Source organism: Felis catus, chromosome E2, assembly GCF_018350175.1.
Source record: "Felis catus isolate Fca126 chromosome E2, F.catus_Fca126_mat1.0, whole genome shotgun sequence".
Taxonomy (NCBI): Eukaryota; Metazoa; Chordata; class Mammalia; order Carnivora; family Felidae; genus Felis; species Felis catus.
In genome coordinates, this window is record NC_058382.1 from 16,519,666 (window position 1) to 17,024,918 (window position 505,253).

At 38.4% G+C, this 505,253-nt stretch overlaps 6 protein-coding genes, 2 long non-coding RNA genes and 1 pseudogene across 61 annotated transcripts; 2 read left to right on the forward strand and 7 right to left on the reverse strand.

The window, feature by feature from the left end:
* Positions 1-8,516: 8,516 nt before the first annotated feature.
* Positions 8,517-147,063, reverse strand: LOC102900191 (zinc finger protein 345). 4 transcript variants are annotated; one of them, XM_045045445.1, is made up of 11 exons: positions 146,894-147,053; positions 146,569-146,708; positions 146,306-146,377; positions 140,294-140,379; positions 138,031-138,157; positions 136,947-137,045; positions 102,378-102,463; positions 99,971-100,097; positions 98,581-98,679; positions 90,348-92,028; positions 8,517-10,791 (listed from the first exon to the last, which is right to left on the reverse strand). In XM_045045445.1, exons 4-11 carry the CDS (start codon positions 140,300-140,302, stop codon positions 9,513-9,515), a joined length of 3,507 nt encoding a protein of 1,168 aa, XP_044901380.1. In that variant the 5' UTR covers positions 140,303-140,379; positions 146,306-146,377; positions 146,569-146,708; positions 146,894-147,053; the 3' UTR covers positions 8,517-9,512. The 4 variants fall into 4 exon arrangements, with proteins under 4 accessions (XP_044901380.1, XP_044901379.1, XP_044901377.1 ...); XM_045045442.1 differs by lacking the exons at positions 8,517-10,791; positions 98,581-98,679 and adding an exon at positions 88,952-90,081 and having other exon boundaries at positions 90,330-92,028; positions 146,894-147,063; XM_045045443.1 differs by lacking the exons at positions 8,517-10,791; positions 90,348-92,028; positions 98,581-98,679; positions 99,971-100,097; positions 102,378-102,463 and adding an exon at positions 122,720-130,576 and having other exon boundaries at positions 136,947-137,042; positions 146,894-147,040.
* On the forward strand, positions 39,366-101,693 carry ZNF790 (zinc finger protein 790). 17 transcript variants are annotated; one of them, XR_006590131.1, is made up of 9 exons: positions 46,622-47,012; positions 54,953-55,034; positions 56,055-56,181; positions 56,478-56,573; positions 64,202-65,539; positions 68,724-68,811; positions 69,707-69,741; positions 100,944-101,119; positions 101,428-101,693. XR_006590131.1 is itself a non-coding variant. In XM_045045467.1 (8 exons), exons 2-7 carry the CDS (start codon positions 55,026-55,028, stop codon positions 69,711-69,713), a joined length of 1,665 nt encoding a protein of 554 aa, XP_044901402.1. In that variant the 5' UTR covers positions 46,622-47,012; positions 54,953-55,025; the 3' UTR covers positions 69,714-69,741; positions 72,811-72,868. The 17 variants fall into 17 exon arrangements, 15 of the variants coding, with proteins under 15 accessions (XP_044901397.1, XP_044901400.1, XP_023101211.2 ...); XR_006590130.1 differs by lacking the exon at positions 69,707-69,741 and having other exon boundaries at positions 46,621-47,012; XM_045045467.1 differs by lacking the exons at positions 100,944-101,119; positions 101,428-101,693 and adding an exon at positions 72,811-72,868.
* A 10,486-nt stretch (positions 147,064-157,549) lies between the features above and the next one.
* On the reverse strand, positions 157,550-188,707 carry LOC102901498. 16 transcript variants are annotated; one of them, XR_006590144.1, is made up of 9 exons: positions 188,569-188,707; positions 180,854-181,181; positions 180,652-180,748; positions 176,162-176,331; positions 175,421-175,566; positions 166,981-167,074; positions 165,656-165,727; positions 160,739-160,942; positions 157,550-158,578 (listed from the first exon to the last, which is right to left on the reverse strand). It is a non-coding gene; the product is annotated as an uncharacterized LOC102901498 (long non-coding RNA). The 16 variants fall into 16 exon arrangements; XR_006590140.1 differs by lacking the exons at positions 157,550-158,578; positions 160,739-160,942 and adding an exon at positions 164,692-164,879 and having other exon boundaries at positions 180,865-181,181; XR_006590138.1 differs by lacking the exons at positions 157,550-158,578; positions 160,739-160,942 and adding an exon at positions 164,692-164,879.
* Positions 188,708-188,883: 176 nt separating this feature from the next.
* On the forward strand, positions 188,884-343,097 carry ZNF793 (zinc finger protein 793). Of its 3 annotated transcripts, XM_045045519.1 has the most exons (8): positions 259,421-259,549; positions 263,738-263,918; positions 266,341-266,399; positions 274,410-274,424; positions 288,587-288,713; positions 288,963-289,058; positions 292,861-294,432; positions 338,080-343,097. In XM_045045519.1, the coding sequence occupies exons 1-8, from the start codon at positions 259,445-259,447 to the stop codon at positions 339,009-339,011; spliced, it is 3,087 nt and encodes a 1,028-aa protein (XP_044901454.1). In that variant the 5' UTR covers positions 259,421-259,444; the 3' UTR covers positions 339,012-343,097. The 3 variants fall into 3 exon arrangements, with proteins under 3 accessions (XP_019674366.2, XP_044901453.1, XP_044901454.1); XM_019818807.2 differs by lacking the exons at positions 259,421-259,549; positions 263,738-263,918; positions 266,341-266,399; ... (3 more) ...; positions 292,861-294,432; positions 338,080-343,097 and adding exons at positions 188,884-189,020; positions 190,219-190,360; positions 205,197-205,239; ... (1 more) ...; positions 211,120-211,215; positions 212,955-217,911; XM_045045518.1 differs by lacking the exons at positions 259,421-259,549; positions 263,738-263,918; positions 266,341-266,399; ... (3 more) ...; positions 292,861-294,432; positions 338,080-343,097 and adding exons at positions 190,223-190,360; positions 200,529-200,638; positions 205,197-205,239; ... (1 more) ...; positions 211,120-211,215; positions 212,955-217,911.
* ZNF829 (zinc finger protein 829) lies at positions 229,723-259,208 on the reverse strand. Of its 15 annotated transcripts, none has more exons than XM_019818797.3 (5): positions 259,076-259,208; positions 258,329-258,397; positions 239,177-239,240; positions 238,954-239,017; positions 229,723-235,467 (listed from the first exon to the last, which is right to left on the reverse strand). In XM_019818797.3, exons 1-5 carry the CDS (start codon positions 259,078-259,080, stop codon positions 234,488-234,490), a joined length of 1,182 nt encoding a protein of 393 aa, XP_019674356.1. In that variant the 5' UTR covers positions 259,081-259,208; the 3' UTR covers positions 229,723-234,487. The 15 variants fall into 15 exon arrangements, 14 of the variants coding, with proteins under 14 accessions (XP_019674356.1, XP_006941395.3, XP_019674357.1 ...); XM_006941333.5 differs by lacking the exons at positions 238,954-239,017; positions 239,177-239,240 and adding exons at positions 248,036-248,131; positions 248,426-248,552 and having other exon boundaries at positions 259,076-259,143; XM_019818798.3 differs by having other exon boundaries at positions 258,982-259,119.
* LOC111556238 lies at positions 278,905-280,039 on the reverse strand (annotated as a pseudogene).
* On the reverse strand, positions 307,614-310,146 carry LOC101083637. The gene is made up of 2 exons (XR_002738550.2): positions 308,460-310,146; positions 307,614-307,895 (listed from the first exon to the last, which is right to left on the reverse strand). It is a non-coding gene; the product is annotated as an uncharacterized LOC101083637 (long non-coding RNA).
* A 15,397-nt stretch (positions 343,098-358,494) lies between the features above and the next one.
* LOC111556204 lies at positions 358,495-425,633 on the reverse strand. Its single transcript, XM_045047010.1, has 11 exons — positions 424,524-425,633; positions 417,006-417,085; positions 415,565-415,691; positions 413,931-414,023; positions 403,145-404,499; positions 386,480-386,602; positions 386,078-386,306; positions 380,412-380,497; positions 376,808-376,934; positions 375,668-375,766; positions 358,495-363,819 (listed from the first exon to the last, which is right to left on the reverse strand). Exons 2-11 carry the CDS (start codon positions 417,012-417,014, stop codon positions 362,453-362,455), a joined length of 3,615 nt encoding a protein of 1,204 aa, XP_044902945.1. The 5' UTR covers positions 417,015-417,085; positions 424,524-425,633; the 3' UTR covers positions 358,495-362,452.
* A 15,890-nt stretch (positions 425,634-441,523) lies between these two features.
* On the reverse strand, positions 441,524-471,810 carry ZNF566 (zinc finger protein 566). Of its 4 annotated transcripts, none has more exons than XM_045045514.1 (5): positions 471,196-471,810; positions 457,064-457,134; positions 454,263-454,389; positions 453,878-453,976; positions 441,524-443,568 (listed from the first exon to the last, which is right to left on the reverse strand). In XM_045045514.1, the coding sequence occupies exons 2-5, from the start codon at positions 457,070-457,072 to the stop codon at positions 442,544-442,546; spliced, it is 1,260 nt and encodes a 419-aa protein (XP_044901449.1). In that variant the 5' UTR covers positions 457,073-457,134; positions 471,196-471,810; the 3' UTR covers positions 441,524-442,543. The 4 variants fall into 4 exon arrangements, with proteins under 4 accessions (XP_044901449.1, XP_044901451.1, XP_044901450.1 ...); XM_045045516.1 differs by lacking the exon at positions 471,196-471,810 and adding an exon at positions 470,977-471,135 and having other exon boundaries at positions 453,878-453,952; XM_045045515.1 differs by lacking the exon at positions 471,196-471,810 and adding an exon at positions 470,977-471,135 and having other exon boundaries at positions 453,878-453,973.
* Positions 471,811-505,253: the final 33,443 nt, after the last annotated feature.

Genomic DNA, 505,253 nt, shown 5'->3' on the forward strand with positions numbered 1-505,253 from the left:
ATGATTTTGGACCTTTGTTTCACACCATATACAAAAAAAAATCAACTGAAAAAGGATTAAAGATTTCAGCATAAACCAGATGGACTTAACAGACATACAAAATATTCCATTCAAAGAAACAGAATGTGGGGCACCTGGGTAGCTCAGTCAGTTAAGCGTCTGACTTTGGCTCAGATCATGATCTCATGGTTCCTGGGTTAGAGCCCCGCGTTGGGCTCTGTGCTGACAGCTTAGAGCCTGGAGCCTGCTTCGGATTCTGTCTCTCCCTCTCTCTACCACTCCCCCACTAGTGTTCTATCTCTCAAAAATAAATAAACATTAAACATTTTTTTAAATGTTTAAAGAAACAATGCACAATCTTCTCAAGCACACGTGAAACAATCTCTAGATCATATGGTAGGCCATAATATAAGTCTTAATAAATTTAAGAAGACTGAAATCATATCAAGCATCTTTTCTGACCACAATGATATGAAACTAGATAACAATTACGAGAAGAAAACTGGAAAATTTACTAATATAATCAAGTGGGATTTACTCCATGGATGCAAAAAAAGCTCAACAGCCACAAATGAGTGAAAAACGCCACATTAACAAAATAAAGGATAAAAATCATACAATCATCCCAACAAGGTTCAGAAAAAGCATTTGACAAAATTCAACATCCATTTATAATAAAAACTTAAGTGGGTATAGCAAAGAAATGCCTCAACATAATAAACACCATACATATATACATAAAATATAATTTCTCCCAGCTTTATTATTTAATCACAGCTTTATTAATATAATTGACTATAATACCATAATATTGTGTAAGTTTAAGGTGTACAATATGTTGATATAATACATTATCTATTGCAAAAGGATTAGCATCAGAGTGTTAGCTAACACTATCATTTAAAATAATTACCATTAGGGGCGCCTGGGTGGCGCAGTCGGTTAAGCGTCTGACTTCAGCCAGGTCACGATCTCGCGGTCCGTGAGTTCGAGCCCCGCGTCAGGCTCTGGGCTGATGGCTCGGAGCCTGGAGCCTGTTTCCGATTCTGTGTCTCCCTCTCTCTCTGCCCCTCCCCCGTTCATGCTCTGTCTCTCTCTGTCCCCAAAAAAATAAACGTTGAAAAAAAAAATTAAAATAATTACCATTAAAAATTTTTTTAAGTTTATTTATTTATTTTGAGAGAGAGAGATCATGCGAACAAGGGAAGGGCAGAGAGAGAGAAAGAGTCAGAGAATCCAGAGCAGGTTCCACACCTTCAATGCAGACCCCAATGTGGGGCTTGAACCAACGAACCGTGAGATCATGACCTGAGCAGAAACCAAGAGTCAGAGGCTTAACCTAATGAGCCACCTAGGTGCTCCACCCCCCCCCCCATTTCTTTCTTTCTCTTTCTTCCTTTCTTTCTTTTCTTTCTTTTTTTTTATGTTTATTTATTTTATTTTATTTTTTTTTGAGAGAGAGCAAACAAGAGGGGGAGGGGTAGACAAAGAGGGGCAGAGGATCTGAAGTGGGCTCCGCGCTGACAGCTTGACAGCAGCAAACCCAATGCGGGGCTTGAATCCATGAACCCTGAGATCATGACCTGAGCTGAAGTCACTTCACCAACTGAGCCACCGAGGCACCCCAAATAATCACCACTTCTTTTTTGCAGTGAGACATTTAAGATCTACTCAGCAACTTTCAAGTATATAATATTTAGTCACCATGATATATATTAGATCCCTAGAACTTATTCAACTTACAACTAAAAGTTTGTACCCTTTGACCAACATTTCCCCACTACCCCCACCATCCTGTGGTAATAATCACTATACTGTTTTTGTGAGTTCACCTATTTCAGATTCCACATATGAGTGATATCCTATAGTATTTTCCTTTCTCTGACTTATTTCACTTAACATAGTGCCCTCAGAGTTAATCCAACTTGTCACAAATAGCAAGATTTCCTTCTTTCTCATGAACGGTATTCTATTGTATATATACCACTTCTTTATCCATTTATCCACTGACTTAGTTTGTTTCCATATCTCGGCTATTGTGAATAATGCTGCAAGAATATGGAAGTGTATGTATGTGGAATTTAAGAAACAGATTAATATAAGGGAAAGGAAAAAAAGGGCAGAGAAGCAAACCATAAAATAGACTCCTCTTAGCTATGGATAACAAACTGAGGGTTGCTAGAGGGGAAGTGAGTAGGGGGATGGGCTAAATCGGTGATGGGTATTAAAGAAAGCACTTCTTGTGATGAACACTGGGTGTTATATGTAAGTGATGAATCTCTAAATTCTACTCCTGCAACTAATATTACCCTATATATTTACTAGAATTTAAATAAAAACTTGAAATAAAAGAAATACAGCATTAAAAAAAACATACCATTAAAGAAAAAAAGAATATGCACTTGTAGATATCTCACTGATACCTGTTTTCATTTCCTTTGGATATATACTCAGAAGTGAGATTGCTGAATCATATGGAAATTTTATTTTTAATTTTTTAAGAAACCTCCATATTGTTTTCTATAGTAGTTACACAAATATACATTCCCACCAACAGTGCACATCCTCACCAACACTTGTTAACTCTGGACTTCTTGATAATAGTCATTCTAACAGCTGTGAGGGAATATCTCATTGTGGTTTTGGTTTGCATTTCCTTGATGATTAATGACATTGAGCATCTTTTCATGTACCTGTTACCTATTGTATATATTCTTTTGAAAATTCTTTTGAATTTTTTTTTAGATTTCTGCCCACTTTTTAGATTTATTGGGGTTTATTTTGCTAGTGAGTTGTATGAGTCTATATATTTTGAATATTAACCCATTTTTGAAATATGATTTGCAAATATTTTTTTCCATTCCATAGACTGCTTTTTCATTTTGTTGTTTCTTTTGCTGTGCAGGAAACTTACTTATTTAGTACCACATATTTATTTTTGCTTTTGTTGCATGTGCTTTTGGTGCCATACCCAAGTAATCATTGCCAAGACCAATGTCAAACAAGTTTTTCCTGTTTTTTTTCTAGGAGGTTTAGGGTTTTAGTTCTTATGTTTAAGTCTTTAATCCATTTTGAGTTAATTTTTTGTGAGAGGTACAAGATATGAGTCCAATTTCATTTTTTTCCATGTGAATATCCAGTTTTCCCAACACCATTTAATGAAGAAACTATCTTTTCCCCCACTGAAGAATCTAGGCTCCCTTGTCAAATATCAGCTGACTATATATTCAAGGGTTTATTTCCGTGTTCTCAATTCTGTTCCATCGGACTGTTTTTATGCCAGTACCAACCAGTCTTAGGTACTATAGCTTTGTAGTATAGTTTGAAATTAGGCAGTATGATGCCTTTAGCATTGTTCTGCTTATTCAGGATTACCTGGGTTATTCATGGTCTTTTGTGCCTCCATACAAATTTTAGTATTGCTTTTCTATTTCTGTAAAAAATGCCAGTTGAATTTTGATAGAGATGGCATTGAATCCATAGATGGCTTTGGGTAGAATGAACATTTTAACAATAATTCTGATTCACAAACATGGGGTATCTCTTATTTCTGTCTTCAGTTACTTTAACCAAAGTCTTGTAGTTTTCACTACACAGATCTTTCACCTCATTGGCAAAATTTATTTCTACATATTTTATTATTTCTGATGCTATTATGAATAAGATTATTTTTTAATTTCTTTTTCAGATATTTTGTTGCCAGTGTATAGAAACACAACTCATTTCTGTATGTTGTTTTTGTACCCTGTAACTTTATTTTTTGATTCACTCTTACAGCTTTAAAGTGGAGTCCTTCGGATTTTCTATATGTAAATTCATATAATCTAAACAGACAATTCTACTTTCCTTCCAATTTGGATGCCTTATACTTATTTTCACATATGATTGCATTGGCTAGAAATTCCACTAGTATGTTGAATAGGAGTGGTGAGAGTAGACATCTTGGTGTTATTCCTGAACTGGAAGAACTGTCACCTTTCACTGTCAAGTATGATGGTGGCTGAAGGTTTGTCATATTTGGCTTTTATTGTTTGAGGAATGCTCCTTTTATATAACCCAAATTTGCTGAGTGTTTTTATCATGAAAGGATGTTGTATTTTGCCAAATGCTTTTTTGCACGTTGAAACGATCATATGATTTTTATCTTTCATTCTATTAATGTGGTATATCACATTTATTGATTTCTATATGTTGAACTATCCTTGTATCCCAGGGGTAAATCTCACTTGATTGTGGTGTATGATTCCTTTAATGTCCTGTTGAAATCAGTTTGCTAATATTGTCTTGAGAATTTTTGCATTTATGCTCATCAGGATTATTGACCTGTAATTTTTTTTTTCTTGTGGTGTCTTCATCTGGTTTTGGCATCAGGGCAAGGCTAATCTTGTGAAATGAGTTTGGGAGTGTTCCTTCCTCTTCAATTTTTTGAAACAGTTTGAGAAGAATTGGCATTAATTCTTTAAATGTTTGATAAAATTCAGCAGTGAAGCTTTCAGTGCTGGGCTTTTCTTCATTGGAAATTTTGATTACTGATTGAAGCACCTTACTAGTATAGTAGTTGGTCTAGATTTTTTTATTTCTTCATAATTCAGTCTTGATAGGTTATATGCTTCTAGGAATTTATCCACTTCTAGGTTATCCAATTTGTTAGCATATAAGTGTTTATAGTAGTTTTTTATGATCCTCTGTATTGCTGTGATATCACTTGGAATGTTTCCTCTTTCATTTCTGATTTTATTTGGGTCCTTTTACCTTTTTTCTTAGTCTAGCTGAATGTCAATTTTATCTTTTTGAAAAGATTTTAGCTTTGCTAATCTTTTCTATTGTTCTACTAGTCTCTATTTCATTTATTTCAGTTCTGATTTTTGTCACTTCCTTTTGCTAACTTTGGCCTTAGTTTGTTCTTTTTCTGGTTTCTTAACATTTAAAGTTGTTTATTTGAAATCTTTCATTTTTCCCACTATACGCATTTATGGCTATAAATTTCTGAGAACTGCTTTCACAACATTGCATTTGTATTTGTCTGTTGAACCTCCATTTTCATTTGTTTGGAGATTTTTTTTTTCTATTTTTGATTTTTCCCTTGGCCCAGTGGTTATTCAGGGATGTGTTGCTTAGTTTCCACATATTTGTAAAATTTCCAGCTTTCCTCTTGTTCTTGATTTTTAGTTTCATACCATTGTGGTTGGAAAAGAAACTTGGTATGAGGTCAGTATAAATTTCCTAAGAATTGTTTTGTGATCTATCATATGACCTATCCTGGAGAACATTCCATGTGCACTTGAGAAGAATGTGTATTCTGCTGCTGCTGTTGAATGGAATATTTTATATATGTCTGTTAGGTCCATTTGGTCTAATGTATGATTGAAGTCAAATGTTTCTATATTAATTTTGTCTGAATGATCTATCCATTACTTAAAGTGAAGTATTAAAGTCCCCTACTGTTCTTGTATTGCCTATTTCTCCCTTTAGATCTGTCAGTATTTGCTTGATATATTTAGGGCTCCAATAGTGGGTGCATAAACACTTATAATTGTATATCATCTTGATGAATTAACCAACTTATCATTATATAATGACCTTCTTTGTCTCATTATAGTTTTTGGCTTAAAGTCTATTTTGTCTCATGTAAGTATGGGCTAACCCTGTAAGGCCAACCTCACTTTCTGTTGGTTTCTGCTTCCATGGAATATCTTTTCCATGTCTTCACTTTGAGCCTACGTATGACCTTAAAGCTGAAGTGCCTCTCTGTGAAGACAGCATGTAGTTGAATCTCATCCATCCAGACATTCTATGCGTTTTGATTGGTAAATTCAATTCATTTACATTCAGGGTAATTATTAATATGTAAAGACTTACTAATGCTATCTTATTACTATCTCTCTGGCTGTTTTGTAGTTCCATTGTTCTTCCTCACCCCACCCCCTCCCTCTTACTGCCTACCTTTTCCACGGATGGTGATATGCTCTGATTCCCATCACTTTATCTTTTGTGAATCTAATAGGTTTGTGCTTTGTGGTTATCACGAGAATTACATAAAACATCTTCTAGATAAAATAGTCCAAACATCTTCTAGATAAAATAGTCCATTTTAAGCTGATGAATAGTAACTTTAATCCCATACAAAAGCCCTATTCTTTATTGCCTTCTTTTATGTTTTTGATTTTACCATTTACCTTTTTTTTACTATTCTGAATTCATTAACAAATTACAGTTCTTTGTTTATATTCTTATTTGTTTTATGGTGTCCCATACATCTTGTAGGCTTTTTTCACTCTCTTTCATTCCTTTTTTCTTGGTTCTCCTCTGACTGGGAGTCCCTACCCTTCATTTCTCTGATTTTATATTTGCTTGGTCTATCCTTGTGTTGATGTTCTCTATTGCATTTTTCATTTCATTCATTCTTCAGCTCCAGATTTCTGTTTGGTTTGTTTTTAGGATTTCTCTTTGTTGGATTTCTCATTTTATTCATGTACTATTTTCCTAACTTGCTGAGTTCTGTGTTTTATTGTAGCTCATTGAGTTTCTTTAAAATGGCTAATTTGAATTCTTTATCAGGCAAACCACATAATTGTGTCTTTGAATCGAGGATTATTGAGATCTTTTTGTGATGTCATATTCATGGATTCCTCATGTTTCTTGGAGTTTTGCATTGCTGTTTTCTCATTTGAAGTAGTCACCTCCTCCAATCGTTACTAGCTGCTTTCAGGTCGGAGATACTTTTTGTTGGTCCTGCTTATAACTAGGTCTTTCTCTGTCCTTGTAGGAATACATCTGCTCCATGCTTCTTGCCCCCTTGTGGCTTCTTTGTCTCCTCTCAAACTTACAACTCACCAGGCTGGCTGCTGGAAACCTCTTTTGTCTTTCTTAAGATAATACTATAGCTCGTTTGTGATTTCTCCCTTGCCACAGACTCTGGTTTGTTTTCTGCATGCTCTCGGTCTACCAAAACTGGCTCTTAGTACCATACTTGGGAGCTGAAGGATTGGGGGAGCTGTGGGTTTAACATTTGGGGCTTTAGGGGTGCCTGCAAGCCAGATGGAGGTTCCTTGGGCAAGGCTTTCCCAGTGGCTTGTGTTGAGGTTCCTGCTTGAGTCCTGAATGCAGCCAAGTAAGAACTGTGTTTATTTTTGCTGTTTTTTTAAATTTATTAAATGTTTATTTATTTTTGAGAGACAGAAGGCAAGTGGGGGAGGGGCAGAGAGAGAAGGAGATACACAATCTGAAGCAGGCTCCAGGCTCTGAGCTGCCAGCACAGAGCCTGACACGGGGCTTGAACTCATGAACCTTGAGATCATGACCTGAAACAAAGTCAAACACTTAACCGACTCAGCTGCCCAGGCACCCTGAAACTGTATTTCTTTAATGCACTCTGATATTCTTATATCCTGATATCAGGTACTGCCTCAATACTATGGGTGCTGCAGCAGAGAAACAAGTTTCTTCAGCAGCATTCTATACAGGTGGGGAAGCTGGGCAATCACCCACTATTATCACTTGCAGAAGTCATCGCTGGTTAGTTCAGCAACATGGTGTGCTGCCTTGGGGAACAGGTAGCACTGGTGAAGTTCATCTTACACCCCCCACCCCCCACTTTTTTTTTTTTTTTTTTGCTCTAACAGAGTGCTAGAATCTTTCCTCAGGAAATCTGAAGTTATGCAAAGGCTCTCTCATCTGTGAGTGTCTGCTCAAATCAGCACTCTCCAGATTTACCCTGAATGCAGCCAAGAGGGGCTGGGGCTGGTTCACAGACTTCTGCTGTTTCCCCAGTCTGTACCAAGGACTATCAGCTTATTACTTTATGTGGTGGGTGAGACTCCTCTCAGGTCCTTTAGCTTATGGTGTTGGATCTCACAACAACCACAGAGGCCCTTTTTCTTATAGGTGGATGCTGAATTTTAGTTGTTAAACTTGGAGGCCAAATGAAGGCATGCATCTTATGCTGTCATTATGCTGAGGTCATTACTCAAAGTTCAAATTTCTATGAAGGAGCTACCCTCTTTATTTTTACCTCAGTATGAATTTTGCCTTCTCACACATTACAATCTCATATTTTTCTTTATCAAGATGAATTATCCCTGTTCTATAAGAAACAGATGTTAGTCAAAATTTTCTTATATTCATTTACATGAATATCTTTTTTTTTCCCATTATGATGTCTTTGATGTTGAATAAGACAAGGATACTAGCTAAAAACTTTTCCCTAAAAAAAACAAAATTGAAAGATAATAATGACGAAGGCTAATACTATGCAAGTTTTATTATGTGATAAGCACAATTGTAGAATCCACATAACAAGCCTCTGAAGTGAACGAATTATGCCCACATTACCAAAAGCACATTATATATGCATATAAAATGACCTGGAAGAATAAGTCGGTTAACATTTAGGAAATAACTGGGTCAAGAATGTTGGCCAAAAGGAAGCAGAGCTTTATAATGTATAAATCTTTAAAAGTAGAAGAGATCCCACACATTTTCTCTGAAATGAATAAAAAACAAAGCAGACACATTCAAAAGGGGCCATCAAGATAACTCTTTATAATGGTAAAATTTTCAATATTTGACAAAATAGGGGTTTGATAAAGACAGGTGAATACTTTGAAGCCAATAAAAGTAACCAATATATTTACAACAAATATTAAAGGCTGGTTATAGTATAGCACAATCACACTTTCTGTCAAAAACAATGATATGTAGTTTTAAAGAGTTTGCTCCAAAAGTTTGATAAAGATTGTCTATGACTGGTATGATTACAGATAACTATCTATTTTGTTCATATCTACATTAATATAGAGAAAAAATATTTTGCAAAAAGAGAAGTATAAACTTTATAAAAGGAAAATAAAGCAATCTTCCAAAACAAAAGATACAGATCCACAAGATATTAAAGGATACTTAAAAGTAACAGTAACTTAACACGAACAAAATGGAACACAGATACAAACACAGATATGCAAATTTAGAAACAAAGACTGACCCGATATCCATGCTTTATATGTATAAAAATATAACTTACCATCAAACAGGCAATAAAAAATACAAAAATATAGTTATTAAATAAATGGCATTCAAATGAGAAACAGGAAGAAGGCTAAATTTAGACCCTCAATAAATAATTTAAAATAATTTTGAGATGGATTAGTAATTCTGTATAATGCACAAAAAATTAAGAACATAAAAAAAAAACAAAGGTAGCAGGATTAGCCCCCAAGTGAATTTTTCAATGTTTAAAATAAAGGCAAAATACAATAAGTGGTTTTTTTAATTTTTAATATTCACAAGTATGAATTTTCCAAAAGTAACGAAAGAATGAATATAGACAGAGATCTTCAGAGTGGTTTTTCTTTTTCTGTATAAATTCTTTCAGACTAAGTGGTAAAGCATAAGTAAGGCATTTGTACCTTAATTACATTTGTAGTGACTCTCACCAGTATGAATTTTCTTTTCTGTCCTGTGTCCTTCCTTAACCACATAATTCTAACTTATAGAGTTTCCAATTCACAGATCTACTACTCACCAGTATGACATTTTTTATGTTGCTGAATCTCTGAACCTCTCCCAAAAGCCTTTCCACATTCCTTACATTCATAAAGTTTCTCACCAGTATGAATTTTCTGATGTTGAGTAAGGCTTGAGCCTGTACCAAAATTCTTCCCACATTTCTCACATTCATAAGGTTTTTCACCAGTGTGTATTCTCTGGTGCCGATTAAGAGCTGAACCACTACTGAAGGACTTTCCACATTCTTTACATTCATAGGGTTTTTCACCAGTGTGAATTAGCTGGTGTTGGATAAGTTTTGAGCCACTACCAAAGGCCTTGCCACATTCTTTACATTCATAAGGTTTCTCACCAGTATGAATTCTCTGATGTTGAGTAAGGTCTGAACCACTACTAAAGGCTTTCCCACATTCCTTACACTCATAGGGCTTCTCACCAGTGTGCATTCTTTGATGCTGAATAAGTTTTGAACCACTTCTAAAGGCCTTCTCACATTCCTTACACTCATAGGGTTTCTCACCAGTGTGAATTCTTTGATGTTGAGTGAGATCTGAGCCACTATTAAAAGCCTTCCCACATTCCTTACATACATAAGGCTTCTCACCAGTGTGAATTCTTTGATGTCGAGTAAGGGCTGATCCAAAACTAAAAGCCTTCCCACATTCATTACATATATACGGTTTTTCACCAGTATGAATTCTCTGATGCCGAGTAAGGGCTGAACCACTACTAAAGGCCATTCCACATGCTTTACATTCATAAGGTTTCTCACCAGTATGAATCCTTCGATGTTGAGTAAGGTTTGAACCACTGCCAAAGGCCTTTCCACAATCCTTACATTCATAAGGTTTCTCACCTGTGTGAATTCTGTGATGCCGAGTAAGGGCCGATTCAAAACTAAAGGACTTCCCACATTCCTTACACTCATAGGGCTTTTCACCACTGTGAATTATCTGATGTCGAATTAGGCCTGATCCAAAACTAAAGGCTTTCCCGCATTCTTTACATTCATATGGTTTCTCACCAGTATGAATTCTCTGATGATGGGTAAGGTTTGAGCCACTACCAAAGGCCTTTCCACATTCACTACATTCATAAGGTTTCTCACCAGTATGAATTCTTTGATGGTAAGCAAGGTTTGCACCACTACCAAAGGCCTTGCCACATTCTTTACATTCATAAGGTTTCTCACCAGTATGAATTCGCTGATGTCGAATAAGGACTGATACAAAACTAAAATCCTTCCCACATTCCTTACATTCAAGGAGTTTCTCATCAGTATGTATTCTCTGATGCTGGTTATTGAAAGTGGGCATGTCTTCAGAAGTAAATATCATTTGACTGAAATGTCCTTCCTGAGATTCCTGTTTTCTCTCAAACTGGCTTTTACATTCCCAATCACCTCTGAAACTTGAACACTCAATGCTGTTTTTTAAAAGTCTTTCCATTATCTCTCATCAGGATGATTCTACTCCATTAATATCCTTTTTCAGAAATAATTTCTTGGTCTCAACCTTGATTCACAGTCTGAAAGAAAATATAAAAGCAAACATTCACTTTTTTTGTGTTCTGGGAGGAAAAAAACTTTTATAATAGAAATGAAAAGACTTAACCGAAACTAATTTTCATAAAAAGTGAGTAGTTTATACAGTTCTCAAATATGATGGGGCAACTTGACAAACAGATAAGGAAAGTAAAAAGAATGAGAAGTCACACTGGAAGGTAAAGAGATATTTAGGAAAATAGATTAGTCAGTTGTTCCTATAGTGATCTAAATAAAAAAAAAAACCTTCAAACATGGGACCTTGATAAATATAAAGATGTCTAGGCTCTACCCCAATTTTGTAAGAGAATAAATCTAGCATCATATACATTTTAAAATGTGGGTAATTACCAATCAACCCATTTCTTAGGGTTGTTTGGAGCACTAACTACACCTAGAAAAAAATCTAGGATAAATAGTCAGGTAACAAACATAAATTGCATAGAATCTGAAGGAAATAAAAGAATGTTACTTCAGATACAGCAGTATCCTGATGAAAGATTAATGTGATAAATGAACAATGAAGAAGGAAGAATCTATTGTGGTTAGAATGTGGCTTATTTATGTCATTTGATAAAATCCATGTTTGTGTAGGAAGTCTATGAAGCTAAGCTTGGGAGAGCAAAAAAGGGGATACAGCAAAAGCTACTGTAATTGAGAATCTAGTTTTAAAATCTGAGAAAGGAATAGCAGACAGAGGTAATGTGGTACTATTGGCAGATTTCAAAGATGCAGATAAGTATTCGGAACCCCAGCTCCAATGATTATTGAATAATTCTGAAATCACACATAATGTATATATGTAGTTGTATAAAGTAACTGCACAGTGTTTAGTAGCTATTATTTTGTAAGACTTCTATGCCAGAAAAGAAACTAGGAAAATGAATGGATTTAAGATACCAATTAAGTCCCTGAGCAAATATGTCAAGCCCCAAAAGGTGAAAACATCTGAGCTCCATTCTCTTCCTATAACACTCATACAGCAATCTTGTTTGAGGTTGGCCTAAGTATGTCTTGAAATTGTTCTTTCCCTCTCTACTGTCAATAGATGATCCAGGCCAAAATTATCTTTTATTTGGACACAAAAGTAGCATTTTATCTAGCTGTCTGCCTTGCTAGTTTTCCACCCCTAACAGCCAGAGTGATATTCAGCCTGGCACTTTCATGTTCAAAATGCTTCACACTGTTCTTAGGAAAAGAACCACAGTCCTTAACTTGGTCTCAACAATTCCTTAGCAACCTGCCTCCTGCATGCCTCTTCAACTTGCTACCTATTTCCTTTTAGCAATAAACTACAGCTACATTGGTCTTCTCCGTTCTTCAAATGCACTAAACATTAACCCACCCCCCCCCCACGCCACCCCCACCAAACACACATGCCATGATTTCATCTGCCCTAAATAACCATCCATACCACCGTCTCCACTGCCACCTCTTTTGGCCTTACAAGCTCCTGGCCATTGTTCAGGTCTCTGCTAAGTGGCATATCCTAATAAAAATCTTTTCTGAATATTCAATCTTAACTATGCACGTCTCACCATTATCTCACGAAACACTTTGTTTTCTTCCATTCTTTGTGTTTTGTTTGGTAATGGGTGATTACACATTTGTCTCCTACAATTACAAATTTCATATTTGAATGTTTGCTTAATGTCCGTCTGCTACAGTAGAGCCAAACTTCAGGAAGGAAGGATAACCAATGTCTGTTACTTTAATCAACTTGAACCCTGGCACATACAAAAAGAGCAAAGTACATTTAGTGAATGCCTAATGTAGTAAGTTAGTTTCAAAATTCAAAATAAGTTAGTTTGAAAATAAACTTCTAAAAACAAGATTTCTCTAGAAAGAGAATACACTTTTCTCTCAAAGAGAACAAGTGGATCGCATGCAGTTTTTCCTGCCCTTTTAACAGACTCACTGGAATGAATGAAATGGATTTTTTTTAAAAAAAGGACCAAACCCACAAGGTCAAAGACAAGTAAAGAGGAGGTAGCAGCAACAAAAACTTTTGAAGTAAGAAAGCATGAAGACAAATTAAGACTAGCTTAACAAACCAAAAAATGATAAAACCTAACCCAAAAAGTAAGGAAAAGGATGATTTATCCTGCAAAAGGCTAGGATCCTCAGTAAATTCTAAAACTAGAAAGTGAATGGTTGTTGAGAAAAAGAGTATTTACTGGTTTCACAATATCACTCTACAGATTATTTACTAATTATAAAGGGAAAAATATACCTTTGTACTGGGAAGATTTAGTATTCACCACTTCTAACCTTTAGTTATAAAACCTGGCTATCACCAATAGTGCAACAACCTGACATTATGTGCTTCACCAATGTAATGCAATAAAACGTACACTGTCTTATCACCTACACAGCATGCTTGCCAAATCTAAAGGAGATTGCCATCTCTAAAGAAGAAAGCCATCAGAGAAATGGAGGTTGTTGAGACAACCTATAAGAAAACTGTCCTGAATTCTCTAAAACACTCAGTGTCCTATTAAAACAAAACAAAACAAAAAAAATGAGAGCCTGTTCTAGATTAAAGAGACTAAAGCATTGAAGAGGGTGTCTTTTGGGATGAGCACTGACTGTTTTATGGAAACTAATTTGACAATAAGTTTCATATAATAAAAAAAATTTTTTTTTTAATGTGGAAAAAAAGAGACTAAAGAGACTCAACAACAAAAATAATGCATGAATCTTGATTGGATTGCAAACAAGCAACCAAATAAGTGAACAAAAAAACAAAATTACATCAGCTAAAAAAACAAAAAACACTTTGGGGAACCCCTGGAAATAATTGAACATGAAATGTTTGAGGTGATATTAATGAGTTTATGTAAATTTTCATAGATTTGTTATGTCATTGTTATTGTTTGGAAAATGTCCTTATACTTAGAAGATACATACTAAAAGTATTAAGGGTAAAGTGTCCAGATGTTCCCAACCTGTATTCAAATGATTCAGGGGGAAAAAAGTGTGTGCGTGTGTGTGTGTGTGTTGTGTGTTTAGAAAGACAAAGCAAATGTGGCAAAATGATAACAATTGGTGATTTTAGGTGATGACTACATAGGGTACACTAAAATATTCTTCCTTTTAAAAAATATTTTTTTAGGGGCGCCTGGGTGGCACAGTCGGTTAAGCGTCCGACTTCAGCCAGGTCACCATCTCGCGGTCCGTGAGTTCGAGCCCCGCGTCGGGCTCTGGGCTGATGGCTCAGAGCCTGGATCCTGTTTCCGATTCTGTGTCTCCCTCTCTCTCTGCCCCTCCCCCATTCATGCTCTGTCTCTCTCTGTCCCAAAAATAAATAAACGTTGAAAAAAAAATTTTTTTTTAATATTTTTTTAATGTTTATTTTTGAGAGACAGAGAGAAAAAGAGCGAGCAGGGGAGGGGCAGAGAGAGAGGAAGACAGAATCTGAAGCAGGCTCCAGACTCTGCGCTATCAGCACAGAGCCTGACAAGGGGCTGGAACTCCTGATAGTGAGATCATGACCTGAGCCGAAGTTGGATGCTTAACTGACTGAGCCACCCAGGCGCCCCTGAAATATTCTTTCAAGTTTGCTGTATATTAGAAATTTTTCAAAGAAAACAGAAATTACAGATTGTTTTAGAAAATAGCATTTAAGAAATTTTCCAGACCTGAAGGACATGAATCTCCACATTTAATGGACTTACTTGATACCTAGCATAAAAAATAAAAATGATTCACACTAAGATATGTTTTACATTAGGTTTCAGGACACTAGGAACAAAGAAAAGAACTTAAAAGGCTCCAAAGAGTAAAAAGAGGGCATCAATAAAAGAGCAGGAATCAAAATGGCTTTGAAGTTCTCAACAATATTCTATTTAAAAAAAAAAATTTTAACGTTTATTTATTTTTGAGGCAGAGACAGAGCATGAACGGGGGAGGGGCAGAGAGAGAGGGAGACACAGAATCGGAAGCAGGCTCCAGGCTCTGAGCCATCAGCCCAGAGCCCGACGCAAGGCTGGAACTCACGGACCGTGAGACCGCGACCTGAGCTGAAGTCGGACGCGCAACCGACTGAGCCACCCAGGCGCCCCTCAACAATATTCTAAACCAGAAGTCATAACCTTAAAATTCTAAAGAAAAATATTTCAAGTAGAATTGATGTCCTGTGAAAGAACAAATATACTGGTTGAAAAGCCCTTTTCAGATATACTAGAATTCACAAGTTTAACACATTTATCCATTTTTACATGCCACCTACATAAAAAAAACAATTTTGATAATTTCACGTTTTCTTAGAGTAAACCAAGAAACAGGAAGGCATGAAATCCAAGAAATAAAAACTGAACAAAGAAGAGGGGAACAGAATTCAAAAAGTAGGCAAAATGTAGAATAGTGGGCAGAGAAGAACAAAGGATTGTAGGAGGCTGTCTAAACACAGGAAATGCCAAATTTCCCAAAAATTTATTTTCTAAAAGACTGAGTATGAATTAGTGATAGTTAAATGGACAACCACATACAACAAAACAGGCAACATTACATAGCAAATAAAGTTGTACAGCAAAGTAAACATGACTCATACCTCAGTTATGAATAAATTCATGATAAAGAGTAATGAGCTTTAGAATGAGAGAAGATATTTATTTACATTTATTTACTTTTGAGAGACAGAGAGACAGAGCACAAGCGGGGGAGGGGCAGAGAGAGAATGAGACACAGAATCTGAAGCAGGTTCCAGGCTTTGAGCTGTCAGCACAGAGCTCAACATGGGGCTTGAACTCACAAACCATGAGATCATGACCTGAGCCAAAGTCAGACACTTAACCAACTAAGCCACCCAGGTGCCCCGAGAGAAGATATTTATAAAATATTTTTTTACCAAAAACCTAGTATCCAGAATATAAAGATCTTTTTCAAATCATTAATTAAGTTAAGCTAAAAGATCCAAGAGAAAAGGAACCACTAATAAATAAGAAGATATCTGTTATCTAATAAAGAATTAGTCTTGTATTTGTCCCACGTTTCTAGATCATAGTTTCTAAAACTCTTGGAATTTCCTAAGTGATATAAGTGTCTTTCATATTGGATCACACTTGAGTTTATGCTAATGAGGTAACTCATGTTGTGCCTGTATAGGTAGCTTCAGCATTGGAGGCGGTCATCAGAAAGACTGAGCCAGCCCAACCTCTGGGAGAGCAGAGTGAAGCTAGAGACAGAGATCAATTATGCAGGCAGTAATTAAGCATTCATGTCACAGTGGAACCCCAATAAAAAGCCTGGACACTGAAGCTCAATATAACTTTCTGGCAGATAAACACATTGATGAACCAGAAAGGTAATGTACCCTAATTCCACAAGGAAATTCTACAGAAACCATAGTTGGGTTCCTTCCAGATTTTGCTTATGTATCTCTTCATTTGGCTATTCCTGATTTGTATCCTTATGATTTATAATAAAACTTTAATTCTGAGAATAGTGCTTTTCTGAATTCCAAGAGTCATTCTAGTAAATTATTAAACCTGGCAGCGAGGGTGGTCACGGGAACCCCTTCTCCATAACAAGATTTGTAGCCAGTTGGTCTAAAGTAGGGAGAGGTAAACATTTAGCTAAAACCTATGGAGTCTGACACCAACTCAGGGTGGTTAGTGACAATTCAACTGCAGTTCACCAGTTGGGGTTAAAAACAGAATAACATCCCATGTGCACAGACTGGAAAACATAGGAGTGTTAAAAGATAGCAAAACTCCTCAAAGCAATCTGCAGATTCAATGCAACCTCTATCAAAATTTCAATGGCCTTTCTGGAGAAATGAACAGCCAATCTTCAAATTCATATGGAATGGGCCCGGAATAGCCAAACAAAATTGCAAAAGAAAAACAGAGTATGAAGATCTACCTCCCAGTTTCAAAACTTACAAACAAAAAGCTACAGTAACCAAAACACTGCACACTGACACAAGGATAGATCTATGGACCAATTGGATAGAACTGAGAATCCAGAAATAAACCTAAACTTCTATGACCAATTGCCTTTCAACAAGGATGACGAGTCCATTCAATGGGGAAAAGAAAAATATCTTTAACAAATGGTGCTAGGACAACTGGATAAATATATGCAAAAGAATGAAATCAGATCCTCTATCTCAATTCACATAAAAAATTAACTCATGAAAATGGACCTACTTCTTTACACTACACACAAAAATGAAATCAAAATTAATTAAGGACCTAAATGTGAGAACTGAAACCATAAAAATCCTAGAAGAGAGCACAGGCAGTAATTTCTCTGACATCAGCCATAGCAACATTTTTCATAATGTCTCCTGAGACAAGGAAAATCAAAGCAAAAATAAACTATTGGGACTACATCAAAATAAACAGCTTCTGCACAGCAAAGGAAACAATCAATAGAAATAAAAGACAACCAAAACCTTAGAGGAGAAAGCAGGAAAAGACCTCTCTGACCTCAGCCGTAGCAATCTCTTACTCGACACATCCCCAAAGGCAAGGGAATTAAAAGCAAAAGTGAATTACTGGGACCTTATGAAGATAAAAAGCTTCTGCACAGCAAAGGAAACAACCAACAAAACTAAAAGGCAACCAACAGAATGGGAAAAGATATTTGCAAATGACATATCGGACAAAGGGCTAGTATCCAAAATCTATAAAGAGCTCACCATACTCCACACCCGAAGAACAAATAACCCAGTGAAGAAATGGGCAGAAAACATGAATAGACACTTCTCTAAAGAAGACATCCGGATGGCCAACAGGCACATGAAAAGATGTTCAGCGTTGCTCCTTATCAGGGAAATACAAATCAAAACCACACTCAGACATCACCTCACGCCAGTCAGAGTGGCCAAAATGAACAAATCAGGAGACTATAGATGCTGGAGAGGATGTGGAGAAACAGGAACCCTCTTGCACTGTTGGTGGGAATGCAAATTGGTGCAGCCACTCTGGAAAGTAGTGTGGAGGTTCCTCAGAAAATTAAAAATAGACCTACCCTATGACCCAGCAATAGCACTGCTAGGAATTTATCCAAGGGATACAGGAGTACTGATGCATAGGGGCACTTGTACCCCAATGTTTATAGCAGTTCACTCTCAACAATAGCCAAATTATGGAAAGAGCCTAAATGTCCATCAACTGATGAATGGATAAAGAAATTGTGGTTTATATACACAATGGAATACTACGTGGCAATGAGAAAAAATGAAATATGGCCTTTTGTAGCAACGTGGATGGAACTGGAGAGTGTGATGCTAAGTGAAATAAGCCATATAGAGAAAGACAGATACCAGATGGTTTCACTCTTATGTGAATCCTGAGAAACTTAACAGAAACCCATGGGGGAGGGGAAGGAAAAATAAACAAAAAGAGGTTAGAGTGGGAGAGAGCCAAAGCATAAGAGACTCTTAAAAACTGAGAACAAACTGAGGGTTGATGGGGGGTGGGAGGGAGGGGAGGGTGGGTGATGGGTATTGAGGAGGGCACCTTTTGGGATGAGCACTGGGTGTGGTATGGAAACCAATTTGATAATAAATTTCATATATTAAAAAAAAACAAAAAATAAATAAATAAAAGACAACCTACTGAATGGGAGAAGATATTTTCAAATGACATATCCAATAAAGGACTAGTACCCAAAATATATAAAGAACTTTTATAACTCAACACCCAAAAGACAAATAACCCAATTTAAAAAACGGGCAGAACCCATGAAGAGACATTTCTCCAAAGAAGACTTACAGATGGCCAACAGATGCTCAACATCACTCATCAGCAGGGAAAAGTAAAAAAAAAAAAAAAAAAAAAAAAAAAAAAAAAAAAAAGTAAAAACCACAACAAGATATCACTCCACACTTGTCAGAATGGCTAAAATCAACAACAAAGAAACAAAAAGTGTTCACGAGGATGTGGAGAAAAAGGAACCCTTGTGCACTGTTTGTAGGAAAACAAATTGGTGCAGACACTGTGAAAAACAGTATGGAGACTCCCCCAAAATTAAAAATACAATGATCCAGTAATTCTGCTAGTGGGTATTTACCCAAAGAATATGAAAACACTAATATGAAAAGATATATGCACCCCTATGTTTAATGCAGCATTATTTATAATAGCCAAATTATGAAAGCAAGTCAAATGTCCACCAATAGGTGAATGTACAAAGAAAATGTGGTGGGATATCTGAGTGGCTCAATCGGTTAAGTGTCCAACTCTTGATTTTGGCTCAGGTCATGATCTCATGGTTCATGAGTTTGAGGCCCAAGTTGGGCTCTGTGCAGACCATGCAGAGCCTGCTTGGGATTCTCTCTCTCTCTGCCCCTCCTCTACTCACGCTCTTTCTCTCTCCCAGAAATAAGTAAATAAACTTATAAAAAGTTTATTTATATGTATATATACATATATTTATATGTATTTTATATGTATATATACATATTTATATTTAGTTAGTTTATTTATATGTATATGTGTACTTATGTGGTACATATATATACAATGGAATATTACTCAGCTATAAAAAATCTTGCCATTTGCAACAACATGGATGGATATAGAGGATGTAACACTAAGTGAGTTAGTCAAAGATAAATACCATATGATTTCACTCAAGTGTAATTTAAGAAGCAACACAAAGAAAGAAAAAAGAGACAAACAAAAAACCAGACTCTTTTTTAAAAATTATTTTTAAGAGAGAGAGAACACAAGCAGGGGAGGGGAAGAAAGAGAGAGAGGGAGACCAGAATCTGAAGCAGGCTCCAGGCTATGAGTTGTCAGCACAGAGCCCACTGTGGGGCTCAAACTCACAGACCATGAGATAATAACCTGCACCAAAATCGGATGCTTAACTGACTGAGCCATCCAGGTGCCCTTGGGTTATTATTTTTAAGATATATTTTTTGGTCAAATATTGTGGAGTGCTTCTGTGAGGGTGGTTTCAAATGAGTTCAACATTTAAATAAGTAAACTGACTTGTGAGTAAATGACTGAATATAGCAGACTGCCCTTCTTAATGTGTGTGTGGGCCTCATATAATCAATTGAAGGCCCGAATAAAACAAAAGTCTGAGTGAATAAAGGGAATTTCTCCTGCGTGACTGCTTTCTAGTTGGGCCATACGTTTTCTTCCTGCATTTAGAATCAAACTGAAACATTAGCTCTTCCCAGATCTCAAGTTTGCTGGCCTTTGGACTGGAACGACACCATCAGCTCATCTGGTTCTCTAGCTTGTGGACTGTAGATCTTGGGGCTTACCGTTCTCCATTACTGCATTAAAATGATTCCTTATTATAGCTTTATGAATTTCCTATTGGTTCTGATTCCCCAGAGATTCTAATCTTCCTCCCCTTCATCTATCTATCTATCTATCTATCTATCTATCTATCTATCCATCTATCTATAAATACATGTGTGTGTGTGTGTGTGTGTGTGTGTGTGTTAAGTAAGAATCATTGTACATGTACAGCACTATCTAGAGAGACTAACCTTTTTTGGCTTTTCTTAGTACAACTGAAAAGAAGAGTTTGAGAACATTCAAGAAAATTCTTTTCCCTAAGTGAGAATAAACTTCCACTTTTTCCATGATATCATTGGCTAATTTTATGTTTTTATATCTTCCCTGTAGACTTAACTCCAAACTATTTTGGTTAAGAACATTAGCTCTGAAGTCTGACAAATCCAGCTTTCAATCCAGGTCCTAAAATCCAATTCCTAACACTTACGTCCTTGGGTAAATTATTTACCCCACTAAAACTCTATTTTCTCATCTTAGAATATTGGCAAGAAATTATCAGTTTCTAAGGTATTATATACAGACCCTTATACATAATAAAGCTCAAGAAATGGTATTTTAATTTTTCAATCATCCTTATCTTATGCTATGTGGTTATTTTGTGTAAGTCCACAAAATCATAATAAAGAGTGTTCTGTTAGACAGTCTATTCAGTGTATTGTCAGATCACCTATTACTTTTTTGCTTTTGATTCTCTATTATAATTGTATTGGAATTTCATTTTAAATTTTATTGTTTTTAAGATACAACTTTAAAAAAAGATTTAATATATACATAAGTGGCAATATATGACAAGCATACCAATGTACTGAGGAAGGGAGTGCTACATTCTTGTTTTATGTTCAAAATCTACATATGATTTGAGGGGTGCCCAGGTGGCTCAGTTGGTTAAGTGTCTGACTCTTGGTTTCGGCTCAGGTCATGAGCTTATGGTTCGCAAGATCAAGCCCTGCTGTCAATGCAGAGCCTGCTTGGGATTCTCTCTCTCCCTCTCTCTGTCCCTCCCTCACTGGTTCTCCCTCTCTCTCTCTCTCAAAATAAATAAACATTTAAAATCTACACATGATTTGAGAAATAGGCACACAAAGTCATCTGTAGGTAAGTCATCTTTCTTGGATGTCTCTAAACTCCTCTTTTCAACAGCACCAACAAGAGCTAAAAGAGGTTAATCTCTATAAATAGTGCTGTATCCCTAGAGTTAAAAATACATTGCCTGAAGTTGTAATGGGTCATCACTGTTGGCTTCTGTCCCAGAGACCTAGATCTATATAACTCTTTTTAAGTTTATTTACTTATTTAAGTAATCTCTACAGTCAACATGGGGCTTGAACTCACAACCCCAAGATCAAGAGTCATCTGCTGGCCAGCTGAGCCAGCCAGGCACTCCTAGATCTATATAATTCTTAGAAAGAGTTATACCAATGATGTTCATTTCTTCCGACTGTAAGGCTCTTAAATGTCTTATCCTTCCCCCAAATCCCATCTGATCATACAAGAATCAGTGAACAGAGATTGATCTAACTTTAAATTAGCATCATATCATGATGTACTTAATCTTATTTTTTTTAGCTTTGTTTTTCTTTGATCTTTCCTTTTCAGAGAAAAGCACAACCAACATAACCCAGTCTATTTCTACAACATATACTAAAGAGTCATCCTTTATTTGAAAAGAAAAAAAAGGGCAAGGTGAGTATTTAGAAAATTGTTAGAGCTTACTCTACTTTCCTTTGTATTTTCGCAAGACAAAGTCATGTTATATATAAAGGACACCCTTCATGGACATATTTCATGGTTTCCTGGACATAGCACTGTGTCACTGAAGGTGCTAACGGGCAATATAGTGTTCCATACATCAATTTGCCTTCTCATCTCTTGGGAGACCCGGGGAGGGGATACACTTTACTAAATTCAAACCTAGAATATATTTTATACATGCCTGAATGTACAAAACTTTAAATTTTAAAAAAGAAACTGTACTTTCTCCAATTTGTCTGATAAAACTAATATAGCCATGATGCCAAATAAGAAAATGCCTATACGTAAAAGAATAATTTCAGGCTGATCTAACTTATGAACATATTTACAAAAATTGAAAACAAAATTCTAGCAAACCAGATACAACAAAAAGTTTATTTTAGTTTATTTTAGTCAAAGAAGATAAGATTCCTCCAATATTAGAAAATATGTTAATATAGGGACACCTGGGTGGCTCAGTCAGTTGAGTGCCCGACTCAGGTCATGATCTCACAGTTCATGAGATTAAGCCCTGAGTCCTGCTCTGCACAGACAGTGCAGAGCATGCTTAGGATTCTTTCTCTCCCTCTCTCTCTGTCCCTCCCCACTCACTAGCACTTGCTCTCAAAAAAATTAACATAAAAAAAGAAAATATATTGGGGTGCCTGGGTGGCTCAGTAGGTTAAGCATCTGACTTTGGCTCAGGTCATGATCTCATGGTTCCTGAGTTCGAGACCCACATCAGGCTCTATGCTGACAGCCCAGAGCCTGAAGCCTTCAGAGTCTGTGTCTCCCTCTCAGTCTCTGCCACTCCCCTGCTCACACTCTGTCTCTCTCTCTCTCTCTCAAAAATAAACATTAGAGAAGACTTAAAAAATAAAATATGTTAATATAATTAACTACATTAACATATTAAAAAGAAAAGGCACAATTTAATAGGCAGAAAATAATTCAATGAAATTCAACATCCAATTATTAAAAAGAAAAAAAACTTAAAAGGCTGTGAGTAGAAGGAAATTTCCTTATACAGATGAATGGTACCTATAAAATATAGGAAAGAATATGCCAAATGATGAAATAGTAAGTACAAGTCCTTAAAATTTGTAGCAAGTAAAATATATAAAGCATTGGAAAACAAGAAATGAAACTGACGTTTGCAGATCTTATGACTGCCTATAAGGAAACAATGCAAAAGATTCTCTAACAGACGTTATATTTAGAAAGAGATTTTGCAGAAGTCTCAGAAATAAACCAGAAAACAAAAGCCAACTTCATCTCTACAAACCAGCAACAAAATTAGAAAAATACAGTTTATTTAGGGCATCTGACCGGTTCAGTCAGCAGGGCGTGTGACTCTTGATCTTAGAGTCATAAATTGAAGCCCCATGTTGGGTGTAGAGAAGAAAAAAAGAAAGAAAGAAAGAAAGAAAGAAAGAAAGAAAGAAAGAAAGAAAGAAAGAAAGAAAGAAAGAAAGAAAGAAAGAAAGGGAGAGAGAGAGAGAGAGAGAGAGAGGGAGGGAGGGAGGGAGGGAGGGAGGGAGGGAGGAAGGAAGAAAGAAAAAAATACATTTTATTTATAAATAGCATCACACAAAATACTGAGAAATGTATAATATACGGACAGAATTATAAAAGTGGACTGAGATATTAAACAATACCTAAATATACACAATGTCATTTCTTATTAAAAGGAAGCATCAATTTTATAAAGCCACCAATTCTCCTAAGTAATCTATGTATTTAATGCAATTGTAACCAAAATCACAAGTTTTTCATAGACCTTTACAAGATGATTTTCTAACCTATATACAGAAGACTAAGGGGCATTCCTTAAAAATAAGTTGGAAGGACTTGCTCTATCAGATATCAAGATTTACTATCATACAATACTGACTGTAGCATTGGCACAGAGAATAAAATAGAGAACTATGTCACAGAAGACTGAGCCAAGAATACACTCATACACAGAAACTTATGAACCTGGCACGACAACAGTGAACAAAAGATGGATTCTCCAAAAAAAGCTGTTTAAAAAAATCAGATATCCATATACAAAGGGATAATATCTCTATCTCACACCATACATAAGTTAAAATTAACTTTAAATTTTTTTAATGTTTATTTATTCTTGAGACAGAGCATGAGTGGGGGAGAGGCAGACACAGAATCCTTAGCAGGCTCCAGGCTCTGACCTGTCAGCACAGAGCCCAATGCGGGGCTCAAACCCACAAACTGTGAGATAATGACCTAACCTGAAGTCGAACGCTTAACTGACTGAGCCACCCAGGTGCCCCTAACTTTAAAACTCTTTAAAGACTATATGCTAGTTATCAACTTACTGCCTCTCAGATCCCCAATTCATCCTTTACTGCCTACTTTGTAAATGCAGACAGATCAGGTCTATTTGAATATTTTCCTTTGTCAGCACAATGTTAAGCTTTGTCAGTAAAAGATGTTTGTTTCTAATTTTTATTTTTGAGAGAGACAGACAGAGTGTGAGGAGAGGCAGAGAGAGAGGAGAGGCAGAGACAGAGGGAGACACAGAATCCTTAGTGGGCTCCAGGCTCTGAGCTGTCAGCACAGAGCCCAATGCGGGGCTCGAACCCACAAACCGTAAGATCATGACCTAAGCCAAAGTCAGATATTTAACTGACTGTGCCACCCAGGCGCCCCAAAGAAAAAGATGTTAGAAAGACACTGCAGGTAGACTATTCCCTCTAGATTCTGGTGTGCTTGCCTGTCAGGCTTGTCCAGTGCCCTCATGCAGCACATGAAGCTGCCCACGTGCCCAGCTCCTGCAAGTTGGATGGCTTTACCTGGTTCCCTCAGTGTAAGCAACTCCTCTAGCTCCCAGCTCTTAAAGCACAAGGTGGCCAATAACATCCATTAGCCAGCAGTTTTCTTTGGCAGTTTTGTAGCACACGCTCCTGGTAAGACTCCACACCCTACCCTAGAGGGCAGATTCCCAGCAAATTCCAGAGGAGGTACTTCCAACAAGTGCTGCTAGTGCAGCATCAAAGCAGGGATAGGACCTTAGAGAGGCAAACGAGGTATCTAGAACACAAAATTTAAGCAAACACTCACTCAGGTGCCAACCCTGCACTTCTATGACCCTGAGAACGAGTACCCCCTTACGAATGAGGCAACTAGGGTGCCAAATTTGAGGCACTCCTACTCAGGGTCATGAAAGTGTAGAGCTGATACCTGAGAGTGACTGCTTCCTTAACTTTTGTACCCTGATACCTTAGTGGCCTCACCTTAGTCCCAACCCTATACCACTGTGACTACTCTGTCATTTAGTGAACCACGACTGTGCCCTCTCCAACAAGGTCTGGATTTCAGCCCTGGGCTTCCTTGGGAACTCCATTTCAACCATTAAAGTGATGGCAGCTTTTTATATATGCTATTCATATGGTCTTTAGTGTTCTCTTTACAGATTACTAGACAATCCTATGTTACTCCAGTCTCATTAGTTAATAATTCTTCATATTGAACTTCCCCAGTTCAAATTATTATGTGTTTCCTGTCTCTTGATGGGATCCTGACAGCAACAGAATTGGTACCTAAAGTGGTCCCAGGAGACAGGCCTGTAAAGATGGGATTTGGGGATTAGTTAGGTCATGCCTTTCAGCCATTCCTTACATCTTTGTTGCACTGAACTATTCTATCCTTTTCCAAATGTTTACTAATCCTTTGGGCTTGACTACAGATAAAGCTCCTTGTGGATAGCATTTGGGATGCTAAAAATCCATGGCATGCAGTGGGATCACAATTAATCAAGCTGTGGTTGATCGTGATAAAATGCCGACTAAAGCATATATCTTGGGAGCCATATATCTTGACCTTTATTGTAGTAATGATGACTTATAAGGGCTGTGGTGTGAAATGTGAATTCATGTGAGTTCATTCCAGTGCTTACAAAGAGAAATTGACAAGATTGGGTCTGTTGACTCTGAGTTCAAGTCACAGTCTTGAGAACCAGAGCACGTCCATGCAAATCCAAAGAGTCTCCATTTCCTGAAGTCACAGGGCTGATATTGCTGAAAATCAAACATAAAATTGTGCAGGCTGCTGACTTATGATAATAGTTGAATTCAGTCTTGCCATATTTTTCATGTAAAAGTTAGAGGACTAATTGGTAAAAAATTTGATCCTTAGGGGCTCCTGGGTGGCTCAGCCAGTTAAGCGTCCAACCTCGGCTCAGGTCATGATCTCACTGTCCACAGTCTGTGGGTTCGAGCCCCACATCAGGCTCTGTGCTGACAGCTCAGAGCCTGGAGCCTCCTTCGGATTCTGTGTCTCCCTCTATCTGCCTCTCCCCTGCTCGTGCTCTCTCTCTCTCTCTCTCAAAAATAAATAAACATTAAAAAAAATTGTTGCTTAAATATGGAATGGGGACATCTAGTTGGGACCCAGATGAAACTGACAATCTTGAGCCCCCCCACCAAGTCTTTTGGGGACTCTCTTAACAGTGGAAGTAACTTGCAATCCAGTGTCTGGGAAAGTAGCTTTCCTCTGATTGAAAATCCTATGATAGCATCACCTGGAGCAGTAACTTAAAAGGTCATGCTCATTCTCCTCAAGATACAACAGAACCACTCTGTTGCCATTAGACAAGGGTCCAACCTCAACATGTTCCAGGGAGACAGATTTATGCTATGGGCCAGGAGGAAATAACATACTATTAGTTTGCTAGGGCTTCCATACCAAAATACCACAGACTGGGTGGTATAAACAACAGAAATTTATTTGCTCACAATTCTGAAGATTAGAAATCCAAGCACAAGGTGTTGGAGAGTTTGGCTTCTTTTGAAGCCTCTCTCCCTGGTGTGCAAATAACCACCTTCTCACTGTCCTCACATGGTCTTTCCTCTGTACATGAGCATCCCCCGTGTCTCCTTTTGTGTCTAAATTTCCCCTCATAAAAGGGTATCAGTCAGGTTGGTTTAGAGTCCCCCCTAACAGCCTCATTTTAACTTAATTATCTCTCTAAAAGACCTATCTCCAAATACAGTCACATTATAAGATACTGGGAGTTAGTGCTTCTACATATGAATTTTGGAGGGACACAATTCAGTGCATAATATTCACTAAAACAAGCGTTCTGGGAGCAGAGTGACATGTTCCAGCTGTACCTTTTTGTATAGTTTTAACTTTTGGAACCATGTTAATGCTTTACCAATTCCTATAATCAAATCAGTCAGAATGAACCGATAATTTTTGAAAAGTCAAACACATACAAACAGGAACAAATAAATCTAAATGTATTTCAAATGAATAATACAACCGCATTGAAGGAGGGAACAAAAAAATGAACCCAAGTAAATTTGAACACAGTATTTTAACTATTATCCTTACTCTAAACAAAGAGAACTATAAACAAATACTGAACTACACTTAGTATTTGATATTTGTTATTGTATAGGTTAGCAGTTCCAAAACTATTTTTGTATATTCTAGAATTGAACAAATTAGTAAATATAATGAGCATGTGAGAGTCAGGTTTTTAATTATCGGAGAAGGAAGATACAAATGTGGAACAGGATAAAACTAGAATGAATACTATAGTCCTAGCAACCAGATCTTGGTTTCTAAACATTCTTTACTGCAAGGAACCAGGCTCTTTAGAGAAATGGTTCAATTCTGGCTGGAGCTAAGAGAGTATCTGGGTACGAGCCTATTGCAACTTGTGCCAGAAAGTAAGGAAAGTCTCAAAGAATCATATAGAAAGTTAAAAGGATGCAGAAGTCACCCTGAATAGGCTACTGGTGGCCAAACCCAGAACAATTAGAGTATCAGACTAAATAGTAAAAGATTATACCTCATTGAGCAAAATAAAAATCTATGAATTTATACTGACATAACAAATGAATAAGTAATTAGTGAAGAAGGGACCACTCTTCTTTATGATAAAATGCCAATTAATTAATATAGACAAAATGATGGAAGTAAAACAACCAAAAACCAAAACAAAACAAATAAAACAAAAAAAATCTTGAAAGCATCATAGTAATAATGGATCCAGAAAGTAATACCAATGGATGCTAGAAGTAGTATGTGAAAGTTTGTGGAAAATCATTTACACTTTCAACATATCTCCCATATGCAACATAACATTACAGAGACAACTATTACCTTTATAGTGAAAAAACACAGTAGATACTACCTTAACCAATTATCAAAGTCAACATCTCCAAATACGGGACAAGTCAACATGAGGTATCCCGATAGGATGCACTGAGAAGGATACAATCACTTTTGTTGTATTCCTGCCATAAATTTTATAACCTGAATATAAGTATTAGGAACCATAAGACAAACCCTAACTGAGGGACATTTTACAAAATAACTTGCCTACCCTCTTCAAAAATGTCAAGGTCATGAAACACAGAGAAAGAGAACTCTTCCAGGTAAAGAAGACTAAAAAAAGACATGATATTAAATTCAATAATTCAATGTGTGATCCTAGACTGTATCCTGGACAGTGCCTGGGGATGGAGGATGAGGGTAGGGTGAGTTGCTACAAAGAAATTAGGACTAGTGAAAAATCTTGAATATAGACTGTTAAATAACTGTATTGCATAATTGCTAAAATTTCTTACTTTAATAAGTGTACTGTGGTTATATAAGAGAATGCTCTTGTTCTGAGGAAATAACACACTGACGTGTTTAAGAGTAAACAAGCAAACATCCACAACTTATTCTTAAATAGTTCAGGTAAAATGTGTGTATTGTGTAAGTGTGTGTGCACATGTATATATAGAGAGAACAACTGCAAGCACATATAGGAATGATAATGTAGATAGGGCAAAATAAAACTATTGGTGAGTCTGAGTAAAGAGTACACAAGACTACTTTGTATTATTCTTGTAACTTTTCTACAAGTTTGAAATTTAATCAAAATGGAAAAGTTACCCAAAACAAGACATATTATCAATAATTCTCACGTTAAATATGAAACTAAATAGAAATACAAGATACTAGAAATGAAGTAAAAAGGAGAGCAATATATATATAAAAAAAAACCTGGACATGGGAAAATTACAAACATAAAAATTAGTAACACTGAACGTTAAAAAATAAAATAAAACTGATCAGAATTCAATATTCTAACAAAAGAATCTCAAAAAACAGCAGGAAAGGATTAATGAAGATAAAAACAGACTACAAAAAATTTAATAAAGTATGTAAGATTCACAAAACTCAAGGCTTGCTTTTGAAAAACATGAAGACTGATGATTAAGCATGTGTGTATACTATATGCTTTAGGTTTTCTCCCAAAACACTGCTAAAATGACCAATGACAGTTTCATATTAATTGCTGGCAAGAGCACAGGTATGGCAGGCATTGTTGACTGCCTCCTTCAAAATCATCCCTCCTCTACTTCCTTGCTACAAGACTGGTTTTGTTTTAATTTTTGATAGCTACAGTACCCAGCAGCTCCAGAAAATGAATCATGATTTGCCTAAGTCAGTGATTAACTCTCACTGCAATCAGAATCAATTGGGTAGCTTTTTAAAAATGTTTATTTATTTTTGAGAGAGAGAGAGAGAGAGAGAGAGAGAGAGCGCGCACACAAGCTGGGGAGGGGGCAGAGAGAGAGAGAGGGAGACACAGAATCCAAAGCAGGCTCCAGGCTCTGAGCTGTCAGCACAGAGCCGGACACAGGGCTCAAACTCACAAACTGTGAGATCATGACCTGGGCTGAAGGCAGATGCTTAACCAATTAAGCCACCCAGGCGCCCCAATTGGGTAGCTTTTAAAAAATTCTAGAGCTTGAACCCCACTGCAGACAAATTGCATCTCAGTGTTTTTGTTGTCACCTTGTATGAGCTTTTAAGTCATTAGTTCTCAACTGTGGAGAGCATTCTAGAATCATCAGTGCTTTTTTTAAAATGATGATGCCTAGGCCATATCCCAGATGAATTAAAATCAGAATTGCTGTGGGTGGGACCCAGACATCAATAACCAAGGTTAAGAATAACTAGATTAAATTAAAAGAAATCATTAATCCTCTGTCCCTATTTGTTGCAAGTGCTTTTTTGCACCTTATGTAGCCATAAGTAAACTAACTAGAAGTGGAGAAACAGGTTCTGTCAGAGACAGCTAGGAGTACTGTGAAGTGAACAAGCTATTGTGAAGTTTAACTTGGAAATATTTACTGAAGTTTAAAATATGTGTACTCTATTGTCCCCATAATTTTACTCTTAGTATATACCTTAGAGAATGCCTGTACATAAATATTCACTGGAATAGTGCTTGCCACAGTGATAACTATATAAAATCTAAATGTTTAAAAACCAAAGAATGATTAAACATACCACAGTACTACAAAATATGGCTTTACATGAAGCAATTAAAGTGAGATAGTTCTATACTTATGTGAACAATTCTCCACACAGAATAATAAAGCAAATTTCAAAATAGTAACAATAATTACCAAACAACTCACACTAAGTGGAAGTTCTAAGTGAATGTGCTAAGAATCCTGTTCTAAGGATTTTACATGAACCAACTTAAACCTTGGACCAATTCTATAATGCAGTTACTTTCCACATTTTGCAGGATATACTTATAATTCTTTTCATATAGATAAACTTTTAAGTGACAAAACATTACCACATACATGTGTCCATATATTTAAATGTATAGGATAAAGGTAAAAAGGATAAATAATTTTTAACAGTAGCTACCTTTGGGAACTTTGGATATACAACTGGGATTGGAGACTGTGGTCACATGGAACTTGAGCTCTTCCATAACATATAAATTATTTGTATAAAAAGATATATTCATTGACTACATATATAATTATTACTTAACTAAAAATAAAAGTTAAGAATTTTAGCCATTCAGGCTAAGAGGATACTTGTTTACAAAGGCAACAGTTTATAAGCAAACCACATTCAACAAAAGAGGCTTGATAAAATGGTAACACTACCAGACCATTACAACTCACGACAAAGATAAATGTGTAAAAACACGACAGCTATTCATAAGGTACTTAGGCATGATAAACATGGGTTAAAGGTCAGTGACCATAGTATGATCACATTAAAAAAAGAATTCTAAGTATTTGCTCTAACAATGTGACAGCAATCGTTAATTGGTAGGACTACAGATGACCTTTGTTTTTTTTATTTCTGCTTCTCTGCATTTTCTAAATTTGTTGTAATAATTATTTTGTAATGAAAGGAACAGAGAATACAGCTATCTTCAGAAAAAAGTGACATATTTGATCGGTATTCAAAGATTTGTAAAAGGAAATGATCTAAACATGGCATAGGTACAAGTACAGTTTTTTAAATTTTAAATTAAAAAACTTTCAAATAGAGGATACAGCCTATTTAAATAATATAACACCAAGAAGGTAATGCAAAGTAATGGAAAAGGAAATAAATTATTACTGGATAAAAGACACTGGAACAATACTGAATAAATGAAAAATAATTGAATTCAGATCCTCAATACACAGCAAAACAAACTTAAAATGGATTAAAAGTTATGTATATAAGAGAATTGAAATGCATAATCCTGGCTCTCAATGATTTACAAGGCATTTGGGGAGCAAAATTTGCCTGTAAGATCCTTCAGAGAATAAGGCTGGATACATCATGCTCCCGGATTTTAAAGTACTGTATATGATTGTTTTGATATAGTAATCAAAAAAGTATGGTATTGGCATAAAAACAGACACACAGATCAATGGAACAGAATACAGACCCAGAAATAAACCTATGCACCAGAAACCCAAAAATAAACTATGGTCAAAAAGTTTACAACATAGGATCCAAATATATACAAAAAGGAAAGGACAGTCTCTTTAATAAATGGTGTTGGAAAAACTAGACAGCCACATGGAAAGAGTGAAACTAGATCATTATCTTAACACCATATAAAAATTAATTCAAAATTATTTTACTGGAATGTAAAACCTGAAACCATAAAACTCCTAGAAGAAAACAGAGGCTGTTAGCTCCCTGACATTGGTCTTAGGTATTATTTTTTAGATATAACCCCATAAGCAAAGGCAACAAAAGCAAAAATAAACAAGCGGACGGGCACCTGGGTGGCTCAGGTTAAGGGTCTGACTCTTGATTTCAGCTCAGGTCATAATCTCACAGTTCGTGGGGTCAAACCCCATGTCAGGCTCTGCAATGAGCATGGAGCTTGCTTGGGATTCTCTCTGCCTCTGCCTCTCCCCCATTCGCGCATGAGAGTGCACACATACACACACTCTCTCTCTCTAAATATTTTTTAAAAAGTGGACTATATCAAACAAAAAAAATCTTCTGAATAGTAAAGGAAATAAAAAGGGGAGAATAAAAAGGGGAGAAAATATTTGCAAATCATACATCTGACAAGGGTATATGATAATATCCAAAATATATAAAGAAAGTATAACTCAATAGCAAAGAACCTATTTTATTTTAAAAATGGGAAGAGAATCTGAATAGACATTTCTCCAAAGAAGACATACAGATGGCCAACAGGTACATGAAATGATACTCAACATCACTAACCATCAGGGAAATGCAAATCAAAACTACAGTGAGATATCATCTCACAATTGTTAGCATGGCTATTATCAAAAAGACAAGGAATAACATGTTGAGGAAGATACGGAGAAAAGGGAAGGAACACTTATACACTATTGGTAGGAATGTAAATTGGTGTAGCCACTACAGAAAACAGTAAGGACTCAAAAAATTAAAAACAGAATTCCCATATGAACCAACAATTCCACTTCTGAGTATCCAAAGAAAATGAAAACACTAATTCAGAAAGACATATGAGACCATGTTCACTGCAGCATTGTTTACAATAGCCAAGATAGTTTACAATCTGAGTGACCCATGATGGATGAAGAAAGAGATTTTATATTATTATTCGGTCATAAAAATGAGTGAAATCTTGCCATCTATGACAACATGGATGGACCTCAAGGTCATCATCCTAAGTGAAGTAAGTCAGACAAAATAAATACCATATACTTTCCCTTACATGTGGAATTTATTTTTTTTAATGTTTGTTTATTTTTGAGAGTGTGTGAGTGGGGGAGGGGCAGGGGGGCACGGGCAGAGGATCAGAAGCAGGCTCCATGCTGACAGCTGAGAGCCTGATGTGGGGCTTGAACTCATGAACCAGGAGATTATGACCTGAGTCAAAGGCAGACACTTAACTGACTGACCCACCCAGGCACCCCCTCACTTACATATGGAATCTGAATAAAGGCCAACCTTGTAGACACAGAAAATAGTTGATAGTTGCCAGAGACCAGGGGTGGGGGATGTGAAATGGGAAAAAGGGGCTCAAGAGGTACAAACTTCCAGTTGTAAAAGAAAGAAGTCATGGGCGGTTAATAATATTGTATTGCATATTTAAAAGCTGCTAGTAGCGTAAATCTTAAAACTCTTCATCACAGGAAAAAATTATGTATGCTGATGATATTAACTAGACTTACTATGAGGTCATTTCAAGATACATACAAATACCAATACACTATGTTGTACATCTGAAACTAATATAATGTTACATGTCAATTATACCTCAATTTAAAATAAAAGATCCTTTGGGAACCACCAAAAGGCCTTTAGTTAAGGGCTTTAAACTGTAATTGATATAAAGTTCCCAAGAATGAGAACTAGAGAAAGGGAGCTAACATTTACCGAACTTCTGATGTGTACCAAGTGTTCCACACATATCTGATTTCATTCTCGACACTGAGTGAGAATGAGAGCCTCTCATTTGCAGGTTAAACAGCTCACAGGTGGTGCAGCTGAGATCAGAAGCTACATCTGATACCAGAGCCCATACTTTTTACACCGTGTTATTGAGAGAATAGCATAGGTAAAATAATCTGAGATATGGTGTTTCTTTCTTTTCCTGAAGGAGCCAATATTTAAACTAAACAGTTATTGAGAACAGATGGCAAAGATGCAGAGGCAGAAACTACCTGACAAAGGATAGTGGAGGGTAGTGGGAAGAGGTAAGGGCAGTTATAAAACATAATATGAAGAGAACAGTAAAAGTACCATACAAAACAGAATTGATTGGACCAAAATGTTATTAAAATAAAAATATTAGAGGGGCGCCTGGGTGGCGCAGTCGGTTAAGCGTCCGACTTCAGCCAGGTCACGATCTCGCGGTCAGTGAGTTCGAGCCCCGCGTCGGGCTCTGGGCTGATGGCTCAGAGCCTGGAGCCTGTTTCCGATTCTGTGTCTCCCTCTCTCTCTGCCCCTCCCCCATTCATGCTCTGTCTCTCTCTGTCCCAAAAATAAATAAACGTTGAAAAAAAAATTAAAAAAAATAAATAAATAAAAAATAAAAATATTAGACAGTAAGCATCTATCTGTATCTAAGTCTATACCTACTTTTTTTAAGATTTTATTTTTAAGTAATTTCCACACTCAACGTGGGCTCAAACTCATAGCTCTGAGATCAAGAGTTGCATGCTCCACTGACTGAGCCAGCCAGGCGCCCCCTTCCTAATTTTTATATCCCTACTTCCTTTCTCTCTCTTTTTTTAATGTTTTTATTTATTTTTAAGAGACAGAGAGAGCGCAAGCACGAGTGGGGTTGGGACATAGACAGACAGGGAGACACAGAATCTGAAGCAAGTGGAGCCTTCAGGATCTACAGGATCTGAAGCAGGCTCCAGGCTCTGAGCTGGCAGCACAGAGCCCAACGCCAAGGCTCGAACCGGTAAACCGTGAAATCATGACCTGAGCCGAAGTCAGATGCTTAACCGACTGAGCCACATAGACGACCCAATGTCCCCAGTTTCAAAAATGTATTTGAGGAGACTAAGAATTAAAGAAAAAAAATGTTTTAATAATATACAAAGGTCACAGGTAATAGGTACTCAATATCAAAAACCCAGGCTAAAATTATTACCAGGATTGATCATTATTTGAAGTGCTCAGATTCCTGGCACTCAATGCAAAAAGGAAATACTATAGAATGGATTATATGATTCCTAATTGCCTGGGAATATTTACAGGAGATAAGCAAGACCTTGTTGAGAAACAATAAGAAGACCTAAGTCAATTGAGAGGCTTGTATTATTAGAAGATTCCCCAAATTTCTTTTTTTTTCAAGATTTTAAAAAATGTCTTGGCTGGGGCGCCTGGGTGGCGCAGTCGGTTAAGCGCCCGACTTCAGCCAGGTCACGATCTCGCGGTCCGTGAGTTTGAGCCCCGTGTCAGGCTCTGGGCTGATGGCTCAGAGCCTGGAGCCTGTTTCCGATTCTGTGTCTCCCTCTCTCTCTGCCCCTCCCCCGTTCATGCTCTGTCTCTCTCTGTCCCAAAAATAAATAAACGTTGAAAAAAAAAATTAAAAAAAAAATGTCTTGGGGTGCCTGGGTGCCTCAGTCAGTTAAGCATCCAACTTTGGCTCAAGTCATGATCTCATGGGTTATGGGTTTGAGCCCTGCATTGGGCTCTGTGCTGACAACACAGAGCCTGGAGACAGCTTCAGATTCTGTGTCTCCATCTCTCTCTGCCCCTCCCTTGCTCACTCGCTCTCCCTCAAAAAAAAACATTAAAAAACTTAAAATGTCTTTTATTTATTTTAAGAGAGAGGGAGAGAGAGGGCAGAGAGAGGGGAGAGAGAGAATCTCAAGCAGGCTCCACACTGTCAGTGCAGAGTTGAATGGGGGGTGCAATCTCACAAACCATGAGATCATGACCTGAGCCGAAATCAAGAGTTGGACATTTAACCGACTGAGCCATCCAGTCACCCCAAGATTCCCCAAATTTCTATTTATACAATTATAGATACAATGCAATTCAATCTAAGTCACAAAAGATGCCTGAGTGCAACCAAGCTATTTCAAAAATTTATATGGAAATGCATAAGAACACAAACAGCCAAGACACTCTTGAGGAACAAAAGAGGACTTGCTCTAAATATTATAAAGTTACAGCGAATAAGATAGCATGATATTGCTGCAAGAGAAAAATAGAGCAATGGAACAGAATATAATCTCCCAAAATACATGTAGACATAGGTGGTCACTTGATTTTTTTTTACTAAAATGGTATCGTCAATCAGTGTAGAAAGATGAATTTTTCAATAAATGATACTGGAACAATTGGATACCCACATGGGGAATAAAATGAAATTAAATCACTACCTACAGGAATCAATTCCAGGTAGTGTAAAGACCTACATGTTAAAACCAACGGCTAGAAAGCTTCTGGAAGAGAACATGAGAAAATCTTCATTACCTCTACGTAGCAGAAAATTTCTTAAACAAGAACTAACTACGAAAAAAGATTCTTTACATTTAAATCCAGAACCTCTATATTCATCAAAAGGCACCAGAACCTCTATATTCATCAAAAGGCACCAGAATGAAAAACTAAGCCAGAGCAGAAGAAAATATTTAGTCACAATTATACAGAAGATATATACACATATATATATATCAATTGCTATAATCAGAGAAAAACAACCCAATTAAAATTTGGCAAAATATTTGAACAAGCATTTTACAAAAAAGGACGCCCAGGTGGGCAAGAATTGGTGTTACATTTCATTGATAATAAAGGAACTATCAATTAAATGTGATAACATTAGACAACCGCCAAACTGTCAAAAATTTAAAAGTATGATGATGCCAAGGGCTGGCATGGATGTGGAGCAAAAGGAACCTTTGTGAACTGCTGATACAAGTAAAACACTTGCACAGTATCTTTAGAGAACAGTTTGACACTGTCTAGTAAAACTGAAGATGTACAATTTCTATCCCTTAGCAACTTAACCACAATTTTAGTATATATGCTAAAGAAATGCAAGCACATGTGTACCAAAATATGTGCACAAAATACTAGTGGTCACAATGCTTGTTATGACAAAAAACTGGAAGTCAAATATCCATGAAAAACAGAAAGGATAAATAGTAAATTGTGATGCTATCATACAAGATTATATATATATGTATATATATATATATATATATATATATATATATATATATATATGGCAATGGAAAAAATTAACTGTAATTACAGGAAACATGAATGAAGCTCACATTTTTTTATTAAAAAAAACACAAAAGAATGTCTACTCATACAAAGAGAGAAAATAGACAAACTAAACCTATATGATTTTGGAACGCATACGTAGGTACTAAAATTCAAATGTAAGGCAAAGAAAACATCACAGTGGTTATTACCAGAGGAGCACAGTTATTTGTGATTGTGGAGGGGTACATCAGAGGTTTCTTTAGAGATAGTTGTATTTTATTTCTTAGGTACTCCCTACATGAGTCTTTACAATTATATATTAAACAATACAAATAAGTAGGATATGCTATTTCTGTATATAATTTAAGAGCAAAAAAAATAAGCCAGAGGCATTCAAAAAAAATACACACTTCTAAAAATGTTTCAAATATTAAATCATGTGGGAAAAAACTTAAATTTAATTTTATGTAAAAAATGTAGGCCATAATGGTAAATGCTGAATTAATTCAATTTTTAAAAATCACATTTTATATATGTACATAAAACATAGTGGGGAGAAAATACAAAAAAGTAAGCATTGGTTTTTAACTGGGAATGGACATTTTCTTCAAAAGATGTACTTCTGAAATTGTTTAAAATAATCATATTTTACTTTTACAAGTAGGAGGAAACAGTATTTTTTTTTAAGACAGCACAAAGGAAAATTAAACCATTTGACAACTTAGTAAGAGAAAATCAGGTGTGTGAGGGGTTAGGGGGTGCAGTCACTCACATTTTATCAAAGGGGAAATTCCAGGGATCAAGTCACCTGATGGACAAGAATTTTCAAGAGGAGGAAAGCAAGTCAAGTCCTGACAAAGAAAAGGGGATTCCAGGGAAAAAGGGGAAACAACACAACAAACTACCTTGCAGGAGCCTTGTGGATTTTCAACAGCCATTCTTTCCTCCACTCTGGAAGCGTCTGTGCAAGCAAAGCAGAGCTGGGGAAAAAGAAAGAAGTCAGGAAACACCAGGCTCTTCTGGGAGTCCAGGTCAGCCAACCACCCGTCACCTATACATGTAGGTCAGGCAAGGCTAGGGTGCCTGTTCAACACCAGCATCAAGACAGGAGCAGGGTGACTGTAGTTCTGGGCAGAATCTGTCCCTGAGCTCACAGAGGTCTCCTGGGAACAGAGCGCTGGAGTCACAAAGGCACACAAAGGCGCCCCACAACTACAGTGCTATACGGACACATATTCCCACAAACTCACTCACGCCACGAGGACACAGGCACCCCAAACCTAAACACAACTGGCTGCACATGGTCACACGAGCATACACACTGCAGGAACAGACACAGTCACAATCGCAGTCATAGGCACCCCACACTCTCACATTCCGACTGCCACACTTCATGGGGACACAGTGACAATAACGAATTCACACGCACCCTACACTAATAATATCACAAATACACACACCTTGGGTAAACACAATCACCGATCTCACAGTTAAGGCATCCCATACCCACAGTTCAGCAAATGGTCATAAACACACACACACACACACACACACACACACACACACACACACACACACAAGAAGACACCCAGTTTTACAAACGCGGTCAAAGAACGCTACACGCGCAAACACCCGGTCACACAATTACCTCATTACACATGAACAATCACAACCGCAAATCAAGCCCCCCTTCCCCGCCCTCACAGTTCCGTACACGCTCACACTGGCACACAGTCACATTCAGACACACACCCTCCTCACAATCTCCCCCTCTCAGTTGGCTCCCCACACACCCTGCACAGGCCAGAGGTTCCAGACACGCCGGCCCAATCCCGGGCTCCGGGCCACCTCACCTACGCCTCCTTCGGTACAAGTAGTACCTCTCTACTCTACTTGGAACAAGTCGAACGCAGGAGCTCCCGCAGCGCCCTGGGGCCGTTTGCTCCAACCCGCCAGAAGATCCCACCCACTGCTCAGGAGAAGGTCCAGTTCTCGCGGGAGGGAGCACTGAGCCTAGAGGCCTCTGGGAGATGTAGTACGAATGCGACAGGTTTCTGGAAAGCTGTCGCCTGGATATCCCAATTTCCCCGAGGTGTGGAGCCCGGACCTGGCCAAAACTGGGCCTTCCCGCTGAGCCGCGCGCCGGGGGCTTCCGCGAGCGTCAGCTAAGGACTCCGTCGACCAAACTGTAGACAGGCTCCTGTGAGCACTCCTGTTGACCATGGCTGGTCCTTGATCTGCAGACCCTAGTTCAGCAAGAATCCCCCTGCCCTTGATACTTAACCACGCTCCTCTTAGTAATCTTTTATCCACTGACTCCCTCATGCTGTGCATTGGATATAAATCCCTGCTATGTTATATACTGACTTGAGTTCAATCTCTCTCTCTCTATTGCAACAATCTTTCATAAAGTCTTCCTTACCTGTTTAACTTGTCTGATGCAATTTTTCGTTGACACAGCCCTCAGAGCGGCTCTCTCCAGCTTTGGTAGTTCACCTGTAACATACTAGGTCCTACAGGCATCCTTCTCAAGCATCCTGGGAATCCCAGTCCTGGCCTTTGCCAATGGCCAGATGGACCAGGCCAAGCTGCCTAAGCTGCCTCCTCTAGAAGCTGGCCACAGTTAAGTGCCCTGATGGTGCTCAGAATTCTGCTTTGCGCTGAGTACCAAGATGTTCTTGAGGCAGACTGCTTCGGAACTTGTCGGGGAGCCAGGAGAACGAACCTGAATGTGGACGGGAGAATCTGTGACCAAACCAGCCTGGGAAGTTTGAAAGGGAGAAATCTTCAAGCCCAGTTATGTATTTGAAGGTAGGCAAAGAAAGTGTGAGACAGCGGTGAGATTACATGTGTGACTGGTTGGAGGAGGATAGTTGAGTGTAAGGGAAACTGCATGTGAGTAAAATTGGTGAGTGTGAACAGAGTGGTGGGATCAAGACTATGTGTGACTTCGTGAGGCTAGAGGGTCATATCATGGGCGTGTGAGGTTGGAATAATTGTGTGCATGTGGTGGGGCAAGATTGTGTGTGGATCTGTGGGTAAGTGTGAGTATTTATGTGATCACCTAAATATGGGTCATCTCAGCATGGGTGGCTGAGATGGTGGAGGAATCTGAATCCTGCAAGCCTCATTTCCTGTTCAAACTAATAATAAGGGCATGTCTTCCTGGAGTTTCAATTTTAAGAGGGAAAAGCTACATAATTTATATAATAAATAACTTGCAGCATTCGTATATAAACACTTAGGATTCCAAACATTTGTTCTGGAACAGAATAACAAATCAGTATGACATTTTAAACAAGGTACATTTTGCTATAGGGGTACCTGTTTTGTCCACAATCTTGCCCCCAGACATTTACTCTTCTCTGTTCTTTGGGAGTCATTGGTAGAGTAAACACTCAGAGACGTGATTGTTCAATTCAAACAGGAGCATCAGCCACAACTTAAAGATGTTCAGATGGGGGCGCCTAGGTGGCTCAGTGGGTTAGGCGTCTGACTCTTGATTTCAGCTCAGGTCATGATCTCATGGTTCATGAGATCAAGCCCTGTGTCTTGCTCTATGCTGACAGCATGGAGCCTGCTTGGGATTCTCTCTCTGCCTTTATCTCTCTCTCAAAATAAATCAATAAACATAAAAAAATAATTGATGTTCAGAGGAATCTGTACAGCAATGTGATGCTGGAGAACTAGAGCAACACAGCCATATTAGGCGTGGATAGCTCTCTGTATAATCCAATTTCTGAAAGTAAAGTGCTGTCTCTTTTCCATTTCTGAAATACTTAGAACCTTTACACGGCATAGTAGATTCAGCTTTGAGATGCAAGCTTCAGATATTCTCAACCCTCTGCTATATCATTGTATATGCTCAACCTTTAAGGTAAAATGTTACTTCTTTCGTTCCTCTTTATATGGTAACGTCCTGAAAGGCCCAGGCTCAGTCTGAGTTTGGGGATGGTACTTGAATTAAAGTCTTGGGTCATTTTCCTATATATGGACTATCATATCATATATATGGACTATCATATCACCAAACTGAATGAAATCTTTAAGTTGGAACAAGAAGAGAGGCCATGGGTGGTGAATAGAGGAAAGGTAAAGGAGGTTGTGTCCAAGAGAGTGAGTGGAATAAGGCAGAACATAGATGTTCAGTGATAGAGCTGACGGCCCTGAAATGTTTTTCAGAATTTCCTTCATAGGCCTTACTCTCCTTGAGTTTCAGTTGACATGAACCCTTCTGTCCTCATTGTTCCTCTATCAGTGCCCTCTTTTATTTAAGTAATCCTAGAGGACCATATTCTGTTCATTTTCAGAGTCTACATATGCACTCAGCCCTTCATAAATCTGCAGTCTTTCAAAACTTATTGTTGCACACTGCAGTTTCTTTTTATTACATTCTGCTTTCTATCTTTCCATTGCTAAAAGCTTCAGGGTTATACTTTACATCTGCATTTCACAGTCCTATTTCAGCAACCTTCATCACCTCTCAAAGTTACTAGCTTAGGAACTTAGTAACTTTCCTCCTGGCTCTCCTTTCTGTCAACTTTTTTTTTTTTCACAATTGTTTTTATTTTATTTTTATTTTTTTAATGTTTTTTGTTTTTGAAAGAGGGAGAGAGTGAGCATGAGCAGGGGAGGGGCTGAGAAAGAGGGAGACACAGAATCTGAAACAGGCTCCAGGCTCTGAGCTATCATCACGGAGCCCCACATGGGGCTTGAACCCACAAACCATGAGATTATGACCTGAGCTGAAGTCAGACTCCTAAGCGACTGAGCAACCCAGGTGCCCCATTTCATAGTTGTTTTTAAAGGAATCATCTCATTGATCTTAAAAATGTAAACAAGGTTATAGTGAAAAAAAAAAAAAAAAGAAGTCTCCCTTTCACTATTTCTCTTCTCTACATGTATCTACTGTGGCTAGTTTCTTATGTAAACTACTTTGAGTAATTCTATGACTATACCAACATATCTATGTATATAAGGCCGCTTATCTTTATTTTTCACAAATTTTAATATAAAGCATCTTATTTTTTACTATTATTTCTTAGGAGACATCCCATATTAATACATATTCCTTGTTCTTACGGTGGCATAGTATTTTGTGGTGGGGGAAATGTCATACTTTCATACCATATTCGTGAATTTTTAGGATTTCAGGTTTCTACAATTCTAGAATGAATATCTTTATATATTCAGCTTTGCACAGATGTGCAGGCATCTTTGTAATAAATTCCTCTAAGAAGTGCTGGGTCAGAGGCATTGTATAAATATTTGCAATCCACATAAGATGAATCACTTTCCATTCCCACCAAAAAACTTATGAAAGTTCATGTTTCCTGTTCTTGTCAAACACTGTATTTTTGATTTAACAGCTCAATTGACCTATTGAGCCTTTATATGTGCCAGGTTATATTCTAGGAAAACATCAGTGAAAAAAAATGGCCAAAATTTCCTTTCCTCAAGGAGTTTATATTCTAGTCAGGGAAAGTGGTCAATGAACATGCAAATGAAATATATAGTATTCCAGATAAGAGTAAGCTCTAAAGAGAAAAATAAAGCTTGGAAATGGGATAGCAAGTGCCAAGGGAATTGCAATTTTATGTTTTTTTAAATTTTTTTTAAAGTTTATTTATTATTGAGAGACACAGAGACATAGAGCATGAGCAGGGGAGAGGGAGAGAGAGGGAGAGACACAGAATCTGAAGTAGGCCCCAGGCTCCGAGCTGTCAGCACAGAGCCCAACGCAGGGCTCAAACTCCCAAACTGTGAGATCGTGACCTGAGCTGAAGCTGGCTGCCTAACCAACTGAGCCACCCAGGTGCCCCTGTGTTGTTGTTTTTTTTTTTAAAGTTTTATTTATTTAGGTAATCTCTACACCCAATGCGGGGCTCAAACTCACAACCCCAAGATCAAGAGTTGTGTGCTCTTCTGACTGAGCCAGTCAGGAACCCTGGGAATTGTCCTTTTAAATAGAATAGTTAGGAGAAGCCTAAAAAGAAAATACTTGAGCAAAACCAAAAAGAAGAAGCAGTGGCATTTAAAGGTATTTAGACAAAGCGAATTATAAACAGAGAAAACACCAAAATAGAAATGCCATAGGTTGGCTACAAGCCTGGTATATTCAAAAGCAGCAAGTTGGTCCAGTGACAAAGTGAAGAATAGTAGATGAGAAGAAGGAGCTAATGAGGGGATCAATTATGGAAGGTCTTAGAGAGCATTGTAAGAACTTTGCTTATTTTTCTCAGTGAGATGTGAAGGCAATGTTGGTTCTGCACAGAGGAGTGACATGATCTGACTTGCATTTAAAAGAGATCACTTGGGGGTGGGGGTGGGGGGACCAGGGTGGCTCAGTCATTAAGTGTCTGACTTTTAATTTTGGCTCAGGTGATGATCTCACGGTTCATGAGTTCAAGTCTCGCATCAGGCTCTTCACTGACAATGAGCAGCCTGCTTGGGATTCTCTCTCTCTCCTTCTCTCTCTGCCCCTCCTGAGCTCTCTCTCAAAATAAATTGATAAGCTTAAAAAATAAAAATAAAATAAAAGAGATCACTTGGTGCATGGCTGATTCAGTCAGAAAACTGTGCAACTCTTGATCTTGGGGTAGTGAGTTCAAGCCCCACATGGGGTATAGAGATTACTTAAATAGCTAAAACTTTAAAAACAGAGAGAGAGACCAGGGTGCTGATTAGAGAATACAGTGTAGGGGGACAAAAAAAAAAAAAAAGGAAGCAGGGAAACTAGCTAATGAGCTGTTGGAATAATCCAGGTAAGAGTTGATGGTAACTTGGTCTTGGGTGATTGCACTGGTAGTCATGAGAGGAGTTGGATTTCAGATATATTTTGAAGATAGAGCTGAAAGAATCAGGTAACAGATTTGATGTTGGAAATGAAAGATAAGAACCTAGGCTCATGCGAGTATTTCAGCTTGAGTAACTGAAAACCAGAATTGTTATTTACTGAAATAAAACTATGGAATGAGCAAATTTTAAGGGGTAGATGAAGAATTTTGTCTTTGCTCTCCTAAACCACTGAGACAGTCTGTGTTAAAGAGAAACATTTATTTGTTGTATCTAGATGTCATTTATAACAGTAAGAGGATGAGGGGTGCCTGGGTGGCTCAGTCTGTTAAACCTCTGACTCCTGATATTGGCTCAGGTCATGATCTCATAGCTCATGAGTGTGAGCCCCAACATCGGGCTCTCTGCTGTCAGTGCAGAGCCAGCTTCAGATGCTCTGTCTCCCTCTGTCTCTGCCTTCCCCACTCACACGTATGTGCACGTGTGCGCTCTCTCTCAAAAATAAATTAAAAAAAAATATTGGGAGGATGAGAATTCTAAGGAAATTTATTAGGGTAAGAATAAACATAGTAACAGATTGCAGTGGGTTAAATTGTGGCCCCCAGAGATATGTCCATATCCTAACCCCGAGACATGTGAATGTGACCTTACTTAGTAAAAGTAATTTTCTTTTCAGACATAATTAAGAATCTCTAGGTGCGTTCATTCTAGATAATCTGGGTGTGACCTAAATCCAATGACAAGTGTCTTTATAACAGAAGATGAAAAGACATACAAGAGAAGGCCATGTGAAGACAGAGTATAGATTGAAGTTACACGGCAACAAGCTAAGGATACCTGAGTCTAGTTAGGATTTTTTTTAAATCTCTTGGGAACATCTTGATTTTTTTTTTCCTTGTATTTTCATATGCCTTTTAATTTTTGTTATTGTTGAAAGCCAGACATTTTGTTTAGGACACTGGTGTGCAGAAAAGTCTTAGCATAGCAGACCTGAGAATTCTTATCCCTGGAAATGTCTGCTTGCACAGTTGGCCCTTGGCTTGCACCTAGAACTTAGATTTCCAGAGGGGATTCACACTATCCTATTTGACAAAAATGGCTCACTATGCCTGTTTGTGTAAATCATATAATTTGTTAAATATCTGCTTTCCTTCTGAAATTTTAGTATGTGCCTGGCAGAGGCTCCCTATGTGACCAGCACACAATAAAAACTCTAGGTACTGAGTCTCTAGTGAACTTCCCTGGTTGGCAACATTTCACATGTGTTGTCAAAACTTGTTGCAGGGGAAATTAATGTCCTCTTTGATTTCACTTGGAAAGGATCCTTGGAAACATGTGCTGGTTTTTCCTGGACTTTGTTCCATGCACCTTTTCTCTGCTAATTTCCCTTTGTATTGTTTCACTGTGAGTTCCTCTAGTGAATCTTTCAACCTTGGACAGAGTGTTGATCTTGGGGTCCCATGACACAACAGTAATGAGGAAAATAATTTTCACCCTGAGTGGGCATACATTTTCTTCTGCAAAGTCTTTAGTGTAGAGTTTTGAGTTAATTCAGTTAGGATTTTAAGAACTAAGCAAGATAAATTCATACGATATGTGCTTATGTAAATTTTAAAGATAGATAACTGACAAGCCAAGATACTTGTGGGGTCCCCTGATTCGATGGGAGCCACCAAATGTGGGGTGACAAGATCTGGTAGAAGCTGACAATGGGGATGGTGAAAGAATTCATCCAAGGCAGAACAAAGGAGATAGAAGTTTATCGAATATACCGCAAGAAAGCAGTGGGCACAAAGGCAAAGCAGAGACTGTCTGCCATGCGGCAGGGGTGGGAAGCTGTAGTTAATTAAAGAGGGAAAGTGAGGAGGTGTGGTAACTAACTATGGCTTCCCACCCCTTAATTTTCCTTTTATGGTCCCCGTGTCCTGGTGTAAGTAACCCATTGGTCAGCTAGGGCTTATGGATATTTTGAAGTGGGTCACCTAAAGAGCATGTTTATATTCTGCCAGGGGGTTACTATGGGCCCTTCTACCTTACTCAGGTTTCCATTGTTAAAGTTAATTGCCCAAAAGCAGCCTTCACAATATTATTACCCCACCAGCCAGGCAGGATAGTTAGTGATCAGCTGGGGCCTGGGGATCAGAAATATTATATGCATAGGCTGTTTCTTCTTGAGATACCAAATATACTCTTCATTACTATTGAATTACACTGAACATACACATTCTATGCACTTGTCTTCAGGTCTTTCCTATTTCACAATAAAAATATTTTAAAGGCAATTATTTTTAAAGGTTGAATTTGAAAGTACTGAAAAAAGTCACTCCATCAGAAAGTTTAGACATACTGTCCATCTACATAATGAGCACAGAGAAAGGGAAGCAAATTTTAAAAGCCAGCAAGTATTAACTTCAGGGGAAAAAAAGGCTAAGACATGAACAACATTTACAAAATACTAATGTAAGCTTGAATATTAATTTAAACCAAACTCTCTAAGGGTAACTGGAGGATGGGAATAAGGTATTTGAGGATGTAAGGGATACTACACCTCATTAAAGAAGCAGCTCCCATGACTTGGCAGATAGGGGACCCTCCTGGGGCCGGGCCTACCCCCGGCCTACCCCCAGGTCGAGCCTTGTGGGATAAGAGATATCCACCACACCTGGCCAATGCTCAGACGGAGATAGTAAGGACTCGCTGGTCACCGAACCATTCTGTCACACCATATCTATCAGATGCCCAGATAAAGAACTCAACCTGCAAAGAATTACATCCTTCCTCTGAGCGCTGAACTACGTTTCCCAGGGGCCATCGCGTCCAAAGCTACTTCCGGTGAAAGGCCGCGTTGGTTTATTGTCCAGGTTTCCAGACTGGAGCATCCATTTGTGGGGAAGCAGCGTGGAGGCCTGGGTTGAGTCTTGCATTCTAAACGCGGCCTGGAACTAATAGCTCCTGGCCACGGATGTGAACAACTGTGAAGGCGATGATTTTTGCCCAGGGAAAGGATGTGGGCCCGGGGCCAAGGCCTGTGAATTGAGATCGTGAGATCTCTGAAAGGCTGTCCATGCTCTGACTGCATTTTCCAATGTCCATCATAGCCGAAGCAGCTTCCTGTCCGCACACTGGCCCTTTCAGGACCATAGGAAGGCTTGCGCCCGAGTCCCTGCGGAACATTTTTGAAGGGACCGCAGGGTCAGGTAAGTCTAAGATCCGGAAGCGGAATGACCCTGAGGAGTGCAGTGAGGGCTTAATGTTTTCGGAGTCTCAGGCCTTGCTAGCAAGAGGGTTTGGGAAGGCAGACGGTAGGGAGCTGTATTTGTGTGTGTCTGCTTCCGCGCCAGCGATCTCGATGGGATCTGTGGGTGCCTGTGTGAAATTGGTACGAGATCGGCATATGGGTAATCGCTCAGGAGCGGTAGGGGTGGGTGTGTGTGTGTGTGTGTGTGTGTGTGTGTGTGTGTGTGTGTGTGTTTGCGTTTGCATGGGCACGATGGTGACGGGAGCTGTACCGGATAGTAATGACGTATTTACTAAATACGTATTTACACACGTATTTAGGTGTGACTGTGCATGTATATGATTGTGACTACATCACTCTGTGCGTGACCATGTGTGTAAGTGTAGTAACAGCAGCGGTGGAGCCAGAAACAGACTATTGTGTTTAGTAACAGTCATTCGTAAATGTGTGGAGAGCAGTTTCTGTGGTGGCCGTTAGGTGGATTGGGTAGGGTAGTGTAGAACGAGGGGAAAGTAATAGGAGACAGTGTAGAGAACACATTCCAAGAGTTTCTCTGTAAATATGAGCAGAGAAATGGAGCAGCAGCTGATGGGGGCAGAGACCGGGAAATAACGCCTCAGTATGCTGGTGGTAATGAGCCACGAGGGAGGGAAAAAGTTTTAAGGGCAAGTAAGAATGAGTGAGCCAAGCCCAAGAATAAAGCAGGCTACTGTAGTGTTGCAGAGAATGAGCCATGAGCTCACGTTTTCAAAAAACAAGGGGAAATATCCTGAGATGTGGTGAGTTACATGTAATCGCAAGGCGTGAAATTCCAACTTGGAGATTTTCTGGAGGAGGGAGAAAGGTCTGAAAGTAATTAAAGCAAGGAGGATGCCTGCCCTGCTTCCGTACCCAGTGGCAAGAGTCTGGGGGGGTGGGGGAAGGGGATGTTGAAAGCCCTCAGAGTCCTCTGGGGAGAGCCAGGTTTCCCTTAGACCCAAAGGTGAAAGGAATATTCAAAGTGGTTGGAGATAAAAGAGGAGTTTGTTATTAATGAGTTATGAATTCCAGAGAGCTACTAGAAAGTGTCAAGAGTTAGAGAGGGATGGGAAGAGGGGACATTCAGCCAGTGGGGAGTGCACTGTCTGAAAAGAGAGATTATCAGGGAATCTAGGGCTTCTTATGATGGACACAGGGACAACATGGACACAGGGGATATTGGTGCTGATATTCTGCTTGGATTCAAGACTGTTGGACAGGAAGTGATGGGGTAGAAAGAGGTGGATTTTTGAGTATCCCTCAGAAAGAGGGGAGCCAAGGATAGAAGCTTTAAAGATGGTTGGGGTAGGCAGAGTAATGCCCCTGCATAGGGTATAATCCCTGGAACCTGTGAATATTTTGCTTTACAAGGCAACGAAATTAAGTTAAGAACCTTGAAATGAGGGAGTTATCCTAAGTTATCCAATTAGGCCCAATCTAATCAAATGGATTCTTAAAGTCAGTAAACCTTTCGGATCAGAGGGAGATACGATAAAAGAAGAATGGTCAGAGATATGCGAAATTGCTGACTAAAGGCAGGGAGCCAATGCCAGTGGCCTCTAGAATCTGGAAAACATAAGGAAATAAATAATTCTCCCTTAGAGCCTCTAGAAAGGAACACAGCCCTGCTGACACCTTAATTTTAGCCCGGTGAGAACCGTGTCTGACTTGTACCTAACTGCCTAACTAACTGTAAGATAATAAATTTGTATTGTTTTAAGCCACTATGTTTATGATAATTTGTTACTCAGAAAACTCATATAATGGTATAGTGTCTTAGCCTTTAGTGCTGTGGAGGAGTCTTGAGCCCTATGACATGAAGGGAACTCAGTCCCTATTGATAAAGTTGAGGAATTCAGGTAAAGCACATAGGCCCTCTCTTCACATGTAATTTCCAGTTTTGCTGCATTGTGATTTCTTTTAAGTTTTTAAAAAATATTTATTTTGAAGGAGAGAGCAAGTGAGCAGGAGAGGGGCAGAAAAAGAGGGAGAGAATCCTAAGCAGGCCCCACACTCAGCTTGAAGCCCGATGTGGACTGAATCTCACCATTGTGAGATCATGACCTGAACTGAAATCAAGAACTAGATGCTTAACCAACTGAGCCACCCAGGCACCCTTGCATTGTGCTATTTTTTAACTTTGGAATTTAATGAACTTTTCTTTGTGATCTAATATATGGCCAGTCTGTAGTTACTTACTTGTTTTCCACTTTATTTGTCTTTGATTGATTAAAATGTATTAAAATACTCTATGAATGAAATTTTATCTTATATAACCTGTAATTTCTGCTTTAAGTTGCTTCTGTGAGTTGATATATGAGATATTCGTATTTATTTTTATCATGAATTTTAGGCTTTTGTATTTTAGAATGCCCAAGATCATGGCCCCTGCTTATTACTTTTTATTTGCATTTGCCTTTTCTATATTTCTCCATAATTTGTACAATGAACTTAAAAAAATTTTTTTTAAATGTTTATTTATTTTTGAGAGTGCACATGAGCATGGGAGGACAGAGAGAGAGGGAGAATCTGAAGCAGGCTCCAGGCTCTGAGCTGTCAGCACAGAGCCCAACGCGGGGCTCGAACTCACGGACCGTGAGATCATGACCTGAGCCGAAGTCGGACGCTTAACTGACCAAGCCACCCGGGCGCCCCAGTAAATTGTAGTTTTATTTATTATCTTTCCCTTTGTGGTTTGTACTCTCTGTACCCCATTTAAGAAATCTTTCCTGGGACACCTGGGTGGCTCAGTCGGTTAAGTGTCTGACTTCGGCTCAGGTCAGGATCTCACAGTTTGTGAGTTTGAGCCCTGCGTCATGCTCTGTGCTGACAGCTCAGAGCCTGGAACCTGCTTCAGATTCTGTGTCTCTTTATGTCTCTGCCCTCCCCTGCTCATGGGCACTCTTTCTCTCTCTCAAAAATAAAATACACATTAAAAAAAAAAAAAAAAAAGAAATCTTTGCCTATCCCAGAGGCATGAAGATATTTGTATCTTCTATATTAATATCTTTCACATTTAGGTGTACAAACCTTCTAGAATTGATTTTTGTGTATGTTGTAAGGTAAAGATCAATTCATTTTCCCCTTATAGATATTCAAGTGACTTGGCATCATTTGTTGAAAAGTCTATCTTTCCTCCCTGATAATCTCTGCTCTGAAATCTACCTTGTCTCATATTAATGTAACCACTCTAGCATCCTTTTGATTATGATTTCCGTGGTATATCTTTTGCCATCCTTTTACTTTTAACCTTTTTATACCATTATATTGCAGATAAACTGACATCTTGAAAATAATCAGCCTTTCATCTCATAAATGTGATAAATTCCTCCATTCATTTAGATGTTCTGCAATTTCACTCTATTGTTTGTAGTAATTGATGCAGAGGCCTTGTACTTATTTTGTTAAATTTATAAGTATTTGAAAATGTTGTTGCTATTGTAAAAGCTGTTATTTAAAAAAAATTTTTTTTAATGTTTATTTATTTTTGAAGGAGAGAGAGCATGAGTGGGTGAGAGGCAGAGAGAGAGGGAGACAGAATCCAAGGCAGGCTCTAGGCTCTGAGCTGTCAGCACACAGTCCGAAGCGGGGTTTGAACCCATGAGCAATAAGATCATGGCCTGAGCTGGAGTCAGACACTCAACCGACTGAGCCACCCAGGTGCCCCAAAAACTGTCATTTTAAATCTAACTTTTAATTTCCTAATTTTTACTTGTAAGTTGAAATGTAGTTGACATTTTACTCTCTCTGACTTCATGTTTTTATTCTTTAATATTTCTGTATTTCTACTAATGACTTGGCTGCTTTAAATGATATCCTTTCTCTCTCAGTTATTATAAATGAGGCAATCAGTGAACTTGTCTCTTTTCCATTTTGTAAGCTTTATCCCTATATTAGTTATTGCTGTAAAACATACTACCCTAAAAATCAATAAAACTGTATTATCTTAACACCATTTTTGCAGATCAGGAATTTAGGAGTGGCTTAGCGTGGAGTCTCTGGCTTAGTGTCTCACAAAGTTGCAGCCAAACTCTTGGCCAGGCCACAGTCATCTGAAAGCATGACTGAGGCTGGAGGATCACTTTCTAAGATGATTCCCTCACTTGGCTATTGGCAAAAGACCTCAGTTCCTCTCCATGTGGACCTCTGTAAGGCTGCTATAGTGTCCTTGTGACATGTCATACAGCTTTCCCCAGAGCAGAAAGACAGCAAGAGTACGTACGGTAGAAGCCATAATGTCCTTTTTGACCTATCCTCCTCCATCGTTCCCACAATATCTTCTTGGTACATAAATCTGCTCTATTCAATGCAGGAGGCAACTACACAGTGTTAATACCAAGTAGTAGATACCTTTGGGGACCATTCAGCATACTGGTACCATAATCTCCATCTTATTTTTTAATTTAGATTTGCTTTTAAATGTGTTCGGCAGTAACGCCGAGTATGTCCTCCAGTAATTTAGAAAGCACTCCTGGGAACAATATTCCCTAAGTTCATGCAGCATAAAACTTTTTATATCCTTTATACTTGAAGGACAGCTTGGCTGCATATAAAATCTTTGACTCTGGGGGCCCCTGGGTGACTCTGGAGGCACCTGGGTGGCTCAGTTGGTTAAACGTCCGTTTTTTTGCCTTGGGTCATGATCTTGCAGCTCCATGATCACGCAACTTATGGGTTCTGGCCCCCTGTGGGGCTCTGTGCTGAGAGCTTGGAGCCTGGAGCCTGCTTCGGATTCTCTCTCTCTCCCTCTCTCCCTCTCTCTCTCTCTGCCACTCCCGACTTGCACTCTGCCTCTCTCAAAAATAAATATACATTAAAAATTTTTTTTTTAATTCTTTGATTCTATCATTTATTTTCCCGCAAGTATACTGGAGAGACTAACCTCACTATTTGGGGAACTGAATTTAGTGGAGAAGTCTAATGACAACTGAATTTCCTTTTTCTCATGGGTAACTTGATATTTTTATCTTGATTTCCCATGGGTTTTAGCCTAATAATTTTATTAAGAAATGTTTATTAAGAAATGTTTATTAAGAAATTTTATTAAGGCTCAAAATGAACATTTTGAGTCCTTTCTCTCTGCATATGGGGTGTCTTTTCATTATGTATATTCATGCTTTATTTCAGGAAATTATTTTTTAATGTTAAAAATGTAGTTTTTAATATTTGTTCTCTTCCTTGATTTGGATTTCATCTGTAGGGATCTGCTTAGTTACAGGTTGGATTGTCTCTGACTTTCATTGTTTTCTTCCAATAATTGTTATCTCTCTCTGTTTCATTTTGTTCCATTCACTAATTTCTGTATTCTTTGTCCATGCTACACTTTCTATATTTGTCATACCTTGTGCTTCTTGTAGTTTATTCTTTGTTCCTAAAATGGTTTTGCCTGTGTTTTCTTTCATACTTGAATTCTACTAACTCTTGTATATAGTCTATTCATCATTTCTTCCCCATTCCTGAGATCATTGTAACATTTGTGCATGTAGTCTTGCCTCAGAGCTGTGATTGTATCATCAAATATTTTTTTACTCATAGTGGAATGTTAGGTAATACTTCTAATATTCTCTGATGTTTTTTTAGGCAGTTTTCTTTATACTAATGGGAATTCTGGCATTCATTTCAAACTTATATCTAACAATATCTTTGGACACAGTACTTCTAATTTTTGTGTGTGTTTGTTTGTTTGTTTGTTTGTTTGTTGGAATGTGATATTACCTCAGAATAGCTGTCACTGGTGCTTTCCCCTGAAAAGGTAGTTTTTAGGGTCTTCTGCTCAAGAGTTCCCTCCTCTGTTACTGCAGTAGAAGACAATTTCTTTAAAATATGGTTCCTCTGAACAACCAGGTTTTCTTTGTTGTTCAGAATGTAACCTGGTTCAGGAGGACTTCTACTATCAGTTCTGAGTTCCCCAGTGCCTTCTCTGCTGCAATTAAAGAATACAGCCAATCCCCCAACTTATTTGATGAGGCCAGTATTACCCAGATACCAAAACTAGGCAAAGCATATCTCATAAGAATGAGTTTAAAAATCCTCAACAAAATACTTGCAAACCAAATCCAGCAACATATAATGCACTTATACAATATGACCAAGTGGAATATATCCCAGCGTTGTGTGAACATCCAAAAATCAATTAATGTGATACATTATATAAATAGAATAAAACCCAAAAATTACAGGGTCATTTTAATAGATACAGAAAAAACATTTGACAAAAGCCAGTACCTTTTCATTATAAAAATACTTTATAAACTAGAAATTAAAGGGAATTTCCTTGACTTGATATAGGGCACCTACAAAAATTCTATACTTAGTAGTGAGTATCTGAATGTTTTCCCCCTAAGATCAGGAATAAGAAAAAGAACGGCTGCTTTTGCCACTGCTATTCAATATTGTAGAGATTTAAAAAAAAATTTTTTTTTAATGTTTATTTATTTTTGAGACAGAGAGGGACAGAGCATGAACGGGGGAGGGTCAGAGAGAGGGAGACACAGAATCCGAAACAGGCTCCAGGCTCTGAGCTGTCAGCACAGAGCCCGACGCGGGGCTCAAACTCACGGACCGCGAGATCATGACCTGAGCCGAAGTCCGCCGCTCAACCGACTGAGCCACCCAGGCGCCCCATCAATATTGTAGAGATTTTACAGGGCAGTTAGACAAGAAAAAAGAAATAAAAAGCATCTATATTGGGAAAGAAATAAAACTCTCTATTTACACATGACATGATTTTTTTAAATATAGAAAATCTTAAGGAATCCATATACAGAAAAACCATGAGAACTAATAAAGGAGCTTAGAAAAGTTTTAGGATACAAAGGACGCCTGGGTGGCTCAGCTGGTTAAGCATTCGACTCCTGATTTCGGCTCACGTCATGATATCACAGTTGCGAGATTGAGGGTCAGGCTCTATGCTGGTTGCTGAGCCTGTTTAAGATTCTCTCTTTCCCTTAGGGGCGCCTGGGTGGCTCAGTCGGTTAAGCATCCGCCTTCAGCTGGGTCATGATCTCGCGGTTTGTGAGTTCAGGTCCCACGTGGGGCTCTGTGCTGACAGCTCAGAGCCTGGAGCCTGCTTCAGATTCTATGTCTCCCTCTCTCTCTGCCCCTCCCCCACTCATGTTCTGTCTCTCTCTGTCTCTCAATAATAAATAAACGTTAAAAAATTAAAAAAAAATAATTCACTCTTTCCGTCTTCCTCTGCCCCTCCCCTGCCCCTGGGGTAAAAAAAAGGTTTTGGATACAAGATCAATAGATAAAAATCAAGTGTATATTTATAAACTTGCAATGAAGAATCCAAAAATGAAATTAAGAAAATAGTTCCATTCACAATAGCATCAAAAAGCGTAAAATGTTTAGGAATAAATTTAATTGGTGAAGTGTAAATCTCATAGTCTGAAAACCATAAAACAGGTATTCAAACAAAAACTTGTACATGAAAGTTCAGAGCAGCATATTTATAATAGTCAAAAGGTGGAAACAGCCCAAATGTCCATTAACAGATGAATGGGTAAACAAAATGTGATCTAGGTCATACAATGGAATATTATTCAGCCACAGAAAGGAATGAAATACTGATACATGCTACAACTTGGATGACCCTTGAAAGCATTATGCTAAATGAAAGACACTAGTCATAGTAAGTTCACATATTATAAGATTCCATTCATATGAAAGTCCAGAATAGAGAAATCTACAGAGACAAAAAGTAGATTAGTGGTTACTTAGGACTGAGAGAGAGGAGGAGGGAGAATGAGGACTTGGATTTTGGTTTGGGCCAGGATTTCTGCAGACTCCCTCTGACCTTTCTTCAGGAAGAAAATGGAATTCTTAGTCCATTTGAAAGCTCTGAGGAAAACCTGACCTCTCACGATTCCTTCCCTCTAGCTCTGCTTTCTCAAGACTGTGCTTCACCAGGAGAGGAATCTAGAAGACTGATTGAGTCTTAGAATTTTAAGTCATGGCCCATGTGAGTTGGAATTGCCTCTTTCCAAAAATTATAACCATTTATATCACATCATATGAGCATTTTTATTTCTTATCCTTAAACTGCATGCTTAAGTCACTATTCAGTATGGTAAGTGATAGCTGGGAAACAGTCCACTGCCTTCCCTAGGTGTCCCTCTTCTGTCCAACATGGCATTCAGCACCTCCTGCATCCTAATACTTTTACAGAGCACTGAAGGAGGAGAAATATTTTGCCTTAAAGGAAATAGTAGAGACTTTCTTTTCAAATCCATGGCTTGATAAAGTGGAATTGAGTGGCTAAACGGGATACACTACATGAAAGCTTTTATTTACTCTGTAGAATGGGATATATCAATTATTAAAGGTGAAAGTTGGTAATGGTTGGTATTCATTTTAGTATGTGACACTTTATCATGGCTTTTAAATAGAGGGTATGATGGAAGGTTAATAAGTTCAGAGAGATCAGGGATCTTGCCAGGAAATCAATGAGAGATTAATATTAATAAGACATGTGCTGATTGTCACTACTTAGCCTAGAGCCCAGAGATTTTATACATTCCCACAGAAAATGGTATTCTCCACAGAAAATGATACTCAGTTAGGGAGTGTATCTCTTCCAAGAATCCTTTCAATTTCAGCTAATAGAAAATTCAACTAAAAATAGCCTAAGGAGGAAGGGAAACTTTTGGCACATAATAAATCTGTAGTTAGTCATTTAAGCCTGGTGTGGCGTCCCTGTGGTATCAACAAAGAACTCATGAGTCTGGCTGTCATCCTGTTGTCTGCTATTTGTCACGGAAAGGTCATAAGGATGTTGTGACTGAACAACAGGAGATTTTAAGAACATATAGGCATTCAGCTTCCATGTCATTTCCCCCCATCCCCCATACTGCAGGCAGCCAACTTCAGTTTTTTGCTCAGTGAGTGTCCCACTTCCTACAGTGCCCTTTTTCATTTGTGTCCCTTCTACCTAAAAGATTTCTTTTAATTTCACCATTGGTGCTTGGGTTTGTTGTTTCAGCAGTTGATGATGTTCAGGGATATAGCTGTAGACTTCTCTCAAGAGGAGTGGGAGTGCCTGGACTTGGAACAGAGACATTTGTACAGAGATGTGATGTTGGAGAACTACAGCAACATGATCTCACTGGGTAAGATTCACAAACTGACCCCAGAACTTTCTGCTTTCTACATTGTGAATTTTTAAATTGTCTTTCAAGTGTCTAGTGGAATGTCTGACTTCTTTCTGGAAAAATGGCTTACACTTTGTAAATTTGGTTCTAGTGATCCTCAGTGGGAACATCCACCCTCTCCATCCTTTGGAAATACTTTATGCTTTTTTCTTGCTCTTCCTATAAGTGTTTTTCTTCCTTCATAACTAAGGGACTAGATGCAAACTTTGAAACCTCTACCATTTGGTCATTTCTTGTTTCTTATCTCTAATCAGGACTTTGCATTTATCAGCCAGATGTATTCTCTTTACTGGAGAAGGGAAAAGAGCCCTGGATATTTTTGCAGGATGAGACAAGAGGACATTGCCCAGGTGAGTGATGGGTGAGCCAGCACGGGAACACCATCATTGCAGCTAAGAGCCCAGATGTTTATTGAGGCAGCACCATCTCTGAAATATTGGTCTCAGGTTTCTTCCTCAGGGAATAAAAACCCATGGACAAAAGCCTGAGACCTAGAGCCAAAAGTAACCTTTTCAGCATGAATTTCCAAATGACCCTTCTCTTCACCTCCAAATTCCACTCCCAATTCAGTCCTCTTCATTTTCTTTTCCTCATATTATAAAAAGGTGTCATTCTTTTTCTCCAGTAGTCAATTTATTAATGCTTTAATTGAGTTTCTTTCTCTCTTTTTTTTTCATTTAGATATTTGTAAATGTCTTCATTTAGATATTTGTAAATTTCTAAAAAAAAATTTTTTTTAATTTTCCCTACTCAATCTTGTATTTTTCCTACTCTGCCTAAATTCTCCTTGGTTCTGTATTTCTTGCACTCATTAATTCATTCTTTTAACTAACATCTATTAATTTTCCAATTTCATTTTAGGATAAGAAGGGTTAACAAAGAGTATATAATCTATTAAGAAATTTGTATTTTTTTTTGACTGGAATATGTCCATAAATTTAAGCAAAATAGGCTCTAAATTAAGAGAAGATGTAATAGGCTGCTTAGTTGAAAATCAGGAATGTAGGGGAAAATGGCTTCTGGCTATAGTGAATAGGAAGTGGCAGAAGAGAGGTTAAGGCTAATGGAGGACAACAAAGAGAATGCAATGTCATAAAAGTCCTAGCAGTCGAGAGGAAGCAAGGGGTATATTTGGCAAGTTGAGGTTAATTAATGAATTTTCTATTATGAGCAAGACTCAGATTGAAATAACATACTCTTGGAGCTTCTTTTTTGTTTGAAATACCGAGGAAAGAAAATAAATTTTATTTCCTTACTGGACTCATGTTTGTAAATTCCAGAAACTATATTTTGTGTTTTAAAATTGTTCTTTTTCTGAACTATTGATACTGCAACAACTTGAATGAATCTCAAGGACATTGTGCTGAATGAAAAATGCCAACTCCAAAGGTCACATGCCAAATGAATCCATTTATAGAACGTTCTGGAAATCACTAAATTATAACCATTGAAAACATATTAGTGGTTGCTAGTGGTTAGGGATGAGCATGGGAGAGTGATGGTGGTGATTATGGCTATAAAGAGGGAGCACAATCGGTGTAGTAATGGTCTTGGTCTGTGTCTTGATTGTGGTGGTGTTTACAGGAATCCACGTATGTGATGAAATGATATAACTATACATATGCGTTGTGCCAATATCAGTTTCATGGTTTTGATATTGTGCTTTATGTAAGATGTATTCGTTGGACAAAACTGGGTAAGGGGTACTCTTGCAACTTCTTATGAACTTATAATTACAGTTGACCCTTAAACAAGTCAGGGTGTTTCGGGGCACCGACCCTTGCACTGTCAAAAATTCATGTATAAATTTTGACTTTCCAAAAACTTAACTACTAGCAGCTCACTGTTGACTGGAAGTCTTACCAATAGCATAAATTAACACATACTTTATATGTTACATGTGTAATATAACGTTTCCTTAAAGTAAGCTAGAGAAAAGAATATGTTATTAAGAAAATCATATGCAAGGGGGCGCCTGGGTGGCGCAGTCGGTTAAGCGTCTGACTTCAGACAGGTCACAATCTCGCGGTCCGTGAGTTCGAGCCCCGCGTCAGGCTCTGGGCTGATGGCTCAGAGCCTGGAGCCTGTTTCTGATTCTGTGTCTCCCTCTCTCTCTGCCCCTCCCCTGTTCATGCTCTGTCTCTCTCTGTCCCAAAAATAAATAAACGTTGAAAAAAAAATTTTTTTTTTAAAAATAAAATCATATGCAAGAAAAGTTAATTTACAGTACTGGAAAAAAATCTACATATAAGTGGATCCATGCAGTTTAAACCTGCATTGTTCAAGGGTCAACCATATTTCAAAATAAAAGCTTTTGTAACATATTCTGGTCCCTAAGATCTATGCAATTTTATTTTATATTTTTATTTCCTAAACACTGTTATGTGCTTTTAAAATTCTGGTTAAATTATAAAATTTTCCATACTATAAATGTAAAATTTTCACATACTATAAATGTACTATTATATATTAAGGTTATTCTGTATTTCTTGTTACTAAAGTTATAATTCTTAGTACACATCAATTTTTCATGGGTTTTTTTCCACATTGGATGATGGTTGTGTCTCAGATATGAAATTCCTTGGCCAAAGGATTTAAAGTTAGAATACAATGTGCCCAATTAATTTAAGATAGTTAATTGATTTGTCATTGGAAAAGTTACTTTAAATCATAGAAAATTATGTGACTACCTTAAACTATATTTATTTACAACCCATAACCATTTTACCCGTGTTTCATTATAGGGCCAGGGCATGCTCTCCCTAATTGGAGTTCTGCCTATTCTTATATTAACCACACTAGTAATTCATTCTCCTAATTTTTTGGTTTCTGTTTTGAATAAGAATTTAGTTAATCTTACTGTGGAATCTTTTCCCCCCAGTCTTTATAATTGACTCCAAACTACTAAAATAAAATTTGTAGCCTTCTTAAATGAGTTTTTTTTAGAGTATTCACTTAGTTTTCATAAAAAACAACCTTTCTTTCATATTTCTTTATATAATGATACTAACATATACAAGTTAAAATGTCAAAAACAGTTGGTATAAACAGGTTTGGAAACAAATAGCAGATTCATGATAAACACATGGGTATCTGGGAGGTAGCTATGACTTGAATGTATTTGTATATTGTGGAAATTAATACTTATGTTTTCAGAAGGATCAGAGGGCATTGGTTCACATGAAGGTCAGGGATGGTATCAGTTTCAACGTAGTCTCACTACAAATGAGCTATTTTTATTTTTTTTAATGTTTATTTATTTTTGAGAGAGGCAGAGTGCAAGCAGGGGGAGGGGCAGAGAGAGAGGGAGACACAGAATCTGAAGCAGGCTTCAGGCTCTGAGCTGTTGGCACAGAGCCCAATGTGGGACTCAAACTCACTAACTGTGAGATCATGACCTAAGCCACAGATGGATGCTCAACTGACTGAGCCACTCTGGTGCCCCCAAGTGATTTATTTTTAAGTAGAGACTTCTAATAATTTAATAGTTTAAAGGCTATTGATTTCTAGGGAGGATGGATATTTCTTGTTTACTGAATTACTGGTTGTATTTATTTGATAAATGTCTGCTGTGTGCTTGATCTATCCTTACCATTTGTTGGCTTAATATTTGTATTTTTGGTGTGAGTGGGCATTCACATAAAAGAAACACTAATACACTAATACCTAGTTAGGGTGGCCAGAAGAATATTTATCTTTATTTTCTTTAAGACTAGTTTTATTTTGGTCCTAAAATTTTTGCTTTACAACTTAAGATAAAACTGAAAAGTAATAAGCTGCATATATTTGAAATCTGCAGTTTGGTCTGTTCTGACATTATGCTATATACATGAAATAATCACCATAATCAAGAAAAATATACTTCAGTTATTGCCAGATTTTCCTTGTGCCCCTTTGCCATTCGTTCCCCTTTCTACTCCCATCTTTGAGAGATCACTACCTGCTTTTTGTAACTCTAGATTAGTGTATATGCTCTAGAGTGTTACATAAATTGTTATACAATGTGTACTTTTTTCCTTTTTGCTAGCCTTGTGTCTTTTGCTAGCATGATTTTGAAATTCATCTGTGTGGTTGCATGTATCAATAGCTTATTTGTTATTTCTCTGTAGTGTTCCATGTATGGCTATACTTTATTCATTCATTCACCTGTTCATGGAATTTGTTCTGAAAATTCTCAGCCATTATCTTTTCAAATATTGCTGCTTCTCCCATTCTTCCTCTCTTCTCCCTTTAAGCTTCCATTTACATTTACATTTCATCTTCTAACTGAATCTGTCATAATGCTTCTGTTAGGACTTTTCCAACCTTTTTCTCTTGGAGTTTTTCTTTTGACTTGTATTGGTTTCTTTTTTTTTTTTTTTTTTTTTTTTTTTACTTGTATTGGTTTCTTGTTCTCTGCTAAAATGATTAATTTTGTTTTTAGCTTTTTGAGCATAGTTACTTTTAAACCCTGTCTCATAACTCCAATATCTAGAGTGCTTTTAGGTGTATTGTTTCTGTGGTCTGTTTACATTCATATTGTCTGGTTATTTATTTAATTTGGTGCCAGACAGTGTTTTCAAAATGGTAAAACTAATGCCCAGGATACCTTCCTTTATAGAGGATTTCTATTTGCTTCTCTCAAGTACCTGGAGGCATTAACATTTTGGTTGATACATAGTTCCTGTGTAGGTCTCCCTCTGTTTTACTCAAGTTTCTTATTTCTAGCCTTTCAGTTATAACAGCATGAGGAATGCAGACAGACCCTGGATACTAATCTCTGCCACCTTAGCCCTGAGATGTCATAAATTCTATCAGTCTCGAAGCCAAATGCTAGTGCCAGTACAATCTGAATAGTAAAACTTGGCTGAGCCTTTTCAGTATATCAAATAATGTCATAATATTTTCTTATTTTGTTCATCTAAAATATTTTACCAGTAAGTTTGACAACACATAGAGATTTGGTTAGAGATGTTTGTTTTCTTGTATAAGTTTTAAAGTTTTTTTTTGCCATTGATGTCTTTAATTTACTGGTAGTTTTTGTTTGTATATAGTATAAAGAAGAGTTATAATTTTTTCCCCACACAGTTATAGTGAAGCACCACTTGTGGAATAATCGTATTCCTTCTGTCATAACCTTAAGTTTCTGTGTTGTCTCTGAGTCCTTGATTGTCTTCCACTGGGTTATATGTAGAGATACTATTTGACCAGAAATATGTAAAAATTCTTGACACGGCTGAGAACCTACTCATGGATGTTTTTTTTTTCTTTTTAATATAAATTAGAAGTGATTCTAATAGGCCCTATCTTATTTTTTCCAGCTATGTTCACTTGTTTAGTTCAGGCTCAGGATAAGCAGCAAGTTAGGTTTCACCAAGAAGAGATGTATAAAGAGTCATAATTAAGGAACTGGAATGTAAATGGAAGTGAGAAAAATCGGAGGGTGATACAGAGTAAAAATGTAGTAGGATCATTATTTCTAACTTTCATGTTTGTGCTGTGTTTGGGGTGTCCCATACCTTGTTTATTAAATTACGAATATGCAGATCGTGACCTGCTTAATGAGGAGGCACAAGCCACCCACACAGGGTTGGCAGGTAGCTCCCTCAGCATCCAAGCTTCTACTTTGGAGAAGTGAAAATGCTGGAGTCATTGTGATTGAAGGCACAGGTTTAATACAATTACACAAGGGAAGTTAAATCACAAGATTTATTACTTATGAATTGTAGAAATTGGGGCAGGGGCACACAGTGCGCTGTGGGAAGGACGGTCCTCCATCCCAGGTCATGAGCAAGTGGGAGATAAGAAAGCAGAGTAGCAAGCACCTTACTTAGAAGGTAGTTGGGGTTGAGGTCACTAACTTTTTGTGGGCTCAACGCTATGTGGCTATTTTTAAAGTGACTGGGAAAAGCAGGAACTCATGGTGGGAATCCTAAGCTCAGATCTTTATCTAAATGCTGAGGTTCTGGGTGTGGGCAGGGTTGTCATACTGTAAGATGCCTAGGCAGCATCTCAAAGTAACTTTTCTCATCACATTCTATTATGTGAGGAATTTATTTTAATGTCTTTGATTTATTATCATTTGATATTTCATTTATCTTAAATGCCTTGCCTGTAATAATTAGCACAGTAATAATAATCATTTTCTAGTAGTTGTTTATGTGTGAGATACTGTTAAACCATTTCCAGTCCCCTCCGTTTTTCTTCTCTAATCGTTAATCATCATCGTCATCATCATCATCATCATCATCATCATCATCATGTACTACTTGTGTGGTGCTTTTTCTGTGTTAGGCACTTTATAAAAATAGTATGTTTTCCCAACCCTCTCAATAAATCTCTTTAAAAAATATATTAATGTCCCTATTTATCATATGGAAAAATAAGAGCTCAGTGAAGCTCAGTAATTTTCTCATAACCTAAAGATGGTGTTAGTGAACAGAACTGAGCCTGAAACTGTGGTCTGTCCTTTTTCCACTACAATACACTACTACTTACACATGTAACTGAACTGCCTCTCAACTTCTTCAGTCACTGCTAGAGTGCTTGCTCAGTTCTCACCTCTGTCCTCCCAAGAAAAATTTGTAGCATAACCACATGACAATTTCATCAAATCCTAGCACATATCAAAAATGAGTCACACAGGGGTCCTACTTATTCTTAGCTCATGCCAGACTCCTTGCCCTTGACAAAACTTCTCAAAGTATTTTCCTTTTTGAACTATTACCCATAATTATGTCCTTTAACCTAAATGCAACATACCTGTGTTACTGAGTTCCTGCTCTTCTGTTAACTCTAGACCAGACAACTTCCCACATATAAGACTGATACTCTTATTTCCCAACATTACTGTTTTTAAGCTCGGAATTATGTAAGATATTCATTGTAGTATCTTGCATAGTATTTGAAATTTGTAAATATTTTGTGAAATATTTTCAGTGGCCTTGGATAGAAGGGAAAGGAAGAGAAGACCTGTTGGAAGGGCCTGAAAGCATAAAGCAGAATGGTTGAGCAATACTATAAACTCAAGAATAAAGAAAAGAAAAGCACCTTAGTTGAAGTCATGTGACTAAAAGATGGCTTGGTTTTATACAGTGGAGGAAATGAGCAGGGTGAAGTCTTTAAGTGTGCAAAGGCAAATTGAAGCATAATTAAGTAGCTGTAATTACATTTCTGCATATTTGTCTTTGAGTTAGTTTAGATATGCTCTTGTTTCATCCTATTTGTACAGAAAGTAATATGGAAGCAGGATATTCAGTAAACATGGAAGGGATTAGACAGTGAGATGTGTTATGTTGTTCTCACATGACTAAATGATCCCAGTTGTGCTTCCTGGTACCTGGTTTTTGTAATATTATCCTTTATTCCATCCTAAATTCCCCCTATTCAACTTTTTTTGTTTGTTTTATAGTGTATTTTTTACAGAATTATTTTTTTAATGCCTGACATATGCTGAGGGTTGATTTATCATACTGAGTGAAACAGTTTTATCTTTACATTGGCTTTCCATGATTGGGTGGTACCTGAATAATTATTTTCTTAAATTGAATTGCTCAGGTGAATTTGACCAAAACAAAGGTTTTGGTTTTGTTTTTGTTTTTTTCCCTTGAGAGAGAGAGTAGGGGAAGGACAGAGGGGGAGAGAATCTTAAGCAGGTTCCAGCCCCATCATGGAGCCCAATGCAGGACTCAGTCTCACAACCATGAGATCATGACCTGAGCTGAAATCAAAAGTTGGACGCTCAACCGAATGAACCACCCAGGTGCCCCTAAAACAAAGCTTTTATATATCGAAACAGCCACCTCAACTTTTATTAGTTCTCTTAAATTTCTATTTATTTTCCACCTTTTTTTCATATCACCCAGAATTTGAGAATTTCTTAAGCCATTCACTTCTTGTGTGCTTTATGTATTTTAAGATTTACTTCTTATATCTACATTGGAGGTTTTATTTCTTTTTGAACAGTAAAACAGTAGGAATTTACCTTCTTATCTTTCAGACATGCCATTCAGATGTCAAACCAAGGAGTTATCACAAAAAAGTGTTACTTTTGAGAGAGAATTATCTCAATTGGAAATCTGTAAAAAACGCAACCTTGAATATTCATGTTTTAGGGCTGATTGGGAAAGCAAAGGTCAGTTTGAAACACAACAGGAAAATCAGGAAGAATGTTTAAAGCAAGTTATACTCACCAATGAAAAAATGTCCACTTGTAACCATCACACAGCTCACAGACTTGATACAGGAAAGAAACTGAATGAATTTAAAGAGTGTGCGAAAGCCTTTTGTTCTGGCTCGGACTGTGATCAACATCAATTAATTCACACTGGTGAGAGATTTTGTGAAGATAAAGAATATGAGAAGACCTTTCTTTCTGATTCAGAACTTACTCAACATCAGACAGTACACTCTGCCAAGAAAACATATGAATGTAAAGAATGTGGGAAGGCTTTTAGTTTGCGTTCAAGTCTTACTGGTCACAGGAGGATTCATACTGGTGAAAAACCTTTTAAATGTAAGGAATGTGGGAAGTCCTTTAGATTTCATTCACAACTTAGTGTTCATAAGCGTATTCATACTGGTGAGAAATCTTATGAATGTAAACAATGTGGGAAAGCCTTTAGTTGTGGCTCAGATCTTACACGACATCAGAGAATTCATACCGGTGAAAAACCTTATGAATGTAATGAATGTAGAAAGGCCTTTAGTCAGCGATCACATCTTACTAAACATCAGAGAATTCACACTGGTGAAAAACCTTATGAATGTAAGCAGTGTGGAAAAGCGTTTACTCGTGGTTCACACCTAACTCAACATCAGAGAACTCATACTAGTGAGAAATCTCATGAATGTAAGGAATGTGGAAAAGCCTTTATTCGTGGTTCAAATCTTGCTCAACATCAGAATGTTCATGTTGGTAGGAAACCCTATGAATGTGAGAAATGTGGAAAAGCCTATATCTGGAGTTCGCACCTTGCTAGACATCAACGAATTCATAATGGTAGGAAACCTTATGAATGTAAGCAATGTGGGAAGACATTTATTTGGGCCTCCTATCTTGCTCAACATGAGAAAATTCATAATGAGAGGAAACTCTATGAATGTAAGGAATGTAGAAAGACCTTTCGTCATGGCTCAGAGTTTAATCGGCATCAAAAAATTCATACTGGTGAAAGAAACTATGAATGTAAGCAATGTGGAAAGACCTTTTTTCGTGGTTCAGAACTTAATCGACATCAGAAAATCCACACTGGAAAGAGACCATATGAATGTGAAGAATGTGGAAAAGCCTTTCTCTGGGGTTCACAACTTACTCGACATCAGAGAATACATACTGGTGAGGAACCTTATGTATGTAAAGAATGTGGGAAATCTTTTATCTGGGGTTCACAGCTTACACGACATAAGAAAATTCATACTGATACAGAATCATATGAATGTAAAGAAAGTAGCCAGATCTTTAGTCCCCATCCATATTTTACTGAACAGAAAATTCACAATGGTGAGAATCTCTATCAATGGAAAGACTATAGGAACACCTTTAGTCAGGACTCAGACTTTGCTCAACATCAGGATATTTACACTTTTGAGAAATCCTATGAATGTAAAAATTTTGAGACATTTTCTCCAAGCTCTCATCTTATTTCACTCTTGTGAGGTCTTATAATATAAAAATATAGGAAGTCTTTATTCATAACTCCTTAATTGATGTCAGTTAATTCCTTCTTTTGAGGAACTCACAAGTATAAGTAATATTGGAAGAACATTTGACAGAGCACACAACGCACTAAATAGCAGAGAATTCATAATGCAATCTATATTAATATAGGAAAGCATTTACTGATTGGTTTTCCATTTGAAATATTAGGGTAAAACCCTATGAAAAAGATGACACTGTGATTCTCTTGAATCATTCTTAAAAGCATTCTCCACATCATTGATACTATTCTGCATAGAATTTAAATCTAACTCACATAGGGAAACCTTCCATTCCTATTAAATTTTGTTATAGTTCCACAAAATTATACCAAAGGTGAATTTCTGTTAAGTAATTAATCTTGGAAAGCCTTGAGCTGTGTCATGCAGTTTATTTGGCATGTCTTAGTTTCAACACCTTTTATCTTTGTATTTTTTGGAAAGTAACTTGAATCTGTGTTTCCTTATTTGATTACAAGGGTTAAATGAGCTTGATGACTTCAATGACTTAATAACCATCATTAATATTAGTGTTAGACAACTATGAGAGGAAGACCTTAACAATATAATGAATGTAGACAAATATGCCATCTATATGTGTGTCTTATTGAACAGCAGGATGCTAATTCTGGAGAAAAACCAGTCAAATGGAAGGGAAGAAAGCTTTGAATCCGTATTAAATTCATTTGCTGCATAAAAAAATTCATACTATAAAGAAAGCCTTATGGTTTTAATGAAAGTGGAGTTGTTGAATGCTCACCAGTGGTTTTTTTTTTTTTTTTTTGGTTTTGTTTTTAAAGGCCTTTAGAAATGATTTGTCCCTAACAGATTTCTAAAGCCAAATGTCATATCCATTTTATCACCACAATGACAATTTATTTTTTTTAAGTTTATTTATTTCGAGAGAGAAAGCATGAGCAAGGTAGGGGCAGAAAGAGAGAGAGAGAGAGAGAGAGAGAGAGAGAGAGACTCTCAAGCAGGCTCCCCACTGTCATCAAGAGCCCAATGTGGGGCTCAATCTCATGAACTGTGCGATCATGACCTGAGCGAAAATCAAGAGTCAGATGCTTAACTGACTAAGCCACCCAGGTGCCCCTGAAATTCAGAAATTAGAAAATAGCCAAATGAATTCTGATCTCTTGGAAATTTAACACTACATTTATAAATTATCAAAGTAATGAGCAAATCAAAAGTGAAATTACAGGCTTATTTAGATGTGAAGGATAACAAAACTCCTATATGTCAAATCCTATGAACATGACCATGGCAGCTCTCGATGGAAATTACTCATGTATATAACAAAGAAAATTGAGGGAAGTTTACTTCTTGTCACCACTGTATTTCCAGCACTTATAACAGTGCCTGTCATATTGTAGAGTCCAAGTATTTGTCAAATTAAATAATGATTACTTAACAAGCTAAAGTAAGAGCTGATGCCCCAATGGGCATTTGAATTGATAGAAATGTGTTTTTTTCTTATATTTTTTTAATGTTTATTTATTTTGAGAGAGTGTGTGTGAGCAGGGGAGGGGCAGAGAGAGTAGGAGAGAGAAAGAATCCCGAGCAGTCTCTGCACTGCCAGAGCAGAGCCTAAGGTGGGGCTTAAACTCACGAACCATGAGATCATGTCCTGAGCCAAGATCAAGAGTCGGATGTTTAACCAACTGAGCCACCCAGGTGCCTCTGAATTGATGGAAAGCTTTATTTAACGAAAATAAAGAAAAATTCATGGAATAAATAACAATACAGAAGGTTTTTTATTTTAAGTCAAAATGTTTCTTGGTAGCAATGCCTTAACATTATCATAAGAAAGGAGAAATGTGGTACATGTTTTAGAGGGTATTTTTAATGGCAATATAAAGAGATATAAAACTTACTAGAAACAAATTTTAAATAGAATATAGTTTTCTAGGAAAATAAATTATTAAATTTCAAGAGTAACTAAAAGGGGCCAAAAAATTTAACAGTTAGAAAAATTTAGAAAAAATAATCTTTATAACTCATGTAGGAGTACAGGCTGCTCCCTGAAGAAACAAAATCCTATGGAAAAATTGCTGGCAGATGCTAAAAGACTAACGTAATTCTGATAACAAAATTAGATGTGGAGTAGCCCTTGAACAACAAATTCCAGAAGAATTTTTCTCATGAACATACATGACAAAAACTAATACAGGGGCACCTGGGTGGCTCAGTCAATTAAGCATCTGTCTTTGGCTCAGGTCATGATCTCACAGTTCAGAAGTTCAAGCCCCACATCAAGCTCTGTGCAGAAAGTGCGATGCCTGTTTGGGATTCTCTTCTCCCTGTCTTTCTGCCTCTCCCCCACTTGTGCTCACTCCCTCTTTCTCTCTAAAAACAAAAACAAAAAACTAATACAATAGTCAAATGATGTTTACCCAGAATGTTTAAACTCTGACCTAGATAGGTGATAATTCTGTAGTTTATGCATAACAGCAAGGTGTATCATTGATGAAGATGTACTTTACCAGTTCAGCACTTAATTTATTCTAAGAGTATTTTCTTGATACCTTTTAGTATTACATAAGTTAAAGAATATTGAGTTTATGTACATGTATGTAGCACATAATTCAGTTCTTAAACAGTATTAGGGAACATACTTCTCTCTGAAATTATTGTCTTCTGTGGAATTTCTCAACTCGTGGGGAAAGTGAAATTTTTTGTTATATTACTTTATTGTAATCAACCAGCCATTTTCATTCATGCTGACTATTTTTGTTAAGGTGATGATTACACTGAGAAATGTAACAGCTTTCTGGACGTCCATATACAGATAACTATGGCCATTCCTTTTTCTTTTGGCCTAGACTTCTGTGTTGAGTTTAGTATCAGTGTGCATATCTGGTGCTCTTGTCTCCTTCATTGTGAATTCCTGGATCTCCTTGAATGCCTGAGGTACGTGTTTCTTGAACCCCTTTCCATTGGTATGTTTGTGAATTTTGATAACGTCTTCTCTAGTCTACCATAGAGATAACAGAAATTCTTTAGTCATTCCCTAACCACCTTTCTTTGCAGGAACCATTCTGCTAGATTCATTTTGGGAAAGAATTTTTTAATCATTAGTATTAGCACAATTGGATGAAATTTATGGAAAAAAAAATCAGTTTCCTCTCTGACAGTGTAAAGTAGGATGAATTCCCAATAAATCCAGATATCTAAATGTAAAAACTAAAAATAAAACAGAAAGAAACTTTACAAATACTACATGGGTGAATTTCTTTATAACCCTGGAATGGAGATATTAAGAAGTATGACTCAAAAATCCAAGTAGAAATAAAGAAAAAAGTAAATAATTTTTATAGGACTCCATGTTAAAGATAAAGGACAATGAAAAATTGGAGATATTTGCAAGTATATCACAGACTAATATCCTTAAAGATTCTAAAATTTGAGATGAGAATGCAAGTTATACTACATTGAGATACCACTTCATCCCTACCAGATGCACAGAAATCCTAAAGGGTATTAATATACTCTATTGTCAAGACTGAAAAAACAAGAACTCTGAAATTGCTGATGAAAATGAAAAAATGTAGTACAGTCCATATAGGAGGGAATTAAGCAATGTCCAGGTGTAGTCTCATGCATTTACCATAAGACCAGCACCCTTATTTCTATCCCAAAGATACACTCATAAAATTACAAAATATGGTATACACTAAGGAATTTTTTAAAAACATGATTTGTAAATGCAGCAAATTGGAAACAACCTAGATGTCCAGCAATAGACTGGGTGAATTAACTATCATATGAATGTACAGTGGAGTATTGTGCATCTGTGTTTTTCTAGGGAGTGATCTTCAGAGTATCTTAAATGAAAAAGAGGTAAGTGCAGAATATGTTTATTATACTAATATTTGTGAAAGAAGAGGGGGATACTATATATACGTGTACTTTAAAAAAGAAATCTCGGGGCGCCTGGGTGGCTCAGTAGATTAAGTGTCCGACTTCAGCTCAGGTCATGATCTCATGGTTCATGAGTTTGAGCCCCACATCAGACTCTGTGCTGACAGCTCAGAGCCTGGAGCCTGCTTCAGATTCTGTGTCTCCCTCTCTCTTTGCCCCTCCCCTGTTCACACTCTGTCTCTGTCTCTCAAAAATAAATAAACATTTAGAAAAAAAAAAAAAGGAATCTCAAGATGAAACAACAGGGGAGGGCAAGGGTGAAAGGTTTATCTTTGGTTATACCTTGTTTTTTGTTTTGACTTTGGATCCATGTAGATATTTTACATATCAGCTTTTATTTTAAAAATTAAGTCAAAAAGGAAAATAAACCTGTATCAAAACCAATGGATTTGGTTCTACATCATGTTCTGGTATAACAACATAAAGAATAATAATTTCAAACGGTGTTAAAATATTTTGATTTACCATTAGGAGAATATCTCAAAGATATTCTGTATCTCAAGCACAAAGAGAAATATAAAGAAATCTAAACTGGCTTTATTAGTCTTTTGTTAGTGGTAATATTGGTATTATTTTTCTACCTAAGGGGTTTATTTTTTTAAGTAGGCTCCATGCCCTATGTGGGGCTTGAACTCATGATCCTGAGATTGAGAGTTGCATGCTCTACCAATTTAGCCAGGCACCCCTACTAAGGGGTTTAAAAACATTAGTGACCTAGAAGCTATGAATTGCCCATGTATCCAGACTGTAGTTTTCAAATTCCATTTTCTATAAAAAGAAAAAGTTCTCCTTAGAGAAATGGCATAAGACAGGTCAACAGTAGAAAATGTATATATAATTATCATAAAATGTCTTATTGTACCTAAAAGCAATAAAGCTATCAAAGACTACAGGATCATCAACCTAAAGGAACTGACCAAAGATAAGATCAGTTAAGCATCAGAAACTATTGCAATGGGTTGAAACTGTGTAGGTAAAACTGCCTAAATTCAAAATGAAAAAAAAGGGGGGGGGGTGCTTTATGGAGTTTGCCAGAGTACTAGCATATTCTGAAATTTTGGTAAGGAACAGAACAGAATTTTGGTAAGGAACCAAATTTCCTTTGGTAAGGAACAGAACCAAGTATTTATCATGATTTTTCTGTACAAGCTGTAATCAAATAGTTGGCAAGAGGAGGTTCAGAAATGACAGACTTAGAAAGTTACATTTGGCATCATTTAATAAAATAATGGAATTGGCAACAATTCATAATAAATGGGTTATTGGGAATTTCAGAAGATAACAATAAGGTTGACAACACTTTAGTTGGCCAGTCTTAACACTAAATTGGAACAACATGGTATTAATATGCCTCGTGTGATGCCATAGGAAGTAGGAAGTACTACCTAAGTTATATTTCCCAACACTGAATCTTAATCTAATTTAACCTCCAGATCTAATTACCAATTTATAGGAAATAAAATAAATTTAAAAACTTGTGAGTGGTATATGAAGGTCACGAATTGGCCAAATCAGAATGTGGAAAATTCTATGGGACAAATTGCCAAGTTTCTTCAGTAAATGAGTGGCATGGTAAGGAGGGAGAAAAATGAACTGCCTTAGTTCAAAAGAGACTTAAAGGTAACTTATCAACCAGATTCAAAGTGTGGAACATTCTTGAGTCCAGACTTGAACAAATAACTGAACAGATATTTTGAGGAAATCATGAAAAATTGAACATGGATTGGGTATTAGATACTAATTAATTTTGTTAATTTGGTTGGATGTGGTAAAGAGACTGCTTATGTCCTGGTGCACATGCCTGGGGCGGGAGGGGGAGGGGAGCCAACCGCGGGCTTGGTAGCATTCTCAGGGGTGCGCTTTGAGAAAGCCCCCTCCCTTGAGCACTGTGGGAAGAAGGTTTATTGCCCCTGCAAAGACAAAAGACCCTGAAGGCGCCAGCCAGAGGCCCTTTGTCAACTGAGCAGAGTGCTATTTCAGAACTGGGTGTCCACATGGAGCAGGATCCTTTAAGACATTGAGTTTTGGATCTCAGTCGAGCACTGGGGAGTCAGGGGAGACTGTAGAGCAGGGCAAATCGGCCACTGAAGTCTGTGCTGCTCTGTGAGGGCAGCATAAACAGTGTGGTTTGGGACACCTGGTAGGAGGAGGAGAGATTGGGGTGTCACCATTTTCCTCCCCATCACTAACACAGTGGGGCTTCAGGGAGCAGCACAGCCACCTCCAGTGGAGGTGGGACCCACTTACACCAAACGCTGCCCTTCCACTGCTTATTTACCAGGGTGAGATTGACACTCACTGAACTAGTTGGTCGGTCCTCCAGACCAGCACAACCACTGTTTCCAAGGCACCAACAGACACTGTCCTGCAGTTTTGTATGTTAGTCTGTTTTTTTTTCTTTTTAAATTATTATTATGATTACTTCTTCTCTTTTCCCTGCATTACCTTTCTACTCTCCTTCCCCCCCACCCCCACCTTAGAATCAGCCTTATAGTTTCTGATTTGATTTTTGGTCAATACTTACATATTTTTCCTTTTTTTTTTTTTTTTTTTTTAAATTTCTGTTCTGGTTGTTTAATCCAGCATTTTTACTGTATCCTTTTTTTTACCTTTTCTGTATCTCCTTTATTTTCCTCTGTCTTTCTGGATTAAGCCCAATAGTTTCTTTGATTCTCTCTGCCTGGTCTTTTTTCCCTCCCCTATCATTTTTCTCTTTGTTTAGGATAAGGTTTCTAACCCCTCCCCCCAACTCCTCCTCTTTTCCAGGGTTACCTCAATGAACAAATCAAAGCACACCTGGTGGACAGTCCAATCCACCACTCTGAGTAGTTAGATAAAGCAGCCAAGACACAATAATAGAGTGCATGTAACACACTCCAAAAACACCTCCTAAAGTGCCAGGCCCTGAACAGTGTATGACCCCCCCCCCTTTTTTTTTAAAGATTAAAAAAAAAATTTTTTTTTAACATTTATTTATTTTTGAGACAGAGAGAGAGCATGAACAGGGGAGGGTCAGAGAAAGAGGGAGACACAGAATCAGAAGCAGGCTGCAGGCTCTGAGCTGTCAGCACAGAGCCCAACATGGGGCTGGAACCCACGGACCGCGAGATCATGACCTGAGCCGAAGTTGGACGCTTAACCGACTGAGCCACCCAGGTGCCCCACTCCTTTTTATTTTTTTTTCAACGTTTTTTTAAATTTATTTTTGGGACAGAGAGAGACAGAGCATGAACGGGGGAGGGGCAGAGAGAGAGGGAGACACAGAATCGGAAACAGGCTCCAGGCTCTGAGCCATCAGCCCAGAGCCCGACGCGGGGCTCGAACTCACGGACCGGGAGATCGTGACCTGGCTGAAGTTGGACGCTTAACCGACTCTGCCACCCAGGCGCCCCCCACTCCTTTTTAATATAGTAGTACTTGCAGGTGCAGGACACATGACAAGCTATTAGAAGATGTAAAGGACAGAAAACTAGCCAAAATGATGCAACAGAAGAATTATCCTCGAAGGGAATCCCAGGAAGAAATGACAGCCAGAGAATTGCTCAGAACAGATATAAACAATATATCTGATCAGGAATTTAGAATAATAGTCCTAAGACAAATAGCTGGGCTTGAAAAATAGCATAGAAGACAGCAGAGAATCTGCAGAGATCAAGGACCTAAGAAATAGTCACATTGAACTAAGAAATGCTGTAAATGAGCTGCAAAATAAGCTAGATGCAATAACAGCAAAGATAGGTGAAATAGAAGATAAAGTATGGAAAATGATGAAGCTGAGAAAAGTAGAGAAAGGAAGTTACGAGATCATGAGGGAACAATTAGAGACCTAAGTGATTCAATGAAATAATATCCATATCATAGGAGTTCCAGAAGGGGGAAGAGAGAAAGGGGAAGAAGATTTATTTGAACAAATTATAGCGAGATGTTCTCTAACCTGGGGTAGGAAACAGGCATCCAAGTCCAGGAGGCACAGAGAACTCCCAGATCAACAAAAATAGGTCAACACCATGACATATCATAGTGAAACTGGCAAAATACAAAGATAAAGAGAAAATTCTGAAAGCAGCTAGGGACAAATGGCCCTTAACATACAAGAGTAGACACATAAGGGTAGTAGCAGATCTGTCCACTGAAATTTGTCAGGGCAGAAGGGAGTGGCAAGAAATATTCAATGTGCTGAATAAGGAAAATATGCAGCCAAGAATCCTATATCCAGCAAGGCTGTCATTTAGAGTAGAAGGAGAGATAAATGTTTTTCCCAGACAAAAACTAAAGGAGTTCATAAACCAGCCCTGCAGGAGATCTTAAGGGGGTGTATGTGAATGGAAAGCAGAAAAGACTACAAAGGACCAGAGACATCACCACAAGCGTGAAACCTACAGATAACACAATGACACTAAATCCTTATCTTTTAATAATCTGAATGTAAATGGACTAAATGCCCCAATCAAAAGACATGGGGTATCAGAATGAATAAAAAGCCAAGATCCATCTATATGCTGCCTACCAGAGACTCATTTTAGACCTGAGGACACCGGCAGATTGAAAGTGAAGGGATAGAGAACCATCTATCATGCTATGGGATGTAAAAAGAAAGCCAGAGTAGCCATACTTCTATCAGACAAACTAGATTTTAACCAAAGACTGTAACAAAAGAAGAAGGTCATTATAATTGAAGGGTCTATCCATCAAGAGGCGCTAACAATTATAAATGTTTATGCCCCAACTTGGAAGCACCCAAATATATGTATCAGTTAATCACGAACATAAATAAATGTATAGATAACAATACTGTGAGTGTAGGGGACTTTAATACTCCACTTACAACAATGGACAGATCATCTAGGCAGAAAATCAGTAAAGAAACAATAGCTCTGAATGACACTTGGAACAGATGGGCTTAACAGATATAGTCAGATCTTTTCATCCAAAAGCAGCAGAATGCACATTCTTCTCGAGTGCACATGGGACATTCTCAAAATGGGTCACAAAACAGACCTCAACAAATATAAAAGGATTGAAATCATGCCATGCACCTATTTTCAAATCACAACGCTATGAAACTTGAAATCAACCACAGAAATAAATTTGGAAAGCCTCTAAATACATGGAGGTTAAAGAATATCCTAAGGAATGAATGGGTCAACCAGGAAATTAAGGAAGAACCTTAAAAGTATATGGAAGCAAATGAAAATGAAAACAACAGTCCAAACCTTTTGGGATGCAGCAAAGGCAGTCCTAAGGTGAAAATACAGCGTGATCCAGGCTTATCTCAAGAAACAAGAAAAATCCCAAATGCAGAATCTAACCTTACAGCTAAAGCAATTAGAAACAGAGCAGGAAAGAAGCCTCAAAACCAGCAGAAGAAAAGAAAGATTAGAGCAGAAATAATATAAAATAATAATTTAAAAAAGAACAGAACAGTTCAGTGAGTCTAAGATCTGTTTTTTTGAAAGGATAAACAAAATTGGTAAACCCTTAGCCAGACTTCTCAAAAAGAAAAAAGAGAACCCAAAGAGATACAATCACAAATGAAAGAGATCGCAACACCACAGAAATACAAACAATTATTATAGAAAACTATGAAAAATTATTTGCCAACAAACTGGATAATCTGGAAGAAATGGACAAATTCCTAGATACCCATCCACTACCAAAACTCAAATGGGAAGAAATAGAAAACCTGAACAGACCCATAAGCAGTGAAGAAACTGAAGCAGTTATTTTAAAATCTCCCAACAAATAAGAGTCTTGGACCAGATGGCTTCCCAAGGGAATTTTATCAGACATTTAAATCAGAAAGAGTTAATTCCTATTCTTCTCAAGCTGTTCCAAAAATAGAATGGAAGGAAGGCTTCCGGACTCATTCTATGAAGCCAGCATCACCTTGATTCCCAAACCAGACAAAGACCCCACTAAAAAGGAAAATTACAGGCCAGTATCTCTGATGAACATGGGTGTGAGAAATCTCAACAAGACACTAGCCAATTGAATTCAACAGTATATTAAAAGAATTATTCACCATGATCAAGTGGGATTCATTCCTGGGTTGCAGGGCTGGTTCAATATCTGCAAATCAATCAACGTGATACATCACATTAATGGAAGAAAAGATAAGAACCATATGATCTTGTCAATAGATGTGGAAAAAGATTTTGACAAAATACAACATCTTTTCTTAATAAAAACCCTCAATAAAGTCGGAATAGAAGGAACATACCTTAACATCATAAAAGCCATATATGAAAGGCCCATAGCTAATATCACCCTCAATCAGGAAAAACTTTCCCCCTGAGATCAGGAACATGACAGGGATGTCCACTGTCACCACTGTTGTTTAACACAGTGTTGGAAGTCCTAGCTTCAGCAATCAGACAACAAAACAAAATAAAAGGCATCCAAGTCGACAAAGAAGAAGTCAAACTTTCACTTTGATACTCTATGTGGAAAACCTGAAAGACTCCCCCCAAAAAACCTGCTAGAGCTGATACGTGAATTCAGCTCTGAGCCTGGAGCCTGCTTTGGATTTTGTGTGTCTCTCTCTCTGCGCCTCCCCCACTCACACTCTGTTGCTCTCTCAAAAATAAATAAACATTAAAAATTAAAAAAAAAATATATATATATATATATATATATTACAAAGAAAGAATTGAAATCATACTGTGTTCTTTGACTGCAAAGGAATTAAACTAGAAATTGTTTAGCAGAAAGATAACATGATACTAAACAATACACTTTAACTCTTGGGTCAAAGAGGAAATCTCAAGGGATGTTTTTTAAAAAGGTTACACGAATGAAAATGAAAATAGAACATAGGAAAACTTGTAGAATACAATTAAATCTGAATTTACAGAAAAATTTATAGTACTAAATGCTCATCAAAAATGGGGTAAAGTTCTCAAAAAAAAAATACCGCTTAAATTCCTTCCATAAGAAACTAGAAAAAGCAAAACAATGCAAAGTGAACAGAAGGAAGGAAATAAATATAAAGAGCTTAAAATCAATGAAATTGTAAACAGAAAAACAATACATAAAAATAAACCAAAATCTCATCTTTTGAAAAGATCAATGAAACTGATAAACTTCTAGCAAGATTGTCATCAGAAATGTAAGAGAATATTAGTAAAAATCCAGCAAACAATGATAGGATAATAAGGGAGCATTATGAGCAATTCTACTCACAGAAACTCAACAACTTAGAAGAAATGGACCATTTCTTATAAACCATGAACTAACTAATGCATCCAAGATTAAATAAATAATATGAATAGTAAAGTACAACTACTTAAGTTAAATTCATAGTTTGTTTCTAATTTTGAAATAGCTTTATTGAGATATAATTTACATTCCACATACTTTACCCTTTTAAAATGTATTATGTAATAATTTTTGGTAGGTTACATTACCAACTTTTTACAAGTTGTAAAATATATACAACATAAGATTGCCATTTTCACCATTTTTAAATGTACAATTCAGCAACATTAGTTATATCACATTGTTGTGCAACTATCACTGCTATCTATTTCTAACCTTTTCGTCACCTCAAACAGAAACTGTAACCATTAGGCAATAACTCCTAATAACTTCTAATCTACTTTCTATGAATATCTATTAATATGCCTATTCTTGACATTTCATATAAGTGGAAACATACAATACTTGTTCTTTTGTGTCTGGCTTATTTTACTTAATGTAATGTTTTCAACACTAATCCATGTTGTAGCATGTGCAAGAATTTCATTTCTTTTTGTGCCTGAATATTATTCCATTGTGCATATATACCACATTTTGTTTATTCTGTTGATGGATACTTGAGTTGTTTCTACATTTTGGCTATTATGTATAATGCTGCAATAAACATTTGTGTACAAGTATCTATTCAAGTCATTGCTTTCAATTCCTTTAATACCTGAGTGAATTGTTGGGTCATATGGAAATTCTATATTTAGCTTTTGAGGAACCACCAAGTTATTTTTATAGGAACCGCACAGTTTCTAGCAATATCTGAGCATCCCAATTGTTCCATATCCTCATCAACAGTTGTTATTTTTTAATTTTTAAAATAGGGATCCTAGGGGGCCCCTAAAAGCCTCCAACTTCAGCTCAGGTCGTGAGATTGAGTTTTGAGTTCATGAGTTCGAGCCCTGCATTGAGCTCTCTGCTGTCAGCACAGAGCCTGCTTTGGATTCTCTGTCTTCCATTCTTTCTGCCCTTTCCCCCCACCCCCTCAAACATAAATAAAAACATTTAAAAATAAATTTAAAATAGGCATCCTAGTAGGTGTTTAGTGTATTTTTCATTTCAGTTATTGTACTTTTAAGTTCCACAACTTCTTTCAGCTTTTTCAGCATATTTAGGACAGTTGATTTTGTTTCTTCATTCATCTGGTGATGGACATTTGGGATGTTGGCCCAGGTGCATATATCCTTATGATTGTTATGTCTTCTTGATGGATTAGCCCTTTTTGATGATAAAGTGTACCTCTTTGTCTCTGGTAATTTTGTCTTAATGCCTGTTTGATCTGATAGTATAGCCACTCCATTTCTGTTATGATTGCAGTTTGCATGGTGTATCTTTTTCTGTCCTTTTGTTTTGAAATTTGATATTTGAATCTAAAATGTATATCCAGTATATAGTTGAATCATATTTTTAAAATTTCTGCCAATCTCCACCTTTGCCTAGGGACCTGTATATACTCTTTCTCACCTCCAGGAAGAAGTAGGCAGCCTCTTATTTTTGCTCACTCAGTCTGTGCTGAGCTGGGAATGGGGGGTTGTGGCATCTATCAGTTGAAACCATTGGTTCTGTTTTCCCAAAGGTGGATAGACTGTGCCAGACCTCTCAGAGCTGTAAGACTAAGTCAAATGCCAAGTCGTTGGATGGCCCTAGCAACACTGGAGTGTTGGACACACAGATCAACTCTTTTCTTCCCCATGGGAAAGCTGAGGGCTGAGGGCTTGCTTTGTGTTGAATAGAGGTAAGGATTAATGGTATCTACCAGCCCAACCCACCATCTCTGTTATCTACCCAGTGGCTAGATTTTACTGGACCTGTCAGAACTCCACAACTGGCAAGACCTAAGTCAGTGTTCTGGGAGCTCCCAGGAAATTTAAGGTACAGAATGTGTAAAATATCCCCTTCCCCACCCCACCCCACCCCCAGGTGAAGCTGGTAGCCAGGAGTCTCTCACTGATCATATGATGTTGTACCATGTGCCTGGACTCTGGCGGAAGGGTGTCCCATATCTCCCTGTGGGTTTTGATGAGTCTGGCTTTGCATTCTCCCTAGGTGCAGAGGCTTTCACTCAGTTTTTGGATTTCTCACAAAGGGAATTTTTCCATGAATTGCTGTATCAGTGTGTTTGTTAGAGGAGAGAGGGCCTAGGACATCCAATTCTACCATCTTGCTGACATCTCATTTACACAGAACCTGCTTTAATTTGTCCACAGGTCATTGAGGCTCTTTTCTTTCAGTCTTTTTCTCTCTGTGCTTCATTTTTCCAAACATATTTTCAAGTTCACTGAATTTTTCCTTCCTCTATGTTTAATCTCCAATAAAATTTTCTTCTCAGATATTTTTCTTTTATAGAAGTTCCATTTGTATCCTCTATATCTGTCCTCATTATGTTGTGGATTTAAAAAAATTCTTAAGCAGAGGCACCTGGGTGGCTTGGTCAGTTAAGCATTTGACTTTGGCTCAGGTCATGTTCTCGTGGTTCATGGGCTTGAGCCCTGCATTGGGCTCTGTGCTGACGGCTCAGAGCCTGGAGCCTGCTTCAGTTCTGTGTCTCCCTCTCTCTACCCCTCCCCCATTTGTGCTCTGTCTCTCTCTCAAAAATAAACATTAAAAAAATTAAAAATTCTTAAACATATTAAGCATAATAGCTTCTTTAGTAATTTTGTACTGATACCATTTCCCCTGCCATTTTATTTGGCCAACCAATTGATTTTTTTCTGGTTTTGTGTCACGTGGTGGGGGGCTTCTTTATACAGATAATGAACATTACCCAATTTACATTGTTGAATGTGGCTATTGTTACATTTCTTTTAGAGGGTGAAGCTTTGCTCTGTAGGCAGCTAGGTTACTTGCTTGATTCTTTTAAAACTTTAAAAAAGCAGTTTAGGACAAGTCTAAAGTGCTTTAGAGATGGTTGACCTCTGTTCCTTATGTGTGACTCTTCTGGGCTATCTACTAAATGGTATGGGTGATCATCAGGGTCAGAATTAGAAACATATCTGCCCTGTGTCAGCTCTGGGCATTTTACAACTTGCAGCTCTCTGATTACACTTTGCTCAGACTTGTAGAATCACAACCTACGTATGTACTACTTAATGTTAGGAAAGACTGAAGAGGACCCTTTCACACATTTCTGAAATTCTCTGCACAGCTTCCTTCTCTCTGGAACTGCTCTGCAACTTCCAGGAACATGTCTCTTTGATCTCAATCTTCTCAACATAGACCAGCATGCTCAGTTTGGGATAAACCTTTTTCATTATCTAGAATGTATCTCCAGGTAGGAAGTTGGTGTGATCATACTGCTCACTTAATTTGTATCTTTCTTGTTGAGGATCACAGTCGCTGTTTAAACCTGTTATTCCATCATGGCTCCTTTTGGCTTTATTTTTTGTTCCTGGTGATGGTATAGGGAATGAGCACTCTCATACTTTAATGATGAGAATGTAAACTGACTGTTTTAAAACAGCATAATCTATTAAAACAAATGTAAAATGTATACATATTTTGACTTAGCAGTCTAATCTGTAGGAATATATTCTGTAGAAATAAAAACACAAATATGCAAGAATAAGCATATAAAGACATTTATTGCCTGGTTTGCAGCAACAAAGAAATAACCTGAATATTCAATCTGGAGAAAATAGGGAGGATATACCATGGCATTGCTGTTACCATGTTTCTGTTTTGTTCTGTAGGCATTTTTAAAAAGACAAAAGCAAGTGTACAACAGATACAGCAACCAAATGTACTGAGCAGATGTCTTTTAAATCCTGACTCAAATAACCCAACTATAATCAGTAATATCTCAAAAATTACTAGATATTAATTAAGTCCTTATCTGTTCAAGATACATACTGAAATATGTAGAGGGGAGATGATAAAATATACTGGTTTGGGTACAACAGGGAAGATGGTGGCGTAGTAGGACGCTGGGCTCACCGCGTCCTGCTGATCACTTCGATTCCACCCACATCTGCCTAAATAACCCAGAAAACCGCCAGAAGACCAGCTTGGCTCTCTGGAGCCAAACGTAGACAAGAGGCCCACGAAGAGAGTAGGAAGGGCGGAGAGGTGGTGCATGCTACATGGACTGGCGGGAGGGAACCAGGGCAGAGGGGCAGCCTGCCAGCAAAGCAGAGCCCCCGAGTCTGGCTTGCAAAAGCAGAGGGGCCGGAGTATATTCTGAGAGCAAGCGGGACTTAGTATCTGGGAGGTTATAAATTAACAGCTCTGCTCAGAGAGTGGGAGGGCTGGAGGACAAAGTGAGGGAGAGCAATTGAGCCCCGGATGACAGAGCACAACTTGGCAGGGAACAAAGGCGCTCACCAGCGCCATCTCCCTCACCCATCCCCCAGCCAAAATCCCAAAGGGAACCAGTTCCTGTCAGGGAACTTGGGTGCACGGTGCAAACACCCAATGCTGTGTTTCTACAGATCCATCCCTCTGGCGGTGGGTCTGACTCCCTCCCGGTGCCGCAGGGCCCCTCCTGAAGCGGGTCACCAAAGGATAAGCGAGCTGAGCCTGCTCCTCCCGCCCCTGTGCACCTTGCGGATCCACCCCAGCAAATATGCCAGATCCCCAGCACCACAAGCCTGGCAGTGTGCAAGTAGCCCAGACGGGCCACGCCACCCCACAGTGAGTCCCACCCCTAGGAGAAGGGAAGAGAAGGTACACACCAGTACGACTGTGGCCCCAGCAGTGGGCTGGGGGCAGCATTCAGGTCTGACTGCGGCCCCGCCCACCAACGCAAGTTATTCAAGACAGCACAGGGGAAGTGCCCTGCAGTTCCACACCACTCCAGGGACTATCCCAAATGACCAAACGGAAGAATTCCCCTCAAAAGAATCTCCAGGAAATAGCGACAGCTAACGAACTGATCAAAAACGATTTAAACAATATAACAGAAAGTGAATTTAGAATAATAGTCATAAAATTAATCGCTGGGCTTGAAAACAGTATAGAGAACAGCAGAGAATCTATTGCTACAGAGATCAAGGGACTAAGGAACAGCCAGGAGGAGCTAAAAAATGCTATCACTGAGCTGCAAATAAAATGGAGTCGACCACAGCTCGGATTGAAGAGGCAGAGGAGAGAATAGGTGAACTAGAAGATAAAATTATGGAAAAAGAAGAAGCTGAGAAAAAGATTTTAAAAAATCCAGGAGTATGAGGGGAAAATTAGAGAACGAAGTGATGCACTAAAGAGAAATAATCTATGCATAATTGGTATTCCAGAGGAGAAAGAGAGAGGGAAAGGTGCTGAAGGTGTATTTGGAGAAATAATAGCTGAGAACGTCCCTGATCTGGGGAAGGAAAAGGCATTGAAATCCAAGAGGCACAGAGAACTCCCTTCAGACGTAACTTGAATCGATCATCTGCATGACATATCATAGTGAAACTGGCAAAATACAAGGATAAAGAGAAAATTCTGAAAGCAGCTAGGGATAAACATGCTCTAACATATAAAGGGAGACCGATAAGACTTGTGACTGATCTCTCTACTGAAACTTGGCAGGCCAGAAAGGAATGGCAGGAAATCTTCAATGTGATGAACAGAAAAAATATGCAGCCGAGAATCCTTTATCCAGCAAGTCTGTCATTTAGAATAGAAGGAGAGATAAAGGTCTTCCCAAACAAACAAAAACTGAAGGAATTCGTCACCACTACACCAGCCCTACAAGAGATCCTAAGGGGCATCCTGTGAGACAAAGTACCAGAGACATCGCTACAAGCATGAAACCTACAGACATCACAATGACTCTAAACCCATATCTTTCTATAATAACACTGAACGTAAATGGACTAAATGAGCCAACCAAACACATAGTGTATCCGTATGGATTTAAAAAAAACAAGTCCCATCTATTTGCTGTCTACAAGAGACTCATTTTAGACCTGAGGACACCTTCAGATTGAAAGTGAGGGAATGGAGAACTATTTATCATGCTACTGGAACTCAAAAGAAAGCTGGAGTAGCCATACTTATATCAGACAAACTAGACTTTAAACTAAAGGCTGTAACAAAAGATGAAGAAGGGCATTATATATTACAGGGTCTATCCATCAAGAAGAACTAACAATTATAAATGTCTATGCGCTGAATACGGGAGCCCCCAAATATATAAAACAATTACTCACAAACATAAGCAACCTTATTAATAAGAATGTGGTAATTGCAGGGGACTTTAATAGCCCACTTACAACAATGGATAGATCATCTAGACACACGGTCAATAAAGAAACAAGGGCCCTGAATGATACATTGGATCAGATGGACTTAACAGATATATTTAGAACTCTGCATCCCAAAGCAACAGAATATACTTTCTTCTCAAGTGCACATGGAACATTCGCCAAGATAGATCACAAACTGGGTCACAAAACAGCCCTTCATAAGTATACAAGAATTGAGATCATACTATGCATACTTTCAGACCACAATGCTATGAAGCTTGAAATCAACCACAGGAAAAAGTCTAGAAAACCTCCAAAAGCATGGAGGTTAAAGAATACCCTACTAAAGAACAAATGGGTCAACTAGGCAATTAGAGAAGAAATTTAAAAATATATGGAAACAAACGAAAATGAAAATACAACAATCCAAATGCTTTGGGATGCAGCGAAGGCAGTCCTGAGAGGAAAATACATTGCAATCCAGGCCTATCTCAAGAAACAAGAAAAATCCCAAATACAAAATCTAACAGCACACCTAAAGGAAATAGAAGCAGAACAGCAAAGACACCCTAAACCCAGCAGAAGAAGAGAAATTATAAAGATCAGAGCAGAAATAAACAATATAGACTCTAAAAAAACTGTAGAGCAGATCAATGAAACCAAGACTTGGTGTTTTGCAAAAATAAACAAAATTGATAAACCTCTAGCCAGGCTTCTCAAAAAGAAAAGGGAGATGACCCAAATAGATAAAGTCATGAATGAAAATGGAATTATTATGACCAATCCCACAGAAATACAAGCAATTATCAGGGAATACTATGAAAAATTATATGCCAACAAACTGGACAACCTGGAAGAAATGGACAAATTTCTAAACACCCACACACTTCCAAAACTCAAACAGGAGGAAGTAGAAAGCTTGAACAGACCCATAGCCAGTGAAGAAATTGAATCAGTAATCAAAAATCTCCCAACAAATAAGAGTCCAGGACCAGATGGCTTCTCAGGGGAGTTCTACCAGATGTTTAAAGCAGAAATAATACCTATCCTTCTCAAGCTATTCTAAAAAATAGAAAGGGAAGGAAAACTTCCAGACTCATTCTATGAAGCCAGTATTACTTTGATTCCTAAACCAGACAGAGACCCAGTAAAAAAAAAGAACTACAGGCCAATATCCCTGATGAATATGGATGCAAACATTCTCAATAAGATACTAGCAAATCGAATTCAACAGCATAGAAAAAGAATTACTCACCATGATCAAGTGGGATTCATTCCTGGGATGCAGGACTGGTTCAACATTCGCAAATCAATCAATGTGATACATCACATTAATAAAAGAAAATATAAGAACCATATGATCCTGTCAATTGATGCAGAAAAAGCATTTGACAAAATTCAGCAAGCTTTCTTAATAAAAACCCTCGAGAAAGTCGGGACAGAAGGAACATACTTACACATCATAAAAGCCATTTATGAAAAGCCCACAGCTAACATCATCCTCAATGGGGAAAAACTGAGAGCTTTTTCCCTGAGATCAGGAACACGACAGGGATGTCCACTCTCACCACTGTTGTTTAACATAGTGTTGGAAGTTCTAGCATCAGCAATCAGACAACAAAAGGAAATCAAAGGCATCAAAATTGGCAAAGATGAAGTCAAGCTTTCACTTTTTGCAGATGACATGATATACATGGAAAATCCGATAGACTCCACCAAAAATCTGCTAGAACTGATACATGAATTCAGCAAAGTTGCAGGATACAAAATCAATGTACAGAAATCAGTTGCATTCTTATACACTAATAATGAGGCAACACAAAGACGAATAAAGAAACTGATCCCATTCACAATTGCACCAAGAAGCATAAAATACCTAGGAATAAATCTAACCAAAGATGTCAAAGATCTGTATGCTGAAAACTATAGAAAGCTTATGAAGGAAATTGAAGAAGATATAAAGAAATGGAAAGACATTCCGTGCTCATGGGTTGGAAGAATAAATATTGTCAAAATGTCAATACTACCCAAAGCTATCTACACATTCGATGCAATCCCAATCAAAATTGCACCAGCATTCTTCTCGAAGCTAGAACAAGCAATCCTAAAATTCATACGGAACCACAAAAGGCCCCGAATAGCCAAAGTAATTTTGAAGAAGAAGACCAAAGCAGGAGGCATCACAATCCCAGACTTTAGCCTCTACTACAAAAGCTGTCATCATCAAGACAGCATGGTATTGGCACAAAAACAGACACATAGGCCAATGGAATAGAATAGAAACCCCAGAACTAGACCCACAAAAGTATGGCCAACCAATCTTTGACAAAGCAGGAAAGAATATCCAATGGAAAAAAGACACTCTGTTCAACAAATGGTGTGGGAGAACTGGACAGCAACATGCAGAAGGTTGGAACTAGACCACTTTCTCACACCATTCACAAAAATAAACTCAAAATGGATAAAGGACCTGAATGTGAGACAGGAAACCATCAAAACCCTCTAGGAGAAACAGGAAAAGACCTCTCTGACCTCAGCCGTAGCAATTTCTTACTTGACACATCCCCAAAGGCAAGAGAATCAAAAGCAAAAATGAACTATTGGGACCTCATGAAGATAAAAAGCTTCTGCACAGCCAAGGAAACAATCAACAAAACTAAAAGGCAACCAACGGAATGGGAAAAGATATTTGCAAATGACATATCGGACAAAGGGCTAGTATCCAAAATCTATAAAGAGCTCACCAAACTCCACACCCAAAAAACAAATAATCCAGTGAAGAAATGGGCAGAAAACATGAAGAGACACTTCTCTAAAGAAGACATCCGGATGGCCAACAGGCACATTAAAAGATGCTCAATGTCGCTCCTCATCAGGGAAATACAAATCAAAACCACACTCAGGTATCACCTCACGCCAGTCGGAGTGGCCAAAATGAGCAAATCAGGAAACTATAGATGCAGGAGAAGATGTGGAGAAACAGGAACGCTCTTGCACTGTTGGTGGGAATGCAAACTGGTGCAGCCACTCTGGAAAACAGTGTGGAGGTTCCTCAAAACATTAAAAATAGACCTACCCTATGACCCAGCAGTAGCACTGCTAGGAATTTACCCAAGGGATATAGGAGTACTGATGCCTAGGAGCATTTGTACCCCAATGTTTATAGCAGCACTCTCAACAATAGCCAAATTATGGAAAGAGCCTAAATGTCCATCAACTGATGAATGGATAAAGAAATTGTGGTTTATATACACAATGGAGTACTACGTGGCAATGAGAAAGGATGAAATATGGCCCTTTGTAGCAACATGGATGGAACTGGAGAGTGTCATGCTAAGTGAAATAAGCCATACAGAGAAAGACAGATACTATATGTTTTCACTCTTATGTGGATCCTGAGAAACTTAACAGAAACCCATGGGGGAGGGAAGGAGAAAAAAAAAAAAAAAAAAAAGAGGTTAGAGTGGGAGAGAGCCAAAGCATAAGAGACTGTTAAAAACTGAGAACAAAGTGAGGGTTGGTGGGGGGTGGGAGGGAGGGGAGGGTGGGTGATGGGTATTGAAGAGGGCATCTTTTGGGATGAGCACTGGGTGTTGTATGGAAACCAATTTGACAATAAATTTCATAAAAATAAAATAAAATAAAGTATCTTAAAAGATTAAAAATAATAAAATAAAATATACTGCTTGGCTTTAAAATATTCCAGCAAAAAATATTTGGAAGATTAACAAGAAAGGTAAAATAGAAGTGATTATTAAAAATATGTGATGCTCGGTGCCTGGATGGCTCAGTCGGTTAAGTGTGTGACTCTTGATTTCAGCTCAGGTCATGATCTCACAGTGTGAGATTGAGCCCTGTGTTGGGCTCTATTGCTAAGTGTGGAGCCTACTTGGGATTCTCTCTCTCTCTCTCTCTCTCTCTCTCTCTCTCTCTCTCTCTCTCTCTCTCTCTGTCTCTCTCCCCCTCTGCCCCTCCCTGCTCGCTCACTCTCTCTCTCTCTCTCAAAATAAATATTTAAAAATGCGATGTTGTATGTTATCTATACTTGAATTAAAAAATAAAAATAAAAACGTGATGGGTACATGTCTGTTCATTTGACTATTCTATTTTTGTTACGTTTGGTATGTTCTACAATAAAAAGTTAAAATAAAACAAGTTACAGATGAGTAGGTAGCTATCTCATTAAAACATACTTTTGTTAGACTCAAATGTGGACCATACTTGAGAATAGAAGGAAACATCACAAGATGAAAACCAAAGTTTTAACAGTAGATGGATGAGCAGTAGTGAATGTGATTCTTTTTAATTTACACTGTAACTTTGGTATGGGGTAAACTTTGTTACATAACTTTGTAAGAGGAATGTAGTGACCTTTGAAAAGAATTGTATGCATGTAGGGAAAATAAAGCTTAATTTGAACAGGTATGATGGTATCAGTATACCTCAAAGTAGCAACTAAGGCCGTATAGCAACCACAACCTGTTTGTCTTTATGAATTCTTTGATTAGTGTACATTCCTATCCCCTCACCATTACCTCAATAGGGAAACTCTTAGTTTCAAAATGATTTATGAAATAAAGTACTGAGATAATATTCATTCAAGTTTCATATTAAACCATCTTTTTTAAAAAGTTTTTTATTTATTTTGAGAGAGACAGAGATAGCGCAAGTCGGGGAGGGACAGGGAGAAAGGGAGACAAAGAATCCCAAGCAGCCTCCCCGTGTGGGACGTGGGGCTCAAACTCCTGAAACTGGGAGATCACCTGAGCCAATACCAAGAGTCTGATGCTTAACTGCCAGGGCCACCCAGGCTCAACAGTCTTATAACAACAGCATCAAGAATAAAAATCTAATTAAATCAATCTAGATGATGAGAGAATAGGGAAAGGGTTGTGAAAACTTGAGCTAGAGGGACTCTTCTTGTATAGTGTACTGATTAATTTTAGAACACAAAAGTACTGCACCACCCACTAAATTTAACTAACTTCCATAATGCCTTAAATTTTCTCTTATAATTATTCTTTTTTGTCAGCAATGGATTTCTCAAAGTGTGTTCATAACCCAAAGATAGTAAATATTATGGAGGGGAAAGAATTCATGGTCAGGACTGGGAAACAGTGTGTTGAATAATGGTAATATTTTCTTTATTGCAGGTCTTCTTACAACCTTTTAATTCGGCTTGCTCAAAGTGTAATTCATTGGCAATAAGGGAATTTGGTTATGTACCACAATATGCAATGAGACAGAGTCCTCTCCTCCAATGGCATTTTGGAGATTATTATCTCTTGAACATATTTTGGAGAGTCTGGTTCAGAGTATTTTCTAATATGCAAATATGTTATATGCCAAATATATGTCAATGAATTATGATCAATGTAGCAAATAATATTTTAGGGGCGCCTGGCTGGCTCAGTCAGTTGAGCGTCCAGCTTCAGCTCAGGTCATGATCTCACAGTTCGTGAGTTTGAGCCCTGCATTGGGCTCTGTGCTGACAGCTCAGAATCTGGAGCCTGCTTCGGATTCTGTGTCTCCCTCTCTCTCTGCTCCTCCCCAGCTTGCACTCTGTCTCTCCCTCTCTCAAAAACAAATAATAAACATTAAAAAAAAAATTTTTTTTAAGATGAATTTAAATTACATTTGGGAAAACTGATCAGGACACTTGAAAGGGCCAGAAGCATCATTTTCCCCACTTAAAATAATGGAAGTAGGCTCTGAAATGTGGGCATCTGAAAATTTACTCTTCAACATATTATCAGATACAGATAATGAGAAAAACTGTAGTTAGTAAATTTTGTTTTGATTTCTCATTTAAGACAGTAATAATTTATATAGTTTTATTTTAATGGAGCCACCTGGCTATAATTTTCTTGATAAAAAATTATCTTTCCCTTAAAGAAGTAATTAGAGAATGTAGTAAAATGACTTCTGCTTTTGGAATTTGCTGTAGAAAAATGACCTCCCCTTGATTTTATAAAAAATCTCTACAACTCTAAAGGAATTTCTTCCATAGTTTTTTTGCAGTATGAATTATCTGGTGCAGCAAAATTTATGAGCTCTAAAATGGAGGCCTTTCTGCCTTTATGATGTCCTAAAGCTTCGGTCACAGAATAAATTATCTGGTGTTCAAAAAAGGATAGATGGTAAAACCAGACCAAACCCAAACAAGAAACAGAAAGGGATAGATGGTAATAGAATGCTTATGTCTTACTGTATTCAAAAATATTCCTACCCTTTGACTTCTCTAATAGCATATAATAATGATAATACCAGTGATATTAATAGATACTGAGTATCAGATGCTGTCCAAAGGGAGTTACATGTGTTTAATCATCTATAATTCAATCCATGTAATATCGTTACATTATTTTACACAAAGAAGCTGAGGCACAGAGAGGTTAAGTAACTTTTCAAGTTTCACAGGAAATGGTGAAATAGAGATGGTACTCAATAAAGGATATATTTCAGATTACATTCCAAGGCTATAGAGATTGTTAAAATTGTTTAATAGGGGGTGCCTGGGTGGCTTAGTTGGTTAAGTGTCTGACTCTTGATCTCAGCTAAGGTCTTGATCTCAGGGTCGTGAGTTCAAGCCCTAAGTTGGACTCTGTGCTGGGCAGGAAGCCTACTTTAAAAATAAAAAATAAAAAAAATGAAAATGAAAATAAATGTTTACTGTGTTTCAGAAGTTATTTCTGCATTCATTAATATAGGCTTTCTAAAAATGAGTTCATTATGAGCACAAGTCAAAGGATGTCCTACATTCATTACGAACATAATATGGGTTCTCTAATATTCCAGAGGTGTTGAATACAGTTGAAGCCTTTCTTATATTAAATCATATTCAAACCTTTTTCTTTTTTTTTTTTTTTTTTTTAATTTTTTTCAACGTTTTTTATTTATTTTTGGGACAGAGAGAGACAGAGCATGAACGGGGGAGGGGCAGAGAGAGAGGGAGACACAGAATCGGAAACAGGCTCCAGGCTCCGAGCCATCAGCCCAGAGCCCGACGCGGGGCTCGAACTCACGGACCGCGAGATCGTGACCTGGCTGAAGTCGGACGCTCAGCCGACTGCGCCACCCAGGCGCCCCTCAAACCTTTTTCAATTATGAAGCCTCATATGTTGAGTAAGTTGTGAATGACGTCTAAAGTCTTTACCACATTGGACACATGCATAAGGTTTCTCACCAGTATGGATCCTTTGATGTAGAGTAAGTTCTGAGCCACGACTAAAGGCCTTCCCACATTCCTTACATTCATAGGGTTTCTCACCAGAATGAGTTCTTAGATGTTCAGTAAGATGTGAACCACGAATAAAGGCCTTCCCACATTGCTTACATTCATAGGGTTTTTCACCTCTATGAATTCTCTGGTGCTCACTAAGTTGTGAGCCATAAATAAAAGCCTTGTCACATTCCTTACATTTGTAGGGTTTCTCACCTGTATGAATTCTCTGGTGATATGTAAGTTGTGTGGCACGAAAAAAGGTCTTCCCACATTCCTTACATTCATAATGTTTCTCACCATGAATTTTCTCATGTTGAGTAAGATATGCACCACGAATAAAAGCCTTTCCACACTCCTTACATTCAAAGGGTTTCTCACCTGTATGAATTCTCTGATGTTCACTAAGCTGTTTGCCACAAATGAAGGCCTTCTCACATTCTTTACATTTGTAGGGTTTTTCACCTGTATGAATTCTCTGATGTTGAGTAAGATTAGAATTAGAAATAAAGGCTTTTCCACATTCTTTACATTTATAGGGTCTCTCACCTGTATGAACTCTCAAATGGTAAGTAAGTTGTGAGCCACGAAAAAAGGCCTTCCCACATTCTTTACATTCATAGGGTTTCTCACCTGTATGGATTCGCTGATGTTCATTAAGTTGGGAGGCACATAAAAAGGCCTTCCCACATTCTTTACATCTGTAAGGCTTTTCACCAGTATGAACTCTTTGATGATAAGTAAGGTGTGAACCAAGAATAAAGGCCTTTCCACATTCCTTACACTCATAGGGTTTCTCACCACTATGAATTCTCTGATGGTAAGTAAGTTGAGAGCCAAGAATAAAGGACTTCCCACATTCCTTGCATTCATAGGGTTTTTCACCACTGTGAATTCTCTGATGGAGAGTATATTGTGAACAATAACTAAAGGCTTTTCCACATTTCTTACATTCATATGGTTTCTCTCCTGTATGAACTCTCTGATGTTCAGTGAGCTGTGAACCACGAATAAAAGCTTTCCCACATGCCTTACACTGATAAGGTTTTTCATTAGTATGAATTTTCTGATGTTGAATCAGATCAGAACTACGACCAAAGGCCTTCCCACATTCCGTACACTCATAAGGCTTTTCACCATTCTGAATCCTCTGATGTTGAATATATGTTGGCTTTTTGCTGAAGGTCTTCCTACGTGTCTTAACTTCAGAGTGTTTTTCTTTATTATGGCTTTTCTCATGTTGAGTAAGGCATGACAGGTAGCTGAAAGCTTGTTCATATTCCTTACATTTGTACAATTTTTCCCTGGTAGGATTTAGCGGATGAAGAGTAGGTGACACAGAATGGCTTTGGGTGGCCTTTTTTCCATAGGTAATTTTCATGTGCATGTAAAGTCCTTCCTGACTTCCCTGTTGATCCTCAAATTTGCCTTTGCCCTCCATATTATCTCTAAGACCATTGTAATCAAAATTATGGCTGATAGGTTTCCTCCTATTTTCCCATTGCAGTGATTCCATTTCATAAGCTCCCTTTTCTGGAGATGACTTTTTGGTCTCACAACTGGATTCCAAGTCTGTAAGATAACAAGAGAGCAAATTCCTTCTTTTTTTTTTTTTTTTTTTTTTTTTAACAAGGGGAAATGAAACTTCTAAAATAAAAATGATAGGTAAAATAAAAATTCTGATAAGAACAAATGGCTTAAACAGTGCTGAAATATTTTGTGCAATTAAAACAAAAGGCACAAGGAGAAAACATAGAATGAGGGGAGTTTATAGGGAGCAAAGTAATTAGGAAAACAGTTTAAGTGTGTGGTTCTCAAACTTTGGAGTAGATTAGAATCCAACCAAAGAAGCTTATAAAATAACAAAAACACTCCCCTATAAACATTCAATCAAATGTCTAGTTAGATATCCAATCTACCAACAAGACCTACTACCTGTCCTATTAAAAGTTTATCAAGGGACGCCTGGGTGGCTCAGTTGGTTAAGTGTCTGATGTTGGCTCAGGTCATGATCTCACCTGGCTTTGAGCCCCACATTGGGCTCAGGGCTGACAGCTCAGGGCCTGGATCCTGCTTCAGATTCTGTGTCTCCCCCTCTCTGTGCCCCTCCCCTGCTCACACTCTGTCTCTCTCTCTCTCTCAAAAATAAACAAACATCAAAAAAAATTTTTTTAAGTTTATCAAGTACGATCACATCCACTACTATCACTCTAGGCCAAGCCACTTGCAATTTTCCCTGCAATCTGTTCTTCACACAGCAGCCAGAGGAATTCATTTACAATGTAATTCATATCACCTTATTCCCCTATAAAAATCTTCCGAGTTTACCATCTTAGAATAATATCCTAAGTTCTTACTTATTATGGCTCACAAGACCTTACTATGGTCCACAGACTCTACATGAGTTTGCCCTTGACCACTTTTCTGATGTCATCTCTTGCCACTCCTAATTATTCATTTTGTTCTCACCACAATGGCTTCCTTGCTGTTCAAAAATACCAAGTGTATACCTCCGTGTTTACCTTTTGGAATGCTCTTTTCCCAGATACCTGCATGGTTTGCTCTCTCATTTCAGTTTTCCATTCAAATGACACATTATCAAAACACCCAATATAGAAATGCACCTATATTGCATTTATCACTAATGGATATACTAAAGTTTGTGCCTTGTCTGTCTGCCCATGCTTAATCAAAGCAATGACTTTGTTTCATTCTCTGCTTTATTTCTAGTACCTAGAGCCATTACTGGACACTCAATATTTGTCAACAACTTTAAAAATACAAATTTTCTTTCATTTTTCATTTCCCCAGATGCTTCTGATATAAAAAAAAAAAAATGAGAATACTGCTTAAAACCTTTCAATGGTTTACCCCTTTGTACTTCAAATAAAATCCAAATTCCTGTTCAAAGCCTAAAAGCCCCTGCATGATCCATTTCTTGATTACTTTTTTCACCTCATTTTGAACCACCACTATCTTCAGGAACAATGCTCTAGCCTTACTGGCTTTATTGAAGTTCCTGGAACGTATCAAATCCTTTCCCATTTCACACTTTCACATGCTCTTCTATCTGCCAGGAATGCTCTCTGCATGGCCAGTTCCTTTTTGTCTGAAATGTCCTAACTAAAATGGCAGCTGCTCAGAAAGACTATCCTTGAAAACTCGAATTGGGTTCATGCTTTATCTTATTCTTTCATTTATCTGATTGTCTATACTTGTCATATAACTTTTTTTTTTCAACATTTATTTATTTTTTGGGACAGAGAGAGACAGAGCGTGAACAGGGGAGGGGCAGAGAGAGAGGGAGACACAGAATCGGAAACAGGCTCCAGGCTCTGAGCCATCAGCCCAGAGCCCGACGCGGGGCTCGAACTCACGGACCGCGAGATCGTGACCTGGCTGAAGTCGGATGCTTAACCGACTGCGCCACCCAGGCGCCCCAATACTTGTCATATAACTTTAATATGTAGAAGAACACTATCTAATGTGACTGGAACAGCAGCCACCATCTCTGACAACAATGCACATAAGCTGTAGAGTGTAATAGAGGATGGTGTTGAGAAAGGAAATAAACATAAATCAATAAATTGAAGATTGAACAGTCTTTAGAAATGAGTCAGAAATCCAAGGAAAACATGCTTTTGTTGAAAAGCAGAAAGAAATTGTAAACAACAACAAAAACAAAAAACCCCACACAGCTCAGTTTAACATTAACTCATGTCAGCAAAATGTACTGGGATGAGAGTACCTGGCTTTTTACTTTGTCAGAGAAGCACAATATCATTTATAAAACATTAGGTAAGAACCCAACTGGAATATGGTGATCAAGGGAACAGTGTAAGGAACCAAATGAATCCAGTTTAGGTCCCAAACTGCTCTCCATGTCACATATAGTAACATGATTAAATAGTTCTTTTTTGATGTTTATTTATTTTTGAGAGAGAGAGAGACAGAGCACGAGCAGGAGAGGGGCAGAGAGAGAGGGAGACACAGAATCTGTAACAGGCTCCAGGCTCTGAACTGTCAGCACAGAACCTGACGTGGGGCTTGAACTCACGAACTGAAAGATCATGACCTGAGCCAAAGTTGGATGCTTAACCGACTGAGCCACCCGGGTGCTTCTAAACAGTTCTTTTTATTGTCGTTAAATTAATGGAAGAAAAAAAATGAGAAAATACAAAAGGGGTGATGGCTGAAAATGACAAAATGGCGTCTGAAAAGCAGAAGTCATTTCGGGAGGCCTCTTTCATACTTGCCCCCCTCAACAACTCTGGCTGAATTGATGCTCTAAATCTCTCTTGAATCTGTTTCCTTATCCCCAATGCCATTACCAACACTCAGAAAGCCCAGAGAGCACCACACATTTGAAGCAGAACAATAATCCCCTCAGTCGTGTCCTGAGATCCTTTCTTCTAATCTCCATCTGGCAGTCAAGAGTAATATATTAAATATGTAAATCACATTATGTCACTGTCCTACTTAAGATTCTTCATTAGCTTGCAAATGCTTTGGGGATAAAATTCAATGAGAGATAAGAAATACATGTTATTTTATGGTCAAATACACACCCACAACATAAAACAAACAAGTCATGAAATAATCTTTACCTCTGCTACATGTGATGCATTCTGATATTTTTAAAAATGTTCTGCTCTATGTTATTGTATTTAAGAATCAAAACAAAACTGGGGCGCCTGCGTGGCTCAGTCAGTTGCACATCCAACTTTGGTTCAGGTCATGATCTCGATGTTCGTGAGTTTGAGCCCTGCTTTGGGCTCTGTGCTGACAGCTCAGAGCCTGGAGCCTGTTTCAGATTGTGTCTCCCTCTTTCTCTGCCCTTTCCCACTCACACTCTGTCTCTCTCTCTCTCAAAAATAAATATTCTTGGGGCGCCTGGGTGGCGCAGTCGGTTAAGCGTCGGACTTCAGCCAGGTCACGATCTCGCGGTCCGTGAGTTCGAGCCCCGCGTCGGGCTCTGGGCTGATGGCTCAGAGCCTGGAGCCTGTTTCCGATTCTGTGTCTCCCTCTCTCTCTGCCCCTCCCCCGTCATGCTCTGTCTCTCTCTGTCCCAAAAATAAATAAACGTTGAAAAAAAAAAATTAAAAAAAAAAAAAAAAGTAAATGTTGCTGGGGGCGCCTGGGTGGCGCAGTCGGTTAAGCGTCCGACTTCAGCCAGGTCACGATCTCGCGGTCCGGGAGTTCGAGCCCCGCGTCGGGCTCTGGGCTGATGGCTCAGAGCCTGGAGCCTGTTTCTGATTCTGTGTCTCCCTCTCTCTCTGCCCCTCCCCCGTTCATGCTCTGTCTCTCTCTGTCCCAAAAATAAAAAATAAATAAATAAATAAAATAAATAAATATTCTTTTTTTTTTAAATAAATATTCTTTAAAAAAAGAAAAAGAAAACAAAACCAAAACCAAAACAACAACAAAAAACAAAAAAAAAAAAAACAAAAAAAAAAAAAACAAATGCTGTTCACAACCTATCAGGTCATTTTTATAATCCCTAAGGTTCTGCCTGGCCTAGACCCTGGCAGACTCTCCAAACTCACACCTGGCACCCTTCCCTCACTAGGCTCCAACTATAAGGGACTTCTTTGAATACCTCCTATTACACCAAGCTGCATTGCTCTATGGCCTTCAGGACACCGTTTCCTCTGCCAAGAATGTTTTTCTCTCTACCCTCGGCCTCCCTACTGCTTTACATCCTTTCAGGGCTCATCCTTTCACATACCTTTGCTTTTCCTCAAAAGTCCTTCCCAATCTCAGACTCCAGCAATGCCGCACCTGCAATTCTCTCTTATAGTAAGACAGCCACAGCTCATGGGCTCATGATAGTGAAACTAAGCCCCACATTGGGCTCTGCACTGAGCATGGAACCTGCTGGATTCTATCTCCCCCTCTCTCTGCTTCTCCTACCCCCCCCCCACCTCTCCACACTCTCTTGCTCTCTCAATAAATAAATAAACAAACTAAACTAAACATAAACATAAACAAAAAGACAGCTACTCTACCCACTGCAGCCTACAAAGGAGGCCCCCCATAGCTTTGGATGCTGGTAAGACTGCCACATCCTGCTCTTAATGCTGGATTCTCCTAGGAGGTCTTGACTTCCATAAACTCTCAATGTGACAGTCCCACTACCTTTACTTTATGACAGGAATAAGTACTCACCCTCCCCAAAGAAACTACTCCAAGACCTATCCTGTAATGCTTGGCATCTCTGGGTATCCCAATACTCCTGAAAAGCCCTGGCTTTCTGTATCCTTATTCATCACTAGGCCTCTCATCCCATTCCAGGTCTAGACATCTTTTATTGTGACTCAGTGTTCTATTACTCTCTGACCACTAGGGCTCCAGGAACTCACTATATACTTTCTGCAAATACTCCACAACCTCAGCCTCCTTACCTCTGTGTATTCTCTTCACCTCTTGCTCTGATTGCAACCTTGAGCACCCTGCTTCCCAGAAGCACTGTTTTCCTCCACCTCACTCCACCTACCGTCCCCTGAAGTAGACACAACAGACCTTGCTATTTCTAATTAGGACAGTACCTCCCAAAACTCAATTTCAAATAACCATCCTTACTGACCACTACCACCCATATTTCCAGATCACTTACTCTTGTACCATCTCTCCAATATTTATCTCCACCTTAAAGACTCTCCTTCAAAATCAAAACAAAACAACTCCTTTGATTCTACGGTTCACCCTGTAGCTCCTATCCATTTACTGTACTCCTTCCTGGTAAAACTTCTCAAAAGAGATGTCTGTATTTCCTGTCAATACTTTTTCCCCCTTTGTCTCCCACCCTTATAACTAACATTTTTCCCATATTTGCTTCCAGGATTTTTCTTTCTTGCACTTTTATACAGTTGAAATAATTCTACATATATAAACTTAAACCATACTTCTTTGTCCTAATTATTAGGGCACTATTATAAAAAACTTCTAATACATTTAAAAACTCTATTTGTACTTTTGAGAATTCCTCAAATGGGTCCTCAACACTGCCTGGTGAGTTAAGTCATTACCCCACAACAGTTTTTATTGTTGGCTTATTTCTTCCCTAGTCTCTCATCTCGCCCCATCATCCAGAGATTTACCTTATATTTATCCCTCAGTCCTGACTACCATCTTGCAGGCTTTCAAATGCTTATCTAACTTCTCTGTCAAGAATATCTAATGGCCATCTCCAATGCATAACTCTTGACTTCCTTCTGCAGGCTTCCAAACTCTGATGCTTCTTTCTATTTCCAATCCTTCAGCAAATCCTATTAATTGTACCATCAGATATAACCCATTCTCATTTTCTTCACATATTAGACCCCATTCCAAGACACTATCATCTCTAAAGTGGACTCCTGAACAAGTGTCCTCTAACTGGCCTTCTTGCTTCCATTCTTAACCTCATTCTACATAAGCACCCAGAGTGATGTGTAAACAAAGACCCCTTACTCATCTGCACAAAACCCTTCAACAGCTCCTTATACTTAGAATAAAATCACATTCCTTGCAATGGCCTACATGGTCTTATGTGATCTGTTCTCTGCCTATTTCTCTGACTTCATCACTAATTTCCACTTTCACTCTCACTTCTAGCCATGCTGGCTTTGTTCTAGCCACACAGCCAGAAGGCTGATCCTCAAATAAGTGAAGTTCCGCATCTCCTCAGGGCCTCTACACTTCTGTCCCATGTGACTGAACACACACTTCCCTTTTTTTGCATGGCTAATTTCATTCAGGCCTCAGTTCAAAATTACTTCCTCTGGGAGATCATTCCTGATTATCCTAATCTAAGAACACAGCAAGCTCTCCGTAAACATTTGCTGGCTAGAGACACCAACTCAATTAAAAATAAATAAAAGGATTATCTTTGGAAGAAATGAAAAGTAACTTCCTCATTAAAACAAAAGGGGAATATGAGAGAAGAAGAATGGTAAATGGGAGTTGGAAAGGAAGTTCCTTTGGCAACTCATATTGATATCACCTTCCTGCTGAGACCTTAGGCTTCTTTCCACAGGCCTTTGAAGAGAGCTTCATGCAAACATCTCCAAGTGTTGCCACCTCACAGACCAGCTGTATTATTATGAGCAATAGCTGCTCCTATGTGACTTGCTCTTTATTCACCTGAGCTCCATCTTCTTGTCATGGCTCTTGTCACCATCCAGGGGTCCTTCCCTTGCTCCAATAAAGAAAACACATCTGGTTTAGGGATCGCACATCCAGCTTAAAAGAAAAGAAATGAGATATGGTCATGGTATAAGAGTCCCAGATTCAAATCCAGTCCACTGGTCATCAAAGACACTGAAGGAAGTGACAGAGGAATATGTGAAGGTCTGAAGGATGAGAAATAAGAAGGTACACAGTGGAGGGGCTCCTGGGTGGCTCAATCGGTTGAGCGTCCGACTTCAGCTCAGGTCATGATCTCGCAGTTTGTGAGTTTGAGCCCCGTGTGGGACTCTCTGCGGACAGCTCAGACCCTGGTACCTGCTTTGGATTCTGTGTCTCTCGCTCTCTCTCTGCCCCTCCCCCGCTCACACTCTGTCTCTCTCAAAAATAAATAAACATTAAAAACAATTATATAATGAGCACTGGGTGTTGTATGGAAACCAATTTGACAATAAATTTCATATATTGAAAAAAATTATATAAAACAAAAGAAGGTACACAGTGGAGCTGTCTACTTCTGTTAGCTAGAATGAAAGGGGAAGTTATTCCAATAAGAGGGCCTAAGGCTATCAGCAGAAGGGAGGAGGGGAAAAGACAAAAGCAGAATCAATAATTGTTTTGCAGAATTGTTTTCCAGAATCAATATTTCCAGCCAAGGAGACACCTATATAGGTGTTTCACCTGACAGTTCCTTGCTAAGTATATCCAGCCCATTAGCTCCTTATGTGAGCTAGTCTGAGCCAGAATAGAGCTGAGGACCTGCACAGAAGCCCCCCTGAGCTGACCTGAAGTTACCTTAGCTCATTATAATAATAAGATGTCCTCTAGGGTGCCTGGGTGGCTCAGTCAGTTAAGCATCTGTCTTGATTTCAGCTAAGGTCATGATCTTGCAGTCGTGAGATCAAGTTCCATGTCAGGCTCCATGCTGATCATGCAGCCTGCTTGGGAGTCTCTCTCTCCCTCTCTCACTGTCCCTCTCTCCTCCTCAACATAAATAAATAAACATTAAAAAAAAATAAGATCTCTTATCATGGGTAGAGTTTTCCACCATTTTTTGAACATACGATGTACATACTGGCATGTTGACATGCTGGACATGCTAATTGAACCAAAAGTGCTTACTTACACAAACTCCCTGCCCCCACCCTGATACACTGCATAAAAATTTCCTGTAATAATCCCACAGGGAGACAGTGCATTCAGACCAATCTCCCTGTCTCTGTAGCAAGTAATACAAAGTTCTTTGCTTTCAACATTTCCTTGGCTTGTGTGCAATTTAGTGCACCTTGAGTTCGGTTACATTTCTACCTCCAAAACACTCAAACCTTTCTGTACAAGATGATCTTACCTAGTGAGATCAGGTTGCTGTAGTTCTCCAACATCACATCCCTGTACAAATCCCTCTGAGTGGAGTTAAGGCATTCCCACTCCTCCTGAGAGAAGTCGATGGCCACATCCCTGAAAGTCACCAACCACTGAAACAACAAATCCATTTATTGTTGGTGAAAATATGGCAATGACTTCGAGGTAAAATGAGGAAAGAAAGAGGAGGGTGTGAAGGAAGGGGATGACAATAAATAGGCCATGGCTGAACACACTGTAACATTAAAAGAAATTAGGTGCCTGAACAAAGACAAAACTTCCAATGTATAGTAAGACAATTCTATTATCCAGAAAAGTCCAGGAATACAAAAGGTCAGATGAATGCAGTTCTCCAATTAAATGAAATATTATATGTAATCACACAGTATATTAAGCTTTTCAGATTCTCAAAAAATAATAAATTCTCAACAAATATGAGTTCTTTCCTTTTCTTCTCCCCTTAAAGAAAAATATAAACAAATTTAATGAAATCTTTCCAAACAATTTTTAACAAATCTCTAGGCTAAAACATAGAATTTGGATATAACTTAAGAATTTTTTGAAGATTAAGGCACCAGGGTGGTTCAGTCAGTTGAGCATCTGACTCTTGATTTTGGCTCAGGTTATGCTCTCACAGTTCGTGAGATTTAATCCTGAGTCAGGCTCTGTGCAGAGCCTGCTTGGAATTCTCTCTCTCCCTCTGTCTCTGTCCCTCCCTGGCTTGTGCATACATACACACTCTCTCTCTCAAAATAAATAAATATTTTTTAAAAAAGAATGTTTTGAAGATTTGAATTCTTCAAGTCACAATATTATGATGTTTCCATTTTATGTATGAAATGATCTGCTTATTTGGGAGTATTTCATTTAATTCTCCAACGTCTTTGAGCTCTAAGAATCTACAGTTCTCAAGAGAGTAGGCATTTGGCAGGTTTCATTTCTACTTTCTGTGTTCCTAGGCTACAGCTAGCTTATGGATGCCAATCTAGGTGCCTCGGGTATCACTGACACATTCTGGCCAACTCCAAGGTAAACCTGACTGCTAGTCATCCTCTCATTGGTTCCTGGGTAAGAGGACTATGGTACATAGAATAACACCCTCCCCAAGATGTCCACATCTGAATCTCTGGAATCTGTGAGTATGTAACCTTATAATGCAAATGGAACTTTGTAGATGTGATTAAGGATCTTTAAAAAGGAAGATTATCCTGGATTATCTGCTTGGGACCAATGTAATCTTAAGAGTATTTTAAATGGTAGAGGGAGGGGCGCCTGGGTGGCTCAGTAGGTTGAGCGTCAGACTTCGGCTCAGGGCATGATCTCACAGTCTGTGAGTTCGAGCCCCATGTCGGGCTCTGTGCTGACAGCTCAGAGCCTGGAGCCTGCTTCTGATTCTGTGTCTCCCTCTCTCTCTGCCCCTCCCCCACTCATGCTCTGTCTCAGAAATAAATAAACATTAAATGGTAGAGGGAGGCCGAGAAGGAGATGTGATAATGAAAGCAGAGGTCAGAATGATGACTGCTGGCTGTAAAAATGGAAGGGAGCCACAAGCCAAGGAACGTGGCAGCCTCTAGCAGCTGGAAAAATGCAAGGAAATAGATTCGCCTCCAGAAGAACACAGACCTACCAACACCTTAAATTTAGCCTGTAAAACTAATTTCAGACACTGACCTCCAGAAATATAAGATAATAAACTTATGTTGTTTTAAGTCACTGAGTTTATAGTAATTTGTCATGGCATCAACAGGAAACTGCAAGAGGCAAGATCTCTTCCTTCTCGGGACTCAGTTCCTCACCCAATCTTAAAAGCCTTGCAGAAAATCTTATCATACACTGAGACTTGGAACACCCAGCAGAAATGCTGTCACTTCCAAGTGGGAAACCCAGGTCTATAGAGAAGATCAGTTTGCCATATGTCCCATGTAACTACCTCACCAAACCATTATACTAATACTGCTCTTAAGGGGAGTATTAGTATTAGGAATACTGCTCTTAATACTGCTTGCTTAGGACTCCTGGCAGAAGACTTTGCATGTAAAATATGTAGAATGATCTGAAAAAATACTTAAACACTCTCTGGTGAGGGGAAAAGCATTTAGAGAAGAATGGAGCTCTTTGCTAGGATTAGCCACTGGAATGGGAGAAATTTGGGAGTGGTTCCTTCAGGCAGCTAAGCAAGGCAGAAAATTTGGGGATAAATAAATCTGGTGTTCACATCACACAACACATCACTTCAAGAAGAAAAATGAGGGGCCCCTGGCTGGCTCAGTCGGTAGAGCATGCAATTCAATCTCGGGGTTGTGAGTTTGAGCCTCACATTTGGTGCAGAGATTACGAAAAAAATTTTTTAAAAAATCTAAAAAAAAAAAAGGAAAAATGAAATAGTAACTCACATGGGGCATGTTTTCTAGAACTATCAGGACTGATTGGTTTTCTGGGTTCTTTTCCTGGTGATGTGCAGAGTTCAGAGAACGCGGGGCTGGAGAGAGAAACAGAAGCCATGAGATAAACCTTGCCTCAGAGCCCACAAAATAAGCACCTTGACACTAACTTTATTTCACCTCTTTTTTTTTTTAATTTTTAATGTTTATTTATTTTTAAGAGAGAGAGAGAGAGAGTGTGAGCCTGCCTGAAACAGGCTCCAGGCTCTGAACTGTCAGCACAGAGCCCGACGTGGGGCTCAAACCCACGAGCTGCAAGATAACGACCTGCACTGAAGTCAGATACTTAACCAACTAAGCCACTCAGCCACCCCTGGTTTACCTCTTTGAGGGAGTTTGGAAAAATCTTAGCTTTCCTGCAAATCCAATGGAATACAGGTACAGCAGAAAGAATTCAGGCCAAACTTCTCCTGAATCCCCCTGATGCTGAATAGGACCTCACAGAGTGCTAGTTTTCCAGGGCATCTCACATCTTTAGGATAGGGGCATACCTAGGGAGCCCTGAGATCAGCTTCCCCAGATACCTCCCCTCCCCCCCTCCCCCCGCATATACACACAAAGTGAGATGCTTTGCTCCCACAGCTTAAGGGCTCAATCCTACAAGACTGCTCCTGACTCCAGAAGTCAGTCTGAAATCCCTGGCCACCAGTACTTCTGATCACTCAGCTATAAATTGGGGGCTCCCACAGTCCCCTCCTAGGTTTGATACTTTGCTAGGATGGCTCACAGAACTTAGGAAGCCACAAAAAGGATGAAGTATCTAGGCCTAAGGTTGACAAGAAATGCATAAAACCTGTAGGAAGAAAAACTTGAAATACTTCCTGAAAGACATAAAAATAGATTTGTGCAAATGGCTAAAACAGTATTTCCCAACATTGTTTTCTATCATTGCCCCGCTGAGGAGCCATTTTAGACATTTTTTCCTAGTTGTCCCCCTCCAGCATGAAATTTTAATAGGTCAGATACACTGTAATATATGTATTTATGTAAGTATACATAAGTTATATATAAGTTTATATAAATATATATAAGTTTATATAATATAGAGGAGCCTGGGTGGCTCAGTTGGTTAAGCGTCCAACTTCAGTTCAGGTCACAATCTCAGTTTGTGAGAGTTTGAGCTCAGTTTGAGCTCCACATTGGGTTCTGTGCTGACAGCTCCAAGCCTGGAGCTTGCTTCAGATTCTGTGTCTTCTGCTCTCTCTGCTCCTTACCTGCTTGTGTTCTGTCTCTCACTCTCTCTCCAAAAATAAAAAAAAACATTTAAAAAATAAAAAAAAGTATATAATATAAACAATGTAATTAAAATTTTAATATATCATTCAAAACCATTCTTTTCCAACAAAAGATAAAACAATTGAAAAATTAATTTCTTAAAAATTCTTTTTAGTGAACTTAACTTCTACTAGATAGAAGAAACTTTTAACTGGTCGCTTGATCTTCATTCACATATTGTCAACATTTTAACTTCTCAGCCCTTGACATAATTGGTGGGTTTCACAATGTTAAACTTTATCCAAGAACTATGATCCTGAAAAATAGCCATAGCCACAATGAGAGATACCCCCTCATCCTTTATACACTAGGAAACAGCTGAATGAAATGAACCTCCCTTCCCTCTATGACTTAGATAGACTGGAGGATGACCCTTCCCCCCTTTTTTAACCTATGAGAAGGCCAGGCAGAACCTCCAAATGGCCATTCTTTGTCTCATAAATGACTAGCTGAGCTGTTTGACCCCACTCACTAATCTGGACAAAAATGCCCGATAACTTTACTTGACCAAACTTTAGTCAGGCTTCTCTCCTTCTCTCAGGCCTTTGAACTTTGGCCTACCCTGTATTCTGAGCCAGCAAAGGATGCAAACAACCCTCTTAACAATGATACAAGCTTCAGAGAACAAAATCTACACTTCTGACTCCCCACTTGTCCTAGTTCTTTCTGGCTTTATCTTCCTTATAAAAAAAAATGCTTTTCTGCCTGACCTTTTAGATGCCTGCAGATCTTATGGTTGGAGTGTTCTCCCAATTACAAGTCTTCCTTCCCTCACTGCAGTGATCCTTTATTTATTTTTTTTTTAATTTTTTTTTTTCAACGCTTATTTATTTTTGGGACAGAGAGAGACAGAGCATGAACGGGGGAGGGGCAGAGAGAGAGGGAGACACAGAATCGGAAACAGGCTCCAGGCTCTGAGCCATCAGCCCAGAGCCCGACGCGGGGCTCGAACTCACGGACCGCGAGATCGTGACCTGGCTGAAGTCGGACGCTTAACCGACTGCGCCACCCAGGCGCCCCTGCAGTGATCCTTTAAATAAAGTCGTTCCCAGGGGTGACTTCAGCTCAGGTCATGATCTCACAGCTCGTGGGTTCAAGCCCCACGTCCGGCTCTGTGCTAACAAGCTCAGAGTCTGGAGCCTGCTTCTGATTCTGTGTCTTTCTCTCTGACCCTCCTCCGCTTACACGGTCTCTGTCTCTCAAAAAATGAATAAATGTCAAAAAAATTTTTTTAAATAAATAAATAAATAAAGTCATTCGTTAGCTAAGTCCAAATTTGTCTTTTATGAGACATGGTGAATAACTTTTGTAGAATAAAACATTACTTTTATTTAATCCTCAAATCCCAAGTCAAATAAAAAAGCATGATCAAATACAAACAGCATCCACAAGGCAGCCAATGGGCATACACAAGGAATTATTTCAGATTAAATAAGACTAGAGAGATGTGATAACTAAATGAAATATTTGATCCTAGATGTGATTCTGGAATGGATCCCAGATCAAGGGAAAAAAGGCTATAAAGGGCAGTACTGGGACAACTAGTGAAATTTTTCTATGAATTCTGAATTAAATAATTATTATATCTATGCTACATTTCCTGATTTTAATAAATGAATGATAGTGGTAGTCCTTGTACTTAGAAAAATACACTGATGTATTTTTATGGATAAAGGAACATGATATCTGAAAATTACTACCGACTGGTTCAGAAAAAAAGAACATATGTAGAAGGAAAGAGCAAATGAAAAGCTAATGTTAACAATTTAATAAAACTATAAGGGCATATGAGAATTCATTCTACTATTTTGGGGGTGTAATATTATATCAAAACAAAAATTTTTTGAATAAATGTTATGAGAACATTTATACTTGATTAAGATATTAAGAGACATAACCAAATGTAACACATGAACCTTAAATATAGGGAATATGATAACCAAAATAAATTTACAAACATTCCCTATTTTGATAGTTGTAATGTTCTATTGTTGTTTTGACACCATTATAAGTACATTTTCAGGTAAAACAGACTAATTATATTAACGATGTTAGCAACCAAGAATATCAGTATAAAAGGAGAGACAAAGTTATAAAATCAAATAGAAAAAAACCTTGTTATCATTGGTCTAAATGGAAATATGATTATGAATTCATGATTATGGTTTATACATTAAAAACAAGTTATTAGCTTTGTCCTCTGAAAAGCCTTAGAAGAAATGACAGCCCTATGACAATGAATATTCCTAATATCCAAACTGTAGTCTCTATATGCCATGATCCATAAGAGGAACCAGAACTCCTTAGAGAGATGGCTCATTTTGGATCTGGCACAGGAAATGTACAAGGTGAACTTGGGACAGCTTGTGCCAGAAAGTAAATAAGCTATCAATTCTTGTATGATCATGTCAAAAGACATAGGAACTGACCAGAAGGGACTCCCACTGGCTAAAGAGAGAGCAGTTCAGGGTACCTAGGGGGCTCAGGCGGTTAAGTGTCTGACTCTTGATTTCGGCTCAGGTCATAATCTCACAGTTGGTGAGTTTGAACCCTGTGTCTGACTGCATGCTGACAGCACAGAACCGGCTTGGGATTCTCTCTCTCCCTCTCTCTCTCTCTCTCTCTCTCTTTCTCTCTCTCTCTCTCAAAATAAATAAATAAATTTTAAAAAGTAATAAATACATAGAGGGCAGTTTGAGATAAAAAGGAATAATGAGGGGTACCTGGGTGACTCAGTTGGTTAAGTGACTGACTCTTGATTTCAGCTCAGGTCCTCATCTCACAGTCATGAGATCAAGCCCTGCATTGAGCCCTGAGCCCTGATATTCTCTCTCTGCCCCACCAGCTCATGTGCACATGTGTCCTCTCTCTCTCTCTCTCTCTCTAAAAAAAAAAAAAAAAAAAAAAAAAAAAAAAAAAAAAAAAAGATTACAGTGGTTGGAAACCTATCAAATGTATTTCCAAAACCCATGAATACTCAAAATAAACTGACTCACTTACTTTTGGGACTCTTTAGGAGGTTGTAGGATGCCAACTAATTTCTCTAAAAACTAATATATAAAGGGAAAGAATCAAATAGATTATTGCCTTTCTATATGAACTGAATTTGAGGATAACCAAATAGTTTTGAAGCAAATTTCTTATTTATAGAACTCCAACTAAGAAATGCAGAAGGAAGTGAGAGAATTTTTATTTTTTTTTTTAATTTTTTTTTTCAACGTTTATTTATTTTTGGGACAGAGAGAGACAGAGCATGAACGGGGGAGGGGCAGAGAGAGAGGGAGACACAGAATCGGAAGCAGGCTCCAGGCTCTGGGCCATCAGCCCAGAGCCCGACGCGGGGCTCGAACTCCAGGACCGCGAGATCGTGACCTGGTTGAAGTCGGACGCTTAACCGACTGCGCCACCCAGGCGCCCCAGTGAGAGAATTTTTAAAAATCACTATATGTAGGGGCACCTGGGTGGCTCAGTCAGTTAAGCATCCGACTTTGGCCCAGGTCTTGATCTTGCCGTTCATGAGTTTGAGCCCCATGTGGGGCTCTGTGCTGACAGCTCAGAGCCTGGAGCCTGCTTTGGAATCTCTCTCTCTCTCTCTCTCTTTCTCTCTCTCTCTCTCTCTCTCTCTCCTTCCCTCTGCCCCTCCCCTGCTCATACTCTCTCTAAAATAAATAATAAAACAATTAAATTTTTAAAAATCACTGTATGTAATCTTTAATGAAATAACAGATCTCACCATCAATCATAAATGGATGTTATAAACTTTAGGTGTTTCTTGACCTTTTTTCCCCTTGTTTCCCCTAAAAAGGCTGAAAGAGCCTTTTCAGACACCCTTTTTTCCCCTAACCACTATTCAACTATAAAATTTTAATGCCATGGTTATACTGTATATGTGTTTATGTACTGTGTGGCTCCAAGGGCCACAAACCATTGCAATATCTTAAGAGTTTGCCCTGCTAAGAACCAAGTTTTATCCCCCGGGGGGGGAGGAGGGTGGATGGGTGGACAATACCTTCCTCTATTAATAGGTGAAAAAAGAAAGGAGAGCCTTATAAAAAGGTTAAGTGGACAGCCCTTGAACACTGATCAATATGGCATCACCAGAAGTGGGACACCAGACTTTAAAAGCCTCAGGATGTGATGTAATAGGAAGTACAAGGCACCAACCATGAATTATTTTTGTCTGAAAATGGGATTTATGCAAAATATGATCTGGATTTGATCAAGTTTCTAGATCTAACTACTCATTTACAGAAATACGGGGCATAGGAGAACAAATTATATGACACCCTAAGGAAGCAATTAGCCAAAAGCAGAATGTAGAATATTCTATAAACCTAGTTTTTTTAAAAAACAAATCAGTAATACCAATTAAAATAAAACAAAAGCAAAAAACAGAAGGGAAATTTACAGATTAAAGAAATTTAAGATGTTTGGCAACCTTATGCACTGTGTAGACCTTATCTGGATCATGATTTGAACAAACCAATTGTAAAAATCTGTCTTTGAAAAAATTGGGAAAACAAATATGTATGTATTGCATATATGATATTATGGAATTACTGTTAGTTTTTCAAGTTGGGGTAACATCACTGTGGTTATCTAAAAATATGTTTTTTGGTTATATATGTATACATATGGATAAAATTATACAATTTTTGAAATGCTACAGAAAAAAAGGAGGAAGGATGTAAGGATATTTGCAAACGTTTTAAATTATAGTGGGTATTGAGCACATTGGGTTTATATTACTTTCTATCCTGCTTGAAATTTTCCATAATAAAGTTAAAATAAAAATCTTCAAATTTCCTCCGGAGGGTGTAGTTCTCTCTCATCAAAAATCTTAGAAATGGCTGATTTGCCATTGGGTGGAGAGAACAGGTGTAGTGTGGTTGGGAGTGGAGTTAGCCTAGTGAGCTCATCCCTGGAGCGCCATCATTTATGGGGATAGCTAATGCCTAAGGACAAGTCACTGAATGGCTGGTTCTTCCTTAAGATGTTGCAGAACGTACTGCAACATCTTGAAAAGTAAGAAACTTGAGGGGAGGAAGAAAATGGTAACTCATTTTAGGCAAGTCTTTTAGATGTGCAACATTCTTTTCCTTTCCTGTGTGGCTCTGTTAGAAAAAGTAGAAGGGACTAAACAATCATAGGCTACCAAGCCTTTCGCACAGCCAACAAAATATTTAGGATCATCTCCCACAACTTCAGGCCAGAGAAGGGGATTGATTTCCCCCACAGGGCTCTCAAAGTAGAATGGGGCATCCTATTATGGTGGTCTTCTCCCTTCCTAGGGCGCTTCAGGTGTAAATCCTCATTATACAGCTTCAAAATAGTCACGTTCTCAGCACAGTAAAGTGAGGAAACTGCAGCACCTGGAACCGCGCGATTCTCAACGGACTCTGTCCGTGTCATACGGGGGTAAAGTACACAGGTGCGAAGTATCCCTGGCCGCCAAAAGCATTAGAAGACGGCAGGCGAGCCCATCGCGCTGCCACAGAAAGGGACACACACATCCAGCACGGTGGAACGTTAAGGGTAACATATTCCCTATCCCGTCCTACCGGAACCAAAGATAAGGTGTGGCGTTTGCCAGCCGGGAGGGGCGCTAAGTGTACGCCCACATCACAGGGGCTGAGGGAAAAAGCTAATAGCACCACGCCCCTGCCGGTCTGAACCGAAGTGACGGTGCAGATATTGCCGGAGAAGGTCACAGCTACTCCCCAGGCAAGGCCGACTTCCGTAAGGAATCAACCTGGAGCTCTATGACCTAAAGGAAACGTAGTCCAGAGCCGGGATCGTCCCGATTCCTCACAGCACCGAGCCCCAGCTGGCATACCGGTATTCCCAGCACCATATGAGAACTTCTTTCTGGATGCTCCAAATTAAATGCAGCGTGCGGGTCCCAGTGAGACGGTCCACTCACCTGACCGCTGCAGACTGGATCCCTGCATCAAGACGTAACGGAATAAGTGTACGAAATGGCGCAGGGACGCGGTGGCCTCCGGGAAATGTAGTCAAAAATGTGACCACCCTCCCCCCACCCCCACCTCCCGCCGCTGGATCCAACAGAATGCGGAGGCAGTGGCCACATTCTGCGGCCCGGAATCGGCCCGAGCCTTGAGTCTCCCTTGCTCGAATGGGGGATCTCAGGCTACTACTACGTGTGTGCCGACCTATCTCATTTGACTCAAGTGACTCCTCCAGAAAATCCCAAGAAGATTACCAGAGTTTGGGTCTTGTAGTGAAGCCTTCAGACAAATGTAGTCCAGGGCTGAAAAAGCTGCAGAAGGCCAGGAGGTAGGGTCCAGATTTCTCAGACAAGAGCTGTGGCTCAGACGCAGTAGCTGTGACCACCCGGGTTTCTGCTCAAGAGGCATCAGAGGTTTGACACACTTCACGGACATGAGTTTGTTATCCAAGTGTCTTCTGCAGGGGAAGAGAGGTCTGTGGGGAATGTGCTGTGTATCAGATTGTGTTTGAGGCTGTAAGAGGCATGTTAGTGGATACGCGTGTGATCCATTTGGGATTGTGAGAGTGTCTCGGGAACGGTGTGACTATAAGGGTGATGCCTGGGATTAATTAGACAATCTAAGTATTTTATGACTTACAAAATGCTTTTTCTTTGCATGGTTATGAATTTAGAATAGATTCCTATATAATTATAGAAATGTTAAATGAATGATACATTGAGAGTTCATCTGTAGCAGTGAATATGGGAAAAGATGTGAATGCAGCACTGTGTATCTCAAAACTTCAGTTTTCTCACCTTTAAAATGAACTTTTATGTAAGTTTTTGGAGTACAGCTGCCCAATAGAACTTTCTGTAAAACTCAATTCTGTGTTGTGTATCTGCACTGTCCAGTATAGTAGCCACTAGCCACATATGACTATTCAAGCCCCTTAAGTGTGGTTAGTTTGACCAAGGAATAAATGTTTAATTTTGTTTAATTTTAATAAACAAATTTAAACAGTTACCAGTGGCTACCTAAATTGGAGAAACAAGAATTTCATCTGGAAAATAATTTGAAAAATGAGTTTTATATTGAAATGAAGAGGGATGGGAAAAAGTGTAATTTCAGCCTTAGTCTTTTTTTTTAGAGGAATAATTTACATAAAGTCTACAAATATTATATATACACCTCCATGATTTTTGCATACACAGGCAATCACCACACACAGATCAAGATAAAGAACATTGATTTCCAAAATGCCAGAATGTTCCCTTGTGCCCCATCCTGGTCAACTGTGACTCTACTTAGAAGGGACCATTATTTGGACTTCTAACACCACAGATTACTTTTGTGTATTCTTGAACTTCATTTGAATACAATCAATGTAATGATATGTACCTGGCATGTTTTTGTCAACATTAAGACTACGAGATGAGTCCTTTAGCCAGCAAATAAATATTTTTGGTTTTATGTGCCAGATGTTGTCTGTCACACCTACTCAACTCTGCTATTCTAGCATGAAAGCAACCATAGATAATATGTAAACAAATTAGTGTGGCTGTATTCCAAGAAAACTTTATTTATGGACGCTGAAATTTGGATTTCATATAATTTTTTACATATTGCAAAATACTACTCTTATTTTTTCAACGATTTAAAAATGTAAAACCTTTCTTAGGTCATTGGCCATACCAAAATAGGTGACGGGCCATATTTTGCCTGCAGGCTGCCATAGTCTAAATCTTGATACAATATATTCATTCTGTATTGATACACATTTGTGTGGGTTTCAGTTTTTTCTTTTCTTTCGTTTTTTTTTTAAGTTTATTTATTTATTTTTGAGAGAGAGAGAGAAAGCATGAATTGGGGAGGGGCAGAGAGAGAGGGAAAGAGAGAGAATGCCACGCAGGCTCCACACTGTTAGTGCAGGGCCTGATGCAGGGTTCAAACCCACAAACTGTGAGATCATGACCTGAGCTGAAGTCAGGCACTTAACTGACGCCACCCAGGTGTCCCTCCAGTTTTTCTTATTAATAAATCTCTGGTCAATCTTACATATTTTGGGAGACATAGCATTCATTTCTATTAGGAATCCAAGAGTGGAATAGCTGGATCGTAAAGTAGATTTGTATGTACCTGTGGAGATACTGCCAAATCATTTTCCAAAGTTGTGTCAATTTACACTTCTATCAACAATGCAAAGGGTTCCAGTTGCTTCATATCCTTTTAGGCACCTGGTATTATCAGTCTTTTTAATTTTTACAATACTAGAAGGTGGGTAGTGGTATCTCAGTGTGATTTTAATTTGCATTTCCCTGATGAATACTCACTTTAGCATCCTTTCATATACCAGTCACTTGGATAACTTCTATGTTGAGTTGCCTGTTTAACTTTTGAACATTTTATTAAAATGAGTTTGTGTTTTTTCTATTTATTCATAGATATTTGTATATACTAGGATATGAGGTCTTTGTAGGACGTTTGCATTATATCTTGTCCAGGCTATGGCTTGCCTTTTCACTCTAATAATGAAGTCTTTTGAAGAACAGCTGCTTTTAATTTAAATGAAGTTCAATTTGTTAATATTTTATTTATAGCTGATGTCTCATTCTGTTTAAAAGCCTCTGCCTACCATAGGACCTGAAGATATTCTATTTTTCTTCTAGAGATCTTATTGTTTCACCTTTCACATTTATAGTTATGATTCATCTCAAATTAATTGTTTTGTTTCTTTCTTTTGAGGTGAGGATCAAGAGATTTTCCCCCCATACGTATAACCAGTTGCTCCATCACTATTTATTGAATTGCAATGGTGCCTTTGTAATAAGTCAAGTGACTTTATATCTGTGAGCCTATTTCTGTACTATATTTTCTCATTGGTATATTTAGCTATCTTGCACTAATACCAAGCTGTCTTTAGAGTAAGTATTGAAATATCATGGTATACATTTTAAACTTTATTCTTTTTCATTATATTGGGCATTCTAGGTCCTATGCAATTCCATATATATTTCAAGAATCAGCTGGTTAATTTACACAAAGAAACCTGGAGGGACTTAACTGGCTTTCTTTGACCCTGTAAATGTAGGATGAATTGATATCTTAATACTAAGTCTTGCAATTCACAAATATTGGCATATCTCTCCATTTCTTTGAGTCCTCATTAATTTATCTCAGCAACGTTTTATAATTTTCATTGGAAAGCATTTATGTCTTTATAAAAAACAGCTTTATTGAGATATAATTAACATACCATAAAATTCTCCCATTTGAAGTGTTCACTTCAGGGGCACATGGGTGGCTCAGTTGGTTGAGCATCTGACTCTTGATTTTGGCTCAAGTCATGAACTCATGGTTCGTGAATTTGAGCCCTGCAAATTGTTCACTTCAGTGGTTTTTAGTATATTTACAGTTATGCACCCAATTACCCCAGTCAATGATTTTACATTTTCATCTCCTGAAAAAGGAATCCCACACCCCTTAGCAGTAATTCCCAATTCCTGTCTCCTGTCCCCCAGTCACAGGCAACCATTTATCTTCTATCTGTATCTATAGAATTGCCTATTCAGGATAGTGCATATAAATGGAATCCTACAATATTTGTTTTTTTGTGACTGGCTTCTTTCACTTAACATAATTTTATCAAGATTTATCTTTGTTGTAGCATGTAACATTACTTTATTACTCTTTATTGCTGAATACTCTTCTATTGTATGGATTTTCCACATACCGTGGGGGAAATCATTGTCTTAGTTAATTATGATGTTAGCTGTGGATTTTTCATAGATTCCCTTTACTAGAATGAGGAAGTTTTCCTCTATTCTGACTTTGTTGAGTGTTTTTATCATGAAAGGATAGTAGATATTGTTAAATTTTTTTTCTTTGTCAGACATCATGTGCTTTCTGTCCTTTATTCTATTGATATATTACATTGATTTTTTTGCATGCTACACCACCAACCTTGCATTCCTGGCATAAATCTCACTTGGTCCTGGTGTATAAATTATTTTTTTATTTGTTACTAGATTCAATTTGTTAGTACTTTGTTGAGAATTTTTGTGCCTTTTTGTTATTTTTGTGTTTTGTTGCTATGAGAAATACTTTTGTTTTTTTATTTTACTGTTTAATTTAAGCTGGTATATAGAGACACAAATTATGTTTTTATATATACTTAAATCCAGTGATCATGCTAAATTTGCTTATTTATTAAGAGTTTTAGAATTCTAGGGGTGCCTGGTGGTTCATTTGGTTAAACTTCCGACTCTTGATTTCAGCTCAGGTCATGATCTCAAAGTTCTGTGGGATTGAGTCCCATGGCATAGCCTGCTTGGGATTCTCTCTCACCCTCTTTCTCTACCCCTCCCCTGCTCACATTTTCTCTCTCTTTCTCTCTCTCACTCAAAATAAACATTAAAAAAAAGTTTTAGAATTCTTTTTTGGATTTTCTACATACAAATTATGTTATTGACAGATACTGTTATATTTCTTCTTTTTCCAATCTTTATACTTTTTCCTTTTTTCCTGTTTATTGCACTGGCTTGGGTCTCCAGTATGATAATAAATGCAAGTATCAAATGTAGATATCCTTGTTTTATTCCCTTGAGGAATCCATTAGGTTTGTTATCTGAGATTATTTAAAAATGTTCTTTATCAGATTGAGGCAATTTTCTTTCCTGCCACTTTTGTTGAGAATTGTTTTAATGGATGTTGAATTTTTTTAATGGATAGCCTGCACATTAGATGATCATAAGATTTTTCTCCTTTATTCTGTTAATGTGGTAAGTTACACTGATTATTTTTTGTATGTGAAACCATCTAGCATTCCTAGAATACTCATTTGGTCATGATTTATTATCTTCTTTATCATTCACTGAATTTGCCTAGCTATATTTTGTTTAGGGCTTTGCTTTTATGTTTTTCTTGTCCTGAAATTTCCAGGGTTAATATAAAGATGTTTTTGGCTTCATAGAGGAAATCGGGAAGTCATTCCCCTTTTTCTTTTCTTTGTAAGAATTTGTACATGACTGATATTTTCTGTTCCATCAAATATTTGGAAGAATTCACCAGTGAAAAAATCCGGAACTGGAATTTTCCTTGTGGGAGATTTATAAATGAAGATTTTTTTTTAACAATTACTCAAATTTTATATTTTTTCTCATGTCATTTTTGCAAGTTGTATTTTTTAAGAAATGTTTTATTTCTTTGAAGATCAAATTTATTGGTGTAAAGTTGTCCATAATGCCTTCTTGTTTACCCTTTAATATCTATAAAATCTTTTTCCATACCTGATATTTGTGGGATTGTTTTCTTTTTTGGTCAGTCTTGCTATGGCTTATCAATTCTGTTGATCTTTCAAAGAACTAGCTTTGGGCTTAGTTTATTTTCTCTGTTACAAGTTTGCTTTCTATTTTAGTGATGTCCATACATATCTTTATTTCTTCTTTCCTTTTACTTTCTTTTGGTTTAATTTGATATTCTTTCTTTTAGTTTCTTATGATGGAGGCTTACATTATTCATATTCAGTATTTGCTCCTTTCAAATATATGCATTTAGAGCTACAAACATGCCCTCAAATTACTGCTTTTACTGCATCCCAGTAAAAGCAAAAATCCCTTTTTGATTTTCACTATCAAAAAGTTCAAAATCTCTTTTAAATTCCATTGTCATTACTTGATCCACTGCTTTTATAGAGTTATGTTGCTTAAGTTTGGATAACTTGGGAAGTTTTCAATGTTTTGTTTTGTAATGGTTTTTGGTTTTTAGTTTAATTCCATTGTGGTCAGACACGAGACTATACATGATTTCAATCCTATGAAGTATATTAGATTTGCTATAGGGCCCAGTGTATGGTTTATTTTGCCACACAGTCCACATTCACTTGAAAAGAATATATATTCCAGGGCACCTGGGTGGCTCAGTCGGTTGAGCATCAGACTCTTCATTCTGGCTCAGGTTATGGTCCCAGGGTCATGGGATTGTGCCCCACATTGGGCTCCATGCTGAGCTTGGAGCCTGTTTGGAATTCTCTCTCTCTTTCTCTCTCTCTCTCTCCCTCTGCCCCTCTCCCCTGCACACACACACACACACACACACACACACACACTCTCTCTCTCTCTCTCTCTCTCTCTCTCTCTCTCTCTCTCTCAAATTAAAAAAAGAGCGACAATAAAATTTAGAATTAGTTTTTCTGTTGCATTGCTCCTTTTATCATTATGTTCCTATTTATTTTTAGAAATATCTATTTCCTCAAAGTCTATCAGCTATTAAAATAGCTACCCCTTAGGGCGCCTGGGTGGCGCAGTCGGTTAAGCGTCCGACTTCAGCCAGGTCACGATCTCGCAGTCCGTGAGTTCGAGCCCCACGTCGGGCTCTGGGCTGATGGCTCAGAGCCTGGAGCCTGTTTCCAATTCTGTGTCTCCCTCTCTCTCTGCCCCTCCCCTGTTCATGCTCTGTCTCTCTGTGTCCCAAAAATAAATAAACGTTGGAAAAAAAAAATTTAAAATAGCTACCCCAGCATTTTTTTGGTTAGCATTTGCATGTTGTTCCCTCCACCATCTTTTTACTTTCAACTGTTCTCTGTCATATGTAATGTATGTCTTGTAGATCTTTTTACATAAAATCTAGTCTGATAGTCTCAATTTTTTTTAGAGAGCCAACTTGCCAAAGCAGGGGAGAAGGAAGGGGTGAGAAAGAGAGAGACAGACAGAAGAGAGAGAGAAAGGATCTCCAGCAGGCTCTACACTCAGCACAGAGCCTGATGTGGGGCTCAATTCCATGACCCTGGCTGGGATCATGACCTGAACCAAAATTAAGAGTCTGATGTTCAACCAGCTGAGCCAGCCAGGCACCCTGGTAGTCTTTATCTTTTAATTGAAATACTTAGATCATTTTTATTTAAGATATTTACAGACATAGTTGGTGTGGTTAACTATAAAAACAGTCACAATAATTTATGCCATTCTATATTCACTTCGTAATGTGACTTTGCTGCTCCTTCCATCCTCCATTAAACACAGCAAAATGAAGCAGTGTTTATTTCTCCATCTCCTGAATCTGGGCTTAACCACATGCTTTTGCTATTGGGACATCAATAAATGTGATATAAGCGGTGACTTGACGAAAGGAATTTGCCCATTTTTGTGTGTGAATGGTGTGAATGAACCTGGTGTGAATGAATCTGTTGTAGCATGCTAGAATGGTCATCTGGTAAATAACCAAGATACACTGGTAGCCAACTTGCCAACCACTGGTGAAACTATCCTAGACTAACCAGCCCCAGCCAAACTGCCTAGAGCTTCATGGATGTGTTAAACTGAGACTCTCCTTGCCATAGTTTTTTCTTTAAAAAAATGTTTTAAGACTTTATTATGGAGCAGCTTTAGGTTTACAACAAAATTGAGAGGAAGGTACAAAGATTTCCCATTTACCCCCTGCCTGACACATATGTAGTTTCCTCCATTATCAATATCCCTGGGGAACCTGGGTGGCTCAGGTTCCCCTTTTCCAGAATTGCCTTTTCCAGAATATCACATACTCAGAATCAGACCATCTGTAACCTTTTCCAAGATTGATTTCTTTTACTTAGTAATATGAACTTAAATTTCCTTCATGTCTTTTTTTTCACGTTTATTTATTTTGATAGAGCACATGCCCAAGTGAGTGGGGGAGGGGCATAGGGAGAATCCCAAGCAGGCTCCAAGCTGGTAGCTCGGAGCCCAACATGGGGCTCCATCTCACAAACTGCAAGTTCATGACCTGAGCCAAAATCAAGAGTTGGATGCTTAACCAACTGAGTCACCCAGACACCTCTCCTTCATGTCTTTTGGTGGCTTGGTAGCTCATTTCCTTTTAGCACTGAGTAACTATCCCCAGGAGGTACCATAGTTTATCCATTCACCTATTGAAGATCATCTTGCTTTCTTCTGAGTTATGGCAATTAAGAATAAAGCTGCTATAAATATAAACATCAGTGTGCAGGTTTTTATGCAGACATAAGTTTACAACTATTATGAGTAAATACAAAGGAATTCCATTGCTGGACTATATGGTAAGAGTATATTTAGTTTTGTAAGAAACCACCAAACTGTCTTCCAAGGTGTCTTTGCCATCATTTCTTAACTGTAAAATAGGATTACCCACTTCATAACATTATTAGGAGTGGGGGATAAGTTAATAGTGTCAATTCCTTAGACCAGCCCCTGGTACATACTAAAAGCTCAGAAAATTTTACCTGTTATTATAATGTGGTAATTCTTAGCCAGTCCCCCTCAGGTTTCTGTAGATAAGCAACAATGGCAATGTAAACTTAAATTTATTGGCACTTGTAGGTAAGAAAATGAAGCAAATGCTAAAGTCGTATAGAATACCATTTAACTCTATGCCATTTGCCTTCATTTGTGGACTTCCAGGAAACAATTGATTCATTAATTTTCCCCCTCACCTTTATTGAGATATGTTTGACATATAACATTGTATAAGTTTATGATGTACAATGTGAAGATTTGGTATATGTAAATATTGTGAAATTATTACTACATAAGGATAGTCATTACCCTTAACACATCATTACCTCACATTACCACACAACCTAACACACATTAACAGATAATTATCTCGCAATTAGCTCTTTATGTGTATTCATGTGTGAAAGAACATTTAAGATCTACTCTCTTAGCAACTTTCAAGTATACAAGTATATGGTTGACTCTAGTCACCAAGCTGGACAAAAGATCCCTAGAGCTTATTCATCTTCTAACTGGAAGTTTGTACCCTTTAACCAACATTTCCCCATTTTCTCAATATCCTTAATCTACTCTTTGTTTCAGTGAGTTCAGTTTTTTAAGGCCCCACACATAAGTTAGAATAATACCCTCAAAGTTCATTCATGTTGTCTCAAATGACAGGATTTCCTTCCTTTTTATAGCTGAGTAACATTCCATTGTGTGTGTGTGTGCATCTATATCTTTATATACACTAAATGTGTTATGTATATACATATGATAACATGTACATATGTTAGGTACATGTATATATAACATTTTCTTTATCCACGTGTTGGTAGGCAAACAGGTTTGTTGCCTTCCCTTGGCTATTGTGAATAATGTTGCAATGAACATAGAGGTACAGACATATTTTTGATATAGAGATATGAGATAGTAATTTCATTTCCTTTAGACATATACCTAGATGTGGTATTGCTAGATCATATGATAGTTCTATTCTTAAGTTTTTGAGGAACCTCTATACAGTTTTCCATAATGGCTCTACCAATTTATATTCCCACCAACAGTGTGCAAGGGCTCCCTTTTCTCTGCATCCTGGACACCACTTGTTATCTCGTCTTCTTAAGGATAGCCATTCTAATAGATGTGAGGTGATACCTCCTTGTGTTTTTGATTTGCATTTCCCTGATGATTAGTGATGTCAAGCATCTTTTCATATAACTGTTGACCATTTGTATGTATTCTTTAGAAAAGTGTCTATTCAAGTACTCTGCCCATTTTTAAATCTGATTGATTGCTTTTTTTTTCCTTGTGAGTTGTATGAGTTCCTTACACATTTGGGATATCAAATATATGGCTTGCAGCTATTTAGTTTGCAAATATTTTCTCCCATTCCAAAAAGGCTGCCTTTTCATTTTGTTGATTCCTTTTGCTGCACAGAAGCTTTTTAGTCTGATGTAGTCCCACTTGTTTACTTTTGCTATTGTTGTCTATGCTTGTGGTGTCATATCCAAAATATCATTGCCAAGACCAGTTTTCCAGTGTTTTCCTCTAGAAGTTTTATGGCTTCAGATTTTATATTTAAGTATTTAGTCCATTTCAACTTAATTTTTGTTAATGATTATGTTTTTTATTTACTTTTTTAATGCTAATGTTAATTTTTGTTTATGTTAATGATGTAAGATACAGGTCCAATTTCACTCTTTCACATTTGAATATGCACTTTTCCCAGCATCATTTATTGATTATCCTTTCCTCATTGAGTATTCTTGACTCCTTTATCAAATATCAGTTGGATGAATATATGTGATTTTATCTCAGAGCTCTCAGCTCTGTTCCATCAGTCTAGGTGTCTATTTTTATGCCAGTATCATATTGTTTTGCTTACTATAGCTTTGTAGTATAGTTTGAAACCAGGAAATGTGACATCTCCATCTTTGTTCTTTCTCAAGATGGCATTTGGATATCCAGGGTCTTTTGTGGTTTCATAATTATTTTAGGATTGTTTTTTCTATTTCTGTGAGAAATGTCAGTGGAATTTTGATAGATATTGCATTGAATCTGTACATGGCTTTGGTAGTATGAACATTTTAACAATATTATTCTTCTGATCCATAAATACAGAATACCTTTTCATTAATTTGTGTCTTCTTCAATTTCTTTCATCAGTGTCTAATAGTTTTCAGTGTACAGATCTTTTACTTCCTTGGTGAAATTTATTCCTGAGTATTTTATTATTTTTTAGACTATTTTTTTGGTAATTTTTAAATTTATTTATTTATTTTGAGAGACAGCAAGCAGGAGAGGGGCAGAGAGAGAAAGGGAGAGAGAGAAACCCAAGCAGGCTCTGCCTTATCAAGTGAAGCCCAATGCGGGGCTTGAACTCACAAACCATGAAATCATGACCTGAGCCAAAATCAAGAGATGGATGCTTAACCAATGGAGCCACCCAGGCGCCCCTATGCTATTTTCAATGGCATTGTTTTATTTCTTTTTCAGAGAGTTCAGTGTTAGTATATAGAAACATAACTGATTTTTGTATGTTGATTTTATATCCTGTTAACTTTACTCAACTTGTGTGTTAGTTCTAACAGTTTTATGGTGGCATCTTTAGGATTTTCTATATGTAAGGTCATGTCATTAACAAACAAAGACAGTTTTACTTTCTGATTAGGATGTATTTTATTTTTTATTGTATTGTATTGTATTTTTTATTTTATTTTATTTATTGTATTGATGGGTCTGGCTAGAACTTCCACTACTATATGAATAGGTGGTGAGCATGGGCACTCTGTGTTGTTCTTGATCTTAGAGGGAAAACATTCAGCCTTTCAGTGTTAAATAGGATGTTAGCTGTGAGTCTGTCAAATATGGCCTTTATTATTTTGATATATATTTCTTTCATACCCAGTTTTTTTTAAGTTCTCAATATGAAAGGATGTTAAACTTTATCACTTTTTCTTCATATAAGGTGATATTTTTAACCTTCATTCAGTTAATGTGGTATAACACATTTATTGATTTGCAAGTTAATCCATTATTTTTTTGTAATTTTTTAAAACGTTTACTTTTTATATGAAATTTATTGTCAAATTGGTTTCCATACAACACCCAGTGCTCATCCCAACACGTGCCCTCCTCAGTGCCCATCATCCACTTTCCCCTCCCTCCCACCCCCCATCAACCCTCAGTTTATTCTCAGTTTTTAAGAGTCTCGTATGGTTTGGCTCCCTCCCTTTTTTTTCCCCCCTTCCCCATGGTCTTCTGTTAAGTTTCTCAGGATCCACATAAGAGTGAAAACATATGGTATCTGTCTTTTTCTGTATGACTTATTTCACTTAGCATAACACTCTCCAGTTCCATCCACGTTGCTACAAAAGACCGTATTTCATTCTTTCTCATTGCCAAATAGTATTCCATTGTATATATAAACCATAATTTCTTTATCCATTCATCAGTTGATGGACATTTAGGCTCATCCATTCTTGCATCCCAAGGAGAAATCCCACTTGATAGTGGTGTATGATCCTTTCAACGTGCTGTTGAATTTCGTTTGTTAATATTTTGCTAAGAATATTTGCATTTATATTCTTCAGGAATATTAGCCTATAGTTTTGTATTAACTGTAGTATTTTTAAAATTTATTAAAAATACTTTTTAATGTTTATTTTTGAGAGAGACAGAGGCAGATGGAGTGTGGGCGGGGAGGGGCAGAGAGAGAGAGAGGGAGACACAGAATCTGAAGCAGGTTCCAGGCTCTGAGTTGTCAGCACAGAGCCCTATACGGGGCTTGAACTCACAAATCACGAGATCATGACCTGAGCTGAAGTCAGACGCTTAACTGACTGAGCCACCTAGCCGTCCCTTAAATTTATTTAAAATTAGTTAACATACAGTGTAGTATTGGTTTCAGGAGTAGAACCCAGTGATTCATCACTTCTCTGTAACACCTAGTGCTCATCCCAACAAGTGCTCTCCTTAATGCTCATCACCTATTTAGCCCACTCTCCCACCCACCTCCCACCCCGGCAAACCTGTTTGTTCTCTGTATTTTAAAGTCTCTTATGGTTTACTTCCCTCTCTCTTTTTACCTTTTTTCCCCTCCCTGTGTTCATCTGTTTTGTTTTTTAAATTCCACATATGAGTGAAATCATATTTGTCTTTCTCTGACTTGTTTTGCTTAGCATAATACACTCGTTTCATCATTGTTGCAAATGGCAAGATTTCATTCTCTTTTTAAAAAATGTTTAAATGTTTATTTATTTTTGAGAGGCAGTGAGAGGGACAGCGTGAGCTGGAGAGGGGCAGAGAGAGACAGAGACACAGAATCCAAAGCAGACTCCAGGCTCTGAGCTATCAGCATTTAAAAAGGAACAAACTATTGATAGATGTGACAACTTAGATCTCAAAAACATTGAGTTCTGAAAGCCAGTCTCAAAAGGTCACATACTGTATGATTCTATTTATGTAACTTCAACAAAAAATTATAGAGATCTAAAACAGATTAATGGTTTCCAGGGATTAGTGATGGTAGGTGAAGTGCAGGTGTGATTATAAAGAGGCAGCATAAGAGAGATCTTTGTATTGGAATAGTTCTGTATCTTTAGTGCAGTAGTGATTACATGAATCTATTCCTTTACTCATGATGACATGTAACTACATATATATGTCATATTAATGTCAAATTCTATGTTTTGATATTGTACTTTATGTAAGATGTGACCACTGATGGAAACTTGGTGAAATGTACCATTTCTGTAGATTCCTGTGTACCTATAATTATTTTCAAGTAAAAAAGTTAAAAAAAAATCTTAATGGACTGAAAAACAGAATGCATACAGCTGAATTGTGAATTAAGAAGCCAGATTTCATTGCTATACAGGTCAGAGGAACCAAATGTAACAAAGTGATGCAAAGTATTAGAATAAAACTTGACATAAAAGATTGAAGTAGAAATTCCACCATCCATTTAAAAGAAGCCCCAGAAGATAATAGAAATAATTGAGGAGAGGTAATGTTTGAACTAGTAATCAATGAAAGTAACCTCAAAACCAAGAAGGATGTTAACTACTCAATTTGAGAGAGCCCTAGCAAGTTAATAAAATTCTAATTATCATTAATTCTGGTACACATTTTGATTTTAACATCTGTGAGACCAGAATGCATCTTAATATCAGCAACATAGCATAGTTTAATTCAGTGTTTTCTTTCCTTTAAAATGGTAAATAAAATAACTGGTTCTAAAAGTGATGGCTTTGAAAAAATTAAGTAAAATAGTAATACCTGAAATACCAAAAATAAGTTTTAAAAAATACTGAAAGTTTCAAGAAAGATTTAAAAAACAGTTTACATACATAAGAATAAGAAATACATTAACATTATACTTTCACAGATTATATTCATGTAGGAAGACAATGGAGCAAATCATCAAATTCAGAGAGAAAAACAATTTGTACCAATTTCCAGACTGTGCCAAACTCTCATTTAAGCATCAATGAAATAAATTAGGCATTTAAGAAACCTTCTCTGAATGTATTCCTGGAAGCTATAATCCAACAAAAAGACAAAATAACCAAACAACAGAAATAAGGTGACAAGGTTGCAATCTTCATACAAAAATCAATAGCTTTCTTATATATCAATAATGATCAATTAGAGACTGTAACAAAACATTTCCAGTCATGAAATCAACAAAATGTATAATGCATCTATGATTGAACAAAGCGAGGAATTTGTAAGCTCTTTATCTAAAAGTGTAACGACTAGAGGCGCCCGGGTGGCTCAGTTGGTTAAGTGTCCGACTCTGGCTCAGGTCGTGATCTCACAGTTCCTGAGTTTGAGCCCCACATCAGGCTCTGTGCTGACAGCTCTATGCTAACAGAGTTAAATTAGTTTTAATGCATGGAAGATCTAATATTGTAAATATTTCAATTTTTATTTTCCTTTTTAAGTACCCTGTCTGAATAGGATACAGTATAACACCTTGCAGCTTAACAGATTTTCTTTGGTAGAAAGGAAAATAGAAGTGATCTTGATTTTTTTTCATTATGTTTCTGTATATTTTCTCAATTTTTATAGAAAGTTATTTATAAAGAGCAAAGGTAAAAATGTTTAGAAGGATACAATACTAATATATATTAAAGGACATTAAAACAGCAACAATAAAAAAATTATAATGGATATTCTATGCCATTTTCCTGTCTCTGCAATGCTATATTTACATATATATAAATATATATTATACATATACATACACACACACACACACACACACACACACGTATTTCAGAAGCAGACAACAGGACACGATGATAAGGGAAGAAATTATTCAATAAATAAGAGTGTAAAAATTGAAAAAATTTCCAGCCTCAGTTAATTATTCCCCAAGTCAGGATGATGTAAAAATTACATGCCAAGCACCAGTCTATCATCAAATTAGCAGTAACTGATGAGAAGTAATGCCAGGAGGAATACTATGACAGTGGATAAGGCATTCTCTAAGTCCATGGATGGTAGTTTTATCAGAAGCTTGGCATGCAGGGAAAGTAAATCCATATCCAGAGTTAAGTTTCTAGTCCAGTAAGGTCAAAACGCTGCCTCTTCTATGATGGAAGTGATCGAAGGTAACCAACCTGCTTCCAGTAGCTAGCTGAACACCTCAAGGAATAGTGTTATGTTGGGGGGCTCAGTATTGTCTCTGCTTCTGGCAGATTGAGCACTCAGCAATGGTCATAGCCAGGTCAGCCTTGGTGAGTGGAAGTCCATGTTGCTGATCACATGCATTACCTCCATCCCTGCCACCATGGCCACTTTGTTCATGGGTCCATTGAACCAGGGTGGCTGGGGAAAGAAACTATTAACCACAGAATGGGCTATCCTGTCCACTTGATTATTAAAATCCTCCTTTGCTGAGGTCACTCATTTATATGGGACACAGGTATCTTCAATTTTTTTGCCCTAATTCAGAGAGGTCTACCCAGATTTCATTGTCCAGATTTCCAATCATGTTCCTTCCATTACAATGCTACACACTTAGTATCCATTTCCACACTTGTTCCCTGGATTTCTAAGTTAGAAAACTCAGGTAGTTCTTTTGGACTGTAGCACCCCTCCTCATGGGTCACACTTTGCACTGCACTTTTAGGAGCCTGCTGGGAGAGTCTAGCGATGGGTCTAGAAACAAAAGGGGGTGATTGTGGGGGTTTCTGAGAAGTAGCATTGTCTTGCATGGCCACTACCTCAAGGGAGGTCATTAGTTTCCTCAAGCAATGCATAGTTAATTCCATCAGATGGAAATGGAAAGGCTGATGTCACTGTGGGTGGGGATGCCACTGCCACTAGGGATGGAAAGGCCACCTCTGCTGATGAGGCTGCTTCTACTGGGAAGAAGACTCAGAATATAGGAGCTCAATGTCACAGCTACGTCAGAGCCTTCCCACTTGTCCCCATACCATCTTACAGGATCCCATTCTTTCCCAATCAATACTCTCACTGTAACATTACTTAACTATTCAGCTGAGAATTTCCCAAATCTCGTTTGAAAAATTCCATTGTTAAGTAATTTCTCTCTACTTGCATTTTTTTGTAATCAGCCAGGAGCCAAGCCACACCTTCAACTTCATTATTGTTCACAAGTTCTACTTTCCACAAAACACTAGAATGGAATGCAATTTCACCAAGTTCTTTGTCACTTTATAAAAAGAACTGCCTTCCTCCGGTTTCCAATATGTTCCTCACTTCCACCTGAGACTTCATCTGTACTGCCTTTACCATTCATTTCTATGAACATTCTGTCGATAATGTATTCTCTAAGGTTGAAGTTTTCTCTTCAGCTCTTTTCTGATATCACCAAAATCACCATTAATGTCTTTATTTTTTGCATGCATCTAAAAACTCTTCCAGCTTTTACCTATTATTCAATTCCAAAGCCACTTCTACATTTTTAGCTATTTGTTACATTAGCACCCCACTTCTGGTACCAATATCTGTCTCATTCATTTCAGTCTGCTATAGTACAATAGACGGGGTGGTTTATAAACAACAGCAATTTATTTCTCACAATCCTTGAGGCTGAAGTCTGACATCAGTGTGCCAGCATGGTTAGTTTCTGGCAAGAACTGTCTTCCAGAGTAAAGACTGCCATTTTCTTGTATCCTCAGATGGCACAAAAATGTAAGAGAGCTCTCTGGGATCCCTTTTACAAGGGGACTAATCTCAATCAGGAGGGATCCACCATTGTAACTTAATTTCCTCCAAAAGGCTCCACTTCCTAATGTCATTATATTGGGGGTTAGGATGTGGACACATGAATTTCAAGGCCCAAATGGCTTCACTGGAGAATCCCACCAAACATTTGAAGAATAATAAACAATTCAACACTACCTCTACCAGAAATGGAAAGGAAGCAATTCTGTGAAACTCATTTTATGAGGCCATAATCACCTTGATAGCAAAATGAGGCAAAGACAGTAGAATGCAAGAAAACTACAAACTAGTATTCCTCATGAATATAGATACAAAGATCCTAAAAAAAAAAATCCTCAAAATATTAGCACATCATAGCAATCTCAGCAAATCCAGCAATGTATTTATGTACTACATACAAAATGTACACTAAAAACAAATGGAGCTTATTCCAGTGATGTAAGTCTTGATCGATATTTGAAAATTCATAAATGTAATCCATCATAACATAGCAAAAGAGAAAAATCACATTTTACTCCTATCAATTGCTGCATATTTCAAATAAATTTCAAGGAAACATAGAGGGTTCCATGGCAGTGTTTCCAGAGAGCAAAGGGTTTTCAAAGTTATAATGGGCCTGGGGTGGGGGTGGGAATCAAATATATAGTGCTGTCCTGAAAATATAGCCTCCAAATAATGATGAACCCAACTTTTATCTTTCCTGTGAAATACTAGGGCTTCTAACAATTTCAAACTCATTTTTCTACAGCAGCCTCATAGGGAACCTAATAATAGAGAAGAGCCTGTTGATTCTTTGAGTGAACCCTAATAAAATTCATAGAAAATGCAGTTTTTAGGGGTGCCTGGGTGGCTCAGTTGAAGACTGACACCACATCTTGATTTCAGCTCAGGTCATGATCTTAGTGTTGAGATGGAGCCTGGTGATGGTCTCCATGCTTGATAGCACAGAGCGTGCTTGTTATTCTCTCTCCTTCTCTCTCTGCCCGTCCCCTGCTTGTGTGCATGCTCTCAAAATAATAATTTTTTAAAATTAAAAAAAAAAAAGAAAATACATTTTTTAAGACAATGGTACTACTTGAAGCACTGCAAGCTTGAACCTAATGGGACAGAAATAGTACAAAGTGAAAGGGCCTTGGGATCCCAAGACATCTACAGGCTAAAAACAGTCTTAGAAAACTATTCAGCTATAAACACGGGCTACCTTCATGAAGGGGAGGAAAACAAAGGATGATTCAGGGTAGAACCAAGACCTCAGTATGCAAACATGCCACTTGGAAGCAGAAAGACACTTAAATTGGGTTCTGAATATCCCACTGAATATCACAGCAGAGAAACACTGTGAGAAACAATATACATTACATTCTTCTAAAAACTAAATCTTCAAAACCTCATGTGTATTTTACACCTAACACCATTTTAATTTGAACTAGCCACAATTCAAGTGCTCAATTTTGAGTGCTCAACATGTTGCTGGCAACTATCTTATTTGACAATGAAGGTCTAGTCCATTAATTTCCACATTTAGTTGTAGTAACTGCTTTTTAAACTCATTCTTTAAACATATGAAGTACTGTGGGACAGGCATGGTAACAGGTAGCAATAGGTGAACTAGATAAAATTTGGATCTTCCATCTGTATTTCCCAAATACAGTATAGCATATTTAATATCCCAATGTGCAGAACTTCGACAACACCCAGAAATTTTGATATGCAGTCATTTAAAAAAATCATTTACTTCAATTTGGTTAAAATTCCAGAGCTAATTTTATCTTTAAAATAATATTATGGAAAAATTCAAATACATAAAAGTAAAGAAAATAGCAAGAACAAAATAAAAACTATGTACTCAAGACTTATCTTACCATCACTTTAACAAGCTTATCCTTTTCTTTTGCATGAGCACTTTTTTAAAAATTTTTTTTAACATTTATTTATTGAGAGACAGAGCACGAGCAGAGGAGGAGCAGAGAGAGAGGGAGACACAGAATCCAAAGCAGGCTCCAGGCTCCGAGCTGTCAGCAAAGAGCCCGACATGGGGCTCGAACTCACGAACTGTGAGATCATGACCTGAGCCAAAGTCAGTTGCTCAACCGACTGAGCCACCCAGGTGCCCTGCATGAGCACTTTTAAAAAGTTCCAGACATCATACCATCTTATGTATATAAACTTATCTCTAACATTTTTATATAACTACGATGCTACCTAACAAAAACATAATTTCTTAGTATTATCTGTCAATATTCCCATTTCCCCAACTGTCATAAAAATGTCCTTTTTACATATTTGTTCAACTTGTGATCTAGTTCACTGCATTTGATTGATATACATTTCTTCAGACTCTTAATATTTAAGAGTTCCACCTCCCTTTTTTCAATGCTATTTTATTGAATTTGAAGGCAGGTCATTTCTCTTGTGGAATTACCCACATTTTAAATTTGTTTCATTGCTTCTTCTTGTGTCATGTTCTTCTTTCTGTTCTGTGATTCTTCCCTAAACTGGGATTTAGATCTTGATGCTTAGATTCAGTTCAATATTTTTTTGGCAACATGTGTATGTCTTACTGTAACTTATTAGGGGGCACAAAATGTTTTGTCCTATTTTGAGATTAAAATTGATCAATGGGTATCTACTGGTCTTAACCTCCACTGAGAATTGTGCCTAGATCCATTATTTCATTATGTGCTGCAAAATTCTCTAATAAAGAACTTTAGCTCATCAACTTCTAGTTACTCTAAAATACAGTTCAACAGGAAATGCAGGCTAAATGATTTTCCTTTCAATTATCAGTTTTTGGAATGAGATAGTGCCCTAGCAACCTTCATAGATATATTATACAGATGGGAAAAATAGAGGCAATGATAGGTAAGATTAAAAGCTCTTCTATATTCACTCCTTTAAAAAAGAGTTTCTTTCTAGAACACATTTCCCAAAGTTTAACATAGTTTTTAATGATGAGTAAAGGCTTCTAAAAATTCATGAAATTTATCCTTTCCTTCAAAGAAAACCTAACTATTTAGGTGAGCTGTAAGCATGAAGCAAAAGGGATTCCTATATTCAAAAACCTTTCCCCTAAAATTTATTTTCTAATGCCCCTTAACACAAAATTCACAGTGGAAGGCTTTCCTAAATTATTTAGTTACATTATGAATTCGCTGATGGTAAGTAAGATGTGAATGTTGTCTAAATGCCTTTTTACATTCCTTACATTTGTATGGTTTTTCACCAGAATGAATTCTCTGATGTTGAATAAGTGATGAATGAAGTCTAAAGGCCTTTCCACATTCCTTACAGTCATAGGGTTTCTCACCAGTATGAATACTCTGATGTTGAGTAAGTTGTGATAGCAGTCTAAAAGTCTTCTCACATTCCTTACATTTATAAGGTTTCTCACCAAAATGAATACTCTGATGTTGGGTAAGTTGTGAGAACAGTCTAAAGGTCTTCCCACATTCCTTACAATCATAGGGTTTCTCTCCAATATGAATACCCTGATGTGAAATAAGTTCTGAGTAACGACGGAAGAACTTCCGACATTCCTTACATTCGTAAGGTTTCTCACCAGTATGAATTCTCTGATGGAGAGTGAGATGATAGCCACGACTAAAAGTCTTTCCACATTCTTTACAATCATAGGGTTTCTCACCAGTATGAATTCTCTGATGGAGAGTGAGTTGTTGCCGCACCCTGAAGGCCTTTCCACATTCCTTACATTCATAGGGTTTTTCACCAGTATGAAGTTTGTGATGTACTCTAAGGCCTGTACTACACAAAAAAGCCTGCCCACAGTCCTTACATTCATAACACTTCTCAGCAATATTAAGTCTCTGATGTCGTGTAAGGTGTGCATACTGTCTAAAGGTCTTCCCACATTCCTTACATTCATAGGGTTTCTCACCAGTATGAATCCTTTGATGAAGATTAAGTTGTCCTCTTACTCTAAAGGCCTTCCCACATTCCTTACATTCATAGGGCTTCTCACCAATATGAGTTCTCTGATGTACTCGAAGATCTGCACCACATGTAAAGATCTTTCCACATTTTTTACATTCAAGGAGTTTGTCAGAAGTATGAATTCTCTGATGTCGACTAAGGTGGGCACACTGTCTAAAGGCTTTTCCACATTCTTTACATTCATAGGGTTTTTCGCCAGTGTGAATTCTCTGATGGAAAGTAAGTTGTTGGCGTACTCTAAAGGCCTTCCCGCAATCCCCACATTCATAGGGTTTCTCTCTATTATGGATACTCTGATACAGAGTAAGAGAAGTGAGTTTTCTGTAAGTGGGCATTTTTTCAGAGGTGGTTTTTTTCACTTGCCGGAAATATCCCTCTTGAAGGTGTTCTTGTCCCTCAAACTTCTCATATTTATAATCTTTTCTGATAAAGGAGTTTTCAAGGCCACAACTTCTAATTCTTCCCATTATCTCCCACTGAGATAAATTCATTTCACAAATATCCTTTTCTTGAAATAACTTTTTAGTGTCATATCTGGCTTCTAAATCTGAAAGAAAACAAGATAAATACATGCTATCTTCTTATTCTAGAAAAAGCAAACAAGCATATAAAAAAAACTTTATAATAGAAAATAAAGCTCAATTTCAAGTAAACGAGCTAAAAAAACCTCATCAAAGTTTGAGAATCTTTAAATTTTTTAATGATTACTTTTTAATTAGAATAATGCACAAACATCTTACCATGAATAACATGGCCTTTGTTTACCATATCATCTCAAGCCACTGCCTGGTTTGCTCCCTATATTCCTATCCCACTAGCCTCCTTTCAGTTCCTAGAATATGTCACAATCTTTCCATTTCTTAGAGCTTTTCACTGACAATTTAAATTCATAGGAATTTCAACTTGCATTTTCTACATAGTTGGGTTCCTTTCATCCTTTAGATACCATGTTAAAAATCAGACCCATTCTGGGGCACCTGGGTGGCTCAGTCGGTTAGGCAGCCGACTTCAGCTCAGGTCATGATCTCGCGGTCCGTGAGTTTGAGCCCCGCGTCAGGCTCTGTGCTGACAGCTCAGAGCCTGGAGCCTGCTTCTGTTTCTGTGTCTCCCTCTCTCTCTGCCCCTCCCCCATTTGTGCTCTGTCTCTCTCTGCCTTTCAAAAATGAATAAATGTTAAAAAAAAAAAAATCAGACCCATGCTGACTTCATCTAATTTATATACTTTATTTTCTATCCCAGTAACTTGTTCCATGTTTCTTAACACTTTTTTGATTTTGTTGTTACATATTCATTACTTTTCCCATTTTTAAATTCTCTTTATTTTCTTACCTTAAACCTTCCCAAGGGCAGAAGCAACCTTTCATTTATCATTGAATAACAAACTCATAGCATATAGTAACTATCAATTATGAAATCTCATAATTGGTTAACAGTTATTGCATATGTTCCCTTGCCTCTAATCTTATACCTTATTACAGATTAAATATTTTTTATTACTTCCTATAGAGATAGGAAACAAAAGCACATCTAAGCTATCTCAGTCAAATATATAAATGAAAAATGGTGATGTCTTCACATCTGATCATCTTCCCAATTGTCTACTTTCACTTAGGTAACTCCACTACATCTGATTTTCTACCTTGCATAGTCATGAGTAAACTTTGCCTGTTTTCACAAGGTAACAAGAAGCTCATCTTTATTTCAGTTTATATATCTACACACATCTATGTTACAAACAGCCTGTTTAGTTCCTTCATGCCCTTCCCTATACTCTCCCCAGAGTCCTCAAAGCCAATGCCATTTAGATTCTACCTAGAGAGTATTTTCGTGATTTTTCAGGCATAAGAACAATTTTATACCATACTAGCATGCTAATAAAATTCTGAGCAAAGAGATGTTTTTCTCAAATGTGTATTTCCTCAAAAAAATTCCAATTAAGAGTTCACTACTTTTCAAAATGAAAATGGTATTTTTAAAAACTGAGAATACAGGAACATTAGTTTTAATATGCCCAAACTGGAAAGAATCCATCAGAATGGCTACGCAAATTAAAACATACTGAAACAACACAATACTGTATACCAAGGAGAATGAATAATATACAAGTACATGCAACAACATGGATCAATCTCACAAACATAATGGTGAGTAAAAAAGCCAGACATAAAAGAACATATACTGTATGGTTCCATTTTTATAAGTTTCAAAAAAAGTAAAATTAATCTATGGAGTTGCTAACAGTCAGGATAGTGGTTAATTTCAGTGGGGAGGAATGACTCGAAGGAGTTAGGAGGGAGCCACTACTTCTCTCTCTCTCTTTTTTTTGTTTGAGTTTTTTATTTATTTAAGAACTCTCTACACAGAATGTGGGGCTCAAACTCAGGACCTTGAGATCAAGAGTCACATGCTCTTCCAACTGAGCCAGCCAGGCACCCCAGGAGGGAGCTTCTAATATCCCAGCAAATCTCTATTTTGCTGCCGGTCAGATGGGTGTGATCACTTCGTGAAAATTCAGTAAGCTGTTTCCTTATGATTTCTGGATTTTTTTTTTTTTTTTGGCATACATTTATGTTTCAGTAAGTTTGCTTAGAAAAGGATTACTGAAAACATTAAAAAGTAACAATGATTTAAATAGTGTAGATAAAATATAAGCAGAGACAGGTAAATGATGATAGAAAATATCACTATCGGGGCACCTGGGTGACTTAGTATGTTAAGCATCTGACTTTGGTTCAGGTAATGATCTCATGGTTCATGAGTTCGAGCCCTGCGTCAGGCTCTGTGCTGACAGCTCAGAGCCTGGAGTCTGCTTTGGGTTTTGTGTCTCCCTCTCTCTCTGCCCCTCCCCCACATGTACTCTGTCTCTCTCTAAAAGATAAATAAAACATAAAATTAAAAAATATATATATCACTATGAAATCTGTGTGTCTTCCTCCCTCCCTCTCCCCTTAGTTCCTTCCATTCTCCCACTTTCCCTCTTCCCCTTCTCTCTGTCTCCATCTCCCTACCCCAAAAAAGCAATAAAAAATTATGGTAACTTTGTAAGAATCTTTAGGAAAAAGTCAATTTAAGTCTTCATTAAGATAAATAAGATATAAATGACATATTAAATGACTAGTAATTAGCTAAATAACAGTAGTAAATTAAGTAGGAGGCTATAAAGGTATGACAAATGTTATAAATGGTAATTTCAAAGGATTTACTTATAAATTTAAAAAGTAAAAACCAGCAATGGAAAAGGAAAGTCATAAAAAAATTTAAAAACAGGAAAGTCATAGTTAAAATAAAAGTAAGCCAAAATATTTGTAAGAAAATGAGAAAGTGTTCACAGCATAAATGCTCACACAAATTGACATAAGAAACATTAAACAATGGAATGGAAAAATAGAATAAAGGAGATGAGCAGACAGTACACAAAATATACATAAATATACACAAACTTAAGACAAAATGTTCATATTCACACACACACACACACACACACACACACACACACACACACACACCACAAAGTAGAACAAGTTATAAAATTTATCCTATAGAGGTGCCTGGCTGGCTCAGTTGTTGGAGCATGCAACACTTATCTCAGGGTTGTAAGTTCAAGCCCCACATTAGGTATAGAGATTACTTAATAAAATCTAAAACACACAAACACACACACACACACATATCCTATAAATTTAAAGGTTTTCATTAAAAAAAAAAATTCTGAAAGTGGATATAGTGAACCTGAGACTCTCATATATGCCCCCACCCGTCATAATACATGCCAGATTAAGACCCTGGCACGTTGAAAATTCTCACCGAGGAGACTACTCTATAGTATGAACACTCAACTGTAATCTTATGATTTCTGTAAACAAAAAGTCAGCCATATTTGTTTATGCCAGTTCTTATCCTTGCAAGCTACTAAGACAATCATTTCTATAAAAACAAAGCTGAATATTTTAGGTTCTTGTTCTACTTTAAACTGAAACTAGAAATAATAGCCTATGTAATATATATATGATCTAAACAAGAAAAAATTGGCTGGAGCTAGAATGAAACCAAAGGCCAAACTAAACATCCAAAGACTGGCCTATGGTAAGGAATTTTAATGTTTTGATTTTTAAGATATATGTAAAATATTTAACTATTTAAAATTAATAAACCAAACACTACTTTGGATTCTACTGAATCAACAACTTTAGTAAACAATGCTAATAGGAAAACACAGTGTTAGCCCATGTTAGATCAATATGAAAGGAGAAATGTTCTTTCCTTTTGCAGAGTATCAGCTTAAATTAAAAAGAAAATGAGGATCATGTTACCTGGTCACAGAATTAATTTGTTTTCCGAGGTATGATATCTTTCATTACCTTTCTTTGTTGTTACTGATACAAGATAATATGGAATACAGAATATTTATGACAGAGGCAGTACTGGTTATATTAACACCAGGGTTAATGTATCAAGAAGTCTGTAAATATTAAAACCCTATGACCACAGAATTGTACTTCTGAGAATCAATACTTACTAAATACTAAATAATCCATACCGAATCCTAATAAAATACTAAATAATCCTCACATTCTGCTGATAATCTTACTGCTTACTTAAACAAGGAATCAGAAGCAACTGAAAGAAAAATACATATTCTCCCCTTCACATTATTCAACCAATCTGTGTCCGTATCATTGTCATAAGCATGGGTTTTCTTCATAAATTGGCTCCTATTCTTTCCCATCTACTGAAGGCCATTCCGTACAATATTATCTATCTTTCTACTCCATCAATTTTCATTTCTTTGAAATTATTCCCTTCAACATTTAATATGTTCTAATACCTCACATCGTAGAAGACATTTCCTGTATCCTATGTGTCTACTTTTATGGCAGAATTCCTTCAAAGAGTTGTATATATTTTTAACACGGTCTCATCTCTCATTTTCTTTTTATTTCCCAAAAACTTTAAAAGTTTACCGCAGAGCACCTTTAACATACATGAAAGTAGAATAGTTTAATAAATGTCTATACAGCTATGACCCAGCCTGAACAACCATCAACCCCTGACCAACCCAGGCCAATGTACACCCCAATCCACTCTTCTCATATTATTTGACACAAATACCATATATTCATTTTTTCTACTTACAGGATTTATTTCTAATAATACCATTATCCAAACCTAAAAAAATGGACACTAATTCTTTAAGAATATCAAAAATGAGTGTTCATACTTCCAACTGTCTCAAAGATAAAATTTTAAGTAATTTAAAAATAGTAAATTTATCCCCCCCAAAAATCCATAGAATACAACTGGTTGACAGGTCTTTTACATGTCTTTTAATCTACAGGTTGGTTCTCCTGCAATCTTTCAATTTCCCTTGTAATTTATTTGTTGAAGAAACTGTTTTGACCCCATAGTGTTTCCCATTTCTTAATTTTGCGGACTATATTCCTAAGGGGCAGTAGAACATGTTCCTCTATCTTCTTCCCATAAATTGGTAGTTGGCTTTAGAAACTTGATCAGACTTAGGACCAATTTTATTGGCAAAGTTACTTCATAGGTGATATTGTGTCCTTTCATTAGAAGTATGTCTGATTTTCTCTATTTCTGTGACATTATCAGTATTGATGTTCAATGCCTAGATTCAGTTGTTCATTATGGGTTCCAAAATGGTAATACTCCAATTCTGTCATCTTTCATTTATTCACTGAATACTTTTAAGAAAAACATCCATCTAATACCTATTGGTACAGTTCTTATAAGGAATGCAGAATACTTCTTTTCCTTTATATTTATATTTTCTAGTAAGTTAAATCTCGAGTAGTTTCCAATGGTGAACAATTTACTATTAGTAACACTAAGAATGTATGGAATTAAGCATATTTTATGTATTATAACATATTGCAGTTATGTGTATAGTCAAATAGTTCCATCTTTGACCAGCTAGAGCCTCTTCAAACTGCTTCCTGTTCTCTGACCACCCTATTTAAAGTTACCCAACTCACCCATCATAATTCTCCATATTCTTACCCTACCTACTTTTCTTTTTTTTTAATATGAAATTTATTGTCCAGTTGGTTTCCATACAACACCCAGTGCTCATCCCAACAGGTGCCCTCCTCAATACCCATCACCCACCCTCCCCTCCCTCCCACCCCCCATCAACCCTCAGATCGTTCTCAGTTTTTAAGTGTCTCTTATGGTTTGGCTCCCTCTCTTTTTTTTTTCCTTCCCCTCCCCCATGGTCTTCTGTTAAGTTTCTCAGGATCCACATAAGATACTTTTCTTCATAATACTTAATCACTTATGATATTTGGTAACCCATTTGTTTGTTTATTGTATGACTTCCCTACTACAATGTAAACTTTATGAAAAGAGCAGTGAAGAAATACATATACAAAAAATGGATTGGAAACAAATTAGATCCAAAGTACAGGTAAAATGGTTGTCATTACAGGGGTACCTGGGTGGCTCATTCCATTAAGCACCCAACTCTTGATACCAGCTCAGGTCGTCATTTCACATTCGTGAGATGGAACCCACCATGCTCAGGGCTAAGCATGGAGCCTGCTTGGGATTTTCACTCTCCCTGTCTCTCTGCCCCTCTCCTGCCCATGCTCTCTCCCTTTCCCACTCTCTCAAAATAAATAAATAAACATTTAAAAAATTTTCCTTATTTAAAAAAAAGGTTGTCATTATGGAAGAAAGCTTTCCCCTACTGAAATGACAGGGAAAAAGAAGTGAAGAAACAAGTAGCAAGCCATAGTACAGATGAAATTTCCTTGGTGGCTCATGCTGAGATCTAAGTTTTCTTCCCAGGTTTCAGGTCTTTTCTTCATTACCAGTATCTATGGTGTGCGTTTCCTTCCCAACCAGTAGGCCATGCCATGCCATAACCATGTATCTCTGCCTGATTAGCACTTACTCACCTAGGCTCCTTCTTCTTCTCTCATCCCTCACAACCATCCAGGGTTCTTTCCCTTGCTCTAGTAGGGTAATCACATCTGGCTTAGAAATGGTACACCCTGCTTGAAAAAAACATAAGGGTATGTAATAAAGAATTTATTTGATCAAGCCTGCAGAATGAAATAGAGTAATGGGATTGAAAAAAAACATTCATAATAGTGTTACTTCAGGATCACAAGGAATAACAAGAACAGAAGTAGGAACATTGTCTTATTTAAACTCATACAAACTCTGTCTCTTAAGAGGAAGGAATGATTTTTTTTTTTTTTTAAAGAAGAAATAATGATTTGAGAACACTGGTTTTCAAATCCTGGCTCTGCTACCTGGGTCACTATGGCCTTATTTTTCTGTTGTAAAAAGGAAATACTGTATCTAGCCAAAGGACTGTTGTGAGGTTTGATTTAATAAATGTAAAGTGTTTGGATGAGTGTTTAGTACACAGTACACGCTATGCATACTTATTAGGGACTTTTATTAGATATTTTTGCTATTTTTTCTTCTTTTGCTAAGAGGAAAATAATTAGTTTCTTGCCAGGATATTCATCCAATATCAAATGCAAAATTCATGTATTTTAAACTTTTACGCATAAATCACTTAAAAGGTAATATGTCTGTTGTGGTAAATTCAATGGTCCACTTGAGTTTTAATAAACTGTTGATTCAACCCAGCAACACATATGTTGTATAAGCTTTTTAAATAGATATGTGGAGCCAGATACCTCTGGTCTTCCTACTCACATTCAGGTGAAGTAACAGATAATAGACCATGTATAGCAATAAGAAACCAGATTTCTTTGATAACTGGTTTTTCTATAAGTGTCTCAGAATTTATATCTAGCTGTCATTAAAGAGAAGTAATTACGGAGAAGGCAAAGAAAGACATAAAGGTCGCTAAATTATCGGGGAAGCTGAAGGAGCTATTTAAATGCTTAATGGCTGCAGGTGCCTATTCCTAAATACAAAGAAAATATTCAGCTAGCTTCTAGAAAGACAGCAGTGAAATTCAGTCCTATGAATTTCTAAATTATATGACACAGATAAGCTTACCCACTGACACCAAGTTGCTATAGTTCTCTAATATCACATCTCTGTACAAATTCCTCTGATATGAGTTCAGGCATTCCCACTCTTCCTGAGAAAAGTCTACAGCCACATCTCTGAACATCACCAAATGCTGAAATGACAAACCCATGTATTATTTCTAAAATTATTTATTTCTGTAAAGGGCCAATATTTTAAGCTTTGCACGCCACATATGGTCTGTTCCATATCCTTTCCTTTTCCCTTCTTTTTTTAAACAATTCCTTCAAAACATAATTAGCTCAAAGGCTGTATGAAAACAGGCCAAGGGGGCACATGGGTGGCTCAGTCGGTTAAGTCGGTCCGACTTTGGTTCAGGTCATGATCCTGTGATTCATGTGTTTGAGCCCTGCATCAGGCTTTGTGCTGACAGTTCAGAGCCTGGAGACTGCTTCAGATTCTGTGTCTCCCTCCCCTCTGCCCTTCCCCTACTCATGCTCAAAAATAAACATTAAAGAAATTTTTAAAAATTTTTAAAAATAAAAATAAAAACAGGCCAAGGGACGAATCTGGCTCATGAGCTGTAGTTTGCCAACCACTGCTAGAGACAAAACTTCCTGTGGGAAGGGGGATACTTCCCTTAATTAAGCACTGTGGGATACTTAATTTTATTTACTTCTAGATATGTTCACATAAATTAATCAGAATTTCACAATTAACTGGAATAGTGATCATAAAAACACTGCTTGCAATGGGCTTAAATGGGCCTAAAAAAATTCTCAATAAATGTGTTTCATTCTAACTCCTTTTCATTTAAGGATTAGAAAAAAAATTGATGGATTTTTTTTCCCCTTCAAATGAACCATAAAATTTCTATTTTTAAAAAGTAGAGTTTGGGGGTGCCTGAGTGGCTCAGTCGCTTGAGTGTCTGACTCTTGATTTCGACTCAAGTCAAGATGCCAGGGTCGTAGAATAGAGCCCATGTTGAGCCCTGCTTTGAGCCATGCTCAGCATGGAGCCTGCTTAAGATTCTTTCTCTCTCTCTCTCTCTCTTTCTTCCCTCTGCCCTTCTCCCCCACTTGCACTCTCTCTCTCTCTCAAAAACATAAAAAAATAAATTTAAAAAGTAGAGTTTGTATAAACTAAAAATTTCTTCCAGACCTCTCTTCATCATTGTATCATTAGCATTTTGTTATAACAAATACTTTGCTGAATATTTTTAATTTACTAAACAATAGTCCATTTGTGTTAGACTTAGTAATGATTATATTCATATGTTTCTATACTTTTAAATATATTAAGTCATATTTAAAATTTAAGTTATACAAAATCTCTGAAGCTGCAATGTCCAGTATTCTAACTTAGACACATGTAGTTATTGAGCACTTAAATTGTGGCTAGTCCAAATTTAGATGTGCTATAATTATAAAATACATACCTGATATTAAAGACTTTGGAAAGAAAAAAATGTAAAATATAATTTCCATACTGATTACACTTTAAATGATAACATTTTGACTATATATACTGAATTAAATAAAACATTAACTGTACATGTTACTTTTTACTTTTTTTTAATGAGACTACTAAAAAGTTCAAGATGACATAAGTGCCTTGCATATTATTCTATACTCTTTATGAGATGATATGCTGCCTACTGCACTTAAGGCACTAATTCTTTGGGGTGCCTGGGTGGCTCAGTCAGTTGAGTGTCCAACTCTTGGTTTCAGCTGAAGTCATGATCCCAGGGTTGTGGGATCGAGCCCCACATCAGGCTCCACTCTGAGCACAGAACCTGCTTAAGATTCTCTCTTTCTCCCTCTGTCCTTATCCCCAACTAGTGTGCGCTCTCTCTTTGTATATCTCTAAAATTTTTAAAACGACACTAATTCTATACTTTTAATATGTGACTACTAGACAATTTTAAATTACATAGATAACTCATATTATAATTCCTTTAGATGGAGCTGCTCTGAAGTGATCTCCAGTACTGAGTCGCAGATCAAACAATTTCCTCTATGGACTTCACTTCTATTTTATCTCTGCTCTAGAAAAAGACTGAACATTTAGGAGATGCTGAATAATTTGGTCAATATACACATGGACATGGATGGAGAAGAGAGAGGCAAACAGAAGGGGCCTGGGCTGCCTGATTCCATCCCTTGCTAGAATGGAAGACTAGGAAGAAGCTGTTGGGTGGGGCTCTATTAAGAAGTTTCAGGATATCTAATGAGAATGTTCACATAACCTGAAAAAAATTACCGTACTTTAAATAGAAACACCAACTTACATGAGCCATGATTTTAGAGTTGCAAGAACTGGTTAGTTTTCCTCAAAGATCACTTGCTGGAGAAGCTGAGTCCATAGAAGCTAGAGCTGGGGGAAGAAGGTAAAGCCATAAGAACAAAATTGCCTCAGAGCTCCCAAATTTTAAAAAGTCATACTACTACTCCCTTCCCACAACCCTCTCCCCCCAGCAACACACAGACAAGTTATAAGAGGTAGGATGTAGTTTAGACAAACAGATGTCCTCAAATCCACAGGAAAATCAGTTGCACAAGGACAGACACAGAGCAGAGACTCTCTTGCATGGAAGCACATATTCATATACTTTAGCAGGAGTGTTTCCAGTTAGTCTCCTGACCCAGGGAGGCTGATCTGGACCTGAGAATGGATTGTCTAGGCCTGTCCTGAGCAGATCCATTTCCCTCCATTCCCACCTTCCCAGCCAAGAAGTAGTTACATCATCTAACTCAGAACTTCTTTCTAAGACTCAGGAATGTGGCTGGGCTCCCTAAACCTAAACATAGAAAATACTATGGACAAGAATTTCCTAAACTTTGCTAGACACTGGAATTACCTGCAGGTCTTTAAAATATACTGATGCCTGGCTCACATCTCTCATTTTTATTTAATTAGTACAGAGTGTGACCTGGGAATCAGGATTTTTAAATTCCCCTCAGATTTTATAAAATTTCTGCCAGGTTATCATAATGAACAACAAAGTTTGGTAATCAAACTTTGTGTGCATCAGATTCCCCTGGAGGGCTTATTAAAACACTGTTTGCAGGCCCTCACTCTTAGAGTTTGGAATTTAGTAGGTGTTTGGGGTTGGGCTTGAGAATTTGCAGTTCTAACAAGTTCCTAAGTGATACTTGATGTTGCTCGTCCAAATGTCACAATTTGAGAAAAACTTGCATAGCCCATGCTAGCGGTCTTTATCATGACAAAACTATACTTGCACACTGGGATCCCTTCCCAGGGGGAGGATGAACTACCATTTGCAGGCCCTCAGAGCTCACTAGTCACTACATATCTGTTCAGAATCATCAATACTACCTGCATAATCTCATTTATCAACCCATCTCTCTCGGAACCCAGGCTGGGGAAAAGTGAACTTGTGAAACCTGACCATGGCTAATTCTCTAGAAAGTAGAAATAACTCATTTGTTAAAACTAACTAATAACTAAGGAAATCCATATTAAAGGAATTGGACTAGATTTGAAAAATTGATAATACTACTTACTGCTAAAGTTGTGGGGAAATGGACACTTAAGGTATGATGTAGAATGATGTATGGGAAGTGTTTATAATGGGACCAAAAAAGCTAGAAAGAACCTAAATATCTTTTAGCAGGTTAAATAAATTATTGTGCATTCACACAATGGCACTAAAAACCCATGAAAAATGAGGGTGCCGGGTTAGCTCAGTGAAGAGTATGCAACTCTTGATCTCAGGGTCATGAGTTCAAGCCCCATGTTGGGTGTAGAAATTACTAAAAAAATAAGTAAGTAAACTTTAAAAAAGTAAAATAAATTTTAATTAAAAAAATACTAAAAATGAAGGTTAAATTCTTATTTGATATAATGGAAAGATGGTAACTACAAATTGCTGGTAGAAGGTAGGTTAGGAAATAGTTTTATAGTATAATTGTATATTTGGCAGGAAAACTACTTACATAAACATACATGTATATGATGAGGGAACATAAGGCAAGCTAATACCTCACAAACCCTCCCCTCCCCCCCCCCCAGGTGGGATATGTGTGATATTCCTCAGACCCTTCTGGCTGCCCAAGAACAAAGGAAAGGGAAGAAAACAAATGGTTAACTGATAGAGATCACAGTCATGCAGGACATGAGTCTCCATCAGTTTACATATGTCTTAGTAAATGACAAAAAAAAAAAAAAAAGAGGGCAATCTTATCAATAACCCAATCTCCAGAAACCTATAGACTCAGTTTCCTGGAGCCCTAACATCACCTTCCTCTCCATAGTGATGTGGGGGACAAAGGCCAAGAAAGAAATGGCAGGTAAAATTAAATTTTATGGTCTACTTCATACTGTAAAGAATCCTTCAGAAATTCAGCCAAACAATTCACAGAGTGTCACCTATATCCCACTTGGTAAAAAGTGTTCCGGTCTCTGAAATGACCATGAAGTGAAAAGCTGGGTAAGTAATAGCACATAGAAAGCCTGTTGAAAGAATTGCTCGGGCAGTTTGAACATTACCACCCAATAACTGATTTCTTAAATAATTTATAAAACATTCATAAAATGGAATACTAAAGTAATCATTAAATGCTAAGTTTTAGAAAACAGTTAAGGAATAGAAAGTATTTTCAAGATACACTGAAAGAAAAAAATCAGTTTACAAAACAATATATGATTATTTTATTTATTTATTTAATTTTTATTATTTTTTAACATTTATTTATTTTTAAGAGACAGAGCACCAGGTAGGGAGGGGCAGAGAGAGAGGGAGACATAGAATCCAAAGCAGGCTCCAGGCTCTGAGCTGTTAGCACAGGGCCTGACATGGCTCAAACTCGCGAACCGTGAGATCATGACTTGAGCCAAAGTCGGACGCTTAACCAACTGAGTAACCCAAGCGCCCCAATATGATTAGTTATTTCAAATCATCAATATGAAACAGATATCAATAGATGGGGGAAAAAATCTCTATATTTCAATTCTGACATTTTAAAATTAATTTTAATTAAGTCTCTCAATTTAATTTCCATTTCTATCTTAAGAACTAGAGGGGGACTCCTGGGTGGCTCAGTCGGTTAAGGGCCCAACTCTTAGTTTTGGTTCAGGTCATGATCTCACAGTTTGTGAGACCAAGTTCCACAACAGGGCTCTGTGCTGACAGCAGGGAGCCTGCTTGGGATTCTCCCTCTCCCTCTCTCTCTGCCCCTCCCTCACTAGCACTGTGTCTCTGTCTCTCTCAAAATAAATAAATAAACTTTAAAAAATTAAACTAAGAACTAGAGGTCTTGATTTCTTTTAAATTTTTAATTAGGATTATACCATTATTCAGAAATAAAATTGTACACAAAAATATATGCTTGTAGAAATATTTTGGGAAAATATGCTCTAAATATTAATAGTGATTATTTCTGGATGTTGGGACCATGGATAATTTTATTTCACAAGCCTGCATTAATTCCATCAGAAATATCGTTTTAAAAAGCTATTCTCATTGGAGCGCCTGGGTGGCTCGGTGGGTTAAGTGTCTGATTCTTGATTTTGGCTCAGGTCATGATCTCATGGTTTGTTTGGGGTTCTGTATTGACAGCACAAAGCCTCCTTTCTCCTCCTCCCTCTCTCTGCCCCTCCCCTACTCATGCGCGCTCTCTCTTTCTCTCTCTCTCTCTCTCTCTCACACACATACACTCAAAGTATTTTTCAAAGCTAAAAATAAATAAATAAAAATTTATAAAAAGCTATTCTCACTAAAAATAATTTTTTAATGATTTGGGAGAATGGGATACCTTATAGTCATTAAGAAAACTGTGATTAAGGGTGTCCGGCTGGCTCAGTCCACAGAGTGAGTGACTCTTGATCTTGGGGCTGTGGGTTCCAACCCTACACTAGATATAGAGATTACTTAGAAAAATAAAATGTTTTTAAAAATTTGTGATTAAATTGGCCTATGTAAGTGGTAAAAACAGGGAAATGAGACAGAGAGAGAATCCCAAGCAGGCTCTACACTGTCAGTCCAGAGCCCAATGAGGGGCTAGAACCCATGAACCATGAGCCTCCACGCTACCAATTCTTCAATATTGTATTTTGTCAACACCTGAGATCCTTCTGTGAAGGATCACAATGCTTTTCCAAACTAAAGACAGGGGAAAAAATGCTTATTTCATAGCATCTGCTCAAATATTTGAGCTTAACTCTACTGGGCTCCAGCTAACACACTAGTTATTAAACCCTTGTAATGTATCTTATAAATTGTTATCTTAGTGTTCAAGATACATATATAACTTAATTTCTTAAAGACTTTTATTCAGAATAAATACTTTTCAATGTTACATTATATACATATATTTTTTTCTAATGACTAACTAAATTACTAATAAATAGAATTTTTAGTATTGTATAACATCCCATCACATGGATGGAGTGTGAGTTACTTAACCATTTCCATATTGCTGGATGCTACTTTTATAAAAGATTATAACAAAAGTCATTCCCAGTTATCCCAAACTTCGATTCTACACCAGTAAGAATCAACCTTGTTGGGTCTTATACAACTTTGATTAGTATCATGAAATGACAGACTTCCTCCCCACCAAATTACCAACAAGTATATACAACAATCCTGTACATAATCTTAGATTTTTGTTGGCCTGAAAACCCATAAACACAGTCCAAAGACTTCATGTTAAGAACTCCTCTTTTGGTCCATTTGAGCATGTGATTCATTTTCCTGCTAGCAAGCATCCATCCTAATTAAGCTCACATTTTCATTACTCTTGGGAATACAGAAAACTGACAGAGAATGACTAACAATCATCATTTAATACCAATAGCTAATATTAGTTAAGCATATCTTCTAATGTGCGGGGTACTCCTCTAAGAGCTTTACAGGTACTAATTCAGGTAATCTTCAAAACCACTCTGCGACATAAATACTATTATAATTCTGATTTAATGGATGAAGAAACTGAGACACAGAAATATTGCTCAAACTCCCTCAGATTTAAGTGGCAGGCAGGATTCAAATTCTCTTAACCTAGGTTCAAAATCCTTTTGGGGCGCCTGGGTGGCGCAGTCGGTTAAGCGTCCGACTTCAACCAGGTCACGATCTCGCGGTCCGTGAGTTCGAGCCCCGCGTCAGGCTCTGGGCTGATGGCTCAGAGCCTGGAGCCTGTTTCCGATTCTGTGTCTCCCTCTCTCTCTGCCCCTCCCCCCGTTCATGTTCTGTCTCTCTCTGTCCCAAAAATAAATAATAAAACGTTGAAAAAAAAATTTAAAAAAAAATCCTTTTATTTTTTATATATTTTTAATGTTTATTTGAGAGAGGCAGAGAGCCAGCAGGGGAGGGGCAGAGAGAGAGACAAAGAATCCAAAGCAGGCTCTAGGCTCCCAGGTGTCAGTACAGAGCCCGCCACTGGGCTGGAACACTCTGACTGCAAGATCATGACCTGAGCCCAAGTCCCATGCTTAACCGACTGAGCCACCCAGGCGCACCCCTAGCTTCAAAATTATACACCTCAGTCTATCGAATAACATGCCCTAAATAAACTTATGCTACAAACTCTCAGTCATAAGTAAACTCTGAAGACCTAATGTACAATGGTTACTATAAATAATGGTAATGTATTATAGGCTTGAAATTTGCCACAAGAGTAGATCTTAAGTATTCTCACCACACACGTTTGAAATTTGCCACAAGAGTAGATCTTAAGTATTCTCTCACCACTCACCATAGTTATTTACACAAAAGTAACTATGGGAGGTGATGGATGTTAGTCTGACGGTGGTAATCATTCCATTCCACAATGTATACATATACTGAAACATGTATATATTTATGCGTTAAACATATACCATTTTGTATTTGTCAAAAATAAGCAAAATAAACTCATGCTACCAAATCTCTACCACATCTGGCAGTTACCAAAAATCTCCAATGGCGGAGTCTCTTGGAAAAAAATTCCCACCCCTACTCTGGAATCAATCATTGAAGATATCTAAACAAACCCTGAACTACTCCTTAACAAATCACAGTCGAAAACAAAGCATGAACTTTCACTTCCAAAAGGGGCATTTCCATAATCAGAATATATAGCCTATGGTTAAACTAAACGTAGAACTGTATTAGACGGGCACTAAGAAGTGTTATCTATTAATTAGGTCCTCTGCCATTAACTAGGTAGGGAAATCTTAAAGCACAAATCAATGACTAGATCATTCTTAAGCAGCACATTCCAAGGGAAGAAAATTTAAAAAGCCCAGTGTCCATAAAATCAAATCATTTCACGGAAACAAAGAATCAGCACAAACTCACACAGAACCTGGCTTTTAGAGGCGCGGCAGCGATTCGTTTCACTTCGAAGGCCTTCTCTGGAGACTGGCAGGGCTAGGGAAGCAAAGTGTTCATTACACCCCAGGCTTTTCTTAGTCCGTCAAAACCCACCCGCTCTGCCCCTTGCCAATCGCCACTGGCATGCACAAACAGAAACCAGAGGCAAACGAGGAAAGGTTCGCGGTCACCCGAGTCCGGATTCGCGGCTCTGGGTACCCAATAGCTTGGTCGTCGCTACTGCTCACCGCCTGGGACGGCCCACTGCGTCTTCTTCGGCCCAAGGGGTCGTTGCGTCCCCACAGGCCAGCCCTGAATCTGGTTCCAGCGCTCTGCAGGGGACCTTTATTCTGGGGCTCCACCTCCGACTTCCCTCTTACAGCCAGGCCTGGGTGGTAGAGAAGACCGAGGTGAGTAGGACCGCAGGGTCTCGCATTGCAGAACAGGCCGCGCCCACATACCCGGCCCAGCGGCGCTACTGGCGCACGAATTTAAACCCAAGCCTTCCGTGTCTCTGACTGCAAGCCCTCACTCGGGAAGAACCGCACAGTAGCCCGAGGCCCCAGGACCCACCCCGGGTCGGGTCCGCGGAATCTAGTCCTTCAGAAAAGCAGTCCGCGCACTCCGGCCGCCACTGGCTCTGAGGACCGCCCAGCCCTCAAGTCTACTGTGTCGGGCTTCTCGAGTGTCTATCTCGGCACGAGTGCGCAAGCGCGCAGGGGGCGGGGGAAGGGCCTCGGCTCTTCAGAAGCGCTCGCGGGGGGCAATGGGGCCAGATTACCGCGGCTGGCCTGCGGAATGGAGAAGCATAATTCTGCAGGGCCAGGACTCCTCAGGCCCGTAATGGTGACTCTGTGAGTGATCGGTGCTACCAAGGGTAATCCGAGCCTGCTCCCTTTTTGGAACAGTAGTCCCGAATCACAAAAGCTACGTATTCTGGCTTTCCTCTTTCGGTTCTCGGCTCCGCCCTCGGTTTGAACCGCGAGCACCGCACCGCCCTCAAGAGGAGCGTGGAGGCTCCGGGGAGTTGCAGTTTCCGTTCCGAGTACGCAGGCGCTGGGGTGGGGTGGGGGGCGAACCCTGTCCTCTGCTGAGGTCAGGGAGCCTCTTGGAGCCACAATCGCTGGAGGGTAGGGGAAGGGAAAGGGGTGCAGGTAAGAAAGGTTGGAGCCAGGAGCCCGGCTTGGGCTTGGGTATCCAGATCTCTAGGCTCGTAACGGGGACCCTGACTGATACCCAGTGCCCTGTGTGTGGTTCACGTGGAGCTTCCTGAGGGACTGGCGTGGTACCGCCAAGTGCCTGAGAGTGTAATTGCAGACTGGGTTGTGTTTTTTCCTACGTGGAGCGATTTCCCCGCATATGTCATTCTTTGGATGTAAGACTGAGAAAGCGCCACAGAGAACACTGTGTGCATGATTGTGCTTGACTAGGGATCTCTGAAGTCTCTGTGGTTTGTAGCATTGAGAAACAAATTCAATTGGCTAGATCTAATCGGCTTTATTTAACTCTTCATGAGTTGGCAGCATCCCTTCTAGTAAATAGACATTCCTAGGAATTTTACAGAATGGAAGGATTTCCAGGCAGGATGATGGGGCAAGGAAATTATTAGCAAAAGAAAAGAAAGGGTTGTTTCAGGCCAGGTCATCTTTTTGAGGGAAGAGAATAGGCAGGAGTCTTATTTTGCAGATTACTAGTGCTGTTCAGGAAATTTCAGGTTGACTGTTTAAAGGTCACATTTATGGGAGTGGTTGGAGCTGCAACTGTTGATTAAAATTGTTAATCTTGGTTTGCTCTCTAAGGGTAAAATGACTCCATCTGGAGCTGGTTTCTTTTATTGTAACAATGAAGTGCCTCACATTGTGTGTATCCTTGAAGATGGCTGTGCTGTGAAGGTAACCAGAGTATGTCACCTCTATATATGCCTCTTGGACAAAAAAAATTATTTTGAGCTGAAAGCAATTTAGAAGCATGAAAGTCAGGAAAGCTCTCTCTGCCCTCCCCCATTTCTGCCTAAATGCAGGGCATAAATTCTCATTTTATACCCTGTTTGAGTTTTATACCCTGTTGTTGAGTTTGTTGAGTTGTTTGAGACAGCTCTAGATTCTTAGCCCATAGATGGTACCAAAGGAATCTGCAGATAGATTTTACTCCCATTAGTTTCCTTTCACAGACTTCCACACTTGGGATTCTAAAACTGCTTTTCTTTATCCTGTCATTTCTCTACAGTCATATTATTTGTTAAAGATGCTGTATAAGCTAGAGTGCTAAGCCACCACTTTTGAGTTACTCTTGTTTTCTCCCATAAGACATGTGCACACATGTTAATAAATTGTTTATGTCTTCTGTTAATCTGTCTTTTTTGTTGCAGAGCCCTAGCAGAGAACCTAAGATGAGTAGAGGTAAAATATTTTCTCCCAGAAGCCCCATTGTGTGTTATTTCTGGCACGGTTTTGATAGGCCTGTACTTCTGGTTCTTGCTTTGCATGGATACCATGTTTGTGGGTGTAGGGGAGCAGAATTTGCCACCCAAAATGTGTCTCTTTAGCATAAGGATTATTATAGGCTGATTATTTTTTTAAGGAACTGCAAACACAGAAGCTCTGGAACTGAGTACAAGTTACCTTTTTGTGAAAAACATTTACATTTGTAAGGGAAATCTCTATTTTTAAGGGTGTCTCCCTCACTGTAACAAGAAGATGGTACCTAAATCTCTAGAATGTTATCCCTGGAGAAGGCATGGACTTAAATCTGCATAACAACCTTATCCTTATTTAATATGCTTTTCCTGGTAACCTCCAATAACTGACCCTCCACCCCAACATCTTTTGTCTTTAACTGAAGATGGTAATTAAGGTGATGACTTTGGCCATTTCAGGGAGCCACGCAGTTTTCCTAGGTCTCTCCCTTGTATACAGGAAGTATACGTTTTATTAAACTTTTGTTTATCTTCTGTTAATTTATGGTGTGTCGGTTTAACTCTTAGATCAACCAGAAGAATCTTGAAGGGCAAAGGATAATCCTTCCTCCCCAGCATGGATCACTGTGTTACTAGGTTCTGGGATTTTGATGGTCAGCATCTTGGCCACTAAGTGTGCTCTCAAGAATGTGGTGCTATGGCATTTAAGTGAGTAAAATAATTATAGGCACAAAAATACTGGAAATGAGCATGTAAAATTATCATTATTTATGAGTATAAGATTGTAGGAGTATATAATCAGGAAGTTGAAATTAATAGGACTTCATAAAACAAAAGAAGGGCACTTTATTTTCTCTTATAAATGTACTTGCAATATTCATCTGCATATGAGGTTTTTTTTGTTTTTGTTTTTAACTGCACTTAGATGAAATCTTGGATGAATTCAATGTTTTCAATCACTCTTGGATAATAAAAGTTTCTTTGAACACCTTTAGTTAAAAGATCAGTCTTGGGGTGCCTGGGCGGCTCAGTCAGTTGAGTGTCTGACCTTGATTTTGGCTCAGGTCATAATCTCACAGTTTGTGAGATTGAGCCCCACGTTGGGCTCTGCACTGACAGCATGAAGCCTGCTTGGTATTCTCTCTCTGCTCCTCTTTCACTCATGCACTTGGTCTCTCTCTCGCTCTCTCAAAATAAATAAATAAACATTAAAAAAAGATCAGTCTTATTTTTAGCAGTTAAAAATGTCTTTTTTAATAAAAATGTCAGTGTAATAATCAATATTTCATTTAAAGCAAAAAACTTACACCTTTTTCTTTCTCCTTGACCACCTCCAAATATAATTATATCTCAAAGTCAATATGTGGTACTTATATACTAATTATGTAAATTATTTTTTATTCAAAATCAGGTCGATTTTCTAGCTTTTTTTGTTTATTAAGGATTTCATTAGTTTTCTTTGTACCTGTTCTTAGTTTTTATAGATGTTCCACATTTATGTTAAATATCCACAGATGATTTTTTTAAATTGTTCAAATATCCAATTAGAGGGGTGCCTGGGTGGCTCAGTTGGTTAAGCATCTGACTCTTGATTTTGGCTCAGATCATGATTTCACAGTTCGTGAGATCAAGCCCCACATCGGGGTCTCCGCTGAGAGCACAGAGCCTGCTTGAAATCCCCCCCGCCCCTCTCCCCCTCAAAATAACTAAATAAACCTTTTTTAAAAAACCAACAACAAATATCCCATTAGAATCTCTCAGTCTACCATTCTGGGGCTCCAGTTGGACTCTACAGTTGTCATGAAGCTCACTTTCATTGTTTTCCTGAATCGGATTACTGTTTCCTGGAATCAAGTTAATTTTTCATTTTCATTAAGGTTCATTAAGGTTCTTTTCTCAATAGCTTCCTTTAGATGCATGTGTTAGAGTTAAATTTTTTAGTTCTTTCATGTTTGAAAATGTCTTTATTCTACTCTCACACTTCTCCAGTATTCAAAATTTGGAAACATCACCTCAAGTCTTCTGGTAGCTTATGTTGTCAAATCTAATACTAGTTGCTTTCCATTCGTGTATATGTAACTTTATGTCCCCCTCCCCATTCAGATACTTATTGTTATTTATATCTCCAGTGTACTGAAATGTCCTAACTTATGGTATGGATTTGCAAACATTTTTTATGCTAGGTGAGAATTTTAGTCTTTAGACTCCAGATCTGAGAATATTTCTTATGTTTTTGTTTTTGGACATTTTTAAGTTTTTAAAAAAGTTTATTTATTTTTGAGAGAGAGACAGACAGATGCAGGGGTGTGGAGGGGGCAGAGGGAGAGAGGGAAAGATTCCCAAGCAGGCTCCACACTCAGTGCAGAGTCAGACACAGGGCTTGATCTCATGACCATGAGATCATGACCTGAGCTGAAATCAAGAGTCAGACGTTCAACTAACTGAGCCACCCAGGAACCCCTATTTTAGATTTTTAATTCCTGGGATTTGTGTTTGCTGGAAGGACTATTCATGAGTTGTGCCTAATTTTTCCTTTTTCATAGGTTTCTCTTAGTATATATGGATGCAGTATTATTTTCTATCAGGGTAATTACAGTTGTTCAAAGTTTTCTTCTCCATTTTTGTCTTTTATGTCCAAATCAAATTCTTCTTGCAAAAAAAACCTTTAATTGTTTAACTTACATGGGATCCTTTCCTGAAATGTGTGGTAATCCTTGCCTCCAGTCAAGAGGTAAAGTTTCTCAACTGGCAGATATTAGAGCCAGCCTTTTTACTGGAAGACTGCCAGAGAGCTCTGTTCTCTGTTCTTTCTGCTCTGTTTAGAGCAGAAAACATGTCCAGTCTCCTGAGTTACTGGTGTTTGGGGCTAGGATAAGGAAGGTCCTTAGTGGCCTGATTTTTCACTCAGGCAGCCTGTGCCTCAATCCTGTCTTCTTTTGTGCAGTTGTACATCCTTTCTAGGTCAGTTTATCCAGAGATCAAACCCTATGTGCAGTGTATTTGATTACATAAAAGAGGAAAAGTAAAGGGGAAGAGCAAACAGTTTGTGCACACATTTTCAACCAAACTGTTTCCAGGTACATACCTCTCCAGGTTTATCATCTTTACCAGAATATAGGACTCAGCAGCCAACAGGGTCTAACTGACATTTATAGAACATTTGTTCCAACAGCAGCCGAAAACACATTGTTTACAAATATTCATGGAGCATATAATAAGATATGGCAAATGCATGGCCATAAAGTAAACCTCAAAATACTTAAAAGAATTGGGGCATGTGGTGGCCCAGTTGGGTAAGCATCCAACTCTTGATTTTGCCTCAGGTCATGATCTCATGGTTCATGAGACTGAGCCCCACAATGAGCTCTGTGCTAACAGCTTGGAGGCTGCCTGGAATTCTCTCTTTCCCTCTCTTTCTTTCCCCCTCCTTCGCTTATGTGTGCTCTTGCTCTCTCTCTCAAAATAAATAAGCATTTTAAAAAATGTTTAAAAAGGGGGCGCCTGGGTGGCGCAGTCGATTGAGCGTCCGACTTCAGCCAGGTCACGATCTCGCGGTCCGTGAGTTCCAGCCCCGCGTCGGGCTCTGGGCTGATGGCTCAGAGCCTGGAGCCTGTTTCAGATTCTGTGTCTCCCTCTCTCTCTGCCCCTCCCCCGTTCATGCTCTGTGTCTCTCTGTCCCAAAAATGAATAAACGTTGAAAAAAAAATTAAAAAAAAAATTTATATAAAAAAAAATGTTTAAAAAGACTTGAAACCAATTCTTTTGGACATTCTCTGACCACAATGGAATCAAACTAGAAATCAGTAACAGAAGGCAGGAAAATCTCCAAACACTTAGGAACTAAACAACACTCTTCTAAATAAACTGTGGGTCAAAGACGAAACCTTAAGGGAAATTAGAAAATTACATTAAGTTGAATGAAAATACAACATATCAAAATTTGTGGGACACAGCTAAAGCAGTGCTATGGGGAACTTTTTAGCACTAAGTGAATACATTAGAAAAAAAGAAGAGTCCCAAATCAATAATCTACTTAAGCTTCCACTTCAAGAACCGAAGGGGAAAAAAAGCAATATAAACAAAGCAAGCAGGAGGAAGAAAGTATTAAAGAGCAAAAATTTAAAAATGAACCTTATATGAAGATCAATTCAAAAAGGATCACAGACTTAAACATTAAAAGTATAAAACTTGTAGGAAGAAACATAGGACAAAATCTTTAGGTTCGAGGTTGAGGTAGAGTACTTAGACCTGATACCAAAAGCATAATCCATAAAAGGAAAACTGAAAACTTGGGCTTCATTAAAAGTAAAGTATTTGGCTTGTGAAAGCCCACATTTAAAGGTTGAAAAGACAAGACATAGTCTAGGAGAAAATATTTGTAAACATTTGTAAGCATCCAACTCTTGATTTTGCCTCAGGTCATGATCTCATGGTTCATGAGATTGAGCCCCACAATGAGCTCTGTGCTAACAGCTTGGAGGCTGCCTGGAATTCTCTCTTTCCCTCTCTTTCTTTCCCCCTCCTTCGCTTATGTGTGCTCTTGCTCTCTCTCTCAAAATAAATAAGCATTTTAAAAAATGTTTAAAAAGGGGGCGCCTGGGTGGCGCCCATATCCAAAAAAGGGCTAGTATGTAGAATGGATACGTAGATTAGCTTGAATGTGGTGACATTTCATAGTGTATGCATATGCCAAGCCGTCATTTTAATATTCAGTTACACCTCAATAAAAATGGGGGTGGAGGACAGAATGAAAAGGTCTCATATAGCTCTCATTGGAGTGTCAAAAGGAAACAACAAATGAAAAAAGGCAGTATCTAAAGAGATCATGAATGCAAAGTTTCCAGAATTGAAGAAAACTATGAGTCCACAAATCTAGGAAGCACAGTACATCCTAGGTGAGATGAATGAGACAAAAAAGATGCATACTTAATATATTATTAATAATATATTATTATATTATATTATATTATATTATATTATATTATTATATTATATTATATTATATTATATTATATTATATTATATTAATAATATATTAAGTATATAATATATTAAGTATATAATATATTATTATATATATTATATATAATATATATATTATATATATTATATATAATATATAATATATATATAATATATATTAAGTATATAATATATTATTATATACTTAATATATTATTAAAAACAGCAACAAGAACAACTTGAGAATACAAAAGACAAAATTAAAAGCACCTAAGCTAAAAGCATTAAAAACTGAGTACCTACAAAATTATTGCAGTTAGAAAACAGCAGACCTCCCAACAGCAACAACGGAAGCCAGAGACAGAATCATATCTTTATCATTTTTTTAAATTTAATTTTTTAAATTTACATCCAAATTAGCATACAGTGCAACAATGATTTCAGAAGTAGATTCCTTAGTGCCCCTTACCCATTTAGCCCATCCCCCCTCCCACATCCCCTCCAGTAACCCTCACTTTTTTCTCCATATTTATGAGTCTCTTCTGTTTTGTCCCCCTCCCTGTTTTTATATTATTTTTGTTTCCCTTCCCTTATGTTCATCTGTTTTGTCTCTTAAAGTCCTCATATGAGTGAAGTCATATGATTTTTGTCTTTCTCTGACTAATGTCACTTAGCATAATACCCTCCAGTTCCATCCACGTAGTTGCAAATAGCAAGATTTCATTTTTTTTTTTTTACATTTATTTATTTTTGAGAAACAGAGTGAGACAAAGCATGAGCAGGGGAGGGACAGAGAGAGAAGGAGACACAGAATCTGAAGCAGGCTCCAGGCTCTGAGGAAGCAGTCAGCACAAAGCCTGATGCGGGGCTCGAACCCACAAACCATGAGATCATGACCTGAGCTGAAGTCGGGTGCTCAACCAACTGAGTCACCCAGGCGCCCCGATTTCATTCTTTTTGATTGCCGAGTAATACTCCGTTGTATATATATACCACATCTTCTTTATCCATTCATCCATTGTTGGACATCTGGGCTCTTTCCATACTTTGGCTATTGTTGATAGTGCTGCTATAAACACTGGGGTGCATGTGTCCCTCCAAAACAGCACACCTGTATCCTTTGGATAAATACCTAGTAGTGCAGTTGCTGGGTCGTAGGGTAGTTCTATTTTTAGTTTTTTGAAGAACCTCCATACTCTTTTCCAGAGTGGCTGCACCAGCTTGCATTCCCACAGAATCATATCTTTAAAGAGTTGAGGGTTAAAGCCCATAACTGGGCATCTAGGAAGTGAGTCTTTCAAGAATGATGATAAAATATTTACAAATTAAAACAAGAGTTTACTACCAAGAGATATCGTTAAATGAACCTCAAAAGGATACACTTCAGGAAGAATGAAAATGATCCCAGGAGGACAATCTAGTGTGCAACAAAGAGTGGTGAACACAACAATGGTAAACATGTATGTGAATAAAAACTAACTTTACAGAAGCATTAATTAACATAATACCATCTAATTGGCAGTATTAAAAGGAAAAAACAAGTGGACTTCCACTCTAACCATGATGGAATATTAAGGACCAGATTTACCTTTGTTGCCTTTAACAAATGAAAAACTAGAAAAAAATAAATAAAGCAACATTTAAAAACAGGCGAAGCAGGAGAATAATCCCTGAGAGAAGGAGAGAAGGGAAGTCTTGTGGTTGCCCTAGAGTACTTCCAGTAGAGACTTTTGCAAGCCACAGCACAGGAAAGGGTAAACTAAATAGTCTCCCATGAACTGAAAAGAGCTGACAATTCAGGAAGGCCAAAGTGGCTAGAATTCCAAGCAATTATACATTTGATAGAATTCATACAGAGAGATCACATGTACCATTTTTCCAACTTTCCCCAATTCTAACATCTTGCAAACCCCATAATAGAATACCACAATACCCAGGTATTGACACTATAATAGTGAAGATACTGAACATTTGCATCATGCAAGGATCACTAATGTTGCATTTTTAGAACCATACCCACTCTTCTCTGTTACCATTACCTCTTCCATACCTGCAACCACTAATCTGTTCTCTATTTCTAAAATATTGTCATTTTAGGAATGTTATATAGGTGGGATTATACAGAATGTAATCTTTTAGGATTGGCTTTTTTTTTTTTTTTCCATTCAGCATGATTCTCAGGATACTCATCCAGGTTGTGTATAGCAATAGTTCTTTTTCTTTTCTATTATTTTCCTTCTTTCTTTTTTATATCTGAATAGCTTTCCATGATATGGATCAGCTTCAGTTAGTTTACTCTTTGAGGGAATCTGGGTTGTTTTTGGGCCTTGGCTGTTACAAATACAGCTGTTACAAATATTTGTGTACAAGTTTTTATGTAAACTTGGTTTACATTTCTGTTGAGGAAACACCCAAAGAGCCTTAATTGCTGGGTCATATGGTAGTTACATGTTTAGTCGTGTTTTTTTTTTTAATATATAAAGTTGATTCATTTTAAGAGAGAGAGAAAGAGTGCACATGTGTGAGAGAGCGGGGGAGGGACAGAGAGGAAAAGAGAGAATCTGAAGCAGGCTCCATGCTGTCAACGCAGACCCCAACATGGGGCTCGAACCCACAAACCATGAGATCATGACCTGAGCCAAAAACCAAGAGTTGGATGCTTAACTGACTGAGCCACCCAAGTGCACCACCATGTTTAGTTTTTAAGAAATCACCAAACTTATGGTAATAGCAATGGCTGTACTATTTTACTTTACCAATAGCAATATATTAGTGATTCAGTTTCTCTGCATTCTTGCCAGCATTTGGTATTGTTACTCTTTTTCATTTTAGCCATTCTAAAGTGAAATGATAGTAGTGATAGCTCACTGAGGTTTTAATCTGCATATCTCTCATGGCTAATGATGTTGAACATCCTTTCATGTGTGCTTATTTGGCATGTGTATATCCTCAGTTAAATGTACCCTTGTCTCTTATGCATGTTTTCTAATGGGATTGGTTTTTTTTTAAGTTTTTGAGCTTTGAGAGTTCTGTTTGTATAACTTAAAAATTTACTGTAACAAAATTCTTCCAAAATTACAAAAGTAACACTCATTCTACTGTTGAAAACATTATAAAGAAATAAATATTATCCCATATATTCTTCCTTTTCCCCACCAGTCTTGAATTTCACCTTCTTTTTCTGCACCCTCTGCAGTATTGGATGCTAATTACATTTTGTCAATTAGATGGGTAAAACATGCTTTCTTAACTGTTGCTTCAATTTGTATTTCTTTGAAAACTAATAGGGTTAAGTGTGTTTGTGCATGCGTGCATGTGCTTGTATGTGTATGTATTCACATAAGTAGCTTCCTCCTCCCATCTAAAGTTTCACTTTTCATTGTTTCAGTTATCTGTGGTCGACCACATCTGCCTGGAAGCAGATGATCTTCCTGACATACCATGAAAAAGTCAATCAATAGTAGCCTAGTGCTTTGTCATAGTACTTATGTCATTCACTTCACTTCATCTCATCACATAGGCATTTATCATGTCACATCACAAGAAGAAGGCTATCATAGTACAGTAATATATTGAGAGAAACCATATTCACGATTTTATACTGTATGTTATTATAATTGTTCTATTTTATTATTAGTTATTATTGTTAATCTCTAACTATGCCTAATTTGTAAGTTAAACTTTACCATAGGTATATATGTATAGGAAAAACATAGCACATATAGAGTTTGGTATGTATGCACTTTGAGGCATCCCCTGAGAGTCTTGGAATGTATGTCCCATGGACAAGGGGGTGACTACTACTTGTAAATAAGCAATTCTGTGAATATAATGAAAGCACATCCAGGGAGTTAAGACCAGCATATATACTTTACTGTAATTTCCAAATTATGATATTTCTAAGTCTAGAAATTAAATGTGGAAAAACAGAGGAATGGAAATGTGACATCTTACTGGTAAAATCTGAAGAGAGTTGGGCTTCTATTCACGAGCTGTATTTTCATTGTCCTTTTATTGATGCTGATAGAGATCTCTGTTTCTCTTTGGTGAACCTTCAGGTTGAATCTTCTTTGTCAGAGGTGGAAATCAAAAGATATAATGTTTTGGATACTCTTGTGCTTTATCAACTTATTTCCTAGCAAATCTATCCTTCCTTGACCTGCTTTGCAGTATTGGAGCTGAGCCATGTAAACATTCCCTACTGACAGCTGGGCTAGTGTTAAGCTTTTTACTAGATGGGAGTGGAGAGACATTGCATGAAAGTGGGGCTTTTCTTCCTGGTTCTGAAACACTTTTCCATTCTTACTCGGATGATGAACCGTAGCCAGCAGGATACATGTGGGATACACAATCTCTTGTGAGTTCTGATAGCACTCACAGGCGGCTGGGGCAGCCAGTGGCACTCATCATTCTGAGAGCTTCACTGGCACCCTCCCATGCCCCTCCTCCCTTTCAGGAGGCTTCCTTGCACATTTGACAGCACCTTCTGTCTTCTTGAATACGTGAAGTTTTATTTAGAATAGCCTATTTGACAACCTTTTCCATGAATTCTATCGACTGTATAATTGCTTGGAATTCTAGCCACTTCGGCCTTCCTGAATTCTCAACTCTTATCTTTTCAGTTCAGGGAGACTGTTTAGTTTACCCTTTCCTCTGCTGTGGCTTGCAAAAGTCTCTACAGGAAGTACACTAGGACAGTCACAGGACTTCCCTCCTTTTCTCCTTCTCTCAGGGATTTTCCCCCTGCTTTGCCTGTTTTCAAATGTTGTTTTACTTATTTTTTCCAGTTTTTCATTTGTTGAAGCAGCAAAGGTAAATCTGGTCCTTGTGACTCCATCATGGTTGGAGTGGAAGTCCATTTCTGTGTTTTCCTTTTGATACTGCCAATTAGATAGTATTGTGTTAATTAATATTTTCCAAAAGTTAGTTTTTATTCACATACATGTTTACCATTGTGTGTGCCCACCATTCTTTGTTGGGCATTAAATTGTCCTTCTGGGATCATTTTCATTTTTCCTGAGGCATATTCTTTTGAGGTTCATTTAATGATGTCTCTTGGTAGTGAACTCTTGTTTTAATTTGTAATTATTTTATCATCATTCTTGGCTCATTTCCTAGATGCCCAGTTCTGGATTTTTAACCTCAACCATTTAAATATATTATTCTGGGGGGAGCCTGGGTGACTTAGTAGGTTAAGCATCCCACTTCAGCTCAGGTCATGATCTCACAGTTGGTGAGTTTGAGCTCCTCATCGGGCTCTGTGCTGACAGTGCAGAGCCTGCTTTGAATCCTCCTTCCCCCCCTCTCTCTGCCTTTCACCTGTTTGCACACTCTCTTCCTCTCAAAAATAAACATTAAAAAAAAATAATAAAGATATGATTCTGCTAACTCCTGGCTTCTAGTTGTTGGTGTTGAGAAGTCTGCTTCCCTAAATCTTGGTATTTTGGAGCTGGACCAAGTTCCTCATGCTAAAGCTCATGCCAAAAATTAGGAAATTCCAGCTCAGAACTGCCCCTAGGTCACTGGCAGTTTGGGACTGGACTCCACACTGGATGCTCTGACTTTCAGGCCTAAGTGAGCCCAGTTTCTTAACCAAATGTGAGCAACTTTGGCCCGGAAAGGAAGGGAGTTCTCTTGTTTCCCTCATCTGTGAATTAGGTCAAAACCAGCCCCTTCCTATGCAGCTCTGGGGGTTACATAGGTGTGGCCCAGCCCAGGGATGCCACTCAGTAGTAGGAATATAATAATGGGAAGTGGAAAGAGGGCTAGAATTTTGAGAGTTCCCAGACTCTGTGTCACTTCTCTTCCCCAAATCCTCTGGTTTACTAGGGAAGTGGTTATAGTGAGTGTTCAACTCTAGTATGAAAACCCACCCTGATTTTATTTTTTCCCCTTCAGAATAGCCCTGAATTTCTCTTTTTCTCTGTCCAACTTTTACCTACATAACAATTCCAGGCCTTTCTGAGGCCTGGTTTTACTGTCATGGCTTCCTAGCCCAGCACCTGGGTTTAGCTTCTTTCTAATCCACCTAATATGCCACTGCCTGACTTATCCTAAATGCCAATGTCATCATATTGCTTCCTGCTTAAATACTTGCTGTCATTTTCCAGCATCTGGCTCTTGACCTGTATTTAACTGAGACTGACTTTTCCTGTTTCTGGCCCTGTAGCATTGAGTATCTGGCAGGTTGATAACTGCATTGTTCCAATTATGATGTGTGTCTTAGAAGGAAATTGGTGATCCTTGAAGACAAGGATGGTTACTTGTGTCTGTTTTGGATTTTTTTTTTTTTTTTTTTTTTTTTTTAGACAGAGAGAGACAGAGCATGAACGTGGGAGGGTCAGAGAGAGGGAGACACAGAATCTGAAACAGGCTCCAGGCTCTGAGCTGTCAGCACAGAGCCCGACGCGGGGCTCGAACTCACGAACCGTGAGATCATGACCTGAGCTGAAGCCGGCCGCTCAACCGACTGAGCCACCCAGGCGCCCCTTTGGCTTCTGCTTTTTAAGATCTTTTAAAGCTGTGTGTCCTTCCTTTTCAGCCTCACACATGGCAGCCATTATTTCCTCCAGCTAAAGCCTGATTTACTTAAGTTAGTGTTACATTATTTTCATTTTAGCAGAATAAAGAAAAATCTAGACTTATAGTTAAAACATTTTTCATTTAGCATGACATCTTGAAAGTTGAGTTATAAGTTATTTTCCCAGAAGAAACCACTTTAGAACAAGCTGTTTTAGAAGAAAATGTAGGAGAATATCTTTATAACTTTGGAGGTAAAGAAGCATTAAACCACACACAAAAAGCACAATTATTATAATGACCTGCTATACTGCTATACCTGTTCCACCAAATTCCTTGGAACTCATAGAACTGGATCCCCAATATGAAAACAATGATGATGACAATACACTTATTTCCTATAACAAGTGGTAAAAAGGAATCTGAGGCTTAAAGAGATGAAGCAGTTCCATCCCCCAAGGCCTCAAATGTCCAAAGGGAAAGAGCTGGGTTTGAAACCCACTGGGTCCACAAATGCTTACCTTCACCACCTTTAGCACCCTGAAGTCTTGGTCTAAACCTTGGTCATTGTGGAGGCACTGATCCTGCAGGAACCACTTGATTCCCCGCCGGGTATCCTATACTTCCTCCTTCCAGTACCCTTCAGTGGGGCTGAGGGCTCTACCCCGGGAGGGTATCCAGCATGTCTGCAGGGGTTTCACCCATGTTCTGGGAAGGTTCCATTTCTGCAGGAATCATGAATATATATTTAAATTGAATAAATGTAATTTATTCAGGGCACCCCTTGAATAAATCCTCTCTGCTTCTGCCCACTCTTTTGAAGAAGGCACCGTCTAGCCTTTCTCCCGAAAACTAGAAGACTAGAGCTGGGGAGGGAGAGCATGTAAAAGTAGAGAGGGATTTATCCTCCTCCCCCTAGGATGAAGGGGCACCTTCCCTGCAGCACATTGTTCCCATGCCCTGGCCTGCCTTATGCTCAGTAGCCAGCCTCCTGCAGTTCTCCCTGCTCTCTTGACACTTGCAAATTGAAATTCGGCTTGTGGAGGTGGAATTTTCTCTGTTTGAGGCCGACAAGAACAATGACTGGGAGATGGGGGATTCCCGTGGGCCTCAGACTCAGCCTAGGAATTTTCAAGTGTCCTGGAGCTGGCCTCTTCCCTTTCCCCATTTCCTACTGCATGAAGAGGAGACCTTGATCCCTACAGGAGGTAAATAACATCTCCTAGGGTGTGGAGGTGCTTCCTGTCTGGAGTGAAGGGACGCAGAGGCTTGGGCTAAGCTTGAGGGTCTGGGGCCAGAAAACAATTTCTTAAAACAAACAAAAGGCACCTACAATTTTTATTGCTTGTTTTGTTCCTTATTATATGACTAATCCATGTTCATGGTAGAAAAATTAGAAAATGGAGATGTGCAGAGGTGCCTGGGTGGCTCAGTCAGTTGAGCATCTGACTCTGGATTTTGGCTCATGATCTCATGGTTTGTGAGATTGAGCCCCACATCAGGATCTGTGCTGACAGTGCAGAGCCTGCTCGGGATTCTCTCTCTCCCCCTCTCTCTGCCTCTCCTCTGCTTGTGCTCTTGCTCTCTCTCAAAATAAATAAACATTAAAAAAAAAAAAGAAAGTACAGATGTACAGAATGAAGAAAATAAGAACCATCCATATAATCCTATCACCAAGGGATCCTGATCATTTATATTTGGGTGTATGTTCTTCCATTCTTATTACTAGGTGAGTCCTCCCTACCCCATTACCCCATAGCAAAAAGTGAGGAGTCTTACATGTGAGTCCTTAAAAAGTCTTTCATGGGAAAGGGTGCAGTTATCTGAAGGACTTTATTTTAAAGATAATAGGACAGTTTGGAGAAGATTCATTGACCTTAAAGGATCTCCATTCATTTGAGCTTTGGAGGCCTAAAGAGGTCTCCCTATGAAATCAGTCAAACGGGGCGCCTGGGTGTCTCAGTCTGTTTGAGTGTTTGAGTCTTGATTTCAGCTCAGGTCATGATCCCAGGGTCGTGGGATTGAGCCCTGGGTCTGGCTCTGCACTGAGCATACCGCCTGCTTAAGATTCCCCTTCTCTCTCCTCTGCCCCTCTCCCCACCAACCCCCCCACTCACTCTCTCTAAAAGAAGGAGGAGAAAGAGGAGGAAGAGAAATTAGTCAAACAAGTGGCAGAGAAACTTAGTTCAGATTTGGCAGTTATTCCTGGGAAGATGACTGTACATTTGCATAGACAGGATAGCATTGCACACAAGTATTTTAACAATTATTTAAATAGGAAATCCTAGGGGCACCTGGGTGGCACAGTCGGTTGAGCGTCCGACTTCAGCCAGGTCACGATCTCGCGGTCTGTGAGTTCGAGCCCCACGTCAGGCTCTGGGCTGATGGCTCAGAGCCTGGAGCCTGTTTCCGATTCTGTGTCTCCCTCTCCCTCTGCCCCTCCCCCGTTCATGCTCTGTCTCTCTCTGTCCCAAAAATAAATAAAAACGTTGGGAAAAAAAAATTTAAAAAAAAATAAATAGGAAATCCTATTTTGATATTTTGAAGATAAGAAATATACACCTACAGGGGTGCCTGGCTGGCTCATTTGGGGGAGCATGCAACTCTTGATCTTGGGGTCATGAGTTAGAGCCCCACATTGAGTGTAGACATTACTTAAAATATATACGTATCTACAGGATAAATAGAAAAATGTATTAATGTCACATGAATGCATGCAATGAATGCATCATTGTCAATAATGTTCAGATTCCACTTCTTATTCTACTTAGAAGAGAAAATGATGGACCCTGGAACACTGGCTTACAAACCTCAAAAATAGCTTTGGGGGAGGTGCCTGGGTGGCTCAATTGGTTAAGTGTCTGCCTTTAGCTCAGGTCATGATCTTGTGAGTTTGAGCCCCCTGTCGGGCTCTGTGCTGACAGCTCCAAGCCTGGAGCCTGTTTCAGATTCTATCTCCATCTCTTTGCCCCTCCCCCACTCGTGCATGCATGTGCACTCTCTCTCAAATATAAATAAACATTTAAAAATTATCAAAAAATTGCTTTGGGGATGAGAAAAACACTGCTACTTGTAGAGAGTTAAAAAAAATTTTTTTTTCAAAACATGAAATTGGAAAAGACCAAAATTTATATATTATTCATTCAATTTAAATATATAATTCATCTAAACTAATACATATTATAAGTACATATCTCATTTCCCTAAAAATTTATACAATCAGGACAATCCCAACAAAATCTTCTTGGGGGGTGCCTGGGTGGCTCAGTCGGTTAAGCCTCCAACTTCAGCTCAGGTCACGTGATCTCATGGTCCATGAGTTCGAGCCCCGCGTCGGGCTCTGGGCTGATGGCTCAGAGCCTGGAGCCTGTTTCAGATTCTGTGTCTCCCTCTCTCTCTGCCCCTCCCCCATTCATGCTCTGTCTCTCTCTGTCTCAAAAATAAATAAACGTTAAAAAAATTAAAAAAAAATCTTCTTGGCTCACTGTGAAATATTACTGCATTGGAAAAAGTACCTTAGATTTGGGGTCACCTTGTGTTTGGGCATTCGTGGTGTCCATATTTATATTTTTTAATTGTAGCCTCTTGTACATACTCTTAAGAAACTTACTTTTAAAAATTAATATATTTTAGATATATTGCTATGCTGATATATCAGTATCTATATCTATATCTCTACCACCTACATAATATTTTTAAAGATCTGCACAGTAAAGCAAAGTTTGTACTAAAAATTATAAAACACTTGCCTTTTTGTTCTTTTTCTTTTCCTTTTCTTTCTTTTTTTTTTTAAGCCACATACCTTGAAAATCCTTAACATTGTTAAGGCTTACCAGAGGTTTAGCTCTTGCCTAGCTCTGCAGCGTCATCTCTTAAAACTATCCCTTTCTGTTAGAAACGCACTAGTTTCCCCAGAGGCTGCCCCCACCTCCAGACTCATCCGTGCTTTTCCTACCTGGTATGACTTCCTCTTCAGGGAATCTTCTCTGGCCCTTCAGATGGCTGCACCTGTTCTTCCCCTTTTCTAACTTTTCCCCTGCTCTTTTCCTGCATGCTGGGAAATCTAACGTGTAGAGAGTATTGTTTACCCCTGTATTCACCATCACTCCTGCGTGGCCTGGCATCTAGCAGGTGCTCACTAAATGTCGGCTGCATGAATGTGAATGAAAAGTTGTAAGAAAGGAATTCCCCCAACATTTGGAAACAGGGCTGATGTTCACTACCAGGCCATTCTTTTCTCCTGTTGGACATAAACAATCTCACAGACATCATATCAGACAAGGTTTCTCTGAGACCATGACAACATGAAATAAAACAAGGTCTCTGTGTGGCCCACTGAATAACAAACATCCCCCTCTCTCAGCTGACACATGGGCTTATTTTTGTTTATATTTTAATAAAGAAAATTCACATTTGACACCAATATTAAAACTTATGTCTTTAAAACTGATCATAAATGATAAATCAAACAATGTGGTTTCTATAAATATATAATTTCTTTTTTAGGAAAATGGACTTTTTGCACTTCTTGTTGATGATAATGGTAACAGCAATTTCCATTTCTCAAACGCTTACTGTCCCTATTCCTGGGCTTCATGCTTTACATGGCTTCTCTCATTCACCCCTCACAACTCTATGGTATGGATCCTACTGAAGTCTCCTCTGCAGACAAAGAGAGGGGAGAATACTCATTTATTCTGAATAATTTTGGCAGAAAGGGTGCTTTTGGTCAAAGATGTGAGGAAAGGTAGAAGAGGTGTGGAGAAGAGGGGAAGGGAAAGCATGTTGTGTGTCCCCACAGAGCTACATGGTTGGAATTTAACCTTAGAACAGAGAGGGTCAGACCCAGGAGCTTATGGACTTGATGTCACATGGACATACAGAACTGATATATGACCCAGAGCTTTGGAGAGTGCCTTGGGTGTTCCCTGGCACAGAGCCCTCTGCTGCCCCAGCATCTTGAGCACGAGTGTTGAAGGCAACAGGAGGCAATGCTTTTAGCTTGATACAGAGACAGATGAAGCAGAACATAAAAGATGTGCCCCTAAGTCCACAGGACCCAGAAATCACCCAGGACCCAGGGAGGCCTGGGGAGGAGATGGTCCTTCTCCAAAAGCTGATAGGGATGTGGGCACCCAGGAGTCTGGGTGACTGTTAAGGGAACTTCATCTGATCTTACTTTCTGGGAAGACGTAGCACACATACAGGTCATCTTCCTGGCCTCTCTTTGAACGTTTCTATGGCTTTTCAAAACTTTATCTTCCAAAATTCTCTGTGACATTTATATTCCAACCCCCGTTGCAAAAGAGAAAGAGAGGGAAGGAGAGAGAAGAAAAGAAAGAAAGAGAGAGAGAGAGAGAGAGAGAGAGAGAGAGAGAGAGAGAGAGAGAAAGAAGGAAAGTAAGAAAGAAAGAAAGAAAAGAAAAACAAAATCTCACCATTTCCAATTCATAGAATTGTAGCGTGGAAGAAATGTGGAGGTGATCTGCTCAGTCCTCGTTTTGCAGATCCTGGAATGAAAACAGCAGTGTTCACCAGAGTTACTTAACATTTTGGTAATAATATTAATTTCAATAGCTATAACTTGCTGGGCACTCAGCATATACTAGGCTCTTCATGGATTAGCTTCTTTAACCCCCACTGGACCCCATGATGTAAATTCTCATCCTACATATGAGGAAATTGAATCTCAGAGAGGTTATGTGACCTACTCAGCCCCAATAGCACATAAGTGGAGTTGCTGTGATTTCTTTTATTCCAAATATCAGAGACTTAACCACTCTACCATCTCAACTGCCCATAGCAGTTGCTATTTATTGAGCTCCTACTGTGTGCTAGTCACTAGATGAAGCCTACAGACAGAGCCATTGGTGGAATTTCTCTATTCACCTACCAAATTCTTATTGAATTCATATCGTGTGCCATGTACTATGCTATGTGCTGAGGATACCACAGAGGACACCTGCTCTGGGGCAACATGGAGCCTGGTCAGATGACTTTCATCCCTCAGGCCACAACTGCTGACTGGGCTTGTGGTGGTTTACACCTCCCAGTGAGCCTGCGATTCTTCCCCCCTCTGAGCTCTCCTCTAAAGCGGAAGGAAACATGGGTAATCCTGAATAGTTTTTGACTTGTACTCACATTCTTTAGTACCATGTTTCCCAAGAGTATCCCAAGGATGTGCAAAAACAGCTGCTTTCAGTGTTCTACATTTAAAGCCAAACTCAAAGGAAGGAATGGAGGAAATGAAAGACAAAAATTTTTAAGACCTACAGAAACAAATAATGTGAGGAATAAGCTTAAGAATTCCCTGAGCTTTCACCAATGGGTTAACAAGGCTTAGGGTGGAAAGCCAGCACAGGGAGAAAGTGCCACCAGTGTAGAAGAAAGCATAGAGCGGAAAGTCACTTCCACAGGATGGAAGTGTCTGTGAACAGGTAGAAGCAGAAAGCCCCTGCAGCAGGGTAAAAATGTCCAGAGCTAATTAGCAAGAAAAATGCCTTGTTAACCCTGAGGCAGCAGGGTTAGCCCCTAGACAAGTTAAGATAAACAGACACAGTGCCTGGTGGCTGCAGTGAACAGCCATCTACTCAGCGCCGGGACTTTGATTTGTATTGACCCAAACCCCTAACACCACGTACCTTTGAAACCCCCTTTCTCTCACACACATGAATTAATGGTTAGTGTTTTATTGTCTCTTTCTGCATGTCCATCATGTTTGTAAGCCTTCTGATCCTAATAAATATGGAGCAAGGACCCTTACTTGGGGCTCTTGTCTCCTCCCGGACATTAAGCTCTCTCGTATTCAATTCTGCATCCACTCTCTTGCTGGACAAGAGGGAACTCCGACTCAAAGTCTGTGACAAAATAACAATTTGGCAAAAGTGAGTCCTTACATTAGTTTAAATGTAAATTGATTAAACTGCCAATCAAAAGATACAGATTGACAGGATGGGTTTTTAAAACTCAGGATTCAGGGGTGCCTGGGTGGCTCAGTCATTTAAAAGACTGACTCTTGGTTTTGGCTCAGGTCATGATCTCACGGTTTGTGAGACTGAGTCCTGGGTCAGGCTCCACACTGACAGCATGGAGGCTGCATGGGATTCTCTCTCTCTCTCTCTCTCTCTCTCTCTCTCTCTCTCTCAAAATAAACTTTTAAGAAATTAAAAAATAAACATAAAAATCAATATTCAACTATATGCCATCTATAAAAGATTGAAAATCTCTAAGGACATATATAAGTTGAAAGTGAAAGTATGGGAAAAGATATTCCAGGTAGATAGTAGCCAAGAGACAGCAGGAGTAGCTATGCTAATGTAGACTTTAGCTCAAAAATTCTTACGAGAGACAAAAAAAAAGACATTATATAATGATAAAAGGGTCAATTAAGATGACATACAATTATGAGCATATATACAACAAATATCAGAGTTCCTAAATCTATAAGGCAAACATTGATAGAACTGAAGAAATGCACAGCTCTACAATAGTAGACTTCAGTTCCCACTTTCAGTAATGATAGAAGAGCCAGATAGAAAGTCAGTAAGGAAACAGAGGACTTGATCAACACTATAAACCAGCTGAACCTAACAGACATATACAGAATACTATTTTGCGCCAGTCTCAACCTATCAATAGTGATGCTATAAATGGCTGGAGGTACTTACCTGGGCTCAGGTTCCCTTTTTGGAATCAATGTTGTAGTTGAATTGGCCCTTGTGGCTTCAATGCAATCACTATCAAAATTCCAGTAACATTTTTTGTAAAAATAGAAAAATCCATCCTAAAATTCATATGGAATCTTAAGGGACCCTGAATGCCCCCCCAAAAAACTCTTGAAAAAAAAGAACAAAGTTAGAGGTCTCACCCTGATTTCAAACCTACTACAAAGCTACAGTAATCAAAACAGTGTCGTACTGACATTAAGATGGACATACAGACCAGTAAAAAAGAATAAGAAGCCCAGAAAATTACCTTGCAGTATAGTTAGTTGATTTTTGACAAGGCTGCAAGACCATTCTATGGGGGAAACAACAATCTTTTCAACAAACAATTGAAAATTGGATTTGGGGAATCTAATTTGGGATTGGGAAAATTGAATATTCACATGTGAAAGAATGAAGTTGGACCCTTACCTTACACAATATAAAACTATTAATTCAATATGGATCAAAGACCTAAGTGTAAGAGTGTAAAACTATAAAATTATTAGAAGACAACATAGGGGAAGGGTTCATGACATTGAATCTGGCAATCATTTCTTGGATATGATACCAAAAGTACAAGCAATAAGAGGAAAAATAAATTATATTACATAAAAAGTTTAAACTGTGCATCAAAGGACACAATCAACAGAGTGAAAAGGCAACCCATAGAATGGGAGAAAATATTTGCAAATCATATACCTGCTAAGAGGTTAATATCCAGATATATGAGGAACTCCTACCACTCAACCACAATAACCCCAAACAACCCACTTTTAAAATGAGCAAAGGACTTGAATAGACATTTCTCTAAAGAAGATATATAAATGGTCGATAAGAATATAAAAAGATGCTCAATATCACTGACCAGGGAAATGCAAATCAAAATCACGATGAGGTATACTACCTTAGATCTATTAGAATGGCTACTATCAAAAAGAAAAGAAAAACAAAATAACAAGTATTGGTGAGGATATTTAGATTTTGGGATCCTTATGCACTGTTGGTAATGTAAAATGGTACAGATGCAATGGAAAACAGTATGGTGATTCTTCAAAAAATTAAAAATAGAATCACCATATTGTCCAGCCATTCCACTTCTGGGTATATATCCAAAATAACTGAAGAGAGTGTTCAAAGAAATTTTTGTACACCCATTTTCATAGCAGCATTATTTACAACAGCCAAAGGTGGAAGCAGTCCAAGTGTCTATTGCCAGGTAAATAGAACAAAATGTGGTATACACATACAATAGAATTATTCAGCCTTAAAAAGGAAGGAAATTCTGACACGTGCTACATACAACATGGGGGAAAGTTACAGACATCATGCTAAGTGAAATAAGCCAGTCACAAAAAGACAAATACTGTATAATTGCACTTAAATGAGGTATCTGTTATAGAGACTGCAACTAGAATAGAGCTTGCCAGAGATTGGGGGGAGGGCAGAATGGAGAGCTGCTGTTTAATGAGTTTAATCAGGCTTGTAGTTTCCTGTTTGTTTTTTTTTTTATTACCTTTTCTCTTTTTTTGGATCAGTTTTTAAAATTCTTTTTTTTTCCTTCCTTTTTCCTTCCTTCTTTTTTTCCTTTCCTTTTCTTTTCTTTTTCTTTGGAATCAACCTTATAGTTTTTTGATTCTCTGTTTGGTTTTTTTGTACCCTTTCCTTTTCTCTCTCTCTCTCTCTCTCTCTCTTTTTTTTTTTTTTTTTTTTAGATCAGGCTTTTTCTCCCTCCCCCTTTTTTATCAAGGTTACTTGAACAAACAAATCAAAGGTTTGGACCTAGTTAAAGGTTGAAACACTCCACCACAGGAAGCATGGAGGAGCTCTGCAGAGGACTGACCAGTAGGAAAGAGCAGCCAAAACGCAACAACAGAGTACACACAACATACACCAGAAACACTTCATGAAGTGCCAGGCCCTGGACAGGGTATGACCCCTTTCTAATACAGCAGTACTCTCAGGTTCAGGAAACACAAAACATTTTAAAGCACACAAAAGACAGAAACTTAGCCAAAATGACAAGATGGAAGAATTCTCCCCAAAAGAAAAATCAAGAGGAAATCACAGCCAGAGAATTGCTCAAAATAGATATAAGCAATATATCTGAACAATAATTTAGAACAATAGTCATTAGATTACTAACTGGGCTTGAAAAAAGCATAGAAGACACCAGAAGAATCCTTGCTGCAGAGATCAAAGACCTAAGAACTAGTCAGGATGAAATAAAAAGTGCTGTAACTGAGATACAAAACAAACTGGATACAGTGACAATGAGGACTGAAGAAGCAGAGGAGAGAATAGGTGATATAGAGATAAAATTATGGAAAATAATGAAGCTGAAAAAGAGGGAAAGGAAATTATTAGATCACGAGGGGAGACTTAGAGAACTAAGTGATTCCATGAAACAAAACAATATCCATATCATAGGGAGTCCCAGAAGAAGAATGGGGAAAAGGGGGCAGAAGGTTTATTTGAACAAATGATAGCTGAGACAACTTCTCTAATCTGGGGAAGGAAACAGGCATTCAAATCCAAGAGGCACAGAGAACTCCCCTCAAAATCAACAAAAACAATTCAACACCATGACATATCATAGTGAAACTTGCAAAATACAAAAATAAAGAGAGAATTCTGAAAACAGCTAGGGGCAAAAGGTGCTTAACCTACAAGGATGGAACATAAGGTTAACAGCAGACCTGTCCACTGAAACTTGGCAGGCCAGAAGGGAATGGCAGGAAATACTCAATGTGCTGAATAGGAAAAATATACAGCCAAGAATTCTTTATCCAGCAAGGCTGTCATTCAGTATAGGAGAGTTTCCCAGACAAACAAAACTAAAGGAGTTTGTGACCACTAAACCAGCCCCACAAGAAATTTAAGGTGGGGGGGGGGGGGGCGGGGGTGTCTCTCTGAGTGGAAAAAAAAAAAAAAAAAAGTCCAAAGCAACAAAGACTACAAAGAACCAGAGAACATTACCAGACACACCAACTCTACAGATAACACACTGGCACTAAATTCATGTCTTTCAGTAATCATTCTGAATGTAAATAGACTAAATGTTCCAATCAAAAGACATACGGTATCAGAATGGATAAAAAAAAAACAACAAGAGGGGCGCCTGGGTGGCGCAGTTGGTTAAGCATCCGACTTCAGCCAGGTCACGATCTCGCGGTCCGTGAGTTCGAGCCCCGCGTCAGGCTCTGGGCTGATGGCTCAGAGCCTGGAGCCTGTTTCCGATTCTGTGTCTCCCTCTCTCTCTGCCCCTCCCCCGTTCATGCTCTGTCTCTCTCTGTCCCAAAAATAAATAAATGTTGAAAAAAAATTAAAAAAAAAAAAACAAGATTCATCTATATGTTGCCTACAAGAGACTCATTTTATTTATTTATTTATTTATTTATTTATTTATTTATTTATTTAATGTTTATTTATTTTTGAGAGACAGAGCATTAGCAGGGGAAGGGCAGAGAGAGAGGGAGACACAGAATCCAAGGCAGGCTCCAGGCTCTGACCGGTCAGCACAGAGCCCAATGTAGGGTTTGAAGTCACAAACCTTGAGATCATGACCTGAGCCAAAGTTGGACGCTTAACCGATTGAGCCACCAGGCACCCCTACAAGAGACTCATTTTAGACTTAAAGACACCTACACATCGAAAGTGAAGGGATAGAAAACCATCTTTCATGCTAATGGAGATGAAAAGAAGGCCAGAATAGCCATACTATATCAGACAAACTAGATTTAAAAACATAGACTGTAACAAGAGATGAAGAAGGGCATTATATCATAATTAAGGGGTCTTTCCATCAAGAAGACCTAACAATTGTAAATATTTATGCCCCAACTTGGAACACCCAAATATGTGAATCAATTAATCACAAACATAAAGAAAACTCATTGATAATAATACCATAATAAGAGATTTTAATACCCCACTTACAACAATGGACAGATCATCTAAGCAGAAAATCAACAAGGAAACAATGGCTTTGAATGACACACTGGACCAAATGGACTTAACAGATATATTCAGAACATTTCATCCTAAGGGAGCAGAATACACATTCTTCTCGAACGCATATGGAACATTCTCCAGAATAGATCACATACTGGGTCACATATCAGCCCTCAACAGGTACAAAAAGATCAAGATTATACCATGCATATTTTCAGATAACAAAATGCTATTTTCGTAGCATTTTCAGATGCTATGAAACTGAAATCAACTATAAGAAAAAAACTCGGAAAGCCCCCAAATACTTGGAGGTTAAAGAACATCCTACTAAAGAATGAATGGGTTAACCAGGAAATTAAAGAAGAAATTTAGAATTATCAATCTCAACACTCAAAAAAACCCAAATAATCCAGTGAAGAAATGGGCAGAACACGTGAACACTTTTCCAAAGAAGACATCCAGAGGGCTAACAGATACATGAAATGATGGTCAACATCACTTATCATCAGGGAATACAAATCAAAACCACAATGAGATACCACCTCATACTGGTCAGAATGGCTAAAATTAACAACTCAGGAAACAACAGCTATTGGTGAGGATGTGGAGAAAGGGGAATCCTATTATGCTTTTGGTGGGAATGCAAACTGGTGCAGCCACTCTGGAAAACAGTGTGGAGAGTCCTCAAAAAGTTAAAAATAGAACTACCCTACAACCCAGCAATTGCACTACTAGGTATCTATCCAAAAGACTTAAAAAATTGCTGACTCGAAGGGGCACATGCACCCTAATGTTTTTAGCAGTGTTATTATCAACAATAGCCAAATTATGGAAAAAGCCCAAATGTCCATTGACTGACAAATGGATAAAAAAGATGTGGTAGATATATACAATGGAATATTACTCGGCCATCAAAAAGAATGAAATCTTGGCATTTGCAACAACATGGATGGAACTATAATGTATTATGTATGCTAAACGAAATAAGTCAGAGAAAGACAAATATCATATGATTTCACTCACATGTGGAATTTAAGAAACACAACAGATGAACACAGGGGAAGGGAAGGAAAAATAAGATAAAAACAGAGAGGGAGGCAAACCATAAGACACTCTTAATTATAGCAACAAACTGAGGGTTGCTGGAGGGGAGGGGGTAGGGGGTAGGGGGGTGGGCAGTGGGCATTAAAGAGGGCACTTGTTGGGATGAGCACTGGGTGTTATATGGAAGTGATGAATCACTGGGTTCTACTCCTGAAACCAATACTACACTGTATGTTAACTAACTTGAATTAAATAAATTAAATTAATTAAAAAACATAAAGAAGCTCACTTGAGCATTGGTATCAGTCTTTCTTAAAACTCCATAGATGATTGTCTGTTGCCTACTAAATAAAAATATTGCCTATGTTTACAGACCGTCTGGATGTTGACAGTTATGTGACCAAAAGCCTAGACCCTGAATCACATTGTTAGTGTGACCCAAAGCCTCTATGTAAATTAGTTGTTATTATTTGGCTTAGCCTAAGGCCTGTACTCCAAATAACCTTATTAATCCCTGCCTAACACAAAGCCACTCGTAAACAAAGACATTTACCAGGCAAAATATTCCAAAGAGGTAAAAATAAGTAGGAGCTAAGGAGAAAAAAAAATACCTCTTTCTAGGTAAACTTGAACACTTTACTACCAAACCACCATTCTAGAAATGACAAAACAGTTCTACAGAGAATTTCAGTGAATGGCCCAAGTGCCCACAGATGGCAAATGACCAAGTTAGAATTAAGACCCAGAATAAAATTCCAGAGTCAGACTATTAACCATCAAGTTGTGCTATCTCCCAAAGGCACATAAGAGTTTCATCTGACACAAACTGACACAGTTAGATTTCAAAGGCTTCAACACAGTTCTCATTACTATATTCTCTTAATCTAAAGTCCTTTGTTACAGGAGTGCCTGGGTGGCTCAACTGGGCAAGCCTCTGACTTGGTTTTGGCTCAGGTCATGATCTCACAGTTTCGTGAGTTCGAGCCCCATGTCGAGCTCTATGCTGGCAGCATAGAGCCTGCTTGGGATTCTCTCTCCTTCTCTCTCTCTCTGCCCCTTCCCCACTTGTGCTGTCTCTGTCTCTCTCAAAATAAATAAATAAACTTTAAAAAGTGAAATAGGGGGCGCCTGGGTGGCTTAGTTGTTTAAGCAATTAACTTTGGCTCAGGTCATGATCTCACAGTTTGTGAGCTTGAGCCCTGTGTCGGGCTCTGTGCTGACAGCTCAGAGCCTGGAGCCTACTTCAGATTCTGTCTCCCCCTCTCTCTACCCCTCCCCTGCTCAGGCTCTGTGTCTGTCTCTCATTAATAAATAAACGTTAAAAAAAGTGAAATAAAATAAAATTCTATGTTAAAAAATAGTCAATACCTATGCCTGATATTCTCTTAGTGCAAGTTCTGCTCACCTAATGGCTAGAACCAATACCTTCTACCTTGCTTTGTTTTAAAAATACATCTTTCAAGATCAACTATAAATGGAATCTAATTCTATCTAAGCTTAATTCTTCCCCCAGCAGATAATATGTAAAATAAAGGTTTACTATTTCCTACAGAGAAAGAAACTCCACTAAAATGTGGACAAACCAAGACTTACCACATGCCTATGTATATACTAGGTCGGAGGAAAAGGGGCATTGGGAAGGGTCTGAATTCACCAATGCTCTCTCACTGCCATGGGCTGCCATCAATCAATGATAATAAAAGGCCCATGAACATCTCTATCAGGGAAAACATACATGGAGAAGGAAAGCACATGTAAGAAAAACAAAAATCAAGTGAAAAATAAACAGCATGTGTAATAACTTGCAAGGAAAAATCTCTGTGAAGACAGAAGGCCATGAAAGACTTGCCAAATGAATATGGCCACACCAGGTAGGCCACGGGAACTCACTGGGCAGGCAAATCCCACCCTCTTCTGTGGACCTCAGCATTCATGCAGGCCCAAGCTGTGCTTTCCTGCTTTCTATGGCACTCATCTTAGGAGAAATACACGAGGGGACAAGAAAGTCATCAGGAGACTAGACACCAGGGCCAGAAGTAACTCAGGCCCTCCCCTGAGTCTACAGATGCACCACAGGACTTATTTGCTTTGTCAAGGGGAGGCTGACTGTCCTTGACAGAGGGGGGTCAAGAATCTGTCAGCAGCCAGCCACTGAGGAAAGAGCCCTGGGTCCTGGAATGCTTCTGGGAAGCACCATCCCCCCTGTCCAAGGAGGCAAGTGCTAAGCAACTGGTGTGCCCCACCAGGGAGGGAGCCCCTCCACAGCTGGGCCTATGTACACTAGGGAAGAGGGTGTTTTTCCGGGGGGTGGGGGGCAGTGGGGTTGCAGACCTGCAGAAAGGGATTCCTGAAAGGCACTGGGAGAGGCAGAAGCTCCGATGTGTGGTGCCAGGGCATGGGACTCCTCCACCCACATCTAGGTCTCAGGGAAAATGGATTTTCAGGTGACAAGGCTATGGGATCTTTATTACCTCACTCACCAGATTATTATCCCCACCCCACCTGGCCTCACATCAGATCCCATTCCTATCCGCTCCATTTGGATTTCGGTCCATAGTGTATGCAGTCTGTAGTGTCTGCATCTGGTCATCAAATCTGGCCGGCATGGCCGTAGTGGTGGCTACGGCTGTGATCCAAAGGCCCATGATCTAGAGGAACCAAGGAGAGTAAAGCAGGCTCACCTTCCCCACCTCCCGGGTTACACCCTCCTCTTTCACCCCCTCCCCACCGCCCACAACGCTCCAGGAGCCCAGCAACTCGGGGTTGAGGCCCGCCCTCCAACTGCACAAGTGCGGGCAACAGATAGTGCCAGCTTCCCCCGGAACCACCACCATTCCTAAACGAAGGGCGGAAACTGTAGGGGGCGGGGGCGCCCTCTGGCGGTAGTGTTGGACAGGCTGAGGCACAGGCTGTGGCTGTCCTCTTGTCTTCTAGTGGGTCCAGCGGATGGAAAAGACGGGAGGGAGGGAGGAAAGAAGAGAGGGAGCGAGGGAGGGCCAAGCTAGACTGACCAAGCAGGATGAGAACAGTAGCGTTGGTATCCCTTCCCTTGCGAGTGTGCCTGGGATGATTCTGGAAGGGGTCTGCCCTCTGACCCTGAGATGGGACTGCCCCTGTGTGCTTCCAGGCCAATTTGCTCCCTCGCAGGCTTCAGTTACTGGAGCCAGAGACAGCTGGAAGCCAATGAGCTGCGCTGTATGGGTGGAGGGATGGGATTTGTCATCTAGGCCTAGGGATGCTTACAGTCCCCATTCTTCCTAGTGACCTTGTAGCTGTTTTTGCTGTGTTTGGCTGTGTAGCTGAGTGTGATTTTTTTCCTCCTCATTTGTTCTTGGTTTTCTTAAGGTGTGCCTGACCTGGCGATGGCTTCAGACCAGCAGTTGTAGGAAGCCCCTCTCCATCCTAAAAGGCACCTTTCCAAACACAAGAATACAAAAAGACCTGCTCAGGAATGCCTTTCAGACTTTGAGGAAAGAGGTCAAAGAATGTGCTCTTCACTCTTTAAGGCCCCACCTCACCCCCCTTCCCAAAATTCATATATCTCACCTAACCATTGTGCCATGATCCACAGGAGGCAAGTCACATGAGGAGGGTATGATCCACTCCGTGGCTGACTTGATGGCAAATTTACCACTGATCCACTTCCAGCTTAGCTGTTTTGGCCTACCAGCATTTCATCTTCTGGCTTCCACTCCTTACTGGGAAGCCGGTCCCCGTTTGAGTTTGGGGGAGTAGAAGTGGAGGTGGGAGGGGTGTTTTCCAGAGGAGCGTTGCTACTTGGAATGTGCTTTCTTTTCTTTTTTCTTTTCTTTTCTCTTTTTTCCCCACCCACTGCAATCTTGTCTGATTTGGGGTTGGCACCAGCCATGTTTCTTCTTGTGGTCCTGGATATGAAATTCTTTTTTTTTTTTTTTAATTTTTTTTTCAACGTTTATTTATTTTTGGGACAGAGAGAGACAGAGCATGAACGGGGGAGGGGCAGAGAGAGAGGGAGACACAGAATCGGAAACAGGCTCCAGGCTCTGAGCCATCAGCCCAGAGCCCGACGCGGGGCTCGAACTCACGGACCGCGAGATCGTGACCTGGCTGAAGCCGGACGCCCAACCGACTGCACCACCCAGGCGCCCCCTGGATATGAAATTCTTGATTGTGAGCCTTCCGGGGCTTCTTCTTGCTGCCCAAGCATGGCTTGGGGTCACTGTCAGTCTTGCAGTATCCAAATACTGCCTCAGACATACACTTTCTTCCTCCATCTTCCCTTGCTGAATCCCAATTCTACACCTATTCAACTTGATCTTTCTGTTCTCTGTGCCTGTGTTTGCTCCTCAGCAATTTCCATTATTCTCTCCTCCTCCTATAGGGGATGTGTTATATTCCAGTGGGTTCATTTTTCCTTCTGAAACTATTCTGCTGAGGTCATCACTTACATTTTTTGTATGTCATGGGCAAAACTTTTTTTTTCTTTTCTCCTGGTTTTTGTGTTGTTTTTAAACTCCTAGAAGAGATTTCATTTCCTGTCCAGCCTGAGCATTTCTCTTCTGTGACTGAATCTATGTCCCTACCTCCCCTGCCGCTACCAAGGAACTGTCTTTGAGCATAATTCACATGAAACAAAATGCACTGCCTTTCCATTTGGTGTCTGACAACATTTGGCAGATGTCCTTGGAGGTGGTTTGCTGCTGTCACCAGAACCTCAAACACTGGAGGGGATGGAACCCAGAAAGTCTCTGAGGAAACTATGAGTGAAAAATCACTGGGGACTAGAAGAAACTGCTTCTTTTTCCTCAGGGTTCTCTAGAGAACGGCTAGAAGCCTTTTGTGGGTATCAGTACCATGGAGGTGCTGATGTCCCGACATGCAGGATTCCAGTCGGTGGTGGCCTCTAGTGGTGTATGCCTGAACTGAGACTCAGACACAGCCACGATCCAAGTCCACAGTCCAGGCACCTTACCCTCAAGCTCTCCTGAACCAGAGTCAGCTCTAAGACTCACACATAGTGTCTTGACCCAAAACAAAGTCAGGCAGGCCAATCTCCAAACATACGTCATTCTTTGTATGGTGTTGTATTCTTTCTCTCTTCAAAAACCACTGTCTCTCAGCCCAAACACTGCACCCCCAGGCACAGCCAACCGCCACACTGGACTGTATTCCTGACTGAAACAAGTGGCTCCAACGAGGCCCAGTCTGTCAACAGGGGTCTGGAGAGGACATCAAAGGTACCAACCAGGCCTACTTTTCTTCCTCCACAAAATACTGTCTCCCATCACAGTTCAAGCCTTTCCCTCCAGGAGGAGGAAAAATCCTTGTAAAGACAAAGGGCCATGAAAGACTTGCTAAATAAATGTGGCCACACTAGGTGGCCACATAGGGATTGGGAAACCCACTGGGCAGGCAAATCCCATTCCCTTCTCTGGACCTCAGCCTTCAGGTAGGCCAAGCTATTGTTTCCAGGGGCACTGGTCTTGGGACTAGAGAATAAGAAAGGTATCAGGAGACTAGATGCCCCAGACTACAGGAATTCAGACGAAGCCCTCCTCTGAGGCTACAGATACAAGGCAGAGGGACAGGAGCTCCACAGGACTTGCCAGCTTTGTCAAAGGGAGGCTGGCTGTTCCTGACACTGAAGTCAAGAATATGTCAGGAGGATAGCCACTGAAAAAGAGCCTGGATTCTGGAAGACCTATGGGCAGCATTATTGCCCTTTCTCTCCTCCTCTATAGTCCATGTCATATTCCAGGGAGTTCACTTTTCCTTCTCCTATGTCCACTTGTTCTTAAACCTGTCTGCTCAGGCCATTTCTTTTGTTGTTTTCAGTTGTGAGCATCTTTTTCTCATTTCCTTGGTTTATTTTCTTGTTTTTAAACTCATAGAAGAGATTCTATTCCCTGTCCAGTTGACCACTGCTTTTCTATGTCTTTCACTTATGACTGACTTTATATTTGTACTTCCCCTGTACCAGTAAACTGTCTTTCACTCAGAATTTCATTCAAACATAATTCACTCAAACAAAGCACACTGCTACTCCTTTAAGTGTATGATGATTTTTTACAAACATAGAGGTGGAGTGCTGCCATAATGGAAGCTCCAACACAGGGAAGGGGCAGAACCTGGAAAGCCTTTCAGGTAACTCTTTGCAAAAGACACAGAGCCAGGAAGAAAACATTTCTTTCCCATTGTGTTCCTTTCCACAGTGATTATAACCACTTCATCCCCCAATCACCATTGTCAGGGCGCACGACCCCTGACACAATTTTTTGAAGTTAGTAGCCCACATGTCCAATAGCGTATAGATCTCAGCTAGGAGTCCATCTCAGCTAGAATCAAAGTGCGGACATCAGGCTGTTAGGCAAGCTATCCATACTGTATCTTTCCATGAAGCACATCAGGCTGTCATTGCCCAGAAACCAACTCAGGTGGGGAAACTTCAACTCATACTTTGTCCTCACTACAATTTTAACTATCTTGTCTCCATAAAGCCCTGCCTCTTAATCCAAACTAACCATCAAAAGCCATCAATGGGACTTGGCAAAGCAAAATCCTGGTCATATCACACCTGAGAAAAGCAGGTCCTACCTTGCCTAATTTTTGAAACCAGGTCACTGGAGAAGATGGAGGACAAATTCTCAACTGGTTCCATATAGTCTTCAATTCTTCCTCCACTAAATACTGTCCAATATCATGGCTTTCCCACTTCTCTCCAAGAGGAAGAAAACTCTTGTACAGGCAGAAAGCTGAGGAGGATTTTTTTAAGTAAAGAGGTTGATAATAGGCAAGTGGGAGAGGGACACTATGTAGGGTCTTCCATCAGGAACCCTTAGAGACAGACAGCACCTTGTACTCTGGGGAAAGGTAAGGCCTGAGAATCTTATCTGGCAGAGTGTGCCTGGGGAAGGAAAAGGCATGTCTGTGATAAAAACCAGAGAACTCTTGGCAAACCAGAAAGCACCTGGAGCATCTTCTTTCTTCCAGGAAGACAAACACTCTATTTTTCTGGAACTGCCTTTTAAGTTTACAGAACTATGCCTTCCTGTTTGGAGAGGTTCTCAAGGAATTCAGACCAAGGCCTCCTGTGGCCCCCTCCATTAGTTCGTACATTCAGGGCAAAGGGAGAATGGCACCAGATAGCTGACGTATCTTTTAAAGGAAAGTCCAGCCAGTCCCTGTCACATGGGGCAAGACTCTCCCAGGAGGACAACTACTTTGGAAAGAGCCCTGGCTCCAGGAAGGCCTCTTGGAAGATTTGCTCCTGTGGAAGAAGTAAGGTGCCTGCTAGCCCACCCATATTTACATCCAACTCAGGAGGTAGCACCCTCAATAGCCAGGTCCAGTTATCTGAAAGGAATTGGGGTAAGGAATTGGTGATATAAGACAGGGCAGGTGCAGCATTTCCAGGAAAGTGCTCCAAGAGGCATGGCCCCCCTCAGTAGAAGTTTTAGAATTGGCCCTGTGGAGGTGCTGGCCCACCAAGGTGCCCAAGTCAGGAGATAGCACTCTCCATGACCAGTCCCAAGTACAGCTAAAAGAGGTGGGGTGGTTTCACTATTTCTAGGAATGTGCTCAAAGAGTCGGTAACCCCTGGAGTTTGAGGCCAGGATTGGGGTCCTTTTTCAATGTCTGAAGGAGGTACTGGTCTCACAATACCTATGAGTGTCTATTTACAATAGACACTATCACTTAGGGACTTGGACCTTCATATCCCTGCCCCCAACCTACCAGCCACATTCCCTCCATACCAGTCTGAAGAGGTGACAAGGGGAGCCTAGGATGTGCGGTAGGATCCTTGTCTCAAGTCTTCATTGAATGTGTGAATGTGATTGTCCCTGAAGGAGTCTGCCAGAGATATGAATGAATGAATGAATGAATGAATGAATGAATAAATAAAGCAAAACAAAACAAAACAAAAACAAAGAATATAAACATAACAAGAATACTCACTGTCAACTCACTTTCATATTATAGAAGAGGTACAACAATAGGCCATGGACAGTCTTTATAACATCTCACAAGCCCTCTTGCTCTAAAGGGAACCACATAACTAATTGTAGATATTTTGAGAACAGGAACTTCACAGTGGTACAACATTATAAATTGAGCTGCAGATCTTAATGGAAATTCTGCCATTTTCCCACTAATGTCTTTTTTTCTGATCCAGGATCCACTTTACATTCAGTTGTTATTTCTCCTTAGCCTTTGCCACCTTCCACGTTTTCTCAATCTTCTCTTGTCTTTGAGGATACTGATGCATGTTTATTTTGTGTAAGTCCTAGGAAGAAACAAAATCAAAATGAAATTCATAGAATTCTGTTATCATTGAAATCATTTTTTCTCATCAACATATATGTTTCTTCTGGGATATATGCTATTGTGATAAATTTCTCTGTTGATATTTTCTTTGTACAAAATAACTTTTGGTTTCACTATGCTTTACATACAATGGGATCATTCATTCTTAGCTCTTGGCCTTTTCATTCCTGTTGTCTAGTGATGTTATCTGCATTCTATTTTTCTTTCACTTTTTTTTTTAATTTTTTTAACGTTTATTTATTTTTGAGACAGAGAGAGACACAGCATGAACGGGGGAGGGGCAGAGAGAGAGGGAGACACAGAATCGGAAGCAGGCTCCAGGCTCCGAACCATCAGCCCAGAGCCCGACGCGGGGCTTGAACTCGCGGACCACGATCGTGACCTGAGCTGAAGTCGGACGCTTAACCGACTGAGCCACCCAGGCGCCCCTATTTTTCTTTCACTTTAAAATGATATCCAATTGCTTCTCTCTTTGCTTTTTCTTGGTGGAATGGTTGCTCCTTTGAAAGCCCTTTTTTTTCTCTGGAAGGTTCTACGGTTTTGTTTTTTACTTTCATCAAATCTTCTCTTATGGTGATATCTACATGGCTCACTTGGTTAAGCATCCAACTTGGCTCAGGTCATGATCTTATGGTTTGTGAGTTCAAGCCTGGTGTTGATCTCTGTGCTGACAGCTCAGAGCCTGGAGCCTGCTCTGGATTCTGTGTCTCCCTCTTTCTGCCCCTCCCCTGCTCACAATCTGTCTCATGCTAAACTAAAGCAACATCGATAGTCCAAAACTACTCTGTTTAGACGGATCTGCTTACACAGTTGACCCTTGAACAATATGGGGGTGTTAGGGGTGCTGACCCCCCATCAGAGTTGAAAATCTGGATATAACTTAATTCCCCAAAACTTAACTACTAATGGTATACCATTGACTGAAAGCCTTAACAATAACATAAACAGTCAAACAACACATATTTTGTATATGTATTATATACTATATTTTTAGAATAAAGTAAGCTAGAGAAAAGAAAATGTTATTAAGACAATTATAACGAAGAGAAAATACATTTGCAGTACTTCACTGTGTTTATCGGAAAAAAAATCCACAGATCAGTGGACCATGCAGTCAAACATACGCTGTTCAAGGGTCAACCATACTGTCTACGGGGTTGTTTTTTTTTTTTAATGTTTATTCATTTTTGAGAGAGAGAGAGAGACAGAGTGTGAGCAGGCGATGTGCAGAAAGAGGAATACACAGAATCCAAAGCAGACTCCAGGCTCTGAGCTGTCAGCACACAGCCCAATACAGGTTTGAACCCACAGACCATGAGATCATGACCTGAGCTGAATTCAGATGCTTAACTGACTGAGCCATCCAGGCACCCCTCTACTCTTTCTGCTAGGTCTCGCTCATGTGGTTCTGTTCCCTTGCATGACTTGTTATCTATGACAGCTTGCTGGTCATTATCCCTAAAAAGTTATTTGTGGAGGCAGAAGCGTAAGGTTGGTATGCCCACCTGCAGTGTGGACTCCCATTCATCTTGCCAGGTATTAGCCAACCCAACTCAAATCAAATTTGGGGTTCCTTATTTGATTTAGGTTGTGAGTCCATAATTTCCCACATCTAGTAAACTTGAAAAGAAAGAAAAATAGAACTTTGCCCCAGGAAAACCAAATGAGGATTGCTGGGAATGGATCCCAATCATTGGTATTTTTTAAGTTTCTGAGTGACTTTAAGATTTAGCTAGAATTCAGAAGCACTGGACTTAAGAGAAAGGCAGAGTATAGGGGCCAAGTTGAAAAAGAAGAACATCTTTAGATTTAAACATTATATCTAAACATGATCTTCAGTCATGGTCCCTCATACATGGCACTGACCATAAGCTAAAGATAAGAATTTACAGTTTTTCTTTTTTTCACAAAAATATTTACAAAAACAGAAAAGATTAATCACTATGTACTCATTATCCAGATTTAAGTTCTCAGTATTTTGCCAATTTTGCATTAAGAAAAGTTATTTTAAAAAACTAGGAAATAAGGAAACATTACTATGTCATCCTGTGTGACTCTTCAAAGTCATACCAGAGCATGGTCCAAAAACCCACCCAAGGTTGGGACACCTGGCTGGCTCCATCAGTTAAGCGTCCGAATTCAGCTCAGGTCATGATCTCACTGCTGGTGAGTTGGAGTCCCATGCCAGATTCTGTGCTAACAGCTCAGAGCCTGGAGCCTGCTTTGGATTCTGTGTCCCCATCTCTCTCTGCCCCTCCCCCACTTGTGCTCGCTCACGCTCTCTGTCTCTCTCTCTAAAAAATAAACATTAAAAAAAAATGTTTTTTTAAATAAAAGTTGACCCAAGTCTAATAAGCCATTCTAGTGAAGGTTTTCTAAATTCAGCACTGTTCACATTTTTGGCCAGATAATCCTTTGTTGTGGAAGGTTGTCTTCTGCATTGTAGAATGGTTGGGGGCATCCATCCCTGGCTTTTACCCACCATGTGCCAGTTGCATTCTGCCCATCCTTCCCCTCCCACCCCCCTAGATGGTGACAACCCAAACTGTCTCCAGACATTGCCAAATGTACCCTGGGGATTAAAATTGCACAGTTTGAGGGTGCCTGGGTGGCTCAGTAGGTTAAGCGTCTGACTTTGGCTCACGTCATGATCTCACAGTTGGTGGGTTTGAGCCCCATGTTGGGCTTTGTGCTGACAGCTCAGGGCCTGGAGCCTGCTTCAGATTCTGTGTCTCCCTCTCTCTCTGCCCATCCCCCGCTCATGTTCTGTCTCTCTCTCTCTCTCTCAAAAATAAATAAAAATGTTTTAAAAAATTAAAAAAAAAAATTGCACCAGTTTGAGATCCTACTACTCTAGTGGAATACAGGTGTGATTGGCTTTTTACTAATTAGGACTCAGACTATGCATATGCATAGCTAGGTATTCACTTGCAAAAAATTGATGCATTTCATCTATTAGTCTATTACAGATGCAAATTGATTTTTTACAGAAAAGATAACCTTAAAGGTTTGGTTTTTATTGCCCTGTAGGACATGAAATAGTTTTGTATCTAAATTTGCAATCTTATTCCAAGAGTCTTTCTTCCACTAACTTGGCTCCAGCAGAGCAATGATTGCTCCATCATGCAGGACAAGAGGAAAATGCTAATAATCCTCTCTGATCTGAAAGAAAAATCTCACAAGTTTAAGGACGTCTTCAAGAAATCCAAAGACATCAATTATAGTATTTTTACCACAGCATCAGTTATCTATTGCTGTATAACAAATTACTCCCAAACTCAACAGCTTAAAACAAGCATTTAGTATCTCACACAGTTTCTGAAAGTCAACAATACGGGAGCTGCTGGTTAGAGTGCTGAGTCTCTCATGCAGTTGCAGTCAATCTGTTATTGGCAAGGCCTGCAGCATGTCAAGGTTTGACCAGGGCTGCAGGATCTGCTCCCAAGATGACCCACTTGGATGGGGAGGGTATCAGTTCCTCCCTGGCTGTTGGCAGATTTCAGTTCCTTGCTACATGGGCCTCTACATAGGCTGTGTCAGCGTCCTCATGACATGACAACTAACTTCTCCCAGAGTAAATTATTTGAGAGAGAGCAAGAGAGAGAGACAGAGAGAGAGCGAGTGACCACACCTTGAAGACAGAAGAGGTATCATTTATAACTTAATCTTAGCAGTGGTGTGCCATCACTTCTACTGTATTTTATTAGCCTCCTAGACCAGCCCTGGTCCAATGTGGAAGGGGACTACACAAAGGTGTTAATAGCAACAGGTAGCCATTTTGGGGGTCAGCTGTTACACCAGTTAGTATGATGACCAATTGGAATTATGTTTTTTTAAAAAGCTATTTTCATAAGACAAGGTAACCATTCCTAAAGATTCCAATGTCTATGATATGTAGAGCACTGCTTTGGGTGCTATGAAATATATGCTGTCAGTATGATGCAGGCAGGCTGGGTCTGAGGACTCAGGACGGTTCCACAGGACCAGCCAAGAGGGTCCTTGGCTTTATGCAGGAGAGAAATCTAATGAGAGCTGGAGAAAGTGAAGACAGAGTTTACTGAAAAGTGTGAGTGACAAACAGAGAATAGCAGACAGAGCGTCTGGGAGACTCAGGAAGGAAAAGAGAATGAGTCTCATCATCACTTGTGGTTAAGTGTTTACATTGGAAAGGGGTTTAGAGTACTCAGTTTCTTTCAGGAATCCAGGGTAGGGTCCAATCAAAGCAAGAGTTTGATGAACAATAGGTGTTATTCTGTAAATCACCAGCGGTAGGGGGTGTTGATGCCAGGGTCAGCAGAGGTTTGTTTGAAGCTATGTCCTGGAACACGTTTGGGATCTGGCTCTTATTGGATATCATCAGGTGTTTGGGGCGCAGGACAAAACCCAGAGAATGATTAGCTTTCTTGCTTCCCCCTTGAAGTGGGAACATAGCCTCTTTGGCTTATTCACAGGCAAAATATAGAACCTGAGTAAACAGGGGTGCCTGGGTGGCTCAGTCGACTAACCAGTCTGATTCTGGATTTCAGCTCAGGTCATAATCTGAGATTGGGCTCCATGCTGCCAGCACAGGGTCTGTTGGGATTCTCTCTCCTCTCTCTCTGCTTGGTGTTCTCTCTCTCTCTCTCTCTCTCTCTCTCTCTCTCTCAAAATAAATAAATAAACAAACAAACAAACAAACATTAAAAAGAAAAGAAGAGGTACCTGGGGTGGCTTAGTCTGTTAAGTGTCTGACTTCAGCTCAAGTCATGATCCTGCAGTTCGTGAGTTCAAATCCCACATCAGTCTCTGCACTGGCAGTGCAGAGCCTGCTTGGATTCTCTCTCTCTTGCTTGCACTCTCTCTCTCTCTCTCTCTCTCAAAGTAAATAAATAAACTTAAGAAGAAGAAGAAGATGATTAGTAAATGGGGCCTAACAGAAACTCTGCCTACACACTCTGCATACAGTTCCTACAGACTCTGCCTGAGACCTTGCCCATGAGACAGGCTAGAAGTGCTAGAGTTTTAAGGCCCTTGTAGTAGCACCCAAAAATGAGGAATGAGAAATGATGTACAAATATCTCAGCTTCAGTGGCCCTTGAACGAGACAACTTGTATCTACACTGTCTTCCAGAGTTCCCCATAGCACTGAGCTCCCATTGTTCACAGGGATAATCCCCTCCTTGATACACTCTGTATTGGGTTCCACTCCTCCTTTGTCACTTCCCTAGACCCTACCTGCCAAAAAAAAACTGCCCACACTCACATCCTTGTCTCAGGTCAGCATCCGGGGCAGGCCACTGTTAGAAAGAAAACCACAAGCCCCAAATCGTGTCATTTATCTAAGCCTCCAAACCAAGGCTTAATACTACCTAACTTAATTGTAGTTTCAACCTCCCGTAGAAACGTAAGTCTTAATTGATGAAGGAGCATGAGGCAGGCTGAAGGATAAAGTACAAGCTAGCACCCCACCCCCACCCCAGGTGGGATCTGTGTGATATTCCTTGGACACTCCTGGTTCACCCAAGAACAAAGGAAGGGGTTTAAGTGCTTGCCATGGTAATGGGGGAAACTAAGGCGAATGAAAAATTAAATTCCCTTTCTGCCTACAGCCCATTGACAAGTCCTTGAAACAGGCAGAGTGACCTCCCTCTACGAGCTCAGCTGCCTCAAGGATGACTCTTTTCTGGGGGCAAAAGAGATCCCGGCTTAACATTGTCCACTTCCTTTATCTCAGCTGACCCAGGATATATGCTGGCAATCATGCTCCAAGTTTATGGTCCCTGATATGCATCTGAAGGGTCTCATCACTTAGGTTTTATTAAACAGTGATAAATGGTGTTTCCCTAGCAACAGTTAGCCCCTCAAGGTCCTGGAAACCTTGCTTCCAAAATCCCTTAAAGACATACTCTATCCCTGACCTCCTCCCAACCTGAGGGTATATAATGAGTTACTTGTCACAACCCCTGTACAGCTCTTCGTGCCCATGGGTCCTATCCCATGCTTTAATAAAATCACCTTTTTGCACCAAAGATGTCTTCAAGAATTCTTTCTTGGCCCTCGGGTCCAGACCCCACCATCACCCCAAAACTTCATCATTAACCAGTATATCAGGAATTTTCTGATTAGAACCAATGAGGTAAACTGTTACTTGGGCCCTCTCCATCCCCCTAAAATGAAATTATGTTAGTTAGGGATTAGCTCATTAGGGACCACAGTGAGAAATTAAATAAACTATCCTGTTTCTCAGCATGTTTGTTTTTCAGCTTTATGAGTCCTTGAGAACTTCCCTGTTCCTGGAAACCCACCAAAGTTATTCAATTGAGCAGATGTCTGGGAACAAAAAAAAATCATAAATGTTCCTGGGAAATTGGAGTTAAGCAAACCCCTGTTAAGTTATGCTTGAACAATTTTTATAAAGGTTTTCTCAGTTCCTGTGACCACTTCTTAATTGCAAGAATAGCCTACCAAAAGGTTGCCCGCTAGCAGTATAAATTGGTCCTGAAGTTTGTGTTAGAGACAGAACTTTGTGGACTATCTCTGTCTCCGTACTACCTGCAAATAGTAAAATCCATTTGCTCAAACCAAAAGACATGGGTCAATCGTTTGGCTGATGCACCCAAGCTAGGTGCCCTTTGTGTTCAGTGACAAACCTGGTGATCCATATGGGTCAGTTATCCACCTAAAAAGACTCCCTGCTCTTCCACCTAAAGGAAGGTGACCTTGCCTGGAACAATCCTTTCTTTTGCTAATAACTTTCTTGCCCCTTTCCCACACCGCCCATCTTCCCATAAAAGCTTTCCATTTTGTACAACTTCGGGGAGCTCCTTTTGACTTGCTAGATGGGATGTGGCCTGATTCATGAATCGTTCAATAAACTCAACTAGATGTTCAAATTTACTCACCTGAATTTTTATTTTGTAACACTACTTAAGACAAAGTCCCTGTATATCTGGCCCAGCATTAACACAAGGCAGGGAATTATGTCTCTCTAATTTTTTTTTTATTTCCTATGGGATCTCTCATATCAGCAGCAAAAACATAGAGTGCTAAAATTCTTAATTATCATTTACTTAAAATAGTTGAAATCCTAAAAAAAAAAAAAGAAAAAAAGTCCCTGCTTCCAACATTTTCTTTCGGTTAAGAGCCAATAGCTTCTTTCTCGCCCTCTCCCATGGCTCCGCCCTCACCGGAGTTCTCGACCCTTCCTCCGGTGGCCTCAGTGTCCCCAAGGGAAGAGCGTCTTAGCTGCTCTCCAACTCCAAGAGCCGCTCGAAGAGAAGTTTCACCTTTTTGCGGGGAGCTCCTCCTATAAGGCGGCCCCGCCCATTACACGTAAGAAACGGTATAAATGCACGAGGCCATCTTACCTCAGCGCCTGCCCTGCTGGAGACAAAGAAAGCTCAGCTTGGGGGTTAGGTCGCCTCCATATTGGTCACAGCCGGTTTGGGCTTCTGAGATGCTAAAAGCAGCCGGGACGTCTGTGTTTGCAGCCCCAGGAGCACTTGTTTCTCCCAGCCCTAAAACAGCTTAACCCTCTGGTCTAACAAAGGGCCTAATCACTACTGTACGGCACAGATTTAAACATGGCTGCCTCCAACAAGGTGTAAAGAGGGAGCGGCCATCAGGCCTTCTGTTAAAGTTCAGAAACCCAGAATCCTGTTCGCTTGGAAGGTTGCCAGGTGGAGGGCGACAGCCTCAGAGTCGCGACTGAGTCTGCGCACTGGCCACTCGGGATGGGAAGAGATTATACTGCGGTGAGGCGGCGTGGTACGAAGATCAATTTCGGGTTATGGGCGCGGATCCAGGAAAAATGGGAAAGGTCAGTATGAGAAACAGTCAAAATTAAAGACTTCTGTAGGATAGTGATCGGACGACTACGGTGGCCCTTATGGGTCAGTCATGGGTGCCCGTAAGGGTCAGTGACGAGCCTACTGAAGAGGTTAAGTGATTGGACTTGTGAACCTCGTGGGGGGTCTGTGGGGGCGGGAGGAGGTTTGTGGGAGTCAGTGGCAGTGTCTGTGAAGATGGATTAGAAGTATGTGGGAATCAATAAAGGAGGGTTCTCGATTTCTTGATTGGCACAGTGAGTGGGGATCAGTTTACAGTGGTCTTTAGGGGTCTGGAGCCAAGTGGGTGCTTCAAAAACATTTATTTGAACAGCATTAGAGCGCAATGATCGGAAGCCTGAGAGGGTCCGTGATTGGAGGTTCTGAGTTCTGTTTGGGTACCTGGAAGTGATGATTGTGGAAACTTTGAGGTTAACTGATGAGAAGGGTTAATGGGGACCAAGGTTTAGAGAAATGCTTTCGGCCATCAGTGATTGACACTTCCTTTAGATCATCGATGGGAGGAATCTGAGGGTATTAGTGATTGAACTTTTGTAAATCAAGGAATGGAGAACATACGGATCAGTGGGGGTCAGCGAATGGGATTGTCAGTAATTGTGGGGGGGAGGTGGGTCTGTGGGGGTCAGCGATTGATATTCAGTCATTGGGGTATCATTGGAGATCAGTGTGGGTTCGTGATTGGTGATCTGTGTAATTCTCTGTTGGGCAATCAGAATGGATCAGTGAGCTTTGTAGTCACTGGCTAGCGGTCTCTGATGGTCATTTTTGGACATCCGGGAATATCAGTGACTACAAGATCCTTTGTTGTAGATTGGGGCGCCATACATGTCTGTGATTAGGAAGCTTAATGGGTGTTAAGAAGGATTGGGAAATTTAGAGGTTGGGGATGGGAGAGTTAAGGATTTGAGTCTGCAGTCCTGCATAATGGGAGCACACTTCACCCCTGGGACACTCTCCAGCTGATGAGCAGTCAGTTCAGTTCAGTCTCTCCCAAAAGCCCACATCAAAAACTCTGAAATCTCCTTCCCCTTTTTATTGTCCCAGCGTTAAAGAAAGTGCTTTCAAAGGACCAAGTGTTAAACTTATCTAAAGTAATATGTTATTAAAGATGTGTCTTCTATTGCTTTTGCCAAGCATTTAGTGCATATTTCTTTAAATGTTTCCTTTAAGGTCCTTTCTGGCAACAGTAATGATGTATCCGTCTGTGACAGCATCCCAAGAATGAGTCTGGTTTCTGGAAATCTGTTCTGACTCCATGGCAGCTAGGATGGATGTGTCTTTGCCTGTGGTTAAAAAACAAAGAATTTACTGAGTAAGTATCTAAACTGATCTTGTAAAAGATTTTGCCAAAGGAACAAACTTTGAGAGTGTTTGGAAAATACTTTTATCTAGGCGTAACTTAAAAATGTTGTTAACACACACATACCAAAAACAAAAAGTAATTATGTGAGGTGATGGAAGTGTTAACACTATTGTGGCAATTATTTTGCAATATATACATATATCAAGTCATGGCATTGTACACTTTAAACTTCTACATTGGGGCGCCTGGGTGGCGCAGTCGGTTAAGCGTCCGACTTCAGCCAGGTCACGATCTCGCGGTCCGTGAGTTCGAGCCCTGCGTCAGGCTCTGGGCTGATGGCTCGGAGCTTGGAGCCTGTTTCCGATTCTGTGTCTCCCTCTCTCTCTGCCCCTCCCCCGTTCATGCTCTGTCTCTCTGTGTCCCAAAAATAAATAAAAACGTTGAAAAAAAAATTTAAACTTCTACAATATTATATGTCCCATACCTCAGTAAGGTTGGGGAAAAAAGAAAAATAAATAAATAATATAAGGAAAAGAAACTGGATCTGGAAGTTACTGTGTTCTAAGAATCTTCTTGCCTTGTTCTGTATTTTTTAGGCATGACACATTTGACCTCCTTGAATCTGTTCCTTATAATATCCTGGCAGAATACTTCAGTAAAGATAAAACCACAAAATCAAAACTTGAAGCTACTTTTAGAAACTGCTCTCCATTGAAATTAAAGTCAAACTAATGCTAATTAAGATGGGCCAAGAAAAGATTACAAATAAAACGGATATAAGATTTTGACCATTAGCTTAATGAAGGGGTAAAATGCCAAAACAGTATTTTGTTTTTTAAAATATTATATCCAATTCTCATGTAGTCCTCAGACAAAGCACAATAACTGTAACATTTTCTGAAGCAAAGGAAGCTGAAAGGTAAGGCAGTTAAATATCTGTCAGAAGCCATGCACATCAGGCTTTAGTTTTTAGAGCAGATAGTCTCTGTTTTCAATTGCACAGAATCAAAGACAGGTAGTTGTTTTGATGCAGAAGTCATGAATTTAGATAAGGAGTTAGGGCGTTTTCTTTTTCTTGTGCTATTTTCCTTTGACACCTACACTGTATTTAGTGCCAGGTTGGGGAGCAAATAATTTTTTTTAATGTTTTTATTTTATTTTATCTTATTTGAGAGAGCGAGAGAGCATACACACTCCAGCGAGAGAGCATACACACCCCAGCAAGGGAGAGGGGCAAAGGGGAAGAGAGAGAGAGGTGTGCGAGAGAGAGAATATTAAGCAGGCTCAACTCTCAGCCCAGAGCCTGACCTGGGGCTGGATCCCATGACTCTGGGATCATGACCTGAGCCAAAGTCAGGAATCAGATGCTCAATCAGATGCCACCCAGGCACCCCATCTTTTTTTTTAAACGTTTTACTGAGATATAAGATACATACAGAAATATACATAAATATACAGCTCAATGAATTACCACAAAGGGAAAGCCCTGGGGTAATGTACTCAGGTCAGAAAGCAATGTTGTAGCACCCTGAAAGCTTCCATGATACCCTTTCCCTGTTACACTCTGCCAAGGGGAAACCATTCTCCCAGCTTCTAACGTTACTGATTAATGTTGTCTGTTTTGAACCCTAATTAGAACATTCAGGGCATCTGGGTGGCTCAGTCCATTAAGCGTCCGACTCTTGGTTTCAGTTCAGGTCCTAATCTCAGGGTGGTGAGTTCAGGCCCCGCATTGGCATGGAGCCTACTTAAAAAAAAGAGGAGGGGGAACACTCATACCTGGGGGGTAGGAAGAAAGAGGCAGTATGTAGCTATGTGTGAAGGTTTTTTAAATTTGAATACAAATTATTTCATTTGTACCGCAGACATTTTTCCAGATAATTAAAACTTTTTTAAAACTTGAGGTATAACTTACATACAGTGAAGTATGCTTATCCTAAGGGTATAGCTCGGTGAATTTCTACATTGAGGAAAATCATGTAAATTCAACCAAGATCAGTATAGACATCATCTCTCGCACCCTGAAGCCTTTTGTATCAATCAGTACCCATTGCCACTGCTGGGTCTAATATCATGGATTAATTTTGCCTATTTTTGAACTTGACTTAAATAGAATCATAGAAATAATCTGAAGGCAAAACATCATACCATGGGAAGTTTTGTCCAAAACTCTGAAACCAAGGGACGCCTGGGTGGTTCAGTCCTACTTCAGCTCAGGTCATGATCTCGCAGTTCGTGCGTTCAAGCCCTGCGTCGGGCTGTGTGCTGATAGCTCAGAGCCTGGAGCCTGCTTTGGATTCTGTGTCTCCATCTCCCTCAGCCCTTCCCCCGCTCAAGCTCTGTCTCTCTCTCTCTCTCAAAATAAATAAAATATTTAAAAAAATTTTTTTAATCTTTTATTTATTTTTAAGACAGAGAGACAGAGCATGAGTGGGGATGGGGCAGAGAGAGAGGGAGACACAGAATGTGAAGCAGGCTCCAGGCTCTGAGCTGTCAGCACAGAGCCTGACGCGGGGCTCGAACTCACGAACTGTGAGATCATGACCTGGGCCAAAGTTGGATGCTCAACCAACTGAGCCACCCGGGTGCCCCTAAAATATTGTTTTAAAAATTTAAAAAAACAAAAACAAAACTCTTTGGTTTCTCATCTATAGCCCTGGCTTGGCCATTTGAGATTGCCTGTTTTCTGTTAAGTCTCTCTGGAAGCCAAAAATATGCACAGTGAAATGGACCCTATGGGTTTGGAGTAGATGTGAAATAAGGGTCCCATTAATGAAGTTAACAAGTTGAGGATGGCTTTTTGTAGATATTCGGAGGGGTCCAGAGCCCCCTGGTCACAATCTCTTATTAGCCTTTGGAGACTGACCTTTGCAGAGACCTGAATAAGGTAGCTTGAAAGAGTCTCTTCAGGGTCTACCTGCCCTGAGGCTCAGCAAATATAGGATACTCTGCAAGGAGTCTTTTTCAGGGAACCTAGAAGATCTGATGGATTCATTCTGGGCAGAGGAGAAGCCTCTGTCCCTCCCATCCAACCTGACTTAACCTGGGAAAGCAGCTAACCTCCTTCTTTGACTCACAGGTCTCCCCATCTTGCTTACCTTTCCACAAACATAAGGGATTTTTGTTTTGTTTTTAAATAATTTTAGAGTTAAGAAAGTTGCAAGAATAGTACAGAAGTCTTATTACACCCTTCACCCAGATTCTGCAGTAGTTAATATTTTCCTATATGTGTAAATAATTTCATTTTCTTGCTATATATGTATATATATGTAGATTTTGATTTTTTTTTTTCTGAACCATTTGGTAGTTGCATACATGATGGTCCTTACCCCTATGTGTATTTCCTTATATGACCATAATATAATTATTGAAAACAGTGAAGTTAACATTGAAATAGTATTATTATTATTGTTATTATTATTATTATTATTATTATGGTGTTAGTATTGTAATCTACAGACCTTATTTAGATTTTTTTAAGTTGTCCCAATAATGTCCTTTATAGCAATTCTTTTTTCTGGTTCAGGATTCAAATTCACGATTACATGTTGCATTTAGTTGTCATGTCTCTTTAGACTATGTTAAAATTGGAATATTTTCTCAGTTGCTTTTTGCTTCTTTTGACCTTGACATTTTGAGGAGTACAGGCCAATTATTTTTATAAGGTGTTCTTCAATTTAAGTTTTTCTGATTCTTCTTCATGATTAAAATCATGTAGGGGCATCTGGGTGGCTCAGTTGGTTAAGTGTCCAACTCTTGACTTCAGCTCTGGTCATGATCTCATGGTTCATGGGTTTGAACACTGCACTGGGCTCTGCACTGACAGTGTGGAGCCTGCTTGGGATTCTGTCTCTCTCTCTCCCTCTCTTTGCCCCTCACCTGCTCTCTCACACTCTCTCTCTCTCTCTCTCTCTCTCAAAATAAACTTTAAAAAAATCATGTATATTTTTTAAAGATTTTCTTAATATTTATTTTTGAGAGAGAGAGAGAGAGAGAGAGAGACAGAGCATAAGTAGGGAAGGGCAGAGAGAGGAGACACAGAATCTGAAGCAGGCTCCATCCAGGCTCTGAGCTGTCTGCACAGAGCCCAGCATGGGGCTGGAACTCACAAACCACAAGATCATGACTTGAAATGAAGTTGGCCACTTAACCAACTGAGCCACCCAGGCACCCCGAATCATGTATATTTCTGACAGGAATACCACAGAAATGATATTGTGTCCTCATTGTGCCATGTGTCATGAGAGGCATGATGTTGGTGTGTCACATTGCTGGTAATGTTAACTTTGATCACTTGGTTAAGGTATGACCACCATGGTCCTCCACTTAGTATCTTAGGGGGAAATATTTTGAGACCATGTTAAATGATCTCAAATTTTCATTCACTTAGTATCTGTTAATGATTTTTTTTTTTTTTTTGAAAGAGAGAAAGAGAGTAGGGGAGGGGTGGAGGGAGAAGGAGAGAGAATCTTAAGCAGTCTTCACAGCCAGCTCGGAGCCCAACACGGAGCCCAGTGCCACAACGGTGAGATCATGACCTGAGCAGAAATCAAGAGATCGACACTTAACTGACTGAGCCACCCAGGTGCCCCTCCATTAGTGATTTTTGCCTGAATCAACTACTATTATTGTGGTTGTCATATGATAATTTTCCAATTGTACTGTTACTTCTACATATATTAGTTAAAGCTTTCCTTATTCCCCTATGTATTTATCGGTAAAAATATAATAGTTTGGCCTAGTTACATATAATAAAATATGAACTGTACATCAGAAACTTGCAAAGCTGGTTGAAATGTTGAGTTATACCATGAGCCAGAGCTCCGATCTTCTTAATCGCAAAGAAAACATCTTGGGAGATTGACTTCTTGTAGAGAAAGAGTTGTCAGCTCATGTGACAAAATGACCCACACAGACAGGAAACTGCTAGGGTCCCACTCTGGGCCAGGTAGATTTCCATCATGCTCCCACAATGAGGGATTGGGAGCTGGAGAAGGAAAAGAAACATCCTGTCAGAAATATGATAGAATTGTCAAAACCTGATGAAGTGATCCATATGTATTATAAAATCTAAGTCATGGTTTCATTTATTCTGTGACAGTAAATCTTACTGTATTTTTTAAAAATCAAGATTGAAAAGGTCAGATAAGATAATGGGGGATAGTGTCTTCAATTGATTTATACCAAACTGTGGATAGTTTTCTTTTTTTTTGAGAGAGAGAAAGAGCACAAGTGGGGGAGGAGCAGAGAGAGAGAGAGAGAGAGGGAGATACAGAATCAGAAGCAGGCACCAGGCTCCAAGGTGTCAGTACAGAGCCTGATGGAGGGCTTGAGCCCATGAACTGTAAGATCATGATCTGAGCTGAAGTCAGATGCTTAACCGACTGAGCCACCCAGGTGCCCCTTTATTTTCTGTCTTAATTAAACATTTAATTGAGAGAGTTAGAAGGTATATATGAGAAGTAGAAGGAATCAATAACTGTAAAAGGGGAAATTAATGAGTTAAAAAAGGGGAAACTAATAAATCTAATTTTTAAAAAATTGATAATATAGATAAACCATTAGCAAACCTTATCAAATCAGGAGGAATGAACAGGTAAACAAATAGGAATGCAAAAAATAGAATAATCATATTATTAAAAAGTATTTTTGTAAAACTTAACTAATATATTTCAAAGCTAGGATGCAGAACATTATTTTCTAGGACTGTATGGCTGTATAAAACTTCAATACAAAGAGAAAGAAAACTAAAAGATCAATAGCTAAAATTTCAAATATTCAGAAAGATTCCTGCACACCACTTCCTGCCATCCCCTATTTCTTTTTTTAGTGTTTATTTATTTTTGAGAGAGAGAGAGAGTAAGCAGAGGAGGGGCAGAGAGAGAGGGAGACAGAATCCCAAGTAGGCTCCAAGCTGTAAGCACAGAGCCCGATGCAGAGCTCAAACCCATGAACCATGAGATCATGACCTGAACTGAAACCAACAGTCGGACGATTGACTGAGCCACCCAGGAGCCCCATCATCCCCTATTTCTCAAAAAATAAACAAAAAACAAGTCAACTCTCAGACTTGGGTGGTCCAGTTGGAGATTTCTTATAGAGCCTTGAAGTCACTTCAAGTAGCATATAATTTTTCAAATAAACTCTCCAAGAGAATTTATAAAGGAGGGAAGCATTGCCACCTCTTTTTATAAAGACATCATTGTTGCATTGATTACAAAAACTGGAAAAGGTGGCATTGCAAAAGAAAATCATAGACCAACTTTGTGACGATATATGCAAAATCCTAAAAAACAAAAATAGAATAAATTAACAATACATTCAAATAATAATGCATTCTGAGAGCAAAGAAATTCATCCTAAAGATGCAAGGTAAATTCGATGTTTAAAAGATTTGTTAATGAATTTTACCATATTAGTAAGTCAAAGGAAAAATACCATACAGTCCTGATAGATGCTAAAAAATGATAGATGATGATACATAGATGATAGATAATAAAAAAGAATTTGATAAAGTTCAACATTTGTTCTGGATTTCTTTAAATTTTTTTTCTTTTCATGTTTATTTTTGAGAGAGGGAGAAAGCGCCAGAGCACGAGTGGGGAGGGGCAGAGAGAGAGGGAGACACAGAATCCGATCTGAAGCAGGCTCCAGTCTCCAAGCTGTCAGCACAGAGCTTGATGCAGGGCTTGAACCCACAAACCATGAGATCGTGACCTGGGCTGAAGTCGGACACTCAACTGACTGAGCCATCCAGGTACCCCTGGATTTTTTTTTTAAATAGTAAAGTAAGACTGTTTTGATATGTTTTAAACACAATAAGACCTTCTTTATGTCAAATTGAAAGTCAGTATCCAATTTCCTGGCATTCAAGTGAGCAGCCTGTCCCTAATGTAATTTTACCTTTTAGAGTATAGTGAGTGCAGTAATCAAAGAGTGAGGGAAGAGGTATAACACATTTAGAAAAGAGAAAAAAAAAACTGTTAAGTATTTGTGGATGAAATAATTACACACCTCCCCCCCCCCCCCCAACACACATACAAAGCTCAAGACGATTCATTCCAAACTATTACAGATACTAAGAAAGTTCAGTGGGGCGCCTGGGTGGCTCAGTCGGTTGAGCATCCGACTTCAGCTCAGGTCATGATCTCGCAGTCCGTGAGTTCGAGCCCCGTGTCGGGCTCTATGCTGGCAGCTTAGAGCCTGGAGCCTGCTTCGGATTCTGTGTCTCCCTCTCTCTCTGTCCCTCCCCCACTCATGCTTGCTCTCTCCCTCTCTCTCTCTCTGTCTGCAAAAATAAACTTAAAAAAAAATATTAAAAAGAAAGTTCAGTAAGGTGGCTGTTTTAAAATGAGTATAGGAAAATAAATTGATGACTTTTCAATTTCAGTTAGTAATTATGAGGATGAAAACATGCCATTTAGAATAGGAACCTGAAACAATTGGCTACCTAGCAATAAATATAAGAAGAGAATTGGAGTACCTACATGAAGCAAAGTATAAAAATGTTTTAAAATGTAAGGGAAGTCTTGATTAAATGGAGAAATCTTGATCTTGGCTTGAAAGGCTCAACGGGGCGCCTGGGTGGCTCAGTCGGTTAAGCGTCCGACTTCAGCTCAGGTCACGATCTCATGGTCCGTGAGTTCGAGCCCCGAGTCAGGCTCTGGGCTGATGGCTCAGAGCCTGGAGCCTGTTTCCGATTCTGTGTCTCCCTCTCTCTCTGTCCCTCCCCCGTTCATGCTCTGTCTCTGTCTCAAAAATAAATAAACGTAAAAAAAAAAAAAAAAGGCTCAATATTTTTCAAAATTGTGTACATTTTCTTATATGAATGGGCAAATTTTTTTTTTCAACGTTTATTTATTTATTTATTTTTGGGGGGGACAGAGAGAGACAGAGCATGAACGGGGGAGGGGCAGAGAGAGGGAGACACAGAATCGGAAACAGGCTCCAGGCTCTGAGCCATCAGCCCAGAGCCTGACGCGGGGCTCGAACTCATGGACCGCGAGATCGTGACCTGGCTGAAGTCGGACGCTTAACCGACTGCGCCACCCAGGCGCCCCTGAATGGGCAAATTTAAATTGTATGACATCAAGCAAAATCCAAGGAGAGATTTTTTTTTTTTTTTTTTAGTGTAGTAGAATAATTCTACATTATATACTGAACATGATACATTTGAGAATAGCCGGGATATTTTTTTTAAGTAGGCTGCATGCCCGGTGTAGGGTTTGAACTCACAACTTTGAGATCAAGAGTCTCAAGCTCTCGTGACTAAGCCAGTCAGGCACCCTTAGCCAGGATATTTCTTTTTTGTTTGTTTGTGGTTTTTTTTTTTTCCATTTTATTTATTTTGAGAGAGAGAGAGAGAGAGCCCGAGCTGGGGGGAGGGGCAGAGGGAGAGAGAGGAAGAATCCCAGGCAGGCTCCATGCTGAGAATGGAACCTGATCCAGCACTGGATCACAGGACCCTGGGATCATGACCTGAGTCAAAGTCAAGAGTCGGACACTCAACTGAGCCACCCAGGTGCCCCAAGGATATTTCTGAAAAATAAGTAATGTGAGGCAGCCTGCCAAAGTTTTAAAACATGTTATAGAACTTGAAGAGTATAAAGCTGTGACCTGAGAAGAGCTAGTTGAGGGAAAAGATACTGAGTTCACTTTTGTAGATGGGAAGGAGAGATCTCTGATCTATCTGATTTAAAATTGATGCCTGAGAGCATCCAAATGATGGTAAATATATAGTAAAACATGGCTTTTGAGTTGAAATGTTAGGGACTGGGGATACAGATGTGTGAGATTCATGTAGGTAAGGAAGAGATGGTAGCCCTAAAGATGACTGCTGTGCTTCTGTTGGGGGACTGTAGGGGGAGCCACCTGCCCCCCTTCATTGACCATGCAGTGGGGAGACTGACTGCATGTTGGTACCACTTACCAAGATTGACCCTATCAAGAAAGACAGTGATTGACTTTGCCTTCCCCCAGTGTTGCTCAGTTTGGGGGAGAACTTGAGGCTGAGGGAGGAGGGGAACCTTGTTTTTCACATTTCCTTCCTTGGAGCATGTGGCACTGTGGCTTTGCTGTACTAGGGGTATGCAGACAGGCCTTTTAGTAGAAAAATGATCTGCCTTTTTTTAAAAAAACATTTATTTATTTTTGAGAGACAGAGAGAGAGCACAAGTGGGGAGAGGCAGAGAGAAGAAACAGAATTCAAAGCAGGCTCCAGGCTCTGAGCTGTCAGCACAGAGCCCGATGCAGGGCTCGAACCTGTGAACCACAAGATCATGACTTGAGCCAAAGTCAGACACTTAACTGACTGAGCCACCCAGGCGCCCCGAAAAATAATCTGCTTTTTAGTGAAAAACAAAATTTCTAAATAATTTTACCTTATTGTTGAAAGAAGTTAGAAAACAACGTCTCTTTAATTTTACCATGTGCACCCAATTACTGTTTCCTGCCCTTCTTATTTTAGTCTGTGTGATACTATGATTTGTAAGAAGAAATATATTTTTGGTCTTTCAGTGCATTTCTGGCACAGATCTTCTGAAACCCTTGGAATTTCCTAAGTGATAAGGATAAAAGTGTTACTCATAATTCAGCCCCTTTCAACCATACCTGAATTTTGTATTAAATGAGGTAACTTATAGAAAGCCTCTACAGATGGGCTTTTAAAAATTATTTTTATTGGGGCGCGTGGGTGGCTCAGTTGGCTAAGTGTCCAACGTCTCGCAGTTCACGAGTTCAAGCCCTGCGTTGGGCTCTGTGCTGACAGCTCAGAGCCTGGAGCCTGCTTCAGATTCTGTGTCTTTCTCTCTCTCTCTGCCCCTCCTCCACTCATGTTCTGTCTCTCCCCTTCAAAAATAAATAAACATTAAAATAAAAATTATTTTTATAATTTATCATTCCTGTTTTCACAGATAAATAAACTGAGCCCCAGGCAGGTAAATTATTTGGCCTAGATTCCCCCCAGTCAGTTAGAGGAATTGCTTGGTTCAGTCTTCTGTGTGATGATTCCAAGGCTCACAGTCTTTCCAGAAGTTCCCCCTACCCCACACCCACAGCAGAGCCATCACTCAGCTATGTCTCCTGCATAGTCCTCCGCAGACTTCTTCCTCTTGAGCCTCAGAGAGTATTGAGGAGGGACTGGTGGATGACTCTTACCTTGAGGTCTGTTTATCTTCAGGTTACCTGAGTCCCCTGTACACCTGTGGGTCCCACCACTTCGCTGACAGCAGGGCTCCACAGGACCTTGGTCAAGTCTACAGAAGGCCCTGCCTGGGGCTACAGCTGAGGGTGAGTTACTGTTGAGAGATGGAGCTGTGAGGGACTAGCAGGCCAGGTAGAAGATCCTCTGGATCCAGAGAGGGGATCTTGGGAAAAGAATCTCTTCTGAAGGAGGAACGTAGGGTCTGAGACCTCTTGCCAGAGCAAAGACTCCTAAGTAGCAGGAAATAGCATCATCCCTTAGCCAGAAGCTGAGCAAGACTCAACTTGGCATCATTCCTTCCAGAGACCCTCCATGGCTCAGGGTAGGGAAAGGGTTGGTTCCAAGATTCAGAGAGACCGAAGTGAAGGGGAAAGCAGGGAAGGTCAAGTGTGATAGGCGTGTTCTCTTAAGGGAAGGAGACCTCGGTCCAACATAGTGCCTTCTGCCATCTTGTAGTATGGGATGTGGTCAACCCATTCCCTTACTCTTACTGGCACTTTCTGGACTCTAGGTTGCTCCCTTATCATTTTTGCCACCTTACCTGGCCTCTGGGAATATGGGGAATTCACTCCATCCTGACAAGGGGCAGAAAAGTTCCTGGATTCTCAGAGTTCTGGTGGCAGCAGACCTACTATAGCTATAGATTTTTTTTTAATTAAACTCTACTTGGAAGATTTGCAGGAATATTACTGTCAGCTTTTATGTGTTCTTCATATAAGTTCACCTAGATAAATGTTTACAATCACATCCTCTCTTTCTCTAAATATAATGTTGTAAATATATTTTTATACTTTTTTTCTCAAGTTTTTCAGAGTAAGTTACAAACATGGTGCTCCCAAAGTACTTCAGTGTACATTTCCTAAGAATGAGAACATTTTCCTTATATAACTAGCAGTTTTCAAAATCAGGCAGTTAACACTCATTTGATACCATTATCCAATCCACAGTCATATTCAGATTTGAACCAATAATGCCATTTCATGGCAACATTTCTTTTTTCATTCTAGAATCCAGTTTGGGATCACCTGCTACCTTTAGTTGACACATCCCTTTAGTCTGCTTTAATTGGGATCAGTTCCTCAGTCTTTGTCTTTCATAAAGTTTGAATATTTTTGAAGAGCACTGGTCAGCTATTTTGTATTAATGTCAGTCAGTATGATTTTGTCTGTTTCTTCGTGATTAGATTCAAGTATTCATTTTGGGCAGAATATCACGGAAGGGATGTTGTGCCCCTCACAGTGTATCATATCAGGGGGCACATGATGTTATGTCTCATCACTTGTTAATATCACAAGGTTAAGGTTAAGGTGATATCTGCCAGGTTTCTCCAAGGCAAAGTTGCTATTTTTTTTAAGTTCACTTTATTCTTATTTTGAGAGAGAGAGAGAGTGAGCACAGGCCAGGGAGAGGCAGAGAGAGAGAGTGTGGGGAAGAGAGAGAATCCAAGCAGGCTCCGTGCTAAAAGCATGGAACATCAAACTCACAAACCGTGAGATCATGACTTGAGCCAAAATCAAGAGTCAGATACTTAACCGACTGAGCTACCCAGGCACCCCCTCATTTTATAATTAATAAATATCTTGGGGGGGATATTTAGATACTATAGAAATACCCTATTTTTTCACCCAGCTTTTGCCAATGGTTTTTGCATCCATTGATGCTGCCATCTTATTTAAAAGTGAAGGGAGTGACTTTCCCAGGCCGCAGAACACAGGCCTCCAGATACGCATTCGCTGACGTGTTTGCCTCACCACCACTCAGCTGGAACCTTGAAGCCTTGGAGACCAGGCCAAAGCTGAGTAGCTCAGTCCAGGAGGGTGAGGGAGGGAGTATACTCTTTTAGAGGATTGAGTAGTTCTCCAAAGCTGGATTAACTGCCCCAGCTTGCTGGGCCTTAGGCCTTTCCTGCCAGCTCTGTCCCTAGTGGACGGTTCAGTTCTCTCAGAGAACCTTCTCCTGCTTTCAAAGCCCTCCTGTGGCTTCCCTCATGATGAAAAAAAGCAGTGGAATAATGATCTGTAAATAATGAAGTATGTACCTGTGTGTGTGTTTCAGTTACAGATTAAAATAAGAAACATCCTGCCACCCAAATCGAAACACTAACATTTTATTGTATTTCATACCGAAAGTTTTTCTACACATATACTTTTTAAATAATGGGATTTTTTTTTTAACTTGAGATGTGCATAGAGAACAGCGTGTAGCTTAATGAATCGTTCCACATGTGCACACTCATATACCTACCACCCAGATCATAATAGGGAACATTTCTAGCACCCCAAAGGTTTCCCCCACCCCTCCCAAGCAGTGCCTAGTCAAAGCGGTGACATAGGTTAGGGTTGCCTGTTTCTGACCTTCATATAAATGAAATTCAAACAGTAGATCTTCCTTTTTTTTTAACTATTTTTTTGACTTACTGGTATAACTTGATTATTTTTAAGCAAAGAAGTATCTATATTTTATTTAGCATTCAAGGAAATCACTTTTTTTATTCTAGAGACAGGAATCTAAGTAGTTAATCTTAGCATCATTAAGACAAATTCATTATTCTATCTTGTGAACAGGATGTTCCTGGAAATGTTCCATATCCTGATAATGGGGTGGTTATGTGGGGGAATACATTTGTCAAAACTCATTGAACTATACAATTAAACTGGATTCATTTATTTTATGTAAATTATACCTCAGGAAAGAAAAAAATATTTCAAAAAGCATAATAAGCTCACTGCTCAGTCCTTCTATTACTGATAGGACAGCTAAATGCCTCTTTCACACTAACTGTGCTATATGACTTATGTTGTCTGACCTGTACAATATTTCAAAGCATTTTGATACAATTAAGAGAGAGTGGGTATTTATTGTCTGCTAAAAGTAAATCATTAACTCATTTAGCATTATATGTTAAGAAGTTTTCCATGTGTACCCTCATGTACCCACCACCTAGATTATGACAGAGAATGTTTCCAGCACTTTAAAATTATTTTCCTTTTTCAAAAGATGATTGATTTGTCAGATTAGTGAGAAAAGACTTCTGTAAAACAAAGCCAAGAGAACGTATTCATTTTGAAAGAATTTTTTCCCCTTGAAACTAGCACTCCTTCTCTCATGGTTAGAGCCTGTGAGGCTGGCTCCTCTGTCCCTTTGCCAGGACCCATCACTGAAGAAGTGTCTTAGCTTTCTGGCACTTAATATTACAGAGATGCATTTTGTGTTCTTTGCTCCAGATGTGGACTCAGCCATTTCCCAAGGAGGTTTAGTTCCTTTTTGGTGAAATTAGTGGAAGAGATCAGAATCTGGGTACTAGCAGGTTTTTCTAGTTGGGATGACACCACCTCAAGTTACTTCAGTGAGAACAGCCACAGAAGATATAATTTTTAAAATCAGGAGTTATCCCATTGATGATTTTAACATTAAACATTCAAGTACATCGTAAAATATTTATACTCTTAAACTATGATTTACCCTTTTTCTTTTATAATTTAAGCCACGTAGTTCTCTCTTTAATCAAACACCTTAATTAAAAATAACAATTGTTGGGGCGCCTGGGTGCCTTAGTTGGTTAAGCATCTGACTCTTGATCTTGGTTCAGGTCCTGATCTCACAGTTTGTGAGTTTGAGCCCCGCGTTGGGCTCTGCACTGACATCACGGAGCCTGCTTGGGATTCTGTCTCTCCTTCTCTCTGCCTCTTCCCCGCTTGCACTCTTTCTCTGTCTCTCAAAAGAAATAAATAAAATTTTTTAAAAAGTAACAGTTGTTTGGGGCGCCTGGGTGGCTCAGTCGGTTGAGCCTCCGACTTCGGCTCAGGTCATCATCTCACGGTCCGTGAGGGCGAGCCCCGTGGCGGGCTCTGTGCTGACAGCTCAGAGCCTGGAGCCTGCTTCGGATTCTGTGTCTCCCTCTCTCTCTGACCCTCCCCCATTCACGCTCTGTCTCTCTGTCTCAAAAATAAATAAACATTAAAAAAAACAAGTAAAAAGAAAAAGTAACAGTTGTTTGTTCTCATTCGCTGAAAATTATTTTTTAACGACAACACTTAATAATATTCCGGATGAATAACAAGGTTTAGCTTTTAGTAATCATTTGTGCCATAGTTTAAGTAACTATTAGTTTTACTAATGTTATGCAGTTATTTTATTTTGCTTTAAGTTCTTTGTAATAAGTTACAAAAGCCTTTTTTCAGTTTATACTTTAAAAAAATAATAACATTATTATAGAAAAAGCATCCTAAATATAGGAGTTCATAAAAACTAGTAGGTGAACTAAGTGCAAACTTTAAAAGTAAGTAAGAGGTAAAACCGAAGCATTTTGCCTTTAAGAGAAAACGTATTGTCCTTGTGCAAAGGTGATCTTATTCAGAGCATGAACGTGGCTCCATGGAGCCAGTTATTTAAGTTTTAAGGATTTTGTTTTTAAATAAATTTTCACTTCTTACTTGGTAGCAGCTTTTACTTCCTGGGGGGTCTGTTTTATGCATTCACATTCTGAGTTGAATGGCCCTATATTTTTTCTTCTACCACAGTGATTTAAAGCATAGGTTTTTATACAAGATTTACATAGGGACTTTGCATGTTCCAGGATGGGCCTGGTCCCTCACAGCTCTGTTCTCTTTCTCCTCCTTCTCCCCCCAATCTCTGTCTTCACAGGATTCAACTCTTTTTCCAAGAACAGAAAATGATTGAGTACCAGGTAAGTGTGACATTTAAGTAAACTAGTTTCCCTTGGGAAACTGTTCTAGAAAAAAATATGTGCATTTCAAGCATATATACTTTGTCACAGATTGGGTTCTTAGAAAACAGACTTGGAGATGGAGGTTTGCACACATGAAATTTAGTAGGGAGACTCTTGGAACACCTATAAAGAGTGAAGGAAGCAGGATTAGGCAGAGGGCACCAGCTGATCTTAGAAGTTGCTTTGAAATTGGGATGGCCCTCCAACTCCAACTTTGTCCTGAATGGAACCAAGGAGGCCTTTATATTCGGAAATCAACCAGTCATTGGTTTTCTGCCCCGTGGTGGGGGACTTAAGGTTGGGTGGGGTACCTCCCTTTGACCAAGTGCGGTTTGCAAAAGGTCTGAAGCCTGCAGTAGCCAGTCTTCTAGCAGCTGGGAGAAATACCGTGATCCTTCAGGGGGATTCGGGTGGAAAACCAGTTTTTCTCTCTACATGTAGATACAATGGCAAGATACTTACACATACTGTCTACCCCCTTTTTTTCCAGTTAAAATATGCTAGAGGTTGTACATATTAGTACTTGGGACCACAATCTGTGTTGAGGTTGCAGGAAGTGTTTTTAAGTGTTTTTTTTTTTTTTAATATTTATTTATTTTTGAGAGACAGAATGAGACAAAGTGAGACTGGGGGAGGGGCAGAGAGAGAGGGAGACACAGGATTGGAAACAGGCTCCAGGCTCTGAGCTGTCAGCACAGAGCCTGACGAGGGGCTCGAACCCACAGACAGTGAGATCATGACCTGAGCCGAAGTCGGACGCTCAACAGACTGAGCCACCAGGCGCCCCTCTTTTTAAGTTTTTAAAATGTATTTTTTGAGAGAGTGAGCACATGCTCACGCACGAGTGGAGGAGGGGCAGAGAGAGAATCCCAAGGAGGCTCTGCATCGTCAGTACAAACCTGGACATGGGGCTTGAACCCATGAACTATTAGATAATGACCTGAGCCAAAATCAAGAATCAGAAGCTCAACCAACTGAGCCATCCAGGTGCCCCAGGGTTACAGGAAGTTTTAACTCCTCTGTGCTTTGTGGCCCACATATGTAATGGAATAAAATGCTAAATTTCAGTTTGAGTAATTGAAAATACAAATATTATTTCTTTTCAGAGGGGGCAGGCAGGAAGCTTCCTCTACGTTTATGGAAGTCCTGATTTGGATCCAGGGTATCTGTAGCGTTGATCTAGACTGGGGAACAGATGAGCTCTCCAGTATTTAAATTATTGTCATTCCCTTAACTGTTTTTACGAGTTTGGCAGCAAACAGTTAAACATCTTATTCCCTAGCAAGTCTCAGTGTGAAGTGTTCCCAGCTCCCCCTACCTTCCTCACCATCTCTGGACTGTGAAGGGCCCTATGTCCTAACAAGACCCCCTCAGCCCTGGAGTTCCTGCATTTCCACCTCTTTGGAGGCCTCCCTCCAGCAGGGATATCTCTTTCTGAAGACTCATCCTCTCCCCTTTCCCAGATCTTTTCCTTTGTCCCTACAACCACCGTCAGTGCCTCCAACCCTAGAAACCATCACCACTTCCAAACCAAAAAATCCTTGCCTTTCTCCCCTGGCCTCCTTCACCTCCTGTGGTGATTTCCTTCTCTTGGTGTTTCCATATCCTGCTTCTTGTTCTTTCTTTTTTTTTTTAATTAATTTTTATTTTTTAGAGAGAGAGTGTGTGTGAGTGGGGGAGAGGGGCAGGGAGAGAGAAAATCCTAAGCAGGCTCCACTCTGAGAATGGAGCCCGACTCCCACGACCCTGGGATCATGACCTGAGCCAAAATCAAGAGTCAACTGACTGAGCCACCCAGGCATCCCATGTTTCTTATTCTTTCTTGAGTCCAGCATCCTTTCTTCCCACCTTACTAAAACTTTTCTGGCCAAGATCCCAGGTGACTTCACTGAGGTTGAAATCAGAAGATGCTTTTTTATTGTTCTGCTAAATTAGATCGCACCTTTTGCCCCCTTCTGTGTGGAAGGCAGCACCATATACTGGATAAGAGCACACACTTTGGAACCAGACTGCTGAATTTTAATCCCAGTTCTTACTATCTGTATGACCATCTGTATGACCTTACACAAGTCTCTGAACCTTTTTGTGCCCCAGTTTTCCACCTCGGGAAATGGTACCATCACACTGGGCAAACCAGGACCCTGAGATTTACCCTTGACTTCTCCCCACCTTCTCCCTCTCACACTCAATCACTAAGCCATGCTAATTTTACAACCTTAATGTTACGTCCTGTTTGGTGAAAATGACATGGCCTTTTGGGTGCCAAATTACATCTATTTTGTTCTGTTCTATTCCATCCCATCCCATCTCATTCCCATTCCAATTAGCTCTGTTTGGGAAATATCAACCCAGAGCTGTCAACTGACCCAGGCTCCATGCTCTGTGATAAAAGCCTGATTGCTACTCTCCCTCCACCATGGTATTCTGGCATCAGAGAGGATATCTGGTTGTTACCCACTATGTACATGGCCTTGGTATGGGTCTTAGGGTCTCATGTACCAGCATCCATGGATTCACCCTGGTTTTGGTTCTGCCTTCCAGCCCATCTGCTTGGGCCACTGCTCAGGTGCCACTGTAGGATCCCACATTTTTCAAAGAGATGTACAGCCACCTCCTGAGGTTGAGCTGATGCCTGTGACCCAAAGCCCCCACCAGAAATCACATTGTTAGACCATCTCATGTGGCCCAAAGCCCCCAGGTAAACAAAGGCAGTCTTATCACACAGAACATTCCAGGGGCTTAGAGATTAACTCCCAGGAGCTGAGTGCGAAGATCAGACCTCTCTTTGGGCCAGGTTCATTCTTTACAGTCAGTTGAAGATGTATCATAGTTAGTTTCCTCTACTCACAGGAATAGGGGATTACTTTTCCTTACACCAAACAGTTCTCCGATTCTCTGTGGATGCCAACTAGGTGTCCTACAATTTAATTCAACTCAGAGTTAGCACAGACCCTACAAGTTAGGGTCTCAGTCTTACAAGACTGCCCCCCCCATGCTAATTGCATCCCAGGTTGTCACCTGAACTTCTGACCAACTAGGTGTAAATCAGGGGTTCCTGTGACCCCTTGCTTAATTTTGATAATTTGCTATAGTGACTCACAGAACTCTGGGAAACACTTTATTTACTATTATAGGTTTATTATAAAGGTTACAAATGAAAAGCCAGATGAGAAGGTACAGAATGGTCCTGAGCATATGAGCTTCTGTCTGTGGAGTTTGGGGTGTGCATCCTCCCAGATGTGTTCACCAACCTGGAGGCCCTCCAGCGTTTTCATGGGATTTCCATTTTGTAGGCATCACTGATTAAATCATGGGTTGGGGATCAGCTCAATCTCCAGTACCGCCCACCCACACCCACCCCCATCTAGAGGGGGTGGAAAAGGGGACTGAAAGTTCTAACCCTCTAATCACATGGCTAGTTCTTGTGGCAACCAGCCCCCATCTGTGTCATTAGCATAAACTGTGTATCCTTGACTGGGGCTTGTTATGAATAACAAAAGATACTCCTATTATTCCTATTACTCAGGAAGTTACAAGGGTTTAAGAGGCTCTGTTCTAGGAACCATGAAGGAAGACCAAATATATATTTCTTAATATATCTTAATATCACAGGTGCCCTCTTTAGGTTAATACCCATGGGTCCTTCTTTGGGTCTCCAGCTGAACTCTTTAGTGTCCCTTGGGGCTCTGGCCTAGGCACTTTGCTCATCCTGTCTCCCTGCAGAGATCCCACACTAACAGTCTTAGCTACCATTTCTCTGCTGATGGCTCACAGAGCTTTTAGCTCCCTTCCTGATCTTGCTTCTGCTTCAAGACTCCTGCATCCATCCCACTGCCTGCTAAGTGTCTCCACCCATGTGTCCCCAGACATGACTAACAACACATCCTCTTTGCTTCTGCTGTTTTTCTCACTTGTGATTTACCACCACCATCACCCAGTTGGCTTTGAGACACCTGGGTGTTACCCTTACCCCTTTTCACTCACTCCCCACAACCAGTTAAGGTTCGGGTTCTGCTCGTCTTTACTCTTTCTTTTCTCTGTCTCACTGTGTCTTACTGTGCTACTTGTGAACATCATCTTCCACCTGCATTATTACGGTCTTTCTTTTCACTTCTCTCCAGGTCCCCCATCACATTTCTCTTTCTATCCATTCACTTTCAAATTATGTGAGTTCTATACTTCTTTAGGCAGCTTTTTTATCCAGCCTACCAATCTCTGCCTTTTGGAGTGTTCAATCTTATATTAATTTATATTATAATTTAATATCATTTAATGTAATTATTGGTGTGGTTGGATTTGTATCTATCCTTTTAGTATTTAGTTTTCTGTTTGTCCTATCGCCTTTTGTTCCTTTATTTCTTTTCTCTTGTGTGTGTGTGTGTGTGTTAAATATTTTTGAAATTCGTTTACTTCAGTATACCTGTTTGCACTATAATTTTAGTGGTTACTTTAGGAATTCAATATATACCCTTAACTTTTCAGTCTGCTTAGAGTTACTGGTGTACCACTTGATGTGGAATGCAGGAAACTCACCACATGCCTTCTAGAATGTGCTTTCTATACACACCTATTCCTTGATATTTCCATTGATTTAAAGTCCATCATCTCATTACCCACAGGCCCCTGTATTCTCTTTCTGCTACTGAGTGCCTTGTAGCCCTTAAAATCACTGTGCTGCCCCCATGCCGGTGTTCATGCTGCTCCCTCTGCAAGGATTGTAGTTTCTCCATCTTTCTGTAGAGGAGACTCAGCTCCACATATCCCGTAGCTCTGAAGCCTTACTAGCCTTTGAAACATTCACACTTTTCTACATGCTATAACCTAGATGTCTTGCCACCATAAGTCTTATACTTTCACCCTGATGGCTTTACATATTGCTCTTTGCTGGGCTGTCAGCTCCTTGAGGTCAGGAACCATCCATGATTGTGTTTCCAGCAACCAGCACTGGGTTATACACAGCAGGTCTTCAGTCAGTATCTGTTGACTCAAAGTGTATGTGGCAGTAGGTTCCAGTGAGATTGTTATTTTTCCTACCATAGATAGCCTAAAGCCAGGAATGTAAAAGGTATTCTAGGTAGATAAATGATCATGATAAGCTCTGACCTAGGAACATAAAAATTCCATACCATCTACCCCTGACTACATTTTTCCCACATGACTCAGTCTCATTTCATCCTCAGCAGAGACCTGTGTCATTCAAAGACGTGGTAGTGGGCTTCACTCAAGAGGAGTGGTACAGGCTGAATCCTGCTCAGAGGGCACTGTACCGGGATGTGATGCTGGAGACCTATAGCAACCTTGTTTCAGTGGGTAAGATGAACTCCTCCACACAATTTAGATTGTGCTTGATTGACCGCCTTTCATTTTTCAGTTGCTAAAAGTAACTGAGATACCTAGAGCCTCCGAAGTACCAAATACTTTCTATGTGCCAGACACTATTTTAGCCACTTTTAACATATTAACTTATTTAATCCTCATAAGAGCCCCATGAGGTAGGTACTATTTGTACCACTATTTTACACATTTGGAAACAGAGGCAAATAGGTGAAGTCACTTGCCCAGTGTTATTCACCAAGTACATAATAGAACCAGGCTAGGATTTGAACCCCAGTAGTCTGGCTGCACAGTCTGCATCCCTAACCCTTATACTGTGCTGCCCCAGTGAGTTTGGCTTGAGTTTCAGTGGTCCTGAGTTACTAATTCCTTTTGGGTTCTGGACAAGGTGTGTGTACAGTCTTCTCCCAAGTCCAATGTCTGTTGTGCAGCCTTTAATGCTGCCTGAGTGGCCCTGAAGACCAAGGAGCTCAGCCCAAGGCCTGGATCATTTCCCTGGAACAGGTTATGAAGGCACTAAACCATATGTGATCCTCAAGCTGGAGCAGGAAGAAGCACCATGGATTTGTGAGGCAGCATGCTCGGGCTGCCACTGTCAGGGTAAGTATGATAAATCCAGCAAGAGGTGCTATGGGAGGCTGGCACCTTTGGGATTTTGTTGAGTCCACCTTTCAAAAGCCTTAGAGCTTTGCAAGCCACTGGAGACATTTCTCTGAGAGCTTTAGCCTTCTTGATGTCCTTCAACCTCCATGCACCCCACCTCCCTTATCCAGGTGTTCCTTTTCCTTCTTTAAACCTCACCTCTCCCTGTGCTCTTGCTCCATCCCCCTATCTCCAGAATCCTTCATTTCTCTTAAGGTTACCTTCTCCATCACATTCAGGCTTTCTCACAAATAAGCTTCTGTCATTCCCCCGCTCCTGCTGGTCCCTTCCTATTCCCTTTTCCCACAGTTTCCAGGTAAAATGCCTCAGACCTGCCTGCCATACCCATACTCTCACTTCCCATCCTTTCCCTAATCCTTTAAGTTATCCCTTAGTCCCTTAGTTTCCTTAAGTCACAGAAGAGGAAGTATTGAATTTCAGGTAACCAAAGACAACTGGGTGGTAAAGGAGATAACTGAGCTTGGCCCATCTTAAAGAATTCCTTATAACATTCAGAATAACTGCCCCTTTCCTAGCAGCTCTGTAAAATATTGCAACAATACCCATGGTACCCCAAGTGTTGGTAACCTACTCTTAAGGATGCCTCTGAACTACTTCTCCACAAGTCATGAACTTAGTAAGAAGAGTCAGTGTTGTCTGTTCCCACATCTCTTTATGCCACTCACTCTTGGTTTTGTAATCACATAATTGAATTAATATTACATTATGAAAATACCATTCAAGTTATTTTCGTGCTTCTCTCCAAAATGTCTCTGAAATTACCACCAGTCACCTTTCATCCACCTTGGTTGTAGTAGTAGCAGTAACAGCATTAGAATTACTGGCCAACACTCAGTGTGTGCTCACTATATGCCAGATCTGTTCTCGGCCTTTTACATATATCATCTCGTTCAACCCTTACAAGACCTGGGAGGTATCCAACCTTTATTACTCCATTTACAAATGAAACGATCACAGGAAAGTTAGGAAACTTATCTAAGAACATATAGCATAGTAAGGGACCAAACAGAAATTTGAATTCATGTGGTCACATTTCAGAACCAATACTCATAACTGTCACACCAACACACTGGTACCCTTTGGGGTGTATTTTGCTTCATTAAATAAACTGTGCTCATCAGCCTTCCTGAAACATTGTAACCTGGCTATCAGCTGCCTTTCTTTTCCCTCTTTTAAGAGCCACACATTGAATAGCAAGGTGCTATATGACACTTAAACCCATTTCCTCAATAACAAGATTGACAGACTACAGCCTATAGTTTGGCCACCTGATTTTGTGAAGAAAGTTTATTGGAACACAGCCATGCCTTAACATTTACATACTATCTCTGTTCCCCAAATACAGTGGGAGAGTTGAATAATTTTGACTGAGACCATATGGCCCACAAAGCCTAAAATATTTACTCTCTGACCCTTTAAGAACATGTTTGCCAACCACTGGTCTATAATATTCCATCTTCTTCAAAATTATAACTTTGTATACTCTGTGACATGTTCCATTTCATTTGTGCCTGTTGTGAATCTTCTCATACAGCACCCTTCTCCGCATTTAGTTATGGTTCATGCTGTGTCTGTTTATATGCTGTGTGTTGTTTAAATGTTTAGGGTATTTTTCAAGTAATTTTATTCCAGATCATAATAATAGAATAAAGAAAGGTTTGCTGTATTTTCTCCAGAAAACATTTGTCAAGTTAATGTCCAGAGGAAAAGACAGCAAGACATGATTTTGAAACAAGGGGCATTCATCAGCAAAAAAACATTGCCCAAGGAAAGAAGCCATGAAGACAATAAGTTTGGGAAAATATCACCTCTGAGCATTAATCTTTTTCCTTCAGTTCAAGACCCCAATAACTGGGACCCCTATGGAAAAAGTGTGAACCATAATTTAGACTTGATTGGTTTTAAGAGAAACTATTCAAAAAAAGATGAGTGCTGTGGATGTGGGAAATTGTTACAGCATACAAACCATGATAGAAAACCTAATGGAGAAAAACTCTGGGAATGCAGTCACTGTGAGAGGGCTTTTAGCCACAACCCAGCACTTATGTATAAACCAACAGTAACCAATTCTCTTGTGTACAAACGTAAGAGGGTTCCACCTACAGAGAAACCCCATGTCTGTAGTGAGTGTGGGAAAGCCTTCTGCTACAAGTCTGAATTCATTAGGCATCAGAGAAGTCACACTGGGGAGAAGCCATATGGATGCACTGACTGTGGGAAAGCCTTTTCACATAAGTCAACCCTTATTAAACACCAGCGAATTCACACTGGGGTAAGACCCTTTGAATGTTTTTTTTGTGGGAAAGCCTTCACTCAGAAGTCACACCGCAGAGAACATCAAAGAACACATACTGGAGAAAGACCCTTTGTGTGCAGTGAATGTGGGAAGTCATTTGGTGAGAAGTCATACCTCAATGTACATCGAAAAATACACACAGGAGAAAGACCATATCGTTGTAGAGAATGTGGAAAATCCTTCAGCCAAAAATCATGCCTCAATAAACATTGGAGAACTCATACAGGAGAAAAACCCTATGGATGCAGTGAATGTGGCAAAGCTTTCTATCAGAAGCCAAACCTCAGTAGACACCAGAAAATTCATGCCAGAAAGAATGCCTATAGGAATTAAAACATGATAATTGTGGGAAGCCTTAAGCAAGGTATCCTATTTCATTGTATGTGGAAGCATTCATTTTCAGGAGAAATCTCATTGATTTAATGAATTTGGACAAAATGTTTTTACCATAAGGGGAGTCATGTTCTAATTGTGATAGAAAACTTTATACAAAGATTGTAGAAAACACTTTATAAAACATAAACATGGTCACTCTGGCTTATGAAAGTTTAAAAATATGTTAATGGAATAACAATACAAAATATATGTGAAAAGAATTGGTATATTATGGCATATTCCACAGTGAGCCACATAATCATTATTTATATTTTGGAAATGTAAATGTGGATTTAATGTGATTTGTGAATATTAAGCACATTTGTCACATAGTATGTAGAATGCCATTCACCAAACTTTTTCACTCTAAATATCACCATTGTCTTTTAATGTCTTAACAATATAAAAAATAAGAACATTTGTTAATGTTGAAAAGGCAAGGCTAAGGAATAGTTTCACAACCTAATATTGGATGAACAAAATGCTATAAACTTGATAGCACAGCCATTATTTGACAAATAGTAGTGTGGCCCTGGCATATTGTGCACTACTTCTATTTTATTAGTCTTAGCTTAACATGCCTTTGCAGCAAATTAGGAAAGACAGGGTTTATATGAGTCTTATAATTCAGAAATGTTTCTTGCAGAGACCAAAGATAGAATTTTTCTGTTTTTTTTTTTCTTTTTGCAAATTAATTCAGCAATGTCCACTTTTCTTCCCTATCAATTTCCCTGTGAATATCCTGGGCATGAAAACCCAAATTGTTTCATCATTCCAATCTTGAAAAAAAAATCTACTTCCTTGAGCTGCCACATCTTCCAAATAAAACAAATGCCCACACTGTTCAAGATATGCCTCCTGTAAGAATGCCTGGTCCAGAATGAGAAAGGAAACAATCACATGAGCACCGGATGTTGTATGTAAGTGATGAATCACTAAATTCTACACCTGAAACTGATATTATACTGTATGTTAATTAACTGGAATTTAAATAAAAATCTGGGAAAAAATAATCACAGATAAAGATATGATTAAAAGAGTGATAAAAGATATTTCATACAAATCTAGATCAACCTGTTTTTAAAAGGAATTAAATGCTTTTCTTGCAAAATATAAGTTAGGAAAATTGCAAGAAGTAGAAACTTGATAGAACAATTACCATTGAAGAGTTTGGAAAAGTGATTAAAGATCTAGGATTGAAAAATGCTCCAGGGCCCAGATGATTTCATTGTTTCTTCTTGATACCAGTGTTATTTGAAGTATTTCAGCCCATAGATTATGTTCTCCAGTTTATTTTATGAAGTCAGAATAAGTTTTAACACCAAAACCGAATAAAGGTAATTGGAAAAAAGAAAACTCCAGGCCAGTCTTACTCATGAATTTAGAAACAAAAATTATAATTAAAATAATAACAAGTAGAATTCAGCAATATACCTAAAGAATGACATAATGACCAAGGAAGAATTATTCCAAGAATGCGGAGCCAATGCAGTAATAGGAAATAAATCAATAAAATTAACAGTTTAAAAGAGAAGATGCCATCCATCAATGCTGACAAGATATTTAATAGAATTTGCAAACATTTCCAATCTAATAAAATATAAATTAAATTGTAATACTTAGTAACCACTTAGGAGTTACTTTACCAAAATCCTATAGCATATTTTATACTAAAACCATTTTTTGAAAATTAAGAATTTAATAGTATTAGAGATAAGGGTGTTCACTGCTGTCTATTTTTACTGAACATTGTGTTGGAGTTTCCAATGAAGGCAGTAAAAAAATTAAATTAAATAATTGGTATAAACAATTTAAAAAGAGGGAAACTTTTTGATGATATTATATATCAATAAATGAAGAGACTAGTAATTGTTTTGGGTTGAAAGGTAATTTTCTAAAAAGACAGTATAGAAATTAAGTTTTCTCTGTAAACATCTAATAACTTACATGTACTTCTTTTGGAATTACACTAAATGTCAGTGATTTTTTCTTTTAACTTATGTGAAATGATCTTAAAATCCATATGGAAGAACAAATGTCTAACAATCTAGACAAGAAAAGTATGAAAAAGAATTTCATACCAGATGTCAGAATATAACATGAAGTCACTTTAATCAAATTAATAAAGTATTGGCAAAGGATAAATACATCAATGGATCAGAATAGAAAATCTTGAAATAGACCTAAGTGTATATGAGCTTTCTCATATATGGCAAAGGTGGAATTTCAGGCTATAGGGGAAAGGAATAGTTTATTTAAAAAGAATTCTGGTACAATTGGCTTTTACTCAGGAAGAAAGTGAAATTTGACTAATACCCCAAAGCACATGAAAAAAAAATCCAGGTGAATTTAAGATTTAAATTGTTTAATAATAAAATTCTTGAAGGAAAAATGAAAGGAGACTACAGGTACAATCTAGGAGTTGGGAAGATTAACTTTACCAACAAAAGATACTTGAAGGCTATTAAAAAATATTTGACTACATAAAAGTATAATCTTTTGTATGGCAAAAGGTGCCATCAACAAAGTCAGTACACGATATTTTTGAGGGAAATATTTGCAAAGCCAATCAGAGAAGAGGTGCTTTTCAAATTGACAGGAAAAAGATAACTCAGTGGCAAAACATGGGAAAGCATTGTGAATAGACAGTTGTAAAAACAGCAAACCCAACTGGCTGGCTATCAAAAAATGTTTAGCTTCAGTGGTTGCTGGGGAATACAGATTAAACTCATAATGAGATGGGGTGTCATAATGAGTGGGGTTGAGCATCCAACTTCGGCTCAGGTCATGATCTTGAGGTTCATGAGTTTGAGCCCTGCGTTGGGCTCTCTGTTGACAGCTCGGAACCTGGAGACTGCTTTGGATTCTGGGTCTCCCTCTCTCTGCCCCTTCCCCACTAGCACTCTCTCTCTTTCGAAAATAAATAAACATTAAAAAAGATTTAAAGTCCTAATGAGATAACTGTGTGCAATCAAACCGACAAAAAATAGCAGGACTGCTTTTTTGCTGTCCCAACAAAGGTTCTTATACACCACTGGTGGAAACATAATCATTACAGCTCTTTCAAAAAATCAATGTGGTAACATCTATTATAATTTAAAGTACTTATGCCACTTTGAGGAATCTCTTAGAAGTAAAACCCCAATACATGAAGACAGATGAATATGGATATTTATTATAAAATTATTCCTAGTGGCAAGAAGACACTAGAATCCAAATAAATGCCCATCAATAGGGAAATTGGAAAAGGGAAGGAATTATATCCATTCCATAACATGTTTATATAGCCACTAAGGTGAGCAAATTAAACCATGCTAGTGGACTTGAATTCCATAATGTTTTCTTGAGTGAAAAAAGCAAGGGAGTGAAAAAAGCATATTTTAAGTGTGTAAAATATGATCCTGTTTTTGTAAATCAGTGACAAAATGCCTCTAGGTGTTTATGAGTGATAAATATGTATCCATATATGTTTGTGTATGATTTTCTATGCATGGAGAAAAGTATTGAAGAGTATATATTGGGTTGGGGGGAGGTGGGTGATATAGGTTGGTTTGAGGGAGTCAGAAAGGGAAAATGAAAGCCAAAAAGAAAAAAAAATACATAAATGAACCAGGTATGATATCTCAAATGTGTGATTAAAGTTATTTGAGTGGGGAGCTAGAGTTCTGCTAATTTGTTGATATGTTTGTGCTATATTGTTAAGTGAAAAGGGCAAATTGCAGAATAATGTATACAAATCTATTTTTTTTTATTAAAAACCCTGTATGTGTATATATGCATGTATGTTTATATGAACAAAGTATGGATGGATATACAGCAGGGTGTTAACATTGGTTATCTTGGTAAGGAAGGGAAAAATGGCAGTTGTTTATTTATATGTCTTTGTATTGTTTTACTTATTTTAACATATCTATCTTTTGTAATTTGAAAAACAAAATAAAGGGGGAAAATGTTTCAAAGTGCATAAAGCATTGCAAGTGTTTCTGTTTTCTGACAAGATGGCACCTTGGTCTGGTTTACTGCCTTTCCTCCAGCACTGTCCTTCAGATATCACCAAAGTAAAAGTAAATGTCTAGATTGTTACTTGTGCTTCTGAAAAGCAAAACAAAATATTTTGAGAAACTCCCAAGCAGAGAGAGGTTTTTTGTTTTTATTTTGAAATAAATTTTGATTTATAAAAAAAAGTTGCAAAACAGTTCTTATGTAGTCTTCATCCAGTGTCTCCTAATGTTAACATCTTATATAACCTTAGTACAATTATCAAAACCAGGAAATTAACATGATACAAACTAGTAAGTATAGTCCTTCCCACTGATGTCTATCTAGTCCAAGGTCAAGTCAAGACCCCACAGTGCATTTACTTGTTATTTATCTTCAGTCTCCTCCAATTTGTGACAGTTCCTCAGTGTTTGGTCTTTCATGACTTAGACGCTTTTTTTTTTTTAAGGAATACTCACCAGTTATTTTGTAGAATATTCCTCAATTTGTGTTTGATTCAGTATTTTCTCTGATTTCACTGAGGTTATGCATCAATACTACAAAAGTGATGTATCCTCAGAGCATAATATCAGAGGATGCATGATGTTGATGAAATCTAACAGTCACCATTGATCACATGGTTAAGCTGCTTACTGTTAGATTTCTACATTACGAAACATTATTAACATTGTAGTTAATAAATATCTTGGGCAAGATAATTTTGCAGAATTTTTTAAAAATACATCTCAGCAGGCCTTGGCCCCAGAGATTCTGTTTAATTAGCTCCAAGGATTCAAGCCTCCCTAGTAATTCTAGTGGGCAGACAAGAGTGGACTTTGGATATGGACAACACACCTAATCATTAGCCCTGAAACAAAGCATCATCCTTACAGAACAAATAGTAATGAGAAACTGAATTATGACATTTATAAACACTGGTCTTTAGCTTTGGTAACCTAGGTGTGTTAGTTATCTAGTACTACCTAAAAATAAGCACAAACTTAGTAGCTTAAAGCAACACACATCATCTTGCAGTTTCTCTGAGTCAGAAGTCCAGGTATAGCTTAGCTAGGTCCTCTGATTCAGGGTCTTACAAGGCTATAGTTCAGTATTTCCCAGAACAGTGGTCTCATCTGATCCTCAACTAGGGAAGGACCTGCTTGCAAGATCAAGATCATAGACCCAAGACCTGCTTGCAAGACCCAAGATCATATGGTTGTTGGCAGAATTCAGTTCTTTGTGAGCTATTAGACTAAGGGCCTCAGTTCCTTGCTGGCTGTGGGCCAGAGGCTACCCTTAGTTCCTTGCCATATGGGCCTCTCTGAAGTCCAGCTTTCTAGAGAGAATAGAGGTGCTAGAAATGGAGTTGTTAATTGATCGTGTCTATGTGAGAAAGCATCCATAAAAATCCCAATAGAATGGGGTCTGGGGAATTTCCAAGTTGATGAGCACAGCCATTTACCAGGAGGGTGGCACACCCCAACTCCACGTAACAGAAGTTCCTGCACTCAGAACCGTCCCAGACCTAGCCCTATGTATCTTTCTATCTGGATGTTCATCTATATACTTTATCATATCTTTTTATAATAAGCTGGTAAACAGCAAGTAAACTGTTTTCCTGGGTTCTGTAAGCTGCTCTAGCAAATTAATCAAACCTTAGGAGGGGGTCTTGGGACCTCCACATTATAGCTGATGTGTCAGGAGCACACGTAACAACCTAGACTTGTGATTGGCATCTGAAATATCTGTGGGGGTGGGAATGGTAACAGGGCAGTCGTGTGGGACTAAGCCTTAACTTATGAGTTCTGGTGCTATCTCCAGGTAGATAGGGTCAGAATTGAGTTAAATTGTAGGCCTCCAGCTGCTGTCACAGAATTCCTTGAGTGTCAGAAGTGTTGTGAGTGTGGTAGTAGTGTGAGACTAAAGGAGAAACATGAGAAAAGATATTTTTCCCACACTCCTTGTAAACAGCAAAGAACCTGTTGCATTCCCAAAAAGAAAAAGGAATTTTAGTGTACATGAGAGGTGTTGGAAAATCATTTCCCTTACACTCTCACCTTCTGGTTGATTCCACTTTAAAAGCTTATGAAGGGCACCTGAATGGTCCAGTCAGTTGAGTCTGACTCTTGATTTCAGCTCAGGATGATCTCGGAGTTCAGGAGTTTGAGCCCTACATGGGGCTCCACTCTGTCAGCTTGGGATTCTCTCCCCCTCTCTCTTTGTACCTCCCTCTTCTGTGTGCGCACTTTCAAAATAAATAAGTAAATAAATAAATAAATTGAACTTAAAAAAATTTTAAACTAAAAACTTAGTTTGAAACTAATTAAAAGCAAGACAGTGGAGTTGGGGGGTGGAGAAATTGGCCTGATAATATGGAATACAGATTCCAGTTAAAATATTAATATGATCCAATATAAATTAAAACAAGGGCTTTGAGGATTAAAATTTATTATATAAGTCTAATGTATAGAGGGTGATTATCCCTAACACTTCTACATTTGATAGCCTAATTTTGCCTGCCTTAAGCTTGGAAGACAAATAAATAAACAAACAAATATAAGTGCATAAATGAATGCATGGTGCCACATGGTGAATTACTACAACCTTAATGCTATGGTCCCATCTATTAGAGGTCCCATACCCAATACCCAATATTATTAAAATTACTAATTCTATTCAATTTTCAACAACTGGTAAATATTTTGCTCTTATAGATTTGGCTAATATGTTCTGTTTAATGCCTATTTCAACAACCTCTCAGCTGTAGTTTGTCCTTGCCTCCAAAGGGACATAATAAAATTTTTCCAGGCTACCCATGGAGTTCCTCAATAACTTTGTTGTTACAAATTGCAGACAAAATCTTAGCTGTATCTGCCTTTCTCTAGGAGCACGAGTATGGCACTACATTAATCACATACTCCTGCAAGGGGATTCATTTCACGCACTCATTACAGACATACAAGTCCAACATGTTTTAGTCTTTTTTGGGTTCTTGTGGCAATATAGTCCTCATTTCTAAATTTTACTTTATCTAATTGATGTTTCCATGGATAAATCAGCCCTCCTTAATGGAACCCACCCCAACAAAAGGGTTAAAATCTGTCCAAGTTAAAATCAACAGTTACTCTCATTAGTGTCCTCAGAAATTCCTTCACCATAGAGGCTTTAGTAGCCTGTCATGCCTCCTAGAGTCTGTGGACCACTTGATGGCCATAAGTTATCCAAGAACTGATGGAAGAGACTGGTTATCTTGGCCTCATGTACACACCATTAAGACAACTGATGGCTGGCCACATATTAGGATGTCCTAGAAAGAGAGGCTCTCACAGACCCTGAGGCTGTGACCCTCTATACCCAGCTTCTCATTATGCTCTGGGTCATGGAAACAGTGCCTGACAGGCTTGGCAAAGCTACTGAGATCTCCTTAAGACAGGGTGGAGCCAAATCTGCAAGAGCTGGTCTCCCCTGTCCTTAGTCCCTTGCCAGATGCCATAGTGCTGGAGGAGGTCTCCCTTCACCCTCCCCCTTTGCTATCTGGGAGCCCCTTGGGATCAACTGAATGTACAGTGAAGAGTGTTTGTAGACTACATACAAAGAGCACTGCTAACCATCTTATGTGATGGAGCTCAGTGTAATATTTCTGTTTCCCTTCCCTTAGCCAGGATTTCCCTCATATGATAGGACACAAGGGACAATATACTTGGGCAAACTTCAAGCAGTCACCTTAGCACTGGATGTCCCAGCCAACAAATGGCTCCGTCTTCATATTCATTACAGACTGTTGGCCCATTGATTAAAAATTGTTCCCTTCAGGGTAAAAAAGTCTGTTGCTTCACAGATACCCCAGATACAAATCAATATTACACATGGCTCTACATATACTAAGACCACAATACAAGGCCTTGCCAAGACACAACTTATTTCTTTCAGAGTTATAGACATTACTGATAGTAACCAAGGCACATAATTTACTTCTCAGAATACACACGCTGTGCTCTTGAAAGAGGCATTCAATAGAACTTTCATGTCCTTAATAGGTCCCAGATAGCCAGGTTAACTGAAACATAATGGTGTCCTCAACTCCTTTTCCATACCAGTCTGACAAATAGACCCCTAAATGAGCCTCTCTTGCCCTGGGCCTTAATCTCTTAATTCAATGCTCCTTGGCCAATTCATACCTTATACCAACTCTAAAAAACCTTCTCATCACTGTTTCTTATATTTAAAAGGGAAATGTGTCTCATCTCCATGTATATAAAGACTCATTATATATGAAGTCCTTTAATATCTCATCTTTTTTGAAGTTTTTTTTTAGTTTATTAATTTATTTTGAGAGAGAGAGAGAGTGGGAGGGAGGGGCAGAGAGAGAGGGACTGAGAGAGAATCCCAAGAAGGCTCTGCACTGTCTCCGCACTGACATGGGGCTCGAACATGAACCACAAGATCATGACCTGAGCTGAAATCAAGAGTCAGACACTTAACCAACTGATTCACCCAGGCACTTCGTCTCTCCTTACCTTTATAACTTTTTTTATCTTGTCATAAGTACTGGAGGCCAATCTCAAGAAACAAGAAAAATCCCAAATACAAAATCTAACAGCACACCTAAAGGAACTAGAAGCAGAACAACAAAGACACCCCAAACCCAGCAGAAGAAGAGAAATAATAAAGACCAGAGGAGAAATAAATAATATAGAATCTAAAAAAACAGTAGAGCAGATCAATGAAACCAAGAGTTGGTTTTTTGAAAATAAACAAAATTGATAAATCTCTAGCCAGGCTTCTCAAAAAGAAAAGAGAAAGGACCCAAATAGATAAAATCACAAATGAAAATGGAATTATTACAGCCAATCCCTCAGAAATACAAGCAATTATCAGGGAATACTATGAAAAATTATATGCCAACAAATTGGACAACCTGGAAGAAATGGACAAATTCCTAAATACACACACATTTCCAAAACCCACATGGGAAGAAACAGAAAATTTGAACAGACCCATAACTAGTGAAGAAATTGAATCAGTTATCAAAAATCTCTGAACAAATAAGAGTCCAGGACCAGATGGCTTCCCTGGGGAATTCTACCAGACATTTAAAGCAGAGATAATACCTATCCTTCTCAAGCTGTTCCAAAAAATAGAAAGGGAAGGAAAACTTCCAGACTCATTCTATGAAGCCAGCATTACTTTGATTCCCAAACCAGACAGAGACCCAGCAAAAAAAGAGAACTATAGGCCAATATCCCTGATGAACATAGATGCAAAAATTCTCCACAAGATACTAGCAAATCAAATTCAACAGCAGATAAAAAGAATTATTCACCATGATCAAGTGGGATTCATTCCTGGGCTTCAGGGCTGGTTCAATATTCGCAAATCAATCAATGTGATACATCACATTAATAAAAGAAAAGATAAGAACCATACGATGCTGTCAACAGATGCAGAAAAAGCATCTGACAAAATACAACATCCTTTCTTTTCTTTTTTTTTTTTAATTTTTTTTTCAACGTTTATTTATTTTGGGGACAGAGAGAGACAGAGCATGAACGGGGGAGGGGCAGAGAGAGAGGGAGACACAGAATCGGAAACAGGCTCCAGGCTCTGAGCCATCAGCCCAGAGCCTGACGCGGGGCTCGAACTCCCAGACCGCGAGATCGTGACCTGGCTGAAGTCGGACGCTTAACCGACTGCGCCACCCAGGCGCCCCATACAACATCCTTTCTTAATAAAAACCCTCGAGAAAGTCGGGATAGAAGGAACATACTTAAACATCATAAAAGCCATTTATGAAAAGCCCACAGCTAATATCATCCTCAGTGGGGAAAACTGAGAGCTTTCCCCCTGAGATCAGGAACACGACAGGGATGTCCACTCTCACCGCTGTTGTTTAACATAGTGTTGAAAGTTCTAGCATCAGCAACCAGACAACAAAAGGTAATCAAAGGCATCAAAATTGTCTAAGATGAAGTCAAGCTTTCACTTTTTGCAGATGACATGATACTCTACATGGAAAACCCGACAGACTTCACTAAAAGTCTGCTAGAATTGATACGTGAATTCAGCAAAGTCACAGGATACAAAATTAATGTACAGAAATCAGTTGCATTTTTATAACCAATAATGAAGCAACAGAAAGACGAATAAAGAAACTGATCCCATTCACAATTGCACCAAGAATCATAAAATACCTAGGAATAAACCTAACCAAAGATGTAAAAGATCTGTATGCTTAAAACTATATAAAGCTTATGAAGGAAACTGAAGAAGATACAAAGAAGTGTAAAAACATTCCATGCTCATGGATTGGAAGAATAAATATTGTTAAAATGTCAATATTGCCCAAAGCAATCTACACATTCAATGCAATCCCAATCAAAATTGCACCAGTATTCTTCTCGAACCTAGAACAAGTAATCCTGAAATTTGTATGGAACCACAAAAGACCCCAAATAGCTAAAGTAATATTGAAGAAGAAAACCAAAGTGGGAGGCATCACAATCCCAGACTTTAGCCTCTACTACAAAAGCTGTAATCATCAAGACAGCATGGTATTGGCACAAAAACAGACACATAGACCAATGGAATAGAATAGAAACTCCAGAATTGGACCCACAAATGTATGGCCAACTAATCTTTGACAAAGCAGGAAAGAATATCCAGTGGAAAAAAGACAGTCTCTTTAACAAATGGTGCTCGGAGAACTGGACAGTAACATGCAGAAGAATGAAACTAGACCACTTTCTCACACCATTCACAAAAATAAACTCAAAATGGATGAAGGACCTGAATGTGAAACAGGAAACCATCAAAACCCTAGAGGAGAAAGCAGGAAAAAAACCTCTCTGACCTCAGCTGTAGCAATTTCTTACTCGACACATCTCCAAAGGCAAGGGAATTAAAAGCAAAAATGAACTACTGGAACCTCATCAAGATAAAAAGCTTCTGCACTGCAAAGAAAACAATCAAAACTAAAAGGCAACCGACGGAATAGGAAAAGATATTTGCAAATGACATATCAGATAAAGGGCTAGTATCCAAAATCTATAAAGAACTCACCAAACTCCACACCCAAAAAACAAATAATCCAGTGAAGAAATGGGCAGAAGACATGAATAGACACTTTTCTAAAGAAGACATCCAGGTGTCCAACAGGCACATGAAAAGATGCTCAACGTCACTCCTCATCAGGGAAATACAAATCAAAACCACACTGAGATACCACCTCATGCTGGTCAGAGTGGCTAAAATGAACAAATCAGGAGACTATAGATGTTGGAGACGATGCGAAGAAACAGGAACCCTCTTGCACTGTTGGTGGGAATGCAAACTGGTGCAGCCGTTCTGGAAAACAGTTCCTCTGGAAAACAGTTCCTCAAAAAATTAAAAATACATCTACTCTATGACCCAGCAATAGCACTGCTAGGAATTTATCCAAGGGATACAGGAGTGCTAATGCATAGGGGCACTTGTACCCCAATGTTTATAGCAGCACTTTCAACAATAGCCAAATTATGGAAAGAGCCTAAATGTCCATCAACTGATGAATGGATAAAGAAGATGTGGTTTATATATACATTGGAATACTATCTGGCAATGAGAAGGAATGAAATCTGGCCATTTGTAGCAACATGGATGGAACTGAAATAAGTCAGGCAGAGAAAGACAGATACCATATGCTTTCACTCATATGTGGGTCCTGAGAAACTTAACAGAAGACCATGGGGGAGAGGAATGGGGGAAAAAAGTTACACAGAGGGAAGGAGGCAAACCATAAGAGACTCTTAAATACTGAGAACAAACTGAGGGTTGGGATGAGCACTGGGTGTTGTATGGAAACCAATTTGACAATAAATTATATATATATATATATATATATATATATATATACACACACACACACACACACACACACACACACACACACATACATATAAAATAAGTGCTGGAGGCCAGATTGAGGGCACAAACCCTCCGGAGATCAATTAACCATAGATTGTTTCATGGGCCAAGTAGCTGCTAATCTGATGTGGGACCCATTTGAGCTAAATTCTCACCATAAAACAAAAACTTGTCAAGTGCAGCTGCACAACATTCTGTTGTCTTATTACTATTGGTCTGGGTGCTTTCACTGGTTTATAGTTCAGAGGCCCAAACCCTCCAAAAAAGCCACACTTTCAATAAAACAAATGCTAAGACTCATATCAATTCAAGTGGGTACCCACTTAGGTCACCTCAGTCCCATATCCCAGGTGACAACACTTTGGTCCAGGAGCTTTCTCATAAAGATGACATTACCTTAAATGACATCACCCCAATCCAAGACCAAGATGATTTTACCCCTGCACTGCAAACAGCTTTGTCCAGGACATCAAAACCTTCATTCCAGTGACACCTGTGGACTGCCTCTCCTAAGGCAATGTCCTAAGGACATTTATTGCTTTTCTTCCTTAATATTAGGAATCCAATTATCTGTCCTGAGCTCACTCTATGCTTAACTCATTATCCTAATATAATCTTTGCTCCCTGCCAAAACTTATACCCCTAGAGTCCCATTTGTAAAGGGAAATCTGGTAGAGGTCACTACTTGTGTCATTCTAAAAATTAATGGAAATTACTGCTTTCCCCAGGAGGCATTCACCTCATAGTAGTCAACTCCCTGATCCCTATGGGAGAGAACAATACACTCCCCAGTGCCTTCTCCTGCTATCCCACTTTAAGCTTTCCACCCTGACCTTCTGCCCTGCATTTCCAACCATAACTACTTGGTTACATACAAATACAAATCACTACATATACTTCACTAAATTATCAGTTCATATCCTCCAACAATATAACTGCTGGGCCTGAAACCTTGAACCAAGAAATAAACTGAGATATCACTATCAAAAATATATGTACATATATATTTGACTAGGTATATATATTTTCTATTTCTATAATTTTGAATAGCTTGGATAGTTGATGGGGTGAAATATAATATTTTTTCTTTTGCAACTGGCTTATTTCACTTAACACAATGTCCTTCAGGGTCATCTATGTTGTAGCATCTGTCAGGATTTCCCTCTTTCTTAAGGTTGCATAATATTCTATTGTATGTGTATGCCACATTTTCCTTATCTATTCATCGATCAATGGATACCTGAACTCTTTTAATTCATCGAGCATCCTTATGATGGTAATTTTGAATTCTTTGGCAGTTCGTATCTCTATTTAGATTGGGCTTTTTAAAGACTTAATTGGTTCCTTTAAATCTATCATGGTATGTTTTGTTATTTTTGTTGTAGGGATTCAGCATCTGAAGAATCAGTCAACTGTCTCAGATTTTCTGGTCTCCTTTCCTACAGGCAAGACATTTTCCACATGGCCTGGCTAAAGATTCTGGAGACCTCTCAAGCCTTTTCTGAGCATGTATCCTTCCAGGGCTGGTGTGTACAATCTATTTGAATAGGTTTACTGGTTTCTACTAGGAACTTGACCTTGTGTCTGTCCACGATATTGGAGCCTATCTGGGGTGGTTAGTAAATCATGGTCTGGTGCTCTTCCTTCTATTTATTAGTGGTACTGTAGACTGGCACACATTGATGTCTTTATTCTCAGAAATACCCTCAACCTGTTGCTACATCCCTGTCAGTACTTGGACACAAGCAAGACAGACAGTCCTTTGGGTAGCCCCTCCCCCCTCCAAAGTCGCTTAGAGAAACATTCTTCTCCTTTCTATCCCCAGAGAGAAGATGGGAGTTAGGGTTTTCCAATCAAATATACCTCTCTCTGTTGAGAAAGAATGCAGAGTATCCCAAACTTCCTACCAGGCTTCTATGCCATTGGTTTTGTGATTGCCTGGAGTGAAAGAACCTCTTGACTGGCTTCTGGATTTCTCACAGTTATTTTGTTGATTTGATTTGGTTTTCCATAAGGGAAGGAGGATCTAGGGTGTCCTATTCCACCATCTTGCGAATGTTATCTCAGGTGCAAGTTTAAAAAAAAATTTTTTTTTTGATGTTTATTTTTGAGACAGAGCGTGAGTGGGGGAGGGGCAGAGAAAGAGAGGGAGACACAGAATCTGAAACAGGTTCCAGGCTCTGAGCTGTCAGCACAGAACCCAACGTGGGGCTTGAACCCAAGAACCATGAGATCATGACCTGAGCCGAAGTCAGACGCTTAACTGACTGAGCCACCCAGGCGCCCCTCAGGTGCAAGTTTTTGTGTGAATGCAAGTTTCAATTAACTTGTAAGCACCAAGGGGCATGATTTCTGGATTGTGTGCTAAAAGTATGTTTACAAGAAAGTGCCAAACTGTCTTCCAAAGTGGCTGTAAGCATTCTGCATTCCCATTAGCAATGAATGAGACTTCTTGTTATCCTACATCCTAGCCAGCATTTGGTGTTACCAGTGTTTTGGATTTTAGCCATTCTCACGAGTGTGTAGTGGTATCTCGTTCTAATTTACAACTCTTTGGAGACGATATTGAGCATCTTTTTGTATGTTTTTCATCTGTACATTTTCTTTGGTGATGTCTGGAATTTTGCCCATTTTTAAAAATTGGGTTTTCTTATTGTTGAATTTTAAGAATTGTTTGTATATTTTGGATACTAATCCATTATCAGATAGGTCTTTCACAAATATTTTCTTCTAGTGTATGGCTTGTCTTCTCATTCTCTTAAGTGTCTTTTGCAGAGTGGAAGTTTTAAAAATTTTAATGAAGTACAGCTTACCAATCCTTTCTTTCATGGATCATGCTTTTGGTGTTGTATTAAAAAGTCATCACCAAACCTAAAGTCATCTGTATTTTCTCTTGTGTTATCTTCTATGAGTTTTATAGTTTTGCATTTTACAGTTAGGACTATGATCCATTTTGAATTAATTTTTTGTGAAGGCTGTAAGGTGGGTCTAGCTTTTTTTTTTTTTTTTTTTTTGACTGCAGATGTCCAGCTGGTACAGTATCATTTGTTGAAAAAACTATTCCCCATTGTATTGCCTTTGCTGCTTGATCAAAGATTAGTATATTTGAATGGGTCTATTTCTGGGCCCTCTAATCCATTCCATTGATCTATTTGTCTATTCTTTCATAAATACACTATTTTTGTTTCTGTAGTTTTATTGTAAGTCTTGAAGTTCGGTATTGTCAATCCTACACTTCTATTCTCTTTCAATACTGTGTTGGCTATTCTGGATATTTTGCCTCTCCACATAAATTTATAATTTTGGTCTTTGGTGAAACTATGCCACTGGACTGTGAACATCACCAGTTTTCAGACCCTCTTCCCCAATGTAGGTGGGACAGGATGGTTAGAGTGGGCTGGAGTTGGTCATTTCTCTTCAACATGGTTAGATGCTAATAAAACCCCACGAGGTTATTGGGGGCATGCCTTGTTATGAACGCTCTAGGTGTATTTCAAAATAGTGACTTTCCCTTCCTCCTGCCAAAAGCACAATGGGGATTTTGCCAATCTTCACTATAAGAACTTGGTTGGCCTCCTGGTGTTAAAACTCATAAAAGTGTGGGGCTACCCTATGACTGGGACCCCTTGGAATCTTTAATTCTCAGGTATGTTCACACTGAGCCTCTTGCAATTTGTCCATTATAGTTTGTTTTTCTACTGTATTTTTTCAGTTTCTGCTAATGTGTTTCTGCTCTGGTAATTTTTTTGTAGTGATGTTTTGATTCCCTTTTCATTTCATGTATTTTATAGGTATTGTCTTTGTAGATACTATGGGGATTACACATAATATCCTAAAGTTATAACAACCTATTTTAAATTGATACCAACTTCAACTGCAGACAAAAAACTCTATCCTTTTACAGGTGGTATCTTTATTACTGATAACACAAATTACACCTTTATATATCATGTAGCCATTAACACAGATTTATATTTCATGCATTTTTCCTTTAAACTTTGTTTAAAAACGAGTTGCAAACAAAAGTTACAATACTGTTTTTATATTTATCCATGTATTTACATTTATCGGGTATCTTAGTATTTTTAATGGCTTCCAGGTGCTATCTTGTAGTGCCTGATATTCGGGAGATGGAAAGTACTCCATCCCCAAATTCCTAGCTTATCTGTAATAAATTCCCTTTCACCTTTCATGATTTTTGCCAAAAACAGAAACCCAAAACATTTTCCAAAGATGCTAATAACAGCAATTAGGAGCAAATAGGATTTCATGTTCAAATTAGTTTGGATCATGCTCATATAAGCCAGTTAAATGAGAGTTTTGTCTTTTTTTCCCCTAAGTGTATTGTTTTGATATGCTGCTGTGCATTATGAGATGTAGGATTATAAGGCTATAATAATTAAAATGCAGACATGGTATTTTAACTCATAAAGTCGCTCATTATATCCACATTTTATTATAGCATATAACATTGTTTTAATAAAAATATTTTATAAAAGATGATGCTGGGACTTGGCCAAATTCTCAATTGTTATGTTTTCTTAATGTTTATTTATTTTTGAGAGAGAGAGAAAGAGCACAAGCATGAGGGGGGAGAGACAAAAAGAGGGGGACAGAGGATCCAAGGTGGGTTCTGCACTGACAGCAGTGAGACCTATGTGGGGCTTGAACTCACAAACTGTGAGATCATGACCTGCGCTGAAGTCAGACGCTTAACTGACTGAGTCACACCCAGGCACTCCTGTTACGGAGTTTAGATATACAAAATCCAGAATTTCCACAGAATTATCTTTTGTTCCATTTCAAGAATCCCTCCCTACCCAAAACCTACTTGTTTTCTGGGTTTGGATAACATAGAATACTATGCTAACCAAATCAATGCTTTTTTTAGGAAATGGCTAGAGCAAGAGTTGACAAACTTTTTCTGTAATGGGCCAGACAGTAAATATTATAGGCTTGGTCTTATCAGAGGTACTCAATTGTTTTCTAGTGTGAAAGCAGCCAGACAATATGTGAACGTACGTAGTTCTGTTTTAATGACTTTATTTATGAACACTGAAATTCAATTTCATATAATTTCATGTTATGTATTTTTTTTTTTATTTTAACCACTTTAAAATGTAAAACCCATTCTTAGCTTACAGGCCATACAAAAACAGTCAGTGGTCTAGATTAATTTGCTATCCCGATTTACAGTGTGATAGTTAAGGTTTTATCTAAGGTTTGAGTTCAGGTAATGGGTTCAGATTGTGGTGAATATTTGTATTAATAGACTGCTAGAATAAATTTGTACACTCTTAGTACTATATGACACTAAATTATATTTTTGTGATCTAATTATTTTGACATCAGGAATATGGAAGATTCACAGCAACAAATGGCAAGCTTCTTACTTCATTTGATTTAGAAATTCCTTGAATATTTGATAGATTTTGCCAATAAAATTATCTGGCCTGGTGATCTCTTTAAGTGGAGCTATTTGCCTACATTAAAACATTTTCCCCCCTGCATTTATCATTTTAGTCTATTAAGGGTTTACATCTCTTCTTAATTCTGACAAATTACATTTTCCTACAAATACCACATACTTTGTCCAGATTTCCAGACATCAGTAAATGTGATAATCTCCTAATCATGTCCATATTTAATGTATTCATCTGTCCTTTTCCCCATCAGAATTACCAATGTTTTTGTCTATATGTATTTTTTCTGTCAAAGAAATAATTTTATTTTCCTTGAATTATTTTTATTTTTACTAGTATCTTTTCTATATTTGAATGTAGCTTGCTGTTATTTTTGCTTTTAGTCTTGTACATTTAGTTCATTTATTAATAATCTCTTGCTATTTAAACATCAGCATGCCTAAAACCAGAAAACAGACTCTTAACTATAGAGACCAAACTAAGGGTTACTGGAGGGAAGGTGGGCAGAGAGATGGATTAAATAAATGGGTGATAGGTATTAAGGAGGGCACTTGTGATGAGTACTGGGTGTTATGAGTAATGAATTACTAAATTTTACACCTGAAACTAATATTACACTGTATGTTAACTGGAATTTAAATAAAAACTTGAAAAAAAAATCAGCATGCCTATGGGCTATACATTATTCGAATATAGATTTAGCTGTTTTCAGGTTTTTCTATGTAATGTGTTCATTCTCATTCATTTAAATATATTCAGGGATTGATTTACTTCTGATTCATGTTACTTGGAAGGGTATTATCAGTATTCAGATATGGTTGGCTATCATATTTTAGTTTTTCCCATTTTGAAAAAGAATGTGACCTACATATGTTCTACTTTGGAGGGAAAGTGATTGAGTAAATATTTCATGTTTTCTCTGCTTTTTTGATAAATGAATTGTTATTCTCAATATGTAAATAGTTTTTGATGGGCATAAAATTATTGTGCAGCATGAAATATAGGTGTGAATGTAGTCTTAATCATTCTTTTTCTTTCTTGACTTTTATACCCTAGGGTTTTTTTTTTCCTTTTTTAATAGTTGTTTGTTTGTTTGTTTGTTTGTTTTGAGAGAGAGTCTGCAGGGGAGGGGCAGAGAGGAAGAGAATCCCAAGCAGGCCCTGTGCTGAAAGTGCACAGACGCAGAATAGATCCCATGAACTGTGAATCATGATCTGAGCCTAAACCAAGAGTCAGAGGCTTAAGTGACTGAGCCACCCAGGCACCCCCACTATTTGTTGTTGTTGTTGTTGTTGTTTGAGAGACAGAGAGAGAGAGAGAGAGAGAGCGAGCAAGCACAAGCAGGGGAGGGGGGCAGAGAGAGAAAGAAAGAATCCTAAGCAGGCTCCATACTCAGCTCAGACTTGATGTGGGGCCTGACCCCAAAACCCTGGGATCATGACCTGAGATGAAATGAAGAGTCAGACGCCCAACTGACTGAGCCACCCAGGCACCCCTTTTCCTTTTTAAACTTCATGCTGAATAAAGAATAAATGTTGGTGCGAAGCTTTTCACCAAACATTACACCCACTGGTCTTTCTCATTATGAATTCTTTGATGTCAATTAAGGTGTATTACATGGTTAACATCCTTTCTACAAGTGATAATAATAATGGTGAAGATATTGATACTAGTATTAAAATAGCATTTGCTAGATAGTTACTATATGTTAGTAACAATCCCACCCATTTTACATTTCTTAACTCATTTAATCCTTGCAGCAATCCAACACACACATTAGTGTGTGTGTATATGTGTATGTATATTCACACACATATAAAATTACAAAGCAGCACTAACTTTTCTACAAGTATTGAAATATTTAGGTATTTGGTTGTGTGTGCACATATTTAAAAACAAATATAGTTTTTAAAAAAAGGTCTGGAAGATTAAGAGACAAATTGGTATCAGTGATTACAATGAGGGATATGGTTTACAAGGAGAAATACTGATCAGTTATTTTGATACTGAAACGTAATGTTTTTAAAGAAAACAAAACAAGATAGCACTAAATTTGTATTTAAAAGGCAATTTTTATAACTGTAAAATTTCAGTGAGCACCATTAAGTATGTCAGTAGTATTTAGCAAAATGATAATCTACCATAGAAAAGATTATGATACCATTAAAAATAATGATAAATAAATATTTATACTTACTGAAACAGTAGCATGATAGAAGCAGGTTATGGTACGGCATGCACATCAGATTACACTAAGAAAGCCTGGAAGGATATGCTGTAATAATATGAAAGTAGTAATTTCTGTTTGGAAGGCTTACAGATAATCTATTTCTTTCCTTTGTGTGTTTTTTACAACATGAAAATATGAGTGTTACCAAAGGGAAAAAGAACAGAGCTGCCTTCAAAAACAAAGTTATAATTTTGCCAGGAATTAAAAGACAGCCTATGTAACAGGACTTACAGTGTAGTATTGGTAGTACCAGATCTATAGGTCAGAGCAATAGAAAAGATGGCTCTAAAATGAAGCCAATATAAACACAAATGTATAACCAAGAAGCAGAATAAAACAATGGGGAGGAAAGAATTATTTAAGAAGTAGTTTGGGACAGAATCTTTTTTGGAGGGAAGGCAGGTATAATTTAAACCTTGAATTTACATTTTAGAATACATTTAACAAGTTATGTATAAAAGAAAATTACAAATAGGTTAGAAAAACAATGTTAACAGTGTTATGGGTTAAACTATGTTGAAGCCCTAACCCCTGGCACTTGTGAATGTGATCCTACATGGAAATAAGGTCTTTGCAGATGTAATCAGTTAAAATAAGGTCATCGGCGTGTGCCCTAATCCAATAGGACTCATGTCCTGTATGAGTCTCCTCTTAAGACAGAGACCGATATACATAGGGAGAATGCAATGTGAAGATGGAGGCAGAGACTGGAGTGATGCATTACACAAGGAATGTCAAAGATTGTTGTTATCAGAAGGCAGGAGAGGGACATGGAACAGATTCTTCCTCAAAGTCCTCAGAAGGAACCAACCTTACCAACAACTTTAATTTTGGATTTCAAAGCTCCAAAACTGTGAGAGAATACATTTATGTTGTTTTAAGTCACCCAATTTTGAGGTACTTTATATTGTTTTAGTAGCTCAAAAAACTACTACACTGCTTTATTTTTTTTCCATTACCTATTTTTAAGATCTTATTATAAAGATTATGAACAGAGCTTATCTTTCACCCAGTATGAATTCCTTCATGGCGAATAAGGTCAGAACGACTACCAAAGGCCTTTCCGCATTCCTTACAGTCAAAGGGTTTCTCACCAGTGTGAATTCTTTGATGTCTAGTAAGGTTTGAACCTTTATTAAAGGCCTTCCCACATTCATTACATTCATAAGGTTTTTCATCTGTATGGATTCTCTGATGTTGAATAAGTTCTGAGCTCTGAATAAAGGCCTTTCCACATTCCTTACATTCATAGAGTTTCTTGCCTGCATGAATTCTGTGATGGTTAGTAAGTGTTGAGGCACTACTAAAGGCCTTCCCACATTCCTTACATTCATAAGGTTTCTCACCAGTATGTATTCTCTGATGTTGAATAAGCCTTGAGTGTTGAGTAAAGGCTTTCCCACATTCTTTACATTCATAAGGTTTCTCACCAGTATGAATTCTCAGATGTGGAAAGAGCTGTGAACTCTTAGTAAAGGCTTTTCCACATACTTTACATTCATAGGGTTTCTCACCAGTGTGAATTCTCTGATGATCGTTGAGGTTTGAGCAATAATTAAAGGCTTTTCCACATTCCTTACATTCATAGGGTTTCTCACCAGTGTGAATCCTCTGATGTTGAGAAAAATATGAACTACAACTAAAAGCCTTGCCACATTCCTTACATTCATAGGGTTTTTCACCAGTATGAATCCTCTGATGTCGAGTAACAAGCGAGCCACGACTAAAGGACTTCCCACACTCTTTACATTTGTAGTTTTTTTCAGCAGAATGAGTTCTCTGATGTTGAATAAATTGTGAGTTCTGATTAAAGGCCTTTCCACATATTTTACATTCACAGGGTTTCTCTTCATTAACAGTTTTTTGATGTGGAGTGAGGAATGTGGGCTGAATAAAAGTGGGCATGTCTTCATGGGTAAATATTACTTGACTAAAATGTCTCTTCTTTAGAGATAATATCTTGGTCTCACACATGGATTCCAGATCTGAAAGAAAATAAAAATGTGTATGTTCATTTATCCTATCTTGGAAAAGATTAAAACTTCAAAAAAAGATTAAGGTAAAAATAATATCTAGGAAAGTAAATGCTTAAACAACTCTCAAATACAGCTAAGCAATTTTTAAAACTGATAACGAAAGCATGGACATTGAGGAGAGACAACAGGAAATTCAAGAGGGTGATTAGGGAAATAAATAATCTCTATCTTGAAATACTGATGTGAATCAGAATCATTTGAAACTTCTGTAAATACACCCTGTTCAGGGCCACCCTCTATTATATACAGTGATTCTAAGCATATATACATGCTCATAAGCATATATCCCTTACACACAGCATCATACTATATGTCTTGTAATTTGTGGACAGTTGTCCGTCCTGAATAAAAAGATTACTGAGGAGGGCACCTCGGTGGCTCAGTCAGTTAAGCATCCGACTTTGGCTCAAGTCATGATCTCACAGTTCATGAGTTCAAGCCCATCCTCTGTCTCCCTCTCTCTCTATCCCTCCGCCACTCATGCTCTCTCTTTGAAAAATAAACAATTAAAAAAAAAGACTTGAGGAACAAATGTGTTGAAATGTATAAATGGGTGGAGGTGCAGTCAGAGACTGTGCAAAGGGTGTGCTGTTGCAAATTCACATTAGGGTATAGCCTACAGGAAGTCTAATGTGCTGAATGAAATAGGCAAGAATGGTAGGCAGGTGATAGAGCCTGATATATTGGGGATTCACTGAAACTAGTTAGTCTTGACCACTCATGACCACATAATCAAACCCCAATAAAAACTCAGAGCAAGGATTAAGGGAAGCTTCCTAGACTGTATGATGTATAAGGAAGGTGGCATACCTTGACTACATGGGCACAGAATTTCCTATGCTTGGTACCTCCTACAATTTGCCCTATGTACCTTTTCAGCTGGCTGTTCACTGTCTCTTTTATATAAAATGGTAATCGTAAGTACAGTGCTTTTCATGAATTTATGAGTTGTTCTAGTGAATTATCAAACCTGAGGAGTTGTATGAAACTCTAAATTTACAGTCAGCCAGGCAGAAGTATGGGTAGCCTGGGGATCCCAGTTGCAACTGGTGTCTGAACTAAGGGCAATCTTGTTGGGTACCTTGCCCTTTAACCTGTGGAATCTGATGTTAATTCCAGGTAGTGTCAGAATTTAATTGAAGTGTAAGGCAGCCATTTGATATCAAAGAATTTGTGAAAGCCACAATACTGAAATAATCCTGTTCATTTCATCCCAATTTCACTCTCAGAATGCCAATAATAGGCTCATAACTCCCTCAATTAGTAATGAAAGTAAAAGTCCCTTCTGATGGGAAAATTATGCACAAGGGAAAAGACCAAATTACCAAAAGTGGGCAGTCCTCAGTATATTAACCCAACCAGATCATCCTAAAGTAAACAAGACCCAATCCCTACTACACAGAAGTTCCAATCATCTTTTCAGTATGTCATACTTAAAAATGAGCAGTAAGCCATTGTTTATAAGACATTTGAGAAATGTTTTTCAACATGAAAAGGAGCCTAAAACAGAACAAAGTATCTGTGAGGGAACAATCAATGCAAGGAATAGAAGAAAAGGTCAAAACATATAATGAATAACCTCAGAGAGATAAGAGAATTAAACAGGCATAAGATGCTAAACAAAGGAACACAAAGGAACACTAACATATATACACACAAAGTTCTTAGAAATCAAAAATATAATCATGAAAAAGTATTTTTAAAAACCCCAAAATTCCTCTCTAAATTCTGTGCACAAAATTCTGGCTTCCTTTCTCAATTGACCTTGGAGAAATTACAGAGAATTTGGTTTTGTGGAACTGAGGCAAATTATGAAATATCTTAGGGAGACTGAAGACTTATACAAATTTGTGTGTGTTTGAGGATGGAGCTACTTGCCTAGATAGATGGTAACAGGAGGCAAGGAGAGGCTAGCCTCGTAGTAAAGTCTTTAAACTCTGATTTAGCCTTTCCCTGAACTTCCTTGGGACCACAGCAGCCTATGTCTTTACCACAGGAATTGATAGCAACTCTGCTCAAGTTGCTGAATAAGTAGGATAACCTAATGGCAAAGAAAAAAACCTATGGATAGAAGAATATGGCTGATCACCTGCTCTCAGGCATATGCTCCTCTACCTCCTAAGCTATTAAAACCCCCAGAGCAGGGCACCTGGGTGGCTCAGTCAGTTGGGAGTCCAACTTCAGCTCAGGTCATGGTCTCACTGCTTGTGGGTTCAAGCCCCGTGTCGGGCTCTGCGCTGACAGCTCAGAGCCTGAAGCCTGCTTCAGATTCTGTGTCTCCCCCTCTCTCTGCCCCTCCCATGCTTGTGCGCACTCTCTCTCTCTCTCAATAATGAATAAATGTTAACAAAAAAAAAACCTTAAAGAAAAAAAACCCCAAGAGCTGGTGGATTACAAAAGGGAAAGCATACTCTTCTGTAGATGCTGCTGCTTTGTAAATGTTGAAAGATCAAACCCTGATAAGAAGAATTACCTAGAGGAGCAGTAGCAAATAAAAGTTATCACCAGTGAACCCTTAGGTCTTAGGGCTCATCATCCTGAGCTTATCTCCGCCCACTTCTTATATCTACCTAGAGGGACACAGACCTGGGTCAACCTCTTGGCCCTACCCCAGGCACACTGCCAGACAAGGTGATTGATAATCTCTTGGGAACATGGACTCACAGGTCAAAATGGCCATACAACAGAAGGTACAACTATTGTTGAAATAAGACTACAAACTACCATGATCATCTTTGACAGATACAGAAAAAGTATAGGATGTGGCCAAGACCTATTTATGATAACTCTGAGCAAATCAGCCCTGCAAAGTAATAGCTCCAACTTGGTAAAAGTTATGAAAGAGAGAGACACAGAACTTGAAGCAGGCTCCAGGCTCTGAGCTGTCAGCACAGAGCCCAATGTGGGGCTCAAACCCACGAACCACGAGATCATGACCTGAGCCAAAGTTGGACGCTCAACCAACTAGGCCACCAAGGCACCCCTGAAGAAACTTCAGATATGGTCCCATTAGATCAGGAAAAAGAAATGTTACCACTACCAATGTTACCAATTAAGGCAGTCCCAGCTATTATTATAAGCAAAGAAATAATAAGTATGAGGATTAGAAGTGATAAATCTAATAATATGATGATCTAACTAGAAAAACCTTAATATGATGATGATCTAACTAGAAAAATCAAGAGAATAAAAAACTGCCAGACATTAAAGATCAACTTATAAAAATTAATAGTATTTTGAGTAACATCAGCAAGATGATGGAATAGTAAGTGCTAGATTCTCCTGACCCCCATAATAAACACATCAACTCAATACCAATACATAGATAAGTTCCCTTCGTGAGAAGTCAAGAAACTAAGAGAATCCTACATACTAGGCAAGTGTGAAGCCAGACATATTAAAACTAGTAGGAAAACTGGAGAAACCCTCTCTCACCATGATCCCCGTACTGGCATAGCACCATAAAACTGGGAGGAAACCTCCAGCTTCCAACTTCTCCCTGAATACAAAAAAAAGTTGGAATGCAGTCAATGACTCAACTTTTCTAAGTGATGCCTAACTGACCATTCTGGAGCCTTGATTAGACCTGTTATACCCTAGACTCCTGAGGACTACAGAGAACAAAAGCACTGGTTTGAACTAGTATGCAGGCACTCACCACAGCTCCTTTCCCTGCTCGATACAGAGTGAATGGGAGAGAAACTTCAGCTCTCAGCTTCTCCCTGGAGAAGGTAAGAGGTGGACCGTGTGTCAAACGTTCCAACTTTTCTGGGGTTTGACTAAGGTACTGGCTTCTATCTCACCAGTCTTGGAGTGCTGATGGAACCCGGCAGATTCAAGATGTCTGAGAGCCACCAAGAATTAAGAAGGTAGTTTGAACTAGTATACAAACTTATCATAGCTCCTCCTCCTGGCCTAGTGCAGAACGAATGGATAGAAAACTCTAGCTCCCACTATCTCCTTGAAGATGAGAAGAGTTGGACAATGCAATAATTTTCTAACTTCTCTGGGAGCTACCCAAGGTACTGACTTCAATCTCACCTATCTCAGAGTGCAGATGGGACCTGGCATACAGTGGGCCCCTGGGACTACAGAAAACAAAGGGGGCAATTTGAACTAGCATGGAGGCACCACAGCTCTTCTCCTAGTTTAGTACACAGTGAGTGGGAGAAAAAACAAAGCTCCCAGTTTTCAAATGTTCCAAATTTGGGGGGATTACTTAGGGCCTGGCTTCTGTCTTGGAGCTGATGGAACCGGGCATATTCTAGACACCTGGGAGCCATTGAGAACAAAGATGGGGATTTGAACCATCTTTGCATGTAACACCTGCATGTAAACATTTGCCATAGCCCTTCCCCCCATTCCAGAGCAAAGCTAGCAGGCAAAACACTCCAGCTCCCACATTTTCTCTGGAGAGGGAAAGAAACTGGACCACACATCCAATGTTCTAATTTCTTTAGATGCTACATGAGGAATTGGTGCTTGTTTCAGAGCACTGATGGGACCTGGCATACTCTAGACACCTGGGGGTCGCTAATAAAGACAGTGGTTTGGATTAGCATAAAAGTTTGAGAGGCTGACAGAAGCTCTGACTGGTGAAGGTCTTCTCTTGTATGAGGCTAATACATAATAAATGGGACAAGTGGCATTTTTTTTTAACATGTAGATATCAACACAAAGAATCAAGGAAAATGAAGAAACAGGGAAACACAATCCAAACAAAGAAACAAAGCTCCAGAAAATTACCCTAATGAAATATAAGTAGAGGAATTACCTGACAGGGAATTTTAAATAAACATCATAAAAATGATCAATGAGCTCAGGAGAACAATGTATGAGGAAAGTGAGAATTCCAATGAGACAAAATATGAGAAATAATAAGAAAATCCTGGAGCTGAAGAATGTAAAAACTGAACTGAAAATTTTAATAGATGTAGTCAACAACAGACTAGAGCAAGCAGAAGAATCAGTGAACTCAAAGACACATTTTTTTGAAATTATCCAATCAAAGGAGCAGAAAGAGAATAGAAAAGAGTAAAGAAAGCTTAAGGTTCTTATGAAACACCAAGGAATGGTCTAATATACACATTATGGGAATTCTAGAGGCAGAAGTGAGTAAGAACAAGAAAACTTACTCAAATTAGTAATGGATGAAAACTTCCCAAATCTGGGGAAGGAAACAGACATGCAGACTCAGGAAGTCAAAGTATTCCAAAAGAAATCCATACTGAGACACATTATGTCACACTGAGACATCATTATAATGTCTTTGTCAATAGTCAAAGGCAGGGGCGCCTGGGTGGCTCAGTCGGTTAAGCAACCAACTTCAGGTCAGGTCACGATCTCGCGGTCCCTGAGTTCAAGCCCCGCGTCGGGCTCTGGGCTGATGGCTCAGAGCCTGGAGCCTGCTTCTGATTCTGTGTCTCCCTCTCTCTCTGCCCCTTCCCCGTTCATGCTCTGTCTCTCTCTGTCTCAAAAATAAATAAACGTTAAAAAAATTTTTTTTTTTAAATAGTCAAAGGCAAAAGGGGCACCTAGCTGGCTCAGTTGGAAGAGCGTACGACTCTTGATCTCAGGGTCATGAGTTGGAGTCCCATGTTATGTGTAGAGATTAAAATAAATAAAAACTTCAAAGTCAGGGGGACCTGGATGAAATTTAAGAAGACTAAAATCACACCAAGTATCTTTTCTGACTATGGTCAATGAAATTAGAAATCAACAGCAGAATGAAAACTGGAAAATTCACAAATATGTAGAAATTAAACAACACTTCTGAACAAGCGATAGGTCAACAAGAAATAGAGAAATTAGAAAATATCTTGAGAGACAAAAACAAGATGAAGATAAAGTAGTAATGAAGAGGGAAGAGTATAGTCCTACATTAAAAAATAAGATCACTAATATATGACTTAATTTATGCCTCAAGGAACAAACTAAACCCAAAGTTGGCAGAAGGAAGAAAATGATAAAGATTACAGTGGATATAAATGAAATAGAATAGAAAAACAAGAAAGACCAATGAAATAGTTGGTTTATTGAAATAAATAAATAAAATTGATAAACTTTTAGACTAAGAAAAAAGAGGAGTCTCAAATAAATAAAATCAGAAATGAAAAAGGAGACACTATAACTAATGTTACAGAAATAAAAAGGACCATAAGAGGCTACTATGAATAATTATATACCATGAAACTGGATAACCTGGAAAAAATGGATAAATTTCTAGATACATATAACCTACCATGACTGAATCATGAAGATACAGCAAGTCTGAATATACCCATAACTAGTAAGAACATTGGCTCACAATAAAAAAAACTTTCAGGGCACCTGGGTGGCTCAGTCAGTTAAGCATCCAACTCTTGATTCCAGCTCAGGTCATGTCTCACGGTGGTGAGATCCAGCCCCAAGTTGGGATCCATGCTAAGCCTGGAGCCTGCTTGAGATTCTCTTTCTCCCTTTCCCTCTGCCCCTTCCCTGCTCGTGCATGCAGCACACACTCTCTCTCTTTCCTCTTTCTCTCAAAAAAAATTCTCTCAACAAAGAAAAGCCCAGGACCAGATGGCTTCATTGGTGAAGTCTACTAAACATTTAAATAATAATAATGTCAACCTAGGGAGTGGGGGAGAGGTACCAATCCTAAAACGTCTACAAAAAAACTGAAAAGCAGGGAACACTGCCAAACTATTTTTGTTTTTGAGAGAAAGAGAAAGTGCACGTGTGCACACACGTAGCGGAGGGGCAGAGGGAGAGAGGCAGAATCCCAAGCAAGCTCCACTCTGGGGCTCGCTCCCATGACCCTGAGATCATGACTTGACCTGAAATCAAGAGTCAGATGCTCAACCAAGTGAGCCACTAGGCTCAAAACTCATTTTATGGGGGTGCCTGGATGGCTCGGTTGGTTAAGCCTCCAACTTTGGCTCAGGTCATGATCTCACAGCTTGCAAATTTGAGCCTCACAATGGGCTCTGTGCTGACAGAGCCTGGAGCCTGCTTTGGATTGTGTCTCCCTCTCTCTCTCTGCCCCTCCCCTGCTCGCACTCTGTCTCTCTCAAAAATAAACATTAAAAAATATTTTTTTTTAAATAAAGAGGAAAAAGAAAAACATTCATTTTATGAAGCCAGCATTACCCTCATGCCAAAGCCAGACATAGAAACCATTAAAAAAAGAAACTGACAGGCCAATTCCTAATGAATATTGATGCAAAAATTCTCAAGAAAATACTACTAAACCGAATTCAACAACACATTAAAAGGATCATACAACATGACCAAGTGGAATTTATTCCTGGGATGTAAAGATGATCCAACATACAAAAATCAATTAATGTGATACCTGAGACTGAAGGATAAAAATCAAATGATCATCTCAACAGATGCAGAAAACTAATTTGATAAAATTCAACACCCTTTCATTAAAAAACTCTCAGCAAACTACTAGAAGGATATTACCTCAACATAATGAAGACCATATATAAAAAGTACACACCTAATATTATATTCAATGATGCAAAACTGAATGCTTTTCCTCTAAGATCATGAAGGCAAAGATGCCCACTCTTGCCACTTCTATATCCGGCATATAGAAAACTCTATGAAGACTCCACATAAAAACTGTTAGAATTAATAAACAAATTAGGTTTTCAGTTTGCAGTTGCAGGAAATGAGTTGCAGGAAAAATAAGCTGTGTTTCTTTACACTAACAATATTCTGAAAAGGAAATTAGAAAAGCAATACTATTTATAATAGATTAAAAGGACTAATATACTTAGGAACACACTTAACTAAGGAGGTGAGAGACTTGTACACTGAAAACTGTGAAACACTGATGGAAGAAATTAAAGATACACAAGATAAATGTTAAGATATTCTGTGTTCATGGATTGGGAAAATACTGTAAAAATGTCCATACTCCCCAAATTATCTACAGATTCAATGCAATCCCTGTAAAAATCCCAATGGCATTTTCTATAGTAATAGAAAAAACAATTCAATGAGCCAAAATAATCTTTAGACAGTACAACAAAGCTGGAGGCAACACATTTCCTGATTCCAAAATAGATTATAAAGCTGCAGCAGTTAAAACAGTATGGACCGGCACAAAGACATTCATATAGCCAACAGAACAGAATAAATTCACATATACACAATTAATATATAACAAACGTGCAAGACTACATAACAGAGAAGGGTAAGTCTTAACAAATGATGATGGGAGAAGCATCTGCTGGCTCAGTCAGTTAAGCATATGACTCTTGGTTTTGGCTCAGGTCATGATCTCAAGGTTTCGTGAGTTCGAGCCCCATGTCCAGCTCTGTGCTGACAGTGTGGAGCCTGCTTGGGATTCTCTGTCTCCCTCTCTCTCTGCCTCTCTCCCACTTATACTCTGTCTCTCTCAAAATAAACTTAAAAAGAATGATGATGGGAAAATGGAACATCCACATGCAAAAAAAAGAAATTGGACTCTTACCTTATATCATACAGAAAAATCAACTCAAAGTGTATTAAAGACTTAAATATAAGACCTGACATTGTAAAACTTCTACAAGAACACATAGGGGAAAAGTTTCATGACACCGGTCTTAGTGATGATTTCCGAATATGGCATCAAAAGCACAGGTAACAAAAGCAAAAATAGACATACAGGACTAGGACTACATCAAATTTAAAATCTTACACATAGCAAAGAATCAACAGAATGAAAAGACAATCCAGCACTCTCAACAATAGCCAAATTATGGAAAGAGCCTAAATGTCCATCAACTGATGAATGGATAAAGAAATTGTGGTTTATATACACAATGGAATATTACGTGGCAATGAGAAAAAATGAAATATGGCCTTTTGTAGCAACGTGGATGGAACTGGAGAGTGTGATGCTAAGTGAAATAAGCCATACAGAGAAAGACAGATACCATATGGTTTCACTCTTATGTGGACCCTGAGAAATTAACAGGAACCCATGGGGGAGGGGAAGGAAAAAAAAAAAAAAAACAGGTTAGAGTGGGAGAGAGCCAAAGCATAAGAGACTCTTAAAAACTGAGAACAAACTGAGGGTTGATGGGGGGTGGGAGGGAGGAGAGGGTGGGTGATGGGTATTGAGGAGGTCACCTTTTGGGATGAGCACTGGGTGTTGTATGGAAACTAATTTGTCAATAAATTTCATAAAAAAAAAAAAGAATGAAAAGACAATCTATGGAATGGGAGAAAACATTTGCCAACCATATATATGATAAGGGGTTAATGTCTAAAATAGGTAGGAATAAAACCTAATAACCTAACTGAAAAAATTAGTAGGGTGCCTGGGTGGCTCAGTTGGCTAAGCATCCAACTTCAGCTCAGGTCATGATCTCATGGTTCATGAGTTCGAGCCGCACATTTGGCTATGCTCTGACAGTGCAGAGCCTGCCTGGGATTCCCTATCTCCCTCTCTGCCCACCCCTGGCTTGCTCACTGTCTCTCTCTCAAGATAAATAAACTTTAAAAATTAAGTAAGTAAATAAATAAGAATGTGAATAGAAGTTTCTCCAAAGAAACCATACAAATAGCCAAGAAGTAAATGAAAGATGCACAATATCGCTAATTATTACAGAAACATAAATCAAAACCATGATGAAACATTACCTATTATGGTTAGGACAGCTGTCATTAAAAAAAAGGGGGGGCAAGTAACTGTTGGTGAGGATGCTAAGAAATTGGAACTCTTGTACACTATTGGTGGGAACTCAAAATGGGGTAGCCACTATGGAAAACAGTATGGAGGTTCTTCAAAAAATTAAAAATAGAACTATCATATGATCCATCAATCCCACTTCTGGGTATTTATCCAAAAGAACTGAAATCAAGATCTTGAAGAGATATTAGCACTCATGTGTTCATTGCAGCACTACTCATAATAGTCAAGATGAAAACAACCTAAATCCATAGATAGATGAGTGGATAAAGAAAATGTGGCATATATGTACAATGGAATATTATTCAGCCTTAAAAAGAAGGAAATCTTGCCATATGTGACAACATGGATGAACCCTGAAGACACTATGCTACATGAAATAAGGCAGTCACAGGACAAATACTGCATTATTTGACTTATATGAGGTATCTAAAAAGAGCAAAACTCATAGAAGCAAAGAGTAGAATGGTGGTTGCCAGGGGCTGGGCTGAGAGGGAAATGAGAAGTTGTTAATCAACAAGTATAAAGTTTTAACAATGCAAGGCAAATAAGTTCTAGAGATCTACTATATAATGCTGTGCCTATAGTTAACAATACTATACTATACACTTAAAAATCTGTTAAGAGGGTAGATCTCATGTTAAGTGATCTTATCACAATAAAATTTAAGAGGAAAGGGGGGGAAAAAGCAGTTGAAAAATTTATATCCTACAAGCAGCTTGAGGCTGCATACTGCTCCACATTCTCATCTATTCATCTTCAGACTTAAATGTTTGCCCATGTTGCAGGTGTCATAATGGTATCCTACTGCAGTTTTAATTTGCATTTCCCTGATAACTAATAAAATTAAATTCATTTTACATGTTAAAGAAAAACTAATAGTATTTCTCTGCACCAACAATACTAATTAGAAAATTGTACATGCTCACAATAGCAATACAGCGTGTTTTAAAAATTTAGAAAGTAACTGAACAAAAAACAAAAAATTGCTAGGAACAACAGATTGCAAATGATGTGTCTGGTTAAAAGACAGACTGAAGGTTACAGATTTATTATCCTGTAGGACAATAACTAGTTTTTATATCCCAGTTAGTGATGTTATTCCTGCATTCTTTCTTTCCCTGACAATATGAACTCCATTTCTCCCAAATAATGAACTAAATAAATCCTTCAAATGTGTTTATCATATATTTATGAAAGAGTCATATTAAACTTTTGAAAAGTTATAATTTTTTTTTTCAGTTTATTTGAGAGAGAGACGGGGAGAGGGAGAGAGCGCATACACACACGTGCAAGCAGGGTAAGGGCAGAGGCAGAGGGAGAGAGAGAATCCCAAGCAGGTTCCACACTCAGCCTGGAGCCCAATGTGGAACTCAATCTGACAACTGTGAGATCATGACCTGAGCCAATACCAAGTCAGATACTTAACCAACTGAGTCACCTAGGTGCCCTGAAAAGTTATATTTTTGAAAAGTTTTGAAAATGTTATACTCTGGGGGCACGTGGGTGGTTCTCAGTTGAGAGTCTGACTCTTGGTATTGGCTCAGGTCATGATCTCACAGTCTGTGGAGTTGAACCTTGGGTCAGGCTCCATGCTGACCGTGTAGAGCCTGCTTGGGTTCATTCTCTCTCTCTTTCTGCCCTTTCTCTGCTCATGCAGGTGTGTGTTCTCTCTCAAAATAAATAAATAAACATAAAAATAAAAAAGAAAATGTTATTCTCTTAAAATTTTGAAGATCCCACTGAGATGTCCAAATGGACTTAACCGCAGGATGCAATAAAGCATGTGACTTGAGAAGTATTCCTCATAGGCTATTTAAGTCCCAGCAGTCTTCCTTTCTTGGCTGTCTCAGTAAATCCCAAGCAGCAATAAAATTCTACTTTCATTCACTTTCTCTCCACTACACCCTCCTTAGTGTGTCCTGGGCTTGTTTTGGGGCCAAATCCAGTTTGGTTCTGGTTTGTGTAAAGCTGGTACATTATAGTGATTAGGAATCTGATATTATGGTGGTATCTATATGGATAATGGATATCTGTTCCAGTTATCTGGGGATTCCTTCATTCTCTGTTGAGATGACAGAAGATCTGGATTGTTATCTTCCCTTTGAGTCCGTCTGTAATATCTTGTGCCTCCTAGAAAGGAAAAAAAATCTTGGGGGGGGTGGTGGCTGGGTGGCTCAGTCAGTTAAACGTTCGACTCTTGGTTTCAGTTCATGATCTTACACTTTGTAAGATCAAGTCCTACATCAGACTCTGTGCTGACGGTGCAGAGCCTGCTTAGGATTTTCTCTCTCTCCCTCTTTCTCTGCCTCTCCCCTGCTCACTACCTTTTTCTCAAAATAAATAAACTTTAAAAAATTTAAAAAAAACCTCAATTTGTGAGTTCTTTAGTTCTTTATTAATGTATCTTGTGGCTAAATTGTAAAACTAAAGTTGTATCTATAACTTTTTTGTTATTTTTTCCTATAACATTTTTTGAGATATAACTTACATAAAAACTTTTACCTGACAAAAAAATAAGTTTTAAATACTTTCCTATTTCCAGAAGGTATTAATAAACTTAACTGTGAAGGCTCTTAGGAGTTCACACCAAGACCATATGCAACCAAAAAAAAAATAAATAAATAAATAAACTGCATTTTGTCAAAATTAAAAACTTTTGTGCTTCAAAGGACAAAATCAAGAGGGTGAAAACACACTCACTAAATGGGGGAAAATAGTCACAAATCATATACTGTTAAGAGACCTGTATTTAGAATATATAATTAACAGAAAACTCAATAATAAAAAGGCAAACAACCCAATTAAAACATGGATAAAATCATTACCCTACATCTCATTCACCTGAACAAAGGCCTCTCGTCAGCTCTCTTTCAACCATCCAGGGCTCTTTCCCTTGTTCCAATAAGGAAATCACAGCTGGCTTAGAATTGGAAAGTCCTGATCACAAGAAAAGACATGGGACATGGTTATGCTGTGGGTGTCCCAGAAATCAGATCCAGTCCCTTGGTGAGAAGAGATGCCACTGTAGGAAGGACCGAAGAAAGATGAAGGTGAAGCTTCAGCCCACTGGAGCTGCTCATTTCCAATTCTTCTATTCCATTCCAACTCAAACCATTCCTTAAGGAACAGGGAGCAGAAATTTAGCTGGCTACTTGAAACAAATAATTCACAATGGAGAAAGGAGACATTCCTGAGGGCAGACTCTGAATTTTGGGGGACAGTTATCCTTACCCACTGAAACCAGGTTGCTGAAATTCTCCAACATCACTTCTTTGTATAAATTCATCTGACCAGAGTTCAGGCATTCCCATTCCTCCTGAGAGAAGTTTATAGAAACATCCCTGAACATCATTGATCCCTGAAACAACAAACACGCTTTCACAGTAGAAGAAGATAAGAAAAAGATGGTAGTAGGGATGGTGGTAGAGGGCTCTACAAAAAGGAACAGAGATTGTTAATCAAATTGAAGGGGCCAGAACTCTATTAGATCAGTAGAAAACATATGTCTTGTATACAGAGGGATATATCTAGGAACATACAAGTAAAATTTTCCAATGACATGAAATAGCAAAAATACAGCTCAATGCTTGATGCCTGGCTATAGTGAAATGTACGTAAATGTGAATTCCTTCTCTTCCCATATTTTCCTTTTAAGACCTCAAAGAAGGAACTATGTGATGAGCTTTAAAACACTTTAAAGTTTCAGAATCAGGGAAAAAAAGAACTTCCTAAAATTTCCAGGAAGAAAAAAACCAGAATTTTCCAAAACTTCCAGGAAGAAAATATGGATTATAAAAAAAATTTTCAGGAATCAAAATCACAGTGGACTTAAAAAAAAATTTTAATGTTAATTTATTTTTGAGACAATGCAAGAGGCAGAGTACAAGCAGCAGAAGGGCAGACAGAGGGAGACACAGAATCCAAAGTGGGCTCCAGGCTCCAAGCTGTCAGCACAGAGCCCGACACGGGGCTCGAACTCACGAGCCATTAGATTGTGACCTGAGCCGAAGTCGGACGCTTAACCGACTGAGCCACTCAGGTGCCCCAGAGTGGACTTTTAAAAAGCACCACTTGAAGTAAGAAAAAAAGTGACTCCTTTAATATTACAAAGGAAAATGAATTCTGGCCTTGAATTCTATACCCAGTCAAAGCTAAAGTGAAGATTATATACCAAGCAAGATTAAAAACCAAGCTAGTGTGAAGATTAAGTCAACACAATTATAGATTGGCAGGAAAAGACAAAATTATCTCCTATGTAGCTTTTCATTTTAGAACTTTAAAAATGTTTATTTATTTATTTTTGAGAGAGAATGGTGGGGGGAGGGGGGACAGAAAGAGGAGACAGAAAGAATCCCAAGCAGGCTCCATGCTGTCATCACAGGGCCTGATGCAGAGCTCGATCTCACAAACCAGGAGATCATGACCTGAGCTGAAATCAACACTCAGACACTTAACCAACTGAGCTACCCAGATGCCCCTCTCCTATGCAGCTTTTTAAAAGAAGCTCCTGGCCTATGTGCTCCATCAGAACTGCAGAGTAAATTAAGAAAAAGAAAAATACTATATTCAGAAATTACAGAACATGAAAATACATGTCAAAGTCCCAAGTATAACTGTGAAAGGCAAGTCATAGGACAATATCTGGCAGCAGAACTAGAGAGCAACATCTAAGAACAGGAGGATAGAGGACTATGGGAAACATGTCTCCAAAGAAAACTAAAGAACTAATGTTTGATCACATGGAAAATATTTTTGATAGGCAACTGAAAGCAATGTTGGTAGATTTGGGGGAAAAATAGCAACACACATATGGAATGAGACAAATAAACAAAGCAGTTTACCCTAAGAAAACTGTAAAAGTTGTACTAAAAAGAATCTAGCCTCTAGTATACTACTTGGCTCAGATTAATAAAATCTCTGAGGTGCTAATAACATGAATATCAATGATTTAAAGAAAAAATGTGTGGCACAAAAACACTCAGATCAATGGAACAGAATAGAGAACCCAGAAATGGACCCACAAACGTATGGCCAACTAATCTTTGACAAAGCAGGAAAGAATATCCAATGGAATAAAGACCGTCTCTTCAGCAAATGGTGCTGGGAAAACTGGACAGCAACATGCAGAAGAATGAACCTGGACCATTTTCTTACACCATACACAAAAGTAAACTCAAAATAGGTGAAAGACCTAAACGTAAGACAGGAAGCCATCAACATCCTCGAGGAGAAAGCAGGCAAAAACCTCTTTGACCTCGGCCACAGCAACTTCTTCCTCAACATGTCTCTGGAGGCAAGGGAAACAAAAGCAAAAATGAACTATTGAGACCTCATCAAAATAAAAACCTTCTTCACAGCGAAGGAAACAATCAGCAAAACTAAAAGGCAACTGACAGAATGGGAGAAGATATTTGCAAACGACATATCAGATAAAAGGTTAACATCCAATATCTGTAGAGAGCTTATCAAACTTAACACCCCAAAAAACAAATAATCCAGTGAAGAAATGGGCACAAGACATGAATAGACACTTCTCCAAAGAAGACATCCAGATGGCCAACTGACACATGAAAAAATGCTCAACATCACTTATCACCCAGGAAATACAAATCAAAACCACAATGAGATACCACCTCACACCTGTCAGAATGGCTCACATTAACAACTCAGGCAAAAACAGATGTTGGCGAGGATGCAGAGAAAGAGGATCTCTTTTGCACTGCTGGTGGGAATGCAAGCTGGTGCAGCCACTCTGGAAAACAGTATGGAGGTTCCTCAAAAAATTAAAAACAGAACTACCCTATGACCCAGCGATTGCACTGCTAGGTATTTATCCAAGGGATACAGGTATGCTGTTTCGAAGGGGCACCCAATGTTTATAGCAGCACTATCAGCAATAGCCAAAGTATGGAAAGAGCCCAAATGTCCATCAATGGATGAATGGATAAAGATGTGGTGTATGTGTGTATATATATATATATATATATATATATATATATATATATATGTGTGTGTGTGTGTGTGTGTGTGTGTGTATAGTGTATATATAGTGTGTATATATATATATATACACACACACACACAATGGAGTATTACTCGGCAATCAAAAAGAATGAAATCTTGCCATTTGCAACTACATGGATGGAACTAGAGGGTATTAGGCTAAGCAAAATTAGTCAGAGAAAGACAAATATCATTACTTCACTCATATGAGGACTTAAAGACACAGAGGAACAAAAGGGAAGGGAAGCAAAAATAACATAAAAACAGGAAGGGGAACAAAACATAAGAGACTCTTAAATATGGAGAACAAACAGAGGGTTACTGGAGGGATTGTGGGAGGGGGGACAGGCTAAATGGGTAAGGGGCATTAAAGAATCTACTCCTGAAATCACCGTTGCACTATATGCTAACTAACTTGGATGTAAATTAAAAAAGAATACAATTCAGAAACAGCAAAATGGTAGAGAGGCATAGGGCAAGGTATGGGAGGGAGGGCCATATCTGGAGAGGATCTTAAGGATTTTGCTTAACCAAATGGCTGAAATGAAAGGTTTTTCAGTAATATTAATATTGCCATAAATTTTGCCACCAGTAAAATTATAAAAATTAATATATGTTAGTAGGGAATAATTTTTTTTTTTAAATATTTATTTTGAGAGAGAGCACGTGCATGCAGTGGTGTGGGGGGAGAAAGAATCCCAAACAGGCTCTGGTCTGCTAGCACAGAACCCAACTTGGTGCTAGGTACCACGAACCGCAAGATCATGACCTGAGCTGAAATCAAGAGTCAGACACTCAACTGACTGAGCCATCCAGGCACCCCAATAGGGAGTCATTTAACAGTCATAAGAGAACTATAATTTTCAAGAAGTTTAAGTTATACTCTTCTCTAAGATAGTGATACCTTACTAATTTTTACTATGTTTATGTATTTTTGAGAGAGAGCAAGCAGGGGAGGGGCAGAAAGAGAGGGAGACAGAGGATCTGAAGCAGGCTTCATGCCGACAGCAAAGAGCCCAACTTGGGACTCAAACTCATAAACCGTGAGATCCTGACCTGAGCTGAAGTTGGACATTTAACTGACTGAGCCACCCAGGTGCCCTAAGATAGTGATATTTTAAATTAACATTTAACCAATTTTGCGTTTTAAAAATTCAAGAATTTTTTAAATGTTTATTACAATTTTTGAGAGAGTGTCAGCAGGGGAGGGGCAGAGAGAGAGGGAGGACAGAGGGTTCAAATGGGCTCTGTGCTGACAGCAGAGAACACGATGTGGGGCTCAAACCCACGAACTGTGAGATCATGACCTGAGCTAAAGTTGGACACAACCTGACCCACCCAGGCACCCCAAAATTCAAGACATTTTAAGACTTAGTGAAAAATGGCAGGGCTTTGTCCCAGTACGCAATCTCACTCCCCTCAGGTGGGACCCTCAATTTTTTTTGTTTCCCTTGGTTTTTTCTATATTTCTAATTAATATTCCTGCGTTCCTATTTTTAATAGATATTTTCTGGGGACTTTCTTGAGGTAACTGTGGATTGACTTTCCTGTATCACATTCCTTGTTTCCTGGTCCTGCAAAAGAGTTGTATCACAGTTTTTCTTTATTTTTTAAATCTTTTTCTATAATTTATTTTTTATAATTTACATCCAAGTTAGTTAGCATATATTGCAACAATGATTTCAGGGTAGATTCTTTAATGCCCCTTACCCATTTAGCTCATCCCCCCACCCACAACCCCTCCAGCAACCCTGTTTGTTCTCTGTATTTAAGAGTCTTTTATATTTTGCCCCCTTTCCTGTTTTTATATTATTTGGCTTCCCTTCCCTTATGTTCATGTTTTGTATCTTAAAGTCCTCATATGAGTGAAGTCATATTTGTCCTTCTCTGACTAGTTTCGCTTAGCATAATACCCTCTAGTTCCATCCATGTAGTTGCAAGAGGCAAGATTTCATTCTGTTTTTTTTTTTACATTTATTTATTTGTAGAGACAGAGAGAGACAGAGCATGAGTGGGGGAGGGGAAGAGAGAGAATGAGACACAGAATGTGAAGCAGGCTCCAGGCTCTGAGCGTTCAGCAGAGTTCAATGTGGAGCTCAAACCCACAAACCGTGAGATCGTGACCCGAGCCGATGCCAGGTGCTCAACCAAATGAGCCACCCAGGCGCCCCTGGATTTCATTCTTTTTGATTGCCGAGTAATACTCTGGTGTGTGTGTGTGTGTGTGTGTGTGTGTGTGTGTGTGTGTATGTATATATACACACTATATATATATACATACACACACACTAGATACATATACACACTATATATATATATATATACACGCTATATACACACACACACACACATATATATATATATATATATATATATATACATACACCACATCTTTATCCATTCATCCATTGATGGACATTTGGGCTCTTTCCATACTTTGGCTATTGCTGATAGTGCTGCTATAAACATTGGGTGCCCCTTCGAAACAGCATACCTGTATCCCTTGGATAAATACCTAGCAGTGCAATCGCTGGGTCATAGGGTAGTTCTGTTTTTAATTTTTTGAGGAACCTCCATACTGTTTTCCAGAGTGGCTGCACCAGCTTGCATTCCCACCAGCAGTGCAAAAGAGATCCTCTTTCTCTGCATCCTCGCCAACATCTGTTTTTGCCTGAGTTGTTAATGTGAGCCATTCTGACAGGTGTGAGGTGGTATCTCATTGTGGTTTTGATTTGTATTTCCTGGGTGATAAGTGATGTTGAGCATTTTTTCATGTGTCAGTTGGCCATCTGGATGTCTTCTTTGGAGAAGTGTCTATTCATGTCTTGTGCCCATTTCTTCACTGGATTATTTGTTTTTTGGGGTGTTAAGTTTGATAAGCTCTCTACAGATATTGGATGTTAACCTTTTATCTGATATGTCGTTTGCAAATATCTTCTCCCATTCTGTCAGTTGCCTTTTAGTTTTGCTGATTGTTTCCTTCGCTGTGAAGAAGGTTTTTATTTTGATGAGGTCTCAATAGTTCATTTTTGCTTTTGTTTCCCTTGCCTCCAGAGACATGTTGAGGAAGAAGTTGCTGTGGCCGAGGTCAAAGAGGTTTTTGCCTGCTTTCTCCTCGAGGATGTTGATGGCTTCCTGTCTTACGTTTAGGTCTTTCACCTATTTTGAGTTTACTTTTGTGTATGGTGTAAGAAAATGGTCCAGGTTCATTCTTCTGCATGTTGCTGTCCAGTTTTCCCAGCACCATTTGCTGAAGAGACGGTCTTTATTCCATTGGATATTCTTTCCTGCTTTGTCAAAGATTAGTTGGCCATACGTTTGTGGGTCCATTTCTGGGTTCTCTATTCTGTTCCATTGATCTGAGTGTCTGTTTTGTGCCAGTACCATACTGTCTTGAGGATTACAGCTTTGTAATACAGCTTGAAGTCTGGGATTGTGATGCCTCCTACTAGACTATATTCTTTATAATAAAACTTTGGTCATAAATATAATACTTTGCTGACTTCTATGAATCATTCTAATCAATTACTGTACCTGAGTGAGGATCATGGGAATGTCTCAATTTGTGGTCTGCTGGGGAGAAGTGCAGTGCCTTGGGGATACCCAAGACTTGGAGCTGCTATCTGAAATAGGGCAGTCTTGTAAGACTGAGCCTCTAAACCTGTGGGGTTCTGTGTTAACTCTGGGTAATTAGTGTCAGAATTCAATTAAATTGTAGGACACTCAGTTGGTGTCCAAAAACTGGCGGTTATTGGAAAATGATACACATTTCCATCCCATAGGAGAATTTAGGTTATTTCTCCTTCATCTTAGACCAACCAAGGGGGGTCCTTTAGACTCCAGGATCCAAAATGGAATGATGAGACTGTTTAGAAGAATTTTTGTTGTGTTTTCTAGAGTTTAGAGGGCAAAGACTGTTTTGGACCAGATGTAGACCCAATGGAGGGACAATGTGTCTCCCAACAAAACAGTAGATCACAGACTGCCCAAGTATAAGACAGGTATTATTAAGCAGCCATTTCAAGGAGATGTGTTGCCCACATCACAGGGAAGTACAATTAGAGATTTCCAGCAGGAATTTCTCCCAAAATCCCACAAAAGTACCCCATAGAAAATGAGTCAGTGCTAAACATCCATAAAAGGAAGAGACACCAAGATCAAAACAATAGCACCACTCAAGTAAGACTTTTCTCCTTACCTCCTCTTCCCTACCCATTACAACCTCATAGGAGCCAGAAACTGCCTACTGGGTGGGAGAAAAGAAATTTAGGTTAAAGAAACAAAGAAGTTTAGCGTATGCCCTTTTTCACACTGCAAGCTTCTAGCTTACAGCAAGGCTGAACTCAAAGAAAAGGCTTTAAATGAAACTTACATATTATTACATTCAACTGGAGATTGTAATTAGCAAAGTGAGACTGAACTTGTCACTAAAAACAACTTGGTAAAGGATACCAAGGAGTGATCAAATCAATTATAGGGACTGCACAAGTTTTTGACCAGGGCAACAACAACAACAACAAAAATTAGCACACAGAGACAGTTGAGAGTAGATATTATGAAAAAAGAATTATTTTGCTTACTTCCTACGGAGTCCTGCTTATTTCAAAGTTATGGTTATAAACTGATTTGGTTTTCCAGGTACACATTCATATCATCTGCATAGTGATAATCTTATATCCTCTTTTCTAATTTTTAACCTACTTTTTTCTCTTGTTAAAGTGCTTTGGTTAATAACAAGAGAACAACGTTAAATAACACTGGTGATGGTGTATATCCTTGTCTTTTTTCTGATTTTACTAGGACTAGTTCAAATATTTCCTGATTAAACATTAGGTTAAAAAAATAAGGGTGCCTGTCTGGCTTAGTCAGTACAGCATGCAACTATTGATCTAGGGGTTGTAGGTCCAAGCCCCACATTGGGTGTAGAAATTACTTAAAAATAAAATCTTAAAAAAAAATTATCTTTCTATATTATTCTACCACCCTAGAGTTATTCCCATTAATAATGGGCAACAATTCCCATTAATAATGGGCAACAATCTTCACTATAGCAAGCATAATTAGAGGCTGATGGGAGAGGGTAACCTGATATTCTGGGTTTTGGCACAGGAGAATGGATTGAAAATACTCAGCCATCTTCTAAAGAAACTCAGATAGAAAGGTCTTAAACTGAATAGATTTTGGGCAATGGATTCTTAACCTGATTTCCTTTGCCTCTGTACCAAACACACATATTTAAAAAATTGAGAGTAGACCCACCTAGTTCCAAATTTATACTTCAAGAAAACTCTACATACTGAGTTCTCTACTTCAGTACATCCTAATTTTCACATAAGAGAATCATAAGGTGAATGGATAGCCTTATGATTTATAGAGTTCCCCAAGATTAGATGTGTTAAAATACAACAGAATAAACATATTTTTACTACCAGTTGGGGAAAGGATCCTAAAACTCTATCTGACATGCCCTCCACCCCTCCTGAGACCAGGCAAGGTTTTTTTGCTTAACAGTGCTTTGATTTGAATTATATGTAACAACTCTCAAAACCAGAAAGAGATTAAGAGACAAAAAAAAAGGTAATGATAAGAAATTTCAACCTAAGTTTAATTAGAGCTTGAGAAGGGAGAAGAAAGAGATAATAAGGCAGGGGCAATCTTTGAAGGTGGCTGAGAATTTTCTTAATAAACTAATAAAAATCACCTATTCACAAACTCAAAAAATGCTACAAATTCCAAGCAGATACAAGTTTTAAAAGGCACATTTAGACACATTATACTAAAATTACAGAAAACCCCAAACTGGGAGAAAGTCTTAAAAACAGCCAGAGGAAGAAAAGCCAAAATACCTTCAAAGGAGAGAAAAGCTAGAATAATTAAGACTGTGATATTGTGATAGAGCAAAAGAACAAGGAGGACAAACAGTGTATGTCCCATGTACATAAGAACACTGGATATTCATATATATTTGGATATATCTGAAATGAGAACATAATGGACTAATATATGGTACTGAGAGAGCTAGAGAAGAATTCATAAGGGGGAAAAGAACCACAGGCTCCACTTTATGCCATATACAAAAGCCAGAGGTGCATTAAATGTATAAATAGGAGAGGCAAAACTTTTTTTTAAAGATTTTACACCCAACTCACAGCCCCAAGATCGAGAGCCACACATCCCACTGACTAAGCCAGCCAGGCACCCCAGAAAGGCAAAGCTTATAGCTTTAAGCATAAATATAAAAGAATATTTGCATAACCTTGGGACAAGAAAGGATTTCTTAAAATACAAAAAGCACCAACCATAAAGAAAAAAATTGTTAAATTTGAGTATGTTAAAGTTAGGACTTCTTTTCATAAAACCACCTTAAAGGAAGTGTTAAAACAATCTAAATAGTAGTAAAATATAATCAATGAAGGACCCATATCCACATTATATGAAGAACTCCTATGAATCAACAAGAGATAATCCAAGAGCAAAAATAGGTAAAAGATTCTAATCAGGCAGGTCACAAAAGAAGAAACCGTAATAACCAATAAACATATGAAACAGTGTTTCATCTCATTATTAATCATGAGAGTCCAATTTCAAATCTGTGTGTGTATGTGTAAATATTTAAAGATTTCAAAGTCTGACATAACTGATCTGAAAAAAAAGGACCAGAACTCATTCATACAAAGAAATAAATATCTTTGAAAAATAGTATTCACAAAGACAATCTGACAACACAGGAGAATGACACTTTTTAGTGAAAATGTAGGACATAATATGGTAAATGAAGTATAATTTGATTTTGTAAAAATAATAAAAATTCATCAAAATATTAACTAGTTATTTGAGTGATTACATTTTATTTTTTCTTGGTAATTCTGTTGTTTTCAAAATCTCTACAGTAATCATGCTTTTATTTTAAAATCATAATATTGAATTTATAAAGAAGAAAACAACAAACACAAGTAGAGCCATTTTCCAAATAAGTGAACATTAAGTATTTGGTGCTGTTGGGCTTTAATACCAGGCTGGACTATCTTTTCCTCTAATAGGGAAATTACAGCGATTTATAATCAAATGGCATAACTTTATTAAACATTTAACTTTCAAAAGAAAGAAAGCAAAGAGGAAACCTCAACACACCTTGGACATTGCTTGCAGAAGTTCATTTTGCATTCTTTCTTTCTCTTCTGCACCTGGATAAGGGTAGAACTGAGACAGGAAAAATTGTAAAACACCAGGTTTTCCTTGTTTCCCAAACTAGTCTGGTCAGAGGTCAGCCCAAGCCCCAGCCCCAGCACCCAACACACAGGGAATGGAGATCAGAGGAGAATAAGGCATCCTGCCCAACCCCGGTGTGTCAGGAAAAAGCTGAGGTCACTGCTGTCAAGGGACTATAATCTGACTAAACTTCACAGAGGTTCCCCGGGGACAGAGTTCTGGAGTTACAATCTTACACATGGAAGGAGCCCCATAACCAGACACACTGCCGCCACACACTGGGCATGGTCATACTTAAATCAATGGGATACGCAGCCCACAGCCGCACACACAGAGCCACACAGGGTAACACAGTTATAATCACATTCCCATCACTGAACACGTAACAGTTACTCTCGTACAGTCGCAGGGTCACAGTCATACATCACCATAGGGACACACGCAGCAGCAACCCCACAATGATAGACAACTGATATCTGCACACAGGTCTCAGTGTCACAATCTCACAGACGATCCCACAACCTCCCCTTTTCATGCAGCTCCGCTCGCACAGACAGAAGGACCTAATTCCGTACCTGCCTCCGGTCTCCTCAACTTAGGCCTTTCGGGTCTCCCGGGGTTGCAACCTGCATAGCCGAGCCTGTTCCCCCGGGACCCACGGACCCTCACCTCATGGATCTAACGGTCCCGCCAGACGTGACGAAACGTTCTAGTTCCTGCGAGAAGAGCGACCGGCCACCCGGCCCTCTGGGAAATGTGGTCCAAAGCTGGACCCACAGCCAATTCCTCTCGGCGCCCTGCCTGGCCCCTCCCGAAACGACTGTAACTGCAATTCTCGGCGTCTAGCCGAGTCTCAGGGTTGAGAGGCACTGTAGCTTGGCAGGCTCCAGCCGGCCCTCGAGCGCGCACCTGGCCCGCGCCCCTCCCTCACACAGGAAACTCAGCCTGCGTTCTGGCCGGAAGTTGAATCGGGCCGCGAAGCCTTCTGGGAGGTGTTGTTGTGCTCAGAAACGTCCGTTGGGAGGCGGGCGCGAAGGGATGGTTCAGCCTTGCCGGCGCCTGGCCTGGACCTTTCTTGTGGGTCGCTTTCACCCAACCTCCCACATACTGCGCTGTGGATGCGCATTCGGGCGTTTCCAGCAGGTGACGCTACCGCGTCCCCGCGGCGGGGCATGGGGGAGGGGGTTGAGGTGTCTGGGCTGCTCAGTTGCGTTGCTCACGGGGCGGGGCCTCTGAGGAGGCCCTGCGCGTCTGGAGTGGCAGCGGTGCAAAGTGCCCGGGGTTGGGAAGTACGCGCCTGTCGGATGGTTGGAGTTATTGGAACAAGAAACTGTGGTGGGAGTCAGTGTGTGTGTGTGTGTGTGTGTGTGTGTGTGTGTGTGTGTGTGTGTGTGTGTGTGTATGTGTGTGTGTGACTGTGGTGATGTGTGTGAGAGTAAGGGGGCGTGGTTGCGTGAGTGTAATGGAGTAATTGTGATGGGATATATGATTGTGGTGTTGTGGTTGTGTGTGGCGGTAGGGTGTTTGTGTGGTTCTCGGAGAAGGTCGATGGTGAGATGTTTGTGATGTGTAGTGGTTCTTGTCTTATTTGAGTTGACTTCGGTGTAGCGTTTGTCATGGTTGGTAACTGCTTGGAAAAAAAATCTGTATAGATTTTTTTTGTATTTGGTTTTAAGCAGTCCTCCCTGCCCTCCTTGGCCACTCCTTAGTCTCCTTTGCTGTCTTTTTTTCCCTGGAAGTTCTTGGCGCTTTTCTGCTGCTTTCCAGTTTTCCTGTCGACCTTTTCCAGGTTCATTATCTCAACATCATATGGCTTGCTTCTTATCATATGTATAATTTAGCTATTGTTATGATAATAATGCTGCCTAACAAACAACCCCTAAACTCAGTGACGAACTACAGCAAGCATTTATTCTCATGGTCACCTGTTCACAGGTTTTCTGTGTTGAGTTTACTTAGGCTGGGGTTGGCTGGGCTGCAGTATGGATTTAAATCTGCTCCACATGTGTTCTTTCTGCTGCTCAAGCTAAAAGGACAGTGGTTAACCATGACATGTTCTCCTCATTATGAATCACCAGAGCCCAAGACAGATCATACAAACACCCTTAAAAACCTCTGCTCCTAAATATGCTAATAATACGTTAGTCAAAGCAAGCCACATGGCTAAGCTTAATGTCAGTTACACCCAAAATGGGAGCACAAGGCAAAGTTACATGGTGAAGAGTGAATATTAGTGGGGGGGAGGGGGGGAGGGAGTGTGTGAAGAATTGAGACCAAGATTCTAATCTACCACATTACAAAACATGTCTCTTTATCCTGGTGAATGCCTTTTAGTCCAAGTTCTCTTTTGTCTGATAATATTCCTTTTCAGGTTTTGTTATTGTATTACCCAGGAATTTCATTTTCCAACCCCTTCTTTTTATGTTTTTATGCTTCAGATCTCTTGTAAAGAGTATATTGCTGGGCTTTTTACTCTTTTATCCTGTGTGAATGTTGTTTTAATAGGTGAGTTTAATTCATTTGCATTTATTGGCATTGCTGATATAAATTTGTTTTTTACTTATTGCGACTTTTTTATTGTGCACATTTACCTTATTCCCCTTTCCCTCTTCAGTGCTTTGGTTTCTGTTCTTTTCCTTGAATTTTTAATACGCACACATAGCAAAATCCCAACTTAAGATTTTCAAACACTTGAACTCCAAACTACCCACTCATTTCTATGTTATTATTGTCTAATGTATTACTTTCTTCTGACTTTAAATGCCCCAAGTTAGTAGAGTTCATTTGTTAAATACATATTTATGTATATACATATATATGTGTGTGTGTATGTATATATAAAAATGTGTATATATGTGTTTTTATATATATGTATGTGTATATTTATTTTTAAATTTTGATAAAATAGAGATAACATAGCACATAACATAACATAAAATTTACCATCTTAATATCCGCACCCCCATTTTAATTGCAGCATTATTTACAATAGCTAAGATAGGGAAACATTCATCGACAGATAAACAGGTACAGAAAATGTGGCATATATATACAATGGAATATTATCCAAAGAAGGAAAACCTGCCATTTGTGACCACATGGATGAACCTGGAGAACAATTATGCTATGTGAAATAAGCCAGTAGCAGCACAAGTACTACATAATTCCGTTTGTATGACATATATAAAACAGATTCAAGAAGCATGAGAAGAGAAAAATGGTTGCCAGAGCTTGGGAGTAGAGGGAAATGGAGAATTGTTGTTCTGTGGGTATAAAGTTTCTGTTGTGCAAGATGAATAAGTTCTAGAGATCAGTACAACATAGAACCTATATTAACAAAGCAGTATTATGAACTTTGTTAAAAGTATAGATTTCATGTTAATTATTCTTATAGAAACAAAACACAAAAGAACACGAAATTTTTAGAGGTAATAGATATGTTTAGTACTTTGGTTATGGAATTGGTACTGGATATATGCATTTGTCCAAACTCACCAGGATGTATATGTTAAATGTGTGCAATTTTTTGTGTATTAATTATACTTCAATAAAGCTAAAAACATTTAACATTTTAAACATTTTTAAATGTTGAGTTCAATGGCATTACATTCATATTGCTATAACACTATCACCATCCGTCCATCCATCCATCCATCCATAGAACTCTTCATCTTGCAAGACTTTATACCCATTAAACAATAATTCCCCATTCCTTGGATTCCCCAGTCTGAGCGACTATTCTACTTTCTGTCTATATGAATTTGACTTAGTACCTTATATAGTTTGGATCATACAGTGTTTGTCTTTTTGTGACTGGTTTAACTTAGCATAATGTCCTCAAGATTCATCCATGTTAAAGCATGTATCAGAATTTCCTTCCTTCTTAAGGCTAAGATTCCACTGTATGTATGCACCACATTTTGTTTATCCATTCATCTGTCAGCACATTCTTTGGTTGCTTCCACCTTTTGACTATTGCAGATAATGCTGCCGTAAACATGGGTGTACAAGTCCCTGCTTTCAGGTTTTTTGGGTACATCCCCAGAATTGGAATTTTAGGATCATATGGTAATTCTGTTTTTCATTTTTTGACTGCCATACTGTTTTCCATAGTAGCTACACCATTAAAAAAAGTTTTTTTTAATGTTTATTTTGGGAGGGGGGGAGAGACAGAGTGTGGCAGAGAGAGAGGGAGACATAGAATCTGAAGCAGGCTCCAGGCTCTGAGCTGTCAGCACAGAGCCTGATACGGGGCTTGGACCCATGAACCGTGAGATCATGACGAGCTGAAGTCAGCCGCTCAACTAACTGAGCCATCCAGGCACACTGTGGCTACACCATTTAAAAATTTTTTTAATGTTTTTTAAATTTATTTTAGAGAGAGAGCAAGCAGGGGAGGGTGAAGAGAAGAGAGGGAGACACAGAAACCAAAGCAGGCTCCAGGCTCTGAGCTGTCAGCACAAAGCCTGATGTGGGGCTCAAACCCATGAACCGTGAGATCATGACCTGAGCTGAAGTCGGACGCTTAACTGATTGGGCCACCCAGGTGCCCTGACACCATTTTTTTTTTAATTTTTTTTTTAACGTTTATTTATTTTTGAGACAGAGACAGAGCATGAACGGGGGAGGGGCAGAGAGAGCGGGAGACACAGAATCAGAAGCAGGCTCCAGGCTCTGAGCCATCAGCCCAGAGCCTGACGCGGGCTCGAACTCACAGACCTCGAGATCGTGACCCGGGCTGAAGTCGGACGCTTAACCGACTGAGCCATCCAGGCGCCCCGCCCTGACACCATTTTAGTCAACATATTTTTTTGAGCACCTACCATCAATGGCAAAAACAGATAAAATAAATCCCTGTTTTCATGGAGTTTATATGAGGGGGTACACAGACAATATGTATGATAAATAAATTATATAGTTTGTTAGTGATAATTGCTATAGGGGAAAAAATAGAAACTGTGACGGAGATTAGGATATTAGATATTAGGATATCTCAAAATTATTGTAATTGAACGTTACTGTTTTATTTTGTTCTGTTATACAGTGCAAGGATTATTCTCTTGCATATTATTATTTTACTTTTTACCTACTAAAGGCTCAAAGCAGATGATAATATTTCTTAACTTGGCCATTTTATTCATCCAATATCATTGTGATGTGAGTATAATTCTCATTTCAGATGAAGAGTATTGGAATTCTAAATTGCACCTCTTTTACCTCAGTTGCGAAGATAAATGGGAAATGGAATAGCTGCAGCTCTCTTTTACTCCGAATCTAGAGTTGCTGCAAAGCTGTCTTTTTTTACTCACCTTTGTATTTGTCTCTGCACAGGGTCTGCACCTTTATGTTCACAGAAGATATTTGAAGAGCAGACACTATGTGAACATCACTGTGGTGTTTACCTTGTTTATCTATAGTCTTGGTGTTTCTCCTGAGCACTTGGTTCAACCTAGGTTGCTAAGTCTTTGGGTTTTCCTCCAGATTTCTGCTGTCTCTGGATCCAGCCTCTCTGGTCAGTGATTCCAATGAATGTGAATTATAAGCAAGGAAGTTACTTGTTTGGGGCTGTATTAGTTATCTACTATTGTGTAACAAATTACCTTAAAATTTAGTGGCTTAAACAACAGGAAATATTTATTGTCTCACTTTCTGTGGGGAATGAGGAACAATTTATCTGGATACTGTGGCTCAGATATTTCATGAAGCCGCAGTCAAGATGTTGACAAAGCTGCAGTCTTTGGAAGACTAGATTAGAGGTGGAGGATTTGCCTCCTAGGTGGCTGGCAAGCTAGTGTTAGCTGAGGGCAGGAGCCTCTCCCTATCGGTGGTTGAGTGTCTTCATGGAATGGTGGCTGGCTTCTCTCAAAGTGCATGGTTCAAAAATGTACAATATAAAAACCACAATGTCATATATTGCTTAATTTCGGAAGTCACACACTGTCATTTCTGCAACATCCTATTGGTTAAACAGATCGACTCTATTCAGCATGGGAAGGGTGTACAAAAAACATGAATACCATAAGGCAGTGATCATTAGGAGCCATCTTGGAGGCTGGTTACCATAGGGATCTAGTGAGAAAAAACAAGTAAATTGGATTTGTATCATAAGCCCACAGGTCCTCCCTCCACAAAGATAAGACAGATCTGTGATATAACTAAAAGGAAACCTGGAGGACAGGTATCCATCATAGAAGGAGACCTTCTGACCTGACACCTCTCCTGGAGGCTGGAGAGTCCTGAGATAGAGTGGAGCCTGGAATTGCTGGATCTGCAGCTTATTTTAACCCTTCTGCCCTGAGTGGGCAAAGCCTGAATGACTTCTCAACCTTGAGACATCAGCAGTAGCTGTGTGACAGTGGAGCGTTTTACCCAGATGATGGAAAGGAGAGGTGAGGTGGTTCAGAGATGAGCAGAGTTTAGGAGAGAAAGGCTGTACATTGAGGGGCAGAAAGAGTAAAAAGAGTTAGGAAATTCAGTACTCCTAACAAGAAAGTTCATATTGGTGATAATTGACTGTGCAGGGTAGACATTTGTTTTTTATTTATTCACTTGATTTTTTTAAATAAGTATTTTAAATGTAATTTCTATCTCTCTTACATTTAGATTTTTTTGTAAAGGGCTGTCAAATATATAACCATAAGCAAAATGTCCTACTCTATCCTTTCTCATCCCTTGATCCCACTCCCTAGAAGCAACCATTTTGAACATTTTGGTGTTCAGTTCCACTTTCCTAATAACATCCTCATACAGCTCATGCTTGATTTCTCAGTTTTAGATATTTCCTGGTGACTTTTGACAATGGAGATAGGGATTTATCTCTGTTTTCTACCTAACCTCTTTTTTGTCTTCCTCATCCTACCCTTCCCCCACTCACCTTCTCCTAGTCCTTCTTTCTAATATGGTGTTATTAGAGGTTGAAGGTTGACCAGATGCCAGGATATGCATCTATTTTGGGGTGGGGGGGGGTGGGCTGGTCAGTTTTCCCAGCAAGAAGTCCTAGATTTTGCTTGAGGAGTGTAAGCCAGAAATGCTTTGGGAAGGCAAATAAGGGTAGGAAGTGATGAGGGGGGAGAGGGAGGATACCTCATCTTTCAACATTACAACTTTCACTTTAATTCCCTTATTTTCTCTACATTGCTCCTGTTCCCATCCCTGCATTTGGTTCTCATCCCATACTCCTGGTACCTAGTGCCCCATTCCTAAGCCTTTCAAGGGTTCTGCCATGGTTTCCCCACCCTTCCCCCACCCTCACTTAAGCTGCAGCTTTCTCTAGTTAATTAGATAACAGTCATCTGTCTCTAGCTTCTAAAATTTTGTTGATATCTCTTATCTGCTGAAGTCTCTATATTCTTTATCCTTGTGAAATTCAGCTTCCTTTGTTCCTTTACTTTCATCATGGTTGGGTTTGGAAGAGGGCAGAAGTAAATGCAAATATGCACTCTTCTATGAGTTTTTTAGATTAAAATTTAAATTAAATTGTTTGAAAATATCATTAGAATCATGATCGCATTTTATTTTTTCCATCATAAGAATGTTTCACAATGCCTATAACTTGTCTCTGATGAAAGTTTTCCCACGTTTTTTGCAGTGCTTCATAAATTATATAATTTTTTAATCTTTGTAGTATTTATTAGTATGTACTTGAAATAAATTTCCTAGTAAGAATAAAATAACAGGTTCCTAGGGAAAAGCTATATTGTCAATAAATTCATTGGGCACCCTGTACTTAGCCTTTCATAAATTCCCATTGGACCCTGTATGATTACATTAATCTTTTATGTACATTTCAGCATCTCTATAGCCTAGTGGTCACTAACATTTCTCAGTGCTTTGAGGATCATTATAGATGATATTATAGCCACCTGGTACTGAAGATTTCTATAGTCCTTTGTCTGGAGCTCTGAAGTAAATTTGCTTTATTTCTCTTCCCTCAGCTTGGCATTCTCAGGACTCTGACCTTTTGGAGGAAGAAGACGATATGACCAGGTCTCTTGTACGTTTTAAGCATTTATTTGTTTCCTGTATTATTTTACAATGCAGTAGTAGTGGGTTACCTTAACATACCAGTATATTGGAAAAAAACTAAATTGATGAAAATTAAGGTGAGGAAAAATACAGATGGAAGATCAGAACCAGGTAAAATTTGGGATACGGCTATACAGAAACAGGCCCATACAAAGTTATTAAAGTTGAGTTCAATTTGAATATGAGTGGGAGGAACAAAAGCAAACTGTGACACAAAGTTTATTCCATAATTTGCACTGTTTATGAGGAAAAAGCTATTAAGGAAGGAAGGAAAGAGAAAGCTTTTCATTGGCACCATCATTCTTATACTTTTAAGCTTAGATTTTTTCAAAGTCTGTCCTGGCCAAAGATTAAAAACTAAAATTATCTGGAAGAGTAAATAGAACACATCTTTAAAATGATCCTACATATATATTTTCTTCAGTTGAGATTATTACAAATTGAGCTAAAACATACTAACATTCTATGGAAAAATCTAGTTCTCTTATCCATAGCTTTCCACATTTTTTTTTTATTATTGACTCAGAGGATGCAGTATTCTTTGTCTTCTTGCAGAATGACTTGTTCTCCTTTGCTCTTAATTCTTTTTGTTTCCAATTCTAGAATCCCTTACACCTCTGTGGTTTAAATATTATCCATTTCGCTGCCTCTCTTTCTCAGCTTATACTTTCCATCCTGAGACACACAAACACACTTCTTTTGGATGTGTGATCATGTGGTTCATGCAGTTATTTCTCCTGTTGGCAGAGTGCTTCCCTAGGCCTGTGGAGACTTAGGTTCAAATCTTGGCCCAGCAACTTACTAAGTGCATGTTATGGGCAGGTTTCTTAATCTCTTTGGCTTTAATTGTTTATAAATGGGAATTATAATAATACTTATCCCATAGGAATATTGGGAGGGTTCAATGCATATAGTAAGTGCTCCATAAATGATAGTATTGTTAATAATTGTTAGCTGTAGAAGTCCTTCCCACCTGAAAAGGCCTTGGGATATGTTGGCTGTATTCATTGATTGCCTTTTTAGTTTGACATATGAAACCAATGAGATAAAAGAGAATATGCCTGGTTTGGGTTCATACAATTAATCCTTCTCTTTGGTAAAACCCTTAAACACTGTAATAAGGCAAACAGCTTATTTTGCCTTTATAAAAGGGAACAGCTTTTGTAATGCCGCATAAATATACTAATAATTCTTAAAAACCAATAATTAAGAAAACAGAAAATATCATGAAGAACATGAAGAGGCAGTTGGAAGAAATGAAGGTGGCCAGTAAATATTTTAAAATGTTAATGTCAAAAAGAAAAAGACTGTTCAGATTTGCAGTTACATTTTTTAGGCGTATTTTGAATTGGTGGGTAATGACCATCTTTTATAAGAAGATTCCAAATAATTAGTTCACACATGCATTTTGTCTATGTAGTAGAAATCTGGAGATCAAGCAGTTGTGGTCTGCAAGTGGGATACTCATAGCTATCAAAAAATTCATAATAGCTCTTGTCAGATATGAAAGCGAAATGTTTTGGACTATCAAATAGAAATAGACTGCCTCTGTTCCTGGGCTTGCAGTCCCAAATTCATTCTACAGTACGGATATAAATCTAGTCCATGGTAATTTTTATTTATGTGTGAATAGACTACAGCTAGAAAAGCAGCTAGAAAAATTTTTCTATGACAATAATAGCTTTATTATGTGCCAGGTGTATTATGCTATAAACTTTACATAGCTTATTTCATGTAATCATTATCAGAAGCTTGTAAAGTAGATATTATTATTTTAGTTTTTACCAAGGAAGGAAGTAAAGCACAAAGGTTAAGAAGTTGGCATAATTTCATGTATGACGTGTATATTAAAGCCAGAATTCAAACCATACAACCTGGCTCTAGGACCACACCATGATACTGTACAGATTGAAGCCCACTCATGAATGAAGGAATGCAATTGACTGTTCATATTATTTGTTCATTTTATATTAGTCTTTTTTCTACTTGATTTTAGGGAATTTTAAGAATGCCTGTTTTAGCATTAAGATTTATATAGATACCTTTGCCTAATCTATCATTTTTATGTTGTTTTGTATCTTTTGTTGTATAGACACTTTAAATTTGGATAGTTACATTTAGCATATTGTAAATATGGGCCATATACAATAAGAATTCAGTCAATATACAGCATCAGTATTTAATAGTCCTTTCTTTCATGAATTGCCAATGTTGGTCTTTTCTAAGATAGCTTTTTTTTTTTTTAAGTTTATTTATTTTGAGAGACAGTGCATGCAAGCAGGGGAGGGGCAGAGAGAGAAAGAGGGAGAGAGAGAATTCCAAGCAGGCTCTGTGCTGTCAGCACAGAGCCCGATATGGGGCTCAATCCCATGAACTGTAAGATCATGACCTGAAATGAAATCAAGAGTTGGATGCTCAACCAACTGAGCCACCTAAGCACCCCATTCTAAGATAGCTTTCATAATGTTAGGTTATAGAGATAGTCTGTTTTCAAAAGAAAACAGACCATTTTTGCGTGTAGACCAGTTGTTCCAACACCGTTGTTAAATAGATATTTCCTTTGTGATGCCACCTTTATCGTGTACATGCTTAATTGTTTCTAGGCTCTTTATTCTCTTTCTTTATTCTATTTGTCTACATCTATACCAGTACTATACTTCTGTCTGTGGGTGTGTTTACATTGTTTTAATTACCATAATTTTAAAATAACCCTGTTACATAGGCAAGGATTTCCCCATCTCCCACCACACACCACACATATGTTGTTCATAGTCTTTTAGAAATTTCTTAGCTACTTTGGAACCCCTGTGGTTCCACTTGAATTTTATTTATTTTTTATTTTTTTAATTTTTTTTAATGTTTTATTTATTTTTGAAAGAGAAAGACAGCAAGTCGGGGACGAACAGAGACGGGACTGAGGACCAGAAGCAGGCTCCATGCTGACAGCACAGAGCCCAATCCGCAGCTCAAACCCATAAACCCCCATGCTACCACATTTATTTACTATAATTCTATATGCCTAGTCATGTAAAAAGAGAAAAAAATGTGAGATACAAATTGGGAAGGTGTGTGCAAAATTATGATATCTAGATGATACAGTTATGGACGTGGGCAGCTGAAGAGAAATAATAGAACTCAATCTCATATGGACACAAAATTAATTTATATAAAACCAATAGCATTCTATATATAAATCACAACCAGCTCAAAAATAAAATGGAAGAGGGGCACATAGGTGGCTCAACCAGTTAAGCATCCGACTTGGTTTCAGCTCAGGTCATGATCTCACACTTTGTGAGTCTGAGCTCTGCATCAGGCTCTATGCTGACAGTGTGGATCCTGCTTGGGATTCTCTCTCTCTCTCTCTCTCTCTCTCTCTCTCTCTCTCTCTCTCTCTCTCTCTCTCAATAAATAAAATAAATAAACTAAAAATAAATAAAATGGAAGATAGTAAGAGTAGAAAAAAAAACATAAGGAAAAAAATATGGGAGAAAAAAACTTAAAATATTAATGTGGCCTAAAAGAGGATTTCAATACATTTTTAAAGCATATGTTTTGGATAAGATCCATCACTATTAAACCAATTTAATTTTAAATTAATCTTTAGACTTAGTAAAGATTCTAAATATTTTTCTTATTATAAGGCAAGTCCATTCAAACTGAGTCTAGAATATGTTTGAAAAGTAAGGATATAAAATAGCCAAGAAGAAATATGAAAAAATGTTGTGTGTCATGCTCTAAGTTCTTAAAGGAATATTTAATATTTGTGTAATCTTTTTTTTTTTTTGAGTTTTAAACTATTTACACTTTATTTTTTTTTCAATGTATGAAATTTATTGTCAAATTGGTTTCCATATAACACCCAGTGCTCATCCCAAAAGGTGCCCTCCTCAATACCCATCACCCACTCTCCCCTCCCTCCCACCCCCCATCAACCCTCAGTTTGTTCTCAGTTTTTAACAGTCTCTTATGCTTTGGCTCTCTCTCACTCTAACCTCTTTTTTTTTTTTCCTTCCCCTCCCCCATGGGTTTCTGTTAAGTTTCTCAAGATCCACATAAGAGTGAAACCATATGGTATCTGTCTTTCTCTGTATGGCTTATTTCACTTAGCATCACACTCTCCAGTTCCATCCACGTTGCTACAAAAGGCCATATTTCATTCTTTTCATTGCCACATAGTATTCCATTGTTGGTGGGAATGCAAATTGGTGCAGCCGCTCTGGAAAGCAGTGTGGAGGTTCCTCAGAAAATTAAAAATAGACCTACCCTATGACCCAGCAATAGCACTGCTAGGAATTTACCCAAGGGACACAGGAGTACTGATGCATAGGGGCACTTGTACCCCAATGTTCATAGCAGCACTCTCAACAATAGCCAAATTGTGGAAAGAGCCTAAATGTCCATCAACTGATGAATGGATAAAGAAATTGTGTAATCTTAAAAAAAAATTTTTTTTAACATTTATTTTTGAGAGACAGAAAGAGACAGAGCATGAGCAGGGGAGGGGCAGAGAGAGACAGGGAGACACAGAATCCGAAGCAGGCTCCAGGCTCTGAGCTGTCAGCACAGAGCCCGATGAGGGGCTTGAACCCACAAACTGCGAGATCGTGACCTGAGTTGAAGTCAGATGCTTAACCAACTGAGCCACCCAGGCACCCTGTTCTGTAATCTTTTTAAAGTTTATTTATTGGGGCACCTGGATGGCTCAGTTGGTTGGGCGTTAAAACAATAAGCATTAAAAAAATATAGCTAATCAATTAATTAAAGTTTATTTACTTTGAGAGAGAGAGAGAGTGAGCATGAGGTGGGGAGAGCAGAGAAAGAGGGAGAGAAAGAGAATCCCAAGAAGTATCCATGCTGTCAGTGCATAGCCCAACTTGGGACTTGAACTCACAAACCACGAGATCATGACCTGAGCCAAAATCAAGAGTCGCACGTTTGACTGACTGAGCCACCCAGGTATCCCTAATATTTGTGTAACTTTAGGAAAAAATAATTTTTTAGAAAAAGTTGCCAGCATCATATATACTACAGAAGTGACATGCAATTGCCTTTATGCCTTTATTGTAAACTTTGTCATTTTTTAAAAAGATTTGTCTATTAAGTATCTTAAAAATGGAGAGGAAAGTGCTGTGGTACAAGCAAGAACTTTGGAGATGTTAAATCTTGTTGCCAGGGCTATGGGGATACCCATCTTTTTTTTTTTTTTTGACAGGAAAAGGAATAAAACTTAATGACACAAAATTTGTGGGATTTTTTTGTTTGTTTTTGTTTTGTTTTTTGAGGGAGAGAGAGTCTGAGAGAGAGTCAGGGAGGGGCAGAGGGACAGGAACAGAGAATCTTAAGCAGGCTCCACACTGGGCTCTATCTCACTGCTGTGAGATCATGACCTGAGCGGAAATCAAGAGTCGAACGCTTAACCAGACTAAACCACCCAGGTGTCCCATGACACAAACTTTGAATTTATGTTTTTTAAGGTTCAATCTCTTTGTTCCTTACTACTAATATGGCATTTTTAACATATATATGTAAAGAGAGTTAACATCTTAGGAAAGTAGACTATTTTAAAGCACTGACTCATCTTTTTATACAGTCAGAAATTAACCCATATTTATTTCAAGGTCTTTTGTTACTTGTTTTATATGTTTTTTCAGGAGTGTGATCTTCATTTGTTTTTTTTCCTCTGTGAGATTTATGCTCATTTACTAGATTTAGTGGAAAAGATGTTTTGATGCTAATTTATTAGAACTCATGAAAAATGCATTTTCTCTTTTGTTGTTTTTCCTTATCTTTGTTATACTTTATATTCCTTAGGGATTATATATTCCTAAAACATTGAATGATTACTGGGTCCCATGCTTAGTTCTGAGTGCTTCTCATTTTTTGTCTCCTTTAGTTCTTACGTCAACCTGTTGAGGAAAATGACACTTTACAGATGAGGAAACTGAGACTCAAATTTGGCTATTGTTGAGGTCACACAATTAGTAAATTTTGAAGCCAGTAAATTTTGATGTCAGACTCTACAGCCTCACTGTTAACCAGGAAAAATGTCTAAATCGAGCTCTACTTTGAGAGCCTAGTACTTTGAAATTTTTTTCCAGTTAGGTATGTGTTAATTAGATATCTGTTCTGCTTTTCTGCTTCTGTTATCATGCTTGGCATCTGTAGGTTGACTATGTGGGTTTGGGGCTCTGCTTTGGGATGCAGGTCAACTGGTCTTGCCAGATCACTAAAGTACATGAACGAAGTCAAGTGAAGAGCTTGCCCCAGGAAACTGCTGCCCTTTCACCTGAATGAATACATGAGGAGCAGACTTGAGGCTACCCAACAGCTCAAGTCGAGGCTGTGAATTGTCTTTTCACTTTCTTGATGATGGCCTTGAAAGCACAAAATTTTTATATTTATCTAACGTCCATTTTTTCCCCCTTTTGTTGCTTATGCTTTTGGTGTCATATCAAAAATCCATTGCCTAATTCAAGATTACAATTAACACCCACTAACATTGTCATAATATCTCTTTTTATTTCAGCTCCTTTAATTCTTTTTCATTTGTGCCTTTGGTTTTACTTTGTATCGTGTATACAATACATTGAGTATAGTGTTTAGATTAAATCTTCATTCTCCATCTCCATATTTGTCATCATCTTACAAAATTGAGTATAGTTTTTGGATTAGATCCATTCTCTATCCTCCATATTTGTCATCCTCTTTCAACATTTTCATCTCTTTGTTATTTTACTTTGCATCCTAGGAGAGCTTCTTAGTTCTCATGTCCATGGTCACATTGACAGCTCTGTCCTTTATACCCTCCAATATCTATTAAAAAATATTTTTTATCTCCTGGGTATTTTAATTCTATAGTTGAATCTCTGTTATGTTGGCATTCCTTGATCTTGCCCATTTCCTTTTTCATCTCATCCCTGTTTTACGTTTCAGCCAGATCTCTCCTTCAGCATAGAGCTTCCCTCCTCTCTCCAAACACACCTCCCTGTATTCACCAACCTGGAAGCTCCTACACCTATGTTTTCTTCTAAAAATTGTATAGTTTTAACTCTTAGCTTTAGGTCTTTGATTCACTTGGAGTTAATTTTTGTACCTGATATGAGGTAGGGATTCAACTTCACTGTTTTGCATTTAGATAATCTGGTTGCTCCAGCACACGTGTTGAAAAGACTATTCTTTTCCCCAGTGAATTGTCTTGGCACCTTTGCCTAAAATCACTAAAATGTGAGGGTTCATTTCTGAAATCTCTGCTTTATTCACATTGATCTCATATGTCTATACTTATGCTAGTACCGTAACTGTCTTGATTATTGTAGCTTTGTATTATGTTTGAAATTGGGAAGTGTTGAGTCCTCCAGGTTTGTTTTTTTTTTCCTTTTTCATGATTGTTTTGACTGTTCTGTGTCCCTTGCATTTTTATAAGAATTTTATTAGGATCACCTTCGCCATTTCTGTAAAAAAAAAAAAAAGGCAACTGGTATTTTGATAGGGACTCCATTGAATTTGTAGATCAGTTTGAGGTGTATTGTCATCTAATATTGTTTTACAATCCGTGCACATGGGGTGTTTTTCTTTTTTTTAGGTCTTTAAAATGTCTTTCAATAATATTTTATAATTTTCAGAATGTAAGTTTGACAAGTATTTGTTAAATTTGTCCTTAAGTATTTTATTCTTTTTGATGCTATTGTAAATGGGATTGTTTTCTTAATTTTATTTTTTGTTTATTTATTATTTTGAGACAAAGGGAGAGGGTGCAAGCACATGAGCAGTGGAGGGGCAGAGAGAGAGAGAGAGGGAAAGAGAGAGAGAGAGGGAGAATCCCAAGCAGGCTCCCCACTGTCAGCATGAATTCCAATACGGGACTCGAAATGACAAAGCATGAAATCACAACCTGAGCCGAGATCAAGAGTCAGACGCTTAATTGACTGGACCACTCAGATGCCCCTTTATTTCATTTTTGGATGTTCTCTACAAGTGTCTAGAAATACAGGTGAGGTTTTTGTGTTGATCTTATATCCTGCAAACTCACTTAGTTGTTTATTAGTTCTAATAGAATTGTAGTGGATTCCTTAGATTTTCTATATACAAAATTATGCCATATGAAAATAGTTTTATTTTTTCCGTCTAATCTGGATGCCTTTTATTTCGTTTTCTTGCCTGATTACTCTGTCTAAAACATTCATCACAATGTTGAATAAAAGTGTACATCCTTGTCTTGCTCCTGACCTTAACAGGAAAGCATTTAGTCTATTACCATTTATTATGTTAGCTGTAGATTTTCTGTAGATGCTTTATATAGCATTGAGGAAGTTTCCATTTTTTTGCTAGTTTGTTGAGTGTTTTTATCATGAAAAGATGTTGGAGGTTTTTTTTTTTTAATGTTTATTTATTTTTGAGAGAGCACAAGCAGGGGAGGAGCAGAGAGAGAGAGAGAGAGAGAGAGAGAGAGAGAGAGAATCTGAAGCAGACTCCTGGCTCTGAACTATCAGCACAGAGCCCAATGCAGGGCTCAAACCCATGAACTATGAGATAGTGACCTGAGACGAAGTCCGACGCTCAATGGACTGACCCACCCAAGTGCCCCCAAATTTTGGGTTTTGTTAAGTGCTTTTTCTGCATCTGTTGAGATGATCATGTGGTTTTTGTTCTTTATTCTGTTGATACCATGTATTTCATTAATTGACTTTCAGGTGTTAAACCAATATTGCATTCCTGGGATAAATCCTTCATAATCATTTTTATATATTTTTGTCTGTTTTTTAAAAAAAATTATGTTTATTTATTTTTGAGAGAGAGAGAGAGTGCATGAGCAGGAAGGGACAGAGAGAGAGGGAGACAGAGAGTCCGAAGCAGGCTCCAGGCTTTGAGCTGTCAGCACAGAGCCCGATGTAGGGCTCAAACCCATGAACTGTGAGAACATGACCTGAGCCAAAGTCGGACACTTAACTGACTGAGCCACCCAGTCACCTCTATTTGTTTTTAAAGAGCAGTTTTTGGTTCATAGCAAAGTTGTAAGTATAGAGATTTCCCATATACTCCTTGTCCCCATGCATGCACAGCCTGCATGACAGAATATTATCAATATTCTCCACCAGAATGATTGGTACATTTATTACAATTTGTGGACCTATATTCCCCAAACCTATAGTTTACATTGGGGTTCACTCTTGATTTTGTGCAGTTGATGGAATTAGACAAGTTTATAATGGCATGTACTCATCATTATAGTATCATACAGAGTATTTTCACTGACTTAAAAATCCTCTGTTTTCTATTCATTGCTCCTCTCTCCTCCACCAACTGCTGGCAATCAATGATCTTTTTCCTGTCTCCATAGTAGTTTTGCCTGTTTCAGAACATCACATAGTTAGAATCATACAGTATATAGCCTTTTCAGATCAGCTTCCTTCACTTAGTAATATGCATTATAAGGTTCCTCCCTGTCTTTTCATGGCTTGATAGCTCATTTCTTTTTAGTGCTGAATGATATTCCATTATCTGAATATACCACTGTTTATTTATCCATTCACCTACTAAAGGACATTTTGGTTTCTTTTAAGTTTGGTAATTCTGAATAAAGCTGCTATAAACATCTGTGTTCCCGGGGCGCCTAGGTGGCTCAGTTGGTTAAGCATCCAACTCTTGATCTTAGCTCAGGTCTGACAGTGTCTACCCTTTTTTTTTTTATTGTTTAATCCATTTACTACTAATGTTAACACTAAAATTGTTGGATTTATGTTTTCTATGTTCATGTCTTTTTTGTTTCTCCTTTACTGCTTATTTTTTCCCTTAAGTAAATGTTTTCTATAAAATTTTAACTTTTTAAATTATTTTTGACTATGTTTTTCTCTGTGCTTGTTCTAGGGCCTATCATATACATTTTAACTTACAAGAATCTTCAAGTTTATGCTAAATTCCAGTAAGATATAGAGACATTACTCTAGCTCTATTCTCTCTTCTGTTTTTTGTATTATTATTGTTACGTGTATTACATCCATGTTACAAATCCAATGCATTTCATATTATATCTTTTTTTTTAATGTTTATTTATTTTAAGAGAAAGAGAGTGAGCAGGGTAGGGGCAGACAGAGAGAGAATCCCAAGTCCACGCTGTCATGCTGTCAGCACAGAGCCTGACACAGAACTCAATCCCATGAACTGTGAGATCATGACCTGAGCTGAAATCAAGAGTTGGATCCTACCCAGGTGTCCCATTCTAGTTTTCATCATTTGTTCATATGGGTTGGAGTTCCCAACGGGTGTCATTTGCCTTACTCCAGTATAACTTTGCTTTTAAGATTTTCTCTTTGTCTCTGGCCTTCAGCATTTTTGCTATGATTTATCTGGATGTGTGTGTGTATGTGTATGTTTTTACTTGGAGCTCATTTAGTTTCTTGGATTCATAGAGTATTTTTCATCAAATTTGGATAGTGTTCAGCTATTTCTTGGCATGTTTTTTAATACCTTTATCTTTTTCTTGTCCTTTTAGTACTTTTACCATGTGTATATTGGTATACTTGATGTATATATTTGATAGTGTACTTGATGTCCCACATTTCTCTGAGGTTCCATTTATTTTTCTTCATACTTTCTCCTGTTTGGTCCTCAGATTGTGTAATCTTGTTTTAGTCTACAAGTTTGCTAATTCTTCATTTTGCCAATTCAGATCTTCTAAGCTTGTCTAGTGAATTTCTCACTTCGGTTATTGTACTTTTTAATTTCAGAATTTGGCTCCTTTTATAACTCTGTCTCTTTATTCATCTGTTTCTGATGAGACATTCTCACTGTACTATCCTTTTTTTTTTTTTTAAGTTTTTGTTTTAATCACCTGGTACTCATCATGACAAGTGCACTCCTTAATTCCCATCACCCATTTTACCCATCCTCTACCTACCTTCCCTCTGGTAACCATCAGTTTGTTCTCTATAGTTAAGAGTCTATTTCTTGGTTTGCACTCTCTCTCTTTGTTTTTTCTCTTTGCTCATATTATTCCTTAAATTCCACATATGACTGAAATCATACGGTATTTGTCTTTCTCTGACTGAATTATCTCACTTAGCATTATACTTTCTAGACCATCCATGTTATGGCAAGATTTCATTCTTTTTTATAACTAAATTACATTCCAGCATATATATATATATATATATATATATATATATATATATATATGTGTGTGTGTGTGTGTGTGTGTGTGTGTATACACACACACACACACGTATATATGTATGTGTGTGTGTATACATGCTGCCATGTCTTGGCTATCATAAACAATGCTGCAATAAACATAGGGGTGCATGTATCTCTTTGCTTTTTGTTTTGTTTTTTTGTTTATTTTTAAGTAGGCTTCACACCCAGTGCAGAGACCAGTGCGGGGCTGAAACTCATGACCCTAAGATCAAGACCTGGGCTGAGATCAAGACTCAAATGCTTAACTGACTAAGCCACTCAGGTGCCCCAGAGGTGCATGTATCCCTTTGAATTAGCATTTTTGTGTTCTTTGGGTAAATACCCAATTGTTTAATTGCTGGATTGTAGGACAGTTTGATTTTTAACTTTTTGAGGAACTTCCATACTGTTTTCCAGAGTGGCCACACCAGTTTGCATTCCCACTAATAGTGTAAGAGGGTTCTCCTATCTCTACATCCTCACCAACACCAGTGGTTTCTTGTGTTGTTGATTTTAGCCATTTTGACAAGTGTGTGGTGATCTTTCTTTGTAGTCTTTTCATTGTAGTCTCCTGCCCATTTTTTAATTGGATTATTTGGTTTTGGGGTATTGAGTTTTATGTTTTTTATATATTTTAGATACTAACCCTTTATCAGATATGTCATTTGCAAATATATTTTCACATTCCATGGGTTGCCTTTTAGTTCTGTTGATAGTTTCCTTTGCTGTACAGAAGCTTTTTATGTGGCTGTAGTCCCAATACTTTTATTTTTGCTTTTCTTTTTTTGGAGGTGTAGGTGAATTTTTCTTGGGCAGTTGTCAACTTAAACAGCAACAAATGAATATTGAAGGAAACTTCTTGTTGTCACAGCTAGACAAGTCCTCCATCATATATGATAAAGGAGGCATTTCAATTTGTGACCCCGAGCACAGAAATGTCAAATACTAATCTAATACTAATACTTCTGGATTGTCTAATCTAATACTTCTGGATTCCTACCGAAAACAAGTACATTAAGAGCGTGGAAAAGTTGCTTACTGAAAGGAAACCCCTGAAGGAGAGTAAGGGAGGGAAAGTAGAAATTAAGTTATGTAGAACACTTATAAAGTGTAATGAACTATATTTTCTTTTTTTTTTTTTTTAAGTATATTTCTTTTGAGAGAGACAGAGACAGTAAGAGTGGGAGAGGAGCAGAGAGAGGGAGAAAGAAAGAACCTCAGGCAGGCTCTGCACTGTCAGTTCAGAGCCTGACGTAGGGCTCAAATTCACGATCCATGAAATCATTACCTGAGTGGAAACCAAGAATCGGATGCTTAACTGACTGAGCCACCCAGGCGCCCAGCATCTTCATACCTTCATAGTAATATAAAACACAGTCACTTGCAGAACTGGTTCGGATTACTTAAATACCAAATACATTTTTAGTCCTCTACATAAGTGTTTGAATGTTATCAATGTTTATATGAAATGAACCTATTAATACTTTTCTACAGCAGTAACTGCACAGCAAGAACACCAAGACAAACACAATCAAGGAATGGAGTTTTCCTAAAGCTGCAGTGTGAAAAGACTATAAACAGTTGATTCCATACACATGAATGGGTTTCTTTGCTGTAGGAAATCCAAATAGAATAAGGAATGGAGATGAGTAAAAAGGTTTCTTGTAGGGAAGAAGGATGACACCTTATATGCTTTTAGTTTTCTGCCCCTTCTGCCATATCCCATTCTTCTACTACACTGTCTGATGTCCATAAGGTTAGGTTGTCTCTATTAACATGCCTCAACTGCATGATGAGGGTGTTGTCTCTGTATGAATCTTCATTCAGTGTATCAAGTTCTGCAGTGTCCTCAAGCAGTTTTAGCCAGTGTTCAGGAAAGGTCTGGGTTAGTAAATATCTCATATTTAAATACAGAAAAGTTGAGAGCCAGCCCGAGGTGGATTGGGTATAGGCTGCATCTCTTTCTTGCTTATATCAAAAGCCTCTTGGTAAGCTCCTTGGGAATTATCGATCATTTGTTTTCAATAAACACCATATGCAACTTCAGCAAGATACCTGAAGTAATCTCCCTTCATTTTCTGATAGGAGACCTTACTTTTTATAATTAGTTGCATAGGCTGTTAAATAGTTATCCAACAATTCTAGCACCATGGTGCAGATGGACCTCAGTTTAGACTCCACTTTCTCCCAGTAGTCCTTAATCAACTGCAACTTCTTGTCTGAGGTGTCAGTTTTCTGGTCACTGCTCCAGATGACCCTCCACATGGACCTGCAGCCCTGACCATGTTCTCGTAGGACACTGAGAGCAGGTTGTGTTCCTTGTTGCACAGCTCAGCACCCTGCTGAGTCATGGCCTTCATGCAGATGGCTATGTCACTGTAGTGTTTGGCCTGCCCAGCCCAGCTTCACCTTCTGGATGATTTACAACTTCTCCATGGGGGCCAGGAGAGGAGAGTGAGGGCAAGTACCAACGAGATCAACAGGAGGTATGGGGAGAGCCTTCATATCTCCACCGCTGGGGCACAAGTCTATTTTTGTTTTTGTTTCCTTTGCCTCAGGGACCTGTAGAGAAAAAAATTGCTACAGCTGATATCAGAGAAATTAGTGCCTGTGCTGTCTTTTAAGATTTTATGTTTTCAGGTCTCCCATTTAGATCTTTAATCCATTCTTTTTTTTTTTTTAATGTTTTATTTATTTTTGAGAGAGAGAGAGAGAAAGCTAAGGAGGGGCACAGAGAGAGGAAGACACAGAATCTGAAGCAGGCTTCAGGATCTGAGCTGTCAGCACAGAGCCTGACGTGGGACTCGAACTCACGAACCGTGAGATCGTGACCTGAGCCGAAGCCAGACACTTAACTGACTGAGCCACCCAGGTGCCCAATCTTTAATCCATTCTGAATTCATTTTTCTACATAATGTAAAAAACTGTTCCACTTTTGTTCTTTTGATGTTGCTGTCCAGTTTTCCCAGCACCATTCATTGAGGAGACTATCTTTTTCCCATTGGATATTCTTTCCTGCTTTGTCACCAAGATTAATTGACCATATAAATGTAGGTTTATTTCTAGATTTTCTATTCTGTTCTATTGATCTATGCCTGTTTTTGTGCCATACCATATTGTTTTGACTTCTATAGCTTTGTAATATAACTTGAAGCCTGGAATTGTAATACCTCCAGCTTTTCTTCTTTTCTTTTTTCTTTGTTTTTAATTTTTAAAAAAAATTTTTAAAGTGTATTCAGTTAGAGCGTGTGTGTGCAAGTGGGGGAGGGGCAGAGAGAGAAGGGTAGAGAGAATCCCAAGCAGGCTCCACACCCTCAGCTCAAAGCCTGACGTGGGGCTCGAACCCACAGACCGTGAGATCATGACCTGAGCCAAAGTCAGATACTCAACTGAGCCACCCAGGTGCCCGTTTGTAAGTTTTTATTTAAGTAATCTCTACACCCAACGTGGGGCTTGAACCCATGATGCCCCCAAGATCAAGAGTTGCATGCTCTTATGACTGAGCCAAGTAAGCATCCCTGCTTTTCTTTCTCAAGATTGCTTTTGACTATTCAGGGTCTCTTGTGGTTCCATACAAATTTTAGGATTGTTTGGTCTAGTTATGTGAAAAATGCTGAGGGGTAGTTTGATAGGGATTGGATTAAACGTGTATGATGCTTTGGGTAGAATAGACATTTATGTTTTATATTTATTGTTTTTTAACAATCTCTACACCCAACATGGGGCTTGAATTCATGACCCCAAGATCAAGAGTCATAAGCTGTTTGGACTGTGCCAGCCAGGTGCCTGGGTAGCATAGACATTTGAACAGTATTTGTTCTTCCTGTCCATTAGCATGGAATGTCTTTGCATTTCTTTTGTCATTTTCATTTTCTTTCATTTGTATTTTATAGTTTTCAGAGTGCAGATCTTTTATCTTTTGGTTAGATTTATTCCTAGTATTTTATTATTTTTTGTGCAATTGTAAATGGGATTGTTTTCTTAATTTATCTTTTTGCTACTTCATTATTGACGTATAGAAATGCAAGATTTCTATAGATTGATTTTGTATCCTGTGACTTTACTGAATTCATTGATCAGATCTAGCAATTTTTTTGTACAGTCTTTCAGGTTTTCTATATAGTATCACATCATCTGCAAATAGTGCAAATTTTACTTTTTCCATACCGATTTGGATGCCTTTTATTTCCTTTTGTTGTCTGATTGTTGTGGCTTGGACTTCCAGGACCATGTTGAATAAAAGTGGTGAGAGTGGATAACCTTGTCTTGTTCCTAACCTTAGGGGAAATGTTCTCAATTTTTCCCTATTGAAGATGATATTAGCTGTGGATTTTTTGTATATGGACTTTACTATGTTAAGGTATGTTCCCTCTAAACCTACTTTGTTGAAGGTTTGTATCATAAATGGGTGTTGTACTTTGTCAAGTGTTTTTTCTGCTCTAGTGAAATGATCATATGTTTCTTATCCTTCCTCTTATTGATGTGATGTATGACATTGATTGATTTGAGAATTTTGAACCACAGTTGCATCCCAGGAATAAATCCCACTTGATCATGATAAATTATTTTTTTAATGACGATTTTTGTATCTATGTTCATCAAAGATATTGGCTTGTAGTTCTCAGTTTTTCTGGTGTCTTTCTCTGGTTTTGATATCAGGGTCATGCTGGCCCCATAGAATGAATTTGGAAATTTTCCTTTCTCTTCTAGTTTTTAGAATAGTTTGAGAAGAATAGGTATTAATTCTCCTTTAAATGTTTGCTGGAATTCACCTTTGAAGTCATGTGGTCCTGCACTTTTGTTTGTTGGGAGTTTTTTGATTACTGATTCAACTTCATTGATGGTAATTGGTCTGTTCAAATTTTCTATTTCTTCCTGTTTCAGCTTTGGTAGGTTATACATTTCTAGGGATTTATCCATCTCTTCTAGGTTATTCAATTTGTCGGCATATAGTTTTTCATAATATTCTCTTATAATTGTATTTCTATGGTGTTTGTTGTTATTTATCCTCTCTTGTTTGTGATTTTACTTATTTGGATCCTTTTTTTTTTCTGTTAAATCTGGCTAGCGGTTTATTAATTTTACTGATTTTTTGCAAAGAACTAGCTCTTGGGTTCACTGATACGTTCTGGTTTTTTTTAGTATCTATATCATTTATTTCTGCTCTTATCTTTATAATTTCCTTCCTTCTGCTGGTTTAGGTTTTATTTGTTGTTCTTTTGGTAGACCCTTTAAGTGTAAGTTTAGACTGTTTCAGATTTTTCTTGCTTCTTGAAGTAGGCCTTTACTGCTATAAACTTCTTTCTTAGAAGCCACTTTTGCTGCATCCCAAAAGTTTTGAACCATTGTGTTTGTATTTTCATTTGTTTTCATGTGCTTTTTAATTTTTCTTTTATTTCCTGGTTGACCCATTCATTGTTTAGTAGCATGTTATTTGACTTCCATGTATTTGTGGTCTTTCCAGATTTTTTTCTTGTGGTAGACTTCTAGTTTCATAGCATTGTGGTCAGAAAAGATGGATGGTATGACTTTGATCTTTTTGAATCTTTTTGAGGATTGTTTTGTGTCCTAATATGTGATCTATTTGGAGAGTATTTCATATGCAGTTGGAAAGAATGTGTAGGGGTGCCTGGGTGGCTCAGCTGGTTAAGCGTTTGACTCTTGGTTTTGGCCTAGGTCATGATCTCATGGTTCATGAGTTTGAGCCCTACATCAGGCTTTACACTGACAGTGCAGAACCTACGTGGGATTCTCTTTCTCTCCCTCTCTCTGCCCCTCCCACATCTCTTTCTCTCAAAATAAATAAATAAACCTTTTTTAAAAAAGAAAAGAATGTGTATTCTGGTGTTTTTAGAAAGGAATGTTCTGAATATATCTGTTAAATCCATCTGGTCCAATGTGTCATGCAGAACCATTGCTTCCTTGTTGATTTTCTGTGTAGATGATCTGTCCATTCATGTAAGTGGGGTGTTAGAGTCCCCTATTATTATTGTATTATTATCAATTAGTACCTTTATATTTGTTATTAACTGTTTTATGTCTGGGTGCTCCCATGTTGGCTGCATAAATATTTACAATTGTTATATCTTCTTGTTGGATTGTCCCCTTTATTGTTATATAGTATCCTTTTTTGTCTTTTATTACAGTCTTTGTTTTAAAGTCTAGTTTTTGCATTATAAGTATCACTACTCTGGTTTTCTTTTGACATCCATTTGCATGATAAATATTTTTCCATCCCCTTATTCCCAATCTGCAAGTGTCTTTAGGTCTAAAATGAGTCTTTGGGCATCTGGTTGGCTCAGTCAATTAAGTGTCTGATTTCAACCCAGGTCATGATCTCACAGTTCATGGGTTCAAGCCCTGCATCAGGCTCTATGCTGACAGCTCAGAACCTGGAGCCTGCTTCAGATTCTGTGTCTCCCTCTCTCTCTGCTCCTTCCCTGCTTGTGCTCTCTCTCTCTCTCAAAAATAAATATTAAGAAATAAATGAATCTCTTATAGGTAGCATATAGATGGGTCTTGTTTTTTTGTTTTTTTTTTTTAAATCCATTCTGTCACCTTGTGTCTTTTGATTGGAGCATTTAGTCCATTTACATTCAAAGTAATTATTGAAAGATATGTATGTATTGACATTTTATCCCTTGTTTTGTGGTTGTTTCTGAAGATTTTCTCTGGTGCTTTCTTGTCTTTCATGGTTTGCTGGGGTTTTTTACTGATATATTAGGTTTTCTTTTTTCTTTACATATTCTTTACATATTTATTAGTGGTTTTTGATTTGTGGTTACCATTAGATTTGTATATAATGTCTTCTACATGTAGCAGTCTATATTACATTGAAGGTCATTTAAGTTTGAATTCATTCTTTATTCCTCTCCTTCCCATGTTTTAGATATATGGTAGTCATATTTTACACACTTTTATTTTGCGAGTTCCTTGACTAATTTTTTATAGAAACATTCACTTTTACTGCTTTTATGTTTCCTATCTTCATATTGTCATTTTTGGTCTTTCCTTTCTACTCAGAGTCCCCTTTAATATTTATTTCTTCCAGGGCTTGTTTAGGAGTCATGAATTCCTTTAGTTTTTGTTTGTCTGGGAAACTCTATCTCTCCTATTCTGAATGATAGCTTTTCTGGATAGAGTATTCTTGGCTGCATCCATTCAACACTTTGAATATGTCATGCCACTCCTTTCTGGCTTGGAAAGTTTCTACTGAAAAATCCACTGATAGCTTTATGGGGTTTCCTTTCTATTTAACTATCTTCTTTTGTCTTGCTGCTTTTAATATTTTTTCTTTCTTACTATATTTTGCCAATATGATTACAATGTGTGTTGGTGTGGATCTGCTTTTGTTGATTTTGTTGGAGGTTCCCTGTACCTCCTGAATCTGGATCTCTGTTTCCTTCCCCACATTAGAAAAGTTTTCACCTATTGTTTCTTTAAATAAATTCTCTGCCCCCTTTCCTCTCTCTTCTTATTCTGGGACTTGTATGATACAAGTGTTACTAAGTTTGATGGGGTCACTGCATTCCCTAAATGTGTTCTCAGTTTGCTTAATTCTTTTTTTCCTCTTTTGTTCAGCTTGATTACTTTCCATTATTCTATCTTCTAGGTCATCAATTTGTTCCTCTGCATTATCCAGCCTGCTGTTCATCCCACCAAGTGTGTTTCTCATTTTGTTTACTGAGCCCTTTATGTCTGCTCTATTATTCCTTATCTCTGTATTAATAGTCTCACTGATGGTCTTCACTCCTGGTCAGATCCAGTGAGTATTGTTATGATCATTGCTTTAAATTCTCCATCAGGCATGTTACTTATATCTGTTTGCTTAGATCTCCAGCCATGGCCTTGTCCTGTTCTTTCATTTGGGACAAATTTTCTCTTCTCTTCTCTTCTTGTCTCATCTCTTCTCTTCTCTTCTCTTCTCTTCTCTTCTCTTCTCTTCTCTTCTCCTCTCCTCTCCTCTCCTCTCCTCTCCTCTCCTCTCCTCTCCTCTCCTCTCCTCTTCTCTCAAGTCTCTGTGCCTGTTGCTGTGTGGTAGAAGGGTCAACTACATCTCTTGTTCTTGAGGGTAATGGCTTTATGAAGAAGAGGTCCTGTAGTGCCCTGCTATATAGAGTCCCCTGTTTCCTGATGCCTGTTGCTTCTGGGAGTATATCCAATGTGTGCTGCTTAGCTCTGCTGTTGTGTCCAAGCTGCTTTATCTTTCAGGCAAGTTGTCTGCAGAGTCTCTCTTTGCCTGTTACGGGCAGCGTTTGGGCCCTGGCCTGAATGTGGTGCATTTTAACTGGGTGTGCTCTGGTCTGTTTGTGAAATGAGACCTGTTGCCACTGCCATGGGAACCAAGGCCTCATAGTACTTCCAGGTCAGGAAATACAGTGTTGGCAGGGATTTGAGCTGGTCTTCTGTGGGGGAAAGACCTCCCAAACTGGGACTGAGGCAAGCATAACTGGGAGGGGCATTTCTTCTGGAACAACAAAGGGAAAACTTGGTGTACACAAGTTAGGTATTGAGTGTGGGCACTCTAACAGTTTCTGCAGGTGGCCCTGTGCTTATGCTGATGGGTGCTGGAGGGAGATGGTGTCAGCTAGTTCCTTTGTTCCCAGGTGGGTCTCTCCATGAACACTGCCTTTCTGTGACACACTCCCAAGATGAGCAACTAACCTCCCAACTGTGTGCCCCAGGCACTCTTCAAATCGCTATTTCCACACCATATGTCAGTGGGATGTTTGCCCTGCCTTTTCTCCAAGAATAGCTCCAATGTCCTCCAAGCTCTCACAGGGCCAAGCTCACGAACCTTTAAAAGTCTAGGCTTTGGGGCGCTTGGGTGGCTCAGTTGGTTGTGTGTCCGATTTCAGCTCAGGTCATAATCTCATGGCTCATGTGTTTGGGCACCGCATCGGGCTCTGTGCTGACAGCTGGGAGCCTGGAGCTTGCTTCGGATTCTGTGTGTCCCTCTCTCTCTGCCCCTCCCCCACTCATTCTCTCTCTCTCTCTCTCTCTCTCTCTCTCTCTCTCTCTCTCTCTCTCTCTCTCTCTTTCTTTCTCTCTCTCTCTCTCGCTCATTCTCTTTCTCTCTCAAAAATAAATAAACATTAAAAAATAAAAGTATAGGCTTCAAGCCCTGTGGTTGCAAGAACTCATGAAATTTGGGCCCTTTAACTTCCCAAGCCAATTGCTGTGGGTGATTCATTTTCCCCATGTGCTCCCCTGTGTGCTAGTCTTGTCTCTCTCCCTTCTCCATTACTGTAGTGCCCTCCCCACTGCAGGGGGGTATAATCTGTTTCTCTCCCATACATGGGGCTTGAATTTACAACCCTTAGATCAAGAGTTGCATGCTCTACTGACTGAGCCAGCCAGGCGCCCCTCCTTATTTTTTAAATGGATAATAATAGTAGCCACTACATAGTAGCCTTATAAGGGGAATTTAAAAGTTAATATAGCTAAAGAAGTTATTATAGTACCTGGCAAATAATAACTACTCAATAGTTGATAGCGATGATAATGTTGATGGTAGTAATGATCACAGATCATAGAGACAGTTTCTTAGAAACATCACAATCTAGCCTTTGGTGATTTTCTTTTCTATTTCCCATGTTGTCTATCTCATTTGTACTATTTCTTGAATAAATTTTCCCAAATGTGGGATATATGTGCTTTTTGTTCTCAGAGTCTTTGCAGATAAATTATTTTTCCTTATTTCCTTATTTGAATTTTGAAGTTTTTAAATAAGGAGGAAGAGTTAGATATATGTAATCAAGTAACATTCTTTTCCAGAAATTTGTCATTTGTTTCTTGGCTTCTTTTACATCACAGTCATGGTTTTAATTCTCATCCGCTGATTGTAAATAAAACAAACAAGAAACAGGGTCGCCTTGGTGGGTCAGTTAGTTAAGCATCCGACTTCGGCTCAGGTCATGATCTCACAGTTCATGAGTTCAGGCCCCACATTGGGCTCCCTGCTGTCAGCACAGAACCCACTTTGGATCCTCACTCTCCCTCTATCTCTGCCCCTCCCCACTCATGCACATGCTCTCTCTCTCTTCCTTTAAACATAAATAAACTTTTTTTTAAAAACAATAAAACAAGAAACACAAACCTGAGTCCCTTTGATGCTTAACTGTTGATTCTGTCCTTGGCCCTTTACCCACTATGTATGTTCTCTACGTTCTCTACAACTATTCCTATCCTTCAGCCATGGATTCAGCTCTCAATTTTAGGTTGATGGCTAATTCTCATGTTTTGTCATACCTCTAACTGCATAGTAGACCTTTCCATCTGGAAGTTCTATAGACATTTCAAATTTTGCACCTTCAAATTTTCATACCTCTGCTCATCCCTCCTGCCTTATTTCTCTTCTGTCCCCACTTTTTTTTTTTTTTTTAATTTTTTTTTTCAACGTTTATTTATTTTTGGGACAGAGAGAGAGCATGAATGGGCGAGGGGCAGAGAGAGAGGGAGACACAGAATAGGAAACAGGCTCCAGGCTCTGAGCCATCAGCCCAGAGCCCAACGCGGGGCTCGAACTCACAGACCGCGAGATCGTGACCTGGCTGAAGTCGGACGCTTAACCGACTGCGCCACCCAGGCTCCCCTGTCCCCACTTTCTCCATGTTCCTTTTCTCACTAGATCACACAATCACTTGGACAGGTTCTAAGATAGTTACTGTAAGTCATGTGTAATTCTTTCAATTCTGTCACAGATTCAGTACAAATCTGTGACCACCATCTTCAGTTTCATGCATAATAGATAATGAATGCTTAAGTTTACTGACTCAATAATTAACACCTTACAGGATATTTCTACTGTGGGTTTTTTTTTCCCCCTCACAGTGTAATACAAAATTAGGTAAATATGAAGCCTTAAGATACAGTTTGTAATGAACTCTGATCCCTGGATACTAGCTACATGAGTTCTTACATATTTTGACCACTGCATCTAATTTTAATGACTTCATATTAATTAGGATTGTGCGTTTACAGCAAACAGTGACGTTTAAGGATGTGGCTGTGGACCTCACCCAGGAGGAATGGCAGCAGCTGAAACCTGCTCAGAGGAACTTGTACCGGGATGTGATGCTAGAGAACTACAGCAACCTAGTCACAGTAGGTAAGGGTAGCTTTGCAATTTTACATAGAATTCCTTCCCATTTTTGAAATGTATGAAGATTTTAACTTGCCTTTTCTTCACATGATTGTATGTATTCATCTGCAGGGTGAAGCCTAATTACTTTGTCTCACTGTGGAAATTCCTTTCTCCTTATCCTTCACAGACCCTCAAGCCCCTAAGACTCAGCCCAAGGTGTGGATAGTTGTCTCCAGCATTAACATGCAAGTCCTTTGCTATTTCCTGTAATAGGTTATCAAGTCACCAAACCAGATGTGATCTTCAAGTTGGAACAGGAAGAGGAGCCATGGGTGATAGAGGAAGAAATGCTTGGGAGGCACTGTCCAGGTGAGTAAGCAAAAAAGCAGCTCTGAATGAGAAAGCCACACAACAATTGTTCATGGGGTTGACACCATTTCACATTTTCCAAGATTTTTTTTTCTTTAAGTGTATTTATTCCGAGGGGGAGAGAGAGAGGGTGAGAGAATCCCAAGCAGGCTCCACACTGACAGTGCATAGCTTGATGCAGGGCTCTAACTCATGAATCATGAGATCATGACTTAGCTGAAGTCAGACATTTAACCAACTGAGCCACCCAGGTGCCCCCCTTTGGCTAATTTTATACATTTCCTGCTCCAGATGTTGAAATAGCAATTTCTCTAGAAATGCCTGCTTCCTTTAGTGGGAAATGATTTGGAGACCAAAATCCGGGCACAGTGCTTGCTCATTGCTTCTAGAGCTGGACAAAGCCAGGAAAAATACACTTTTTAGATAGAAAAAAAATGTATGTGTTCATACTGATACATCCAATTCAAATTAAGGAGTATAGGGTTGTTACTTACCTTTTTTGTTTTGTTTTTGTATCTTTTATACTGAAAATATTGGCTCCTTATTGCATTAAAATATTTATTTGCTTGGGGTGCCTGGGTGGCGCAGTCGGTTAAGCGTCCGACTTCAGCCAGGTCACGTTCTCGTGGTCCGTGAGTTCGAGCCCCGTGTCGGGCTCTGGGCTGATGGCTCAGAGCCTGGAGCCTGTTTCCGATTCTGTGTCTCCCTCTCTCTCTGCCCCTCCCCCGTTCATGCTCTGTCTCTCTCTGTCCCAAAAATAAATAAATGTTGAAAAAAAAAAATTAAAAAAAAAATATTTATTTGCTTAATCCGTATATATTTCTCAACCTTGGCACTGCTAACATTTTGGCTAGATAATTCTTTGCTGTGGGGGACTAGCCTATACATTGTAGGATGTTTATGTAGGGTGTAGAATGTTTAGCACCCTCTGTGGCCCTCTACTTATTAGGTGCTAGGAGCACCAATCCCCTTTCTCACCACTCCCCCAGTCATGACAGCCAAAAATGTCTCCAGACCTTCCAGATACTGCCAAATGTCTCTTGAGGCCCCAAACTGATCTAATACATATATATATATATATATATATATATATATATATATATATATATATATAATACATATATATATGTGTGTGTGTGTGTGTATATATTGCATATTGCATATTACATATATTACATATTATATATATTGTGTATATATATATATAATATATATATAATATATATTAACAATAATACCATTATTACTAATGATTAAAAGACTACTAAATGTAGTTTAAGACTTCTTTGGTTGTATTTTTTTCTCGTTCATGATATAGTCAAACTACTGTGTTTAAAAAGTCACTTTAAAGGGACTAAGTGGCCCTAACTTGATATGTAGGTTTACTTGTTTCCATTTGTTTTCAATTTTTAAGAGTTATTTTTTTCCTCTTTTTTTAGATTTAATTTTTTTTAATTATGTAAAAATTTACATGATTCCAGTGTCAAAGCTATAAAACAAATCAGAGATGTCATGCTTCTTTCTATTCAGGATATATAAGTGAAAAGAAATCAATGTGCAGAACAGCATTTAGAATATGCTACTTTTTTTATAAAAAAGAGTGGCAGAGGCACGTGTGTTAGATATGTGTTACATGTATGTATATGTATATACATATATGTTTAGTATATGTATAAATTAAAAGAATATAGGAATAACCTCAAAACTAATAAAAATGCTTACCTGTCAGGCAAGGGAGGAATCAGTGTTTCAGGGATAGGGTGGAATCTAGTCTTTTCTGAATATGCTGCTATTTGGTAATTTCCAATTATTATCAACTTGATATTAATGAAAGATGAGGTTTAGTACTCTTGCACCACCACTACCACTTCCCCTTTCCTTTTTCTCTGGATATAGATATATCACAATTTTCGGCTAACTTGATTTTCACTGCTTACTTTGTTCTTTTAGGTGATATATTGTTACTACTGAGCCAAGAAATGACTATTAATTACATATCCTTATATAAATTGCTGTCATTCCTAGGGTTACTATTTGCCCAATTTTTCTGTTTGCTTTGTTTTCTATATATTTTCTATATATATTTTTTCTATATATTATATATATGTTTTAATGAGACTCTCAAATCCTTGTTTAAGTAGGGAATCAAGCAGTGTCATTAGTTTTTCTTATTTTGATGCATCAAAGGATAAAAAGGAAATTCCAAAAATTCTTGTAGCTAACAAATTTTTGATGCTTTTTGAGTAGGAGACTGTTGGATTAGAACCTAGGAGTTTTTTGTGGAGTTCCAAATGGCAATTGTAGAATTCCAGTTGTGTGGGTCTTTTATTTTTAATCTTCTCATCTGCTACCTGGAGGTAGATGCCAGCATTCATGAAGGACAAACAACAGAAAAGGATTGGAGGGGCGCCTAGGTGTCTCAGTCATTAAAGTGTCTGACTTCAGCTCAGGTCATGATCTCATGGTTCGTGGGTTTGAGCCCCATGTCAGGCTTTGTGCTGACAGCTCAGAGGCTGGAGCTTGCTTCAGATTCTGTGTCTCCCTCTTTCTCTGCCCCTGCCCTGCTTGTGCGCTCTCAAAAATAAATAAACTTTATTTTATATATATATATATATATATATATATATATACACGCATATATATGTATAATTATATATGCATATATATGTATAATTAATTTAAATCATATTCAGAACCCTATATGCAAGTGTTTCTAGGAAATGTAGTTGTTTTTTTTTTTTTAATTTTTTTTTTAACGTTTATTTATTTTTGGGATAGAGAGAGACAGAGCATGAATGGGGGAGGGGCAGAGAGAGAGGGAGACACAGAATCGGAAACAGGCTCCAGGCTCTGAGCCATCAGCCCAGAGCCCGACGCGGGGCTCGAACTCACGGACCGCGAGATCGTGACCTGGCTGAAGTCGGACGCTTAACCGACTGCGCCACCCAGGCGCCCCGGAAATGTAGTTCTAACTCACCCTCTGCAGGACGGAGAAACATAGTACGAGGTTGGAAAGATGTTACTTAAGTAAATCCATAATACTTGCCTCAGGGAGTGTAATTGCTCCCTAAGAGGAGCAATTAAAGAGGAGTTAATTAGAGGAGCAATTAAAGAGGAGTTAATCCTCTTCAGGCATCTTATCTCTGCTTTATGAGTACCTGAATCCTTTAATTTGTTCTCTTTTCCAGTGCTTTGTGGCCAAATTACTTTGTTACCTGACTTTTACATCTTAGTAGTACTTTAACTTCTTAGCCCTGCTATTAGTTATCAGTTCCCTATATGCCTTTCATTTCCATTCTTTTGTTGAAATCTCTTGTTTACCTTCTTTATACTCGTCTTTTTTTTCCTTGTGGGTTTGACCTTTAATTCTTTTACTGTCATTTTGATAGATTTTTAGGGAGAAGGGAGAAATAAACATATATATTCAATCCACTGTGTTTAACCACAAGTTTTACTTTCATCCTCTGGTCATTTTGACTCCCTATCCAGTCATTTATATATTCACCCTTTCATCTTAATTATTCTGTTCATGTTACTGATTTCTGCATTATATAAGCACACTTTTAAAATCAATCAAAGCTACTTAGGCCTATCAGTGTCAGTTTTCTCTCCATAATATTTTCTATCGGAGTTAACCCCTTAAAACTTAAAAACTAGGGACATTTGTACTTTGGATTTCTTTCATATTGGGAGACTAGAGTCAATATCAAAGACCAACTCTGTAGTAGCAAATTTCTGAAATGTTATTAATAGTATAAAGCAGAAAAATTCAAAAGTAATAATTTTTGGTCCTCCATTTTAGAAGTTTGGGAAGTTGATGAACAACAGATCAAGAAGCAACAGGAAGCACTTGTGAGGAAAGTCACATCCATCTCCAAGAAAACTCTGATTAAGGAAAATGTCATTGAATGTAAAAAAGTTGCAAAAATATTTCCTTTGAACTCAGATATTATTACTTCAAGACCAAACTTCTATGAATGTGACTCATTTGATAAAGATTTGGAACATAATTTAGACTTACTTAGTTATGATAAGGACTGTATAAGAGAGGAAAATTATGAATATAATAAATACAGGAAGCCATTTTACCCTTGCTCATCCCATGTTCTAACCCCCTTTAAGTGTAATCAGTGTGGACAAGACTTCAATCATAGATTTGACCTCATCAGACATGAGAGAATTCATGCTGGAGAGAAACCCTACGAGTGTAAGGAATGTGGAAAAGCCTTCAGCAGGAAGGAAAATCTTATTACACATCAAAAAATTCATACTGGGGAGAAACCATATAAATGTAATGAATGTGGAAAAGCTTTCATTCAGATGTCAAACCTTATTAGACACCAGAGAATTCATACAGGGGAGAAACCTTATGCATGTAAGGATTGTTGGAAGGCCTTCAGTCAGAAATCAAATCTCATTGAACACGAGAGAATTCATACTGGAGAAAAGCCCTATGAATGTAAAGAATGTGGAAAATCCTTCAGCCAGAAGCAAAATCTTATTGAACACGAGAAAATTCATACTGGGGAGAAACCTTATGCATGTAATGAATGTGGTAGAGCCTTTTCTCGAATGTCATCTGTTACTCTACACATGAGAAGTCACACAGGGGAAAAACCCTATAAATGTAATAAATGTGGAAAAGCCTTCTCTCAATGTTCAGTGTTTATTATACATATGAGAAGTCATACAGGTGAGAAACCCTATGTATGTAGTGAATGTGGGAAAGCATTCTCTCAAAGTTCATCCCTTACTGTACATATGAGAAATCATACAGCTGAGAAACCCTATGAATGTAACGAGTGTGGAAAAGCCTTCAGCAGGAAAGAAAATCTCATTACACATCAGAAAATTCACACTGGAGAGAAACCGTATGAATGTAATGAATGTGGGAAAGCTTTTATTCAGATGTCAAACCTCATTAGACACCAGAGAATTCATACTGGTGAGAAACCTTATGCATGTGCAGTATGTGGGAAAGCCTTTAGTCAGAAATCAAATCTCACTGAACATGAGAAAATTCATACTGGAGAAAAACCTTATCATTGTAATCAATGTGGAAAAGCTTTCAGTCAGAGACAAAATCTCCTCGAACATGAAAAAATTCACACTGGAGAGAAACCATTTAAATGTAATGAATGTGGTAAAGCCTTCTCTCGAATCTCATCCCTTACTCTTCATGTGAGAAGTCATACAGGAGAGAAACCTTATGAATGTAATAAATGTGGAAAAGCCTTCTCTCAATGCTCATTACTTATTATACATATGAGAAGTCATACTGGTGAGAAACCCTTTGAATGTAATGAATGTGGGAAAGCATTCTCTCAAAGAGCATCCCTTTCTATACATAAGAGAGGTCATACAGGTGAGAAACGCCGAGTGTACTAAATGAGGGAAGGCCTTTTCTTAAATTCAACTCATGCTTTACTTAACTTTTGAAATACATTGGTGTAAACTCAAAACAAGATCTTTATGGAAAAATTATAAAACTTTATTGGAGGGCATAAGACTTGAATAAATAGAAATACCATGTATAGAGATGGAAAAACTCAATATCATAAAAATGTCAGTTCTCCAAAATGAATCTATTGACCTAATATAGTACCAAACATCTAACAAGAATTTTCTAGGATCTTTACAAAATGATTCTAAAATTCATGTGAAATGGAAGTCCCTGGATTGCTGAGATGATTTTGAATAAGAACAGCAAGGACCCATCTTCTACCATATATTACACAAAAGTTATGGTCATTAAATAGTGTGTGGTATCAGAGCATGAATAGATAAGCAGATTTTACAGAATAGAATGCCTAGGAATAAGTCAATGAATATATGCAAACCTGGTGTATATTATACATAACAATGACATCATGAATCAATAGAGAAATGACAGCCAATAAAATTTGTTGGAGTATTTGGTTCTCCATATTGGGGAAAATAAAACTACATGCAATCTTACAATATATAAAGAAAACAGAATTCCAAAGGATTTGAACACTGGAATGTGAAAAGCCAAACTGAAATTCTTGGGAGGAAATACAGAATGTTGTCTATGGTTTTGAGGCAGCGAATCATTTTTTTAAAAGGCAAAAGGACCCTGCAGTTCCATTTCTGTATATTCATCATAAAGAAACAAATATGCGTAAATATATATATATATATATATATATATATACACATATATATATATATATACACTAAATTATGGATGAGGTAATGGATAAATAAAATGTGATATAGTCAAATAATGGAATAGTATACAGCAGTTAAAAGCAATAGACTAGATCTGTATTTTGTAACATGGATAGTTATGTAAAACAATGTTGAGTGGAAAAAAAATCAAAATCCTCAAATGAAACATTGTGTAATGACATTCATATAAATTGGAATTAAATCATAAAGAACAGAACTATGTTTTTATTATTATTGAAATATGTATGTATGTAAAATGGACTAGAAGGGTACATACCAAATTATTATTAGTATTTTCTCTGGCAGGGTATTGATCAAAGGGGACTTTTAGCTTTATTTGTAATTTTTACGCCTTAATAAAGATCGAGAGCATATAAATCTTAAAAATTAATGATTCGCAGTGGCAATATGGATGGCTTGTCTTAACGGTGTTTTTGTAGTTATTTCTCAGACCTTATGGCTTGGGGGAAGCCTGTGCCCATAGAAAAAAACTGAGCTATTTTATCAAAAATATTTCCAGAAAATTAGTAATTGGAAGTGATAGTCCTATTTACTATACAATATGAAATTAGCATACTTTATCAATCTTATGTTTTTTTTTACATTTTAACATTTCTAAAATTGTGATTCATTTTTTTACCAATTATGTTTTAGATTTAATTATTTATTAAAATTTTGAAAATCAGATGGGAGTATGATAAATCAAGTATGATTTTATTTACTATTTTATTTTAGGGCACTATGGTCTACTAATGATTCCTTCTCTCAATATATCTTGCATTATTTGGCAACAGGTTTGTTGGATTCATAGCTAACTAATTAGTAATATATTTAGAGTCAATATGGAGAAAATAACATTTTCCTGAGAATTGACTCTGTGACCAGTTTTCTTGCCCTGTAGGTTTCCATAAAACCAGGACAAACATTAATATCATAGGTAATCATTACAACATTTTGGAATGAGAAAGCCTTTTATTTTCTTGAGATGGCCATAAACAATTATGTAACATTGCTTCCACTCTTAACCTACAGATTATTTTATTCCTTTCATAACCCTTGATTTATACGACCTATCTTATTTTGGTTGGAAATGGTAGCGGTCTAGACCCTGAACAGTAAAAACATAGTTCCTATAAAAGGATTTCATTCTCTATAATCTATAATAATATATGAACCACCCGTTAAGGTAAATGTTTTGTTATGCCATCTCACAATATAACTAATGCACAGAAAATCATTGGTGCCTTTTTAAAAGGGAGATTAGAATAGGAGCTATTAAAAGTGAACTTTAGCATTGAATGCTTGAATATTAACTATATTTGTTCGAGGGTGATTTCACAAAAGAAAACCTCAAACTAAAGTAGGGATATACAAACATGACCGTATCACTTTTGACTTTTATTAGCTACTTTTAGAGATTGACACTGACTTACATTTGTAAATGGCAGGGACCAATTTTCATGAAAACAACAATTTACCAAAATTTAAGTATCTAAAGGAGTATTGTCATTTCAGAGTCTCTTCTTCATTCCTTTTTTTTTTTTCCTTTTTTTAAGTGTTTATTTTTGAGAGACGGAGCACAAGCAGGGGAGGGGCAGAGAGAGAGGGAGACAGACACAGAATCTGAAGCAGCTCCAGGCTCTGAGCTGTCAGCACAGAGGCGGGGCTTGAACACACAAAACATGAGATCATGACCTGAGCTGAAGTTAAACGTTTAACTGACTGAGCCACCCAGGCACTCCCATAGTCTCTTCTTTAGTAGGTTTTATGCTAAGTCCAGTTTTGCCAGCATACCTAATTTTTGTAGACTTTTTACAAAATAGTTTTCAAAGTTCATGTGTTATCTACATAAGAAAACCTGTGTTTCATGAGTATGTGCAGAAATTAGAACCCTTGTGCATTTTTAACAGGAATGTAAAATGGTATAGCTGCTGAGGAAAACAGTTTAGCAGTTCCTCAAAAAATTACCATATGATTCTGCATTTCTCTACCTAAGTATATATCCAGAAGAATTGAAAGCAGGGGTTCAAACTGATCCTTGTACACTAGTGTTCATAGTGGCATATTCAGAATAGCCAAAAAATGGAAACAATCCAAGTGTCCAGCAATAGATGAACAGATAAACAAAATGTGGGATATACAAAAAGTGGAATATTATGCAGCCATGCAAAAGAAATTTGGATACATACTACGACGTAACTGAACCTTGGAAAAGTATGATTCCCATGTACATAAGGTAACTAGAATAGGTAAATTCATACAGGAAGTATGATAGAGATTACTGGAATAAAGGAGGAAGAAATGGAGAATTATTGTTTAATGGGTACATTGGTTCTGTTTCAGATGAGAAAATTCTGGAAATAGTGATGATTATAAAACATTATGAATATACTTAATGCCACTTAATTGTACAGGTAAAATTGTTAAAATGTTAAGTTTTATGTTATTAATGTTTTAACACATATGCACATGCACAAGTTTAGAAATACCCAATTTTTTAATGCCAACATCTGAACTATTTTAGAGTCATTCTCTATTGATAACTTTTTCTCTTGATTCTTTCTTACCTTTCCTATATTTTTGCTTATCTACTAATTTTGATTGTATACTGAACTTTGTGAATATGTTGTAGAGATTATGAATTTTGTTGTAATTTTCTGGAGAATGTTGTCTTTGTCCTAAAAACAGCTACATTGGCTGGATTTAAAATCCAGCAATAGCTGAAGTATCTGCTTCATTCTTTACATCTTCTAGCTATTGATTTCTATAGGCTCTTTGGAGTTTACATAAATTTGTGAAGTTCAGGCATCAGCCAAAGATTTGGACAGAATTTATAAGTAGATGTTGAATCTCCTCTCTGTAGCTCCTCCTTTTATTTTTAAAGAGTTTTTAAAACAGCCTGAAACTTCATCCTCCAACTTCTCAGGACAATAATACTGTGGCTCTCTATTTGAGTTTAGCTACCCCATACCACAGAGGCTGGAAAGTTCCATTACATGATAACCTGTATAAAAATTAATGTCTCACAGTATACTTTTCTTTTTTTCAGAGGTCAACTTCCCTTCAATTTTTTTTGCCTGTTTTTGGTTGTTCCCCAATGCTTTCACATTGTGTGTGTGTGTGTGTGTGTGTGTGTGTGTGTGTGTGTGTGTGTGTATAAAATATATATACTCCAGAGTTGATTATCTTTTTTTTTTTGCAATCCATGAAACATTTTATTTTGAGTTAATATTTATGTATTTATTTTTAATTTTATCTTCAAGTTGGCTAACATACAGTGTACTCTTAGCTTCAGGAGTTGATTCCAGGGATTCATCACTTGACATATAACACCCAGTGCTCATCCCAACAAGTGCCCTCCTTAATGTCCATCACCCATTTTCCCCACCCTCCCACCCCAAACCCCCATCAACTCTCAGTTTGTTCTCCCTATTTATGGTTTTCCTCCCTCTCTGTTTTTATCTTAGTTTTCCTACCCTTCCCCTATGATCATCTGTTAAGTTTCTGAAATTCCACATATGAATGAAATCATATATCTTTTTCTGACTTATTTCGCTTAGCATAATACCCTCCAGTTCATCCACATTGTTGCAAATGGCAAGATTTCATTCTTTTTCATCACCGAGTACTATTCTCTTGTGTGTGTGTGTGTGTGTGTGTGTGTGTGTGTGTGTGTGTGTGTGTATATATATATATATATATATATATATATATATATATATACATACCACATCTTTTTACCCCACTCATCAGTTGATGGTCATTTGGACTCTTCATAATTTGGCTATTGTTGATAGCGCTGCTATAAACATTGGGGTGCATGTGCCCCTTCAAATCAGCACTCCTGTATCCTTTGGATAAATTCCTAGTAGTGCAATTGCTGGGTCATAGAGTGATTCTATTTTTAATTTTTTGAGGAACCTCCATATTGTCTTCCAGAGTGGCTGCACCAGTTTGCATTCCCACCAACAGTACAAAAAGGTTCCCCTTTCTTCACATGCTCACCAACATCTGTTGTTTCCTGAGTCGTTAATTTTAGCAGTTTTTAACTGCTAATTTTAACTCTGACCAGCGTGAGGTGGTATCTCAGTGTAGTTTTGATTTGTATTTCTCTAAAGATGAGTGATGTTGAGTATCTTTTCCTGTGTCTGTTTGCCGTTTGGATGTGTTCTTTGGAAAAGTGTCTATTCATGTCTTCTGCCCATTTCTTCACTGGATTATTTGTTTTTACGGTGTTGAGTTTGGTAAATTCTTTATAGATTTTTGATACTAACCCTTTATCCAATATGTCATTTGCAAATATCTTCTCCCATTCTGTCAGTTGCCTTTTAGTTTTGTTGATTGTTTCCTTTGCTGGGCAGAGCTTTTGATTTTTTTTTTTTTAATTTTTGATGCTTATTTTTTGGGAGACAGAGTGTGAGCAGGGGAGGGGCAGAGAGAGAGGGAGACACAGAATCTGAAGCAGGCTCCAGGCTCCGAACTGTCAGCATAGACCCCGATGTGGGGCTCGAACTCATGAACCGTGAGTTCATGGCCTGAGCTAAAGTTGGACGCTTAACCAACTGAGCTGCCCAGGCACCCCTGAAACTTTTTACCTTGATGAGATCCCAATACTTAATTTTTGCTTTTATTTCTCCTGCCATTGGAGCCATGTCAAGTAAGAAGTTGCTGCAGCCGAGGTCAAAGAGGTTGGTACCTGTTTTCTCCTATAGGATTTTGATAGTTTCCTGTCTCACATTTAGGTCTTTCATCCATTTTGAATTTATTTTTGTGTATGGTGTAAAAAAAGTGGTCAAGTTTCATTCTTCTGCATGTTGCTGTCCAGTTCTCCGAGCACCATTTGCTAAAGAGACTGTCTTTTTTCCATTGGATACTCTTTCCTGCTTTGTTGAAGATTAGTTGGCCATAAATTTGTGGGTCCATTTCTGGGTTCTCTATTCTATTTCATTGATCTTTGTGTCTGTTTTTGTGCCAATACCATACTGTCTTGATGATTACAGCTTTGTTAATACAGGCTAAAGTCCAGAATTGTGATGCCTCCAGCTTTGGTTTTCTTTTTCAACATTACTTTGGTTATTTGGGGTCTTTCGTGGTTCCATACAAATTTTAGGATTGTTTGTACTAGCTCTGTGAAGAATGCTGGTGCCATTTTTATTGGGATTGCATTGAATGTGTAGATTGCTTTGGGTAGCATTGACATTTTAACAATATTTGTTCTTCTAGTCCATGAGTATTTTCCATTTCTTTGTGACTTCTTCCATTTCTTTCATAAGCTTTCTATAGTTTTTAGCATACAGATCTTTTACCAAAGTTTATTATCTTTTATGGATTAATCTGAAATAAGGCCATTTGTCACTACAAAAAGTAGAAATAGAAGATGACATTTGAGTAGAGAACTGAAGGAGGTGAGGGAATAAGTCATGGGGAAATTTGGATAAAGAACACAACTATAGAGAACAGAATCTCTAAAGACCCTTCAGTGAGAGCATGCCTGATATATTCAAGTACTGATAAGGAGTAGGACTTTGGTTAGAGTAAATTAAGAAGAGAGTAGTAATTGATAAAATTTAGAAAGAGATTGAGAGCCAGATTAAGTAGTGCCTTAAAGATGAGTCTAGGAAGGAGTTTAGGTTTTGTTTTGTAATAACTGTAAGACCATTGGAAGGCTTTAAGCAAAAGATTAACACAATCTGACTTAAGTTTTAAAAGAATTGTCTTAAAAATTGTCTTATAGGACCTAATTATAATAAAGGAGCAAGTGTGGAACCAGAGATACAAATCAAGAGGCTTCAGATAAAAGTTACTTAGATCTGTGTGATAGTGGTTGATGTATTGAGAAGTAGTAAATTTCTTGAGACATTTTCAAGGTAGAGCTGTAAAGACTTGGCTGATAGGTTTGATGTGGTTCATTAGACGAAGAGAAGAATCAAAGCTATTGCCAAGATCTTTGGCCTGATCAACTTGAAAGATGTAATGTCCATCTGTTGAGACGGAAAATCTGTTGTACCAGCTGTTTTGTGGGTCTAGATGAACAAGGGGATATGCCTAGATTTCCAAGCACAGAATCCTACTAGACAGATATATGGATACGGAATCCAGAAGATAAGGATGACTAGAGATATACTTTCATGAGTTGTTAGGATATTAATTGTACTTAAAGCCAATGGACTGGATGAGAAGAGATCTAAGGACTGACCTCAGGGAGGGGGGTGGTGTGTGTGGCAGAATTCCAGCATTTAGAGATCAGAGAAGCAAAGAGGAAGCAGCATAGGTGACAAGAAAGTAGACCTAGGGAATTAGGAGAAAACCAAAAAAGGGTCATATACTGAAGGCAAAGTGAATAAAAAGTGTTTTAAAAAGGGGGAAGTAATGAACTTTATCAAATTTTGCTAATTGGTCAAATAAAAAGAAGACTGAGAAACTGATCATTCAGTTATTTAGCAGTGTTAAAGTCATTGGTTACCTTGACAAAAGTAGTTTAAGTGGCAGTAAGTAAAATTCTGAGAATGAAGAGAGGAAACAGAGGTAAAATGACTATAGTGATGGGAGATTTTACAATTGTTCTAAGTGACTGATCAAGCAGACAGGTTATTAAGCTTATAGATAATTTGAATAGCACAGTTAATGAATTTTACCTACTGGGACATATCTAGCACATGCAGCTGGCAACTTTCAAAATATACATTCTTTCCAAGCAAACCTGGAGCATTTATGGAAGTTGATAATAAAGTATCAATTTCATTGATGTAGAATTTAAGAAACAAAACAAAGAAAAAAAAAAAAAAACCCAGACTCTTAAATACAGAGAACAAACTGGTAGTTGCCAGAGGAAAGGGGGAGGGGGGGTGAAATAAAGGGAATTAAGAGTACAGTTATGGCGATGAGCACTGAGTAAGGTATAGAATTGTTGAATCTTATTGCACACTTGAAACTAATGTAACACTGTTAATTAGACTTCAATGAAAAAAAAAAGCAAGTATCAATCAAATATCAGTAGATGATATCTTAAACTGCACTCATCACATTGAAGTTAAACCACACATCAGTTACAAAATGCATAGGTACTCTCAGTGATCAGAAAACAGGAAAGTTATCAAAGACTACTGGGGTCATTTTAAAAGACACAGGAATCATCTTCAAAGGACTCTTACTGACCAAACATAAGACAGTGTTTTTTAATACTTACTTGTTTTTGAGAGAGGAAGAGACAGAGACAGGGAGAGAGGAAGACAGAGGATCCAATGCAGGCTCTGCACTGTCAGCGCAGAGCCCGATGTGGGACTTGAACTCATAAACCATGAGATATAACCTGAGCTGAGATCAACCTTAACCAACAGAGCTATCCAGGGCCCCAAAGATAAGACAATTTTAACAAGAAAAAGACTAACAACTACAGATGATTGAAATATAGCAATTTGTGAAAATCCATAAGATCAACTGTCTGCAGGAAAGCAAGATATCAAAACTCATTGGGGGGGCACGTGGGTGGCACAGTTGGTTGAGCATTGACTTCAGCTTGGGTCATGATCTCACCATTTTTTAATTCAAGCCCCACATCAGGCTCACTTGTCAGTGCGGAGCCCACTTCAGATCCTATGTCTGCCTCTCGCTGACCCTCCCCTGCTTCTGTGCTCTCTCAAAAAGGAATAAACATTAAAAAAACCTTTATATATAAAACCTTTATATATAAAAACCTTTATACTATATATATATATATATATATATATATATATATATATATATATATATAGTACCAACTTCTTATATGAAAAGCATGATAATTAGGGGCGCCTGGGTTGCTCAGTTGGTGGAGCATCTGACTCTTGATTTTGGCTCAGGTCATGATCCCAGGGTCATGAGATCTAGCCCCATATTCTCTCTTTCTCTCCCTCTGCCCCTTTCCCCTGCTTGTACTCTCTCTTAAAAAAATAAAAATAAAAACATAATTAAAGAGAATTAAAATTTTATTTTGCTTTCTCCATATGAATTGTATTTCATAGTACCAAATAGTCCTAGTAAAGGTATAAAATAGCTAAATAATTTATAAAGTAAAGTTCTATACAGAATAGTTCTAGTTAACAATTGTAAGAAGAATGCTAGAATTAGAAAAATCAACATTTTACAACCTCAATGAAGTAACTGATTCAAGCGGTAAGTATCAATGAATACTAAAACCCTAAATAAAGGGTGATTGAGAAATGGGTAGTTTTAGGATACCAACGTGTCACCCTATATAAAATACAACTTTATTTTTTTTAAGTTATTAGAATATCACCCTGATGATTTTTTTAAACTTTATTTATTTTGAGAGAAAGAGCATGAGCAGGGGAGGAGCAGAGAGAGAGGGAGACAGAGAATTACAAGCAGGCTCCATGCTGTCAGTGCAGAGCCTGACGTGGGGCTTGATTCCACAAACCATGAGATCATGAACTGAGCTGAAATCAAGAGCTGGCCACTAAACCGACTGAGCCACCCAGGCACCCCTAAAATATAACTTTAAAGTGGAAAGATCAGGGGCACCTGGGTGGGTCAGTTGGTTAGGCATCAGACTTCAGCTTAGGTCATGATCCCCCCAGTTGTGGGTTGGAGCCCGACACTGGGCTCTGTGCTGACAGCTCAGAGCCTGGAGCCTGCTTTGGATTCTCTATGTCTCTCCCTACCCCTGCCCCAGTCGCACTGTGTGTGTATCTCTCAAAGATAAATAAACATTAAAAAGTTTTTTAATTTTAAGTGGAAAGATCAGTTTCATCACTGGTCAATCTCAGCCTCAAAGTAGGACAACTAAATATTATGGGCTAATTGATGTTATACAGCATAAAGACAGAGCCAATAATTTTTAAAATCTAATCAAATGTTTAATTTCATTTACTAACAATACCCATAAAATGTAGAGAAAAAGATCAGTAATGTGAAACAGAAGCAATCAGGCAAGTTGCATTTTCTTCAGGACAACTAACCTGTTTAATTAAAGCAATGGCGTGAAAACAAAGGAATATTCTAGATTAAGAGAGACTTCAGAGACAACAGTCAATGCATGGACCCTCTTTGGATTCTTTTCTGATGAAAACAATGGCAAAAAAGATATCTGGGAGTGTAGTTGTAACACTGCATTTTTCTGATAACTAATGATGTGGAATATCTTTTTGTATATTATAGGCCATTTAGGTATCTTCATTTGTGAAGTGCCTATTGTATATTGTCCACATATTTACTGGCTTGTATGTCTTTATTAATTTGTGGATATATGTTCTGGATATATATTCTTTGCCAGAGATATGAATTATTTCTCCCACTAGCTTGACTTTTTACTTTTTTAAAGGTATCGCTTAATGAATAGAATTTCTTAAATCTTAGGGACATCTAATTTATCAGTGTTTTTTTTCTTTTATGGTCAGTGTTTCTTGTATCAATTTTAAAAATCCTTGCCATACCACGGGGCACCTGGGTGGCTCAGTTTGTTGAGCATCCAACTTTGGCTCAGGTCATGATCTTGTGGTCTGTGAGTTCCAGCCCCACATGAGCTGTCAGCACAGAGCCTGGGCCCTGCTTCAGATTCTGTGTCTCCCTGTCTCTCTGCCCCTCTCCCCCCACTCTCTGTGTCTCTCTCAAAAATAAATAAACATTAAATTTTAAAAAAACCCTTGCCGTACCAATATCATAAAGACATTTCCCTATGTTTTCTTCCAGAAACTTTGTTTTACCTTGTACATATAGGTCTGCTATTGGTTTTGAATTATTATGTATAATTTGAACTAAGGATCAAGGTTCATTTTTTTCCTCACATAGATATCCAGTTGACTTAGCATTATGCAATGAAAAGACCATTATTTAACTATTGAAATTCAGTGGCTTCTTTGTCATAAACCTGGTGTCTAAAAATGTTCAGTCTATTTTCGGACTTTCTATTCTGTCCTATTATCTACTTACTTTGCACCAAACTACACATTTGTTTACTGTGACTTTATATTATTTATTTATTTTCTTATTAAAAAATTTTTTTTAATGTTTGAGAGAGACAGAGTGAGTAGGGGAGGGGCAGAGAGAGACATAGAGTCTGAAGCAAGTACCAGACTCTAAGCTGTCAGTACAGGGCCTGATGCAGGGCTTGAACTTCAGGAAACTGTGAGATCATGACCTGAGCCGAAGTCGGACACTTAACTGACTGAGCAACCCAGACTTCCCCAACTGTGACTTTAACACAAGTCTTGATATCTGGAAATGTAAATCCTTCAGCTTCTTCACATTTCCTTAGTGATACAGATCCTTTGCATTTCTGCGTATATTTTGGAATTGGCCTGACATTTTCCACAAAAAATTGTGCTGAAATTTTTTGGGGGGTTACATTTAATTTATTTATTAATTTACATGAAAATTGAACAATCTTAGAATCTTAGAATCTTAATCTTAGAATCCATGAATATGGTAAATCTTAGAATCCATGAATATGGTAAATCTAGGCCGCCATTCATTCTAATACACTTGGAGACAACAGGCCAGTGAGGAAAGAAGGAACAGTTTAATCGGGAGCTGGAAAATTTGTTTTTTTTATTTGGCAAAAAGATGAGATCTAACCTTCAACAATACTCAAAGATAAAGCCATATAGATGAAGGATTTTAATGTTAAAACTTAAAACACTGGTAAAAAAAAAAAAAAAAATATATATATATATATATATATATATATATATATATATAGTTGAATACCTTTTAGACATCGAGGTAAGAAAATATTTCTTTTTTTAAATTTTTTTCAACGTTTTTTAATTTATTTTTGGGACAGAGAGAGACAGAGCATGAACGGGGGAGGGGCAGAGAGAGAGGGAGACACAGAATCGGAAACAGGCTCCAGGCTCCGAGCCGTCAGCCCAGAGCCCGACGCGGGGCTCGAACTCACGGACCGCGAGATCGTGTCCTGGCTGAAGTCCGACGCTCAACGGACTGCGCCACCCAGGCGCCCCCACGGTCCGTGAGTTCGAGCCCCGCGTCGGGCTCTGGGCTGACGGCTCGGAGCCTGGAGCCTGTTTCCGATTCTGTGTCTCCCTCTCTCTCTGCCCCTCCCCCGTTCATGCTCTGTCTCTCTCTGTCCCAAAAATAAATTAAAAAACGTTGAAAAAAAAATTAAAAAAAAAATGAAACAATTTATATATTTGGCCATTGTAAGTGTTCAGTCACCATCAAATGAAATTTTAAAACAAAAAAAAAGTTATAAATTAGGAAAAGACATATGCCATACACATAACTAATAAAGAATTGATATCAAGAATATATATACTTTGGGGGATCCTGGGTGGCTCAGTCAGTTGGGTGTCTGACTTTGGCTCAGGTCATGATCTCATGGTTTGTGACTTCAGGCCCTGCATCTGGCTCTGTGCTGATGGCGTGGAGCCTGGAGCCTGCTTCAGATTCTGTATTTCCTTCTCTCTCTGCCCCTTTCCTATTTGCACTCTCTTTCTCTCTCAAAAAATAAACATTAAAAATAAAAAAAAAAGAATATATATATTTCAAACATTTCTAAAATCAGTAAGAAAAGCAAGGAGACACTGAGTGGCTCAGTCAGTTGAGCATCTGACTCTTGATTTTGGCTGAGGTCATGATGTCATGGTTCATGGGATCAAGTCCCTCGTCAGACTCTGTACTGATAGCACAGAGCCTGCTTGGGGTTTTCTCTCTCCCTCTCTCTCTGCCCCTTCTCCATTCACATGCACTCTCTTTCAAAATAAATACATAAACTTTAAAAAATATATAAATAAAAATAAAATCAGTAAGAAAAGTAAAACAACCCAATAGGAATATTGACAGGAAACATAAAAAAGCATTTCAAAAAAGAAAGTATGAGATCAATAAATATATGAAGAGAGATTCAATGTAATTAAGGATAGGAGAAATGCAAGTTCAAAAGCACAACAAAATATCATTTTACATCCTCCCAATTAGGAAATTTAGAGTCTAACAATAATGTATCAGTCAAGGCCTTTCAAGAAATAGATATCACTCAAACTGGGTAAGTTGAGTAGCGATTATTAAAGGAACTATTTATAAAAATGTGGACAGTAATAGAGAAACCACAATATCCTGAGACAGAGATCCATTATTACCCTAAGCGTGAGAGGAGTCAGGGGAAGAGACTACCAGAACCCCAAAATAGAGAGGGCTATGTGGAAGGGATGCTTGTCAGGAGCTGAGACTTTTAGCTGAGGGACATAGTCAATACCACACTTCTACAAGGACAAAAAGGAGGTGGGAGATAAATGCCTCATTCACTCTCCTCTCTCTCTCTCTCTCTCTCTCTCTCTCTCTCTCTCTCTCTCTCTCTCTCTCTCATCTCCTGGTAGGCAGATGGATGCAACTAGAAACTACAAAAAACAAGGTACAAATTAGGAAAGTATATTTGTTATATACATACCTGACATTGATGAAATCCATACAAGTCAGCCTCTGGGGCATAGAGTAGGGTGAAAAGGGTACAGAATTGATGGGGAGGGGCAAGTAGAAGCTATTCAATACAAATACCAAGTGTTGGAGAGGATGCGTGTTCCCAAGTTCAGTTGTTAATTACTTGTAGGAACTTAAATGAGTAGGCCATCTTGTAAAATATTTCGTTTTATCTTCTGTGGTTGAACATTTACATGCCCAGGAACTCCATTCCTAGGAATACACCCAAGATAAGTTCTTACACATGAACACCAGGAGACATATACAAGAATGTACATTGTTGCACTGCTCTCAACAGCCAAAACACAGAAATAACCCAGATGTCCATCAACTGGAGAAAGTGCTTTGTTCTCACAATGGAATTAATTATATAGCAGTCAAAATGAATGGCAATGTCACACAACAGTACAGAAAATCTAATGATAATGTTAGAAAAGATTCCAAAGATTACATATAATTAACCTTTTTATAAAGTAAAAAATAATTTAATAAAAATATACTTTTTAGCAAAACATATAAATGCAGTAAAACTACATAGAAGCAAAGCGAGGGACTAATAAACACAGGATTCAGGATGATATTTGCTCCATTTGGAGAGGAAGGGGTAAGGGTGAGGTTATATATAACAACATATAGGTTATTATCAAAGTTAAAGATAATATGCTGGGTGGTGGGTTCATGAGTACTATAACATTATTTAAAATAAATAACTTTGTTGATCAGTTTAGGACAAATTATGATGTTATGACAAATGACTCCAAAAGCCTAGGGACTTACAACAACAAGGAATTATTTCTCATATCCATGTCCATTGTAAGTTGGCAGCTGTTCTGTTCCATACCACCTTTATTCCAGGACCTAGGTTGAAGAAGCAGCACTTACACAGAACATAAAAGTCTTGTGGCAGAGGGAAAAAAGAGATGGTGAAACCATTCAACAGCTCTTAAAGCTTCTGCTTTGAACTGGCTATGTCACTTTTATACATTGCCATGCCTGATATCAATGGATAGGAAATATAATCTTGATATTATTTTATAATATCAAAATCTAGTACACTAACCAGCTAAGTAACCTAATGTAGAAGTGCTGTTATTTATATCACTTATATGCACCTGAGGGGCACCTGGCTGGCTCAGTCAGTGGAGTATCCAACTCCTGATCTTGGCTTTGTGAGTTCAAGCCCCACATTGAGTGCAGAGATTACTTAAAATAAAATCTTTAAAAAAAAAAAAAGCCAAAACCCTATGTGCACCTGAGGTAAAAGAATCAAACAAAACCCAGCAAAACCAAAGATCAAGTTAGGAGGCATGGATCAGGTACCTATATTTCTTTTCAATAGAATTGCATTACATATAATTCTCAAGTCCAAATGATGTCCTAAAACTTGACTTAATGACCTCAAAAAGAAGCAGCTCTGAAAAAAAAAAAAAACAAGCATAATCACATACTTCCTAAGCCTATGATTAAGATATAATATCTGTAAAGTCAGAAGTTTCAGATGAAATTCTGATGCAAGAGTACTGTTAGTTGTCCTATGATTTTCAAAGGATAAATTGGAAGTCTCCATTTCTATATGGACTATACCCCAAGAATTACTAGGAAGGGTTTGCAGGGTTTTGCTAAAGTAAGAAGAATGGGTACATGCTTTATTTAATCATGTTATATCAAACTTTCCCTTTGCATTGAATGTATTGGGTCTCAAAGTTTGCCTAAAAGCAACCTAGATTTTGGCTAGCTTGTGAGAAAATTTGATTATTTTGAGGCCTGTAGACCAGGGGAAACGGGCCAGATCTCTAATCAGAAAGAATCCCATGTCTTTCCTAAAAATTGCCACTGGGCCTAGTGAAAAGTCCTTTCACGAGGAGTTAAATGAGGACTGAGTATGCTGAACCACGTGGAGGTTCAGAGGTTCAGAACCATGTGGAGGGCAGAGGCCAAGATCCTTGGTGTAGAAGACTATTTCCAGTTCAGAAGTGTGAGAATGAAGAAGACAAAACAGAAGGAAGAGAGGAAATGAAGGAAGGGCAGTGCTATTTTAAGACCAAAATAAACTTTCAGGACTTATGAAGCCTTCAGCACACTTAAAATCAAATGCAATAAAAAGCGCAGCCTACATCAAAATTATTTTTATATATCTACATAAAACACTATTGAGAATCAAACTGACCAAATTGATTTTTAGAGACACTGGATTATAAATGTTAATTTTCCTATTGTAGTTCTCGTATCTTAAAGCCTATACGTAGGTCTGAAATATTTGTAGGCCCTTGATTAGTCCACAGGTGTCAGGCTGTTTGCCCGTCATTACTTTTTCCCTTTTCTCTACCCTGACTCATGTCTCTAAAACTTCCCCACCCATTTATTTAATGACTGAAGGGTTTTTTCTTTCTCTTTTTTATTTTTATTCATTTTTAATTTATTTTAATGTTTATTCATTTTTGAGAGAGACAGAGTGTGAGTGGGGGAGGGGCAGAGAGAGAGGGAGACACAGAATCCGAAGCAGGCTCCAGGCTCTGAGCTGTCAACGCAGAGCCCGACACGGGGCTCGAACCCACGAACTGTGAGATCATGACCTGAGCTGAAGTTGGACACTTAACCGACTGAGCCACCCAGGCGCCCCTCTCTTTCCCTTTTTAAAAATTAGAGTATAATTTACATATGGTAAAATATAAAAATCTTAAGTATACATCATATGGATATAATTGCGTATTTACTATCCAGATCAAGAAATAGAATATTTCCATCCCCTCAGAAAGTTCCCAGGGATTCTTCCCAGACAATAACCATCCTCTTCTGAGATAATCATTCTTCTGACTTCCATTTCCATAGATTAGTTTTGCTTATTTCAAAACTTTATATAAGTGGAATTAGACATTGTCTTTGGTATCTGGCTTCATTTGCTTAGATACTTAACAGACTTAATTGCTTAACCAACTGTGTGATCAATCCATCCATGAATCTGTGAATTCATGGATAAATCCATCCATGACTCCATCCATGTGGCAGCAGTTTCTTTTTATTGCTGAGTAAGCATACCATAATTTGTTTATCCAATCACCTGTTGATGAATAATTGGGTTGTTTCAGGTTTGGGACTATTACAAATAAAGCTGCCATGAACATTTGTATACAAGTCTTTGTATAGATCTACGTTTTCATTTGTCTTGGATACATACCTAGCAGTGGATTGGGTGGATCCTATAGAATGTATATGTTTATGAAAGTTCTTAATTTTTGACACTGTTAATTCAGTGTCAGTAGTTTCATTTTTCTTAGCTTGGCAAGCCATGGAAAGTTAGCCACTGATGTATACCGATAACTTTGTATACCAACAAATACAGATTCACATCAGCTGCACTGGCAGCTGCTTGGGTCAGAGTGCCAGCATCAAAGCCAAGGCAAAGCTTCAGCAGCTGTTTCTGGAGCATAACTAATGACTGTTTTAGTGTTCCCAAATAACCAGCTGCTATATCTCCTCTAACTAAATTTAACAACTGAAAGCATCATGAGCAACCATTTTATGTAATGCTCCCAATATAGTCTCTGTTAAATGAGCTTGGTAGAGAGCTATGCTATGACTGGTGCCCACTCCAAAGTTGTTTCTTACCATTGATGATCCCTCTGCATGTATTAGAGAGGCTTAAGTAACATACAAATTTGTGGTATTAGCCTCAACCATTGTGAAATTTTACTTTCTTGTTGCATGTTGGATAATAACTTTCTAAGATGTGGTGGTCTAATGTGCAAGTGTGATCTCTGCTACGTCTGGGAGTTGCTTGAAGGGACAAATATTGAGAGGGTAGAGAGTAAACCGTAAGTGTTATCTAAAATGTGGGGCACTGGAACTGATCTGATCTTTATATTTAATTTTTTTTAACATTTATTTATTTATTTTTCAAAAGATAGAACATGAGCAGGGGAGGGGCAGAGAGAGAGGGAGTCACAGAATCTGAGGCAGGCTCCAGCCTCTGAGCTGTCAGCACTGAGCCTTACATGGGACTTGAATTCACAAACCGCAAGATCATGACCTGAGCTGAACTCCAGTGCTTAACCCACTGAGCCACACAGGCACCCTGGAACTGATCTGATCGTTAAATCAAAATGATAAAGTGAAGGTAGTTACAAATGATAGATGAGTTTGCAGCCAGTAAGGCATGTCCCACAGGATGACTAATGCCCTCATGTTAGAGGTGGAAGAGGGGCACCTCTGAATAAAAGATATTATCTTTTGCAGTTTCTTAGACACTGGTCTGATCTTTACTATATGGCCAAGATGGGACAAACAAGTGCTACAGGAGGGAGATTACAGCCAGCCTCGAAAATTTTTAAAATGATTTATTTTGAGAGCCTGAGCGGGGGCGGGGGGGGGGGGGGGGGGGGCAGAGGATCCAAAGCAGGGTCCATGCTGACAGCAGTGAGCCTGATGTGGGGCTTGAACTCACAAACTGTGAGACATGACCTGAGCCCAAGTCGGATGTTCAACCCACTGAGCCACCCAGGTGCCCCAGCCTTGAAATTTTCATTAAGGATGTAAATACGATCTTATTTTCTTGGGAGTCTTTGGTCATATTAATTACAATACAGAAAGCCACATAGCTATTTCTTCAAAGACCAGGTAAATATCCCATCACATCATTTGTTTTTTAGACAAATTGTGGTTAAATACAAAGGTTTTTTTTTTTTTCTTTCTTTCTTTCTTTTTTAAAATCTGCAATCTGGACTGCCCTCCGGACCGCAAGGGCCGGAGGTGGGGCTCGATGCCTGGCGTCTGCTGCCTGCACTGGCCTCAGGTAACCGCAGCCCCCACCCCCGGCCCCTCGCCCCGCTCTATAAGTGGCCCGCCCCGGACACTGGGCCATGGGGCGCGCCCGCTGTCCCCCGCGATGGAGCCGGCCGAGGGGTGCCACCTGGACGCGTTCGCCTACCTGGAGTGCGCGCTGGGCTTGCTGGGCTCGGTGCAGCTGATGCGCTGGGCGTACGGGAGCTGTGCGTCCCCGCGCCCCACCTACCAGCTGCCGCAGCGCCTGCGCCACGCGCCCAACCGCATCCTCCTGGCCACCTTACTCATCCACTACGCGCAACGGGGCTTGTTTTTTTCCCGTTTCTGATCCGAGGAGAAAAGCCGATGCTCCTATACGTATGTACGTTGGCGTTCGTGTTGTGTATCTGTAACGGCTGTTTGCAAAGCAGATACTTGAGTCAGTATGCGGTGTATGCTGATGACTGGGTCACTGATCCCCGATTTCTAGTAGGTTTCTGCTTGTGGTTAATAGGCATGCTGATGAACATCCATTCAGACCATATCCTGAGGAATCTCCGGAAACCAGGGGAGACAATATAAAATACCAAGGGGAGGCACTCTCTTTACCTTTTTACTCTCCCGAGCACAGCAGTGTCACCAGTGGTTCCTTGAGAAATTTGAAGATTATCCAAAATTCAGGAAAATTATAATCCCGTTTTTATTGTAAGTTTATTGTCAGCGGGATGGTCTTTGACTTGAAGCATTTTAGTGATGTGTCTCTAGGGACTACATAAATGAATTACTCTTCTGTCATTTTCCTGCTACTTCATCGTTTTCAAGATTTGCTCTAGGAGTGTTTTCCTGATAAATATGTAAGCTGCCTAATACCAAGCTAATAACGGGCTGCACACTGGGTCGAGAATCTGCAACTCTGGGTCATTACAGGTGACCATTTCTCTGATTTTGGAGTCTCCTCTTTTGGCTGTGTACAGCTAAGTGTGCACAAGATCAGGATTACAAGCCATTTCTGATGGCCTCTGTGGACTGAAACGTGTCACCGCCCCTTGTACTACCCATTCCAACCACCATTTCAAGGCCAAAGGTGATGTTGCCCCCTCCCCTGATAAAGGCAGGGCTGTCTCCGTCGTCCCTCTCACTCCACTGGGTCAATGAGGCCAGGGGCACCTGCAGGGTCGTCACAGCCCCAGGGAAATGCCCAGGCTCTCACTGTGGGTGCTGTGCAGCGGAGAACTTGGGGGCAGAGAAAGGAGACGCAAGGGGCCCAGCTGAGGCCCAGACAAGAGGCCTCTGGCACCTGTGGCAGCCTGGCTCCCCAGGTGACTCCACTCAGAGCAGGGTGCTGGGTGCCTTCATGTAAGGGGTAAGGTGCTCTGTCCTCCACTGAGAGGACTTCTTGGAGGCCCTGGTGGGAGCAGGGAGCCCCTTATGCTGATCACCACAAGGCATCAGTAGTCTGTGGTTAAGATGATTTTTTCTTCCTTCCAGGTAGAACTAGCAAGTTGTAAGGCACTTTTTTCTCAGTACCCTCAGTATTCCAAAACAATATCTGGAAACAGAATGTCTTACTCTAGATGCACTTGAGAGGTCCACGGAGATAAATCACAGGAATAAAATTCACCATGTATTGTCAGATATGTAAAAGAAATCTCCAACTAGAAGGCTGTTAAATCTCTGGGCTGCTCTGTGAAGCTCTGATGGGACACGTGGTGGAGGTCCCCTTCTGGCCAGGGACAGCACTGCCTCGGTGGCCACCACAACTGCAGAGCCAGAAACTGCAGGAGCAGGGGAAGAAAGGAGGAGACTGTTCACTCTCATCTGCTGACCTGTAGGTCCAGAGCACGAGCAGCCCCTGGCTCCCTGTGGGCTCTGCGCAGCCCCTTCCTGGCTGACCTTCCTAGCCACGGTGTCCCTCTCTCACGCGGTTTTATGTAGAAGCCATGTGCTCATTGTTAGTGATTTGTAGAGTCTCGTTTGGTTTCAGAATTGCACAGCAAATGCTCCCGATGCAGCTATGCTTCATTTTAACTGGGAACAGAATGTTTTTGAAAAGAAATTTTGTTATTCAATGAACTTCATTCCTTTTTCTGACCCTTTTCCAATTACTTGAAAACACGAAGCAATAAATATTTTGGATCTCCTCGGGAAAACTCAAAAGTCTGAACAAGTCACGATGGATTTGGGCTGCTGTGTTCTGGAAAGAGCACCCAGCTGGGAAAAGGATGGCAGTCTGAGAGCTGGAGAAGCTCACTGTGATTTTTACTCCTTTATATGAACCGCCTGCATGAAGGAACGCTTGGGTTAACTCAGGCTTTGATGTGTGGTTACTGCTTTCACCCACCCACACTGGGTGGATGGTTAATAGGAACAAATCCTCTTCTATCTTGTCTCCCTGCCCTCCCTCCATTTCCTAAAAACTGTCACTTAGCAAATTGTCATCAATTACTGTGTTAATCCTAATAAGGAGATTAATAAATTTACTTCAATCCAAAAAATAAAATAAAATCTGCAATCTGTTATGAACCCAGACTTTTGGAAAATATAATAAATATAAATTGCTTGAAAAAAAGAAAAAAGATATACAAAACACAAGCTCCAGGATATCAGCCTTTTATTTGGAATTTTTGCATCTATGATCACAAATGTTAAAATAATTAAACAAGGATGCCATTAGACTGAGATAGTTCTAATGCCTTGGTAGCTTACCAAAGCAAATCAAAACCTAACCCAAAAATCAATGCACCCCTATCAGAGAAAATAAAATTTAAGAACAACCTATAACAAACAGCCAAGTTAGTTTTACCAAACAAGGCAACTGCTTATGCTATATCTAACCAGATAATTTCCTTGCTGTGTTTCAGTGTTTTCTCTTTTTTCTTTTCTTTTTTTTTTTAATGTTTATTTAATTTTGAGAGAGACAGAGCATGAGTGGGGAAGCAGCAGAGAGAGAGGGAGACATAGAATCTGAAGCAGGCTCCAGGCTCTGAGCTGTTAGCACAGAGCCCGATTCAGGGTTTGAACCCATGAACTGTGAGATCATGACCTGAGCCGAAGTTGGACGTTTAACCAACTGAGCCACCCAGGCGCTCCTCAGTGTCTTTTCTATAAAAAGACCTCTCCAGGGGCACCTGGGTGGCTCAGTCAGTTGAGCGTCCGACATCGGCTCAGGTCATGATCTCACGGTCTGTGAGTTCAAGCCCCGCGTCGGGCTCTGTGCTGACAGCTCAGAGCCTGGAGCCCATTTCAGATTCTGTGTCTCCCTCTCTCTGACCCTCCCCCTTTCATGCTCTGTCTCTCTCTGTTTAATAAATAAAACATTAAAAAAATTAAAAACAAAAAGACCTCTCCACTAGCTCCTGTTGGTAGAGTACTCCTAACACTTTCAGTCTGATGCTGCCTAATGGAAACTCAAACTCTTGAAAATTTAGTGCCTCAGTTTATCTTTTAACCCAAGTGAAACTAATCAATATTTTTATTTTGGTCTGTCTAATTAGAGAGTATTCTCTAAAACTAGAGAGTATTCCATCTTTTTCTGGCATCTGAATAAAGTGAAAAATCATTCAAAAAGTAGTTAAAACTCAGCTATAGCCATCTGGAACCTTTTAACAGTATAGTTTTAAGACATATTTACATTTAATATGGCGATTCTGTTCAGGCTTTCTACTTCTTAGCAGAAATTAGTAATTTCAATTTCACTGCAAAATGTACAATGACCTCTACTGTGGTTATGGAGTTGCTCATAACAGCCTCAAAATTCTTTTAAATTCTATATCTATGGTTTAACCTTTCTCCTTTCTAATGTTCTTCTTCTAATTTGTTTCATTTTGTTATCATTTATCAATATTGTGTCTCGTGTATCTTTTAGAACCAAACTCTACATTTTAAAAATCTGACCAACTTTTTTGTTTTCTAGTTCATCAATTTCAGAATCTATACTTACTCATTTTATATTTAACAAAATTGAATAAGTAATGTTTCATAAGGACAAGATAATGGCGAAAATATAAGGGAATACTTCTAATGTTTGTTTATTTTTGAGGGGGGGGGAGGGGCAGAGAGAGAGGGAGACACAGAATCCGAAGCAGGCTCCAGGCTCTGTGCTGACAGCTGTCAGCAGAGATCCCGATGCAGGGCGGAACCCATGAACAGCGAGTTTATGACCTGAGCGGAAGTCAGACGCCTCACCATTTGAGCCACCCAGGCGCCCCATAAGGGAATACTTTTAAAAGAAAAAAATTACAATTACACATCCTAACAATTAACTACTGTTAACAAATGTTAGTGTAACTTTCCAAAGACTTAGGACCCAAGTGCATTTCTACCTGTATTTATGTACTTATAACAAGCTTGAAAACACTAATATACGGCATATAGAGTTCAGTACTAGTATTCAATGATTTCTACTCCGGACTTACGCTTCAACCTCCTGGTGGCCCTTCTCTGCCCCCACCCCCCCGTCCTGAGTTCAAGACTGTCACCTTTCATTCAAGGTCTCCTCCGCCACATTCCCAAACCCGTTAGGCCGGGACTACATTTCCCAGACGTCCCGAGGATCCGCCGCTCCCGGTGCCCCTGAGGCCCCGCCGGAATTGGGTTGAAGAGCCCGGACACCTGGCTTCTGGGTAACGGCAGTACTGACGGAGGGAGGAGTGCGCTTTCTGGTGGTGCCCGGGACGGGGGAATGAATTCTCAGCCGAAACTTGAGCACTTAAACGCACCTGAGCACTCTTACCAGGAGGGATCGTGGGACGGGCTGAACCCACATCCGGGAGGATTCCTAGTTAGTGGCGTGTCGGGGAGTCATCTACTCAGGATCCCGCTCTCAGAGCACGGCTCCTTGTGGAGAGTACTCTGGACTGTCTGCTTCCCGGCTTTTAACTACAGTTCTTAAGAGACCTCTGGGCATATCCCAGTTTGGAGCGAGGACTGCTGCAGACGGGTTAACTTTGGGGACTGACCCTTCCCCTGGCTGGGGGGCTACACTTCCCAGAAGCCTCCTCGGTCCACAGCCCTTCCCCCACCCAACAGCAGCCACCTTATTGCTGCTTGGACCTGTCGGTGCGCTGAGGTCCTTAGAAGATGCTAGGTGAGGCTGGGCTGTCAGTACTGGCCTTCACTGAAGGCTAGGAACACGACGCGACACTGGGCGAAGACTGTTGTGCCGGTCAGCCTCCAGCTGAATTTTTCCTCCCCTGGACTACATTTTCCTGGGGGCTCCGCGGCATATTCCACTTCCGGCCGAAGTTGGCTTGGCCGGTGGTGAGTTGGCGGGAGTTCGGGTGTAAAGGGTCGGGGCGTTGCGGGTCGGCTGTGTCACCAGTTTGGGGCGGATTCTAGCAGACTGGAATGTGAGGACCCCGGAAAAGTGGATGCTGAGGGGCTCCGGGGCGGGGCCATGGTGTGTCTGGAGTCTAACAAACGGGTGGCCGTTGGGCATTTCTAGGCTGTGTCCTCCCGCTTGAAAAGTAAAGACGTAGCGGAGGTTGGGGAATGTCGAGGCCTCTAGTCTTCACTCGGGGGAGGGAGGTATCAGCAGCGCATCGGCACAGGGTGTGGGAGTGGTATCATGCTGGCTCTGAAGCTGGCTGGCGGTTTCTCGAGGTCAGAGGTGTCGCTGCTGTGTGACCTTCTGCCTGCACGGAAAGTCTGTGCGATACTCTCCCGAAGTGGTTTGTGAGCCCGACGTCCTTTGCTCGGCGACCAGTGCCCCTGGAGCAGTGGTTAGTACATTAAGCGAGGCTTTCTAAGGCCCAGTGGGAGAGCCCCACATGGCCGGCTGCCTCTCGGACTCTGTCTACGGAGCCTGGAAGAGCTCAGTCTCCTGTGGAGGAAGGAGGCCACAGTCTGGGGTTCTCTCCCAGGACTCCCGTCTGGGCCCCTAAGGTCGCCTGCTTTCTGTGATGATAAGAGTGGGGATGGGGTTACAGCCTTCTTTGGCTTTGGGCTCACTCTCCGTGCCTGGAGTGGGGCCAGGGTTTGCTCTGATTTGGCCTCGTCTGGGCTCCAGAAAGGGTCTGTTGTCTCATAGTTTATTAACCACTGTCCATCTTTTTCATTTTCTAGGAGTCCAGAAGAGGAGAGAAAAGCCGCTGTACATCACAAGGCATGGCAGAGGTAAGTTGTATTTGGCACTCTCTTCTTGGAAAGGGCTTCTTGGTTTACAGAACAATATCCTATTTCAGGATTCTATCCAAAAAATTTACAGTAGTGATTTGAAAAAAAAAAAAAAGGGCAAGCGAGAAGGAAACCAAATTTATGGAGCAGTTTTCCTAAACCAGGTAAGAGTCTAACCCAGGACTGTCTGTTTTGCATACATTGTCTCATCCATCTAGAATTTCCATTTCCCTGAATTTTATCCATTCCCAGAATAGTTGTGACAGATGTGCCTCTCTGCTTTGGCAGAGAAGTTAAAGAACAGAATGAGGTTACTCACTTCAGTCTCACTAATTTCTTTGTTGTCCGCTTCAGGGTCACATGCTTCCAAATTTCTAACAGCCTGAAGTCCTGCCTGCCTGCATCAGCTCTATGTACTTTTTTCTCCAAGATAGAAATAACCTAATTGCTCTCTTTCTAATGATTAAAGTAAAATAGGGTTCTTAAAAACATTTCAAAACTTGAGAACATTTCAGAAAGTTTGTCAACCATGGTCCCACCATGTAGAGATAGAATTAATATTTTCAAATTTTGTCTGTACAAAAGTGTAGGTTTGTAATTTTGTTTTCAGAATGGGATCATGCTAGTGACAAAAGCAACTAACTTAACTGATTGTTAAGCCACTTACAGTTTGAAGTTTTTTACGTGTGTTGTCTTGTTGAATCCACATTAACAACTCCATGAGATATTCTGTAATCCATTTTTTTTTCCCCCTTCACATTTTAAATTCTCTGAATTTGGACTGGTTTCACAATTCCTGGCCAGTCATAGTTTCACTGGTGGAATTTTTTTTCTTTCCTGGTGTATAAAGTAATGGTGGCTTTACAACCAGTGGCATCTCAGAATTGATGAAATATGGAATTACTCTAAGTTGACAGATGAGGAAATAGATTCTATTAAGTCACTTCAAATTACACATTTAACAAATTATACAACTGGGATCCCTCTACTTTTACCCACTTGTCAAAGGTCATTATCTTCTTTGGTTTATGTTGAATATATGTTAAGTATTTCTCTGTCATTTATAAGTTGTTTTAGAAGTTTTTTCACAGTTAATCTATTCTGTATGTGTTTTAGATTCAGAGTTTTCAAAAAATGTTTTCTTCTTTTATGTCATGGCCTTCCCTAATACAAATATAGAAAAGTCATTCATATTTTTCTAAAGTACTTTGTCTTTTGCCCAATTTAATCTTTTTTTTTTTAAGTTTATTTATTTATTTTGAGAGCTTGAGCAGGGGAGGGGCAGAGAGAGAGAGAGAGGGGGGGGTGGTGGGAGAGGGAATCCCAAGTAGGCTCTATGCTGTTAGCACAGAGCCCAATGGAGGGCTCAAACTCACAAATTGTGAGATCATGACCTGAGCCAAAATCAGGAGTTGGACACTTAACTGACTGACCATCCAGGCACCACCACCCCCCAAACTATTTAATGTATAAGCACCTGGTGTGAGATATGACCAGCAAATGTTGGTTGTAAAATTTCTAATATTTCTAATATTTAAATTTTGTCTAGAAATAACCTAATAACCTAATTCCTCTCTTCCTGTGGCTTTGGAGTAGCCAGTTTTAAAGAATGGCAGTATTTGTAGTATGTTCAGGTTTTTTCTTTGGATGTGTCTGAGTGTGGCTTTTCATTCTGGCCAATCAGTTCTCAAGGATTCCTTTCTCTTGAGAGACTAATAAAATACGCTTTATTTTTTTTTAAATGTTTTTAAATATTTAGAGAGAGACCGTGTAAGTGGAGGAGCGGCAGAGAGAGGGAGAGAAAGAATCCCAAGCAGGCTCTGCACTGCCAGCGAGAGCCTGACATGGGGCTTAATCCCACGAACTCTGAGATCATGACCTGAGCTGATATTAAGAGTCCGACACTTAACTCACTGAGCCATCCAGGTGCCCCTAAATACTCTTTCTCTTCTGGATTAATCTGTTTCTTCCTTTCTCTGACTTTTCTTCTGAATTCTGTGAGAATTTGGTGAGTTTGTCTTCCCCTTTTCATCCTGGCCAGAACCCTCCTCAGATTCTCAGAGGAGAAACTACATCCTCCCTATCCATTCTTAGCACATTTTGGTAAGGAAGGAACTCCAGCTCCCCTTGCGTTACAACCCTGGACATCTGTCCATTTCTCCCTTCATTTCCTCCTCAGAGTGGTGGATTGTCCTTTCTCTGTATTAATGAGAAGCTATGCACTGTTAAAAAGAGTAGAGTCTTATCCTGTTTTTGCACTTTACTAGCTTTGTGACCATGGGCTTCCTCATAACATCCTGTATATAAAGTGGTCATTAAATAAGGTTTGGAGAATGTGATAGTAATGGAAATTCAACTGAATTTGCACTGAAACTGGCAACCTGGAGTTCTCCCAACTCCTACCTCCTGGTCCCAAATCCCATTGCTTCTGTCTGTTTCCTGTTTCTTGTTGTCATGCCTTATAACCTCACACCACTGTCTGCATCCCAGATCAGACTTTTGTGTAGGGAGAATAGTGCATTGTCTTCCTAATTGGACTACCTGGCTCTACTTTTACTCCTTGCCAATAAAATAGTCCAGGCATGTCATTTCCTTTATTCAGTAAATCCCTGTTACTTTCAGGACAAAGCTATACTTTTATACATTTCATTATACATTTACTGTAAAGCACATTCTATGTTTATTGGAGCACCAATCCTAGTATTGGAGAAGGCGGTTTAATCTTGGCAGGGATGATCTGTCATCTAAGACCTTTCTGTCGTGGCCCCTTTGGATTTCTCCAGTATCACTTCTGTCTACCCCTTTCCCAGAATACCTCACCAGTTATCCCAGTGAACTGTCTTCTCTTCAGACATACAGGCTATATTCCTTTCTCTACAGCTTACCCTGTTCACTCTACTTGGAATGCTGTTCAGGGGTGCCTGGGTGACTCAGTTGTTAAGTGTCCAACTCTTGACTTTGGCTCCAGTCATATCTCACAGTCATGAGCTCAAGCTGCACTTTGGGCTCTGCAGCTGGGAGTGGAGCCTGCTTAAGATGCTTAAGATTCTCCCTACCCCCACCTCCCCTGCTCACTTGTTCACTCTTTCTCTTGCTCTCTCCTCGAGAAAAAAAGAAAAGAAAAGGAATGCTGTTCAGTTTGTTTTTGCTTGTTGGAATCCTCTGTTTCCACCACCACCCCCGCCCCGCCCCGGGCCCCAATTAATCTTCTATATGTTACATGAAACTTTCACATACCCTTTAACCTAAGTAAGTCACTATTTCATTTTCCATAGCAAGATTCATCTACTTGTAATTAGATGTAATTTATCCTGCTTAGAACCCCCTCAGCTATGAGAACAAGTCAAAATGTCTCATGATCTGATCCTTCTTAACTTCGTTACTCTGTTCCCTTTGTCACTCGACTCTAGCTATTCCCATAATGCACAGTGCTATCTCTTGCCTCCATGGCACAAGAAACACAAGAGGGGGCATATCCCATACCACCACTTTCTCTGGATTCTGTGAAGCCTGCTTCAGTCTCTTGATTATGCTTGGTAACTGAGTGACTGTGCTGACATTCCCCTATGCTGTGTCTGTTGTAGTTCTTTCCATGCTGTATTATAATTGACATTTTAAAACTGATTTTATTAAATATTGAGTGTGGAAAATGTATAATGTATGACAAATATCTGAACACCCATATTTAAAAAGTAGAATGTTAATTATTAAAACCCCCATGAGTCATCCCAGTCCAGTCTCTATAGGTAACTTCTGAATTTTTTTTTTCATTCCCTTACTTTTCTTTACAGTTAAACATATGTGTTTGTTTTTATTTTAAATTTGATATAAATAAAATCATACAGTTTGGAATCTTCTGTGATTTCATTACCTGTCTCTTAGTGTATATTCAGGAGATTCATTTATGTTGTGAATTTACTGTGTAGCCATCCATTGTATAAATACATCTTTTTCTTTTATATTACAAACACTACTCCTGTGAACGTTTTTGAACTTGTCTCTTGTGTCATGTGCAAGAATTTCTCTGGGCATATAACTAACAGTAGAATTCTTTCTTGGGTCCATGTTAGTAGACGCTTCTCAATTGTTTTTCAGTGTTTATACCTGTTTTTAAACCCTGTTACCTCATATTCTCACCACTACTTGATATTGTTAGACTTTTAAGTTTTTACCTATTTGGTGGGTATGAATTGATACATTATTCTGATTTTAAACTTGCATATTTGGGCACTAAATAAGGTTGAACCCCCTCCCCCCCGCCCCCGGCCCTTTTATGGTTTCTCTTTTCTAAAGTTCTATTTCGCGTCGTTTTCTAATGCTTCCATTGAGTTTTGTGTTTCCAGTTTTTTGTTCCTTTTGGTGCATTGTAGGTTATTTCTTAAATATTGTAGATTGACATTGTCATCCTTTGTCAGTTATGTGTGCTAAACATACTTTCAATATGTGGCTTCTAACATTAAGTGGCAGTAGAAATTCTCAATTGTAATGCCATCATATTTAACACTGTTTTCCTTTCGTTTACTAACTTATTTATGTCTTGTTTACGAAATCTCTTTTCCTTGGGGCGCCTGGGTGGCTCAGTTGGTTAAGCGTCCGACTTCAGCTAAGGTCATGATCTCACGGTTCATGAGTTTGAGCCCCACATAGGGCTCTGTGTTGACATCTCAGAGCCTGGAGCCAGTTTCAGATTCTGTGTCTCCCTCTCTGTCTGTCCCTCTGCCACTTGCTCTCTTGTCTCTCTTTCAAAAATAAACATTAAAAAATTTTAAAAAATAAATAAATCTCTTTTCCTCTGTGAGTAAAGGTACTCTCCCATGTTTTCTATGAATGATATTGTTTTGCCTTTTGTGTTTCAGTCTTTAATTCAATTGGGATTGATTTTAGGATATGGTATATGGTAGGGGTCCAGTTTCATTTTTTCCATTTGGATAACTAACATCCCAACATCATTTATTTGAAAGGCCATCACAGAGGATTAGGCAAACTGCACAGTCTCAGGGAACAGGCCCTACAAGGTTGCCCTCACTTCAGACCTTACCTCTAAGGTTGAGAGTCCCTAGGACCACCCTCATTTCAGACCAACTGGCTGTAAATTCAGGGTTTCTCACAACCATCCTCAGGTTCAATAATTCACTAGAAAGATTCCTAGAACTCCCTGAAAGTTACCATATTCATAGGCACATTTATTACAGGGAAAGAATATGTTAAAATCAGCCCAAGGGATAAGATGAATAGGGTAGAATCTGGGAGGGTTCGAGACTTGAAGTTTACCTTCCCAGTATCAGTATGTGGCAATATGCAGAGTATGGGCAACCAGGAAAGTTCACCCAAGCTTCAGTATCCAGAGTTTTTATTTGCCTAGAGATTGAGCTGATACCACATGGCCCAAGCTCTGAATACATGGTTGGTCTTTAAGGCATGGCCAGCCCCACCCTGAGCCATCTCATCAGCATAATCTTACACTGTGGTCTAAGGGGCCCACCATAAATAACAAAGACACCCTTGTCACTTGGGAAATTCCGAGTGTTTACAAGTTACATCCCATGAGCCAAAGGCAACACCTCTCTTTGGAGGCCAAATTTCTTTCTTTCTTTTTTAATTTTATTTATTTATTTATTTATTTATTTATTTATTTATTTGAGAGAGAACTCATGCACAAGTGGGGGAAAGGCAGAGAGAAGGGGAGTGTAGAGCTGATAGGGGACTCCATCTAACCACTGATCATGAAGAGATCATGACCTGAGCCAAAATCAAGGGTCACATGCTGCTTAACTGACTGAACCATTCGGGTGCCCCTGGAGGTCAAATTTACTATAGTCATCCTTTCCCCTCTGTACTTCATTGGCAGTTCTGTCAAAATTGAGTTTCCATGTATATGAATTGGCTGTTCTGTCCTTTCTGGCCCACTGCTCTGTTTGTCTTTCCCTAGTGTTTTCTTTCTCTGCACCAAAACCACATTGTCTTAATTAAGACAGCTTTATAGTAATGTTTGATATTTGTTAAGTCATGTTCCTCTACAATAGTTTTGTTTGCTGGGAGTCTAAGCGATTTTTTGGCCTTTGGCTTCTTCATATAAATTTTAGAATTGGCTGATTAAGTTTTATAGAAATCCAGTTGTGATAGGGGTACCTTGATAACTCGGTTAAGTGTCTGACTCTTGGTTTTGGCTCAGGTCATGATCTCACAGTTCATGAGTTCGAGCCCTGCATTGGGCTCCATACTGCCAGTACAGAGCCTGTTTGGGATTCTCTCTCTCCTTCTCTCTCTGCCCCACCCCTCTCACTCAAAATAAATAAATAAACCTAAAAAAAAAAAATTCCAGTTGGGATATCAATTTGTACTGCATTGACTCTGATCAGTTTGGGGAAGATTGCTGTTTAACTTTTTTAAATGTTTTTGTTTTGAGGGAGAGAGAGAGAAACAGTGTGAGTGGCGGAGGGCCAGAGAGAGAGAGGGAGATACAGAATCCAAAGCAGGCTCCAGGCTTTGAGCTGACAGCACAGAGCCCAACACAGGGCTGGAACCCACGAGCTATGAGATCATGACCTGAGCTGAAGTTGGAAGCTTAGCTGACTGAGCCACCCAAATGCCCCTAGTTTTGTTTAGTGGTTAACTTAGAAATTTTGGGCACATATTGGGGTACCTGGGTGACTTAGGAAATCATCTGACATAAAGATGTTATTTAGTTGTTTTTTTTTTTTAACTTTTTCCCTAAAGTTTTTTTGTTTTTTTTTTTTATTTTTTTTTTCAACGTTTATTTATTTTTGGGACAGAGAGAGACAGAGCATGAACGGGGGAGGGGCAGAGAGAGAGGGAGACACAGAATCGGAAACAGGCTCCAGGCTCTGAGCCATCAGCCCAGAGCCTGACGCGGGGCTCGAACTCACGGACCGCGAGATCGTGACCTGGCTGAAGTCGGACGCTCAACCGACTGCGCCACCCAGGCGCCCCCCTAAAGTTTTTTATTTAGAGAGAGAACGAGCATGAGTATGTTGGGCGAGGGGCAGAGAAAGAGGCAGAGAGAGAATCCCAAGCAGGGCTCAATCTCACAAACTGTGAGATCATGGCCTGAGCTGCAGATTAAGAATTGGACACTTAGTCACCTGAGCCACCCAGACGCCCCTTATTTTTTTAATTATAAGTAGGCCCACACCCAACATGGGTCTTGAACTCAGGGCCCTGAGATCAAGAGTCAACAAGCTCTACCAACTAAGCCAGTCAGGTACCACAAGATGTTTTTTAGACACTGGTAAGTTAAGATATGTTAAAATTTATTATTTTTTAATTTCTTTTTAATTTTTTTATTAAAAAAATTTTTTTTAATGTTCATTTATTTGAGAGAGACAGAGAACAAGCAGGGGAGGGGCAGAGAGAGAGGGAGACACAGAATCCAAAGCAGGCTCCAGACTCTGAGCTGTCAGCACAGAGCCCGACACAGGGTTGCAACCCATGAGCTGTGAGATCATGACCTGAGCTGAAGTCGGGATCTTAACCTACTGAGTCACCCAGGCGCCCCTAGTTTTCTTTAGTGATTACCATAGAAATTTTAACATTGGGGTGCTTGGGTGGCTTAGTTGGTTAAGCATCTGACATAAAGATGCTGAATAGTATAAGGAACTAAGCTCTTCCAACTGATTAAATTATTTATATTGTCAAATGTTTTAATTCTATCCCCCCTTTTTTAAATTTTTTATTTTTTTGAGTGAGCAAGCATGCAAGGGAGAAGGGTAGAGGGAGGGAGAGGGAGAGAGGAAGAATCCTAAGCAGCTCAGTGTGGAGCCAGACATAGGGCTTGATCCCATGATGCTGGGATCGTGACCTGAGCCGAAATCAAGAGTCAAATGCTCAACCGACTGAACCACCCAGGCGTCCCTACCCTTTGTTTAATCCCTACGTTTTTCTTATTTTCTATATTTGAATGTTAGTTTAGGTTGTCCACATGTTTGCCACTTTGTTTGTTCACTGTTTTTATGTCTTAAAACTTCTACCTTGGAATCACTTTCCTTCAGATGGAAGTACATATTTTAATGAATTTCTGGAGGGTTTGGTTTTTGGTTTTTTGAAAATGTTTTGATTTGCTCCCATTGTGAAAGATAATTTTTCTTTCAGGTGAGATAGTCTGCTGTCTTCTGGTTTATATTGTTGCTATTGAATAATCATTTGGTAATAAGACTGCTGTTCTTGGTAGATAATCTTTTATCTCAAATTGTTTCTCACATATTCTCTTTGTTTTTAATGCTCTGCAGTTTTGATATAATTGTCTGGGGTTTCTTTTTATTCTCCTTGAGACTCTTTGGGCTTCTGAATAATGCTTGCATTTGCTAGTTTTGAAAATTTCTTAGCCTTAAGAAATTTGTTGTTGTTGTTGTTTTAAATAAGCTCTATGCCCAACGTGAGGCTTGAATTTACAACCCCGAGATCAAGGGTTGCATTCTCTACCAACTAAGCAACCCAGGTGCCCCCTTTAGGTCTTCAATTACTGCCTTTTCTCAGTACTTTCTACTTTTTCCTTCTACAACTCTGGTTAGATACCTATTAAACCTCTCACTTATCTTCTTGGAATATCTTATACTTTCCTACGTTGTCTTTCTTGATAGCATTCTGCACAATCTCTTTTCATATCTTTTAGTCCAGTAATTTTCTTTTCAGAGATATTTATTCTAGCCATAATATGACTTAATTTTAAATATTAGGGTTTTTTTTTTTTGTTCCAGAAGTACTTTTTCCTTTTAAATCTACCTGTCATTTTGTGGTTTTGTTTCTCACTATCTTACCTCCTTTCTGTAATATACCTGTCATTATCTATGTAATATATGAATCTTTGCAGGTGTGATACTTTCCCCCTAACATTTTTATTACAGAAAGTTTGTAATGGAAATTTACAACAATTGCATGACTGATTTTCCTGACTCTCTGATCCTGGAAATAGCCCTCTTTGCATGTTTTCTTTTTATTTAGTTTTGTATTTAGGTGAAATTCACATAACATACAATTATCCATTTTATAGTATACAGTTTAGTGGTACTTAGTGTATTCACAGTATTATGCTGTTTTATTATTTTTGACATTTGGGTCATTTTCCTTGGAATTCTACTTAGGGATTCTGAAGGCCTGGTTGAAGATTGTTCTCTAGGCCAGGTCTGTGTTTGCTTCTGCCAAGAGCACTGCCAAACCAAAGCCACCTTAAAGTAGGTTTATAGATGGCATGTTTTATAGAGTCACCTTAGTAATGTGCATGTGAGCCACACAGCTGTGGGAAGGCTGACTTGTGGTTATAGTTCCTCGGGAAAATGTTTTTTCTTTTCTTTTCTTTTCTTTTCTTTTCTTTTCTTTTCTTTTCTTTTCTTTTCCTTTCTTTTCTTTTTTTTTAATTTTTTTTTTAATTTTTTTTTCAACTTTTTTAATTTATTTTTGGGACAGAGAGAGACAGAGCATGAACGGGGGAGGGGCAGAGAGAGAGGGAGACACAGAATCAGAAACAGGCTCCAGGCTCCGAGCCATCAGCCCAGAGCCTGACGCGGGGCTCGAACTCACAGACCGCGAGATCGTGACCTGGCTGAAGTCGGACGCTTAACCGACTGCGCCACCCAGGCGCCCCTTTTCCTTTCTTTTCTATGTCAGGATCCAAGTCAGGCCATTTTCTTTGCAGTACTCAAGAATGGGAGTGTTGCTTCTACTTTTTCTTATTTTGAGGGCATGATCCTAGAGTTCCCAGGACTTTGCAGTGCAGAACCTTTTAGACTTCCATCTTGACCAGCTATAGGCTTGGTCTCCTCTCCCCCCATTCTTTGAGTGTCAAAGCTCATGGTCATCTGGGCTCAGCAGAGGTTCTCTGGTAAAATAAGTGTCAGTGGCTCAGCACACTCCTCTTGGTTCCCAGTTTGACTTGATTTTAGCTTCTGAAGATTACTTTCCTTCTTTACCAGATCATCACTGCATCCCAAAATGTTTTCAATATTCAGAACATTATTTTTCACCTGGTAATTTGATCATGATAACCAGTCTTCCACAGAGCTTGATGTCCTGTGATTGTCTCCTTTTTTCTGTTTTTCCTCCCTGATTCTGAGCTTTTTAAAGGCAGGTGCTGGGTCTAAATCATCATGTCCCCAAGTGCCCCCACTGAGCCGGAGTCATGGGGGATTTTGACATTTTTGGATAATGGAGTCTAGTTTATAGAACTGCTGCTTTCCTCCCTTTCCCGTCTACCTCTGATTTCCCTTCACAGAGTGTTGTGCTTTGTAGTGACAAACAGAGCAGACTAAGCATTTTCTGCTCCCCAAAGTGGAGAGCCCAGTTCAGGATTTTTTTTAAAGGATCTTCAGAAATCCCTGGCTGCATCTGTAACAGTCAGAAGTGGAAGACCATCATTTTCAGAGTTGGAGAAATCTAAATCTAGATTCAAAAGCCAGCAATGCTACCACTAACTGCAAGTTTGAGTAAATGACTTTACTTCTCTGAGCTAAAGTTTCCTTTGAATTAGGATTTGTGGGCCTCTCGTAAGGATTCATACATACAAGCACCATAAACTTAAAGTGCTTAATATGCAGTAATTGTACTTGAAATGACATGAACACTATCAGCAATAAGGCTATGGGTAGCAGTGAGAAAGGGTAATGTCAGGCAGGAACGCCATGGTGATCTTGGTTGGGAACCAGAATGTGTTGGCCACAAAGATTCTGAGAATTGTGGTTTCTTGTAAAGCCATTGCAACTTGCATCCAGGCGGTTGAGCTCTGCCAAGACTACTAAGGACCTGCTGATCCTGGTGGGTTGTCTGACTCAGTATTGGTGATTCTGGGCAAGGTCTTTGTGAAAAGAAGTTTCAGTTGGGGTTCTAAGAGCCCTAGTTCTGGGATGTGGGAACAAAGCTAAAGAGGTACCTAATACACTGAGCCTGTTAGGCCAGGGAGAGGCTGGAGATTTCTGTTGCAGAAACTGTTATCCAGGGTTGGGACTGTCCAAGTATTCAGTGCTCCTGGGCCTGGGGGCTCCATCCTGTCTTTAGGATGCACCCATGATTGAGGAGCTCAGTGTCTTCCAGGTTGTAGAACAAAGATCTGCCTGGGGCATGTCAGAACAGGCCCTTCTGAGTTCATATCTGCTGGGAAAGCTGTTTCCTTTAAACACATTATGTACAGTTGGATTCTCTGGGGTTCTGGAAGGCAAGGTTTTGTTTTTCTTCCTCAAATCAAGAAAGGCAGACTTTGTGTGTGTGTGTGTGTGTGTGTGTGTGTGTGTGTGTGTGTGAGAGAGAGAGAGAGAGAGAGAGAGAGAGAGAGAGAGAGAGAGAGAGAGAGAAGAGCTGTCACTAGCAGGAAGATTAGAACAGGAGAGGGGAGGAAAATTTATTCTCTGTCTTTGAGGACTCTGAAGTCAGTCCCGTGACTCAGGACCTCTTTTGCTTCTTCCTCCGTTGCCTTCTTAAGTTATGCATTTCTCGGGGCACCTGGGTGGCACAGTCGGTTAAGCGTCCGACTTCAGCCAGGTCACGATCTTGTGGTCCGTGAGTTCGAGCCCCGCATCAGGCTCTGGGCTGATGGCTCAGAGCCTGGAGCCTGTTTCCGATTCTGTGTCTCCCTCTCTCTCTGCCCCTCCCCCGTTCATGCTCTGTCTCTCTCTGTCCCAAAAATAAATAAACGTTGAAAAAGAAAATTTTAAGTTATGCATTTCTGTAGGATCAACCTGAGAAACAAATGATCTGTTTTTACAACCCTAAAGCTATTATTTATGTGAATTGCTGTTTCTCCCCTCCTTCATTGAATGCATTTTCATTTTAAAAGATTTGAGCAGTGGATTTCTTTTTCCTGAAACTTAGTGCTTTCCTGAGCCCCTCCAAAGAACTTACTTGTTATCCATTCCAGTGAGTGATGCTACCAAAGGCTGCTGTCCCATAAGTGTTCCTCTGTTTTACGGGTGTTTCAATATTCATTCCGCAAACCACTTAGCATTCCTTATGTGCATATCCTTTCACCAGGAATACTGATGGAGTAGAAATCCTTGCTGAAAATATTATACCTTCCTTGTTAAAGTGGGCTTTTCATGAAGTGGTTAAGTAGGAACCCATGCTGCAAACTCGATTTTCTAATTAGACAAGAAGGTAATTGATGTTGATTTGTTACAGTATTTTCCCAAATCTGTAACTCTCTGAGATTTAATTTTAAGACTGGGGTTATGATAGAGATATGATAGATTTAGTGTATGGAGTTACGTGATATTCCAAGAAGTCTGTGCCATGTAGACACCAATAAGTCAGTCCATTTTGAACTTACGTAGCGTATGCTCATCTTGGGTTGTTTCATTCTGAGTCTGGATCTTCCTCCATTAGTTCTGGCAGATCAGGAACAAGGAAAGTATAGGAACAGTACAACCAGATGTATAAATTGTTGAGAAGTAAAGACTCATACTGCAAAAGAACTTTAGAGAACTTACGCAGCCTAGTACCCCACAGTGAGAACACTGAATGTATAAGATGGGTTGTCATATAGCCAGTAAAAATGATGTCTATTTTAGAATTTTTCGTGACATGGAAAAGTGATTAGGTTTTAATATTCTGGCATTTTTATGAACGTGAGTTTTTAAGAAATTATTAAATCACCAAGTTATATTCAAATCCTACTTTCAGAAATATACATTTTTAAAATTTTATTTATTTTGAGAGAGCGCAAGGGAGGGGCAGAGAAAGAGGGAGAGAAAGAATCCCAAGCAGGCTTCACGCTGTCAGTGCAGAGCCCCACGTGGGACTGGAACTCACGAATCATGAGATCATGACCGGAGCCAAAATCAAGAGTCGGACACTTAACTGACCTAAATTGAGTGCTTAACCAGGTGCTCCAGGAAATAGAAATTTTATAAAATATTTTTGAATGATTCAGACTTTTAAAAAGTATTTCTTTATTGGGAGAAGGAGAATACTGGGGAAGGAGATAGTCACAAGTGTCATGTGGTGAACACAGTGTGCCGTGTATTTGTATGTGTATATGGTTTAATTGGGAAACACCAGTCGTATGAACTTTGGTTATTCCCAAACCTGGGGAGTTAATGGAAGGAGATCGTGTCAAGAGGTTACTTATGTAGTTACAGTCATGGTCAAGCATGATGTATGCACCAAGAATGGTGTATGCTCTGATCACTCTTGTTTCCACACTGAACCACCTGTATTAAAGGGCCCAGCACAGCCTGTTACCTTACTAATGTTGTCACCTTACTAAATTTCTTTTTCCATTTTTTAAATTCCATTGTAAAGATTTTGTCCATTATTTTCACAAATAGTGTATTTATCTGTGGTTTCAGGGCTTCAAGTTTAAAGATGTGGCCATTTACTTCTCTCAAAAGGAGTGGGAATGCTTGCACCCTTCTCAGAAGGGTTTGTACCGAGATGTAATGTTGGAGAATTATAACAACCTGATCTCACTGGGTAAGTTTTTGAGCCCCCTAAAATTCAGAATTGGACTTCTGGAATTTTATGTTCTCTCAAGAATTTCTCATGAGTGCTTTTCACATTGCCTGGCTGAATTGATGATTCTTGCTTCACAAGGAAAGGATTATCCCATATGAAGTTAGAAATTGGCTGCTCCGTTGGACAACTTTTATCTTTTTTGTACCTGTGACTTATACCCCTTTTGTTGACTCTTAACCTATTTACTCTTCCTTGAAAATCATGTACTGATTTTAATTCCAGTACACGCCTAACATAACTTTGTCGTTCCCCCCCCCCCCAACCTTTTTTTTTTGAGCAGGACTTTCTGATTCTAAGCCAAATGTGATCTCCTTATTGGAGCAGGGGAAGGAGCCCTGGATGGTTAAGAGTAAGGAAACAAAAGAATGGTGCCCAGGTGAGTAATAGTGACTCCTATTGGGAAGACTGTGGCAGGTGGTCACCTAGGGAGCCTATGAGAAGGCATCACATCTGAGTTATTAGTAGGAAAGCTCACTGAAAAGGCCTGAGATCTGGAGAAGGAAGGATGTTTCAGCACAAAGCCTCAAATTTTCACTCCAGTTATCACTGTTGCTACCCTTCCTCATATTTGCCTCTGATTAAAGTGTACTGTTCAGTGGTTTTTTAGTATATTCAGAGTTTGCACCTGTGACAACAGTCTAATTTTAGAACCTTTCATCACCCCAAAATGAAACCCCATACCCATAAGCAATCAATCCCCACACCCAGCCCTCACCCTTTATTTCTGTAAGGTTGGTTGTGATATCCCTCTTTTATTCCTGATATCAGTATTAGTCTTTCTTTTTTAGCTAGAGCTAAAAGTTTGCCAGTTTTGTTGATCTTTTTCAAAGAACCAGCTTAAAGTTACGTTGATTTCCCTATTTTTCTTCTGTTGTTTTGTTCATTTACACTCTAATCGCTATTATTATCTTCCTTCTGGTATCTTTGGGTTTGCTTGACTCTGTCTAGTTCCAAAATCTGATTTGAGATATTTCTTGTTTTTTGTTTTTTAATATAGGCATATAAGCTGCAAATTTCCCTTTAGGATATGTTTTAACTGTATCCCATAAGATTTGGTATATTAAGTTTTCCTTTCACCCAACTTGAAAGTATTTTCTAATTTCTCTTGTGATTTCTTCTTTGACCCTTTGGTTATTTAAAAGTGTGTTTTCTGTTTCCTTGTTGATCTTCTGGCTAGTTGAGCTATCCATTATTGAAAGTAGAGCACTGAAGTCCTCAGTTTGTTGAATTGTCTGGTTTTTTCTTCAGTTCTGTTTTTGCTTCATGTATTTTGGGCCTCTGTTATTAGACATACATACTTATAACTGTTACCATTTCTTTTTAGCTTTTTATTTCAAAATAATTTAAGACTCAGAAGGAATTACAAAAATACTACAGAGAGTTCCCTTGTACCCTTCACCCAGCTTTCCCTAATGATAACATCTTACCTAATCTTAGTACACTGTCAAAACCAGGAAATTGATGTTGGCACAATAGTAGTAACAAAACTATAGATAGACCTAATTCAGAATTCACTGATGTTCACATACACTCATTTTTTGATTTTAATTTTTATTATTCTTTTAGGTTACTGTGATTTTATGATGTGTATATTTATATAACCACTACCACAATTGGGATACAGAAACCTCAGCATTTTAAATATTTTTAAAAACATTTTTTAATGTTTGTTTATTTTTGAGAGAGAGAGAGACAGAGCATGAGCGGGGGAGGGGCAGAGAGAGAGAGGGAGACACAGAATCCGAAGCAGGCTCCAGGCTCTGAGCTGTCAGCACAGAACCCAACATGGGGCTCGAACTCAGGAACGAAGAGATCATGACCTAGGCTGAAGTCAGATGCTCAACCAACTGAGCCACCCAGGCACCCCTAAATATTTTTTATAAAACATTTTTGAAGCAATGCTATAATGTTTAGGTGAAAAAAGCATGGTACCTAACTTTTAGAGTCAGTGCTATTTCGGTTGTATAAAAAGGATTCTAGAAAATAATGGAAGGAACTAAAAGATAACAATGAATAACCTAGGAAGTCGCTAGGGTTAGGAAGGATGCTAGGCCTGCTGGAATTATTCTCACAGGGCATGAGAATGACCTTGTAGGGCAAAATAAGGGATTGTCTTATTAATAGGCCCCTTCTGGAAATAGTGTGTTTGGTAGAGAGGGGCCAAATGTGATTATAGTTTAACAGTTGGGGCTCTTTCTGGGCATTTCCTTGAATCATAAACCTTGAATTAATGGGCAGTGTTCAGACAAGGAAGAGCCAGTCTTACCAGGAGCCTGCAGAGGACTTAAGGGCTGATTTAAATTCTTAATCACTGATAACACTATAAGTTTTCTTTTTCAGAAACTTGGCCTGTGCAATGGCCAGAGAAATGAATGTCTCTTTAGGGGAGATGGTTATAGGTAAGGCACTGCTGTGAGAGAAGATTTGGGGCAATATTATCAGACTGGTAAGACTTTTCAGATTGTGACACATGATATGAAGCTGGAAGGATGAGTAGTAGGATCCAGGAGGTGTGGTGGGAATGCTATACCAGGTGGAGGAATCTCTTCATTGAAGGCACCAAGGAGAGAAAGCCTTGGGTGGGTGTCCTGGAAGACCTGAATGGAGGTCTACGTCATGCAGGGCTTTCTCACCAAGTCTAGGAGTTTAGAGTTTTTTCCTTGAGGACACTTGGCAGCCATTGGAGGTTGTAAACAAGATAGGGACATGATTGGATTGGATGTCCTTTAGGGATTGGATCAGAGGGTTCGTGAGTAAAAATGGTAAAACTTGCTAGGAGGCTGTTGGGAAGTCAAATGATTTTGCATTGTGCTAGGATGAGACCATGGAGTAGGGAAAATGGAGAGATTAAAGATCAATGTAGGGGAATGATTCTGTAGCATGAGGAGTGATTGTGCAGGGTAGGAACAATGGGAGCATCCTTGATGGATATTACTTTTTGATTTGAACATTCCTTTAAGGTCCAAATTTTTTATTCCAACCCATGCTTTTTACAGTTTTCCCTTTCTACCAGATTGTTTTTATAAAATATTTAAAATAACAGCATCTTCTGACACCTGATGTCTGGAACTTTCCATACAGCATAAAATGCCAACATTATTTTACCAGTCTATATAGACCTTAGTTTTAGTGCCCTTCTCTGAAGGACAGCCTTATAGCATTCCCCAGTGTAAGTGGTATTTTCATTCGATTGCAGATATAGACCATACATTAATCACAGAACAATTTTTTCTTACCAGTTGTTCTAGGTTTATCTCTCTAGATTTCCCAACTGTTTGTCTTTTCTGCAACTTGCTTTTGGCTGGTCCAACTACCCTGGACCTTAGCAAGAGCAAAGGGACTATCCCAAGCAACAGGGTGCCTGTACACAGCTCTGACAACTTACCCGAGCATCTCCCTTTGTCTCAGCCTCCTTGGTTTCCGAGTAGCTAAGTAATGGTCCAGTGTCATACAACTAGCAAATTGTGGGACTAGAATTCACAACCAGGCAGTCTGACTCTGTGTTGTCACAACACATTACGACTTCATATAAATGGTTGCCATAGTATCCTCAGTTTCCATTAGAATTTTTTCAGAATTACATGAAAGATTTTCATTGTTGTGTAAAGCTATCAGTCTTGTAGGGGACTGGTATAAGACATGTACAGATACACTAATGATGCTGGCTTGTTTGTGCCTTACCGCCATGTACTTGGGAAGTGCTGTAGAGAAGGCAGTGAAGCTGGGAAGGAGCAGAGGCCAGAAGACATTCCCCGCATCTGTTAAATAAAACATGAAGTGATTACTCTCATTCTCACTCTTCTAATGTCATTATCTGCAGTATGTTTCCCTTTATTTCCACTGGAGTATCCTTTAGTATTTAGTTAACATTAATTGAACTATGTGCTAGGGATTGATTATATAATGGTGAGTGAAATATGTATTATGTTGGTTCTAGGCCACCTTGGGAGAAATTATCCCGGTAGATAAACCGATGAACAAATGTGTAATTCCAGAATTGAGGAAAAGATTATGAAGGCAAAGAACAGGGTACTTGACAGAAAATAAAGATATTTACAATGAAAGAAACTGGCCATGAAGGAAATCTGGAGCAGAGCATTCATTGGAGATGAGCATTTCCTAAAAGTCTAAGATGAGAATGTAATTGGTATGATATAGGGGTCCAGTGGAGGCCAGTAGAGTAGGTACTGGTGAGTGAACGGGAGAACATCTTAAAATGACAGTGAATAGGGAAGTAGGGTCCAGATAATGCAGAGTTTTGCAGGTCTGGTAAGGAATTTTGTATTTTATTGTAAGCACAGATGGGATGTACTGTATTTAAACTACTGTATACAAACACACTTTGAGTTGCCTCTGAATCACTGAGAGAGATTAATAAAAATGCCAGTGGTCTTTCATTCATCAAAGAGTATTTACTCTGTGCAGATACAGTGAAGGGCAGACAGTACAGAAGTAAACAAAGTATAATATCTGTGGAGTTTAGAGGTATATATACTGATGTCTGCAAGGTGGATGGATGGAGAGATAGAAGGATATGTGATAAGGCAAGTAGAGCCAGATATTTATTGTAGAATCTAAGTTTGGGGGATATGGGAGTTCACTGTCCCAATTCTTTTAATTTTTTTTTATATTTGAAAGTTCTCATGATAATGTTGGAGAAATAGATAAAATGGCATGTGATGATAAGTACATTGCAAAAAATAAGTAGAGTGATGAGGGACCTGATTTGTAAAGAGTGGTCTCAAGTTTGAGTAGAGGTCAAAATGGAGTAATTGAACAAGCCATATTAATATCTTAGGGAAAATATTTGCAGACAGAGATTCTGAAGGAGGGGTGTGCTTCACAGGTTTGAAGACCATCCCGTTGGTCAGGGAGTGGAGCAAAGTGTGCTAAAGAGAGGAGATCAGCAATGAGGTCAGACAGAGGTAGTGCAAGACAGGTTCAGGGAAGGTTTTGTAGACCTCATAAGAACTTTGACTTTTGCTCTGCTCAACAGGGAAATCCAGTGGAGAATTTTAGGCAGAAGAAAGGCCTGATCTAACTTACTTAACAAGAACACTTTGGCTACTGTATGGGATATAGGACAGCAACAGTGGAAGTAGGGAGACCTACACTTAGAGAAGTGTATTAGCTTTGGTGAGAAGATGGCTTTGGACAAGGTGGTAGAGATGCTGATAGAAGGAGTCAAAACCTGGATATATTTTGAAGCTAGAGATGAGAGGACTTGCTGTTAGATACAATGTCCTACGCCTTTAGATTTCTCATTTAGTTGGTCTTAGGCAATTCCTGAATGTCATATTTGTAATGTTCCTTTGCTAATTCTGATTTTCGCCAGGGGTGAAGAACTACTTCTTCATAAATTCCCCTCATTTTCTCTATTCTCATCCCCTCCCCCCAATCTGGGGTGTTTTGTTTTGTTTTTGTTTTGTTTTTTTAGTTTCACTGCTGTGTTTCACTATTTAAATTATTCACTATTTTTAGTTTGTCATTTCTACCTTAGAACTTTCATGTCTCCTGCCACATGAAAATACATCCTATTTTCTTTCTTGTTATCTTACAGATTGGGAGTCCAGAGGAGAAACCAATAATTTATTTCCAAAGACAGACAGTTATGAAATTAAATCATTGCAACTGAAGATAAGAAGACTTGAAAGCTCTCACCTTGAGTGCACTAGGGTCAGAGATGACAGAGAAATGAAATGCCGCTTGGAGAAACAACAGGAGGGACATTTCAGACAAGCCATAATAACCTCTGGAGAAGAGTCTGTTTCTGTTCAGTGCACAGTTCATGGAGTACTACAGACAATTTATACTAGAGCAAAAACCAATGAATGCAAGGGATGTAAGGAAGCTGTCAGGTGCCAGTCACACCATAGTCAACATGAAAGAAGTCCTAATAAGGAAAAAGACTCTAAATGTGGAGAATGTGGAAAAGCCTTTAATAGTAGGTCAGACTTAATGAAGCATCAGAGAATTCATGAAAGCAAAAAAAGTAAAGAAAGTAAGAAATGTGCCTACATCCATGGCTCTGAAGTTACTAAACCTCAGAGAATTAATACTGGTGAGAAATCTCATAAATGTAGAGAATGTGGGAAAGCCTTTCATTCTGGCTCACAACTTCGTCAACATCAAAAGATCCACATAGGTGAGAAACCCTATAAATGTAAGGAGTGTAGGAAGGCCTTTCCGTCTACTTCACAACTTAATTTACATCAGAGAATTCATACAGATGAGAAATACTATGAATGTAAAGAATGTGGGAAAGCCTTTACCCGACCCTCACACCTCCTTCGACATCAGAGAATCCATACTGGTGAGAAACCCCACAAATGTAAGGAATGTGGGAAAGCTTTTCGTTATGACACGCAACTTAGTCTTCATCAGATAACTCATACTGGTGAAAGACGCTATGAATGTAAGGAATGTGGGAAGGTATATAGTTGTGCCTCACAACTGAGTCTGCATCAAAGAATTCATACTGGTGAGAAACCTCATAAATGTAAGGAATGTGGGAAAGCTTTTATCTCTGATTCACATCTTCTTCGACATCAGAGTGTTCATACTGGTGAGAAACCGTATAAATGTAAGCAGTGTGGGAAAGCCTTTCGTCGTGGCTCAGAACTTACTCGACATCAAAGAGCTCACACTGGTGAGAAACCTTATAAATGTAAGGAATGTAAAATGGCCTTTACTTGCAGCACAGAACTGATTCGACATCAGAAAGTTCACACGGGTGAGAGACCCCATAAATGTAAGGAATGTGGGAAGGCTTTTATTCGAAAGTCAGAACTTACTCATCACGAGAGAAGTCATAGTGGTGAAAAGCCCTATAAGTGTAAGGAATGCGGGAAGGCCTTTGGTCGTGGCTCAGAACTTAATCGACACCAGAAAATTCATACTGGTGAGAAACCTTACAAATGTAAGCAATGTGGGAAGGCCTTTATTCGTGGCTCACACCTTAGTAAACATCAAAGAATTCATACAGGACAGAGGAGTGAATGAAGACATGTGGGAAGGCTCAAAATTTTATTGATATCTGCAAAGTCCTACTAGTTAAACACAAACCTACCGCCTGATTTTAAGGGATGTGGGAAAGCATTTGAAGATAACTTAATATCAGAGTTAATACTGTGGATACAAGGCCTTTTTTTGAGGGCCAGAATTTATTTGACATGTTACTGCTATTTGATAAATGTTAGTGGTTGGGAGGGTTCTATTTATGTTTCAAAATTTATTGGACCATCAGTGTTCACTTAATGTAAAAGTGATAAAACTTCATGAATGTGAGGAAAGTGGGAAGGCTTTGGAAGGCAGTTAATGTGTCAGTGACAGTCCCACAGACATTTCTCAGCATCAGGATCATTTTTACCCTGTGGGAAATCAGAGGATTCTTAATATAAATGTCATATATATAGCTTAAGTTACTCATCTGGTAATTCATGCTTGGGAAGGGCTATAGTAATGTTAAAAATGCAGCAGGTTATTCTATCCCACTCAAATCTTGTCAAATATTTGCAAGCTTAACCTCTAAAAATAACCTGAACTGAATCATAGTGGGACAGGACTTAACCAATGCTCAGTCTTTACTTGCCTTCACCATTTTAACTCATTTCTTATGGGCAAATGACCTAACTAGGTCTAAATTTTCTCACTTAAAAATTAGCAATATTAGCACCATCTTGTTAGCATTGTGAAGATTAAATAATTACATGATATCCCTTAGAATACTGTGTGGCTCATATCGAAAGTGTGTTAAATAAGAGCTGCTTTTATTACTTTATTTTTATACTTGTGGATGGAGATCGTATGAGAGGAAGGCCTTATGTGTGCAGTGAATATAGGAACATCTAACGTCACCTTTTTATTGAATGTCAGGTAATTCCTTCTGGAGAAAAATTAAAAACTGAAGTTTTCATTCTCCTTGCCTTCTTGCTTCACTAGGGGAAAGGAAATCAAGGCAAATTACAATTAGAAATGAATGACAGAGGGACAACTACGCATTAACATTTGTAGGATGAAACAAAGCTATACCCAGGAAAATAACTTCTTTCAATATGGGTAGAAAATGGGAGATGATTAATGGCCAGGATTCATTGTCAGTACTTGGTGCACTGCCTGTTCTAATAGGTCCCCTGTAAACACACGTTGAAATCAGAGGAATGAGGGAGTGAATAAATATTTATCTCTGGTGTGTAGAAAAGCTCTAACAAAGTAAGTGCAAAGCAAAACAAACCAAAAACCTTGAAAACTTTTGAAATGGGAAAGTAAAAAACCCTCAAGCATCATGAATGAGAGGATATGTAACTACAAAAATGGAATTTTAAAGAAATAAGGCAATACAGTTGTGGCAGACACTGTTGGTTACCTACCCATTGGTGTTAGCCATTTTCCCTTTGCTAGGACTGCCCATCTGAAGTCTAGCTCTTGCTGTCCTAGTTTGCTTAATAATTGGACATATATATAACAGTCATGGCCATAGAAGATCTGAGCAAAAGTTATACGCAGCCTTTATGTTAAATTTTCTTTCCTAACAAAGTAGGAGGAAATGGTCCTCTTATACCCAGGATGCATGTCTATATGTGTAATACCTGGAACTGTGGCCATTTTGCTACCACATGAGTAAGAGGCCGAGATTGGCACAGGGGATAGATTGGAATTACCTGCATCCTTGACATTGTTGAGCTGATGAAACAATGTGGAACTGCCCTGTTCCTGGACTTTGAGTAAAATGAGAAACTTCATGCATATCAGTTTTAAGTTTATACTCACTTTTTTATGATATATCAGAGTCCTAGAAAAAAATATTTTCGTATGTATATACACATATTTATTCACCTTTAATTTAGTAAATTGGGGAAATGTTTATATTCGGCTTCTTTTTATGGTATATCTGAAATTGTAGTAAAGCATTATTTTCTTAAATATTTTTTAGACATGTATATACATATATTCTACTTTGAATTAGTAAGACATGGGAAAATTTTTTTTTACATTCAGCATTTTATAGTGTTTATATTCATCTTTTTAAAGCATGTCTGAAATCCTGAAAGATATTTTCCTGAATAAAGAATCAATAAACTGATTCCTCTCATATCAGAATATCTAACAGATAAAATCTTCTAAGTGTTCAAGGTACAAAGAGTCACAGCTGTGAGGCTAGCATAACGCTTTTAAGAAATTTGGAGGGGTGCCTGGGTTGCTCAGTTGGTTAGGCATCCAGCTTCGGGTCAGGTCATGATCTCATGGTTTGGAGTTCAAGCCCCGAGTTGGGCTCTGTGCTGAGAGCTCAGAGCCTGGGATCTGCTTCAGATTCTGTGTCTCTCTCTGTCCCTCCCCTGATCACACTCTGTCTCTCAAAAATAAATAAACATTAAAAAAAATTTTTTTTTGGAAAAGGATAACATTCAAGTCAAATCACCCAAAAAAATAATCCATTGTACTTACGGTATGTGAATATTAAAATAAGTTAAATCTTGCAGCCTATTAAAGAAAATAGGGTTGTTGGGGAGTTTTTTTGTCCAGAATATGATTCATGACTTGATCTGTCCAGTTAATTTTTAAGTAATGTATAAATGTAGTGTTTACACATTGAAAACTAGACCCTAAAATAACTTTTTCCCAAAGTAGTAACTGAGAAACTATTAGAGCATATGCATATTCAGCTGCTGTGAAGTCACTGCAGTTATCCACTTAATCAGACCTCATGGGCTGTGGACACATTTGGAATAATCCCTAGTCGATTCCACTTACGTCTTGCACTTTAGAAAATAATACTTCAAATAAGTTTAATGTAAACATGTATTATATGGTGAATCAATTATAGCTAAATGTGAGCCCACTGGAGGAGAATTTATAATCAAGCATTTTTTATTTTTTTGAGTATGCTCTATGCCCAATGTAGGCTTGAATTCCAGACCCTAAGATCAAGAATCACATGCTCCACTGACTGAGCCAGCCAGGTGCGCCCAAGCATTTTTTAAAGGGGAAATTATTGCTAAATTTTATCTGTACTGGTATAATTATTCCGTAAGTCTCTTCTTGAAAGTTGTACGTACTGTTCTAAGAGGACAAGCTCTGCCCTTAGGAGGAATTGAATTAATAAAGATAGGCAAAACCAGGCATGATCATGGTACTGGTTTCATTATAATTTCTAATATTTTTTGACATATTAAGAGACGATTCTCTTTCATTTTTTGCCCATGTATACACTTTCCTTTTTTCAACACTTGAAAATTGTATTCTAATTTTATATAACAAACTATCAGGGTGCCTGGCTGGCTCAGTCTGAAGGATATGCGACTCTTGATCTTGCAGTCATGAGTTCGAGCCCCACATTGGATGTAGAGATTATAAATAAATCAACCTAAAAAAAACAAAACAAAACCTAGGAGCGCCTGGGTGGCTCAGTCAGTTGAGCATCTGAGCATCTTTTGATTTCGGCTTGGGTCATGATCTCACGGTTTGTAGTTTTGAGCAAGCCATGTGTCAGGTGACTTTCAGCATGGTACCTGCTTGGGATTCTCGGTCTCCCTCTCTGCCTTTCCCCTGCTTGCCCTCTCAAAAATGGATAAATCTTAAAAACAAAAACCCCACGTTCTCTTAATTGCCATTACAAAAGCCTTCCATGCTTTTTGCCATACTCAAGAAGCATGCCCACATCTAAGAAGTTTGCTTTGGTAGTGGTGGTGGTGTGTGTGTAGTGTAGCATAGTTTAAACGGGATCATGCTTACACATTAAAGTGCAATCCCCTTTTCTCACTTGGTAACTTACCATGACTGGGCTTCCTTCCAGTCAGTGCCTACAAGTGTAAGTTTTTAGCTTTTAGACTCCTACATCATAAAGACAAAGCATAATAATATGCAGCCCAATCTTCCACCAGTTCAGATTTGTTATTTTACAAATAATTAATTGTACAATTTTATTACACATGTATTATTTCCTGTTGGTGCTTCTGTTGAGTGGATGGATTCCCACCAGTTGGATTGCTTGCTTTACAACATAGTGTATTTTAAATGTAGTAGTTAATGCCTTATTTTCTGAAATTCGCCATTAATCTAGAAATATATGCCCATTCCCAACAACTTCAATGAAGAATGAATCTTTTGTTAAATTGAGTGAAGAAAAAAAAGTGTGTTTAATTTGCATTTTCTTAACTGTTGGTGAGGTTGAGCATTTATCATGTCTAAAACATCATGCCTAATGTTGCTGTGAATTCCTTGTTTTTATGTATTCCATTTTTTAAATTGGAGTAGTTTTTGAAGGAGTTTGTAGAAACCTTGTTTTGTTACATACTTTGCAGTTGGTTTTCTTAGTCTAGCATGTATTTTTTACCTTTTTTAATGGCAAAAGAAATCAACAGACTTTTTCTGTGAAGGACCAGAGAGTAAATATTTCAGGCTTTGTGGTCATACAGAATCTACTCTGCCTTTGTAGTGTGAAAACATACATAAACCAGTGGTTCTTAACCAGGGGTAGTTTTTACCTGTCCTACTCTTAATCCCAGGAGACACTGGGCAGTGTCCAGAGAGATGTTTGTTTGTCAGTTTGAGGGGGAGGGCTGCTGGCATCTAGTGGGTAAAGGCTAGGGATGCTCTGAATATCCTGTAATGCATAGTACAGTCCCTTACAACAGATCTGGGGGTGCCTGGGTGGCTCAGTAGGTTAAGCGTCTGACTTCAGCTCAGGTCATGATCTCATGGTTGGTGGGTTCAAGCCCTGTGTCGGGCACTGTGCTGACAGCTCAGAGCCTGGAGCCTGCTTCAGATTCTGTGTCTCCCTCTCTCTCTGCTCCTTCCCCACTTGTGCTCTCTCTCATAAATAAATAAACATTGGGGGAAAAATTTTTAGAATTATCTAGTCCAAAATATCAGTGCTGAAGTTGAGAAATCCTGAATGTAAGAAAATGGGCATGGCTGTGTTCCAATAAAACTTTACACAACAAGCAACAGGCCACATTTAGGTATCCTTTTTGATGTATGATATCTACTTTTCTGGTATTGTTCCAGAATTCTCCTAATTTTTCCCAACTTTCTTGTTTATGTTAAATTTTCTTGACTAAAATAATTCAGAAAAACAGTAGTACCTGTGTGACTGGTGCCTACTAACTAGACATCTAATTGTTTTTTATTAAAATTTTATAAAAGAAGTAAATCATTTCACAAATAAGTCCTCTTTTCCCTTCAGTCCTGCTCTTCTCCTTGTGTCTGAAGAGGCAATAACTTGGTGCACGTACTACCTGTAAAACCAGTACTTAGATGTACACACAAATGGCACATAATATGGGTTTCTAGGAAACAAATGATACGTATTTCTGTAGTTTTTCTTATTGACAATATGTGAGATCTAAAACTTGAAAAATACCTAATTTTTATATGCTGTGTTGTGTTTTTATACAGTTTATTCATTGAAGTCCATTCATGAACTAAAAAACAATTGCAGATAAGATCATTTCTATATGCAAGGAATTGAATAAAGGATATTTTGTAATTTGAAGAATTTTCAGAAGGCCAAGGAATTAGACTTCAGGGCTGTACAATCCAGAAAATAACAGGATAAAGGCCCAGATATACCACAAATACAAAAGCTCAGATACATGGTTTCTTGAACAGTACTTGAATGTAGTACTGTTCAAGAAAATCTGTTACTGCCACTTTATGCTCATCACCTAATGTTCTAAGGACTGGAAGCTAGAAACTTCAACAGCTGCTTAAGGGGAAACCAGTCACTCCTGCCACTGCGAATCCTATCCCTATGCCACCACCACCCCATTATGCTCACTTCCTCCACCTCCAAGGTTCAGGTAGTGCCTGGTGGAACCTAGATTGCATGCTAACTCCCACCTGCAGTGGAGTCCAGGTGAAGTATGTGGATTGTAATGAGAAATCACAATTTGGGATGATATGACAGATTCATTCTTGTCTGCCATCATCCCACTGAATCTGGTGGAACAAGTACATTTGACGACCCTGGATGAAATCATGGACAGACCATACCCTGAGTCCACCATATAAATCAAAACTGTAAGCATTATGGATGGGGGACTTCCCTCTTTTAGCTCAGGCATGTTGCAGGGTGGGTGAGATGCCAGATGAGGAAAGAAGACATGGCTTCTGCCTTTCTGGTCCTCTTTCTCATCTCCCAACTTGCTGTCCCTAGTTTCTGATTGCTTGGATGGAACTTGAGTATTAGAAAGAGGTCTAGATCCTCCTTGCATGATAAGTCATGTTCCTGTCACACTGCTCTCCACCCTTGGCTGTTCTCTGCTGGAGTACTTTTGTAAATTTCTTTGGAACCCCTTGATATATAAAAGAGACGATCTGTTCAACAATCTCACACTCCTTTTCTGATTTGTTCTACTTTAGTATTCTTTTTTTTTAATTTATCTTTAAAAAATAAGATTTTCTTATTGTGATGAATTACATCAATTTGAGTTAAATGTTTCCTCATGATTAGGTTCAGAATATGTATATCTGCATTTATGAATTATCAACAAATACTGTATCTCTTCCAGGCATTATGTCAGGGAGTATATGATGTGACTGTCTTATTAGTAATGGTAACTTCAATTACCTAAGATTGTGCCTTCCAGGTTTCTCCACTGGAAAGAATATTTTTTTCTTTGTAGTAAGTAGTATGCAGGAAGGTGTTTAGATAGATTGGGGCGCCTGGGTGGCGCAGTCAGCTAAGCGTCCGACTTCAGCCAGGTCACGATCTCGCGGTCCATGGGTTCGAGCCCCGTGTCAGGCTCTGGGCTGATGGCTCAGAGCCTGGAGCCTGTTTCTGATTCTGTGTCTCCCTCTCTCTCTGCCCCTCCCCCTTCATGCTCTGTCTCTCTCTGTCCCAAAAATAAATAAACGTTGAAAAAAAAATTAAAAAAAAAAGATTAAGATAGATATCCCATTCTCCATCATATGTTTAAAATCCATTGATGAGGGGCACCTGGGTGGCTCAGTTGGTTGAGCATCCAACTCTTGATTTCAGCTCAGGCCATGATCTCGTGGTTTATGGGATCCAGCCCCATATTGTCAGCGCAGAGCCTGCTGGGGATTCCCTCTCTGCCCCTCCTGTCCTCATGTGCTTGCATGCTCTTTCAAAATAAATAAATTTTTTTTAAATCCATTGATGATTCTGCATTGAATCAATTGTTACTATGATGGTCATACCCTATATGATTCTAATCCTTTTGGAATGTGTTTCATGGCTCAGCATATTCTCAATTTATATAAAACTTATGTGTGCTTGAAAAATGCCCACCCATCTGGCTCAGTCCATTGAGCATCCGACTTGATTTCAGCTCAGGTCATGATCCCAGGGTCATGGGTTCTTGCTCAGCATGGAGCTTACTGATTCTCTCTCTCTTCCTCTGCCCCTCCTCCCTGTTCATGCTCTCTCTCTAAAATAAATAAAATGGAAAAAAAATGTTTTTTAATATCTACCCATCAACAAACTACTCGTGAGGCTGCTTTTTCTTTAAAGTTTATTTTTGAGAGAGAGAGAGTGAGCAGGGGAAGAATAGAGAATCCCAAGTAGGCTCCATGCTGTCAGTACAGAGCGTGACTCAGGACTCAAATTCACAAACCATAAGATCATGACCTGAGCCAAAACTCAAAAGTCGGATACTTAACTGAACCATCCAGGTGCCCCCCTCATAGGACTACTTCAAAATGTTGTGCAAATAATCAATTTGATAAATTAATATGTATAAAATGTTCAGAATAGATCCTGAATGACCTGTAAACTGTTGATGAGGATGGTAATACACATACTCTTATGTAAAAAAAAAAAAAAAAAAGTTAGCTGCTGTTTTTATTACTACTTTCATCTAGAGTCATGGGTTTTCCATTCTTGTAATTTTTTTTCTTCAAGAAAAAATTTTTAACTTTATTTTTGAGAGTGAGAGCGTGGGTGGGAGCTAGGGAGAGACAGAGAAAGAGGGGGGAACAGAAGATCTAAAGTGGGCTTTGCACTGACAGCAGCAAGCCTGGGGTAGGGGGTGGGGGGACTCACACTCAAACTGTGAGAACATGACCTGAATTGATGTCAGACATTCAACCAACCAAGCCACACAGTCACCCCCTATTATTGTATATTAATACAATTGCAACAACATTCTATTGTGGAATTGACTCTTTGCTTTCAGGCATAGTCTCCTATAAGGAAGGAAATCCAAAGAGGAAATATTTTTTGTCTGCTAATATTCAAGAGGGAAACTCCTCTGAGTATGGGTAGAAACTGGCAATAACAGTTATCCATAATCTTGACTGCTTTTAAAGATTACTTGGCACATCTCAAAAATCAACATATTGCGACAATTATTATGGAAGTGTGACAACATAAAACTGGGAGGATCCACATAGGATAACTAAACAAGCAGAATGACTAGAGAAGTGAAGAGACAAAGATTAGTTACTGTATATGTGCTTATTTCTGCTGTCTCCCTAAAGTCTTGTTAAAATGACAGTAACAGAAAGTACAAAATCAAAAGAACAGAGGATGGAAGGGGCCATAACAGTAGAAACAAATGTCAAGATGGAAGATGGAAAGCATATGGAAGGTTGTCACCTAAGAAGCTACAGGAAGTCTTGAAGAAGAAAATCTCATAGGAAAGTGAGATATTTTGTACCACAAAATACCAGAAAGGCCCCCAGCAATCCCATTGCAGCAATAATAGTGACAACAGAGACAGCTGGGCCAGTTCCTAAAATTCCAAGGGAGGAAAATCCTCTTTGACCACAGGATCTGTGTTTCCAAGAACATATAGGGAGTCCCATTGCTTTTTTTTTCTATCCTTTTACTGCTTGGCCCTACACGTTGGCAGGAAATGAACAGCAGACAAAAAAGCCAATGCTTCACCTTTCTACCCAGAAGAAAGGGAGAAATGGTCTCTGAATTGGAATGTGTTGGGAAGATCAGAGAAAATGGAGCATAAGAAAACAATCCCATAAAATTCTGTATGAACTGGAAGCACCCCCAAGCTGTGCATTCATCAATCTGACTCTAAATAGCATACTAAGACTTTGAGAACTAAAATATAGGGTAGACCACCACCCAGGTCTCAGACTGGCCACTAGGTGGCACAGACGTGGAACAGCTCTGAAGAGAACTAAGAAGATTAAAAATTAAACTGAGGTTGAAGCCGCAGCTTACAGAAGGTAAGCAGGAGCTTGTAGCCTGAAACTTACTGGGTTGATTGCCTGCTACACAAACAAAAAATGCTTTAAACGAGACCCAGAGAAATATAATAGTTAAAATGACCAAGATACAATCCAAAATTACTATAGATAGAATGAGGAAAATCATGTCATCTCACAGAGGAAGAGATAATAAATGACACCAATTCTGAGATAATAACAGGTGTTGGAATTAAGAGACAAAGCCTCTAAAGCAACTATCATAGCCAAACTCCAAGAACAAGGGGCAAATACACTTGAAACAAATGGAAAAATAGAAACTCTGAAAAGAAATCAAAGATACAAAAAATATCTAAATGGAAATTTTAGAACTGAAAATTACAGTAACAAAAGTTCACCATATGGGCTCAATATCAGAATGAAAATGATAGAGGAAAGATCAAGTGAACTTGAAAATTGATTAATGGAAATATCCTAATCTGTATAACAGAAAAAACAGTTGAAAGAAATTATCAGGAAGAAATTATAACAATTTCCACAATCTCCTCCAGAAAATGAAAGCATGAGAAAACTCTAATAACCCATTCTTTAAGCCAACATTATTTTAATACCAATCCCAGATAAAAATATTATAAGAAAGGAAAACTACAGATCAATGTCTCTCATGAATAATAGATGCAAAAATTCTCACAAATAATATTTTAGCAAATCAAATCCAACAATGTATTTAAAAAATTATACCATGACCAAATGGGATTTATTCTAACTGATCAACATTCAGAAATTAATCGATGTAGGGATGCCTGGGTGGCTCTGTCACTTAAGTGTCCAATTCTTGATTTCAGCTCAGGTCATGATCTCATGGTTCATGAGATTGAACCCCATGTCAGGCTCTGTGCTGTCAGTGTGGAGCCTCCTTGAGATTCTCTCCCTCTTTCTCTGCCCCTCCCCTGTTTGCATGTGCTTTCTCTTTCTCTCTCTCTCTCTCTCTCTCTCTCTCTCTCTCTCTCTCTGTCTCAAAATAAATGAATAAATTTAAGAAAAAATCAATTGATGTAATCCATCACATCAACAGACTAAAGAAGAAAGATCGTGGGATTTTATCAATGATACAGAAAGAGTATTTAACAAAATCTGACATTCATTCATGACAAAACATTCCCAGAAAATTAGAAGAGGAGAATTTCTTCAACTTGATAAAGGCATCTACAAAAACCCCACAGTTAACATCATATTTAATGGGGAGAAACTGAACGCTTTTTCCCTCAAATCAGGAATGAAGCAAAGATATCCTCTTTTACCAATCCTTTTCAACATCATACTGGAAATCTTAAGTAGTTCAAAAAGACAAGAAAATAAATAAAAGGTATACAGATTGGAAAGAAAAAATACAATTTTCTTTGTTCACAGAGGACACAATTGCCTGTACAATCCCAAAGGATCACCAAAACTTCATTCTTTTGTCTTGAATTGACCAATCCAGCCTTAGCCCAGAAAACATGAAGCACTCTGCCACAGACCCTAATACAGGCATGTGTCCCAGATCCTATCTCTTTCTCTGTGCTGTGGCTTGACTTCCAACACAGGCCCTCAACGTGTGCTTTGTACTTTCTCCAGGACCTGTGAGTAATAATTTATTTCAGTTTCTCTTATAGTTGTTTATTGAACCATGGCTCACTCTCCAGCACCCTTGTGCTCCACTTAGCAAATGTGAATTTGACAGATTCATAACAAAATCTAAGAAAATACGTACAGGATCTATATGAAGAAAACTATAAAACTGATAAAAGAAATCAAAGATCTGGGGGCACCTGGGTGGCTCAGTCAGTTAAGCATCCGACTTCAGCTCAAGTCACGATCTTACAGCTTGTGGATTCACGCCCTGCGTGGGGTTCTGTGCTGATGGCTCAGAGCCTGGAGCCTGCTTCAGATTCTGTGTCTCCCTCTCTCTCTGCCCCTCCCCTCTCACACTCTGTCTCTCTGTCAAAAATAAATAAACATTAAAAATAATAATAAAAAAAAAGAAATCAAAGATCTAAATAAATGGAGAGATGATCCAGGTTCATGAATTAGAATACTCAGTATTGTGAAGAAGTCAACTGTTCCATACTTGATCTACAGATTTAACACAATCCCAATCAAAATTCCAGAAAGCTACTTTGTAGATATCAGCAAAGTTATTCTAAAATTTATATGGACAAGCAAAATCCCCAGAGTAGCCAGAACAAATTTGTAAGGCTCACATTACACATTTTCAAGACTTACTATAAAGCTACAGTAATCAAGACCACAAGGTATTTGAGAAAGAATAGAAAGAATGCATCCATTAAACAGAATAGGTCCAGAAATGGACCCACACAAATATAGTCAACAGTGCTTTGACAAAGGAGCAAAGTCAATTTAATAGCAAAAGGATAGTCTTTGGGGGCATCTGGCTGACTCGGTAGAGCATGTGACTCTTGATCTTGGGGTTGTGGTTTGAGCCCCATGTTGGGTGTAGAGATTACTTAAAATCTTAAAGAAAAATAAAGGATAGTCTTTTTAACAAATGGTGCTGAAACAATTGGATGTACATCTTTAAAAATAAACACAGACCTTATATCTTATGGAAAACTTATTTCAAAGTTTTACCATATGTAGATGTATAGATGTATTTTTTACCTTTTCTAGGAAAAGCACTCATTTTCAAAAGTAGTTTTGTTTTGCTGTAAAGATATATGTAACTATATGCCTATGGGGAGGTTTTATTTTTTCTCTTTATCTAAAGGAAACCAGTGAAAATCATGTTGCCTGAAGATGTTCACTTTAGTTAAATAGTAAAACATTTAAAACCTAAAATTTTCACTTATAAAATTATGGAAAATCAAAATTGTGTCATATTGTGGCAATTATTTTTAACAGCACCAGATAAGAAAAACTAAAATTTTATTGCAGTGAATGGCTGACATTTATGAAGATGGCCCCAAATTAGAAAGTAACAGAAGGTTCTTTAGTTGCAATTTGATTGATTTCTCCTTCTTAGTATTTATAAGCTTTATATTCTTTTAAAGGATATTTTTCCGGGGCACCTAGATGGCTCAGTTGGTTGAGACTTAGACTTCGGCTCAGGTCATGATCTCACAGTTCGAGCCCCACATTGGGCTCACTGCTGTCAGTGCAGAGCCCATTTCAGATCCTCTGTCCCCCCTCTCTATCCCTCTCCTGCTCGTGCTCTCTCAAAAATAAATAAACATTAAAAAAAAAAGACATTATACTGTGGCTGGGAATGGAGGAATAGAAAAAGAACTGTTAGGTAAGAGAAAAAAATTAATGTTTCTTAGTATAAAGGTAAATTGGGTCATTTTATATTGGTTCTTAACAAATTATTAATACACAGGTACTAAGGTGAAAGGGCTTTCTCTGCCCATCTACTACTCTCATACAAATGCAATGGCCCAGAACTTCTTACCGTTTTAATCACAGGGCAGTTCAGCCCTTTCGAAAGAGATGTACTAATCTGATTACATTGCAGTTCATTCCCTACTCTACCGCCAACTCCCACTCTTCATCTTTCATTCAGTTATATGGGAAAGATCCAGGAAAAATTCAAGATAATGCCCTACTCCAATAGAAGTGGTAAGCTAATGGATAAATCAAACCAAAGTGAAATCCTAACAGGGGCACTTCCCTAGCTCAGTTAGTAGAGCATGTGACTCTTGACCTCAAGGTTGTAAGTTTGAATCCCACTTTATGTGTAGAGATTATTTGAAAGTACAATCTTAAGGGGTGACTGACTGGCTCAGTCAGAAAAACATGCAACTCTTGATCCTGGGGTCATGAGTTCAAGCCCCACATTGGGTATAAAGATTACTTAAAACTTTTTAAAAAATCTTTAATGTGAAGCTATAAGAGAAATAATTGACATCACAGGCAACCTTAAAATTTTAAGTGACAACATAAAAAACTAAGTGTATACTATAATTACAATGATTTTCACCTCCCAGTTATTTATCCATTTGCCTGTTTTGTTTCCAGTTTTTGGCTATTATAAATGTGTAATATATTCTTTCTTAATTGAAGTACAGTTGACATCTGTGTAATACATGCTTCATTGAACTGGGGAGATTCCCTGAGATAACTCTTTCAATATTCATCCCTTCTGTGAATGCAAAAGAAAAAAAAAATCACTTGTGCTAATTTACCTCCCTACTTAGTACAATAGGTCTTGCTTTCATTTGTAAATCACAATTTCACTATTATAGAGCCTGGTGGCTTTTGAGGGCCAGGGGTATCTTTAGACTTCTTCCAGAATTCAGGCATGCAGAAATGTTATGTTAAGGGAAATGGTGATTTTTTTCAAGAGAATAAAGGACTGATTATTAAGCCTGAAACAATCTGTTAATGGCTCACAGCAAAAATGGAAAGTAATTCTGTTTTTTTTTTTTTAACGTTTATTTATTTTTGAGACAGGGAGAGACAGAGCATGAATGGGGGAGGGTCAGAGAGGGAGACACAGAATCGGAAGCAGGCTCCAGGCTCTGAGCCATCAGCCCAGAGCCCGACGCGAGGCTCGAACTCACGGACGGTGAGATCATGACCTGAGCTGAAGTTGGACGCCCAACTGACTGAGCCACCCAGGCGCCCCGTAGTTCTCTGTTTTTGATTGAACTAAAAAAACATTGTCATGGGTGATCTTAAGGCTTTGATTAAGTGAACAAATGTACAACTTCATTAGTGTTGAATCCAAGTTAGCTTGTGGTCACTCAGTTAAAAACTTGAACTCTAAAAATACCCTGCATGTCTTCATGCTAACATTTTTATTGAGGTTTTATATAGTTAAAATGTGTCAGTGTCCTCCAGCCGATTACCACCAGGAACATTCCTTATATGCAAACAAGCTGGGTTTACTGCTCATTGAAGCAAACGGGAACATACAATATTGAGTTTGTGTTTATTTAGAGAAGGTTTAAGGAAATGGGGCTTTGTTCTGGATTGGATGTTGTCAGGAATCAGGTTAATTCCATAACTGCATATCTTAATAAATCTTATCTATAAGGAGAGAAGACTAAAGGAAGGTTAAAATGGTAGTTGGTAAAGAAATGGCATTTCATATCAGATAAAGGGTTAGTATCCAAACTCTATAAAGTTTTCAAACTCAACACCCAAAAAGCAAAAAATCCAGTGAAGAAATGGGCAGAAGACATAGACACTTTTTCAAAACCATCCAGATGGCTAATAGACACATGAAAAGATGCTCAACAGCACTCATCATTAGAGAAATACAAATCAAAACCACAATGAGATACCACCTCACATACCTGTCAGAATGGCTAAAATTAACAACTCAGGCAATAGATGCAGGTGCGGATGCAGAGAAAGGGGAACCCTCTTATACTCTTGCGGGAAAGCAAACTGGTGCAGCCACTCTGGAAAATAGTATGTAAGTTCCTCAAAAAGTTAAAAATAGAACTACCCTATGACCCAGCAATTGCACTACTAGGTATTTATCCAAAGGATACACAAATGCTGATTCGAAGGGGCACATGCCCCCCAATGTTTACAGCAGTGCTATCAACAATAGCCAGATTATGGAAGGAGCCATTGACTGATGAATGGATAAAGAAGATGTGGTATATGTATACAATGGAATATTACTCAGCAATCAAAAAGAATGAAATCTTGCCATTTGCAACAATGTGGATGGAACTAGAATGTATTATATTATGCTAAGCAAAATAAATCAGAGAAAGACAAATATTATATGATTTCACTCATATGTGGAATTTAAGGAACACAACAGATAAACATAGGGGATGGGAAGGAAAAATAAAAACAGAGAGGGAGGCAAACCATAAAAGACTCTTAAATACATGGAACAAACTGAAGGTTGCTGGAGGGGAGGTAGATGGGAGGGATGGGCTAAATGGGTGATGGACATTAAGGAAGGCACCTTTGGGATGAACACTGGGTATTATATGGAAGTGATGAATCACTGGTTCTACTTCTGAAACCAATACTACACCGTATGTTAACTAACTTAAATTTAAATAAATTAAAAAAAATAATTTAAAAAAGAAGTGGCAGTCATTCATACTATCCAGGAATATATTTAGCATTCTGTGGTTTGAATAATGTTCATGTTTTGTCTGTGTTTAGATATGATTACAGAGTAATTTTGTTTTTGTCTTGGTCCATCAGGGTCACAGAACTGCATATCTAATGTCGATGTTATGTGAAATCACTTATGATCAACAGGAAAACACCAAGATGTAGTTAATAGTACCAGGCTACCTCCCACATATCAGCAGCAGCTTTTCTCTTTCTTAAGTGCATAAAGAGCATAAATCTTAAGTGTACAGCTTGATGTCATTTTATCAACTTTATTAAGTTATATACAATGAATTACACTCATTTTAAGTATACAGCAAAGTTTTGAAAGGTGATACCCATGTAACTACCATGACAATTAAGATGCAGAACATTACCATTGCTTGAGAAAGTTCTTCGTGGCCCTGTAGTTAACCTCTCCCACCATACCTTGTTCCAGACAACCACTGATCTGCTTTCTGTCACTGTAGATTAGCTTGCATTTTCTGGAATTTCAAAAAAAAAAGGAATCATACAGTATTTCTCCATTTGTGTATTGCTTTTTCGCTTAGAGTGCTTTTGGCATATGGTTTTATTTCTTTTGGGTATATTAGCAGGAGTGGAATTCCTCAGTTAGTTGTTAAGTTTGTATTTTACTCTATTAGAAATTGCTGAGGCACCTGGGTGGCTCAGTTGGTTAAGCATCAGACTTCAGCTCAAGTCATGCTCTCATGGTTTGTGAGTTCAAGCCCCACATCAGGCTCTGTGCTGACAGTTCTGAGCCTGGAGCCTGCTTCTGATTCTGTGTCTCCCTCTCTCTCTGCCCTTGCCCCGCTCATGCTCTGTCTCTCTCTCTCTCTCAAAAATAAACATTAAAAAAAAAAAAAAAAGAAATTGCTAACCTGTCCTCAACAGAGGTCATTTCATTTTACATTCCCACAAACAGTATTGGAGAGTTCTAGTTGCTCCATATTCTCACCAACACTTTGTATTGTCAATCTTTTCCCCCTCCCCCACCCTCAGCCTGTACTGTCAATCTTTTTAATTTTACCTATTCTATTGCTTGAGTTGCAGTCTCTCATTGTGGGTTTTTGGTTTTGTTTTTTAAGTAAGCTCCATGCCCAACATGCCCAACTCATGACACTGAGATCAAGAGTTGGATGTTCTACTGCCTGAGCCAGGTACCCCTCATTGTGGTTTTAACTGGCATTTCCATGATAACTAATGATGTTGAGCATCCTTTTGTGTGCATATTGGCCACTCTTGTATCTTCTTTTTGAAATACCATTAAGACTGAAGGTTTTTGTTGTAGGTCAGTATTTACCTCAAAAAACCAAATAGGGACCAGAGAATGTATTGGTTCTGAATGTATTGGTTACTGCAGAGAAATAGTAACATTTGGGATACTGAAGAGGTAGAAGTCTTAAGACTACACACCTGAATAATGGAAAGGTAGAAGAACCTATTGTCTTAAAAAACATGATCTAAAAGACACGATTTTTAGAGAGGAGGGACATCTTTCCTGTAGTTGAGATTTGACCTTAAGACTTGCTTCAATAGAGACACAAAAACTTAGGGAACTGAGGAGAATCAATTAAAAAAAAAAACAAAACCCTGAATATGGGAGGCACCAGGGTGGCTCAAGTAGATTGAACATCCAACTTTGGCTCAGGTCATGAGTTCAGCTCATGAGTTCGATTCATAGTTCATGAGTTCAAGCCCTGCATCAGGCTCTCTGCTGTCAGAGCAGAGCCCACTTTGGATCTTCTGTTTACCTCTCTCTGCCCCTCCCCCGCTGTACTCTCTCAAAAATAAACACTAAAAAAAAAAAAAAAAAAAACAAACCAAAATACCACTGCCTGTGCCAAGAGCTTCCTTCTTAAAAAAAAAAAAAAAAAAAATCTGAATATTGAATATTTAATAAGTGCTTCCAGATAGTTGGTTTTCATTTCTTTTCAAATGTCTTTATCAAAATCTCCTGCTCCTCCTACTTCAGATGAAACATAGAGTAAGAAGATAACCACCAAAATACTCTGGGATATATAGTTTGTAGCTTAGCAAATAAGTCTGGCTTAAATTTTGTGTATTGTGTGTGCACCAAAACCCAGGACGATGGCTTAAATCTGAAGTGGGCACTGGATAATAAAATGCTCAACTGTTGAGAGAGACAAGCTGGGCACAGCCATATGAAACAAACAAAAAACTTCCCATAACAGTATAATAATGACATGTTTGTTTCTATCCTTTGGTGTAATAGGATATTTTCACTTGTTTCCTTTTCCAATACTTTTGAACTGCTTTAGACATTATCTTTCTTATATATTGGTAAAACAGAATACAGGCAAAACATAAAATTCATTTTGACTTATAGCTCTGCTCTTATCAAGCCCATATTCTTGGTGCCAGGCCAATGTGATGACATCAAATACCCACTCAACAAAAAAGCTTTTGAGCATGGACTGTATAGGACTTGCAAGCAACAGCACATTTTCAGACTTGTAGATGATCTCTGGGACCCTGGAATGTCCTGCCTGAGAGGGGTTTCTTTGCTTGGGAGCTTTGGCCACTAGATAGTCTAGCAGTGTGAGTTATGATGGGGCTTTGGGACACGTCACATCAGTTGTGACCTCTGAAGGAACTGGAGACTAAAGGTATGAGCTCAAACCTTCAGAAGGAGCTGGAGACTAAAGATTAGCCTCATGGGAAGAATGTGATTGAGCCCCAGGAAAAACTCTGGCAACCAAAGGCTCAGGCAAGCTTTCCTGTGGGAATTATCATGTCATAACCAGGGTAATGCCATCTCTGACTCCACAGGGAGAGGATGACTGGAAGCTCCACATTTGGGTCCCTCCCACAGTTTTCCCTGCACATCACATTAGCTGATTCTAATTTGTACCTTTTCACTGTAACAAAAATCACAAGTGCACTGTTTTCCTGAGTTCTGTGAGTTGTTCTACTGAATTACTGAACCTAAGAGTGGTCATAGGAAGCCCTGACTCTGTCAGGAAATTTGTATAATTCATCACATCAGAAAATTAAAGAAGAAACACATGTTCACACCAATAGATATTCAATGGCTTCTGGCAATGGCAGGGATTAAGTAAAAGAGGGACTGAGTGAAATTAGTTATGTATAACAAAGACTATTTATATCAAGAAGCATTACATTAAATGTTTAAATAGGGGCGCCTGGGTGGCTCAGTTGGTTAAGCGTCCGACTTCAGCTCAGGTCACGATCTCACGGTCCATGAGTCTGAGCCCCGCGTCGGGCTCTGGGCTGATGGCTCAGAGCCTGGAGCCTGCTTCTGATTCTGTGTCTCCCTCTCTCTCTCTGCCCCTCCCCCGTTCATGCTCTGTCTCTCTCTGTCTCAAAAATAAATAAACGTTAAAAAAAAAATTTAAAAAAAATGTTTAAATAGATACACGATTTCCATTAAATTGAAAAAACAAGACAATGTATCCCCCACTAATACTCAACTTTATTCTGAAAATACCAGCTACTGCTATGAGAAATGTAAATAAAATAAATATAAATATTGAGGGGACTTATTTCTATTTGCAAATACCATGACCACATGGCAGAAAACATAAGACTAAATATAAATAAAAAGAGTAAGATTATCTGGTAAGGTTGAAAATAAAACTATATCTAAATTTAAAATGTTAGCAAAATAATGAATGCCATAACATAGTTATAACACAAGACACCTTGATAGAAAACAATTCCAATATTTGTAAATGTGTAGTACCTGGAATATCTTACAAATCATGAAAAATCAATGAGATAATCCCAAAGAAATAGAAAAAATGCATGAATAAAAAAAGCACTGTAAGAAAAACGATTGGCCAATAAACATATACGAAAAAGATGCTCAACTCACTTAAAAAATTTTTTTGTGTTTACTTTTGAGAGCGAGAGAGACAGAGCACAAGCCGGGAGGGACAGAGAGAGGGAGACACAAAATCCAAAGCAAGCTCCAGGCTCTGACCTGTCAGTAGAGCCCAGCACAGGGTTTGAACTCATGGACCATGAGATCATGACCTGAGCCAAAGTCGGACGCTTAACCATCTGAGCCACCCAGGTGCCCAACTCATTTATAATCAGAGAATTAAATGTTGAAACCAATAACAGAAGAAAATATGGATGCCCATTTCAATGATCAGAGGGATTCAAAATTAGTGCAGTGTTGGAGAATAATATGTATGTATGGCTGACCGTGAACAATTTCACTTCTAGATATGCACCTTAGATTCCTACACCCATTAAAGAAATCAGAAAATACACAAAATGATATTCAATATAGCATTTTTATTACAACTGAAAATGGTTTATGTCCTAATCACTATTTAACAGACTATTTAATCATGTTTAATATATACATATCAAGGACCAAGCTATAATCTACAATCTACAGAAAAGCACTAACCCTCAATTCAAGCAGGAAGCTTTTCAGAATATGATGTGAGCTGCAAAGAAAAGTGTCCTTCCTTACCTCCTCCCGACACAATCACTCACCATAATGTCTGAAATGATGTCCTTGAAGACATTCATTGTGGTAATGGAAGCATCTACCAAAGTGGTTCACATTCTAAAGATGGTAAGAGATACTGGGAATGAGAATTCTACAATGAATTAAGTTTGAGATACCCTGTGTTAAGTAATCATCTCTTTATCTTTTGACAAACTGATAATGTGTATTTGGATTTCCCCAAAGGTAGATTTTTTAATGCCTTGCTGAATTTACACATTTTCCCGAGAAATCGTTTTTTTCCCCAAATACCAAGGACTACTATTCCCCAAAACAAGCTTATGGAGAATGTTGGATTAAGACCCTACACTCTGTTAAACATTGATCCCCTGGAGATATCAGATACTTGGGAAAGGCAACACATGGATTAGTCAAGACAGATTTTGTAATAAATTCTAAATATACCTTATTTAGAATTAAGATGGGTAGAATCTTCATAAACGAAGTTGGTCTAGATTTTGCTTTTTAGGAGCGATCTTCATCTAGGTTTGTATCAGGATTAACTGTGCGGAATTAATTGGTAGAATTTTGTGAAAGATTATCTATTCTTTAAAGCTTTTACCTATACAACTACCAGAGTTTTTTCTTAAACAGGGTGTTCATATACACACATTTGCTTGTTGGTCTATTTGAGTCAACTGTCATAACAGAATCCTACAGCAAAAAATAAGTAACCCTTTTGTATTTATGTACTAGAATACATATAGCACATATATACAGTATTACCTTATAATTAAAACAAATTTTTCTTGATAATCTGTAGCTATGCCACCTTTGTCAATATTCTAAATGTATTATCTTTCATTTTCTTTTTCTTAATTAGATCCTCCAGAACCTAGTCATTATTAACATTGGTTAAAATCTACTACTGTCCAATCCTTAATTTCTATTTTTAGTTGTGCTCTACTTCTCTTGTGTAGGTTTTATTTTTTTCTGTTTCTGGTTTCTTGACATAAATACTTACTCATTCCCTTAACACATTTATTTATCTGACAGGCGTAGATAAGGTGAAGATGATGAAGACTGGCCCCACAAACGAAATTTCCTTAATGCATTAAAGGGGATGAATTTCTCACCGAACAGAATTCTGGTGACATCTGACAAGTTTAGATACACACATCTCATCAACAATCATTTCTAAGTCTATAAATTTTGGTTTTGATTTTAGATATTTTATTATGGAAGCTTTCAAACACATTAAAGAAGTAGAAAATAGAAAATATTAGAACAATGACCCCCCCCAAAAAAAAACATACTACCCTTCAGTAATTAACATTTTACTACTCTACTTCCCAACTCTCTGTGCCAATTCTTTTTCTTTTGCTGGAGTCTTCTAATGCAAATGCAGTATCTTACCATTTCATAAATATAGAAGTATGTATCTCTAACACTTAGAACCTTTTATTTTTTAATAACCACAATAACATTATCTCTAACAAAATGAGTATTTCTAAATATCATCTAATACTCAGTGCGTGTCCACATTTTCCCCAGTGTCTCCAAAATGTCTTTTTACATTTTGTGTAAACTAGGTCCAAGTAATGCCCATGTACTGAATTTAGTTGATAGGTCTCTTAGGTCTCTTTTAATCAATTAACAGTTGCCCTTACCTTCTCTTTTTCATATCACTCATTAAGTTGAAGAAATCAGATCATTTATTTTGTAGAATTTTACAGTTCTGGGTCTGCTTGGCTGCTTCCTTCTGGTGCCATTTACTTTGTTCAGCTATTCCCCAAATTCTTGTTTTAAAGAATTTGATTTAAAGGTTTGCTTTCTTCAGTTCATTGTTTTGGCAGTAAGGCTTTGTAGGTGGTGGTGTGTACTTCCTATTGCATTTTATCAGGAGGTGGATATTGTCTGATAGTCCCACTTTTATAGAGGTTAAAATTGATCAAAGGGCTCAGAGGTGGTCAGCTTGATAAATCCATTGTAAAGTTCTCACTATAAAATATTTCACTCAATAGTGTTAATATCCACTGAAGATCATTTTCTGGACCCATTATTCTACTAGGGAACTAGAAAATAGTGATTTTTCTAATCCTATCATTCTGTTTATTTGTAATGACTATTTAAAAAAACAAACAAACCCTTTTAATTTGATGAGCTTTTGGTGGCCCTGAAACTTGGTCCACATGGAAAAAGCAAAAGAAGTGCTCATTTTTCTCCTTATCAATTTTCAGGATGAGTTGGTACCCAAGCATCTTCCATTGCGGACCAAACTGTGTAGCTGTAACCAAGTAAACTATCAAACTACTAGGGGGATCAGGTCAAAAGACCCAACTCCCACTGGTTGAAGATGGGGCAATTTGATCAAACAGAAAACTGACTACAAAGGAAATGTTTTTTCTTTTATACAAGAGTTTAACACACACACATGCACACACAATATTAAACTTCCAACTGGTGAGTTTCCTGCCATCTTTTTAATAATTTCAAATTCATCTTTAACAGTGGTCAAACAACAGGGATTGCAAAACATTTACTTTTTGGAATTATTATGGGAAACTAATTCCGTATTTTTTCTGATCCTTCAACAGTTGTAATCTTAACCTCACCTTCATGAAATTCATAAGGTTTCTTTTAAGCATGAAATTACTGATGCAGCTCAAATGCTCAAATGATGAAGAACTTCTCACTTTCCATACAACGTCCTAGATTTTATCTGGAATAAATTATCTTAAGTTTAATTAAGTGCTGAGCAGTGACATGAGGCATTTCTACATTTACTACTTCTATATTTTTTCATATGAATTCACTAATACTAATGATAACGACTATAGATAGTATTTACAGAAAACATGCTATGTGGCTGCTATTTTTCCAAGCATTAACTAATTAATCCTCAAGACAATCCTGTCACACAGTGTTGGCAGGCTGACTCTGAAATGGTTCCCACATTGTGGTATTCATACTCTTGTGTAATCCTCTACGATCTCTACCCTTGAGTGTGGGGTAGCCCAGTAACTCGGTTCTAATCAGTAGAGGACAGCAAAGGTGTCATTTTGGTGATTAGATCACATACGATTATAGCTTCTGTGATGCTAGCAGGCTCTACCACATTCTTGACTTGCACACTTAAATAGCAGCCATTTGAAGAAGCCCATGTAGCATGGAACTAAGGTCAGCCTTCAACCAACAGCCAACTAGAAACTGTGGACCTCAGTGCAATAGCTGACAACCACGTGAGGCTGAAAGTGGATCCCTTCCCCTGTTAGACCTTCAGATGAGACCCAACCCTGGCTGAAACCTTTAGTTTAGCTTTGTGAGACCCTAAAGGAGAAGCCCCAACTAGGTTATGTCCAGACACCTGACCTATAGAAATTGTGAGATAATAAGTATTATTTTAAGCTACTAGGTTTGTGGTAATTTATTATACAGCAATAAATAACTAATATACATAGGTACTATTATCACCATTTTACAAGTGAGCAAAATGAGGCACAGAAGTTTAAGTACCTTGTCCAATAACACACTGGTAATAAAGTGGTGAAATGGGATAATGACAGATAAGGCTAAAGTTTTTCCTACATTCATTGTATTATTCCCTCAAATGAATTTGCCAAAGATAAACATCTGAAAGGTGATGGAAGGCTTTTAAAGCAACATTTTTTTCCCAATAATATAAAATTTCTTACACTTAGTTGAAGCATGAAACAAATTTCTCAAAAATGAATTTACTGATATTGTTACATAATGTACAATTGAAGGCCTTCTTGTTTTAAACTCCATTATGAATTTTCTGATGTTGAGTAAGGTGTGAATGTTGTCTAAAGGCCTTCTTACATTCCTTACATTTGTAGGGTTTCTCCCCAGTATGAATTCTCTGGTGTTGAGTAAGGAATGAATAAAGTCTAAAAGCCTTACCACATTCCTTACATTCATAAGGTTTCTCACCCGTATGAATACTCTGATGCTGAGTAAGTTGTGAGAGCAGTCTAAAAGGTTTTCTACATTCCTTACATTCATAGGGTTTCTCACCGGTATGAATACTCTGATGTTGGGTAAGTTGTGAGAGCAATCTAAAGGCCTTCCCACACTCTTCACATTCATATGGTCTCTCACCAATATGAATGCTCTGATGTGAAATAAGTTGTGAGTAACTACTAAAGGTCTTCCAGCATTCCATACATTCATAGGGTTTCTCACGAGTGTGGATTCTCTGATGGCGAACAAGTTGCTGCCTTAGTCTAAAAGTCTTTCCACATTCCTTACATTCATAGGGTTTCTCACCAGTATGAATACTCTGATGGACAGTAAGTTGTTGGCATATTCTAAAAGCCTTTCCACATTCCTTACATTCATAAGGTTTCTCACCAAAATGAATTTTCTGATGTACTCTAAGGTCTGGACCACATACAAAGGCTTTCCCACATTCCTTACACTCATAGAGCTTCTCAGCAGTATGAAGTCTCTGATGTCGAGTAAGATGTGTACACTGCCTAAAGGTCTTCCCACATGCCTTACATTCATAGGGTTTCTCACCAGTGTGAATTCTCTGATGTCGAGCAAGTTGCTGATGCACTCTGAAGGCTTTTCCACACTCCTTACATTCATAGGGCTTTTCACCAGTGTGAAGCCTCTGATGTTGAGTAAGTTCTTGGAGCACTGTAAAGGCCTTCCCACATTCCTTACATTCATAGGGCTTCTCACCAGTATGAAGTTTGTGATGTCGGATAAGGTGTGCACGCTGTCTAAATGCCTGCCCGCATTCCTTACATTTATAAGGTTTCTCACCAGTATGAATTCTCAGGTGTTGACTAAGTGTTGAGCGGCGAATAAAGGTCTTCCTGCATTCCTTACATTCATACAACTTTTCTCCATTTTGAATTCTCTGATATTCAGCAAGAAAATTATGCTTTTTGTAAGTGGTCATTTTTTCAGAAGTAATTTTCACTTGCCCAAAATATCCCTCTTGTGGTTCCTTTCGCCCCTCAATCTTGCCTTTGCATTCCCAATCATTTCTAAAAAGGGAGTCCTGAAGACTGTAACTTTTAATTCTTTCCATTATCTCCCACTGGAATGAATATATTTCATAAATGTCCTTTTCTGGAGATAAAGTATTGGTCATGTATCTGGACTCCAAATCTGAAAGAAAACAAGAAGGCAAACATACACTGTTTTCTTGTGACAGAAGAAAGCAAGCTTCTATAGAGAAATAAAAGGCACCTAAAATAATGCCTATTACAAGTGAATGGATTAGATATCTCTAAAACAGGCATTTCTGCTACAATACCACATATGTGTACTGAAAAAACCCCTTATCTTCTGCAAAATTACACACCAAAAAAGAGCTTATGAAGAAAACAGGGCTGGAGAAGACCACTCAAACCTATGCAACTTTATTGGCAGAGCACTAACAAATATAATAATTGATATCTTAAGAGATAAAAGGCAGCTCAACATGGCTGAAGGCCACTTCATGGATACTAAAATGCCCCAAAATAAAGTGGAAATGCTGGATTTCAAGTGCTGAGACATTGCGGGGGGGGGGGGGGGGGGCGGGAAGCCCTGAGCCAATGAGGCTACCATTAAGGTGGGAATAAAGTAAAATGTAACCTGTCTTCAGCTAGAAGCCATGCAAGATTGATGGTATATATCTCTGGGGAGACAGCCCTTGGTGCAGACACTTACTAATATTCTTCATGTAGAGATGAAAGGGCATCCAACAATAAAGCATCAAGTTGAAGGCTTTTGCCTTTCCTGCTGAATGCTGTAAGTCTACTTCTATTCTGGCTTTATTCAAGTAGGAAAATTGCCTGTGAACCAACTAACTTTCATATTATACTGTTATTCCCTATTTCATATCACTATTAAGCTAATTTGTATTGTGCGTTATTAATTATACTATGGAACAGACCGTATTCTCCTACATTTAAAAAAAAAATGGTAAAGGAAACACAGAGAACAGAGGCCAGGATTGGAGGTAAGCCTGGTGATTAGGGACACAAGTTAAATCAGAGTAAGAATCACCTGAAGATTTCTTAAAACTATACATACAGAGGTATTTTTTTAATATATATATTTTTAACATTTATTTATTTTTGAGAGACAGAGACAGAGCCTGAGTAGGGGAGGGGCAGAAAGAGGGAGACACAGAATCTGAAGCAGGCTCCAGGCTCTGAGCTGGCAGCACAGAGCCTGACACGGGGCTCAAATTCACAAACTGTGAGATTATGACCTGAGCTGATGTCGGATGCCTAACTGATTGAGCCACCCAGGCACCCCTCACAGGTATTTTTAAAGGAATGAAACCTAATCTGCAGGATTGAGTCCTGGGCATGTTTTGCTTTGTACTTATTTATATTCTCCAGCACATGATTCAAATGCTCATCAATATTTGAGTCTCTCTACTTAAATGTTTTTAATGACTTCTCTTTAGAATCAAATATAAATACCTGAGCAGAGATAATAAGACTTCTGCTATCAAAACTCCTCTCTCATTTGGCTGTTCATGCCACAAGCCTCTTTTCAGCTCACAAAAGGTACTACCACTGTCCCCATTAAATAGGACCATTCACAGGTTGTTCCCAACTGCATGGCTGGCTTCCCTTCATCATCAGATCTCAATCAACAATCACTTCAGAAAAGCTATTCCTGCCGATCCTGTTTAAAACTATGCATTTTACACTCTATCCCAGCAAAGCGTTGCTCTTCTTTTTCCCAATTTTGGAATATTTATTAATTTTCTCATTTGTTATTCCATTAGTTTCTTACCCCTAAGCTTCCTTAGCGGCAGAAGTAATCTCTAAGTTCATTTACCATTAAATAACAAACCCCATTCAAGAAACAAAACAGATGAACATATGGGAAGGGAGAAAAAAAGAGGAGAGGGAAACAAACCGCGAGAGACTCTTAAGGACAGAGAACAAACTGAGGGGTGATGGAGGGAGCTGGGTGGGGGATGGACTAGATGGGTGATAGGTATTAAAGAGGGTACTTGTTATGATGAGAACTGGGTGTAGTATGCAAGTGATGAATCACACTGAATTCTACTTCCAAAACCAATATTGCACTGTATGTTAACTAAAATTTAAATAAAAAGTAAAAGATATATAAATAAATAACCCCAAATACACAGTAAATGTTACTTATTTAATTCCCATAACTACATAATCACTAACAGATATGTGTATCTGTTTCTAATCTTTTATTTATGTATTATCTTTTTGATGTTTATTTATTTTGGTAGAGGGAAAGGGTGAGCAAGGGAGGGGCAGAGAGAGAGGGAAACAGAGAATTCCAAGCAGGCTCTGCACTGACAGATGCAGGGCTCGAACCCACGAACTATAAGATGATGACCTGAGCAGAAATCAAGAGTCGGACACTTAACCTACTAAGCCACACAGGCGCCCCTCTAATCTTTTAAAATGTACCACAATAGGGGTGCCTGGCTGGCTCAGTTGGTGGAGCATGTGACTCTTGATCTCAGAGTTGTGAATTTGAGACCCATGTTGGGAATAGAGTTTACTTAAAAAAAAAAAAGTACAATGATTTACTTATCTCTGCTAGAGTTTACATTTGCTCAAATTTTTGTTTCTTCATACTTCTAGGTGCTCCTTCCCATTCCTACATACCCAAAGCAATTTTTGTACTTCCTAGAAAACTATCTCAAATATTAAAAAAAAGAATTTTTAATGTTTATTTATTTCTGAGACAGAGAGAGACAGAGCATGAGTGGGGGAGGGGCAGACAGAGAGGAAGACACAGAATCTGAAGCAGGCTCCAGGCTCTGAGTTGTCAGCACAGAGCACAATGCGGGGCTCAAACTCACAAACCGTGAGATAATGACCTGAGCTGAAATCAGGGTCAGGGCTCAACTGACTGAGCCACCCAGGCGTCCCTCAAATATTTTTTAATCACACTAACAGTGAAAGGCTTATGAATTCCTGAACAAAAAGGCATGGGCAGATATTGAGTATAGCAGAATGACGGTCAAATATGGAATGGTACCTGGGATCACCTGAGTGCAAAAGAGTAAAAAATAAAGGCTATGTTGGATAAAGGTCCAAAGATAGTGATCCAGATGGGGGACTTGCATGAGAAAATCTAAATGTTGAATGAAGTAAGCAAAGATATGGGGAGATGTGGGATAGGAGAGATAAGAAACTTTTTTTCTGTGACTACAGTACAAATCTATAAAACTGCTGGAATGGCTCAAACAAAAGTCTGATCACTGTGAACCAAAATAAGAAATAATACAATCATAAAACCAAAAGTCATCTTCACACTTCAAGTTAAAAAAACAAAACAAAACCCTTTACCAAGTAAATTGTAGACTATCTAGAAAATAATATTGAAAATACTAGATTACCAAGAATCTACAAAATATACTATAGATCTTAGAAGAATTCATCAATGCATTTAAATTCTTAGAATAAAGAAAAGAAATATTTGTATCCCAGTCAAAAGTTAGAAAAAGAACAAAAAAGTATATGAAGGAACTCAGAGGAGGAAATACAATAAAAGCAAAATTTCATTGATAACAGAAAAAAAAATGAAATTAACACAAATTAAAAACCTAGGTTGTTTGAAAAAAGTCAGTGAAACCTATTAACCATTTGCTAAAAAAAATAAAAATAATGAAGCCACTCAAACAAAGTAAAAAATAGCAACTAGGTATTCAGGAACAACTCACCATGGGCGTCTCTCATTTTTGCACATCGTGCAAGAAGTATTAACTGCCTTTGTTCTGGACTATCTTTTAAAGAATGTTTGTATAACCAACAACCTCGGAAGGTAGGGATAGTATTTCTCTCTGGATCAATAGGCAGGTTTGCTAACTGTTCAATATAATAAAGGTAGTGTCTCCCTCAGAGCAAAGGTCACTTGTGCTTATTGCCCATTATTAAAGATTTGGGTTCTCTACCTTCAGGGTTCTTCTCTTATTATGCAGCTCACTGCATGTTCAAGTATCCTTCTAGACCCATGCACATCACTCCCATGGGGTTTGTGGGCAAAAAAGGAATGATGCAAATATGTTGATGTTCATGCCATTTGTTGTGCTGTTTTATTGTTGAGCAATAAAATCCTCATCTTTGGTTTAGGACTCTTGTATCTTTTGCCAGCATCCATGACACTGCAGCAGGCTAACTTGTTAGCTTGCATGTAGGGTAAAATTGCAGATGCTTCACAGTTCTTGACACTAACAAATAATTAACAAAACAGAATATTTTGAAAATCATAAGGAACTACCATGCCAATAAAGGGTAATTTTCTTTTAAAATTTTTTTAAGTTTTTATTTATTTATTTGAGAGAGAGAGAGAGCATGAACAGGGGAGGAGCAGAGAGAGGGAGAGAAAGAATATCAAGCAGGCTCTGCCCAGCGCAGAGCTTGACACGGGGCTCAAACCCACAAACTGTGAGATCATGACCTGAGCCAAAATCAAGAGCTCAACACTCAACCAACTGAGTCACTCAGGTGCCCCTAAAGGATAATTTTCTAAGGAAATATAAAGCAATCAAAGACCTAAAAACTACTCTGAAGATTATAAAAACTTTAGAAAGCACAGAGCCCAATTATAAAATGGCCCAGAACATTACAAAAAAGAATAAATTCCAAGTTATTTTAAAGTGAGTTTAAAAATGAAACAAAAACCTAGTAAACTATATGTCATATCACTTACAAAAATGCATTCAAAAACACCTACAGCACATGAAAGAAAATACAGAACTAATTGTGGCTTATTTTAGGAATTCAAGGGCAGTTCAATACTAGGAAATCTAAAATAATTTATCATATTAATTATTCTAAGGATAAAAAATCATGTAATTGTTTCTACAGACACTGGAAAGGTATCTCACATAATTCAGCACTCATTCCTTATTTTTAAAGCACTCAAAATAACAGGAATGTATAGTTACTTCCTTAACATGAAAAAATATATTTCTTAACCAGAAATCTAGATTTAGCTTAGTGAGGAAACACTGGGGACATGAAGAGACTTTGAAACTATTCTTTTTTTTTTTGTTAAAGTAGGTTTCCATAATTTGGCTATTGTTGAATGGATAAAGAAATTGTGGTTTATATACACAATGGAATACTACGTGGCAATGAGAAAGAATGAAATATGGCCTTTTGTAGCAACGTGGATGGAACTGGAGAGTGTTAGGCTAAGTGAAATAAGTCATACGGAGAAAGACAGACACCATATGTTTTCACTCTTATGTGGATCCTGAGAAACTTAACAGAAGACCATGGGGGAGGGGAAGGAAAAAAAAAAAACGGTTAGAGAGGGAGGGAGCCAAAACGTAAGAGACTCTTAAAAACTGAGAACTGAGGGTTGATGGGGGGTGGGGGGTGGGGGTTGGTGATGGGTATTGAGGAGGGCACCTGTTGGGATGAGCCCTGGGTGTTGTATGGAAACCAATTTGACAAATTTCATATTTAAAATAAATAAATAGATAAACAGATAAATAAATAAATAAATACAATTAAAAATTAAAAATTAAAAAAAAAGTCATGTGCCTTAACTTTGGATAATCATCCTAACCATCCTGGCCTTCTTGCTTTTCCTCAAACACAAAACTTCCAACTCCCAACCCAAGGCTGTTACATTTGCTATTCTATCAGAACTTTTTTTTTTTTTAATGTTTGTTTATTTTTGAGAGAGGGTGAAAGAGAGACAGAGCGTAAGTGGTGGAGGGGCAAAGAGAGAGAGGAAGAGTCGGAATCCGAAGCAGGCTCTAGGCTCTGAGTTGTTAGCACAGAGCCTGACATGACGTGGGGCTCGAACTCACAACTGTGAGATCATGACCTGAACCAAAGTCAGACGCCGAACTGACTGAGCCACCCAGATGCCCCTAGATCTGCTTTTGCTTTAGATATTCCTATAACCTGAGTTCTTTTTCATGTCTCCACTCAACTATTGCCTCCTCAAAAAGCCTAACCAGCCTAAAATAAACCTGTCTACACCTGCTAATTTCTATTCCCTTACTCTTCTCACTTTTTTAAGCTTGAGAGAGAGCACATGCACACAGGCGGTGGAGGGGAGGGGAGAGAGAGAATCCTAAGCAGGCTCTGTGCTGTCAGTGCAGAGCCTGATGCACGACTCCATCTCTAGAGTGAGACACTTAACCAACTGAGTCTCCCAAGAGTCCCTCACTTTTCTTAATAATACTTGTCACCACCTAATATTATTTATTCATTTACTTGTTTACTTAATGTCCTACTCCTGTTAAAACATAAACTGACTGCTGGAACCTATCATTCTTGTTCACAATTGTTCCACTGGTGTCCAGCACAGTGCTAGATTGGGTACTCAATGAACGAATACATTTTTAGGCAACCAAAGACATTTAAACTAACCAAAACAGAACCTGGAAAGAAACTGGATCCTATATAGATAGATATTGCTATGGACTGAATTGTGTCCTTCCAAAGTTATACACTAAAGCCCTAACCAGCCAATGTGACTGTATTCGGCAATAGTGCTTTTAGAGGTAATTAAGGTTAAATGAAGTCATCAGGCTCCTAATCCAATAGGACTGGTGGCCTTGTTAAGAGATCTGTCTCTCTCTCTCTCTCTCTCTCTCTCTCTCTGGCATATGAGGTATGAGAAGGGATGATCTGCAAGCTGGGAAGACAGCCCTTACTGGAGCACCTAAATGCTAATCTCAGATTTCCAGCCTCCACAACTATAGGAAAGCAAGTTTCTGTTGTTTAAATCACCCCATCTATTGTATTTTGTTATGGCAGCTCAAGTTAATACAACAGATTCAGATATAAATGAATTATAATCACTGATCATAAAAAAGAGTAACCCTTCTCTTTGTTTAAATCTTTTACTCATCATCCCTAATGGGACATTTTTGTTCACTTCTTAGTTTAAAATAACTGTAGATTCTTAGGAGGCTACAAAGAAATAACAGCAAAGTCTCACGCAACCTTCACCCAGCCTCTCTCAATGTTAACATCTTACATAACTATAGAATAATAGTCAAACCAAGAATTAACACTGGTATAATCCATAGAGCTCATTTAGATTTCACCAATTATACACACCCTTGTGTGTATGTAGAGTTGACCCCTGAATAATGCAGGGTTAGGGATGCCAACTCCCCATGCAATTGAAAATCTGAGTCAACTTTTGACTCCCCAGAAAAAACTAATAGCCTAGTGTTGACCAGAAGCCTTACTGACACAGTAAACATTTAATTAACACATATTTTATATGTGATAGTATATACTGTATTCTTATGATAAAGTGAGCTAGAAAATATTAAGAGAAACATAAGGAAGAAAAACATGGAAGAGAAAATCCATTTATAGTATTGTACCATATTTATTGGAAAAAATTCATGTATAAGTGGACCCACACAGTTCAAATGCATATTGTTCAAGGCTCAACTGTATATGGTCCTATGCAATTTAAAAATTTTATCATGTAGGGTGGGTGCCTGGGTGGCACAGTCAGTTAAATGTCTGCCTTCAACTCAGGTCATGACCTCACAGTTTGTGAGTTGGAGCCCCGTGTCGGGTTCTCTGCTGTCCTCGGAGAGTCTGCTTCAGATCCTTTGTCCCCCTCTCTTTTTGCCCCTTCCCCACCACCCACCAATAAAAAAAAAAAAAAAAAAAAAAACTTAAAAAATTTATCATAAACTTGAATAATCACCATCACAAACAAGATACTCACTGTACCATAACCACAAGACTCCCTTGTGTTACTCCTTTATGGCCCTAAACACCCCTTCACTTTTCTATATCCTAACCCTTGGCAATGATTAATTCATTTTCATCTCTACAATTAAAAAAAAATTTTTTTAAATGTTTATTCATATTTATTTTTGACAGAGAGAGAGAGAGACAAAGCATGAGTGGGGGAGGGGCAGAGAGAGAGGAAGACACAGAATCAGAAGCAGGCTCCAGACTCTGAGCTGTCAGCACAGAGCCTGACATGGGGCTTGAACTCACAGAACACGAGATCATGACCTGAGCCGAAGTTGGACGCTCAACCGACTGAGCCACCCAGGCGCCCCTCTACAATTTTGATATTTCATAAATGTTACAAAATTAAGGTCATGTGGTATATAACTTTTTGTGATTGGTTTTTCTCACTCAGCATAATTACCTTGAGATTCACAATTACCTTGAGGTTCACTTAAGCTATCGCGTCTATCAATAGTTTCTTTCTTTTTATTGCTGAGCATTATTCCATGGTATAGATGTAATTTTACCCATTCTTATTTGGGTTATCATTATGGTGTTGAATTGTAGTATATGTTGTTCCTTTGTTGGATATGTTTTCTTGCTATTTTCTCTCAGTCTGTGACTTATCTATTTTTATTGGTATAATTTTTTTACTGGTATATTAAAGTTTTCAATTTGGATAAAGTCTGATTTGTCAATTTTTTATTTTTATGGTTATTGCCTTTACCTAAGAAGCCTTTGCTTACTACTGTCATTCTCCTAGTTTTCCTCTAAAAGTTTTCCCCTAAAAGCTTTATATTTAGCTTTCATATATTTTTTAAAGGTGATTTTTAATTTTTTCTACTAATTCCTACACCCAACATGGAGCTCAAACCCCAAGATCAAGAGTCACATGCTTCTCCAACTGAACTAGCCAGGCACCCCTAGCTTTCATATTTTTTATATAAAATTTATATTTAGTTTTAAAACTTTTTATTTTTTATATTTAACTTTTTTTGAGAGAGACAGTGAGCGAGCATGTGAAATTTGGGGAGAGGAGCAGAGGGAGAGAGAAAGAGAATTTCAAGCAGGCTCCACGCTCAGCACAAACAATGATGCGGGGTTCAATCCCATGACCCTGGGATCATGACCTGAGCTGAAATCAATGGTCAGATGCTCAACTGACTGAGCCACCTGGCACCCATATAGTTAACTTCTATATCTGGCTTTTCTTTTAAAAAAATTTTTTTAACATTTATTTATTTTTTTTTTTATTTTTTTTTTTTTAAATTTTTTTCAACATTTATTTTTTTTTCAACTTTTTTTTTTTTTTAATTTATTTTGGAACAGAGAGAGACAAAGCATGAACGGAGGAGGGGCAGAGAGAGAGGGAGACACAGAATGGGAAACAGGCTCCAGGCTCTGAGCCATCAGCCCAGAGCCTGACGCGGGGCTCGAACTCACGGACCACGAGAACGTGACCTGGCTGAAGTCGGACGCTTAACCGACTGCGCCACCCAGGCGCCCCTTTTCAACGTTTATTTATTTTTGGGACAGAGACAGAGCATGAACGGGGGAGGGGCAGAGAGAGAGGGAGACACAGAATCCAAAGCAGGTTCCAGGCTCCAAGCTGTCAGCACAGAGCCCGACATGGGGCTCAAACCCACAAACCATGAGATCATGACCTGAGCTGAAGTCCTGAGCTGAAGTTGGACGCTTAACCGACGGAGCCACCCAGGCACCCCTATATCTGGCTTTTTATATTTTTTATGTTTAGTTTTTATATTTAAGTCTAAAATGCATCCTAAATTAATTTTTTTAAGTTTATTTCTTTATTTTGAGAGAAAGAGAGTGCATGAGCTGGGAAGGGACAGAGAGAGATGGAGACAGAGAAACACAAGCAGGCCCTGTGCTGTCAGCACACAGCCTGATGCAGGGCTCAAACTCAAAACTGTGAGATCATGACCTGAACTGAAATCAAGAGTCAGATGCTTAATAGACTGAGCCACCCAGGCACCCCCATCTTAAATTAATTTTCGAATGACGTAGGGGTCAAGACTTGTTTTCCCGGTTATTCCAGCACCATTTGTTGAAAAAAAATTTCCTTTCCTCAAAAGGAAAAAAATAAATGGTCTTTTAAGTATGTGTAAGTTCCACCTCTAGGATCTCTGTTCTGTCCTGTTTGTTGATCTAATACTTATCTTCTACTTATACCTTATCTAATACTCAATGTCTTGGTTACCATGGTTATATAATAAATCTTGAAGTATCTTGAAGTCATGTAGTCTAAGTCCTATAACATATTCTTCCTTTTCCAAGATTACTTTAGAAATGCTAAGTCCATTGTTTTGCCATATAGATTTTGGAATCAGATTCTTAAAATCTATAAAATTGACATTTTAACAATACTGAGTTTTCTCATCCCCAAAAAGGTCTCTCTTCATTTCAGGTCTTTCTCTTAGGAATGTTCCATGACTTTTAGCATAGAGGTCTTACATGTTTTATCAAATTTATTCCTTAGTATTTTTGTTGACACTATTGTAAACTGACTTAATTTGCTTGCAATTTTTTAATTGACTTAATTTACCTTACTTTCCTAATTTTTTCACTACCAGTATATAAAAATATAATTGATTTTGTATATTAACCTTGCATTCTGTGATCTTACTGTGATCATTTATTGAGTACTTGTTTTGATTCATTAGGATTTTCTATGTACATAATCATGCAATCTCCAAAGAGAGTTTAACTTCTTTTTTATTTTATGTCTCTTGTTTTTCTTGTTGTATTGCAATGCTAGGACCTTCAATACAGTGTTAAGCAGATATGGGAAATGTAGGCACTCTTGCCTTGCTCCCAATCTTAGGGGGGAATTCTTTAATCAAGTATGATGAAGTTTATAATGTAGTAATTTTTTTTAGCAGTATTTTTTGAGGAAGCTCCCTTCAGTTTTTGGTTTCCTGAAAATTTTTATCATGAATGGATGTTGAATTTTGTTATATACTATTTTTACATCTATGGACACGATCACATGGTTTCCCTCATTTCTGTTAATACAGCGAATTACACATAATTTTTTTTACATTAATTCTAGAATGTTAAACCAAGCTTGCATTCCTGGAATAAACCGTACTTGATCATTTTTATATATTACTGAATATGATTTACTAACATTTTCTTATGATTTTACATCTATGTTCATGAAGGATAATAAGTCTGCAATTTTCCCCCCCTTTAGTGATTTCCTTGTCAGGACACACTGTAACATTTATGCTATTCTCAGAAAATGAGTTGAGAGCTCTTTCCTCTTATGAAGGAATTTGTTAACATTGCTGGTATTTCTTCCTTAAATATTTAATAGAATTCACCAGTGAAGCCATGTGAGCCTGGTGTTTTCTTTGTGGAAAGATTTCTGATTATGAATTAAATTATTTTAATAGATATAAAGTTACTTGTATTTTTTTTCTTGTGTCAGTTCTGGTAATTACGTTTTTCAAGGAATTTTTCCATTTCACTTAAGATGTCCATTTTATTGGCATAAAATTATTCATGGTATTCTTTTATTATTCTTTTAATGGCTATAGGATGTGAAGCAATAACTCTGTTACTCTTTCATTCCTAGTGTTAAAAACTGATGTTGTGTTTCTTTTTTTCTTTTTTTTAGAACATGTGTTGCCAAAGTGAGCACTTTTTTTCTAAATGAGTCAAGCTAGGTATTTACCAATTTTGTTGATCTTTTCAAGAAATCAACTTTTGGCTTTATTAATTTTCTTCTACTTTTTCTATCTTGTTGATTTCACCTCATATTTATTATCATCTTTTTATCTTCCATTGAGAATAGCTGCTCTCTTTGTAGGAGGAGAAAAATATGAGAGATGAGAAGAGTTGTAATACAGGTCAACAGGCAGCTCCTTTGGAGTCTAGTCTTAAAAGATTTTCATTTGGGAGCGCCTGGATGGCTCAGTTCGTTAAGCGTCCGACTTCAGCTCAGGTCATGATCTCATGGTTCATGAGTTTGAGCTCCATGTTGGGCTCTGTGCTGACAGCTCAGAGCCTGGAGCTTGCTTTGGATTTTGTGTCTCCCTCTCTCTCTGCCCTCCCCTGCTTGCACTCTGTCTCTCTCTTTCTCTCTCAAAAATAAATAAACATAAAAAAAAAAAAAGATTTTAATTTGTTTCCCAGGTCTCAGGCCTTTTCTCCATAGGCCATGGGCTCTCAAAGAGAGATTTCCAACAACCTCTCAAGGCTAACAGGTTTAGCTATTACCTGTAGTAATTAATTCCCCATCCTGCTCAGCCCTCACTCACCAGGGTAGTGTCTTCTGGTCCCTTCCCTTATAACCATCCAGGGCTCCTTCCCTTCATCCAATAAGGTAATCACATCTGGTTTAGAAATGGAAGGTTCTGCTTAAAAGGTAATGTGACATGAAACTGTAAGTCCAAAAGTCAGGTTCAAATTTGGTTAAATTTGTCATTAATTACAGATCAAAATGGTACTTTATAGAGCCTAAGAGTGAAGAAATGCAAGGGAGTTGAAGAACACTCATATTAGGGTAACCTTAGGAATAGATGGTTACGAACAGGCCTTAATATAATTTAAACTCATACAAACTCTCTTGAGAGGCAGTAAGAATCTGGATCCAGACTGCCTGAATTCAAATCCTGCCTTTGTTGCTGTGTTACCTCAGCAAATTATTAATCTCTTATGCCTAAGTTTTCTCATCTGAAATGAGGATAATGATAGTATATTTCTTACAGAGTTGTGATAATTAATAATGCACAATACTAAGAATAGTATCTAAGCACAAGTATATGCAGTTATATGTATATATACATATAATATGTGAGTATTAACTTTTTTATCATTATCAATTTGCTGAAAAGAGTATCTTCCTGACACATCTTCTGATCCTTTATAGGATTATCCATTCAATGTTAAGTGCAAAGTTCTTAGATTTTAAATTTCAACCTCAAAGCATGTAGAACTGAATATCTCTGTTATAAGAAACAGAATGCATTTACTTGAAGTTTGTGAATCCATTTCGTGCTGTGTAAGTTCTACAGGCTCCCCTGGTTTTTAGACAGACTCAAAACCCCTGTGTTTAGGTATTCTTCTTGCAGGTGGATTAGGAAAGAGTGTTGAGCATTTGTATCAAATCTGGGCTCAAATATAATATAAAATCTGATTTCTTGGACAATGCTTCTGTTGTAAGCAATCCAGAATTCAAACCCAGTCCCTTGGATATCAGGGAAACAAGGAAATTACAGAGACTGGAGAAAATATGAAGGATATAGCAGGATGAAAGTGATGAAGTGGCCTATTTCCAAACTAACAAAGCTGAAACCATTCCTTTGGAACACAGAGAAAAAAAATATCTTGTTTCTCAAATCATAGTCCTGAAATTGGCAGAAGAGAAAGCCAATGTAATTTGGGATAAATAGCCTTACCAAGTGAGATGAAATTACTATAATTCTCCCACATCACATCCCTATATAAGTCTCTTTGAGCCGAGTCCAGGAATTCCCATTCTTCCTGTGAGAAGTCTATGGCCACATCCCTGAATGTCACTGAACCCTGAAAAAAAAAACAAACAGAAACAAAAAACACCTCATGTATTACCTGTGAAAATAAATGAAATATTTCTTAAAAGAAAAGAGGACTTAAAAGATCGAGGACTGCAATGCAGAGAAGGGGCCACATAACAAGCAAATAGGGTAGGGCTAAAAATGTATGTATAGGGAACAGTAAGAAAATTGGTATCACTGAAGCACAGTGCTACGTGTCTTGAATAGTCCTGTGGTTGAAGATAAGATTTTCTACCCCAAAATATCTGGAAATGAATAAAATGACCCAAAAAAGTCCCAATTAAATGAAACAGTATACACAAGCCTTCAGCAAGCTGTGTCTCCACCACAAATTCATGGAAAATATGTCTTCCACCTTTTTGCCCTTTAATGATCATGAAAAAAAATTGATAAAAACTGCTCCCAAACGTAACAATACCTCTTCTAAGAAAACAGACTCAAGTTAATCATAAAGTCAGATTTTCCCTATAAGGACCAATTCTTTTTTTTTTTAACTGTTTCTATTTATTTTTGAGACAGAGACAGAGCATGAGCAGCGAAGGGGCAGAGAGAGAGGGAGACACAGAATCTGAAGCAGGCTCCAGGCTCTGAGCTGTCAGCACAGAGCCCAACGTGGGGCTCGAACTCATGGAGTGTGAGATCATGACCTGAGCTAAAGCTGGACGCTCAACCGACTGAGCCACCCAGGCGCCCTAAGGACCAATTCTTTAGTAAACTTTAAAATAATTGCTACATGCCAGTCCACATTTTTTTTTTTTTTCAACGTTTATTTATTTTTGGGACAGAGAGAGACAAAGCATGAACGGGGGAGGGGCAGAGAGAGAGGGAGACACAGAATCAGAAACAGGCTCCAGGCTCTGAGCCATCAGCCCAGAGCCCAACGTGGGGCTGGAACTCACGGACCGTGAGATCGTGACCTGGCTGAAGTCGGACGCTTAACCGACTGCGCCACCCAGGCGCCCCGCCAGTCCACATTTTTAATATATCAGACTCAACCATTCTCTTTTCCTATTCAGATATTTTATTTCAATACAATTTCAAAAATCTTCCTCAGCTCTCACAGCCTGCATTGTCTATTACTTATGCACCTAGATGACCTTACTCTTGATCATCTACCACCCCTCACCGAACACCCTTCCTCATTCCTAGTTAGAGGACACTGAACCATGATGATATCACCCTGGACCAGTGTTTTCACTAAGGCATGATTTTACTCTCCAGAAGACAACTGACCATGTATGGAGACAGTTTTGGTCGTCACAACTGGGGGGAAAGGGTGTGAGTGTTACAGGCATCTAGTTGGTAAAGGCCAGGGATACTCTGAGACATCCCACAATGTAAAAGACAGCCCCCACATTAAAAGATTCTCTGGCTCAAAATATTAATAGTCCCAAGGTTGAGAAACCTTGCTCTAAACCAGTACATCCTATAAAACTACACAAGGAACTTTGCTCCTGGTATTCTTCTCTCAGGGTTTACAGGAGATGATTCTTGATCTCTCTATTCGCAGTTCTGCTGATTACTTCCGAATCACAGGCACTGGCGAGGGACAGATCCCTTGCCCTAATCAGTATGAGGTGGCTCAATACCGGATGCTGGACAGATGAGATTGACAGCATTTATTAGACATGTATACTCACAGCCCGGGGTAGGAGGGCACCACACATCATGCAGGGCCACACAGGGGTTGCACTCAGGAATGGAGTGAACAAGCAGGGTCTGTGGGAGGCAGGCTTTGTAGTAAAAAGAGGGTAAGGTGTCCCTGATTCCCACAGAATGTGATTGGCTTGTCTGAATAATTCTGTGTGCTGGCAGGAAGGTGAAACCCTTTACAATGAGAACCAGGAAGGGTTTAGGTCATCTGCCTGATAGGAAAACTAGCTGTGGGGAGTCTTTTCTGCTGACAAGAGCAGGGAACTCACATTTAGGCCTCTGGAGCCCTGATAAAGGTATCAGGTCGGCACATGAAATTTTATGCCTTACAATACAAGGCCCCAATTACAGCCCTTACCTAATCCACCCAATCCGAAAAGCCTTTCATACCATAAGATCTCAACACATACAGAGACTGAGACCAATCAATACTAAGCCTCATCATATGTACTTGGAAAACAACTCTGTGGAGAAATCTGGAGTTTTCCCTGTAAACAAATAGGACCAGATTCTCTTTCATCAAACCACAGATCTTCAGAGAAAATTCAAAACAAGGATCTCTCACTTAATATCAATAACCCATCCCTGAATATCAGACATTCTAATACTACATCATCAAACAGGTGCCTATTTTCCCATCACTTAGAAGCAAAGAATTACACTGCATTACAAATCAATTCCAAGTCTCCAACTAGCCTCCATTTCCCTCCAGTATAGAATTATAGTACACATGGGTTACTGAGCACACATCTTTTGTATTTTGTCTCTTTTACTGAATTCACTTTTCTCACTTGCTTTGTTTCTTTCTCCACAATTTCTTCAATACTTTCCCAACTTTTTAGAAACTCATTTTATACTACACAGGGGCTACATGTTAAGTGCACTATGAAAAATGCATTTCTAACAAGAACATAACAACGGGATGTCTCACACTCAGTATGCTGTTCTGACACCTCCTTTATCACCAGCAGCACCAGATACACACATCCTCTTTAATGATATCTGTATGCATCTCAAAACATCTGCAGATGGTTCTAACAGTCTAGCAACTATGTTTGAAATATAACAAGACTCTCCCACACATTATTTTTCGTTAAAAAAAAAGGCGGCACTGAACTATATAATTTCACTTACACAAAGTTCTAAAAACGGCAAATTCATTTACGGTGTTAGAAGTCAGGACACTGGTTGTATCTGGGCTGGGTGGGTAGGGAGTGACTGAAAGAGGGGGCATCTGAGGTACTTGTAATTTTCTCTTTCTCAACCTGAGTGCTGACAGCATAGATGTGCTCAATTTATGATAATTCATTCAGCTACACACTTATGATTCATGCACTTTCCTCTATGTATGTTATATGCCAATAAAAAGTTCAAAAAACTTTGAAAAGATGTCAAATTGTGTATTGGGGACACAAATTTTTCCTACATAAAACCAGACTAAAAATCATTGTATTCAGAGAAATAAACTTACTCTGAAGTTTAAATATTAAAATCAAAAGCTGTTTATTGGGAAATGTTAACAAGGGGACATTCTGCAGAGAATGCCTGCATTTTTCTCAAGGCATTTCACTTTTGCTTGCTCATGGCTCTTGACAGATTTTGTAGTAGCAAGGAGACAGTTCACATCAGTGGAAAAAATGGAAGGGCATATAGAAAGGACACTGGGCTGTCGGTCCCCAATCCTCACAGGAATGACAGCATGTTCTTGGATGGAGTTCTGTTAAATAAGAAGCTTCAAGATAAGGAACAAGTATGTACACATGACCTAGAGATCAACAATATTTCAAAAAGGAAAAAAAAAAACATAACTTACATGGGCCATGGTTTCAAAATGCAAGAACTGGTCAGTCCTTTTCAAGATTTCTCTTTGGAGAACCGCAGAGTCCAGATAAGCCAGATCTGGAAGAAAAAGAGGCTATGAAACCAAATGTACCTCAGAGATTCCAAAAGGACTTAATGTTAATGTGAGCTTTTTTCTTTTCCATTCCTACTTCTTAACTACTCCCCACTACTCTACTCACCCTGATCCCATACCCACAAAACCTGGAGGAGAGTAGGAGTCTGAAGAAATCCAAGCCTTGAAGGAACCCAGCTGAACAATAATGGATTTGATGTAAAAGCCCAAACACTTCTGAGGACTTGTGACCAGTTTCCTATCTAGTAATGTGGATCTGGTCCTGACATCGGACTCCTCCTCCCTCCAGTACAAATTTTCAGGGCTGAGAAAACGCGATACCATCCATATACAGCCTCTTGAGCCCTCCAGGATCCTGTCTGAACTTCCTAAATACGAAGACTGAAAACCACAGACTGAGCCTGGCAGCTGCTACCACTGTAAAACTGCACTGGCCTTTCCCCAGCCAAGACCACTCACTACTCTGTTTCCCAATCAGGACCTCTCATACCATGACAGCCTGTGCACGTTCCCCCTCTCTTTCAGTATCCAAGGTGGAGACAAGGGGATCCCTGATCACTGCAGTCAGTCAACCACCACCATTCATTGAGAACTATTACGTGCTGGGTGCTTCATATACGTCACCTGATGACCCTCAGCACTGCTCTGCAGTGTATTCTCATCTCTCAAGAGATCAGGAAACTAATGCTCAGGGGGGAAATCGTTTGCCCAAAGTCACAGCTATCAAGTGGCAAAGCTTTGTTTTGAGTCCACATTTCTCTAACTAAAACACTACCTTTCAACTCTAGGTTTTTGCCTCTCAAGACTAGATTTCTATTTCATTGAGAGGAACCTGACCAAGGGCAATTCAATAAAAAATAGAAATAACCTTTCAAAAGATATTAAACCTCACTGCTAATTACGAAGATGTATATAAAACAAAAAACAATTTATTTTTACAGTGACATGACTGGAAGGTCTAGAAGACTGATGATGTCCCTTATTAGCAAGGTCATGAGAAAATGGACACTACCTTGGCCCAAATTTAGAACTATGTGAGGCAGCATTTAAATGTTATAACTCTATAAACCCTGTGAACCAGTTCCCAGAGCTTCACTTGAGACTACAGGAACTACTCCTAGAGTGCCTGGGTGGCTCAGTTGGTTGAGCGTCTGACTTCGGATCAGGTCATGATCTCATGGTTCATGAGTTTGAGTCCCACATCGGGCTCTGCGCTGGCAGTGTGGAGCCTGCCTAGGATTGGGCACCTGGGTGGCTCAATCAGTTAAGCGTTCAACTTCGGCACAGGTCATTATCTCACAGTTTCGTGAATTCAAGCCCCACGTTGGGCTTTGTGCTGACAGCGTGGAGCCTGGAGCCTGCTTCGAATTCTGCGTATCCCTAACTCTCTGCTCCTCCCCTGCTTGCACTCTCTCTCTCTCAAATATAAATAGACATTACCCAAAAAATAAAGGAACTACTCACACATGTACATGAAGATGTCTGCAGAGATATGCTGACAGATAAGGTTTACAATGAATAAAAGCTGAAAAGAATCTAACTGGGAAAATTATTAAACAGTAGTGCATCTACACCACTGAAAACTAGGCAAATATTAAAAAGTGATGATGTTGGGTGCCTGGGTGGCTCAGTCGGTTAAGCGTCCGACTTTGGCTCAGGTCATGATCTCGCGGTCTGTGAGTTCGAGCCCTGCGTCGGGCTCTGTGCTGACAGCCTGGAGCCTCCTTCAGATTCTGTCTCCCTCTCTCTCTGCCCTTCCCCCACTCATGCTCTGTCTCTCTCTCTGTCAAAAATAAACCTTAAAAAAAATTTTTTTTAAAGTGATAATGTTGCCCTAATTTTGATGAAATGGGTGAAACCAGTGTGTTTACAAAAAAAATTCCAACATCTGTAGTATTACACTATTTTGACAGAAAAAATCACATGTATGCCTAGGAGAAACAGTTAAAATGTTTACAGTAAGAGCCAGCAACACACACCACCACATTAAACATATTAAAGCACATAAATACTCCAAATAAGGAAAAGATTTTTTCATTTCAAGGTTTTCTTTCAGTCTTCTGTTGACCTGAGGAAAAAAAAAACTCAGGATATTCTAAGAACAGCTGTTTTTCCTGATTGACTTCTTTTTTACTTCACCTTTTAATTCATGAACCAAGTCTATGACTGAATTTGCCCATGTATGCTGGAGTACTATCTAGAAATCAATGGTAAGAAGTCCCTGACTGATGTATTTTAAGTACTGACAGCTGTCTCATCACTGCTTCCTTTCATATCTTAGAAATGACTTCATTTTGCTTCTGAGCCAATCCACTAGGCTAAGATGCCTATGAAGCCTCCAACAACTATTGTATTTCCTTGCCCTACTAGTCTGACTTTGCATAAACCATCATTAAAATAAAAACTGTGAGACATTAACTATACTGGAATTAAAATAAAATTTAAAAAAAACCTATGTGACAAATCTTTTTTTTATAAATTCTTTTTTTTCATGTTTCAGGTTTTTTTTTAAGTTCGTTTATTTTTGAGGAAGAAGTGGGGAGAGAGAGAGAGAGAGAGAGAGAGAGAGAGAGAGAGAGAGAGAGAGAGAGACAGCACAAGCAGGAGAGACACAGAATTCGAAGCAGACTCCAGGCTCTGAGCTGTTAGCACTGAGCCCAACTCGGGGCTGAAAGCCACACACCATGAGACCATGACCTGAACCAAAGTCAGACACTCAACCAAATGAGCCACCCAGGCGCCCCAGCATAAATCTTACTGTAGGAAATCCATTACCTCCAGACCTCATAGCTTCAGTATAATCTGGACAAAACTTGATGATTCTTGCTGTCATCAGATTAATACCTCTTCCTTCAATCATGAAAGGTTACTGAGTAAGGCAGGAAGAATTTTTTTAAGTATGCATAATGATGAGACTTGGTATACTGTTATAATTACTAAAATGGGCTTTGGTGTGACACTTCCAGGATATAAATCTCAGCTCTGATAGTTATTAACTGTGTGATCTTGGGCATGTTACTTAACTTTTCAGCCTTAGTCGCCTCCTATAAAAAAAAAAGTTGATAATTATAAATTCTATCTCAAAGGGTTATTATAAGAATTAAATAAGACACTACATATAAGAAAGCACTTAAAGTAGCAAATAAACATTAAATAAAAGTCAGCTATAGCACTGAAGATGAAGAATACTATATACTCTTCTTTCCCTAATTATTAAAGAAAATTATCTTCTCTTTTCTTCTTCCATAAAAAATTTGAGCTTCTCAGCCTTGCTCTTTCTTACAATGCTAGCTAATAAATTTCAAACTTCATATTGATAAGCAATTCCTCTTGATTAACAACAATTTACAAAAGGGAGTATGTGGATGGATGAAGCAAATGTGAAAAAAAATGGAATTACAACATAATAGTAACTATTAAATCTACTGAAAACTTTTTATGTGTCAAGCATTATCTGAGGACTTTATTTTTTATTTTTGTAATTTTTATTTATTTTTGAGAGAGAGAGAGACGGAGTGCGAGCGGGGGAGGGGCAGAGAGAGAGAGAGAGAGAGAGAGAGAGACAGAGACACAGAATTTTTTTTAAACGTCTCATCCGAGCTGTCAGCACAGACCCTGATAAGGGGCTGGAACTCACGAACTGATGATGACCTGAGCCGAAGTTGGATGCCCAAAAACTGAGCCACCCAGGTGCCCCCTTAGGACTTTATATATATTAATTCACCTATTCAAAGCAATCCTATACAGTAGGTTCTGTCATTATCCTCTTAAAGATGAAAGAACTGTAGCACAAAGAAATGAAATAAATTACTCTGATTCACCCAGCTCTGACAGTTTTAGGACTAGAACACTGGTAATTTAGTACCATAACTAAACTGCCTCTCATAAAACCACATAAATATATGGCCTGAAACAACTCATGTTGTCAAAAACTTCAAACCATTTCTCAAATTTCTACCACCATCTTCTGTTCCCTTCCCTTGTTAACACAGTACTCTCCCTTAAAAACCCTGTCACATTGCAACTCCTTACAAGCCTCAAAAGCAGAAAACCCTGTCACCAATTAAACCATCTCCAAACTTTCCCTGCTTGTGAATTCAGGGCAGAGGTGAAGATCAAAGACACCTAGCATATGATTCCAACCGAACTGTAATCCTCTCAACAAATCAAAGCCTAAAATAAAGCTCTGCAGTTGGCCTCCCTTCAGGAGGTTTACTTGCAAGCCATTTAAATGATTAGAAAGCAACAGCTCACAGGAGGAATTAAATGACTGCCAAATGTTCATGTGAATACCCACAGGAGAGGAGGCAGGAAGTAACCTCATCACCCCTATCATTCACTGGGAAAGAAGAGCAAAGCTCCAGGTCTACGGATAGGATATTTCCCGTGTTAAAGCCTAACCAGTTAAAGACTACCTGGAACAAGCCTGTAGAGTCCAACAAAATCAGATTTATTGATTTAAGAGAGGGAGGAAATTCCACAGGATGGGTTGGAATGCAATGGAGGAGGAGAAGAAAAGCTCTTTTGTAAAGGGTTGAGTTCCAACTGAAGGACTTTGGAGAGAATGTATGGGAAGCGGGGAACAATTCTAGAATGGTTGGTTTCTGAGGTAAGACTAGGAAAGGCTAGGATTAATTGGAGACTAAGTGCTATCTTGAAGGGAGGGTAGTTTAGCAATTGGGTATCTCCAGTAATAAAAATAAAAAACAGCAAAGCAAGTGTGGAGCTTCACTGGTAAAACAGCTGTAATCTCTCAAAGAGCGAGTTGTGATCGCATTGTACAGTTGCTGCATGAAATAATAATTTCTATTTTGCAGCTGGCTTTATCTGTCTCCTGTCTCCCAGCCTGATTAATGCAAATGCTTTTTCTCTTTTCAGTCCGCACTGATTTTTATTCTTTCTCAGGAGACTCAAAGGTTTTAAACCATGCACAGAAAAATAAAAGTTACATTTCACGGAACAAAGAAATACAAATTCGTCCTCATATACTTTAGATAGACAAATAGATATAGACATAAAAATGGTTATTTCCTCTTTCTCTCCTTCCTAAAGATCAGCAGGATTGGGGGAAAAAAGACGGGAATCTTGAGACACTGAGCCTTTCTTGGAACTCAGCCCGACCTGGCTAACTCAGAACACACCCCCGCTATCACACTTGGCTCCCACCATCACCACGCACATAACCCGATGGAAATTAAAGAGGGAGCCGGGAGGTAAAGCTCAGCCTTCAGAGAAAGGCCGAGTACAAAGGCCACGTCTGGAATCCGTCTCCGAATTTCCTTTACGAGGGAGCTCTGATTATGCCGTGGTTCTGAGAGCAGCAGTTCTCGAAACCGTCTTTTTGTTGGGGGCCTTCACTCTGGGGTTCATGCATCTAACTCGAAGCCATTCTGGGCCGAGAAATCTGTGCGGCCCTTAAGCGGAAAGGGAAAGGACGCCTCAGGGCACCCAATGCCCAGTAGCGTCACAAATTCCACAGTCACTGCAACCCAGTTCACACAGAAGCCCGCGCCACCCCCGCGCCGCCCCCGCGCCCATTTCCTCAATGCACGCGACCAACTCACCTCTCGGAGCCGACACCAGCAAGAAAGCCGGAAGGAAACTACGAGCAGAGGCCTGTGGGAAATGTAGTCTTCGGTAGGGAGGGCCCGCCCCCGCCCCAACTTGTTGCTCGGAGTGCGCAAGCGCGAATGCCTGCGGGAGAGAGCTAGATCGCCGGGCGGCATTTAGGGTTTGACGGTGGGCTACTAGGGGAGGGGCTTCAAGGCTGCCCAGGAATGGACGAAGCGAGTTCTGTGAGCCCGTTTTGTGTTTGTAGCTGAGGAAGCCCTAGTATGGCTTAGAATGCACTTGGCACCAACAAGCACATAATGTATGTACTAGGGGCGCAGCAGATGCTTAGTATATATGCTCAAATATATATGCATCAAGTACTCAATAAAAATATCCCGGAACTAAAACAGAACCAGGATATAACAGAACCGGGAGCAGGACGACATGGAATGGTCCCCCGTGCTAGCTCGCTCTCCCGCCTTCCATTCCTTCCTCCTCTCGGTTTTTCGCCTTCTTGCAGTTGTGAAGATGTTGTTCTATAAATTGTTAGGTTAAGATGGTTGATAAAATTGTTCCCCACCTTATCGGCCGTTTCTTTTTCTCCAGCTTCAGTTGCCAGCCATCAGTTGCCTTCCCGAAGCAGACAATCCTTCTTTGGTGAGGTCAGTAGTAGTCTAATGCTGTGTCAGAATGTGTAAATCATTCACCTCACTTCATTTCATTACTAGGCATTTTATCAAATCAGATCATAAGAAGATGGGTGAGTACAGTACAATAAGATAGTTTAAGAGAAAATGACACATTCACGTAACTTTTATTACACCATATTGTTATAATTGTTCTATTTCATTATTGTTGTTAATCTCTTGCTGTGCCTAAATTACAAATTAAACTTTATTATAGGTATGTATGTATAGAAAAAAAGCAGTCTATATGGGGCTTACTGTCCACCCTTTTGGTCATCACCTGAGGGTCTTGAAATGTGTCCTCTGAGGATAAGGGTGGGGGGACTATAAGGTGTGTCTATTACTGTTTTCCCTTTAGTTCTATCAAGTTTTGCTTCAAGTATTTTTGAGCTATGTATATGTGTGTGTGTATATATATATATACACATATATGTACATATATATGTATATATAATACATATATATATACATATACATATATATACATATACATATATACATATATATATATAGTCTTCCTGATGAAGATTGAAAAGTGAACATTAGGAAAAGTATCTTCAGAAGTGTTTCTCAGGTGACTAATAATTGAATTTGTTATGTCCTGGGTTTGGTTCAGGAAATAAATGGAATAAGCCCACCAGGATTTATCCATCATTGTAGCATCCTCCCATTTCAAATGTTTTGATACAGTAGTTCTCTCAAGAATATAAGACTTGGGGCACCTGGGTGGCTCAGTTGGTTGTGTCCAACTTCAGCTCAGGTCATGATCTCATGGTCCATGGGTTCAAGCTCCTCATTGGGCTTTGTGCTGATAGCTCAGAGCCTGGAACCTGCTTCTGATTCTGTGTCTCCCTCTCTTCTCTGTCTCTCCCGCTCGTGCTCTATCTCTGTCTCTCTCAAAAATAAATAAATGTTAAAAAAAAAAAAGAATATAAGACTTTACAAATTATTTGACAATGTCAAGGCCAATCTTATTAAGTCCCACTTTGCAAATAGGAAAATATATGTGAAGTAGAAGATACATGAAAATACAAATTCTATTTCTCCCTTTAGTTCATTCAGTTTTTATCATGTATTTTTAAGCCTGTTAAATAGTGTATACACATTTATGATTGTGTGTGTTCCCAATGAATTGACCCTTCTATTATGAAATATTTCTCTATGTCTCTTGTCTTTAAAAAAATTTTTTTTAACGTTTATTCCTTTTTGAGAGACAGAGACATAGCATGAGTGGCGGGAGGATCAGACAGAGGGAGACACAGAATCTGAAGCAGGCTCCAGGCCCTGAGCTGTCAGCACAGAGTCCGGCGCAGGTCTTAAACCCAGAAGCTGTGAGATCATGACCTGAGCCTCAGTCAGACATTGTACTGACTGAGCCACCCAGGTGTCTCTGTGTATCTCTTGTCTTAACGTCTATTTTGTCTAGTATCAGTACAGTCACTATAGTTTTCTTATGCTTACTGTTTGGCTAATATATCTTTTTCCATTTTTTTTCTTGAACCTACCTGTGATTTTATATTTAATATACATTTCTGATAGATATCATGTAATTTGGGTTTTACATTTGTTAACCCAGTATGACAGTCTCTTGGATTTTCATTGAAATACTTAGTCCATTTATATTTATGTTATTATTAACTTGGTTGGATTTATGTTTACTATTTGGTTGATACCTATTTACCACATTTTTTATTAACTACTTTCCTGTCTTTTTTGGAGAATTGATCATTTTTCCTGATAGATTTGAATTCTTCTGTTGGCACTCAGCTATACCTTTATGCATCTTGTTAGAGGTTGCTCTAGGGATTAAAATATGCATTCTTGTTTAAACATAGTTTACCTAGAATTAATATTGTACCACTCCATGTAAAATACGAGAACCTTGTAAACAATATCATTTCATTTATACTTCTTATTCTTTGTCCTACTGTTGGCATACATATTTCAGCTACATACATTCCATTATTTTGGTTTAAACAGTTATATATTTTAATAACTTATAAAGAAGGAAGCAGATGTTATATTTATCCACATACTGACTATATCTGATGTTCTTCCTTCCTGTTGAGACTGTATTTTCATCTGAAGTCATCAGTTCTCTTTAACCTGAAGAGTTTCCTTTACCAGAACTGCAGTTCTGCTAGTTAAAATCTAAATATTCATTTATCTGAAAATGTCTTTATTTCATCTTCATTATAAAAGCATATTTTCTCTGGAAATAGAATTCTGAGTTGACCTATTTTTCTTTAGTTTTTCCAGATGTTATTCTATTGTCTTTTGGCTACTATTGTTTCGTCTTTTTTTTACATTATCAGAATTTTATTTTATTTTTTAATTTCAGGCATAGAGTGTAATGATTCATGACTTACATATAACACCCAGTGTACATCCCAACAAGTGTCCTCCTTAATGTCCCTCACCTCTTTAGCCTTTACCCAACCCAACATCCTGTCAGCAACCCTGTTTGTTCTCTGTATTTAAGAGTATCTTATGGTTTGTCTCCCCCTGTTTTTATACTATTTTTGTTTCCTTTCCCTTATCTTCATTTGTTTTGTCTTAAATTCCACATATGAGTGAAATCATATGGTCAATTTGTCTTTCTCTGACTGACTTATTTTGCTCAACATAATACACTCTAGTTCCAGCCACATTGTTGCAAATGGCAAGATTTCATTCTTTTTGATAGCAGAGTGATATTCCATTACACATACACACACACACACACACACACGCATGCACACATGCACACACACCACATCTTCTTTATCCATTCATCAGTCAATGGATATTTGGGCTCTTTCCATACTTTGGCTATTGTCAATAGAGCTTCTATAAACATTGGGGTGCTATGTGCCCCTTCAAATCAGCATTTGTGTATCCTTTGGATAAATACCTAAAATACTTAGTAGTGCAATTGCTGGGTCATAGGGTAGTTCTATTTTTAATTTTTTGAGGAACCTGCATACTTTTTTCCAAAGTGGATGCACCAGTTTGCATTCCTACCAGCAATGCAAAAGGATTCCTTTTTTCTCCACATCCTTGCCAACATCTGTTGTTGCCTGAGTTGTTAATGTTAGCCATTCTGACAAGTGTGCAGTGGTATCTCATTGTGGTTTTCATTAGTATTTCTCTGATTATGAGTGGTGCTGGGCATTTTTTCTTGTGTCTGTTAGCCATCTGGATGTCTTCTTTGGAAAAGTGTCTATTCATGTCTTTTGCCCATTTCTTCACTGGATTATTTGTTTTTTGTGTGTTGAGTTTGATACGTTCTTTATAGATTTTGGATACTAACCCTGTATCTGATATGTCCTTTGCAGATATCTTCTCCCATTCTGTTGTTTGCCTTTTAGTTTTGCTGATTGTTTCCTTCACTGTGCAGAAGATTTTTATTTTGATGAAGTCTCAGTAGTTCATTTTTGCTTCTGTTTCCCTTGCCTCTGGAGACATGTCAAGTAAGAAGTTGCTGCAGCCAAGATCAAGGAGGTTGTTGCCTATTTTCTCCTCTAGGATTTAAAAAAATTTTTTTTAATGTTTATTTATTTTTGAGAGAGAGAGAGAGACAAAGCGCAAGCAGGGGAGGGGCAGAGAGAGAGGGAGACACAGAATCCAAAGCAGGCTCCAGGCTCTGAGCTGTTAGCTACAACCCACGAAATATGAGATCATGACCTGAGGCAAAGTCAGATACTTAACTGACTGAGCCACGCACGTGCCCCTCTCCTCTAGGATTTTAATGGCTTCCCGTCATATGTTTAGGTCTTTTATCCATTTTGAGTTTATTTTTGCGTATGGTGTAAGAAAGTGGCCCAGGTTCATTCTTCTGCATCTCACTGTCCAGTTTTCCAAACACCATTTGTGAAAGAGACTGTCTTTTTCCATTGGATATTCTTTCCTGCTTTGTCAAAGATTAGTTGACCATACATTTCTGAGTCCATTTCTGGGTTCTCTATTTTGTTTCATTGATCTATATGTCTGTTCTTGTGCCAGTACCACAATGTCTTGATGATTACAGCTTTGTAATACAGCTTGAAGTCCAGAATTGTGATGCCTCCATCTTTGGTTTTCTTTTTCAGGATTGCTTTGGCTACTCATGGTCTTTTGTGGTTCCATACATATTTTAGGATTGTTTCTTCTAGCTCAGCGAAGAATGCTGGTGTTATTTTGATAGGGATTGCTGGCTACTATTGTTTCTTATTAAGTCAGCATTATTCATGTTTTTGGTCCCCAATATTTTATGTATTATTTTTCTCTGTCTGATTATAAGATTTTCTATTTATTGAATTTTGGTGGTTTTGGTCATAGTTTTGTTCTACCACACTCTGTCAGTACTCTCATTCTAGAACTCTAGTTATGAGTATTGTTCCATAGGTACCTCTGTATTTTTTCAATGTTTTTACTTTTTTGTATTTCAGATTGGATTATTATTGACCTATCATGGTGATCACTGACTGTTTCTTCTGATGCCTCCCATCTGTTCTTATGCTTATTCAGTGAAATTTTCATTTCAGTTTTTTTCAGTTATAAAACTTGCATTTTCAGTTCTATTTTATACATACTGATTTTCTGCTGAGGTTCCAGTTGTTGACTCAAAATGAACAAATCTTTTAGAATCTCTAAGAAAGAGAGTTTTTTAACATTTATTTATTTTTGAGAGACAGAGACGGGGGAGGGGCAGGGAAAGAAGGAGATACAGAATCCAAGGCAGGCTCCAGGCTCTGAGCAAGCTATCAGCATGGAGCCCAACATAGGGCTTGAACCCACAAACATGAGATCATGACCTGAGTCACAGTTGGATACTGAACAGACTGAGCCACCCAGGAACACCTGTGGAGAGATGTTTTTAAGATGCTGTAAACGTCTGTTTTTCATCAGACTTTCACCTGCTACTTTTAGCATCCGTTGATGATTCTTACCAGATCAATTATTATTGTGATGGTTGATTATTGGTGATAATCTAATTCCGCCATTCCTTCCACATTAGTAATTTGGTGTTCTACTATAAAGCATGTTTCATGGGTTCCTATTTTAGCCACTGGGTTATTAAATGGTTTTACTTAATCTGTTACTATTATGACATATTGTTATACTCAGATTATCCCATATTTGGCCAGTGGGAACTCCTTCAGACTGTCACTGTGATCTTTTGACATTGCAGTCACTTTTCGAGCACTTCCCTACTTTCTGCCTCCACACAATGTTCCAAAACCATCTTGTGTTTTCTCTGCTCAGTGCTTGTATATGCTATTTCTCCAAGTTCCTTGGATCTGGGTGCTGGATATTCTTACTGGTACTGGGATGTCGTTTCTTTTTTGTCCTCTCTGCTAGAAAACACACACACACACACACACACACACACACACACACACACACACACACACCTCTATATGTATTTCTATATTTATCTATTTAAAAATATCATGGGGGCAACCTGGCTGGCTCAGTTGGTAGAACATCTGACTCTACATTGATCTTGGGGTGGTAAGTTGGAGTCCCATCTTGGGTGTAGGGATTACTTAAAAAATGCACAAAAATATGACTTTATAGTAATACCTCCAATTTCAACCCAACACCACAGGGTTCATCTAGCCTCCTTCTCTCCATATTGCAATTACCTTCTCCAGCAGTGATAAGCTTTTCTCCCATTATATTAGCTTAATCCCATAATATATTTACTTTTTTGCTTGATTCTAGAATATATGAAGTAGTAGTTTCAGAATTGCTAATCTATATCATTGTGCAAATCAATCCTACTAGCTAGTTATTTGTTTATGGTTGTTTTTTGTTTTGTTTTGTTTCTGTTTTGGGCTGAGCGAATAGGGTCAAGTTGTCGTTCAAAAATTGCTTGGGTTAGGAGCACCTGACTGGCTCATTTGGTAGAGCATGTGGCTCTTGATCTTCGGGTCATTAGTTCAAGCCCCATGTTGGGGCTTACTTTTAAAAAAAAGAGCTTACTTTTTAAAAAAGCTACTTTGGGCACCTGGGTGGCTCGGTTGAGTGTCAGACTTTGGCTCACGTCATGATCTCAATTCATGAGTTTGAGCCCTGCATGAGGCTCGCCGCTGTCAGGGCAAAGCCCGCTTTGGATCCTCTGTCCTCCCCCCTTTTCTCTTCCTCCCCCCGCTCATGTTCTCTCTCTCAAAAATAAACATTAAAAAATAAAGCTTTAAAAAAAGTTTCTTGGGTTAGCTTTTTCCCCTGTAGTGTGGGGAAATATTTGTTTCTGCTTATATTCCAATGTAGGGTCTTTCTTCTCTTTATGTAAACATATATAACATTAACATGGTTCCCAAAGTGAAAAATATACAGAAAGGTATACTTAGAGAAGTGTTACTTCCTCATACCTTCATGTATTAAAATTTCCTATATTTTTGGGTCCCTTATAGACTTTCTGTTCTATTCCACTGGTCTGTTCCTGCATGAGTACCACATCATTTTGATTATTTAGGGACTTTTTAGTACTTTTAAATATCTGGTAGGACTAGGACACCTTGGTAGCTTTTCTTTCTCAGTCTTAACCTGGCTATTCTTGCATAAAATCTGTACTGCTACCACTAGGGATACTGTATATACGTCAGATGAAATGACCAACTGAATTGTCTCCCTCTAGTAATTCTCCTTCCCAATATCTTTTCTCTTCATGGCCCTTATCAGAATCTGAAGTTTTCTTAGTTAGGTACTTACTGGTTGTCTGCTTCCCAGATTTTCCTGAAGATTGGGGATCTTGTCTTCAGTATCCACTAGCATATTGTCAAAGGCTTGAGCACTCCATGGCATTATACACAAGCACTTTGTACATATTTTTTCCATTTAGCTATTCTGGAGGGTGTATACTTATCACATTGTGGTTTTAGTTTTTCCACTTTCTTAATAATGAACTTGAGCAACTTTTGATATCTTTATTGGCCATTTGGATACACACTTTTTTTGAAGTGCTTATATGAGTTTTTTTTTCCCATTTACTATTTTATTTTCTGTCGTTTATTGATCTATAGGGATTCTTTATATATTGTGGATGAGTCAAATATATTATATATATTTATTTAATATTTTATTAACATTTTGTCTATGTATGATTAAATATTTTACATTTATTACATAAATGTATATATTCATATTAACATATATTAACATATACTATATTGTATATTATATATATATAATACATTCTCTGTGACTTTTTTCACTTTCTTAATTGTGTTTTTTGATGAAATAGATTCTTAAATTTAATACAGTAAAATTTATCATTTTTCCCCATATGGTTAATGCTTTTTGTATTCTGTTTAAGAACTCTTTGCTATCTCAACATTATCAACAATAGCCAAATTATGGAGAGAGCCTAAATGCCCATTGACTGATGAATGGATGAGGAAGATGTGGTATTTATACGCGGTGGAATATTACTCAGTCATCAACAAGAATGAAATCTTGCCATTGCAACAATGTGGATGGAGCTAGAGTATATTATGCCAAGAGAAATAATTCAGTCAGAAAAAGACAAATACCATATGATTTCATTCATATGTGGAATTTAAGAAACAAAACAGATGAACATATGGAAAGGGGAAAAGAAGAAAAAAGAGAAAGATAGGGGAACAAGCCACAGGAGACTCTTAATGACAGAGAACAAACTGAGGGTTTGATGGAGGAAGGTGGGTAGGGGATGGGCTAGATGGGTGATGGGTAATAAGGAGGACACTAGTTGTGATGAGCCCTGGTGAACTGAGTAATTCACCAATTACTCAGTTCTACTCAATTCTACTCCTGAAGCCAATATTGCACTGTATGTTAACTGACTAGAATTTAAATTAAAAAAAAAAAAAGAAAGAAATCTTTGCTACCTCAAGCCCAGAAAGATATTTTATATTTCTTTTGCTTTACCTTTTATAATTAGGTCACTAATGTATCTGGAATTTATGTTTATAGTGTGATGTAAGGGCCAAGATTCATTTTTTATGAATATAGCTATGCAGTTGACCCAGTGCTACTTATTGAAAAGACCACTATGTCCCAACCATAATGCAGAGGAACCTTTGTTGTAAATCAGATGACCACATATATGTAGGTGTATTTCAAGGCCATTTATTTTGTTCCATTGGTCTGTTTGTTCATTCTTGTGCCAAAACCATACTGCCTTAATGACCAAAGTACTACTTTCACATTAACGAATTCAAGGACAAAAATATTATATCAATGTGTCAAAATAGCATCTGATAATATTCAGCAGGAATTTCTAAACTTTTTAAAAATGTTTTTTTATTTATTTTGAGAAACAGCGAGTAGGGGAGGGGGAGAGAGAGAGGAGAGAATTCCAAGCAGCGCAGAGCTCTTTGTGGGGCTTGAACTCACGAACCATGAGATCATGACTTGAGCCGAAATCAAGAACCAGACGCTCAACCTACTGAGCCACTCAGGTGTTCCATGTTCTCCACTTATTTAAAAAAAAAATTTTTTTTTAATCTTTATTTTTTGAGAGAGAGAGAAAGCATGAGTAGAGGAGGGGCAGAGAGAGAGGGAGACATAGAATCCAAGGCAGGCTGCAGGATCTGAGCTGTCAGCACAGAGCCCAGTGCGGGGCTCGAACCCACGAACTGTGAGATCATGACCTGAGCCAAAGTTGGACGCTCAACTGACTGAGCCACCAAGGCACCCCCCTCAGCAGGCATTTCTAATAAAGAAGTTAATAAGGAACTGAAGGAAACAATTGAGCCACAATAAAGTCTGTTTACCTCCAAACTAAAACAAATATTATACTAAGAGATTTCCATTAAATAGGTGAAAACAACTATATCCCTATCACCACTAATCCTAAGTCCTATTTTGGAGATTCTTTCTATTAGATTAATAAAATAATCGCTATAAATATTCAGAAAAAATCCAAAATTATATCTATTTGCAGTTGACATAACTGATAGCCTAGAAAACCAAGGGTCTTGTAAAAAATTAAGAATATTGGGTAATAATGAAAGCTATGATTGCATCCACATTTAAATTTTTTAAATTTTTATATGATAGTATCACCATAAATACACATACAGCCACAATCTGGGGAGGCTAAGGTTCGTTATTTATAATACTAGGTAAAGGATTATTATCTAGAATATTATTTTTAAGAATCCCACAATTCTTTTATATTTTTTTAACAAAGGAACATGGCATGAATTGGTAAGTTATAATGTTTAACAATAAACAGATGTGAAAAGATGCTCAACTCACTATAAAGCACATGCCAGAAGTAGGATTACAAGGAAATAATACTTTATTGGGTGAAGGGGTTGTAAATTGGCAAGACAGTGATGTTCTCACTTCTTTTTTTTAGAAAGAGAGAGAGAGAGAGAGCATGCGTGAACAGGGGAGAGGGGCAGAGGGAGAGAATCTTAAGCAGATGGAGCCTGACATGGGGCTCAATCCCACAACCTTGGAATCATAACCTGAGCCGAAATCGAGTCAGATGCTCAACCCACTGAGCCACTCAGGTGTCCCATGTTCTCCACTTCTTTAAAACAATGTTTTTTAATGTTTTTGAGAGAGAGAGAGCATGAGTAGGGGAGGGGCAGAGAGACAGGGAGACACAGAATCTGAAGCAGGCTCCAGGCTCTGAGCTGTCAGCACAGAGCCTGACATGGGGCTGGAACTCATGCACCGCAAGATCATGACCTGAGCTGAAGTCAGACACTCAACCAACTGAGCCACCCAGGTGCCCCTTCCCATGTTCTCCACTTCTATGGCACTATCTAGTGAAGTTGAAAATGAATATAACCTTTGATCAGTCCCACTTTTTGATAAATACCTCAGAGAAATTCTTGTTTATGGATAGCAAGAAACACACAGGTTAAGTCAGTAGGATTTTTCAGCAAGAAATTATAGTCTATACATATATTTATAGAAAGAATAGGGGGAGGGATTTTCTATTCTATTGAAAAGTATCATTTCAAATTAAAAAAAAAGAGCGAGCAGCTGACTGGATAACCTAATTTGAATTGCTTTCCTTGCCAAACAGATAACTGTACACCTGTCATAATGCTGACATTTCCATCCTTGAGCCACTCCTTCTGGTTAAAGCAGCATCTGCCAAAGTGGAATTACATCCGCAGTAGGTATTCGGAATGGGAGTTCTGTATAGTAAAGTCTGAGATACACTGGTCAGATAAAATGAAACTTTTTTGGATAGTCTTTTGTTAGGCACTTAATGTGAATTTTTTTTCCCCCTCAAGAAATATAGTATACAGAGTTCCCGGCCTTGTTTGGCTATACAGTAATTTCCCCACTATGATTAAAGTACTAGTGTTTCGTGGAACATACTTTCAGAAATTTTGAATTAAGTACAGTCTCCAGAAGACCTCTGTTAGCATGAAAACGATACCAGGCAGGAGAAACATACTGACCCATTAGCAAAAACTAATTTTGTTATAGCACTTAAAATACTTTTTGTGTTAAAATATTGTGTGTATTGTTTGAAATCATGAGTGGGTCTATTCTAGGTGAGTGATTATCCAATGATATCTGCCCAATCTGAACAAAATGGACCGGGAAGTACAAGTCTTAATGTATAACTATAGTGACATTACAGAGGTTTGGTAGAAAATAAAGTGTAATAATATTCATTTTTGTTTTGTGGAAGGTAATAATTTTTGTGTTGAATCCTCATTTTTCATATCTGTTGTTCACTCCTTTTTTAAAGCTGATGAAGCTAAGATGAATTAGAATATGAGAAACAACCTAAAAGATATTGAGGTAAATAATGCCATTTTTTCCAACATTGTTACATTGCTCAAGTTAAAAACCTAAAATCTGGATACTTAATCAAATCACAACAGGTCAGGTCCCTGGATATTCCTGGTAAATTGTTTTATGTTTTATAATTTTTTTAATTAAAAAAAAGTTTATTTTTTTATTTTTGAGAGAGAGAGACAGAGTGCGAGCAGGGGAGGGGAAGAGAGAGAGGGAGACAGAGAATCTGAAGAAGGCTCCAGGCTCTGAGCTGTCAGCAAAGCCCGACACGGGGCTTGAACTCACAAACTGTGAGATCATGACCTGAGCTGAAGTCGGACGCCTAACTGACTAAGCCACCCAGGTGCTCCTATAATTGTTTTAACAGACCATTAAGTTCGCTGAACTTTATTTGGGATGTTTGTATGTATCTTAAGTGATACTGGTCCAGATTTTGCTTTCTAGGGGCTATTCGCATTTTATTATTGGGATGTTAGCCTTATAGAATGATCTAGCAAAATTTTGTTAGAGGCTGTCTATTCTTTAAAACTTTTTAATGCCTGCAAAACTGTTGATTCTAGTTTTTTAAAACAATCATAACTACAATATTTTTCTTTGCTTATATATCTGTTCAGGTTTTCTATAGTATCTTGAGTCAACTTTGATGATTTCGTTTTCTCCAGATAATTCATTCTCTGTATTTTTATAGATATTGAAATATATGTATATGGTAACACATATAACTTTAAAATTTTTAATTCTCCTTGATATATATAGCTGTTTAACCTTTCTCATATATAAAGTTGAAACGGAGTCTTTTTTTCCTCAATAACTGCCAATTCTGTATTAATGGCCTTTTCAAAGAACATCCTTGGATAAGGATTTTATTAGCTATTTCATTAATTGCTACTTTAATGTATGAATTACTTTGTGGTACTTAGTTTTTAAAAAAATTATTAAAAAACTATTTTATGGTTCAAGCTAATGTGTTTTTCCCCCCAATTTTAAAAATCAACTATCTGTTAGGGGCACCTAGGTGGCTCAGTTGGTTAATAAGCATCCGTCTCATGATCTCACGGGTTGTGAGTTCAAGCCCCACATGGGGCTCTGCACTGACACTGTGCAGCCTGCTTGGGATTCTCTCTCTCTCCCACTGCCCCTCTCCCCCCTCTCTCAAAAATAAACAAAAATCAACTGCCTGTTATACAACAGGTACTATAAGTGTGGGGACAGAATGGTAAAGAAGACAAACACTAGTTCCTCAGTCCAAGTTTTCTTTTTCTTTTTTTTTAATATATGAAATTTATTGTCAAATTGGTTTCTATACAACACCCAGTGCTCATCCCAAAAGATGCCCTCTTCAATACCCATCACCTACCCTCCCCTCCCTCCCACCCCCCATCAACCCTCAGTTTTTGTTTTTGTTTTTGTTTTTGTTTTTTAATGTTTATTTATTTTTGAGACAGAGAGAGACAGAGCATGGACGGGGGAGGAGCAGAGAGAGAGGGAGACACACAGAATCTGAAGTGGGCTCCAGACTCCGAGCTGTCAGCACAGAGCCCGACGCGGGGCTTGAACTCATGGACCGTGAGATCATGACCTGAGCCGAAGTCGGACGCTTAACCGACTGAGCCACCCAGGCACCCCTGTTCTCAGTTTTTAAGAGTCTCTTATGCTTTGGCTCTCTCCCACTCTAACCTCTTTTTTTTTTTTTTCCTTCCCCTCCCCCATGGGATTCTGTTAAGTTTCTCAGGATCCACATAAGAGTGAAAACATATGGTATCTGTCTTTCTCTGTATGGCTTATTTCACTTAGCATCACACTCTCCAGTCCCATCCACGTTGCTACAAAGGGCCATATTTCATTCTTTCTCATTGCCATGTAGTACTGCATTGTGTATATAAACCACAATTTCTTTATCCATTCATCAGTTGATGGACATTTAGGCTCTTTCCACAATTTGGCTATTGTTGAGAGTGCTGCTATAAACATTGGGGTACAAGTGCCCCTAGGCATCAGTACTCCTGTATCCCTTGGGTAAATTCCTAGCAGTGCTACTGCTGGGTCATAGGGTAGGTCTATTTTTAATTTTTTGAGGAACCTCCACACTGTTTTCCAGAGTGGCTGCACCAGTTTGCATTCCCACCAACAGTGCAAAAGGGTTCCCTCAGTCCAAGTTTTCTAAATGCATTAAGGTTATTTCTTAACAAGTAGACTTTTGGTGATTTCCCACAAACTTTTATTTGTAGGCATCATTATCATTTATCACTAAGTGGTATAAAATTTCAGATTTGATTTTCTACTTAGGGAAAGCTTTATTATGGATATTTTCAAATATATGCAAAGGTAGTAAGAATAGCACAATGACTCAATGTACCCATTATCCAGCTTCAACATTTAGCAGTTGCCCATCTTATTTCATCTGTTCCTGCCACCCTCCCTCCCTCCATTTACTTATTTAGTTATTTATTTATGAGAGTGAGTGAGCAGGGGTGGAGGGACAGAATCCTAAGCAGGCTCAAGTCAAACTCAAGAGACATCTGACTAAGCCATCAAGGCACCCTTTTCCTGAAGTATTTTAAAGCAAGGCATAGACATTATGTGATTTCACCCTTGAATACTTCAGTATGAATTTCTAATGTATAAGGACTTACACATAATAATTGGTGATGATGCCATCATTATGCCTAAAAAATGAATAATTGCTTAATATAACTTAATATCCACTTAGATTTACATTTTCAAAACAATGTAAACAATGTTTTCATTTGTCCAAATCAGGATTGTATTTAATGTATTTTATTTTCTGTAATTATGCTCTGGCATTTGGAGACTTGGTCCTGGAGAGACTGCCCTTCCCAGGGGTAGCAAATTCCTAGAGATAGCAAACAACTCTTTTGATCAAACCCACCAAGCCAAAGCCCCAACTGTTTCATCAAACTCTCACACACCAAGCCAATATTCCTCCTGCACAAATCACCCCAGGGCCAGGTACCAGACAACTAGGGACCACTCATATACCTCAGAACCTCCGAAATTATTAAGACTATCCAGGGGATGGGGCGCCTGGCTGGCACAGTCGGTTAAGCGTCCGACTTCAGCCAGGTCACGATCTCGCGGTCCGTGAGTTCGAGCCCCGCATCGGGCTCTGGGCTGATGGCTCGGAGCCTGGAGCCTGTTTCGGATTCTGTGACTCCCTCTCTCTCTGCCCCTCCCCCGTTCATGCTCTGTCTCTCTCTGTCCCAAAAATAAACGTTGAAAAAAAAAAATTTTTTTTTAAATTAAAAAAAAAAAAAGACTATCCAGGGGCACCTGGATGGTTCAGTCTGTGAAGCATCTGACTCTTGATTTTGGCTCAGGTCATGATCTCACAGGTTCATGAGTTCGAGCCCTGCCATCAGGCTCCTCACACTAATATTGTGGAGCCAGCTTAGGATTCTCCCTCTCTCCCTCCTGCACACACACACCCTCTCAAAATAAATAAACTTGAAAAAAAAAAGAAATATTAAAAAAAAAAACCACTATCCATTCCATTCCCAAACTTCCTCAGTGTACTTACCCAGTGTCACCCATTCTTTGGAGAAAACCTCAGCAAAGGCTCTGTGCCATGCTCTGCCCTTTCCCCACTTCTGCCTTCCAACATAACTGGGTATTTCCCCATGTGGCCCTGTGGGCATGCTGTTGCCTCCTGTTTTTAGAGATCTTTGAGTCTAAACTTCTTCCTTCATGACAATCATTTCTGTATCTGCATGTTGTACCATAATTGATTAAAACAAATCCTGGGTACATTTTAAAACAAGGATTCCAATACATTCCACACACTGTATTTAATTGATATGTCTCTTAAGTCTCTTTTAATTTGCAGCATTCTTTTGTCTTCACCTATATTGGTTAAGAACCAAGACCATTTATTCTGTGGAATTTTGTACATTCTGGGTTTGGTTGTTTGCTTCTTTGTGTCATTAATTTGTTCCTTTATTCCCCAAGTTTCCTGTAACCTGGTAATTAGATTTAGAGACCCACTTTTACTTCTGAGTTAACATTTGGGGTAAGAACACTTAAATGATACTACATATAGCCACTGCACAAGCAAGAGGCACATAGTGGGGCTGATCTAATTGAGATGTTGATGTAATGTAATGTAAATGTAGGTTCTGTCATTCTGATCCATTAAAAACTTCTTATCAATCTTTTTCACTAATGATCTTTGCTTCCATTGATATCACCACCAAGATCCAGTATTTCAGAAATTAAAGAGTGATTTTTCAAATTCTGTCATTCCTTTGATCTTTATTAACTAGAGTTCTCTAATAATAATAAAGAACTGTGCTTCACCAACTTTTGGTTGTCTTATATAGGTCATAAAGGAAAGACAAAATAAATGCTCCACTTTTCCCCTTTATTTATCAATAAGTACCCTAATATGCTTCATAACTGACCAGTGCATTTGGTCAGGAAAAAAGGAAGCTATTAAAAGCTTTTGTCATGACAAAAGGACATAGGAACCAATTTGAGGGGATTCTCACTAATGAAAGACAGGACAACCAGAGCACAAAAAAAGGCTACAATGTATTTTTAAAAATCAATACAGAAGTTATAATACAAGTAATTTTTAATTTCCAAAGTTTCTTTTTACATTATTCTTTGTTAATTTTAAGTTAAATTTAGACTTGGGCCAGAGAATGTAGACTGTAGAATATCTGCTTTTTTATGAACAAATTGAAAAACAATTTCTCACTTTCACTATTTTAAAAAGAGTAAGTTATCTGAAGTTAAATAAGGGTGAGTGTTGGTGGAAGGCATTTCTATATTCTTTGTGCCCATAGTCTTTCATATGAATTTTCAAAGGAGTAATACTAATGATAATAATAAAACAAAATTTAGTGGCTTAAAACAACAATCATTTTATTATATCTCATGATCTTGTGGGTCAGGAATTTGGGCAGGGACTCAGTTGATAGATTCATCTGTTTTATATGGTATCAACTGAAGTCACTCAGTGGGTACTCAGCTGCTGGGTGGTCTGGAGGATCCAACACTATTTCACTTAAATGTCTGGTGTCTTGGTAGGCATGTGTGGAAGACTGGGCTCAGAAGGGTGCCTCTTCCTTTCTTTGTGGTCTTAGGGCTTCTCCATGTGGTCTCTTCAGCAGAGCAGACAGACTTTTTAACAGAATTCAGAGCCTAAGCTTAAAGGAGCACTCCAAGAGATGAAGTAAAATCTACCAGTAAAGCCTGGAAACTGGCACAGCAGTACTATTACTAGTCAAAGTAGTCTTGGTCTGCCCATCCTCAAGGAGAACGGATGTGGATTCCAGATTTTGATGGGGGGAAAGGGGGAATGTCAAACAATTTGCAACAATTTTTATTCTGCCACAGTATTGTATTACCATTTTACAAATGAAAAAATTATAGCACAGAGCAGTTAAGCATCTTGTCAATATAATACAAGTAGGAAAGTGATGGGACAGAGATAAGTGTCTCCCACATTTGTCACACTGATTAGGATTAGTTTTTAGAGTAAGTGTAAAGTTTATCAGGTTTAAGTGATGGTGGAATACATTAAATTAACATATTCTTGTAATGATATAAAACCTCTTAAGTCAATTGCCTGTATGAAGGAAGCAAAAAGGATTAATTACTATATTCATAGAGTATTCTACAATACAGGATTGAAAAACTATCTTATATTTTTACATTATGAATTTTTAGATGATGGGTAAGGTGTGAATGTTGTCTAAAGGCCTTCTTACATTCCTTACATTCATAAGGTTTCTCACCAGAATGAATTCTCAGATGCTGAATAAGGGATGAATTAAGTCTAAAGGCCTTCCTACATTCCTTACACTCAAAGGGTTTTTCACCAGTATGAATGCTCTGATGTAAAGTAAGTTTTTGGCGCAATCTAAAGGCCTTCCCACATTCCTTACATTTATAGGGTTTCTCACCAATATGAATACTCTGATGTTGTGTAAGTTGTGAGAGCAATCTAAAAGCCTTCCCACATTCCTTGCAGTCATAAGGTTTAACACCAATATGGATACTTTGGTGTGAAATAAGTTGTGAGTAACGACTAAAGGCCTTCCAACATTCCTTACATTCATAAGGTTTCTCACCAGTATGAATTCTGTGATGAAGAATAAGATGATAACCACGACTGAAGGTCTTTCCACATTCCTTACATTCATAGGGTTTCTCACCAGTATGAATTCTCTGGTGCAGTGTTAGTTGCTGTCTCACTCTGAAAGCTTTCCCACATTCCTTACATTCATAGGGTTTCTCACCAGTATGAAGTTTGTGATGTACTCTAAGGCCAGAGCCACACAAAAAGGCCTTCCCACATTCTTTACATTCATAGAGTTTGTCAGCAATATTAAGCTTCTGATGTCGAGTGAGATGTGCATACTGTCTAAAGGCCTTTCCACATTCTGTACATACATAGGGTTTCTCACCAGTATGAATCCTCTGATGGAGAGTAAGTTGTCCTCGCACTCTGAAGGCTTTCCCGCATTCTTTACATTCATAGGGCTTTTCGCCAATATGAATTTTCTGATGTACTCTAAGGTCTGGGCCACATATAAAAGATTCTCCACATTCTTTACATTCATAGAGTTTTTCACCAGAATGAAGTCTCTGATGTCGAGTAAGGTGTGCAGTCTGTCTAAAGGCCATTCCACACTCCTTACATTCATAGGGTTTTTCACCAGTATGAATTCTGTGATGAAAAGTAAGCTGTTGGCGTACTCTAAAGGCCTTTCCACATTCTTTGCATTCATAGGGTTTCTCCACAAAATGAATTCTCTGATGTGGAGTTAGAGATGTACGTTTTTGATAAGAGGACACTTTTTGAGATGTAATTTTCACTTGACTGAAATATTCCTCCTGTCCTTCAAATTTTCTTTTAGACTCCCAGTCACTTTTTAAAATTAGACCCTTAAGGCCATGATTTTTAATTCTTTCCATTATCTTCCACTGAGGTAAGTTTATTTCATAAATGTCATTTTCTGAGGATAACTTCTTGGTCTCATACCTGGTCTCTAAATCTGAAAGAAAATAAGAGAGCAAACATATAGTTTCCTTTTTTAAAAGAAGTAAAATTTCTACAGTAGAAATAATAGACAGCTAAAGTAATACTCAATGAAATTCTGAAAATATGCAAGTTGAAAAAAAAGCATACAGTAACACCAGGGAAAATGAAAGTTCATGTTAAGAAAGTAAGACTGGTGGGGTGCATGGGTGGCTCTGTCGATTAAGCGTTCGACTCTTGGTTTTGGCTCAGGTCGTGATCTCATGGTTTGTGAGATTGAGCCCTGCATGGGGCTCTGTGCTGACAGTGGAGCCTGCTTGGGATTCATTCTCTCTCTCTCTCTCTCTCTCTCTCAAAATAAACAAATAAATAAACTAAAAAAGAAGAAACAAAGTGAGGCTGGTGATTACTAAGTCAGTGGGTATCAAGCTGAGATGTGGAGTAGAAGTCACAGGAACTTGTTATAAATATTGAGGTTTAGACACTACCTAAACCACCTGGATCAGATTCTACAGTCCTGGTCAGTCCAATATTTAATATTCTCCACACAGTTCTGATGGAAATGAAAGGTTAAGAATTCATCCTTAACTTTTTTCAACAACTTCTCTTTATTCTTAGAATAAAATCAAACTTGCTGTGGTTAAAAGACCTCCACTTACCTATAACACATCATCTCAGTCTGCTCTATTTTCCACAAATCTGCTTGGGCTCTTTGAATAGCTGGTTACTTCTCATCCTGAGGTCTTAGTTTAAAAGTTATTCCTTTAAGGCTGACTCTAAACCTATGTCGTTGGGGCACCCAGGTCGCTCAGTCAGTTAAGCATCTGACTCTTGATTTTGGCTCGGGTCATGATCTCCCAGTTCATGAGTTCGAGCCCCGCATCGGGCTATGCACTGACATATAATATATGTGTATTACATATCAACATATATCTGGGTTGAAATTATATATTTATAAATTTTTACAATTGTTTCTCTGCTTTTCTTACCCCTAAACTTCTTCAACGGCAGAAACAATTTCTACTCTCTGTTAAATAATACGTGCATAGCACATAATGAGTTTTACTCTTTCAATTCCCATGGTTATATACTCATTTGGAACATATTTCTGTCTCTAATCTCTCACATATTATAACAATGATTAAATATTCCCTTTATTAATCCAAGCTAGTCTAGTTAAACATATAAATGGAAAATGATGGTTATATATTCCTATATATCCTTTTATTGCTTAAACCCCTTATCTATGTCCATTCCTTACTTCATGTAGCTGTGAGTTATTTTCTGTCTCCACAACACAATAAAAGTGCTGAAGAGTTCTATTCACTTGATTTCTCTTTAAGCTTATTCTGTTATTCATCCATTTTATAAATGCTCAACTAGTTTTGTTCCTTCATCCCCTTACTCAAGTCTCCTTTCCGTTCCTTCAGAGGCAAAGCTATTCCTTTATTTCCTAGAAATGTGTACCAGTGATTTTCCACACAGGAAAACATGCTTATACCTTACTGAAGTTCTTATGAAATACTTAGCAAAGAAAAAGATGTGATATGTAAGAAACTCACTAAAAGGGACAATGGGTCTTGTAGTCACTTGAGTATGAAAAATTTGCTAACAAAGTTCATGTTGGATATAGAGAGCAGATGGTAAACCAGTGGGAAAAATAGCCAGAGAAATATTTAAGTGCTGAATGAGTTATGTATGAGAGAGAAAAAGGAGGATGTTTCAGTTATTATAATATGGTCTGTGTAAAAAAGCTGAAATCATATCAACATTTTCTATTGAAGCTAGAAATAATAAAATTTTAAAAAGCCAAAAATAAACCCACTTGAAATTTTAGAAGTCTATATTAAATAACTTTTAGATCAATAGGGAAATAAGCTCCAAAACAGTATTTTTGTATTTTAGAAAATGGTAATAATTTAAAAATCAACATTAAATTAGTATCTATAAAATATAAGCACAGCGCTTAGAAAAAAATTTGAAAACTTTAAATATTTACAACAATAAACATGAGAGAAAAAATTAATTAAAAATCAAAGAAATTGGAAGAAGAATAAAGTAAACTGAAGCAAAGCAGAAGGAATAAATTAATCAGTATAAATGCATAACTAGAAAACAGAAAAAAAGAACTAATACATAAAGCAAAAGCAAAATTAATCAGTATAAATGCATAACTAGAAAACAGAAAAAAAGAACTAATACATAAAGCAAAAGCATTCTTTAAAAAAACAAATCAGGGGTGTCAGCTTGGCTCAGTTAGTTAAGTGACTGATTCTTGATTTAGGCTTAGGTCATGATCTCATGGTTTATGGGTTTGAGCTCTGTGTCAGACTCTGTGCTGACAGTATGGAGCCTGCTTGGGATTCTCTCTCTCTCTGTCCCTTCTCCACTTGCATGCTCTGTTTCTCTCTCTCTCAAAATAAATAAATAAACTTAAAAAAAATCAGCAAAACAGCTAAAGCGTTAGTTAATATAAAGAAAACAGCAAGGGGATGCCTGTGTGGCTCAAGTCAGTTAAGTGTCAGACTTCAGCTCAGGTCAAGATCTCAAGGCTCGTGGATTAGAGCCCCAAGTTGGGCTCTGTGCTGACAGCTCAAAGTCTGGAGCCTGCTTCAGAGTCTGTGTGTGTCTCTCTCTCTGCTCCTCCCCTGCTCATGCTTGCTCTCTCTCTCTCAAAAATAAACATTAAACAAATTAAAAAAAAAAACAGCAATAAAGCACATAGAAATAAGAAATGGCAAAGTGAAAATAACCACGAATACAGAGGCCAGCTGAAAAAAGATTATTTTGCTAATAAATTTTAAAACATACCTAAAATGAATAATTTTCTAGGAAAATATAATTTACCAAAACTGACCACAGAAGAGATACAATGTTTAAACATGAATTTCCAGGGGGCCTGGGGGCTCAGTCAGTTAAGCATCCGACTTCGGCTCAGGTCATGATCTCACGGTCCGTGAGTTCGAGCCCCGCCTCAGGCTCTGTGCTGACAGCTCAGAGCCTGGAGCCTGTTTCAGATTCTGTGTCTCCCTCTCTCTATGACCCTCCCCCATTCATGCTGTCTCTCTGTCTCAAAAATAAATAAATGTTAAAAAAAAAATTTAAACATTAATTTTCATAGAGCAAATAGAGAATGGGGTGAGACTTACCATCTCCTTCTCCTAGGAAAGAAGCTTTAAAGAATAGACCATCTAAATTCTATTAAGAGTAGACTATCTAAATTCTATTAAGACTGAGAACTAAGAAAAAGGAGGACTTCCAAACTATTTTCATAGAGTAATACTGTACTAAAGATCACTCATAAAAAGAAAACTACATACCAATTTTTTGAAAACTGATATAAAAATTCTAAAACATCTAATAAAACAGCATATTGAAAACGTAGTGTTATTTATTCAAAGAATGTTAGAGTGGTCCAATATGAAGAAATCTATTAAGACAAATCAACACACCGGGGTGCCTGAATGGCTCAGTAGGTTAAGCATCCAACTCTTGATTTTGGCTCAGGTCCTGATCTCAGGCCCTGGGGTCAGGCTTGTGGGGTCAGCCTCTGCGCTGACAGCGCAGAGTTGGCTTGGGATTCTCTCTCCCTCTCTCCCCTTCCTGCGTGCATGCTCTCTCTTTCTCTCTCTCTCTCAAAATAAACTTAAAAAATAAATAAATAAATAGGGCTGCAGGGTTTGGGGGGAACCACAAGATCAACTTCAGAGATTCTGAAAGGCAACTAAAATAGGAACCATTCCTGATTTAAAGGAACAGCACAATAAAATAGAAATGATTACTTCCCTAAAATGATAAAATATATATTAAAGGCAGCTTTTGAGTTATTAGCCAATACACTTAAATATCAGAAAAAAGCTAGAAGTAGAAAAATTTAAGAGGAGGTAAAATTGTATTTCCAGATGATATGATTACATAATTGGAACACTTAGAAGGTTTAAATGATATAAATGGTAACAGAATTTAGGTAGGGTAGTGGGATATAAAATCAAAATACAAAAACTAATAGCTTTAATATATATGTTTAACAATAAAATATAATGCAGAAAAGAAGATTCTAGTCAGGTAGTAAACTGAAAATATATACATAACCTTTATGAAGGAAAACTCTGAAATACGAAGCATTTGGCATTAGATTTTCTAAAGAAATGACATGCAAAATCACAAGATGGAGATTACTCTGTACAAGGTGAGAATGGCCTACCAAGTGTATGTTCATGCTGAGAAGCTGAGCAGGTATGGATGACAATGGGTGACAACAGGATAAATACTATCTTCAAAGTGGCCATGTATATTGAATCCTGCAGATTTTCTCAGGCCAGATAGCAACTACTCCTGTCTGCCTCCACAGCAGGCAATGGACATGGGGGCTAGGGCATGAGAGAGAAAATAGTGGCTAGTCATGTCCTGGGGATACAGTCACATCCCTAGGTCTAGGTGACAAAGTACTTCTGCTTTACAAGGGAGTGTTTATTCCAAACAAGTTTAGGCCAATTTCACTTTTTCCCTTAAGGTATCTAATTTAATTAAATAATAAACTCATGAACAACTATCAGTCTCTTCTCATAGTCTCTTCCAACACTTTGGAAAAACTGATCGTAAATACATATTGTTAAAAAATCACAGCTTTCAAAAATCGTTGGAGGAGTTAGAGTAAAAGATGGGGGAAAACATGACAATCAAGAAATAGTCCGCACTCACACTTCAAGTCTGGCTCTTGTTCTATTTAAAAAAAATTAAAACTAGGACACCTGGAGGCTCAGTCAGTTAAGCGTCCAACTTCAGCTCAGGTCATGATCTCAGGGTTTGTGAGTTTGAGCCTTACATCGGGCTCTGCCTTGAGAGTCTCTTACTGTCTCTCTGCTCCTCCCCTACTCATGCTTTCTCTCTCAAAATAAATAAAGTTAAAAAAAAAGTCTATCCTCCAGAAAGCTCTTTTGTACTCTTCCCTAGTTGATCCCACCCCACACTCTTGAAGTGACCACTGATTTAATTTCAATTACAATATATTAGATTTGTTTAAAAAAATTCTTTTTAACTAGAAATAATAAACTATGCATTATGTATGTGGTTTAGATGAAAAATTAAATATGATGAGACACATTAGAAAGGCAGGCTTAGACATATCTCAACTGAATTAATAAATAAAGATACATTTTCATGTTGAGAGTTAAAATACTTTTATGATATATATATATATAAAATCTCTAGGGGTGTCTGAGCAGATCATTTGGTTGAGGATCTATCTGACCAGCTTAGGTCAAGATCTCACGGTTCAAGAGTTTAAGCACCACATCGTGCTCTCTGCTGTCAGCACAGAGCCTGCTTCAGATCCTCTGTCCCTATCTCTCTCTGTCCCTCCTTACCCTGCACTTTCTCTCTTTCTCTCTCAAAAATAAATAAACATTAAAAAAATAAAATATCTAACCCATTTTTATGAATTAACAAACCAAATACCAGTCCCAATTCTATTCAACCAAAGGATTTCTATTCAATATATTAAAGACTGCTAATGAGAATACAGAAAACTATAAGAACTTTCTCTCTCTATATATAATAATTACATTTAAGTTTAATAAAAGCCTGACATCCAAGAAACTGTACTTCTGAGAATCAATTTTAAACACATTCTGAATAAGTCCACACTGAATGCTAATATTGAATAATCTTCACATTCTATTCATGACTATCTTCTTACTTCACTGAGAAAATAGCAACAACAGAATATGCTATCTTCTCTCCACCACCTCTGACCAACCTGCCTTCATAACTACATTGTTTTCTTTTTTATACCTTATTCTCTGGATCTTATGCCCTTTCCTCCACTCCCACCTCAAGGACACAGCTTCCACAATTATCTTCTTTCTCTATTGCATCAGTTTCCCCCACCTACAGAATCATTCTCATGAACACACAAACATGTTCTAATATATCACAAAATACACTGCTTATAACTCATATCCCCAGTGTAACTATGAATGTCATTTCCCAACTTCCTTTCATACACAATTCCTCCCAAGAATTCTTATACTGATTCTCATCACTGCCTCACCTACCCTTCTCTCGTTATGTCATTTCAATCATGTTTTCACCCAGACTTCACTGAAATCACTTGCCAGAACCTGGGATGAATTCTCCATCTCCACTGTCTACTCTCATTTTGAAACATTTTGTTTTTATGTCAGTGGCTGTTCCTTCTCTATCTCCTTTGCTATCCCTCTTTCAAAGGTCTAAATGGTGAAGTGCCCCATGAATCAGTCCTCAGGCCAGTTTCCCTTGTCTGCTTTCTTCCTTCAAGCATGTCTTCCTTAAATGATCCAGTTCAGACCCATGGATTTAAATTTGAACCACAGACTCCCAGATGTACAATAGGCCATAATCTCTCCCTGAGCTCCAGGTTATTCAGCTGCCTAATCAACATCTCAAAGAGAAACATATCTCAGAGTTAAAAATATCCAAAACAGAATTCAATGTCCATCTTCCAACCTGCTCTTCTTATCTTCCCCACTTCAGTAAATTGTGCTTCTATTTACCCAGCTAACACCCTTATCTCTTCCTTTGATAGATCTTTCCCACTTAATCCACTTATGATCCTATCAGCATGTTCTTTTTGGCATTACCTTCAAACATATCACAAGTCTAAGAGCTTATTACCTCCTACTGTTGCCATTCTTTTTTTGTTTTTTCTTACTGTTGCCATTCTTATCCAAACCACCATTACTTCTAGTCCAAACAGCTGAAATTGCCTCCATACTGGTCCTTCCTGCTTACATACTCAACCAGAGGGATTATTTTATTTTATTTTATTTTTAATTTAAATATATTAAATTTATTGTCAAATTGGTTTCCATACAACACCCAGTGCTCATCCCAAAAGATGCCCTCTTCAATACCCATCACCCACCTCCCCCCCTCCTTCCCACCCCCCATCAGCCCTCAGTTTGTTCTCAGTTTTTAAGAGTCTCTTATGCTTTGGCTCTCTCCCACTCTAACCTCTCTCTCTCTCTCTTTTTTTTTTTTCCTTCCCCTCCCCCATGGATTCCTGTTAAGTTTCTCAGGATCCACATAAGAGTGAAAACATATGGTATCTGTCTTTCTCTGTATGGCTTATTTCACTTAGCATAACACTCTCCAGTTCTATCCATGTTGCTACAAAGGGCCATATTTCATTCTTTCTCATTGCCATGTAGTACTGCATTGTGTATATAAACCACAATTTCTTTATCCATTCATTAGTTGATGGACATTTAGGCTCTTTCCATAATTTGGCTATTGTTGAGAGTGCTGCTATAAACATTGGGGTACAAGTGCCCCTAGGCATCAGTACTCCTGTATCCCTTGGGTAAATTCCTAGCAGTGCTACTGCTGGGTCATAGGGTAGGTCTATTTTTAATTTTTTGAGGAACCTCCACACTGTTTTCCAGAGCGGCTGCACCAGTTTGCATTCCAGAGGGAACATTTTAGATTATATAGCAGGCTATAGCTTCCAGTTTCTCTTAATGATTATATTACTTGACCTTTGCCTAACTCTGATCTCATCTTTTGTTACTTTCTTTTCCCTTCCTCCTCCTCTAGCCATAATGGCCTTCTTTTTACTCCTCAAACATGCAAAGCTATCTTCCTCCTTAGGCCTTTTCTGTTGGCTCAGAATGCTCTTGCCCTAGAGAATCACATGGCTTGAGCCTCACATCTCTCCTCAAATATCACCTCCTCAAAAAAGCCTTCTCTCATTTATCTGCTCTTCTGTATGCAAGTTATACTTCAATAAAAGTTACTTGAAGGAAGAAAGAAACAAAGCAAGAAAAGAAAATGAAAGAAAAAAATGATCTTGTTTAAGATGTCTAATTTTGAGTCAAGAGTTGTCATTTTGGCTGAATACTTCCTGATTAAACTTACATTATCTTACTCATTTGGAAACTCTGCATTTCATTGTTTTTTTTTTCAGCATTAATAACTGTAAATGTCATTTAATTACCTAAATATGAAAAAGAAAATAAGTTAGGATTGGGACAAAAAGCATGTTTTTCCTTCCTGTGGTGGAGAGTGAGTCAGAAGATATAACATTATAGATAGTGTAGGCACTGAAATGGCCCTGTTACAACAAGAACTTTTAGCCTAAAATGAGTCTCCTCAGCCAGACCTGAATGTACAGACAGCAAAATACAGAATGACAACATATACCTCTCTATATAAAGAATGTTGAGGATCTTTTTTAAAGACATTCAAAGAGAGATTAAAATAGCACAGAGGTGGAAGCTAAACCAAGGGATCATTCTTCCTATAGTCTATCACATTCATGTTTCTTCCTGATATGAAGGTAGATATATATATATACACAGGGAAAAAAGCAGAGAATGAAATTCTACGATCTAAGGATCTATCTTCGAGTAATTCATATAAAACTGTGATTGCTGATAAAACATATATATATTCTTAGAATGTCAAGTATATTCTTTTTATAGTCTTTTATTTCCCCAAAAAAGTTTTCTCAGACCATTCCTAAAGTAGCTTTCCATCCTACACCATTTTCTATTCTCTTACTTTGCTTACTTTACTTCATAGTACTCTCTTATTACCTGAAGTTATCTATCTTTATTATTTTTTTAAAGTTTATTTATTTATTTTGAGAGAGACTGGACATGTGTATGCAAGTGGGGGAGGGGCAGAAAGAATCCCAAGCAGGCTCTGTGTTGGCAGATACGGGGCTCAAACCCATGAACCGTGAGATCATGACCTGAGGCTGAAATCAAGAGTCGGACACTTAACTGAGCCGCCCTGGTGCCCCCTAAAATTGTATTTCCTATTTATTTATAGTTACTATGTGTCTCTATTACAAGGTAAATTCCATGGGGGACAGAGACTCTATTGGCTTTATTTACTACTATATTGATAGTGTCTAGCACAGTGCCCAGCTCAGAGGTAGGCAGATAAGTCAATCAGTCAGTTAGTCTAACTATCTACTATTTATAAATACAAAAGAAGAAAGCAGCTGAATCAAAATATAGATAGAATGGTTGTCAACAGGGAACAAAGAGAGCACCTCTCCACCCATGCCCCCTTCAAAGAGGAGGAAAATTTGAAGAACAACAGCAACAACAACAAAAGAGTGGTAAATGGATAAATAAATAGTTCTATATGTATCCCCTGCTAAGACCTTAACTTGCTCCTCAGGTCTTAGACCTTTTTCTTTCAGGCCCTAGACCTTAATTTTTTAATTTTTTTAAAGACTTTATTTTTAAGTAATCTCTACACCCAACGTGGGGCTCAAACTTACAACTGCAAGATCAAGAGTCATATGCTCTACCGACTAAGTCAGCCAGGCACCCCAGGCCTTGGATCTTTAAAGAGGACTTTCTAAACAACAGCAGTAGAGTGTGCCTCTTCCCTAACTAGTTGTGTGGTTTCCTCTGGTGATGGCTTCCCCCTGCTTAATTGGGGCTCACTCACCTGCATATCGTCTCCTTCCTTTCCTCACAACTTTCCAGGGCTCTTTTCCTTGCTCCAACAAGGAAATCACATCTGGCTTAGAAATGAAGCATCCTGATTAGAAGAAATGAAATGTAAGGTGATATGGAAATAAAAAATAAATTCAAAGTTACTTTGATTCAATCTTGGCTACCTTCTTAATAAACTACAGGTCAGATGGTAATTGATAAAGCCTTTAGAACAAAGAAGGGCAAGATAGCTAGAAAACATTCATATTAAGGTTACATAATAAATAGATTAATTTATATTCATACAAGTAATCCTTCTTGAGGCAAGTGGTTGAGAGCACAGACTGCCCGAGTTCAAATCCTGTCTCTGCCACATCCGAGTTTTAAGAATAGTAATTGTACCCTTCATACACAATTGTTGTGACAGTTATATTAACATATACCTATATCTAAACACTGCCTAGGCTATGTACTAAGCACTATATACACAGTTGTCCCTTGAACAATGCAGGTTTGAACTGCAACAGTCCACATATATGTGGATTTTTTTTGATAAATAAGTACTGTAAATGTATTTTCTCTTCTTTATGCTTTTCTTAACATTTTTTTCCTCTAGCTTACTTTAAGAATACAGTATACAATACATATAACATACAAAATATGTGTTAATCAACTTTATGTTATCAGTAAAACTTGTGATCAATAGTAGGCTATTAGTTAAGCTTTGGGGAGTCAAAAGTTACATGCAGATTTTTGACTGCATAGGGGATTGGCATCCCTAACTCCTATGTTGTTCAAGGGTCGAATGTATTTTATTAGCTATTATTATTTATTGTCATTGTTATTTTGCTGAGGGGAAAACAAGAAGTTTCCAGAAGCATTTATTGTTATTTCTTATGATATTAATATAATGTTAAATGCAAAGTTCTTGGATTTTTAATTTTTCATCATGAAAGTAGGTAAAAGTGAATATGTTTATTAACAAAAGGAATGAGTTGTCTTGAATTGTAAATAAATCCTGTTGATCCAACTTAACACTACAAATATTATCTGTTCTTTTGGTAGATTAAAACCAAGATACATGGTCTAGCTATTTTCCTAACAGGTATACCAACAAATAACAAAACACCTATAGCAATTCTGAGTTCACATACAAAGTGAAACCTGATTTTTTTTTTTTAATACACAAGCGGGGTGGGGGTGGGGGGCAGAGAGAGAAAGGGAGAGAGAGAATCCCAAGCAGGCTCCGCAATAACAGCATGGGGCTTGAACTCACGAACCGTGATATCATGACCTGAGCAGAAATCAAGAGTAAGACACTTGAATGACTCAGCCACCCAGGTACCCTGGAAACCTGATTTCTTTGACACTAGTAAGACTGTATTCAAATCCACCCTTTTTTCATCAATAAGGAAGGCCTAAAGGCCACTTAAGAATGAGGAAGATGGCACATTAAAAAAAAAAAAAAAAGAATAAGGAAGATGAATATGTCTAACAGAGGTGTTCACTTTCAAACAAATAAAGTTCAAACCATTTACCTGAGAACAGGGAGCAGAAATTTAGATAGCTTCTTGAAAGATATTACTGAAATTTCCAGAGAAAAAAGCAGAAATTACAGAAAACATGTCTACAGGCGGATGACCTTACCCAGTGAGACCAAGTTGCTGTAATTCTCCAACATTACATCTCTGTACAAGTCCCTCTGTTCCAGGTCCAGGTATTCCCACTCCTCCTGAGAGAAGACTATGGACACATCACTGAACATCAGTGATCTCTGCAATGACAAACCATATAATACAATTGAAATTAAAGAAAATTTGTTTTAAGATGGAAGAGATACTGCAGGAAATGGACCATATGGCAAACAAAAAGGCTTGGGCTGGAAGCCTTTAATATAGTGAGTTAGGAAATGAGTGTGCCTGAAGCAGCATGCCTATGTGCTCTTGAAGAATCCTGTTGCTATAGGTGCAGCCTCTTGAATACTCTGGCGTATCTTGATCATCCAAACATGTCTGGGAAAGAAAAAAATCAGTTTTCCAATTAAATGAAATATTGTATATAAGCCTGTGCCTGTTACATGTCTCCCTCATAAAGTCTCAAGAAATGTAGTTCTTCCACCCTTTCCCTTTAAAGAACAGATTTTTAAAAAGTTTCCTTATAATATTTCTATGTTAGAAAAGGATATGAATAATTTATTCCAAGTTCATCATTGAATCAGATCATATCATAAGCATTTTTCCATTTATGACAGATTCTTTAATGAAGTCTAAAAAATTGTATAATAGTCTATGTGAGGGCTATATGAGACTTAATCATTCTTCCATTTTGGTCTATACAAAATATTTAAGGTTCTCCTCAGTTGTTAAGGCCTATAAACTATGTATCTGCATGATTTTCCTACTTATCATTTTCCATCACTCACTGTATACATTCCTTGTTCCTGACTTAGAGGATATGGATGTAGATTCTGGATACTGGTGATCCAGAATCACAGAGATGTCATTCTAGACCAGCATATCCTGTTCAACTACAAATGGAACCCTGATCCTAGTATACAACTCTTAGGGATTCCTAGGGAAGGTCCTTGATCTCTTTGCATGCAAGACCCAATTATATCTGTACCCCATCCTAAAAGCCTCACAAAGCAAGTGAGCTCACCATATGTTGAGGTTGAGGCCAACCAACAGCAAATCTTATCTTACATACTTGGAAAACTCAAATCCAGAAACATTCAGTTTCCCCATGAGTAGTCAAATGGGCTCATCCTCTTTCATCAACTCACAAAGATGGTCAAACATCCCCCTCAAGCGATTTCATTTCTGCCCCACTGCAGCTCTTAGCAAAAGATTGAGCACACATAGGAGATGCTAAATGATTTTTTTTTTTCAATGAATACACGAATAATGACTGGCGAAAAGAGGACTCATAGGACAGGTGTTGTGCTAAATAGCCTCATCCCTCACTGGATTTGGAGGACTGGGAGAAGATTCCTAGATGGGACTCTGATAGGTAGGAAGTTTCAGGATAAAGAAATGTTCATAGGACATTAACATGACTGTATTTTCAGGAGAAAGAAACAGTAACTTACATGGGCCATGGTTTAGAAACTCAAGAACTGGTCAGTCTTCCTTGGAGTTTACTTGCCTGGAGGGTTCACAGAGGCCAGAGCTAGGGGGAAGAAAAGAAAGCCATGAGATGAGATAGTCCTCAGAACTCACTAAATGGCTGGAGTTAATGTCCTTTTCCCCTCCCTTGAACTTCTCTCTCTCTCTCTCTCTCTCTCTCTCTCACCCTTTAATGTCCTTTTCCCCTCCCTTGAACTTCTCTCTCTCTCTCTCTCTCTCTCTCTCTCTCTCTCACACACACACACACACACACACTGAGGGAAATTTGAGGGCATCTGGAAAATCTAATCCCTCCTCGAAAATTCCAGGGCTGATAAAGGGCCACATCATCTAAACAAGAATATCTTTCAAAGCTTTGCAGGCTTGCTTGGATTCATCAGATACAAAGAGAGAAATTCCTAAGTCCCAACCCTGGCAGTCATTAACCACTGTTAAACTGCTGCACTGGCAACCCTACCAGCCTGCCAGCCTGTACAATAACTTCCAGAATCTTCTGGGCTCATCACTTTTTTCAATCAGAATCAACCACACTGCTTTCCTACATGTCTTTATTTACCATTCTCTTTCTTACAACCTAGGCTGAAAAGGTGTGGATACATGCGCTCAACAGGTAGACAACACATAACTATTTCAAAGACTTCCATAGGACAGGCATTTTATATACATTAAGTGGATCCTTAGGATTGCTATGTAGTATAATAATTATCTATGCGATGGACCAGAATATTTACAATAAAAGTAAAACCACTTGCAGAAATTCAGTTAAGTAGCAAAGCTGAATTTGGATTCCTCATTTTTCTAACCAAAGTCAGCTCTTAATCAACTCTAGTTCTGGTCTCTGAAACCCAGAATTTCTTGTTCCAATGGGAGAAACATGAGCATGCAGGACTCATTAAAAAATAGAAATAACGGGGCTCCTGGGTGGCTCAGTGGGTTAAGCATCCAGCTCTTGATTTTGTTTGGTTCAGGCCATGATCTCACGGTTTGTGAGTTCCAGCCCCAAGTTGGGCTCTGCGCTGACAGTGCCGAGCCTGCTTGAGATTCCTTCTCTTTCCCTCTCTCTCTGCCTCTCCCCCACTCATGCTTTTTCTCTCTCTTTCCTTCTCTCTCAAAATAAATAAATAAACCTAAAAAAATAGAAATAACATGTGAAACCACCAAAAGACATTAAATCTCACTTTGGGAGTACTTATGCCCATATTAGCAAGTTTGTAAGGAAATGAATACTCTAACCTGCAGATTGTGTAAATTTAAAATTATGTCCAAGCAGGGAGCACCTGGGTGGCTCAGTAGGTTAAGCATCTGACTTCAGCTCAGGTCATGATCTTGTGGTTTGTGAGTTCGAGTCCCGCGTCTGGCTCTGTGCTGGCAGCTCAGAGCCTGGAGCCTGCTTCAGATTCTGTGTCTCCCTCTCTCTCTGTCCCTCCCCAACTCATGCTCTATCTCTCTTAAAAATAAACATTCATTAAAAAAAAATTATGTCCAAGCAGCATTTAAACCATGCAAATCTTCTGACTCAGAAATTCTACTCTGGGGATTAAAGAAAATAATTGTATATATGTACAAGATGTAAGAATGTAGTGACAGACATTATTTATAATGGAAAAAAGCTGGAAAGAATCTAAAAATCCTTCAGTAGAAAGTAGATTAAATAAATTATAAAGCATCCACAGAATGAAAAAGCTTGTCACTTAAAAAATGATAATACAGACTTTTAATTGGAAAGATGGAAATATGTTTACTATTTGCTGAGTGAAGAATGCAGGTGACAACAGTTGTGAGTACTGTGATCCTGTTATAGCAGGGCAAAAAAGATATATATATTTGTGCATGTGCATGATAATCACAAAATCTAAGCTTTTAAAAATATATAAGGACATACAAAATATTCAAGATAAAATATTCTTCAATAAAATAAAATAAAATGGACATTATGAATACATTAGTAAAGTATAATTAAGCATCTGACTCTTGATTTCAGGTCAGGTCATGATCCAAGGGTCGTGAGATCAATCCTGTTGGACTCCGTGCTGAGCATGGAGCCTGCTTAAGATTCTCTTTTTTTCCCTTTGCCTCCCTCTCCCCTGCTTGTGTTCACACACTCTCTCTCTAAAATTAAAAAAAAAAAAAAAAAGATCTGCAAAGATTGCTAATTTCCCCATTTTGATCTTAGTTTTCTTCTTTTTGCTTATATTTACTTCATAATTTTATATGGCAATATATACTCTGGAAAGATATTTTTGAAATTTTGTAAATGGGAAGCTTTTCTTCAAATAGGTGAAAAAGACTCACTTCTGAAGCAGTCACCTCTTGAACTTGGAGGAAAAAAGCTACTATATATTTTTCTTCTAGCTCCCAATAGCTGACCCAACTCTATGATTTGTAAGTTTGTTCATGTATGTTGAAGTTTTGCCTAGAAAAAAATGGTTAAACACCCCCCCATCTAATGCCTTGTTTCTCTGCTGCTGCCTTTCTTAACTTCTGTACTAATGCATTGATCTTGCTTCTGAACCAGTCATTTTAGCCATGATGCCCTCCAAAGAGGTGCTGAATCTTTTGCCCTGTTGGTCTCACTTTGCATCAACATCATGAGAATAAAAACCATAAGGCATAACACCTCTTACATACAGTCCATTTACCTATACAGAAATCCTCTGGATTTGGCATTTTTTGGTTACAACCTGATAAAGCTTGCTATAATCAGATAATGTATCTTCTTCCCAGGAATTCCCAAGCTAACTTCTTCAGTGACCTTTATCACACTTAGTCTAATTCCTATACAGTTTTATCTATGTTGATAGATAATAATTTAAGAATCAACCCTGTTATGTGGATCCTGAGAAACTTAACAGAAGACCATGAGGGAGGGGAAGGGGAAAAAAAAAAAAAGGTTAGAGAGGGAGGGAGCCAAAACATAAGAGACAATTAAAAACTGAGAACAAACTGAAGGTTGATGGGGGATGGGAGGGAGGGGAGGGTGGGTGATGGGTACTGAGGTGGACACCTGTTGGGATGAGCACTGGGTGTTGTATGGAAACCAATTTGACAATAAATTTCATATTAAAAAAAAATCAACTTGTCATTTTAGTCACTCTTTCACCCTCAGAGTACTAGCATAGGATCAGGCATATTGTGAGTACTTTATAAAATGTCTAATAATTCAACCTAGAAATTCCATTTCTAGGAATTTATCCCTGGAAAATTTTTATAGAAGTATACAAGGAGATATATACAAGGAAGTTCATCAAGGAATACTTTCTAACCAAAAGTCAGAAAACCTAACAGTAAGGCAACCAGCTAAATAAATTAGGTTCTACAATATGATGGCATATTATGGTAATTATTAATAATAATGGTACTGGTTCATATTAATTCATGAAGAAAGATATCCATGATAAACTTCCAAGTGCAATAGGCAGACCAAAAAGAATATCCACAATGGTGGGAGGTGACTGACTCTCACATATGAAGAACACAGGCTTTGTTGTCAGGATCCAGAATATGAATCTGAGGTTTGATGTTATCAACTGGGAGACTTCAGTCATGTTAGTTTTCAGTGCCACTGCTTCCTCTTAGATAAACTGGAGAATAGTAACAGTATATATCTTATAAGGTTATTGTGAAGGTTAAATAATATAATACATATAAAGCACTTAAAATACCTTATTACAAGCAATAAATAAAATGAAAAAATTACATGCCCGTTATTCCATGTGTTTAAAAAAGTATCTTTAGTAAAAGCATTTTAATTATTTGGTAAATTATCTTTAATAATTTTACTTTTAATTTAATTTTATTTTTGAGAGTGAGCATGAACAAGGGAGGGGCAGAGAGAGAGGGAGACAGAGAATCCCAAGCAGGCTCCACACTGTGAGCGCAGAGCCTGATGCAGGGCTTGAACCCATGAACCATGAGATCATGACCTGAGCCGAAATTGAGAGTTGGATGCTTAACCAACTGAACCACCCAAGCGTCCCTTTAATAATTTTAATACTAGGATGCCCTTTCTCCTTTCTCTTATAGTGAGATTTTCTGGACTCCTCTTTCTTACAACATTAGTAAATTTTAGAACTGTTTGAGAATGTAATTCTTCTTAATAAATAATATTAGCAAAAAAGATTCATAAAAATCAAGAAGTAGAACAAAGTCCCTTTTGCTCTCTATTCCTAGCAGTTCCAAAGAAACACCACTTGGCATCATAAAACTCAAGAAATTTGATAAGGTATCATACTGAACACATTAACACATTAAAAACATTTGATCAAGTTCTTCTGTATAACATGCCTGAATTATTTATCATTACTACCACGTTCCACTGTTATTACAAATCTCTACTTAGGAGCAACCTTGAACCACAAAAAAAAAAAAAAAAAAAAAACACCACCTCAATTCTGAAAAGATATCTTACTTGATATTTGTTGCCCTGATAAATGTTTCCATAATCCTAAAAGGTATAAAGTCTTGAAAAAAATTTCAGATTAGAGGGAAACCACTGTACTCTCCTTTACTCTGTACAAACAGCAATATAATAAATCTTATGACTGCGCTGGATTTCTTTTCAAAATGTTGGAGAGTATCTCCTTAAATAATCAATTTTTGTAATTCTATTTTACGAAATAAACATATGTACACAAGCGCACAGAAAAAAGATTTGGAAAAACAAACATCAAAGTACTAATATTCATTAACTCTGTATGATGGGACTATGAACAAATTAAATGTTCTTCTTTATAATTTCCTTAGGTCTGCATATTTTTCTTGTTTATAATAAACCTGCATTAATTCTATCATCAGAAACAAAAACTATTTTCAAACAAAATAAAAAAGAGTTGAGGAGAGGAACTACCTTTTAGTTGTTAAGAGAAAGGAGTCTATAGGACTGTGAAATGAGTGAGTTCCTCAAAAAAAAAAAAAATCAGTATGGCAGAAATAAATAACACTCATCAGTTTTTTTACTGTTCTTCACCAAAACAAGGTGCTGCCTTCACCTTATTCTGTGACTGAACACAATCAAGGTAAGCAGCATTCTTTTTTATTTTTTTTAACATTTATTTATTTTTGAGAGACAGAGAGAGACAGAGTATGAGCAGGGGAGGGACAGAGAGAGAGGGAGACACAGAATTCGAAGCAGGCTGCAAGCTCCAAGCTGTCAGCACAGAGCCGGACACGGGGCTCAAACTCACAAACCTCAAGATCATGACCTGAGCAGAAGTCAGAAGCTTAACCAACTGAGCCACCCAGGCACCCCACAGTAAGCAGCATTCTTAAATTCAGTAAAAATACACCAAAGCAGAAGTATTTGGTACACGATAGAGGCTTTCTCTCTGCCTTTCTCCACTGTGTAACTAATTATAGTTTCACATTAGATATAATCCTTGCAAAATTTCTACAAGCCCCTAGTTTACTAAAAGGGATTCATCTGTAATTAAAATTTTCCTGAGTCATCTTGTTCAAAACTATGACTATTGCTTAAAATTTATCATTTACAGGGCACCTGGGTGGCTCAGTAAGTTGAGCATCCAACTCTTGACTTCAGCTCAGGTCATGATCTCATGGTTCGGAAGCACCGTGTCAGGCTCCACTGCTTGGGATTCTCTCTCTCCATTATCTCTCTCTTTCAAAAATAAATAAATAGACTTTAAAATTTTTTTTCAATTTTTTCCTTCTCATGATTCACATGTTTAATGACATAAAATTGCATCACAGGGATGGAGTGTGACTTAAGAATTTTCTATTGTTAGACACTAATTTTATTTGTTATCTCAAAGTACATTCTCAGATATTAGTCTTTGACTCTAGGCCAGTAGATCTAAATCTTTTTAGCATCATGTTTGAAAATCTCATTAAATTATGGACTTCCTCCCCATAGAAATGACATATTAACAAATATCTACAACAACTTAAATACAACTTCAAGGAGTTTCTGGTTCCCTGAAAGCTCCAAATGGATTTAAATTACCTCTGGTTAAGAATTTCTGTTCTAGGGGCACCTGGGTGGCTCAGTCGGTTAAGGGTCCGACTTTGGCTCAGGTCATGATCTCGCAGTCCGTGAGTTCGAGCCCCGCGTCGGGCTCTGTGCTGACAGCTCAGAGCCTGGAGCCTGTTTCAGATTCTGTGTCTCCCTCTCTCTCTGCCCCTCCTCCGTTCATGCTCTGTCTCTATCTCAAAAATAAATAAACGTTAAAAAAAAAAAAAAGAATTTCTGTTCTAGACCATTTGAGCATCTCATTTTTTTTTTTTTAAACTAGGAAATCCCCATCACAGTTAGCTTGGTATTTTCATTTTTCCTGATCTATTGGAGGTGGGTGGGGAATTGCCCAAAATCACATTAACAAATAGCTAATGTTTATTAAATACTTATCAAGTGTCAGGAGCTGTTCTAAGAGCTTTACACTTAAAAAGAAAGCTCATAGAAGTAATGGGAAGTATCTGTCAAATGGACAAGTGCATATAGGCACTAGGTAGGTAGCCTAAGTATTAACTCAATCGACAGGAAATTTAAAAAGGAAGCAAATGTTCCCATGCCCTAAAAAATAAAAATGCATTTCATATTATATGAGGAAATACCCACTCACCTTGACCTTAACTTTTTAAAATGGACAAGAGCATTCCTTCTCCTCCTCCTCCTCAGAGCCCTTTCCTTAGGGTTTGACAAGATTGAGGAAGAAGGGAATCTTAGGACAACAGGCCTTTCTTGGAGCCCAGCCCAGCTAAATTAGGGCACACCACGACCCCATCTGTCCCCACCCACCACCCACACATAAACCGAGTAAAGAGGGAGAATATTGTTGACCCTTCCTAGTATTAGAAAAAGGCCAGGGTCACGGTTGTGGGAGGCGGGCGGCGGGAATCGGACTTCTGGGCAGTTTCCCGGAAGAAACTCGGTGGTTCTGAAACCTGCAGCTGGACCCCTCAGAGCTGTGTGTGTGTGTGTGTGTGTGTGTGTGTGTGTGTGTGTGTGTGTGTGTGTCCGCGCGCGCATCCGAAGATGTAGTGGGTGGGGGTACCCCCAGGAACCTGCCTGCGAGGCACGTTCTTTTCTAACATTCTTATCCCAAGATCGGGTATGAGCCTTTTCGCTGGCGCTCAGCTGTCTGTCTGGGAGCTTTTTCTCTGCCGCTGGGCGCGTGCGGCTAGAGGGCAGAAGATCAGCTGCGACGCCAGGGTCGGAGTCACATAGTCCACGGTCACGCAACCTTCGGTCACACAAGAGGATCTGCGTCCAATTCAGCCACACAAATGCCATCACCCACTAGTTCCGACCTCACAGCCACACACAGTCCTGATGCCACACTCGGGCCCCGTCACGCCCACGGTCACCCAGACACACAACCACGCACACCACTGCCGTTCTCACGCACACTCGGGCCTGAGGTGAGAGGCTCGCCACACTCTGCGGTACTGCAGCGCCTCCCTTCTGTCTCCTAATCTCCAGGCCAGGCGGCAACGTCTTTCCGACCCTCTGAACCGGGACTGCTCACCTTGGGTGTCGCACCTGCCTCACGGTGATGCTCAGTGTAAGCGAGGATGGGACGGAACCTGCAAGTACACAGCCCCCGGGGCTTAACGGGCCGCGCGCGGAGGCTGCTGGGAGCTCGCTCTGTAGGCACTGAGTGCGCCGGCGCCGCCAGCCTAGGGGAGCGGAGCTTCCACCCCGCCCGCTCGCCGCGTGAGGCGGAGATCTAGGCGGGCTCCTGAGCGGGCGGCGTTCCCGGCTCTTTGTCCCAAGAAAGTCCCGGCAGGTCCTGGAGCGCGGCGGGCACCAACAACCGGCGTATTAAAGGGGGGATATGCATAAATGTGACTCTCCCTACCGCCTACTCGATGGCACTGTGTGTCTATCTTTGGGGTGGTTCTGGGTACGACTTTCTCATTGGGTGTGGCTGGTTTGTGTTTGTGAAGTGCTACTTCGAGGACCGGAATGTGGTTTGTGAGGGAGATCTTGACTGGATTGTGTGGCAGACTGTACAGGACTAAGAATGTTGTGTTGGCCTGCGAGGTAATGGGTCTGTGAACGTGTCTGTAATTGACTCTGAACATTTAGGTGGCACGGTTCTGATAGATACGTTTTCCCCAGGCCTTCCCTGCAGACCTTGGATGGGAGTCCCTCAGTGTGTGCCTGATTGTGGCGTGTGTGTGTGTGTGTGTGTGTGTGTGTGTGTGCGCGCGCGCGCGCGCGCGCGCTTCTGGTGTGTTCCTGCGGGACTGTGACGATGTGGAATGATTGGATGAGACCAAAAGCCTCACTCGCCTCAATTTTGAAATGAGAAAGGAATGTTGCATTTTCAAGAAGCATCATCTTTACTGAAGCATTTGGTGACAAAAACTGATTTTTCTGGAAAATTGTGTATTTACATTTAATCACAGGTTTATTATGGAGAATGTAAATAAACATAGATTTAAACATAAGATTTCAAAGGAAAATCCTGTCCTGGAATAGTTTATTTGCTCCTTCCCCAGATTTCCAGAATAGGCTGTTCCTCTTAATGTTAAGGGGACTTTGTTGGGAGGATTTAAGAAGGCCCAGACTAAGAAAAAACATCTTGGGGCCCCTGAGTGGCTCAGTTAAGCATCTGACTCTTGACGCAGGTCATGATCTCTCGGTTTGTGAGATGGAGCCCCACATTGGGCTCTGTGCTGACAGTGCTGAGCCTGCTTGGGATTCTGTCTCTTCCTCTCTCTCTCTCTCTCTGCCCCTCCCCTGCTCATGCTTGATCTCTCTCAAAAATAAATGTTAAAAGAAAAAAACATCTTTACCTAAAAGAGAAGCACTATGGCTAGAGCAGACAACCCAGGATTAGGGAGTCAAATATCTTGGGTTCTAGATCAGACACTCTTCTCTTTGTTAAAGGAAGGCAAGAAACTTAAGACTCAAGCATTCATTCGTGCTGACATTACTAATTCAAATGTAATGTTACAAGGTTTTATTACCTTTTATATTTGTTTTTTTCCTCTAATAATCTCTCTCTAGAAATCCTGGTTCCTAGTAATATTAACATATTTATATAGTTGCAGTAGTCTAGAATGGCCATAAAATAGTTTAAAATTGTGATGCCAATATTATTATTACTAAAAATATAACTAGTAAATAAAATTTTAGATTGTAGTTATTCTAAAGCAGGGGTTGACAAATTACAAATCTGGCCTGCCACGTATATGGCTAGTGAGTAAAGAATAATATCTTTTTAAAATGGTTTTAAAAAATCGGAAAAAGAAGAATATTTTGTGACGTCTAAAAAATCATGCGTTTCAAACTTCAGTGTCTATAAATAGTTTTACTGGAACATAGCCATGTTCATGTTATTCATTGTCTATGGCTGCATTTAAGCTACAAGGGCAGGATTGACTAGTTATGCAGACTGAATGGCTTGCAGAGCTTAAAATACAGTCAATTCCCATTATTCACAGTAGTTCTATAAAGTTATTGCAAACACTGAATTAGCAAACCATTTCTCCTAAAGGAAATATGGGGTTTCCTGCAAGTATCAGATGACATTTTCTTCAACCAACCAATACATACCTTGTTTTATGTGCTTCAACACATAAATAGAAAATTTGTGTTTTCTTGTGAGCCTAGAAGATAAATCCAACTTACCTTATGAAAGAATTTTCCTATTTTTCTGTTCAGGAAACCAGCTGCTTTTTTTTTTCTTTAACATTTATTTATTTTTTTTTTGAGACACAGAGAGAGAGAGAGAGCACAAGTGAGGTACAGGCAGAGAGAGAGGGAGACACAAAATCCAAAGCAGACTCCAGGTTCTGAGCTGTCAGCACAGAGCCCAACGCAGGGCCTCAAACCCACGAACTGTGAGATCATGACCTGAGCCGAAATAAGATGCTTAACTGACTGAGCCACCCAGGTGCCCCTAGGAAACCAGCTGCTTTCTTACCTGTGTTTCTCCTCTGATGGAGGTATACCAATATGAATAAAAAATAATTTGATACCTCTGCTCTTATAAGGACCAGCTATTTTTCCTCTGATAAAACTGATTTCTCAGCCTAAGTACCATTCCTGGCCAAGTGATTCATAAACAAACACGTAATCTCAATCTACTCAGGAATATGAGTGCAGAGTAAAGTTCTGTATATATGTAATCAGGCTTGGGTGGTATGATGTCACTGAGGAAGATAGAAAATTCTTTAGCTTGGGACTGGGGATTTTAGGTTGATGGTGGTGGATTTCAGCAATTGATTTCTGAGCTAACATAGCATACTGTCCATTTAGAGCTATTTAAATCATCCTTCTTTGGAGATTCACTGGAGAGGGCTGACAACTGGCCATACTTTGTGTTCAATCATAAATATTGTTACCACTCTGCTTCCCATATATTTTAATACTAAGAGAAACAAACCACATTTCTTATCTTATAGATGAGGTTTGTGATCAAAATTCCTGTGTCCCTCCAAGAGGTGCAGGTACCCAATCAAGACTGAAAGAGCCACATTCAGGAACATAATGAGGTGTGTGTGATGGGTACAGTCTCTGTCTTCTTTATAACTAAATTATCAATAGATTTTGGTTGAAACATATATTTTAAAAAAACAACAACTTGGCTTAGGAAACCCTAAAGCAAGCCTTCAAATTCACTGTTTTTTGTTTTTATTCTCTTAGAACACTTCTGCACATTTTCTTTCTATCCTCTGTATTTAATTCTTTGTGGAGTGCCTCCTTTGTTAAAATGATAGCTTTGAAGAGGTACTTATGCATTGTAACTTGGTGGAATAGAAAACACTTAAAGCCACTCAAAAGAAACTTTATAGGAATGTCACATAGACAGATTTCAGAAATGTGGTATTGCTAAATTCCATCTTTCCTCCTGTTACTCTTCTGTGATAATAATTTGGGGTTCTCCTTGTCACAATCTATACAAATTCAGAAATTCTGAACTGGGCATTGAAAGAAGATAACACAGAAAAGGATTTTTTTTTTTTTTAATGTCATAATCTACATGAGGGAAGAGGGCTGGTAGCAGTCCTTTGTCGTTTAGCTCCCGTTGGTTTGCATTCATTATCAAACATTTAATGTTTATGAAAGATCTATCCCTATGTGCAAAGGTGTTTTTTATTAGTTTGGAAACACTGAGCTTGTGTTTATTCATTTTTTTTATTAAAAAAATATTTTTAATGTTTATTTATTTTTGAAGGAGGGAGAGACAGGGCGTGAGCAGGGCAGAGACAGAGGGAGACACAGATCCAAAGCAGGCTCCAGGCTCTGAGCTGACAGCACAGAGCCCTACTACGTGGGACTCGAACTCATGAACAACAAAATCATGACCTGAGCTGAAGTCAGATGCTTAACTGACTGTGCCACCTAGGCGCCCTGCAGCCACTTTAAAAAACAGTCTGGAAGTCCCCCACACTGTTAAAGGTATAAAACGTATAACCCAGGGGCGCCTGGGTGGCGCAGTTGGTTGAGTGTCCGACTTCAACCAGGTCGCGATCTCGCGGTCCGTGAGTTCGAGCCCCGCGTCGGGCTCTGGGCTGATGGCTCAGAGCCTGGAGCCTGTTTCCGATTCTGTGTCTCCCTCTCTCTCTGCCCTTCCCCCGTTCATGCTCTGTCTCTCTCTGTCCCAAAAATAAATAAACGTTGAAAAAAAATTAAAAAAAAAAAACAACAACGTATAACCCAGCAATTTCACTCTTAGCTATATATGCCCAAGAGAAAGAGAAATATATGTCCACAGAAACATTTCATGAATGTTCAGAGCAACATTAATAACCATAGCCAAAAAGTGGAAATGACCTAGATGTCCAGCAACAAATGTGTGGATAAATTAAGCATGGTATATCCATACAACAGGGTATTTATTATTCAGCCATAAAAAGGATGAAGTACTGACACATGCAAGGGATGAGCCTTGAAAACATGCTATGTGAAAGAAACCAGACACAAAAGACAACATATTATATAATTACATTTATATTAAATGTATAGAACAGGCGAATTCATAAAGACAGAAAATAGGTAAATGGTTGCCTAGTGTTGGAAGGTATGGGGAAAACAATCCCAAGTAGTTAAAGAACTGTCTTTGAAGTCTCAAAAAAAAGGTAGGTGTAAACACAGAATACAGTAGTAAATATGGTATAAATATAGTAGTATGATAAATACTATGATAAATATAGTATGATAAAATGTAATTTATACATTAGACTCAGTAAGAGATTAACAATAACTAATAATAAAATAGAACAATTAGAACAATATATTCTAATAAAAGTTGTATGAATGTGGTCTCTCTCAAAATATCTATTATACTGTACTCACCCTTCTTGTGATGATGTGAAATGATAAAATCTCTACATGAGGAGATGCAGTAAGGTGACTGACATAGGCATTATGATGCAGTGTCTGGCTAACACTGACCTTCTGACCATATGTCAGGAGGAGGATCATCTACTTCTGGACCACAGTTGACCACAGATGACTGAAACCATGGAAAGCAAAACTGTGGATAAGGGGCGGGGGGGGGGGGACTACTTTATCATAGAATAGTCAAAATGAATGGACTGTATTGAACAATAATATGGATGAACCCTGGCAATCTAATGTTAAAAGAAAAAAATTTATATTCCTTAAGGTTCTATGGAACATGAAACCCATTTCATAAAGTGAAATTTAACAAGAAAATAAAAATAGATTAAAGTAATCTTATCCTAGAGTTCTTAAGTTCCCAAATCATAAATTCTTCTAAAATAAGGAATTTTAATAATTTAAACTTTATGGATTATAAGGGAATATGATTTATCACTGTAGATTCCATATACAACTGATTATACTATAAGAACCTGAGCTAAATGGATATCTTTTTCCAAAGGAAATTTAAACTGCATGATAGTATGCAACAACAGAATTAAGTTCCTTGTATTCCTTATTATGGATTCTTTACAATTCTACTTATGTGACCATGTTAAAAGTTAGAAAGTTTATGAAAATAGTCTATTTCACTTTTAATGTTAATTTTTCTCCCTAAATTTTGACGTGAGGTAGTTTGAAGCCAACCTGGGATAGTGATGCTTAATGAGATTATAAATTTTGACCATGACCAAAAGAAATATTCATTAAAATAGTAGTATGTGTATCTCAAATATCACAATCTATGGAAGAAGCAAATAAAATTTAATTTACTCTTACCTCTGAGATGGTTTTATATATATATAAACTACTTTTCAAAAAATGTTTATTTAAAATTTTTTTAAAGTTTATTTATTTATTTTTGAGAGAGAGACAGAGATAGTGAGCAGGGGAAGGGCAGAGAGAGAGAGAGAGAGAGAGAATCCCAAGCAGGCCCCATGCTGTCAGCACAGAGCCTGATGTGAGGCTCAAACTCACAAACTGAGATCGTGACCTGAGGCCAAAAGCAAGAGTTGGACACTTAACCAACTGAGCCACCCAGGCACCCCTACTTATTTATTTATTTTTTAGAGACAGAGATAATCCAAGTGGGGGAAGGGCAGAGAAGGAAACAGAGAATCCCAAGCAGGCTTTGCACTGTTAGTGTGAGGGGCCTCATGCAGGGCTCAAACTCATGAACCCCTGAGATCACTACCTGAGCTGAAATCAAGAGTCAGATGCTTAACCTACTGGGCCCCTCAGAAGTCCCCCACTTTTTTTTAAGTTTATTTATTTTGAGAGAGACAGAAAGAACACCAATGAGGGAAGAGCAGAGAGAGAGGGAGAGAGAATCCTAAGCAAGTTTCGTACTGTCAGCACAGAGATTGATGCAGGGTTTGATCTCACAAGTGTTAGGTTATGATCTGAACCAAAATCAAGAGTTGGATGCTCAACTGACTGAGCCACCCAGGCACCCGAGCATCTTTTTTATTCACAGCTCAACCCTGAATTCTTTCCATTCATTTTTTAAAAATGTTTTATTCATTTTTGAGACAGAGAGAGACAGAGTGTGAGCAGGGGTGGGACAGAGAGAGAGCGAGACACAGAATCCGAAGCAGGCTCCAGGCTCTGAGTTGTCAGCCCAGAGCCTGACGTGGGGCTCGAACTCACAAACCACGAGATCATGACCTGAGCCGAAGTTGGACGCTCAGCCTACTGAGCCACCCAGGTGCCCCTCTTTCCATTCATTTAAAAACCAAAGAGATAAAATTTTGTGACCCTGATTTAGGAAATATTTTTTCAGGCAGGATGCAAAAAGCATGAACTGTGAAAGAAGGAAAATAATTTGGATTTTATCAAAACTAAAACATTTTGATCCAGATGGCCAACCGACACATGAAAAAATGTTCAACTTCACTCATCATCAGGGAAATACAAATCAAAACCACAATGAGGAGTGCCTGGGTGGCTCAGTCAGTTAAGCATCTGACTTCAGCTCAGGTCATGATCTCACAGCTTGTGAGTTCGAGCCCCGCATCGGGTTCTGTGCTGACAGCTCGGAGCCTGGAGCCTGCTTCGGATTCTGTGTCTCCCTCTCTCTCTCTGCCCCTCCCCTGCTCACACTCTGTCTGTCTCTCTCTCTCTCAAAAAACAAATAAACATAAAAAAAAAAACTTAAAAAAAAAACAACAAATCAAAACCACAATGAGATACCACCTCACACCTGTCAGAATGGCTAACATTAACAACTCAGGCAAAAACAGATGTTGGCGAGGATGTGGACAAAGAGGATCTCTTTTGCATTGTTGGTGGGAATGCAAGCTGGTGCAGCCACTCTGGAAAACAGTATGGAGGCTCCTCAAAAAACTAAAAATAGAACTACCCTACGACCCAGCAATTGCACTACTAGGTATTTATCCAAGGGATACAGATATGCTGTTTCGAAGGGGCACATGCACCCCAATGTTTATAGCAGCACTATCAACAATAGCCAAAGTGTGGAAACAGCCCAAATGTCCATCGATGGATGAACGGATAAAGAAGATGTGGTATATATATACAATGGAGTATCACTCGGCAATCAAAAAGAATGAAATCTTGCCATTTGCAACTACATGCATGGAACTGGAGGGTATTATGCTAAGTGAAATTAGTCAGAGAAAGACAAAAATCACATGACTTCACTCCTATGACGACTTTAAGAGACAAAACAGATGAACATAAGGGAAGGGAAACAAAAATAATATAAAAACAGGGAGGGGGACAAAACATAAGAGACTCATAAATATGGAGAACAAACTGAGGGTTACTGGAGGGGGTGTAGGAGGGGGGATGGGCTAAATGGGTAAGGGACAATAAGGAATCTACTTCTGAAATCATTGTTGTACTATATGCTAACTAATTTGGATGTAAATTTAAAAAAAACACACAAAAAACACAAAAAACAAAACTAAAACATTTTGGAGCACCTGGGTGGCTCAGTCAGTTAAGCATCCGACTCTTGATTTCAGCTCAGGTCATGATCTCTCAGTTGGTGGGTTCAAGCCCCGCACTGGGTTCTGTGCTGAGAGTGCGGAGCCTGCTTGGGATTCTTTCTCTACCCCTCTCTGCCCCTCCCCTACTCAAGCTTGCACTCTCTTTCTCTCAAAATAAATAAATAAACTTAAAAAAAAAACACTAAAACCTTTTGCTTTTCAAAAACCACTGTTAAGAAAATGAAAAGGCAAAGCATAGATTGGCAGAAAATATTTGCAACACATATACCTAATAAAGGAGTTATATGTTGAATAAACAAATAATTCTTTTTCTAATTTTTAATTTTATTATTATTTTTTAAAATTTACATCCAAATCAGTTAGCCTTTAGTGCAACAGCGATTTCAGGAGTAGATTCCATGTACATGTATATATAGTACTTTGGATTATAAGCATGTTTCCAGAACGAATTATGCTCGCAAACCAAGGTTTTACTGTATTTGAAGTGATGGAAATGTTTTATATCATGATTGTGGTAACAATTACATGATTGTATACACTTGTCAAAACTCATAAAATTGTACACTTAAATATTGGTGAATTTTATTGGGTGTAAATTTTACCTCAATAAAGCTGGGTAAACAAAAAACAAAAGGAGTAACAAAGATTCCAGAAAAATAATGACTGCAGCAACACACGTTTTGAATCATAAGATGGAGGAATCAGATAGCAAAACCAAAAACCTGTTGACAACATTTAAGCAGAACCCCAGTACCTCAGAATGTGACTATATTTGGAGGTGGGGCCTTTAAAGAGGTAATAAAATTAGAATGATGGGATTTGGGTGGCACATAATCCAAGGAGAGATGCCTCCGGAAAAGACTGGTTGACATCTTGATGTTGGACTAACAGCCTCCAGAACCAGGAGAAAATAAATTTCTATTACTTAAGCCATCCAGTCTGTTATGACATTCTAACAAACCCATACAGATAAACCCCCAAACATAAGCAAATGGGGGAAAAATAAAAAACAACACATTACCCTGTATGGTGAATCTGTGACTAAAGGAGAGATCAAAATAAATTACTAGAATCTTATCACAGAGAGGCAAAGGAATAAAAAACAATATAGGAATTATGGGGAGAAATGTAAAAAAAAAAAAAAATTGACTATTGAAAAAAAATTTTTAATGTTTATTTATTTTTGAGAGACAGAAAGAGTGAGAGTTGGAGAGGGGCAGAGAAAGAGGGAGACACAATCCAAAGCAGGCTCTAGGCTCTGAGCTATCAGCACAGAGCCAGATGTGGGGTTTGAATTCAAGGACTATGAGATCATGACCTGAGACGAAGTCAGATACTTAACTGACTGAGCCACCCAGGTACCCCAAACATTGACTATTTAAAATAGTAATGTCCATCAGGTTAAAAAAAAGATAATAAAAATATAAAGAACAATAATTTCTACTGGGAGGTGGGTGGATAAATGTAGCTAAAGAACCCAAAGTAATTTCTATTGGTATAGGAATGAGTAAAGATGTGAACTGTTTTGGACCTTAATAGGTTTTAGTATGTATGGTATTTTCTGAGGTAATACTGAGAAAGGCTTAGAAATAGTATATAGAATTTCCAAACTAGTAGAGGTAAGAAACAAAATGGTAATTTTTTTTAAATCCTGAAGAAAACCAGTTAGAAAGGAACATAGAACTGGCAAGATCAACTGAAAAGCACAAATGAGGATGGCAGATTTATAGCCAAAATAGATTAGTAATTACACCGAATAAAAATGGACCTAGTACTCTATTTGAAACACAAATAGATTGTCAGGTTGGATTAAAATATTTTATATTGTGTTTACAAAGCACATCTATAGTTTAAGGACACAAAAAGATTAAAATTAAACATGGGAAAATTACATCATGTAGACAATAAACAAGAAAGTTCATGTAATTGTACTATTAGCACACAATAGAAATTTTAAGACAGGATGCATTATTAGACATGCCTTTCTTGAAGCTCTTATAATTACCTTGTCTGAGGTAGTTATCTTGCAAGTGTTACTTTTTCATGCTCCTCTCCCCTTATATTCATACCATAAACTATAAGCAAGTTTCAGCATACTCTGAAAAGAACAATTATAAAGTCAAGCCTAAATATCAAGAACATCACCAAATTCTGACACTTTGATGAAGAATAATGTAGAGAATAAATGAAGGGATGTTTTCACCAGTGGACATAACAGTGATTCTAATAAAATGTAAAGTGAGACTATAACTTGGCTATTTGGAGTTCCTCATGACCATGGGCAGCAGACCAAAGGCTGGGGTGAGAGGAAGGGTTAATGTCTGCTGGGCTGATTGATCCTGGCTATCAAGGGATGTGAAATTTCCAAATGAAACATGAATAATACTCAAAGATTTCCTAGGGTCAACTTTTATCCCTATCATTTCCAGTTGTAAAAACAAGCAAATAAACACCCCCCCCCCCAAACCAGAAAACCTATAAAGAAAACTATAACCAACAAAGATTCTGATCTTTAATGAAAGGTTTGGATAACTTTAACCATAAAAACTTCCCAGTTTGCTAATTAAAAGGGAATGTGTCACAACTATTATTTACAGAAAGGAAGGCTGGAATATCTACCTAATTTATATATAGTTAGATATTATTATTACATTCCTTCTTTCCTCTTAAAAATTTTTTTTAGGGGCGCCTGGGTGGCGCAGTCGGTTAAGCGTCCGACTTCAGCCAGGTCACGATCTCGCGGTCCCTGAGTTCGAGCCCCGCATCAGGCTCTGGGCTGATGGCTCGGAGCCTGGAGCCTGTTTCCCATTCTGTGTCTCCCTCTCTCTCTGCCCCTCCCCCGTTCATGCTCTGTCTCTCTCTGTCCCAAAAATAAAACAAAACAAAACAAAACAAAACAAAACGTTGAAGAAAAAAAATTTTTTTAAGGTTTATTCATTTTTCAGAGACAGAGAGAGGCAAAGTGTGAGTGGGGGAAGGGCAGAGAGAAAGGTAGACACAGAATCTGAAGCAGGCTCTAGGCTCCCAGCAGTCAGCACAGAGCCCTTTTATGTAGGTTGTTACAACTTAGAAAAAAGGTTACAGAATGTCTACACAGGATCCTGACAGATAGAAGGTATAAACATTACCCAACACAATTTTGGTTGAATGAGGAATGGCTCATGAATAAATGAGGAATGAGTAATGTTATTTTAGATGAGGTTTTAATGCTCAGTTACAGGAAGAATGAGGTATATTGATGGGATGCCATCTTGTGAACACTGGTCATTCACTTGGCTGTACAGTATTTGTGCACCCTTGCTATGATGGTTAACACCCATCTTTAAGAAGCCGAGGCTGATTCTCACTAAACTGAAAATGCATCTTAGTCTCTCCAGCAGCTAATGTACAAGGACGGAACATAGGCTTCAGCACTCCAACACACCCATCTCAGGGGTGCCTGGGTGGCTTCATCAGTTAAGCAACCAACTTCAGCTAGGGACATGATCTCATGGTTCGTGAGTTTGAGCCCTGTGACGGGCTCTGTGCTGACAGCTCAGAGCCTGGAGCCTGCTTCAGATTCTGTGTCTCCCTCTCACTCCCCGCCCCCCCCCCCGCCCCCCACTTGTGCTCTGTTGCTCTCTCGAAAATAAAAAATGAAAAACAAAAAACACCTATCTCAGAACAGCAAGGTGATGATATAAAGGAACAAGGATGGGAGATTCCATCTGGGTGATGGGTAACCCCATGTACACAGGTGGCACTAGCAGGAACATCCAGAGTCCATGTTGTCAGTAGTGTAAGCTGGCAATTCTGTCCAGCAGCAGCAGCAGCAGCAGCAGCAGCAGCAGCAGCAGCAGCAGCAGCAGGAATGACCTCACGAGTTCTGTGTCATCATGTGCAGCAATGTTCTTGGTTCTGTATCTTTGTTCCTTAGCACTCTAAGATTTTCTATGAGCCACTCAATATACTTTGAATGAATTTCTTATCTACTCCAATTTTAAAAAGGTAGAACATATGGACTGTAACCATTCTGTTTCCATTAAAATTAGAAATAAAACAAAGATGGCTACAGTAGAAACTTCTGTGGGTGATAATTAATTTTCTACACTTGATTTCTGGACTAACTGAGAAACAGACTTTTTGTTAGGGATGCTTTACTGAAAGAGGCAGCTCGAAACTGCACATCCTAATACTTCATTTAAACTAGGTATTGGGAGACATAACAAGCAGAGGACTGGGCCTGTAGAGTAGTTACAGAGAATCATAGTCTGACCCAGGGAACATGAGAAATTCAGGGTCAAATGGGGGGGAGGGGGGGATATTCATGTGTTTCAACACATTTCACCAAAGCAATAAATCATTTCTCTTATGACACACAAATAAGAGTGGAGATGAAAACAACAAACAGAATTAATCTGAAAAAACCAACCCTTCAGTCTGTTAAAATGGGGAAAACACAGTGAAAAAAAAATTCTTGCCGAACAGCCACTGTCCTCATGTCTACAACATGAAAAAAGGTGAAATAGGTATACTGAGATATCCCTTTATATGCAGATTATCAAAGATCAAAATAATCTATCATTTTATAATCAATACCTAATAAAAGATACTAAATTTCAGATTATTACTAGCATATTTTAAGTATTGTGAAACATTACATCATGAAGATATTAGAGTGTAAAGAGATAAAAAGTTGTCAAAGACATTTTGAGACATACCTGTATTAATGAATATCCATTCAAAGTCAATTCAATGTGAATTCATTTTGAAATACTCTATTTAAATTGAATAAAATTTAAAATATAACCCTTATTAGTCTTTTTATTGGAACCAGATAAAATAATTTAAAATCTAATAAGCATTTGTTTTTGTTTTTTTTTCATTAAAAAAATTTTTTTTTTAAGTTTACTTATTTTGAGAGAGAGAGAGAAGCAAGCATGGTAGGGGCAGAGACAGAGAGAATCCCAAGCAGGCTCTGCACTGTCAGCGCAGAGCCCGATGCGGGACTCCAACACAAACTGCGAGGTCATGACCTGATTTGAAGTCGGACACTCAACCGACTGAGCCACCCAGGTGCCCCCTTTTTTTCTTAAATGTTTAACGTTTATTTAATTTTGAGAGAGAGAGAGAGAGAGACAGAGGGTGAGCGGGGGAAGGGACAGAGAGACAGGGAGACACAGAATCTAAAGCAGGCTCCAGGCTCTGAGTTGTCAGCACAGAGCCCGACACGAGGCTTGAACTCACCAACCGCGAGATCATGACCTGAGCTGAAGTTGGACGTTTAACCGACTGAGCCACTCAGGCACCCTGTCTTTATTTCTAAGTAAAAATTATATATTAACAATATACATATCTCTATTTCCAAGTAATAAGTTACTAAAAAGTATAAGTCAAAGATTGCTGGAAAATAGAGCACAGAAATAGATTTGAGAATATGAGCATTTAATATATGAGTATTTTAATACAGTAGGAGAAAGGTGAATATTTCAATTATTGGTTCTGGCATAATTGGTCTTATTTCTGAATGGAAACAAAACCAACATCCTGTATTACACCATATGCAATAATGAATCCCAGATGGATTAAAATGGTAAAGTCTGTGTGTATACACACCCACGTATGTGAAAAACTGTACACTCTGTCCCTTTATCCTCTTCCCTCTGAAAGTTTCTATAAGCAATACCTTCCTAAGAAACAGAAAACATTGGAAATGGTTTGGAAAACCTATTTTACAGAAATAAAATAGACAAAAATATAAAATGTTTATTGAAGCATTACTTTTATTATTTTTTTTTTAAGTTTTTTAAAGTTTATTTTGAGGGGCGCCTGGGTGGCTCAGTCAGTTAAGTGTCTGACTCTTGGTTTCAGCTCAGTTCATGATCTCATGGTTCACGGGTTTGAGCCCCACATTGGGCTCCATGCTGTCAGTTCAGAGCCTGCTTGGGAGCCTCTCTCTCCCTCTCTCTCTGGCCCTCCCTGCTTGTACTCTCTCAAAATAAATAAACTTAAAAAAAGTTTGAGAGAGAGCACACACGCAGGGGAGGGGCAGAGAGAGAGAGAGAGAGAGAGAGAGAGAGAGAGAGAGAGAGAGAGAATCCCAAGCAGGATCCACACTGTCAGTGTAGAGACTGACTCAGGGCTCAAACTCACAAACCATGAGATCATGACCTGAGCTAAAAACAAGAGTCAGACGCTTAACCGACTGAGCCATCCAGGTGCCCTGAATGAAGCACTACTTTCAAACAGCAGAGAGGAAACAGTCTGAAATATTGCATGAATAGTTGAGTTGGTATTGGTACAAACATACTTGGGTATAAAATATACTGTAACCATTTACAAAAATAAGTTAAATCATCATTTACTGACTAGGGAAATTCAAAATTTAAAAGGCATGTTTAAACTATCATCCATATTTTTTGGTAAAAATATACTGATTCGTGTTAACATTTAAACATAAAGAAATATATGGGGGATATACACAAGGTTTGAACATTACTCAGAAGTAAATCAGCAGAGAGGGAGTGAGGAATAGCAAAAGGCATAGCTTTTTTTTTTTTTTTTTAGTATTGCTTCATTGGTTTGAACGCAAATGCATTACCTCTGTAATTTTATTTCATTTTATTTTTTAAAAGTTTTTATTTCTTTTAATAATTTCCCTACCCAACGTGGGGCTCGAACTCATAGCCCTGAGATCAAGAGTCGAATGCTCTTCCCATCGAGCTAGCCAGGCATCCCATTTCCTCTATAATTTTAGATGAAGAACTTAATGAATGACTTAAACTCCTATGTTGCTCATTCCGCTTTTCTTAAGTTGATTATAAAATATTTTACAGGCATAAGCCTGGAACAAAATAACTCAATGTTTAAAAAAAAAAACCTTAACCTACTAACATGGGATCTAAGAAAAAAGGAAGTGAGGAATGGAAGAACAGACCTGTAATTTTGGGTATATGGGAATTTCCTTCCAAGAATGGAATCCATCCAATGCAGGAAGCTGCTTGCTGAGCATGAAAATTGAGGCATAGAAAAGATCTATTTCAAAACACTAATCTACCTAAACAAAGCTAAAATGTGGGACATTTGCTTAACTTCAGGATTCTTAATCTAAGACTTTTAGTAGCCTTCCACACTCTTCCACAATGGCAGAGTTAAGTAGTTGCTGCAGAAATAGTACAGCTTACAGGGCTAAAATATTTACTATCTGGCCCTTTATGGAAAGTCTGCTAACTTTTCATCTAGAACACAATACAGAATTCCAATGACATGTTTGCTGCTAGTGCAAAAATGTGATGCTCAGGCTATTTTTCCTCTTCATAGGCCATTTAAAAATTTTCAGTTGTATGTGTATATATTTATCAACAATAGGATATTGTTGTTACATATAAAATAGACCCAATTTTTAAATTTGACACGATGCTTAGAATAAAGAACTGCATGTAGAAAATATTGGGGTGGAATAAGTCTTTAAAAAAAAAATCCTTACACTTGGAGTTTAGTTATCTCTGGAAATATTTTAAATATTAAATATTTAAGGGATTTACAATATTAAAAACTCCTCCTCCAAGTCTTCTGCACATCCACAGCTGTAGGGTCCAGAACAAAAGGAACTTATGGCCTATTTGTGCAGTCAATACATCTTTGGTACTCATGGTGTCTTTAAAGATAAATCTGAGCTACCATTTAAAAATCAAGAACTGGGGCGCCTGGGTGGCACAGTCGGTTAAGTGTCCGACTTCAGCCAGGTCACGATCTCCCAGTCCGTGAGTTCGAGCCCCGCGTCGGGCTCTGGGCTGATGGCTCAGAGCCTGGAGCCTGTTTCCGATTCTGTGTCTCCCTCTCTCTCTGCCCCTGCCCCGTTCATGCTCTGTCTCTCTCTGTCCCAAAAATAAATAAACGTTGAAAAAAAATTAAAAAATAAAAATAAAATAAAAAATAAAAATCAAGAGCTATTAGGGCACCTGGGTAGCTCAGTCGGTTGGGTGTCTGACTTTGGCTCAAGTCATGATCTCGCCATTCATGGGTTCAAACCCCAAGCCCCAGGCTCACTGCTGTCAGCCTATCAGCATAGAATCCACATTGGATCCTCGGTCCCCCTTCTCTGCCCCTCCCTCACTTGCACTCTCTCAAAAATAAACATTAAAATAAATAAAAATCAAGAGCTATCACACACTGAAAAAAAAAAAAAAAAGATCCAGACTCTCGAAAAGTCACAAGAGCTGGCAAAATGAGGCCTGCATTTCCTCACATCAGTTAGTTAGAGCTGGGCACTGGGTATCCTCCTTAGCTACTGCTGCAACCAGGTTCATTTGTATTATTTTAATAGGTACCACTGTTTGCTAGTTTTAGTATGCTCACATATATCTTCATGGATACTAAAAATGAGCTTCCGTTTTTAGGTGTCCTAATATTATTCTAACATCAAGGTTATATTTGGGTGGTTATGAGATGTCTACCTCTATATTACAATTCCTTAGATACCTGATAATGTTTTGCCTGAAAAAAATTTTTGGTTTGGTGCTTTATTAGTAGTAATAGCTACTATATCACACTAAATTTCCCCTTTTCTGTGTTTTTATGATTATGAGGCTTCTGAGAGTTCTAATTCTGAGTCAATACTGTATTCATTTTTATTTTCCTAAAAAAATAATTTTGTTTAGATTTTCAAATATGCCAGAAAGCACTGTATTTAACATTTTATTAAATATTTTAAGTAATCTCTACACTCATTGTGGGGCTTGAACTTACAACCTCGAGACCAAGAGTCACATGCTACACCAACTGAGCCAGCCAGGCACTCCTACAATAACATTTTAAATCATTAACTATAAGGTTTCTCTTTGTGTATTAATTTTTCAAACATAATGCTGTTTCTTTTCACACTTTTTTCATTTTTCATCCATGTTGCAAATGGTTTGTCTACATTCTTGTTTTTACATTAGGTATTGCATGATGTAGCAAAAAGGATGCTAGTCTGAATAAAGTCCTTTCCACACATTACTTTCCCCATCAACACCTAGGATAATTTCATGTTCCATAGGAAGTGATGATGGAAAATTTTCTGAATTCATTACCCTGTGTCTTTCTTTGACTATATATCCTGCCTGACGTTCAGCAAGGTCTGCAGAAACTGTTTTTCAGCAAATACTACTAATGGCAATGATGAATAAAATAATGACCAACATTCAGCGAATATTTATTATATGACAGGCAGAATTCTAAGCACTTTATGCATCTTAATTTATTTGATCCTCACACAAAATTTTGAGGTAGGTATTATCATTATCCCGTTTTAGTTTCCACTGAGACAAATATGTATAAAAACGTAGAAAAATGGTCAGGAAGCATAAATACTAAACAGATAATGACTATCCTTCAGAAAGGGAAATGGATACAAGGATGATAGTCAAAGAGTGTATCTGCCTTATTTGTAATGTTTAAATCTTTTAAAAGGAAAATATGTTCATGCACTATTTCTGCAATTAAAATACATGATATAAAGATATGCCTATGGAGAATTTCCATTAGGGTACTGTGTGTAATGGCAGAAACTCTGGGGAATGTCTATCAGTAGGAATTTGATAAAATGATATCACAGCAACATATGGAAACACCAAGAAGCTATGAAGGGATCTCTATTTACTGTGTGGAAAGCTGTTCATCAATGCTTTTACAAGAAATCCGAAGTTTTGTAAATAACAAAAAGAATAAGCCATCTTTGAATAAAGAGGTCACTTATTCCAGGTATTAAAGGTATTTTACAAACTGTGATGGAAACAGGTGGACTTTATAGTCATATAAATTTAAGATGGGTTAAAATATTAAGAATATAACAAGTATAGACAAATTAGGGGAAAAAACAAAAATGTCAGGATTATATTTCATCATGAATTCTGAGGTTTAAAATAAGGTTAGAAAGGTGTCAAAAGTGCTGTGATTTTCAGTATTTGCTAGCTTGAATTATCTGATGTCAAAAGAAATATAAGCTTTTATTAAAGGACTTCCAAAATATATTCTACTCATAGAGTGTTTCTCCTACATGATTTTTCTCAGGCTGAATAAGCTGGAGTCAACAAGTAAGATGTTTCTACATTATTCTATTTAAAGGGATTATTATCAAGACAAATTCTCTAATGTTGAATAATTGAACTGTAATTAAAAGCCTTCCTACAGATTTCAGACCTTCTATGGTTTATCACCAGTACAAATTTTGATGCTGAATAAGTTGTGAGCCATAATTAAATGTCTTCCCACATTCTCTATATTCGTAGGGTTTCTCACCAGTATGAATTCTGTGATGACTAATAAGTTGTGAACTCTGAGAATAGGCTTTCCCACATATCTTACACTCATAGGGCTTCTCACCAGTATGAATTCTCTGATGTCTAGTAAGATCTGAACCAGAACGAAAAGCCTTTTCACATTCCTTACATTCATAGGGCTTCTCACCTGTATGAATTCTCTGATGTTTGATAAGTTGTGAGCTCTGACTAAAGGCATTGCCACATTCCTTACATTCATAGGGTTTCTCCCCTGTATGAATTCTTTGATGTTGAGTAAAGTTTGAGCCACTACTAAAGGCCTTCCCACATTCTTTACATTCATAGGGCTTTTCACCAGTGTGAATTCTCTGATGTCGAGTGAAGTTTGAGCCACTACTAAAGGCCTTTCCACATTCCTTACATTCGTAGGGTTTCTCACCAGTGTGAATTCTGTGATGTCGAGTAAGGTCTGAACCACAAATAAATGTTTTCCCACATTCCTTACATTCAAAGGGTTTCTTGCCAGTATGAATTTTCTGATGATGACTGAGTCTTGAGGGATGTCTAAAGGCTTTTCCACATTCCTTACATTCATAGGGCTTCTCAATGGTATGAATTATTTGATGTGTAGTAAGCTGTGAGTCATGTCTAAAGGCTTTCCTATATTCCTTAGTCCCACAGTATTTCTCTTTATTATTGATGATTTGCTGTAATGTAAAGGATGGATGCTGACTGAATGTAGGCATGCCTTCATGGGTGAATATCAGTTGACCAAAGTGTCGCTCCTGAGAGCCATGTTGTTTCTCAAACTGGCCATTACATTCCCAATCATCTCTGAAACTAGAGCACTGAAGGTCATGTCTTGTAAGTCTTTCCATTAACTCCCACTGCGCTGACTCTATTTCATAAATCTCCTTCTTCAGAAATAATTTCTTGGTCTCACATCTTGATTCCAGGACTGAAAGAAAATATGAAAGTAATCACTCATATTTTTTGTTTGGGAGAAATAAAACTTCAGTTAAAATGGGAGAATTAAACCAAACTTGAAAAAAAATAGATGAGAATAAGGACAGATCATATAGTAAGATGAGGGCAGTAAGTAAGCCAATGATTTCCAAACATTGCTATTGATCAGAATTATTTAGGGGAGCTTGCTGAACATACAGAAAACTTAGTCTTATCTCCCTTGTTAAAAAAATGACTCTAATCATAAATACACATACAAAAATTCAGAGCATATGCACACATACCTGTAAGAGCACCCCACAACATGAACTATAAAATAAGGGAAATGATTACCTACTTAATAGAGTTATTATCAGGATTAAATGAGTATAAGATAACATTCCCAGGGGTTGGCAAACTATGGCCTGCAGCACTATAACAATTTTTATAAATAAAGTTTTATTGGAACATAGCTACACTTATTTGTTTACATATTGTCTATGAGTGCTTTTGAGCTACAATGGCAGAAGTGAGTAGTTGCAACAGAGACCACATCGACTATAAATTTAAGATATTTATTATCTGGCCTTTTAGGAAAATGGTTTGCCAGTTCCCAGTTAGATCTATGTTGTCCATTACAGTATCCATGAGCATATGTATCTATTTAAATTTAACATAATTAAAATTATATAAAAATTCAAATTTAATTCAATAGCACTGTAATTTCCAGTGTTCAATAGCCAATTGTGGTTAGTGTTGGAAATAACAGACATAGAACAATTCCACATCATCACTGAAAGTTTTATTAGACAGCACTGTCCTCAATTCTGTAACTGGAAACCCAGGGTCTCTTTAACAAATAAGGAAATTGAGAGTGGCAATCCAGATGGCAGGAATGAATAAATCTAGCATGAGTGGCAGACAGTGAGGATTCTTTTGTGGCTAAATATGGAATATGTTTGGAGTTTGATAAAAACACTTTTTGGCTTGGAACTCTGTGATGCTGATCTTAGGAGAAAAGAGGAAAGGACTTAAAAAGAACATAAACACTATAGTAGTGATGACCAACTGACAGGAAGAGCATTTGTAGGTTTAAAGAGAAGGTAGAGGATATAAAAGCAGTGTTCTGCTATTGAAAAATCAGTTACCAGAATCAGTTGTGAATTTTTGAACACACAGCTAATTACAAGCTTTGTTTTCTTGGGCAAAGTAGTTCATTTTTCTTAGCCCTCAATTCTCTGTCTACTCTTATAATCATTGGGGGAACTGTAAATAATATGTGAGAAGTATTTGGCATAAATGTTTAATATTTGAGAGATAATACAAACGAATTTCTATATTAAAATGGGGATATTAGGCAAGTGCAGTGTTTTGAAGACCACACTATGGGAAAATCTCAAGCCAAAAAAGTGAAAAGTATTCTAGTACCATTTTTTCTCTTTCTCTCATATAATTATTCAGCAAATACTGCCTAATCTTGCTCCTAAATATATCTTAACACTCTTCCTCCTATCTTCAATATCTAATACACGTATCTCTTTGAACTATCAGGATAGTGTCTTTCTTATCTAGTTTCCCCACCTGAGGTAGGCAATCTTGAATCCATCCTTAATGGCAGTTCTCTTACAACAAAAGCCAAACTCTTGAACAAGGTGTACAAAGCTCTGAATGACCTAATTGCTGCCTGCCTCTTCAGACAAATCTCAGGCTATGCTCCCTTTTGGTTGCTAAGCTCCATCCATGCTGGCCCTATTTTGCAGTTCTTCAAATGCTCTCAGCTTTTAGTCCCTCTTAATAGTCTTTCCAGGTACTTTTCCTTATGTCTAGTAGGTGGTTTTGTTGTTGTTGTTTACTCTTGGCCTTGGTAACTATTGCCCATTTTCCAAATCTGCACTTAAAGGTCATACTTTTTGAGGCCTTTCCTGGCTGCATGACCAAATTATACTCTCCTTGTAGTCACACTTTAAGCACTCTGTTGTCCTCCTTAACAGGATTTTCATAATTTGTAATTATATATTGACTTAGCTTCACTTACTATCTTTTTCACTGAATAGGTGTTAAGTTCTGTAAAGGAAATGTCCATAGTCTTCATCAGTGTGTACCTAACTCTAAGCACAGTATCTGGTATATACTGGAAGATCAACAAATATTTATTAACTGACTCAATAAGCAAGTATTTAAATGTATACTCCTTAAAAAATTCCTCTAGAAGGACACACTCTTTTCAAACACAGCACAGTGAATATATGCATTTATTACTGTTCCTTCATGAAGTCCCACCAAAGTGATAGTGATGAGATTAAATGAAAGAAGAAACTCCACAAAGAATAGGAGAGGAAAGAGCAGCAACAAAATTTTTGAAGCCACCGTAGATGTAATGGTAACAAATAATTTGTTAACCATAAACACACTGAAACTCAGGTTATAGATTAGTCTTATTGTAGAATCATTATTTCTAAGAACTGCAATCAACAGGTACCTTTGAAAGCAGGGTGCAGGAGGGGCTGCAAAAAGTTAAGATTAATTGAAATCTGTATGAAACAGACTCCAGAATCTCAAACCTACCCCATACACCTGATACATACGACTCAGTAAACTTTCAGAATCTGGCAGTCAAGCTCATTTTACTGACTCCCAGAAAGAAAGTAGAGGATTCAATTCTGGAGAAAACCAGTCCAAGAGAAAATATCTGATAGGTGGTATCAGCCAACGAACTGTTCTAGGAAGATCACTCTACAGTGACTACCACCAATAAATATACACTTCTTCAGACACAAATGAGAGGTCAAGCCAGCTTTTTAAAAATACGTATTTTAATTTAAAAAAAAGTTTTTATTTTTAGAGAGTGTGTGCAAGCAGGGCAGAGAGAGGGAGAGAGAATCCCAATCAGGCTCTGTGCTGTCAGAGTGGAGCCTGATGCACAGCTCAAGCCTATGAACTGTGTGATCATGACCTGAGAGGAAATCAAGAGTCCGATGCTTAACTGACTGAACCACCCGGGCACCCTCATATCAGCTTTTTAATACCACAGTTTTATATGGGCAGACAGCCTTAAATCACTAGTAGTTTCAGGAAAATCTTAAACATGAGAGATTAAAATGGACAAAGGAGGGGCGCCTGGGTGGCGCAGTCGATTAAGCGTCCGACTTCAGCCAGGTCACGATCTCGCGGTCTGTGAGCTCGAGCCCCGCATCAGGCTCTGGGCTGATGGCTCAGAGCCTGGAGCCTGTTTCCGATTCTGTGTCTCCCTCTCTCTCTGCCCCTCCCCCATTCATGCTCTGTCTCTCTCTGTCCCAAAAATAAATAAACGTTGAAAAAAAAAATTAAAAAAAAAAATGGACAAAGGAAAAAAAAAAAACTCAGGAAAGACAACCAATGGAGAAAAATTCAAAAGAAGAATGCTTCCAAAAATATATAATACATATCTCATAAGAGAATAATGTCAGAAAAAATATTGAAAGAAAAATCTTTTATAAAAATTAATATGAGTATTAGAACTTAATAAATTCTCACAGAAAGTATAAGAAATAAAAAATAGAAAAAAAATAATTCTAGAGCTAAGACAAGAAATTTAAGATCTGAATTATGAGTGTTCAATCATTCAAAAAAGTTAATGAGCCCATTAAATGTGTCAGACATGGTGCCAGACACTAGAAATAAAAAGTGAACAGGGGCATCAGGGTGGCTCAGTTGGTTAAGTGTCTGACTCTTGGTTTAGGCTCAGGTCATGATCTCACTGTTTGTGGGTTCAAGCCCTGCATTGGGCTCTGCCCTGGCAGTGCAGAGCCTGCTTGGGATTCTCTTTCTCTTTCTCTTCCCCTTCCTGGCTTGAGCAAACGTGTGGGAGCTCTCTCTCTCTCTCTCTCCCTCTCAAAATAAACATTAAAAAAAAAAAAAAGCAAACATTCAAAGTTTGAAACACAGAGAATAGAGAAGACAACATAGAATAATCAAGAAAATAATACAAGAAAATTTCAGAGATTTTTGTTTCCAGAATGAAATGTCTCAGTGAGTGCCCAAATGAAAGAATAAAATCAACATCATGCTATCTCTACTTGAAATATTAGCATATTATAAAGATAAATTCTAAAAGCTTCCAAAGAGATTAAATAGATCACATAAAATAATTAAGAACCTGAATGAGTTTTGGATTTCTGAACAACACTAGATGCTAGATTTTAAAAATCTGTGGAGCGATGCCTTCAAAACTTTGAATTTCAGTTTTTCAACCTAAAATTACATCTCCAGTCAAACTATCAGTGAAATTGAAGGGTGAATGGGAAACATTTTCAGACATATAAGGATTCAGAAAATACACTTCTGTTTTTAAAGATTTTATTTTTTAAAATTATCTCTACACCCAATGTGGGGCTCCAACTTACAACTCTGAGATCAAGAGTTTCATGCTCCACCAACTGAGCCAGCCAGGCAGCCCCACAAAATACACTATTTATTTTTCTTGCATACTTTCCTTGGTTGCTTTTGGAAGGTGTGTGTCAGAATAATAAAGGGATAAACCAAGAAAGAGGAAGGAAAGAGATCCAACAGTCAAGACAAAGGTATCCAAGATATCCACATAGAGAATCAAAAGAAATTCAAAGGAACATGGTAAAGGGAATCAATGGGATGATAATGAAGAGAAATTCTAAAATGATAGCTATGTATGTCTCAACTGGGGCAGAACAGAGGGTTAGAGGAGAAATGTCTCTTAAAAAATAAACCAGTTACCTGATGTGTCTGAAGAGAGTTAGATTAATAAGAGATACTCAGAAAACTCAGCAATTCTCAATTAAGACAAGGATTAATTGCATAGAAAAGAACAAGTCCTGAAAGAAGTGAAATGTGACTACAGAGCTCAGAAATGAAAGCCATTTCATTGTCATGAAGCAAGCTGAATAATACTTTAAAAATTGTGATATAATTATATTGGGAGGGTGAAAAAAGGTATAAACTAAATCTTCAAATTCCACAGTGAAAAGTCAATCATCATGAAAACTAGAATTCATGAAAAAAAATTTTCAGAGGGGAAAAGATAGAAAAAGTGACAAAAAAGTGGTGGGAGTCATAGGAAAGGAAAATTATATGGGCAATAAAATAAATGTAAGATATGAGTTCTGGAAGGAGAACTTGGGGATGATGCAGAGCTAACAACAAAACTAATTTCCAGGGTTGAAGAAACCTCTGAGTAAAAAGAAGTTCTCTTCTGTGTTGAGCACAATTTATGAGGAGTTTTAACCAGATGTACCTTGGTAGAATTTCTGAGGTAAAAAAAAAAAAAAAAAAAAAAAAGGAAAAGAAAGAAAAACTCCACAGAAGTAAAAATCTGATGAATCAGGTTGTATTTTACATATTTGTTTGATGTTGCCCCCAACAAATTTTCTAAAGTTTTGAATTAGTTATCAACATTGAGCTATCAGATTTAATATGAAAATCTGGATTTCTGACTTTCCTTGAAACACATTATGTGGAAGCACTGGGCCAGAATTGGCACAGACAGCTGTCTCCTAGACTTAACTAGTGTTTACCCCTCTAACATGGTATATAAATTGTCTCATTAGCCAGTCTTCCCACCACTGTCATATCTCATAGGGACCTTCAAGCGAGTCTCAGTTGCCATCTACATTTACAGTATTGCCTTTCTTAATTTCACCTTCATTCCTGGTAGGTTTTTGCTGGATTTGTAAATCTGGGTTAACAGTTTTTTAGCACAATAAAATTTTATTCCACTTTATTCTGGCCTCCATGGTTTACAAAGAGAGAAATCCAGTCATTCAAATAATTGTTTCCCTATAAGTAATGCATTATTTTTCTGTGGTTCTTTCATTACGTGTTTGGTCATCCATTTGCAGCAATTTGATTATGATGTGTCTGGGTATGGATCTCTTTGTGTTTATCTTGTTTGGGGTGGCTGAGCCTTTTGAACTGATATATCTTTCACCAAATTTGGTAAGCCATTATTTCTTCAAATACTTTTTCCAGTCCTGAACTTTCTCCTTCTGGGACTTCAAGGACATGAATGTTAAAACTCTGTTGTCTCACATGTCCCTGAAGCTATAGATTCTTTTTAAGTTTTTGATCTTTATTCTGGTATTTATGTGAACTAGTTTGGCTCATCTTTAAATTCACCAATTTTTCTGTTATTTCCATTCTATTGAGCTTATGCAGTTTTAAAAATTTTGGCCACTATATTTTCTAGTTCTAAAATTTCCATTTCTTTTATATCTTCTATATTTTAATTGGAATTTTTGCTATGTAGTTTATGGATTCTGTATATATATTTTATATATTACCTCCTTATCAGATATATGATTTGCATACATTTTCTCCCATTCTGTAGGTTGTCTTTTCATTTTGTTGACCATTTCCTTTGCTGTGCAGATTTTGAGTTTGATGTAGTCCCACTCATTTATTTTTGCCTTTGCTGTCTTTATTTTGTTGTCAAATCCAAAAAATTGCCAAGGATCTAAGAGCTTACTGCCTACATTTTCTTCTAGGAATTTTGTGGTTTCAAGTCTTATTTATGTTCAGGTCCTTAATCCATTTTGGGCTGATTTTTGTACATGATGTAAGATAGTGGTCCAGTTTCATTCTTTCATATGTGGCTGTCCAGTTTTCCCAAAACCATTTATTGAAGAGACTGTCTTTTCCCCACTGTATATTCTTGGATTCGTTGTTAAAAATTAATTAACCATATATGTGTGGGTTTAATTCTGGGCTATTTTGTTCCATTGATTGATGCATTCGTTTTTATGCCAATACCATACTGTTTTGATTTTGATACCTTTTAATATAGTTTGAAATCAGGAAGTGTGATGCCTCCAAGACTGTTTTGGCTATTTGCGTCTTTCATGGTTCCAGACAATTTTATGATTGTTCTATTTCTATAAAAGGCACCACTGGAATTTTGATAGGGATTGCATCGAATCTGTAACTTGCTTTGGGTAGTGTCTATTTATTTGTGTTTTTTCCATTTCTTTCATCAATGTCTTATAGTTTTCAGTGTACAGGTCTTTCACCTCATTGGCTAAATTTATTCCTAGGTATTTTATTCTTTTTGATGCAATTGTAAAAGGGATTTTCTCAATTTCTCTTCTGAATGTTCATTGTTAGTGTATAGAAATGCAGCCGTTTGTTTGTTTGTTTGTTTGTTTATTTATTTATTTATTTATTTAGAGCTAGAGCTCGCAAGTGGGACAGGGGCAGAGAGAGAGTAAGATAATTCCAACCGAGCTCCGTGCTGTCAGCCCAGAGTCCAACATGTGGCTCGATTCCACGAATTGTGAGATCATGACCTGAGCCAAAATCCAGAATCAGATGCTTAACAGACTGAAACACTCAGGTGTCCCTGCAACTGATTTTTATATATTGATTTTGTATCCTGGACCTTCACTGAATTCATTTATTAATTTTAATAGTTTTTAGTGGAGTCTTTAAAGTTTTGTATATATAATATCATGTCATCTGCAAACATAGATGGTTTTATTTCTTCCTTTCTAATTTAGATGCCTTTTCTTTCTTTTTCTTGTCTAATTATTCTAAGGCTTCTAGTACTGTTTAATAAGTGGTGAGAGTAGGCATCCTTGTCTTATTCCTGATCTTAGAAGAAAAGCTTTCAGTTGAGTATGTTAGCTGTAGGCTTACATATATGGACTTTATTACGCTGAGGTACATTCCCCTATATACCCACTTTGTTGAGAGTTTTATTCATGGATGGATGTTGAAAAAGACATTTTTAATGAAACTTTACTTAATGTAAATTTTTTAATTCATATGGAAGACAAAGTAAAACCAAGCACTTCTGAAGGAAAGGGTGGAGAGTTCTCTCATCAGAGATCAGGACTTTTTATAAAAGTAAGAGCAATTAGGGGCACCTGGGTGGCTCAGTCGGTTAAGCACCCGACTTCGGCTGAGGTCATGATCTTGTGGTTTGTGAGTTCGAGCCCTGCATCGGGGTCTGTGCTTACAGCTCAGAGCCTGGAGCCTGCTTCAGATTCTGTGTCTCCCTCTCTCTCTGGCCCTCCCCTGCTTACAGTGTTTCTCTCTGTCTCTCAAAAATAAATAAACATTAAAAAAAAAGGCAAGGAATAAAATAATACATATTATAGTATGATTACATGTCTATAAAATTCACACCCAACTAAAACTAAACTATATATTGTGGATGGCACTCTTAGTAAAACTATGAAAGGACACAAAGATTTTGGGGACACAAAGAGATCTGTGCTGGTAGTGTTGTAGTTTTTTACCTGGGTAATGGTTACATGAAAGTTCATTTCATAACTGTTTAAATGTCCACCTGCAGTTTGTTACATAATTTTAATAATTTCCAATAAAAAGAATGATAATATATTAACTTCTGCTAGGCATATCTATCTCTGTAGGCATAAGTAGACAGACAGATACAAGAAAAAGAAGCTGACATACAAACTAACATAAATCAGAACTTGTTATTGAACAGGCAGATAAAACAAAGATGAAGTAAGCTAAATGATGAAAGGGTGCTAAATTGTGTGTGTGCGTGCGTGTAGGGGGGAGGGAGGTTAATGGATTTGGACTCTTAATTTATACTTTATTGAAAAAGAAACTAAAAATGGATTTAAATGGTATAAAACAAATCGCAGAAAACTAAAAAACAACAAAAATTTATAAAATTCATCACAATAATCATTTAAGGAGCTGACTACAAACACATTACAACATACACATTAAAGACACCAATGCAAATTAAAATTAAAAAGTAAAAGCACCTTCTGGAAATGGGTACATAGATATTCTTATTACATAAAGTCCATAAAATTTGAAAAAATAAGGATAGTAATAGGTAAAAAGGGCAAAATTTAGTAGTGAACAAGTTAAAGAGCACCATTAAGATGAAAATGTCCACTCTCACTAGTACTCACTATAATGACATGAAAACAATCCAGTATACCAAGAAATTGTAAAATTCATTAGAGATGATAATGGCATTAAAACTGTGTAAGGGAAAAAAATGTCCATATTTTTTACAACTACAAATTGAGATTATGCAAAGGTGAAATGACATCAAATCTCCGGTTTATTTGAAAATACTTGACCAACCAGGATAAGATAAAGCACTGGCCTCCTGGCTCCTGCTCCCTGAACACAGCCAATGCACACTTGCTTCAGGGCCCTGGAATGTTTGGCTTCCACCCTCTGTAATGTTCTTCCTTCCACTAACCACATACAATGATTTACTGTTGTACTTCTTCACGTTTCTGTCCAAATGTCACTTAACTGGAAAAGTTAGTCTTACCCCATCATAGAAGATAGTATCCTCTACGCTCTTCCTCTACTTTGTTTTTCTTATTAGCACTGTTACATGACTTATATATTCATTTATTTTTATATCTCTCTCAGCACTAGAAGGTAAGCTCTAGGAATAGAGATTTTGCATGTTCTGTTCACTGCTGTAATATCAGTGTTAAGAATAGTGCTGGGCATACAACAGGTACTCAATAAACATATACTGAATGAATCAATGTGCTGTCCTGTTTTAACTTGTTCATATCAAGTTTTGTTTATCTTTGCTAGCTTTAAGTTCTCAATGGAGGTACAGAGCCTTTATTTCCAACATTCTATCTAAAGTTAACGACATGCACACTCATGTATCTATGTGGATATAGTATCTGTGTGGATCAACTTCTCTTCTATATCCTTAGCCCTCATTTTTTCTGAGCTCCCTATTTTAACCTCTTTTATGATGGTTCTACTTTATAGAAGCTATATATATAGGTGTGTTCTAGTACTCCTATTAAGCTATAAATTCTGAAATTGCTTATTCCTTTTTTTAATCTCTGCAGTACCTCTGAGAGTACCTCACACATTCAAAAATCAGTAAATGTTTGTTCTAAGTATGAATGAATCAATGACTGTATGAGCTACTTCATCTAAAACACCCTAAAGAAAATAAGCCTTTGGCAATGTAAAAAAAAAAAAAAAAAAAAAAAAAAAAAAAATGTCAGGAGACAGTGATGCTTCTTTAAGACTAAATACTAAAGAGGATGAGAAAGTGATAAGAAAATAGATCCAAAATATGGATAGAAAGGAATATCATTAGAAAGCGTAGAGGAGGGCACTGGCTGGTTAGAATTGGGCAATTACAAGAGGAAATGGAAAGAAGTGTAAGCGAAGAAAAGCAGGTAGAGTGTGTTAAGTAAGAGGAAAAGGTAAGGTCATTTGAAAGTTCATGCTGAAAGGCTTACTTTTGTACAATAGGCCTAAGGGGAGATTCCCAGAGAGCACCTCAAAGGTGCAGTCTCTCCAATGACCAACTGAGTAATTACCTGACGAGCTTCACTTACCTGGCCACTGGTCTCTTGTTAGGTCTCTGTCAACCAACCAGGGCTCCTTCCCCTGCTCCAAAAAGGAGATCACATCTGGTTTAGAAACAGAATGTCCTGCTTATAAAAGAAGTAAGGAGATAAGTTTACGATGAGAATATACCAGTATTCAAATTCAGTCCCTTCATTAAGAAAAGGTCAAAGAAAGGTATATCAGATTTATGAAACAACATAGGACTTGAAACTCCCCCATAACTCAGTGTAGCTTCTTTGTTCTAACACTACAATATTAAAAACATTCTTCTAAGAACAGGATGTAGAAATACCTACTTGAAAGGCAGGTATTTCACATGGGAGAAAATAGAGCTTCTGATGGCAGAATCTGATTATGGACAGACGTCCTTACCCATTGAAACCAGGTGGCTGTAGTTCTCCAACATCACATCTCTGTATAAATCTTTCTGATCATCATTCAGGCATTCCCACTCCTCCTGAGAGAAGTCTATGGACACATCACTGAACATCACTGACTCCTGGAACAACAACCATGTATATGACTTGATTAATAAAAAGAAATGTTTTATATTTTTGTTTTTGTTTTGTTTTTGGTGAAGGAAAGAGAGAAGAAAAGAATAAAGGGAGAAGTGAAAAATAGCAAGCATATAGAGTGGGGCTGGATGTTTCGGACGCAAGTGGAGGACCGTAAACAAATAAGCAGGACTGAATCTTGTGTTCCCATGTTTATTCTGTTTCCCCCAGACAAAATTAGGAAGGTACAAAATCCAGCTAAGAGGGGCATCACAATTAAGTGAAATAGTATATACAAATGGCTAGCATAATCCTTGCCATTCAGTACATATAAGCCTTTTTTCTCTACTTGCCATACAGTAAGTCACCAACACATGTGAGCCTCTTTCTTTCTCTTCTTTTCCCAAGTAGCTAAGAGTAAAATTTCAGAATAAGGGATAAAGAGAAGACATTAAAACCATCCAGAGGAGAGCAGATCATATAAAAGACATCAAGAATCAGAGAGGCAATGAGGTTTTCAAGAACACTACTAAAAACAAGAAATGGTAAGAATAATTCTTCAATATGCTGATAGAGAAAAGAAATTCTCACCTACATTCCATAACTAAACTATCATTCTGTTGTGAGGGTTGAAAAAAGACATTTCTAGACATAAAAGGACCTCATAATTTCTTAGGAAAGTACCAGAAGATGTGCTCCACCAAAAAGAAGGAAGTAAACCAGAAAAGAACAAGACGTAGTATTCAAGAAATAGGTGAATTAACACAGGAGAACAGTGAAGGAAAATCTCAGGAAAACCACAAAAATGGAAGTCTTGGGAAAACTATGCAGTAGTCTAGAGAGTAACAGGACCAGGTGGGAGCAGGGTGAAAAAGGGAATGGAGATGGTAGTCTCCGTACTCAAAACGAATTAATGTGTTTGATCAGATGGAAAAAATGGACAATGAAGGAAATGGGGGGAGAAAAAGCAATTAACCGCAGGAAAAATGAAAGGCTATAATAGAATGGAGCTATGAGCTGGCTCATCAGTAAGCAATATTTGCAGTCATAATATTGTGTACACTACTGATTTGACAAAAAAATTGTAATATGATTAATAACTATCAGAGAAAATGAAGGGTGCGATACAAGAATATACAATGTCCCTTCCACTTTGTAGTAAGTCAAGAGAGTAAAATTGATTCACCAAAAGATAGCAATTAAACCATATTCAAGACAGTTGAGGGCAATCACCTTTTGGGAGTGGGTGATGGGGCAAGATTAGAATAGCACTACTTTACTTGCAAAATGTGTAAAATGACTTTAAAAAATATTTTATCTTAGAAAATTAAATTTGTGTAAAATTCAAGACTGATCCTTTCTCATGTCACACTATTATATAGTAAGAGTTAATTCCTTGTTATAACAATTTATTTTTTAAGAATAAAAAAAAATTTTTTTTAATTTATTTAGGCAATCTCCATACTCAACATGGGGCTTGAACTCACAACCCCAAGATGAAGAGCTCCTCTGACTAAGCCAGCCAGGTGCACCTTAATAAATTCTTTTCATTAGCATATTTTTTTCACTGAATAATATTCTATCACATAGATATAAAACAAGTTTTCTTTTGTTTTCAGATACTGATGTTAAAGTAATTTTTAAATCCCTAATACTGGCCCAATTTTACTTATAACTACCCATTGCTCAACAGTAAATTCCCTTTGTTCCTGAGATATAGGAAGGTGACGGAAAATGATCCAAATTCACACAATGGCATTACTGAAGTCTATTTATTATGGATGATCTGTTAAAATATAGGTGTCAGAGCTTTGTACTAACTATGAGTCATATCCCCAAACCTGAAAGGCTCATACACCAGGAGATCTTCCATGTACTAAGAATGATATCAATCAAAACCATTTCACATATTTTCTTCTTGGAAACCCTAGGTCTGTGATGATCAGGCCTTTTCCCTATGAGGTGCCCCTAATTATTTATCTCCATCTCATCAAATCACTGTCCAAGCAAATTAGATTCATTAACAAATGGGGAACACATTTCTATTCTTTTTGGCAGAAGTCTAAGACAGAAGATCTGAAGGACTTACTAAATGAATTTGTAAACGTTGCTTAAAAGAAGAGGGAACTGGGAAGGACACTGGGTTTTTATGAAGAAATGAGGGTCAGGTTCCTGAATGGGCCATGTAAAAGTTTTTTTTTGGAGCCTGGCCTCAATCAGACCATTTTTACATTATGTAATTAACAATCTCTTTGTGAGAACAAACAAGGATTCTTGATGGAATCCATAAGAATTTTCTGAAGGATTTATAATCTGATTAAGACCTCTTCACAGAAACTTGTTAACCAACAACTTGGCTGGCCCTTAACCGTTACCCGTAATTTGAGAGTGTAAAAATCTTTAACCAGACCTTGTTTCTTTTTTCCAACAATGGTTATAGAACCAATTCTTTTTTCTATAAATATCTCCACCAAGAGAGAAATTTTTGAATTGACTTATTGAAGATCTTTCTCTTTAGAGCAAGGTTAAGAGAACTTTAGCACAGCTTTTAACTAAACTGTCTGAAAAAGTTTTTGGGTTTTTTTTAAACATCAAAAATATCATGATGAAGAAGGCAAATGTTTACATGTACTAGGGGTAAAAATAACTCTCTTTGAGCAAAAGGAAACAGCATCTCACCTGAGCCATGGCTTTGGTATTTGCAGAAAAAGATCAGTCTTCCTCTGGGATCCTTTTGGAAAAGGGCAGAACTGGGGAAGGCAAAAGAAGCTACATAAGATCCCACTTGCTGCATAGCTCCCAGATGATCATTCCCCTCTGTTCACCCCACACAAATACAAATAAAAAAGGGGTATCAGTGAGAAAAATGGGCAAATCTTACATTATTCCCTACTCCAGAGACCTCAGGCTTTGAAGTAGGATAGATTTCAGCAATCTAATATGGGCTTGGAGAATATAGTATACATATATACACATCTACACACAAAGATATACTTTTTTTACACAACTGATTGCATATTATATACACTGTTATGCACATTTCTATTTTTACTTAATGTATCTTTAAAAAAATTTTTTTTCACATTTATTTTTGAGACAGAGCATGAAGGGGGGAGGGTCAGAAAGAGAAGGAGACACAGAATCTGAAGCAGGCTCCATCCAGGCTCTGAGCTGTCAGCACAGAGCCCGACGTGGGGCACGAACTCACGGACCACGAGATCATGACCTGCAGATGCTAAACGCTTAACCGCTTAACCGACTGAGCCACCCAGGCGCCCCTTTACATAATGTATCTTGAACTGGAACGTAACTTGTACCCACAGACCTGAAATTCCCTTAGCTACATTGTATTTCATTAAATGGATACACTTTTATTTAACCAATCTGCGGCCCATGACCATTTGGGGCTGTTTCTTGTCTTCTACTATTACAAACAATGCTGTAATAAATATCCTTGTATAGAGGTGCCTAGGTGGCTCAGTCAGTTTAATGTCTGACTCTTGATTTTGGCTCAGGTCATGATTTGATGGCTCCTGAGTTCCAGCTCCAAGTCTGGCTCTGCACTGATAGTGCGGAGCCTGCTTGGGATTCTCTCCCTCCCTCCCTCTCTCTCTGCCCCTCCCTTGCTTGTGCACACACACTCTCTCTCTCTCTCAAAATAAACTTAAAAAAAATCCTTGCATATATATCATTTTACCTTCATACGAATTCCAAATAACTCCTAAAAGTTGATCATATACATTTTAGTTTGGATATACATTTGTCTAAACAGTTTTTAATGATCTTGTTTTGTACAATCAAGTCCTGTGTCCTGACCAAGAAATAACTGGTTGATGAACCAGATCCTCTAATCTTGCACAGTTTGAGACGATTTTTGGGATTAATGAATCTTAAGAAAACTGAAACCCAGGAAAGCGAACACAGCAATATTACAAAAACTTGAGGAAGATGATTAATTCGCGTAACAATGGGAAGAAATTAAAAAGTATAGAAATAATGTAGAAATGGACTAAATCCATATCACTGATGCGTTAGAATAGCTTTTAACTGTAAGTGTAGTAATAAAATTTGTAATAATTGTATACATGATATGTGCTTAAGATGCTTAAAATGACCCAAAGAACATTATACTAAAATACTAATAGATGTCTAAATTGTTTAAGAGGAGTAACTTAATTTGAGATAGATGTTGAAATGTTTCATAAAATATGTTCTTTTTGTTTATTAGATACAGGAATATAATAAACTGAGCATTAAGGGCAGTGAACATACCTATGTACAAAACTCCTTGATGATTAAACAATTTATCAATAACTGTATGTAAAAGTGACCACCCAGGACAAAGAACCTTGTTATCAATTATTTAATGGATACATCTACCCCTAGCACTTATTGCATTCCACTAAGGGTGTGTATATATATATATATATATATATATATATATATATATATATATATAGGTGTGTGTGTGTGTGTATATATATATACATATATATATAGTATATATATATATATATATATATATATATATATATATATACTATATATATATACTTCAGGAAATGAAAACCAAGGTAATCCACAAATGTCTCTTCTTTAAAACCTGAAAGCACTCCTTTAATATTTTTTATTTTTTTTATTTTTTTTATTTTTTTTAAAATTTTTTTTTTCAACGTTTATTTATTTTTGGGACAGAGAGAGACAGAGCATGAACGGGGGAGGGGCAGAGAGAGAAGGAGACACAGAATCGGAAACAGGCTCCAGGCTCTGAGCCATCAGCCCAGAGCCCGACGCGGGGCTCGAACTCACGGACCGCGAGATCGTGACCTGGCTGAAGTCGGACGCTTAACCGACTGCGCCACCCAGGCGCCCCTCCTTTAATATTTTTATTATTATTACTATTTATTAAGCTCTTAGTTTGTTTTTCAAATCGACCAACATAATCTATTATGTGCCAGGCACTGTGCTATATACTAAAGAATCAACAGTAATCCGGAAAGACTTGGAAACAACTCCTTCTCCCATACTTCTCACTTTAAAGTCCCCTTTTCTGGTCTCTCCTACTGGTCGTTCCTTGGTTAAAGGGACAATCTCAAGTGCTGCACCTTCCAAGTCAAATGAGCAAGGAAACCCCCCCCCCCTTTTTAATTTTAGAGACAGAGTACACACACAAAGCAGGGGAGAGGGGCAGAGGGAGAAAGAATCTTAAGTGGGGTCCACACTCAGCATGAGTGGAGTCCAACACTGGGCTCAATTCCATAACCCTGGGATTATGACCTGAGCCACAATCAAGAGTTGGACCTTCAACTGACTGAGCCACCCAGGTGACGTGGTCAGGAAACATTCTTATTTCAATAGCTCCATGTTATGTCTGTTACATTCCCAACCCTCTTCATCTTTGCTCCTAGAGTATATCATCTCCAGCTGAATTCTTGCATCTGGGGAATCTGCCCTTTCCTTCTTCTTTTATTTTTTTTAAGTTTATTTATTTATTTTTGAGAGAGAGAGAGAGAGAGAGAGAGAGAGAGAGAGAGAGAGAGAACATGCGCACAAGCGCAGGAGAGACAGAGAGGAGAGACAGAATCCCAAGCAGGCTCCACGCTATCAGCACAGATCCCAGTGTGGGGCTCGAACTCACCAACTGTGAGATCATGACCTGAGCTGAAACCAAGAGTTGGACACTCAACCAACTGTGCCACCTAGGTGCCCCTGACCCTTCCTTTTAAAACCAGTAATCTCTGTGGCCAAGACTGTAGTATGTTTACAAAATGACCACATGTTGGGTATGGAGCACCGCCAAAAGATACCACTACAGACAAGAGAGCCCTCTGAAATCTACTAAATAAAATTTTTGAGAATTTTGCACTCTTCTAAACAAGCAGTCTTTTAATAAAAATATAATGTTTTAAATTATTTCCAACATTATCCTGAAAATTTCTTGTATACTAAGAATTGTATTTGTTAGTAAAAGAGACCTGAAAAGCACTTTAATTTTTCTGATATAATGAGAAGGCTAGATGTAGGCAGTGGTTGCCCTTGGCCTCCATGGTTGTTTTCGACACAATATCTATCATCCAATTAAAAAATGCTAGATAGGGGCGCCTGGGTGGCTCAGTCGGTTAAGCGTCCAACTTCGGCTCAGGTCATGATCTCATGGTCCGTGCGTTCGAGTCCCGTGTCGGGCTCTGTGCTGACAGCTCAGAGCCTGGAGCCTGCTTCAGATTCTGTGTCTCTCTCTCTCTCTGACCCTCCCCCATTCATGCTCTGTCTCTCTCTGTCTCAAAAATAAATAAACATTTAAAAAAATTTAAAAAAAAATAAAAAATGCTAGATATGCTCAGAGATAAAGCCAGAAAACAGAACCATGGACAATACAGATATTAGAGTTGGCAAACAATTTAAAACAGCTTTAAAATAGTTTTAAAATGTTAAAAACAACCAAAATATAAGGAAATGGGTAAGATAAAGAAATTAAACAGAACTTAAATCTGTAAAAAAGAACCAAATAGGCAACCTACATCAGTAAATGAGGAAATTAAGAAATTAGGGCACCTGGCTGGCTTAGGCAAAAGAACACATGATTCTTGATCTCAGGGCGGTGACTTTGAGCCCCACATTGGATATAGAGATTACCAAATAAATAAACTAAGAAGAAAGAAAGAAAGAAAGAAAGAAGGAAGGAAGGAAGGAAGGAAGGAAGGAAGGAAGGAAGGAAGGAAGGAAGGAAGGAAGGAAGGAAGGAAGGAAGGAAATTAAGAGAATTACTGAACTCAGAGGCACCTGGGTGGCTAAGTCAGTTAAGTGTCCAACTTCAGCTCAGGTCATGATCTCGTGGTTAGTGGGTTGAAGTCCCACATCGGGCTTTGCGCTGACTGCAGGGAGCATGCTTCATATTCTGTATCCCTCTCTCTCTGCCCCCTCCCCCGCTCTCCAAAACAAATAAACATTAAAAAAATTAAAAAGAAAAAAGAATTAATGAACTGAAAGACAAGTCAAAAACAAACAAAAAAATCCACATGAAGTAGAAAAAAACAACAGAAAGAACAGAAGTGAGTATAAGACAAAAGGGACACAGTCCAAAGATTTACCATATATGTAAGTGGAGGGTCTGAGGAATAAAAGAGATTGGAGAGTAATAATTGTCTGAACTGATTAACTGATTAAAAGCCTCAACAAGAGTTTCAAGCTCAGCAAACCTGAAGAATAATAAATAAAAAGGAAAACACAGAAAACCAAAAGCAAAACCACAACCCGAGAAAAAAGTTTTGAAAGTACCCAGAAGAAAAAATGTTACCAATACCACTGATGAAAATGAGAGGGATAAAACAAATGAACAAAATCAAGAATGAAAACGTGAACATCATTATAGATGCCACAGACATTAAAAACATAATAACACTAATAACTTCATGCTCTTAAATTTTAAAGCTTAGATGAAACAAATTCTTTTAAAAACATGCCAAAATGGACAAAACAGACAAAAAACCTGAAACATCTGAAGAGGTAAATTGATTCCACAGTTTAAAATCTTCCTATCAAGAAAAGTTCAGGCCCAGATAGCTTCACCAGTGAATTCTTCCAAATTTAAGGAAAACCTTTAATCTTACACATAGTGAATAGAAAAACACAGGGAATTCTTCTTAATTCATTTTATGAGGCTAATATAAGACTGATATCAAAACAAAGACATAAAATGAAAATTATGGGCCAATATTTCTCATGAACATACATGCAGAAGTTCATTAGCAGATCTAACCTAGTGAAATTGTTAAAAAGTTTAATACTCTATGGGCAAGTAAGATTTATTTCAGGAATGATAGGTTGGTTCAAGGTATGAAACTTAAGATAATTTACCACATTGATAATAATAGTAAAAAAAATATCCTCTCGAAAGACACAGAAAATGCAATTGCTAAATTCAGCCCCCATTAATGTAAAAATCTTAACGAATGAGAACTTCCGACTTGATAAATAGCATCTACAGTAGGTGTTCTGTAGATGCTAGATACAAGGACAATATACAAAAAAAAAAAAATTGTACTTCTAGCAATAAACAACTGGAAAAAAAAATTAAATACCACTGACAATGTCAAATACCCAGGCACAAATATAATAAAAGATGTGCATTGAAAACTACAACAAATCATTGAGAGAAATTAAAGACCTTAACAAATGTAGACATATACTATATTTATTAATTGGAAGATTCAATATTGATAGGATGTCAATTCTCCCCAAATTAACATATAGATTCACAAACAAAACCCCAGCAAGGATTTTTTATTTTTGGTGAGAATTAACAAGTTGATTCTGACATCCAAGGGACTTACAACAGCCAAGACAATCTTAAAAAAGAAAAGAAACAAGGTTGGAGAACTAATACTATAGATTTCAAGACAGTGGCATTGATAAAAAAATAAAATAAAATAAAATAAAACAGAATTACAGTCCAGAAAGAGGATGACAGTATATATCACCTGATTTATGATAAAAGCCTCTAGCATTTCAGATGTGCAAAGATGGTGTTTTCAATAAATACCATACACAAAAACTAATTCAAGATGGACAACAGACTTAAATATGAATGCTAAATCTATAAGAAAACATAGAATATCTGCAGGAACTTGGAAATATAAAGATTTCTTTTCAAGATATGAAAAAAGCACTAATCATAAAAAACAAAGGGCTAAAAACCTGCTAGGAAAATGGGAGAAGACATATACATAGGCATAAGAAAGTACTCAAAAATGATGCCATGTTGAAAGGACACAGGAGCTAATTTGGAGTTCCTAATGGCCAAATCTGGGACAATTTGAGCAACAAATTATATAACAATAATAATGGATTACAACTCATAGAACAAAATAAGTATCCATTAGTTAATAAACAAGTAATTGAATAAACACATGAGGAATAATGGACAGCTTTTTACAGAATTTAATAAATATAGAAGGAATGATGGAAAGAGAAAACCACCACTAGGCACACACCACAGTAATAGTTGTTACAGACAAGAATTATCAATGGGTGAAAGTATGATGAGAACAGTATTTTTTTTAAGTTTATTTATTTAAGTAATCTCTAACCCTAACATGGGGCTCAAACACATGACCCTGAGATCCAGAGTCACATGGTCTTATGACTGAACCAGCCAGGCACCCCCATGAGAACAGTAGTTTTGCATAGTCTCTAAAGCATCTCCTCACAAGATACTTATTAACTAAAAAGAGAAAAATAGTTTTACAAGGAAGAAACCTGGCAGATACCATCTCAACCAAGTGATCATAGTTAACATTACCAGTAATGAGATATACTGGCATCATTATATGACACATTGAGAAGAACATAAACACTATTTCTGTGATCTTTTGGCCAAAAATGCATAGTCTAAATTTAACCATGAAGAAAAAGCAGACAAATCCAAATTGAAAGGCATTCTACAAGAAAACTGGCCAGTACCCTTCAGAAGTATCAAGGTCATGAAAGATGAAAAGAACTAAAGAATTATGTCTGATGGGAAGAGACAAGACAACTAAATCGGTGAAGTATTTTATATTGGGTCCTGGAACAGAAAAGGGCACTGATAGGACAATTAGCAAAATTTAAGTAAGGTTTGTAAATTAGTCAAAAATCTTATTTCTGTGTAAATTTCCTGATTTTCATCATTGTACCATGGGCACCTGAGTGAAGAATACATAGGAATTCGGGGAGCCTGGGTGGCTCAGGCAGTTAAGCGTCCAACTTCAGCTCAGGTCATGATCTTGCAGTTCGTGGGTTTAAGCCCCACACTGGGCTCCATGCTGACTGTGTGAAGCCTGCTTGGGATTCTTTCTTTCTCTCCATCGCTCTCTGCCCCTCCCCCACTTGCACACACTCTCTCAAAATAAATAATACACTTAAGGGGATGCCTGGGTGGCTCAGTCAGTTGAGCATAGGACTTTGGCTCAGGTCATGATCTCATGATTTGTGGGTTCAAGCCCTGCATCTGGCTCTGTGCTGACAACTGACAGCCTGGAGCCTGCTTCAGATTCTGAATCTTCCTCACCCTCTGTCCCTCCCAGACTCAAGCGTGCTCGCTCTCTCTCAAAAATAAATAAGCATTAAAAAAATTAAAAAATAATAATAAACTTTAAAAAAGAATATATAGGAATTCTTTAAACTACATTTACAATATGAAAATAAAAAGTTGTCTTTAAATGAAGACAAAAAAATTTTAAGGGCAGTGAGTGAAAAGACCTGAACAGACACTTTAAAAAAACAGGATAACTTCTGGGACGCAGCAAAGGCAGTCATAACAGGAAAGTATATAGCAATCTAGGCCTTCCTAAAGAAGGTAGAAAGATCCCAGATACACAACGTAACCTTATGCCTTAAAGAGCTGGAAAAAGAACAGGAAATAAAACCCAAAACCAGCAGAAGACAGGAAATAATAAAGATTAGAGCAGAAATTAATGCTATCAAAACCAAAAAAGCAGAACAGATCAATGAAACCAGAAGCTGATTCTTTGAATTAACAAAATTGATAAACCACTAGCCAGTTTGACCAAAAAGAAAAAGGAAAGGACCCAAAAAAATGAAATCAAGAACGAAAGAGGAGCGATCACAACCAACATAGCAGAAATAAAAACAATAATAAGAGAATACTATGAGCAATTATATGCCAATAAAATGGGCAACCTGGAAGAAATGGACAAATTCCTAGAAACACATATACTACCAAAATTGAAACAGGAAGAGAGGGAGGCAAACCATAAGAGACTCTTAAAAACTGAGAATAAACTGAGGGTTGATGGGGGGTGGGAGGGAGGGGAAAGTGGGTGATGGGCATTGAGGAGGGCACCTGTTAGGATGATCACTGGGTGTTCCATGCAAACCAATTTCACAATAAATTTCATATTAAAAAATAATAAATAAAATAAAACCCAAATGCTATAAACTCTGAAAAAAAAAACCTGAAACAGGAAGAAATAGAAAATTTGAACAGACCCATAACCAGTAAAGAAATCAAATTAGTAATAAAAAACCTCCCAAGAAACAAGAGTCCAGGGCCAGATGGCTTTCCAGGGGAATTCTACCAAACATTTATGGAAGAGATAACACCTATTCTCTTGAAGCTGTTCCAAAAAACAGAAATGGAAGGAAAACTTCCAAACTCATTCTATGAAGTCAGCATTACCTTGATTCCCAAACTAGACAGAGATCCCACTAAAAAGGAGAACTACAGACCAATTCCCCTGATGAACATGGATGCAAAAGATATTAGCCAACCGAATCCAACAATACATGAAACAAATTATTCACCGTGACCAAGTGGGATTTATACCTGGGATGCAGGGCTGGTTCAATATCCGCAAAACAATTAACGTGATTCATCACATCAATAAAAGAAAGGACAAGAACCATATGATCCTCTCAATAGGTGCAGAGAAAGCATTTGACAAAATACAGTATTCTTTCTTGATAAAAACCCTCAAGAAAGTAGGGATAGAAGGATCATACTTCGAGGTCATAAAAGCCATATATGAAAGACCCAACACTGATACCACCCTCATTGGGGAAAAACTGAGAGCTTTCCTCCTAAGGTCAGTAACAAGACAGGGATATCCACTCTCGCCAGTTATTCAACATAGTATTGGAAGTCTTAGCTTCTGCAATCGGGCAATACAAAGAAATAAAAGGCATCCAAATTGGCCAGGAGGAGGTCAAACTTTCACTCTTTGCAGATGACATGACACTGTATATGGAAAACCCTAAAGATTCCACCAAAAAACTGCTAGAACTGATTCATGAAGTGAGCAAAGTTGCAGGATATAAAAATCAATATACAGAAATCAGTTGCATTCTTATACACCAACAATGAAGCAAACGAAACAGAAATCAAGGAATTGATCCCATTTACAGTTGCACCAAAAACCATAAAATACCTAGGAATAAATCTAACCAAAGAGGTGAAAAATCTATACGCTGAAAACTATAGAAAGCTTATGACAGAAATTGAAGAAGACATAAAAAAAAAGGAAAAAGATTCCATGCTCCTGGATAGGAAGAACAAACATTGTTAAAATGTCAATACTACCCACAGCAATCTACATATTCAATGCAATCTCTATCAAAATAACACCAGCATTCTTCACAGAGCTAGAACAAACAATCCTAAAGTTTGTATGGAACGCGAAAAGACCCCAAACAGCCAAAACAATCTTGAAAAAGAAAGCCAAAGCAGGAGGCATCACAATCCCGGACTTCAAGCTATACTACAAAGCTGTAATCATCAAGACAGTATGGTACTGGCACAAGAACAGACACTCAGATCAATGGAACTGAATAGAGAACCCAGAAATGGACCTACAGACATATGGCCAACTAATCTTTGACAAAGCAGGAAAGAATATCCAATGGAATAAAGACAGTCTCTTCAGCAAGTGGTGCTGGGAAAACTGGACAGCGACATGCTGTCCAGAATAAACCAGGGCCACTTTCTTACACCATACACAAAAACAAACTCAAAATGGATGAAAGACGTAAATGTAAGACAGGAAGCCATCAAATTCCTCAAGGAGAAAGCAGGCAAAACCTCTTTGATCTTGCCCACAGCAACTTCTTACTCAACACGTCTCCAGAGGCAAGGGAAACAAAAGCAAAAAGAACTACTGGGACCTCATCAAAATAAAAAGCTTCTGCACAGTGAAGGAAACAATCAGCAAAACTAAAAGGCAACCGACAGAATGGGAGAAGATATTTGCAAATGACATATCAGATAAAGGGTTAGTATCCAAAATCTATAACGAACTTATCAAACTCAACACCCAAAACACAAATAATCCAGTGAAGAAATGGGCAAAAGACATGAATAGACACTTCTCCAAAGAAGACATCCACATGGTCAACTGACGCATGAAAAAATGCTCAACATCACTCATCATCAGGGAAATACAAATCAGAACCACAACGAGATACCATCTTACACCTGTCAGAATGGCTAACATTAACAACTCAGGCAAAAACAGATGTTGGTGAGGATGTGGAGAAAGAGGATCTATCTCTTTTGCACTGCCAGTGGGAATGCAAGCTGGTGCAGCCACTCTGGAAAACAGTATGGAAGTTCCTCAAAAAGTTAAACATAGAAATACCCTACGACCCTTGGTGCAGCCACTCTGGAAAACAGTGTGGAGATTCCTCAGAAAATTAAAAATAGACCTACCCTATGACCCAGCAATAGCACTGCTAGGAATTTACCCAAGGGATACAGGAGTACTGATGCATAGGGGCACTTGTACCCCAATGTTTATAGCAGCACTCTCAACAATAGCCAAAGTATGGAAAGAGCCTAAATGTCCATCAACTGATGAATGGATAAAGAAATTGTGGTTTATATACACAATGGAGTACTACATGGCAATGAGAAAGAACGAAATATGGCCCTTTGTAGCAACGTGGATGGAACTGGAGAGTGTGATGCTAAGTGAAATAAGCCATACAGAGAAAGACAGATACCATATGTTTTCACTCTTATGTGGATCCTGAGAAACTCAACAGAAACCCATGGAGGAGGGGAAAGAAAAAAAAAAAAAAAGAGGTTAGAGTGGGAGAGAGCCAAAGCATAAGAGACTCTTAAAAACTGAGAACAAACTGAGGGTTGATGGGGGGTGGAAGGGAGGGGAGGGTGGGTGATGGGTATTGAGGAGGGCACCTTTTGGGATGAGCCTGGGTGTTGTATGGAAACCAATTTGACAAAAAATTTCATATATTGAAAAAAATAAATAAAATAAAATAAAATAAAATAAAATAAAATAAAATAAAATAAAATAAAATAAAATAAAATAAAATAGAAATACCCTACGACCCAGCAATTGCACTAGTAGGTATTTATCCATGGGATACAGGTGTGCTGTTTCGAAGGGACACATGCACATGGAAAGAGCCCAAATGTCCATCAATGGATGAATGGATAAAGAAGATGTGGTATATATATATACAATGGAGTATTACTCAGCAATCAAAAAGAATGAAATCTTGCCATTTGCAACTAAATGGATGGAACTGGAGGGTATTATGGTAAGTGAAATTAGTCAGAGAAAGACAAAAATCACATGACTTCACTCATATGAGGACTTTAAGAGACAAAACAGATGAACATAAGGGAAGGGAAACAAAATATAAAAACAGGGAGGGGGACAAAACATAAGAGACTCATAAATATGGAGAACAAACAGAGGGTTACTGGAGGAGGGATGGGCTAAATGGGTAAGGGGCATTAAAGAATCTACTCCTGAAATCATTGTTTCACTGCATGCTAACTAATTTGGATGTAAATTAAACAAAAACAAAAACAAAAACAGGATATACAAGGGGCACCTGGGTGGCTTAGTCAGTAAAGCATCCAACTTCAGCTCAGGTCATGATGGTGTGGTTTCTGAGTTAGAGCCCAAATCTGGCTTACTGCTGTCAGTGCAGAACCTGCTTTGGATATTCTGTCTCATCTTTCTGCCTCTTTCCAGCTCATGCTCTCTCTCAAAAATAAACAAGGATTTAAAAACAAAAAATAAATTAAAAAAATTTAAAAAAAACCTTTGGAACACACACACACACACACACACACACACACACACACACACACACACACACACACACACACCAGAATATCCAAATAGCCAATAAACCTGTGAAAAGATGCTGAACATCATTACCCATCAGGGAAACAAATTAAAACTGCGATGAGGAGTGCCTGGGTGGTTAAGCAACCAACTTCGGTTCAGGTCATGATCTCACAGCTCGTGAGTTTGAGTCCCGCGTGGGGGCTCTGTGCCTTCAGCAAAGAGCCTGCTTGGAATTCTCACTTTCTCCTCTCTCTCTGCCCCTCCCCTACTTGTGCTTTCTCGCTCTCAAAATAAATAACCTTAAAAAAAAAAAAACTGCAATGAAATTCCACTACATAACCACCAGAATAATTAAAAGACTGGCAATCTCAACAGAGCCAATGTGGAGCAACTCTCATACGTTGCTGGATGGATTGGTACAACCACATGAGAAATTGGTAGAATCTATTAAACAAATGCCCACCATAATATCTAGCAATTCCACTCCTAAATATTTAGCCAAGAGAAAAGCATTTACATGTTCACCAAAAACAGAGAATGTTCATAGCAGCAATACAATCTGTAACAGCCAAAAAATGTAAACTATCAAATGTCCATCAACAGTGTAAGCAATTAATACATTGCAATACATCCCCATGTAATGACAACTAAGTACAACTACAGTGGACAACTTGGACGAATCTCAGACATAATGTGGAAGAAGCCAGGCATAAAAGAGCACATGCTATACAATTCCATTCATATGTGAAGTTCAAGAATGGGTAAAATTAATAGCGATAGACTTCTGAACAGTGATTGTGGGAGAAATAACTGGGAAGGGGCATGAGGGAACCTTCTGGGGTGCTGGCCATGTTCTTTATGTTGCTTTAGGAAATTGTGTTACAGCTGTATACTTAGGATTTGTGCACTTTATGCTCTATCTCCTAAAGATGTTTTTTAAAACTTTGAGAATCATGTTTTGGTAGAAACATGGAGCAATGAGAAGTTTCAAATATTGCTGTGCAAGCATAAATGTGCACACCCACTTAGGTAATTATTTTGGTACTACTGAGTAAAGTGTAGGATATCATATGAGCCAGCAATTCCACTGTCAGGTAGAGAAACTCATGCACATGTATCCGCTGTAAAAGAATGCTGTGGCAGCGCTGTGTATAAAGTCGGAAACTAGAAACAATTAAACACCCATCATTAATCGAAGGGATGAATAACAAAGGATGTAATGCAAAGAAAACAAATGAACCACTACTATATTTAATATAACAACTGTCTAAAACATAGTTGTACAAATAAGCAAAATAAAAGACAAAAGACCATATGATAGCATTTGCAAAAGTTTTAAAACAAGGGAAAACCATAGTATAATATGTAGGTATACAACCTAAGTGAAAAAACCTCATATATTTATCCAGTCACCAAAAACACAATCACACGACCACCACGGGGACAGACAGCTAGCGGTAACCCATAACCAAAGCAACAGGGCCAACACCCTGGGCCTCAACGGTCACATAAGCACAACCACACATTTACCAAGAGGACATTCAGTCACAACCGCACTGACACAGGCACCACACGCCCGCAGATGGTCGCACAGTCACAATCACACTATCCACAGATAAAACCACATAGAATTCACAAGTACCCCCAACTGTACTCTGCAGCACACAGTCACAGAGTCGCACAACCACACGCCCTAACGGGAACAAACACTATTATTACATCTACCGAGTCACAAGCCCCCCACACCTTCACACACAATGCCGCACGTGGTCCCAATCACTCACTCACTCTCTCCCTTTCTCTCTCACACACACAATCCAATCACACCAGAACAGTCCAATCACATCCAATCACACCAGAACAGTCACGAGCTCCCAGACCGTGCTGCACACGGGTAATCACTGGAAGCACACACTACAGGAACAGCTAGTCACAACCACACGGTCATTCACTACATACTACCAGCCAGACACAATCACACAACTTCAATCTTACCTCCTCCGCCGTACAGAGCCGAGCCTCCGGCCCCGCCCTCTCCTAGGGAGCCTCACCCCAGGCCTTCCAAGCTTCCAAAACAGCGGTACCCTCCACAGCGCTGCAACAGTTGTGGGTGCAGACCTGAGGGTACCGCCAGCGCGTGACTTGGAGGCTGAATTCACGCGAGAATCACAACGATGCCGAGGAGTCCTCTGGGAAATGTAGTCAGAAACTTACCTGTGGCCGGCAAGATGGCTCCCGGTCGCCAGAATTTGTCAGGGGTTAGCTGAGGCCCTGCTTAAAGGATTGCGCCCCCTCATGGAACCGCGCACCGGAGGCCTCACAAAGGCTGGCACGGCCTTAGGCAGTGGCTTCCAAAAGCTACTCTGACGTGTTTGAAATGGGTTTCCTTCTCCGGCCCACCCTCCTATCCTCAGGAGTTGTACGGACTCAGGAAGAGGAGGGCTAGTTTGGTTTAGGTAAGATAATTCGCACTATTGAGCCTTCTGGGAAATGTAGTTCGGAGCAGGGAGAGCGTTGGATGGACCCTTTGAAATTCGTCTTGATTCTTCACTGCTCGCGCCTGGCTACACCCCAGAGACTTCTTGGGAGGGTCATTGCGCCCAAGGAGTGCGCAGACTTCTTTGGTCGCTTTTTCGGCCTTTGTTCAGGCGGGAGTTTGGCGTGGGGCTCCTCTGTGCAAACGAGTTGTGGGATCTGAGCTTCTGAGACTTAAAGCTAGGGTGACCGAAAGGGAGGAGACTGGAAACCTGCAACGGGATTGGGGAGGTCCAAGGGGAGGAATTGCTAAACGTGAAACGGGTTTGGAAACGCCAAAAGGGAGGGGTTTGCGACGTTGCAAAGGGGGCTGGTATTATTCTGTGCTATTGATTTGTGTGTGAAAGTCAGGGCCCGAAGAGAGTGATGGGGTGGTGAGTCAGCCTTTGCGGGAAGCAAGTAATGGGATTCCAGGTGTGTGTGATTTAAGGTGTTGGGGGGTCGTGGGGAGAGGGAGAACAGTACTCAGGAGTTTGTGTCTGGGTGTGTAATTGGTAATTTAAATAAATATCATTGTATGACTGGGATTGTATCTTGGAGATAATCTCTGAGCCACAATAATAAAACAGTAACAAGGATAGATTTTCCTAGAATGTGTTTTTTCTTTAAAATATTTTTTAATGTTTATTTATTTTTGACAGAGAGAGAGACAGAGCATGAGCGGGGGAGGGGCAGAGAGAGAGGGAGACAGAATCTGAAACAGGCTCCAGGCTCCGAACGGTCAGCACGGGGTCCCACGCGGGGCTCGAACTCATGACCTGAGCCGAATTCGGACGCTCAACCTACTGAACCACTCAGGCACCCCTGTTTTTTTAAGTATTTTGGTGGGAGAAAGTTTACATAATTGAGCTGATAAGTGACTTAAAGCCTGACTTTTGGGTAAAACCAGTAGCATTGTTATGGAATTGAAATAAAATTAGCATTGTTCTCTTAAAAGAGAAAGTATTTGAAAAGGACTTTTTTTTGTTTATTTATTTTTAATTTTTTTTTTAACGTTTATTCATTGGGGGAGGGGCAGAAAGAGAGACATACACCTAGAATCCGAAGCAAGCTCCAGGCTCTGAGCTGTCAGCACAGAAGACTGCTTAGGGCGCAAACCCATGGACGGGGAGTTCTTGACCTGAGCTGAAGTGGACCCTTAAGCGACTCAGCCACCCAGGCGTCCCTGTTGTTTTTGTTTTTTAAATGAACTGCTTGCTCTACTTAAAGTACAAACCTTGGAGACATAGCAGTTCAGTCTTCTGTGTTCTTTTAATGTCCTTGTGATGGGATGTAGGTCTAAAGGAGCTGATTTGTGAAATCCTGGGCTAAGAAATAAAGCATGAAGGTAGTGTGGACCATTGCAATAGCAGAGAAGTAAATTAGTGTCATTCCCATTTTATGAAGAGAAAAACTTGGCTTAGAGAGATCAAGGAATATAAGTTTATAGTTCCTTAAGGAGCCTACTCAGACAAACTAATTTAGTAATTCCCTCTGCTTACCCTCAGACCAGGTGGATTTTATTAGGTGTAAAAATAGATTGTTCCTAATTGCAAAGATGCTTTATCCAGGTATGTTACTACAGTTACTTTTAACATTGTTTTGTCTTTTAAATATGTGTTTGTTTGTTTATAGTTTTGAGAGAAACAGTGGGGAAGGGAGAGAGAGAATCCCAAACAGGCTAAGTGCTGTCAACGCAGAGCCCCCTGCCAGACTGGATCTTACTAACCATGAGAGCATGACCCGAGTCGAAATCAAGAGTCAGGTGCTTAACCAACTGAGACACCCAGGCGCCTGTAAACATTTTATTTTTAAGTAATCTACACCCAACATGGGCACAAACTCACAACCCAGAGATCAAGAGTTGTATAGTCCACTGACTAAACCAGCCAGGCACCCAACATAATTTTAAATAAAAAGGAGAATGTAAGGTAGTTGGGTCTAAAATTCCTGTAAGTTTTATATATACAAACAAAAACTTAGAATAGGATAAAATTCTTCAGGATAATCTTAGCAAAAAATAAATCCTATTTAAGAAAAAGTTTAAAACCCTATAAGGATACACAAAAAAAGACTTAAATGAAAAATTATACCATATTCTTGAATAGAAATCCTTTATTATAAAAAATGTCATTTAAATTAATTTATGAATTTAACATGATCCCATTGAAAATAATGTCTTTCTCTAGATAGGTAGGGGTTATTTTAAAGTTCAAATGGAGGGGCACCTGACTGGCTCATTTGGAAGAGCATGTAACTCTTGATCTCAGGGTCATTAGTTTGAGCCCCATGTTGGGTGTAGAGATTACTTAAATAAGTATTTAAAAAATAAAGGTCAGGGTGCCTGGGTGGCTCATTGGTTAAGCGTCTGACTTCAGCTCAGGTCATGATTTCAACGTTCGTGGGTTTGAGCCCCACATCAGTCTCTATGCGGACAGATAGTTCAGAGCCTGGAGCCTGCTTTGGATTCTGTGTCTCCTCTCTCTCTCTCTCTCTGCCTTATACCACTTGTACTCTCTCTCTCTCTCTCTCTCTCTCTCTCTCTCTCTCTCTCTCTCTCTCTCTCAAAAATAACATTAAAAAAAAAGTTCAAATGTAAAAACAAAGGCAAGAACAGACAGTCTAATTGGAAGAAAAAAAGCAGTGTGGGGCATATGGGACTAGTCTTAAAACAAAATATATGCTAAAACTTCAAAATTTAAATAATACGGGATTGTCATCTGAATGGACAGACCAGTGGAACAAAATAGAGAATCCAAAAATAGAACTAAATGAAGGATTCTAGTGTATGGTGAATGGGGCATCTCAAATCAGTTGGGAAAAAGATGGACTTTTCAATAAAGGTAATAGGGACAATTTGATAGACTTTCTAGAAAGAAGAGGATGGATTATGCCATGTACTGAATCCAGAATTAATTCCAAATGGGTCAAAATTTAAAATTGAAACAAAAAACTTAAATTACAAAGACTGAAAACTTGAGTGAATTACTTTATAACCATGGAGGAGGGAAAGCCTTTCTAAACTTCAAAAACTAAAAATCAAAACGTAGATTAATTATCCCTACTACATGAAAAAAAAGTTAAAGTGACAAACTGGAAACATTTGCAATTTGTGTTACAAACAAATGACTAAGCTCCCTAATGTATAAGGAGCACCAAAAAAAAAAAAAAAAAAAAGATTTAAAGAAAGACTAACAACCCAATAAGAATGGAAAAGAGATTAACAAACAAAACATAGAACATAGTCCCATGTTCTCAAATATGTGAAAATACGCCCAATCTCATTCACAATCAGATAAATTCCATTAGACATATATGGAGATATTTATTCTTACGGACTAGAATGGCAAAAATTCCCCAAAGATGAAAACCTTTATTGTTAGAGGGACTGCAGATTGTTACAAACTTTTTGAAAGACAATTTGGCAACATCTTTCAAAATTTCAATTGCACTTAACTTTCACTGAGCAATCCCTTCTGGGATTTTATCCTACAGTTATGATGATGTATATCCAATATTATACATATAACAGTCTTCACAATGCAAAATATTGATAATTAGACATAAATAAGCCATTGAACATAGTACAACACTATGTAATTGGAGAGAAAACTGAGAACACTGTCTATGGCCTGATACAAAAAGCCTCCGAAATATATTAAATAAAAACAAAAAGAAGATGCAGAACCTTATGTTATAATATTCTACTTTTTGTATAACAAAGGGGAGGAGTGCATATGAATAAATATTTGTGTTTGCATGAAGAACTGAAATTTGCAAAAGAAACTAGTAAAAGTGATTTCTGTGGCAGCCATTGGTGGCAAGAGGGTGGGTAGCGACAAAGAAAGGAGTAATTTTTCACTGGGACATACTCTATTTTTTATTTACTTAAAAAAATATTTATTTTGAGAGAGAGCGTGCTCGTGAGCAGGGGAGGGGCAGAGAGTAAAAGGGAGTGAGAGAATCCCAAGCAGGCACCACACTGTACGCGCAGAGCCTGATGCAGGTCTCAATTCCATGAACCATGAGATCATGACCCGAGCCAAAATCAAGAGACAGACATTCAACCAACTGAGCCACCCAGGTGCCCTGGGACATACTCTATACATAAGCTTTCATTTATTGTCACCTTTACATGAGAAAGAAGAGTTGACTTCTTCACATTCTTTCCAAAAACATCACAACTGCATTCTTGACAATTTCCTTGGCTTCCTTGAGACCACTCTTTCATTTTTCTAATTCTAATCCTCTGATCACTAAAACAAATAACAACAGCAACAAAAACATCCATGAATTGTTTTTCCACTTGTCTTTTTTATTTTTTTATATGAAAACAAATTTTTTTAACGTTTGCGAGAGAAAGAGACAGACCTTGAGCAGCAGAGGGCAGAGAGAGGAGACACAGAATCTGAAGCAGGTTCCAGGCTCAGCTGTCAGCACTGAGCCCCCTGTGGAGCTCAAACTCACAAACTGGGAGATTGTGACCTGAGCCAAAGTCTGACGCTTAACTGACTGAGCCACCTAGGTACCCCTTTCCACTTGCCTTTTTAAAGTTAGGATTCTGTCATTGACCATCTCCTCTTATGTGTGTTTTGTTTTGTTTTGTTTTGTTTTGTTTTGTTTTGTTTTGTTTTGTTTTTCAGCAACCATATCCATATCATAGCTTTGGCAATATTTACTGGCTCATGAGCATCAAATTTGTTTCCATTCTAGGACTATCTTTTTTTTTTTTTTGAAATTTACCATTTCAACCATTTTTTTTTTAATTTTTTTAAATTTTATTTTTTATTTTTTAAAATTTACATCAAAATTAGTTAGCATATAGTGAAACAATGATTTCAGGAGTAGATTCCTTAATGCTCCTTACCCATTTAGCCCATCTCCCCTCCCCCCAACCCCTCCAGTAACCCTCACTTTGTTCTCCATATTTATGAGTCTCTTCTGTTTTGTCCCCCTCCCTGTTTTTATATTATTTTTGTTTCCCTTCTCTTATGTTCATCTGTTTTGTCTCTTAAAGTGAAGTCATGTGATTTTTGTCTTTCTTTGGCTGACTCATTTCACTTAGCATAATACCCTCCAGTTCCATGCATGTAGTTGCAAATGGCAAGATTTCATTCTTTTTGATTGCCGAGTAATACTCCATTATATATATGTATATACCACATCTTCTTTATCCATTCATCCATCGATGGACATTTGGGCTCTTTCCATACTTTGGCTATTGTTGATAGTGCTGCTATAAACATTGGGGTGCATGTGTCCCTTCGAAACAGCACACCTGTATCCCGTGGATAAATGCCTAGTAGTGCAGTTGCTGGGTCGTAGGGTAGTTCTGTTTTTAGTTTTTTGAGGAACCTCCATGCTGTTTTCCAGAATGGCTGCGCCAGCTTGCATTCCCATCAACCATTTTTAAATGTACAGTTCAGTGGCATTGGTACATTCACATTATTGTATTAGCATCACCACTATCCATCCCCAGAAATCTTTCATCACCCTAAACTTAAACTCTGTACCCATTAAACAATAATCAGCCATCTACCTTCCCTTCATCCCCTTGTAACCACTCTGCTACTTTCTGTCTCTATGAATTTGACTATAGGTTCTGCTCATGTAAATGAAACCATACAATATTTTTTTGTGTCTGGATTATTTAACTTGGCATATAATATTTTAGTGGTTTATTCTTATAGTCTGTATCAGAATTTCATTCATTTTGAAGGCGGAATAATAATATTTCATTGTACGTTCATATCACATTTTGTTTATCCACTTATCTGTTGAAGGACATTTGAGTTGTTTTCATCTTTTGGTTATTGGGAATAATGCTTCAGTGAACATGGCTGTACAGATAAGTTTTTGAAACCCTGCTTTCAGTTCTTTTGTGTGTATACCTAGAAGTGGAAATACTGGATCGTATGATAACTAAGTGTTTAATTTTTTGAGGAACTGCCATACTGTTCTCCTCAATGGCTGCATCATTTTATATTCCTTCTGGCAGTGCGCAAGGATTCCAATTTCCCCATATCCTCACTGACTCTTGTTATATTCTGGGTTTTTTTCTTTAGATAACAGCCATCCTAATGGGTGTGAAGGGTGTCTCATTGTAGTTTCGGTTTGCATTTCTTTGATGACTAATAATGTTAAGCATCTTTTTGTGTACTCATTTTTTAATTGAGTTGTTTGTTTTATTGTATTGAATTATAGTTCTTTATACATTTTGATCAGATACATGATTCACAAATATTTTCTCCCATTCTGTAGAGTACCTTTTCACCCTGTTTATAGTATCCTTTTTTGCACAAAAGTTTTTAATTTTGAGGAAGTCCAATTTGTTTGTTTTGTTGCCTATGCTTTTAGTGTCATGTTCAGGAAATCATTGCCAAATTCAGTGTCATGAAGATTTTCCCTCATATTTTCTTTTAATAATTTTATAGTTTTAGTTCTTTTGTTTAGGTCTTATATCCCTTTTGAGTTAATTTTTTTATGTGGTGTAAAGTAAGGGTCTAACTTCATTATTTTGCATGTGAATATCCAGTTTTCCCAGCACCATTAGATTATTTCCAAGCTTATGCTAACATATTTGTAATAGATATCCTGGTTGTTTTGAGGGTTCCCAAGATTACCCTAAAGTTTGATGATTCAGTGAAGGCATTACAAGACCTAGAAAAGCTGTTATATTCGTGAAAGGATATTCACGAATTCACTGTTATTACAGTGAAAGGATACAAATTAAAACCAGCAAAGGAAAAATGAGCATAGGGTAGAGTCTGGAGAGAATAGGCATAAGCTTCTGGTTGTTCTCTCCCAGTGGAACTGCACAGAGAACACTTAATTCTCCCAGAAATGGTGTGTAACAGACAGCACATGTTGTTGCCAACTAGGATAACGTGTTGCCAACTAGAATAACGTACTTGAGCCTTGGTGTCCAGAGTTTTTATTGGGGGTTGGTCACATAGGTATGAGCACTCACAATGAATGACCTTAGCTCTTCAGTCTCTAGCCTCCCCCCACCTCCCTCCCAGAGGTCAAACTGATGCAACATAGCTCAAAACTCCAGGCATGCAAAAAGCAGGTATTCACCATAAATCACATTGTTAACATAAAATATCTGATGTAGCTTTAGGTTTCTGAGATTCAAAGACACCCTTATTAGGCAGGATATTCCAAGGGCTCAGAGGCTGTCTCCCAGGAACTAGTCACAGACCAGTCCTTTTTTTGTGTGTGAAACATGTAAGGTTTGAGCATCCCAAGCATGCTGATGCTTTACTACACTCTTTACTACACACTTGTATAGATAGATTTGCATGTATGTGCTAGTTTATTTATGGTAAATCCCAAAATTGGAAGTGCTGAGCCAGAGGTTAAATGTATTCATAATTTTTATAGAAAGAGGTGAATTGCTGTTCAAAAATGTTAGCCCAATTTATAGTCCTACAAGAAGATAAACGAAACTGCCTGTTTTATATTCTATAAAGTAGAATATTCAGCAAATAGATATCAACAAATAGATATGGAGTGCTATTATACAATAGGCACTTTTATTCAACAAATAGATATCGAGTGCTAATTATATAGGCACTCAAGTTGCATCAACAAATAGATATCAAGTACTAATTGTACAATAGGCACTCAAGATACATCAGTAAAAAAACCAGAAATCCCCATCTTCAAGGGGATTTCTATGTAGTGTTGTCAGATAGTAGAGGGTGGAAAGAGACAGTAATCAAATATATAAACTCATATATATATATGAAATCAGATGGTAATAAATGGTATAGAAAACAATGAAGCAGAGAAAGCAATAATGAGAGGACAGATGCAACTTTAAATAGAGTTGTCAGGTATGATCTCACTGTGAAGGTCAAATCTGGCAAAGATTTGAAGGGGGAGAAGGGAGAGAAACATGGAAATTTGGGAGAAGACCATTCTAGGCTGAAGAGACAGCTAATACAAAGGCCCTGAAGTGGGGGACTGAACTTAAGGTTAAAGGCACAGCCCTCCAGACTTCCAGGTCTGCCCAAGACCTACATCAACTGCAAGTTTAGGGGTTCCATGGCTACCCTCACTTCAGACCAGCTGGCTACAAATTTTCAGGTCCCTTGGATGCCCTCAATTTTGATAACTTGCTATAGCAACTCAGGGAACTTGGGAAAACACTGTACTTGTTATTGCAGTTTTATTATAGCAAAAGGATACAAACAGAACCAGCCAAAAGAGCAAAATCTGGGACTTAGAAGGTCCCAAATGTCAAAGTTTCCATGTCTCCGTGGGTGTATTACCCTCCCAGTATCAATGAATGGCAATACGTGCATGGAGTATTGCCAATCCAAGAAGCTCACCCAAGCTTCTATGTCCAGAGTTTTTATCAATGCTTCATCACATTGGCATGATTTATTGAATCATTGGCAATGTGAATGAACTCAATTTTCAGCCCTCCTCCACTCCCTAGAGGTTAGGCTGTAGTATGGCTCAAAGCCCTGAATGTCTAATCACACAGTTGGGTCTTTCTGGTGTGGCCAGTCCCCACTCTGAGTCATCTCCTTAGCGTAAACTCTTTTTTTAATGTTCATTTATTTGAGAGAGAGAGCAAGTGGGGGAGGGAGGGGGGGAGGAAGAGAGAAGGAGACAGAATCAATCCTAAGCAGGCTTCACACTGTCCGCACAGAGCCCCAGGCAGAGCTCAATCCCATGAACCACGAGATCATGACCTGGGCTGAAACCAAGAGTTGGACGCTTAACCAACTGAGCCACCCAGGTGCCCCTCCTTAGCATACACTATTGAGGGGTCCACCATAAGTCACCTCATTATCATAATGCATCAGATGTGGCCTGAGGGGGCTTCCATGAACAGAACACTCCTATCATTTGATAAATTCTAAAGGTTTAGAGGTTACCTTCTGGGAGCCCAGACAAAGGCTTTAGGTAAAGTTAATTCTTCACTACACATCTTCTCACTAGTCTTGAGAAGAGTTATGTAGTCAAATGCAACAGGAAAACTAGTATTTCAGTTTGTTTGTTTTTTTTCCTGGAGACATTTCTCAAGTTTTTTTCCTGCTACATTCTAAACTTGCTTTTCTTTATACTTGTTAGTTAGCTGTCATCCTAGGATATTATCTTATCATCCCTCTTGGGTATTTTCCTGCATTTCTCTCCTGTGTGGTATTTCTTCTGTCCTTGATGTCATCTCTTCCTTTCTCTTGAGCTACTAAAATTGACCCTTGAACAACACTGATTTGAACTGCATGAGTCCACTTATATGTGGATTTAAAATATATATATACAGTAGAGTACTGTAAATGTATTTTCCTTATGATTTTCTTAATATTTTCTTCAGTTTACCGTATTGTAAGAATACAGTATATAATACATATACCAAATAAATGTTAATCAACTACTTATGTTATCAATAAGGCATATGGTCAACAGTTGGCTATTAGTAGTTAAGTTTTGGGGGAGTCAAAAGTTACAGAGGACTTTTGGCTGTGTGAGGCCAGCACCCCTAACCCCCACATTGTTCAAGGGTCAACTGTACCTCATTTTTGTGGAATACATCCTCCAGTAATGTCCTGGATAAAGTATTTGGGCCTCTGAATGTATAAAAAGTCTTTGTTTTATCTTCTCAGTCGATGAATAATTTGGCTAGATTTACACTTTTAAGTTAAAATTGTTTTCCCTCAGAATTTTGAATGCATTGTACTAAATAGCTTAACATAAACACGGTGTCTATCCTGGGAAGTTTGTGACCTTTGGATACTTGTACTTTTGTGTATAGGACAGGTTTTTCCCTCTTTGTATTTAGGATGATCTCCTTATCCCCAGAATTAAGAAATTTAATAATGATATGCATTAGTATGGGTCTTTTTAAAAAAACTGTTTTTGGACACTTGTGTGTTTTTTAATATGGAGACTCACAATGTATAGTTTTAGGAAATTTTCTTGTTTTAGTTCTTCAGTATTTTCTGTAATTTTATTCTCATTCTGGTTGTCTTTATTATTTATTATTAAAAAATTCCAAATATACCCAGAATTAAAGAGAACTATTTTTAGATAATTTTTGAAGCATTTTGTATTTATCCTTTTCTTTTCTTTTTTCTTTTTAAAGTTTATTTATTATTTTTAGTAATCTCTACACCCATTGTGGGGCTTGAACTCATAACCCTGAGATCAAGAGTCTCATGCTCTACTGACTAGGCCAGCCAGGGACTCCTATGCTCTTATTTTCTAATCTTCCCCCTACTGTTAGGGTGGCCGGTGACAAGGGTGGCAAGAATTGCACAGAGTGGAGCAAAAAACAAGACAGAGTTTATTCACTGTCCAAGAGAGGAGAAGGGCCAGACATCTAGACAAATGTCAGCCCCAAGTTTCTGTCAAGCTGGGCCTTTTAAAGGGTTCTGAAGTATGTTGAGAGGGTTGTAGGTGGGCCTATGGAAGGTGGGTGTGGGGAGGGGGTCGACTCCTGGCCAGATAGAACAGGAGGTGGCAGGTTTTCAGGGGGCTGGGATGTAGGTTGTGATCAGGCTAGAGAAGAATACATTCTCTGAGAACGTAGGGCCCCCATGACCTAGAAAAACAGAGTTAAGGCCAAATGCTGCACCTGTGAGTTTTGTCTGTAAGTGTGGTTGGGGAGAGGTGGGGGCTTTGAATAGATTGCTTTTACCTACTTTTCTAACTCTGTACTTTTCTGCATTTTGGGAAATTTACTCAACTTTTTTCTTCTTTTTTTAAACCTTTTATATTTCTTTTTTTTTTCTTTTTCAAGTTTTTATTTCATTTCCAGTTAGTTAACATACAGTGTAATATTAGTTTTAGGTGTCAGATTCAGTGATTCAACACCCAGCCCTCATCACAAGTGCCCTGCTTAATACCTATCACCCATTTAACCCATCCCCTCACCCTATAACCTTCTTTCAAATTGATGATTTTGGGTTGCCTGGGTGGCTCAGTCGGTTAAGTGTTTGACTTTGGCTCAGGTCATTTGTGAGTTTGAGCCCTGCAATCAGACTGTGTGCTGACAGCTCGGAGCCTGGAGCCTGCTTTGGATTCTATGACTCCATCTCTCTCTGCCCCTCCCCCATTCACACTCTGTCTCTCTGTCTCTGTCTCTGTCTCTCTCTCTCAAAAATAAATAAACATTAAAAAATTAAAAATAAATTGATGATTTCCAAAAATATATTTCTGTATAAGACATGATTATTTTCATTGCTTCATTGCTGCAGTATTTGCTGTTGGCTTTCAGTGTAGTGTTTATTTGTAAAGTTTCTTCTGGTCCTGGCATTATAGATCTAGTTTTCATGTTCAAGGTGTCCCTGAATTATTTTGTGATCATTGACTGTCCTTTCAAATTTAACATGACCTGGGGCACCTGGGTGGCTCAGTCAGTTAAGCTTCCAACTCTTGGTTTCAGCTCAGGTCATGATCTCAGGATTCGTGGTTTCAAGTCCCTCATCAGGCTCTGCACTGACAGTGCAGAGCCTGCTTGGTATTCTCTCTCTCTCTCTCTCTCTCTCTCTCTCTCTCCCTCTCCCTCTCCCTCTCCCTCTCCCTCTCCCTCTCCCTCTCCCTCTCCCTCTCCCTCTCCCTCTGTCCCTCCCCAGCTTGTGCCCAAGCTCTTTCTTTCTCTCAAAATAAATAAACTTAAAAAAATTTAATATGACCTAAAAAGTTGATTATAACATCTGAGCCCATCATTTGAAAAGGGATAGGAAGGTGACTTAATCCCTGTTTTCATCTGCCAGCTGCTTAGCCTCTTACCCCCAAGTCAGTTGTGACTTAGGTTTCTCTAGATGATAGATACCCTGTATCCTGCCAGAGTGATATTGTGACAGTCATCTTGCTGGGAAGGTTGAGAGACCCACTGCTCTTTTGCATTTCTCCCCCCAGCCACATTCTGTGTATGCTTTGTGAAAAATCAACTTTATTGAGGTATAATTTAAATATAATAAAATGTACCCATTTTAATTGTTCAGAGAGTTTTGTGTATGATTATCTGAGAACTCTTTGTCTAACATAAGGTCAGGAAGTTCTTTTCTGTTTTCTTCTAAAAGTTTTAAAGTTTTACATTTTATTTTATTTTTATTTTTTGAAGTTTATTTTGAGAGAAAGAGTGAGTGAGCAGGGAGGGGCAGAGAGAGAGGGCCTGCCCAAGGAGGGGCTTGATCTCATAACCGTGAGATTGTGACGAGCCTATATCAAGAATTGGAGGCTTAGCCAACTGAACCACCCAGGCACCCCAAGTTTTACATTTTAATTTAGACATATGACCCATTTTTTAAATGTTTATTAATCTTGAGAGAGAGAGAGAGAGAACAGGAGAGGGGCAGAGAGAGCTGGAGAGAGAATCCCAAGCAGGCCTCATTCCCAGTATGGAGCCCCTTGTGAGGCTCGATACGCCCCTAGACATACGATCCATTTTGAGTTAATTCTTCTGTAAGGCTTATGATAAGATTTTTCATTCTTTTTTGTTTTGCATTTGATGTCCAATTGTTCCAACACCATTTGTTGAGAAAAGACTATTTTTTCTATATTTGAATTGCTTTTGCACTTTGGTCAAAAATCATTTGACTATATATAAGTACACTTATGGATTCTAATCTCTAATCTGTTTTGTTTATTTTTACCCCAATACAACACTACCCTTTAAAAATGGATTTACAGGGACACCTGGGTGGCTCAGTCGGTTAAATGTCTGACATTATTTCCATTTCGATGCCTTTCCTTCTTCTTTTTAATTTAACTGTTTTTTTTTCTTGTATCACTGGCTAGGACTTCTGGTATGACATTGAATATGACATTGAATACATATCATTGTATTGTTCCTAATCTGGAACAGAAGGCATTCATTCAGTCTCTTACCATGCATGAGATAGTCCTCTATCAGTTTATAAAAGGTCATTTCTGTTCTAGCTTGCTGAGAGTTTCAATCATGAATAGACATTAAATTTTGTCAAATGTTTTTTTTTCTCTGCATTAATGGATATGATCATATTTTTTTGGTTTGTTACTATGGTGTATTACGTTAATTAGTTTCCATATATTAAACCAGTGTTGCATCCCTGAGATTAAAACCAATTTGCTTTGATGCACTCTATATTGCTGTCTTTGATTTCTAACTTTTTGTTTAGCAGATTTGTGTCTATATTAATAAGAAACATTGGTCTATACTTTTTTGGGTATTGTCTTTGTCTGGTTTTACTTTCCAAGTAATGCTAGCTTTATAAAATGAGTTGGAACATTTTCCCTTCTGGTTTTTTTGTTTTTTTTTTTTTTTTTTTTGCTACAGATTGTGCAGAATTAACATTATATATATCCTTTAAGTATTTGGTAAATTACAACCACAAAACCATCTAGGCTAGAATTTTCTTTCTTGGAATATTTTAAACTATGAAGTCAATTTTTTTCTTTTGTTAATTGAAGTATAGTTGTTATATAACATTACCTAAGCTTAGGGTACATAACATGTTGATTTGGTGTGTTCATATATTGCAGTATAGTTGCCATTGTAGCATTGCTAGCACCTCTACCACATTACATAATTATAAGTTTTGTGTGTGTGGTGGGACTAATTAAGATCTCATCTCTTAACAAGTTCGATGTTTATAATACAGCATTGTTGTTCATAATCACTATGCTGTGCACCAGATCTCCAAGACTTATTTATCTACTAGTTGCAACTTTGTACTCTTACACAATATATCTCTTATACCCCATCTCCTAGCTCTTGGTAACCACCATTTTACTCTCTGTTCTTATGATTTTTGGTTTTGGGGGTTTTTGTTTTTTTTAGATTTCACATGGAAGTGATATCATACAGTATTTATCTTTCTCTGTTTTATCTCTTTAGTATAAAATCTTCATAGTCCATCCACATTGTTGCAAATGGCAGGACTTCCTTCTTTCTCATGGCTGAATAACATTCATGTGTGTGCATGTGTGTGTGTGTATCACATCTTCTTTGTCGATTCATTGTTGAAGGGCACTTGGGTTGTTTCCATACCTTGGCTATTGTGAATAATGCTGTAATAAACATGGGAGTGAACATCTCTCCCATATACTATTTTCATTACCTTTGGGTATATACCCCAAAGTGGAATTTTTGGGTCATATGATAGTTTTATTTTTACTTACTAGTCTATTTATAAGTGTTTGTTTATTTTTGAGAGAGGGAGAGAGTGTGTGCATGCACTAGTGGGGGAGGGGCAGACAGAGAGGGAGAGAGAGGATCCAAAGTGGGCTCTGTGCTGACAGCAGAGAGCCTGATGCAGGGCTCAAACTCATGAATCGTGACATCATGACCTGAGCCAAGTCAGTCGCTTAACTGAGCCACCCAGGGGCCCCTATTTTTTTTTTTTAATTTTTTAAAGTTTATTTCTTTATTTTGTGTGTGAGAGAGAGGAGGAGTAGAGAGAGCAGGAGAGAGAGAGAATCTCAAGCAGACTCCATGCTCTGCTCTGAGCCTGACACAGGGCTTGATCCCTGACTGTAAGATCATGATCTGAGCGAAAATCAAGAGTTGGACACTCAGCTGACTGAGTCACCCAGGCACCCCATGATAGTTATATTTTTAATTTTTTGAGGAACCTCCATTTTGTTTTCCATAGTAGCTGAACAAATTTACATTGCCATCAACAGTACACAAGGGCTCCCTTTCTTCACCTCCTCACCCACTCTTGTTATCCCTTCTTGATGATAACCATTCTAACAGGTGCGAAGTGATATGTTGTGGTTTTGATTTGCCTTTCCCTGATAAGTAGTGATGTTGAGCATGTTTTCATGTACCTGTTAGCCATTTGGATGCCTTCTTTTGAAAAATGTCTGTATAGTTCCTCTGCCCACTTTTTATTTGGATTGTTTGGAGTTTTTTTGCTATTGAGTAGTATTCTTTACATATTTTGGATATGAAACCCCATCCAATAAATATATGACTTGCAAATATTTTCTCCCATTCTGTAGCTTGCTTTTCATTTTGTTGATTATTTCTTTTGCTGTGCTGAAGCTTTTAAGTTCTCTGTGGTCCCACTTACTTACTGATATTTGCTTATTGCCTTTGCTTTTGGTGTCATATACAAAAAATCATTGTTAAGACCAATGTTGTGGGACTTCTCTATGTTTTCTTCTAGGAGTCTTATGGTATGATTTTTTTTTTAAGTTATTTTCAGGCCTGGATGAGTTGGGTTTTTTTTTTTAAGTTTATTTATGTTTTGAGAGAGAGAGCATGAGCAGGGGAGGGGGAGAGAAAAGGGGACAGAGGATCCAAAGAAGGCTTTGTGCTGACAGCGGAGAGCTGGTGTGGGGCTTGAACTCACTAACTGTGAGATAATGATCTGAGCCAAAGTCAGATGCTTAACCAGCTGAGCCACCTAGGCACCCCTGGTATGGTGTCTTGTGTTTAAGTCTTCCATCAGTTTCTAGTTAGTTTTTGTGAGTATAACAGGAGTCCCAATTCATTTTTCTGCAGGTGGTTATCCAGTTTTCCCATTACCACTTGTTGAAGAGACTATCCATTTGGTGTTCTTAGTTCTCCTTTTGAATATTAGTTCACTGTATATGTGGGGATTTAATTCTGGGCTCTAATCTGTTCCATTGCTCTGTTTTCTTTTTTGTTTTTTACTCTTTTACTTTATTATTTTAATTCCAGTATAGTTAACATACAGTGTTATATTAGTTTCAGGTGTGCAATATAGTGATTCAACAATTCCATGCATCACCCAGTGCTCTCCTCAATCCCCATCATCTATTTCCCCCATCCCCCCACCCACTTCCTCTCTGGCAACCATCATTTCTCAATAGTAAGTCTCTTGCTTGGTTTGTCTCTCTTTCTCTCTTTCTTTTCCTTTGCTCATTTGTTTTGTTTCCTAAATTCCACATGTGAGTGAAATCATATGGCCTTTGTTTTTCTCTGACTGACTTATTCCACTTAGCATTATACTTTCTAGCTCCATGTATGTCATTGCAAATGCCAAGATTTCATTCTTTTTTATGGCTGAGTAATATATATACCACATCTTCTTCCATTCATCTATAGATGGACACTTAGGATGCATCCATAATTTGATGTTTCTCTCTTTATGCCAGTACCATACTTTTTTATAGCTTTGTAGTATAGTTTGAAATCAAGATGTGTGATGCCTCTGGCTTTTTTGTTTCTCATGTTTGCTGTGGCTATTCAGGGTTTTTTGTGGTTCCATACAAAATTTAGGATTATTTTTTTCTGTCTCTGTGAAAGATGTCACTGGAATTTTGATAGGGATTGCATTGAATGTGTACATGGCTCTGGGTAGTGTGGACATTTTAACAATATTAATTTTTCCAGTCATAAACATGGGACATCTTTCTATTTGTATCTTTCTCAATTTCTTTCAACAAAATCTTATAGTTTTCATTGTATGGATCTTTTGCTTCCTTGGTTAAATCTATTCCTAGGTATTTTATTGTTTTCAATGTTATTCTGAATGGAATAGCTTTCCTTGCTTCTATTTCAGATATTTCTATATTTCAGTATATAGAAATGCCACTGATTTCCATATGTTGATTCTATTTATTTTTTATTTTTTTATCTTTTTTGAAAAAATATTTCTTTATTTTGGGGAGACAGAGAGAGTGCAAGCAAGGGAGGGGCTGAGAGAGAGGGAAACACAGAATCCGAAGTAGGCTCCAGGCTCCCAGCTGTCAGCACAGAGCCTGATGTGGGGCTTGAACCCATGAAGTGTAGGATCATGACCTGGGCCGAAGTCAGACGCTCAACCGACAGGGCCACCCAGATGCCTCTATTTTTTATTTTTTTTTAAGTTTTAATTAATTTATTTATTTTGCAAGAGAGAAAGGATGAGCGGGGGAGGGGCAGAGAGGGAGGAGAGAGCGAGAATCTGAAGCTGGCTGCACTGTTAGTGCAGAGCCTGATGCAGGGCTTGAACTCATGAACCATGAGATCATGACCTGAGCCAAAGTCAGATGCTTAACCGACTGAGCCACCTATGCACACCATACATTGATTTTATATGCTGCAACTTTACTGAATTCTTTAATGAATACTAACTCATCAAAGTTTTTTGGTTGAGTATTGGGATTTTTAATATATAAAATGTAATATGCAAATAACAGCTTTACTAGTTCCTTTTTTATTTGGATGCCTTTTATTTCTTTGTTTTGCCTAATTGCTCTAGCTAGGAGTTCCAGTACTATATAGAATAGGAGTGATGAAAGTGAGCATCCTTTCTTTTTCCTGATCTTAGAGAAAAAGCTTTCAATTTTTCATCATTGAGTATAACGTTAGCTGTGGGTTTCCCATATATGGCCTTTATTATGTTGAGGTATGTTTCCTCTGTACCCAGTCTATTGAGGATTTTTCTCATGAAAGGACAGTGTACTTTGTCAAATGCTTTTTCTGCATCTACTGAAATGATTGTGTGATTTCTATGTTTCATTGTTTTTTATTTTATTTTTAAAATGTTAATTAATTAATTTATTTATTGAGGGAGAGAAAGGGAGAGAGAACATGAGCAGGGGACGAACAGAGAGAGAGAGGGAGACAGAATCATAAGCAGGTTCCGTGCTATCAGTGCAGAGTCTGATGTGGGGCTCCAACTCACAAACAGTGAGATCATGACCTGAGCCAAAATCAAGAGTCAGATGTTTAACCAACTGAGCCACCCAGGTGCCTTTATCTTTTACTCAATTAATGTGGTGTGTCAGATTTATTATTGACATCTGGATGTTGAATCATCCTTTCATCCCAGTGATAATTTCTCCTTTGTCATGGCTTACAGTCCTTTTTAATGTATTGAGGTCAGTTTACTAATATTTCATTGAGAATTTTTAGATCTATAATCATTGGGGACATTGATACGTAGTTTTATTTTCTTGTAATGTCCTTATTTGGCTTTGGCATCAGGCTAATGCCAGCCTTGTAGAATGAGTTTCACAACTCATTCTACCTTTTCTTCACATTTTTGAGAGATTTTGAGAAGGATTGGCATTAATTCTTCTTTAGTATTTGGTAGAATTTGCCAGTGAAGCTGTCTGGTCCTAGGGGTTCTGTGTTGGGAGATTTTTGATTACTGATGATAGTAAGTTGTGTGTTTTCTAGAAATGTATCTGTTTCTTCTAGGTTATCTAACTTGTTGGCATATAATTGTTCATAACAGCCTCTTATGATCCTATGTATTTCTGTAATATCAATTGTAGCATCTCCTCTTTCATTATTGATTCAATTTATTTGAGTCCTCTCTCTTTTTATTTATTTTATTTATTTATTTTTAAATGTTTATTCATTTTTTGAGAGAGACAGTGGGGAGGGGCAGAGAGAGAGACACAGAATCTGAAGCAGTCTCCAGGCTCTGAGCTGTCAGAACAGAGCCTGATGCGGGGCTTGAACTCATGAACCATGAAATTATGACCTGGCCGAAGTCGGACGCTTAACCAACTGAGCCACCCAGGTGCCCCGAGTCGTTTCTCTTTTTAGTCTAGTTAAAAGTTTGTTGATTTTGTTTTCAAAAAGCCAGCTCTTATTTTAACTGATCTTTCTATTGTTCTTTTCTGATTTCTATTCTATTTATTCCATTCTGACCTTTATTATTTCCTTCTTCCTGCTAACTTTGGGTTTAATATGTTCTTTTTTTCTGGTTCCTTGAGGTATGAACTTTGTTTATTTAAGATCTTTCTAATTTCCTAATATGTTTATTATCATTATAAACTTCCCTCTCAGAACTGCTTTTGCAGCATCTGATAAGAGTTTTGGTTGTTGTATTTCCATATTCATTTGTTTTGAGATTTAAAAAATTTCTCTTTTGATTTGTTCTTTGACCCACTGATTGTTCAGAAGTGTGTTTTTTCATTTCCACATATATGTAGATTTCCCAGCATTTTTCTTGTTGATTTCTTGTTTCATACCATTTTGGTCAGAAAAGATACTTGGCATGATTTCAGTAATCTTAAATTTGCTAAGACTTGTTTTGTTGCCTGTCATATGATCTATCCTGGAGAATGTTCTTTGTGCACTTGAGAAGAACACATATTCTGCCATAGTTAGATGGATTGTTCATTTTTTTTAAAGTTTGTTTGTTTGTTTGTTTGTTTATTTTGAGAGAGAGAGGGAGAAAGTGCCAGTCGGGGAGGGGCAGAGAGAAAGGGAGAAAGAGATTCCCAAGCATCCTCTGCAAATCAGTGAAGAGCCCAACATGGGACTCAAACCCATGAAACATGAGATCAAGACCTGAGCCAAAGTCAGATGTTTAACCGAATGTGCCACCCAGGCACTCCTGGATGGATTGTTCTATGTATGTGTTTTAGGTTCGTTTGGTCTAAAGTATGGTTCAATTCCAATGTTTCCGTGTTGATTTTCTATCTGAATGATCCATCCATTGTGAAAAGTGGGTTATTGCTCCCCTACTGTTGTTGGCATTGCTGTCTTTCTTTCTTTAGATCTGTTAACACTTGCTTCATATATTTAGCTCCTCCCATGTTGGATGCATAAATATTTACACATTTTTAAAAATGTTTATTTATTTTGGAGAAAGAGAACAAGCAGCGAGAGGTGGAGACAGAGGATCCCAGGTGGGCTCTATGCTATCGGTGCAGAGCCCATCTCGGGACTCAAACTCATGAACCGTGAGACTGTGACATGAGCTGAAATCAAGAGTTGGTAGCTTAACTGACCGAGCCACCCAGATGCCTTATTTACAAATGTTTTATCCTCTTACTGGATTGATCCCTTTATATTATATATTAAGCTTCTTTGTCTGTTACTACAGTCTAAGTCTTAAAGTCTATTTTTCTGATGTAAGTATAGCTTCCCTATCTTTCTTTTGGTTTCCATTTGCATGGAATATCTTTCAGTGTGTATGTATTACAGCTAGCATATAGTTGGATCTTGCTTTTTTATTCATTCAGCCATTCTATGTCTTTTGCTTGGAGAATTTTGTAATTGTTGATAGGGGCACCTGGGTGGCTTAGTTGGTTAAGCATCCGACTTCAGCTCAGGTCATGATCTTGCGGTTTGTAGGTTTAAACCCCTTGTAGGGCTCTGTGCTGACAGCTCAGAGCCTGGAGCCTGCTTCGGATTCTGTGTCTCCCCCTCTCTCTGCCCCTCCCCCACTCACACTGTCTCTCAAAAATAAATAAATATTAAAAAAACCTTTTATTTATAAATTTTTTAAGTTTATTTATTTATTTTGAGAGAGACAGAGACAGTGCAAGTGGGGGGAGGGGCAGAGAGAGGGAGACAGAATTCCAAGCAGACTCACACTGTCAGCTTAGAGCCCAATGTGGGGCTTGAACTCACAGAACCGTGAGATCATGACCTGAGCCAAAACCAAGACTTGGAAACTTAACTGACTGAGCCACCCAGGTGCCCCCCCCACCCAATTTTTTTAAAATAAAAAATAGATAAAATAATTGTTGACAGATTTGGACTTATAATTGACATTTGTTAATTTTCTTACTGTTTTATAATTCCTTTGTTCCTTTCTTTTTCTCTTGCTTTAATCCTTTGTGATTTGATGATTTCTGTATGCAAGCCATAGATTACATTATCCTTTGTGTCTCTGCTGTAGGTTTTTGTTTTGTGGTTACCTCAAAGCTTACCTAAACTATCTTGGAGTTATAATAGTGTGTTTTAACTTTTTTTTCTTTTGAAATATTTATTTTTGACAGAGAGAGGGAAAGTGTGAGCTGGGGAAGGAAGAGAGAGAGGGAGACAGAGGATCCAAAGCGGGTTCTGTGCTAAGAGTAAAGAGCCCAACATGGGGCTCAAACTCATGAACTGTGAGATCATGACCTGAGCTGAAGTTGGATGCTTAACCTACTGAACCACCTGGGCGCCCCAGTAGTGTGTTTTATTTTATTTTATTTTATTTTTAAAAAAATTTTTTAATGTTTATTTATTTTTGAGACAGAGAGAGACAGAGCATGAACAGGGGAGGGGCAGAGAGAGGGAGACACAGAATCTGAAATGGGCTCCAGGCTCTGAGCTGTCAGCACAGAGCCCAACGCGGGGCTCGAACTCACAGACCGTGAGATCATGACCTGAGCCGAAGTCAGACGCTTAACGGACTGAGCCACCCAGCCGCCCCAAGTGTGTCTTAACTGATAAAAAATTATGATTGGATTTACATTCTTTTTTTTATAATGTTTATTTTTTAGAGAGAGACAGAGTATGCGTGCGGGAGGGACAGAGAGAGAGAAAGACACAGAATCTGAAGCAATCTCCAGGCCCTAAGCTATCAGCACAAAGCCCCACATAGGGCTTGAACTCATGAACCCGGAGATCATGACCTGAGCCAAAGTTGGACACTTAACCTACTGAGCCACCCAGGCATCCCTGAATTTGCATTCTAAAGCTCTACATTTTTATTCTCTGTCACCATGTTTCATGTTTTTGATACCAGTTTTCATCTTTTCTCCTGTATCTGTTAACTTATTTGTTATAATTATTCATACTAATTCTGTCTTTTAATCTTCATACTAGGTTTATAACCTATCTCTCATTTGCCTGAGGTACAGCAGTCACTCACCTAGTTTCTGGATTTTTTTCAGAGGGAATTATTCCATATGTAGCTGTAGATTTGGTGTGTCTGTGGGAGGTCTTATGTCCTCCTGTTTGTCCTCTTGAACCAGAACCATCTATGATTAGCTTCTTAATCTGAATCTACCTTCTGAGGGAGCTGAATGACTGAGCAGAATGTGACAACTGGAGTGGTGGCTTGAGTGTAGCAGGAAGTGCTCATGTATCATTCTCAGTCTTCTTTCATAACAATTCCAACTCTTCCCATCCCACTAATACCCAATAAAAACCATTCCCCAGTGGTTTGAACCATCTTGGGTCCAAGTAGTCATTCATCCCGGTCTGGAAAAACAGATCATGTGTGGCAAGTCTGGATTTTCCTCCTGTCAAAAGTTACTTATGGAAATTACTAAAAGGCAAGAGCATAAAAGCAAAGTTAGTCTGAATATTTATATATCATGTTGTGTGTCATGTGGCATTACATGCTAGGGTTTCTGAAGAGGCCAAATATGTATCACTCCACTTTATGCCTGTGAGTTGTTATTTAACTGAGATTTAAGACAAAGAGTTAAGATGTATGGAGGCCAAATATTACTTTTGTTACAGATAAAAGGCAAATTGGAGTATGGTCACTGTGGGGGTCCAAAGAGCTTTCTGACTGGACTCCAGAAATAAATAGACTGGGGGTCCCTGGGTGCTTAGTCAGTTAAGCATCCAATTCTTGGCTTCAGCTCAGGTCATGATCTCATGGTTTGAGGGACTGAGCCCTGTGTTGGGCTCTGTGCTGTCAGCCTGCTCAAGTTTCTCTCCCTTTCTCTCTGCCCCTCCCCCACTTGCATGCGTGTGCTCTCTCCTTCTCAAAAATAAACTTAAAAAAAGAAAAAAAACATGGGGCACCTGGGTGGCCCAGTTGGTTAAGCATCTGACTTCAGCTCAGGTCATGATCTCACGGTTCGTAGGTTCAAGCTCTGTCTGTTCTGACAGCTCAGAGCCTGGAGCCTGCTTTGGATTCTGTGTCTCCCTCTCTCTCTGCCCCTCCCCTGCTTGCACTCTGTCTCTCTCTCAAAAATAGATAAGCATTAAAAAAAATTAAAATAAACAGACTTACCCGGTGAATCACGACAGTGGCAAGAACAGGCTCTCAATCTCCAGTATCATGTCTTGACCTAGAGCATTGGGGAATGCATGCTCTATGCAGACAGGCAGATTCCACAGCAGAAGAGAAAAGAGGTAGGGCTAGAGCTGCTCATGCCTCCATCTTCTTCCAAATTCCATATTAGTCTGGGTCTAATTTGAAGACAGGAAACTATATAATAATTAAAACGGGAAGTTTAATATAAGGAATTATTAAGCAACAATAATAATGTAACTATTAAGATGGGAAGGGACTCTGAAGGGACTCCAGGGCTGAGGCAGAGTACCCAAGGAAGGACAAACTTAGAAGGGAAAGAATTCACACTTCATCAAAGGCTACAAGATGGCAGAGAAGTTTACCAGTTTACCCAGGCCCAGATATGATTCATATTTATCAGGCAGTTAGGTGAGGAGAGCCTGATAGATAGGCATGTAGAGGGAGTTTGGGGCACCACTGTGGACACTACTGGGATCTGGAGCTGTAGAGACCTTTCTCTGCAGGAACCTAACACCTGTCTGTGAAGAGCTTGGGTCAGAACAGCTCCAGGTAGCTTTGTGGGACAGAGGTTGGTGCTGCCTTGCATGAGTCCCCCAGTGCGCATGTGTAGGGATATAAAGAGTGTAGAGGGAGTAGAGACCTAGCTGGAGTATAGACACATGTTGTTTGAAGATCTCTGCTATGATGTCTCTGATGTGGTCAAGAATGGAGAAAGCACGGTGGCCAAATGCTAGAGAAAGCTGTGCTTCAGAGGCAGTTTGTACTGGAGTAAACTGTGGGGCAAAGCTGTAGAGAAGAGCCTACTGTCAGAAACCTGGACAGGGAGCCACTCCAGAACCAAGGCCAATTCCTTCCTTCTGCAGGTCTCTCCAGCACCCTCTAATCATAAAGCTTAACGTTATGCCAGCTGGTAAAAAAATGTTTAAAAAGGAAACATTTGTTTTCACCAATCAAGCAGCAAAGGTTAATTTGGACCTGAGAGGCAATAAATTCTCTAACCAACTATTTTGCTCTGCCTCTCCAGGAAAGAAATAAAAAGTTGGGCAGTATTTAGGGAATATAATCTCTCCTCTTGAAAAATAGATGAATGGGAAAGATGCATTCTCCACTAACATTCCCAAGCCTTTCCTTCTGTCAATTCAATGAATATGGCCATAACTCTCTGAAGTCAATAGTTTATTACTATAGTCTTGCCTGCATCTTCTTGAGACCAGTGCTTCCATACTAATCCTTGCCACCTGGGAGATCCTTTTGAACTGTAAATGGACATGTGTAATTTGTCTACAGAAGTCTCTGAAATGGGTCATTAATAGCATACTAATAAAATTAACCCCAAGGTCTTGTTTAGCCCAAGTGCCAACAATTCATTTTTTTAAAGTTTCGTTTATTTAAGCAATCTCTACACCCAACATGGGGCTTGAAATTATGACCCCAAGATCAAGAGTTCCTACTGAGCCAGCCAGGCAACCCCCAGCAATTCAGCTGCCAACAATTCAGTGACAAAGATTCTTTGACCAAACTTTAGACTCCTGAACCTTCTCCTAGACCTATCTGTGCAATTATTTATAAAATCAAGATTTATTAAGAGCCCTCAGTCAGTTTAACTGAATCCTCCACCGTTAATATGTGATCACCCTTGATGTCTGATCAGATTCCTCATCCTCCACCATCGCCCAGGTGCTGTGTGTTCATGCTGGCCTGTCTTCAGCAAGAATCCTGTTTAGTTGGTTTAGCCAGACCCTTACTCCTGGTGTTTCTCTTATAATTTTAACATCCTCTGACCCTCACCGTGCTCCCTGACTATACATTTCCACTTGCCCATGCTTATATTCAGGATTAAGCTTGGTTCAATACTGAGGTCTTTTTTTCCCCTATTGAAATTAGTCCTGAATAAAATCAATTTTTACCACTTTAACTGCTGTTTGGCTTTGTTTTTTCTTTGACATCAGTCTTACATTTTTTTCCACCTCAAATGATGTTCAACTTCATTTACTTGTCTTTTTGATAATAGTCATTCTAAGAGAGGCATGAGGTGATATCTGTGGTTTTGACTTCCATTTCCCTGATGATTAATGATGTTGAGCATCTTTTCATGTACATGTTGGTTATCAGAGGTTTTCTGTATACAATGGGATATTTTTCAGCTATAAAAAAAGAAGGAGGAGCACCTGGGTAGCTCAGTCGGTTAAGTGTCTGACTTTGGCTCAGGTCATGATCTCATGGTTTGTGGGTTTGAGCCCTGCCTTGGGCTCTGTGCTGACAGCTCAGAGCCTGAACCTTCTTCGGATTCTGTGTCTCCCTCTCTCTCTGCCCCTCCTGGAGTCATGCTCTGTCTCTCTCTGTCTCTAAAAAATAAATAAACGTTAAAAATTTTTAAAAAATTAAAAAACCAAAATCCTACCATTTGTGGCAACATGGGTGGACCTTGAGGGCATTATGCTAAGTGAGCTAAGTCAGACAGAGAAGGAAAAATAGCGTTATGATCTTACCTATGAGAAAAACAACAAACAAAATCAATTAAAACCCTCAACTCAGAGAAAACAAATTGGTGGCTGCCTGAGGTGTGGAGTGGAGGCTAGGCAAAATGGATGAAGGCAGTTTAGAGATACAAACTTCGGTGATAAAGTAAGTCCTGGTACTATAATGTACAGTGTGGTGACTATAGTTAATAATACTATATTGTATATTTGAAAGTTGCTAAGAAAGTAGATTTAAAAAATTCTCACCACAAGAAAAAAGTGTAGCTATGTGTGGTCTTGGATGTTAATTAAATTTATCTTCGTGATCCTTTCATAATATATGCAAATATCAAATCATTATGTTGTACACCCAAAACTAATATAATATTATATGTCAATTATATCTCAATAAAAGGGGAAAATGATAAAGAACTAATTATAAAGAACAAATCTGTAAAACTCTTGAAAGAAAATATAGTACAATGCCTTAGAGACTATGGATTAGAAAATATTTCTTAAGATCCTAAAAGCAAACATAAAAGATGATTACATTAAAATTTAAAACTATTGGGGCACCTGGGTGGCTCAGTCAGTTGAGTGTCAACTTTGGCTCAGGTCATGATCTTGCGGTTTGTGAGTTTGAGCCCTCCATCGGGCTCTGTGCTGACAGCTCAGAGGCTGGAGCCTGCCTCTCCTCCTCTCTCTGCCCCTCCCCTGCTCATGCTCTGTCTCTCTGTCTCTCAATAATAAATAAACATTAAAAAAATTTTTTTTAACTATTAGGGGGTGCCTGGGTGTCTCAGTTGGTTAAACATCTGACTCTTGATTTTGGCTCAGGTCATGATCTCATGGTTCAGTTCGTGAGTAAGGCAGTTCAAGTGCTGCCTTAGGTTCTGAGCTGACAGCCTGAAGACTGCTTGGGATTCTCTCTCTGCCCCTCCCCTGCTCGTGCATGCATGTACTCTCTCTCTCTCTCAAAATAAATAAAACATAAAAAAATAAAACTATTAGGCATCCAAAGAGATCATAGAGTGAAAAAAGTTGTAGTCTGAGAGTAAGTATTGCAGCACATATAAGTGACAAAAGATTAGTATCCAGAGTATATACACAATTCACACATATTTATTTTTAAATGCAAAAAACAGAAAATGGGTTAAGAGTTATATGAACAGAAAATCCACAGAAGAGGAAACTAGATGGACAATAGGCATTTGAAAAGAAGCTTATCCTCACATATAATAAAGAAAATGCAAATTACTACCACAGTAAGCTACCATTCTACAATCAACATATTTGGGAAACTTAGTCTTTTTTTTTTTTTTAAAGCACATTCTAAAGTTTATTTTTATTTGTTTTTGAGAGAGAGAGTGAGAGAGAGAGAGATCATGCATACACACATACATGTTCGCATGCATGAACAGGGGAATGGTAGCAAGAGAGGGAGAGAGGGAATCCCAAGGAGGCCCTGTGCAGTCAGTGCAGAGCCTAATGCAAGGCTGATCCCTGCATGATCCCATGAACCATGAGATCATGACCTGAGCTGAAATCAAGAGTAAGACGCTTAACTGACTGAGCCACCCAGGCAACCCAGGAAAATTCGTGTTAAAACAAGGGTTTGGGGCTCCTGGGTGGCTCAGTCAGTTAAGCATCCTACTTTGGCTCAGGTCATAATCTCACAGCTCTTGAGTTCCAAGCCCACTTTGGGCTCTGTGCTGACAGCTCCGAGCCAAGAAGCCTGCTGTGGATACTGTGTCTCCCTGTCTCTCTGCCCCTCCCCCCCCCTTAAAAATAAATAAACATTAAAAAAAAATTTTAAAAAGGGTTAGTGAGAACACAGATTGGTGGGGATTCTCATACATTGCCAAGGGATTGTAAATTGGTACAACTACTTTTTTTTTTAATTTTTTTTTAACGTTTATTTATTTTTGAGACAGAGAGAGACAGAGCATGAACAGGGGAGGGTCAGAGAGGGAGACACAGAATCCGAAACAGGCTCCAGGCTCCGAGCTGTCAGCACAGAGCCTGATGTGGGGCTCGAACTCACAGACTGCGAGATCGTGACCTGAGCTGAAGTCGGCTGCTCAACCAACTGAGCCACCCAGGCGCCCTGGTACAACTACTTTTAATGCAATTTGGAAATATTTCATAAATCTACAAATATGAATACCATTTTTCCTAGTATTCCATTCATGAAGACACCATGAATCACTTGTGAGAAGAGAATAAAAAAGAACAGTAGAAGTCATTGCCATCTTATCCTGGGCAGATAATGGAAATATTTGTCAGATCTGAGATATTGTAGTTTCCTGAAAGATGATTACTGTGAATATTAATACTCAGAGAGAGGTGCAAAAATCATTGCTTCCAAAATTTATGGACTTTCAAGTATATTAAGAGCTCTTGGAGAGATGACCATGAAAAAGAAAGGTACAGTGATTTGGAAAGAATATAACTAGATCTTCATATCGACAGAAAATGCTGAATTTCAAAATAACTACAAAATTTTCCCCTGACCTATATATAGCTTTTTTTGTTGTTCAATAAGAGTCCTGACCAGAAATCAGGAGTCCTGGGGATTCATCTTAGACTTCTATCAATTATTGGCAACTCATTTGTCATGTTTGGAGGTGGGGTATCTCCCTCCCTCCCTCCCTCCCTCCCTCCCTCCCTTCCTTCCTTCCTTCCTTCCTCCCTCCCTCCCTCCCTCCCTCCCTTCCTCCCTCCCTTCCATATTTTTTGAGCACCTTCTGAAGTCCAGAAACTGGGCAAAGAGCAGTGAAATTCAATTGTGAATACACATAAACATGTTTTCTGTTTAGGGAGACATATTTATCAGTCATACAAATACATGTAAATTTTATTGCACTGGAATTAAAACAAAATAAAATTTTCAGAAGTTTCATGTTGCTACATGATTTATATATTTTGATAAGCAGTAAAAATACCATTTTTGCCCTACTTGGGTATCTCAGAGATTACTTGCCTGAGAAACTAAGCACCACGCTGATGAGTCTGCATCAACTAGGTGAAGTGGGTGGGAACTGCTCTTAACTTGGGGATAGCAAATATACAGTTTCTGTTATACAGCCCTTGACCAATTGCACATAGGATATCCTTTGCCTGGTAATGATCTTTTGTCCCTTGTCTGCCCAGTGATGTCACTCTCACCTGTCAAGATTCAGCTTAATTTCACCTTCTCTGAGAAGCCTCACCAGACACGGCTTTGAAATTTGTCATAGGCTCCTCTGTAGTCCTGCAGATCTTTTCACATGCTTCTGTCCCACAACTTTTATGGTTATCCGACCCAAATCTTTTTCCTGTACTATACTGTGTAAGCCTCAGGGAACAGCGTATTTTATGTCCGCTGGTCAACAACAGGACCTGACTTGATGGGGTCAAGAATCAATGATTTAATGAAAAAAAAAAAAAAAAACCAACAAAACAGATTAGAGTTTATGCACTCTGTATTTAGGATGTTTGGCAAAGTATATGACTGAGGCTTTTATAAAAACACACAGCTCCTTAAAGGCCTGGGCTGTAAAAAGATGTTCAATAAATGTCCCTATGTTTGCAGATGGGAAAATTGCTGCCCAACTGGCATACTTTCCTTTTCCCATTGGAAGGATCACTGAAAATAGTTTCCATTTATGACTGAGGGTCTTTATGGAGACAATGCCAAATGAGTGCATTTTGGGTCACAGAATCTGGAATTATTGGAAGATAATTGTACTAGAGTAGATAAGATTTACTCTTCCTGTACCCTATTTCAAGTTTCCTTTAATGTTACTTATATTGTGTTCTTCCCTACATTTGCCTTCATTGTACGCTCTATCTGTATAAAAACATATTCTAGGGGCTTCTGGGTGGCTTAGTTGGTTAAGTGACTGACCCTTGGATTTGGCTCGGGTCATTATCTTACAGTTCATGGGACTGAGCTCCACGTCAGGCTGTGCACTGATTAGCACCATGCCTGCTTAGGATTCTCTCTCTCCATCTTTCTCTGTCCCTCCCCTGCTCACGTACACACATGTGCTCTCTCTCTCTCTCAGAATAAAAAACTTAAACAAAATCTTCTAATGTTAATTTTTATTTGTTTCTAAGACAAGACTCAGTATTGACCTCTACCTTGTCTGAACAAATATTACTCTTTTAATCGCACAGCTCAGACTGATTTTGTAGGATGATTGCTTTTCAACTTATTGGTATGAGACTTCTCCCCTCACGTACTACGTGGTAATTATTATTATTAACATTTACTCATCACATGCTATCAGGTAATATATTCACATTGTAGTAAAATACACATAACATAAAATTTACCATTTTAACTATTTTTGTACAGTGCAGTGGTGTACATTCACAATGTTGTGTAACTATCACCACTATACATTTCCAAAGCTTTTTCATCATCCCAAACTGAAACTATGTAACTCTGCATCCCCCCTCCTCCTTGTAAGTTATGTTCTAGTTTCCATGTCTATGAATTTGCCTGTACTCGGTACCTCATAGAATTTGAATCATATTTGTGCACTTTGTATCTGAATTATTTCACATAGCATAAGGCTTTCAAGGTTCATCCATGTTGTATCCATATTCTTTTATACGGCTAAAAATATGCCATTGTATGTGTTTACTACACTTTGTTTATCCATTCATCTGTCAATGGATGCTTAGGTTGTTTCCACCTTTTAGCCATCATGAATAACGCTGTTATGAAAACAGTTGTACAGATACCTCTTCGAGTCCCTGCTTTCTATTATTTTGTTTATACACCAGAGTGGAATTGCTGGACCATATAGTAATTCCGTGTTTAACAGGAGCCACCGACTTGTTTTTCCAGTAATGTACCATTTAACATTCCCTCCAGCAATGGACAAGGGTTCCAATTTCTCCACATCCTTGCCAACACTTATTTTGTGCTTTTTTATAATAGCCAATCTAATGGGTAAATGGTATTTCATTGCAGTTCTGATTCACATATCCCTAAAAACTAGTGCCATTGAGGATCTTTTCACTTGCTTATTGGCCATCTGTATATCTATCTACTTTGGAGAAATGTCTAGATGTTATAGGATTTTTAAAATATATTCTAGATATTAGTATATGCATTGCAAATGTCTTTTCCAGTTTTTTTTTTAAGGCTTTATTTTTAAGTAATCTCTACACTCAACATGGGGCTCGAATTAAAACCTCAAGATCGTATGCTTTGCTGACTGAGCCAGCCAGGTACCCCAATTTTTTTGTCTTTTCATTTCACCCTTGATAGTGACCTTTAATACGAACATTTTTAATTTTTATGAAGTCCAGTTTATCTATTTTTTTCTTTAGCTACCTGTGCTTTTGGTGTCATATCCAAACAATTGTTGCCAAATCCAATGTCATGAAGTTTTCACCTATGTTTTCTTCTTAGAGGTTTTTGGTTTTTTTTTTTTTTTTTAATTTTTTAATTTTTATTTTAGAGAAGTGTGTGTGAGTTGGAAAGCAGGGCAGAAGGAGAGAAGGAGAGAATCTCAAGCAGGTTCTATGCTCAGCTGAGAGTCCAACACAGGGCTCAATCCAATGACCCTGGGATCTTGACCTAAGCCAAAACCAAGAGTCGGATGCTCAATGGACTGAGCCACCCAGGTGTCCCCTTCTAAGAGTTTAGGTCTTAAGTTTAAGTCTTTGTTCTATTTTGAGTTAATTTTTATATATGGTGTTAGGTTAGGACCCAACTTCATTCTTTTGTATGTGGATATCCAGTTTTCCCAGCAAATGCATTGAAAAGACTGTCTTTTTCACATTAAATATTCTTGGCACTCTTGTTGCAAATCATTTGCCAATATATGCAAAGGTTTGTTTCTAGGCTCTCTACCATAGTCCATTTGCTATATGCTCGTCCTTATGCTAGTACTATACTGTTTTAATTAATGTAGCTTTGTAGTAAATTTTGAAATCAGGAGCAAGAAATTCTCTTGCTCTTTTGTTCTTGTTTTGTTCTTGTTTTTCAGGATTCCTTTGGCTATCCAGGGTCATTGAAATTCTATATGAATTTTAGGATGGGTTTTTCTATTTATATAAAATGCCATTGGAATTTTAATGGGGATTGCTTATTAGTGTCCTGATGTCTGTCCCTTATGCACATTTCTACATTCTGGTTTGTTTCTGCCCTTTAGACTCAATTTTAATGGTCTTCAAGTTTGCTCGTTGTTTTTCTTCTGTCTGCTCAAATCTGATACTGAACCCCTTTAGTAAGTTTTTTTATATCAGCTATTGTATACTACAGTTTCAGAATTTGTTTGGTACTATTTTGTAATTTCTGTTGACATTCTAACTCTGTTCATATGGTTTTCCTGATAGTTTTGTCTATGTTTTTCCCTTAGGTCTTTGACCATATTTAAGACAGTTGTTTTGGGACACCTGAGTGGCTCAGTGGGTTGAGCATCTGACCAAAGCTCAGGTCATGATCTCACGGTTTGAGTTCGAGCCCTGCATGAGGCTCTGTGCTGGCAGCTTGGAGCCTGGACCCTGCTTGAGATTCTGTGTCTCCCTCTCTCTCTCTGCCCCTCCCCTGCTTGTGCTTTGTGTGTCTCTCTCTCAAAAATAACTAAACATTAAAAAATTTTAAATAAAAAGATAGTTTCATTTTTTTAAGTAACCCCTGTGCCCAGTGTGGGGATTGAACCCATGACACCAAGATCAAGAGCTGCATGCTTACAGGTATGCTGTAAGACAGTTGTTTTAAAGTCTTTGCCTTGGGGCGCAGCGTCCGACTTCAGCCAGGTCACGATCTCACGGTCCGTGAGTTCGAGCCCCGTGTCGGGCTCTGGGCTGATGGCTCAGAGCCTGGAGCCTGTTTCCGATTCTGTGTCTCCCTCTCTCTCTACCCCTCCCCCGTTCATGCTCTGTCTTTCTCTGTCCCCAAAATAAATAAACGTTGAAAAAAAAATTTAAAAAAAAGTCTTTGCCTCATAAGTCTGATGACTGGGCTTTCTCAGGGACAATTTCTTTTATTTTGTTCGTTTGAATGAGTCATGTCCAGTTTTTTCAATGCCTTGTGCTCTATGTTGAAAATTGGGCACTGTTATAAAATGTTAATTCTGGAAATTAGATTGTCCCCCTTTCTCCAGGTTCATTATTTTTGATTGTTGAAGACTGTGTAATCTGATACTTTTCTAAACTATTTTTGCATAGACTGTTTCTTGTCACATGTGACCACTTGACTATTTTTCCTTAGTTCAATTTTAGCTTTTTTCTCTATTAATGTAAAATTAACAGATGTAAATAGCATCTATTTATTCATTTTCTTTAACCAACTCATTTTTTAAATGTTTATTTATTTTTGAGAGATAGAGACAGAGCACAAGTGGGGAAGGGGCAGAGAGAGAAAAGGACACAGAATCTGAAGCAGGCTCTAAACTCTGAGCTGTCAGCACAGAGGCCAATGCGGGGCTTGAACTCATGAATTGTGAGATCATGACCTGAGCCCAAGTTGGATGCTTAACTGAGCCACCTGGGCACCCCTAACCAATTCATTTGAACAAACAAAAAAGATTTTCCATTTCTCCAACCCCCACTGTCCATACCTCTGGAAACCACCAACCTGATCTCTTTATTTTAGAGCTTGGTATTTATTTTTGGCTTTTATTTATTTATTTATTTATTTATTTATTTATTTATTTATTTATTTATTTAGAGTCCACATATAAGAGAGATCATATGGTATTTGTCTTTCTCTGACTTATTTCACATAGCATAATGCCCAAGATCCATCCATGTTGCAACTGGCAAGATTTCATTCTTTTTTATAGCTGAATAAGATCCTGTTGTGTGTATGTATGTATGTGTATACACACATATATCACAATTTCTTTATCTCTTCATCCATAGGTATAGGTTGTTTCTATACCTTGGCTCTTGTAAATAATGCTGCAGTGAACTCAGGGCTGCATATAACTTTTTGAGTTAGTGTTTTTGTTTTCTTAGGATAAATATCCAGAAGGCTAATTGCTGGATCATATGTTACTTGAGTTTATGTTGAATTTCATTATTAATCATCAGGGAAATACAAATCAAACCCACAATGAAATATCACATCATGCCAGTCAGAATGGCTACTAAAAAAAACCCAAACAAACAAACAAACAAACAAAAACTAAAATGTTGGTAGGGATGTGAGAAAGGGAACCCTTGTGCACTGTTGGTGGGAATATAAATTTGTACAGCCACTTATGGGAAACAGTATGGAGGTTTCTAAAAGGAATTTAAAAATTTTTTGTATCTGGACATGATTGCCCCTGAGAGCTCTCTTCCAGATTGCTACAATCTTGTGGGTCTCAGGATGTGATCCCCATTGGTTTTAAAAGTTAGATGTTTCGGAGCTCATCTCTCAGGTGAAGATCCTAAAAGTGGAGTTGCCCGATGTGGCATTCAATTCCTTGTTCCCCGTAGAAGCTCCAGGTTTTGGGTTATCTCCCAGTTGTGGGTTGCCACTCCAGGGCTGAGGTTTATGGTGAGATTGTTTCAGCCTCTCCTACATGCTTTGATGTGGTTTTCTTGTTTGCCCAATGTGTAGTTGTCACTTAGCCAGCCTTTACGTTTTTTTTGAGGCGATTACTCCATAGGTAGCTGTATGTCAGTGTGTCCTAGGAGGAGGCGAATTCTACTGGTTCTTCCCTATTTTGCCATCTTG

Coding starts and splice junctions, on each gene's coding strand:
- ZNF790 (XM_045045462.1), top strand. Junction 56,182..56,477: donor CAGCAACATGATCTCACTGG/GTAAGATTCACA, acceptor ATCTCTAATCAG/GACTTTGCATTTATCAGCCA. Junction 56,574..64,201: donor GACAAGAGGACATTGCCCAG/GTGAGTGATGGG, acceptor CTTATCTTTCAG/ACATGCCATTCAGATGTCAA.
- LOC102900191 (XM_045045445.1), bottom strand. Junction 102,464..136,946: donor GAGAAGAAGAAGGAGCCTAG/GTGAGTAAGTGC, acceptor TTCTCTCTCCAG/CCCCGCGTTCTCTGAACTCT. Junction 10,792..90,347: donor CAACTTACTCAACATATGAG/GCTTCATAATTG, acceptor CCAGCATCAGAG/AATACATACTGATGAGAAAC.
- ZNF829 (XM_019818795.3), bottom strand. CDS start 258,827: ATGACTGTGACCCTGCGACTGTACGAGAGTAACTGTTACGTGTTCAGT. Junction 239,241..258,328: donor TTCTGCAAGCAATGTCCAAG/GTGTGTTGAGGT, acceptor TACCTTCTCCAG/GGAGAAGCTGAGAGCTGAAG. Junction 235,468..238,953: donor ATGCCAGTACGGGGATCATG/GTGAGAGAGGGT, acceptor ATTTTCTTTCAG/ATCTGGAATCCATGTGTGAG.
- ZNF793 (XM_045045519.1), top strand. CDS start 259,445: ATGGTTCAGCCTTGCCGGCGCCTGGCCTGGACCTTTCTTGTGGGTCGC. Junction 259,550..263,737: donor CATTCGGGCGTTTCCAGCAG/GTGACGCTACCG, acceptor GTCTCTGCACAG/GGTCTGCACCTTTATGTTCA. Junction 288,714..288,962: donor CAGCAACCTAGTCACAGTAG/GTAAGGGTAGCT, acceptor TTCCTGTAATAG/GTTATCAAGTCACCAAACCA.
- LOC111556204 (XM_045047010.1), bottom strand. Junction 404,500..413,930: donor AGGAAGGAGACGATATGCAG/GTGAGTGAGCCC, acceptor ATTTTCTTTCAG/ATTTAGAGACCAGGTATGAG. Junction 363,820..375,667: donor GACCAGAAGACACTACCCTG/GTGAGTGAGGGC, acceptor GTTTTCTTTCAG/ATTTGGAGTCCAGATACATG.
- ZNF566 (XM_045045514.1), bottom strand. Junction 453,977..454,262: donor CAGCCACCTGGTTTCAATGG/GTAAGGACGTCT, acceptor TTCTTTTATAAG/CAGGACATTCTGTTTCTAAA. Junction 443,569..453,877: donor AACAAGAGACCAGTGGCCAG/GTAAGTGAAGCT, acceptor ATTTTCTTTCAG/TCCTGGAATCAAGATGTGAG.